Source organism: Apodemus sylvaticus, chromosome 15 (genome assembly GCF_947179515.1).
Source record: "Apodemus sylvaticus chromosome 15, mApoSyl1.1, whole genome shotgun sequence".
Taxonomy (NCBI): Eukaryota; Metazoa; Chordata; class Mammalia; order Rodentia; family Muridae; genus Apodemus; species Apodemus sylvaticus.
The window spans coordinates 247429-824144 of NC_067486.1; the positions used below are offsets into that span (position 1 = coordinate 247429).

Sequence of the window (576716 nt, forward strand, 5' to 3'; positions counted from 1 at the left end):
AACAGACACTTAATGCTTGTTCACTGAGGAAGTAAGGGCTGCCCTTGACAAATTCTGGACTGACATTCCCTTGTAGGCCATTGTCCCCTCAGCCTGATGGCAGTTGTAATTCTTACAGTGTCAGCTGACAGGCTGGGCTAAGCTGGAAGCTGTGGAGTCATGATGAGAAGGTGTTCTATTAGCACGAAGGGACTTTGTCCCAAAGCTGGGATGCTGAGGTTACCCCCTCACCCGAGGCATCCTGAAAGGAGCTGTAAAAACTGCTTTTGTGTGGTGCCAGGCTATTACCAGAAAAGTTAGTCACTGACAAAAAGCTGAAAACAAACAGAAGTTCGCTTTTCCCTATTTGGTGTTGATGACACTAGGCCGTGGGTTCCCTTCATGGGTATGGCCAGTCTGGAAACAAGAATCCTGACTCAGCCCATTTCCTGTTACTGCCAGGGTGTGTTTGAAGATGAGCCCAGGAGTGAATTAAAGGGATTAAAACCACGTCAGCCTTGAAGGAGACTAGAAAAGGGCCATTTGTATGTGCCCTGGAAACCTACTTGGTGCTGAATTGGGTCTTACAAATACACAGTGCTTCAAAGGGTCTGGCTTGCACCAGGATGTGGTGGCATGGGTAGAAAAGGGAGACTCCCAGAGCTGTGTGCAGGTCCGAGTTGCCAGGACACCTTCACCAATGGGGAACTTGCTTCCCCTGTGAACTCTGGAAGTAGACATGGGGGTCCTGACAGTGACTTCGTCACCAAGGGAGGGTGTAGATGTCCGGAGTAGACTAGTGAGCCCAGAAGGTGATGAGGCGTGTGTTTTGCTCACTCTAAAGCTCTCTGAAGGCGTGTTGCGCTTTTAAGGACCTGCTGGCACTTGTAGCTGCCCCAGCTGAAAAGTTGCATAACCGGACTGACGACAGATGATAGCTGCCCTAGCCTGTCACGTGGCTCCCTTTGCCTGAAAGCTAAAGTCTGTTTTCCCTTCCTTCATGCTGACTGTTACCGTCAGCCACCAGGGTGGATGTGAGGCCTTACAGGAGCAGGGCTGGCTGTCATTCTTTTTGAGTTCTTTCTCCAACGGAATTCCATTCTTTAAGCGGGGAGCCTTTCTTCCCCATTCATCAAGTTTATATGGATGGGCCATCCCGTGTTTCCTGCCTGCTTAGAGACAGGGCAGTCTGGAGCTCAGTCCTTCTGTTTGGGGGTGAGCCCCTAGAGCATGTGCTGGGGAACCAGAATCCACTGGGGCAGAGGGAGGTATGCCACAGTGGCTCCCTTTAAGGCTGACATGCCTCCTTTGGATTGCTTTTCAGATCTCTGACTTTGGGCTGGCCAAGTGCAATGGCATGTCCCACTCTCATGACCTCAGCATGGATGGCCTGTTTGGCACAATTGCCTACCTCCCTCCAGAGCGGATTCGTGAGAAGAACCGGTTATTTGACACCAAACATGATGTATACAGGTGTGTGATATGTCACCGTGCCCTCCCTGTGTACCAGGCTAAGAGCTCTAAGTTTCACAGTTGTTTCCTGCCCTGAGCAGCAGTTTCTGGAAAGGCTCTGGGGTACCTTTCAGCCTTGGGGCTTGATGCATGTGCAAATGATGTCTGCCTGTTGGACTTGGGGGTTTTAGCTGGTAGGTACCTGGTCCCCAGGTGCATTGAAAAACTTTTCTCTCCTGTGGATGATGCTGGCTGACAAAGAGGCTGTTCCTGGCTGCTGCTAGGCAGAAGGAGTTAGAAAAAGCAGTTGCTAGCCCAGTGCTTGGGATATGATACAGCATTTTCATGAAACATGGGTTTTATTATTTGTCTGTCAGAAAAACCTGCTGCTGTGAATAGCTCACAGAGCCATACATGTATGGATTTGCGCTCCTCAAAGTTCACACTCCTCTGAATACCAAAATGAACAACTCGCTTTTTGGTCACTTGCCTCTGAAGGAGGGACATTGGTTCACATCCTAAATCCCCAGTGTATACACTGACACCTTGAGTGCTCCATGGTATGGTTAAAAGGAAGAAGTTTTTTTTTTTAATTGTAGATATGAGAGAGAGCAGCCAGAGGCTTCTGGAAGATTCCAGAACAGAGAGAGAAAGTAGCAGTCTGACCGTGGCCTGCAAACTGGACCTAGCCAGAAGAGAAGCAAGGGTAGAACAAAGAGAGTGTGGGGGAGGGGGGAGTAACGATCAATAAAGGAAGGCAGTGAGGGAGCATAGCAAGGTTATAAAGAGAATGAGTGGCTTGAGGCGGAAGAGCTGGACAGGCTTAGGGTGGGGGGAGGCAAGAAGAGCCAGGGTGCCAGCCTGGATTTAAAAGGTGTAGCAGGTACTTGTAGTGCTTACTGAAGGAACCCAGAGACCTGCATGAGCTTTGGTATGCTAACAGGCACCCAGATGGCCAGTTGTGCCTTCTGCCAGTGGTAAGGGAAATGGCTCCTTTTGTTAAAGGGGAACCTGCAAATTCTTGGATAATACTGGCTTTTATCTAATCAACAGAATTGGGGAAATGGAGTTCCCCTTGGATCCTGGATTTGAGTACCTAAGAACTATCGCCCTTTCCTCCTCAGATTGTGAGGATCAACCTTTTCGAAAAGAAAGGGCCAGAGCTGCCAGCTTTGTTTTTTGTTGCCAGGCCCAGCTAACTGGTTTTACAGAAGCTAGCCAGTGTGCCAGTGTTGAGCTTTTGAACAGTGAGTCCCACTGGGCAAGGCCCTCTGGAGACTAGTTAGGACGTGCAGAGTTTGGAGCTAGTCAAGTACTTTGTTTATTCTAATGTTTTTAACTTTAACTTTTGAACCTGAATTTTCTAGTCAATGAGTTAGGCTCAATTTTCAGTCTTTTTTTTTTTTTTTTACGATTGGGCCATTTTCAATGTATCTAGAAAAATTTACTTATTTAAACATTTGTCTGCCAGTAGCTGAGAGGATTTTGGGCTCAGCTTGTTGCTTCTTAGTACGTTCTATACATTTTCTTTAGCTACTCTCTGATGAAGCCTCCCAGGGCCTCTTAGAGGAATATTTTAGACAGAACCTGGCCTTGGATTTAAAGGATTGAAGCCAAGGCAGAGAAGAATAGGGGGCAAAAGTGCCCCTAGATGTCTGAGTACTTGGTCTGTGCCCCTGTGAGATGGCTGCTCAGAGCTCGGAAACTCTTAGCAAACCTGAGGCAATAGCACCAATTGATACCTAGTTTCTCTTTCAGCTTCGCCATCGTGATCTGGGGCGTGCTTACACAGAAGAAGCCATTTGCAGGTGAGTGGCTCTTCATGGAGACAGAGGGCATGTGCTTGAACAATCATAGCATTTCCAGTGTCTCTGGTTTGTACTTGGCTGGGCTGGGCCTCCAGGGCTTCAAAGACATATGGGCTGTCCTCAGTGCAGATGGTTTACACCACTCACACTGAAGGCCCACAGCCAGCTTTTTAAAAGCGGGAGGTTGACAAAATTCCTGCTTGGTTTTTCTTCCCCATTCATCAAGTTTATATTGATAGTAATATCCAGGCTTGGCCCTTCTGCTGTGTTTACATAAGGGCAGTGAATTAAGGGGCCATCAGACCATATGCAACTTTATCTTTTGATGCCGCTTACTGTTTTGTGCTGTTAAAAGTCTATATAACAAGATGCCCTTCCTTCACCTTCCTTTTTCCCTCCCTTTCAAAAACAAATGGTATAAAACACACATGACAGAATCTACTGTATGAATCATTCCAAACATGCTGTAATTAGCAGTAAAAACCTTCATGTGGTTGGACCCTCTCCAGAAGTTCTACCATATCAACTCAGTTTTATAAAACTTAACTAATTTTTATCTGCATTGGGTAGAGAAAAGTCTCTTTTCTTTGATGACATTTCTGGCTATTTATACCGTGGGCATAACCAAAGATATTTGAAAATAGAGATCATTCTCAGTATCTATGAAGCCCTGGGTTCAGTTTCCAACACCAGACAGACAGATATCATTAAGTCAGAGCCATTGCTGGCTCTGTCACACACTCAAACCAGGCATGGAATAGGGGAAGGGTGGAGAAAAGATCCTCCAAGCACGGCAGGATTTAGGGGATTTGGGGAGCTTATTAAACACTCAGCAGAGTAGTTCTATTATATTCCTGTTTGCCATTGTTTGTTCTTTAAAAGAGATATTAATTTTATGTGTATTTGTGTTTGCCCGTGTGATGCATGTGCACTGCATATGTGCAGGAGTCTGTGGAGGTCAGAAGAGGGCAAGTTAGAGTTACAGGCAGTTTTGAGCTGCCATTTATTGGGAACTGAACCAGGATCATCAATGCAAGAGTAGTCAGTGTTCTTAACTATTGATTGAACCATCTTTCCAGTCTTCCATTACTTTTTCTTTTAACTGTGTTCCCCACCATGGAGGTCCACATACTGGATTCTTTTCAGTGTGACGGCATACCCGTTGGATGTGAAATTGTCTAATAGTAGTGACTCTTGAGTCAGGTGTGTGGTGTATCAAGGTGCTAGGCCCTCAAGTTTTGTTGCCTACTAACTAGGAGAATCGGGGAGCAGAATGTCTCAGATGCCATGTAGACCCCATCAAGCTTGCTTTGCCAGCAAAAAAATCTTGTAGGTGTTCTCTTGACTTTCTCTGCATTTATAAAGCTTGCCGGGAAAGCTAGATTATCATGGAAGTAACCTACAGATACTGAAGAGATAGGCATTGCACAAGACTTAACGGGAAGGCGAACAAAGCATCAGTGTGGACCTGGCAGCCGATGGCAACTGTGGGCCAATTTCCCATACCTGCCAATAGGTGCCTGCTGCTTCACAGGGTGTGCTTGGAATGCAGAGGTGGGGAAACGCCCATGGGAACTAATGGCTGATGGGCTGCATGGTTTAAGATGAGCCCAAGGTCATCCATCTACTGAGAATTCCTCTTGAGCCCTTCCTGAGCCCAAGGTCATCCACTGAGAGTCTATGCCCATGAGTTTGCAAAACTGAGAAAAACAGAGAATATTATGTCCTATAAGGATATGGATTAAAAACAACTCTAGGTTTGGAAAGGGAAACTACCAGGTTTGGTGATATGCATGTCACAGTATGTCCCTAGCACTTGTCTGTACATCTAAATGAGAAGCTATCTTCTGTTCCTCAAAGTCTTGACATCTGTTTCTTCTTTGCAGATGAGAAGAACATCCTACACATCATGGTGAAAGTGGTGAAGGGCCACCGCCCAGAGCTGCCACCCATCTGCAGACCCCGGCCACGTGCCTGTGCCAGCCTGATAGGGCTCATGCAACGGTGCTGGCATGCAGACCCACAGATGCGGCCCACTTTCCAAGGTGAGTGCCCTTCCCTGTCTCATCACTGCTATGTGATGGCTTTTCCAGTGTCACAGGCTGTAGAGTTGGTAGGGCCAAGCTCAGGTAGGGAACAAGAAACAAGCCCACCACAAACAGGCTGGCCCATCCCTATTTTGGCTATCCAACACTGAGGGCTGGGATAGGTTGTCAGTCACACTGTCCACTTATTCAACCAGCAGGCCAAATTTGCTTCCAGGGAGCTTAGAATCCTGAATCTTAAGTTCAGGTACAATGGTGTGCACTTAGGCAGCTGGAGGTGGCTTAAAGATCTACAATTTTCTTTCACTTCTCTTAGGGTCTTGTCCTCATGGACAGATGTACCTTTGAGGTAAAAAAGTGAACCTGATAGAGTGGCCTTTACATGAATCTGGGGAGACATGAGTAGAGGGGGGCTCACCTGCCAGTCCTGATAGCTTTAACCCTTTGTATCTGGCAGGTTACTAAGAAAGATCTGTTTTGATCCTGATGAGACCTTGCAGGTGGTTGCCCAGACATTCAGGATGTCTTCTAGTGATGCCTGGGGTGTTTTCTACAAATTGACAGTGGTATTGGGCATGTCCTCTGCTGGTCAAGACTGGGGGTATTACTGCTTCTGTCCCCATAGAGTTATGTAGGAGTTATAGCTAAATGACAGCTCTTTTTATTTTTCTCTCTCAAAGAAATTACCTCTGAAACCGAAGACCTTTGCGAAAAACCTGATGAGGAGGTGAAAGACCTGGCTCATGAGCCAGGTGAGAAAAGTTCTCTAGAGCCCAAGAGTGAGGTAAGCATCTCTGTTAGGCATCTTCAGGGTTCCAAATTGTGGTGGGATTTTCTAATCCAACATCTTTTCTGAAAATTCCTCCCCATTTACCTCAAAGCCTGCCCTACACCCCTTTCCAAAAGTGTAGGTTCTATGGGGGTCCCCCATCTGCTCAGCACACTAGAGATTAATAAATGTAGGTAGAACCATGAAGGGCAGATGATCCCACCCTCCTGGGCCCCCTGGTAGGTGGGGCTTGAGGATCTGAGCACAGTCTGCTTATAAATGGTTTGTGTTACAAGTATATGTGGTTACTTGGGAGCAGTGAGAAGCTCCAAAGGCCAGTGCTAGCTGAATGTCTCTAGGTAATGATTGATTGAAGCGGGGAACTCCATTGTAAGGGTTGGGAGTGGTGATGAGGTGGTGGTGGTTTCTCTGGCATTGGACATCTTCTCCCAAGGAGAACAGCTATGGGACAGGTGAAAATTGGGGACAAAGATTCTCCTGACAGCAATAAAGGGACAGAACCTACCTCTGATATGCTGGTACCCAGCAAGTAGACATGACTTAGTGCATAGGTAGCAAGCATAGTAAGCCAGTAGTTCCCAAAAGAAGGAGGGCTCAGAAAGAGTGAGTAATCCTAAGACTTAGTTACTAGAAATCTGCTTTTCTTGAAGCAACCAAACCTGTATCATTGCCCCCGCCCCATGTTTCTCCCTTGCTCCCTCCCTGCTCCCCCCCCCCTTGTTCTCATAGCTCTAAGCCAGATTGACAAACCTGAGAAGTCTGAAGCTTTGTCAGAGCAAGAGAGAACCCCAGCCTAACTACGTTCCTTTCTTGTTGGGCTGCCTGTTGTGGGTAGACTGGGTCTGGCCTTGCCTGCTCTATGCTCTCTACCCATGGACTGCCTGTGGCCCAGACAGTGTACCCAAGTGGGTGGTTAGACTTTTCTGTTTTTGTGAAGTTATTATTCTTACAGTATCTTTCTTCCAGGGAAGTCCATGAGGTTTCTTTGAAGTCCGGAGTCTCAGGGCTTCTTGATGCCATTTGTCCATGGTAGTGCATAGCTATGGGACCTCCATCTAATAGCTTTTGGTCCCCTTGTCTTGTTCTCTGTGCTCTGACATGGAGGCTAGACGAGCAGAGTCCTCACTACTACCCTTTCCATCTTTGCAGGCCAGGCCTGAGTCCTCACGCCTCAAACGTGCCTCTGCTCCCCCCTTCGATAATGACTGCAGTCTCTCTGAGTTGCTGTCACAGTTGGACTCTGGGATCTCCCAGACTCTTGAAGGCCCTGAGGAGCTCAGCCGAAGTTCCTCTGAATGCAAGCTCCCATCATCCAGCAGTGGCAAGAGGCTCTCGGGGGTGTCCTCGGTGGACTCAGCCTTTTCTTCCAGAGGATCGCTGTCACTGTCATTTGAGCGGGAAGCATCTACAGGCGGTAAGTGTGAGCACTGGTGAGCTTGCATGGGGCTCTCTTCTGAGTTGTGTTAGAGTCTGAGCAGCTACTGTGCCGAGGTCTCTTGCCCTGGTAATTCTTGTCTTCTTTCTGTTTTCTCTAATGAGGGGTTGGTGTTGCCACCATAGTTTGCTTAGCATGGTTATGTTGGGTGTCTAATGTTCCAGGAAGATAAACCACTTACCTGGCCAAGTCAGCCCTGGGGCAGAGGTTGGTCACAAGTCTACAACCTGGAAAGCTCAAGTGAATCCAGTGAAACTAGTGACACCTGGGAACTTTACTTTTGCCAGCTTTATGTGTCATACAGACACTTCCATGTAACCCCTTGTCTTAGTCGGGGTTTCTATTCCTGCACAAACATCATGACCAAGAAGCAAGTTGGGGAGGAAAGGGTTTATTGAACTTACACTTGCACGTTGCAGTTCATCACTAAAGGAAGTCAGGACTGGAACTCAAGCAGGTTAGAAAGCAGGAGCTGATGCAGAGGCCATGGAGGGATGTTTCTTACTGGCTTGCTTCCCCTGGTTTGCTCAACCTGCTCTCTTATAGAACCCAAGAACACCAGGCCAAAGGTGGTACCATCCACCAGGGGCCCTCCCCACTTGATCACTATTTGAGAAAATGCCCCACAGCTGGATCTCATGGAGGCACTTCCCCAACTGAAGCTCCCTTCTCTGTGATAACTCTAGCCTGTGTCAAGTTGACACACAAAACCAGCCTGTACACCCCTACCCCAAGCTTTTATGTTTATGGATACCCTTACTACAGGCTTGCATCAAGCTGGGTTGACTGTCCAAGGAGCCACTGACAACTGGGGTGCCGTGGCTCCTCTGTAAGGCACAGACATTTCAATTTGGGCTGTAGCATGAGGGAGGACAAGTGCAGATGACTGCAAAGACTTGAGGTCTTATCAGTTCTCAAGGATTTTTCCAGTGGTATGTTGGGTTAAAGAGCATTGAAGGTTAAGGAAATGCCTTGCAAAGATAGAGAGGACTGAGTTTGATTTTAGCCAAGCAGTGGAGAGCAAAGTCAAAGAGGACAGTCAGAGCTAAGTTCACAACAGCCACAAAAGTATCACTGCCATGGGGAAATGTGTTCCAGGAACCAGCTCCATAGGCCAGTAGAGGCCCCAGGAATAGTGTCTTGCAGGTCTATCTAAGACTTTGGGTAGGTTGTGTTACTGTCTGGCTTTCCTTTCTGGTGCACCTCTTTTTAAATGAGTGTCAGCAATCTGCTGATGCTGGGGGAGGGCTTTCCCAACCCTGGAAAAGCTAGAGTGGTTTTATTCTGCAAATCAACAGAGAAAAACTTTGAAGACACTAACTGTACTACCCAAGGTAGATGCTTAAAGACCTGCAAATAAAGGATGTCCTGAATGTCCTTGTTCAGAGTCCCTAGAGTTGTGGTCCCCCTGACCTCAGCCCCCAAGCCTTAGAAGCCCACATTCTACAGTGGTTGACTCACTCTGATCTCCGACATTGTCTCTCCTCTCCCTGCAGATCTGGGCCCCACAGACGTCCAGAAGAAGAAGCTAGTGGATGCCATCATATCAGGAGACACCAGCAAACTGATGAAGATCCTACAACCCCAAGATGTGGATTTGGTTCTGGACGGCAGTGCCAGCCTGTTGCACCTGGCTGTGGAGGCTGGACAGGAGGAGTGTGTCAAGTGGCTGCTGCTTAACAATGCCAACCCCAACCTGACCAACAGGAAGGGCTCTACACCACTGCATATGGCTGTGGAGCGGAGGGGGCGTGGAATTGTGGAGCTACTGCTAGCCCGGAAGACCAGTGTCAATGCCAAGGATGAAGACCAGTGGACTGCCCTGCACTTTGCAGCCCAGAATGGGGATGAGGCCAGCACAAGGCTGCTACTAGAGAAGAATGCTTCTGTCAACGAGGTGGACTTTGAGGGCCGAACACCCATGCACGTAGCCTGCCAGCACGGACAAGAGAACATTGTGCGTACCCTACTCCGCCGTGGTGTTGATGTGGGTCTGCAGGGAAAGGATGCCTGGTTGCCTCTGCACTATGCTGCCTGGCAGGGCCACTTGCCCATTGTTAAGCTGCTAGCCAAGCAGCCTGGGGTGAGTGTCAATGCCCAGACACTAGATGGGAGGACACCCCTACACCTGGCTGCTCAGAGGGGGCATTACCGTGTGGCTCGCATTCTCATCGACCTGTGCTCTGACATTAACATCTGCAGCCAGCAGGCACAGACACCTCTGCATGTTGCCGCAGAGACTGGACACACTAGTACTGCCAGGCTACTCTTGCATCGTGGTGCTGGCAAGGAGGCTTTGACCTCAGAGGGCTATACTGCCCTGCACCTGGCAGCCCGGAATGGACACCTGGCTACTGTCAAGCTGCTCATAGAGGAAAAGGCTGATGTGCTGGCTCGGGGCCCCCTGAATCAGACAGCACTGCACCTGGCTGCTGCCCGTGGACACTCAGAAGTGGTCGAAGAGCTGGTCAGTGCTGATCTCATTGACCTATCTGATGAGCAGGGCCTCAGTGCACTGCACCTGGCTGCTCAGGGTAGGCATTCACAGACTGTGGAGACACTGCTCAAGCATGGAGCACACATCAACTTGCAGAGTCTCAAGTTCCAAGGAGGCCAGAGCTCTGCTGCCACACTGCTCCGACGCAGCAAGACCTAGCTTGCCACCACAGAACCAGGGCTCCGTGTAGGCTTCTGGTCCATCCTTGTTTTCTCATGGGGACAGAATGGTCCTGGGACACTGCTCACCCTGTTGGTGGCCTGCCCATACACTGACCAGGCAGAGGCTAATGAACAAGGCAAGAGTAGCTGTGTGGGGACACAGGCTACTACCAACTACTGACCTGTAGCCAAAGTGTCTGATGTCAGATGGGACTAGGTTGGTATCATGTCACTGGGGTATCGATTGGCTGCTGATATAGGCCTTTTATGACAAAGCCTATACAAGAATGTCCCCTCTGTCCTAGAGCAAGCCACTTCTGTTTGCTCAGAGCATGGCATCTTCAGTAGAGATGTGGGAAGAGAAGTGTACTTTGTCTTCTCGTTGCGATGGGCAGAGTATCTGTCTCTGGAGGAATAGTGGGTTCTTAATACATGAGTGACATGGTAGCTTTGTTTGAGACCTGTGAGGATCTGGCTGCTGGAGTCTAGAAAGGGAATGATTATAAATCCACAGGGCTGGTCCTAACACTGAACGGCCTTACCAGCATAAAACCACCGTTTGATTTGTTTTTTATTTGTTTTTAGTTTTGATGTCTAGGTCACCACGCCTCTCCCCCCATGTTCCCTGCTAACTTCTCACCTAAAATGTCAGAGCCATATATATAAAAGTTACAGGAAAATTCTTTGTAAATGGGTTTTATACTAAAAATTGTTGAGTCAAACAATTTGCTCTTTCAGGCTCTTGGTGAAGTCATGGTTTGTGCCAAGGGCTTTGCTGACTTGCCCTTTGGCAACTCCTTCTATGTTCTGGCTATGGTAGATGAATATGGCCAGAGGTGGCCAATGGAGATGGTCATACTCTGAGGAGTCAGATTTGATGGCCTTTTGTTGTACCTTCCCCATTTGTGTTCTGAACATTGTCATTGTATAAGTGACCTGTGTGCAAACAAATGCTGCAGCATGCTGTGTGGCACAGAATGATATTGATGTACTGTGTACTTTGACATGAATCATGGACAGGATACCTTTTCATGACAGGAAGTAATGGAGCTGGCTATGTTTTAATATGCCTCAATTTGTCTTCACTGTCTCCTGCTCTTGTGTAAAACTCGGAGACCATAGGAGATCTGTTTTATGTCAATAAAGGACTCACCTACTTTTGGAATTCACAGACTATTATTTCTTATCAATAAATTCTAATCATCTGCTTCTTGAAAACCAGAGGTCTGGGGCAGTAACATGGGGTTTGGAGATGTTTCATATGATACAGCACAGGGCCTGGGAGATTCGGGAAGCAGAGAATGGCCTATGGCATTGGTCTTTTTTGGATATACCAGATCTGGTGGGGAGGTTCAATTGATGCTCCTAGCATCAATGTTTGCATTTCTTTTTAATTATTTACTATCCTCATGTTAACTTTACATCTGAAATACTTTCAGATTGTATCAAATATAATTTCACATTGACTGTGAGTTTCTCATTCACTTCAATTTAATTGTCCTCATTTCCCTAACATTTTCTTAGCCACTACCTTTATATCCAACTGTCCATCAACCCACCACCACCACTATAGTCAATCTTCCAATTACTCTCTTGTCTACCCAACTGTCCATCCTCTTTACCCATTCATCCACCCCTCAGAATAGCTTGCAGACAGTGTTCCCAGTTACTTTTCAGTCCTTCAGTGTGTATTTCCTCAAAACCAAGAACTTTAATTTTATAACAGCCATCAGAATCAGGAAGTTAGAAGCATGCTATCTAGTCCATAAATCCTTTTAAAATTTTACTGGCGACCTCAAGATAGCAGAAGTGGCTCTTCTTAACCTTGGGGGACTTGGATTCCATCCAATTCTTTGGGTTTAGTTATCACATGTCCCCAATTTTCTTCTGTGCTCAGTTTCAGGCTTCTTGTCTTGCATAATCTTTACATTTATATTTTGTGGTACATGTAGCACTACTACAGGATGTTTGACCCTCCTCATGATGGGTTAGGTTTATCAGTTTTGATCAACATTCAACAGACTCAATACTGTGTTCCTATCTCCCTGTTTATTTTCACTGGTATTGATACACAGTCAAAGATTCCTGTTTAGCCAATAGGCCAAACTCCATTATCCTTTAATGCTTAGTGTTTCCCTAAGTTGCACAGCTTGAGGACTTATTGTTTGGACTGGCTGAGGCAGTACAGGTTTGCCATACAGCCCTCCTTCCAGGGGTTTCCCAGCCCCCAAGAAAATTGGCAGAGAATGTTGTTGAAAAATGCTGATCCAGGTGTCCTCTCTGCTGGACTTGGCAGAGAGATCAGGAAGGGTACTTTGCCGACTCCCACCTGTGTCATATATGGAGTTCTGAGTTTTGCTAGACCAAGGCCTTCACCAACAATCCATCCAACAATAAATAGTTCCAGTGTTCTCCCAATTACTAGAACTTTCATCTGGGTTCCCACAACTTCAGTGCTGCTCCACGGTCCAGTGGAGAACTTTCTCTGCCTCGGCCTGCTGCACTCGGTCTGCTCAGAACCCCAGAGCCTTCACCTTGCAGAATCACTTATCTATCAATCTTTATGAAGGCATGAGAGCCAACACTACCATTTGGTTTAACACACACCTCCCTCTTCCTCTGTGGGCCATTGATACACTGTTCCCTTCCTAACTCTAGGTTGGAGTGATGCAGCTGGGTGCTCACACACTTCTGCTTTTCCTCCATGCTTTCTGGCCCTGGCCCTTTGCTCAGGAGCAATTTCCTGGTCTGAGGCTTGCCTAGCTCTTCTCTTGGACCTGCTTCAGAAGTGTCCCTGGTGTCTCAAAGCTCTGAGTTGCCTTGGGTAGTGTCTTTCAGGTTCCTCCAGCTAATTTCCCCAGAACCATAGCCAAGCAAAGGGCCTCTGGCTCAGTGAGAGACCCTGCCTCAAGACAGTGAGGTGGAGGGTGATAGAGCAAAACACCAGATGACCTCCTCTAGTCTCTACATGTGTGCGTACCTGTGTTCATATGCAGGCACCACACATCACAAATTACATACGCAACATACATATATAAACTACATAAACATAATGTATTATACACACATATACACTGTGTATATATACATCACACACATACTTTACATCTTAAAATACACCATACACACCGCATACACACACACCATAACGTATATACCATATATAAATACATCACTTTACAAAACACACACACACACACACACACACACACACAAAGTGACTCTAGTAACTGAATTCTGCCCAAAGGGGTGGCATAAAGAGAATTGCTATGATGAATAGTTCTTACACTCCACTGAAGCTAGTTCTAAAAGTGAAAACATTCTAGAGCTTGCAGGATAGTTCTGGGTCACCAGAAAGGCAGTAAACCATGAGTTGTTCCCTGCCCAAAGGCCATTGCTATCACATAAAAATAAGCACACTAAGCAAGGAAGCTTGAACAAAAATCCATATGGTGCTGGATTAAGGAGGAGACAGAGAAGGCTGCAGGTGGGTATTTTTCTCTGCTCATTGGCACAGAATTTACATGTAATGAAAGGTATAAAAACCCATTGCTGGGGGAAAGAGAGGGCCCTGGTTCTGAAAAGAGTTAATCCAGCATTGTAGGGGAGTACCAGGACAGTGAAATGGGAGGGGGTAATTGGGAAATGGGCGGAGGGAAGTGGGCTTATGAGACCGATGGGGAGGAGGGAACTGGGAAAGGGGAAAGCATTCAGAATGTAAACAAAGAATATAGAAAAAAAAAACATTGCTGGGCTAGCTCTCTAGAAAGATCCCCACAGTGTGAACTGAATCTGGGTGTGCAACTCTAGGTGAAGGGAGAACAGCCCCCTCCCCAATTTCACATTGTAATGTCTGAAGATGTTGTCTTTGCTCTGTGGCAACCCAGAAAAGTGAGGTCTCTTCATGGTCTCCTTTCATAGTCAGCTCCTCTTCCTCCTGGAGTCACTGTCAGGAACAGCTGGGCCACTGGAAAAACAAGGTTCTGGGAGGTGGCAACTGAAGCTGTGGGTGTGACTGGTATGGCAGGTGTGGTTGGGAGGTGGCCCTTGCAGAAAAGGATAGAGAGCCTCCTCCATGGGCTGCAGGCTGAATTGTTCCTCACACTTTTTTTTCCATCTTCCCTAGAGGTTTTAAAAGGACCCCTGCTCTCTCTGCACTGATAGGGACAAGCAAATACCCCATCTTACCAATAGGAAAGGACAAATTAAGCAAAAAATGGAGCCAGGGGTGATGCTGGAGCCATCAATGACACAAGGTAGCCATGTACTGGCTACACACCGAGACGCAGCATCTCTGTGGGTATGGGGACCCAGCCAGCTCCAGATGAGGATTTGCTGAGGATGAGCTGGTCTTCCTAAAAAGATGGAGAAGGTGGATGGAGGAGTCACAGGTAAAAGAAGATGACTGTGAGAATGGAGATGGGGGAGAGGAAGAGAGCTGCATCTGGGGAAGATGGAAGACACTTTCACTGATAGTGGTAGAAGGAGGCTTCACAGTATCATGGTTTCCTTTCCATTTGCTATGACAAAGTGCCCAGACAAAGCAATTTTTGGGAGAAAGACTTTATTTTAGTTCATAACTGGAGGTTATGTTCTATCCCATTAATAATACAATAATAATAATAATAAATAAATTTTTAAGAAGAAATTTTCACAGAAAGAAAATATAAGCAAAAAAGGTAGAACTGGGGGGGAAGATGAAGAAAATGAGAGTTATGTTAGAATGAAAAATATCTGCAACATGGGAGTTTTAGAAAGAAGAGATTGCTCCCCAAGCTGGAGGTTAGAGCAAGTAGAACATCCTCTACTGAGAGGGTGTTGCCTTTGTGGGGATACTGACCCTAATGCTTTCTGGAGGGACTGGGAGGGTGTTAACACAGGAATCCAATGTTTCTGCTTCTAGAACAACATAAAAGCCAGGAATAAGAGATCATCACCTTCAACATTCTAAGGAAAATGATTTTCAGCCGAGAACTCCTTTGAATCTGGACTTGTTCTTAGCCACTTTCTGGTCCCTTGTGCTCCAACCTGTGGTCTCTGTCTCAATGAGATTGCACATTCTAATTGCTGAGCTGCCCTTGCCCTACTGTAGATGAGGCTGCATCTATTCTGCCATTAACATTTGTCCTGAGATTTTTACTTCATTCACTTTATTTCTTCTTTCCAAAAGTTAGCCATTTTTCTCCAAATCTATCTTTTGACAGTACTGTCTGGAGTTCATTTCCTTCTTTTCCACTGTAATAATTTAAGCAGGTATACACTTCCTTAAAGCCGTCACCTCCCTACACTATTACCTAAGGTTCTTAGGGAATTAATTTTTGGTTTGTTAGGTCTGCTGGTAGATTGCTTTTCTGCCTGTCCTATCTTTATGGACTATGAGCACATTCTCAATATTGCTCTATCTGTGGGAATCTTTTATGCCTAGGAGGGAATTTTTTCTTTTATTTGTGAGATCCACAGCAGGGCTGCCAAATTGTGGTTGGTTTTATGCTCTTTTCAGGGTTCTGTGGGTTCTGGGCCACAGAGGTAGAAAGATTTTAAATGGCAAGAGATTTCTACACAGCACAGACTGGGATACATGTTCAGATCAATCCCCTTTGCTGGTGGGTGGGGTACTTTCCTCCTGGAGTGGCTTCAGGGTTGCTGTCATAACAACGGCATCACATAGGCCTTGCCTTGCATCCTTTCTTACTGAGTTTAGCACAGTCCTTCCTGCAGCTGAAGGCAGCTGGGGTCAGCCAAGATCACCTCCATTCCTTTACTTCTGGCCCTGGAGTTTTGTCACCTCTCCTCCTTGTCTGCTAATAGTCACTTGTAAGGATTCTGGTGTAGCCAACAGTTCAGCAGTGTGGCAAGGGAATGTGATTGCCAGAAATGAACATCTCTGCAAGCCAGTAGTCAATGTCTCACCAAATCACCAACAAGGGGTGGGTCTAATGACCATGACCTAGTCATAATGATCCTAAACAGTGAATTTGGATTCCAGTGACAGCCGTGACATAACCACAATCACCCTGTGGGTGGGTGTAGGTGGGGCTGTTGTGTAAGAGGCAGATCTGCATCCTGCAGCGCTGGGGATTCACAGTCTTTAGCAGAAAGCAAAGAGCATGGGATCTGTGAGCACTGGAAGTCAGGCCTCAGATGGATCCTGGCTGGGGTGGGGGTGATGGGACAGAGAAGCTGTTAAGGTCTGTTTCCTCCGTGTGAACCTTTCAGTTTTTTCACTGTAGCATTTTTACTGCGTTAATTTTAAAACAGACAACATGGAAAAGACTGTTTTAACTTGTGTGCAGGCAGGAGGGTCTCCATGGGGCGTAGCACAGAAACAGAAGGGGACAGGGGAGAGTCTGACACTGTGGTGGGTCCTTTTCAGAATCAGAGAACTGACCAGTGCTTTCACTTTTTATGGTAGTGGTCTGGAGTTTTAGGGTGGGCTTTTACAACACCATGTCTTCAGTCCCCCATGTGCCAGTGAGTGGGCCAGTGGTCTGATAGCTTCCTGAGGTAGTGAGGAAAAATACACAGAAGTGAGACAAAAGAACCTGGCGGGCATGCAAATTTGCCCCAACTTAGCACTTGCCAATTGGCTTTCTCACTACTTCACACCTGACTTCTTTCCATGCAACCAGCTATCAGAGGCACCAGTAGCTTCCCAGAGATGGGGAGGTGGTGTTCTGAGATTGTCCCTGCCCACTGCTTTGGGCCCCAGTGAGAACATTCCATGTTTCCTGTGTTTCCTTGTCTGAGTAACTGGGCAGAGCAACTCTGAGGAGCTTGTTTCTCCTGCTTGGCTCCCTCCACCCAGCCTCCCATTTAGCCTCTAGAGGATATAGAGGCCTCTGACCCTGGGTGGATTCCACCTTGAACTTCCTCCCAGGCTCTAGCCAGGTGTCCTCCAGATGCTTCATGTGTGGGCAACTGTGGTGTTCTGGAAGGTGACTGAGGTCTGCTTTTTGTAACTGCTTGTGGCTGGCCTGGTGGATGTTGCCTAACCTAGAAAGGCAAACAAACTTGTCTTCTATCTCCTTCCGTGTGCCTCTATCACCAGGATGCCTCTGCAGTGGGGAAAGCAGAGGGCAGCTAGCCAGGCATGGCCTGTTGTCCTGCCCAAGCTTACCTGGTCAAGACTGATGTTGAAAATTGAGCAAGATGTAGACCATGACAGGATGTCCTAGTTTGTTTTCTATTGTGGTGGTGACCAAGTCAACTTAAGGAGAAAGGGTTTATTTGGCTTACAGGTCATTGTCATTGTTTTGAGAAGCCAAGGCAAAACTCGATTGAGTCTCTCCCTCTTTTAGATGACCCTCACTTGTATCAAATTAACAAAAAATAACCAGCACAAGGGATGGGGGAGCTGGCAGAGTCATAGTCCCTCATCCCCCCCCCCCCCCCCCCGCAACTATTCTTCTGACCCATTTGAGTTGAACAAGCATTGTGGATACTATTCAACATTCAGGAGAGCCCAGAGAGACTGGCTGTGACATTTTTCTTAGAATGCAGGCAGTCCCAGTAGCCCTACATAGGGCTGGGCCACACTCAGGTGGTAAGGGGTTAGAGCAGAGGCTGTGCAGCCCTCATAGGCTGCCAAGAACCGCTGGGAACATTTTTCCTTCATTTCTCAAAGCCAGCCTTGGCTTGTTGGGACCTGCTACCGGAAATCATCACCAGCCAGTCTTCACTGGGTGGGGGCCTTGTGTTCTGGGTGTATCCATTCCATTGTGCTTGAGGTAGACTATCCTTTGTGTTGGAGACAGGAGAGGCCTGCCACCTCCCACCTTCTAGCCAGGGGAAACTGGTAAGGGGAATATGAAGACAGCCAAGATGAACAGCTTTTTAGAGGGTGCACATACTCTGTTCCCAAAGAATATGGAGAGTCCAGAAGTCTCTGAAGGGCTCGTGCGCACTGCAGCAACCACGGCCAGTTGTGTACCTGGCCTGGGCAGGTCTAGAGTCCCTGGCCTTTGCCTCTTCCAGGTCTTTGATGCAGACCTTCAGCTAAAGGACTTGGTGTGGGAGGGATTGGGTCTGAGTGTGGGGCTGTGGGGGCAATGTGCCAGGTGCTCAGGGTCCTGCATCATTGTCAACTTTGAATGTTAAAATTGCCCCACTGCATCCCCCAGTCCTACCTGGGCTTTCCAGGCCCTGGATAGGAAACCTGGGTCTTCTTGGCCTCTCCGGGTCTTGCTCAACACCCAACTCCTTCTATAACATGGCTTCCCTCTCAGTTCTTCTTACCATCTCTGAGTCTACTTCTACTAAACATCTCCTGGGACACCACAGACCTTACTGTTGTATGAATCTCTTGTTGACTGTCTTAATACATCTGTGAATAGGTGCCTGTGCCCTGTGGTGGGATCATAGCTAGGCATCACCTGGTTGAGAAAGCTGTATAGCAGGTTCAGCCAAGGAAAGTGCAGGATGATCCCACCTGATTACTAGCCAATGTAACCAGTCAGCTACATGCAAAGCACCAGACTGAATAGCCCCTGCCAGAACGCACAGAACTCTCCACAGTACCACACCCCTTCCAGAAACATAAGGCCTTTATATATATAAAAAGTGTGTGTGTGTGTGTGTGTGTGTTATACTATATCTTCCAACTATTGCATGTATTATGAGGGTTTTTTGCACTGGTTTGTAAGTTTTTATAATTTATGTTTATTATTTATGAATAAGGATAAGGAGAATTACTTGGTTTTTGTCTTGTTTTGTTTTGACAAGGTCTCATTTAGCTGAGACTGAAGAATGTCTGATCTTCTGCCCCCACCTTCTAAATTACAGATGTCAGGCATGGTCCCCAATGTCTGGCTAAGAATAGCTTCTTTTTCTTGGTCTTCTGGCTTTCTAGCATTTCTTGTGTTTGGGAATTCATTTTGAAATGTTTCTGAATTAGGAGTTTCCCATAAATAGGTGTCTCTCTGGGTTTGGGCTCATGGATGCTGTAACTGTTAGTGGGGAGGTCCTTAGCTGCCTTTCAGAAGCAGCTCTGTCACTGGCAAAGCTAGGTCTACTGGGAGAAGGCAGGCAGGGGTTTCCCACAAAAAGGCAAGTTGTGGGAACTGCTTGAAATTGTCATAGCAACTACTGGTGAAACAGCTGGACGTTCTGTATGGTGACATCTTGGAGGGACTAACAGCTCCTCACTGAGCCCTGGAACTAAGGCTAAGGTCATGAGGTGGCCTGTGCCCAGAGCAGACATCCAGTATATGCAGCCTCACACGGCTCAGCTCACTGTGGTGTGGTTTGTACAAGCTTGGTGTCTTGCCAGTGCTGACCACAGAGGGTGCGGCAGGATCAGGTGAGGTTGGGGTGGCTGATGTGAAAACAAACATCTGGCACATGGGTTGCTCTCTGGTTAGCCACTGGTCCAGGGTGTGTCTCCCAGCCTGAGGGATCACCAGCCTCCTCCTATTAATCTGGATTAACTGGTGAGGTTGGTGTCAGCCTTTGGCAAGGACTGGGATTTTCCTCTGAGGTAGAGGGAGCTTGGGCTGAGAGACATAGGAAGGAAGCTGCTCCTTTCTCTGGTTCCAAGACAGTTTGCAGAAGGCTGGTGGTGGAGCAACTTGTAAAATTGAAGAGGGTCTGAGGGCTGAGCAGCCCTACAAAGAGCATCTTGTTCTGGGAACAAGGACCTTGGTTCTGGGAAGCAGAGGGATGTGTTTTGGCACCTGAAACCATGGAGCCCGGTCCTCGGGCTCTGACAAGCACTGCCACCCTCAAGGTTAAGCAAAACCGGATGTAGTCATGCCATTCCCCTGCCCCAGGACAAAGCTGAATTAATGATCCTCAGAGGTGGAAGGCACTAAGCAGACTGGCTTCCTGCCTTGGTTCCCAGACCTGAATTCCCTTCTTGTGTTACTCAGTGCAAATGGCTCTGACAGACTTTGAGTCCTAGTTTGAGTTTACCCTGTTAGAGGAAGCAGATAAAGTGTGTGTGTCCTGTCCAAATTTTTTTTTAACATTTAGTTGTTGTGTGTGTGACATAAAAATAATAAATAAGGTAACTTAAAAGAAAGAAAGCCTGTGACTGTTATACTGTTGTTCTTAGAGACTCCTTCTTGAGGTCAAGATATAGATCAGAGTTCACTTGTACTCTAGATCTCAGAGGCCTCAGAGGGCTCCCAAATCAGCAGAATGGGGAGGACTCTGTCCTTTGACACTGATAGCAAGGCATTTCCCCTCCCTCTGTCATAAATCTGAGTGGTGATAGAGCAGCTGTCCTTACTTACACCTCTCAATCTCCCTACATCTAACCAAACTACTGGTTCTATCTTGATCTCTCTGAATCCAGCACCTCACCCTGTCCTCCTCATCTTGGGTAGTGCCCTGAGGCTGCAGTATCTGAGCTCCTGTATTCAGCCTTTCTCAGCCTTTCTCTCTACAGGAAACATGGTCTCTAAGTGGTCCTCAAGCTTTCAGATTCTAAGCTCTGTAGCCAGTCAAGGCCTCATCTGGGGGCCTGACTGTCTGGGACCCCCACACCTGCCTATCCTTCTATTAGGGCTTCCACTCACTCCTTACCTCCTCTATTGTCTCTCCTCCACCCCAGGTCACTATCACCTTCTCCAGGAAACCTCTGATCCCACAGGAAGATGCTCACATACTGGCCTGGAGAGTACAAGACAATGCCTGGAAACACATAGCTGAAGTTTTTTGTAGTCTGCACAAAGGACCTACCCCACACGTTGTCTCCCCAGCAGCTGAAGAGAGTCTCATGGTGGTTGGTACCTCTCATTGGGGGAAAGGTTTGTTTCTCTCTGCAGTTTTCCAGAATTATCTACATACAATGGGCTAGAAAATTTGGGGGTGTTGGGGAAAGGAGAAAGAAGAAGAGTGGGACTGGGTGAAGGGCCTGATGAACAGTAAAGACTGAGTCAGGTCCAGTCATTCAGTCCACATGATTGGTCTTCCTCATTGGTAACAAGAAGGTGTGTAGGGAGTGTTGTGGATATTTCCCTTTCTGAACCCATTCTCTCAAAGCCAAAAGTGAATTGGACCTATCTGGAGTCTAAGTTTCACCCTGGTCTTTCTGCACTGGAACTAGAAGTTAGGCAAGGCACAGTGGCTGTTGCCTCTCTTCCTTCTGTGTCTCCAACCCAGGAGCCAAGCTTGGCATGTGGGATATATGGTAGGGATCTGTAAAACAAGTCCCAATGAAGGTACAACCAAAGATCTCTGAGATTCTCTTGAGATCTCTGGCCCTGTAGCTCACATATCTTCTCCAAGACAGTCAGACAAGAGCCACTCCACAGGATGTACTTGTTAGGCTTTAGGAAAGGAGAGGGGGTTCTACAGAGATAAACCAAGAAAAGCCCTACAGGCAAGAGCCTTATTAATACCACCAGCTGGTTAATAAAGAAATGTCGAGTATTTCAGCTCCTCATGACAAAACAAAGTATCTTTTAAAGATGTCTGAGGTAAAAGAAGGACTTGCTTCCAGAAGAAGCATGTTGAGCTAATATGTGACCTGTGCTACACAACAAGGCAGGGGAGGGGGCCACAGGTGATCAGGAGTCAGTCTTTCTCTGGGTTAGAGAGCAGAACTTGGTAAATGTATGGGCTATACAATGTGACAGAAATCAAGATGCCTCTTTACACAAAGACATGAGTCCTTGTTACCTGGAAGGTCTGGGTTTACCCACAGCCTTGAAAGGTTCTGATCTCAGACTGTGAAAAGAAGCGGGTCCTCAGCCTGACATAGGGCATGATTTCTTTCCACTCAGAAGGAGGAAGTCAGACCTTCAGCATGAGGATTCAGTCTGCATGGTGACCAGAGTCAAAAGGGAGCCACAGAGGATGGGGAAGGTGACTGAGTGCTTGCTGAGCAGGTCTGTAATCCTAGTTTTCCTGTGGTGAGATGGGACATGAAGACTAGAGAATCCATGGAGATATAGCCCAGTTTGTTAGGATTTAGTGGCAGAAGTACATTGGCAGGTTGGGGCCAAACAATGCCACACCGTGCAATAGATCTAATGCAAGAAGTTTATTGGTGGGGTGAGATGTGGGATAGGGTTGTGGGGAGAGAAGAGAAAGGACATCTCAGAGTGGGGACATGAAAGAGTTAGTGACAGAGAAACAAGCAGAGAGATTGGAAGACAGAGGGAGGGAATAAGACAGAAAGCTGTGACATGGGAAGGAACCTTTCCAAGGGTATGCATGCCGCATAAAAAAAAATATGCAGTTAGTGGTGGCAGTGGAAATGCACTACACCTGGCAGCAGCAGGTGATGATTGGTCTGGTGTCTGATGGTGCTGAGTTGCTGAGGGCAGACTGGAGGAGCACCTGAGTTCTAACACAGCTAGCCTGGGAAGTATGGAGGAGGTGGTAAACAACAGGAGTGGACCTTGTGTCAAACAGGGCAGAAGGTGAGGACCAGTACCCAAGGCTGTCCTCTGACCTCCACACGTGTGCCATAGCGCGCGCGCGCGCACACACACACACACACACACACACACACACACCTACACTCACATTCAGGAATGCCCTCGCATGTTTTTTCACAAACACCAAGAAGAGGGGTTAGTTAGTTTGTTTGTTAAGAAAAGAGAGTCATGGTGTCAGACTGTCAAACTGCAACCAAACAGAGGGTGGGCTGTGATGACTCCTGGCAACCCAGTTAGTTGAGGACAGCCTTCCCTCTCCAATTTCAGCTGAACCACACCAGGAGTCTATGTTGTGGAAGTGGCTCACCTAGGCTTCTAGGGAAGGTACTTCTACCACCTTTCCTGTAAAGTTAGTTGAGCCTACTTTTGGACTTCTTCTCAGGCAGGGTTTGTTGTAGTGGACAGAATAATGGCCCCTCCAAAGATATCCTTTGGGAAGAATTAGTAAGCAGACCCTCGTGTGAGAATGATTACAATTGGGCCATTAGGAAAGGCCAAGTCTGCCCTTTCTGTCCTCTGCCCCCAGGGCTGAGCCCTAGACCCATATAACAATCTACCTCTACTGCAGGTGTCTAGTCTCCATGGAAACTGGGAGTCATTTCACAAACAGAAGATTAGGCTTCCCGAGAATGGGAAGGTGAGAAAATCTCGAGAGGCAGAGTTTTCATTTATAATGCTATAGAAAGAAGGTATCAGGCCAAGGTCTCTGAGCCAAACTCTACTCATTGACTTTAAGTACAGAGTTCAGAGTACAAGGCTTGTTTCCTGGCTCTCTGCCTGTGAGCAGGATTGCCCTGTTTGCAGAGAGCAATGTTAGGATATTTGGGGAAGGGATTATGAAATTTCTTAAAGTGATGCTTCACAACATTTAGAGACAGTCACTGAGTGGATAGGATTTTCTTAGATTTCCTCACAGTAGCAAGATGGCTGCAAGAGCTCCAGGTCTCACACCCTCCAAGGACAACGACCAATGCAGAAAAGAAAATTTTCTTTATTTCTCACTACTTTTTTCACCATAGAATCCTGCCTTGACCAGAGTGTATAGTGACTTCTCCTTATTCTTCATTGGCCAGATGGAGCTCATGTCTACTCCTGAACCAAGAGACTGAGATCACAATGCAATCCAATTCCTGAAAAGAAAATGAAACCAGCACCAACAAAGAAAGGAATATGACTATTCATACTGGTTTCTGCAATGTGTCCTGCCAGCCTTGGATCTATTTCTTCTAGAAATAGCATCTCTCCTTATTCTTCTCTCCTAAATGAATGAATGAGTAAATGAATGAATGAAAGAACTAATAAAAAAAGGACATAACCAGATGAATGAAATAAAGAAATAAAAAGGAAAGGACATGGCTGCTCCTAGGTGTGGTGGAGGAGAAAGTTTAATGTAGATATGTGGGAGAGCATAGCCAGAGGTAGGAACATCTGGAAGAGTCCAGAGTTGGCATGACCAGACTGAGCTATGCCATGTGGGAAGAGTGGGGAGTGGAGAAAGAAGAACCAGGTGCAGCAGATAAGAGGTACAGAGGTACAAAGAGAACTGTTAACCAAAATGTCTGGATTATATAGGGAATAGAAGCCCAGTCCCTGGGCTGGAGAGTTTAAAGTAGGGACAGGGTATGCAAAGCAGGAGAACCCAGTAAGTGGCAGTGATTGAGGGTGGGGTAGCTAGCTCTGCTTTCACACATTAAGTAGGCACCTCAGTCTTTAGTCCCAGGTTTGAAACCTAACACCTTTCTTTTTCCTTTCTTGGTTTCCCTCCTCCCCTATTCCTTTGTCTTTTTTTGACATGGTCTCTCCTATCCCAGGTTTGCCTTGAACTTTCCAGGCTGAGGGTAACCTTGAACTCCTGGTCATCCTGCCTCCATTTAAGTACTACTATCACAGGTAAGCCAAACTCCACCTGTTGAGTAAGTACAGAGAACACCACAGAGCACAGTGCTGGTTTCCCAGCCCTTTGCCTGTGAGTGGAATAAAACTACACTTGGTTTATGTAGCACCAGAGATCAGACCCAGGTCCTCTAGCATGCTGGGTGAACACGCTACCCTCTTCACTTCCTGTAAGAGAGAGGATGCGTGACAGAGCTGTCGGGCTCCTCCTGTAACTTGGTGACTTTTTGAGTTCTCCCGGGGGGGGGAGGGGGGGAGGGGAGGGGGGGGGACAATTCCTTCTCCTAAAAATACAAATAATTAGATCTTCCAGGAAGGCCATGATGTGGTTCAGGTGGTGTGGTGCTTGGCTAATATGCACTAAGCCCTGCACTGCATAAGCTGGTTGTGACAGAGCAGGCCTATAATCCTGTCACCTAAGGGAGGAAGATCAGCCATTCAAGATCATCCTTGGCTACACAGTGAGCTTAAGGTTAGCCTGGGCTACCCGAGGCAAGCAAACAACCCCAACTTTCTAGAAAAATATCCAGCAAGTAGTCTGTAAGGTTTTTGCTCTGATGGTAAAGCATTCCTGGGTAAGTGGTAGGCTCCAGGTGGGCCACCTCTGAGCTCAGTGGAATTGCTCTCCCTGGCCCAGCCTGGCACAAGTTCCAAATTGGTGTGTAAGAGAAAACAGAGAACTGTCCCAGTGGGTGGACCTTGGAAGCAGGACCTTGGAAGATGCATCCCACAACCCAGTACTGAGGGGCAGGCAATAACCCCGGAAGAGAAAAGATGCCTTTATCTAGGTGCTCAGGGTCTCAAGAACCTTAAAGGCTATCACACACCCTGTATTGAGTGGGTACCATTTCTACTTGGGTAAAGGCAAGATTCCTTCAAGTAGGAGTATCAAACCCACAAACCAGCAATTTAGGTAAGCTGTCATCTAGAGGACACTAGGCATGTATGTGGTTTGAGTTAGTAGCCAGATGGATGACTGGAGCCTTGGTTGCCTGAAAGTTATTAAAGGCAAAGCAAGCAGAAGGTCTTCTGGAGACTTCAAGTCCTCGTAGGAGCACACCTCATGTGTCCTTTGGGGTTAGAAGCAAGCCTTAAAAACTACATGGGAGTAGAAATCGCAGTCCATTCTGAGGTTCCTGGTGGATTAGGACCAGCTTCCTAGATGCTGGCAAGGAAAGATCATTATCTCCTGACAAGAGGCACATCTCCATTGTGCCTTCAATGGCTTCAGTATGGCTACTCTGGGACCAAGGACTTGCTTCTGACTTAGAACTTTGCCAAGTTAGAGACAGCTGGACTGAGGTTAGAAGGAAGAGCCATTTGGATATCCACAGGAAAATGGCATCTCTAGTTTGTACTCTCATCAATACTTTGAAGAATTCTTGACTTGAACTTACTGTCCTGTGTTCTGTTGTCTGACAGGTTTCCTGGTGCAAAACACTTTAATCCAAATATCCAGAAGCAGTTTCCCCCTCTTCCTCCTCTCTTCCCTTCCTCCTTTATCCCTCCTCTATCCTCCCTACCCTTGCCACTCCTCAGGAGATGCCTTAATTACAGAAGTCCAATTTCTGGGACTATGACAGGCCTACTCTGTTGTCTAGGGGACCCAGTCTGTAACTTTTTGTCAACACTGTCCTGATAGACTAAAACAGGGAGTCAAGTTGCCAAGCATGGGGGAAAACATTCTTTCAAGTCTTGTTCAGGGCAAGGGGCCATATTGTACCACCTACATGTTCCCTGGTGGGAAGTACCTGGACAGTGGTGGAAACTTATGCAATGTTTCCAGGACTCAAAATGTGAGCTTGCTTGTGGTTTCTTTTGCAAAATAAAGAACATGTGGAGGAACCAGGCTTGGTGTTAAACACCTTTAATCCCAGCACCCAGAAGGCAAAGGCAGGTGGATCTCTGTGAGCTCCAGGCCAGCCTAGTCTACATAGTGAGTAGCTATGGTGAGTAGCAAAGTCTATGTAAAGATAGGGTCTCATACAGCCTAGGCTAGCCTTGAACTTACAATGTAGCAGATGATGACTTTGAATTCCTGATCCTCCTGCTACCACATCTTATTGTTAGAATTAAAAGACATGTACCACTACTACAACTGGTATATGTGGTACTAGGGACTAACTTCAAGGCATCATGGGTGCTAAACAAGCGCTCTACCAATTGACCTACATCTCAATCCATATTCTTTTTATTTATACTGATGTTTCTCAATTGCTCTGCTGTAGGAGCCATGAATCTCACTGTTTCTTTATCTGAAAGTCCTTGTCAGGCCAGCTCCTCTCTAGAGTGTACTGCTACCATGGTCCTACTGTACCTGCCCTCAGAAGACCCATGGAGTCCAGAGAGTTCCCAGTGTCCACCATTCAAATTGCAGATTTCCCAGGGCCCACGATTGAGTTTGCAACACTTCTCTGACTACTGCTGCTACCTGCTTTCAGGAGGCAGTGGAAGCCATAATAGACTCAATTGTCACTGGGTTGGTGCCTGGAAAGAATGTCATCTGACTCTGGCTGCAGGTTAGGACTATTTTTAGCAGCTGATTGGCCGGCAGGAAGCTGGCAGCCTAGGTGGTATAAGGTGAGGCAGAGGCAGAGCCCTGAGATTCCAGTCTGGCAGAGCGAGACAGGCCAGCCCTGTGCAATGGCCTCTTTGTTTTCTGATTTGGGTTCCATGTACGGCTCCCTTGGGGGCTATCATCCATGGATCTGGACTTGGCAGCAACTGAGTGTACTGATATGAATATCCTACCCTGCTCTGATTTCAAGGGCAAACCCTGGCAAGAGTGGTTCTATATTGCCTTGTATAGCACCCTGTCTCTTGCCATGTGAAAGTTACATCACTGTGATGAAAGTAACATCACTGTGATGTAGAGGGGTCTTATGCAGATCAAGGGAACATGGACATCATTCTCAACCCTCTATGACACACTCCTCTGTGTCAGGGCACCTTCACCTTCACTTGGATGAGATAATCAGGGCTTTGGCCTCTAGCTACCCTCAGGCCCCCAAGGTCCCTGTGTTTCAGCCAGGCTCCCTGTGGGAATTACCTTTCTTGCTGACTTCTGGGGTCCATAAAGTACACCCTCCTCAGAGAAGCCCCATGCAGAATCAAATAAGCTACTCCAGGGCCCTCAGACCACTGGCCAAATGTGGCTAGCCTCAAGATCAGATGGTACAGAGGGATTCAAGATAGCCCCTCTGGATAGCTGTCAAAGTCTGTCCCTTGGAAAGCTTTAGAGAAAGAATTATATTGGATACATGAACTGTAGGGCTTCTCAGTTCTGATTAAGTTTAATCCTCAGGGGCTCTGTGAGCAGGGCCATGCTACTCAACATTCCCCTGGCTTGTTGCCCCAAAACCTTTATTTTAAAAGTCAGGCTCCATGGGCCTGAAAAAGTCAGTGGTAGAGTGCCTTGTCTAGGATGTATAAGATCCTGGATTTCCCAGGATGTGTCTCCATCACAACAGCAACAATTATAATATAACAGGTTTAAAAGATGAAGCTTTCTGAGATAAAATGGGTACACTGTGAACTCTTCACACACTTGGACAGTCATCAACATAATGCACACACAGACACAAAGGAAACCCCAAACTCCCTTACTTCTCTTGGCTGTCTACATTCTCCTTCACAAAGCTGCTTTCCATCTCTACAACTTTACCTTTTCTAGTTTTATCCTCTGGAAGTCACCCCCATCTCTCCAGGAGTTCTTGTCTTGACCTTCCTCAGTGAAGGACTGTACCCTGTGAGCCAGATAAGCCCTATCCTTCTTTAAGATGGCTTTGATTAAAATATTTTATCATAGCAACAAGAAGCAAACTAAAACTGGGAGTTTGATAGAGTTTTGATTACTGAGTAACAATTAGTGGAAAGTACTTTAGAAACTAAGTAACAACTGAAGGGCCTCTGGCCAGCTAGAGCATGGTGGGCATAGCTCTGGCAAGTCTTACCCTTCTCCACAATTCCCTTTGCCTTGTTGGTGGGATTTCAGGCTCATAAAACCACTCTGGAAATCAGTTTGGTGATTCCTCAGAAAATTAGACATAGTACTACCTGTGGACCCAGCTATACCACTCCTAGGCATATACCCAGAAGGTGCTCCTACATGCAATAAGGACACATGCTCTACTATGTTCATAGCTACCTTATTTATAATAGCCAGAAGCTGGAAAGAACCCAGATGTCCCTCAGCAGAGGAATGGATACAGAAACTGTGGTATATATACACAATGGAATACTATTCAGCTATTAAAAACAATGAATTCATGAAATTCTTAGGCAAATGGATGGAACTAGAAAGGGTCATCCTGAGCGAGGTAACCCAGTCACAAAAGAATGCACATGGTATACACTCACTAATAAGTGGATGCTAGTCCAAAAGTTCAAAATAAACAATTTACAATTCACCCAGCACAGGAAGCTCAAGAAGAAGGAGAACTTAAGTGAGGGTGCTATGGTTCCTCTGAGAAAGGGAATATAATACTCACAGGAGCAATAAGGGAGGCAATGTGTGGAGCAGAGTCTGAAGTAAAGGCCACTCAGAGACTGCCCTACCTGGGGATTCATCCTATAAACAGTCACCAAACCCTAACACTACAACAAGAAGCATGTACCAAAAGGAGCATGCCATGGCTGTCTCCAGAGGGGTCCTGCCAGAGCCCTAGAAATACAGAGGCAGAAACTAGCAACCAACTATTGGACTGGGCTTGGAGTCCCCATCAGAGAATCTGGAGGTGGTCCAGAGGAGCTGAAGGGGTTTACAGCCCAATGGGAAGAACAATGACTTTGGACACCCTGACACCCCAAGACTCCCAGGGACTGAACCATCAACCAAGGGGTACACATGGTTCCAGCCAAAAATGTGGCAGAGGAATGCCTTGTTGGGCATCAGTGGGAGGAGTGGTCTTTGGTCAGGTAAAGGCTCAATAGAGGCCCCAACAAAGGGAAACAGATGGGGGTGGGGTGGAGGTGGGAGTGTGTCGGGTAGAGGGGCATATACATGGAGGCAGGGAGTGGGAGGAGGGATTGGGAATCTTTGGGGAGGGGAGCTTTTAAGAGGGGGGCAAATTGGGAAAGGTTTTACCATTGGCAATGTAAATGAAGAAGATAATAATAATAAAAAAAAGAAAAAACCCCAAAAAACTGTTAGATTACATTCCTGAAGCTAGCCCCCAAGGTCTAGTCCCTTATTGGCTAATTCCTCCTCCTGCGGCTGACTAGCAATGTCCAACTATCACAGTATTAGTGCCTAGCAATCAAAAGCCCCATTTGGATCACCTAATTAACATGCCCATTCTAAGGCAGGGTTCCCCCCTTGAACCTTTATACACTACTTTTTTATTTAAAAAAATGATTTATTTATTTATTTATTTATTTATTTATTATTTATTTATTTATGTTAGTACACTGTAGCTGTCTTCAGACACACCAGAAGAGGGTGTCCGAACTCATTGTGGATAGTTGTGAGTCAACATGTGGTTGTTGGGATTTGGACTCAGGACCTTCAGAAGAGTAGTCAGTGCCCTTAACCACTGAGCCATGCGCCACATCTCTATGCAGAGGCGGTCTTTTGTTGTGCCCCCACCCCCGAAAAATACCCCTCCTCCCTTCCCAGAAAAATACCTCTCCTTTCTTTCCATGCCCCTTTCCTCCACTCTCCCCTGTGCTGTTCCCTTCCCTTCTCCCATGTCCTCTATCTCCAGTTTTTATCCCTGCCTTCTGTCCCTCTAGGGCAAATAAATCTCCTTTGTGCTGAGAACTTGGTTTCAGGAGTCCCGAGCCAATACCTTTTCTTTTATATGGTTTTATGACTTGGATTTTGTCTATTGAACCCCTTAACCCTGTAACCCAGTTCTCAAACATTCAGATCTTCTGATGTCTAATCTTTTCATCCAACAACAGTTGATTGCTAAGTCCCCAACCCTGGCCATCTTAAACAGTCTCCAGGTTATCAGGTGACAAACATCAACGATCAAGTGTCCCTGTTCTGTCCTGTGAGACTGAAGAGTCTGCACCCCACCACAACCTTCATTGATTATGGTGGACTCCCTTGGATGGCGATTGACACATTCTGTTCGGTTTGATCTGGTTGGAAATTTTCCTTTCATTTTTGGCGACCATACCACTGGAATCCACTGTCTGTTCCTAACCCTCCAAAAATCTTGACATGTCCTGACATGTCCTCTCTTGGATTGTCTCCCTCTTGGTGGTCCTGACACAATACTTTTCCTTTCAATAACAACAATATAATAGTTAATTCCTGGAAAGACAAAATGTTGTACAAAAAAAAAAAAGAAATAAAGAAAGAAAAAAGAACTATAGTATCCTAAGTGTTAGTTGAGACAACATTTATGGGTTATAATGACCCTAGAAGTAAAATATATATGTATAGTGAGTAGGGTATTGTGCAGTGAAGGTATATGGAGATTTGTGGTATGCATGAGGGGAAAAAGAAAGAACAACAAGAAATAATACTATTACTAATAGTTAGCAATGTAGAAGAAGAACCAAAAAGCAGCTGGGAGGGTCAACAGCAGGTAACCCCAGAAAAGGAAGTCAGAGATGGAAAGGAAGTGGAGTGCCCATGTATATTGTCATAGCCTTGTATCAGTATTGGGTTTTCTAAACAATGTCATAAAAAAAATCACACTCCCAAAGGAAGAAACAATCTGGTCAAAGAGTTGACTCCAAATACCATCCCAGTCTTACCAGTTGATAGGCTTGCCAATAAGCCTGGCAACTTGAGTTCAATCCTTGGGACCCACATGATTGACAGAACTGACTCCTGTGAATTGCTCTCTGACCTCCACATGTGGGCTGTAGTCCTACACATGTACACATGTACACACATACAAAAAACCACAAACGAATATAAGAAGGCTTCTAAAGAACAATGACAAAACCATCTCCTAGTGACCGACCTCACCCTCACAGAGCTGCTCAGAACTTCCTGCCTGAGCAACCCCTCTCTTCAGATGAGATGGGGTGTTCAGGTAGTGTGGAACCTCACTTTTGAGTGGGTATGAGGCTCCATTGTTGCATCTTCTTCACTTAGCAACAAACTTCTGGAAAATTCTTTATACTTCACCTTTCCCTGACATCCTTTCTCCATCATTTCTGTTCTATATACATTTTCTGGAAGTTCTCTAGTGAAACTTTCTCTTATGCCTGGCCCTTTTCACAAAAGGCAGTTTCTGAGAATCCCCTTTGCTCCAGCTTTGCTTGCCATCTTACACCCTTCCAACCCTTCCAAATGCTGGACCATAGTGGGCAGGAGATGCTGGACCGTAGTAGTCAGGAGGGACCTTTTGCTCCTACACTTTCTCAGGCAGCCATATCCACTGCTTGGGAAGAAAAGAACCCACCTGCTCTTCAACAAGAATTCTCACCCTATATTGTTCCGTGGATCCACACTTGTCTGAGTCTTTGGAGGCAGGCAGAGCATCAATCACAGTTTTGTATGTAGTCTGGCCATTGATGCAAGCTTGAACCTCAGCCTTTCTGGGCTATACTGCAAAGTCACAGCACATCTCTTCTCTGCTTCCTCAAGTCTCCATCTCCACTATCAATTTGTGAGGCTCCTTATCTCTTCCCTGGAGCAAGAGCCTGGCTACCTGCCTTGATTTCTTTCCCTGATGTGGGCAGATGAATGCTATTGATCCTCCCTCACCTGCACCCACTGTGTCTTGGGAGCAACTTTCAAAATGACTTTCCCAGGCTCAGCCCTTGCCTAGAGCTGTGGCTTTGCCTCTGGAAGGCCATGGATAAAAGACTGTCCCCAGGACCCAGTGTAGTGAGCAGTAATAACCCACATTGTCCTTCAAGGCCCATGAAGCTCCTGTGAGATGGTACTACTACTAGATCCATCCTGATGATGAGGGACTCCCCTGGCAGGGGATGTAGATGTCCAAATCCAGTGTTTCAACTTGTGAAAGCAATTCTGAATCTTGCTACCAGGCTGTTGCTGCTGCTGCTTCTAGCTCTCAAGTGTATCACCTAAGCTTCCTATGTTAGCCACACCCGAGGTCTGAGTTCCAACCCTCTTCATGCAACTCAACCCTGTGCTCTCATTTAGTCTCTTAGCAGCCCTTTGAGATGTACCTGCAGAAGTCAGAGAGAGAGAGAGAGAGAGAGAGAGAGAGAGAGAGAGAGAGAGAGAGAGAGAGAGAAGAGCGCAAAAGAGAGAGAGAGAGAGAGCAAAAGAGAGAAAGAGAGAGCACAAAAGAGAGAGAGAATATATGCAGGTGCAAAGAAGAGAAAGAAGCAATCAGGGTTGCAGGGATAAGCTGAGCTCACCACAACCCAAAGGCCCTCTCACATGTACCTTGAAATGGCTTGGTGTATCAGTGGAGGCTGGAGGGCAAATAAGAGGCTGGCCCCACTATAACACCAGATAGAGCATTATAAACAGTAAAACAAAAGAGAGAGATCTGGTGCTCCAGAGCTTAAGAGGCAGTTGCAAAGCAGGGCATGTGTGGGGTAGGTGTGGGGTTGACCTCTTCGGGTATGGTGACAACTTGAAGGTCTGAATGAGCCAAGACCAAATACAAATGTCTTCTAGGCTGACAAAGAGTCCTCCCAATTCCTGAAGGTCACTTTAGCCAAGATGCCTTGCTCATGTGACCCAAAAGTGGTCTTTTGTCACCTGGTTCCCAGGTGAGCAGTAACTGCCCTCTGAGGTTAGCAGAGATCCTGAGATGTACAAGGATATGTGGACAGTCAGGGTGGGTCTTAGATGTGCTGGTTAGTTTTTGTCAACTCAACACAAACTAGAGTCACCTGAGAAGAAGGAGCCTCAATTGATTCTGTAGGCCTCTGGAAACATCTGTGGGGTATTTTTGCGATTGATGATTGTTGTGAGAGGTTCACAGAACACCTGAGCAGTGCAACTTTTGGTAGGTGGTCCTGGACTGCGTAAGAAAGCCAGCTGAGCAAGAAGGGAAAATAAGCAAGCAAGCCAGGTCCCTCTAGTTCTGTTTCAGTTCCTGCCCTGACTTTCCTTGATCATGTAGTATAAACTGTAAGCTGAAATAAGCCCTTCCCTCCCTGTTTTGGTTACTTGTCTGTTGCTTTGACAGAACACTGTGACTAAGGCAACTTACAGAAGGAAGGGTTTATTTTGGGCTTAATATTCCAGAGGGTTAGGGTCAGTAATAGCCAAGCAGAGGTATGGTGACTGGAACAGCTGCGAGCTTACATCTTGAACCACAAAAAAAAAAAACCACAGAAAACTGTGAGTACCTTGGAAACTGCACAAAGCTTGCCCCCAGTGACACAGTGACACAGTGACACAGGCCTTCTCCAGTAAGGCCTCCTAAGCCTCCCCAGATAACAACAACTAGGGATAAACTATTTGAATGCCCAAGACTTATGGGGGACCCTTTTTCCATACCATATTCCTTAAGTTACTTTTGGTAATGGTGTTTTTATCACAGCAACAGGAACCAAGCATTCCTACTTCAGAATGCCTGTGCTTCACCATTGGGCCACAGTGGCTTTCAAAATCTGCCCTCAAAGATCCTAGCAGATAAGTCTGGTCTGTGCCCTGTGGGCTATATGGCCCACATGTGGCCCAGGAAATCTACAAACATGGGTCAACACAAAACTGTAAAATATGAGGTGTCCCCCTCCAACCTCCCCACCTAATTGCTTTGGTAACTTGATTGCATAATTCTTCAATGTGAACTTCTATTTTATTTTATTTTTTACAACATGAAAAGGTTGATCATACCTGCTAGACCTTGAACACTTCTTCATGTAGAGCTGAACAGCCATTGTCTATACATTGAAGAAGGTTTCCCAGGGGCTCTAGCCAAGCTGAAAAGGCTTTTGGGACACATGATTCCTGCTGAGGTTTTGGCCAAACTCCATGAGATGAATATCAAAGGTCCAAAGATTAGTGGCAAAGATACTGGAAGAGGTCACTAGATGATCAATAAAGCGATGGTGTGTCAGGTAGAATATTCTAGTCAGAGATAGGGTGGTACCAAGGGGCCCACAAACAGCAAGTCCTGAAAAATCAATTGTGAAGCCCAGTCTGGCTTGTCAGGCTTTGTAACTTAGAGAACTCCACTCACCTCATGAACCCTGGGAACTCAGTGGCACTTTGACACCTGCTGCAGGTCTCCCACCGCCTTCAATACAACCTATCCCAGAAGGTCTCTGACCTACAATGGTTCAAAGGAGGATTCTATAATTTCCAGTGATAAAAAAGCAATGCACAGTCAGCAGAAACTGAACTTAGCATTTTGTCTGCATTTTTCTTGGACTAGCCATTGATAGTTCCAAGTTTTCTGGAGTCATGGAGCAGTGGTAACAACTACAGCCCCTGTCATTCCAGATTATGAGGGAAAAGAATGGGCACCTTGCAGGGCTGTGTGGCTGAGCCACAGTGTCACGTGGGCCAGATGAGTTACAAGCTTTTAATTTATGCTATGTTCAACCTACCAAGGATTTTCTGAAATATGACACTATCCTGGGTGGAGAGGCTCCTGTCTGGTGATTATTGCTTTTAGTAGATCAAGTATCATGTAGTTATTATCCAAATTAACTTTCCTATGGGGTTTCCTTAGCAAATGTGTCCCCAGAGTGCTAGTAGCAGGGGGTTCGTAGCTCTCACTCTCCCTAGTCCTTGTCTAGGGAGGTGTTGTCTGAGTCCCAGGTCAAAGGACCTTCACATTCTGTCTGGCTTAACCTGCCTCCCCACATTCCTTCTCATTCACATTCTGAAAAAAATCTAGCATCCTTCCTGGCTGGTGCCCTGACAGGCTGGTGCAGGCTGTGCCAGCAAAAAAGTTTAGGCTGCAGGGCTGTGAAACTGTCATTGGGAATCAGAGAAGGGCTGAAAAACACTGATGCTCAGACATGCCCTGGGCAGAGAGAGGCACAAAGACATTCAGGGTGTCTGCAAAGAGGGAGCTTGGGATGTGTGGCCTGGCAAATAACTTCCTTGATCCAGCCTGTTTCCTTATCTGGTTCAGACTGTTCCCCAAGTCTTCTCTGTTAAATGACCACAAAGCCCTTTATTTACCACCCATGCAAGAAGCCATGTTATTGTTTACGCACCCCTCAGCTTAATCCTATCTGCCTCCTGTACTATTTTTGTTTTTGGAGAAACTCTGGCCTTTCCTGAATGTTACATCTATCTATCTTCTCAAAGCCAGGCATGGCGTCAGAGCACAAACCCAAGGCACCTGCTTGCTTCCAGTGTTTGGCCATCCACGGGGTACTGCTAGGCTCTGAAATCTGGTCCAGGTTTATCGGCAGTGTCCATATACAGAACATAGTCCTAGGATTGCTTATTTAATTTTTGGTGGTGCTGGGATTGAACCTAGGGCCTCATGCATGCAAGTCAATCAATTTATTACTGAGGTCATTCCCAGCTTCATCCTTTGGGTTCTGAGCAAACTGAGTCTGAGACTAGGTCATGTTGCTTTAAGATATCTGTGTGTCCTCAGGGATACTATGCATTCCAGGAGTTGGGAAGATGATTCATTTGTCTGAATTAAATGGTGGAATTGAATGACATTCCCTTCTCTACTCTTCCAGTTGGTGGATGTTAAAAGTTCTGATGACCTTTGGTTTAGAAGCTGGCAGGTGGGCGGTGAGGCAATGGCTTGGCATTGGTTTATTCTGGCCACACAACCAAGAATACTGTTGACTCTGGGTGGCTGTGGGGAGTGCAAGAGTCTCTCTGGCAATAGAAGAGATGGAATGTGGAAAATGTGGTGACTTCCAGAAGCTGAGTGAAGCTTCTACAGTTTTGGAGGTGAGTAATCTAAGGTCCAGGTAGGTTCTGTGTATGGGGAGGGCTTCTGGTTCAAAGATGACACCTTCTGTTACATTATCCCATGGTAGAGGGAAAATATCACCTTTCAAAGTTACAACAAGGATATGAGGTCCATTCATAAGGGCTGCCCTCCTGAGACCTAATCACCCCTCCACCCCCTGTCCCTGAAAAGGCCCTACTCCTAACACCAGCCCCTTTGGTATTATGGTTCAAAGCATGCATTGGGGGTAGATGCCTAGACACTCTACTGTGGCAATGGAGTTAAACATTTTTGGAACTTATTGTGTCTCCCTAACTTGTGTCCTGTGTATTGCATACTGTGTGAGGTTCTAGGCCCTAAAGTCTAGGTATCAAATGCAGGAAGATAACTCTGCCCTCCAGGAGCCTCCCCCCCCACATGCTCACCTGACCCATAGCAAGTATAGGGGAAATTTTGAACAAAGTGTAACAAGCAGACCTTCCCTATTGGGCAGAGAAATCTCAGTTGCTGCCCTGAGAGTCATATGTGGATTGACCCTTAAGATGGTGTTTGAAGGCTCATAATTCTGTCCTCTACTGATGGCATCAAACATGCTTTCCCTCCCCTTTGGGGACACAGTCATGGGAACTGGCTGAGACAGGTTTTTACTTCCAGGGAAAGTATTTCCATGCTGATGAAAACAATGCCAAGCCATTGCCTCACCGCCCACCTGCCAGCTTCTAATTACTGATGGGCAGACAGGGAGAAGCTGGTTAATGCCACCTTAAACTCTAATGCATCTTTCATGGGCTGATGGTGTAGCACAGGGAAGGTGACACCTTGTGAAGGTCCCTGTCACAAATGAGGAGAGACTGGAGCCCTACTGACAAGCACCCAGCTCTGCCCACATTGCTGTCTCCCCTCCCAGAGAAATGCCTAGACTGTGGAAGCCAGGTGTGTGTGTGTGTGTGTGTGTGTGTGTGCTAGAGTCTCTGGTGCAGAGTGAGGAAGATCTAGGAATAGTCTTGTTGGTAAGACAGTCCTAGAGAGGTGTTGGGGCCATGCTAGCAGCTGAGCAGAGTCAGGAGGAGGCATGGAGGAAACTCCTGAAGGAGCACTCACACTCGGAGGCAGGCTCCAATTTTTATAGAGCATAAGGCATTCTGAGAGGATTGGGAAACAAGGAGTTCCAGTTCTGGGAAATCAGGGATCCCCAGCATGTTGCAAGTTATTGGGGACAAAGTGGAGAAAAGCTAGGAATAAGATCAGGTAGGGGAGAAGAAGAGTCTGAAAAAAAAAAAAAAAAACCCAAGTAGGTCAGACTTGAAGGCATCTCTAGACAGCCTTTGGGATGCCTCACCACTCTGATTCAGGCTTGATCCCTGAAATTTACTTAAGAATGGTTCCCTGGGGCAGCCTCACACTGGGACAGTCTAGCAATTTACTTCCTCAACTCTGATCAATATATACCAGGGTTGTGGCTCCACCCACTGCAACTGGCTCTGCCTTCATTTCTCCTAGCCCCTCCCATTGTTCCATTCTTTGCAAGGAGGAAATAATCTAGAATAACCTTGCTTGGACACTCACCCACCCACCTTCCTTGTCTGCTGAGTGTCCTTCCTGAAGGTACATTTCTTTCTTCTTTTTATTATTATTTTGATGTGTATGTATTCATGTATGTTCCTGTGTGCACTTAAGTGTGCATACTGAGACCAGAGGACAGCCTTGAGGTGGTGCCCCAAGAATTATCCACCTGTTTTTAACCCGGGGGTGGCTCACTGGCCTGGAACTTGGAAAGCAGCTAGGCTGACTGACCAACAAGCTCCAATGTTCTGCTTGTCTCTCCCCTCCCAGCGTGGAGACTACAAACATGTGCCAGCACATCCTGCATGTTTTACATGCATTCTGGGTATTGAACTCAGGTCCTCGTGCTTATTCAGCAAGCACTGAGTCAGTTCCACAGCCCCTTGAAGGCTCATCTTCCAAAGTCAAGGTGTTCCTTTCCTATGCGGGAAGCTTACCTCCACTCAGTGGTACATTTTCTCTTCCCTGCTGCATTCAGGTTTCAGCTACCAATCACCATGTGCTTCCTTCATGCTGTGCTCTATGCTCTGGACTCCAGAAAGCAGATTTCTAGCTTCCCAACCACCCCACTGAGTAGCTGGCATCACCCATATTTAAAGAAGAGAACACAGTGATGGGAACTTTGGAGGTTGGTCTGAATCAATCCAGCTAAGGCTGGCCCAAGGTTGTTACAACCTCTGCACACCTACAGCTGGCCTACTCCACAAGGCTGTGGGCCTCTTTCTAGCCCCAGAGAGGGATCTCCTGTCAGGTGGTGAAGACCCGAGGCTGGACTTACTTTCATCTGGAACCCTGAATACGGCTATTGACTTAGCCTCCAGCTTCCACTTCTGGGGCAAAAGAAGTCCCACTTTCTCTTGTCCCACAGGTGAAAGTGTGGAATGTGTCCTGTGTTGTACACATGCGCACTTGTGCTTCTAGACACCAGTATGCAGCCTGGGAATCACCTTTAGTTTCCACTGCATAAAACCTAAAGCAAAAATATACAAGGTGCTTGTTTTGGTTGCCAGTGCATGTGTACATTTGTGTACATGTGTGTTTGTACCATGTATGTGTGAATGTACATATTTACATGTATGTATGTTTGTATGCATTTTTGCATGTAGATATGAGTAGGTATGCATGTGTATGTATTTGTGGTGTGTGTTGTGGTATATGTATAGGTATGCATATGTATTTATGTAAATTTGTGTGGTAAGAATTTTGATTTCTAAAAAAAAAAACCCAGAAATATTATGGGAATATGTTTTTGGTTTAATCCCAGGTGTGGGATAGCGATGCTTCAGATTGTCCACAGAAGCTAAGATTTGTCTCATGTTCTAGCAGGAGCATAATTTTGCTAGTAGCAGATAGTTTCTGAAATTGTGTGATATTTGGAATTCTGGAAACTTTTCAGAGGCATATAAATGCTAGGGTCCCTGTGAGGTGCTTTTGGAAGGCAGTGCATAGCCTGAACAAGTGATGATATGAGAACCTCCCAACCTATCCTTGGCTACCAAGAAGAGAAAGGAGAATCAATTGCCCAGAGAATATAAAAGACAAATCCCATTAGGGTCCAAGCATATGGCTACCTCTGCTCAGCCTGGAAGCTCACCTCCAGCGTTGGTGGAAGTATGGCAATGCCAGGTCTTAGGTATTGACTTAGCTATATGAAGGATGTCTGGTTAGGCAGATCTAGATATGTCCAGGAGAGAAGACAGGAGGTAGTATCTGAGAAAAGGTGCAAGGTATGCCATAGGAATAGTCCAAATGCTTCTGCTCTGAACAGCAGGGTCCTCTTTGGCCCCTAGGCATAGCGGGCTCATGGCTCAAGCCTCTTTTCTGATAATTTCCTCTTCCTAGGCATTGTGGCCCATGTCACTGCCTAGGGTGGGTGGTGGTTGTGTTCATCATTCTATTGACAGATTTTCTGCTGATGGCCCATTGTCCATGGGTGTGTCCATATTGGAAAAAGCAGATTTACTCGAGGATCCCCAGCAGATTCTGAGTCAGAGGTTGGACCCATCCTGCATGTAAGGAGGCAGACCATCAGCAAGAGAAGCAGTCTGGCCATTTTCCGTGGCTGTGAAGCCCAGGGTCTGTCTGAAGCCTGAGTCCCTCAGGTTGTGATGCGTTGAACTTGGAGCTGCCTACACCAGGAATAAGAGCTGCACTTTGGAACCACTGGTCCTGTTGTAAGAGCTCTGGGTCAAATGAGGCAGCAGGTGTGAAAACAGGTGATTTTAAACTCGATGAAAGCTTAGATTGAGCAGCCTCGACAGTGGCTGTGATGGAAGATGAGAGAAGAGGTTCTCTTGGATCTTTCACCAAAGCTTCCCCTAAGGCTAGTGCTTGCTAAGGGTGATATGACAAGGACCGTATGGGCGGAGAAACCGGGTGATGCTAGGGCTTCAAGGTGGAACACTCTGAAGCCTGACAGTCCCAGAAGTGGGAAGTGGAGACAATTGTGATAATGTGCTAGATGGGGAGCCCAAGAGCCACCTGTGAGCACAGGGGACTGCAAAGAACAGCCCATGTTCCAGAGAGTCCTTAAGTTGCCCTGGTGGGTCTTGAGGGAGAGGCAATGAAGGGGATGTAAGGAAGGTCTCATGCTGCAGATGGAAGGATATGCCCAGGTTAGGAAAGACCTTGAGTCTCCAAAGGATGTAATACAAGTGTTTCTAGGGCATGGTGGCTTCCCTATCCTGCTCCATCCTTCCAGGGGACTTTCAGCAGAGAATCCAGACTCTTAGGAAAGACTTGTCTAACCCTTTTCTGGCTGTCTTTGGATTGAGCCCATGATGCAGAAAGGCACAGGAGTCAGGTTCTGGTCTCTTCTGGAAGCAGAGCACCCTCTAGATTCTTCTTCCAAAGCCACTTTCTCCTCCCCTTTCTGACCTTTCAAGTGAGCCAAGGAACTGGCTCTTCAGGTTTTGTAAGTTCAGATACCTGAGCTGGGACAAGGAATCTAAATTTGACTTGGCATCGGCTTGTGCTAGGAAGACAAGGCTTGGGAAACAGAGACATCCTAGTGCAGGGACCAGGCCAAGCTGCACTTAGCCTGGTGGGTGATAGACAGGAGGAGAAAGATGGAGCACAGGACAGTGGAAGAGAGTCACCCTGTTCTTCACTGGCACTTCCCGATGGTTTAAATAAAACTGATCTAGGTGTAGTGGTTTATGCTTATAATCCTAGCATTATGAAGCTTGAGGTAGGAAGATTGTCTTAAGTTTGAGAGACCAACCAGGGCAACATAGCAAGTTTCAGTCTAGCCTAAGCTACAAAGTAAGATCTTGTCTCAAACAGAACAGAAGAGAACAAAACAAAACAAATCAAAACACACCAGCCATATTAGATGCTGATGTGGCCTTTGCCATTTGCGTTCTAGCTCATTCTGTCTTACATAAGAGGAAGTTGAGACAGAAGCTGCCAGTGGTCTTATGCCCAGAATGTGGCCACACAAGGCCATTGGACACTGAACACAGAATCTTATCTTCCAAGTTGTTGCTTCTTAAAGAGATTGTTACCTACCTGGGACTAGATAACCCCCTGGAATTTGGGTGGATTCAGCTGTCTTGAGTGGTAAGGAGCTTACCTTGGGATTCTGATCTTCAAATAGTTGCCACCTTTGTTAGGTCTCTCTCTCTCTCCAATGCAAGTCACTGTATAGGATGTGCTAAAGACACAGGTGACCAGAAAAAAGGCAATCATGTCCCCACTTTCTTTGAGCCTAAAATGAGTCTCCAGAGGTCTGGAGTCAAATTACCTTTGGTCTTTGGACTGTTTCAGCCAAAGAAGGAACTCTAACCAAGATCCCTGGTCAGGCTTCCTAGTCCAGTGCTAAGAGCCTGAGGTACCCCAAGGAGTGAGGAGCCCAAGGAGCCACAAAGAGCTACAGGGAGCTTCCAGAAACAGTGGTTAAAGGGAGTGAGCAAGACCCCATAGAGAGAGGTTATATTTCTAGTTGGGATCTTGTGGTTAATTGTGCAATCTTGTAGACACTTCTTTTTATGCTTTCTAGTATCTTCCTCAGATTTGAAGACTGACGGGGAGTTGATCTAGAGACCCATACCTATAATCCCATGCTCTCCTCTGTAGGCTGATATAGGAGCGTTGAAACCAGAGTTGGAGACTAGACCACACATCACAGTAAGATCCTAGTTTCTAGAAAAAAACTCACTGGAGATTAACAGGGATAATTTTGAAGATTTCGTGCCTTGGGCTTTTGTATCAGAAGATTAATTGGGACAATTTTGAAAACTTTGTGCTTTGTGACTTTGTTTTAGCCTTCTAGCTACTAATAGACATTTTGAAGGATATCCTTGAACCATGGTGGCTGAAAACTCAGACATGAGGAGGAGGCAGGAAAGCAGCGCTGCCCTCTTGATGGTGAATGTGGTGTCCACTGGTTAGAACATAGAATGTTTTTAGGTTTGTTCCACTTCCTCATTTCCTTCCTTACAGCTTAGACAAAGTGACACAGCCCTAAATCAAAGTGCAAGCCATCACCTATGAGACAAAATATAACACAAAGGTAGAGTAAGCCACTTCAAGGAAAGGCACAATGTATAATCCTTAGAATAATCTAAGGATGAATAAATAAATTTTTCAGATGTACAGAGCCACTCAGAAGAAATTGAGCCAAGTCCAACTTGCCTTGTACCACTTCCTCTCTCACTGTGTACCTTGGGTATACCAAAGTTCTGGCATCTAGCAAACTGAAGTGGAAAATCTCTTATAAAACCAACATATGGTCATACACTTATGGATCAGGGTGTCCCCCACTGCCAGGATTGGTCTACCATGGTCCATTCTAGAAGTCCTCCTATCTGAAAAGGACACAGGAGTCTTGAGCCAGGACCAGGCCTTTGGACTAAGCTCCCAGGTCTCCCTAGGGACAGTATTCCATTCCTCAGGTACTGTTCTTTTATCCTCTTCTAAAGGAAACTCTAATTCTCAGAAGCAAAGTGATGTCACGTGTATAGCATCTTAATGGATGTTAAAGTCATTGGCCTGCCTAGACTACAGATGTGCCTCAGATTGCATCTCTTGAGGAGAGGGATGTAGGCCATGTAGGAAAGGGGAATGGTAAGTTTCCTGCCATCTATCTCAAGAGGATTGCTCACTTAACCCTCACAGCAACACCACCAGGGTTAGGGTTAAGAACCTTAGGTTAAGATCTTTGTTCTGGCCAAAGCACCCAAAATGGGAACTCCAAGACACAGGCTCAGTGCTCAACTCCAAGTAGCCATATTCATCCTCAGAGACTGGAAATGGTGGCAGATGGAAAGAGCTCTTGGCTTGCATCTACTGGCTACCTCAGTCATCCAGAGAAAAAAATGGCTTTCCTTCTGTTTGACTTGGAAATAAAGTTAGAGTCCTCATCACAACTATCACCCCTACCCCAAAGCCCCACACCTTTGTTAGGTTACCTGCTGTTCCCTTAGTGGCCTTTGTGGGAACTCTACCAGCACATGTGTTAGGCTCATGAATAATTCACCTTGGCACAGATCAGGGCTGGCAGCTAAGAGTCAGAGCTCCTAGTCAGGCAGGCTGCAGCAAGGAGGTAAGTGGTGCTGCAGGCAGAGGCAGGAGGCAGGAATTTAGAGAGGGTGCCAGCGCTCCAGACAACTCTCTTGTCATTCTCTGTCATTGGGGATGAGCTCAGACCACACCAGTCTTGCAGAAGCTGCAGGATGACCCTAAGGGACTCAGCATGCAACCAGAAACCAACCCAGTCACCATCCCCATACTTGCTTGTTTTGGCTACAACTGTCCCTGAGGGTGAGAAATTGCATAGATCTGTCCTGGTCTCCATTGCCATAAGAGAAGTGCCTCAGTTAAACCTCAGCAGTCACCCATGACCTCAGGAAATGAGCCAGGTCTTGTTGACATGCTTGCTGGCTCTGATGATGTGAAACTAGAATGCTTCCAGTAGGGACTCATTACCAAGCTTCTTTTAAAGGGAAAATGATGGTTCCTACTTCTCTGAGGCATGTCATCTCAGTCTTGTCTGCCCAAGAGATGACAATACCTGGCAGGGGTCTGACCTGTCTTTTCTGACCAGGGTCCATTTCTTCTCACTTAAACAAAGCAAAATACTAGGTTATTGTACATTAGCCTTCCAGAACATCAGGAAACTGCCTTAATGGGTTTTCATTTGCTTTAATTCCTAGGCTTCTAGAATCTTCCATCTGGAAGTAGAGCAAACCTCTTTGCCATTGACCCATATGACCCATATGACTTTTGAGAAAAGTGGGAAAAGATGAAAGAAACCAAATCTGTCAAGTGCTGTATTTCCTTGAAGGCCACCCTTATATCAGACACTAGTAGTTCTCATTGGTATCTTTTGAGACTTAGGTAAGATTTTTGGTAGTAGTGTTCTTCAAAACTTATTTCCTTTTTTTGTCTGTGAATCCTCCTGGGCATACAACAGAAAGACAAGATGCATAGAACAGAATAAAGATCCAGAGCAATGAGTGTTTAGCAATGCTTCATAACCTTTCCTGGGACTATGAGTAGTATGAACTTGAAATATATTAAAGCGCAAAACTTCAAGGAAATGGGTCTGGAGAGCTGGCTCAGTGGTTAAACTCACTGGCTCTTCTTTTAGAGGACCCTGGTTTGATTCCCAGCACCTACAAGATGACTCACAACCATCTGTAATTCTGGTTTCTCAGATGCAGCATTGAAAGCATGAGTTGTACAATCACCCCAGTCAGAAGGTTGTGTGCTTAAAGCTGATCCACTTTATTGCATACAAACACTATTCCTTTGAGACAGGGTCTCTCATGAGACTTGGAGCTACTCTAGCAGCCAGCAATCCTCAACAATGCCTCTTTCTCCAGTGCCTCATAACACTGTGGCTATAGGCATGTCCAACTGTGCCCAGTTCTTAATGTGAGGAGGATTTGAACTTGGGTCCTTATGCTTTTGAAGGAAGTGCTTTTACCCACTGAGCATCCACCACAGCTAAAATAAAATATATATTGACAGGAAAACAAAAATACTTTCTAAAGAAATAAAAATAACATTTTCTGTCATTAAACCAAACCCAAATACTGTCTTTGCATTGATTATCTGGAGATTAAGAAGTGACTAAAAGCTAAATAGTAATTTGAATATTTACATTATTCAATTAGGTTTTTAGTTTTATTTGATTCTAGTGGCATGTAGGCAGTATTCCTCAGGACACGTTGCATTGGGATTTATCTTTTAATTTTTAAAAGTTATATATATATATGAATGTTTGCCTGTATGTATGTATGGGTGCCATATTTGTGCAGTGCCCTCTTAGGTCAGAATGGGGCATAACATCTCCTGAGGCAGGAGTTACAGATGATCGTGAGCCCATATGTAGGTGCTAAGAACTGAATCTCTGTCCTCTACAAGAACAGCAAGTGTTCTTAACCAATGAGGTATCTCTTGAGCCCCTAGAATTATACTTTTGATAGTATTTATGGTTTGACTTTTTTTTTTTAAATTTGGAGATATGGTCTTGCTCTACAGAACTGGTTGTCCTTCAACACATGATCCTCCTGTCTCTGCTTTCTAAGAGCTGGAAATACAAATGTGTACCACCCTACCCAACTTCTTTACTGCTTTCATACGATCCTGAAACTCCCTGGACTCTTCTTTCAGAAGCCATTTCTTGGCTAATGATTTGAATCTTCTGATGGTTGAGCTGACGAATAGCATTTGCTCTAAAGATCAAGGCAAATCCAGGAACAAAAGTGTGTCCAGTGGGTTTGATCTAGTCAGTTCTGTAGAGACGAGGGAAGGCTTTTGCTGTCATTGTTAGGAAAATGTTATTATTTAACCCAGATATTTTCATGGGTTTCTTCTGTGTCCCAGAGGAGAATTCCTCTAATAGTATCATGATAAGGCAAATTATTAAATAAACTTTTCAATTCTTTGTCAAATTTAAATCTAAAAACCATAGGCTTCTTAAATCTCAGTCTATTCTAATGCCTAGTATACATATAGCCAATTAAATACAAGCTATGTGAAACCCTTGGCTCACAAATCTAGCTCTTCCAAAGAGCAATTTGAGTTCTGAAGCTCCTCTTACTCTGGAATGGAATCATTTAAGCTGCTGGGTTCTTTTCTTTGGTATTGGCAAATTTAATAGTCTTCTTGTGTGCAATTATGTTTTCAATAATTGTGATAATTTACTAAAGGCTTTAAAAGAAGTTTTTGGTTATTTGCTGATTGATGAAAAATTTCTACCTGCTTGGGAACAAAATACACACCAATTCAGAGGGCTAGATTGCAATATGTGTACATGCTCATATACACATGAATACCCACACGCATGCTTGTGCACCCCTGCCCCCCTCCCAGCATCTCTGCAAGCAATGTAGAGTAGTTAGCAAACTTCTGTCTTCAGAGTTGTACAGACTGAACTCTGAGGTAGGCCCCATTAAGAGAGTGGATGGCTACTGGGGTGGAAGATGTAAAACATCTTTCTAAATTCTAGTATCAGCAGCGTTTATTCAGCTGGTCACATTGCCCCACAGTCAACTCAATAATGGCACATGTTTCCAGAATGCCCTTTGGCTCCACCATTTATTTTTGTATCCTCATTTGAAAAACAAAAGATTGTATCTGCTGTGTTAGAAATTTAACTGAATTTACATTCACACCTTGCATTTTCAAAAACAACAAATGACATGAGCGTCATTGAATGAGTATTCAAAAGCCTTGCTGTTACTTAGTGACTTGAATAAAAACTAAGCCATTGTTTAAATTACCTTAATTGGCTTTTCTGTTTGAAGCGTCTGATAACAGGCGCATTAAACTGGTCTCACTTAACTGAGAGGTTTGGCTTCTGGGAGGTGCATCCTGAGCCTTATCTCCTCATCACTCAAATTTACAAGAAAAGATGAAATTGAAAGGCACGTGTTAAATTAGAAATGATCCTTCTTGTTGTGCCTCATCCCAGACACCCACACCCAGTGTGAGGGGGTGTATGTGGGGCTGTTTGGCCTTAAAAATGGCTCCTTTTGAAGAAGAGGTCCTAGGGTACTTAGCTGCTGTAGCCTCTGTGATATCATTGCACTTGTGTGTTGTACTTTGGATGAGGCTTGTTCCCAGTGTGGCCATCATGGTAGAATCTTTAAGAGGTAAAGTACACTGAGAGACCATGGTGGTGGTGGTGGTGGTGGTGGTGTCCTTGGGCAGGATTAATGTAGTTCTTTGAGTCCCTGAGTTAGTTCTCAGGAGAACAAGTTATGAAAAAGCGAAAGTGACCTCTGCCCTCTTCCTGACCTATCACACTTCCTTTCAGACATTCTCACCATGATACCATCACCTTGCTATGACAGAGCTACAATTCCTCATAAGGGTTTGACATTCGCAATGCTGCTTTAGCATTCATCACACACAATTGAGCCAAATACATATCTTTTTTTCTATAAATATCCAGATATAAATATCCAGACTATTGTATTTTGTTACAGCAACAGAAATAGACTCAAACTGTGGGTGACTGAATGTTCACAAACATTTTGTGTATTTTAGAATTTGTACTCACTTCCTTTGTACAGTAGTTAGCACTCTGAATTCTCAACTTATAATCACTTCTGATTTTATTTTGAGAAACAGAAATTTAATAACTAAATTCTTTGATCTAGCATGCATTTTTATTTTATTAATTTGGCTCATCATAACCCAAATTAAGAGTTTGTTTTAAGTATACACATGCATGGCCAGATGTAATAATAGTTATAAACTATCTAGCCCATGGACATCTGTCCTGTGCACTTTGTTTCATGACTCCGTCTCCATGTCCCACACAAATCTCCCTAAAACCAACACGCAATTTCTGTGACTCTCCCTGACCTGGCCAGCTACTATTTCCTGGATTCTACAACTTTCTGCTTCTATTTCTGGCCACTGTACTTAGTAGACCTGAATACCAGCTGGACTCTGAGAGTGGCCTTCACACACTTCAGGTTGAGTGGCTCTTACCCCATCTGCATGTCTGGCTGTGTTGTTTTGTCAAGTAGTTTTTATTGTGCCGTCTTCAAAATAATTTTAACTATATTTATTTAATGATTTTGTAGTGGCAGGGGGGCAGGTATGGAAGACACAGGACAACTTTCTGGAGTTAGTTCTCTGCTTCCACCATGTGCCCCATAGGAGAGCTTTTAGATGAGAGATGGCTTGACGGCAGGTACCTTTACTTGCCTTTCCCCACCAAGACATCTTGCTGAACTGTGGGACCGCTACGGGGCAAAGCAGAGGTAGATATTTCAGCTGAAGCACTGGCTGGATTCTTGGACCCCAGAGGGCCCCTGTCAGGATCTGTCAAGGGACCCTATGAAGACCTTATTGACTTCATCAATGATAGGATGAACAGGCCCGTGCAGCACTTAGGACCCTGGAGAGGAAGGGTGCTTCCTCTTTGAGGATGCCAGCTCCTCCATGATCTGCTTCTTGGTACAGAACCAGATATCAGCAACAGATCTTCACGGCCCTTTCTCTGAATGCCTGACTCTAGCCTGGAAGCCATTTTTTAGATCTAGTGTCACTGCCACACTAGATGAAGGGCCCATGTGCTTCAGCCAGGTGCTAAGGTGGTTAGGCAGCCAGTTCTGGATAATGCAGACTGTTGGTGAAGCAGGAATCATACAAAGACTCAACAGCATTGCTTGCGCTGTCTCTAAAGGAAGTATTTAGTTGACATGAAGGAGCAGTGGTTCCTTGATGTCATTGTCCCAGGTCAGATCAGCTAGCAATCAGGTGAGATAGATATCTGTTCATTCTCTGATTCTTCAGCAAGATAGACTACACAGGGGTTGGAGAGAAATCCAGGACTCAAAATATGCTGATCAACAGGTGGAGTCTACTGGAGAGGTCACTTGTCACTTGGTAGTGTCACACACTGGATCATGCACTCTCCCTATGATATCATTAGTGTTATGAAATGGACTTCCAAAGTCTTCTGATTCTTCTACACTAACAAATGTGATGTCCTTGTAAGAACAGCTGATTCGTGTCAGCCATGATGGCAAGTAATGTGGGAAAACAGAAACATTGGTCATTAGTTTCTCCAAGCTGCTGGCCTTGAACAAAAAGTTCTCATTGTGGCTATGGAGACTTGGGCTGTGGTGCAGGACTCTGAGGAGAACTAGTTATAGTGGTAGCTGAGGTGATTTCACCTCAGTGGTAGCTGAGGTGATAGCCAGGCTTAGAAGACCTCTGATTGTCATATCTCTACCTTAGAAAGGAACAGGGACGCAACCATACACTGGTGTGTGTGTGTGTGTGTGTGTGTGTGTGTGTGTGTGTGCAGCCAGCACTGTGATTTTCTCATTCTCACCATGTGTCAGGAAGTTCTTTTGATCTATGATAAGTTATGGTAGCTCTTGCAGCTCATTTTGCTCCAGGTTCATAATGCTGAGGCCTCTGTACCCTTTTGCACATGTTCTTTTGTCCTTTGCATTTTGCACATGTCCTCCTTTCTGCTGCTCTGGGCACCATTGTCCTGACATTTCAGGTCATTTGGGCCAGGCTTGTCTGCTTTGAAGCCTGTCCTCAGCACCCCCAACTACCAAGGACCATGCCCCACACTCTGCCTGCCCTGCAGGGTCATAGGGCCCTGAGTGACCCATTTTCTTTCCATCAAGGGGCTCACACCTTCTGTGAGGGCACCAGAATGAGGAAATCACTTCAGCAGTATGCCCCTGTCTTTCTTTGTTGCATAGTGAGGTTTTCACCTACAGCTCCCTGATTCTCCTGACCATTATGTTTTTGTCTTCCTGGAGCTGGCTCCAATGCATACTGCCATCTCCAATCTCTTACACATCCCTGTGCTGTTGGCTGCCTTTCAGAACACATAATTAGACAATGGCAGCTTCCGTACAAGCTGAGGACTGACAGACAAGCCACCACATGACCTCACTCATAGTTGGCAGGACTGGCCCAAGAGCTGCCAGACATCTCCAGAACATTAGGGTCCTGCTGTTTCTAGGCTGTTGTGTCTGGGCCTCTGTGTACCACTTTTCATCCGTTGTCCTTTGTCCGAATCCTTCCCTATAAGTTATACAGTTAGGCCTAGGACGCCATGCAGGATCGGACCCTGAAATCTGAGATCCATTCTGCTGCTTTAACTTCTTTATGCCCTAAGCAAGTCTCTTAATCTACCTGTGCCTCAGTTTCCTCAAGACCAATAGCCAATTAACCCTTGGCCTCCTCTGTAAACCTCAATAGGATTTGGCTTGAGAACTAAGCTTTTCTGGGAGCTGTATACCCCATAAATCCAAGCTGTCATTACAATAAACCTAATTATAGGCCCATCGGAAAGGCCAAGGAGGGTCCCCCACAAAAATGAGGGGCTCTGTACCTTGGAAAGGGGGGGGTCACTCTCTGTGGGTGCTGGCTCCTTACCTGGCCCAAGTTGATACTCCATTCAGCTTTGGGCTTTGGATTGTTCTGCTGGGCACTTTGTACATGGGTTGCAGGCCTGGATGCCTATATACCTGTGTTATCTCCTATTTGTCTCTGCTGCTTTGAGGGTTGGTTTCATTATGTCCCACCCCGAAAAAAAGATGGCTTGTTCTGGAAGGAAGAGGAATGAGGTCATCTTCCAAGAGCCTAGTCTAGTTTACCAGATCTTCTATCTCTGTAACATGGACCAGTCTACAATGCCGAATCCAACTGAAGAGAACTGGAGTCTCATAGCAAGCAGCTCCAGCCTCTGCCATACATTTGAGTCAGGTATTCCAATGTGATAAATGCCTGTTTCCTTCACAAACACACAAGAATTAGCCACATGTTCTGGGAACTGCCTATTTTCATGTCAAGGCCAATTTGGGACCCCATCAAAACTGAAAAAAAGAGAAAGGAAAAACACAAGGAAAACCCACTTAGTCCTTCCTTCCTCTCTCTCCCCTTCCCTTCCTTCCTCCTCCCTCTCTTCTTCCTTTCCATTTACCCTCCTTCCTTTCTACCCTTCTTCTTTCCCTCCTTTACACCCTCCCTCCCTCCCTCCTGGTCCTGATCTGAGGTTTCCACATGTCCCTTCTGATCTGAAAACCAGTTTAGCCCCCATGTGTGTCATAGGCCTCATCCAGCCTTTCCTTCCCTCCTACTGTCTGTTGTTCTTCAGTGTGGGAGATTACCACCTTGGCTTGCATCTTCTTGGTGCTGGCTAATACCTTGCTAATACCTTATCATCAACTCATAAAATCAATCCAACATGTCCTGAATGCTGTTTGGTGTGTGTGTGTGTGTGTGTGTGTGTGTGTGTGTGTGTGTGTGTGCATGTGCTGATTTTGAGACATACAGGATACAATCCAATCCTGAGCTCTCAACATGTGAGACAGAAATGGAAATTCAAATGGAAGACAGGATCACAACAGTTCTTGATGGAGATGTTATTCCTACAGTCTGAGGCCTCCATCCTTCACCATGATGACATAGCTCCCAACGTAGGCCCAGCATTCTTAGAAGACTGGATTTGGAGACAGATCCTTATGGAGGTAATTAAAGTTAAACTGGGTCGCTAGAGTAGCCCTGATCCCACATGAATGGAACCTTGTAAGAAAAGGAGATCATGACACAGACATACATAGAGACTCTCACTAGGTGAGAACAAAGGGAGAAGATGCCATCTGCATACCAATGGGACAAGCCTCAAGAAGACCCAGCCTGGATATCTTGACTTTGGACTTCCAGCCTTTAAGACTGAGAGGAGATGAATATGCTTTAAGCTGCTGGTCTGTGGTGTTTTGTTCCAGGACACTTACATAGGGATGGGTTTTTTTTTGTTGTTGTTGTTCTGGAGACTCAGATATTAGGAGAGGGTCAGGCTCAGAAGAGCAGTTGGGAGGAAGGATGTTTATGGCCTTCAGAGAACTTGGACTTCTCTCACAGGAGATTCATATTCTTCTGAGAAATACCTGAAAGACACTTGGAAGTACCAGGGCTGGCCTCAATACGTTTCCAGACCCTGGAGTCACAGCAGTGCAGGCTGTGTGATATGGCCATAAGCATTGTTCTCCTGAGATGGACTACATTGTGGCCAGACTAGGCTCAGGGAAATGCTCTCTGTGGAGCTAGAAAGGGCACCACACCATGTCCCTAAGAGTCAGAACTGAAAATGAGCATATCCTCAGGACAAGAACCTCTGTCAGGGCAGGCCAGTCCTAAGGTGAGGCCCCAGTCCTGTGCTGAGTGATTCTAGACCTGCCAGCTTTTCAAAGACCCACATCTGTGTGAGGCCATTAATTCCCATACCTCCTTGTGAGATAAGAATAGACTAGACAGGTGGGAGTTCTGTCATTCTGACAATGGGATCTTTGCTTAGATAGACCCAGAGGAGCAGGCAGAGGACTTCATAGCCTAAAATTTGGGGGACCTACAGATATGATAAAAGGTTGGGATGGGATCTCAGAGCCCCACTTCTTTACCCCCATGTCCCAATGATTCAACATGCCTCCTTGTTATAGTTTGGAGGCTCTTTGGTACCATATCCAGCATTGGAGGAGAAGAGGTTATGAGGATATAGTTAGGTGGGGTACATAGTCCATGGCCACACCTTTGACTCTTTGCCTGGAAATCAGACAATTTGGAAGCACTGGAAGGGTCTAACAGAGGATATGGTGTTCTCTGATGCTGGAACGAACTTCCTTAAAGGTAGGAGATGGTTCCTTCCACAGATGCTGCAAACAGCTTCCCTATCTGCCCTGTTCCTGTCAGCTAGGAATGCTGACACCCCTATCCAGGTCACCTCATGGCTTCTCAAACTTTAAACCTTCTCAAAGGTTTACTGACTCCATATTTCCATAAGATCATCTTGAAAAAAATATCAGGTCAAAGCAGCTGCAGCTTGTTTCTCTGACCTGTAGACAGGTAGACCAGAAGATTCTTTTGTTGGTATATAGAATATCCACAACAGCATTAGCAACCAATCCTATTCTCTACTAAAGTGACACACATCTGAGTTGCCATTCAGTTGCTACCTGTGTTTAACTTAGTTCCTTCCTGTTCTCAGAGGGGGGATAGGTGACTGTTACCAGAACCCATGCTTGTATCACCACAAAAGGCTCTCATGAATAAGTGCACACAGACCCTATATCCAATCTGCCTTTTAACATTTGGAAACCTGTATTACTGTTATTATTTTAATGTATTACATTAAAAAAACTAGTGTGTGTGTGTGTGTGTGTGTGTGTGTGTGTGTGTCCATATACCATACCACTCATGAAAGTCAAAGTACCAGTTTATGAAATCTATTCTTTCCTTCCACTCTCACATGACTCTGGGAATTGAACTCAGGTCAGGACTGTGTGACAAGCTTATACCTGCTGAGCCATCTCACTAGCTTCTGCAATGTCTTATTCTGACCTTTCTTAAAAATCCTTATTGTGTTACTTTCAAACTGAGTAGCAAATACTATGGCACAGATTAAGGTCAGGAACTGGATCTGTAACAAGACCACCTTAGTACCCCTATGCTAGAGAATGCTCCTTGGTGTGGCTACCTTTTGTCTCTCTAGCTTCTCCTTCTCCAAGGCTTAGACAGTACACTGCTTCCTGATTCCTGACCTGGGCACATCACTGGCCAGAGGCATCCACAGAGCCCCCAGCTCCCAGATCAAGGACTACCCTGAGTTCACAGATCTGGTGTCTGTCTCCAAGCAGTGTGTGCATATAGAGGAGCCTATGAGTGCCATCAACAATGAACACAGCACAGCATAAGCTTCCTGAGAGGGTCTGTAGTCTGTAGTTTCCTTCCTTAAGAATGTCCTTCTAGGAGACCAGGCCCTTGTTTTGTTGGCTTCCAGGTAGTGTAGAGGTGAGGTCATCCCTGGAGCTTCCAGGAGGGGCTCCCTTATCAGATCTTTTCTCCTAGAGTTTGGCCAGAGTCCACAGGCCCAACCCACACAGGAGCCCCACCTCGGGCCCAGTGGAGGGGACAGTACCAGAGTACCTCCCTCTGAGATCCAGGGCCAGAGGAGAGCTCATCAGAGGTGCCAATGTATCTGTGATGGGCAGGGAAGACCCCATGTGTCCTGTGTTCTGTTCCTAGGCAGGTAGATGTGAGGTTCCTCCAGGAGAAGCTTTGGTGTCTGTGGATCTCTCCATTCTATAGCTCCAGAACAGCTAGTTCATGACATTTCAGACACCATTTCCCCTACCTGTGATGTGGCTAAGGCTTACTCTGTGGGTTAGGAGTGCACTCAGTACGCTCATCTCCAGCATGGGCCTGCCTGAGTTTAGTTCTGAGTTTAGCCTGCAAGAATCTCCATGGACTTGACTGGAAGGTGGGGAGGAACATAACCATCCAGGGGTCCCAGGAGACATAAGGCTGAGCTTTCCCCTCCCGATCTTCTGAGGTTTGGGTGCGAGGAAAGCTTTGGCTATGCCCACTGGTTATTAGGGTTCAGGGAGAGACTCCTAGAGTTTAGTGACCATTTTGTGGGGAACTCTGCCCTGAAATAATTGAGGGCTTGCTCATAAACAGACCAACCTCTTGGAGGGGCAGCCATTCTAGCTCAGCAACTACCTTGTAGCTTTTGTCTGTGTGTCACCTTCCAACAGAATCTTGGTACTGGTATTTCTCACATGATACTGTCTGGAAACTCTATTCAGTTCTGGAACCAAGGAGCAATGGGCTGGGACCCTCCATGGAAAGACAAGGAAGAGCTTGAGATAAGAGCTCCATCAGTGTGCTCACCAGGGGCAGAAGTCCTCATCAAAGCAGCGCCTGAAAGTCAGAATGTGAAGTTACAAAGGCCATCTATGGACAAGCATCTGCAGGCCCACAGCTAGTTGTTGTTTACTGTTCCTAGCAGAACACTCTTTTCCACTCTTTTCTTACCACAATCTCTGAAGATGCTGAGCAGATTATAAGGTGATTCACTTCAGTTCCAGTTCCATGGCTTCCAGGCAAGTTCTCTATCACATCCTGCACCTGTACCAGGTTTTCAACGGAATCTGCTTAATCCTCTTACCTCAGCTGATCACTGCCCTCTTCTGCTTGTGGAATCTTACTGGCACTAGCCCACTTTCCCACTACAGTGGTAGAATCCTAGTAATGCTACCCGTAGCTGAGAACTCTCAGGATGTTCACTAACAGTCCCTTTCTGTGCTATTTACAGATCCATGCACAAGAAGTCTGAAATACACAGGGAGGACCCAACACAGGCATCATTGGTCTTCTGCTTCTCTTATTTCCCCCACAGAGACTGTGACCCAGATTATCTATACATCCTGCTGAGTATTGTGGTGGTCCTGATGTGAGTGCGTGGTAACTAGACTCAAGGGCAGGAAGTACCAGTATTCTGGATGGCATGTGAGACCCAGGCTGTCTGAAATGAAGCAAAGACCTAGGGCTAGTGCATGGTGAATTCTGTCAAGCCAGAACATTCTCCCATGGTGAAGGAGAGGCCATCATGTCTCTATACCTCCTGCTGTGGTGAGCATGTTTAGTAGCTTTAATGGGTGGAGAGGTGGTCTGCTCTCTATCTTGGGTACCTCTCTAATCCACATCAGATGAAACAGAGCCCAATAGTCTTGAATAAGACCCAGAGCTGGGGTAGGAAGATGCAGGCTACAGTGCAAATATTTACACCCTTGATATTTCACATGCCAATTTCCATGTGACTAGAGGCATATGAAGTAGGAATTGGCTGGTCTCAGGTAAAGAAAACCAGAAAATGAGACCAAGGCCATTCTAGAAAGAATGAAGAACAGTGTTGAAGAGCTTTCTGGAGCATCCTGCTGGGACTCAGGAAACAGAGCCCCATCCATGGTCCACAGCTGTGCCACAGAATATCTGTGCATACAGTGATGCAGCCATTGCAAAAAGGATGCTCCAAATCAGGATTCTACAAATGAGCCCAAGGGCATCACATGGAGCAAAGAACACATGGTACCTGACACTGTAAAATGTTTTGGACCAGGCTGTCCACAGCAGAAGGACAGCTGCTAGGGAAAGAAGTTGGATGGCAATTAAAGACACAAGATGACAATATTCTCAGCTAATGACAATATTCTGTGACAGACTGACAATGATCCAAGACTATGTACCTTTTAAATGGAAGAGTGTCTTAGTTAAGATTATTATTGCTAACAGGATTGAAGATCCAGAAATGAACCCACACACCCATGGCCACTTGATTCTCGACAAAGGAGCTGAAAACATCCAATGGAAAAAGATAGCCTTTTCAACAAATGGTGCTGGTTCAACTGGAGGTCAGCATGTAGAAGAATGCGAATTGATCGATCCTTGTCTCCTTGTACTAAGCTCAACTCCAAATGGATCAAGGACCTCCACATAAAGCCAGACACTCTGAAGCTAATAGAAAAGAAACTGGGGAAGACCCTTGAGGACATTGGTACAGGGGGAAAGTTCCTGAACAGAGCACCAATAGCTTATGCTCTAAGATCAAGAATTGACAAATGGGACCTCATAAAACTACAAAGTTTCTGTAAAGCAAAGGACACCATCAAAAGGACAAACTGGCAACCAACAAATTGGGAAAAGATCTTCACCAACCCAGATAGAGGGCTAATATCCAATATATACAAAGAATTCAAGAAGTTAGACCCCAGAAAACCAAATAACCCTATTAAAAATGGGGTACAGAGTCAAACAAAGAATTCTCACCTGAAGAACTTCGGATGGCAGAGAAACGTCTTAAAAAATGCTCAACTTCACTAGTCATCAGGGAAATGCAAATCAAAACAACCCTGAGATTTCACCTTACACCAGTCAGAATGGCTAAGATTAAAAACTCAGGAGACAGCAGGTGTTGGCGAGGATGTAGAGAAAGAGGAACACTCCTCCACTGCTGGTGGGGTTGCAAATTAGTACAACCACTCTGGAAATCAGTCTGGCGGTTCCTCCGAAAACTGGGCATGTCACTTCTGAAAGATCCTGCTATACCACTCCTGGGCATATACCTAGAGGATTCCCCAGCATGTAATAAGGATATATGCTCCACTATGTTCATAGCAGCCCTATTTATAATAGCCAGAAGCTGGAAAGAACCCAGGTATCCCTCAACAGAAGAATGGATGCAAAAAATGTGGTATATATACACAATGGAGTACTATTCAGCCATTAGAAACAATGAATTCATGAAATTCTTAGGCAAATGAATGGAGCCGGAGAACATCATACTAAGTGAGGTAACCCAGTCTCAAAAGATCAATCATGGTATGCGCTCACTAATAAGTGGATATTAGCCTGGAAAACTGGAATACCCAAAACATAATCCACACATCAAATGAGGTACAAGAAGAACGGAGGAATGGCCCTTAGTTCTGGAAAGACTCAGTATAGCAGTATAAGACAAAACCAGAACAGGGAAGTGGGAAGGGATGGGTGGGAGAACAGAGGGAGGGAAGGGGGCTTATGTGACTTTCAGGGAGACGGGGACCAGAAAAGGGGAAATCATTTGAAATGTAAATAAAAAATATATCGAATAAAATTTTAGAAACCATAATAAAAAAGATTATTATTGCTCTGATGAAACACCATGGCCAAAGAAACCTGAGGAGGAAAAGGTTTATTTGACCTACAATTCTACATCACAGTTCATCATCAAACGAAGTCAGGAATGAAACACAAGTCCTGGAGCAGAAACCTGTGGCAGGAGCTGATGCAGAGGCCATGGTGGGGTGCTGCTTACCAGCTTGCTCCTTATGGCTTGCTCAGCCTGCTCTATTATAGAACCCAGGACGACCAGTCCAAGGATGGCACCATCCACAATGGGCTGGACTCTCCCAAATCACTTGCTAAGAAGATGCCCTACAGCTAGATCTTAGGGAGGCATTTTCTCAGTTGATGTGTCCTCCTTGCAAATAACTACAACCTGTGTGAAATTAACACAAAACCAGCCAGCACATTTAACCTTAGTTAACTTGACACACAAGCATATCACTGCTAAGCAATAACCCTTCCTTTACTTTCTTTCCCAAGATCATACATTAATATAAACATACAAAAATGTAAAATCCCAGCTTTTAGTAAACCAGTCTTCTTTTAAAATCCAAAGCCTCTCAATTACAGGCTCCTAGAAAATAAAAAATAAACCAAATAGTTTCTTACTTCAAGAGGAAAGAACAAGGGCACACTCAAAATCTTAACAAAGCAAAAACAAACTCCAAAGATGTTAGTAACTAAATGTCTAATTATGTGGGATTCATTCATGATCTTCCTGGCTCCTCCAAAGGCCTTTAGTCATTTCTATAGCTCTTTCCTCTACAGCACACATAACTTGTGTTCTAGGCACCAGCTGGCTCCACCCCACACCTGCTGTTAGCTGGGCTGCATTTTCACCAACAGTCTCTCCTAGGCTCTCTTCAAGGACTCCAACCCTGCCACACCGTGTCAAACTTCAGCTGTTTTCCTTGATGCCTTTATGGAGAAAGCACCAGTAATGTGTCTTTGAGTCTTACATCACCAAGTTTAGCTGTCAGCATGAGGTACAACCTTGGCCACTTTTTCAACACATCTTCTAAGTGCTGACCCTGAGGAAACACTTCCTAGAAGACTCTGTCTCAATGATGCTGACCTCTTTTTAATCGCAGCTGATTCAGAAGCATCTATTGCCCACCCCCCCTCAATCACTAATTAAGAGATGCCAGGCAGCCAGATCTTATGGACGCATTTCCTCAGTTGAGGCTCCCTCCTGTTCAGATAACTCCAGCTTGTGTCAAGTTAACACAAAACCAACCAGCACAACGAGAACAATGCTCTAGACAGTCTGTAAGATTTATAATATACTAATAATACCATTTTATTTTAATATGTCATTCATTCATTCATTCATTCATCCATCCATCCATTCATTTCAGGTTGGAGTGGAAGTCAGAGGACAAATTTAGTGGAGTGCTGGAGAGATGGCTTAGCGGTTAAGAGCACTGACTGCTCTTCTGAAGGTCCTGAGTTCAAATCCCAGCAACCACATGGTGACTCACAACCATCCGTAAAGAGATCTGACACCCTCTTCTGGGTGTCCGAAGACAGCTACAGTGAATTTACATATACTAAATAAATCTTTGGGCCAGAGAGAGAAGAAAAAGTGTCTGAAGACAACGACAGTATACTTACATATAATAAATAAATCTTTTTTTTTTTAATAGAAAGTTCGCCAAGGTGCTGGGGATGTGGCTTGATGGGTAACAGAGTCTACACAAGGTTCTAGAAGTGCAAAGCATAAAAACAAAAAAAAAATAATACCATTTTAAAGCAAGAATGTCTTAGACCCCTCCTCACTGACTGGTAGTATGAGTCTTAGCTCCAATCAGATGGGCTTCTATTCTTGACCTTTGTCCTTTCTTAGCTGAAGCACTGTTGATAGTCCCATCCCTCCCCTACCACACTGACCAGGATGGCCTAGGGTTTGCCCTCATCACCTCTGGGGGCTTGGTGGGACCTGGGATTTCTTAATATCTGCTTTGACCCTCATCCTCCAACTACCATTTCTGGGTGGAGTCAGGCTCTGTCTGCCTCCTATCCTGGTTCGAGAAGTAGGCAAACTGGGTTTGCTGCATGTGTGATCTGGGGCAAGGCATTTCACCTCTCTGGTTTGTCATCTCTTTCTTCATCCTTCACTGTTGGGGAGAGTCCTAGATCTAAGATTGCTGATTGATATTTTCAGTCTGTTGGGAAATAAAGTGAGCATTATAACAACCCTTATCTTTAGAACAACCTCTTTAAATTCTATTTTGTTATGTGTTAGCATGTTCTACAAGGTGATGCTGTGAATGTCCACACACACAGAGATAAATGTTATAGAGAGGCATGGCTAGATCCACGTGCCCTACTCATCCAAGCTCATAGAGTCCATGGTCCTGCAGGAGGTCCAGTCCCAGTTACTGCCAAGTTCCTGGGAGTTCTCAGAGGTTGCCTCCTCATCACTGGCTAGGTGGAGCTCAAAATCAGTGACACACAGATGGAATCCTGGAATCCTTCCTGCAAGGTCTTCAATGAGTGAATGGGATTTATTTTTTAAAGTTTTAAAAAAATATTTTATTTATGTTATTCAATGTGTATGTATGTTTAACATCATGAACATATATGTGTGCCACATGCGTGCCTGGTCAGAAGAGGGTGTTAGATTCCCTGAAACTGGATTTATAGATGGTTGTGAACCACCATGTTGGTGCTGGGAACCAAACCTGGGTCATTTTCAAGAGCAACAAGTGCTCTTTGTTAAACAACCCCCCCCCCAGCTCCTTACATTACCCTTCTAGCAGTGCATTTTTTTCTGCTTAAGTCTCAGCTTTTAACTACCAGCAAGTAAATTTTATACAAATTCTCTCACATAGTATATAAAATTGTATCATTTCCTATATGTAGCAAGCATTTTCCCTTGTTCAGTATTCTTTTCAATTGTTTTTAGTAGCTGTGAAGTAGTCTATTTTATGGGCTTATGGTAACTTATTTAATCTGTGTCCAATTGTTTGCAGTTTTCAGTTGCTTATGTTTATTTGTATGTGTGTGTGTGTGTGTGTGTGTGTGTGTGTATGCATGCAATGGTGTGGAGATGACAGAATAACTTTTGAGAGTTGGTTCTCTCTTTCCACCTTGTTTGGAGTCAGTATCTCTCTTGTTTGCTGCTTTGCTGCATAGATGAGCTTCTAGTCAATTCTGTCTCTGCAGGCCATTTCTCCTCAGGAGAGCCAGGATTGCAAATGTCACCACTGTGTTCAACTTTTTGCCCATGTTCTGGGGCCCAACTCAGGTTATCAGGCTTGCCCAGCTAGTGGTTTTACTTATTGAGCCATCTTGCCTGCCTAACATGAAGCTTAGGATGGCCAACTAGAGATGTGATTAAATAATGCCCTCACCCTATATGTGACTAATTCTGCTGCCTACAGGACAGGTTTGGTCTTGTATATTTTGCTGAGTTTCTACTCACACCTAGGGACACTGGGTCACAGGATGGACAGGAAAGGCCTAATACAAGGCACTTTATTCCTTGATTCTGGGCCTCCCCTCTGAGTTCTGGGGTGATTGAAAAATTAAAAAAAAAAAAAAGAAAAAGACATACCTGGTACAGGAAGAACCTAGGGGAGCCTTGGCCTATGGCCACTCTGACCCCTGTTAAGTAACACACCTGAGCTGCCTGCATATCAGAGAGTCAAATCTGATATCCACTTTAAAAACATTCATCTAGGGACCCAGCCCAGCAAGCCTCAGAGGAATGCCTCTTCTTACATTGGCCAGAGTCTTCCAACCCTGGAATAGTTTGGAATAAAATACCAAATGCTGGAGCAACTCTATTCACAAACATTGGCACCGTGGGATTAAGTTAGGATGGAGCTATCAGGCCTGGGAGGTACTTGGAGTTTGAAGTATTGAGAGAAGTGGGCATGCTGCAGGAAGTCAGTGTGGCTGTTGCTACAGACACATTACTTTCTGACCTTGATTTCAGGTGTCACTGTGCAAGAGCAGGTTTCTGAGTGTACAGGAAAGGGATAGCCAGGGACATGAGATGGTCACCTGATTTACACTCCATTTGCTAGATTTAGTGGTCTGATTTCAAAGATGCTTTGTTTTCTCTGTGCACTTAGAAGTCATTTTAAAGAGTAATGAGTTTGACTTGCAAAGGCAGTCTGGAGTGTTTGAGGGAACCTTGATGTGTCAGGCTTGAGAATTTGACTAAGTTACAGAATTCAATAGTTCAATTCTTTAGTTCCAACAGTAGCCTTTAGTTCCAACAGTAAGCAAGTTATATACATGATATGAAAATTCCTAGCATTATGAACAAAAGGACTTGATTTGTAGGACAAATTTCAGAACCTCAAGAGAATGAAATGTTATGCTGTGAAACTTAATATACTTGTGATGCTCTTAAACAAAGAAACTTAAATCATCTTTGTATGATAAAGAATCTCACACTGACACCGTCCTGCTCTTCTGCCCCATCCCATCCTAATCCTAATCCCTCTCTACTACCTCTCCTTCTTCCCACTCCCCTGCATCAGAGATGCCCTGCACAACAGGGCTGCCCATCTATATTAAGAGAGCTCTGTAGCTCTTAAAACCCTTTTTCTTTAGGTGGAAATGATTCTGCTCAATCTGCTCCCTTCAGAAAGTCTAGCCAGTTATAGGAGCATCTGTTGCACATGTTTCCCAGGTGATGAGTGTGGATCCTTGAGACTGTTGTACATGTATCCCAGGTGATGCGGGTGAATCCTTGAGACTCCTCTTCAACTCCCAAAGGGATTTGTGGCTTCAGAGTCATTGCCGATAGTAATGTTCATGTAGTTACCTGCAGGCAGGGAAGCCCTAAACATTAGGTAGTTCTCACAGAACATGTCCTTTTTCTTATATTTAATATTTAGTACTTGAGACCAGTGTGTGAGTATTGAGCAAACATGATTTCCATGCCAGATACGAGATGTCCCCATACAGCATGTGACTACTAGTCACCTATAGTCATGTGACTATAGCTACTACTTGAGAATTTCCAGGACAACTGAGCCAAAGGGCTTCTTGTTCTTAAAGCCCTGGGGTGATTAAACCCTAGCTCCCCCAGGAAACTGATAGGGTTGTACCCTCTTGTCCTTGATGACCTGTCTCTGGCTCTACCCATTCTTACAGGACCTCTGGGACACCTCGTTTTCTTTCTGTGTCTTTATTACTTACCTGAAAAAGAAGATTCAAGAAAATCCTGCTTGACCATTTCACCCCAATCTTAGTCTTTCTCGTATCAAGGGAATCCACAGAAGGACCACCCCCTTATTACTTTGCTTCTCTCCTCTCTGTGACCAACTAGGTGACAGAAGTGACTTGAAGGAGGAGAGGTTTACTTTGGATCACAGTTTGTTTATATTGTCCAGCATGGTGGCAAAGTATGACCATAGGTAGATCTGGGAGCAGGGAGAGCAGAACCAGAACCAGAGGTCACTCCCAATTGTTCAACATCCTCTAACAAGGTTCCATTTTCTTTCTTTCTTTCTTTTTTTGTTTTTTTTTCCAGGCAGAGTCTCTCTGTGTAGCCCTGGCTGACCTGGAACTCACTCTCTAAACCAGGCTGGCCTCGAACTCAGAAATCTGCCTGCCTCTGCCTCCCAAGTGCTGGGATTAAAGGCATGTGCCACCACTGCTCGGCAAGGTTCCAATTTCTAAACCACTAGTTTTCAATCTGCCATAGTCCTCATGACATGGTTCCTAGCCCCGTTCATAGGGATCACATATCAGACATCCTGCATATCAAATACTTACATTTCAATTTATAGCAGCAGCAAAAATTACAGTTATTAAGTAGCAACAAGATCATTTTATGATTGGGGGTCATCATAACACGAAGAACTGTTTTAAATGGTCAAATATTAGGAAGGTTGAGAACCACTGAGCTAAAGACACCACAGCCTCCCAAAGAACACCACCTATGGAATAGAGGGTGAGATGTGTGCATTTCATATTCAAACCACAATGCCTCCCTTGTTTCGTGGCTCAAGCCTTTGTCTTGACTGTAAACTGGGATATTAGACAACTCTGCTAAGGAACATAAGAACTTGTAGAAAAACAGTGGCAATGTGAATGTTGCTATATGACAATAATATAACTAACTGCATTTTGTATAGAGAGATATGAAGAGCCTATAGACCAGGCATTACTTCTGGGGGTTATGCTGCCAAACCTTTTTGTTGTACCAGCCCAGCAGCATCTTACGGCATCCATTTCTTGGTGTTGGGTTTCATCTGAACTTCCTGAACCAGCCTTACCACCCCACAAGCTTCCTCACTGAGGTCAGTGAGCCAGTAGTAGATGACCACTTTCTGCCTGTCATACTTTCGACTTTGTACTATGTGACATCATCCTACCCCATTCTCTCAGGCTCTACTACCCATCTCCTGTTTCTTCTAAAGGAGGAGCTCAACTATCTGAGAACCTCTTGCCCCTTCATGCTGACTGTAAACTTACCTCTTCAAAGGATGGAAACCCAACTTGCCTATTTATCTCTACGGGGAGCCCATATCCCACCTATCCAAACTTAACTCCCCATAAGCTACAGAGCATGGAACAAGCTTTTACCCAACACAGCTTGTGGAAATGCCTCCCTTCTGTTTTCTCTATGGGTAGTTGAGAGGAGGCAGGGAACAAGAAGTCATGCCCACCCGTACCCCCATCCCACCTGAAAGCACGAGCAATCACGTCTGCTCAGTCAGTCCAGTGTAGAGACTCTTTTCTGTTTTTATCTTCTAGGCCATTATGAGCATGATACTAGCTTAGACTCACAACTTCAGTCACAGTTATATCCACGATGGTGACACCATGGCCCACAGAGCATTTGCTCTCTAGGTGTCCTTGTCTTTGACCTAGCCCCTCTGATTGTGACCATGGAGGCCATTAACTAGTGGTTTCTACCATTGTGTGAGATGAAGATAAAGTCCACCAGTAGCCTGCAGCCTCACCTTGTCCCCATAACAGCTGGTCTGTGTCCTCCATGATCTGCCTCTGCATCTGCAATCCTTTGTGGATCCCAGGCCAGCATCATGCCCAGTTCTCTTTTGTATGGCTGGCTCTGAGACTTACTTTCCCTAGCAGAATGTGGCAGGAGCTCTGCTGTGGTCAATCTCTATTCTTGTACTCTTGAGAACTCTGAGGTACCCCACAGGGCCAGCTTGTTCTAATAGTGTCACAGATAGAACTCTAGAGATTTTGCTGTGGGAAGCAAAGCCCTAAGAGAGAACTAGAGAGAGAGTCAGATCATACCAAATCACCATGTTACCTACATGTCACACGAAGGACACCAGGATGGCCATAAAAGAGTTGCCTAGCTGAGCCCAGCCCAGCCCACAGCTCACAAGGAAGTTTGTATAATGGCTGTTTTCCCTGTGAGGTTTTGGGGTGACTGTCACCTGTACTTCCTCTCTGATCTAGTGTTCCCTGCAGTACCTCATTCTACTGTGCTGTCCCCCTTGCTGCTCAGACAGCGTATGTTTCACAAATGCTCTAAGTATCTGGAGCATGGGTTGACTACTATAGGCACTGGGTAAAAAAGTCTTATGAAGGAAAGAGACAAGGGAAAGAAGAAAGGAGACTAGGAGAGATGAGGGGGAAGTGGGTCATTTTCTAAGGCATCTGAAAAGGACTAGGCTGGAGCTCAGAGCAGAGTGCCTGTCTGGCATGCAGGAGGCTCTAGCTACATCTCTAGCACCATAGACAACAGCCAACCAAACACCTGGCAGGCTGCCCAACATACCATAGAAGACCCATAAGGTAAATTTCACATTGAGCAGAACTGTGCGTGAGAATGGAGGTGAGGGACAGATGGCTCTACCCACTTGGTCTTGCTTGGGCTAGCCTGGCCTTAACCTGGGGTATTCACATAAGCTGCCCTTTTGACATTCCAAAGTTTCTCCTGTCTTGCCCTTGTTCAGGATGATAATAAGAAGGGAAACCTCATGTTTCCTCATATTAGCAAGAGTTCCTCATGGGACAGGTCTCAGCCACAGCAATGCTATGCTACTGTTGGGTTCAGGGGTAAGGAACATCCTAGGAGGAAGCTCACCCAACGCTGTTTTTTTTGAGCCGAGTTTCTCACACACGATGCTGGTACTGGAGACTACTGGAAATTAGCTCATGCACAGATTCTTGCCTAGCCTTAAGCAGATTCAAAACACCCGGTGGGAGCATGCATGTGTCAGCTGGCCCCTTAGAGTCTGATGCTGGTGGTTCCAGGACCACCCTGTGTAAACTGCTCTCTGGGAACCTATCCTTTTTCAGAGTTCTATGCTTGTCAAAGATGATGGGAGGGAATGCCCTGGGATCCAGCCAATGGGTTCATTTTCAGGAAGCTGCCCACCTTGGGCTCCTTTCCCAGGGCTCACATGTAGCTGCTTGTACCATGATTCCCTAGAAGACAGCTCCTAAAAATCATGAGGTCAGAGGGAGTGACAGGGGTTTTAGTGCCTCTTCCTGCTCCTTCCTCCAACCTTTACCACCACAGAGGAGCCCAGTGCATGGGTTGGGGTAAGAAGCACTCATAGAGTTGCACAGGGTAGGGCAAGGGATCTCTGTTAAGAGCCTGGGCACCAGATCACATTTGTTCTACCATGTGAATCCTGCCTTCTGTATCCTGGCTGGAAATTACGGCAAAGCTAGGCTTTGTTTCTAGATGACTTTAGAGCTAACAGAGGCATGGCAGAATCAGCCCTCAATAGGTTGGCAGGTGGATGAATGAGTGGGTAGGTAGATGGAGATTTAATGGAAGGTAGAGAGGGAAATATATAGAGTAGAGTGGGTAGATATTTGGGCAGATACTAATTGAATAGATGAATAGTTGGTAGATTCATGGATGTTGGAATGATTGAAGGGTGAACAGGTAGATGAAAAATGGGGAGTAGGTTATGGATGGGTGATCAGATGGATGATAGATAGTTGAATGAGCAACCCTCACCTCTGGGGTCTGGGGTTTGGATTCAATGCTCACACCCTGCCAGTCTATCACTGTGCAGTTAGAATGCCCAGTGATGGGTGTTATCTGGGAGGATTAAGTATGATAGAAAGAGGATGTGATGGGTAGTAGAAGGATGATGATGTGATGGGTGGGAAGAAGTAGCAACAACATGATGGAGGGAGACAGAGAGTAGAGAAGGAAAGCGGCTAAAGTAAACTGAGTCTAGCCACTTTGAAGTTTACCCCGTTGCAAGTCTAATTATGTCTAATAACAGCTTGCAGCAAAAGCTTGGCGCCTTTCCCCTGGAGCTCAAAGCCTTCACTGACATTCCTCAGAGGGAAGAGGAGGTGTGTTATTATTGTCACCAGTTAATAATGAATAAATGAGATCCAGGAAAGTGGAGGAGCCCAGAGTTACAGGCTTCTGGATCAGGGGAGGGACTAGGGAGAAGAAACACATCTCCCTACACCCTGAACATTGCCAGACCTTCTGAGTTGCATACCTGCCTTCCCTGAGCTTTCCCAGGGCCAATGAGAGAACCAGAATGTGTAAGTTACAGATTGCCATGAAACACTGTGAGTTTCCAGCTATGACAATCTCTTTCACTGAGTCCTGACAGCAACATAAGTGACTCCCCTTAAGTCATTGGTTGCATTAAAGCTGGGACCATCTGAAGGTGAATTTGGATTGCAGGGGCCAAAGTTATTCTTTGGGACATGGCTCAGGGACCACGAAGCATGATATAGCCCCTAAAAGCCCGTTTCTTCCTTTCTTGCACAGCTACACATGGCTTCAAGAAGCTTGGCTCCTCTGATCTCAATTTCTCATCTTGTCCTTCTCTTTGATGAGTGGCTCCACTATTCCATGGGACCCAACCCTTCCCAGTCTGTTCTTCTAAATCTCTCTTCCCTGCAAGCACTTAACCACAATCCTCTCTGTCACCAGGTCAGGAGCCGTGGGTTCTACTGGAGGACAGAGGTAGGTGGTTGGCATTCCTGGCATCTGAGTCATAGGTAAACTGTTAAGCCAGCTCCACCCAGATGCCCTGCTCCAACTCCTTGTGAAAAACAACCAGAGCAAAGCAGCCAAGAATGTCCCTGAAGGGCCGACTTAAGGGTGTTGTTTTTTGGCTTTCTCTCCAGAAGCACTCTTTGTATCTTTATTGAAACCAGAAAAAAATGTAGTGTTATTGATCTTCAGTGGCTGCAGGGAAGTCTTGTGCAGACTGGCACATGGCTGCTGATCATCTGGGCCTGGGGCAGGCAGTCACTGAGGGTTCCTTCCAGAGTGTTCCCAGGCTCTGCTGTTGAGCATGTGGTAAACGTAGGCTACTGGAATGAAAGCTGTGAGCAGAGGGAGGTAGTTCATGGTAGTTCATGGACCAACGTGCATGGATCCCATGAGGCACGTGGCTCTTTCTGTTTCAGCAGTGATCTGGGGCCACATGGAAAGACCCCATACTCTAGAGATAAGTACGGCAGTGCTTTTTTTTCCCTGCAGGTAGTAGCCAAAAGATTGACCCATTCATGGAAGATACATGAATGGTGGATGATAGATGGTGATACATGGATGATGAATGACTGGTGGATAGATGAAGGAATGGATGGACAGGGTAATAAGATCCTTAATTAGGAGAAGATTTGGGATTCTGCCAAGTTCTCATTTGTAGCAGAGTGTTCAATGAAATGCTTACTAAGGGCAGGCTTCAGTATGAAATGTACAGGAAACAGCCTGTAATTTTATTTTTTTTTGCTCAGCAGCCTACTCAAGACCTGGGCATGGAAGGGTAGGCAACAGAACAGGTAACATTGGTGGCCAAAGGAAGAAGGGTAATCAAACAGGTAGGCAGGCTGAGAGCAGGGCAGAGTAGCCTTTCGCTCCCTAGCTCTCTGCTTCTCATGCCAGCTGCACCAGCCAGGCTGGCATTCCTGAGAGTCTAACCTGGGGATCAGCCCTATTTTGTTGACAGGGTCTTCAGGTGGCCCAATCATATCTCTCCTTTCACTGGATGCCTTTCATCCAGTGCAGAGAGCTATGAGTATACTGCCATTTTACAACTGACACAAAACCAAGACATCTAGAGTGGGGCCTTTCAAAGTGCTCTGACAGTTATCATACTTATCTCTAGAGTATGGGGTCTTTCCATGTGGCCACAGACCACTGCTGAAACAGAAAGAGACATGGGCCTCATGGGAGCCATGCACGTTGGTCCATGAACCACCTTTACCCTCTGCTCACGGCTTTCATTCCAGTTTGCCTGTCATGGCAAACATGAGCTGCCAGGGAAAGTTTTGGACCAGGATGCGAAGAGGGGCTGGAGGGAGCCCTGTCTCAGGTCACTGGTTCTCTGAAGTGAGCAGCTAGTAAAGACTGAAAAGAAGGTGCTCAGTGCAGCCTGCCCAGCCAGGCCTGCAAGCCTTCCTATGTAGCCCCTGACACCTACACAGGCCTAGAGTAGCACTCCCTGTCAGAGGTGGAGAGGCCTCTATCTACAAGAGAATAAACAGAAGCTTGGAGCTCCACATTGGCCTGGCAACTGGAAGTGTTCAGAGCTTCTGGAAGCTATAGAGTATGGAGAGGGCATCAATATTTTGGCACAGTTAAAATAAGACTAATGTTGAGTTCAGATTACCATCCACAGCACAGAGGGAAAACCTGAATGCCCAAACTCTAATTACCTTTGGTGCTTGTCTATATTCTAAGTGGGAACTGACATCTGGATCTTAATTTAGCCTAACTATTTTTCTTCTTTTTAAAAGAGGTCCTTAATCAGGACTTTAGTTCTGACTGCTGGTATGTTTACACCTGGATGGCAACAAACACAAACTTGAGCAAAGACCCAGTCAAGTGTTGCGGCCTATGCCTTCATAACTGGAGTTTCTCAGGGTCAGGTTTTCTACATTGGGCTCTGACTTGTAGGTACTTGTATTCTAATGTTAATTATGATCCCCCAAAATACCCTTTGCACAAGACTGCCTGCACATAGCTTCTGGGAACCTGTCTCCAGTTGGTTCTGGTTGGTAAATAAAAACTCCAACAGCCAATAGCTGGAGAGACACAGAGAGGAGGAATTTTAGGATTCCTGGGCTCAGGATTGAGATGAAAAGGAAGAGGAGAGGAGGAGGAGGAGGAGCAGGAGGAAGAGGAGGAGGAGGAGGAGGAAGAGGAGGAGGAAGGAGGAAGAGGAGATGCACCATGCTGGGAAAGTGTGGAGGAGAAGAGAGGTGCTATGCCTGAGTGGAGGACAGAGACATGGCCCAGAGGGCTGCCCAACTGAGTCCAGGGCAGCCAAGATAGAACATAGAATTAGTAAGTAATAACTCAGGGTTATTGGCAGGAGGTAGATTAACAGCCTGAAAGTTAGGAGGCAGGGACCCAGCTATTGCATTGTTTAAAGGATATAATATATAAAGGCTGTATGTGTGTCTTTCATTTGGGAACATGAACCATTGAGGCAGATAGCAGACTCACCAATAGGATTTATTAATTAAAAAATATTTCAACACTGACTGGGCAGGCTGCTGCTTTCTTATGGGCTCCCAAAGTGGGTTGCTGACCTAGGTGTCCCCAGTGGGCCTCTTCCTGGGTCAGCTCTAGATATCACAGCCCCCTCAGCCCACCTACCATGGAAGACACTGAAAAGTCACTTGTGCCTGGCAAGGCTACCAGCTAAGTTGTTACTGATAGACCCTTTCTTGGGCCACACTGAGAGTGATGCCTTTTCTCCTAGTCACTGAATTGTGTCCACAGAAGCAAATTCCTGTCCCAACCCTCAGTGCAGGGTGACCTGTGTCCTGGTCCAGAAGCCTGATGAACTCAGTAGAAATACACTACATATCTGTTTTCTAGTCAAGCCTGCTCAGGAGCATCATACCCCATAATACCAGTCCTGGGCCACACAGGCAGATCTGGGGAGGGGCACATTTGCTACACATCTTCCACATTTTCTGTCATCAAGGTGATGCCAACTCCAATAAACTCTCAATAAAGAGCATAATCCACCTTCCTTTCAAGAGATCCCAGAGTATCAGGTTTGCAAACATTGTTCTTCTCAGAGATATCACTTCAGAGTCTGATGTGCAGCAGTCGTGCCCAATGTGAGCAGGTGGTTTAAGGTATGGATGTTCTACTCCTGGTCCAATTCAGGACCTCATGCAGACCTTTATGTCTATCCCTGCTCTTTTGTGCAGTAGTTGAATTGTGTCCTCCAAAGTAATGCTCAAGTCACAAGCCCAGTACTGGGCAGTGTGTATTTGCATACCAAATCTTTACCAATATGATCAAAGACAGATGAGGGCACATTGAACCTAATGAGTCCTATTTTCAAGGAGAATGTCCTTTTAAGAATAGAGAAGGTTGCACAGAGATTTTGAAGTCCAGAGAGGACTAGACCATGTGAAGGCTAGGACAGAGAAAGTGGTGTGGCCACAAAATGCTATCGGTGTTGGTGTTTCAGAAGTTTGGAGCAAGGCCAGAAACAGTCCTCTTGGGAGTCCCAGAATTTTATTATTTGAAGCCATGCAGTAAAATTCTGTCAGACGATGCCACCCAGTTTGAGGTCCATTGTGACAAGAGTTTTGACAAGCAAAGACCAAAGATGTCCAGGCTGACAAGAACGGCAGTTTTTATCAGCTAGTGGTAGCCAAGCCTCATCTCTCTCACTCTCTCTTTTAATTTCCTGCCTCACAAGCCACCATTTTTTTGGGGAAAAGAGTTACAAATGGAACAAAAGAATGGGAAGGGAAAGTCATTTGTGGGCATGTTACCCTCCAAGGGAAGGAGACGTCCCAAGTACATTCACCATCTGAAGGGGAGACCCACCTCAGCTATAGCATGGCATGACATGGAAGAGGAGAGAGCCTTAACCTAAAATAAAGCAATGACTCTAGGACTCTAGGGCTGGGAAGGTAGCTCAGGCAGTAGAGTGCTTGCTGTGCAAACATGAGGACCTGGGTCCACAAATTTCCCTTTGACACATCTCCCTCCCTCCCTCTCTCTCTCTCTCTCTCTCTCTCTCTCTCTCACACACACACACACACACACACACACACACACACACACACACACACGGGAGGGAGACAGAGACTAAGAAATAGACTGAGAGACAAAAAGATAGACACAGAGTAAATAGAGACACACAGAGACAGAGAAAGACAGAAACAAAGACAGAGACAGGGGAGAACAAACAGAGGAGATATCCATGTGGCTTTAGGGGCAATTATTTTTGTCTTCAACAATGCACATGTAGGGACTAACTCTAACTGTGATCTGAAAGGGTAACTTCGGAAAGGGAAACTTCTGGGCAATGACGAGACGATGATCTGAATCTTTAGAAAGGGGTTAGCAGATCCATGTAGCATGACCTAGAGCCTCTTGTTCTGTGGCTGCTCTGGCACTGTGCAATGGAGCCCTGCCTTGTCCCTTTAATCACAGCCTGAGTTGCTCATCACTGCTTCTACGGACTGTAGAAGGCAAATGTGTTGCCTCATCAGTTCCCTTACGCAGAGCCTCGTGAGTCATTCTAGGGCTTTAAAAGATGAATGGATGGTGAGCCGGCTTCTCAGGGAGATTAGCGATAAGTCACAGCCACACTTGCCAGGCCTGGCTGGAACTGACTCAGGTGGGCCAGGGTGTGGTGGCAAGATACACGGATGACACAGGAGTGCAGATGTGACAATTCTACCTCCTCCACGTGGACATGGTCGCACATGTTAGGCCATTTCTCCACTTTGTTATTTCTTTACGTTGTTTGCAGATGCTATGCAAACAGGTGTATCTGATACATTCCTGTTATGGGTTGAATGTGAAACGCCTCCTACTGACTCGTTGTTTGAACACTGATTTTCAGCTGATCATACATTTCAGGAGGCTGTGGAACGAGGCTAGGGAGTCCTGGAATCCGAATGCTGGGGGAGAGGCAGACAGCGGATGCTAGGTTTGTGAGGTTTCAGAGGGGAACACTTTTTTTTTATTGATATATATTTTATTTATATTTCAAATGATTTCCCCTTTTCTGGGTCCCCACTCCCCGCAAGTCCCATAAGCCCTCTTCCCTCCCCCTGTTCCTCCATCTACCTCTTCCCGCTTCCCTGTTCTGGAATTCCCCTATACTCTTGCACTGAGTCTTTCCAGAACCAGGGGCCACTCCTCCATTCTTTTTGGACATCATTTAATTTGTGGATTATGTCTTGGGTATTCAAAGTTTCTAGGCTAATATCCACTTATCAGTGAGTGCATACCATGATTGATCTTTTGAGACTGGGTTACCTCACTTAGTATGATGTTCTCCAGCTCCATCCATCTGTCTAAGAATTTCATGAATTCATTGTTTCTAATGGCTGAATAGTACTCCATTGTGTAAATATACCACATTTTTTGTATCCATTCCTCCGTTAAAGGACACCTGGGTTCTTTCCAGCTTCTGGCTACTACAAATAGGGCTGCTATGAACATAGTGGAGCATGTATCCTTATTGCATGCTGAAGAATCCTCTGGATATATGCCCAGGAGTGGTATAACAGGGTTCTCAGGAAGTGTCATGCCCAGTTTCCTGAGGAACCGCCAGACTGATTTCCAAAGTGGTTGCACCATCTGCAATCCCACCAGCAGTGGAGGAGTGTTCCTCTTTCTCCACATCCTAGCCAACACCTGCTGTCTCCTGAGTTTTTGACCTTAGCCATTCTAACTGGTGTGAGGTGAAATCTCAGGGTTGTTTTGATTTGCATTTCCCTAATGATTAATGATGTTGAACATTTCTTAAGGTGTTTCTCAGCTCTCTGAAGTTCTTCATGTGAAAATTCTTTGTTTAGCTCCGTACCCCACTTTTTAATGGGGTTATTTGGTTCTCTGGGTTCTACCTTCTTGAGTTCTTTGTATATATTAGATATTAACCCTCTGTCGGATTGGGGGAACACATTTGTATTAGTGACTCTTCTGTGGTTAAGTATCCAATAAGAAGCAGCCTAAGGAAGGCTTTGTTCTAGCTCACAGTTTGAGGTCTCAGTCCTTACAGTGGAAGGCACAGTGGCAGACTGCCACAGCTGGCTACATTGCAGCTGCAACAGGGAAGCAGAGAAGATGAGTGCCGGTGCTCAGCTCACTTTCTCTTTTTTATTCAGCCCAGGATCGAGGCCCATGGAATGGTGCCATCCACAGTTAAGGTGGTTCTTTTCACTTCAATCACTATAGAAACTCCCTCACAGACATATTCAGAGAGTTATCAATCAATATTAACCTTCACAGACTCTTCTGGGAATTGGGTTACAAGCCATCTATGTGACATGCTGGCAAAGAATTTGGCTATGTGTTTGTTGTCCATGCCTTGAAAACAGAATAAGGCTGAATTTAAAAGCAATGGGCTAATTGATTTGCTGAAAGATATTTCAAGATAGCACAGCCTCCAGGCTATGGCATGGTTACTGCTGGTTATTTGTAGCAAAGCTTGCAGTGAAGCTTCTGATTTTAAAAAAAGTGGAACAGAAATACATAAAGAATGTACAGTTTAGTAAAGAAAGGAACAGAAGAGTGTTAAAAGTTGCATATAGGGTAGATTAAGACAAAGTGACTGCAGTTGTAAAAGAGATAAATGCCACCAAAGAGAAGCCTTTAATCCACATTAGGACAGCATCAGAGATGCCTTTAGAGCAAGATCCCACTCACTGTAGACTCCAGGGTATAAAAACACAAGATAATTTAAAGGGAGAGTTACTAAGAAAATAGAGCCCAAGCAGCACCTTGCTCAAACACAGCACCATGACTGTGCTGGACACTGCCTAGGGAAATGTTTTTCATGGTTCACCTGCCCTAGCACCAGGCACACAGAGGCTGCTGCTGCTCTGCTGCCCAGATGTTGTCAGGGTATATCTTGAGCTGTCAGTAGAATCTGGTGTTATCCACATGGTGCTGGTTTTCCAGGAAAGTGAAATGCAAGAAGTATGAGGTGTGGTGCTAACCAGGCATGCTTTAATCTTCTAGCTCCAAAGACCAGGCACTTCAGCAGTGGTGCCTTCCAAGCCATGCAACAGTTAGCCAAAATAACCCTTTCCCCTTTTAGTTTTTAAAAACCAGGGTCTCATGTAGCTCAGGTTGGTCTCAAACACACTATGTACCTTGAAGTTCAAGCTTCCTGTCTCTGCTTCCTAAGTACTTGGAGTCACAGACATGTACTCCATTGTCTACCTGAAGCACCATTTTTAAGACCTCTAAAGGTGGAAGTCTTTCTATATTGTGAACTGGGAAAGGCTTGGAAGAGAACACACAGCAAGGCAGGCACAGAACAGCTACTAAGGGGCCTTCTGAGTCCTCAAGAGACACTCCTTGGAGGGCTCCTTCCATATATCCTAATGAGCCAGTAGTCTGTGAGAAGAAAACTTTGCCTCTGTTGAGGAAGATGCTTTGGTGGCAGCACTGAAGGAAAAGAAGGAAGTAATTTCATTGAAAAATATCAACACAGGTGGGTGTGGATGTTAGCATTTCCTCTAGGCTCGGCCCAACTGTTACCTAGCAACACCCAGGTATTAGCTTGGTTCACCTATAAAAGCTCGCTCTCTCTGTTCTCTCTCTCTCTCTCTCTCTCTCTCTCTCTCTCTCTCTCTCTCTCTCTCTCTTCCTTTTCCTCCTCCTCCTCTTCCTCCCTCTTCCTCCTCCTCCTTTCTTCCTCTCTCCCCAGGTGTTCCTGGCAGGCCTCTTCCCTTCTCTCTCCTCTCTCTTTCAATTTTTCATCTTTCTCTATCCCTTCTTTCTCTGCCTCTACTCCTGTCCCCAGACTACCTTTCCATTTCCCAAATAAACTTCCTTTTATATTAGACAAGTCATATGGCTGATAACTCAGGGTGGGGAGATACCTCAGCATGGGCCTGCTAAGGCACCCCTCCTACAACATCATACCATGTTTTATAAAACATATCAGTGGAGTCGCCCAGAACCCTGCTGGCCCCAGACCTCCCCTTGTGTTCTATAAATGGCTGGGGTCTGTGACCAGGCCTCTGTTGTCTCCATGGTATTAATATATACATCTCTGTTCAATTGCTAATATGCTCCAGGGTCATTTGCAGGTTTTGGTGGTTACTAATGAATTGCCATGAACATTCTACCTTTGTCTGACTGAACTGTCTGAAAGCTAACTCATCCATGCTTTTCTCCCTTTCTGGGGTCTCTGTATGGTGACTCACATTGCTGTGGTTGTACAGAAATACTATGAACAGCAAGCAAACAAGGGCCAGAGATTACTAATTTCTGTGTGAAAGGTTGGAAGAATTGGCTGACTTCTGAGCTAGCTAGAGGGCAAAGAGAGCAGTGTTCTCTCACCTGGGACAAGCAAGAAAGCTAAGGAAATAGAGTTTTTTCTTTGCTGCCTATGCTTTGGCATCCAGCTTTTCACAGGATCAATGAAGATCAAGTATGCCTGTTTTACAGAGAGCATGGCATTTCTGAAAAATTAAAGCTTTGAGATTGCATAACTCAGTCACTGACCCTTATGTCCAACCCACCACCTCATAGTGCAAAGGTCTGTAAGACTATGTCTTGTTATTGATATGCTGTCCTAGTTCTGTGGCTGTGATAAATAACTGACCAAACCAACTTGGTTGACAGAAAATAACCAATGCATATGCCTAGTTAACCATGGGAATATAGGTTTGCCATTCACCATGGTCAGGAACAATAAATAATATGGGTCATTCATGTTTCAGGTGATGCTCTGACTGGGAGCTTTGTCAGGGTTACTGAAGCGATGTGAGGGGAATGTGTGTGTGTGTGGGTCTCTCCTTGCTTTTAAAGTTGTTGAATGCCTGTGTCTTTGTGTATGACCCACTGATGGAACATACATGAGTGTCTTCTGATTCAGCCCCACAGAGAAACACCCTGGACTGAACTGTACACAAATGTCAGAGGGAGTTTCCCTAATCCTGAGTCAGCTAAGATGATAGCAAAGTGGGAAGAAAGCATCATGCGTCAAACAGGCTCAGTGTCTAAGCAATGCCATATCCAACACTAAAAACCCTGGAGGCACCAGCCAATCCCACAAAGCCAGAGTGGACAGGAGGCCCCTTTAGAACCTCTTACATAATGAGAACTCACACACATTGATAAATGAGACAAATGTATCTGGGACATGTGTGTCTCCTGTCTCTACTCCCTGGTATACATATCAACTCAATAATGTCTCACCAAATTCAGGGTTACCAGGAATTTAACTGAAAGTTAACTCTTTACAGATACAATTAGTTGAATAGAAGTGAGATCATGGTACATTAGGATGACATGCCAAAAATCTAATAAGTCTGTTCTTACATAGAGAGACATCTCTCTCTCTCTCTCTCTCTCTCTCTCTCTCTCTCACACACACACACACACACACATGACAGAGAGAGAGAGAGAGAGAGAGAGAGAGAGAGAGATTGCAGCAGCCAAGCTATACAATTAGAGGCAAAGGACACCTGCTAGAAGGATGAGGAAAGACCCTTCAGAAGGAGCATGCCCTTGTTGATACTTTGATTTTGGATTTCTGGTTCCAAGAGTTGTGGAAAATTAATCTCTGTTGGCTTAAGCCACACAGTTTGTGACTATGTGCTATACATATACATATACACATATGTGCCATGATACACGAACAAAGCATAAAACCTAGGCTTTCCCAGGGCGCAAAGCTTTGAGAGGTGACCAGTGTGTGTGTGTGTGTGTGTGTGTGTGTGTGTATGTGTGTGTGTGAGAGAGGGGGGAGGGATGGTGGATATAAAACCTGGTGACCTTACATGCCAGAGGCTCCCTGGTCTGTCTTGAATCCACGGGCTACAAAGCCCATATGTCACAAAGACTAAGGAAGTTGAAGGACTACAGTGTGCAAAACTAGTATCCACAGCTGAGCCACTACATGGAGAAGTCTTCCTTAGGAGGGAATCTCTGCCTTGGCCACTTCTAGATGTCTGCATATGGGGTGAGGTGGGGTGAGGAATGAAGCAGAGGGTATGGATTTGTGAAATGTGTGGTATGTGGTATGTAGTGTATGTGGTGTGAGATATGAAGTGTGCAGTGTGTTTGATATGTGGTATGTGTGCTTTGGTACATACACACATATATATAAACATATACACACATACACACACACACATATATATATGTGTGTGTGTGTGTGTGTGTGTATGTGGTGCGAGTTGTGACATATACAAAGTTGGGGTGTGTGAGTTGTGTGAGGTGTGAGTTGTATGAGATGTGAAGTGTGTATGAGGTATATGTGGTCAACTATGTAGTGTGAGGTGTGTGTGTTGTGTGTCTAGTATGTGGTGTGTGTAGATTCACTCCATAACATGTGAATTGAGATGTATGTAGTGTGTATGTGGTATAAAGAATGTTAGGTATGTGTTGTGTAAGGTGTGTGAAGTGTGTGTGGTATGAAGTATATAAAATATGTGTGGCATGTGTAGTGTGTGGCACATGGCTACATAACATGTTTGAGTTGTGAGATGTGTAGTGTGTATGTGGTATAAGATATATTAGGTGTGTGTGGTGCTAAGTGTGATGTGTGTAGAGTATGTGTGGTGTGTGTAGAGTGAGTCACATAGCTCCATAGCATGTAAGAATTGTGAGATATGAAGTGTTTGTGTGGTATATAGTTTATATTGTTTGTATGGTGTGTGAAGTATGTGTAGTGTTTGGTGTGTGGCCTTAGTCCTCAGTGGCTTCCATTCATTCATCCTCCCTTGTATCACCTGAGCTCTCTGCCTTTCTCCTCCTGTACTCATGTTCTCCCTCCTCTTTCTATTCTTCCTTCTGTGCAAATGTCTTTATTAGCTGCTGCTATAGAGTTTGTGCTTGCCTGGGACATTTGAGCACAGAACACGGATGAGGAAGGGATAGATGGGTGGTGCTTGGAAAACTGATAGCAGCCCTACTGACTGAAGTCAAAGCCCCAAAACTGATGGTAAGGTGATCACTTCACCACCAGTTGTCTTTATTTGCTAGGACTCAGAGCAGGGTTTCAACTCTTACCATCTCTAGGTTGTTGTAGCTAGGAGGTGAAATGTCCCTCACAGGCTCATATTGCTTTTGCAGCCTCCCCCCTGCAAGTAAAATATGCACAAACAAACAAAACAACAACAAAAACAAAGCATAGAAAAACATCTCATCGAGGAAGCTGTAGTATGCAAGCCACAGCGTGTGCCACAGTGTGTCCTTCCGTCTGCACATCTTCACTTGCAAATGTTCACTGCAATGAATCATTGGTCTGGTTCGAGAACTTTGGCTTCTGTGATAGCATTAATATTGGATCCTCATAGGGACTCCCCCTCGTTATCCTGTTGTTGCCCTGTGTTGTGGAGATCCTGTAGCTTTGGAACTGTAGCACTGGTCCTTTCATGCATCCCAACCATTTGCAGATGATATAGATTTTGGGGTGGCTCAACTCAGAGTCCTGGATCTGGGCCTGAGTGGTAGCTGTGCAGGTCAGCCTGCCAGCTCTCTCGTTCCCACACCACCAGGGTGAGCATTCCAGCACTACTCTAGCTAGACCACCCAGTGCTACTATCAGCAGGAGGCAGAGTCAGCTGTGCTGTGTCATGGCTTTAGGTTGGTTCACCTGTACTTATACCTCAAGTGCCAGCTCCATTGTGCTACACAGCCAAGGTGCAGGGTCCACTCTCCCAAGGGCTGTAGCTTGTGAGGGGCTGGGGCAGCTCTTCTGCTCTCACAATCCTCAGGGTTGGCTCATCTATGCATTCACCATCAGGGCCAGCTCCACTGTGTTACCCAGGCAAGGTACAGGGGCAGCTCTCCAGAATGCTACAGCCAGTAAGGGGACAGGGCTAACTCTCCTGAGCCCAGGGCCAGCTCTCCAACTACTGCAGGTAGTGAGGGGGAGGGGAGAGGGCATCACCCCCACACCCACACTACCTCATGCCAGATGAGTAGTAGGGTCAGTTTCCCTATACTCACACTCTCGGGGACTGGCTTACCAGAAAACATCACCCCCTCCCCAGTCCCCCAACCAGGGCCAGCTCTACTGTGCTGCCCAGAGGAGGCGCAAGGCCCCACTCTCCTAAGTGCTGCAGCCCATGAAGGGCAGGGCCTATTCACCCACTCTCATAACTTCCCATCTGTTTCAGATGGCAAGGGGTGAGGGGGTGAGGGCATCTTTGCCTTCCACCCCAGGCTACCTCACAGCAAAGCGATGGCAGAGCCAGTTCTCTCCTTCACTCTTGCCCTCAGGGCCAGCTGACCGGTATTCCTGACGCCAGGACCATCTCTACTGTTTGCTCAGACAGACAGACAAGGTGCAGGACCACTCTCTAGCTCTCATGACCCCAGGGCCTTCTCTCCCAAAGCCATAGGGGCTGGGGGAAGGCATCACCTCCACAACCATATTGCCTCACAGCCAGTGAATGAGTAGTGGGGACAGCTCTCCTGCACTCTTTCCTTGGGCCTGGCTTCTTTGCACTGCCCCTACCACCAGAGTCAGCTCTGCTATTCTGTCTAGATGAGGCACAGGGCCCACTCTCCCAACTGCTGGTGAGGGACAGATAAAGCTCATGACCCTGTGGGCAGTTTCTCAACTGCCAGGGGTGGCAAGAGACAGTGAGAGAGGACAGTAACACCTCTGCACCCTTGCCACCCTGTGGTAAACAAGTGGCAGGGTCAGCTCTTTTACACACCCTCAGGGCAGCTCACCCACACCCACATCAGGGCCAGCTCCACTGTGCTGAACTGCCTGGGCAAAGTTCACAAACTGCTCTCCCAAGTGCAGCTACTGTTGAGAGAATGGGCCAGCTTTCCAGAGTGCTGCAGGAGTAAGGGGTAGGGCCCATTATGCACAGCCTCTGGACATCCACATGGTCTTTGGTAGCTGTCCTGACCAGGGACATCCTCATGTTCTCTAATGGTGATAAGAGACACACATATTCACACCAACCCCTGCCTCTGCATAGCCATGAACTCAGACATGGCTCTCAGCATGAGAGTGTGTGAATGGCTCCATGTGACAGCTGCTGCGGTGCCTGGAGCTGACAGGCCCTGCCTTCCCTCTGCCCCATGGAGGGGCAGAGTAGAGTGAGCCAGACCTTTCTACCCAGGGGCTCTTCACACCCTTGCTGAAAGATTATTCCTTGCTGACAGTTCTTTCTGTTTGAGGGCTCAGTAGCGCCACCTGACAAGGACAGGTGAGTCCCACTGTGGTTCCTTCTTAACTCAGGTTCAATTCCCAATGCTGCTAACTTCACACATGTCTCCTGAACCCACACTGAGTCCAGGAGGCAATGACTGTACCTGTCTGTGTCCAGCATAGACTTCTGTTTGCTTCGCTCTCCATAGTCCACTTAGTCAGTGAGACTGCTGGGACTGCTGGCAGTCTTAAGGTTTTAAGTTTGTTTTTGTTTTTCTCATGAGACAAAGTCTTCTGTAGCTTAGGCTATTCTTATTTTTTTTTAAGATTTATTTATTTATTATATGTAAGTACACTGTGGCTGTTTTTAGATACACCAAAAAAGGGCATCCGATCTCGTTACAGATGGTTGTGAACCACCGTGTGGTTGCTGGGAATTGAACTCAGGACCTCCAGAAGAGCAGTTGGTGCTCTTAACAGCTGAGCCAACTCTCCAGCTCCCAACTCTGGCCCCACTTGCTGTAGCTGTCTTCCGACACCCTACAAGAGGGCTTTAAATCTCATTATGGATGGTTGTGAGCCACCATGTGGTTGCTGGGATTTGAACTCAAGACCTTCAGAAGAGCAGTCAGTGCTCTTAACTACTGAGCCATCTCTCCAGCCCCCAGCTTAGGCTATTCTTGAGGTCTCTCTGTAACTGAGTATTGGTAACCTTGAATTCCTGATCTTTCCTCTATCTCCTGAGTCCTGAGATTACAGGTGTGAACCAGCTTATGTTGTGCCATGGATTGAACAAATGCTAAGCTGGGCTTTGCAAATGCTAAGCAAAGGCACTGTTAACTAAGCTACATTCCCCCAGCCCTGCATGCTACATTTCCATGGCACATTTCAGTTCTTGCAATATATGGAATCAAGTGACATGCCTGATTACAGAGACTAGGAGGCTCCTTTCACACTTGCCACATAATGTGTGGGGTGGCTATACCTCTGGACAGGCTCCATGCATCTCTTCCTATCCATGGTTTATCTTGTCACATGAGCAGGATTTCAAGTGTTATCAATACAGAACCTAATAGTCTATTTCCATGGGACCCTAGTTCTCAGCTAGGCATTGGCATGAATTCAAGATGTGTTGATGAATTGAATGGATGGATGGATGAGAGGCACTTGGTGATTCATGCTAAGTGAAAGGAAAGCCAAGGAAGTGTCCATTCTGCAGAGTCACGGGCACACACGAAATTCCCCAACATGCCCATGCCAGATGGCATGGACACAATGGAAGCCTGCCACTTCTTATTCTAGGAAGTCAGGCAGAGGGAGGCCTTGAGCTGGGCTGCCTGGGCTTGTTCCTAGGCCAGGCAACAAGTTTCCCACACTGGCTCCAGGATCCTATCCTGGCAGCTTTATCAAAGCTCTGTCTGGCCCCAGAGGCTGAAGTTGTTGCTGGAGGTAGCTACACATTCCTGTGGATCTTGGCATTGTGATGTTTCACAGAGTGCAGGTGAGGAGTCTGAAGACTGCAAGATGTGTTCTGAACTGAGGCAGTCCGTGAACTTGAAGCAAGATCTGACTGGTGAGCCCAGGGAGGCAGGGCTGTGGATACTGTTAGCATTGGTGGTCAGTGTTTGTTGGCATTGCTTCTGAGCAATGAGGTTTATATTTCCCACCTCCCTTCCCCAACCCGTCTTTAGAGAAGGCCTTCAATGTACGCTTGGCTGAAGATCTGTCATTATTTAGCAAGTTCTGGAAGGCAGAGATTTGAGCATACATCTCAAAGTTGTACTTTGGGACTGCTTTTGCTAAGAGCAAAAGAAAATGCCCTGTATTGTTGCAAAGCCTACTATGAAGAGTGATGATGTCACCTTTCTGAATGGCCAAGAGTACTGTGTATCTGTTTACAAATGGGCCAGGGGTGAGCTTCAGAAATCCATTGCTCATCCCATTATACCTGTGGTCTCTGTGTAACTGAGTATTGGTAACTGTCTGTCTTCACAGCATCTGGGAGTTCCAGATGTTGAAGGTGTGGCTTGGTAGCTAAGATGGGGATAGGGCTCCCTCCCCTGGAAGCTGTGGGTTTGTACCCAGGTGGCTGTTCCTTGCTCAGGTTGTTAGGTTCCACCCAGCAAGCAGAACCTTGTCCTTCCACTTGAGGTGTGGTATTGCTGTTGCATCTTTCTGACTAATAACATGTACGTAATGAACCCGGTTGCTAGGCTGTTTCTGGTTGTCTCTTGCTGCCAAATCTGAAAGAGTAAAAAGCTCCCCGTGTCTCATGTGTGGCCATCCCTCCTGCCTAGAATTAAGGTCCACAGGCCCATGGCACCCCTTGAGCACAGAATCCAGTCTTATCTCCACTGTCCCCCCATAGCCAGCAGCTTACTGTGAGGTTCTGCCATCTCTGACTGTGTCCAGGCTCTTGCTGTACAAAGTGTTTTATTGCACCTCCCTTATTGCTAACAAAAACTGGAAGCCATTTAAAAATTAAGGTACTATAAAACATGATGTAATAAAAACCAAAGTCCACAAGCTTAACCCACATGGGACAAATATGGCCATCCCTAGGGAGAAGAGGCCATCTGGCATCCTTACCAGATAGCTCAACACTGGGCTCCAGTACCAGTGCCACTGCTCAGGAGAAAGAGCAACAGGGGATGAAAGAATAGAGGCTTCATTTGAGAGCTTTGTACCTAAGGGTGAGTAAATTTGGGGCTACATATTTCAAGCTGTCTGGAACTGATGTGTATTTCTTGCTTTGGAATAGTCTATTTGAGAAGTGGGGGATGTCCACATCTACTGGTGACTGGCTGAGCCTCAGGCTACTTCACACCCTGCAAAAAGACAGACTGGGAAGGGGAGATGCTACTTTCTAAGGCACACTTGCAATACTGATGAGAATCATTAAAAATAACCATGCAGATAAAAATACAAGTCAGACTTATCACTGAGATGCTCCTGCTGAGCCTGGCCTGTTTCACCAGTGTGCAGAGTGTGAATTACCCAAACAACAGCTTTTGTGACTAAGTGTTTATTCAAAGGCTGCTGAACTTGTAAGCAGGAACTGGGCTTTAATACCACTTCCCCTAGGATTAACAAAGAAGTAGGTGCCTGAGGGCAGAGAAAGGTGACTGGACGTAATGTCTCTGGGGTTTCAAGTCACTGTCCTTGAGTTCCTCATCTGATTCATGCTCAGAATATCTGAGTAGGGGGAGTGCATTGGAAAACATCTTGATGCCATAACTCACCCATCAGATGCCTGCCAGGTGCAAGTGAACAGTGGGTGGTTTCAAGAAAAGTGTCCTTCAACTGCTGAAAAGTAACCATGAAACCTTTTTATTGCCTTCACCTATAGGACAGAGGTGTCTCCTGTGGGAGGCTATTGACAGGCTTCTAGCTGTATCACCTCCAAAGTTGTGATTTTTAAAGTTAACCAAAAGCAAAATTACAAGGGCTGGAGTGGTCATGGGTGGTAGAGCACTTACGTAGCGTGCAAGAAGCTATGGATTCAATCCCCAGTATCATGAAAGCAAGTGACTAATAGCCAGTGTGGGGACAGGAGAGGGAGCAGTGCACAGAGGACCTGAGTTCAGTTCCCAGCACCCGTATACACACTTGACACAGAGACAACTAAAAATAAACGAAAATCTTAAGAAATGGAAGCTAGGGTGACCCATCCCATCTCAGGTCTCCAGCTAGTCCGAGAGATGCCCCCACCAACTTCCACTCTTACCCCCATCCCTCTCCTGACCCACCCACCTGATTGCCACCTTTGTACCCCTCCTCACTCCAATCTCCCACCCAGTTCCCTCTCTCCATCCATCTCTGATGACTATTTTGTTTCCCTCTCTGAGTGAGACTCACACATCTTCCCTCAGGCTGTCCTTATCACCCAGTTACTTTGGGTCTGTGGATTGTAGCATGTTTATTCAGTACTTTATGGTTAATGTCCAATTATAAGTGAGTGCATACCGTATGTGTCTTTCTAGGTCTGCATTACTTGGTTTCAAGTGTGTCTCTTGGTTTCCATGTAAGTCCCCTAACAATTGGAGCAGGGCTGACTCTGACTCTGTTGCCTGCCATTGGATCCCCTTCCCCTACCTATACTGCCTGGTTGGACCTCACTGGGAAGTGAGATGCTTAGTCCTTCTGGCACTAGATGTCCTAGGGTTGGGAGGTATCCAAGGGGATCTTCCCTTCTCTGAGGAAAAGGGGAGGCAGTAATAGGGGGAGAGATTTGTAAAGGCAGGACTAGGAAGAGAGGAAGGAGGGAGGCTGTGACTGGTATATAATGTGAATAAAAATAAATTATAGAAAGAAAATAATAATAAAAAAGTAATAAAATCAAGTACAGCTAGAGGGTTTATCCAGAGTTGATCATTTGACTTCAGAGAAGTTTCTAGAAGTACCTGCTAAAATCCTTTCCAGCACAAATGTGCACAGTTCTTTCCCCACAGGCTGGTTCTGATCATCAGGGCCATATTTAGGGCCCTCTTCAAGAAGGAGTCAGAGTCAGCACATTGTCACCATGTGCTTTACCGTGGATCCCTCCTCTAAGCATGAGCCACTCAGTTTTCTAACATACCCCTGTCTCTTTTTGCCAGCTATAATTCCACTACTCAGGCTGGTCCTCCCTCAAGGAGCACTCCAGACCTATAAGGTCTGTTTGTCTCCTAAAGAGCATCCAATCCTTTTAGGAAACAGATGAAATTTCAATCACCTTGTGTCCCTCCCACCATCTATGATGGTCTTTAAATAAAGGCCACAAAACTTTCTCCCTAAAGCACTACCAGAAGTTACTCAATGCTCTGGGAAGCCTTTGGTCCTGCTTTATGACTAATGGAAGCTGTCAATTTGTTCTTACTCAAGCCATAACCCCAGGAGAGGAGACATGTGCATGCTCCCTGCTGGCCAGAAGGTGTCAGCTTCTCATTTCTGCTGTGCAGTTGGCATGAGGGACAATTGCTCTACCACTGATCCCCACCCCAGCCTTCCCTTTACTTTCTATTTGTGAGAGAGCATCTCACCAAATTGCCAGGTCCAGCCTTGAATCGGCCCCAGAGTTCTCAGAACCTGAACCAGCACTCTTCACCTCAGGCTCCTGAGAAGCTGAGATGACAGGCCAGCACTACAAGATGCTGCTCAGCTGCACTCTGCCATGGAAAGCCAAGGTCCTCTCCAGTCCCTGCCTCCAAAGCCCTCTTTCTGCAGATGGAGACATCTTCAGTGTGCATATTTAGTCTGCTTCAGTATCTGAACACTGCTCAAATCATCCTGCGTCATTACAATACACAACGAACTGAGTACCATGAGAGGAAGAAATCAGTGACTGGATGCAAGAAGTCCTCACCCTGCCAAGTCCCGCCTTTCCTAGTCCCTCTGTTTACTGGCTTTCTTGGTGCCCATTCCAGGGCCACTGCAGCACCATCCATAAGCTTGGATAAGTACAGCTACTGTCCTGCCTGCAGGGAACACAAGTTCAATGCCAGACAATATATACAAGGACAACCCATGAGCACTGCATGGACATGCCTGAGGAAGGGCACCTCCCACTCTCCATAGGCTTCAGGGTGCTTCTTGAAACAGGACACAATGACAGAGGATAGAATATAAGTCAATGGGAAGAGTACATAAGGTTCGCTGGCTAGATACATCCTGGCTGGACAGGTACCCCAAAGAGCATCAGGATAAAGAGTGATTGAGTGTGACACTCAGAATGGACACCCACTGTGGATTTGTCTGGAGAACAGAGAGAACCAAAGTGGGTGGAGTTGAGCTGCTAGATAAATGTGTACTTTCCCAATAGGCACTGTCAGGGCATGTGGGCAGCTGAGTAGCAGCCTCAAATGATGACAAGGAAGGCCTGCTTTGTTGGACTGTGGAGATGAAGGAGGCAGCATTTGAGAACTGGCAGTGCTGCCCTCTATCTGGCCATGGATGGGAACTGGGAATGAGACTTTAGTTGGGCAGACGCCAGGTCTGCTCCAAGGGCTTTATGGTCACCAGCAGCAAGAAGTGGGCAAGGAGCAACCACAGCGGGCAGGGCTCAGTCCCTGCTATTCAATACAAGGTGCTGCTTGGACCCTTACAGGAAATGTTTAGTAGACACAGATGATGGTTCAGGAGTGAGGCCCAGATAGGACAGAAACTGCAAGTTCCTTCCCGATGACTGAATGTAGCCTCTGCTTCCAGCCTCCACGTCCTTAATGCCAGCCCTGGCTGATTATACCATCAAGTTCACTTTAAGTTCACTTCTCTTCCTTTCACTGCTCCTGCAGGGGCCTGCAATGCCAGTACTAGCTAAATAAAGGCTGCAGACATGCACCTTCCACTACAGAGCTGGGTTTTCTTGCAGTTGTGGAGGTGGGAAGCCTGAGACCAGGGTGGCTTTGGCTCCTGTCTCTTTCTCACTTTTATATTGCTTGTGGTGTCCTTGGCTTAGAGCAATATCAACTGACTTCTTCCTATTTCCAAATGAGGTCACCTCCACAGGCACAGGGGATTAGGACTTGGGCATAAGCCTGAATGGTAGGACAAGAGCAGTGGCTACCCCTCTGCACATGTTTAGCCATTTACTGAATCAATAAAGTTTCCTCAGGGAAAGGTAAGTCATTCCTGAGAACCCATGGGCTGCTCAGGGGGATAGCTGTGAAACCTCAGTCTCTGTCTTCCTTTACCCGAGACCCCAGGTCTCTCTGCACATAAACTTATGAGATCCAGGCTGCTTGCTCTGGCTCAGCACTGCTAGCTCACCAAGGAGCCAGCTTCTGTCTGGCCTAGGGCCACCATTCCACACTGGGGAGGGACTGAGCTGGGTGTACCGGGGTGGGGTGGGGTGGGGTAGGTCTCTGCAGGGGTCATGAACCCAACTTAACCTCTCAGCTGTAGACCTTATAATAGCCCTGCAGCCTCAACTGTAAGAAGGGGTCATTTGACGCCCTTCTCCAGGGCTGGAGAGGGCTAAGTGACACTGGTCTGGTTCTCAGAAGAAACACTTTGTGTTGTTCTTGGCTTGGCTTTCACTCCTCATTTGCAACTTTAGTAGCATCACCTTTGGGATCCTTTCCAGGTCTTTGCAGCTACTTGTCACCAGCCTAAACAGTTATTCAGCTTCTGTGAACCAAGAAACACAGTTTGCCTTGCACTCCCAAGGATCACCCCAGTCCTCAAGTCACAGGGTAGACTGGGGGTCATCCCAATCAGTGCTTGGACAATAGCAGAATGTCCCCTTCTGGGTTTAGTGGATGAACGTTGCTGCCATTACTTTTGAGTATGAAACTAGCATGCCATTGCATCACCACCAAAAGATTCTAGACCTTTCCTTTTAGGCATTAGGATCATGGTAGGAAAAGAGGAAGGAGAAAGATGGCTTGAGCTATCTGGTTATGTAGCTTAGGGAAGAGTGGAAGCTGTGGGATTGAGCCACCTTGACAGATTCTGCATGGGAGATGTGAGAAGAGGCCATATTTGAATCCACAGTCTAGAGGCAGTGCTTGGAGGGAAATTGGACTAGACATGGCAAGGCTCAGGCTAGAGTTAGAAAGGTCCTTGTAGGGGTTCCTGCCTCAGCCTCACTGCTGAGACCTTAAAGGAATGGAGTCTCTACCCTTCTGATTCTGTCACCCCAGGAGTCCTGCCCATTGTGGCTTGGATTAAGATCACAGTACTCAGGAGGTAGAGGCAGGCAGATTGCAACTTAGAAGCTAGAGAGGACTATGCAGACACTGCTATCTCCAAATAAACAACTCATCTCAGATTCTTCTGAATGGGGTCTGTTGAAACAAAAAGAGCTGCCAGGCCATGGTGTCAGGCATGCCTGTAATCCCAGCACTTTGAAGATTTGTTGACTGGGAAATGTGAGCTACTGAAGTCACCGCTGTGTTGCCTGTGTCCTGTAGGAGGACTTTGCGGGAACTGGGCTTTGACAAAGTATATATGCATTTATACCAACATTTCCCAGAGTGCAAGGGAAGGAAGTTCATCCCACTTGCAGTCTTTCCTTGTAGAGACAGCTGCTTCTTTTAGCAGGTCCTCTGTTGTGAGTGCTGGGCCAGGTTTTCACCTCCTTTGCCACTTCAGTCCCCAGGTAAGGTCTGAAAGCTCCATGCCAGGGCCTGGGACCCCAATGGGCTGCTTTAGGGAAGGGCAGATGTTCCAATCCCCAAATCACTATCAGCACCAGAACTTACTGCCTTGGGGGCTGTTGGCCATGGTGTTTCATTACAGCAATAGTAACCTTAACTAAGATAAGCCTTCTTACATGGATTTGTTTCATGGGCCACAGGGTTCGTTCTATTTTTAAGCAAATGTGTAACATATTCCATGGCCTTCAAGGATGAGATAGAAGACTTTGAAGACATTTTAAACATTAAGGACGCAGTACAGAACTACAGATGCTGAATGTGTGACCTGTTTCAGGTAGGGCTTGTTCCAATAGCAGAGTGCTGCAGGTAAGTCTGCTGGGTATAGTGGTCAGCACTCTGCTCAGGTCCAGAGATACCCAGTGAATGACTAAGGCAGAGCTGAGGGATAAACCAGGAAACACTCCTTATGCTTATTTTCTCTATTTGTCAGATATTCAGATAGCTGCAATAAACCATGCCTTAGAGGCTTGCCTGGTCTCATACCAGCTGGACAAAATGAAATGCCAAACCTATAACCTAGCTGCCAGCACCAAGCCTTCATATGCTGGATCACCCATGCAGGTAGACCACGGCTCCATCTTTGCTCAGCTCTTCTTCTTGCCCAAGATCCTGTCTATAATGTCATATTGAACATGTCCTATGTAGCTGTCTTTTTATGGATGGAGCAAGGAGGCAAGCCATACAGAAGTCGTGCAGCCTGGAGTGAGAATCATAGAAACTGACTGTAGGCTCCTGGCACTAGCCATCCAGAGGGACCTGGTTCATACATTGAGGAATGCTTGAGACTCTGTGCCTGGATCTAGCTCTCTAGGTGCTGAGTGTGGGGAAGTCCCTTGGGACACAGACATTCAGGCACTGAGTGTGGGGAACTCTCATAGAACCTAGCTCTCTAAGTGTTTAGTGTGAGGAGGTCCCATGAGATCTAGCTCTTCAGGTGAGGTTGGGATGGTCCTATGGAGAGCTCTTTGGATGAATAGATCTCTTGCCACGGACCACTCCAGCCGGGTATGGGGGTCCCTGGGGTGAGGGCTCTCGAAGTCCAGGTGGGTAAGGATTTGGCAGTGACAAACAGAAACAAACACTGAGGCAGTTAGAATCTGAGTGTATTTTGCAGCGCTCAAGAAGGGTATTTTATACATTAAACCAAACATGACACAACTCTTAGAAACCATATCGGGTGAAACAATTGTGAATACCAACAAGAATCACTTGGCACAGTAAAATACAAAAATCATCTAAGCATTACAACCCTGAACTACATGTTCAGTGAATCACAAACAGAATAGGTAACATCAACATCAAAAATATAACAATTCTAAAAGAATATATTCAATAGGGCAATCATTTAAGGCCAGTGACATATTCCCAAGAACAGGTTAGTAAATCTTTATGGTCATTGCTCTTAACCACTGAACTAACTTTCCAGCCCCTATGATTATTGCTTAACATTTAATACCTAATTTTTTATAAATCTTCAAAGCATAAATTTAAACTATTTTAATTCTTTCTAATTAAGGCTTTCTTTACCATATACCAAAATCCACTTCTGATGACACATGTGCAGCTATATGAAATTTTATTGTTGGGAAAGTTTTTATCATAATAATTTTGTAAACAAAAAGTACAAAAGTACTTTTGTTTGATAAGTAAAGCATTAGTTTCCTTGGAGATAAGGTCATGTTAGTGACCCATCTCAAGGGGTGGTTTTGTACCCAATGATCTTATTCTTGCTTAAGATCATTGTCTAGGCTACCAGGAACCTGTAGGTAAGAAAAGGAATGAAATAGAGCAAAAAAGAAAAATTGTCATGGGAACTACAGCTCAATTGTTTTCTCTGGCCCAGAGTTCCACAACCAGTTCCAGGAGACCTCCTTCTTTTGAAGTCTAATGCCTCAATCTGTGGAACTTGTCACACAGATTCTACTGGGGTTGGTGTAGCAATCTCTGAGATGTAGCTCTTTGAAGACTTGCCCAATTTGATGTTTCAGGGACAAATGCCCAGCACTGCTCACATGTCCAGAATACCTTCATCCCCAGCTTTGTGTGGCTGTTAGGTCACACAGCAAGCACCAGGTCCTCAGGGCTCTGTACCCCTGGCATTGTGACCTAGTGGAACACACACCTCTGAAGAGGACCATATCCTGCCTTTGCTTCAGAGGCTAAATATGTTTTGCTTCCACCCACCCATGACCGAAATGAGCACCCACCATGATCTGTGTTCAGGAAACGTATTTCTGTGGCAAAAATGTATAAATCAGTCAGCATAGAGATCCAGAGGACCTCTGATAGGTTCTGTATGTGTTAACTATGTCTGTGTAACAGATTACCCCAGTCAAGTGGCTCTAAACATTAGTTACCTAAGTTTCTATGAGTGTAGGATTCCTGTAGATAGGCTATGTTCTTCAGGGTATCACAGCCACCTGGGCCAGTTCTCTGCAAGTCCCCTGATGGATTTTATATTGCTGGCCTCAGCTCCCTATTATCTTCTGGGCAGAATTCTTCCCCAGCTAGGCCTCTCTTCCTCTGCTGTTCTTCTTGGAAGTATGAGCAGGAGAAGACTATGAAGTATAAAATATGAACTAAGTGAGTCCCACAAGAATGAAGGTGGCAGAGGAGATCTTCCCTTCTTCCCCGATGCTTGCTGCCTTTGTCAGGTGCAGCTCACAGAAGGACATGAACACAAGGAACAAGTAAGTCAGGAGAGTGCATGAGTTCCCTCTAGCTGCTGTGACAATGACTATAGACTAGACAGCCTGTGCTAGTTTCTTACTACAACAAATACCAGCTATCCTCAACTTACAAAGAAGAAAGGCTTATTAAGACTCACAGTTTTCAAGTTTCAATTCATGGTCAGTGGGTCCTCATTCTTTGGCCTGAGGTGAAGCAGGGGATCATGGAGAAGCATGTGGTAGGGAACTACTTACCTCATGGCCGGATTACAAAATGAAAGAATGGAGTCCCACAATTCCCTCGAGGTCACCTTGAGTGACCCCCTCACTCTAGGCCTTACCTCCTGAAGGTTCTACCACCTCCTGACTGCTCCAAAGTGAATCCTAACTCTCAGCACAGGCCAGTGGAGCACAGTTCAGAGCCTAACCACAGCAGGACTTAAAACAACAGAAATGTTTGCTCAAACGGTTTTGAGGCCAGAGTGTAAAATCTAGTGCAACAGGGCTGCTCTTCCAATGAGACTCATAGGGGTGAGTTCTTTCAGGGCATGAATAATCCCTTCCCAACTCAGGGAGAAGCTTAATTAGCATTACAAAAGTACTAAAAGTGGGGATTTAAAGAAATTTCAAGGATTAATGCCACCATCTTGGGACTGGGTTAGTATCATGGGAGTGGATTGGTAACATGGGAGTGAGTTTAAAAGATAAGATTCATGGATTAATGTCATCATCATGGGACTGTGTTAGTTATCATAGGAATGAGTTAGTAATCATAGGGGTGGGTTGGTTATAATGAGAGTGGGTCAGTTGTTATGGGTTAGTGTTGATTGTAATGGGAATGAATTAATTATAGGAATAGGTTAGTTATAATGAGAGAGAGGTGGTTATCATGGGAGAAGGTTTGTAATCAAGGGAATAGGCTTAGTTATCACAGAAGTAGGTTGGTTATCATGAGAATGAGTTAGTTATCATGAGGGTAGGTTGGTTAGAGTAGGAATAGTTTAGTTATCAGGGGAGTGGGTTGGTAATCACAGGAGTGGGTTATCATGGGAATAGATCCCAGAACAGGGTGAATCCAGCTGGGTTTCTTCCTTTCTGTGCTACTTACTTGCCCTCTTCCATGTTATGATGCCCCACAAAGGCCTTCATCACATGCCTGCCCTGGATCTCCAGTGTCCAACCTCCAGAGCTGTGAGATAAGCTTGCTTCTGCCATGTATGTCTGTCAGTATGTGAGGCTCCAGCAGCAGCAGCGGCAGCAGCAGCAGCAGCAGCAGCAGCAGCAGCAGCAGCAGTGGCAGCAGCAGCCAACATCCATCACTACTTTTTCCTGTCTCCATGTAGGTTTTGAAAGCTTTGGTGTCCTTGATTTATGACTGCACATTCTGGTGTTATCTTCTTTTTTTTCTGTACAACCTTATCTTGATGTGTCCCAGTCCTAATGTTTTCTATTTAGGGACATAAGTCATACTGTGTTGGCTCCTACACTTTTGAGCCTGGTTTCTCTTCTCTTGACTATATCTACAAATGTCCTTTTTCCAAATGAGACCAAAGGCACATGTGTGGGGTGTGACTAATCTGCTTCTCCTGGGATTAAAGGTGTGTGCCACCATACCCAGGATAAAATAAATATTGAAAAATAAAATTATTTTCTGTTAGGTCGTAAGGAACAACTTGAAGAAGAGCAAATCACCTGGGCCTGGGAATCTTCACCCCCTGTTCTGGAGACCCAGCACTTGGGAGGCAGAGGCAGGATAGCTGAAAGTTTGTTGTAGGCTTGGTTCACCTAGAAAGGGCTATAGCACAATCAACAAAAACAAATCAGGACTAAGTACAGACTTTGGTGGGGCAAAAATCTCAGCATTCTTCATCCCAACCCTATGAAAGAGGTTTGGACCTGAGCCATTTTTTGCAGTTGACAACTACCCACACTCTCCCAGACTCCTGTTCTGATTATTTCTGAGATAACCTACACCCTGGCAGCCATGTGCAACCCTTTGACATTGTGACATGCACTGTCTCTAAAGGTCACCCGTGAGAACCATACATCTGAGTTATCACCACCACCACTCCCCTAAAAAGTCACAAAACATCCTCATAATATTTTAAGTAAGTTTGCAGTTTTGTGTTGAGTCTCATTTATACCTTGGTATGCTGTGGCCAAAAAGCCATAGGTTGAACACACCTGTGAGTATCAGGGATATATGAGCTTAGACCTTATAGATCCAGCCACCCAAACACTACGAGGGGTCCTGAAGCTCAATTGCCCACTCTCTGGATGAAATCCAGGCAAGTTCACACTGTCGAGGAAGACTGAATAGTCTTCCTTGGGGCTGTGACTCCCCAGTGTGCAAAGCTTATGTAGACTCTTCACAAACCCTGCCATGCCAGGGTACCAATGAACTCTAGCCTCAGTGTTCATATACTAAGTCACATTGTGTGTTGAAGTCACACCTCACACATGTGCCTATGGCCTCATTTGGAGAAAGAACATTTGTAAACACAGTCGAGGGAAGAGAGGCCTGGCTCAGAAGTGTAGGAGCTAACACAGTATGACTTGTGTCCCTAAAAAAGCATTAGGGCTGGGACACATCAAGAGAAGGCCACACAGAAGAGGCTAGCACCAGAATGTATAGCAGAGGCAGAGGCAGGCTGATCTCTGAGTTTTAGGCCAGCCTGGTCTATAGAGCAAGTTCCAGGACAGATAGGGTTACATAGAGAAACACTGTCTTGAAAAATAAAAATAGAAGATTTATTTTTAATTGTGTGCATGCATGTTCACATGTAAGAACTTGTGTTTGTGTGTGTGTGTGTGTGTGTGTGTGTGTATGTATACATGTTTGCAATTGCCTTCACCTTTATCATTCTTTCTTCTCTGGAATTAAAGCCACTTTGACATTTCTTTGGGTGATAGTGTTTTTATTATTTTATTTTTTATTTTTGCTTTGCTCTTTTTGACTGTTTGGGGCTAGAAGGAGAGAGGGCTCACTGAGACACTAAAGTCCCAGGCTCTGTTGAGCAGAGAGTCTTTACCTGGTAGTAGAAGCCTGTTCTTTGAACAGTCTCTCTGCTCCAATGTCAACAGCAACTCTTAGTCACAGTGTAAACCATTAACCAATTCTATGGAAAAGGGCACAGAGCACACACCACATACCTAGGAGCTTCAGAGGCAGCTCACTCTGCTTACAAAGCTTGAAGGCTGTAAGTGCTGGGTTGGGGGCGGCTGTTTAGGCAATACAGTTTACTGCTCAGATTTCAAAGCAGGTTCTTACCACTTATTGCCCCCTTAACCAAAAAAATCCTGCAGTTCAGGAAAGGCCCTTCCTGAGGATGGAAAAATCCAGTACCAACCAGTCCCTTCTGTCCCCAGTGGCTTTGTTTTCCTTTAAGATGGCTCCCTTATCCTGTCTTTGTGCTAATTATCAGCCAGCATTAGGTATCACCTGGCAGGATAGAAATGGTCCAAGCACGTCACTGCCCTCTTCCTGTTGCTAGGTAACAACTCCTTCACCTGAGATGGACACAATGGGTCAAGAGAGATTCCAGAAAGAAGCCTCCATTTGAGGTCAGTGCAGTGGCCCCTGGGAAGGAGACAGGACAGGGGAGCCTCTCTTGGGACCACCCACTCAAGTGACTTCATTGTTCTTTCTTCTCCCTAGTCCTCAGTTCAATGTGCTTGATAGTGACAACCCTAGGTGTGGCTCAGTGTGTATTACCTAGCACCGTCCCGAGAGAAATCCTGTCCCATCTACTGGCTCTTCATTCATTCTTCACCCCATTATGATAGATGGCTGTTCAGACTGTTCAATTCTATGTTCCCAGCTTCAGTGACAATAGCTTCCAGGTGTTTGCATTCAAGCTTATGTGCTCCTTCTGAGGCACAGAGGCCAACATCTTACACTATGCAAGAAACTCAGATTGGGTTACAGGAAAAGACACGGAAACTACAGTCAGCCTTCTGTTACACAAGCCTTGTTTGAATGCCAGTACTGCTGTTTACTGACCAGGTCATGGCGGGCACTTAAATCTTGTTAGAATCTTTGTATTATTTTGTTTAAAAAAGCAGTCACCTTTTCATAGGAGACGGCCCAACAAAAATATGAGCTGCATAACAAGGGTGCTTATATGGTCTGTAACTAAAGCAACAAAAAGAAACAGCAAAAACATGAATATTGTTGATAGGAGATGGGAACCTGCAAGATGTTTCAGCAAGTAAGGGCACTCGTTGTGCTAGCCTGATAGCCAGAGTTTAAGCCTCAGATTCAGCACGGGCATACACAAGAAATAAAGGTAATGGAATTTTTGAAAAGATGAATGGTATTATTCTGTCATATATGTACAGTGAAACACCTCGCCGGCGTTAAAAACAGCAAGGCAGGGCTGGAGAGATGGCTCAGTGGTTAAGAGTGTATATGGCTCTTCCAGAGGTTCTGTATTAGATTCTCAGCTCCCACACAGAGCAACTCATAAACAAAGGCAGACACACAGTTATTTAAACTATATAAAAAAAAGGAATAAGGCAGAGCTTATGTGTGGACACAGGGAGAAAAGCAAGTCTTTTCTGAGATGGGTGGGTTGGCCCACTAGGAACATGGGGCTCCATATTCTGTGTGGCTAGACATCTGTGGATGCTGCCCAGGAGACATGTAGACTGCCAGCATTTGTATATACTTGAAACAGTCATAGTGAAACTGACCAGGGCTCAGTGCCTAGTCCATGCTTGATGAATTCTGATAGGATCTGGAAGATGACATCAAGTAAGAGCTTCAGTATTGTTCATGAAAAGCATGTGGGCGACACACCCTTATTATTTTGTTGGAGTCTCGGGGTGTAGCGTAGTTGGTAGAATGCTTGACTAGCATGTTAAGCTCTAGGTTTGATGCTTAGCTCTGCATAAAACTGGATATAGTGATTCACACATGTACTCCCAGGACTTAGGAAGGTAGAAGGAGGAGGATCTGTGCTTGGGGCTAAACATAGAAGATTCAAAGCCAGGTTAGGTTGCATGAGGTTCTGTTTTAACAAAATGTTGCCTATTATTTTGATTTTTCTTTTTTGAGACAGTGTCTCTTACATCCCAGCTTGGCTTCCAACTTGTTATATAGTAAAAAACCTTGAATTCCTAATTTTCCTTCACCACCTCCCAAGTGCTGGAAGTACAGGCAGGTATTAACCACAAGTTCCTTAAAGTTTAATAAACTTCTCCTTGAATGTCCCTTATTTGTTGCAGAAAGGTAGCCATCGTCCAGTGGAACTTCTCACATGCTGGATTTGCCATTTGTATTGTGTTGGACATTCCTCTAGTTTAATTTTCTGTACAAGATGAGACCTAGATACTGGTTCAGTGCAGCCTCAGTTCTGAGGAATGATACTGCTCAGCAGGCAGTGTGGTACTTCCAGATGGCAAACTCTGAATATCCTCATCCTTCTCCCAAGCCCTGGACTCCTGAACAAGTCATTAGCCCTACATGTAAACAATTGTGTGCTCTGCCCTCTGCCTTGGTATGGCTTCAGAAATCTCAGGTTCACTGGATACCTTCAACTTATAGCTTGAAGGGTAGCATCCTCCAGCCTGATGTGCTGAGTACAGCTTTATCTCCTTTGCCATGCTCTGGTGACAGAGGTGTTGGTCTGATGGGGAGGCTTTGGGTCAGAACTGCTTATCTGGCACCTTGCTGTATTCCTGACCTTGAGAATGTCCCTGGGATGGGCATTATGGCTGCATGGTCTCATGGTATCCTATGCTCAGGACTCAGATCTGGACTTACAACACCATATGTGTCTCCCTCTGATACTTTTCTGAATGTGAACACTTGATAACCCTCTTCTCTGAAGGTATGAATAGGACACACTTATGGAGGGGACAGTTGCCTGCTGTGTCCCAAGTGCCTAGTATGTTGTCTCCTGGAGTAAAGTTGGGTCTCCCCTTGGCTGACTTGGTGGAATGCTTTAGGTTCGTTCCATCTGGTTCTTGTAGGGGTCAGACTTGAGAATTAAAATGGTGCTGCAGAGGTTGCAACTACATCTTTTAGGTTGTCAGAGTGGCATAGGTTTCTGCTCTCTCCCAGGGTGTGTTGCAAGTGTCCTAGGAAATGGGAAACACACGTGTGTTTGTAGAAAGTAGGTTTACCTACACATTACTTTGTAACTGAAGAACTTGAGCCCGGTCTGGGAATACAACTCAGTTGGTCGAGTGCTTGTCTGGCATGCATGAAGCCCAGCACCATGCGGAGTGGCACATACTTGCAGTCTGAGCACTCAGGAGTTGGAGGCAGGAAGATCAGAAACTCAAAGTCATCCTTGGCTACGTGGCCAGTTTAAGAGCCACATGAGACCTTGTCTTTAAAAAGAAAAAAAGAAAAGAAAAAAAGAAAAGAAAAAAGAAAGAATTCGAGCAAAAAACAAGAAAGAACAAAGCAGAAAGAGAAAGTCGGAAGGAAATGAATCCTAGGTTACTAAGTGAGGGCCATTGTCTCCCCCATAAGTGGTGGCAGTCGGTCTCACAGGGCCTGGAAGGTAGTAGGACTTAGATAGGACACCACCCATCCTTTAACAACTAGCTTCCAAAATTCCTGAGAATTTCATAATCCTTTCTTACTCACAGACCAGGCAGTTCCCACCGGCTGGCACAGCCTGGCCAGAACCTGCCACCTGTGGTCACTTTGCCCCTGGGAGTCTGTGTCCTGAGAGTTGTTTGCAGTTACCCTTCTGAGCCTCACACACAGAGAGCTGGCTCCTGCCCCAACCCCACACCCCCTGTTTCCTTATCTCTCAGGGCTGATGGCTTTACTGTGTTTACCTTGCCATGGTTTTGAACTTTTATTTATTAATATTATTAGTGTGTGTGTGTGTGTGTGTGTGTAGCTGTGTGTGTCTGTGTCTGTGTGTGTATAATGTGTAGACATCAAAGGACAACTTTGTGGAGGAATCAAACACTGGGCTTTCTCACACCCCAGCCTCTAGCCTGTCATTCATTTGCCATTATGTCCTAGAGATGGCTTTGCAGTACATTGCAGGAGAGCTATCCCTGGATTCTGCCTGGGCACATAGCCCAGTGCTGGAGTATCTGCCTATCTTATGCTAGGAAACAGGGTCTATCCCTAGCACCATAAAACACAAGAAAGAAAGAAACAAACTCCTCCTGTAGCCATGTAGTTTGTCTGCTGAAGAGCAGCTGCCTTCTACCCCATCACCACACAGTGAGCAGATTTGCTAGATGATGTCATTTGATAATTCTGCCAGCATGTCTTTGGGGGAAGCATCAGGGCTTATTTGCTGATTTGCTCTTTGCCTGGGGGTTCAGATGGATGGTGAGTGTGTGATTTCAGTAGACTTCATCTAGACCCCCCAGTGCTGGTGAGTTTCCATAAGTAGTACAGGAGAGTGCCTGGCTTTGACTATTCTACAACTGCAGCAATTGCCCAGATGAGCACTCTGGGTGAGCAGGGCATGGGTCCCATGCAAAGCATCTAGGGAGTCTGTCTCACAGCAAGAATGACATGTCTAGTTGTAAACTAGTGGGTTTAAGGTGACCTGGCTCAAGCTAATGCTGGGTGTACCCTTGTGCTTCCTGTGAAACAAGAAATGTGATAGTTGATATTGACTGTCAACATGACAGGATCTAGAGCCATCTAGGACATAAACCTCTGGGTATGCCTGTGAGGGACTGTCTAGATTAGGTTAACTGAGGTGGGAAGACACACTCTAAACGTGGGCAGCACCATGCTGTGGGCTGGTCTCTCCGACTGAGTGAAAAGGACTGCCAGTTCTCATCTCTCTCTGCTTCCTGACTGTGGATACAAAGTGACCAACAGCCTCACACTCTTCCTTCTCCAATTTAACCTGTGAGACAGATTACACTCAAGTTTGTAATCTGATATTTTGTTACAGTTCCCTCATAGGAACAGAACACAAGCAGCAGCCCAAGCTGAAGCTAGTCACCAGGACTCTTCCCTCCCTTCCCCATCCGTGGATGGCAGGTGCCTCAGCCATTATGTCCTAGAGATGGCTTTGCAGTACATTGCAGGAGAGCTATCCCTGGATTGCTGGGTGGGGCTGGGTAGCCCCAGAACAGCAGGATTCCCAGTGATAACAGAGAAACCCAATTAAAGAGGCAGAAGCTAAGCCCTCCACACTCCACCTGTGCTGCCTAGCTCCTTGACACACCCACTCCTTACTGCCCTACTCCTTGGTGCACTCCACAGAACTCAAGGGCCCATGAATGCTCCTCAAACTCCAAGCCAAGCCCAGGTTCCCCATAAGTTGTGATCATTCACTGGCAACTTATAGAAAAATCTGGACTGGCCTGAATGTCACAACAACACAACACAATTGATTTAAAAAATGAAAAGTTGCATGGTAGACCACCTCCTAGGGCTGTTAGTGGATCCAATTCCATCAGGGACTCTTGGTCTTTTATTTTTCTGCTTTGCCATAGCTTGTATCTTCATTTCTTGGAATATTGCTTCATGGTCATAAGATGACTGCTGCAGATCCAGACATTACTTCTATGCCTCAAGGGGAAAGACAGACTGGGAGAAAGAAAACAGTGTGTGTCTTAAGAAAGCAGAACTTTCTCCCAAACTTGTCTGAAATATCCTGTGACTACTCCTAGGTGAGTATTTTTAGCCAGGCCTATTGTCTACTTCTGCGAATAGCAGAGCACCCAAGATGCCAAGCCCAGTGGGAACTGGGAGCTATATAGCAGCAGGAACAGCTAGCCCTTGGCTCTAAGTGACCGGGCTGTACTCTTGGTGCCTTGTAGATGGTGGGTGAAGGCTGGGCAGCCTGCAGGTACCTTTTGGCATACTTTTGCATTTGTCTTGAGAGCCTAACATCTTTACTAAGGGCTAACTGCTGCTACTCTGCTGTTCCTTCCTAGTCCCCATTCGATGGCTTGTCCTGCTTGATGCCTCTTCCCATGGAAGAGCCCTCCTGGACTTCAGCCACCTATTTTCATCATCCTGGGAATCCAATTGGGTGGCCCATACATAGGGACAACTCACTGCATTATCTGGGTTTCCTAACCAAGGCCCTTCTTGGGGTAAAAGGGACCAAGATCCAAAGTTCTGGTAAAATGCCATAGCTTAGGAGGAGTCAAGGCTGTCTGGAAATATTGGGTAGCTGCAGAATTGGTTTATTATCCCAGGCAGATGACTGTATGGGACCATCTCTGGACCACTCATTGCTTTGGACATAGGCTCAGACTCCCTCCCTCCCTCCCTCCCTCCCTCCCTCCCTCCCTCCCTCCCTCTCTCCCTCCCTCCCTTTCCTTCCTTTCTCTTTCTTCTTGTAGAAATCTGTGAGCCTCAGACCCTGTAGCACAAGGTCACAGATGTACAAAACCATGATCATTCATGTGTATGTGGGGGGATGTTCCCAAAAGCCTGCTGCTGAGGAAGCCATAGGCAGGCACCACATTACTGTCTCCTTCCACAGAAAGTACACACAGGGTACTAGGGTGGACCAGCTAGGAAACTGCCCTCGCTTCCTTGTTGTAGTTGTTGCTACTGTTGTGGTTGTTTAACTCTTAGACTGATTCTCCAGTGTGAATCACCATTTACACAGGAAGAAGAAGGAGGCAGGCAGAGAAAGAGAAGAAGGAAAGAAAAGTTATGGGGAGACAGAAAAAAAAGAGAGAAGGTGAGATTTCTCTTCTTCTCCTGGTAAGCGAGCCCTGGACCTGTCTCTGTGGCCTCTCCCAGGCAACCAGCCCCTGCAGTTTTAGCATCCCTTACTGCGGTGCTTTGTGTATGCTCTTCTCAGGGAGTGGCACTGTTAGAAGTTGTTGCCTTGTTTAAGTAGATATGGCCTTTTGGGAGTGGGCATGGCACTGTCGATGTGGGCTTTAAGACCCTCATTTTAGCTGCCTGGAAGCCAATATTCTACTAGCAGCCTCCAAATGAAGATGTAGAATTTTCAGCTTCTCCTGCACCATGCCTGCCTGGACGCTACCATGCTCCCACCTTGATGGTCATGGACTGAACTTCTGAACTTGTAAGCCAGCCCCAATTAAATGTTGCCTTATAAGGGTTGCCTTGGTCATGGTGTCTGTTCACAACTGTAAAACCCTAACTAAGACACTTGCACACTCTAGCATCCTTGTGATTTCAGTCATCTGTCATGGGGCTCATCTGCCTGAGACTTGGTCTGTGCTGAGTCTGTCTCTGTGACTCTGTGACAAGAATTTCCCTGGCTCTTGGTGGCTTTTTCTCTCTGATGTGCTTTGGAGGTTCTCAGTTGGAGCCCATCTGCACAGGGTAGGCTAAGCCTTCCTGAGGATAGACACCCTAACGAATAATGTGCTGTTTGTTCTCTGTCTAGGCTGACCTGGAAAAACCTCTAAGAGACTACTTTTCTACAGGATTCTGGTTCTAGTTGTTTTCAGGGTGAGAAGGAAACTGTGTTCATTCCTCTTCCAGGACACAGGTTACTGTGTCACTAATTCTTGTCAATCACTGTAACTCACTCTGGAGTTCCTGGCATCTGCCTATCGTTTCCACATTTCTGGCTTTTCCAGGGAACAACAGAGTGTAGCATGGTTCATCTGACCCTGGGCAGAACTATCTAGACAGACTAAAGAACCAGGTCACTGTCAGTGGCTACATGGGGTGAAGAGACCAGAAAGGTGCAGAGACTTTTGTGATATTGGAGTTCCCCTTTATAGATGGAGAAACAGCCCACATAGCAGAGGCTAGCCTCAAACTAGTGATCTTCCCGCCTCTATCTTCCAAATGCTGGGTTATGATTTGGGGCACCATGGCCAGCTAGGGAAGTGCATAGTTCTGGTCTTTGACCACCTTTAAAAAGGGTGCTCTGCATTCACACACAGCCTGCTTGGGAATTCAAGTACCCCAGCCCTGTTTCTGACTCCCTTCCTGCTCTGAGCAGTAGGGTTACTTGCAGAGCCTGCAAGCCTCCCTTGAGTACTGGGAAGAAGCCAAGAGCCTGCCTCCATAGGAAGTTCCGGGTCCAAACCACCACATAATAAAGCGTGTTTGACACCCTTTGTTCTGGTACATAAACTGCTGGGAGCAGATTCAGACCTTGCTCCTAACATGCCTTCTATCCCAGGTGCCTCCTGTACCCTTACTCTGCTCACAGAAAAGTCAGGATGCACAAAGCCAGGGTATCCAGCCTCTGCGTCTGCATTTTAAAAATTCTGATTGAGACTACATGGCAGACCCATCAGAGAGGATCAGAAGATGTGTTTTATACTCTGTGGGTCCTATTCTGCACATCCCAGTGCTATGTATGTATGTATGTATGTATGTATGCATATATTTAGGCATGTATGTATTTAGAGTGGTGACTCCATATAAAGAATTGAGCTGACTTTGCAAGTTCTGAGCCTTCTAGAAAAGCATAAGCTGTTAGCATACATGTATCATAAACATTGTCCACAGGGTAAGGCATTGCCTGTAGTTCTCAGAACTACATCACAGATAAATCTTGGATCTGGTGAGAAGCACTGATTACAAGTGACCTGCCTGGCCCTGTGCTCTGGGAATGGGGTGCGGGTGGCCTTTGCCTGCTCTCTTGAGCCTGCTGGGTTCTAACTTCCTCCTTGTTTACAGGAAACATGATTGTCCCGTGTATCTCACCGCCCAGATGCTGGAACTCTGTACTAGTGGAGATACACAGCCTCCCTTCTCACTCTCCCGGGCTTTGCCACAGCAGACTCTGTGCTGCCCTGTGAACACCCCCTTTCTCAAAGAGAAAACCAGTGCCACTCTTCACTCCTTTCTGTCCCCAACTCCTACTGACTCTGAAGCCCTACCTTTCACCACACCTCTGCTCATACCAAGCCCCAGCTCAGACCCCTTTTCCTGATAGTCACCAGGGCAGGATGTTGTACCCACTGGGCAAGCATTCTACATCCTGGGGAACATCCCCACCTCCTAACCAGCCTTTCCCTTTTTCTATCTTTCTTTTCTATTTTTACTATCTGCCTGCTGATTTCTGAGTCAAACCTTTTGTGAGACAAGGTTCATGTAAAGCACTTGAAGGGCCCAGTTTGGAACTGTGGTCTTGTCCTAAGACCTGTTGTACTGGCTGGTTTTGTGTCAACTTGACACAAGCTAGAATTATCACAGAGAAAAGAGCTTCAGTTGAGGAAATGCCTCCATAAGATCCAGCTGTAAGGCATTTTCTCAATTAGTGATCAAGAACGGAGGGCCCATTGTGGGTGGTATTATCCCTGGACTGGTAGTCTTGAGTTCTATAAAAAAGCAGGGTGAGCAAGCCTGGGGAAGCAAGCCAGTAAGAAACATCCCTCCATGGCCTCTATATCAGCTCCTGTATCCCGACCTGCTTGAGTTCCAGTCATAACCTCCTTTGGTAATGAACAGCAATTTGGAAGTGTAAGCTGAATAAACCCTTTCCTCCCCAACTTGCTTCTTGATCCTGGTGTTTTGTACAGGAATAGAAACCCTAAGACACCTGTCATCCAACAACTAGATCCAGTGGCTTTTGAGAAGGTCTCTGTGGGTGATTCCATCAAGGAAGTTAGATGGGAAGGATCTGCAGGAGCAGAGGGAATTGGAACAAGGCCACCAAACTTCTCAGAACTGACCAGGTTTACTTTGCTGTAGCTTTTGAATATAGCCCCATCACCTCACCAGAAACTCCCAGTTCTCCCGTTCTTCCCATCTTTACTACCCTCTTTATGGACCCCAGTCTATCTCCCTGTGGCTACATGGACAGAGGTCATTGTTCCATGTCATAAAACTGCCCTCCCACTAAAGCATCAGTTCTCACTTGTGGGTTGTGACCCCTTTGGGGTTAAATGACCCTTTCACAGGGATCACCTAGGACCATTGGAAAACACTGATATTTGCATTATAATTCATAACAGTAGCAAAATTACAGTTATGAAGTAGCAATGAAAATAATGTTATGGTTGGGGTCACCACAACCTGAGGAACTGCATTAGGACATTTGAGAACCACTGCCCTAAGCGTCAGTGTCCTGCATGGATGAATGCACTCTGACAGCACAGTTGGAAGTGCTCACTCAGATCTCAGGACTTTGCACATTGTGACTTTAACCATGCCTGGGGGAAAAAGGAGGCATGAATGGAGCCAGTGTGCATTTTGTGTGGGTGGAGAGAAAAGAGATGGGGGTAGAGATTTGACTGGAGAGGCTTGGTATGGTACTGCCTCTGAACTGAAGTTCACAGGAAAGAAAAAAGCTGCACCTGTGTGGGTGATTCTATAAGCCAGATGGACTGGATAGAGCTTGTGGTTGTGGAGATTTGCAATGATGCAGAGCCAGAGAAAATTTCCTTGGGCTATTTTTCAACTATCTTAGTAGGCATTCCTAGCCCACTTCTGTGTCTTATCTAACATCCCTTTGAATGTACTAGGTTAGCAGCCACTGGTTTTCACTAACCCCAAAGCTCAGCATGTCCTCAAGAGAGCATCTGAGGCCTACAACTAATGTTCCTCTGGTCTGGTTTAATCTGCCTGCCTGTGGTTCCCACCAGTGTATTTGAAAAGTGTCTTGATTATGACTGTTTGTTCTATAACTGTGAAAAAAGTATGAAACCAATTCCACATTGGACCATGGAGGTTGAGGTAACTCCCAGGTCCTGGTTGCTTAGATTTGGCCCAGAATAAACTTCTTCTCATCCCATTTGATGCAAGAGCTGTGTTTCTTCTCACAAATCACTCCCAACCCTCTCCTTCTCCTCCACTCAGCCCTGGCAAACATTATCCACTCCACACTGCACAGGAAAGCCCCACAGGGCCCACGTCAAAGTGGCCGTCTGAGAGCATGCTTACCTTCTGAAGCCCTAGCTTAGGCTCTGAGCTGAGTCCCCCCTGAGCAGACGCAGATGCATATCTGGGTCCAGTACACCTGTCTTGCATCTTTATTGTTGGGACTGAATGGCCCTACTTCCTCTTATTTGGATACAGGCCTGTTATGGGCTGTTGTCTAGAATGGCAGGTAAGTTATGCAAACAGAGGACATAATGATCACTTTGGTCCTTGGGCTTATTAAAGCCAATGGTGATGGGTTGTAAACTGAGATAGAGATATTTGAAGGAGGATTACTCTTTGGCAGAGACCTGGGGGATCATATTAATGAGAAACAAGCACCTGAGAGTACCTCTTTATTCATTGACGCTCTAAAGATTCCCACTTCTGGCTGTTTGGATCAACAGTCCCAATGAGAACAAATGTAAACCCAGATAAGATGTCTCTTAAGCCTGTGGACTGGAATTGGAGCCCTAACTAGGCAGTAAAATCATGTAGATCAAGAAGGCAGAAACTCAGACAAGCATGCCAGCTGGGTTCTGTCTTCATCCCTGTGGGTGATGATTTGGGGTGAGAAGCTGGGGATTACTTTGACCACATTGAGAGGCAGGAGGCCAAGATCAGGTTTCAGGACTGTCAGATAGGTGCCCTCACAACTTCCCAAAGTAAGTGGGATCTTATCCGACCAAGAAGGAGGACCTTGAAACAGAGTGAACACTACTACAGCATAGCTTCCCGTGCCCCTAAAAGTATCTATCTAAAGTGAGCATCAAGGTGACCCCAGATTGACCATATCTCCAGGTACCTGACTGAAACAGAAGGATCATCTCTGGATAAAGATATCCCACTAGGCCTCAAAGGATTCACAAGTCCACTTCTTCAGTGCAAGTGGTCTGCCTTTCATCAAAGATCACCAGAAATGCAAGCAGACATGAGAATACAACTCAGAAGAAGCAGGAAGGACAGATGATAGAGGCATACAGGGCTTTAGAAAAGAATTATTAGGGCTGACAAGATGGTTCAATGAGCAAGAGCATGTATCCACCATGCCTAACAACCTGAGTTCAGTCCTTGGGACCCATATAATAGAAGAAGAGAACAAGTTGTCTTCTGACGTCTACATGTGTGTACCCTTCCCAGTACCTTGCAAATAAAAAGAAAAATTATATAGTCTTTAAAAGAATTAAACATATACTATTCAAGAGTGTGAAAGAAAAAATAAATTTCAGTAGAAAACTGGAAATTTATAAAAATTGTAGCAGCTCTGAAAAAAATAGATATTATAGAACTGAAAAATCTAAGAGCAAATTACCAACACTTTGAGTGTCTTACCAGATATTAGAAATAGCTGAAGCAAGAATTAATAAACTGGAAGACAGGTCCGAGGAAAATACACATTCTGAAGGGAATAGAGATAAAATCTATGGAAGATGAGAATGGGCACTGAGCACAAAGAATGCAGTAAGTAGATGGATGAGAGTTTTGAAGACAAAAGAGACAGGATGTCCTGTCCAATGGAGAGCAACAGAAAAGTAAACTGGGACAGAGTAGCCCATGTATCTCAAACTGATCCTCCTGCCTCCAAGTCAAGAGTGATGGAGTTCAGGTGTACGCAATGTTCCTAGATATACTCAGGTAAGGTTTGCTTGTTTGTTTTACATTACATTTATTCATTTATGTATGTTTATGTGTGGGGATATGGATACAAAAGCTCATATGTGGAGATCAGAGGAAAATTTGTGGAGTCAGTTCTCTTCTTCCACTGTGTGAGCTCTGAGGTGCCCATTAGGCTTTACTTGGTGAGATTCTTCAAAGTGGATTCTCTCCTACCATCATGTCAGGGCTCTGTAGAAGGTATCTTCAACCTTTGAGACACTCAGCAGCTCTAGACACAGGTGTTTTTACATGCTTTGTGCCAGTTAGGTATTGTGTATCACACATCTCCCTATTTCTTGGGGTGTTTCAGCAATTGGTGTGCATGCAGCTGAAGATGCTGCAGGAACCAGTGTCGGCCAGGCTCGTCCCTGAAGTTCTTTTCCCTGGGCTTCCTGGTGCATCTGTAAATCAAGCTTGGTGGTATATATCTTTAGTCCTAGTACTCAGAAGGCAGAGGCATTCAGATCACTGGGAGTTTGAGGCCAGGCTGAAATAGATATCAAGTTTCAGGGCATCCAGGACTACAAAGTGAGACTCTGGACCAGAGAATAACTCAGTAGTATGCTGGCTAGGTTTATGTCAATTTGAACCTCAATTGAGAAAATACCTCTGTAAGATAAAACTGTAGGCAAGCCTGTAGAGCATTTCATTAATTAATGATTGATGAGGGAAGGCCCCACCCACCCTGGGCTCTTGGTTCTACAAGAAAGCAGGCTGAGCAAACAATAAAAAGCAAGCTCATAAGCAGCAGTCCTTGGTGGCTTGTGCGTCAACTCCAGACATTTCATGTGTTTGAGTAGCTGCCCTTAGGTGATGGACTATGATGTGGAAGTGCAAGCCAAATGAACCTTGCTTCCAGTCATGGTGCTCCATCATAGCAATAGTAACCCCAACTAGGACATTAGGTAAAGTGTTTGCCAAATAAGTATAAAGACCCGAGTATAGATTCCCAGCACCCATGTAAACGTTGGCACCACAGTCCAAACTTGTAATCCTTGCTGTACCTCGATAATAAGATGAAATCTACTTCATCTGTTATTTTAAATTTTACATTTCATCTTATTATTGAGTTGGAGCAGGGCTTTTGGCCATTGTATTATTCATTCTATTTTTTTAAACAAAAGTTTATTATGATGTACAACAAACTTCAGGATAACACTGCATTCTAACTATTAGGAGGCCAAGATGTTATGGCACAGAATCTAGATGTTTAAATAGAAATGGAAGAGGGTCACCATCACCTCAGATATGAGGAACAGCTAAGGTTTGTGACAGATTTCTTAATTCTATCTGTGGTCAGGGTGCCCTTCTCTGTGACCTTGGATTTTAGTTCTTCCAGTTTCTTCTGTTTCTCCTTTTGTTTCTGCCTGAAAGCCTTATCTTCCTCATCCATCTCCTTGGCCTGCTTCTTAGGTTGTTTCAGGGCCTCCTTTTTGCCACCTTTGCAGCCTGAAATGGCACCTCTAGCCCCTTCAGTAAACTAAACCCTTGAGTTGTAGCAGGTTTTAATGTTTCTGAGATATGAGGCTTGGCTTGAGAGACGGCTTTGTGTTTAAGAACACTGGCTGCTCCTGTAGAGGATCCCACTGTGATTCTCAGCACCTATATGGCAGCTCATTACCGTCTGTAACTCCACCCCTATGGGTTCTGACATTCTTTTTTGGCCTCAGCTGGCACTGCTCACAAGTGGTGTGCAGACATGCATCCAGGCAAAGCACCCATACACATAAAATCAAAAGGAAAAAGAAAAAAATATTTGAAGTCCTTTATCATAGATATATGTTTACATATGAATTATATATACGTGTGTTATATATTTAAATTATGTTATATTTAATATAACATAACCATTTTCTCCTGGTTTGTGTTACCTGTTGATTTTCTTGGTAAGTTTTAACTTCAGTGAAGTTTAGTGTTCTTTGTGTCCTGTCTTTAAAAACAAGATTTTGTTTCCCTAAATAGAGGAATTTTGAACTTATTATTGCTTTTTAATGCAATTATCCATGGTAATGTTGCCACTGGAATGGGCAGAAAACTTACTTTTTGAGTCCAGGACTTGAGGTTTCTCGACATTCTCGCCACACCTCTGGGATTCTGTCCCTGTGGTGGACGTCAGTTGTCCTCCCTCCGCTTCATTCAGTTGTGTGTTTTCCGACTGTTGTCTCTCTCAGATGCATTCTAGACAAGGCTCATCCTTAAGTCCAAGCTTACTATTCACTCTCTTCATCTTTTAAAAGAACGATGTGTTTTTATTTTATGTGCACGTGTGTTCGGATTCACCTTGTGTATGCAGTGCCTCTGAAGGCTGGAAGAGGGTTCAGGATGCCCTGGAACTGCAGTTAAAGTGGTTCTGAGTTGCCATATGGATGCTGAGAACTGAGCCCGGGTCCTTTGCAAGAGCAGCACCAGCATGCCCTCTTAACCTCTGAACAATCTCTCCAGGCCCCTCAATATCTTATCTTTTCACTTTTAAATGCACCCTGACTAAGGTTTGTGGTAGCATTCTTAGCTCTGATTCCCTCAAGGGGGGCATTTCCATGGGCCACCAAGCACCATCAAAAATCTAAAAATGAGCATAGTTGGTGATCCCATGTCACCTGCAGACTGTGTCCAAGGTCCCATTCCTTAGCTTGCTTTATTTGGTCCAGTAATCCGTGTGTGGTTGCAATGCTGTTCCACCCTCTGGAATATGGAACAGTATATTATTGAGCCTCTTTGGGAGGAAACTGGGTTGTGAGTGGTAAGACGCCCTAGGATTTGAGTCACCTGCTGTTTCCAGATGCCATGTATTTTGTAGAAGAGCTGCACAAGTGATGACGCCATCCTATGGCTCTGGCTCTATCCCTCATGCTGGGCTGTTTTAGCTGTCACGAGCTTACAATCCCAGACTGTTTGGAACCAAATGTTTATATTTCAAATACACTGTAAGACAGTGGATCAAAGGTCAGGTCACTGTCCTGAAAGAGTATCTGCTCCTCTGTTCCAGCATGTATCTAGAATCAAGGGGACTTGGGATGGCAGTGGCCTGAAGAGACTGTTCCTATGAGGAAACCTTACTAGAGACATCAAACATCCAGGGAATAGGACACTAGTGGACAGATCATACTGCCAGCTTGCAGTTGCATCCTGGTTCCCAGACAGTAGCCACATTGTGGCCGTTGTGTGAGTAACTTATGGTACTATCAAATCGTCTCTTAACCTTTGTAATGAGGAAAGGAATCTCAGCTATGGGGATTTCTCCAGCTACGGGGGTACTTTGGAGCAGAGTGGACTATTGACATTTATGCAGCCTCTTCAGGTCCCATTTACAACCTGACTGGGAGCCTGCCTATGCTGTCTGCCCTGGGGAAGAGGGAGGGTCGGTATAAATCTTATAGTCAAGCCTGCTTTCTTCTGGGAGTTCTTTTCTTTATAGCCCTTTTGTATCATCTTGCTTCTCTATACTTATAAACCAGGAAGGGTGGATCCAGGAAGACTATAAATTAGACAAAGATTCTATTCAGAGGCCTTTTCTACCCTTCTGATACTTTAAACCCTTTCAGTCTTATGAAGCCAATGGCTCCTCCCCTCTTCTCCTTTCTATGTAACAAGAATTCAGAAGAATAGGCTAAGTTATATTAATTCTCACTCATGTAAAAGACTGGCCAGGATCGTAGTATTTCATATCTTATTAGAAAATTCCACTGAGCAAAGACACTAGACTCTGTAAGTGGTGCCCAACCACACTGTGCTGGATAAAGCACTATTCTTCTACCTTGGGATTGCAGATAGAGGTTGGAGGAGGCTAGTTGAGGGGCCACAGTTTGAGAGAACTCAGCCGAAGCTGCTGCAGTTTAAAAACTAGAAAGCTTCCAGCCCCATGGTTAAGGCTTAGTTTGTATGAGTCTTGGCCTTAGGATAATATTCAATCTCCTCAAGATGCTGTTTCTGTTTATAAAATGGGATCCAGATGGGGCTTTCCTCATGGAAGTCTATACAAGTGTAGACTCTCCCAGTAAACCTGCAGGCATTTAGGGTGCTGAGTAGCTCCTTTTGCATGTCCCATGCCTGGCTCATCTGGGCAAAAGCAGGATGGCAGAGCAGTCTCCAGGTAGATCTGGGCTACAACAAAGTAGCAGCTGCAAAAGTATGTTGCTGTGTGCCATGGCCTTGGGGGGGGGGAGGTCTTCACTTTCAGGAGACTGGGAAAAGGTGGATCTCCTAGAAGAGAGGCAAAGGGATTCAGAGCAATAAGCAGGTAGAGAGGAATCAAGGGTGCTCAACAACAGGAATGGTGGGCCAGTCTAGTAATGGAATCCAGCCAGTGGGAGGCTAACAGGGGTCAGAGAGGGGCAGAGCTCCCTCCTGGCGCTATGCTTCATCTAACTAAACCCAGAGGCCCTAACCCAGGATGGGATCAGGCACCTGGATTCTTCCTCTCACCCTGTCTGCATTTGTGAGATCAAAATTCCATTTAAAATGGATATTTCCTCCTTAGTTCTTCATGGGTGGACCAGTTCATTGTGCTGATAATGTCCCTAAGGTTCAATAACAGTAAATTACTTCCTGCCAGAACATACACAGTCCTTCATGGGATGGGCCAGTTCACTGCGCCGTAATGCTTCTGACATCTCTAAGGTCCAGGTACAGTAAATGGCTCCCTTCCAGAAGCAATACTGTTTTCCATATGGTTCAAGAAGACCTACATAGCAAGCAGGAACCTTGAGCTGATTCTAAACATAGCCTCGGGTGAGAACAGCTAAGGTGACAAGCTGGAGGGCAACAGATATGCCATGAAAGATCATTTTTCTTTTTAGTTTAAGGACAGGGAAAGTCTTGTCTTAACAGTGACATTTGAAAAATAATGTCAGAGATCCAGAACAACACTCTGGGAGAAGAGGGCAAGAGGGCTGGCTATTGTGCAGCCCAAATGGAAAGCACTTGCCCAGAATGATCTAGGCCCCATCTCCAGCACTTTCAGTCAAAAGTAGGGAAGAAGGGCTCAGCAGTTAAGAGAATTATTGGCTGCTCTTCCAGAAGTCCAGAGCTCAGTTCCCAGCAATCAGGTGGTGTGGTTCACAGCCATCTGAAATAAGGTCTGATGTTCTCTTCTGGCTGGGAGGTGTACATGTAGATAAACCACATATACATAAAATAAATCATTAAAAATATTTTTTTAAGTAGGAAAGAAAAGGAATGGGGAGGGGAGGAGGTGGAGAAAGGGAGAAGACAGAGGTTGAACAGATAAGTGGATAGGTAGGCTGAAGTCCCCCGCATGGAAAAAATGAACACTAGAAAATGGTTCTGTACTGACTCAGAAATTTGGGGATGTCAGGGACTCCAGGTGGCTTATTTTCCAGCTGTTGGAGATGGGGACACAGGAGAGAAGGTAGGGTAACAGCCAAGGGACAAGCCAGGAAATATGCCCTTTACTAAATAGCCTCCAGTTGTTTGAAAAGAAAGCTGTAAAAAAAAAAAATCAATAAAGATTTAGGAACAAGGAAACAGCTACGCCTTTGGGAGGGTCCTTTTGTTCTACCTCCAGGAACCAGTGGCTCACTGCTTGCCAGACACCACCAGAAACCAGGAGTTTCATTAAACATGGTGGAATACAGAAGGCGTCTCAGACAGGGCAGGAGTAATTGTAGTCTTTCCCTGCCATCTGGAAACTATGGTCCTAAGAGAAATCTGTCACTGAGGAAGTCAAATGACAGGGCCACACTTTGGTGAGGGGCCAATCTCACAGCTTCTCCCTACCTGGTAGGCTTAAAACTGTCATGACCTGGCTCCTAAGACACAAATGTTGCAGGTTTTACTGAAGGATACAGTCCCTAAGCTCAAAGTACACATCAGATAGGAAGTAAAAAGACTGTTGTAATTTTTTGTTTGTTTAGTTGGTTTTTATTTTTTATTTTTATTTTTGCTTTTGTTTTTCCTCTTCTTGGAAACATGAGGCCAGAAGGATATTCCAAGTGGAGGGACAAGACTTGGCACTGTCCCCACCCTCCCGCCATTTCCTGACCTCATGGTTGTGAGAATGGAGGTACATGTGCCTTCAGTCAGTCTGTGTAGAATCCCCTCCAGATTCCACTCAGCTCTTGGGCTGCCTGGGGTGTCTGGAGAATCTCAGGTCCATGTCTGAGAGAGAGAGAGAGAGAGAGAGAGAGAGAGAGAGAGAGAGAGAGAGAACATGTTGGAACTTAGAAACTTCCAGTTGTGGTCCATAGTAGCTCACATTCTGCTGAAGATCCTCCTGAGCAGGGGCCAAGGGTTTGGAAGAAGCTGAACTATGTCTACAGCAGGGACACAGATACGGATTTTAGGCTGACTCTCCAACTGTACGGGTCTTTTGGCTCCCACAGTCAACAAGGGACAGGAATCTGTGCTGATGCAAAGCCCTTGCGACAGGAGGTGGTTCTCATCCCAAACTCAAGTGCATTATAACATGAATCTGACCAGACAAGGATAAAATGATTGGTGCAGGATAGCAGCAGGGGCCTGAGGAGGGCAATCCACCCTAGCTCTGTCCTAGCACTGAGACCAAAGGACAGCAAATTGCTGTTTGCAGTTTCATATTTGCAATGGAGGAAACAAACCAGGTGATGTCTAAAGACTGTCCATCTGCCAATAGCCAAGCAATCCCTGCCTCAGGATTGTGTGGCCTCTGTGGTGACAGGTGGCCCCTGTTGCCTTGAGTCTCCAGCAATGCACAGTCCATGCTTATAGACTGCCCTGGAAAAGAAAATGTAGACTGCTCTCACAATTTACCAGGGGAAGGTGGATGTCAGGGTGTGAAATGACCCTGAAACTTAGAAGGGACAGAGATATAGTCAACTTGGAGAGTAGGGAACCTGCAGGCAGAAGCTCACACCTGCAGAAAAGTATAGGTTCCTTCACAAGGTGATCTGTCACCTGAGATGGGTTTCAGTGTTCGTGTGTGTGTGTGTGTGTGTGTGTGTGTGTGTGTGTGTGTGTATGTGTGTGTGTGTGTGTGTGTGTGTGTATGTGTGTGTGTGTGTGTGTGTGTGCATTTATGTTTGTGTGCAGGTGCACATGAGTGTGAGTACATGTCATTCCTTGGGTACCACCCACCTTGTTTTGTTGGGATGAGGTCTCTAAGTGGCTTGGGGCTCACTAGTTAGGCAGGGCAGGCTGGTCAGTGAGCCCCAAGGATCCTTCTGTCTTCATCTCCCCAGAGCAGGAATTATATGCTTCAACCACAATGCCCAGTTATCTTTTTTAAATGGGTTCTGGGGTTAAAGTCAGATCTTCCTGCTGTAAGGACAAGCTTTTACTGATTGAGCTATTTCCCCAGCTCCATTTATATTGTTTTTTAAATGCTGGTTACTGGGACTTGCTTCATACTCACTAATTCTGGGTCTTGGAGGCCAGGCCCAGGGACTGGACCTTAGTAGTGTCAGTGAACATATGATGCTTTTACTGTCAGAACCTTCACTCTAAGAATAATTGTTGATGTTAGCTTTGAGCAAGCCTTGGCTAGTTAATCCTGGGTTTGTCTCTATTAGGGCACAGGGCACATACCATGATTGTGTTCCTTGTAAATGCTTATGAAATGGTCTAAGGTCACTGTGCTCCCAAGGAAGTTTGGAACAATCACCTTATCTCCAATAACCATTCAGCACAGGGCCCAATGTTGACTATCAAATCATTTTATAACCAACTGCCCCACAAATTGGATGGGTTGGGTTTTCCCACTCTCCCTTCAAGGAAGTGTCAACACAGCACCTTGGACTGATTGTTCAAAGTCCCCCAAATAAAAGCACCATGATAAGATTGCTCAGCCATTGCTGTCCTCTGGTGAGTAGTCAGATCTGGACATGAACAGTAGAAATACACTAAGAAATACAAATAAGCACATCTCTTTGAAACCATCTTCTCTAGATGTCCCAGTCTGTCCAGAGAGTTTTAATTTGGTGAAGCATGAATCCCCTATCGAATGGTGAAAAAGAGCCATAATCCTTCAAAAAGACCCAGCAGACTATAATTTTTAGAATTTCTCCCAGGTTCCATCTTCCTCCTTTGTTTCCTTTGGTTCTCTGACCCCCCGAGAAATCCATATTCAGTGGCTCAGACTTAGCTGCTGCTGAGGGGGTTTAAAAACTCCTACAAATAAATGGAGATGTCTGTCTCTGGCCTCAGTGAGGAGATTGAGGCATGCACCCCTAAACAATTCCTCCTCAGGGGATGGGGAGATGGCTCAGTAGGTAAAGCACTTGATGCACAGCATGAGGACTTGGGTTTGAACCCCGGCACCCACTTTTTTTGTTGGGTTGAGGACTCTAAGTGGCTTGGAGCTCACTAATTAGGCTGGGTAGGTGAGGCCGCCACTTGTAATCCTATGACTGCAAAGTTGGAGAATGAAATGCAGTCTGGGAAGCCAGACTATCTGAAATGTCAGGCAAGCACATGTGCTCCAGGTTTAGTCAGACACCCTGATCCAGTTCATAAGGTGGAAAGCAATGGGAAGAAGACATCCTCAGTGTCAATGCAACCATATATGTGCCTGCTGTATATGTATATGTTTCCCTATCCCTAATAAAAGTCTTTCTCTGTGATTCTGCTGCTACTGTTTGCTGTGTTTGACAGTTTTCCCGCTGCTACTAGTCATGCCCAAGGTTTTTCCTACCTTTTAATTTTTTAACTGGTAGAGAAAATGATCCAGATCTTGAGCCCTAGATGGTAACAATCTCACAAACAACATGAGATGATGAAGTTTATTATGTGGTTACTCTTAGTAACCACTCCTGGATCTAACTCTCTACTGGGGTAATTAAGATTTCAGCCCAGGGCTGAACACTGGAATTCCTGAGATAAAAAAGAACAGGTGCCTGGACTAGGTGTGGCCTAGGCTTTGGGAAGTTTTTCATGTTTTCTGGTAGATTTCCTGGGTTCCCATTTGAGAACCACTGCTTTTGTAATTCTTCCATCAAAGTTTGTATGAGCTTGGCGATTCTGATACTCAGGAGGCTGAGATAGGAGGATGCAAGTTACAACCTTAGCTGGGCTACATAGTAAGCCACCCACCCCCTTGGAGACAGTTTCTCACTGTATAGTTCTGGCTGGTCTAACAAACTTACAGAGCCTCTGTTTCCTGAGTGCAGGGATTATAGGTGCCATCACCTAAACTGCAGGGATTATAGGTGGTGCCACCTAACCTGTTGAAGTTTTTTTTTGTTTTGTTTTTTTTTTTTAATTAGTCCTCATTTCACTGTTAAAAGTGTCTACTATGGTCAGGGCTCATTTGCTCTGCATTGGAGAGGCTTTCTCTCTCTACTCCACACTTTCCCTATTGAGATGTTAGCTTCTTATTTGTCACTGCTGTGTGTCAGTGTCTGCCTTTTTCTTACTGGGATCTTCTAGATACCAAAGGGAGGAAAGGCCCTTGGTCCTGGAAAGACTTGATGCCGAAGTGTAGAGGAATACCAGGACAGAGAAGCAGAGGAGGGTTGACTGGGGAAGGGGAGATGGCTTGTGGGATTTTTGTGGGAGGAGGGAACCAGGAAAGGGGACAACATTTGAAATGTAAATAAAGAATATACCTAATTAAAAAAAACAAAACAGGCCAGCCATTGGCCTGCATGGCCGGCCAGGCCGGGGGGTTGGGAGGGTGGGGGGGGGTGGGGGGCAGAGGCACGAGCACGGGAACATAAGGGATCGACGTTTTTCTATATCCCCACAACACAGCCTCTGTAGGAAGAGCAGTCTCCAGGCTTGGGCACACATGGGTAACTTGAGGATGTGCCACCTGCTTCCCTTTTTGTCCATGTAGACTGCTCCTAGTCTTCTGTTCCCCAGAATGTGACCATGTCTCCTATGAAGACAATCTACAACAACTGGAGAGGAAGCTGGCTGGGTGAGCACAACCTTGTGATTGTCACTTCCTATCCTGCCAGCTCATGATTCAGATGATAACACTCCAAAGGCCTATGGTGGCTCCAAAGAGCCTATGATGGCTCTTGAGGGACCATGTAGACTGCTAAGTGTCAAGTAACCCCCTTTCTTCATGTGAATCTGGTTTCAGAGGAAGTTCCAATTCATGACTCATTTCAGTGATTTTCTTCATGAGAAGTTATAGGAGTCATTTTCCAGATCATTCTGTACAATCATAAAAGGATGTTTATGCAATGAAGTTTACAGAATGTTTGTAATGATTCACCACCTCTCTTCCTTTTTGCTTTTTCCCCTTCCGTCATCAGTATATTCAAGCTGCTTGGTCTCCCTGGGAGAATCCTGGCTTAAAAGAATAGAATTGTTGAAAGGAAAACACAAGCTGGCAGGTGTTCCTGGAGGACTGTGTGTGTGTGTGTGTGTGTATACACTTATCTGCATTCATATATTCATTTTTGACACAAATACTTGTAAGTGGGGTATGTACATGTGAAATCATGAGATTTATACACATGTATATATGTGCATGCAGGTACATACTTGCATGCATTTCAGAGTACATTAATCTCCAGAGTCCACTGAGCTGAAGGTAGGATAGCATTCAGAGATCATCTCAGTCATAGCTGTTCTGATCACAATGAACTAAGAGCAGCAGACCCAGTGGTCAGTCAGTAGTGATCTATTCCATTCTGCAGCATAGAAGAACAGAGTGAGACCAGCAGCTGAGTGGGAGGAATGAGGGCCCACCAATCTGGGATGCAAGGCCTAGTTATTACTTGAAACAATAAGAGCACCATATACAGCACAACTCACTCAATGGTTCTCACTTAAAAGCATCCTGATCTTGGCAGAGGAATACGGTACCCACCAAACTCTGTGGCATGTGATACCCACTAAATTCTGTGGTATACTAATAACTTTCTCACTGCCATAACTACATGTCTGAAAAGAACAAACTTCAAGAAGGAAGGGTTCCTTTGGGGCTTCTAGTCTGACAGGATCTAATTCATCATGGTGGGGCAGGCCCAGCAGCAGGAAGCTGCATGGTGACAGAAGCTTGAGGACACATTGCATCTGCACTCAGGAAGCAGAGGTAAGATGGGAAGTGGGGCCTGGCTACAAACCCCCAAGATCTGCCTTCCAGTGACCTGCTTCCTCAGGTGAGGCTGTACCTCCTAAGGGTTCCACAGCTTTCCCAAACAGCATCACCAGCTGGAAACCAAGCATTCAAATACCTAAGCCTGTGGGTGACACTTCATATGCAAGCCACAGCAGTGGGTTAGGCCTCATCCACACACATTTATCTGGAAGGACTAAAGTTATGGGCTTCTGATTTAGTTATTAGAAAGTTCTAGAGCAATTACTGAAGATATGGCTCAGCAGTTAGTTTAAGCATGCTTGTTGTCATTGCAGAAGACCCACACTCAAGTTATCAGCAGCCATATTGGGAGACTTATAACTGCCTGTTAACTCCAGCTCTAAGGGAGCCAGTGTTCTCTTCTGGACACCCTAGGTATTGCACTTACACATATACATACACACTCACATTGTGGTGATTTGGTCCAGGAAGTGGCACTATTAGGAGCTGTGGCCTTGTTGGAGGAAGTGTGTCACTGTTGGAGTGGGCTTTGAAACCCTCCTCCTAGCTGCCTGGAAGTTAGTCTTCTCCTAGCGGCCTTCAGATCAAGATGTAGAAGAACTCTCTGCTCCTCCAGAGCCATGCCTTCATGGACGCTGCCGTGTTCCTGCCTGGATGATAATGAACTGAACCTCTGAACCTGTAAGCCAGCCCCAATGAAATGTTGCCCTTTATAAGAGTTACCTTGGTCATGATGTCTTTTCACAGCAATGGAAACCCTACGACACACACATAGGTATTTCTTCTTCAGGTAAAAAGAGCTTCAAAACAATACCATACCATATCTCAAAACAAACAAGCAAGCCAGAAAACAAAAGTTCTGGTTCTTTTTCCCTCTTCCTTCTCCCCAGTCGTCCAGGCCCTGTTTTAAGATGGAATAAAAGCCAGGGTAAGATGTTCCCACTTGTGCAGAGTAAGTTCTGGGAGTTGGTTGGATTATGAAAAAGGCAGAAAAAGGAAACACTTTGGGTCTCCAACCTGGGCCCACTTAACAACAGTAATATTTTGTTCTTATTAAAGTACATGTTGACGGATCCCAAGCCAAACCCTGCTCAGTGTTGGCTGCCTTCTTTTTGGAGGGAAGGAGGATATCCACCCAGAAGCTTAGCATCCTCCTAAGGCTGTAATCCTTCCCCTAGGATTCAGACCTAAGTAGCCCAGAATGTGACTGGGGCATCCCTGGGATGCAGAGGCCTCCCTCTAGCTGAGTGAACTGGGAGCAGTGCTATACTGTGCATTACAGCTAAGGGAGGCACTTGGTTTGGAAAGTAGTGAGGAACAGTGGTGCTGAGTAGGGCAAGCTAGGAGTCTCTACCAGCTGTCAGTTGATGAATGATCAGAACTAACGCTGGCCTCCAGTCCTGCTGTGGTACTGTCCTCATGCTTCAGACTCCAATCTGTCCATAGGCCCAACAGCCATGGAGACTCACATATTTCAGCTTGGTTCCTAGCTGGAGGTGGTAGGAGAGAAATTTCAGAAGGAGATGGCTAACTGTGATTGTCAACTTATTAAGTGTAGGTCTTAATCGCTGTGCAACCTCTGCTTGCCACCTTCCGTCCACAACAGATGTCAGCTTCTCTGGCTGTCCAACAGGGACTCTCCAGGTATCTTAAAGGCTTTTAGAGCTACTTTGGGACTACTGAGTTGTTCTGGCTGGTTTTGTGTGTCAACTTGACACAAGCTGGAGTTATCACAGAGAAAGGAACCTCCCTGGAGGAAATGCCTCCTCCAAGAGATCCAGCTGTAAGGTATCTTCTTAATTAGTGATCGATGACAGAGGACTCATGGTAAGTGGTGCCATCCTTGGGCTGGTAGTCCTGGGTTTTATAAGAAGGCAAGCTGAGCAAGCCAAGGGAAGCAATCTAGTAAGCAGCACCCCTCCAGTGAGCAGCCTCTGCATCAGTTCCTGCCTCCAAGTTGTGTGAGTTCCTGTCCTGACTTCCTTTGGTGGTGAACAGTAATGTGGAAGTATAAGCTGAACTCTTTTCTCCCCAACTTCCTTTTTGGTCATGATGTTTTGTGCAGAAATACAAACCCTGACAAAGACATGAGCCATCCAGATTTGTAGACTGAGTAGCTACTTAGTTCTTAGTGTCTCTAGCATGGAGATACCCTCTATCTCCTACCTTATAGGATTACCCAATTCCTATCATGTAAGCCGATCTAGTGAAACCATTTATATAATATGTGCATGTTGCTAGAGAGATGGCTCAGTGGCAAAGAGCTTGCTCAACAATCATGAGTATGGGAGTCCAGATCCAAGAATCCAGATATGTGGTGTATAAACAATTGCAACTCCAGCCCGCAGAAATTTAGCACCTTCTTCTGGCCTCTGCAAGTGCATAGGCATGAATACCCATATATATGTGCATACACATAAGTAACAAAAATAAAAGTTATCTGAGAGGAGGAGCTTCAATTAAGAAAAATAAGATTGGGCTGCAGGCAAGAATTTTCTTAATTAGTGGTTGGTGAAGGAGAACCCAACCCATTATAGGTGGTGTCATCTTGAGTTGGTAGTATTGGTTTCTATAAGGAAACAGGTTGACACAAATAATATAAAGTATTTTGGTGTAACTCCAACAAAGCAAGCGAAAGACCTGTGTGACAAGAATGTCAAGTCTTTGAAGAAACTGAAGCTATCAGAAGCATCTTCCATGCTTACAGATTGGTAAGATTAACATAAAAATGACCATCTTACCAAAAGCAATTATAGATGCAATGCAATTCCCATAAAAATTCCAATATAATTGTTTACAAACCTTGAAAGAATAACACTCAACTTCACATTAAAAAAAAACCCAAACAAACCCTGGATAGCTAAAAATAATTCTGTACAATAAAAGAACTTCTGGAAGTATCACCATCCCTGATTTCAAGCTGAATTGCAGAGCAATAGTAGTCAAAACTGCATGGTACTGGCATAAAAATAGGCAGGTAGATAAATGGAATAGAATCAAAGACCCAGAAGTAAATCCACACACCTACAGACACTTGATTTTTGACAAAGAAACAAAATTATACAGCAGAAAATAAGGGCTTCTTCAACAAATGACACGGGTCTAACTGGATATCTGCATATAGAAGAATGCAAATATATTCACATGCATCACCCTATTCAAAACAGAAGTCCAAATGGATCAAAGACTTCAACATAAAAGCAGATACACTAAAGCTGATAGAAGAAAAACTGGGGAATAGCCTTTAATGGGTTGGCACAGAAGACAGCTTCCTGAACAGAACACCAACAACTCAGGCAATTAATCAACAATTAATAAATGGGACCTCCTGAAACTGAAAAGCTTCTGTAGGGCAAAGAACACCATCAAAAGGACAAAATAGCAACCTACAGATTGGAAAAATTCCATTTCATAGAAGGCTGATACACAAAATATACAAAGAACTCAAGGAATTAGACATCAACAAATCACATAACCCAATGTTAAAAATGAGGTAAAAGGCAGGCACTGGTGGCACATGCCTTTAATTCCAGCACTTTGGAGGTAGAGGCAGGCAAATTTCTGAGTTCGAGGCCAGCCTGGTCTACAGAGTGAATTCCAGGACAGCCAGAGCTATTCAGAGAAACCTTGTCTCGGAAAAAAAATAAATAAATAATAAAAAAATAAAATGAGGTACAGTTCTAAACAGAGAATTCTCTATGGAGAACTCTCTAATGGCTGAGAAGGACATAAAGAAATGTTCAGCATTCTTAGCCATCAGGGAAATGGAAATCAAATGATTCAGATGAGCTTCTACCTAACACTCATCAGAATGGCTAAGATAAAAAACTCAAATGTCAGCTCATACTAGAAAGGTTGTGGAGCAAGGAGAACACTCCTTCGTTGATGGTGGAAGTGCTAACTTGCACAACTACTTTGGAAATCAATTTGCCAATTTCCCAGAGAATTGGGAATAGTTATACCTCAAGACCCAGATATACCGCTCCTGTGCAATATACCCAAAGGACATTCCACCATAGCAAAAGGATACTTGTTCAACTACATTCATATAAGCTTTATTCATAATAGTCAGATACTGGAAATGACCTAGATGTCCCTCAACTGAAGAATGGATAAAGAAAATGTGATATATTTACACAATGGAGTATTATTCAGGTATGAAAAACAAAAGACATCATGAAATTTGCAGGCAAATAGAAGGAACTAGAAAAGATCATCCTGAGTGAAGTAACCCTGACCCAGAAAAACAAAACATAAAATATATTCACTTATAAGTGAATAGCTATAAAGAATAACCCACACCCAAAGAAGCTAATTAACAAGGAGAGCTCAAGGAGGAACTTGTGAATCTCACTGAGAAGGTGAAATAGAATAAATATTATGGGTGAAAGGGATTGAGGGTGGGGCTGGATGAGGATGGGGCTGTGGAACAGGAGGGGTTATGTAGGGAAAGGAGAGAGTACTGGGAGAAACACCTGAAATGAAGATGTGTCTCTGGGATGAGCTAGAAACTAGGGCAATGGAAACTCCCAGGAATGTATGAGGGTGACCCTAGCTAAGACTCCTAGCAATGGGGCATATGGAGTTTGAACTGACCATCTTCTGTAACCAGGCAAGACTTCCAATGGAGGGATTAGGACACCAACCTGGCCACAAAACCTTTGACATATAATTTCCCCATCCAATTTGTGCAAGGATAAAGATGGAGCAGAAATTGAGAGAGTGGCTAACTATTGACTGGTCCAGCTTAATACCCATGCCACAAGAGGAAGTCCACACCACCATGCAAACGATATTCTGCTATACTTACTGACAGGAGCCTAGCATAACTGTCTTTAGAGAGTTCACCCAGCAACTGATGAAAACACACAGAGATGCGTGTGACAGCCAAACCTTAGTGAAGCTTAGGGGATCTTCTGTAAGATGAGGAGGAAGGATTGTAGGGATCAGAGGGGTCAAGGACACCACAAAAGACCCCTGCACAATCAATTAACTTGGGCTTATAGGGGCTCATAAAGACTGAACTGCTAACCAGGGAGCCTGCATGGGACTGACCTGGGCCCTCAGCACATGTTACAGTTGTATAGCTTGGTCTTCATGTGGCATTCCGAACAGTGAGAGCAGGAACTGTCTCTTGACTCTTGACTTGCCTACCCTTAGGACCCTTTCCTCCTACTGAGCTGCCTTGTTTAGCCTCAGTAGGAGAAGATGTGCCTAGTCTTATTGCAACTCGATATGTCATGGCTGCTTGATATCCATGGGGAGCTTTCCCCTTTTCTGAAGAGGAACAGAGGAGTGGATGAGGTAGGGGAAAAGGGCTGGTTGGAGAAGGGGAAGGGGAAACTGTGGTCAGGATGCAAATTGATTAGTTAATTAATTAATTAATTAATTAAGAAAGAAAGAAAGAAAGAAAGAAGGTAGGCTAACAAGCCATGGAGATCAAGCTTCTGTATCAGCTCCTGACTACAGGTCTGCCCTGCTTGAGTTCTTGTCTTGGCTTCCTCTTGATGATGAACTGTGATGTGGAAGGCAAGTCCAATAAATCTTTTTCTCCCCAAATTGCTTTTTGGTCATGATGTTTCTCGAAGCAGTAGAAAACCTAAGACAGTATGCATTCTGTCTTTCTGTGTGTGTGTGTGTGTGTGTGTGTGTGTGTGTGTGTGTGTGAGAGAGAGAGAGAGAGAGGGGGGGGAGGAAGGGAGAAGGGGGAGGGGAGAGGGGACAGGGGAGAGGGGATGGGGCAGGGGGGAGCGGAGAGGGGAAGGGGAGAAGAGGGGGGAGGAGACAGCAGAGAGAGGGCAGGTGAGAGGGGAGAGGGGGAGAGGGGGGAGGGTAGAAGGGGAAAGGGGGAGAGGGGAAGGGGGAAAGGGGAGGGGGAGGGGAGAGGGGAAAGAAGAGGAAAGTTCCAGGACCTTGCACACTCTAGGTAAGTACACATTCTTAGAGCTACATCTTCATTCTTGACATTTAAATACTCCTGTCATTCATCTCATTACTCACAGAAAGAATGTAGTGTCTTTTGAATACTGACATTAAAAGTAAAGTTTTCAGTACCTACTAGAGCGCTCACCTAAGCTATTCACTATTTGCAAAGCACAGAAGGCAGATCTCTGTGTGTAGTCCACATGGCTTCCCTTCCTTTCAGCTTGCATGTTTATTTCATGATCTGCACTAATTTTATCTGAATATAATAGGCAGATTCTTCTCCCTCCAAATAAATACTTCTGGTGAAAAACAGAAGCTAGAAGATTCACTGAGCTCCTTGGCCTCCTGTACCTCCTTGCTCAGTCACCTGAACTGCTGCTTCCTGACACCACCAGAGGCCCCTGGGAGCTGCAGCTTGTGAAGATGTTATACAGCTTTGAAGGAGGAACTCCAAGAATGTGTATCACTTCTGCACCATCACCATGTTAGGAAGATGAAATTCCAACTATTCCAGCTAGGGCAGTCTATACTCATGCTGAAGATGATTAACTTTACTTGAAAAATGAGAAATCCTCTCACCATTCTATTTCCTGTGTTCTTCTCAGGAGCCACCAGCATTGGTGATTTCAACAGGACTGAGCAATACCCTGTGGCTTAGACAAGATGAGGCCAGGCCTGGCGCCATTGTTTCTCAGAAATGATCAGCCATGATCCATGCCACACTGCTGCAGCCAAAACCAAGGCTCCTGAGCTGAGCTAGGGTGAAGTTTCTTCCTCCAAGGGGGACCTTCCAATCCCTCTCATGTAGCATCCTGCCCGCACCTGTCACTCCAGAGCAGAAATGACCTGAAGCTGGGCACAAGGCAATCTAGTCTCCTTTATCACTGGTCAGTCTGGCCTCTCAAAGCCAGGGCCTCCTTTTACAGCCTGCATACTCCTGTAGCACAGATAGAAGGGACCAGCATGTGGCTTGGTCCCTTCTATTCCTTCTTTGTCCCCCTGGCTCCTTGTTCTGTGAAAACAGCTTCGCACTGATGTATTTCTACTTATTTGCAAAATTTGTGCTGTCTCAGAAGCCAGTTCTCCTCTGCTCCTTCTCATTAATGGCTCTGAAATCCAGGTCTTTGTGTGAATTTTGGGATTAGTTTGGTGCAACTCTTAGAAAGCCCTCAAGAGTTTTACTCAGTGAAATTAGATGTGTTTGGGAAGAAGGGAATTGGCATTACAGTATCCTCACCAGTCTTCTATCTATTGACACTGTGTGGTTTTACCTGGCCAGTGTGAGATCCACATTTGACAGTTTTTTTTGCAGCTTTTTAATAGATCTGGGGGCTCAACCATGTTACTACTGCACTAGTTCATTTTTTTTGAATTAAGATGACTGGTGTGTTGTCTGCTACTGACTTATCTAAAACCCTGATTAGTACAATTAGCAATTTTCATCTTCAGATGGGATTTTTCCTAAAGACACCAATTCCATGTTTCTAGACAGTTTTCTAGAATATTGTACATTTTCCTCCCTTTCTCTTCAATCCCCCTTCCTACTTTCCTTTCCTTCCTTCCCTCTCTCTTTTACCTTCTTCCTTTCCTCTGTCCCTCTCCTCTCCCTCTTTTTACTTCCCCATTCCCCATCTCTATTTTCTTATATTTCTTTTTTTTTCTTTTGTTTTTTTTGGGATTTGTTTTTTTCGAGACAGGGTTTCTCTGTTCAGCCCTGGCTGTCCTGGAACTCACTCTGTAGACCAGGCTGGCCTCGAACTCAGAAATCCGCCTGCCTCTGCCTCCCAGAGTGCTGGGATTACAGGTGTGCACCACCACCGCCCGGTATATTTGTTTATTTATTGGCTAGAATCACAGCACAGAATTTCTTTTATGTATTGATAAATGACACCTCTAAGAATTGTTTATATTTTTGGGGTAGTTTTTAAATTGTAAATTAGACCTTAGCATTTCTTTGATAAATGCAATTTAATCAGTGTATGGTGGCACTGGTCTGGAATTACACCTAGCCCTTGAAAGGCTGGGCAGGGAGAATTGAGAGTTCAAGGCAATGACACCTGACACAAAAAAACTAGTTAGCAAACTACCAATATCCTAAGTCAAGAAAATAATTTCAGTTATTTTTATTAATTTTGCAATGTTTTGTAATGCTAACTGCCTAGCCAGATGGGGTAGATGGTCAGAGTGGACCTGGTCTCTGTCAATGTAAGGGAAGAGTGTAAAGGAAACAATACCTAAGCATCCAGGTGTTGCCCCCACCCCCTTTCTTGTTCTGTTGACTGTGGCCTTGTGCTTTGTTCTGTAGTTGCTTTAGGCTTTCTTGCTTCTGCAAAGCACTGGTCTTATCACCTCTACAGTTCCCTGTGCTCCTTGGCCCTGAGGAGGTCAGGTAGCCACCAACTCCTTGCTCTGCCTGGCTAAGACCATGGCCAAGGTTCACTTGTTGGCAACAGCCACTTCGTTGGAAAGGAATCCCAGTATCCTGGGGTTCCCACACATGGCCACTGAGGAATGCAACCTGACAGTCTAGAGACAGCCAGGATATATCTGGGTAACATTCTTTCTCCCCAGGCACAGGGTTTATTGGTTCTGCAGGTGTTCCTTGTTAAACTGGAAAAACCAGAGATGCTGCCAGGGTCTGTGTAACCACTGGGCAGAAAGTGCCTCCAGGTGCAGATAGTGAACAGAGAGGCTGGATGGCTCAGCAAACAGAGCAGACTGGATGCATTCCTGAGTGGGTAGAAGGACAGGAAGATTTCTGGGAAGGGGAGGGAGCTCAGACCTTACAATCTCCACTATACTCTTCCAGATGCCTCTGGGCCTGGAAGAAGTCAAGAATCACCATCTCATTCTCCACTGCCCATCCCCACCCAGATTACAGCTTTTTGTTGTAGGGAAGGCAAAACATCAGGAACTTGAAGCAGCTAGTCACATTTCTGGTCAAGAGCAGAAAGAATGAGTGCATACCTTCTCATATTCAGCTTAATTTCCTCTTTTAAATTAATTCATTTTCTTGAGACAGGTTCTCTCTATGTAGTGTTGGCAGACCTTACACTCACAGAGCTCTATCTGCCTCTGCCTCCCAAGTGCTAGTATTAAAGGCATGTGCCACCACCATATCTAGTCCTTATTTTTTTTTTAATATGTAAGAGTATTTTGTGTGTATATCTGTGCACCGCATGTAACCCTAGTGCCTAAAGAGGTAAGAAGAGGGCACTGGATCCCCAGAAATTAGAATTATGAATGCTTGTAAACTACCTTGTAGGTGCTGGGAATCCAACCCAAATCCTCTGTAACAGCAACTGCAGAGACATGCCTCCATCCATTCCCTCCAGCATGTTGCTGCCCATAATAGGTGAGTCTTCCCACTTCAATTAACATAATCAAGATAATCCCCATAGACAGGCTTACAGGTCTGGCTTATCTAGGCAATCCCTCACTGAGACTCTCTTCTAGTAACTCCAGATTGTGTCCAGTTGGCAAACTAACCATTACTCTCTGTGTGTGAGGTGGGTGCAAGTGTGAACATGCCATGTTTGTGTGGTGGCCAAAGGATGATATATTTGATGAAAAGATGTTGGTCTTGCTTTCCACCTTATCTAAGATTGGGTCTCTTGTTGTTACACTTTGAACATCATGCTGGTTAGCTGGTGAGCTTATAGGGATTCCCCTATCATTACCTTCCACCTCAGAATAGGAGTGCTGTTTAAAGATATGTATCACTTGACTTTATGTGTGGTTCTTGGATCTAAACTTAGGTTGCCAATGCTTTGATGAGCCACCTCCACAACCCACATATGACTTCTATGGTAGTTGAACTCAAGTGGCTCAAAAAGAAAAAATGACATCACATGACCTCTTCTTCAGTCTCAGGCTTGTACCAGGCACCCTGGTGTTCCCACGGAGGACAGGGGCTACCCTGGAGGAGTTACAATGCTGAGTTGACCCTTATCTTCCAAGCTGAGACCTGACTTCTCAGCCCATATGGGTCCAGATGTTCCTTGGGGACACCTCACATTCTCCAAGCCTGGACACCACTGACAGAGTATGGCAGGCATACTAGCCTTAGTTTCTCCTAGGCCCAGAGCACCACAGTCTCTGGAGGCAAAGCCTAGAGATTTTCACATTTCTAGTCTTAGCTTCTAGGTGATCCCAATACAGAGTGGAATGTGAGAATTACTGAACATATTGCACATACCTATTATGTACATACTTACATACACACATGCATACATATAGCAAGCTTCCTACATACATGTACATATACATATATACACATACATATATAGTTATACACATATCCCTCCCACATGCTTCTACATATACATTCATGCTACTCTTACATGCATATATGCATACACATCTCTTCTATATGTACATATATACACACATGTATATATACATGCTCTCAGATATGTACAAATACATATCTACATACACATACATTCATATACACACTCCTCTCTCACAAATGTATATATTATACACCTGCCCCTGGAAGATCATCTAATTCAACACTTCCAGGAATCTTTACCTTTCTCTGCACAAAGGACTACAGAGGGATTTCTCCAGGTATACTCTGAAGATGGCTTCACTTTCTTTAGAGAAGTATATGGGAGAAAATATGTCCCTGATTGCAGGCACTCTGGATCTGGAGCAAGGTTGGGAGGCTTGCATCTCCTGCATTGTACCTGGGATCTAGTTAGTTCCTCTTTGTTTATATTGAAGTGACTGCGACTGACTGGAGGCATTTCACACACATACTCATGAATATGCATGTGTGCATATACATAGCACACCACCTACATACTACATACTTTCATACACATCCAAACCTGTTTGCAACTTTGAGTAGAATAGTCTTGGGATGATGAGATAGATACCTTCTTCTGTTTGTAAGATGACGTGTTGGTCAGACTGGACTTCAGTTTTTCTCTGCAAACAAGCTTTTTTCATGTGTTAACTCTGAGTTTCAGTCTTCGTGCCCCCATTCTGCAGCCACATTAGCAAAGGCCCAAGTAGGCCAGTCCTTCTTTTATAGCTGAAACAGAAAACTCTCCACTCTTGAGACAACCTGAAGCCTGTTATCTCCAGAGGAGCAAGGGTCACCTCCTGTTTTTCCTCTTTGAACTCCCCAGCAGCCAGGCTTCTGGGCTCAGAATCATGAAGATCGCTGTCACTGCTGGAATCAATCATTATCTCTTCTTCATCCTAGGGATTCCAGGTCCCCACTGGTCCTTCTGGCTTCATTTGGTGCCCTTAAACCTTCTCTTCTCCTCACCTACCTTTCCAGAATGCTGCTGTCCAGGGCCTCTCCTGCATCAATGAGCCCTTTTGGTTAACCTCTTGTCCTGGAAATTCCTGCCAATCTTTCCTCACAAATATCTTTGAGTTCTACCCATGACTGCAGCCCTCTCTAGTGGCTTATTCAAGGCCTGGCTTTATGTAACATGACTTGCTGATAACTTTCAGCCCTTTCCTCCATTCTTAAACTCCACACAAGCCCAGAAATCTCCATGGCATGGTATATTGAACATGTCCAAGAAAAAGGCCTGATCTCTTTCTTCATCTGTGTTCCTATTTGTCTTGTCAAAGTCAAATAAAGATGCAGAGACAAGATGAGTCTCTGTCTCAGTTAAGCTTTTTATTGCTGTGATGAAGCATCATGACCCAAAAGCAAGTTGGGGAGAAAAGGGTTTATTTGGATTACACTGCTATATCATTGTTAATAATCGAAGAAAGTCAGGACAAGAACTCAAACAGGTCAGTAAAGAGTGCAGCTTACTGGCTTACTCATCATGGCTTGTTCAGCCTACTTTCTTAATAGAACATGCCCAGGGTCGGTCACACCCACAATGGGCTGGACCCTCTCCTATCAATCACTAATTAAGAAAATGCCAACAGATTTACTTATAGCCTAATCTTATGAGGTGTTGTCATTTGAGGCTCCCTCCTCTCCAATGACTCTGGCTTGTGTCAAGTTGACATAAAACTAGCTAGAACAATGTCCTAGAATAGAAAGAGCATTCATTTGGAAATTGTAGTGGCTATTCCTGGTTGTCAACTTGACTATATCTGGAATGAACTACAGTCTAGAATTGGAAGGCTCACCTAGGATCCTAATTTGGAGGCTCAGAGATATAAGTTTCTGACCTGGATCTTGGCATGGAGACCTTGAAGCATAGTGGCTAAGACAAGGAGATCTCCGAGTTCAAGATCATTTGGGATTAAAGGCAAGGATGAACACACCTTTAATCTGGGCCACACCCTCTGCTGGAGACCCACACGCCAATAATCTGGGCCACACCCTCTGTTGGAGACCTACAGCCTTTAATCTGGGCTACACCCTCTGCTGGAGATACATAAGGACATTGGAAGAAGGAATATTCTCTCTCACTCTTCCTTGCCTGCTTGCTTTGTGGGACTGAGAAACTGCTAGATCCTTGGACTTCCATCCACAGCTGCTGCTGATCATTGTTGGGGAGTTGGACTATAGACTGTAAGTCATTGACTGTAGAGAGGGTGCTGCTGCCCAGGCTGTTCAGATCCTGAAGCAGGCACCCGAAGCCTCCCGCTGGGGCCCGCTGGATTCACTGGAACATACCGACTTCTCCCAGCTGGCCGCCCGGAAGCCCCGCTAGCCTCTTGCAGGACCCGGAGATGTGGTGCGGCCGCCCAGGCTGATCTGTATCCGGAAGCGGAGAGAGTTGAGCTGAGGGCTTCCGCCTGAGGCCTTGCCCCAGATTGTGTCTGTGGACCAGATGGAGCCTGTGTGCACCCCCAGGGAGCGCGGACAGTGTATGCTGCCGGGACCTCCCCTGTGTTCTGCTCACTCCGCTGGGCAGCCGATCCCCCAACCGGGCTGGCGCACACAAGGTTAGCCTGGCCGCCCAGGCCCTGAGTCCAGGCAAAAGCCTGGGAGGCCAAGGTCCAAGCCGATTCTTTTATTTTAAAGAATTATTCATACTTTTATTTTACCTTTTGTTTTTGGCAGTACTGAGGCTTGAACCTAGGGACTCATGCATTATATGCAAGCATTGTGCCACTGTGTTATATCCTAGCCCTCACTTTTGGTTCGTTGAAACAAGATCTTTATATGTAGCCCAAGCTGGCCTCTAACTCTCAATTCTCCTACCTCAGCCTCCTGAGTGCTAGGATTATAAGCATGCACCACCATACCAAGTAAGTATGGTGTGATTTGTTTTTGTTTTTATTTTGTTTGTTTGTTTTAAAAACTGATCCTTTTATTTCTGTACTTCAGTTATTTAACTAACCCAAAGGAAAATAAGGTAAAAAATACCTTTAATTTCAGCACTCAGGAGGCTGAGGCAGAAAGATTGTGTGTTCAAAGACAGCCTGAGCTACACAGCGAGACTGTCTAACAAGGTAAAGCAAACAAAAAAAAGTAGATCAAATATTACAACCCAGATTGAAAAGATCACAGCTGTAAGGTTCAAACTCTCTTGGTTAGAGACCTACATAGGCACAGAACCTCACCTAAGTTTTCCTGAGAATTTTGTATGATTTAGAACAAATCACCAATTGCATAAGACATCTTATGGCATCTACTAGGAACTGTCACATTGAGTGTACACACTTCTCTTGACTACTAATTTGAGTGATGTTTCTTCTGGCTGTATAGTACACAAACCATTCCATCCTGTTGTTTCTTACAAAAAAAGAAAAAGAAGCCAGGAATATGTTTGGTGGAGGTGCATATGGTGTGGGGAAGGGGTGCCTCTGCAGGGCCCTTTCCCATGAGGTACCAGCCACACAACTAGAATAGTATAGAATAGAGTTTATTTAGGGCATGGGGAGGAGAGAGAGAGAGAGAGAGAGAGAGAGAGAGAGAGAGAGACAGAGACAGAGTCAGAGACAGAGCGAAGAGGAGTAGAGAAATAGAAGCTGACCAGGAACATGTAGGGGGGGGAGGGGAATGGGGAGAGGAGGGACAGAGAGGGAAGAGGGGAAGAGAGAAAGTGAGGAAGAGTGAGGAGGGGGCAAGCAGCCCCTTTTATAGTGAGTCAGGCATACCTAGCTGTTGCCAGGTAACTGTGGGGTGAAGCCTAGAAGAAATGCTAACTCACCCACCTGTCAACGCCAGCCCTACAGCACTTAGCTGCTTGGATTCTCTGTTCTTTAGGAAATATGCTTTGAATGTGCTTAGCTCTGTGGTGTTTGCAAGTCTTTTCCTTATCACAGGATCACTCATTCCATTGTCTAGACTCACATTTTATTGTGCCTGTTTGGTGACTACAGAAAGTTACTGTCACCAACTTCCCTATATAGCAAGCACAAGTAGTAAATCTCAGTGCCCTGGAGCTCAGAGATATACTGGTGGTATGTCCCCAGCATTTTTCTCTGCATCGTTTTGAGGTGACAACCTCATCCCTACCCAGAGATTTCATCACAAGGATGCCCTGGAGTGAGTGCTCTTTCTTCAAGGTGACCCCACCTCTACCTGAAGCTGCACACAGTCACTTCTGACATGTCCTCAGTGCACTCAAGCTGTCACAGTGACACCAGGGCTGCTCATTAGGTGCACTTGCTTGTCCACACTCTGCAAGCCCTTTAGTGTAATGCACTACTGTAGTGCATTAGTGTAATGTACACCGTGTAGCCACCTGGCTGCATTTTCTCAAGGATCCCAGATGTCCTAGCCCTGATTTCCACACAGCTGTTTTCCCAAGGAGTCACAAATGACCTCTGAAGGACATTTGGGCAAAGGAAGGGAACAGCTTTTACTTTTTTCTCCTCTCCTTTAAAGCAGAACCACATTCTGTGTTTTAGAAGACAGTTTGCACCTAGGACCAAAAAATCTTCATGACTGAGAATGAAAGCACTGTTTTATTTTATTAGTTTTATTGTGCAATAATAACAGTGTGTGAATGCCATTGTCTATTTATATACAGTTATTATAGTCTCAGCAGGATGTATTCTCACCACCATCTTCGCAATGCTATCCCATGGAACAGCCAGGTTTACTGGTCAAAAGGACTTGAGTATAAAGGAGAGTGGAAGGTTGAGAGACTACTGGGCACTGAGTGTGGGCTGAAGTCTTGGGACACATGTGGTAGAGAGAACCAGCTCCCATATGCTGTCTTCTGATCACCTGTGCCATGCCCAAACTATGCATGAAACACACACACACACACAGGACTGTCATTGAGTGGGCTGTGACTGTGTGTTGTGAGCTATTGAGTCCAGCTAGGGAACAGCAGGGTAAAGGGATCAAGAGACTCATGGAAGGGCTGTTGCATGGCCTACTAACCACAAAGGGTGTGTTTCAAGTGCTTTCTGATTCTGAAACACATTTCATTGTACTAAGGCAGAGTAATATACACACAGTGAATGATGATGCCAGCCCAGGATGTGAAATGAGAAACATGGCACTCAGGAGCACCCCAAATTATATCAGAACATGGTAGACTGGATCACAGTGGGAGACAGAAGGCACCTTTAGCCTGGACCACTCTTGTTCTTCTTATTACCTGGGGTCCTACCTCATGACCTCATGAACTCTTTTTTTTAAAAGATTTATTTATTTATTTATTTATTTATTTATTTATTTATTTATTATTATATGTAAGTACACTGTAGCTGTCTTCAGGCACACCAGAAGAGGGTGTCCGATCTCATTACAGATTGTTGTGAGCCACCATGTGGTTGCTGGTATTTGAAATCAGGACCCTCTGAAAAGCAACCAGTGCTCTTAACCACTGAGCCATCTCACCAGCCCTCTCATGAACTCTTAAGAGCCCCCAAAGACCCCTTCTCAAAGATCATTAACAAATGAATTGGAGGACTATATTTCCAATACTTGAATTTGGAAAAGAGATACAGCCAGATCACAGCAGTGGATTGTTCTAGAGGTTTGTGTAAGAGATGTTCAAGTCAGTTGACTGGACTGCAGTCTCCACTGAGATCTTGCTAGGGGCTATAAAGTAGACAGCATTCCTAAGACAGACAGGGCAGGTTGGAGACAAGTGTTCAGTAGGACTGCTCACGACAGCAGGGTAGGGATAATGGCAAATGTTATATATTGTTTCTCCTTGCCTAGTGAATCTTCATTGCAGTGAACTCATCTCCCCTCCAAGCTTTAACCTGTGGTGAGAAAACTTGTTCTCAGTCACACTGACAGCTAGCCTGGAAGCCTGTGCCACGGTGAGAAAACGGTACCATGGGCAGCCAGGGACATCGAGTGTGGCTTTCTCTTTCATTATCACGGATGCTTCCTGTGCCCTCACAAACATCCTTTTCCTGTACTTGTTTCCTGTTTGACTCTGGAGTAGAAGGGATCTGGAAGACCTAGGGTTCCTGTGAACAGAGCAAATACATCACCAAGGGACCCTTCTCAAGTCCTAGAGGCAGGAATCTCAGTCCCTGGATCCTAGCTGTGGTCTCGTCTACATCTAGTGCCTGTTGTGTGACACAATCAAGTTCTGTGCCTTCTTTGAATCCCAACTTTCTTAATGGACAATAGAGAAGTCAATACACCTATCTCACCATGAAGTAATGTAAACCTCAATGTGCTAACTGGCACAGTGGACATTCAATAAAAGGTAATTACTTTTACAGTGAACACACTGAGCCTTGACAATGAATTTATGGTTAGCTTTAAATATGGGACAGCAAATATTAATAGTAAAACTCCCTCTCCTTTTAGAACTTCTAGGACCTAAGTGCCTGTATGAGTCTTCATTTTTCTAAGCAATACTGTATATATTTGGGACCTCACCCATTTTTGTGGGGGGAATGAAAGCCTACAAATACCAGCAGTTACCTCCATATTTCTTAGTACATGCAAATTGCTCTACTGGAACTATTATGTCTAGGAGTGACTTCAGCCATTTCCTGGACCTCAGCTCTCTTGCATGGTCTTAGACACCATGAGTACCTACCTACCTGTGGAAGTTTGGAAGCTTCTTAACATCAAATCCAAAGTGCAAAACTGTCTTAGCAATGTTAGGCCAGATATACTTTTTAAGATTTTTATTTTTAATTATGCACATACATGTGTGTCTGTGTATAGCCTTGAACACATGAGTGGAGTGTCCATGGTATTAGAGTTCCTGGAACTGGAGTTACAGATGGTTGTGAGCCACCTGACATGAGTGCTGCAAACTGGTTCCTCTGTAAGAGGAATACTTGGTGCTAGTTAGTTTTTTGTCAACTGGACAGAAGCAAGAGGGAATACAATTGAAACACCTCCATAAGAGGTGAAGAGGGAATCTGTGAAGAGGGGATACAATTGAAACACCTCCATAAGATTGGTCTGTAGACAAGCATGTGAGACATTTTGATAATTAGTGATTGAGGTTGGAAGGCCCAGCCCATTGTGGGTAGTTTCATCCCTGGGTTGATGATCCTGGGTGCTATAAGAAAACAGGCTGAGTTCCATGGGGAACAAACCAATAGTATTCCTCCACATGATCTGCATTAGCTCCTGCCTCCGAGTCTGTGCATCATGTCTTGATTCCTTGGATGATAGAATATAAACTGTTAACTGAAATAAACCCTTTCCTCCTGGAATTGCTTTTGGCTATGGTAATTTATCAGAGACAAAAAGCCTAACTGTGACACTCTCTTAATCACTGAGTCATTCCTCCCAGCCCCAGATGATGTTTTACTATTGATATACCATGAGTGAACACATTTTCCACACCAAGAAACTTCTTTTGGGTTGCACATCTTTCAAAGTAAGTTAACTAGCCATCTTTAAGTAGTTAACGGTGATGACACACACCTTTAATCTCAACACTCAGGAGGCAGAGGCTAATGAATCTCTGAATTTGAGGTCACCCTCAACTACAAAGACTACAGAGCAAGTTCCAGGACAGCTAGGGCTACACAGAGAAACCCTGTCTTGATAAAAATGATCAAAACAAACAAGTTAGCTTAGATCAAGTATCCATCTAGCCTAAGAAACAGACTATTCCCAACATCATCTTGCCCAGTGCCCCCAACTTGTAGTTCCTATTCCTACTGCTCTCCAATCAGCTTCCTCCAGGGAAAACCCTCTCTTTGCATGTGAAATCTTTTTTCAGGGCATTTTATTTTAGGGATGCTGAAATTTCCTCTAATCTGTGGTTCCTCCTTTTTCCCACTGGATTCTATGTCTTTCAGTCATTGTAGCATTTGTAATTTCAATAGATTTTGGAAAACTCTCAACCATTCTTTCTTTTCTTTTTTTAAAGGCAGGGTCTTACTATGGGTCTTACTATGCAGCCCTGGCTGACCTGGAACTTTCTATGCAGACTAGGCTGGCCTAGAACTGATAGGCAACTACCTGCCTCTGCCATCTCAGCCCTGGGCAAGATGATATTGGGAATAATCTGTTTCTTAGCCTAGATGGATACTAGATGCTTTTTTCTTTGTATCTTGTTTTGTATTCTATGTATTCTCTTATACATATGGAATATTTCATAATCTGAGAAGTCAGACACACATAAAAAATCATTAACCTTATTATACAAGGGGGTTGTGTTTGTCATCTTAAATTCTTAAGAGGTTCCCACCATCCCACTGAGATCTGACTAAGGCAGGCAAGTGCAGATAATCACTCTAGGGCATGATAGTTCATGTCCTGGCCTAGGGTGCTAGGGTCCCAGTCCACTTCCTATTTAGTTGCATCTTGGACACTGTCTGGTACCTCCTGAGGACAAACTCCATCCTACCGAGATGATCTGTGACTTCCAGATGCCACCTTGACTCTTCCTTCCCCTCTCAGCATATACTCACAAGCTGCTTTCACAGATGCTGTTTCCTTGCCAAGTCAGTTGTAATATTCACCCCCACCCCAGGAAAACCCATGATGATCCACTTGCGGTAATATTTTGTCTAGGAACTTCTGAGGACCTCTTTCTAGGAGACACTACAGTTTCAAATGACTGTGCTTCCTTCCTTTTGAGCCTGCTTGGGATTTGTTGTGGTTCTGTAAACCCAGGACATCACTTTCTACACCTTATTCAGCCTGTCAGGCTATTTTTGTAATGTGAGCATCACTTTGGGATGGTTTAGTCTACCATATTGTTAGAATCATGACTGGGGCTTATTTTTCTTGTACTGGGGATCAAACCCAAGGCTTTATGTATGCTGGACTATCTATCACTGAATTATACAGGGTTTGTTTTTATTGCATCACAGCTACTGGCCTGGTACATACTCCTGATTTTTCATTTTTAATTGTAGAAATAAGAGGGAAGCCTGTTTAACACCAGGACTGATTTGAACTTATTGTCTTCATTATTTCCTTAGCAAATAAGGCCTGCCTAACTCTTGGTTCACTGTGGTGTTCACATTTTGTGAAAAAGAAGTAATAACTATATTTGTTGATGTGTTAGAGCCTTGGAATCAACCAACCAACCAATCAACCAACCAACCAACCAGCAAACAAACAAACAAACAAACAAACAAACAAACGCCCTTCAATACTCTAAAACCTCAGTGAAATGTTTAAAGGTTCAGTGGTATGGAGTATGTTGAGATACTCCTTCTAAGTCAAAGGACAAATTGATATAGCGGGCCCTCTCTGCAAGCAAAACAGAGGTTCAGTGCCTAGTAGATGTATCTGGATCCTGGAGGTAATACATTGCTCATTTAGGTCTGTTACTCTGGTTCTCTTATTGAGCCTCCCATAAAGCTTTCAATTTTGAGTCTGGTTAGGCCAGGAGCATCTGCAACAGGTCCAGGCTATTGTGTAGGTAGCTCTCTCAGCACATTCTTGGACTAGAGACAGCAGTAGCAGACAAGGTGCTGTGTGGAGCCTCCCAAAGGTCTTCTTGGCTGGCCCACAGAAATGTCCTTAGAATCTGAAGCAGATTCCAGAATAACTCTTGTCCTTTTGGAGTACAGCTCTTAGACTGCTGCTAGACCTCAGTGAAACCTGAAGGGCCACAAGGTTTCCACACCGTGACCTGCCCTACCCTTCATGAACTAAGTCTCTTCTGAGCTGTGAATCAAGAAAACATGTTGCTCAGGAGTAATTCATCATTACATAGAAGCAGGATATGTATAGTCAGGGGAAGAACAGGTCCTGCTGGCACAAGTTACATAGAAGTGACTCTAATGCCCAGGCGTCTGGCCTGGCTATGCTGCCTGTTTTATCCCAGCATGCACCCATGATGTCATAAAAGATTCCTTACCAGTCACTGACAGAGGAAGAGAGGATGAAGATAAAGGTTCCACAAGGAACTCTCCCTTATCTTAGAAATGTCCAGACAGGGCAGGATTTTAATGTCTGGAGGGTTAAACTGTTTGCAGACAAGCTAGAAGACAGTTAGGATCTTCATGATTCATGCAGATACAGGCAGGCATGGCAGCTCTACCTGAAATTGCAGCCTTGGGAGGCAGAGACAGTGAATCCTCTATGCAAGCTGGTTATATGAATGAGCTCTAGGTTTAATTGAGAGACCCTGGTTCAATGGATAAGGTGGAAGAGCATACACAAAGCATGCTGCAACATATGAAACACACGAGGAAAAAGAGGAGGAGGAAGAAATGGCCAGATCCAATTGTATACTAATTCATTGCCTGAAACTACTGTTTTGGTCAATGATAAGACACTTAGCTAAAAGATGAATGACATGAAAATTTGGGGAAGAGGTATGTGACGAGAACTCTATAAAGTGGCAAAAACCAACCAACCAAGTAAAACACTCCCAAACAACAATACATGGTATGTTTACCAAAGGTGACTTCATCGGGGGAAGATTTATATAACCAAAATAGCAATGGGAAAGTCTGCTCTGTGGACACCAGTCTGTTCCTTCTCCCAGTCACTTGCTGGGTTTATGACAAATGGGCCATGGTGGCAGGAACTAAGTTTATATGAGGGCTCAGTGACATAGACTAACCTGGCTATAACCACCTCTGGAAACCCAATATGCCAGCAGTAGATTCACTAATGTTACAGAGAAGTCAGCCAGTGACCTGGTGGCAGTTTAATTATGCTGTGACATTTCAACCATGGAAGGTCCAGTGCCTTGTTCTTATCAGAACAGACACTCTGGCTACAGATTACCTTCGATGTATACAACATTTCTGCTGGAATTGATGATGTCTTGGGACTTACAGAGTGTCTTGCACACCATCATAGCATTCCATTTAGTTCTGCTTCTGCAAGGAATTCGCTCAGGAGCCAAAGGAATGAAGCACTGGGCCAAGGCTCACGAAATTCACTGGTTGTACCGTATCCTGCCATCCTCAGGCAGCTGGCAGGGCAGAGCAGTAGACTGACCTTTTGAAGATGCAGTTACAACTATAGCCAGGTGACAATAATTTGTAAGGCTGGGGCAGAGCTCTCCAAGAGGCTATGGGTGATCTGGAGATCAGGATGCACTACACAGTGCTATTTCTCTCACAGTTAGGACTCACTGATTCAGGAATCAAGGGGGTGGAAACAAGGGTAGTACCAGCCACTATTATATCCAGTGATCTACTAAAAAAAAATCTTTGCTTCCCGATCCTTCCACTTTATACTATGCCAGACCAGAGAACTTCATTCCAGAGGACAGATGCTCCCACTAGAAGACATAAAATTTCCATTCAGCTATAAGTAAAAAGGATCACCTGGGGTAGACAGGCTAAAAAGAGAGTTGCAGTCCTATTGGAGACAGGTGACTTGGGCCACTAAGAGGAAAGAATACTGCTACTTCACCATGCACCATGCACTATGCAGTGTGGCCCAGACCAGTTACACAGCCCCATTCCAGACCTTTGTCTGGAATCCAGACTGTGTCTCAGAGCATCTCTTCAGTTTATCATGCTTATAATTAAGGGAAATGGAAACTTTAACAATCCAACTCAGGAACACTGGTAACAGTCCAGACCGTTCTGGAATGAAGGCATGTGTCACACCACCAGCCAGCCCAGGTGCTTGGAGAAGGCATAGTGAACACAGTGGGTAATAAAAAAAAGGTAGTTATTAATGCTGGTTAGGTCCATTTATTCTGTATAGAAAGGGACACTGTAGCCATGAATATACATTCCTTATTTTGTTTTGAATACTTCTTTTCTGTAAATATGTCTTCCTTCCTTCCTCCCTCCCTCCCTCCCTTCCTTCCTTCCTTCTTTCCTTCCTTCCTTCCTTCCTTCCTTCCTTCCTTCCTTCCTTCCTTCCTTCCTTCCTTCCTTCCTTCCTTCCTTCCTTCCTTCCCTTATATACATATGATGTACTGGCTTTAGAATTGGGGGGATGGCTCATATTGTTAAGAGCTTGCTTTCAAGCATGAGGAGCTAAGTTTAATTCTCAGACTGTACTAAAAGCCCGTCATGGTAGTACCTACTTGCAATCCCAGTGCTGGGAAGACAGATAGATCCCTGGGGGTTGCTGACTAGCCCCCTAGACTACTTGATGAGTTTTAAGCCAGCAAGAGACCCTGCCTCAAAATTAAAAATTAAAAAATGGTGGATGGTACTTGAAAAAGAATACTCCAGGTTTTCCTCTGGCCTCTATATACACATACATCTATGTGGCATATATGTAAAGATGAATTGACTTCATAAACTTGCATTCATAAGCACTGTAATTTGGCATAAGGTATGTTAGCCATGGGGAGAATCAGGGAGGAGCAGAGATATCATGCAGGATTCCATGCTCTCTGGAAAAGAAATCAGCATCCTTTCAGTTGTGTGCATGTTAGTTTTGTTTGTTTGCTTTTTTCATTTTTTGTTTTTTTTCAGAATGACGGCCCCATGTGGTCTTTATTCATGGATTTGGTATGGTTGAGACCAACAACTTGGGTGTGTCATTGGTGTGGGCAGATTTACAATGGCTGACTTCGCACTATAAGTTGGCAGGGCTATAAGATAGCGAGGTGTGTGACTGAAGAAGTGATATCAAGGGGGCATGGATGTTGAGTGAACACCTTTCACAAGAGAGCTGAGTGTACAAACTAGCTGTGTGCAGGTGAACATTAGGGGTCATGACTGGAAGCCCTCAACACAGTGTGAAACACAAGTGAGTTGTCACCAAAGACCTGACTTACGTGGAGGAGACTAGGCCCACTGGAGCCCCCTTAGACAGCAGTGACGCACCTGGGAACGTCCTCTCTGTACTTTATGGCACTGATGAGGTCCGCCTGCTTTGCTCAGTCTGTCAGTGGCATGGTGGCCCAGACTAGTTACACATTTACATAGCCTCATGGTATAGCCTACAACAGCCAGATGCTGTTGTTGTTACTATTTGCTGTTGTTTGTGTTTGTACATTGTAGTGTGCATGTGAAGCTCAGAGGACAGCTTTCAGGAGTCAGGTTTCTCCTTCCACAATGTGGCTTCCAGGAATCAAGCTTCAGATCTCAGTATTGGCAGCAAGTGATCAGCACCTGAGTTCTTTTCACAGACTTCCACTCAGTTGAAACCAGGAGTCTTGACTCTTTGCCATTGGAAAGACTTTCAGAAGGAGCCAATATGAATTGAAGTTGGGAGCTTTTTTATGAAGAGATTTCTTTAGGGCTGGGGATGTAGAGGAGGTGGTAAGGGAGACTGCTTGCCTAGCATGTATGAAAATGAAGCTCTGGAATCCTCAGCATCACATTAAAAAAGGTAAGGTGGAGGTGCATACCTAGAATATCTGGTACAGGCAGGAAGATAAGAAGTTCAATGTCACAGACAGGCATGGTAGCCCATGCCTTTAATCTAAGCACTAGAGAGGCAGAAATAGGTGGACCTCTGGGCTCAGGGCCAACTTGGTCTACAGAGTGAGTTAGCCAGCTTTGGTTGTGGGAGCCCCTAACTGAGGCACAGGGGTTACGGGTGAGGGAAGGGAGCACACTTAGGGAAAAGGACAATAAAGCACTCAAGAATGGGTGTGGCTTCTTGAAGAGAGTCAAGCTGAAGAATTTTTACAACAGCCATAACAGACAATATTTGTGACTTCTGCAGTTACACCTCAAATGGTTGTCAAGAAAATTAAGTGAGGGGCCTATGGACTGCAGCCCATATGGTAAAACTCTTGGTCACAAGGTTGCACAGAAGTCAAGATTTTTTAACAAGGAAACTAAAGTTCATAGTTTTGTTTGTGAGGTTACCAGAAAAGAAAAAGATCAGATTTATGTCTAGGAAAGGAATAAAGCAGCCCCACATGTTCAGACCTTAAGCATGGTCCGTTGCTATTTTCACATTCTTATTTGAAACACCCTCCTATAAAAGGACCATCAACTGCACTGGCATATCCACAGCTGACTGTCAAGTGTGCTGAAATTCTTAACTGGCTGGAGAGAGATTTCAATCCACTGTACCTGGAAGGAAAGGGATTCTTTGCCTTCTATTTTCTCTTTATCCTGCCTCAAGTTCACCAGATCTCTTGGTCATCTTGGGCTGATCTCCTCCAGATACAACCTGACAAACATGTATGTTAAGCACCTTTCCAGAAAGGACCATGGAAGAGTGGAAGGGGAAAAGAGTCTCAGGGAAGCCAGGAAAGGCTCACGGGGTTAGCAGCCATGGTGCATTAGCATGTTCCTAATGTTCTTCTGCCTCTATTTTGAGTTAAAACAACTTGTGTTGACTTTTGTGTAGTGTGATGCTTCATGAGACTCTGTTACTAAAGTGGGAAAAATACTGTTGAATCATTTTGGGTAATCTATTCTTTAAAATGGCATAACAGATCACCAGAAGAAAAATCATTTTAATTCATGTGGGCATGGAGGGAAGTCCGACAAAACTCTAATAAAATTCTTGGCTTCTAATGCACTTCATGCTCTGAACACCTTTGACCCCAGCATGTGGTATGCAGAGGTAGGCCAGTCCAGTCTACATAGCAAATTCCAGGACAGCCCCAGCTACACAGTAAGACCTTGTTTCAAAATATAAAAATCTATCTGAGACTGTGAAATTGTCGGAGGATCTAAGCTTATCACTCCACCAGGTGATACAGAGAAAAAGAGATTTACTTCTTCAGTGGGTTGTGAAGGTAAACTATGGGGGTCCATGGAAGCAAACGGAGAGGAGCTAGAGGGAAAAGCCTGGGGATTTCAAAGTTCCCATCAAGCAGCTCCATTCCTGGTGCAGACACCTTTACAAAGAGGACTTTTTTCCTTTTTCTTTTTTCCTGGTAGTTTTGTTGTTTTGTTTTTGTAGTTGCAGCTGCCCCAGACAAAAGGGGCAGCTTTAATTGAAAAATCACCAGCTTGGTGCTCGCTGGCAGAGAGAGCGCTGCTTGGGACAACTGCTCTGGTCTCTTAGAACCTTATTTTGTCAGTATGTCTCCGGAGTCTGTCAAGTAGTAGAAGACCAGGTCTTAAAGACTGCAGAGAACTTCTCTGTCACCTCACCTCTGCTTCACCCTCAGTACAAGTAACATCTCAGTCTTTGGGAGCTGGAGGCTGGGAATGGGGACTTCTGACCCAGGGGATTTTGTTCAGTAGGAAAGTCTGGGCTCACAGAGGACGGTCCTGAAGCCTGGAAGCTGAAACACCTAGGCTAAGAGCTGTTCCACCAAGAGCCCTCTTGGTGTCCACAGCCCAGAGCCTGTCGGGGCTGGAAACGTAGCAGCTCCTGGACTTTCAAGGGAGCAGGTTAGTGTTCCCTTGGGGCTTCCTACTTCATTCATAGTGCAGTCCAAAGACTCATCCGTCGTAGCGGGACCCTGGTGTTCCCATGGGTCTGGGCCTCAAGCAACAGCTGCTCCGGAGGCAGGCGAGGCGGGTAGCTGCTAGGGGAATGCCTTGAGTCCAGTCTAGTTTCCCGGTGCTAGGGGAGGAGCGCTCCCTGGGCTTCCCTCGGGGAAACTCCTCCTCCTCTCCCCTGGACAGCCTTTCCTGGCCATTCCCACCTCCTGGCCGAGGTGACCGGCACCTGCGTCTAGGGGTGTCACCCTGGCTCCTGGGACGCTACCTCCGGAGATTTTAAAGCGAGAGTTGGAGTAGGTCGTGTACTTGGAGCTGACGAGGAAGCCCAGAGCTCAGACACAGGCGGAGAGGGGCGGGGAGCGCCGCAGGTGAGCAGCGCGCCAGACAAGCTCCGGGTCCGGCACAGAAAAGGAAATGGGGGTGACCCGGGTCTGTGCGGTGGTGCCGGGCCTGAGCGTCTAGGGTACAGGTGAGTTAGGTGAGGCCAGGGTGCTACAGGTGCGACCGTCTCGGGTCTCGGGAGTGAGCAACCCAGGAGTATGTCTTGGGGATTGGGAAGGGGCCCCCGACTGCGATCCCGTAACGGGCGGCAGAGATCCCAGGTCGACTCCATAGATTCGCTGCTTGGCTTGTGGTCTTACGGTCCCAGACTAATGGCTTGGAGAAGAGAGTCCCTAGGGGCGGGGGTCCTTCAGTGGAGCAAGCCCTTGGCTCGCATCGCGTGCTGATATCCTTTCCTAGAACGTAGAGCCAGAAGTTCGTCCACAGTTCTTTGTTTTGGGGAAAATCTCGGCAGTCGGGCTGGTTACCTGAACTCCTTCCGCTCCTTGGTCCCTACCGAGGTGGAGAGAAACTGGAAACTGGCTGAGATGCCAAGGACCGATACAGGCGGCGCTGCTGGGCCCTGGGGACTTTGGCAAGAGGGGATTGTCCACCACCTGTGGGAAGGGAGTGCTCCAGCGGTGGGTGACTGGGGGCCTTGGCTTTGAGCATTCACTGAAACCAGCCTTGGAGGAGTTGGCTCTAGTATAACAGGCCAGGCTGCCAAGGGCGAACTGGGAAAAAGGCTGAGCACTTGGGCATCTCATTGGGTGGGGGGTTGACAGGGTGAGCTCACGTACTAAGGGTAGGCAGTGGACGTGGTATGTGAGGGCCTGCAAGCCCTGTTGAAGAAATTAACTGTCCCATGGCCTGAATGTTTTATGTGTCTACACCCCAGAGGGTGTGGGTGGCTTGTGAGTGTGCGTTTGCTTGCTAGGAGCTCAGGCACCTTCACAAAGGTCCCTAATTCAGTCCAGAGCATGCAAAGGCCTCTAGTAGCTTCCTTAAGGGAGGAGAAAGCCCTAGATGTACCTAGGAAGCAGGGGTCCCCATAAGGGTTGGGCTTGCAGACCTTTCATGCAAATGCTTACTTACCTTAGTCCTGGGGCTATGATAAGCAATCTAGAGCTGGCTCCTTCAACTTTCAGCCGGCAAGAGCCAGGCATTGTGGAAAGTTCCAAAGGGCAGGCCACTTACTAGGTGTAAAATCCAAAGTGAGGTGGGGGTTGTTTACCTGGTTTGGAGGAAGGGGGAGGTTCTCCTGCTGGTGAGGGTAAGGACAGCTTCCTTCCTGGTAGGAATGCTAGGGGCTGGGCAGGGACACAGGGATGGAAAGAACCCAGGCTACTAAGCTACTGCAGTGGTAGGTGGTCAAGGACCTCCAGGTAGGCAGGGTGGACCACTCCCCACCATTACCTGCCTCTACTGAAGAGGTGCTCAGGAATCCTTCTCAAGTGACCTGACTGGTCATATGATGTTAGATTGAAAACTCAAAAGCCACAGGTGTGGTAAGATTTATCTTTAATTCCAGAACTTAAGAGGCAGAGACAAACACATCTGGCACTCTCTGAGTTCAAGGCCATCAAGGCTACCCAGTGAGACCCTGTATAAAGAGAGAAGGAAGAACGAGGAAAGAAACTGAAGACTGTTGCCAAAGCGTGAGATTAAGCACAAGAACTGAGAGGTGTTCTTGTGACTTGAACTCACTTGTCAGTCTTTGGTCTTTTTAGGCATCTCTGGCCGATGTTCACATTTCATACCCAGGCTTGGTCTTACACAGACACATACTTTTAAAGTCAGCTTTCCAGCAACAATGACTTGGAGTCAAGTGCAGAGAGCTTTCCTGTGGCACTGTAGTCACTGGAGGAGGAAGTTTGACCATAGTGTGGAATAGCTACATACTCTTCATTTCTTCTAGCTGGATACCATAGTGAGTTCTTTATAACCTATTTACTTCAGCTTCAGGGAGGCTGATGCAAAGATTAGGTAAGTGTTAGGGTCCAAGAATCGCTGAAGGAAGACCCCACACTCAAATAGTATGCAAAGGCAAAGAGTGTTTATTCTGCAGAAATTACCAACATTCTGGATGGAGGTGGGTGGGAGTTTGGGGGTGGGAGGGAGGGAGGGGTCAACTATTCATCAAAAAGGTGATGACTTGAGGGGGCTCACAGGCCCCTTTGTATGCAGGGCTAGAGGAATTTTCCAGAAGGCTTAGGTCACCTCTGATTGGTAGGGGCAAAGCAGTGACATTAGTACAATTTTGACTGGTTTCTCTATATTTGGTGAGGGCTTGAAGAATTTTTGGAAACCAGCTCAGTTATGGCCTTGTTATCTCCTCTAACCAAGTGTCCCAGGAGCTGTCTCAACTCCAGACTTATTCTCCTTAAGTCAGGGCTGTCATTGACTAAAGGTCTATTGTCAGTTGCTCCTTCTGAGGAACCCAGCATGCTGCCCAGGGAATTGAAATTTTTATTCCCAAGATTTTTAGACCTCTCAGTAGCTCGTGTGGTGCCTCTGTGGGGTGAAAGAGGCAGAATCAGGGCAGAACACAAGACAACTGTCTTTGTAGGTCAGTGCATTAAGCATTGGGCTCTCAGGCAGAACTGTGTGCACAAGAGGCTTTGTTGACCAGAGCTGGACCAAGGCTGCACAGTCTTAATTCTTTTTCCTTCCCTTAGTCTCAAGGTCACAGTGTGGCAGGAAGTCAATAAAAGAGGAAATGAAAACTGAGAATGAAGTCTAGGGAATCTAGATACCTCAGGTGCTCTAGGGCCAGGCTGTTTAATCTCATAGGCCTACCTCTGACTGCAACCCCACTGTAGCCAGGACCTGGAATTACTTAATGAACCAGAAGGTTGCCCCTCTGGGTTACAGGGTCACTGACTGACAGACACTGTGCAACTAGCTGCAGGTGATGAAGTGTGAATATGTGGCATATGGCATTCCAGGGCCATCTTCTTTATTGCCTAAGCAGATTGCTCCCCATGATGATCCCAGCCTGGGACCAGGAGTTACCAAGAAATGGAAACTAAGAATCAAGTTGACTATGATCACTCTATACATTTAAGTATTAAGGGAGACTAGAAAGTCTTGGGGGAGGGAGTTTTCCTTAATGTGAGTGAGGTCATTGCCCTGGTCCCAAGTATTCTTCAAAACCTGAAAGTGGGGACCAGGAGTTTTTGCAAGTTCTGCAGAAAGTTCTGTGTCTGGGAACTCCTGGTCATCCCAAGCACTGGGCATTGAGGAAGAAAGGAAAGATGGCTAGTCAGCCGAGTGACTGATCAGTTTGGGCTCCTGAAAGACTAGAAACTGGCCCTGTTGGTGGGGAGGGCAAAAGAGGCATCTGGGGATGGGCAGGAGAGTTCCCAGGGAGCCACACAACTTGTCAGAGGCTTTCCCATCCATTGTACTCTCTGAACTGTTCTCCTAGATGTCCTTAAGGTTGAAATTGCTAAGCCTAGTTTGTTCAGGCTCTGCCTCACTTCCTAGAATACTCCCCAGGGGCCCGCCCAAGCTGCCCCCAGAACCAGCTCGGGGACCTTTAAGAACCATGATTCAGGAATTCAGAAGTATCATGATCCTAAGAGCTGAGACCTGCAAAGCCTTTATGTGCAGTCCCCGGGTTTAGTGGGCCTGGTAAGGAAGGAGGGTGGTTCAAATGTACCTCATTCCAGGGGCCACTGTGGTCTAACCCTGCCTGTGGGTTACTGGGGAGGAACATGATTATCTATGTCTCATCTGATCACAGTAGCCATTCTAAAGGATGATCACTGGAGTAACCTGGGACTCTGGAAGGGAGTAGAGCTGGACCTAGGGCTGTTCTCTCAGCAGGTGGTTAGCAGAAAAAAGAAATAGGAATGCATAGGGGTATCTTGGGCAATGGCAGCTCTTGGAAGGAGAATCCATGCGGGATACTGGAAGGTATGCATATTGTCAGTGACCTACATTGTGCACAGGGTGGACTTTGAAGAGGTCGGGTGGCCCAGAGACTCTCTGTTCTCAGTTGAGGCAGTGGGGGAAGGGAGGAGGTCTGCATGCCTTGCTTGTGTACACAGGTGAGCCATCAGGCTTGGGCGCAAGAGGCAGGGAATGATAACAAAGCACCTAGTGTGTGAAGGCCACCCATGGCTTGTGGCTGTGGAAATTCACACAAGGACAATGGGTAGACAGAAGGCTTAGCCTCAATGCTGACTGAAGAGTGAGGCTGAACTGTAGTATTTTCTCCTTAGTTGAATGGGCAGATGAAACAAGTCTGGCTTTGTTATTGTTTGTTTGCCTAAGGTACAACACAAAGAGTCAATTTCCCTTTAGTGTGGGGCCCTTGCTTTCCATGGGGTATCCAGGCAGGTGGCTCTGAGCTCTTATCTGAGTTCATACTGGGTCAGAAAGATCTGCCCTTCAGACACAGGAAATGGGTTTCTAGAGACCACACATTTGGAGGTCATTGTACCCATATCTCTGAGAGGTGTTCAGGTTCACTACACTATGATGTGTGGCAGTGACTTTTCACATCATCAGGCCTCACAGCAAGTGCGTAGTCATTTATGGTCGAGAATGTGCTGGATCTAGTGCTTTGAGGACTCTGTGCTTTCCTGGTAGCTCACATACTCAGCTAAACTTTCGAATTGCGGGAAACTTGGTTTTCCTGCACTCAGTCAAAGCCTGCCTTCTGACTGATTCTGATCCTTAATCCTGAGGCCAGCCTCTGAGTTTACATGGCATGAATCAGGTCTCTTCTCCACATAGCAGTAGCATAAATACTGGAAGGCAAAACCTGTTTCTGTCATATTGAGCTCAGAGCTGGAGAACATACTTTCACTCAGTCTTTATAACACCTCATTTATTACCTATTATCCTCATTAAACAGATTGGCCTGGGTAAGGCCTTTAACCGGAGCCAGGAGTATGAATGTGTGCTGGAGTTTACCTGCCACGACAGGAGCCTTTCTGCCTGTGTCAGTGTTAGCTCTAGGTACCTGAACTCTGCAGAGACACCTATTGTGCCCGACATGTGAAGCTGGTAATGTCCTGGTGTGGGCTTCCCATTCCTGGCTGTTCAATTTCATCTTATTCATGTAGCCTCTGAAACTAAAACCAAAAACATATGTGTGCGTGTATATGTACATCTGTGTGTCTGTATGCATGTGTATGTGTCTCTATGTGTCTGTGTGGATGTGTTTATGACAGTATGCAAGTCTCTGTGTATGTGTGTGTTTGTAAATGTCTGTGGCTTGTCTGTATCTGTATATGTGAGTGTGTGTGTATGCATGTCTCTGTGTGCAGGTGTATCTGTATCTGTATGTATATGTTTCTGCATGCATGTGTGTGTGTTAGTATGTATCTCTGCATATGTGTATGAATGTCTTTGTGTCTGTATGTGCATATGTGTATCTGTGTGCATTTATGTGTACATATGTATCTGTGTTTGTATATGTACATTTCTTCTTAGTTTGCTTCTTTATTGCTGTGATTAAACAAATAAAAAACACCAGGATCAAAATGATTCCAGGATAAAAGAGTTTATTTTAGCTAATAGTTTACAGTTCCTCATCCAAGGAATTTAGGGCAGGAACATGGAGCCAGGAACTGAAGCAGAGACAATCAAGGAACCTGGTTTTGTGGCTTGTTCTATATGCCTTGTTCAATCTACATTGACCACCTTTCCAGGGTGACATTCCCCATGGTGGGCTGGGTCCTTCAATCGTCAGTCAAGAAAATTGCCCCATGGACTTGCCTTCAGGGCAGTCTGGTGGGGGCATTTTCCTGCCTGAGGTTTCCTCTTCCAGGATTCCCCTAGCTTGTATCAAGTTCACACACAGACTCACAGAGAGACAGACAGACACGCACACATACATATACACACATATACACACAGAGTGAGGGAGAGAGGGAGGGAGAGAGAGAGGGAGAGAGAGATTTTGATTTTTGGTATGGTACAAAGCTAGATTAAAAACAAAACAAAAAGACTTAAATTTCACCCTAAAAAAGCTTGTAATCTCTTTGGGACAACAAGGCGTTCACAGAAAAAAGAAATGCAGATGATGAGGGCCTGCCTTTTCTGAGGTGTTTTGTTTCACTTTTTTTCTCTCCCCCTAGTTTTTGGGAGCTGGCACTACCAACAAGCCAGGCCCAGCCACCCATCTCCAATACATCAGCTAAAGAGACAAGTCATAACAAAGAGCAGAATAAGATTTATTCAGTGTGGCCACACTGGGAAGAGGAACATGAAGGGGTTCAGTGACCCCCGAGTCCTTCTGAGGTCCTTATATGAGATCCATGTTTGAAAAGAGGACAGGAAGTGTGGATATCTAAGCAGTCCTGGTCAAGGTCACATACAGACCATGGTCTCAGCGCTAGTCTCTCCTCTGATGACTGTATAAACTGTCAGAACTGTGTGAAAATCTTTTCCTGGGAAGCAAGTTCTTCTGGCTGGCGTCAGGCTTCAGCAGTTTCCTAATCTACACTGGGATTTATGAGGCACTCTTTTGGGTTTTTGTTTGTTTGTTTGTTGTTTGGTTTTGGTTTTTGGAGACAGGTTTTCTCCATGTAGCCCTGGCTATCCTGGAACTCACTTTATAGACCAGGCTGGTTTTAAACTCAGAGATCTCCCTGCTTCTGTCTCCTGAGTGCTGGAACTAAAGTCATTGTGTTGCCTATTCCTGGTTGTTAACTTGACTACATCTAGAATGAACTATAATCCAGAAATTGAGGGAACCCCTGTGATCCGGATCGTGAGGCTGGAAAACACAGGCTTCTGACCTGGATCTTGACATGGAATGAGGCCCAGGCAAGGTAGTACACACCTTTAATCCCAGGAGACAGAGGCAAGCAGATCTCTGACTTCAAGGCCAGCCTGGGACAGAGCAATTTCCAAACCCAGGCGTACACACTTTTTATCTGGGGCATACCTTCTGCTGGAGACCTACATAAGGGCAATGGGAAATGGAAAGGCTCATTCTTCTTTTGCCTGCTTGCACTTACTTGCCAGCACATCTATTGGAACCTACTTCAGGATTCCAGCTTCTACAGACGAACAGCTGAAACACCTAGCCTGTGTGAGTGAGCAACGACTGGACTCTTAGACTCTCCTTTCTCAGCTGCCCATTGTTGGGTTAGTTGGACTGCAGACTATAAGTCATTTCAATAATTTCCCTTAATATATAAAGATATTCCATAAATTCTGTGACTCTAGAGAGCCCTGACTAACACAGTCATGCACCACTATGCCTGCCCTTGAGGAACTCTTAGTTCTTCCAGGTCGACTGTTTTGATAATCTGAGCGAACAAGTGTCTCTCTTTAAATGTCTTCTTCCTTGCCAGAGCAGTATCCCCATGTCCAGTACTTATCTATGCTGAATCTCATGCCTCTACCCTATACTACCATTGACTAGCTTTCTCCTAACAGTGCACTGTGCCCCTAAGAAGAGAGAGTATCTTATAATGTGACCTGAACCATGGTTCTCTTCTGTGTGTTTATTGGTTGCGCAGTGTCTGGTGATGGTAGCAGTGTGATGACAGAGGTGAAAGGAAGATTCTGGAGTTCCCTCCCACTTCTAGCATCTTGAACAGTATCTGTCACTCTGGGGGCCTTGTGAAGGAGCCAGCACATGTGAGGTGGTGTGTGATGACATCAGTGGACTTTAGATATTGGGGTTTTCCCACACTCTTGAATGAAAGTATCAATGAAATTGTCATCATTTTCAGAGAAAAGGATTACAGGGCAGTTTTTGTTTGGGAAAGAGTTTTTTATATCATGGGATGGGACTGGACTCCACAGTGTTGTCTCATCATGTGACAGCTGGACAGGTGATTCATGAGCTCATACTAGACAGCACCAGGGTACTGTGTTCCTTTGAGATGGAGTGGATGAGGCTGCCGTCCATGGCCCCTTGGGAAGCTTGTCCTCATTTGCTTTCTTGACCTTTAAAGAACAGTTACCCGAAGTGCTTCCTTATGTCTGGCTCTCCAGGGCAAGCATCAGGTTTCTTTAAATGACAGGGTAGCTCTCTTGTCTGGTTATATCTTGCTCCTTTCAGAAGTCAGCATGTAGAAGGAGTCAGAGCCACATGTGACCATGGAAATCCCTGTTTAGAAGATGACCAGGATTGAATGTGACTCCCTAGCTCTTTTTGACACCTTTTCCAATCCTACCTAAGTGTGGGCATCTCTTCTTTCATCTTTCTTTCTTTCTTTCTTTCTTTCTTTCTTTCTTTCTTTCTTTCTTTCTTTCTTTCTTTCTTTCTTTCTTTCTTTCTTTCTTTCTTTCTTTCTCTCTTTCTCTCTTTCTCTCATTCATTCATTCTTTCTTTTTTTTTAAAAGTTTAGGCTGCCTTCTCCTTCTTTTCCCAAGTTCATGGTAGTTGAGCTGGGGCCCTCCTTTTATTTCTGGCTTCTATGTTTTGTGGGTCATGGGATCCCTGGACAAGATTAGAAGTCTCTGCTGGCTTCTGCTTCTGATGGCTTTCCCTTGACAATTCACGGCTATGCTCCTGGCTTCCTCCTTGCATGAATTTCAAGCACCTAGTCATTGCTCCTTTTAAAGAGCTCCCAAGCTTGGAAGACTGCCAGTGGATCAGATTTTCATTTCCTGAAACTTCAACCAAGCCTGTAATTAGTGAGCCAGATCAACAAGCTAGAAAGAACTCATAGGAGTGAGAGGCAGGGTATTCTTCTGGACAGAGCCTGGCTGGCCCTGCTTATGGTAGGAAGTCAAGGTGTCCAAGCTTGGAGTCTATTACTTGCAAAGTGGTCATAGAGAAGACACACCAGTGGGTGGCAATTGCATCATTTTAAGAGGTTTAGGTGTTTCCCATACATTTTAAATGGTGTTTCCTCTCACTGTATGATACCCAGCTTCATTTTCATACCCAGAAAACTGTTGACTTTAATATTAGAAAAACCTAGAATCTCTCAGCATGACTTGGTTCTTCTGCTTATTTGATCTACAACAGAAGAAATGAAAGATTTAATGTATTTTTACTGTGATCTGTTCAGTGTTCAAAGCTATAATCATCTTTCTTCATTGCAGGTTGTTGGTTTGGGGGTGCTTCTTGTGTTTAATGATCCAAGTACTAGCATTGCTTAGGAGATGAGCAAGTGGCCTCTGCTGCTCCCTTCAGACACTGAGCTTTGAGAGCAGGTGAACGTCTCATTAGCTTGGAAGAATTTACCAGTACCAATCTGCAAGTGTTGAAGGAGACACCAGAAACCTCTAGAATTGCTTCTTTGGTGGTGCTGGGGATCATACACATGGTCCTCTGTGTGACTGGAATTACTCTATCACCAAGATATGTCCTTAGATAAAATTAGTTTTATTTAACTCTTACTAAGATAACACTGTATACCAACACCAATCACATTATTGCTAATGTTACTCAATGCTCCTGAGAGTAGTATAAAAGGCCACATCTCTTTTCTGTCTTGAAAGAGAACTGAGGCATAGGATCTTTCCAGGTCACAGCTAGTGAGAGTCTGAATCTATCTTGGGATCCAAGTCCTACCTAAAGCCACTGACATAGCTTCTAGCTATGTAGTGCAGCCTACTGCTTTCTGTGTACCTGTCAGATTTGTATGTGCACGTGTAGTATAGTGTAAGCATGCGTATGTGTTCATGTGTGTGTAGGTGTTCATGCACAGGTGAATGCTAGGTGTCTTCCTCAGTCTTCTGAGCCAGGAGTTTACTGAGGGGTGAGGAGCATCCATCCATGGGTTAGGGATCTTCATGCTCTGCATCCCTAGCACTAGGATTACAGGTGGGCACTTCCATGTCTAAACTTTTAAGGGGATTTGGGATCCAAACTCAGGTCACCATGTTTGCTTAGCAAACACTTAGCCCACTGATCATCTTCCCAGAACTTTAGTATCTGGTTCTTATAGATGAAAGGGGCTCATCCTGGCTTCTGAACTCCTTCTGGCCCTCCTGGGCACATCATCTGGTGAATAGATGGCTCCCCAGAATGGTTTCTTAGAATAATCTTGGACCGTTTCAAGTCCAGCATGGAAGAGTGAAGCAAAGCCCTTATAAAGAGGACATCAATGGAAAAATAATGCAACAACCCCCATTAAAGCAAAGTGAGGGCTAATGGATGCAGGAGCATCTCAGCAGATGGATGGACCAGGCAGAGAGCCACTGATTTTTAATGATTCTCAATGAACCAAGAGAGAACGGGAACCTGCAACCATAGAGCAGAATGCTTGCAAATAGAAAATCAGTAAGAGATGAGATGGGTGGGAGGGATCTGGCTAGCCTGACTTAACCGGGTTCATCCTGAAGGCAGGCCAGGCTTCCCAGGAATCCTTTAAGGATGGTAGAGGACTGATAATCTGCTCAGGTATTGAAAGTTGAGATTCTTAGCAAATTGATTTATCAAGATTTCATTAAACTAGATGTCATGTGGGAGTGCACAGAAGTTCAGAAGCTTGATGAGGCTGTCGGTAGAGGACAATGATGGGAAAGATGGCTCACTTAAGTAAGGGACTTTAAGCTGATCGCATCTCTGGTGGCTGCTGACATTTTACACGTGGCTACATTTGCAATGACCCAGGGTCTTCTTTTTATAATTACAAATCATAGAGTTGGTCTACCAGGACTAGCTCTTATCTACAGCAGTGGTAGCATGAAGCAGCTTGCTGACATCCTACTACATCGGGAAGCAGGACCTCTATCCGGAAGTAGAGCCAGGGAGTAAAGCTGGCCTGTAGATCTATGTCCAAAGGCTCCATGCCCTTTCTCAGCACCATAAGCTGTGGGGCGTTGTTTCACATTCAACCATAGCAATGTGTCATTAGGACACATTATTTATAAAGCTTGGGTAATCCTGTGAAGCTTATGTAGAAGAGTCAAATGCAGCCTGTCTCTGGTGTTCAATTGTAGGCCACTAGTTCCCTGCAGTTGTCTACATGGACACACCTGTAAGGAGACCAGGCCTGACCCTGTCAGCTGCTTCTCTGCTTTTCATTCTCTGAAGACCCTCTTCTGTGTACATTTGCAATGAACCTCATCTTAAATGTGTCAACTGTGGAATCTGCTTTGAAGAGAAGGAAGCTGAGCTGTCAGGCTGGTTCAGATATTTGTCTAAGGATACTTTTGGGAAAGGGTACAGGCAAAATGTAGCTGGAAGGAGCCATTACTAAACCATATAAGTGTGGAATGGCTTGGAGTCCCAGGCTCAAATCTGTCCTGGGTGCTCCTATATAGGCAGGGTTCTCTGCCTATCCCCATTTCTTCAAGGTTAGGCAGGCTCTCCTGGCCACAGTAGTTCAATTTGTACCCCAGGCCCACTCATGAGTTTCTCTGTACTCCAGAGGAGGACATTAGGTTGCATGGCATAAACACACCAATTGCAATGACCCAGAGAATGAAGAGACACAGGTGAAGTGAAGGCTGAAGGCCAGGGGCAGAACTGCAACTTGCTGTGGTACAATGTGACTTCTACCCAGATTCTTCTAAAGCTAAACTACATTAAATATTACTGCGTGTGCTTCTTTCCTTCAGGTCACCTGGAGGAAGCCACGTACTGACCTCCTCATGCTGCTGACACAGGCGGGATGGCATTGAACTCAGTAAGTGGTTAATTCTTATGTCTCTGGCCTTTCCCTTATTCCTTTGTCCCTCTGGTATCTTCCTCATGTGTCCGTAATTTTAAGAGCTGTGTGTAGGAGCAGGTGACTCTTTGGACATTGTTCAAGGTATTTGTATGAGTCACTGTTCTGTTGTTGCAAACAGACACCATGACTAAGGCAACTCTTATAAGTAAAAGCATTTAATTGGATGGGGCTTGCTTACAGGTTCAGAGGTTTGGTCTGTCATCTTGGTAGGGACTATGGTGCTACATAGTCCCCAGAGTAGCTGAAAGTTCTATATCCTGATCTATAGGAAGCTTGGACTTTTTAAAGAGGTCCACTCCCTAGTGACTAAGCATTTAAAGATATGAGCCTATGGGGACATTCTTACTCAAACCACCAGCTATGTTGGAAAGGGTGAGACAGGGAGGGAAGGCACCACTGCTGGGCAGAAGCTGGGATTGGTACACTGTGTGTACTTCCTTCCTCCTTCAAGGGCAGCAAGTGTGTATACAGGAGAGGCAGGATGGGGCAGAGAGCATCAGTTCAGGGAAGAGAGTCTGTGACAGACCTGTCACTGTCTGCCTATCAACAACTGGGGATCAGCCACATCTGGATGAAGCACTGGGTGGTCTATTCCTACTTGAAGCCCACTCCCTAAGGCAATAAAAGCAGTTGTCTTTGTCATCTTCAATCCTGGACAGTTCACTGTATACCTTCCACATTTATAAATACTGTCTAATAGGAATATTTCCCCAGGTTCTATAAAATATATGCCAGTGTCCCATTTTATGAGTCACTGCTACTTATTTTTTTTTATTGGATCCCTTTATAATTTTAAGAGCACCATCCAGGACAAAGTGCTAGGTGTATCATCGGTTTTTCCTGCTGGAGAGAGGAACACATTCTTAGATGGTTTGGTTCTAAGCCAGACACTCACCTGATTTCTGATTCTGGAGTGCTCTGTTAAGATGGGAATAGCTTTCATTGTCCCACCCCTCTGGCTTTGAGTCATAATCTTTGGACTTTTGAAGGAGAGTGCTAGTGAGTTATTAAGCATAGATTATTAACCTTGGAGTGTTTGTATTGCCTTAAAATTCTCAACCTTTAGGCCAGCAAGACAGCTCTATGAGGTAATAGATGACCTGTACTCAATTTTTGTGGAAAGAGATAACTGATTCTCATGAGTTGTCCTCTGATCTCTGTTTACACACACCTGCAACAAACACAATAAATAAATTAGTTTTTGAAAATCTGAACATTCAGTGGCTCCTACTGAGGATACCTGCTTCCAGAAGATGATTTCTCTGTCATTCCTGAGGCCCATGAAAGAGCCTGAGCAGAAAGGGAGCTGGAGAAGTTTGGGGCAAGCACCACTAGACATGGATGAGGATAACCAGGGCCTCCAGGGGAGGTTCCAGTCACTGAGAGAGTGGAGCGTGGAAATAAGAATGCTAAGCTGTGAAATCCTGATGACTGCTAGGCTGCACTAGGAGTGCAGACTGGGGAAGGTTATGTGAATGGACTGAATGAAAGGATTGATACTCAAGCAGAGGGTTCTGTTCTTTTCACATTTACACAGCACTTACTTTGACCCCCAAATTCCCCTGAAAGGGCCCCTGCACCCTCAGCACCAAAATGTACACACTCTATAGGGTTGCTTACACTGAGCTAACACCGCCCTGGCGAGATCAGCTGGGTATGGGACTGCCAACTACAGCTGCTTGATAGAAAGGACTCTGGAAGTGAATGGCCACAGGAACCTGCATTGTGGGTTTCTAGCAGTTTCTCAGCTCAGCTGAAAAGTGTATTTACTACACCCAAGGTTGCACACAGGATTTGAATGTGAGGTCCCTTCAGCAGGTGAGTTCTCGGATATGAGCTATTCTGAACCTTGACATCAGCCTGGCTCAAGGCTTGGGGCGTGACCTAGAGGAGGAACCAGAGAATGGGACTCTAGCTGTGTGACTTTTGCCCCCAAATTTGTATGTATCTTTTCTTTGTTTTCTACAGAATCTTAGTTGTCAGTCATCTTTTCTTTATTTTAAAGAACAAATAATGGAAACAAATGGACCAGAAAACCAAAGCTAATAAAACACAGATAGTTGAACATTCTAGTTAATTCAGAAACAGAGTCTAGTCATTCTAAGCAAGTTCCTGTGATGGCAGAGTCTTGGCAATTGACTGGCCCTCTCCTTGTCTTCTATGAATGATGTTAACTTTCCAAACCTGTAGGGTAAGAGAGAGCTGTAACCGATTTATCTCCTTTTCCATCGTTCAGGGGTCACCTCCAGGAACTGGACCTTACTATGAGAACCACGGGTATCAGTCTGAGCACATCTATCCCCCGAGGCCACCTGTGACTCCCAATGGCTACAACTTGTATCCAACCCAGTGCTACCCAGCTCCAGCACCCCAGTATGCTCCAAGGGTTATAACTCAAGCCTCAACACCTGTCATCCATACACAGCCCAAGTCCTCAGGAACACTGTGCACTTCAAGTAAGACTCTTTAGCATTGTAATGCAAGGGACCACAGTTTCTGGATCTGCCTTCTCTTGTGGTCTCTTATTTCTACCTTGTCAATAACACTGCACTGGCAACAGAGCCAATCTTTCCTATCTGCCTTCCATTCTGGCTGGTCAGAGCCATGGGCTCTGCCACACCTCTCTTTGGCAGGGAGAGAACTTTCTCTCCCCTTGGCCTTTGGTGCAGAACCACTGTGTGCTTGCCCAGCTCAGCTGGACTGTTAGGGCATGGTTTATCAGTCCCTTCTTGCCTCTGTACTTATAGATGTGTTGTCTTGAATCAACAGTAAGCGCTCAAGGTTGGGAGTGAACTGTCTTACATGTTATTGATGTGCTCAGAATACAGAGGGCTCAGGGTTAAAATACCTCCTGTGACTAGCCAGAGGCCTGTTGAAGCTCTCATTTCTGCCAGTACTTGCCCTAGAAGAAGAAGGGTCTTCCCCTCAAGGGGGTTTTCTCCCCTTCCAGGACCTGCCCATATACTTTCTAAGGAAGCCAGACTGCCTCCCTTGGTACAAATAATCTCCCAGCCGTGGATGTATCATGTCTTCCCCTAGTCCCTTAACCCCCACCCCTATAGCTCCAGAAAAGTGCTGAAGGTTGAATATGAAAGCTGAATCTCTCTACTCTCTCCTTTGGCCCTTTCACTCAGTGGTTACTCTCACTACCCAGATTCCATACCTCTATGTCCCGCCACCCTTTAATTCTGCTGTTCTCAGTGTTGTCTCTCTGAACACCAGTGACTCTTTTGATAAGCTATATTTTATAATTCTTTTTTAAAAATGTGCGTGAGAGCATGTGTATGTTACACATGTGCCGGGGCCTGTGGAGTCCAGAAGGTTTGGATCCTCTGGAGCTGGAGTCCCAGGTGTTGTTGGTGGTTGTAAACACTCAACACAAATGCTAGGAACTGAATTTGAATCCTCTGGAAGAACAGTAGATGTTCCTAACTGACGGATATTTCTCCAACTCCACACCAGCTTTTTAGCAGATAGTTTCTGTTTTATGAAATGAGCATCTGTCTGTGTTTCATGTATAGTTCAAGGTTGAGAAGGAAGTGAATCCTGTGGGCCACCCATCATTTCATCAGCAATCAAGTGATAGGCCTTAGCCCTCAGGAATCTATTTGTGCTACTTGGACATTCCTGGCTTTCCTGCTGTCCCTCTGTACTTCTGAGTGGCTCTTCTGTCCTTGGCTCTGCTCCACCTCTAGTCACTCACTCTCTTTCCTGTCTCCATGAACCGTTTTGTCTTAGTCTGGCTGAGGTGTAGAAGACCTGGCCTTTACTTACCATGCTGGCTGGAAGAAAGCCAGGGCAAGGAACTGTTAGTTGTCAGAAGCCAAAGAGCTCTTATGCCAAAGAGGTGTAAGGTTGCTCCTCCAAAAAGACTGACCTGCTTTCAGTGGACAGCCCAGAAGGCAGAAGGGTTCCACTGTACCCTCCTGAATACTTTGGAATTCCCAGGGAGTAATCAGAAGTAACAGATGGAGGGTGGAACATGTTAGCATTCTGCCAATTGCCTGTATATAAGAAGGATCCACACTGAAGTGTAATTTTCCATTATAAACCTGCATTGTAAAACCTCTGCCTGTGCTTTGATAAAATCACTATCTGATGGTCAGTCTTTCAGACTAGAGTCTTGGGCTTCCTACCGTTAGCCTGCCAGAAATAAAAACTGATCGCGGTGTCCCATGAACTAGAAAGTAATTTAGTAATTTTATTTTATTGTTTTTGCACTCACTTTGACAATGTTTTTAAAATCCTGTTACTGAGGTAACTCAGCAGTAATGAGCACTAGCCATTCTCACAGATCACCTAAGTTCCTCTACAACTCCAGCTGGAGGGAATCCAGTGTTATCTTCTGGTCTCTGAGGATGTCCATATACACACCTCAAAAAGAAAAATGAAACATATCGTTGCTATTAAGACATCAAAAAGTCTACATTTGTTGCCAGAATGGTATTAAGCTCTGAACCTGTGTCCTACTTTATGTTGGCAGCAGGAGTTTAGAAGTCAGGAGTGTAAGGACATTCTGCTTTGGGTTTATATGCTTGCTTTAGCCGCTGTCACAGAACTTAGCCATTTGAGTGGCAGTGCATGCGCCTGCAAGAGCCTTTGAAGATCAAAGTCAGCAGTCCTGTGATGCAGAGATGCCACAGGGCTGAGTCAACAGGCTCTGCTGGGAAGGGTGGTATAAATGAACAATGGCCCAAAATGGAACCTTGCAAGTCTGTGCTGTGTAGACCGTAGCTGGTGACAAATGCCTGTTCAGAGGTGAAATGGGGGTTTCTTTCTGCACACATGGTCCTGAGCAAACCAGCCAGATATGACTCTGCATATGCCCCAACAAGAGGTGAAGGACACTTGATTTAATCTCCCTTACTCACCAGCCAAGTTACTGATTCAGTGTTTGTTTTTTTCCTGCTGAGCTGGGTTCCTGAACATGCTAGGCAAATGTTTACCACTGAGCCACATGGGCAGCTTTAAGCAAGTTATTTTATCTCAGATACAATGGCACGCAGAAAAGTTGCCCAAGGAGGAAAGTGTGCTTGGTAGTTCACCAGGTGAGCCACAGGAATTTCTCTTGTGGGTTTCTTGGTGGCTCCACCCTGCTGCCTGAAGGCACTGTCACCCCTCACTGAGTTTTGATAAAAATCGCTGCCTTGTGAGGTTTCCAGACTCAGGCCTCCCCTGTGAGGCTGCTGAGAGTACAGGTTGCCTGCTTTACCATAGGAGCACAGTCATTTTTTATACCATTAGCAGGGTGCAGTAACCAGATGAAAGCAAGTCTTCCAGAGCCAACCCGAGCCTGCCCTGCCGACTTCTAAAAGCACAGTGGCACTGCAGCTGGGTCCCCAGGCCTGAAGGCTCTTTCTAGCCTAGGAGTGTCCGTTTCAGTGATATTTCCCCTGCTCTGTATTCTAGCTCTCAGCCTTTCTTCCAAGGAACGCTCCAGGGACCCTGCTCCTTACCCCTTCAAGTCTGGGACTTCACCAGGAGAGGGGGTCCCTGGGAGTGACCAGCCCCTCACTGTTAAGAGGCCAAATTTCAGAAAGGACCCAGGGTCCTTTCTCTGGTATCTGACTCTTTCTTTATGCTACTTTTGGCTTAAACCGCTGTCCAGCAGTGCTACCCGTGTTTGCTATGGCTGGAAGAAATCAATGAGCTATTGGAAATAATTCTCTAAATTATTTTATACTTAGCTGAATTTCTCTTCTTTCTTTATGAGGCTGCACATACATTATGTGCACCAAGTGCATGTAGTGCTCACAGAGGCCAGCAGAGGGTACTGGATCCCTTGAAACTGGAGCCCAAGGTCAGTTGTGACTCACGAAGTATGTGACTTCTGCAAGAGCAACAAGTGCTCTTAACTACTGAGCCATATCTTCAGAGTTCCTTCTTTATTTTTGGCTTGTTTGCTCGTTTTAAACATTTATTTATTTGTGTACCACAGAGTGTGTAGAGGTCAGAGTAGCCTGTTGGATTCAGCACTGTCCTTGTTCTGGGACCAAACTTAGGTCATTAGGCTTGGCAGTAAGTGCCTTTATCTGTCAAACCATCTTGCAAACCCACCCCACCCCGTGGCAGCTGAGTGATTCAATTTATACACTTTAGTTTAATTCTACTTAACTGTAATTACTGAAAGTGTCAATAGCAGTAAGTGACTAGTTGACTGTCGAGTACCACAGGGTTCTTTTAGCAGGCATGGGATATAGAGAGACTCTCTAAAGCATCACCTGTCAATAAAAAACCCTATGACCAATGAGCTGCAGCAGGAGTTAGAAGGTGGGACATCTGGCAGGGAGAGAGGGAGAGGGAATTCTGGGAAATAGTAAGACAGGGGAGATTTGCCTCTATTTGTTGTTGTTGTTGTTGTTGTTTGGATTTGGTTTTTTGAGACAGGGTTTCTCTGTGTAGCCCTGGCTGTCCTGAAACCAACTCTGTAGACCAGGCTGGCCTTGAACTCAGAAATCCACCTGCCTCTGCCTCCCAGAGTGCTGGGATTACAGGCATGCATGACCACCGCCCGGCAAGATATGCCTCTAATTCTGGAGGAGACAGTTGTATAAACCCAAGGAGAGGTAACTTACCGTGTGGAAGACATAGACTAGAATCAATAGGGTAATTGAGTTATGAGCTAGCTTGGGAGTGAGATGAAGCTTACGGCCTAAGCATTTATTCATAAATAATTAGTCTCGGAGTCATTTCTGGGAACAAAGTGGCCAGGAGGAAAAGCCCAAAGTCACCATGGGAAAGATAGGTGCTCTACCTGGAGCTTCCCTGGCAGCCCCATGATGTTTTGGAGGACAATATTATATGATTCATATTTGCAGTTGCTGAAACCAGGGAGCTTTCCTTTTCGAGCTGTTTTTTACCTGAGAATTGGCCCTTTTTCAAACCCTTCATGAGGCATCCTGATATTTTAAGAACTCAGTGTTGCCACGCAGTGGTGGTGCACACCTTTAATCCCAGCACTTGGGGGGCAGAGGCAGGTGGATTTCTGAGTTTGAGGCCAGCCTGGTCTACAGAGTGAGTTCCAGGACAGCCAGGGCTACACAGAGAAACCCTATCTCAAAAAACCAAAAAAAAAAAAAAAAAAAAAAAAAAAAAAAGGAGCTTAGTGTTGCTGGATTTCATTTCAAATTGGAGCTTCTGCTTCCATTTCCCCCAGCATGTTTTCATGCTACAGAAGCATTGAGACTTCCAAGTGGTGCCCCTGACATTCAAACTTACATTTGTAGGTGTGTGGCAATACTGTTTCTAAGGATGGTTGTGTAGCTCAGTGGTAGAACACTTGCCTAGTCTGAGTAAGACATTGGGTTTGATCCTTAGCAGCACAAAACAAATGAATAAATTGGTGCCCTAATGTGGTATCTAAATGAACCCATGGACAGTAGCAAAACTAGGACTTTTGGCTTCATGACAATGTCAATGTGTACTCATAAAATCATTCTGCCTCTCAGGCTCAGTGTGCTATTCAGAGGAGCATGCAAAATCCAGTACCTTATTCTGAACAGGCTTCTAACTGGGTGGTTCCCCAGCTGTAGGTAATGCAGAAATTCTAAGCAAGTTTAAAGGTGCCCAGGTTAAGCTGGCCTGGTTGTATGTGTAGCAAGCGAACTTTGGACTTGGACTTCTGAGATCCTCCCCTTCCTGCTTCTTCTCCTCCTCTTTGCTGTACTACAGGCTGACCTTAAACTCTTGCCTTTGTCCTCACCTCCCGAGTACTGGGGTTATAGGCAGGCATGTGCAATCATGCCCAGCCTGACATGTGATATTTTCAAGTTGAATGACTCTAAGCATGGCAGAAGGATCATCTTCTTACAGCACTGACCTGAGCATCCCTCTCTTTTGCAGAGTCTAAGAAATCACTGTGTGTCGCCCTGGCCCTGGGCACTGTCCTTGTGGGTGCTGCTGTGGCTGCTGTCTTGCTTTGGAGGTTCTGTAAGTTTTGGACTGGATGCTGCCACGTGCATAGCTGTGACTGTGACCTTTCTCCCCAGGATGGAGGAGTCACCTGATGCCTCCCAATTTGGCTTCCCTTGAGGGCAAGATTGCCCTTTCCTCCCTTTTCCCCATGTACCTGTTTGACTCTTGCTTCCCCTCATCTGTGGCTTGTGGGAATCCTAAACTAGTTCTTTCATCCAAGTGCCAACCATATTGTACCCTGCGGAGCTTCTGAATTTTTCCTCCAACAAGGCCACACCTATTCCAACTAGGCTACGCCTCCCAATAGTGCCATTTCCCATGAGCCAAGCTTATTCAAACCTTCCTTATGAGGAGGTAACCACAACTTGAGTAAACCTCAAGTGCTGTTTACTGTACTTGAGGGTAAATGACTCCTAAGGGCCCTGCAGTTCCTTGGATGCTCAGCCTGATGAGTTTTCTTCCCTTTTTCTCAATACAATACTAGGGGATAGCAAGTGCTCTACATCTGAGATGGAGTGTGAGTCCTCAGGAACGTGCATCAGCTCTTCTCTCTGGTGTGATGGGGTAGCTCATTGTCCCAACGGGGAAGACGAGAACCGCTGTGGTGAGTTGGCCATGGCCCTGGAAGCAGCTGGGGACAGCCAGGCATGGTGCTGAACCCAGGCTCAAGATTGTGGTTTTGGCCCTGCAGCATACAGAGTGATGGGGAGAGGGGGGAAACAAACCCAGCTAGGACTCAGTAATTCAAACACACATGTTACCAACTGCCATTGGATGACAGTTAAAACAAGCAGGCTATTGGAAATAAGTTAGGGTGGACTATGCTGGTTTTAAAATGAGTGCCTTTAAGATCATGTCCACTGTGACAGCAGTGAGCAAGTATATTTGCTTTTTTCTTTAAATTATTTACTTAGTAACTGGCAATCTAAGCTTGTGTCACATTTGTCAGGTATAGAGTGATGTCTCTATACATGTACCCTACTGGATGGGGTAGTCATGCTGCTTAACATATATCCCTGTGCTCTTATGGTAGACTTGTATGGTCTGTCTTTGAATGCACCATTGTACTATCGATCTCTTGAATTCATTCTTTCTGTGTAATTCGTATTTTGTGTATTTTGACAAGCTGTCCCAACCACTCCCTTATAGCTCCTGGTGAGCACTACTCTGATCTCAGCTCAAGTGAATATGACTTCTGGATCCCATGTCTTTGTGGTGCTTACCTCTCTGAACTGACTTACTTCCTTAGTGCAGAACTCTTCAAATTTGTCTGTATTGTCACAAGTGGCAGGGTTCCATCCTTTTTGTAGCTGGATGCTAGTTCGTTGTGAACATGTACCACATTTCTTCGTCCATGCACCAGCTGATGGATTCTTAGGGTCTTCTCTAGAAGCTGGATTGCTTGATCATGTGATAATTCTGCTTTAGTGGTTTCAAGGAGCCTTCATATTGTTTTTCATTACTGACTGTACATATTACAATTCCATTGCCGATTTCAGAGGCTCTCTTCTCTCTTCACCCTCACCAGTACAAGTTATGTTCAAAATTTTAATGACAGGCTCAAGGTGATATCCCTTTGAAGAAGTTTTGTATTTTTAAAATTAAAAAAATATATATTTACTTACTATGCATATGGCATGATGGCGATGCCATGATGCATGTGTGGAGGTGGAGGACAGCTTGTGGGAACTGGGTCTCTCACCATGAGGATGTGGGAGATCAAATTCAGATTGATGACACGCTTCTTAACCCACTGAGTCTTCTTGAATGGATTTGTCTTTTGTGTGCTGTTAACTTTTGAAGCTGACTTCAAGCACAGTCAGGAGGCTGGGCCCAAGAAAGACACTTAAGGAGCAGGGCTGTGCTAATCCTGTTCCAGAGTTTGAAGCTAAACCGTTTGACATCCTGGCACTGTGGGCAAAGCCTGCTGTCTGACTGCTCCATATTGAAGGAGGGATGAGGTGGCACAGACCCTGTGTTTCCCTGGATCTACTGTTGACAGTAAGCCACTGTCTTGTGGCCTGCAACAGCTGTCCTGTCATGTTTTTCTGCCTTTCTTGGAACTCATTGCCCAAGCACTGCCCATGCCCAGGGGCTGAAGCCAGCCATGGCTCCTCGATGACTTCCTGTTAAGTTCAGATGTGTCCCAACCTAGGAGTCATTCTCCTAAATGGGAAATTTATATTGCTGTCCAAGTCTCTCCAGGAATCTCCCAAGCTTTGCTGTCTCCACCCAACTGGTCTCCAGTCTTCTTGGAATTTGGAATAAAAAAACCCACAGACCTAGTTGTCCAAGGTGGATTTTGTTTATTCAGGGCTGACTTAGGTGGGGCAGCTTTCTGCTGCATAGGCACCTCCAAGCCCTGTGTGAATTAGATTCTGTGGCACTGGTCTTGTCTCAGAAATTCCCAAGGAGGAGCACTGGGGCCCAATTGTTAGTTCTCTTGACTGGACTGATACCTGTTCTGTGCCCCTTGGTTCCTCAGCAGATGTGTGCTTGGGAGATACAGTGCCTACAGCTTAAGATGGCTCTTTCTCTTTGGGTGACAGTAAATGTCTTAGGAAAAGAGGGCAGTGTATGTGTTGAGAATGGATAAGGTGTCATGTGCAATAGATATCACTACATTTCTGTTCCTGTCTATATACGAGCAATAAATTTTCATTTCGTTTTATTTCAACACTAGGTGGAAACTGGGACCACACACATGGAAGGCGGGCATTCTACCACTACCCTGCATTCCCATACATATCCTACTTTTTTTTGAGGCAGGGTCTCCTTAAGTTACCCAGGCTGCTCGCAACTCATAATCTTCTGAGGGCTAGATTTCAATGCCCAGGATGCAATGCTTAGGTTGTGAGTAAACAGTAGGATGCCATCTTAGGAGCTGGGCTGCTAGGAAGGCATTTCTGTTTGAGGTTTGGGTTTGTGCAGTTTGTGCCCCGTAGAGATGGGAAGAACATACTTACATCCTCTCCTTTATGTCTGCTTTTAAATGTGACATGTTTAAGAATGTGCATGGAAATTGGGCATGGTTGCACATGCCCTTAGCCCCAGCATTCAGGAAGTAGAGGTGGGCAGATCTCTGTGAGTTCAAGGCTAGCCTGGTAGCCTGGTAGCCTGGTCTACAAAGCAAGTTCCAGCACAGCCAAGGCTGTTACACAGAGAAACCCAGGATTAAAAAGCCAAAAGGGGTGTGGGGTGGAGTGTTGATGTGCATGGAGCTTTGTTCCCAAGGGTAGGGTATGTGTGAACACCAGAACCCACCAGTTCTTTATTCAGTTTATGGAGTCTTTCTCAAAACTGTCAAAAGACTTGAAGAGCTGTGTTGTGACTGTGGTCAACAGCCCTGTGCTAAGTCACTGACAGAGCCAGTCCTAAGTGTTCTCACCACAGACAGGAGAAGAAACTCAGCACAAGGGAAGGAGGCAAGCATGCTCACTTGGTAGTGGAGATGTGTTGTGATGGACACCAGCCAAATCATCACCTTGGACCCTCAAACATACATTTTGAGATATCATTTATAGCTCTGTAAGACTTAGGGAAAAAAATCCTAACTCTTAAAAATATCTCCTTGGGAGTTGTACATACACCCTGATTGCCCTGCCCTAAGCCTCCTCTTCCCTGCATGTTCTTTTCACTCAGTGACCCCTGGCAATCTCAGATCTTTGACTTAGTTTAGTTTTTCCAGAATGTTCTGTGCTGGATGTTCTGTGAAGTGCATACCTTTTGGATTGAGTTGATTCTTTTTGTAGTATGTGGTTGGGAATTTTGTATGGCTTTTCATGGCTTTGTGGTTTCTCTTGAGTACCAACTTATATTCTATTGCCTAGCTTGTAGCAGAGTTTTATATATCCACGAAACGCACATGCTCTGTGGCTCCATTCATCCCTGAAGCCATAGAAGACAGTTGGGCCCCAAAGTGGTCACCCTCTGAGAGGGGACACTAAGGTGTCAGGCTATTTGTCCAATAAGTCAGGGCCAGGATGGAAGTGAGAAGTGAGCCAAGGCTTGACCAGATCCTATTGTTTCCCCTGGTCACATGGCCCTGTCTTTTGGCAGTCGACTCTCTTTGGTGTGGCATTGTTTAGAAGATTCTTCTTGTAAACTCCTTACCTCCTGGGTGACCAACCAGTTACTTAGGAGTCTGCTCTGAGTTGGCCACTATCTCAAGTCTATCAGACGACAAGTCCTTTGAATGCTGAGATATGCAGATCTTTCTGGAGACCAGAACTGAGTAAGGAAGAGCCTAGTTGCATCTAAGTATGTTAGTCTTTAAATGAAAGAGCTGGTGCCTTTGGAAGCAAAATGCAAATCAACAGTTCAGCATTCATGTACTAAAGCTGAGGCACTTGTCAGGGACCTGGGTGTTCTGCCAGGGTATGGGATTTGGATGTAAGATCAACTTGTGCAGAATGGAAGCTTGGTAGGGGCTTTGTGTTGCTCTGTATTTTATCCATTTCTTTCTTTAAACCAGCACTGCTCAGGTCCTAAGAAATTACTAATATCTCTCTTTTTTAAAGTATTTTGTTTTAAAATAAATTTAGAAAAGTATGCGTATGTGTGTTCCTCCGTGTGTGTATGCCACACGAGTGCAATGTCCCAGGAGGCCAGAACAAGAAGGCATTGGATTCCCTGGAGCTGCAGTAACAAGTTGTTTTGAGCTACCCAACATGGGTGCTAGGAACTGAACTTGGGTCCTCTTCAAGGGCACTATGTGCTCTAAATGATGCAGGTCATCTCTCCAGCCCTTTCTTAGGTTTTCCAGCCTAGACATTTTACGTGTTTGAGGTCACCAAAGCTGTGAGTTTCCTTTGCTTTGCGTCATGCCTTAAAGGCTCATTCATATAGTGGCTCCCGTCAGAGCCTGGCTCCCACCAGAGCCTGGCTCCCACTGACAGCTGAATGACTTTCCATTATGTCAATTGGCTTTTTCATATTTCCATTCCTATGGTCACTGGTAGGCTGTGGGCCATTGTGAAGGATTTATGTCTGACTATCTGTTTGGAATTTCTTTAGAATGCTTTCAATCAGGGAAACAGAGATTCATGGTCCCTCATTGTATGCAGCCATGGCCTTAGGAAGATGCTGTAATGGTGTGCGTGGGCAGTGTTGGGGTAGGACAGCAATTAGAAGATCTGGGTTTAGACTTAAGGACTCAGAGAGCATCTCTTTTTCCTTGAACAGTTCGCCTCTATGGACCAAGCTTCATCCTCCAAGTTTACTCATCTCAGAGGAATGCCTGGTATCCGGTGTGCCAGGATGATTGGAGTGAGAGCTATGGGAGAGCAGCGTGTAAAGACATGGGATACAAGTAAGTATGGCAGCCCAGGAGGGACACAATGCCGTCCATCATAATGACACTTAAACACTGTCTCTCCAGCTCTCTGTATGTGACAGGGACTGGATGCTGCAGACACTTGCCACCTTCCAAAAGCTGGTCCTACAAGTAGATGGCAACCTCATCACCCAGCACTGTACACCTTGCCTCACTGCGTCTGTCCTGCATCTTTCCTGGCTACTTGGGAATGCCCATGGAGTGCACGTGTGCCAGGAGGAAGGATGCAAAACAAGAAAAATAGGTCACATTCTGTCCTTGGAGTTAGTCAGATAAGTTGAGCCTTTGCTCTGTTCAGTGTAAGTGGGGGCCACTGAAGGCTTTGGGCATGGAAGAAACCTGAGCAGAGTCACACTTAAGAATTCCTTTCTGCTGGGTGATGGTGGTATACACCTTTAATCTCTGCACCTCGGAGGCAGAGGCAGGTAGATATTTGGTTTTGAGGACAGCCTGGTCTACAGATTGAGTTCCAGGAAAGCCTGGGCTACACAGAGAAATGTGGTCTCAAAACAACAACAACAACAAACAAAAAAACAAACAAAAAAAACAAGGAAAAAATAATTTCTTCCTATGTGCAGGAACCAGAGACATTGGACAGGGTTAAACTGGAATATTGGAATATCTTCCACCATTACTTCCTGGCCAGGGGTTCCATCACTGCCCCGTGTCTTCTGTTATAATAAAACACTTGAGGTTGGGTACTTTATAGGGAATGGGGGTTTACTTTAGCCCACCATTCTGGAGGAAATCTAAGATTGTGTGTTGGCTTCTGGTGAAGGCCTTGTACTGTTTTACCTCATGGTAGAAAAGTGGAAGATCTGATGAGAGCACATGGTGGGGGAGTACTGAGGGGCTGGATTTGTAGTAGAGCGATCTGTTCTCCAGAGACTTAAAGTCATCCCCTTAGAACAGAATTGATCTCTTTGTGGGAGTGGAGTTGCTGCTACACAAACGTTACTTAAAGTTCTTGTCACATCTCAACACTGTTGCACCAGAGCCCTCTCAGCAGACAAACCACGTCCAGACTATGGCTCTCATAAAGAATGACAGGCCTTATGAGTTCCTATGCATAGCAGGCATTCTATTCACCAGTTCTCAAAGGTGAATTGGTCTATGGTGGGGGTCTTATGTAATGAGATGCTTCAAAATGCCTCCCTATGGGTTTGGGGAGATGGCTTAGTGGGTAAAGTGCTTGCCACAAAAATACGTGAACCTCAAATTGATTCCCAGCACCCATGTAAAAGCTAGCTGTGGAGGCAAACTGAAATCTGTAATGGGGAGGCAGAGACAGGAGAATCTTTTAGGCTTGCTGGACAGGCAGCCTAAAATTGATGATACCCAGGTTCAATAAGAGATCCAGGCTCAAAATACAAGATAGAGGGGACTAGGAAGATTGTTCAGCAGTTAAGAGCATTAGCTCTTCTTCCAGAGAAATTGAGGCAAGTCCCCAGCACCCACGTACTGTCTCACAACCATCTGTAACTCCAGCCCCAGGGAGTCCAGTGCCATTTTCTGGCTTCTAAGACCACTAGGTATATGTAGAATACATAGGCATATATGTAAGCAGACACATAAAACAACAAAATACTTTTTTATTCGATATATTTTTTATTTACATTTCAAATGATTTCCCCTTTTATGGCTCCCCATTCCCCGAAAGTCCCATAAGCCCTCTTCCCTCCCCCTGTTCTCCCATCCACCCCTTCCCACTTCCCTGTTCTGGTTTTGCCCTATACTGCTACACTGAGTCTTTCTAGAACCAGGCCACTCCTCCGTTCTTCTTGTACATCATTTGATGTGTGGATTATGTTTTGGGTATTCCAATTTTCTAGGCTAATATTCACTTATTAGTGAGTGCATCTCATGATTAATCTTTTGAGACTGGGTTACCTCACTTAGTATGATGTTCTTCAGTTCCATCAATTTGTCTAAGAATTTCATGAATTCATTGTTTCTAATGGCTGAATAGTACTCCACTGTGTATATATACCACATTTTTTGCATCCATTCTTCTGTTGAGGGATACCTGGGTTCTTTCCAGGTTCTGGCTATTATAAATAGGGCTGCTATAAACATAGTGGAGCATGTATTCTTATTACCTGCTGGGGAATCCTCTGGGTATATGCCCAGGAGTGGTATAGCAGGATCCTCCGGAAGTGAGGTGCCCAGTTTTCTGAGGAACCTCCAGACTGATTTCCAGAGTGGTTGTACCAATTTGCAACCCCACCAGCAGTGGAGGAGTGTTCCTCTTTCTCCACATCCTTGCCAACACCTGCTGTCTCCTGAGTTTTTAATCTTAGCCATTCTGACTGGTGTAAAGTGAAATCTCAGGGTTGTTTTGATTTGCATTTCCCTAGTGATTAATGAAGTTGAGCATTTTTTAAGATGCTTCTCAGCCATCTGGACTTCTTCGGGTGAAAATTCTTTGTTTAGCTCTGTAGTCCATTTTTTAATAGGGTTATTTGGCTTTCTGGGGTCTAACTTCTTGAGTTCTTTGTATATATTGGATATTAGCCCTCTATCTGATGTAGGGTTGGTGAAGATCTTTTCCCAATTTGTTGGTTGCCAATTTGTACTTTTGATGGTGTCCTTTGCCTTACAAAAACTTTGTAATTTTATGAGGTCCCATTTGTCTATTCTTGATCTTAGAGCATACACTATTGGTGTTCTGTTCAGGAACTTTCCCCCTGTACTGATGTCCTCAAGGGTCTTCCCCAGTTTCTTTTCTATTAGCTTCAGAGTGTCTGGCTTTATGTGGAGGTCCTTGATCCATTTGGAGTTGAGCTTAGTACAAGGAGATAAGGATGGATCAATTTGCATTCTTCTGCATGCTGACCTCCAGTTGAACCAGCACCATTTGTTGAAAAGGCTATCTATTTTCTACTGTATGTTTTCAGCTCCTTTGTTGAGGATCAAGTGGCCAGAGGTGTGTGGGTTCATTTCTGGATCTTCAATCCTATTCATTGATCCACCTGCCTGTCACTGTACCAATAGCATGCAGTTTTTAGCACAATTGCTCTGTAGTATTGCTTGAGGTCCAGGATACTGATTCCCCCAGAATTTCTTTTACTGTTGAGAATAGCTTTAGCTATCCTGGGTTTTTTGTTATTCCAGATGAATTTGAGAATTGCTCTTTCTAACTCTATGAAGAACTGAGTTGAGATTTTGATGGGTATTGCATTGAATCTGTATATTGCTTTTGTCAAAATGGCCATTTTAACTATATTAATCCTGCCAATCCATGAGCATGGGAGATTTTTCCATTTTCTGAGATCTTCTTCCATTTCCTTCCTCAGAGTCTTGAAGTTCTTGTCATACAGATCTTTCACTTGTAACAAAATACTTTTTAAAATACATATATAAGGTGGAGAGCAACTGAGGTAGATGCTCAGTATTGACCTCTGATCTCCACACACACAAATATCATCTGTGACTCCGAGTTTTTAGGTACACAGTGATACCCCCATATCCAGAACCAGAGGGAATTTTATAACGAGGTAGACCGCATCTGTACATTTTATTAGACAGCATGTAATTAGGCATCCTTAGCATCCTGCTGTCATAGCTCATCCTGGGTCTGAAATATGGCTAATGGGAGACTCTAACCTTAGAGGTTTGTGAGTTGGTTTTGGACAATGGTTTTAACACAGCATGACTGATCTTGAACTTGGGTTTTGTTTTCTAGAGTGTTCAGGTGTTCCTTTTATTGCAACCATTGTCAAAGGGTGGCTTTGTGATACAGAGTATGCTCTGTGAATTGATATGCCTGAAGCATTATTTTCAGTAATTTTTTCTCTTTTTTCCAGGAACAACTTTCATTCTAGCCAAGGGATACCAGACCTCAGTGGGGCAACGAGCTTTATGAAGCTGAATGTGAGTGCAGGCAACATCGACCTCTATAAAAAACTCTATCACAGGTATGGAGGGTTCCTTTGATTTGCAGAATTTGAGAAGGATGAGGAGATCCTGCAGACACTGCCATCCTGAGCTGTTTTTTCTAGACTATGTTCTGGGTGGAGGTAGGAGGTGAACTTCACACTGCTGAAGGTTAGAAATGGGACTTTAAATGACCTTGACTTTATTCTTACCAACTTCTGGGACTTGCATGGTGCTTTGTCATTTTGGTTTCAATCTCCACTGTCTGGCCCACTGTTAGTAATGGCTAACATTGTGAAATGAGATTAGACTTTCGTTATTGTTTGTTTGGTTGGTTTTTATTCTCCAGACACTGGAAGGCATATCTACTGAGCTAGGGTGTATGTTGGTTGGCTTTTTGTTTCTATAACAAAATGCCTGAAGCAGACTGCTTTATAAAGAAAAGAGTTTTGGTTTTGTATTTATTGCACTAACTTATGCTTGTAGACATAGAAGATCCATATGTCCTGGCATGGGTCCCTGGGCCACATTACAGCATGTCAGAAATGTTAAGCCTTGTGTGACCTCTCTCCTTGTCCTTATGAAGTCACCAGGACTCTGTCTTTTATTCTCTCATTTACTTCCCCATGACTCAATCTCACAAAGCTCTGCCTTTGAGGATCACAGTTACACCAAGTCTCTGCACTCAGTACCATGATTCTGGGGCTTATTTTCTACCATAAGCTCAGAGGGACAAACTGTATGACACTGTAGCACTGGGCACCAGGAATTCAGGAGACTTTCTGGCCCTTGGCTCCAACCCATGACTGTCAGTGAGAGGACGACATGGAATAATGTTTGGGTGTGAATGGCTAGTTCAATAAACATTTATTGTACCCAAACCACAGATAATAGGGCTGATGGCTGAACTGTTGGGAGTTTGGAGGGAGACATCATTTGTGCATGAGTTTACAGAGCCTTAGCTCTTTTCTGATGGTTTTGATACTGGGGACCCATGATGTATTCTTTGTGTAGATATTTCTTCCCCCAGGGCCTCATTGCTCTTTCCCAGGTGGCTCAGCTGCCCCTAGGGCCAACTGTCAGGTCCTACATATCAGGGCTGGAGAACTAATCACTCACTCCACATCCCTACTGAGCAGCCTGCCTTCTTGGTGGTCACCAGCCAGCATGTCCTGATGTAGGCTGGATATCCTTGAGAATGTGGCAGGGCTGGCCTTGCTGGAGAGCAGTACCCTGCCAGGTATTCACCCAGACAGACGGGCTTAGCACAGGAGGCAGAGTGCTTTTCGTGAGTTGAATGGCTCTTTGTCTTCCACAAGGACTCAGGCCTAGAAGAGTCAGCAGGTGTAGACGGGAATAAATAGGAGGTACAGGCTTCTGGTGCAGAAGGAAGCACAGCAGAAAGAGGTAGGCTCTTCTAGAGGGCCTTCACGACTCCAGAGGTGGCTGTCAGGAAAGCTATTGTCTAGTATTGGGCTTCTTAAAGTCGTGACTCTTTCTCACCCAAGAAAATTTTATGTAACCTCAGGTAAATGGAATTATTAGATAGGTATACAAATCAAATGTTTACTGGTAATAAATCATAAAGAAATTTATCTCCATACAATTTTTGTATATATGTATGTGTGTGTGTATAATATATATATATATATATGTATATATATATATATGATTTAAGGATTAAAGCAAATTTGTATACTAAAATAAATGAGATAGAAGCATTTGTTTGTGTAGTACAATATAACTTAAAAAGATGCAAATGTACTTATATACACAGGAGTCCCTGTATTCTGAAATTGAACCCGAGTGTTTTATACACAAGAATGAGGAGGCATTACAGTGCCTCATTCTACAGCTCATTACACACAGAAGTCTAGAACCTCCAGTGAGGCATTGCAGGGATTCATTGGTGCATATGGACAGACTATGTGCTCAGTATAAAGTGTCCATGGTATGTGTTCAGAGCCAAGGCTTTAGTGAAGTCATATGATGCAGAAATACCCTCTTTCCAATGCTTCCTTCTTGGGGCTTCCCACTGGCACCTGGGTGGAACACAAGGTAGCCAGGACAGGTGATGGTAGCTCCTTATTTGGAGGTTTACAAAGGTCCCCATTCAGTGTGTGCATGGGTGACAGTGTAGTGGGTTTGTGCATGTGAGACTCTATTTGGCCTGGGGGGGGGAAATCAATGTTTGGGAAATCAACCATTCTCCACAGAACCTCAGCTGGCAGTTGTGGCCTCTTCAGTGCCCCAGGGACAGTGTCTATAGGACAGAACTCACTGATTCTTTCTTTCTTGCGCACAGCATGGGGAGTTTGACTCCCAACTGAGTGACTTGTTTTTTCTTTCCCTGTCAAAGTATTAGTTACATTGTGATCTGTGGCTTACATGTAAAGCCAACCAGGGAAATCAGAAGTTTCCAGACAACTTTCTGATGACACTACTGGATGGCTGCTCATTTGTTTGTAACAGGGTCTTGCTGTGTTGTCCAGGCTAGCTCTGAATTGGTGATCCTCCTGCCTCAGACTCTCTAGCACTAAAATTTCCAGTGTTTGCCATGACACCCAAACTAGAGAATAATTTTAAATTATACATGGACGGAAGTAAAAACTGAGTTGCCCTTCCTCCCCCCGCCCCCCACCCCCCTAAGCCACGATCCTAGTGGGTGCCAAAGTTTGAACACTCTTGTCTGAAATGTTGGAGGCAGAAAGAATTTCAGAGTTCAGATTTTTCAATTTAACTTTTTATTGATTCCTTGTGAATTTCACATCATGCACCCTAATTCCACTCATCTCTTCATTTTTTTATACCCACTCTTTACCCTTGAAACCTCAAAATGGCTTGCTACCAAAAGAAAAATGATCTCATTGTGGAAGCTGTAGTGTGTCAGCATGTGCCCCATAGTATACCCTTTTGTTCACACTTCTTTACTTGCAAATGTTCCTTTTAAAGTCATCTAGCTTCTTCTACACTATCAGTACTGGATCCTTACCAGGACTCTTCTCAGATATACTGTTGTTGTCAAGGAGATCCTGCAACTTTGGTTCTATAGGATTTATTCCTTCATGGACTCCAGCAGCTCATTGATGGGGTAGATGTTGGGGTGGGCTAACTTAAAGCCCTAGATCTAGAATTGGCTAGTAGCTGAGTTGGTCAGCCAACCAGCTCTCCTTGCACCTACACCACCAGGGTGGGATCTCCAGCTCTGCACCAGCTAGCTCACCCAGTTCTGCAGCTGGTAATAAGCAGAACTAGCTCTCCTGCTCTCATGCCCTCGGGGCCAGCTCACCCATGCCCACACCATCAGGGCCAGTTCTATCGTCCTGCCCAGACAGGATGCAGGGCCCTCTCTCCAGAATGCTATAGCCAGTGAGGGGCAGGGCCAGCTCTCCCACTCTTATGACCCCAGGGCCAGCTCTCCTCCCTGCAAATGACAAAGGGCAAGAGGGAGGGGAAAGGCATCTCTCCCTCACCCACCCACCCACAGGATGGCTGACAAGTCGTAGGGTCAGCTTTCCTATACTCTCACCATTGGGGCCAGCTCACCTGTGCCCCCGCAGAGTTCACATTTTTAAAATACTCATGTGTGAGATATCTTTGGGCTAGAAATCAAATCTAAGGGCAAGAATTCATTTATTTCATGTATCCCCCTATTTATTAAAATTTACTTAGTCTGTATATGTGGTGGGGGTGCTATCATGGCACACATGCGGAGGTCAGAGGAATGAGTCCTTTTTGTGTGGATTTTCAGGGATCAAACTCAGGTTTTCTGACTTGGAAGCAAGTACCCTTACACACTGAGCCATCTCCTGACTCTTGTGTATACCTTATACACACAAACTGAAGGTCTAGTAATTCTAGCATGACTGTGACACTTCACATGTGATTGGGTCATTTGTGGTATTGTGTAGGAGCTCCAAAGTTTTAAGATTTTGACACAGTGCAGATCAGGGGTCAACTTGGGTTGTTGTCTTATTCTACCTGTTGAGAAGAGGCAGAGAGAGGGAAAGCATCATACCCAAGGTTACATAGCTGAACTCTGAGTCTGGTACTCTGACTGAATCCATTCTTTGCCATTGTCTTCATGCAGTCATATCGGTAGGGTCATTAGTAGAGGACAGGAGGCGACACTAGGAGAAGACACCAGTGCCTCTCCCTGCCTGTGGTAACCAGAGTCCCTTCTTCTTCTCAGTGACTCCTGTTCATCCCGCATGGTGGTTTCTTTGCGTTGTATAGGTGAGTGAGTACTTCCCAATGGTGCTTTTCTATGCTTCTGAGTAGGATCCAGTCTGTGGTTTGGGGAAAATGTCCCTGGGTCTTGGGATATGGTGTGGGAAGGCCTCCAGGAATCAGCAAGAATGTTCCTTGAAGTCTCCTGCTTACACTAGGATCTCTATTTTGAAATTTTGCTGTACTGTAGTATAGGTGATGGCTGGACACTAACAGGCCTTGTTTTTAAGTGCCACCATGAGCAGGGGGCCTTAGTGGATCCTTCTCCATGAAGCAGAAGGATGGTTAGCAGGTTGTATGTGAGCCTGAAACCATAGCATCAGTGACCTGGTACAGGCCAAAACCAGAGCAGTATCATTCAGTCTTCCACTGGACACAGCTTCCTGAGGAGAGCCTGACATCAAGCATCTTGCATGCTTTCTACCTTCCCTCAGGGGCCTGTATGGGGCTCTAACTAAGGTCTCTTGTGTCTGTCTGTCTCTCTGTCTCTCTGTATATGTGTGTGCGGGTGCATGTGTATATGCATATGCATATGCGTGAATTACTCATGGACCCCCACACTAGATAAATATAGATGTCCAGCCTAGGCCTGGGACTTGAAGCCTACACTTTAGCAAAGGAGCCCTGAATCTCCTTAAGACCCCCTTATTGCACTGCCAGGAGAGCACTGCCGTTAGCCCCCTTTGTCCACAGGTACTTCACGGGTACTCACAGTCACTCACAGAGGTGTAGTTGGCACTTAGAGGATGCTCCCAGAAGTTCTGCCCCATACTGTGCTACGATGCACCAGGCCTGCTCAGCTAGTACCCCCCTCACCAGTCTATAGCCTGGGGGTCTTCCAGCATATCAGGAAGTCTCTAACATCTTCTTCTCATACTACCTTGGTTTCTCTCAACCAGTAGGGACTGTTCACCCTAAAGTAGATCTCATCCCTGCTCAGCAAAGAACTTCTGTGTCTTATTTCCTGGGGGCGTCAGCTTTCATCTACTCCAACTGCTCCTCACTTACCTACCTACTGACTCACCTCACACATGATCTCACCTCTTGGCTCACCTTTATACCACCTGCTGAAACCCTCTCTTGTCTTCTCTCTCACTCTCAGCCTTATCTGCTTCCCTATTCTTTGCTCAGACATCTGGGGGTTGGGGTGCTGAGTGTGTCAGTCTCCCTGAGGAGCCTGTAACCCAGGGCTTTCCTAATCCTGTCATAGATCTAGTGAAATTAGGAAGCAATAAGAATTACCTGTGACCCAGCCAGGGAAGGAGTGGGCCCTTGGGGAGATAGGAGAGCATCTACTTGCCATTTTCTTATTCATACTCCTGATAATAGGGAAACAGATACAGCAATAGTCACCTTCCAAAGGCCCCACTGCAAGGTGAGGCCAGGGAAAGGTAGCTGGGTGGAGCACATATGACTGGCTTTGTGCTGGCCCTGGTGTCTTCTGTTTTGTTGACTGACATCTGCCATGTGCTTGTCATCCTCAGAATGCGGAGTTCGCTCAGTGAGACGCCAGAGCAGGATTGTGGGTGGATCGAACGCCTCACCAGGAGACTGGCCCTGGCAGGTCAGCCTGCACGTCCAAGGTGTCCATGTCTGTGGAGGCTCCATCATCACACCCGAATGGATTGTGACGGCCGCCCACTGTGTGGAAGAGTATGTCTACATTCTGTGAGGTCTAGGGTAGTAGAGGGGAGTCACATGGCCCAGACTTTTGGGTTTGGAATGTGGCTCCACCATGTGACACACACCAAACTTTGTGGAAGCTCCCATGTCCTGTGTCTAGTAGGGTGGCAGGGTTGGGTAAAGGACATGTGTGCTACAGGGACACAGCCTCATCTGCTCATTACACAAATGTTCCCATGGTGTCTCCTGCCTGCTGCTGCATCCCAGCCTGGGCTAGGGATGATTATCGACAGTACTGTGGCTAGATGTGCTTCAGCTATAAGTTATGAGAGCTCCTGTTCTATCAGTCTCATTTTTCCTGGATGCTAAGCTCAGGGAGAAGCCTACTTTGACAACCTCACACTATTTGGGGGGGGGGGGTCTTTGGGAGTCTGTATCTCTGGGAGCCTCTGTCTTGGCATTGCCCTCACAGGTGGTCAGGAAAGGTGGTGACAACCATACTGCATAGTGTCTTGCCAAAGACATTGTTCCCATTCTGGTTTTCTTACTTCTTCCATCTTTCTTCCTCCATCTCTTCTTTCTACTTCTTCCCTCTCCTTTCCTCTTTTCCAAGGATTTTATTATGTAGCTCAGGCTAGCCTCAAATGAATGATTATGTCCCAGACTTCTGAGTATACAGGTGTAACCCACTTACAACAAAATTACATCTTTATTAGGATTTGGGGCACTTGCTGCCTTACAGTAGCCTCAGCCTGGCTCAACTCCTGGTCCAGCCATTCTCTGGCTGTGTGGCCTTGGACAGATGACTCAATGTTTCTTAGCCTGTTACTACCACACAGGAGTGCCCTTCTTTTCTTCCTCCCAGACACTGCTGGGAAGTTAGGGAAGCTATCTCTTCTGGGAGTGTACCTTCCTTCCTCACACATCCCAGATTCTGAGGTTCCTCTGGTGGTTGAAGCTAAAAGTTCCAAAGAAAATCCCCAGATGAAAGAAAAGCATAAGCACTATAAGATTCCAAGTATGTCCATTGGTACACATTTATTAAGCACCCCCTGTGTCAGTAAATGCTCTGGCATATAAAGATTAGTGAGACCCAGTCTTGTCAGAATGTGATTTCAAATATCACAGAAAGGCAGCACCCTATTTGTAGGCTGGTGCAGAAGATGGGAGAAGGAACAGAATCCTCAGAGAGCCATTCAGTTGTGGGGAGGTGGGAGGGAAGTGAGAAACCCCCTGCCCCAGCCTCACTCTGTGGCTTGAGTTGTCATCTTACCCCAGGCCTCAGTGCTGTGTTTAAAGAACACCTTATATCTGTGGTCCTGAGTTCCATGTCTGTCCTTCTGTCTCTCAGACCCCTTAGCAGCCCAAGGTACTGGACAGCATTTGCGGGAATTTTGAAACAGTCTCTCATGTTCTATGGAAGTAGACACCAGGTAGAAAAGGTGATTTCCCATCCAAATTACGACTCTAAGACCAAGAATAACGACATTGCTCTCATGAAGCTGCAGACACCTTTGGCTTTTAATGGTATGTAAGACTCAGCTCACTAGAGGGCAGTAGCACACCTTGGTTGTGTGGGTCAGAGCTGGCTTCAAACATAACTTGTGTCCCTGTACAACATCTTCTCCAGCTGAGGCCATCTGGTTGATAATTTGTAAAGATTATTGGTTTTTAAAAATGTTTAAATTTATTTTTTTAACTTTTATTTTATGTGCATGGGTGTTTTGCCTACAAGTATGTCTGTGCACCACTTGTGTGCCTGGTGCCCACAGAGGCCAGAAAAGGGTGTCCAATTTCCTGGGACAGTTGTAAGCCACCATGTGAATGCTGGGAATCAAACATGGGTCCTCTGGAAGAGCAGCCAGTGCTCTTAACTACTGATCTCTCTCTCCAAGATAACTGTTAACTCACCTTTTGCTCTTATTTAAACAGATCTAGTGAAGCCAGTGTGTCTGCCAAACCCAGGCATGATGCTGGACCTAGACCAGGAGTGCTGGATTTCGGGGTGGGGGGCCACCTATGAGAAAGGTGAGGCTTTGGGTCACACAAGATGGGACATTGATTTCCACAATGGGGCTTCTTCATTTGAATGACTTCAGTTATTCAGTGACTTATGTTAATTGTCCAAAGCCAAAAAGCACAATAGGAAGAGGGCTTGGTATTTTGATGGACTGAGGGAGTATACTAGTTACTTCCCCATTCCTGTGACAAAATTCTTGACAAAAGTAACTCAAGGGAGTTACTTAGCTGAAGGGAAGAAGAATTTATTGTCTACAGTTTGAAGGTGCTGTCCATCATTGTGGGGAAGCACAAGATGGCAGATCACATCTATATATTCAGGACTCAGAGAGATGAATGCTGATAGCCCACTCTCTCCTTTTTATTCAGTCTCGGACCCAGCTAAATTTAGAGCATCTTCCCTTCTTGATGTACCCATTCTAGAAACTCCCTCATAGACACGCTCAGAGGTTTGTCTCCTAGGTAATTCTAGATCCTGTCAATCAATGTTAACCATTACAGGGAGGGAGGAGGGGAGAGAGGTATGCAATCATCTGCATGGAATATGGGCCTCTTGAGGAAGATGTCCACAAGAGCTGCTGGCTGATGCCTCTGTTGTTAGGGAAGACCTCGGACGTGCTGAACGCTGCTACCGTACCCTTGATTGAGTCTTCCAAATGTAATAGTAAATACATATACAACAACCTAATCACACCAGCCATGATCTGTGCGGGCTTCCTCCAGGGCTCTGTCGACTCTTGCCAGGTAATTGTGAGTTTTTATTTAACCTTTGAGTGTGCAGAACTGCACACTGTGAGATGTGGGGGCTCTACTGGGATCAGTGATATCTCCCAGGGACACAGAACCAGCTGGGAACAGCTGTTGGGAGGGATGTGGCCACTAAGAGCATTTATGCCTCTGGCAGAAACCAGTGCTGGGCACACCATGGTCTTCGGAGAAGCTTTAGCTTGGAAGAAGTGTTGGTGTGGTTGAAGTGTGTTCTGCTGTGTATTTGCTAACTGCAGCTGACATAGACCAACTTCATTTTTTTTATTATGCCTCTGTGACTACTGCCTCCTGCAGGGGAGGCTGATCCACACCCTCTCTCATATCCAGAGACTCTGTGTCCTCTCTGCATATATCTTTTAGTGTGCCTTTTTCTTCTCAGTAACTTGCTGTGTTCCTCAGGGAGACAGTGGAGGGCCACTGGTCACTTTGAAGAATGGGACCTGGTGGCTGATTGGGGACACGAGCTGGGGCTCTGGCTGTGCCAAGGCATTGAGACCTGGAGTATACGGGAATGTGACAGTATTTACAGATTGGATCTACCAGCAAATGAGGGTAATTTCCTTAATTCCTGGGCTGTCCATCACCTTAAGCTCAAGTCATGGGTCTGGGAGAAGTGCACCTTGGCAGAAAGCAGACACTTTCATGGCCCAAGATTCTCCTGGATCACCTTTCACCCCTCTGTTCCAGATCCCGTCCCTCATCCCTATGATTTCTCACCCCCCTGTATACCCACTCCAGGCCTATGGTGCCTGTATAACTGGAGGGAGGTACTGTCAACCTCACTGGCATTCCTGCTAGTGCTGATGGCAGAGCTAGACTCATAGAACCCTCTTGGCTCCCCCATTTTAGTGCAGAGTTAGAAAAGCCAGGCACCTACCCAGCTTCACTCACATACTTGGGTGACGGAATAGTCAGAATGGTAGTCTTCCTCAGAGGGGTCTCATGAGGGGCATTGTGTTCATGTTCAGAGGAAGAGGGGTGGCTAGAGATCTCAAGTCCCCAACTTGGGTCCAGTGGAGATTACACAGCAAGGAAGAAGTCCAGGAGTTCCTGGCTCATCAGAACAATCTGTTGGAGCTCCACACCCTTCCATTCCAGGGATCAAAATGGTGGTGTGCTTAGACATGAACTCATCGGAGGGTTTCCTAGGGAAAGAGCATTTCTCCTAGTATCCGCCTGACAGAGAAAGAATGGGACTGAGGCCATGTTGTGAAACCTGATCATGTCAATGCAAATGACACCTAGGTTCACGGTGTCACTTCTCTTGAGGGAAAGTCCTCCTGGCACAGGAAGATTTGGGAACAGACAAGCCAGACTATGCTGAGGGGCACAAGGAGACTAGAGGGAGGGGAAGGATGAAGGGCACTGACCAGCAGGTATATTTAAGTCTGAAGGCCACGCAGCATGGACTTGAGGAAGGAGAGTGCTGTGGGATGGGTACCTCAGGTAAAAATGGAGGACCTCTCGAGGTAGAGAGTGGCTGGAACCAAGTGAGGCTTCTGGGCAGAGGTGCATGTGCTTCCTGCATTCCTGGCCTGAGTCTGAACTGCAGACATCTGTGAGGTCTGTGTCTGACTCTGTGAGTCTCACATCATCAGGGGGAAAAGTCAGCTTTGTCTGTCTTAGGAGAGTAACCTCATCTCTTCTTCCTGTTTGCACAGGCGAACAGCTAATCCACATGGCTTTGTCCCTGACTTCGTCTTCAACAACATTCTGCAAGAAAACTGAGGGGCTGATTTTTAACTTCATGTGCACAATGTACCTTTTGAGATGATTCAAAGGGCTTTTCACTTTTATTAAACAGTGACTTGTTTGACTATGCTTCCTGGTCCTGAGAGGGCTTCAGTGCCCCATCCCCAGGCCACTTCTGCAGCTCCCACCAGAAAGGATGACTGGATCCTGTTAGGCTTGGTCACATAGGGCCAAATGCAGAGGAGGGTGGTACTCTCATGCTGGGACTTCTTTTTGGCTCATGCTCAGGCCTATTTTTGGATGAGTAGCTTAATGGCCTAAGAAAGAGTAGGGAGGCCAGGCAGGGTCTTGGGCCCAGAGACAGGTACATTGAGAGTGAGAGCTACCCATTGCCTGTGGCCTAGCTCTGCTGTGCAGTTTGGGCTGGTCATACTATAATGACGTCATTAACAGCCTCTGTGAACATGGCTGGGAGTAAAGGGCTTGCTCTCCTGCATGTTGAAATGACAGCCATTTCCAAAGGTGATGTAGCCTTTGCCAGGCTGAGGGCCTAGGCAGAGCCCTCAGAGTAAGAAGCTAATGCTGGCTTGTCCCTTGGATGAGCTCTACATGGTGCCATTCAGTCTGGCTCTTGGCTCCCCACCACTGTTTCTCTCAGCCTCTCAGAGCCTGAAACTTACCTCTTAGTTTTGGCTACAGGCAAGGCCTAGTACCTGATGGAGCCTATATAGCTCAGCTAGTCACCTGGAGGCTGAGTTCCATCAGAATCAGGGACTTGTGATTCTAGTCACCTTGCTTCCGGGTTGTGTTTCTTCTCTTACTACCTCACTGCACCTGGACACTAGTCTGGATGAATGTCTGGAGTTCACCTGCATTTGGACTGTGTGATTGTGCCTTAGACATTAGACCTCTTCCAGATGGTTAGGTTGTTCTGTAGACTGGCAATGGGACAAAGATGAAAAAGAGGAGGTCATTGTCTTCTGTCCTTTTCTGGCCCTAGGTTTACACCAGGAAAGCCATGCCAGAATTACCAAATATAAAGTATGAATGTCTTACCTATGGTGAGGTTCTGCCTCCTTCTCTCTGCCTGGTTTTTCAGAAGGCAGTGAATGGGTCATAGCTGGGACTCCATCTTTGCTGGGGAGGGTCTCTCCCCATCCCCAGGGAATGGTTGCCACTCCATGTATAGAAAACTCCCTCATGCTTCCTCTGGGAACAACACTCTAGGGACCTTCTTAGATGCTATAAAGTACCTACTTACAGACTAAATGTGCAAGCACCTTGAAGTGTGAGAACATGTCCCCTCCTTAGCTCTTCCTGTCTTTGCTGTTTATTTCCTGCTTTGTGTCTGTTCTGAGCTGTGAGATTCCACTGTGAAATATATGAATAAAGTATATAATTCTTTTCATTACTTGTCAGCTCTGTATTTGTGCCCCAGGGGCAGGGCCAAGATACAATTCCTAGTTCAGGAAGGATGTCAGTGCTGCTGCTAGGTTGGGGAGAGATGCTGTCAGAGCATGCCCCCAGAACTGGCAGACCCTGGTTGACCCCTGTGCTTAGACATAGTCTTCCAGTGACTCCTGCAAGAGCTTTACCAGCCTCCCAAAAGTACAGCCTCCCAAAGTCAGACTCCAAGAACCACAATTACCACCACTCCATCCCAGCTCCTCCTCAGGCCTCCATCACAGCCCTTTGGCCCTGAAAAAGAGCAGAGCAGGCACCTGGTAAAATCTATTTATCTCAGCTGATGCGTGGAGACCATTAGCTCTAGAGACACATTTCCAGGCTTCCATATCATCAGGCAACCTGACTAGACTAAGTCCAGCATCTGTACCCTGTGGCTTCTTCTCAAAGACCAAGATAGTTCATGGTGACGAGATGCTGCCTCATACATCTTCTCTGTAGTTGGGACAATGGACAGAAGGATGTATGTGGTCTTCTACATAAGAGATAAAAGCCACTCTTCTTGGAATTCTTAGCTCACATGTGTTTCTGCTGTGACACCATTCCCCTTTCTTGTCTTACCTTTCAACACGACCTTATGTATAAGACCACCAGTATAGCCTCAAAGAAAGGCGATACATAAATACACAGAGGGTAACTTTGACCTTATCCAGAGTGCTAGAATCAAAGTCATGTATTACCACACCTGATTTGGTGTGGTACTGGGGATTGAACCCAGAGCTTCCTGGGTATTTGGTAAGCACCATACCGATTGGGCTACATCTCTATCCCTAAACAGCATATCTAATATACCCTGTAGATTCCTCACCATTGACCCACATCTGTCAACTTCATATCTCGGCTGGAACAAACCTTCTCTAACATGTTCCCATTAGTCACTTCTGCCTTATGGTGCTGAGGATACATTATAGACATGCAACACTGTGTTTGGGTCTTGCAGCAACAAAATTATGATGAAAATGTGAACATACAAAGAAGCCAACTTACAGCGGTAAATTGCTGAGAGAAGGACTTGCCTTAACATGTGTGTTGGAATGGCTAGCTAGCTGCCACTATGGCATGCCCATTCACAGCTGCAGATTCCTACAGCTGTGGGAATTATTACAATCAGACATTGGGGACAGTGAAGACTAATGCTGATTTAACATGCTTCCATGGACAAACAACTTGGGATGTTTCCTTCTTCCATGTTGGAGAATTTCATCTTAGGTGGGTTCATTTGAACAAGGTGCTGATTTCGCTTGAAAGATAAATCCAAAAGCAACAAGATGAGGAAAACACTGATGTTGGTGTAGTTAAACAATACATTTACTTTTCTGAGTGTAAATTAACCCAGCCTCTCATTAGAGTAAAAATCAGCATTGGCAGCTTCTCATAATTGGGCAAAAAGCTGAACCCATCCTTGAGATGATCACTGGTTAGCTGAATTTTGGCATGACAGTTTTGCCTGAGCTCATGTCTCTGAGATGCTCCTGTGATCTAGGTCCCTGATATCAAAGCTATTTTCCATTCAGGCCAAGGTTGTGGTTCCAGAGGCACACCTACAATTCTGTCCAGTCACAGGGTAGAGGGGTGACTGTGGCATGACATAACCCAGGCTCACTTGGGTGGGTGCAGTGTTTGACAAGGGCTTTAAAATCTCTACTTGGAAAGAAGGTTTGAGAACCTCACTCAAGGGGCTTCTGGCTCATCCTAAATGTATCAGCCTGCAATGATAGTACTTGAGGCCCAACAAGCTGGAACATTAAAGCATCCTCTATGGGAATAAACGGGACACATCACTGACTGACAGTTTCCTGCCTGGCCTGGATACAGTGGGTCTGAGAGGAACACAGCTGGGTGCTGGTTCATCAGACCCTTTGCCACCTGGTATTGGGTTACACTCACATTGACTTCCCTCCTTGATACCAGGCTTGCTGTGGGGGGTCTGCTGGTTGGCTGGTGGCAAGTATATGCTCCACTTGAAGAAGAGTTATAGAAAGCAGAAGCCTCTCATTAAAAACATCATGTTCACAAGATCTTTGAAACAAAGCTCACATGGATCCCCATCATACATGGGTTGAGCTCCCAAAGCATGCCAGTCACACTGTTCAGTCTACTGCAGCCTGTCAATGTCTGTCTAGGCCTTCTCTTACTCCCCTTATTACACCAAATATCCCCACTCTGTAAAATTTGCCAAGGCCCATTCTATAATACTCACCTTCCTGGGTTGAGGGTCTAGAAGAAGATACACTACAAATTCTAACACCATGTAAGGTAGGTGGTACCTAACAGGTGACAATATCTTGGAAGTGATTGTCATCCTGGAGGCAATGATGAGCTTTGACCTGAACCTAGCCTCTCCTAGTGCTAGAATCTCATAGAGGGTTCCCAGTCCTCACTCTGGGTTTTGATGACCACAGGGACAGAGTCTGGACACTTGTCCTTTATATCCCAAAAGGACCATCCTCTTGGCTCTTTGGGAGAACCACACCCAGCAGGCTATATAAACTTCTTCCTTTATAGCATAGACTCTCACCTGTACCCCTTATTCTCTATATATTCAGAGAACCAATGCACCAAGGCAAGGTACATCTGATACTTGGATGCCTCTGACTGTTTCTGGTCCATCAGAATCTAATGTTCTCATAAGATGGAGCTAGCCCTGAGCATGGAAAACTTCTAAGGCACCAGGCTGAAGAGACACACACTTGAGTCAGAGATGTTTTAAATCCCTGTCCATCATATTCTCCAAGAATCTTCTGTAATGAAAGGCTTCTGTACTTCAAGTTCCAGTTCATAGTCAGTCTCTGGGAGCTCCAGTGACCATAGGAATGACAAGTAGTCAGTCAGGCCTGGAGAGGCCTATTGGTATCACCCAGACTAGGCTGTGGAACTGCACATGGACAGTGGCAACTGTCTTCCTAGCATCTTTGTAAGCATATTTTAGAGCCTCCCAAAGTCAGTGATGGTAGAGTTTCAAAGGTCAGAAGACATGTAGGGTGTGATCTGTTAGGAGGGTACAGGGTGGCTAGTCAACTACCCAGCTGCCATCTAAGAATGGGCTCTGCAGCTGGTCTTCTCAGGGAGCAAGGCACTCTTGAGGTAGTCGGTTTTTCTGGAGTCTCACTGTGCCCCATGTTCTACATTATGTTTCTTGGCGAATGTCCCTCAGCAACTTGTTCCTCTCTCTCCCTACTGGAGGTATCTTCTCCTTCCTGGACCTGGCATTCCTGATGCTTCAGTGTTTCAATGAACTTGGTGTCAAGGCCTCTATTGGGCATCTGTCCTCAGCTACACTCAGGCCTCTTAAACTTGAAGTCAGGAAGTACTGTGTAGATTTGGAGCTGGGTTTGGGGAGAATCAGTCTGAGGGTTAGGTTTATCTGCTCATTTTCCAGTCATGGAGAGACTCTGCAGCTCTCTGCAGGGATGGTGTGGTTCCCTACCTGACCTGGTCCTACCCTGGATGGTTTTTCTACCACAGCTGGGCATGCAGAACCTCCCATAGCTTCTGCTCACACTGAGACTGCTTTGTACTCCCTGCAGGAAAAGTGCCCATGTGTACAAAGCATGTATGTGTTTGATAGTTTGTCTTTCCATACTTGTCTTCACTTGTTGAAGTCCCTAGGAAGTAAAGTCTCATTGATTCCCAATTCCAAGGAGGTTGGCTTTAGTGATCCATTTTTCCCATTTGCCCTCCACCCTCTGCAGTTCTGTGCAACCCCTTCCCCCAATTTGAAGTGAGTCAAAGAAAAGTGGTTTATTAAAGAATGCAACAAGCAGCTCCCAACACCACGACCCATTTGTACATCAAATTCTTGTTTCTGGCAGAGTGCTAAAAGGTGGAGGGCACGATGGTTAGGAAGGGTATTCAGGGTGAAGCCAATGTCTTATCAGCCAAGTGGCTTCCTCTACCCATCTATCTGCTGAGTTTTGAGAGCCTCTTTCTCTTCCTCTTCTCAGAGTGAGCAGAAAGTGCCTTCAAATCTTAGTGCTAGTACTTATCAGAGAATAAAGGGTGGTGGTTTAGCTACCAGGAAAGGCAGGAGCCCTTCTGTCCTTGAATCAGTATCCAGGAGACACAGGGAAGGACAGAGCCAGCTTAACCAGGGAATTTGGCCAGCCTGCGCCGAGCCTGGGCCAGCCTGGCCAGCCGCTCCTTCAGGAATTTCCTCTTCTCGCTGGTGTCACTCTGCTCCTTTAGGAGCCAGCTGCAGGAATCCTTGTCCTGCAGGAGCTGGAGCATGCTTTTCTGCAGCTGCTCAGCAAACATCTTCAGGATGAAATACTGGATGATCAAGGGAATTTGGCTGGAGATGCGGTTGTGAGCCTCCTAGTAGAGGGAGACACAGAAGGCTTGAGGGAGAGGTGCAGGGAGCCTAAGGTTACCATGTCATCTCTGAGTAGTGAGATCCTGGCAGGTACAGGTCTCCCTCGGGCCCCTCAGTGTCCTGGCAGAGCAGGTCCAAAGTAGTAGCTAGACTGGATTCCATCAGTTTCCCTCACCTTCAAATGGATTTTCAATGGAAAAGAGTAATACATAGTGGAACACAGTCCACAGAGATATCCCAACTCCATTTCAAAATGTCTGACTCCTCTGCTGAGAACATTGCTCATCTGTCCTTAAGACCAAGGCTTCTTGGTAGGAGTGAAGTATAGCTAGGCTCAAGTCTCCCAGTCCTGAGACAGGTTGCTCTCCAAGTTATATGTTATCTACTGCTGGTTTTCCATCTGGTGTCTTTCTGGTACTTACTTTTCTTCTTTAGGATACAAGTATACCATGACCACTTCCTTCTGGAGATGATTAAATGGAAGTCACAAGACACCAGAGTAAGAAGATGCCAGACAAGTGATAACTACCCAAATGGTAGTTTGGGGCACAAACTTCAAGTCATGGCAGGACATAGGACAGATGGCTAGGGTGTGGCCCATGTCATCTCTGAGAAGTGAGATGCAGGCAGATACAGGCCTTCCTCAGGCCCCTCAGTGTCCTGGCAGAGGACGGAGGCAATGGGAAAAAGTGAGGTACAGAGGTGTGAGGGACATAGGAAGACACAGAGACCTGAGATATTCAGGCATGGGTGACTTGTATGGGAATAGGGCCTTGGCTAAAAAAAAAAGGAAGGGATGATATCTGTAGACAAGCCCTGATTCACAGTATGACATGTAGACACTTGAGGACATTATACACTGAGAAAAAAAGCCAGTCAAGAAGGATAAAACCTCTACTCTTCCACTTGTTGAGGTCCCTGGAATCTGATTATCTACAGGTGCATGGCCATACTACCCAAGAACCATGGGCTTAGCCACATGACAAGGCTGGCTTTCTAGCAGCCAGAGATTAAGACAAAAGTCTATACATAAAAAGGTCACCATGACTTCCCCTGTGTGGATGATTCAAGTCCCTGTAGCTGACTGAGTAGGACCTGCTGTTACCTAAGTTACATGTTATGTGTTCCACACAGGTGTCATGACATAGCTTATACTTGATGAGTGCATGGAATCCCAACATGGTGCTAAGGGCTCTATGCTCCATCACTGGTGCTCAGGATGGGGAAACCACATCTTACTGAGAAGAAAGCTGATATTATCAGAGTCTAAGCCACTCAGTCAGGGTCACATGGGCCGTAAAAGGCAGATGTCTATTTCTCTAAGCTACCTGTTCATGTGAATGAATTAGGACCACTTCCCAGAGGTTCACCTAGAGCTGTAGGACAGAGTTGTCCTAAAACCCCTTGCAGACTTACACCCTATACAAAGAGACACAAAGTAGCCCGCTGACACAAAGGGAAAAAATGGCCAAAAACCCAGTTCCAATGTGTTCACACACTTACCTGGCGGTAGGCATTCAGATGCTGGAATATCTCAGCCATGGATGAGTTCTGTAAATCTTGAGACTGAGAGGAACTGATGGTTCCATGCTTCATCTTCTTCTCATCCTCAGCTTCTTTCTCTCTGACCTTCTGCAAGGCTCCCCTGTAAATTTGGTCCTGGCAGTAGATAATTTGTTCCATCTGGAAGTGAAGTCGGATCGACTTCTCTGCTTCCTTTTCTTGTTCTAATCTGATGTCTTCAAGTTTGGACTGCAAAGAAAGAGAAAAGCAAGCTGATAGTCATGAAGAAATGCTTACCATGGAGTAAGAACACAGGATACCCAACAGGTCCACAAGCATCTAGTCACCTGGCAGAAATAAAAGCAGTCATTATCTGGGAGTGGTCCCTGTCTCTCCCCCCCACCCCCATTCCCCATCTCAGCTCATCTGTGCAGAGGACCCCTGAGCAGAAGGCAGAAACCAGGGGAAGTCTGAGCCAGGTTTGAGTAGCCCACTGCTACAAAGGTCAATCAATCTTCAGTGTCAACTTGAGTGGATTTAAAGATTTATTTATTTATTTATTTATTTATTTATTTATTTATTTATTTATTTATTTATTGTGTGTGTGTGTGTGTGTGTGTGTGTGTGTGTGTGTGTGTGTGTGTGAATCTAGTCAAGGACCTCTCCAGCTCCTTTACTATATTCAAAATCACACAAGATTCTATATCTGAGCACATCTGAGAAGGTATTTCCAGAGATGTTTAAATGAGATAGAAAATCCAGCCTAATGTGGGCAGTGCTATCCTATAGTTTGGGCTTCTGAATATCAGCATTCATCTGTTTTCTGAACAAAGCAGTGTAACCAGCCGCCTCACACAACTACTGCTTTGTCTTTCTGACCACAACAGACTGTACCCTCTCAAACCATGAGCCTAAATAAACCCTTATTAAGTTGTTCTTATCAGGTATTTGGTCACAACCAGGAGAGAAGTAAGGAATACCAGTAGGCAAGGGCTGGGACCTGTGTACACTCCCAGCTTTGACCCAGCTACTCTCCTTGTTCTTTTAGCAGCTTTGGCATCTGCAGGAAGCAAGTAGCGTCTACCAGAGAATGTGCAGATATAAGAAGGGGTCACTTTAGTCAGTCATCTCTCCCCACTATGTCCTGGGCTCTCAGGACAGCCATAGAGGATAGCGTTTACTCAGCTTCCTCACTGACGGAATCCAGCTCAAACTCTGGCCCAGAGAATCCAGCAGCCCTTCCCTTTCCTCTGCTCACAGAATATCAGCTATCCTACTAAGCCAATAGGCTTTCAGATGTCTGGATTTCTCATTTTGGGAAATAAGTTTTCTAAGACATATGGCACACATCAAAGGACATTGAAAGGCTACTGATGGTTATCTGATGCTTAACCAGTGGCCACATTTCCCCCAACCCTTTCCTTCTGTCTGCTGGGGTATCAGAGAACATGGATACAGGGTTAATGCTCCTCCTTCCTCAGAGACTTATAAGGGACCTGAGTCTGTTCTATGAGCTTCATTCCCCGTCAGATCCCTGTCAGAGTGTCTGGGGCCCTGGGGCCTGACTTTCCTCAGAGCGACTAGTATGCTGGTATACTATAACATTAACAACTTTTCTAATAAATGTCTTACTTCCCACAATACCTCTTAATGTCCCCCTTGCGTCCCATATCTGACACCTTTCACTCAATGTCAGGAGTGCCTTTGTAACATGGATCTGTGAGTCTTCCTGACAGGGTGGATTTGTGGATTTCAGCATTCATCTCTGAATCCTCTCTCCCTTTGTTCCTCCCTCCATTTTTACTCCTCTCCACCATGCCCTCACTTTAGTCAGACAGCACCAGTAGCCTCATCATTAAAATTCAAGCAGGAACTTAATTAAGCCTTTTCCAAACAAGCACAGAAAAGCAGAAATAATCTCAATCCAAAATACTGATTCTCTACTGTTATATTCATTATGCTTTAAAAATAATATATTTGGCTTTACCTTGGTAGTTCTGTGGAGGTTAAGAAACTCACAAAAATTTTTCTCAGAAACACTTGTAAAGGCGGCTCGTACAATTTCTGATTGAAGAGAGAAAAAACAGTTTAATGTAGTAAGGCATAACGTGTTCACACTATGTACATGCAAAACTAGGGCAGAGGTGGGAGATGTGGGTACTCTCCTGTGCTTTCCCTCCTTTCTCTTTTCTTTGCCCAATGAAGAGAGACGGACACCTAGGTTTCCAGAGATAACAAATTTTCAGGAGAAGGATGGTCATTATCTTGCATGAAGGACTCTAGCTTGTGCTCTCTATAGGAGCTCTCCTAGGCTAAGGGCCTAGGAGGTTTTGTGGCTCTGCCTTTTAACAGCAAATCTTTGAGTATAGGAAGGCAACTTATTTGCTTAAGTTGATTTTATAACCAGCCACTTTGCTGAAGTTGTTATCAGTTGTAGGAGTTCTCTGGTGTTTTTGGGTCACTTAAGTAGACTATCATGTCATCTGCAAATAGTGATAATTTGACTTCCTCCTTTCCGATTTGTATCCCCTTGACCTCCTTATGTTGTCTAATTGCTCTAGTTAGAACTTCAAGTACTATATTGAAAAGATATGGAGAGAGAGGGTAGCCTTGTCTAGTCCCTGATTTTAGTGGGATTGCTTCAAGTTTCTCTCCGTTTAGTTTGATGTTGGCTACCGGTTTGCTGTATATTGCTTTAAGGATGTTTAGGTATGGGCCTTGAATTCCTGTTCTTTCCAAGACTTTTAGCATGAAAGGATGCTGAATTTTGTCAAATGCTTTTTCTGCATCTAATGAGATGATCAGGTGGTTTTTTTCTTTGAGTTTGTTTATGTAGTGGATAGCATTGATGGATTTCCTTATATTGAACCCTCCCTGCATCCCTGGGATGAAGCCTACTTGATCATGGTGGATGATCGTTTTGATGTGTTCTTGGATTCGGCTGGCAAGAATTTTATTAAGTATTTTTGCATCAATATTCATAAGAGAAATTGGCCTGAAGTTCTCTTTCTTTGTTGGATCTTTGTGTGGTTTTGGTATCAGTGTAATTGTGGCTTCATAGAATGAGTTGGGTAGAGTTCCTTCTGTTTCTATTTTGTGGAAATGGCACCCTTCACAATAGCCACAAACAATATAAAGTATCTTGGTGTGACTCTAACCAAACAAGTGAAAGATCTATATGACAAGAACTTCAGGTCTCTGAAGAAGGAAATTGAAGAAGACCTCAGAAAATGGAAAAATCTGCCATGCTCATGGATCGGCAGGATTAATATAGTCAAAATGGCCATCTTGCCAAAAGCAATCTACAGATTCAATTCAATCCCCATCAAAATCCCAACTCAGTTCTTCACAGAGTTAGAAAAAGCAATTCTCAAATTCATCTGGAATAACAAAAAACCCAGGATAGCTAAAACTATTCTCAACAACAAAAGAAATTCTGGGGGAATCAGTATCCCTGACTTCAAGCAATACTACAGAGCAATAGTGTTAAAAACTGCCTGGTATTGGCACAGTGACAGACAAGTGGACCAATGGAATAGAATTGAAGATCCAGAAATGAACCCACACACCTATGGTCACTTGATCTTCGACAAAGGATCCAAAAACATCCAGTGGAAAAAAGATAGCCTTTTCAACAAATGGTGCTGGTTCAATTGGAGGTCAGCATGCAGAAGACTGGGAATTGATCCATTCTTATCTCCATGTACTAAACTTCACTCCAAGTGGATCAAGGACCTCCATGTAAAACCAGACACACTGAAACTAATAGAAAAGAAACTGGGGAAGACCCTAGAGGACATGGGCACGGGGGAGGGGGGGAGGGAGTTCCTGAACAGATCACCAATAGCTTATGCTCTAAGATCAAGAATTGACAAATGAGACCTCATAAAATTACAAAGTTTCTGTAAGGCAAAGGACACTGTTAAAAGGACAAAATGGCAACCATCAAATTGGGAAAGGATATTCACCAACCCTACATCTGATAGAGGGCTAATATCCAATATATACAAAGAACACAAGAAGTTAGACCACAGGGAACCAAATAACCCTATTAAAAAATGGGGTACAGATCTAAACAAAGAATTTTCACCTGAAGAAGTTTGGATGGCCGAGAGGCACCTTAAGAAGTGCTCAACATCATTAGTCATTAGGGAAATGCAAAACAAAACAACCCTGAGATTTCACCTTACACCAGTCAGAATGGCTAAGGTCAAAAACTCAGGAGACAGCAGGTGTTGGTGAGGATGTGGAGAAAGAGGAACACTCCTCCACTGCTGGTGGGACTGTAAGATGGTACAACCACTCTGGAAATCAGTCTGGCGGTTCCTCAGAAAACTGGACATGACACTTCCAGAGGACCCTGCTATACCTCTCCTGGGCATATACCCAAAGGATTCCCCGGCATGCATTAAAAACACATGCTCCATTATGTTCATAGCAGCCTTATTTATAATAGCCAGAAGCTGGAAAGAACCAAGATGCCCCTCAAAGGAGGAATGGATACAGAAAATGTGGTATATTTACACAATGGAATATTACTCAGCAATTAGAAACAATGAATTCACAAAATTTTTAGGCAAATGGTTTGATCTGGAAAATATCATCCTAAGTGAGGTAACCCAATCACAAAAGAATACACTTGGAATGCAATCTCTGATAAGTGGATATTAATTAGCCCAGAAGCCCTGAATACCCAAGGCACAAATCGCATAACAAATGACTCCAATGAAGAAGTATGGAGAGGGTCCTGATCCTGGAAAGGATTGATCTAGCATTGGAGAGGAATATAAGGACAGAGAAAAAGGAGGGAGGTAATTGGAGAATGGATGGAGAGAAGAAGGTTTATGGGACATATGGGGAGGGGGGATCTGGGAAAGGGGAACTCATTTGGAATGTAAACAAAGAATATAGAAAGTAAAAATATTTAAAAAAAAAAAAAAAAGAAAAAAGAAAACAGCAAATCTGCCCACAGTGGCAGAATAGATTGGATTCCTGAACACCACAATAGTATCCAGGATCACAGAAAACCTGCCACTGGCCTAGAACCAATGCTGGCAGACAGCTCTGAGGTGCAGTACTGCCTTTGTCCCCATCTCAGAAATAAAATGGCTAAGAGCAACAGTAGCATTCTTCAGTGAAACCCTGTGCAGTACTCACCAGTGACCACGTGCAGCATTTCTATAGCTGGCTCTTCCAGGATTTTGATTTGTCTTCTTATAATGTTTTCAAATGTTTTGTAATTCACAAACCCTGGCAGTTCTCGGCCACGATACTGCTTCTCAAATGCCCAGACTTCTTTATATAAAACATCATAACCTACAATAGGAGGTAACAGCTACTGGTTTATAAAGCCATCTTGCAGATTTTTCTAAACAAACCCATTCTGACTGTGTGAGTCAGGGTTTCTATTCCTGAACAAACATCATGACCAAGAAGCAAGGTGGGGAGGAAAGGGTTTATTCAGCTTACACTTCCACATTGCTGTTCATCACAAAAGGAAGTCAGGACTGGAACTCATCCAGGTCAGGAAGCAGGAGCTGATGCAGAGGCCATGGGGGGATGTTTCTTACTGGCTTGCTTCCCCTGGCTTGCTCAGCCTGCTCTCTTATAGAACCAAAGAGCACCAGCCCAAAGGTGGCACCACCCACAAGGGGCCCTCCCCACTTGATCACTAATTGAGAAAATGCCCCACAACTGGATCTCATGGAGGCACCTCCCCAACTGAAACTCCTTTCTCTGTGATAACTCCAGCCTGTGTCAAGTTGACACACGAAACTAGCCAGTACACTGACCTTTCTGAATTTTCCAAGATATAGTGAAGTAAATAAATGTCTGCATATTGAAAAATATTTAAGGGGGCTGGAGAGATGGCTCAGCAGTTAAAGAACACTGACCGTTCTTCCAGAGTTCCTGAGTTCAATTCCCAGCAAACACAAGGTGGTTCACAACCATCTGTAATAGGATTTGATGCCCTCTTGTGTGTTTGAAGAAAGCGATAGTATACTCACATACATAAAATAAATGAATAAATCTTTAAAAGAAAAGGGAAAGAAAAAATATTCAAGGTTATAGAGAAGAATGCAGTTGCAAGGCTACTTCTCAGTTAAGGCAACAGGAAAGATCAGAGCTGGCGACTATGGCAGAATCCAACAGGAAACCAGAGGAAAATACAGCCTCAAAAAGACCTGAGCGTGTGGATTTATGAATCCAACTGGATTTTGACCAAAGAAGAAGGGTCAGAGCACATGGCTCACTAGGTCCAGTGGTCCTCAGACAGCATCATGAGCTGGGGGGGAGGAAAGGCACCCTTCATCAAGGGATGACAGGGGAAATAGGCATCTTATGTCCCCAGTGTGACTTCATAACACAAAACACTTAGTCCCTCTTCCATCAAAGGAAGTAGGCAGCAGACTCAGATGGTGCCAGCTTTTTCTGCGATGAACCAATAACTTGTTTTGATTGTTTATGTTTGTGTTTTTTTTATCATTTTATATGTTTGGGTGTTTTGCCTGTATGTATGTCTGTGCACAGAGTGCATACAGTGCCTCCACAGGCCAGAATAGAGTGTCAAATCTCCAGTGACTGGAGTTAACAGTTGGTTGTGTGAGTTACCATGTAGGTGTTGAAGATCAAACCTAAATCCTCTGGAAGAACAGTCACTGAGCCACTGCTCCAGCCTCCAAAGAATATTTGTTAATTAAAAGAAAGCTTACCCCATTAAACAAGACATTGAAGATATCCAGAGAATTATAAGTCGAGCACTACAGTCTTACCCTTGGTTCTGGGAAGTTCTTGTCAACCCTGGAACCACTATTCTCACTAGCAGTTGGTACCTCACCTTAGTCTATCTCCAAGACTGCAGCCTGTGCTCTGCCTCTATCTACACCATATGTACATTCTGGGTGTCTCTGAAATGGAATTACAGAACACAGGCCCCCATGACTGGTGGTTTTCATTCAGTATCTTGCCTGCAAGGCTCATCAGTCAGGTACCACTTCCACTCCCAGGGGGATTGTGACTCTGCTCTTTTTCTGCCTTTCTGAGGGTTAAAATACTCCACTGAGTGATGCTAAGAGCTGAATTGCCTTCCTCAAAACTCTTGTGCTGTGGTCCTAGCACCTCAAGGTGGCACTATTTGCAGATGAGGTTTTTAAAAGTACTAAGTATAAATGCATCCATTAAGGTGGTCTCTAATCCACTCAGACTGGTGCCCTTACAGGGATTGACAAGAATGTGTAAATACCTAGAGTAAAAGACTTGTAAAGGCCTGGGGAGAAATGCCAGGTCTAAGTCAAAAGGACTTGTATGCTGTCTATCTCCTATAGACTTTTTTTCCAAATCCCCTTGGGAGTGGAAGTGGGCAGCATGTGCTTGCTTCTCTGAGGGGTTACTGCTGTGATCCACTGCAACTGTACCATTTTACATTCCCCCTCAGTACACCAGGGCTTCCTTTTTCCCTGCCTCTTCTCTAGCATCTGACAGTGTTTGCCTTTCTGATTCTACTTCCCCTAGAGCCTGGGACATGAATTATTCCTGTGTTTGCATTTTCATTTCTGACGGCCTATGGTCATATACCTTTTGAATGTTTTATTTTTCATTTGCATATCTTCAGAAAGCCTTTTACAGTCCATTGCCCAATTTCTAATTGGATCTTGTTCTTGGAGTTGTAAATCTAGTTCATATTCTGTTTTTTAACCTTCCCTCCCCTCATCTATCAGATATAGTGGCAGACACCTCTCGAGTTTTGAAATGGGACAGTGGCTCTTCCCTGGAGTGAAAACATACTGCAGAGCCTATAGTTTTTCAGCTTCAGCTGTCTGGGCTTAGTAGTGATACCAGAAATGGTGGGCACAGTGAGGATGTAGAAAGTCACAGCCTTTAAATAAGTATCTCATAAGGCTCTCTACAAAGACACATCACTACCTAAACTAACCACCCACCACATCCTCCACTCGGGACTAATGGATTCCACATGTGGCCTGCAGGAGATAGAGCATTCCACTTTAGATATCTGTCACTCATGCCAAAGGAAGCTATTTGTCTGAATCTTTGGTTCAAACCAATTCTATGTCCTCATTAAGCAACTTCAAGGAAAGCAAAGTCCTTTGGATTTCCTCTTAGCCATGCCAGCACTGATATATGATCAAAGAATACATTTATAACACCTTTCCCCTGCTTCAGATTCCAAAGATACGAAGATGGAGAAGTGGTGTACTGCAGAGGTAGAGGGCTGCAAGCACTTATATTATCTTCTTATTGCCACAATGAAACACATTAAGTCGCCCCAGACTGAAGGCCCTGCACAGGCAGCAGTTTCAGCCAAGATTAAAACTTCATTTTGGAGGAATGCTCCTAAGGCATGAGATGTTAAAAAGGAGATGAAAAAAAATAGGGTGTTCCTAAGGGAAGTAAAACACTACAACCTCCTGGGAGGCTCCGTAAACTCAGGAAGTAAACAACTGAGTGGCTTTAGGAAGTCCCTGAAACTGGTAAGATTCACTAGGCCCCCCTCTTCAAGTGTATATAAACAATGGGGATTGATGAGAGTCACTCTCAGATAAGCTGGGCTGCCTGGCAGACGCATAGACAAGTCAAGCTACCTGGCAGAGGCTCAGACCAATTGAACTACCCAGAAAGAACACTCTCCAACGTATTAAGCTGCTTGCAGGCTGTGCAGTGTGCACTAGATTTCATGGGGCGGGTTGAGGATACAGATGACTCTGAGTCATTTCTGTGCCTTTAATCACCCATATTCCTGTAAGTAACTCCCCACCCCAAAATCTCTTTGTTTCACCAAGTTAGACTTTGGCAGTATCTGTACTTTCATCTGTTGTCAGGTCCTTATCTGATGCATTATCCAAGTTTATAAGTAGAACTTTATTTCTAGTGTACTAGCATTGAAAAGTGAGCCTTTAAGAAGTGACTATGACATGATTGCCCCATCCTCATAGGAGATGTATGTCCTCAGAACAGAGGAAAGGAAGCAGATTCTCATCTTCCTCACACAAGGACCAGGGTAGATCATCTTGGAAGCAGAGATGAAGACTTCACTAGACACCCCATCTGCTGGTGCCTTGACCTGGGACATCCTAGCACCCAGAACTATGAATGATGAACTTCTAGTGTCTATAACAATGGAGTGTAAGATTGTTAAGGATAGCAACACAGATTGGACAAGATACCTACCTTTTTTGAAATTCCTTTCAATCTCGTTACTCCACAACAAGAACTCAGTTCGGAGCTTGGTAAATAGGCGACATTCTCCTTGCCCCACATTCTCTTCCCCTTGTACTATGGCAGTGATGTCCTGATTAAAAGCATTGATTTTCTGTCAAGAAGAAAAACATCAATATAAGCAGAGATCTTTCAAGCAAGGGATAAGATAGTGAAAGAACATGTGTGCCCTGAAGGCAAGAGTGCCACCTCATCTTCCTGGGTGGGTCCAGCAGAACAGTATGGAGAAGGAACTTCTGTAGCAGGAAATACCTCCCTTACTCCTCTTCCTTTGAGATCTTCAGGGAGAACTCTTCTCTCAATGTGGATAAAAGAAAAATGCCACCCAGCTCCACCCTGGACTCAACCATGGTCTCTGTCCTGACTCGCTTTTTAACATGAAATGGGCAGGATGCATCTCTATCAGCTTTGGAGGCATGAGATCTGAAGAGCACCAGACAGATTCATGTGTAGACAGTGATGTAGTCACCATGTCTGGAAACATAGACAATGCTCACTTCAATCAGGAAGAATGTTTTTTCATTGTCATCTTCTGGTATGTCCATACCATACTTCTGCAGCTCTTCACTTGTACTCTGGTGACTTTCCTTTATTTGATTTTCTAACAAAGGAAGAGATTTCTGAAATAGAAAGAGGTGAATGGAACATAGATATTTAGACTAGAATGCAAATGAGGCCCCAAGCTTATTCTACATAGTCACCATAGCACATAGACAACATTCTAAAGTCCTGAGACAGTTTTCCTGGTGCAATCAGTACTTGAGAAGCATCTCTTTCCACCCAGGTTTGCCCACACCTCCATCCAGTACATAACCCTGTCCATTGTACATGGTTGGTTCCTAAAAAAGCCATCTAGGGACACCTCCTTCTGTATCAGAGACATGAACTCTCTGTAGGAAAATGACACAAAGCACCTTCCAGTCTCTTTTAAAATGGGGAGTTGAAACAACCCAAGATCCCTAAACTTGTCTGTTGTGTTCAACAGGTGCCAAGAACTCTTGTTTCCAAGCAGTTTCTATAGCTTACACAGATATGCGAGATGAGCTCTGTGGTCAGTCTCGCTGCCAGGCAGGGCACTGTGGCCTTCCCATCCTCCAGAAGAACTCTGTGGGAACAAGAAAGAGGGTCCCATCAGACCTGGCCAGAAAACAAGTTTTCATCTTGCTGTGGGTAGGTCAGGGCAGTTTGGGTACTGGGATACCTACTTAGAGGTGGGTTTGTGGAATGATGCAGGGAAATCAGCTTGAATAGTTCTACAATGGGCTGCAATGACCCCCCCCTCAGCTCATGTAATAATTAGAGTAGAATCTGCTTTCCACAAAACACACGTACACAACTACAGAAATATTATCATAGCACACATATCCCTGTCCATGTGTGATACACATGAACACACACAAGTATACAACAAATCCTTCCATGTGTGGTAAGTAAACAGACACATTACATGTGTTGGAGTAACCTATCCCCACAAATATTTTATCAACTGACTATTAAGGTATGTCCCTGTATTTTCAATTGTTAATTGCTGTGCTGGCAGTATATATGGTATTGCCATTTCTATAGCCCACAATACCTTCTTTCTATTTGTCACTTTCTCATCTGCCCAAAGAGATGATTCTCTGAGATTATCATGTTAAAAAAGCAACCTATGGTGGGGGAGGTCATGTAGCTCTCAATCTAGCCAGCTATAGGCATAGAGCACAGTCCTGCCTGCTGCTGATTGCCTTAGAGTGAATAAGCTGTAGAAGCTCTCCCACTATGCTAGTAACTTTTTGTATGAGAAAGGAGTATGGCTCTTGATGAATAAAGAAGACGAAGTAGAGGAAGAACAGGAGCAGTACTGGGAGATACAGCAGAGAGAGCCATGTGATAGAGACACAGTGGCAGGGAAAACAGGTGGAGTCTAGATGGCTAGCTGGGGGACTGCTTCAGAAAACAGGCTAGCAGTCTTGTACTCTACAGTGATTTGTACTATACTATGTTAAACCCCAAGCAGGACACCCAAAACACCTGCAATATATGTGTATAATACATATTAATTAGTATACATACCCTGCCATAGAGGTTACACATATGAGTACATGCATGTATACTCACATGCATAATACACAGAATAAACACAATACCTATAGATCCAGGTCCCTATACAAAATCACTGACATGTATCAATTCATATTATCTATCACATCTCCCAATGAACTCAAAGACAAATCACAGGATCATCTCATTAGACACAGAAAAAGGCTTTGACAAAAATCTAATATCCTTTTCAGAACAAAAGTCATGAAGAAGCTTGGGATGGAGAGAGCTAGCCTCAACCTAATAAAACTAATAAAGGTTATATATATAAAAAAAACCAACATCAGTGGAAAAAAATCAAACATTTCTCATTAAGATTAGGACAGCCTTTTCTTTTCAAAGAGAATGCTCTTGCAGTAGGAACTTTCAAAGATCGTGTAGAATTTTCAGCCATCAGCAGCAGGTGTGTTTGGAAGCTCAGCTCTTATACCTGTGTCTGTTGCTGCTCAGTCTTTGTTTTGCTCTAATGTAATGCTCTAATAGCCTGGCATAATTTGCTGGAGGTACTGAACAGTTGCCCCTGCCATAGATGGCTGAACTGATATCTCTTGTAGCTGAGTCTATCTTTATGAAATGTCAAAGTCACAGCCAGGATCCGGGCCTCCTACTTTTCCTCTGCTCTGCTCTAGTTGTGGCTCTGGTTCCTATACCATTTGACTGTGGCACTTTGGCAAGTCTCCTTCCCCTTTCCACTACTTAATACTCTTTAAGAACCACTTTGCACATTTTTCTTTCCTTAAGGAAAATTCTACAGTGGTTCCCAAGGTACAATCATCCTCAGTATGGCAGAGGCACCTGAAATGAGGGTGTTCCTTGAAGAAGACTTGCTCATTCTGAAGAGCCTCAGCCAGGCTCAGCTGATCCTGGATGTCCCGCTGACCCCTGCACTTGACTATCATGTAGCCCTTCTTCAGATGGTACACCAGGTTCCGCACCACATCAACAACCTTGTCTTCAGCACCTCTGTCCACCAGATCAGGCTTGGTCAAGATACCTGAATGACAGGCACTGAGATTAGAGGACACACACTATTCTGAGACAGCAGTTAGCTCAGCTCTCACTGGCCACCAGAATCCCATCCTCACCTGAGGCAGACATAATCTACACTAGACACACATAAGATGGAAACCCACCTACAGAGACTTGTATACGTAGCCTTGTGAAGACAGTCAAGCCCCTCTGTCATCGGCAGACCCCTCAGCACCTCTCCATTGCCACCACCCAGACAACAGCTATTCATTCTTCAATCTGCCATGGACTTTACCATGGCTCCTGGCCCAGTGAGTCTCAGCAGATATGATTTCCTCCCTGTGCTTGTCCACCTCTGGCTCCTCATGCCTTTTCTACCAGGGAGATGAGATGGGGGGATTCCTGTCTCTGGCCTCAGTGGGATCCTGAGCTTGGTCCATCTGGATCCAGGAGATGCATCTCACTTGCACTCACACATTACTGTTATCTCCCACTCTCCTTACCTATGGTCCTATCCCCGTCAGGGTCCACCTCCTGAGCCATGCTCAGGGCCTCTGTGGTGGCAATATCCACATTGCTGGGAACCACCACCAAGTTGATGGTCTCCTGTTTTTGGATGTATGTCTTGATGAGTCTCTTGATCTATAAGAAATGAGATGGTGACTCTTAATTATGGAGACAGGATCAAGAGAGAGAAGGTCCTGACCATTCTCTTGCTTTAGGGTTCAGGCCCTGATCTCCATGGACTGCATCCATCTGTCTCCCTGTCTCCATCCAACATGGAGGGTGTGGTAAAGCCTGGCTATCCACTCTTACTTCCACTTCTACAAAGTCTCTCTTAGACATTGTCCTGGACATACCCCAGCACCCCTGCAGCCCAGTGTAGGGTCTAGAGTCCCACCTGGCGTCCTATGTCTGCAGGCTGGTTGCCTACAGCCACCCTGGTAATTCCAGGCAGGTCAATCAGTGTCAGGTCTGGGACATGTGGGGAGCTGACATCCAGGCTAATGAGCTTATCACTGATCCCCAGGCCTACACCAGCAATGAAGTTCTGACCTGGAAAGGAGGGAAAAAAAGATACCCTGGTCAAGCTTAATGGAGTGGGATAAGGAGTCTAGAGGGCAGATGAAGGGGTTCTTATTCCAGAGGAAAAGCATGCCTTGGCTTTGCAGTGACCCCATAGGCTCCTGCACTGAAAAGTTGGGTTGGTCCTCAGCTGGCCATATTTTGAACTTCTAGATTCTCTGGGAGGTGGAACTACACTAGAAGAAGTAGGTTATTGTAGGCAGGTCCATATGTCTTATTTCTGGCCCCTCCTGTGGCATTCTGTTTCCTGCCCACTCTACTTGACATTGTCACAATAATGTTCCTCTCAGGATCATAGGAAAAGGTCTTTTGACCATAGACAAAAGCCTCTGATTCCAGGATAGAATGTAAATCCTCCTGTAAGGCATTCTGTGAGGAACTGTGCCATCGCCACAGAGAAGGAATTTGAAGTCTCTTCTGTGCAGGGGTCCTGGGTGACAGCAGTTTTGAAGGGAACAAGGTCTTGGCAGAAATTCTCAGCATTTCTCTGCTGACTCAAGACATAGTGTTGACAGATAGTCAGAGGATAAGGGAAAAATGGGATACTGACCTTTGTTGATGGCCTCTTCCACCTGTGAAGGATCAGAGAGCTCCACTTCGATGTCATCATAGGTGACTTTGCCTCTCCACTCCTCTCCCTGATTCAGCTTCCTCAGTTTCAGCACCAGAGGGCATCTGGTGACAATACCTATAAGATGAGACCCATGTACACCTAGTGTTCTGCTGCACATACCATTATGGGCCCTTAGACTAGAGGTGCCCACACCTTCACCTCTCATCTACAGAGATACTGGGAATGGAAACATCTGGCCTCACTCTGATGCTGCCTGCCCAAGGTGACCTCAAGTCTATATTCTGGGAACAAGAACCCAGGTCATGGTTATACATTTTGCATAAAAGCTATCAACTAATTTAGGCTGATAGCTAAGGAACCTTTAGGAGGGTTCCTCCTAGCGTGGCACTATCAGCTCCATAGGGACCTTGGTAGAACCTTTAACATACCTGACATGTCCTATTAGCTTACCATGTCCCTCAGGCCACTTCAACATGCCTCGTATTCTGATCTCCTTTTCAACTCCTGTCATGTCTATGGCATTTCACTTGGGTCCCTGAACCAGTTGGATTCCGGGTTGCCCAATGACTGCCTCAGTCATAGAATTTATACAGCAATACTAACCTGGACACCAGTCTCTTCTCTGAAAGGAGCAGTCACCTCAAAGGAAGGGGTTTAGGACCTGACACACTAAATCAGAGCTCCTGCAAACTGCAGATTTCAAAGTGACTCTCAAAACATACAATGCTCGGAGAGTTTGATGGACTGAAAGCTGCCCCACCCTGAGCACATGTGTTCAGCCCCAACACTTCGAATGACTTTCTTGGATATAGAGCCCCAAAGGAGGTAATACAGGCTCATGGAGGACTTGAGAAGCTGCATGGGTGGAACCCTAGAGACTGACCCTGAACCTGGTGCCTTTGTGAGAGGAGGAAGAAGCTATAAGACTGCATCTCAAGCCAAAAAGTAAGAGCACCTTGACTTTTATTCTGATATGTTCCCAAACTGGGAGGGGACCTGTTTCTACCCTTGAAGTCCCAGGACCCACAGTCTAGCAGAGCAACAAACACTAAGCTCTCACCACTGCCTCTGGGGAGGGCCACTCCAGACAGTGCTTCCAGCACAGAGCTCTTCCCTGAACTCTGGTCCCCAATGACAGCAATGGCAGGCAGGGCCAGGTCCTGCTCCACACCCAGAGCCCGCAGGGAGTCAATGAGGTCAATGCAGGGCCGCACCTTCTCCTCATACTGACTGCAGAGGTTGTTCACAGAATCCTAGATGAGGGGAAAGCAAGAGTGATGTTGCACAGGAGATGTTCCAGCACAGCCAACAGAGTTCAAGAGCAATATAAGTGTTGTTAGAATTCCCTAAACTGAAAAATAGGTAAAATATATTTGAGGAAATACAAAAATGTTGATTCTTCTGTCTTAATGATTAAAGAAAGAGGATCTGTGTTGTGTATGGCCCAAGAAGCTAAAGTACAGCATGCTCCCGATTACCAGTGATGGACCTGCAAAGGTGACCCCAGACTCACTGTCTCCAGAGAAGGGAGAGAGAGAGAGAGAGAGAGAGAGAGAGAGAGAGAGAGAGAGAGAGAGAGAGAGAGAGAGAGAGAGAGAGAGAGAGAGAGGGGGAGAGAGAGAGAGAGAGAGAGAGAGAGAGAGAGAGAGAGAGAGAGAGAGAGAGAACATGGGTTTCCAATGCAGAAGCAAAGCCATTCAATTTCCCTTGTCCACAGTTTTTATAGGGTCATGGCAAAAACTGGACAAAGGCTGAAGTAATCTCTGTGGAAATTGGTTAACTGTCTGGACTGTTATAGGCTGAGCCAATGTCAGGGCACATACTCTATGCATGACCTCTGGCCCAAGCAGGGAGACAGTCATATACTGTTTATGTTATGCCTGCTCAGTTAGGAGTAATTGAAGCCCCGTTCTATCCATCTCTGACTCCAGCCTTGATATTGACAATCCCCAGCTACTGGTTGCTCTGAAATGTCATTACCTACCTTTGAGATGGACACACATCACAGATCTCCAGTGGTGTTTATTATACTAAACTTTTTATTTTCATATTGATCACTCCCATGGTGTTTATTATACTAAACTCTCTTTATTCTCATGTTGATCAGCTTGTAGCTCCAGTGCAGTAGAGAACAGTCATAAAGCCAAAACATAAGAAGGTCGATCATGCCCTACATATATCTTCAAGAGCTTCCTGTGTGCCTGCTGCTGCCCTGTGTCACTGGGCCAGAGTCCTGCTTCTTCATCCACCTGCTTGGCATGTTTCTCATTGCTCTTACACTCATCTTCCCCAGTGCTTCAAATTCCACCCATTTAACCCTTAATCCCCCTTTTAACCACAGCCTCTGTCCTCATGGTGATGCATTTGAGCAGTTACCCTGAGCTACTTTCCCCTTACTACCACCTACTGAGAGCCAGAGCCTGCTTCCTTAATGACAACCAAACCAAAAGGATGAAGAAAGTCAACAAACCTCAGGTGCACACACACACACACACACACACACACACACATACACACACACACACGACATCAAGGTCCATTTGAATCAAATTATTTAAAATTAGTTATATATAAACAGGAGATAGTAAAAGAAGTCAGAAAATGACCCCTTGAATGCAGAGGGACAAGACAAGCTTGATGGCCAATTTCTTATCAGAAATAATGGAAGTGTGAAAACAGTGGGGTGTCTGGGTTATACCTCCATTTTGAAATATATTTATATTGCTAACAAAAAAAACCCATGAACCTAGGCTGCTAAACCCAGCAAAAATATCTTTTTGAGGGCAATAGTGAAGCTACATGGAGGACTTGAAATAAACACCTGATGGCTTAGAATTAGTATGTCTTTGGCCAGTAATGTGTCCTTTACCTTATAAAATGCAAGAAGTCAGGAAGGTTTTAAAAACTATTTATTTAATTATGTAATTTTTAGAAGAGTTAATTAAATTGCAACTATGTTAGAAAGGAAGATGGGAGTTTAGCTTAGAGTTGTTGAGTAGGTCACTGAGCACTTTGTACATCTCTCCCATCTCTATGGTAAAGCAATTAAACTAAACTATATTAAATTATATTAAAGTGCTCTGTTATCAATAGATCCCATAATTTAGGTGGAAAAATAAAACTTGGAGAAGCAAGCACCTTGATTGAAATGTAACCATTCAGGAATCAGATAACCTATGCTCTACTTTGAAATTCCCCTCGGCTTTTCTCATGAAAATCAGGAGATGATTATTATAAATATCAACACAAAAAAGTCAAAATACAGACTTTCCATTTATGAAACCTAAACAAATTCATCCCCAGCACATCCACACTGCAGGAATTGTAAAAGGCATCCTGCATACAGAGACGACATGACAGAAGAGAAATCCAAAAATCCTTATCATGGATCAGACACCACAAGCGGTGTGTGACTGGCACTGGTTTCTCATGACTTCACCATCCTTAGATGATAGGTGAGGGGCTGGAGAGATGGCTCAGTGGTTAAAAGCACCGACTGCTCTTCTGAAGGTTCTGAGTTCAAATCCCAGCAACCACATGGTGGCTCACAACCATCCGTAATGAGATCTGATGCCCTCTTCTGGAGTGTCTGAAGACAGCTACAGTGTACTTACATATAATAAATAAATAAATCTTAAAAAAAAAAAAGATAGGTGAACATAAACAGCAGCAATGCATTGTGGGGTTTCTGATGAAAAGGAAGACCATGACATGTAGGATGAAGGCCAATAGCAGAGAAAGGCTTCTTATACCACACAGGAAGCTGTTATTGTGTCCTTCATAGGTAGACTTGTTGTTTATTAAAGGTGAAAACTATATAGTTCCACACTAACATAGTGAACCAGCCAGCAGAGGACATAGTATGCACTCCTAAAATATAGATATTTAATCCCAAGGTATAAGAATATAAGGAAAAGGAAGAAAAAGAACAAGTGCTTCACATAAAAAACAATTAGAAATGTCTATTCTTATCTAACATTACATATAAATATAAATTAAATATAAATGGCTTAAATTCTGCTCTAACAGGCAAAATGACTCTAAAATAGTCACAAAGCAGAAGGATGGAAGCCTCTGGTCCCAAGATGGTGATAAAGTTGTAACTGAGATGGTATGGTACTTCACAACATACAACCCTGAAAGTCACTATATGAAACTGACATTAATAAGATACAAAGGGAATATCTGGGAAAGGGCCAGCTTTTTACTAAGCTATATTGGAACATTTCACTGTCTACACTTAAAAGAAAAGACCTACACTGCTATGTTACATCATAAAGTATACTAAATTACCAACCAGGGTGCCTGCATGGGTCTGACCCAGGTTCTCTGCACATAAGTTACAGTTGTGCAGTTTGGTCTTCTCGTGAAACTCTTAACAATGGGAACAGGAGCTATCTGTGATTCTGGTGCCTGCTTTTGGGACTCTTTCCACCTACTGGGATGCTTCATTCATCCAGCCTTAATAGGAGAGGAGGTATATAGTCTTACTTTAACCTGATAAGCCATGGTTAGTTGATATCCATGGGAGGCATGCCCTTTTCTGAAGAGAAATGGAGGAGAAGTGGATGGAGTGGGGGAAGAATTGGGAGGGAAAACTCTGGCTGGGCAGTAAATTAATTAATTAATTAATTGACTCATGATTTATCATAGAAATAGATGGAAAAGACATAAAATATAGACATTCTTGAAAACAACAAAATCTACATATGTGGGTTAGGTTCTGGTTTCTTAGAAATGACCCAAAAGGCATGAGCCAGACAAGAACTCGTAAAGTCATCAGAGCAACCTGGTTTCTAAAAAAGAGGGGGAAAAGCACCAGCTAGGGAGCGAATGTTTGCAAAGAATATCTCTGACAAAAGATTAATCCTGAGTTTCAAGCTAACACAGACAACACTGACACAAATTCCCTAGCCAGCTGTGGTCTGACCCCACTGAACATAGGATAACTGCTAGGTGGCTGGGTCTAAGACCTCACTGTGCCCTTGGTACCCAGCAGTGAGTCTGAGCCCTGGCAATACTTTCATGCCATTGTATCATTCCTTCACAATAGTTGATAAAATAGAGTAATAAGCTAAGGCATAGGTGCCCCACCCCTAGGTGAGGGAAAGAACCGTTGCCAGGGCCAGGGTACTCCATCCACACCTCACCTCTGCCACTCCATTTTTCCCTCCAGCAGGCCCCCTGCCTCAGTCATAGCCTTACTTCTCGGTATCATTTGCTGCTTCTTCCTAAGTTGCTCCCAATGCTGTATGTAACCTGTGCTGAAGCTTGCTGCACAGTCACATAGCCATTTCCTTTCCAACTTTGTAGACTCTTGGACCTTCCCTCACACGAGGAAGGAGAGGATCACTGAATGGAAATAGGACTAGAAGATATATGTGAGGAGTAGTGAGGGGGGGACTTCCTCTACGCAGTCTTGGGGAGCTCTCATCCCTGCTAGGTGCAGACCTTCCAGTGTAGTTGCTTTAAGGCCACTCACATTCCTGTTGTAAACCCTTACCCATTGCTCTACAAGGAAGCCTAATAAATGCATTGGTTCCCTGATGAATGCTGGTTGAACTGCACCTTGGCTTGTCCTTGGAACCTTAGAAGGAGGGGCATATGTTGTTGTCTCTCCTAGGGAAAGGATTTTAGCAACAGTACCCTACACTCCAGGCCTTGCTCCCAGTACTGCAGCACCAGGTCCGTTAGGACTTTGTTGCTAACAACAGCTGTGCCTCAAGAGGTATAAGAGTCTCACTTGCTCCTCTATCAGAGCACACCTGTGCCTGTTAAAGCACGTGGCTCCAACCCTAGGACTCTTATGTAGAGGAGGCTGTGCTGCTACTGTGGGCCTAAAAATATCCAAATCAAAAACTTAGTACCTATTTGCCTAGAGGTTGTGCTAAGAAACCATAGATAGCTGCTCCCAAAGAATGTGAGTGTTGATTGTGTATGAGTTTAGATCTGAAACATCCCCCCAAAGACCTCCTGGTGAAGGTTTAGTCCCCAACTCTTTGTTCTTGGGAGGTGGTGGGATTCAAATAATTGGGGGCAACTGGGAGGGTACTAACCACAGGCAGCACTGCTTTGAAATTAACCCAGACCCCAACCCTTCCTCTTCTACCTCTCTTTTCTTTTGCAGCCATTAGACATCAGCTTTGTAGAACAATGGCACCTAATGGGCATGGGATGCAATCTCTGAAACTGTGAGTCAAATAACCTTTCCTCTTTATAAATTGATTTTGTCAGGAACTTGGCCACACCAACAAAAAATCTAACTGATGTATTGAGTGTGAGTTCCTTGTGCCCCTCACTCTGAGGGTTATACCCTGGCAAGAAAGAAATGCAGACAAATGGAGGGAGAGACAATGGTCCTTCTCATTGCCTGTGACCTTTGACATGGATGTTAATACTAATTTTAAAAGTGTTGATCTTTACTTAGACAGGCAGCCAGGCATTCCAATGTCTCTTACAGGGAATGACTACACAGTTCTGAGTACCAACATCAGCTGCACTGACTCTTCTCAACAGCCATGTTGCCGATTCCACTGTGGAAACAGAAAATCCACTGCTAAAGAGAGGTAGACACGCCCAAGGTCAGAAAGCTGACTGGATCAGACTGGGACTATGTTGATGGGTCTCCTTCCAGAGACCAGGTTTGGGTCAAAGCAAAACTGGATTCCAGCTCTAGGAAAACAGACACCAAGTGGTTTCTCCCAGAGGTAATGCCTCAGTCAGTCCTAACATGGGTTATAGCTGGAAACACAGCCATGGTATGGGCAGGGGACAGCATAGCACTGTCCAGGGCCCTGCCAGTCCCCAATAATACCACTTTTCCCAGAACAAGATGGAATCCTGGACACATTCAGTGAAGGGCACAAGAGGGCCACTGGTCTTGCTTTGGCCCACGCAAAGATAACAGTGTGCACATCTGCATCCCCAGGATGCAGACTTTATCTCCAGTGGGTATTACATAAAGGAGCAGCCCTCAGATGGACATGGGTCATACCTGGTCTTTCTCTTCTAGGCCAGTCTCTCCATTGGCTACGTTGATTAAGTCAACACTTCTGTTTTCTTCTGTGCTAAGAACCATCTTTTATTTCTTCTCTCAATTGGGCACTCTGTTGGAAACGGATATTATAAGTTAGAAAGGTCTAGAATAAAATTTTCTGGAACTTGGCTAAGATTTACACCAAAGATACCAACATTACAACCTCCATTCTTTCCTGCCCATCCAGGGGTCCTTCTGGAAAGGCAGGTGTTTGTTTCTCCTGTGGAAAGGGATCATGAAAGGGGAGTAATTCTAAAGGCACTTGTGGAGTCTGTTAGTCTAAAAGAATCCTTTAGACAAAGTTTTGGAAAGACCACATATTAAAGGGGACCCAGGCTCCAGAGTGAACATCCCTTTACTTCAGTTGAGCCTCATCTATTGGTCTATGGCTGTCTTGATTAGTCTCACCATACAATCAAGGGATATCACTGGTCCCAGCCTTTTGTCCCATGACCAAAGATTCCTAGTGACCAGTCAAAATAGGATAGACATCTGTTCCATTTCTGGGATCTAAACCTTGTATTCTGTTTGGAAATCACAAGCATGTACAATTCTTCTGAGCCACCTTTGAGACTTGGTGTATCTTTGGAGCAGAGGAACCTGAAAGGTCACACCTTCTTCTGCACATTCGGTGCCCTGGATAGCCAGCTGTACTGTCAGCCTGAGGTGAATGCATCTGCCCATCCAGATCTCATCTGCCCATCCAGTCAAGCAGAAGCTGCTCCCAGCACTAGATCAACCCTAATTTTTAGGGGACCTGCAGGGCACCCTTGCCTCCTGTCTCCCCACTTCTTGACTCTTTCCCACTGCAGATCGCATCGCACAGAGACTACCACATTTCATGCAGGCTCATGCCTCACCTGAAGGTCTGGATCAGGCACACACAAGTAAACAGGTGTGTGGGGTCTAAGCATTCCTATGAAGGCAGGCCTGTGCCTATTCCTTCTGTCCTTGAGATGGCTGGCTTGCTTCTACTCTACAGTATGTAGTGGACATCTGTTTGGACTCTATATGCCATCTATCAGTTATTCTAAAAAATGATCCCTGTGGCAGGGCTCCCTGTTGGGGATGTATCCTCAGGCCAGCTGGAAACAGGAACAGCATGGGGGTGGAATCCAGCTCCTTTCAATGTAAGAACCCCTAACTACCCACTCACTACCATACCTATCCAGAACAACTCTAAGATGCTAAGAGTGGAAACCTTCCCAGGTCCATCAAGGTGTTAAAGTGGCCACAGAGAGACTCAAGAACGCTTTCTTCTCTAGGGTTCTTGCCTTCCATGTCCCCTGCAGTTGAGCCTTTGAGAATGGAAGATGTAAGGGACACCTGCACTCTGAGCAGAGGTAGGGCTTCACATCCAGAGCATGTCCTGTCTAGGGACTGGGAAGACCCTGGACAGACGTATTTCTCTACACAGATCGTCTGTCAGCCTTTCCAGCAGGATCCTCAAAGCAGGCTCCTGTCTGCACTTCAAAGCGTGCCCCTGGGTCACCTGCCTTCCTCCCACCCTTGACAAGAGACCTCCATCTGATTTCTCACGGACTGGACTCCTAGCCCAGGCAGCAGGGGATCTGAAACTTCTCTTTTAGGTCTTAGCCCCAGACCCCACCCTTTCCTGCTGCTTCCTAGCAGAAATAATTGCAGTTTAGGGAGCACTTTCAGACTGCCGCCAGAATCAGCAGCTGGGTGGGGCACTGTGTCTGGCCCAGAAGCTCCACTGGTGTTAGCATTCTGTCTAAACTCCACCCCCACAGTTACATAGCAACAGTCAGGTCTGCTCTTCCCCACAGTTACCTGGAAACAGCCAGGTAGGCCTGGACCCCTATAAAGGGGGCTACTTGCCCCCTTCTCTCCCTCTCTCTCTTACTCCTGTTTCTCTCCCTTGCCTCTTGCCCTCTTACTCCCCCTTTCTCCCCATTCTCTTCCTCCCTCTCTCCATATGGTCATGGCCAGCCTCTACTTCTCTACTCTCTCCCTCTCTCTGCCTCAACTACCCTCTTAACTCCCCTCCCCATGTCCTGAATAAACTATTCTATACTCTACCTCATGTGGCTGGTCCCTCAGAGGGAAGGGATGCCTTGGCATGGGCCTACAGGGACATCCCCTTCCCCCACACCTCACTACACCCCATAGAACATATCTTAATATATTTTTATAATCACAACAACCTGTGCTGTCACTGACCCCCTTATTTTAATAGCACCCAGAAATGTCCCACAGTGACCCCCAGGATTCACAAGGAACCTGGAAGCATCTTTGCCCTGAGCTACTCACCAGTCTCCTGCTTTGTCACAGAGGGCTTGGCTTTCTGGAATCAAGCATCTTTAAACAGTGCAGGCTCCACCCCTTCCCAGGGAGAATAGAAACTTAAAGAGATTGGCTGAGCTTGCGGCCTTCCCACCACCCCCACACCATACACAAACTGTCACTCTCCCCATTATTGTAACAGCACCCACAATGCCCTGCAGTGCTCATCAGTGTCTACAAAGAACCCTTAGAAGATATCTGCTGTCCCTGCACAGAATCCTGTGCAATACTCACCTCTCCTGGCTTGGCAACAGAGTGTGCAGCTGCCAGAGCTCAGACCCCTTTAAATAGTGCTGGCTCCGCCCCTTCCAGAGGAGAATTGAAACTTAGTGAAAAGGCCTCTGGCTTGCTGCCCACCCCCACCACATATGAATGGAGCTCAGAAACGAAACTCATCCTGAGGGACCTTGGCTGGGCTCTGAGGTCGGGAAATTGCTATTGTAGGCTCAGCCCAGCAGGACATGCTGTATGGACACCAGTTCAGATGGCTGCCTGCTTTCCCTCAAGACCCTCCCAGCTCTGTGCTGTGCCTTCAGCCTGACCTCCCCTCAGTTTAACACAGCCTAGATTAACTTCCTCTTTTCACTGGGTTATTCCAGCTGCACTAGGAAGGGTCAGAGACAAACCTTACCAGGAATCACTGAGGAACGCTGCCAGTACTTCTGGGTCCCTTGTGACAGCAGGTTTAGAGGTCTGAGCACCCTGCTCCTTCAGGGGCCTCCTGCCCCTTGCCCTACTCTCCAGATGAGAGCCCTGCTCTGTGGAAAACATCTCCCAGCTCAGGGAAATTAAGTGTCCTCCTCAGAGCCCTTAGACTTGCTTGCTGCAGCCCTTTCCCTAGGCTGCCTGCCCTGGGAACTGGCAGGACAGACACCAGGTTCCTCAGAGTAGACCATGTCACAGGGTCTTGACCTCTGCCCCCAAGACTTAGGGCAGATTTAGTGACTACCTCTGGTCCATGCTGGTGGCTCTCACAAGTGGGATCAAGCATGGTTCCTGGCATGCAACGTTTTTTGGCCCTAGAAAGCAGTGATGGGAAAGGCAGGTTCAGTGACTTCAGATGAGGTCACTCTTGTTATCTAATTTGTTTAGCTTCCTTCCCATCTACTCCCTTTCCCCCCCCCCTCCCTGTTGCTTTTCTCGGCTCAGCTCAGACTTAGTTTCACTTTCATTTCTCTGGTTCTTGGGAAGTTAGTTCAGTCTGTGCCTGCTTGATTCAGCACTGAAGCCCAGAGGGAAGCTGGAGGGAAGCTGGAGGGAAGCTGGAAATCAGTGGGCTGGTGACCTCAGGGAGGTGACAGTGCCTGGAGAAGGGGCAAGAGTGAGCAGTGCTGAGAAGAAGAGGCCTAGAAGAGCATGTGAGACAGGGAAAGAATTGGGCTGCACTGGGATCTGGCCTTGGAGATGGTAGGACAAGTGCCTGCCTAAGGCTGCCAGTCACCCTGCACTCTGGCTGCCATGCTGCAGCAGCCTGCACGCCGTTTTGCTGGTGTCCAGGACTGAAAGAATTGCCGAGCAAACCCCTACCTCCACTGCTTAGGTTCCATCCTTGCCTCTGCAGTGTTTGGACTGAAGAAAAGCTTGAGGACAGAGCAGACAGGCACAGATGCATGCAGAGTGTGCTCTGCATTTGTATTAGAGGATGGGAGGACAGGTAGTGGAGCAAGAGCCCTGGGGGGTTGGTGGCAGAAGACAGCCCATAGCCAGAGCTCATTTCCAGTTTCCTGACCAAAAGGGAAGACACTGTAACAACAGATCCTACCTTCTCCCATCATCTTTTCTACTTACCAAATACACAGCTGAAGATGCTTACCAAATACACAGCAGATAGGCAGATTATCACGGGGGTGGTTTAGATGAGATGTCCCCATAGTCTTGGACATTTGAATACTAGGCTCCCGGTTGATGGCACTAATAGGCTTCCTCCACAGATGAAATAAGCCAATTCAAGCCAAATTAAAATTTTAAAAGGACAGGTTTATTTGAGAATGTCTCTCAACTAGAGGAAAATGATGTGTCTGCTACAGGTTGGGCTTATGCCCAGGTATAGTCACATAAGAAGCAGGGTAAGGAGGGATGAGATAGTGGGTTTTCAGAGGGGAGACATTTGAACTGTAAACAAATAAAATACCCAATTTAAAAAAAAACTGTGAAAGAAGAAAAAGAAAGAAATCCCAGATACACTTATATATATTGATATATATTGATATTGGAAAACCAATCTGCAATTAAGTTTGATAGTTAGGTCAGCTGTAAAATGAAACAGTTACTCTGAGCTCATATTCATTACAGTGTCTGTATAGTGACTCAACTGACAAATAATTATAGTATATGAATTAATACATATGAAAACTATTCATCATTTGGTACATTCAATCAAACATCGTGATGATGTTAAAAGTCTTTTCAGCCTGAGGAAATTTTAGGTACATTTCTTCCTGATAAGTCCTGAATCCCCTTTGCTTTTTTTATAGGACCTTTGGATTTGTGAATTCTTTATGTCATTAAAATGCAAAACCTCTGGCAGTCTCAAAAAAAAGCATACTCTGTAGGATTTGAGCACCTGGATGAACATGATGGCTAAGTTATGTGTTCTCTGCAGGATGTCTAAAGTTATAGTTATTCAAATGTACCTTGACCCTGCTATTCTAGCCTTACTGGCTGTTGCTAAGGGTGGTAGATTGCCATAGGATGTTTGCTCAGGAGGAGTCTGTGATTTTCTTTCTGGAATTGAAGTTTGGCCCCTGGTCTCGCACAAAATGGAGTTGGTTGGGCTTTACAGTATGTCTTCCTCTGCCACACAGAGCAGCATGGGCCTTTGGCTGCCAGACCCAGGTCTGAGAGATTTTCCTGCAGAGAAGGAACTTGGGGAAGTGTCCACAGACTGGGCATAGTCCCAGGGATTGCCCCACAAAGCATGTGAACACTGATCTCAGTCAGACAGGGATAGTTTATTGAACATTTGCCCCAGGACTGATCAATCAGGGATGCAGCCCAGACTCGGCAATGGAGACTACAACTCTGAACCAGAATCCTAGTCTCTGAACCAGAATCTACAACTCTGAATCAAAATCCTTTCTGGCTTTTAAGCCAGAAATCCACAAACATCTGTGTCGAGTTATTCCACCAATAAGGATTTAGGATAGGAGACTTCCATAGAAACAAGTCTTTGTTGTACATTTATCCTGTTCCAATTGGCTGGGTTATTCACCTGTGTTGGGGCAATTTGACTCGCCTAGCATTCATATCTTAACTTGCTAACCAGGATGTTGGTTACCCATATACATGTTTCTTTCTGCCAAGTAAGAGGTCAAGACTTCCAAGGGAAGTCTCAGAAACTTAAAACTTTATTAGACCTCTATTCAAAATGCAAGTTTTATTACAAATGGCTTTTTATATTGGTGCAGGTATCTCTCTGATGTTGGGGTCCATCCAAGGGGCAGCTTATAAAGGCAAAAACCATAAAAGCTATCCATGCATGCAGGAAGTGTTGCCAGGCGGTTGGTTTGGGTTCAAGCTTATTGTGGCTATCTATACAAAGCAATTCTAACTGACCTCTGTTGTGACTGGTTTTCAAGGATGCCAACAATTAAAACATAACAGAATATGCAATCAACTTGAGCTTGAGAGAGTTTCCTAGTAATAGCACATGAGAAAGTTTCCTTATAAAGCATAAGATGGCTGGCTGCAGGCATAAACAAAATGGCTACAGTTATGCTAGGGCAGCAGGCCTCAATACTGGCAACAAGTGGGGTATTGGGCAGTTTTTCCTAGTGGTTAGTTTTTACTAAAATTTAGGTGGGGTTGTCATGTGCCCCATCTATATTCTTTGGAGACTATAGTGTTCTTGCTAGGAACATTTCCCTCTCTAATGGAAAGCTTTCTCATTAAACAATTGAAGTCCTATATTCAGCAGATCTCTGAGAGTTTGAGGACCATTATCTATTAAATATACATGATTTTAGGCTTAAGCTTGAAAACACATACAGGAGGCTAAATAAAGATTGTCACTAAATGTATTACAAATAGTTTATAAATTAAAAGCTTTTATAACTTAGGATTTTACAGCTTCATCCCTGTTAAATCTGAGCCTTAAAACCTGAATTGACTTAATTGAATATTCTTTAGCACTGAAATGAAACATTAAATTATGAATAAACCATAAATAAACCATAAATACACGGGGAGAGTGGGAATTTCTTCCTTTCTTTTTTCTTTCTATAGTACACCATCATAGAATATTTCAGTCTAACCCGTCCCGCGGGTCAGTTATTCCAGGGTTCCGAAGGGGTGCTACCTGCGGGTCAAAAGGGGTGGGGAGGGAGACGGAGGCCAAGCGCCAAGAAAGACAGAGTCAATCTGGGTTTTGTCAAAGCCTCGTTTATTGTTCTGGGGTACCCAGGTTTTAAGGCTTCCAGGAGGGGAGTACCCCAAGGTAAGGACAAAGAGGGGCAGAGGTATTCCTGGCATTTACGACAGGAGATGAGAAGGTCATCTGATGAAGATACCCGGAGTCGGCGATGTTGACGCAGGCAGGATCATTCTGCAGTAATCTCGAGACAATGGCTAAACAAATACCCATTGGAGAGGCTCTTGTTTGCTTTTCTCAGGGCCTTAGCCCTGTCAGCTAAAGTGGAGGTCTCTAATGGCTTCTCACATCTCCCGCTTTTATTCCTTATTTTAGAAGTGGAAAGGTTCGGGGAAAATACTGGGCAAGGGGGCCAGACCGAAAATGTGTAGCCGTTTCTGTCTTAGGATCGACCTCTCTAATCCCGCAGCCTTACCCGTCGTTGGATTACCTTGTCATCCTCAAGGCTCCATGTCTTAGGTTGGTCAGGGGATGGAGGAAGTTGCCCGTCTTTAAAACGGCTACCTTGGGTCAGCTCCCCCTTCAGCTAAGCCCAGGGATGAATGGGTGAGAGCCAGGCAGAGCCTCATCAAAGGAGCTTATTGAAATCGAGCCTCTCCGGGGCAGTTATTGCCGTTGTTTCTGCTGAGCCGTCTTGTCTACCGGGTCCTACCGCTTCTGCTGCATCCAAACGATGATACTGTACCGAGATATAATTCTTGGGTAGGGTGGAGTCTATTTGTGATTTAACAAAGCGGGTTAATCGTTAAAAAGCCCAGGGACCAAAGGAGATTAACAGTAATAACCCTATGAAGGGTCCTAGGATAGAAGGTAGTAGGGTGGAAAGCCACGGGGATGTGGAGAACCAATTTTTATACCAAGACTCCTGTTGTTCTCGTTCTTTATTGCGTTTCTCCAAACTCTCTTTCACTCTCCTCAGGCTATCATCTACCAGGCCTGTCTTGTCTACATAAACACAGCATTCTTCCCTTAGGGCTGCACAGAGACCTCCCTCCTTTAGGAGAAGCAGATCGAGGCCTCTCCTGTTCTGTAATACTACTTCTGATAAGGAGGCAACAGAGTCTTTTAAATTAGCTAAACCATCTCTGAGTTCGGCCAGGTCCTTATCAATGGCAGCACTAAGTAAATAGTATTGTTGTCTATTCTGTTGAGAGGTGACAAGGGAGGCAACGCCTGTGCCTGTCCCAGCTGCCCCCAGCCCTAGAATGACGGCAAGGGTGATAGCCGATATAGGTTCTCTCTTGGCTCTACGGGGTGTCTCACTCCCCCGTTCCCAAAAATTCAAAAGATCTTCTGGTTCATGAATGCTAAATTTGGGTACTAATTGTATCAACACACAATAGTCTCTTTTACTTATAAACTGAGAGGTAACCAGAAAGGTAGTCAAGCCAGTGGAACAGGCCAGATGAGTATAATTTGGGGCTAATAGGTAATCAGAATGCTCGTCAATGGTGACTGTGTGGTTGCAGATTTCTAACAATTGTCGAGGTGGAATCATGCTCTTTCCTATTATACAGCTTCCAACCCCCGAAACTTCGGTAAGAGTAATCTCTAGAGGGGTGCCAATGAGCTCCTTTGAGTCATTGGTATAGGTAAAATTTCCAAAAAGGGCGATACCCTCATAAAATGGGGGGGGCGGCTGAAAAACACATCCAGCATTCTGTATATCTGGTCGAGTTAAGCTCTTGTTCCTTGAGAAGCAGAGCAGAGGCAGAAGCATTGAGGAGGGAAAGAATCAGCTTGGAAGAGGGCATAGGGCCCGGGGGTATGGTGGGCTGAAACAAGGTAATTGACTGGGCCTTTCCTGGGGCTCGTGTGGCTGAGAAACTCTTAGGCTTTGAGGCTTCCTTAGGTGGCGGAGGGGCCAGATCATGTAATTGAGGGTTAGGTCCTATGGGGATATTGGGGATATTCTTTGTTAGTTTTATTGTGAAAGTCAATTCAGTATCTTCCCCGCTCTTATAAAGGCGCAATCCCCATTCAGCCCCACGGGAATGTAGCCAATCGTAATTTTTCCCAGGGGCTGTGAAGGATATTACAATGGTATTGCACCAGTTTTGACATTTCTTGTTAAAAGGCTTAGGGCCAGAATCTAACTCTCCCGGAGGAGGGTTTTTCCTTTTTACTGTAATAAGGTCCCAAGAGGAGGAGGGCTTCCAATAAGTATCGCCTGTGGTCTCACAGCCCCAGGTTGCACAAAAATAAGACTCATCATAGCCACATTTATCGCCCAGAGAACGATCTCTATGAGTAGCCCCAGGGCATACATAAATAGAGGCATATTGTAGCCATGAGCGGGTAACTGCATTGAGACATGCAGGATTTTGGCCCCGGGTTCTATCATCTGTATTTGGTGGTGCAGCCTGTGGTAAGTAGTGGCTGGGCACCCCCCAATCAGGGTGGGCTCCGAGGGCCAATTTGCAAAGGTCTACCTCTAATGGAATCCAGGGTATTTGGGCTGTAACCTTGGAGGTAGAGTTAGCAATGTCCCCAGCCTGATTTATGATGAGCCATGTGTAATTAAAGACTCGATAGGGGCTCAATTGGGGGCTCACCCTTCCGAGGGTCATCATTAATAGGAGAAGAGGTCCTGCGGTCCAGGAGTTAATCATTGTTCTGAAAGAGAAAACATTGTCTTTCTCAGGCGCCACCCTGGAATTTGTTATAAGGCTTTATCAATCTTTCAGGGAGCCACCTGGCTCCTCCTTTTTTCTTTCTTAAGTTGAGGGGTGGCTATGGAAAGAGGGTCGGTGGAGAGCCTGTTTTAGGCTATGTGGTTTTGCCCCCACGTCCAGCACCGCAGTAACTAGGCCTTTTTAGATCCTAGTAGGGCAGGGCCTCTGCCTTAGGCTATGTAAGTTGCACCCACTCCTGGCATCACATCCCACTCCAATGGCTTAATCAGGCCCTTGGTGGGTGTGACGGGCATCCAGGTAGCGGACTCACAATAATCCCGTCATGGAGTCACCCTGCAGCCAATAGGCAGTGTGCATCTGGCTCGTGGCACCACAATATTTCCCGTCATTGGCTACTCCACAGCTTATGGCCCTCAGCCACTATTAGGAGCCGGAGGTCACCCTCCCTGGCATTGACGTTTCTACCGCTTATGGAACCAAGAAAGCTCTGTGCCTGCAGCAAGGGTAGAGAACTGAAGGCCAATGGTTGCTACCTCCATGTCTGTCAAGGCAGAATCAATCTGTGATTTAACAAAACTGGTTAATCTGTTAAAGGACCAGGGGACAAATGACAAAAGAAACAAAAGACCCAGGAGGGGCCCCAAAAGGCTGGAGAGCAAGGTGGAAAGCCAGGGCGAAATCTTAGCATCAGCATACTCTGGCAGCTAGCATGTTCCTTCAGCATCCTGTAGAAAGAACACAAACATACCTCTTCTCTACACTTAGAGTTCCCTGGCATTAAAATTTTTTTAAATTTTTGTGGTATATAGAGATGTTATTTTCCCTTCTTTTATTATAAAAATATTGTTGTAAAGTTCTATGGGCCTGTTCCATAATATCTTGCCTCTGCAAATTATGGGGAATATCAGTAATATGACTAATATCAAATTGTTAATAAGACATCTCAAATGACTGATTATAATAATCAGTTATAATATTTGTCTTAATCTGATTTGGAACATTTAGTATTAAAAAATAACATATGTAACAACTAAATTTATATTTTGTTTCTTATGTTAAAATAGTTATAACTAGAAAGCTTGAAAAGCTGTCAATAGTCATATGTATATTTTTGATTAATTTTTTGAATTGTATTTGTACAAACAATTGTAAAAGATAAGAATTAGTATCATTAAAAGGAAACAACTTTAAGCAATTGCAAGCCATGAGCTATATATGTATATTATTAATATAAAAATCAAAAGTTTGATTTTCAACATTTTAAAAGAACAGCTACAGCACCCAGTTCAATTATCTGTGCTGAAGCAAGGGGACACTCAAAAGAATAAACATGTGATCTAATTATATGAGCTTTATTCCCATAGTAGATGCATTTTTATAGGATGCATGTATAAATCTGTAACAATAAAATCTGTATAGAGGCAAATTTTTAACAATTTATCTTTTAGATAACAATTATTAATTTTGTCAAAAAGGCTAGTCATGTAATAGATTAACCATTAATAATAATTAATTTGATTGTTTAAAATAAGAAGCAAACATTTTATCATTCTCTTAAAACATTCTTTTTTAAAAATATTTTTATGATTTTATTTTGTAACATTTTATTATTATATCAAATCTTTATTGGAGGATGTCAAAATTGTATTTGGAGAGATTTTACATTAATGTTCTCTTTGTTAAGGAATGGAAGTGAACATAAGCTGTTGACAAATACTTATGGTAGCTTTCTCCAAGTTATGTCTCTCAATATTTATTTTGCATCTATCTTGAGAACATCAGAGGCTTAAATGACAAACTTAAAGCAGTGTCTTAGGCAAAATATTTATCTTAACACCTTTTGAAAATCATTTTCTTAAAAATTTCAAAAGCCCATGTTAAGAGCAAGCCATTTCTTGAGGAATAACTTTCTAATAAAATTCTTTTATAGATCTAAGTTTGAACTTTATTTTGAACCACATCTGTATGAATCTGTTAAAAATGTTCTTTTGGCCAGAAACTCTCTAAGTGAGGCCTGCAAGACAAAACTGTATCTCTCAAGCCTCTGCAGCTTTGAGCGGCTTTGAGGCAGCTCTGAGCGGCTTTGAGGCAGCTCTGAGCTTTGTATTAACTCAAATGTAAATCTCCTGATCTGAGTTTGTTATCTCTAAGGCCAGACCTACACCTACCGGTCCTGTAAAGAGTAACTAGACCCCATTGTATGAAGGTCAAATAACAAAAGGAACCTGTAATATCAAAGCATAACTACAATTTGTTGAAAGCAAAACTCAGTTTTAAACAATCTTTTCTCCTTAAAATTAATGGTAAACACATTTTTACATTGTAAAGTTTGTCCATCATCTTGTGTTTGAATGTATGACTTTGTAACTTATTAAAGAGACATTATTTTAAATCATATTTCTTATAAGTCCAATCTCCAGGCCAAGATTTACACAAAACACCAGGTCAATTTAGAAGCATCTTAAAGGCCTGTATTTCCTGGGTTGTGTCATGCCACATGTAGCTAGTTAAGATGGCTCCGACACTGAATCACCAGTTTTAAACTAACCTTTTTTTTTTTTTTTTTTTTAGTAACATTATACCTTTTAAATCATAACCAATTAATTTATAACTCTATAGTCAAGATATGTAAAACATTTATACCTTTAATACTAATTAGAAATAAAAATGAAGCGATCATACAAATCTCATAAATTTAAACCAAATATATATATTTTTCTAGCTGTAACTTCAGAGAAATAAAGCACTTTGAACCCAATCATCATCATGATAGAAATTTTTCTAGGAGAATTAACCATTTCCACTTGTCCGGCTCCTGGCCCTTTAAGAAGCAGCTTTTTTTCCAGCTGTCTTTGACTCTTACCTTAGAATGTGAGGCACCTCAAATTAGCCTCCTCTGTGTAAACTGCAATTGGCAGGACTGCCAGCAAGATAACGCCTTTTTACCATTTTTTTTTTTACATAAAACATAAAAAACAACCAATCATTCAGTCAAACAAAACAATAGACAACATGAATTGACACACATATAGACAAGTTTTGGTGCATCAAAGACGTACAATAGACAGAGAGGGAACTTGATGTCCCAAAAGATCCAAATATCTTAACCTGAACTAAGGAGATCTCCAGTAGGTTTCAGAGAGAAAATAGGACGTCTCCCATTTTCTTCTCCTTTCTAGGAGAGTTTTGAAATAGCTTCTAACCATTATTATTATTATTATTTATATATTTTTTTTGATACCGTGTCCTACACATGCAAAAACTGCTTTTCTGCAACCTGCTTTTTCTTTTGTTTAAGATTTAACAAGGGGGAAGGAGGATGCCTAGTTGAACACACACACCTGTGGAGAGGGATGGGAGGAGAGTCCAGGTCTTTCTCTGCAGTCCAGATTTTACATGCTGCCCGCCCATAAGCAGTTTTTCTCCGGCCGCCTCAGCAGCAGTCTCTGACTTCTACCTGCACGGGTCTCCCCTGTCCATTTTTGCCTAGTCCCTGTCCAGGGAGATAGCCCTGGGAGAGCATTTGTTGAGCAATAACCTCATTGGGACTACACATAAGGACTTTCATTTGAGAGAGAATGTCTCTTCCCCAGAGGTTATCAGGCAGACCAGAAACCACGAAGGGCTGAGTAGAGCCAGTATTTCCCTCTGTCCTCCCAAAGTCAGCAACTTTGAGCTCTGGAGAGTATTTTTTTGATTGTCCAATCCCCTGCAGATGGGTCAGAGAGGCTTGCAAAAGCCAAGCAGGGGCCAAGCACATTGCGAGATCACAGTAGAATCAGCACCTGAGTCTAAGATGCCCTCAAAGCTTTTACCATTTATTTTAAGGCTGAGTATAGGATGATCTCTGGTGATTGCCTGGACCCAGTTAAGGTCTGAGGGATCTGGCTGAGAGGAGCCACGCTGCATGCCTATCACAGGGTATAGGGTGGCAGGCCACTTGGAGGGGCTTGTTTTGGCTCTGGCTTTTTCTAGGCATTTGACTTTGAAATAAATCTTGAAGTTAGAATGACCATTTGTCCCTCGTAGCTCCTTTAAGAGGACTGCTTGCTCTCTGCAGCTTTTCTCCTCCAAGTTGGCTTTCTCCCCAGGGGTTCTCTAAACTTAATGACATATCAGCAAGGGATGGGTTCCTCAGGAGCGGAGGATAAAGAGAAGTTACAGGAGTGGATGGTGGGGACTCAGACCTGTCTATAACGACCAAGGAAGGTTTTGGAGAGTTCTTTTTAGGGGAAAGCGAGGTCACAGAAGCTGCCTGAGACAAAGGGCGGAGGCAATATTCAGCAGGGTCCTCGTTCGCACTCTGAATGAGCCTCCAGTAACTAAAGAATATATCAAACATTGGTTCACCTGTACCTGTTTTTAAAATCTTATTAATTTCTTTACCAACCTTATCTCAAGTTAACGGGTGAATATCAGGTCCACTTAAAATTAACCAAGGACATTTCTCATGACAAAACAAAAGAACTTAATTAAATCTTTTTTCTTAACTCTTACTCCTCTCTCCCTGAATGATTGCTTGATTTCTCCTATGAATCAAGCCTCTTTAGCCTCTTTTTTTTTTCCCCAATGACAATCGGACGACAATGTTTGGCCACTCACCTGCCCCTCCAGCGACGCACGAGCGATGCGGTCTGTGGGGTCCTCGATTCCTTTTCCCAGGGTTTCTCCTCCGTCGTCCGGTAGTTGACCGTACTTCGGGTCCCTGTTCAGGCGCCACTGTAACCCGTCCCGCGGGTCAGTTATTCCAGGGTTCCGAAGGGGTGCTACCTGCGGGTCAAAAGGGGTGGGGAGGGAGACGGAGGCCAAGCGCCAAGAAAGACAGAGTCAATCTGGGTTTTGTCAAAGCCTCGTTTATTGTTCTGGGGTACCCAGGTTTTAAGGCTTCCAGGAGGGGAGTACCCCAAGGTAAGGACAAAGAGGGGCAGAGGTATTCCTGGCATTTACGACAGGAGATGAGAAGGTCATCTGATGAAGATACCCGGAGTCGGCGATGTTGACGCAGGCAGGATCATTCTGCAGTAATCTCGAGACAATGGCTAAACAAATACCCATTGGAGAGGCTCTTGTTTGCTTTTCTCAGGGCCTTAGCCCTGTCAGCTAAAGTGGAGGTCTCTAATGGCTTCTCACATCAGTCTTTTTGTTTGGCTCAGTTTATCTAAATAACTAAAACTTAACAATGTGAACAAAGACAAAGAAGCTAGATAAATATTACTGTAAACTTGAGTAGACCTTAGATAGACCTTTATAACCTTAAAAATGTATCAGACAAAAATTTCATACCAATTCAAAATATTTTAGAGACCAGTTGTTGTTTCCTTAGTTTAAAAGGAGATACAATGATAAGCAGAGGGCTCAGTAGGAACAAAAAGTTTTATAAATGTTTATAAATGTTGCTTTATACCATGTGGTCATCTTAAGATGGTAACGTTACATGGCATGTGCTCTTTAACTTTAAAGAAGATGGCTGCCAATCACATGGTTGCTTCCATCTTGGTGAGGTCATCAGCCAAGATGAAGGAGAGCCACACAGTAGGTATTTTTTAAAAAAAACTATGTTCTTGAACAAGAGTTGAATCTAAGTTATATACAATATATACTAAAGAAGAGCTGAATCACATATATAGTATGCTGTATCAAGATTACCTGTGTATAGATTTTTAATTCTAAGCCTTTCATTCAGAAAAAATCCAGAACCAAAGGAACAAAGAGAATAGAGATGAAGAAGGCACCAACTCCACCTCACCCTGGGTAGGCTTAGATTTTTCAAAACCTATTTTAACATAAGGGTTCTTAGGTGCTTCAACCTTCCTTATAGCCCACCAACCAAAGGTAGGGGAGAAAGATGGTTAATAGGACAAGGGGGATGTGAACATGTTTAGAAGTAATCTGTGGGGTGATTCTCATATTCATTGTCAGGATATCAGTAGTCCGGTCCAAAACATCAAACACGAATCAGTAGCAGCAGTCCAGTCCAATCCGAAAACATAAAACATGAATTAGTAGCAGCAACTAGATCCGGTAGAAACTGAGAGCCTCTACTGAATTGGCACAAGTCTACAGAAGCAGCAAAAAGCAGTCATAATACCATGAGCAGTTCTTTGGTGCATTCCTCTCTATGAAGTCACAACAAGTGAAGATCAGCAAAGGCCAGTGAAGCATTGTAAGGCAAACCAATGTGAAAGCGTCATTCACTGTCTGTTGGCTTTACGTTATACTCTTTCCAAACATCACATGACTTCTCAAGTGTTTGCCTCCATGAAACATCCTCTCACATGTATGCTTCAGCAAAACATCCTCTCATACGTATAGAGAGCCTTATTAAGGTTCCACCTGGCAGGAACTTAACATTGATCAATGTGAAGTTCCTCATCCAGCCTTTGAGTGGGAACTCCTGTGTCAGCCATAATCCCCTCCCCCTAGGGTGGAGTGCTCAGACCAAGGTGAAGCCTACTGTTCTTCAAGGACCTGCAGTTTCCTGAGAAACACTAGCCATCTGAGGAGCAACTGAACCAGTTCTGCTGAGAAACTTCCAGACTTTTCCCCTGCCTATATATTTGGAGTTCTTCATTAAACTTTGAGACCTTGAATAGCAGGTGTTATCTTGGTCTCCGTCTCTTTTTGCTGCCTTCCCATACATCCCCAGCTTCCCTTCCAGGTAACCCATTAGATGTAACTGCGGGCAGTTACACATAAGACAGCTTCCAGAAGAACATCACATGACACAACCAAGTCTCCAAAGAAACCAGAAATTTCCACATCACCCTGAAAAGATGGAAGACTCTGAACTTGTAATTAGGGGTTTTCCTGTCATATACAGACTCTTTAAGCAGGTAGCAGAGGAGAGTTTTACATAAAGATCTATTTTTATATGGGTCCACAGAGAGAGAGAGATCTAGGAGGCTCATTCTGAGCCACATGGTCACCTGGCCAACTACCACAGGGCAAATACCAGCTCCCAGATATTAACAGCTAGACAGCTTTCATCCAGTGTTCTTAATTTAAGAAACTAGTGCTAACAATGTTAAATTTTCCTAGTAGGGACACAGTACTGTAGCAAGGCCCCTTGGAACTTTCAGCTCTGTCTGGCTTCCCTGTGACTAGGAGCTATGTGAAGGCCTGGGGCTCAGTAGGAGGAACAGACCCCATTCCCAGAGCCCAGATAAGACCTCTCAGGGCTGCTTTAATGCTGCAGAGTATAGGATGCCTGTGACCCAGCAAGAGGCATCGCAAACTGTCTGTGCTTGGTGGGGAAGAAGCAGAATGTGAGGACAGCTCTCCCATGAGCACTGGCCTTGTCAAGCTGGCCCACTTGCCTGAGCAACAGGAACCAGTTCTTGAAACCTTTGAGATATTATTGAGGTCCTGTATTCAGGACACATACTCATCTGAGCTATCAGGGTTGAAGCTCCCCTTTATCCTTTCTCTGTAATCCTGGGCTATTATGGTCCAACAAGGTCCTACTGTGAAAGCACTATCAGGAACTTTTATATTTATATAAAATAACTGAGCAAGGAAAGTCCTGAACTGGGTGCATTTATCAATGGCTTTGGTAGGGACGTGAATAAGCAGGTTATGACAAGGGGCAGGGGGAACCTCTGTTACAGGTCTGAACTTGATTAATTTTTGCATGGTGCTAGTGGTACTAATCTGAGTTAATACATCCTCAAAAGTTTCACCCAACAGTCATACATAGAGGTGGGCAATAAACGGCTTTTCAGGAGGCTGAAGTTAGATTAGGAGGTTAAGATTATTTTGCCTTTCAAACTGCAACAATTCCCACTGTCCATGATAATGAAGTTTTGTCAGTCAATCATCTGCAAGATCTTCAGCACAGACAGAGTTTTTTCCCTGGAACTTCAGTTCTCATGTTATGATGAATCCTGCTCACCCTCTGGTTTTCATAGTGACAGTCACTGAGTTAGCCTGGGATTAGCCACTCAGCTACTGTGTCAGTGTTCTGTCTTCCTGTGTTTGCTTGGAAGGACATGACTTGGTCTCTCTGACTTTTCAGCTTTTATTTGTTTTGGAGCCAGTTATTTTGTGTCAGAGGCATCTCTTGCTCTGCTTTAGGAACACTGGTTCTGTTTGGTGGAGTGAGATCTTTTCTGATTCTAGAATCAAAGATAAACTGGTTATGAACTTAAAGCTGGTGTGCTGTGGTTGCCCTCTGGTGGTACCAGAATGAGTTGCACCTACAGACAAACACTGAAGTTCAGTGGGACTAATGAAGGCTCTATTTCTGTGTTACACATGCTGCCATAATTTGGAGGCTAACAGGAATAATTTTGGTTAAGCCTCTATATAATATCAGGAGCTATCTTCTTCAGCATCACTCTGCTCTCTCTCTCTCTCTCTCTCTCTCTCTCTCTCTCTCTCTCTCTCTCTCCTCCTTCTTTTGGGTTTTTGAGACAGGGTTTCTCTGTGCAACAGCCCTGTAGACCAGGCTGACCTTGAACTCACTGATCTCTTTGCCTCTGCCTCATACGTGTCAGGATTAAAAGCATGCACCACCAATGTATATTTCAAATCAGACTTCCAGTGCACATTCAGCCTCATCAAACACAAAGCCTGTGAAAGTAGTAGTTGAACCTTCATCTGTATGGGGAGGGATCCAGAGTCAGGCAATGGTAACCTATGACTTTGGGCCCCCAGTCCTTTGGATGGGAATGCACAGCTCTGCCAACACTTGCGTGTGTACCACACAAAGCTCTGAATAGGGTGCTGCTTGTGAGAAGCACATATTGGGCATTGTATAAGGACATGTGCCTGGTTGTTATACTCTGTGAATGTCATGCCAATGGGGCTTGTACTGGCTGGTTTTATGTATCAACTTGACACAAGTTAGAGTCATCAAAGAGAAATAAGCCTCATTTGAATAAATGCCTCCATGAGATCCAGCTGTAAGGCATATTCTCAATTAGTGACCAATGGGGGAGGGCCCAAGCTTTTGTAGGTGGTGGCTTCCCTGTGCTGGTATAAACCCAGAATCCTTGGGTTCTATAAGAAAGCAGACTGAGTAAGCCATGGGAAACCTCTTCATGGCCTCTGCATCAGCTCCTGGCTCCATGTTCCAGCCCTGCTTGAGTTTCTATCCTGAATTCCTCCAATGATGGACTATGATCTTCAAGTGTAAGCCAGATAAGCACTTTCCTTTCCAACTTGCTTTTTAATCGTGGAGTTAGGCTGCAGTAATAGAAATACTAACCAAGACAGGGCTTATTCCTCTTCAGTTACTCTACAAAGTTCTCAGTAAAGACTTTAGTTTTCTAGAAATTAGTTCAAGTTGTCGGCCTATGCTATGGTTGTGGAGAAGTGTCAAGGCCTAGACAGTAGGGTCCAGTGCTGGGTTGGGGCTTCAAGGAGACTCTACCTAACCCTCTACTCCATGATGAAAGAGATAGGAGAGCTGTAGACAGAACTCAGTACTAGCACCAGTGGGTCACCTCCAGGACATACAGGGCCATCAAGGAAGAGCAGGGCTATCTGAAGAGTCTTAATGGAGAGGGTTCTATAACAGAATTGTGTGAAGATCTAGGGAAATCTCACCAGGAGGGAGGGATAGGTGGCAGCTTCCTGGCAGGGATCTCCCTCCACACTAGGGGAACATCTTAATCTCCCTCTAGCGGCCTTGCCTTGTCTTTCTAGTGTGTAGAGAGATCATCTCACAACATGATCTCCAGCCATGAAGTTTAGGAAAGCTTCCAACAGATCAGATTTTCAGAACTGAAGAGGCTCCTGTGTGTAGCCTACAGGAATCATGGCTTCTGAAATTGAGCTGATTTTCTCAGGTCAGAACTAGCATAGCACAGCATGCCTCAAGGCTCTACAGATGGGTAGGGGAAGGACTGAAGTTAGAGTGTTTGGTGTCAACTGTTGGCTACTTTGAGTCAGTAAGATGATGTTCAGTATGATTTGATGCTCTGTATGCAAAGGATAAATGAACCTGAATATAAGGTATCTCCTGACAGAATGTTCTTTGGGTGATAATTAAGTGTGGGAAACCATATAAGGTATCTCTTAGGGGTTGAGAACAACCCATGTGCCATTTAATCCCATTGTTCAGTATAAAGTTGGGAGATTAGTGAGTTTGTGAGATTCTGAGCTGGGAAGCGGTTGCACTGGACATATAGCAAAGATTTGCCCTTGGGGCAATGGTCTACTTCCTGTGTATTGAAGGATTGCAGATAGCTGGGCAAGAACAGTTTGTGAGGTACAACATAGTTTGTGGATCAGCACAGTAGACAGATTCTGTGAGGCAAGATGTTCACACCAGAGCATTATCTCAGATTCACAAACTCCTCCATTCATGGATAGGCATTTTAGTTATTTTTTCTATTATTGTAATAAAATCTCATTTTATTGCACTGCAACTTCTGAACGTTTGTTTGAGCTTACAACTCCAGAAGGGTGACAGCTCATCAGCATCATGGTGGGGAAAGCATGACAGCTGGAAGGCATGCCAACGCAAGCTGTAAGAGGAGAGCTGAAGGCTCACATCTTAAACCACAACAGGAAGCTGACAGGGTGAATTTCAAATGGTTCCAAGTCATTAAACTCTCAGTGACATAATTCCCCCCAAAAGTCCATACCTTTTAAGCCTTACAGACAGTAAGTACACCAACAGTACAAACAGTACCAACAACTGGGGACCGACTATTCAAATTCCAGAGACTATGGGGAGATAATCCCATTCAAGTCACCACAATATGCTAGGCAGGGCTGTATTATTTTTTTCTGTTTGTTAATTTTCAAATTTATAAGAAAAACTTCAGATTTAGACTTCAAGAGAGAAACTGAGGCAGACTGTCGTTTTGGGTAAGAGGTTTTTTTTGTTTGTTTAGTTTTGGGTTTTTTTTTTTTTTTTTAGTAGATATAAATGCCACAGAAATATAGCAAGGTAGGGGCTCTGAGGAAAGTTCAGGTCTATGGAGCAAAGAGGACTCTCAGCCAACTGCAGAGCAAGAGTGGCATGTGTGGGGGATCCTGTTGTCACCCTGAGTTAGACCCAGGGCTGAGGACGATGTGGATTTTCAGTCTTTCTAGAATAGCAGGGCCTTCTCATTTCCAAGACAGATCTGACACTAACAGAGTAGGCCACCTCAGGCTGGGTAAGCATCTCTCCAGAACTCAGCTTTATATGTGGCACAAGCTTTGTATGTGACATGTGATCTCAGTTCTCTGATCAGCACATGTCTCCAGTGTGCCAGAGTTAGAGGAAGAAGATGGTTATGGCTGACAGAGACAGCCGTGGACCAGGCAAGGTGGGAAGGGAACTCCCTACCCTGCCTTCTTATCATCTCATCAACTAATGAATGGAGCCAAGCCATCAAAAGAAAGACAGAGCAGGTCTTGGCTCAAAAGTGAAGTCCTAACAACACGACACGTGATGTTCTGGTTAAGGATGGACCATACATAGGAGGACATGGTTCACATGGTCCCATCATCCATGAAGACACCAAAGCCATCTTAGAGTTTTTGAGTACCTTTGTAAGACACATGACTAACTATCTGAGACATGTTCATGAACTCATCCCTCTATGGGGATTTTGTTAGGGGTTAATAATGATGAGAATGTCAGTGTAGAATACAAGTCCTCATTGAGGTACCCACTAGTGTTTACTTTTCCTGTAGGTGGGATAAACTGTTGGAAAGATAACTCTGATAGACAGCAGACAAGTTTTTCTCTCTCTCTCTCTCTCTCTCTCTCTCTCTCTCTCTCTCTCTCTCTTTCTTTACTTGCTGCTTCCTAGAGGAGAATGTCCCCCTTTGGTGACAGTCCAGAGTGTCATCACAGCAGCATGGTTGATTTGAACACTTCATAGATGCCTTAAGGAAACTGCAGTCCAGTTACAAAGAGTATTATAGCTTCTACTGCTGGGGCCCTAGCTCCTGCTCCAGGAGACCTTCCTCCAGTTATGGCCACTTCAGGAAAGACAACCTAGATGACATTGATTCCTCTGGAGTTATTCTAATTCAAATCAGAAGGAACATTTCCCCAGTGACTCAACCTATTTTTAAGTGGCACAGAACTGTGCCTTATCTCTTACAACAAAGGCTCATATGAAGCTAGGTGCCTGGTACCATTCTGAAGTCTTGATTAATTTCTCCAGAAATTCCATGCTAGAAGAAGGAAAATACCAAAGTCTGGTGTCAGCCAGAGGGAGAATAAATTTTATAGTGCTCTTATAACTATTCAGACTACCTGGCATGGAGTTGAGACAGTGATAGGTCAGTGATGGGTAGTGTTAGGATTCTGTCTAAGATACACCCCACAATTACCTGGCAACAGCCAGATAGGCCTAACCCACTACAGAAGGGGCTTCTTGCCCCCTCCTCTCTCTCTTACTCTCTTATGCCTGTTTCCTGCTTCTTTCTCTCTTGCCCTCTTGGGCTCTTCTCCCTTCCTCCCTCTCTCCACGTGGTCATGGCTGGTCTCTACTTCTCTCCTCTCTCCTCTCTCCCTTTCTCTGCCTCTACTACCCTCTGCTACCCTCTTAGCCCACCTCCCCATGCCCTGAATAAACTCTATTCTATACTATACTGTCATGTGGCTGGTCCCTCAGAGGGAAGGAATGCCTTGGCATGGGCCCACTGAGGCACCCCGTTCCCCCACACCTCACCACATCTCATAGAACATATTCTTATATCCATTTATCTTTTTATAATCACAACAGGTAGGATTGCAAAAATCCTGATCAGGACCTTTGAGCAAGCTAAGTAACTATGGAGAGAAAGCCAGTAAGCTGCATTTCTCTTCATCACCTCTGCTTCAGCTCTTCCTTCCAGGATCTTCCTGCTTTTCTTCTGCTCTGCCTTCCCTCTGGACCTGTAGGCTAAATAAATCTTCCAAGTTTCTTTATGTAGTGACATCTATGACATGAGCAGAGAGTAACCTAGGACAAGTACAATCCCTGCTGCTGGGACGTGCTGCCCTACACATCATAAAAAATATGGACTCAGAAGGTCCCCATGTTCCAGTGCCCAGGTGTGACTAGTTCCCCTCCCCCCACCCCCACCCCGACAGATATGAGGATTTAAGTATCTTCTTTGTGTGTCCAAAGTCTGTTGGTATTTAAATTCTGGCCACTTCTACAAGTTCCTGGAAACACAAGCCTTGCTGTGAACCCACAACATTCCTTCTCATTTGACCTCCTCATGTGTATGTCTCCTACTCCAGACAACTGCTGAAGACCAATGAACTAAAACCGTCACAGGGAATCAAGTTCCCCAAATAATTCAATTTGTTTGTGTACAAAGTCAAGAGCATTGTCCTCTTCTCAAACACTGAGCTCACTGGGCCTGCCATACAAGAAGAACTTACAATGGTGAGGGTAGCAACTGGACTTGGCATAACTGACCCTGTCAGAGGACTAGACACATCTCTGCTGCCAAGCTGGCTGAGTATATGCCAGCTGGTGGCTTCTTAAAAAAAGATTTATTTATTTATTTATTTATTTATTTATTTATTTATTTAATGTATGTGAGTATACTGTCGCTGTCTTCATACACTCCAGAAGAGGACATCAGATCCCTATTACAGATGGTTGTGAGCTACCATGTGGTTGTTGAAAATTGAACTCAGGACCTCTGGAAGAGCAGTTAGTGCTCTTAACCTCTGAACCATCACCCCAGCCCCAGGAGCTGGTGACTTTTACCAGAAAAGCCAATTCACTAGTGTGCCAGATGTGAGGAGTTCATGCCCTGTGGCCATGGAAGCCAGAAGAGCATCATGAGATTCCCTGTAGCTGGAGTTACAAACATTTTGGAGATGTCTGGTTTAAATAGCAATAGGCTTTGGACACATTTAAGAAGATACTTAAATCCTCATGTGATTTTTTTTCCAGCCCCTACTTTTTCTTCCAATTATTAATGGGAAGGGAGTTTTCACCTATCTTGTGTTGCTGTGAACATGGATTTAATTGAATTTCATATATTCTGACATGCTGTGTCTCACTACTTTCTAAACATTATTTTCTAATTTTCCCATTTAGTTTCTTTGACATCAAGGAGTTTATACTGTATATTCTGTCAAGCAAAAATACCTTCTTGTTCTGATTTTGATCATGGCTATATAAGCATTTGGAACTGAGGGTTTCTTCCTGGTGTAGGCTGGTTGACATGGTCTGTGGCCTGGGTGCTTGGATGCATTAAGTATTCTTTCCTTCAGGACAGCCTATCTATCATCAATCCCTAATTTCCCTGGGGTCTGCCTCGTTGGATGATAAAAACAGTTCCAACAAAGCAGTCTGGAAACAGAGTCCTTCTGACCTCTCCATCCTGCTATGCATTGGTTATTCATTCCTTCTGCTTTCTCAACCACTCAAAGCTTTCCAGTCTCACTCAGCTTGTTTTGATGATCTGTCTTTTGGATTGGCTTTCCTCTTGCTTTCTCCTTGATACCACCCCTGGCTGCCACTTTGACATAAGCGCTTGCCTTGGTAGCCTCATTCCACAGGAGAAGACCCAAACGTAAGCACTGCAGTCCGACCTGACTCCACTTCTCTTGATATACATCTGTCATTCTCCTGTCTTCAGGTGCCCTGGAGTCCAGTCCTGTGCACAGGGCTGAGAGGTGACTACCATGTCATCACCAGCAAGTCAGGGTCTGCACAACTGGAATAAATGAGACGGCCTGGTCCAGCTCCTGTGAACTGCAAGATTGCCCACTCTGTGGGACCATGAAAAGGCAGCCTGTTTTCTGGCTGAGCTAGGTCTAAACCCCGGAGACCCAGCACATAACTCTGCAAGGAACAGAAGGCATTTGCCATGCTCCTAGACACCATGCTCCTGACACGAGGCCTCAGCTTTCTATAATTCTGTGGTATCAGGCATGTAGGGCAATGCCCCAAGCCCCTCCACAGGTAGAGGATGTGACTTCAGATCACATAGCCTCAAGACAGATCTCCATTTTAATGAGGTACCTAAAGGCCTGAAGGGCTTAGCCAATTAAGCTCTCCTCCCAGATACTCCTCCCTGCAAAAGGTATTTAACCTCAGGCCTGCCCTGAGAAAGTGGGGGTACATTTTCACTCATCAAAACTCTCCACCATGACAATAAATGCTTTTAAACCATGAACTGCCTCTTCTTATAGGGATCTGATGGAGCAATGGAGCAGGTCTTCCTCTAAAGAGTAGTGTCTAATCTCATACAGGAGACCTCTCTGCCTTCCTGACAGGGTTTCTGATGGGTTTGTTTCAGGCAGGGTAGCCACAGTGGCCATTTGTTATGTTAAAATTATCGGTTAATGACTTCCGGCAGTGGCAGTGCAGCAGTGGCTGGTCCAGCTGAAGGGCCATCAGCAGTGGAACCAAGGCGACACAGGGTCCAGTTAGGCCCTGCGCCCACGACCACTGACCTTCGCTGACCAGCCGGGTGGCAAGCAGCTGCAGTTGTGCGGCGCCTTTCCTGCACGGAAGACACTTCAGAACTCAGCCTCCCACCAGTCAGGAGAGGTGCATCCATCTTGGTTTCGGACTCCAGGGATCGGACAGACTGAGGTACACAAACATAATCCGAGGCCAACACCGCGGTGGTCTGAGCCCGACGGGCGTTGGCCTGCACCCAGGCCCTGGGCTGGTTGGGGGGCCATCGGGGTGCCAACCCAGCCAGGAGGTTTTTTGCCCAGGCCTGTACGCGCGCCGCCATTTTGCCTGCAGGACGACAGAGAGCTCTGGCGGGCAGACCCGTAACAGGCATAGCCTGAGGCTAACAAAGCGGGGGTCTAGGCCCCAAAAGGCACAGGACTGACCCCAAGAACTGGGCAGCTTGGTGGGCCATCTGTGAGTCAACCCGCCCAGGAGGTTGTTAGCACAGCAGACTCTCCCGGCGCTTTCAGGGAGCGCGGGCGCGCACACCCACCATCCTAGTCACCTGGCGGACCCAATTAACAGTCATAGCCCTAGGGGAACTTTGCTCGGACCTTGGCCTCCCAGGCTTTTGCCTGGACTCAGGGACTGGGCGGCCAGGCTAACCTTGTGTGCGCCAGCCCGGTGGGGGGATCGGCTGCCCAGCGGAGTGAGCGGAACACAGGAGAGGTCACACCAGCATACACCGTCGGCACTCCCTGGAGGTGCACACGGGCTCCATCTGGTCCACAGACACAATCTGGGGCAAGGCCTCAGGCAGAAGCCCTCAGCTCAACTCTCTCCACTTCCGGATCCAGATCAGCCTGGGCAGCCGCACCACATCTCCAAGTCCTGCAAGAGGCTAGCTGGGCTTCCGGGCGGCCAGCTGGGAGAAGTCAGTGTGCTCCAGTGAATCCAGCGGGCCCCAGCAGGAGCCTTCGGGTGCCTGCTTTGGGATCTGAACAGCCTGGGCAGCAGCACCCTGTCTACAAGCAGTGCAGGAGGTAAGCTGTGCACCAGAGGCCAACTGGGAAGGGGCAGCTTGCACTGGTGAGTCCAGCACTGACAAGACTAACACCAGTGAGAACTAGATGGCAAAAGGCAAACGCAGGAACGTCACTAACAGAAATCAAGGCAATATGGCAACATCTGAACCCAATTCTCCTCTACCAACATGTCCTGGATACCCCATCACACCAGTAAAACAAGATTTGGATTTAAAATCACTGGTCATGATGCTGGTACAGGAACACATGAAGGACATACTTAAAGAAATTCAGGAGAAAATGGATCAAAAGTTAGAAGCCCTTGCAAGGGAAACACAAAAATCATTGAAAGAAATCCAGGAGAATACAAAAGTCAACAAGGAGGAAATGCAAAAAACACTTAAAAAAATACAGGAGAACTTTGGTCAACAGGCTGAGGTCATGAAAGAGGAAACACAAAAATCTCTTAAAGAAATACAGGAGAACTTTGGTCAACAGGCTGAGGTCATGAAAGAGGAAACACAAAAAGCTCTTAAAGAATTACAGAAAAGCACAAACAAGCAAGTGAAGGAGCTAAGCAAAACCATCCAGGATCTAAAATCAGAAGTAGAAACAACTAAGAAAACTCAAAGGGAGACAACTTTGGAGATAGAAAGCCTTGGGAAGAAATCAGGGGACAGAGATGTAAATATCAACAACAGAATACAAGAGATAGAAGAAAGAATCTCAGATGCTGAAGATTCCATAGAAACCATGGACTCAACAGTTAAAGAAAATGCAAAATGCAAAAAGCTTGTAACCCAAAATATCCAGGAAATCCAGGACACAATGAGAAGACCAAACCTAAGGATTATAGGCATAGATGAGAGTGAAGATTTACAACTTAAAGGGCCAGCAAATATCTTCAATAAAATTATGGAAGAAAACTTCCCTAACCTAAAGAGAGAGATGCCCATGAATATACAAGAAGCCTACAGAACTCCAAACAGACTGGACCAGAACAGAAATACTTCCCATCACATAATAATCAAACCACCAAATGTTCTAAACAAAGAAAGAATACTAAAGGCAGTAAGAGAAAAAGGCCAAGTAACATATAAAGGAAGACCTATCAGAATCACAGCAGACTTTTCACCTGAGACTATGAAGGCTAGAAGGTCCTGGGCAGATCTCATGCAGACTCTAAGAGAACACAAATGCCAACCAAAACTACTATATCCAGCAAAACTCTCAATCACCATAGATGGAGAAACTAAGATATTTCATGACAAAACCAAGTTTACCCAATATCTATCCACAAACCCAGCCCTAAAAAGGATAATAGGAGGACAACACCAATACAAGGAGGGAAACTTCACTCTGGAAAAAGCAAGATAGTAACCTTTCATCAAACCCAAAAGAAGTTAAGCATTCAAATTTAAAAAATAACGTCAAAAATGATAGGAAGTAACAATCACTATTCCTTAATATCTCTTAACATCAATGGACTTAATGCCCCAATAAAAAGACACAGACTGAATGGATACATAAACAGGACCCTACATTTTGCTGCTTACAGGAAACACACCTCAGGGTCAAAGACAAACACTACCTTAGAGTAAAAGGCTGGAAGACAATTTTATAAGCAAATGGTCTCAGGAAACAAGCTGGAGTAGCCATTTTAATATCAGATAAAATTGACTTTCAACCCAAAGTCATCAAAAGAGACCCTGAGGGACACTTCTTGCTGGTCAAAGGAAAAATACAAAAAGGAGAACTGTCAATCCTGAACATCTATGCCCCAAATGCAATGGCACCCTCTTTCGTAAAAGAAACTTTATTAAAACTAAAAGCACACATTGCACCTAACACAATAATTGTGGGTGACTTCAACACTGCACTTTCCTCAATGGACCGATCAGGAAAACAGAAACTAAACAGGGACACAATGAAACTAATTGAAGCTTTGGACCAATTAGATTTAACAGATATATATAGAACATTCTATCCTAAAACAAAAGAATATACCTTTTTCTCAGCACCTCATGGTACCTTCTCCAAAATTGACCATATAATTGGTCCTTGGTACCTTGGTACCTTGGTACCTTGGTCATGGAAGAAATAAAGAAAGAAATTAAAGACTTTTTAGAACACAATGAAAATGAAAACACAACATACCCAAATCTATGGGACACAATGAAAGCAGTGCTAAGAGGAAAACTCATAGCCCTGAGTGCCTCCAAAAAGAAAATGGAGAGAGCATACATTACCAGCTTAATGACACACCTGAAAGCCCTAGAACAAAAAGAAGCTATTTCGCCCAGGAGGAGTAGAAGGCAGGAAATCATCAAACTCAGGGCCGAAATCAATCAAGTAGAAACAAAGAGAACCATACAAAAAATCAACAAAACCAGGAGCTGGTTCTTTGAGAAAATCAACAAGATAGATAAACCCTTAGCCAGACTGACCAAAGGGCACAGAGAAAGTATCCAAATTAACAAACTTAGAAATGAAAAGGGACATATAACAACGGAAACTGAGGAAATCCAAAAAATCATCAGATCCTACTACAAGAGCCTGTACTCAACACAACTGGAGAATCTGGAGGAAATGGACAATTTCCTTGACAGATACCAAATACCAAAATTAAATCAGGACCAACTAGACCATCTAAACAGTCCCATAATGCCTAAAGAAATAGAAGGAGTCATAGAAAGTCTTCCAACCAAAAAAAGCACAGGACCAGATGGCTTCAGTGCAGAATTCTACCAGACCTTCAAAGAAGAGTTAACACCAATACTCTTCAAACTATTCCACAAAATAGAAACAGAAGGAACACTACCCAATTCCTTCTACGAAGCCACAATTACGCTGATACCAAAGCCACAAAAAGATCCAACAAAGAAAGAGAACTTCAGACCAATTTCCCTTATGAACATCGATGCAAAAATACTCAATAAAATTCTTGCCAACCGAATCCAAGAACACATCAAAACGATCATCCACCATGATCAAGTAGGCTTTATCCCGGGAATGCAGGGTTGGTTCAATATACGGAAATCCATCAATACAATTCACTACATAAACAAACTCAAAGAACAAAACCACATGGTCATTTCATTGGATGCTGAAAAAGCATTTGACAAAATTCAGCATCCTTTCATGCTTAAAGTCTTGGAGAGAACAGGAATTCAAGGCCCATACCTAAACATAGTAAAAGCAATATACAGCAAACCGGTAGCCAGCATCAAACTAAATGGAGAGAAACTTGAAGCAATCCCACTGAAATCAGGGACCAGACAAGGCTGCCCCCTTTCTCCTTATCTTTTCAATATTGTACTTGAGGTACTAGCTCGGGCAATTCGACAACATAAGGAGGTCAAAGGGATACAAATTGGAAAGGAAGAAGTCAAACTATCATTATTTGCAGACGACATGATCGTCTACCTAAGTGACCCAAAGAACTCCACTAGAGAGCTCCTACAGCTGATAAACAACTTCAGCAAAGTGGCAGGTTATAAAATCAACTCAAGCAAATCAGTGGCCTTCCTATACTCAAAGGATAAGCAGGCTGAGAAAGAAATTAGGGAAATGACCCCCTTCACAATAGCCACAAACAGTATAAAGTATCTTGGGGTGACTCTTACCAAACATGTGAAAGATCTGTATGACAAGAACTTCAAGACTCTGAAGAAGGAAATTAAAGAAGACCTCAAAAAATGGGAAAACCTCCCATGCTCATGGATCGGTAGAATCAATATAGTTAAAATGGCCATTTTGCCTAAAGCACTATACAGATTCAATGCAATACCCACCAAAATCCCAACTCAATTCTTCACAGAGTTAGAAAGAGCAATTATCAAATTCATCTGGAACAACAAAAAGCCCAGGATAGCTAAAACTATTAAAAGCAACAAAAGAAAATCTGGGGGACTCAGTATCCCTGACCTCAAGCAATACTACAGAGCAATAGTGTTAAAAACTGCATGGTATTGGTACAGTGACAGGCAGGAGGATCAATGGAACAGGATTGAAGATCCAGAAATGAACCCACACACCTATGGCCACTTGATCCTCGACAAAGAGGCTGAAAACATCCAATGGAAAAAAGATAGCCTTTTCAACAAATGGTGCTGGTTCAACTGGAGGTCAGCATGCAGAAGAATGCGAATTGATCCATCCTTGTCTCCTTGTACTAAGCTCAAATCCAAATGGATCAAGGACCTCCACATAAAGCCAGACACTCTGAAGCTAATAGAAAAGAAACTGGGGAAGACCCTTGAGGACATTGGTACAGGGAGAAAGTTTCTGAACAGAACACCAATAGCGTATGCTCTAAGAGCAAGAATTGACAAATGGGACCTCATAAAATTACAAAGTTTCTGTAAGGCAAAGGACACCATCAAGAGGACAAATCGGCAACCAACAAATTGGGAAAAGATCTTCACCAATCCTACATCAGATAGAGGGCTAATATCCAATATATATAAAGAACTCAAGAAGTTAGACACCAGAAAACCAAACAACCCTATTAAAAAATGGGGTACAGAGTTAAACAAAGAATTCTCACCTGAAGAACTTCGGATGGCGGAGAAGCATCTTAAAAAATGCTCAACTTCATTAGTCATTAGGGAAATGCAAATCAAAACAACCCTAAGATTTCATCTTACACCAGTCAGAATGGCTAAGATTACAAATTCAGGAGACAGCAGGTGTTGGAGAGGGTGTGGAGAAAGAGGAACACTCCTTCACTGCTGGTGGGGTTGCAAATTGGTACAACCACTCTGGAAATCAGTCTGGTGGTTCCTCCGAAAACTGGGCACCTCACTTTCAGAAGATCCTGCTATACCACTCCTGGGCATATACCCAGAGGATTCCCCACCATGTAATAAGGATACATGCTCTACTATGTTCATAGCAGCCCTATTTATAATTGCCAGATGCTGGAAAGAACCCAGGTATCCCTCAACAGAAGAGTGGATGCAAAAAATGTGGTATATCTACACAATGGAGTACTATTCAGCCATTAGATACAATGAATTCATGAAATTCTTAGGCAAATGGATGGAGCTAGAGAATATCATACTAAGTGAGGTAACCCAGACTCAAAAGGTGAATCATGGTTTGCACTCACTAATAAGTGGATATTAACCTAGAAAACTGGAATACCCAAAACATAATCCACACATCAAATGAGGTACAAGAAGAAAGGAGGAGTGGCCCCTGGTTCTGGAAGGACTCAGTGAAGCAGTATTAGGCAAAACCAGAACGGGGAAGTGGGAAGGGGTGGGTGGGAGGACAGGGGAAGAGAAGGGGGCTTACGGGACTTTCGGGGAGTGGGGGGCTAGAAAAGGGAAATCATTTGAAATGTAAATAAATTACATCGAATAAAAAAATTAAAAAAAAATTATCGGTTACACTTACCCTACACAACTGGCATGAAAGTCGGTTGCAAGGATCAAAGATCAGGATCTCCATGACAGCAGCAATCTTGTTGCTCTAATTTCCTATGAGAATAATCACTAAGGTGCCCTCTCAGTCAAGCTTCCCTGCCCTGCCTCATCCTGTCTAGCTATGCCTGACATAGGCAACCCTTGAAGAGTCCTTCAGTCTGGACAATGCATCTGGCCTTTCTACAGTCCTTTTCCTCTGACATCCGACACATACTATTCAGATGCAGACAATGAACAGACACTTAGTAAAGGGAACAGCAACATGTGCATACAGGAGTCCCCATGGTTCTAGATAAAGTGTCACCTAGGTAGGGTGCTGGCAGATGGACGGCTGTTCTAAGATAGCCAGGAAGAGCTGATCTCAGGCCTCTTCTAGAGGTCTGTTCTAGAGTCAGGGAGGCTTATCCTTCTCCACTCCTACTGTGAACTACAGGCATTTTCAACCTGGAATATTTGTTTTAAGAGACAACGGGCAGTGGCACTGGCCATCAAGAGGGCATAGATCAGATTGCTTCATGGCAATCTCATGTACACAGAGAGGCCCCTCAGCAAAGAATGATCCATCACTATGCAGGGTGTGAACCCCCTCTGTGCTAACTGAGCTGTGGGATCATTCTGCCAATATATTAGATTCACCCTGAGTTGAGTTCTCACACAGCAAACGGGTCTTACCTGAGCTGAGCCCAGATCCTGCACTTTGATCATCCTTTAATTCCAGGTGCAGACCCAGTTAAGAGTAGAGGGCAGTATGAACTCTGGTGCAGAAGTCACAGGCCAGGGGTTTGGGGAGATGGGTCAGCTGTGAAGATCTGAGTTAGGATCCCCAGCATGTATTTAAAACCACTTTTGTGAAATCAGTGCTGGTGGGTAGGGACATGCAGATCCTAGAGGTTAGTTGGCCAGCAAAGGTGAACTCTGGGTCACCTTTGTCTCCAAAAAGTTCAGTCTCTGGTCTACACACACACACACACACACACACACACACACACACACACACACACACGTGGTGTCAGAGGACTTTTAATCTTATCTACAATCTTGCAGTGCAGTTTTGATAACACTAATCCCCATGTGGAACAGTCTAAAGAGCCAGTGTTCTGCTCAGGTAGAAATATGCATCATAATTCTGTCTGAGATTCCTGACATCTATATTTTTTATACCATATCTGCATCACAGATGGCATCAGAGACTTCAGGAAAAAAATGTAAGACAACATTACAAGTAGCCCAGGTTGGCCCTGAACTCACTAAGAGGCAGAACTCCTAATCCTCTGGCTTCTAGCTCCTGCTGGGATGAGGAATTTATTCTTCATGGACTGGATCGCTGGGTGGCATGCAGAGAAATCCACCTTTCCAGGAGGCCACAAATCTGCAGATGCTTGGCCAGGAAACGGTCCTTAATCCACTTTGTAACAAAAACATGAAAGTGCAAGGAAACTAATTTAAAAGCACTTCAGTCCGTACTCCTAAATATAAGGGCCCCCAGGACATCTGAAGATGCAGGGAGCCTGGCTTGAGCAAAGTATTTAGAAATGGCCAGTGATTTCCAGAGTACTGAATGAGCCTTCCAGGCCCCAGAAGACCAACACACAACCCTAAAGTCAAGCGAAGGGGCTTTTCCCGTTCTAGGGCTGCATCCCTGTGGGCTTACATAATGGGTGAAGTCTCACAGGTCTGAGTCACCCTCCTGAGAGCCTGGCTGCCACCCAGGTCATATCCCTGCAGGTCGCACAGGCCTCATGAAGGGGTCCCCACACAGTTCAGGCCTCCTTCTCTGTGAGCCTTAAGGCGGAAGAGGCTGCACAGAGCGTAGGCAAGGACAGGGGGCGCTGTGGGGCAACAGGAACAGAGGGCGGAGCTCTGCGGAGTCAGCTGGTCTAGGCACATGGCAAGGGCTCGGCTGTTCCGGGCCCATAGAGGCTGGAGACGCCAACGTGGTGAGGACCTAGGGTTCCTGTGGAGGAGGTGGGTCGGAGTCAGGGGAGGACTGTGCCAAGAGACCCCTGGCACCGCTGGTCCCAGCCAGGGCTTTCCTCACGCAGGGGATGCTATGAGGGAAGTCGGACGCTCTCGCTAGTTCTTACTGCGTGGGTCCCTGAGCCTCTTTTCACTCCGCAAAACCCAGAGAAGGTGGGTGCTGGGGCCTTGGTTCATGTCTGTGCTCACGTTGGAAACCCAAGGGGAGACTAGGACCTGGGCCATCAGGGAAGGCCACTTCCCCGGAGAGGATACCAGAACATTCCACAAGCAGAAGCGAGCACTTCCAGGCACTGTCCAAGTGCCTGAGCGGTGTATGAGGTTCTCATTCCAGGCCACGGTGGTGGGTGTTTGGAAAGAATGACACCAAAGAAAGGGCAACACAATAAGATTGGAGTGTGGTCAGACCAGCTGGGGACAGTAATAGGTAGGCTGTATACCTGGGACTGGGGGGCTGGCTGCAGGTGACATTGCTGAGGTAATGGAGGGCAAGACTTTCCTTTCTTCTGTCACAATGTTTTCAATTTTCTCATATCTCTCTTCCTTCTCCCAGAAGGAAGAGAGATTATGTTCAGTCACGGCCTCTGTGGCTACTGACATGAGGTCTTGTGAGATCTGACTCCTGACAGAGCAGCCACTGCTGGGTAAACACCAGGCCTCACATTTCAGGGAGAAAGGATAGGAAATAGGCCTGCCTGGAAGCAGACCTATGCCCCTGACCTGATGATTAGGTTCTGGAGTGTGCAGTGTTGGGTAACAGCCTCAGGTCATGGGGAACTAGGTCAGGCCGTGTTGTATAGCCCCTAGCCATAAAGAATTGCTTGGATCCAGCCTGATGATTCAGCTTTATTTGCAGAAACAATATGTCCATGTATCAAAAACAGCCCACCCTGCTTCCAGTTAACTACACACACACACACACACACACACACACACACACACGCACGCACACACACACACACACACAAACACATAAATAGCTGTAACTTCCTGGTAGCTACCTATGTATATATACATGCTATCTAGCCCCTCTAAATGTGTTCAGCCTTTATCTCATGGAAAGGTTGGGAGCCCTCGCTGATCGAATAATGCAGTCTTGGCCTGTTGAGAAGGAAGTTCTGTCTGCCTCTCTGCATTTCCTATATGTAGTGGTTCCTGCAACCCTAAGCCAACTCTAGAAGCATTTTCTGTCACCTGAGACACTTTTGTTTTCTGTCTACCTTTGAGGAATATGTTTTCTGTTGGACTACTACTCAAGGTTAAGTGTGTTGGCTACTTTCCTGTAGCTGTAATAAATGCTATGACTTAAACCAACTTGAAGAAGCATTTACTTTAGTTTATGGTTCCAGAGGGTTGGAGTCTAGAATGGCAAGAAAGGGACTGACATCCACAGGAGCAGGAAGCTGCCTGATGACATTTTAAATCACACGCATGAAGCAGATAACAAGAACAGGAAGTGGTGGAGTGCAGCAGTAAACCCTCAAAGTGCCTCTGCTTCTGTGAGTTCCCCAAGCAAGGCTTCACCTCCTAAAGTTTCCATAGCCTCCCCAAATAGTACCTATACTGGCTGGTTTCCTGTCTGCTCGACATAAGCTAGAGTCAACTGAGAGGAAGGACCCTCAGTTGATTATCCTCTGACCCCTGTATATCCACCACGGCACACCTATGTCTACACACATACAGAGAGAGATGATTTAAAGAACTAAATTTAAGAGCCTGGTGGTGGTGGCCCAAGCTTTTAATTGGGAAGGCAGAGGTAAGGAGATCCCTGAGTTCAAAGATAGCCTGGTCTACAGAGTGAGTCTAGGACAGTCATGGCTACACAGGGAAATTCTATCTCAAAATAAATAAATAAATAAATAAATAAAATTAAAAGCCAGTGGCAGAGAAATGAGCCAGGTGCTGACACTGATTGTCTCTGTCCTCTCACACCCTGCATTCCAGGCCTCTGTTCAGCAGTGAAGGCTCCCAGCTTACAGGAGGAGATTAAGGAAGAGTAGAGAGAGAAAATGACGTCAGCTACTCAGCATCTCAAAGAACAGTCAATAGCAAATTATGGAACTTTCTTTTGTCTGTTGAGGACCTAAAGATGAAACTTGATTTAGATTCAGAGAGAACTCTTGGAATGTGTCACAGGACCCTGGGACACTCCTATAAGGGACCAAGAGTTTAGAGACCTAGCTTCCCACTAAATGGCCTTGGGCTACTAAGAGATTCCTGAGCACTTCAGATGCCTAAAAGGTAAAGGAAGGCATGACCAGGGGTCTCTAGTGCTTCAGGAACTCATGAAGGAGGTTCTGTATTCCATAATACTGCTTTATGGTGCTCATGTGATCAAAGCCTCCTGAAATCTATAAGTTGATGCATTGCTCAGGTTTCTTCTAGAGTGTAGCTTTTGCTTCTGTGTTTTCAAGTTCATGACTGTTGGTGGGGCTTTCTTCCCACAGACAAGTCACCACATGGGTACCTTCTCCACTCAGTTTGAATCTTGGTGCAGTTCAATTTTCATTCACCTTCCTCTTGCCCCATCACACTCACTAGCTATGGTTGTGATGACACATGTTTGGAACTGTAGGCTGTTCATGTCCCTAGTTATAGCCCTAACATTTGGACTTCACCATTTTCATTAGTCAGCGCTTTTTTTTTTTTTTGATTTTTTTTTTTTTCCAATACAGGGTTTCTCTGTATAGCCCTGGCTGTCCTGGAACTCACTCTGTAGACCAGGCTGGCCTCGAACTCAGAAATCCGCCTGCCTCTGCCTCCCAGAGTGCTGGGATTACAGCTGTGTGCCACTACCACCCGGCATTAGTTAGCTTTTTGTTGCTGTGATTAAACACCATGACTATGGAAGGAAGGGGTAATCTGACTTGGTTCAGGAGGGCTAGAGTCCAGTATGGCAGAGCAGAGGCAGCAGGCAGTGGGTGTGGTGGCTGAAGCAGTTTCGAGTTCACATCTTGAAGTGTAATCACAAAGTAGAGAGCATGGACTGGAAATGGTTCTCTTAGATCCCATCTCCAAGGACACATTTCCTCTAGCAAGGTGACTACTCCTAAGCTTCTCCAAATAGCACCATCAACCGGAACCAATTATTCAAATGCCAGAGACACACTATGTCTCTGGGGTTGAAACATTGTCTGGTGTTAAGAGGCATTTGACCCACAGGTTAGAACTAGGGAAATAAATCTACCTTTTACTGGGATTCTCTGAGCTATGTCTGCCTCTCTGACCCCAGAAATGAATGTACCATCCTCCAGGTTTGGAAGAGTTCCATAGAGTTAGCCCTTCTGCCTTGCTGCATCTTTTCGGAATGCAAATCCAAGGGGATGGAGAACCTTTTATTTTCCTGATAGCTGGTCAGCTGAGAATAATTGAAACGACTTCCAACTCAGCTCAGTGTCTGGCTGCCTCAAAGCCTTAAAGGAAAAAGGAATTGGACACAGGTATAGATAGGCCTAAGTGCTGTGGTTGTCAGCTAGCCATCACAGTGACAAAACACCTGACAGAATCACCTTAATGGAGGGAAGAGTCAGCTTTAGATCTTATATCCCTCGGTAGTAGAAAAAATAGAAGGGGAGGAGGAAGGGGAAGACGGGAGGGGAAAAAGAAGAAAGAACTCTATGAAACACAAGAGTGCAAGAGATAGTTTTTCATAGGTATAGTTTTAATTCTAATAGATGACAATTTCTGGAGATCAGTAATACAAACTTAGCTATTGTAAAGGATGGTGCTGGAGACATCTCAGTGGATAAGGACTCTGGTTGCTCTTACAGATGATGTAGTTCAGATCCTGGCACCCACATCCATCAGTTCCAGGGATTACAATGCTCCTTTTTGATCTCTGAGGGCTCCCTCACACATAATGGTGCACATAAACTCATGTAGGCACACACATACACATAATAATAAAAGGCTAAGCAGGTATCCAAAAACATGTATAAATCTGATATTTTAAAATCATAATATAATACATGAAAACAAATCCATAGATAAAAGCTCTACCTCTGAATTCAAATGAGAGGAGGATGAAGGTAAGACTCTTGGTAGATAAAATGGAGGTAGTGATAGAGTTGTACGTTTGTCCTTCCAAGTCATTGTTGAATTGAGACGGAGGCTGGCATTGGTGCCCCAGAGCAATGAGTGTGCATTCTGTAGTGTATAGGTGTTCTTTTCAGCACTGGGACAGTACTTGAGTCCTCAGGAAGAAGCCTGACTAAAGGTCCCTGTCAAGTGGTCCCTCTGATTTGGGAGGACTGTAGCAGGTGAGAACAGCCTGTTTCCTTTGTCTCCTTGGGTGAAACAACACAGAAAGTCTCATAAACGCCACTGTACAAGAGCAGCTTAGGTGGGAAAACTCTGGCAGCAGGAACGTGGGGTCAGTTGTGTTCACAGTCAAGAATAAGAGAGAGAGAGATGGATGGATGATTTTGCTCAGCACACTTTCTCTGTGTCATTCAGTTCAGGACCCTAGATCATGGAATGATGCCACCCATATCCAGGGTAGTCCCTCCTATTTTGATTAACTAATCTAGAAAGCCCCTCAAACACATGCCCAGAGATTTGTCTCCTAGGTGAATCTAGATCTTGTCAAGTTGACATTCAATCCTGTCATGTTGTAACCGATACTTCTTTTTTCCAGAATATTGTAGAGGCAGGTTCCCATATGCTAGAGTACCTTGTGTTGTATGACTCAACTATTTGGGCTCCTTGGAAGAGAAGGAATAAGGATGGAATAGAATTCCTACAGCAGCTGGACTGGACCCTCAGATTCCCTTAGTTACTTGAGACCACTGTGACTATAATGAGCTAAAAGTTCTGTGAAAACCTGAATTCTAGATATTGAGAGGGCACTGCCTACTCAGGTGGATGGGTGGGGAAACTTTCTAGGAAGCCTTCATCCATCCACTTGACACCATATCTGAGCCCCAAGTCCTTATATATACATGTCCCAAGGGACCTAGAGTTCTTTCTCACCTCATTTCCTCAAAATAATCATCCCACTAGTAAAGAAGGTAAGGAGTTGGCACCACACTGGGTCACATGTCAGCAAGGGGACAGTGTGATTACTTTAGACACAATATAGAGAGCCTTGACATTTGGAGCAGGGGCTTTACTCTAGGGATTTACTCTAGGATTCTGTGTTCACAAGGCTTGAGCCAATCTATACTTTACAGCCGTTTCTTGTGAAATTGAGGTCAGGAATGGTATGGTTAAGGGGCACCTGTCTTCCCTTAGCTGTAAACTCTTGTGTGTTCTCACTAATTACATCAGCTCTGACTTCTGGTCATCTGTAGCCCCATGTGAACAGGAAAAAGAGTGCCCCCTGCTTCTCAGGTGACCCTGGAGCTCCAGGGTGCTACCAGCTGTGCAGCCCCACCCATACCTGTTAGTCTGCCAGCTGCTCCTTAAACCTTCCTGGTTTATGGGTCCTCCCATTTGCTGGGAATTGGTCCGCCCTTGTCTGCCTGCCCCAAGGGCGGTTCCATTCGCATGCAGCTCAGGCAGGTGAGTCAGCTTTCACAAGTCCCTGGGAATTGCAGCCAGAGCTGGGTAGAAAGAGCAGTTTCTGGAAGATGCGTCCAGTTGCCCCAGGTGAGTACCAGTACAGCTAGGCTTGCTTCTGCATGGGTGGAGGTGGCAGCATTTCTTTGCCTCCCTAACTGCTAAGCTGAGACAGACGGGCGAAGGCTCTGGCCAGAGACATCTTTTGTGAGACCTAGGATCCTGGTGGGAACAAAAATCAGGGGAGTTGAGGGGTGAGAGCTGAGATTTCTGAGAGGGCTACCCCTCTCTCCATCTCTTCTTATTACTCAACAGGGCTGAGGTTGTATGTACTCTCCTACCTACAAAGTAGACATCAGGTGAAGGTGGGCAGGGGTGACCAAGGTGGCTTCGTCCCTGGGGACCGGCCTACCTGAGTGGGAGGCCCTAGAACCAGGACATCTGGGTAGGGGTTGACTGCTAGCTGGGGTAAGCTGACCAGCATAGGAATCTATGAAAAGTGAAAAGGACAGTAAGTCAGCCCCATTGGGGTTTACTTGGCGAAGTGAGAAGTGGGAAGCCCAATTACTGATGGCCTTGATAGCACCCAAGCACCCTCTCTTGGGTTTTTATTTTTCTCAGGGTATTGACATTGGTAAGAGACTTGGGAAGACAGTAAAGGGGGAGAAAGCTCACTATTTCCCTCAGCTCTTGAGTCTCCCAGAGCCTGCCTAAGAACAGCGTCCTGATGAGAGTCCGAGCTGGGGCTCATTGCTTGCCCACAGGCAGTCCTGTCATGAAGTGGAGTCTTCACTGGGAGGGTGTCTGGCTTTTTGTACACTCTCTGTTTTCTTCTTTGTCAGATCCCCACACTGGCTCTGATAATCTGTTTTTTACCCATTCCAGAAATAGCACAACAGCTCCTGCTCAGGGTCTCTCATGTGTGGGAGTCTGGGTGACTCTTTGAATTTCATTTCATTTGCCAATTTTCTTTTTTATACAAGCCCTAGGATGACATTGTCCAGACCAGCATGTAAAGGTCTGTCCCTGGATTTGTTCATATTCTGCAGATGTCCTAGCACAAAATCTGCCCCAAAGATTTTTCTAGAACATGCTGTTCCAGACAGAATCTACTATGTGGAAAAGCTTGGTAGCAGGGACATCTTGACTGGTAGTGAGAAAGTAAAGTGTGTATGTGTGTGTGTGTGTGGGGGGGGGAGACCAGGAAGTAGGGTGGGCTATAAAATTTCAAAGCCTACCCCTAGTGACATACTTCCTCCAGCAAAACTCTCTTCCGAAGTTTGCAAAACCTTCCCAAACAGCAGCACTACCTGGGGACCCAGTGTTAATACATGTAACACATATAAGACATTTCTCACTCACATCACATGTCTCATCTTCATGGCCTCAGAGTTGTCCTGACCCATGGAGCACACAGTGAGAGAACTTCTCTTTGGGGCTTTGGGTAGGGTGAAAACACTCTGACAAGTCTGAGGTCCTGTAGTTGTGACTGACAAGCCATAGATTGAGTTCTCCTGTGACCCCTCCAGGTTCCACAGCCCCTTCCTTGCCTAGCTCTATCTTCCCTCACTGTTCCTGCTTCCATCTTCCCTGTCTCTTTTCACCTTTTATGACTGATGCAGGCTTGTGGCACTGAGGAGGAGGGAAATGTCTTCCTAAGGAATTACAAGCACATATCTGTGGCTTTTTGTGGCTAGGTGACTTTTGATAGCAAGCCACCATGTAAAAGTCTATGGGGACCACATACCATCAGGATCCATGGGTGTTCCCCACTTAGGGGACTTCCAGCATGAGGCTCAGCTGCCATCCATTGCACATGCTCAGGGTCCCTTGATGTCATTTTTAACAGGGAAATGCCATGACTGAAAGCAAGCAAACAACAGAGCAGACTATGATTACCCTCTGGAGATTCTGTTCCACCCTGGGAGAAAGCTCAAGGCTGAGCTTGCCTGGCAAAGACTCTGAGTGATGGCAGATCCTCAGAACCATACTCTGAACCTGTGAGGAAGCTCCGAGATGCGGGGCAACATCACTATAGCTGCCCGAAAACAGCTATAGTGCTCTAGAAAACACTCCTTGTTGTCTGTTTGCATTGTCTGCCTTCCACTGTGGAGGCCATGGGGTCCTCATGGGTCTGCTTCTTTCCACTAAAACCTGCCTTCCCAGGAGTCTGGGCCCCCAGAAATGGGTAGGGTAATAGGCTGTAGAGGGGACCCCTGAGTGTCCATAGTGAAGTTTGTCATCTTCAGGAACTCCTGTCATCTTTTCCAGGCATCTTCAAGGCACTACTATTTATTTTCTCCCCCCTGTGCGCCTGGTATTCTGGGTACCTGTTCGCAGAGCTCATTCCTGACGTGCCCCTGTCCAACACTCTCTACAACATCCGAAGCATTGGAGAGAGACCGGTTCTCAAAGGTGAGTTCTACAGCTAGGCTCCAGGAGCTAGACCAAGCTGGATGCAGAGGAGGGGAAGGGGAGAGGAAGAGGGTCTCTGCAGATGTCCACTTATGCACTCCACAGCATCCTGAGGCACATGCCACCGGTCACATGACCAGTCTGGATTCAGCCTGCAGAGCCATGACCACCTACAGCCTCACTGAACTATCCTTTTCAGACTTGTCCAGCTTTCTTCCATTGGGTCTCAATTATGGAGTCTTCCCCCAACCCCTGGGAGGCAGAAGTAACCAAACAGGCATTAAAGAAATGGGGGTGGGCAGGAGGTGTAAAGAGATGGCTTATTTGGATCCAAACTAGTGAAGTAAATGCTGGTTGGGTGTGGCACATGTCTGTAGTTTTTGGGGAGGCAGAGTCAGGGGATCTCAAGAGTAAGCTGACTATGGAAACTGTTCACATTTCTAGCTTCAGAGTTTGATTGTGCCTGCCTCAACAAATAAAACAGAAGAGTGGTCAAGTCAGATGATTCCAGGCATGAATCTCAGCTTTCCATACCATATGTGCATATGCACCTACTTTCTATTGGAAGACAGGGCTGTGCATGGACACAGATTTAAGGGACTGGAAGAAGGTCATCCAGGGAGAGCCCTAGAAAGAGCCAAAGAGCAAATTGTAGTTGGGAAACATGGTCAGGGGACAGCAGAGTAGCATCTGAGCATAAGGACAGACATGCATGGCCCACTGTGTGGAGGCAGTCCAGGTGGGTGCAGATATGGCACCTGCTGGAAGCTTCCTGATGATATTTCACTGAGTCATGGTACTATCTATTTCTCAATATTTGTTTTATTTTATAATGATCATGCTGGGAGGGAGTATTATCTTGGAAGAAAATGGGTGCTGTCAAAATCTATGTATGAATTCAGCAGGTTTTTATTGAAGCTGTCCCTCCCCACTGAGCCCATGAAGGTTCTTCCTTCACTCTTGACTGAAAGTTGGCTGGGGAAGACAACAGAAGTAAACCACAGCTTTCAGGAACAAAGAAGCTTTAAGTGGCATGAACTCTGTCCCAAATGGAGCTGAATATCCAGTGGGACACAGGGCAGTAAAGTGACCCCTTTAAAAATTTCACTGGATATGGATGCTGTTTGTTTTTTGTTTTGAGATAGACCCTTTCTAAGGTGCCTAGAGGGATAGAATGACAGGTGTGTGCTGATACATCCATAAGAGCTGTGTGTGTGTGTATGTGTGTGTGTTTAAAGAACACACACACACACACATATATATATATGATTCTTTATATATAAAGAATACACACACATATATATGTATATATATATATGTGTGTATATGTATATATATATATACATATATGTGTATACACACACACACACACACACACACATATAGGGCATCACATCCCATTACAGATGATTATAAGCCACCATGTGGTTGCTGGAAAGTAAACTTAGGACCTCTAGAAAATGCTTTTAACTGCTGAGCCATCTCTCTAGCCCAAGCCAGTGTATTTAAAACATAGAAATAAAGTCTACAGATTAATTCGCACAGAACTACATAATGATTAAAAATAATTGTAGGTACCTTTTCTTTTCAATTAATCCATTTTTATCTAGGGCTATACTGCTCTGAATATACCTGGTTTTGTACGACTGCAGAAGCTATCAGTCAGGCCTTGGATAGTACTTGGAGGGTAGATTAATTACACTTTTTTAATCATAAAAAAGTAAAAGGACCTTCATTGGACTTGGCTCTGATGATGTGTTTTGGTTTTCAGTATAATTTTTGAATGGCCTTTGCCTGTCTCACCTACTTACCACGTACATGGTGTAGAGGAGACTGGTGTCGCCTGTCAGCAGAGGGCATGGGGGGACATCAGAAGCTTGTGGCCTCCTTTATTTCCTTCTGCTTTTACATCCCATCCTGCAGATGTGGCCTGGTAAGCCAGCTTTGAGCAAGGGCTCCTTAGCAGAGCGGTTTCCTCTGCTGCCATTCTGTAGGGTGTACTAAAAACACTAGAAACCCAAATGGTATGGCTGTAGTCAAGATGACTGTGTGTTGGCTTGTTCCTAGTGTGGAGCCTCCCCTAGGAAGAGAAAACTGACCACATGGGAGATTAAATCATTCTGGTGTTAGCACAGACAAAGCTGGATAAAGAAGAGAGCAAGATCTATGCTGCCAGGCCTCTCAGCTAGGTGTCAGTACCAGTGTTCCCAACATGCCTGGTGGAGAATATTTCAAGGAATGGCCTCACTCTCCATGCAGGCACTGAAGCCCATTGGAGCCCCTCCTCGGGCCCCTTATCTTCCTCTTGTCCAGGTGGGAGAGACTCCCTGATGTTGCCAGAGGATCAAGGATGGAGTTGAGGCCCTGGAACATACATGCATTCTGTAAGTTCTTACCCATCACTCAGACAGGTGACTTAGAAGTGACTCAGAAGGTCCATCTTCAGAAGTGACCAGTAGGAATGGCCTAACCTAGTGGGACCAGTACTGAAGAGAAAGCCATAAAACTGTGAATTCTGTACTCCAGCTGCAAATAAATACCATCTCTGAAAGGCCCTGGTGAAGGCCTCTTGTACTTGACAGGAGATAAACTTACTGTTTATTGACCAGTATCTACTTAAGCCCAGTTAGAGAGTATATGACCATGTGCTAAACAGTCAAGAGAGCTGAGAGGTGCTTCAGGCCAGAACTGGATGGGTGAGTGTTTCAGGGACCCACAGGTAGACAGAGCAGCCATGCAAAACAGAGTCTGGAAACCCAGGGGCACTAGGTGTATCTTTAAATGTTGGCTCCTCCAGCTTCTGATGGCTTTTCAGATAGTATGGAACCGTTTGCTTTACAAACCTGACCAGGGGCCTGCCTGCCTTGCTGAGATTTCTTTGAGCCTCACCCAGCCTTGGCTTGCAGTTACCATCAGGAAGTAGTCTGAAAACTGCGGACAGAGTGGAGCTTGTACTCAGTCTAGGGGCTCTGCCTGTAGTCATTGTTTTTTTTTTTTTTCAAAATATAAAAATATTTATTCCCTACAATTTGTTTTGCATTTAATCTAATTTGAAAGAATTGTGTTAAATGGTTACTAATATGGCCACTGAACTTTTGAGTTACCCTTCAAACTTTTGCACTTGAGGCCAGCATCCCATTGTCTGTGGGGTAACTCACCAGAACATCCAATGCGAGACTACTTTTAGCATAGACACAGAGGGTGCTCATCGTTGATAATCTGGCACTGAGAGGCAGTAAGCACCCTGCAATTTGCACCTGGGGCTGGTCACACTGCAACTGTCACTGTGTGGGAGGGTTAGAGTGCTGCAGGCAGAGGCAGGGAGCAAATGGACATTGCCTGGATGATGACCTGGCTGCAAAGCCAAAGTTTTGGCAGGCTTTGGCAGGCTTTGGCTTGAGGGTGCATTGTGTAGGATGTTCTTCTGACTGGAGGCTATTATAACTAGAAGCCAAGCCTAGCTCTTGCACACCACAGGAGACAATACAAGACACAAGACAGTTTATTCAGCATGGCAATTTCAAAATGTCAGGTCTTATGTTGAGGTCTTGATTATTTGGAGTTGAGTTGTGTGCAGGGTGAAAGGTGAGGGTCCAGTTTCATTTTTCTTCATGTTAAATACAAATTTTCCAGAACCCCATTTGTTGAAGATGCTGTCTTTTTTCTAATGTGTATTTTTTTTTTGGCATGTTTGAAAAAAAAATCAGGTGGACTACTACCTGGATCTTCAGTTCTATTCCATTGATCTTTGCTGGTACCGTGCTGTTTTAAGACCATGGTTCTGTGGTATAACTTGAAATCAGGTGTGGTGATACCTCCTGTCATATTCTTTTTGTTCACATTGCTTTCACTATCCTTTTTTATGTGTGTATGTGTGATATAATATATATACATATATATATGAGTGATATCTATTTATCTATCTGTATGAGTGGTATGTAAGTGTGGTATGTTATAATATGTATACATATATATATGAGTGATATCTATTTATCTATCTGCATGAGTGGTATGTAAGTGTGGTATGTTATAATATATATACATATATATATGAGTGATATCTATTTATCTATCTATCTGTATGAGTGGTATGTAAGTGTGTTATGTATAGTGTGTGTATGAGTGTGTGGTGTGTGAATGTGTATGTGGTATGTGAGTGTATGTGTGGTATGTGAGTGAATGTGGCATATGAGTCTGTTTAGTGTATGTGTGGTATATGAGTGTGTGTAATGTATGAGTGTGTGTGGTATATGAGTGTGTGTAGTGTGTGGCATGCATATGAGTGTGTAGTGCATGTCTATATGTATGTATGTGGTATTATAAGTGTATGTGGTGTGTGATGTGTGTATGAGTATGTAGTTTGTGTGTGTGTGTGTATGTATGGTGTGTGTATTGTGTGTGTTACCATTTAAATTTTCATTTATTTTCTATTTCCATGAAGAAGCAGAGTAGCTATGGAGTTTTGAGTGAGAGTATCCTGAATCTGTAGATTGCTTTTGACAAAATGGTCATTTCCACTCAGTTATTCCAGCCCAGGAGCATGGGATGTTTTTCAATCTTTTAATATTTTCTTTGGTTTCTTATTTAGGAGCAGTGGCTATTCTCTGTGCCTTTAGACTGGAATGGGGAACACTTCTTAAGGGACTAATGTAAAGGTTAAGCACTCCTTGAGGGACCATATGCAGAGGTGAACAGGTGACCCACAGTGAAGGAGTCTGGCATAGAATGTGCTGAGCTCTTACTCTTTTGGGGGGTGAGGGGAGGAGATAGTCTTATGAGTTGTTTGTTTTCATATCTCGTGAGCCCAAGGAAGTTTCTCTTAACATGGACTGTGACTTTTGTAAGAGTTGCCATGTGATAGTAGGGCAGCAGGTATCTGCCTGCAAAGAGGCAGCTACACTGCTTCCCAGGAGCCCCTAACCATGCAGGCTGAGTGGCCATAAAAACTGTGACAAATCAGACCTGTGACAGATCAAGCCTGTGACAAAACTCTTGAGTCCTTTGAGGTGTGGTGGTTTGAATAAGAATGGCCTCATAGACTCATATTTGGACGCTTACTCATCAGGGAGTGGATTTGTTTTATAACAGAAGGATTAGAAGATGTGGCCTTGTTGAAGGAAGTACGCCACTAGGGGTAGGTGGGCTTTGAGGTTTCAAAGCCCATGCCAGGTCCAGTCTCTTCTTTCTTCCTTTCTCTTCTCCTCCCCTTCCCCTGCTCTCCTCTCCCCTCTGCTCCCCTCTCCTCCTTCTCCTCTCTGAATCAGGGTATAGCTTTCAACCACTGCTCCAGCACCATGTTACCTGCCATGATTATAGTGGTACTAAACCGCTACAACTGTAAGCACACCCCCAACTAAATGCTTTCTTTTTTAAGAGTTGCCTTATTCATGGTGTTTCTTTGCAGCAGAAGAGTGACTAAAATAGCAGGATTTAATGGGCTTGTTTGGAGTCCTGGAGACAGTATTTCCTTTTGAGAGGCAGGCTGGAACTTTTTGACTCTGGGTTTGGTATGAGCTGATTGGTCTTGGTATGAGCAGGGTTCATGGGGACCAGGGACCTTAGCCTCTGCTTGTCCCTTTGGATTTCAGCTGTCAACTGTCTTGGGAAAAAAGAGGATTCATCTGAAGCACTGAGGCTAGATGAGGTCCTCAGTGACCTTGTGGGACACAACCAGGTGGAAGGGAGCTGTGGATCCTGGACTGAGGAACAGGCCCTCTCTCTATTCACACAGAGTCGTTCTGTGCTCCTAGGAAATGAGTGGAAGGTTTGGTGAATACATTACTTTGGTTTTTGTTTGGTTTTGTTTTATAAGATTTATTTATTTATTTCATGTATGTGAGTATACTGTCACTGTCTTCAGACATACCAGAAGAGGGCATTGAATCCCATTACAGATGATAAATACATTACTAAAAACCAAAACCAGACCAAAAACATACTGGTCTCCCACTCATTCTCAGGCCTTTCAAGAAAACAAACATTCACCTCTATGTCACTCTGGCCACTGCTGCTCCATGATGCCCAGGGACTCTGAAGAAAATCAAAGGCCTGCCTTCCAGAAGTTCACCTGCACATATCCATATGAAACAGCACCAACTTGAGATGGCATTGGCATGCCAGGGGGTCCGAATCCAGGCTAAAAAACCGCCCCTGACTATGCATGAGGTCTTGCTCCAGTTTCTCACCCTAAGCATGGGACCTGTCCCCATAGATGGTAACCTATCTACCACCTGGGAAAATGTTAATGTTAAATTGTACTCAAAAAAATGTATGGAGAGAACGATCAGAATGCATTATAACATGTATGAAATTGTTAAAGCACAAGCCTGACTCAGAAAGTGCTCTGCCACAGATACCTGAGCATTGTTTATAATACAGCAAAAAATATTCTTTTAGTGATTAATGAATTTGAAAGCAAGAAAGCATAGAATCTTCACCCCGAGTTGTCATTCTAAGTCTCTGTATAGCAGGCATACATAGTACATACTTCCAAGTTCTGCAGTGGGTGTTAGCCTCCAATGAAGCAGCTCCAGGGCTGTTGTCTACCTCCAAGCCACGTTCTGTCTGTTCATTTCTCAGCCCTTTGTCATTCTCTGTTGCTTGTCTCACAGGAGGAGGCCAGGGAGACCCTTTTATATCCACACTGGGGAGATCTAGTGAGTCTGTGGCCCGGTATATTGAGCATGTTGTGTTTTATAAAAAGGAAGAGAAGGAATATGTTCGGTGAAGGTGTAGCCAGGTATGGGGGAAGGTAGTGCCTCAGTGGGACCAACTACACAACAGTATAGTATAAAATAGAATTTTTTTCAGGGCATGGGAAGGGGAGTTGAGAGGGTAATAGAGATAGAAAAAGGTAGAGAGAAAGAGTAGAGGAGTAGAGGCTGGGTGGAGTAGGGGAGCAGGAGCAAGGGGACAGTGCAGGAGCTATAGAGCAAGAGAGAGAGGAGGGGGCAAGCAGCCCCTTTTACAGTGAGTCAGGTACACCTGGCTGTTGACAGGTAACTGTGGGGTGGAGCCAACAGAGCTGGCAGGCTCTTGTTTGCTTGTTAGACTGGTCAACCCACCTGGTTCCAGAGCCCCAAACCACTTTGACTGACAGGTAAATGAAGAACAAGGAACAAGGGATAGCCTAGCTGGGAGAGCCCAGCCCATGGCTTTTCCGAAGGTATGTGTGCCTTTGGCAGTGAAGATCTTCCCATCCCAGAGGAAAGGGGGCTGTCTTCTATTGGCTCAGAACCTGTCACCCCTGCCTGGAAATCTGTCACATGATCAAGATAGAGCCCACATGCTTCTTGGGATTGTCACTTGAGCTCTTAGTGCTAGGTGCTGTGGATCCAGAGCCCTCAGAGGACTAAGGGAGGTGGGCTTATGAAATATGGGGCAGGGAGGGAAACTTACCCCGTTGATCTTTTCAGTCTCACAAAGTTTTTTAAAATTTTAATAAATCTGAAATAAATAGACTTGAAAATGTTTTGCTGCTATGTTTACAATGCAAAATATATTTTAAAGAGCTGGTATGGTGGCTCACACCTTTAATCCCAGCAGAGGCAGGGGCAAAGGCAGGTAGATCTCCCAAAATTCAAGATCAGCCTGGTCTACATAGCAAGTTCCAGGCCAACTAGGGCTACACAGAGAAACCTTAACTCATATGTATCTACATATGTTAAAACTGGCATTTAATGTGTTTGCTGACCCATCCCTGCAGCTGTAATTACATCCTGCAGGTATATATTCTAATACACACTAATTATGTTATAAACTTTTCCTGTGTTTGGGGAAAGAAATGCTTTTTTGCTTCCTTGTTCGTTCTTTGTTACTCTGAGGTCTAATGACTAATTTAACTTCTCGCTGCTTTCTAAATGTTATGGAGTTTACAGAGCCAAGTCCTTGGAACAGTCAGGCTGCTACTTCCTCAATTCTGGGAGGTCTTTGAATGACCATCATATTCAATTTTCTTGCTTATATTTTGCAGCTGGATTTATAACCAAGTTAAACTGCCTTTTGTGGTTTCTTTCCCTGTCTCTTGTACCAATTGGCCACACTGGTTGTTGTTCTGTCCTGTCTGTCCTCTGGGACCTGACAAGTATATGATGCCCAAAGGGCTTCTCTTTAGACAACCATTAGGGTTTGTTTAAACCTCTACCTCTATAGCCGTAGCACATTTATGAGTACACACAGTGCTTATGAATGGGCTCTCACCCAGTTCCCAGACAGCTGAGGAGGCTTTGTACCCAGCATTCTGAGAACCCATCTCTCTAAACTAAATTTATAGATGTAAATGTTGGCAAAGTTGGAAACCAGAGAGCACCCACTTTTAAACAGTATGTTCCTTGCGTTTAAAGATGTTCTGCTCCATGCTTTTTCAGGTGAATATCCAAGGAATGGTAATCATTATTAAACCTTGACAATTGTTAACCTGGGGCTGGGAATATAACTAAGTGGTATGAATGCTTGCTATGCAAGCATAAGCACACACACACACATACACACACACACACACCATCTTTTTAGATTGTTAAAACACTAGAGTGTTAAAAATGTCTAAATACTGGAAAGCTAATGCATATACAGCACTTTTTCATGTTAAGAGTTGAGTAGTTGATTTACAAGTTTATTGTCTGGAGCTTGTCCAGAGAACCACGTTAAGTATTGTACTTGAAATGTAAGATTAACACACTATGCTGTCTAAATGTGTTTAATCCATATTCTGACTTTGAAGATGCCTTTGTGTGTATGGAAGAGACCAGAAGTGCTGGGATGCTCCACAGATACTGTGTTTTCTGGCTATAAAAAACCATGTGCTTCTGTTTTCAATTGTTTGGAGCCAGCAGTGCCAGGCTAGGAGCAGACGTAAAGGGCACTTTCTCACCGTCTTTGAAAGAAAGGTAAGCTGCTGTGGGGAAGGCAATCTTTCCCAGGCAGCCCCCAAAGCCAGCAGCTTGAGTAAGGAATTAAAGAGTTGGCCGCTGGACCTGGGGCAGGAAATACCAGCAGAGATGCAGGCAGATGCAGAGATGCAGGCAGATGCAGAGATGCAGGCAGATGCAGAGATGCAGGCAGATGCAGAGATGCAGGCAGACGCATAGGCAGATGAAGACAGAAGGGAGGCAGGTTGGAGCTAGAAAGCAGGCAGAGAGAACCATATGGAGAGATGCAGTGGAGAAGTGGGGTTAAGTAAAAGGCGAGTGGAAAGACTGTCCCAGCAAAAGACCAACAGCCTTGAACTTTATAAATGTTTCTGCATCTTAATTAAACCTCAAGCAGGTTCCCGAGAAAGCCCAATGATATGGAAGGATGTGGTTGTAAAGGAAGAATAGTAAAGATTCCTTCTCAAGAGTAAAGGTTTATAGGACTTTTTTTTTTTTTTTTTTGGTCTAAAAAAAATCAGAATCTGTAGAAAGAGAATTAGTAGAAGCTGATCAGAGCACTGTCCTTGGTCTCATGGTCTCCTGTGGTTCTCCTGTGGTTCTCTTCTTTCTCTTTATAGTAGATGTGCACCCCAGCTTGTTCTTCGTGTGTTGTGCTATTGATCTGCACCCCAGATCTACCCTGGTGCTGTTCCAGGACAGCAGACTGTGGAGGTGCTGTGATATGATTGGATATTAACATTAAATCTCTGATTTCCTGGAGAAATTTTAAAAAGCAAAGGAAACTGTAGGCTAGAGTTAGCAAAATACAATAAAAAGATATCATGGAAATGCTGGTGTCAGGGGACTGGGCTGAAGAGATAGCACACAGGCAAAAAGGAGCCTAGAACAGCCTGAAGGAGAGGGAGCCATCTTTGCCATTTTCTCCTTTTGGGTACAGAGGACAGTGGTCACCAAGAAGCCATGTCTAGGGCCATGTCCATCAGGGACACAGTAGTACAGCCAGCATCATGACAGCACTCTGAACCTTGACTTGTTCCATCAGGTTCTTCCAGGGACAGTGCTGTTCACCCAATCACAGTTCCTATTCTTTAAAAAGAAGTATTACCCTCATGCACACATGTGCATTTGCTGAGGTGTTGTGGTCATAGGATAACTTTTGAGAGTTGATTCTCTTTCCAACATGTAGATTCTGAGAAGTCAAGGTCAAGTCCTCCAGCTTGGTACCAAGTTTCTTTTCTCTGTGGATCTTTCTCACTGGCCTCAATGGCTTTCAATAGACTCATTAATTTTACAATTCAAGCATTGAATTACAGGGTGACATTTTGATCTGTGCAAGCACTGTGGGATGACTAACTGGAGCTCAACAGCAAATCTTTTGTCTGGAAGTTGTTTTACATGTTAATAATACGTACAGGTGGCCCCTGTATCAACTTTCAAGTGTATAAACAATGCATTTTATTAACTGCATCTCATGGCAAATCTCTCGATCTAACAGGCTCAGATCTGACTCACATGTATTCTCTGACAAAGCTGTCCCCATCTCCCTCCTGCGTGCTTTAGCCTTCCCAGGCTCTGGTAACCACTCTCTGCTGTTGGTTTGTGTTTCTTCACTTCTTTAGATTACACATGTGAGGGAGGTTTTGTGGTATTTGCCTTTATATTCTTGGCTTATTTCATTTAGTTGGATGCCCTCCAGTTTTCCCAAAGTGACAGGATGTGACTTCATTTTTAAGGCTGGATAGTATTCTTATTGTATACACGTATGAGCACAGGAGTATAGTTTCTCATTAGCACACTGACTTCATCACCTTCAGAAATACCCAGGAAGATGCAGGAAAAATTCAGGAACAGGATCTGGGTGCCATCCTGGCCACCTCTCAGCCTGTTTTTAAATCAGGTTTAAAACATCACTTGTCATTTAACTTCTGGGGTTCCTTATGTACTTTGGACCTTAGACCTGTATCTAATAACTGGCCCAGAACTATTTCCTGTTTTGCTGGTCGTCTCTTTCTTTGCACTGTCTTATGTTCTCCTCTGTTGCCTGTGCTTCTGTGCCTTTGAGGTCATTTCAGGAAAGTCATTGCCTGGCCAACAGGACTGTGGGTTTCCCCTGTGTTTTACAGTTTCTACTTTTACACTCAATCTTTGATCCGTTTTGAGTTCCTGCTGTTGTGTAAGATGTGAGATAACTTGGCTTTATCCACCTGTATTGTCTAGTTTGTAACACCATTTATTAAACAGTCTCTTTACCCTCTTTGGTCAATGCATCTCTTCCAAAACTTGAAAGACTGAATGTGGGGATTTATTTCTGGGCTCTCTCTCTCCTGTTCCATTGGTTGATATATTTGTTTTAATGATGATAACTTGTTTTGATTGCTAGAGTTTTGTAATACAATTTACAAACCACTTCTAGATTTTTTTGTTTTGGCTTTTAAGGATCTTTCGTGGTCCCACATACAATTTTTGTTTTTCTTTCATTTTAATGACTGTTTGATTGTGTGTGTATATGCCTGTGTGTGGAGCGCATGTGCGAGGGTCAGAGAAAAAATAAAGGGAGTGTAAGTTCTTACCTTCTACCATGTGGTTCAAGGACTAAGCCCAGCTCAGTGTGTTTGAACCTAGCCATCTTGCCAGCCATGCAAACATTCTATCTCTGTGAAGAACAACATTGGGATTTTGAATCTGGGATTACATTGGAAAGTATGAATGTTTTCAGAATATTAATTATTCTAGTTCACAAACAGGCCATGCTACTTAGAACTGTCATCTGTTGTGTAGTTTATAACATATAGGACATCTACTTTCTTGGTTGAATTTATTCTCAAGTATTTTACTGTTTAATAGCAATTATAAATTAGACACTTCAGTTTCTTTTGCATAGTTAATTGTTAGAGTACAGATATATTAATATTGGTGTGTGTGTGTATGTGTATGTGTGTTTTGTGTCCTGAATGAAGCTTTGCTGAATTTGTCAGTTTTAACAGTTTTTCATGAAGTCAGTGCACTCTATTGGATCATGCCCATAGCAAACAGACTGCATAAGTTTCTGACTTTTTTTGATGTTTAGCTTCTCTTTCTTGCATAACTGCTGTAGCAGAGGCTTTTAGCAGTACATTTAATAAATGTGGTGAGACAGAGTGCCCTTAACTTGTTCCTAGTTAGAGGGAGAAGGGGAGGGCCAGTGGGGGGGGGGGGAAGGGAGAGGGAGAGAGAGAAGCTGACTTCCATAATGCTGGCCTCCTGTAATAGTTCAGAAACACTCCCCCCCACCCCCCCTGCACCGCCCCCTGCACCTCCCCCCCATCCCTTAAAGTCTTTTGAGGAGTTTGAAAAGGAACTTTAAATGTCTGGTAGAAGTCAGCAGTGTAGCCATCTGGTCCTAGACTTTTGTACAGTGATGGGCATTTTATTCCTGGTTCAGCCTGTGTTTGTAACTGGTCTGTTTGGTTTTCTATTTCTTCATGATTTGGTTTTGGTAAGTTGTAAGAATGTATGGAGTTCTTCTCAGGTCACTCTGTTGTGGTATGAGAATTGTTCATCTGAGTAGCAGCCTCTCTCCTGTGGCATCAAAATTTCTCTTTTTCTATACATGATTTTATTTGAATCTCCTCACTCTCTCTCTTGTTAAAATCTAGCATACTAATTTTTGCTGATATTTTTTCCATAAAATGAGTCTTTGCTCCATTGATCTTTTCTGTTTTCTGTCTTCTCTATTTTACCCATTTCTGCTCAGATCCACTTTATTTCTCTCCCTCTCCTTTCACAGGCTTAGTTTTTTCTTCTTGTTATTGTTCCTTGAGGAGAATATCAGGGCGTTTACCTGAGAGCCTTCCTCTTCCCCGAAGTGGGTGTTTATTGCTGTAAACATCTCTTTTATAGTTATTTCTGCTGAATTCCATACATCTTAGTAATTTTTGTTGTGTTTTGTTTTCATTGTTTTAGGATAGTGATTGATGGATTGTGGCAAATAGCACAGACTGGCTTTGAACACACAATTCTCTTGCCCCAACCTCCCAAGTACTGAGCTACAGGGTGTACAATGTCCTATTAAGATAGTTTAGATTTTCTCTGATACATGATTACTCAGGACCCTGTAGTTTAGCTTCTGAAATTCCTCATTTCTGGTTTCACTATTATGTTGTCAGAAGACATTTAAAACATTTTAAAATATTTAAAAAAAATTTTTTTAGCCAGTGTTGTAGTGAATGCCTTTAATCCCAGAAAATGCCTTTAATCCAAGAGGCAGGGGCAGAAGAGAAGCAGAGGAGAGGTAGAGAGGCAGGCAGGGAGGCAGGCAGAGAGGCAGGCAGGGAGGCAGGCAGGGAGGCAGACAGAGAGGCAGACAGAGAGGCAGGAGGCAGGAGGCAGGAGGCAGGAGGCAGGAGGCAGGAGGCAGGAGGCAGGAGGCAGGAGGCAGGAGGCAGGAGGCAGGAGGCAGGAGGCAGGAGGCAGGAGGCAGGAGGCAGGAGGCAGGAGGCAGGAGGCAGGAGGCAGGAGGCAGGAGGCAGGAGGCAGGAGGCAGGAGGCAGGAGGCAGGAGGCAGGAGGCAGGAGGCAGGAGGCAGGAGGCAGGAGGCAGGAGGCAGGAGGCAGGAGGCAGGAGGCAGGAGGCAGGAGGCAGGAGGCAGGAGGCAGGGGCAAATGGATCTCTGTAAGTTTGATGCCAGCTGGGTATATATAGTGAGTTCTAGGACAGCCAAAACTGCATAGTGAGACCCTGTATAGACAGACAAACAGACAGACAGGCAAAATAAGCCAGGAATTGTTGACTCATGTTTCTATTCCCAGCATCTGGGAGGTGGAAGCAGGCTGATATCTGAGTTTAAGACCAGCCTGGTATACAGAGTGAGTTCCAGGACAGCCAGGACTACTCAGAGAAACAAAACAAACAAACAAAAAATAAAACAAAATAATAAAAATATTACTAATACGTAAATGAAACCAAATTTTATGTATGTGGGTATTTTGCATGTATAAATGACTTACAGTGCCTGTGGAGCCAGAGGAGGGCACTGGATCTGGAGTTACAGTGGTGAGCCACCACGTGGGTGCTGGAAATTGAACCCTGGCTCTGTGCAAGAGCAGCCAGTGCCCTTAACTGCTGAGTCAGTTTGAAAGACCAAGTGATTGTTTAGATATTCTTTCAATCTTACGTTCATTGTATTTTATTTTATTCCGTTACACAAGCTCTTCATTGGAGAATGTTCTAGTTGCTTCTCTGTGTTTTAGTAAAGGTTAAGTATGGCAAATGCTCTCTGTGTGCTTGAGAAAAGCATGTATTCTTCATCTGTGGAATGGCCATGCAATGCATATCTTCTAGGGTCACATGTCCTGAAGTGGAGTTCATGTTTGCTGCATCCTGCCTGAAATCTTGTGTCCACCAGTGTTCAGTATGTTGTGAGTCAGACACTGTGGTCAGCTATCCCAACACCTCTGGAGTCACTGCCCATGCTCAGTATCCCCGGCTGGTGCAAGAAGACAAAATCAGATTACATCAGGCATGCATCTTGAGAAGTGTTCCCAGGATCCAAAAGCAGCTACCAACTTTGCTTCAAGGGTTTCTCCCCCATACTAGGAGTTGGTCCTGGAACAGAACTGCTACTACCACACAGCAGTCACCTGTGGAAAAGGACTGTGATTGTCCTGTTTTTGTCTTTACAGCCCCAGCCCCCAAAAGACAAAAATGTGACCATTGGTCCCCATGTCCTCCTGACACCTATGCCTACCGGCTGCTCAGTGGTGGTGGCCGAGACAAATATGCCAAGATCTGCTTTGAGGACGAACTGTAAGTACTGTGTATAAGAAGATGGGTGTCTGCTTGGCTGCATCTCTTCTGTTAGGCTGCACTTGTATGTTCCTAACCTCTGACAAGGCTTAATCACATCGGGAATAAGAACACCACTGTATTCCTGGGGAGGAGTGATAGGTGTCTCTGAGGGCTTTATGTGTCCTTGGTTGGATTTTCATAGTCTCTTTTGATAATTGTTCCATCAGTGAAGCCACCCAGTCTTGGCCTTTCCTTTGCGAGAAGATTTTAACTACAAATACAGTTATTTAGTAGAAGCAGCACAGGATTCTCTAAGTTGCCCCCTACCAGTTTTGAGCATAGCTCTGCTTAGTAGCCGGTAACGCTCAACTGTGCATCTCTAGAGAGATAATGCGTTTAGTGGAATACAAGGTGGAAACTCATATCTGGGTCTTATTGTGCTCAGTACATTTCAGATTACTTCTACAGAATTTGTATTCATCTTTTATTTCAGCATTTGCACCCTGGTGTGCCCCTGTTTTATCTTATTTTGGCATTTTGAGACTTCTTAAACAAGTGTTTTTCATTGTGTTTGACAAATTTCCGGTTTCTTTTCCATTGCTATGATGACATGCTTGAGAAAAAGCAACTTAAATGAGAAAATATTTATTCTGGTTCATTGTCTGAGGGTACAGAGCATCATGGTGGAACTCTGTACCCTCATAGTGGCAGGATTCTGCAGAGGCAGTCGCATTCTGTCACTTAGAGAACAATGAATGCTGGCACTCAGCTCATTTCTTGCTTGTAATTGACCCTTGGAACTATTCCTCACACCTCACAGTTTACTTCCCATCTGTCCCATTTCTCTCTCTGTCCTTTACTGTGGACAGAACTGTTTTTTAATGTCACCACTGGTCTCTTCTACTGTGTCTAATCTGTCCTTAAAACCAGTCACCAACTAGTATTTTTAGATTATCTTGTCATTTTAGTTTTTAAAATCATTTGTTTTGTCCGTGTGAGCCTGCCTTTTCTGTTGTTTTTTGTTTTGTTTTGACTCCCAATTGAAATTTTTGTTTTGAATGCATTAAATGCTGTTATCTCAGAGTTCTGTTGGCTGGCTGGAGCCCGTGAGTCTGCCACTGTTGTCTGCTGGCTCCTTTTGCTCTTGCTTCTGTTGATGTCTTTCCTAGTGTGTTAAGCTTCTTCTGACTGTGTGCCAGGCAGTACATCTGAGAATTTCTTTAAATATAGCAGCAAGAGACACAAACTAATCAGTTTTTCACCACTGTAATGAATATGAGAAGCTGGATGGTTTGTGGTAGAAACGAACTTTGTCTCATACCTCAGGAGGGTTAAGAGCGTGACTGGCCCTGCCTCCTAGCAAGTGACTTCACAATAACTGGAGTAGACACAGAGATTGCAAGCCAGAGGAACTCAGTAGCCAGGTTTGCCCTTTTACAATTGCTGTTTGAGGAATGGATGTACTCTAAAGGCATTTGCCCTTCTCCAGGGAGTTCCACAGCCTCTTAAGGCACATCATCACCAAGCCTGGGCCAAGCTCCCAGCACAGCCCAGCAGGGGCATTCCCCAGTCACAGATGAAGCACAGAAAGAAGGGAGTCTCTGTTTTCTTTTCTCATGTACTGTTCCCAGGGACCTGAAACTATTGGTAGGCCAAGGTGACATGAACATTTTAAATGTAACTGTTTTCTGGGTTGCCCAGTTTAATAAAATCTGAGCTAAAGGCCCCAAATTCTGGTTTTTGTCTTCTTTACCTAACCCTTTATGACTTGTGACTAACACAATAAAATCCAAGAGATTTGATGAGGCCTTTGATTTCCCTTCAGACTTTTTTGTCTAAGGCCTCCATGGCTTTCAAAAGCACTGTTGACTTCTCTGGGCTCCCATCCTGAGAGAGCAAAGGTCTCCTTCAGTGTTAGACTCACCTCTGAAATGTCTGTCTTCAGTCACTTGTTGGCTTGGGAATTTCTTAGCTACATTTCAGGGCTCTCTCTTATCCTAACAGATCTTTTAAAAATGTGTTCTTCCTCATATATTGCTTCCTGTGGAGTTAGGGCTACCCAGTTTTTCACTACTGAGAATGGAAGTCCTTCCTTGCCTCTCTTTGGGCACTTCTGAACTATTCTTTGACACTCAGAAAGTACTAGCTAGACCCTGAGACTCCTGGAGGCTTTCAGTTAAACATGCCAGAGGCAGAATATTAAAGCACCTGTTACCTACCTTATAGCTTTGACATGAAGGACAAACTTCAGATTCTCTTTATACTACTGATTCCTTGATGCCAATCTCAGCAAAGGTCCATAATATGCACATAACTATAAACATACAACAGATTTTCAAACATGTTTATACATACACATATGCAAACACAGATACAATTCATGCGTGCACACATGCAAAACTATGCACACATACAACTTGTATACATACCACACATACAACATACTTATGCATATATGCAAACACATGTATGCATAAGGACATACCATATGCACATATAATTTACACATCCTAAACAGTATTCTATGACTTCTGATGACAATTCTCATCTCTAGGACATCCTTTAGTCTTCCTGGATTTAGGGTATGAAACTAGAATTAAAATTATATATGATGTTGACATCTCATCTTCTCCAACTGATAAGCAAAAAAGGCTAGTGAGCTGTCTCAGCAGTTAAAAGCATTTACTGTTCTTCTAGAGGATCTGACCTCATTTCCTAGCACTCATGTTAGGCAGCTCACAACTGTCTTTAACTTCAGCTCCAGGGTATCCTATACCATCTTGTGACCTCCTCAAGCACTGTACTCACCCATTAAACTGTACACCCATTAAAAATTAAAGTCTTTTAAAAAGGAAAGCAAAAAATTAAGTGATGCAGTAGGAAGTGCTTATTAAGGAGATAATCTGGGTTGGTCTTGGTGGGTGGGTGAAAGGATGAGGCAGGTAGAACCTGCAGGCCCTGAATGGGGAAGGAAGCAGAGGCCTGAGGAATCCCAGTTTGAAGCTGCTGTCCTCCCTCACGTCTATGAGTCCAGGCATGGCTTCTCTGGGGCTGAGAGGCACGCAGTATGAAAGCCTTGATGAAGAACCTTCCCTTCCCGTCAGACCATTGATCCAGACTGTAAGATGAAATACAGTTTCTGAGCACCCAGAAACTGAATCTAAATCCTACAGGTATGTAGATCAAGGGTGGGGTTGTTTGGGGGAGCAGTCCCAGCCACTCCATATCAGTGTGAGGAGTAGCAGGAAGGAGAGGGCGTGTCAAGGCCCTGAGCACAGAAGGGCTGGTGAGGGAGGGCTGCTCATCCTGCCTGGGTAGGAGTTTCTTGACTTTCTCTCACTCACTTTTCAGGATATTAGGAGAGAAGACGGGGAATGTGGCAAGAGGGATAAACATTGCTGTCATGGACTGTAAGTGACACATGTGTTTCTCAGAAATTTCCTCAGAGCCTGGAATAGGATTTCCACAGAAACCTTGATGTTTCTATGTTTCTTTTTAAAAAAATCTCTCCATGCCCCCTCTCTCTGTGTATTTATTCATATTCATATGGTGTGGGCACATGTATGTCATAGTGTATGTGGAGGTCAAAGAACAACCTCAGATATAGGTGTTCGCTTAACTCTTTCTTTGAGATCTCTCCTTAGATCTCTTTGGGTTTTTTGTTTGCTTTCATTGTTGGGTTTTTGGTTTTCTTTTTCTTTTGTTTTTTGCCACTGTGCATTGCAGACTAGCAGGCCCCTGATTCTCTGCCTCTCATATCCAGAGTCCTGGGATTTCAGATTCACACGTCACTGTCAGCTTTACATGAGTTTTTGGAATTTGAACTCAGTTCCTTATGCTTGCTAGGCAAGCATTTTATCCACTGAGAGACTTCCCCAGGTCAAGACCATGGTTTTTCAACATGTTTCCTCACATCAAGGTTTACACTGTAATGAAATCCGAATTCACATAATTTTTTCCTAAAAGACTTACTTTACACAGCATTTATGGTCCAACAAAAAATAACCAAAAACTGAATCTAAAAAAGACTTTGCCATTGAGGAAGAGTAGGCTGAAGGGACACAGTGAAGCTCAGATCCATGTAGACCCTAGCCCTGGATTCTTTTGCTCTTGGATCCTGGGGACCCAATGGAGGGTGACAACACTGACCAGTTCCTTTTGACTGCAGTGGGCCTTGGAAACCTGTGCAGGTGCAATGGCTTCCTCTGGGGTCTTAGTGTTTTTAAGGGTCTTTTGCAATAAGAACCATAGCAGGTCAGAGAACAAGGAGTCATGCAGGAAGCATCTGATTACAGAGCCTGTGACTGTAGAGCTATGGGACACGACAAAACACTCTTAGTTGTATGACCCCTCTGGACACCTAGTGTGAAGTGGAAAGATCTAGGGATTCCAATAGTTAAGAGAGGAAAGGAGAGGATCATTAAGATCTAGTATTTAACCAAATTCAGAGAGTCCTAGAGAGGTGGCCAGGCACCTCCTTCCCTGATGGAGGTGCTCCTTGGAGATCAGCCTATTGCTGCATGACCTCCCTGGGAGAAGTAAAAGGAACTTCTAATCAGCCCAAATAAGGAAGGAACAGATAGGACAGACAAGGAGTCCAACAGGACTAGCCTGGTGACATAAATGAATTCATTCAGGTTGTTACCTGGAGCCTGAAGAGCTCACAGAGCCTTGCCATAGCTGCCTCCCAACCCTCTGCCTACCAAGGCCCTATTTTATAGGCTCCCAGGCTCCAAAGTTAAACAAGCCTAGTTCAGCCCACTACCTAGTGTTGAAGAGGCAGAGGTGACTGCAAGCTCATACTTTGTGGGGTACAAAAATCAAGCTCAAGTTACCTGTCTCTGTATGTTCCAACCTTGCTCTTATCAGGGTTTCTGGTTTTAGCAAATGCTGTCTGACCATGGGAAAGATGGCTTGCAGCCCATGGAAAGGACAGCCTGTTTTGCTGCAGATTGGCACATAGATGGCCATGTGATGGAGTTGCTCTGTCCAAGATTTGGAAGAATAATCCCACCACACAGCCCCTGTTCAGGCTAGGGACCTCACCAGTCCTATTTCCTCCAGAGTTACTTAGAGGTAATGAGACCAAAAAGGGTACTAGGACTACTAGCACACACTGGGTCCCGGAAGCTTTCTCTTAAAAGGCCATTTCCTTTCTTTTCAGATGAGACGGGAAAAGTGATAGCGACAAGGTACTTCGATATGTACGAAGGAGGTAGGAAAAATCCCTACTAATTAAAATGAAGGCTAAACTGTGCAGACCCCATGGGGAAACAAAACCATGGCTTGACAAAGAGGCAGAGAGTTCCTCTGACTTGTGTTTATCGAATATAGGGTCTGTCACAATTCTGAGTACTGTGCTCTAGGACATGACCCTTGGGGCTGACCTCTTATCCCTGATGGCAGAGGTAGTCTGTGGGTGCTTGCAGAAGCTGGGTTTGGTGCCAGGTGTGGCTAGCTCAGGTTCAGGGTTTAACTTAACTTATTTAGAGTTTTCCCTTTGCATGGCTTACCTTGTTTCTGTCTTTGGACTTATGCTTGCTGAGTACCTGCTGCAAGTTGTCCATGTTCCCAAGGCTTCTCTAAGATAGCTTCCCGTGGAACCTCTGAGATCATTACTGATGAAGTAGCCAGGGCACCCCTGGGACATTCAGGGTCTAGTGTACAAGACATTCAGAGAGTAGGTGACAGCAGAAAGGGAAGGAAGCCTACAGCCAGAGTAGCAGCCTCACTCACTGAGAAGACTCTGAAATACTGTCTGGCCTTGACCCTACAGATAACTCCGGGCCAATGACCAAGTTCATTCAGAGTACCCCTTCAAAATCCCTGCTGTTCATGGTGACTCATGATGATGGAAGCTCCAAGTAAGTGTGTGCGGTTTTTCCCATGTGACAAGAGCAGACAGCCAGGAAGATTACAAAGACCCCTGGAACTGGCAACTCCTAGAGAGCCCATGGAGTGAGATGCTTCTACAAGGGAAGAGAAAAATGGTCATGGCAAATGTCAGGGTACTGACTCCCATATCTGCACCAGGATACATTTTTTTCATGCACACACACATGCAGACACATTATGCACACACATTTATGTGCTCACACACCAAGCATGTATGTGTGTACATGTGTTCAAGTATGTGTACACACACACACACACACACACACACACACCACACTTCCACAGGAGACCTTCTCATGCTTTCTCCTTTGCCTAGACTACAGGCTCAAGCAAAGGATGCCATAGAAGCCCTTGGAAGCAAAGAAATCAAGAATATGAAGTTCAGATCAAGCTGGGTGTTTGTTGCAGCAAAGGGCTTTGAGCTCCCTGCAGAAATCGAGAGGGAAAAGGTGAGTGACTTGTCTCAGATGGGGCTATAGTATGTATGGTGTTCTATCGGTAGTCACTCACACAGAACACTGGTCATCCTCTTCCATTAGGTCCATGTTCTATCCCAGACTTTTTTAGTCTCACTACAGACTGCAAATGGAACCCTAGGATTAGTTCCAGTCACTGACAGTGAGTGACTGCTCTGTTTTGGCAGGAGGCTAGCCTTCTTTAGTTCCTTATCTGGGGATAGCAATTACACAATCAGAGAGAGGACTGCTTAGGGCGGTTCTATATGAACCACTTACAATATGGGAGGTACCAAATATGCACTGGACAGAGCTGCTTTGACTGATTGCCATTCTTGGAGGAGTCACCTGTGACTTGATGCCTCCGGAGGGAAGTGAGTGAAGTTTGACTTATCACCATGTCTCCTGTGAGCATCCCAGCTGATGGGTGGTATTACATGGCTACGCGAGGTCCATGCCTCTGGGGACTATCACCCTAACCCTTTTTGACCAACATAAGTGGGTCTGAAGAAAAGGAGATTGGCTGCACAGCCAAGGCCCACAGCTCTGATGGGGCTGTCTTTCCACTTAGCTAGAATTCCAAGAGGGCAGAGCTTGATCTTTGTCCAGGGTTATACCAAGTCACATATGACTCCACTTAAGACTTTGCTCCCACTGTCTGGAACCATGGTTTAAAGAAGACAGTGACAATCTGGGGCAGCTGGGCCTCCTCTTATTGGCATGGGAGGAGGCACAACACCCAGGTCACTGTTACTAGCACCAGAGATCCTGGAACTTTTGGGATGCCCTCAGATCTGAAACTGAGGAACCTAGAGGTCATGGTCAGGCTGGCTTGCTCCAGTCAAAACATGTTTTCACCACAGTATCCAGTTAGCTTGCACATAGAAAGCCAGCCCTGCAGAGAAGGTATTTCTCATCTGCTGTGGGCAGTGGAAGCCTCATGGTCACCTTCAAAGGGAGGAAGTTGTGCATGTTTGCCCCACATGGGGGTTGAGGGGAGATAGGCATGAGTCTAGGGGACAGGGCCGCAGGCTTGTTTGGTATAGACACATGTGGTTTTGAACAGGCTTCAGCTTTCCTATCAGTCACTCCTTTGGTTCCAGTGGCTGTGTGGTGAGGAGGTACCCCACTTGCATTGGTTTCTGGGGAACACTCTGAAAGTGAACTCGGTTCCCTTCACCCCAAATGACCCATACCACAGATAGACATCTCCTTAGACTGTGTGGTCTTAGACAAGTTATTTCACCTTTCTGTGGGAAAGGGATAAAGTCACATCAAAGCAGGCTTAAAGAAGAAGGCTTATTAGGTCTCCTAATGTCAAAAACCTACTCCAAAACTATGGTCATCAGAACAGCATGGCACTATGTGAGAACAGGCATAGATGGGTGAGTGGAGCTAAGGTTCCAGAGACTTTGAGCGTCCCCTCATACCTGACCAGACAATTTCTCCTACTGAATGAACAAAAACCATCTCTTCAGGGGTGATTAGTTTCTTTAGTTAAGTGAACAGGGAAAACCAAATAGCACACAGTGAGAAAATGAATTTGGATCCCTACCATACCCCATATACAACAATACAGAATGGACCAAACACCTGAATGTGGCAGAGATAAAACTGTTAAGTGCTCTCAGCAAAAGATGGCAAAACAGGCAGAAATCTCTGCCATCCTGAGATAGGCAAGGGCTTCTGGAAATGTGCAGAGTAATAGCAAAGAAAGACAAAATTTTCAGCTTCAAAATCCCAAAGATTTCTGTTCCCAAGGACACATAAAGAAAGAAAGAAGCCAAATATAGTGGCACATCCCTGCCATTTCAGGGCTCAGGATGTGGAGGTCAGACAGTCAGGAATTCAGGGTCATCCTTGGCTACCTTTAAGTTCAAGGCCAGCTTGGGCTACTTGAGATCCTCAAACAACAACCAAGTGAGAAGAAAACCACGAAGTAATTGTAGAAGAAAATGTTTGCAAATAAGAGACTCGTGTCCAACATATATAAATAATTCTTACAACACAATGGTTAAAAAGATAATCCGATTGAAAAATGGTTAAAACCTCAGAACAGATGCTTTTTCCAGGAAGATGTGCACATGAACTGATACCAAACTTGCGGAAAGATGCTTAGTAGCTTGAGCCATCAGAACAAAACCAGCTCAGATCACAGTGAAATGGATCAGGTTCACTGTGGTAGTTGTAATCATAACTCATAACAAGTCTAGAAAAATTAGAATTCTCACATGGCTGGGAGAGATGAAGAATGAGGTAGTCTCCTTGAAGAACATTCTGGCAGTTTCTTCAAAATGAATGAGACAGTTACTCCTAGCCCAGCAAAGTTCCTTGTAAGCAAACCTTCACTCAGGAACTGGGGCATAGGTTTACACAGAAGCACTCTTCCAGCAAGAGGGCAGTGTTAACATAGGGTAACTGTGGAAGGGACTCTTCAGCCACACACAGAAATGAAACCATGACATTAGCGATTGAATTGGGGAATTCTTGAAAATGTTATGTAGAATGACACAAAGCAAATGCAAAAGTTACAAAAGGTTGATTCCATTGTTATTCAAAATTTCTAGAAGTAACAAATCCTAAGGGTCAGGAAGTAGGTTAGTAGCCTCTTGGGGTGGGGAAGGAAACTGACAACTGCTGCAGAGTGTGTGACTCCTCATTCTTTGAGGACAATGTCTTATTGATGTAGTGACAATTGCATGTGCTGGAGATGTGCTAAAGATGGGGTTGTCTGCAGATAAGTTTCATGGTATGTGAATTACCTCTCAGTGAAGCTGTGGTGTCAGAAAGGTACTATGTTGGGATGCTCCATTGCCTGTGAAAGAATTGAAAGTATAGAGTAGTGATGCCCACTCCAGTGTAAACATGTTTGCTGAGTGTCAAGTACTAATTTGAAGATGCTTTGAAAACTCCATGTGTGGAGTCCAGTTCTCACAGTCAAGAGCTGGATCATGTGCTGTACCCACAGCAGTGCTCTCCATGTGCACATCTGAGTGGGCTGAATTAAATAGAATCTGGAGGTGAGTTCATATCACAGTAGCTGCTCTCAAAGGCTCTTTGCTTCTCTACTAAGCCACACTGTAGGCTGCAGAAGAGCCCCTATCCTTTGGGAAAGTTGCAGAGTTGCAATTAAATACTGTTGAGGGCTGGAGAGATGGCCCAGCAGTTAAGAACACTGATTGCCCTTCCAGAGGTCCTGAGTTCAATTCCCAGCAACTACATGGTGACTCACAACCATCTGCAATGGGAATCTGAGGCCCTCTTCTGTGTGTCTGACGACAGCTATAGTGTGCTCAAATACATTAAAAAAATTAAAAAAATAAAATAAATACTATGGAGAGATACCTTGAGGCTGGCTATGGTAGTTCAGGTCTATAATTTCAGTACTTGTAAGGCTGATACACGAGGATCACTGTGAGTTCCAGGCTAGCCTGGACTACAAAATAAGGCCATCTTCAACCAAAGAAACTGAAGAAGGAATAGGAAGGGAAGGAAAATAAAGAAAGGAAAGGAAAAGAAAGGGATGAGAGGAAGGAAGCAGAAATAAGTAAAGAAGGGATGACAGAAAGAATATGTGGAAGAAGGAAGAGAGATGTTGAGAAGAATTTTAACCTGGGTTGGAGAAACTGCCACTCTGAGACTTCTGCCCACACGACTTTGCTCACAGCAGACACAGATCCAGTGATGAACTTAGTGAATAAATGACATGCTTTTCTTTCCCTCACCTAGATCAACCACTCAGATCAATCCAAGAACAGATACTCGGGCTGGCCAGCAGAGATCCAGATCGAAGGATGCATACCCAAAGGGCTGAGATAGCCATGCTGGACGTCAATAAACGTTTTTTTTTTGTACAGATACACTCAGCTGGAATGTCACAGGATTCTGATCCTTTGAAGTCCAGCTATGAAGGAAAGTGTTGATGTGGATTTGCAGTTTGTTGTAAAGCAGTAAGACATTGTTAGTTTCCCTGATTCTTAGCAGCGGATGTTATCTCACTGCCATCTATACAGTGAAGGAATCCTCAAGCCAGGATAACACACAGAAGGGAGTCATTTGGGGGATAGAGGGGAGGTGGATGGAAGGCAGAACAAAACCGCTTGCTGGCTGCTGAGAATGTTCTACCCATGTCTGTGTCAGACCACTATGTGGTCCCTTTAGCTCTGGGGTAAGAGTGTGTTCTTATCCCAGTATCACTTGGAACATCCTTGTTCCTTGTTCTTTGTTCCTCATTATCTTCTGGGGAATGAATGAGGCCTTAGCCATCATCCTTGGTCACCTCACGTTTGGCTCTTAAACTTCCCTGTAGGGTGTGGGTTTATTTGCTATCAGCTCTGCTCTGTGCAAGGCCCTGCTTGGCAAAGAGGGAGGCTGGCACTGTGGCTTAGCCATGATCTGCTCCCAGGAAGGCAGCCATATAGCTCATACTCTGAGAGACTCCTTTCTAAGGCTATAGCCAGTTGGACGGCACATGTGGCCATGTTAGGGATGAAATCACTAGGACAGATGTCACTAGAATTGGCTCAGAGCTCCTTCTTGTGCCACCAGAGGAGCCCCTAGCCTATGCCAGTGTGATTGCTTCTCTGGCCCATGGAATCTCAGCCCCAGGTAAGGGAGTGTTTTCGAATGCCAGAAGAAAGACTTCAAAGCCAGGGCGGCCTGCACTGGGAAATGCTCTAGTGGATAAAATGCTTGCTGCACAAACATGAGAACCTGAGTTGGGTCTTAATGATTTGTAATGATTTTTACAATCATGTAAAAAGCTGGGCATGGGGACACACACCTGCATCTGCCCTCATAGGAGGAATGGGCAGGAATATCGCAGGAGATCACAGACCAGCTAGTCTAGAAGCAAGCTTTTGTCTCAGTAAGAAACCTTATCTCAAAAAATAAAAAAAAGTATATGGGGCTGGGCAGATGACTGAGCCAGGAAATTGCTCCCTGTATAAGACAACCTGAGTTCAGATTCCCAGGACCATGTGCAAGCCAGTTATGGTGGCATGTACCTGTAATCGCAGTGCTGGTGGGCATGGCAGGATGGCCAGCTAGCCTAACTGTAACAGGGAGCTTTGGACCAGTGTGAGATCCTTTCTCAAAAAATAAGGCCAAGAGTTATAGAGGAAAACACTCTAATTTCTGACCTCCACATGCACATATAGATAAATATACACATATCTATAGATAAGCATAACCACATACACAAATGAATAAATTGGGTGAAGTGATGGAAGATATCTGACTTCAACTTTGACCATGCCACAGTATACACATGCACACATGCACACACACCATGCACAAACACATGTATGCATGTACACATACATACATGACCACACATAGAGGCAATAAATATAATGGACAACATATGGTACCCTGAACCCCAGCATACTTGATACATTAATCTATTCCAATCTCTTGGAAAACAAGTGCATTGATTTCTCCCTGTGATGACATGGGATACCAGTAACCAGCTGCCTGGGCCCTTCCTTTCCAATGAAGACACTGGAGAGAGCAGAAATCCAGAAGCTCTCTGCTCTGCTTCTGCCTAGACATGTGTTGCCACTCACTTACTTCCTATGTCCCTACAAGACTTACCTGGAAAGCTCCACATAGGATACACCAACTCTCTGCAAGAACACAGTAAAATGCATGCTCATGGCAGGATGATGAGAGTAATTAGCATAGAGGCTGATGACTCTTTAGGAACTACAACAACCCAGTGAGTGACCACTGCACATCAGTCCTCTGGCTCAGGGAAAAAACACAAGAGTTTCAGAGCACAGGCTCCTCAGGGTGTCAAGTCTCTACATTGGTTCTTACAGATGACAGGTAGGATCTTGACCCAGGCTTGATTATAGGCTCCATTGCTTTCCCCCACATTCCTATGCTGAAGTACTGATGCTCAGTGCCTCAAAATGTGATCTTCCTGCAAGTAGGATTACAGTAGACATAATTAGTTAGGACTTGGCTCTGCTGCAGTAGGGATGGTCCCTCCTACATGGCTACTGCCCTCATAAGCAGGGACAGTTTGGCCACAGGCCTGCATATCAGTACCATGTGAAGACAGGCAGAGAGAGATCCACTGATGCTTCTATAAGCAGGGGATGCCTATGGGTGCCTGTGGGGGAGCCCTGGGCCTAGTTCTAGTCTCAGGGTGTCAGTGAAAGCCCAGCTCAGCTGTACTCAGCTATGGGCACGTCTTACTGTGGACCCCAAGTCTGTTGGGTACAAATAAACCCCAAGCACAATTGGACAGATTTCTTTGGGCTTTGGTACCTGTATTAGTGACTTGTCTCATTGTGACTAAATAACTAACTAAAGCAACATAAGAGTCTGGCTTTCAGTTTTAGGAATATAGTCCATATGACAAGGAAGTCAGGAAGGTGGGAGGTAGGAGCAGCTGGCCATATTACATCTATAGTCAGGAAGCAAAGAGATGGCCACTAGTGCTCATTCACTTTCTTTTTTTACTCAGTCTGGAATACTAGCCCAGGGAAAGGTATCACTCATATTCTGGGTGTGCCTTCCTTCCTCAATTTACTTAAGCTAACCACTTCCTCATAGGTGTGCCTAGAGGCTTGTCTCCTAGCTGATTACAGGACTAACCAAGTTGGTTATCCTTGTTAACCACTAAGTACCCACAGACCTTCTGGGTAAGAAAGGAGGAAATACATTTTCATTGTATCTCCTGATATGGCTTGTTGACCCCTCCAGTTGTCTGGTGACAAGCTCAGGGCATTCCTAGCCAGGCAGGGTTCAGGTCTTTGGCTTGGAGATGCCCAGCCTTTTATCCCATTCCATGGCAACTCTTTCTACCTGACCCTCTGTTGATCCCTACAGACCACACTGTAAGGGAGGAAGCTCTGAAACATTGCAGATTCACTCATGTTACATAAGCTGTTGCCTGGCTCTCGGCTGCATTTGTGATGAATGTCACTAGTGTCTGGCCCCAGCAATGAACAAGCAGGTCTTGTGCCTTTGGGGGCACCTGCTCTTACAACACTGTTTCTGTTGTGCTTGGAACCCCTCCAGCGGATAAAGAACTGGGCCACACCTTTGAATGTAACCTTGGCTAGATTCCTTTCTTCACATTTATATCAAGTACTTGTGTTTACTTTCATTCCACTGACTAAAACTGAGAGCTAAAGACAGCATATCTACTGTGCTTTTACCTGATTTTCCATTTCAGGCCTAGACTTACTGGCCATGACTTGTGTCTGTCCACAGCTTCAATCGTTTGCTCCTTAATCATTCCCTTAAGGCTCATGTAGTAGTCTTGTTCCCAGAGTGACAGTAATGGAAGCTTATAGAATTACTAAGAGGTGGGCCTAGCAAGAGGTAGTTAGGATATTGGGAGTGCACCCTTGAAGGGGGGAGACTGTAGGACCCCAGCCCAGTCACTCCTTGGCCTTGAAGTCCTCTCTTTCCAAGCCCTAGAAAACCTCAACCCCACCTGTCTCTTCTGCCAAGCTATTGGCTGTTGGCATCTGTATTCACTAATCAGAATTAATTTGGGGGGCAGGGTAGGTCTTGGGGGCCACCCTTAGCATTATAATAGATAGTAAAAGTCAAAACCTCCACAGTGATGGACCAGTGTCTCAAGGAACCTTTGTTCTATAAGCTGATTGGCTCATGGTTTTTGACCGAAAAGCAGCTTCTTATGTAATACATCTTTCCTCAAAGGCAAAATTTGCCTTACCTGGAGAATTCTAATGGAAGGGGGCTATTCTCAGCTACGGCCCCAGCCATTAGCCTCTGATTGTCCTGAGCTCCGAGTCAACTCTGGGAAGCAAGGTCAGGCAGAAACTACTAAAAAGCCCATACAGTCGGCAAAACCAGAACAGGGAAGTGGGAAGGGGTCTGTGGGAGGACAGGGGAAGAGAAGGGGGCTTACGGGACTTTCGGGGAGTGGGGGGCTAGAAAAGGGGAAAGTATTTGAAATGTAAATAACATAAAAAAATTATAGACTTTCTAACTAAAGTGGAAAAAAAAAAGCCTATACTGGTCTGGTTACTACAAAGTAGCTGAATTATGTAACATTCTTGAAAAAAAAAAAGGCACAATTTTGGGGACAGAAGAGATTTTTTGAGGATCACCAAGGATGGGGGAAGGGAGACAGAGCCAGAACCTTGGGGTTTGGGTATGTGGTGGTACTCTGAGTAATACTATCATGGTGAACCTTGTCCTGGGGTTTGGGGCAGTGATAGTATCCACTATAATGATGGTCCTTGTCACTGTGTGTTTATTAAAAGCTGAAAGCATACTGTGATGTAGAAATGTCAATTGTGACCACTAGGTAACAGTGTGCTATTATAGGTTTACCACTGGGATAAAGGTTCTTCTCTGCTGAGGACATAGGGAGTGGACACTTGGATGAAGAAGTGGCACATGCAGTTCTGTACTTTCTGCTACATTTTTTCTGAGTCTGAAATAGCTTAAAAATAGTTTTTATAGCTGTGCACTGAAATGCACACCTGTAATTCCAGTACTTGAGAAACAGAGGCAGGAGGATTGCTGTGAGTTCAAGGTATACAAGAAGACTGTCTCAAAATAAAGTGTTTACACAAATACAATATGCTGCTATGGTTAATAATGATAAATAACTGGGGCTGGGAAAAGCCAGGCAGGTGGGCAGTGGCCCTGCACATCTGGTCACTCAGCACATTGGGACAGAGCCCCAGAGGCTGCTGAGCTCTCCCTGAGAGTCAACCCAGGACAGGCTGATTCATGACAGCTTTGTTGCTGCAGCCAGAGCCTGGAGGTCCATTCTTCTTACTCTTCGTTGGTGCTTCACATACCAAACAGAGGCAAAGTGGAAGGTGGGAAGAAAGCATTGCATAGTCCTATCCTCCACATGCTCAGGAGAAGGAGACCAGGAGAAGCCAGCTAGAATACTGTGATTCCCTATGCTCTTGGGGCAGGGTCCATTTTTACAGCATACTGAGCAGGAGACAGACCAAAGAGCTTTTACCTGTGCTTGCTCATCATGTTAAGGTTCTGGCTACAGTGCTCCACATAAGAGGAGGCTTGTAAATGACCCTAGTACTGTAGACTCTCTCACCTCGAATTTGATTTTCAATTAAATTCTGCTCTGATATGACCCTCTGGCCCTCTGGGATGGAAACTCCTGGGGTCCAGCATGGCCATGTGACACAGTTACGGCCCTTCTCAATTTCATTTTAAAAAACCCCACTAATTCCCATTTAGTGCAACTTCTATGTGCATGGGAATAGGACCATCTACTGGAGCATGGATAGCCTCTTAGGGGCTGCAAACCCTGAAGAAAACAGATTCTCCCACCTTAGCAACCATTAATTGCTAAATGCTCCTCAGCTAAGGGTGGTACTTAATGGGCCTCTTCCTTATTTGTGTTGGATTTGGCTGGCTTGATCTTGTGCACATAGCCGCTGCTGCTATTAACTGTGAGTGCAATGGCCTTATCATGTCCAGAAAACACTCTTTGTAATCCTTTAGTACTTCTGTCTCTAATAGCCTGTCACCTCTTCTAAGACAATTGCTGATACTTGTGGAAAGAGTGATGTCCTATTTAGAGTTGAGTGCTGAACATTTTTGAATGATGCCGGAAATACATAACATACACACACACACACACACACACACACACACACACACACACACACACACACCATGCAAAACTAAGGCACAGTCACAACAAGTTTTGTGTTTTGTAACTTTAATTTTTCAAACCTTATTTTTAGTGATGGTTCTTAAACACTTTAACATTTCTTTTAGCCCATTACCCACTAGAGGTAGTGAGAAAGATACAGGATACAGGGAAGTGGACCTGTTTAGAAACATCCCTTGGCAGGCTGGAGAGATAGCTCAGTGGTTAAGAGCACTGACTGCTCTTTCGGAGGTCCTGAGTTCAAATCCCAGTAACCACATGGTGGCTCACAACCATCTGTAATGGGATCTGATGCCCTCTTCTGGGGTGTCTGAAGACAGCTACAGTGTACTTACATATAATAAATAAATAAATCTTTAAAAAAAAAAAAAAGAAAGAAAAAAAGAAATGTTCCCTAGAGCAACTCCCATCTGTGTTGTCTGGAAATCCACAGTTCAGTTCACAGGTTACCAAGCAGTGGCAGTTCAATCCACCCAAAAACACTTCACGGATACACCAGCTGTCTAGTTTGATGGAATTGGGATAGCAAACATGATTCAGCAGCAGTGGCACTACCTAGCAGAGACAGCCAGGCCTCAGCCTTGGCTTGAGTCATCAAGAGGGACTAGGAGGGACTCCAGGAGAAGTGCCCTCTCCGAGAAGGAAACATCAGCAAAGAAGTGAGACCCACAAGCATTGCACAGCTAGTTCTATAAGCAAGCATAGCTCTGTCTCCAGTCACTCCGTCAAGTCCTATTTATACCCTCCAAACATCACATGTCCTTCACATACCTTGCCTCAGCACATGTTAGCATGTGCATCTAATCAGCCAGAGTCTGCAGAGTCCTGACAAATGGAGCTCAACTACACAATGTAACAATACATGCATGTTGTTAGCAAAGAATCCTTTATCATTTGTCCTTTCTCTTGTTTGCTTTAGCAGAACATTCTCTCTCCTGTGTCTGCTCAGTGAAACATTCCTTAATGAGTCTGCCTTAGTCTTTCACCTATGTCCATTTCTGGAAAATACTCCTTCACATGTTTGCTCCAGCAAAACACCATCTAACACAATTGACTTTCCAAAGAACTCTTAAGTTTCCACTTCAGTGTTAACTCTCTGCAGTTGTGCAGATGTCGAGAGGCACTGTGCATGGCACTGGAATTCAAGCAAATGAAGATGACAGAGAGGTGAGATGTGTCCATGACCTCACATTTCTGGGATTGTTTGCCAGCTAGATCTGCCCATGGGACAGAGGGACAGATGGCCTTAAAGGTGGCTGTTGCTATGGAGACTATCACATCAATTCCCCTTTCTAAAGGTTTGGGTTTTATTCACCTTGGCAGTTCCTGATTGCAGGGAACCATGTACCTTTGTAGTCTGCATGGCCTGGCCCAGTGCACGTAGAGAAAGCTGGAGATTCACTTCCCAGCCTGGGACATAGTCACAGCTAGTATCTTGGTTTCTTTTCTATTGCTGTGACAACATACTATGACCAAGGTGTATAAAAGAAAGTATTTAATTTGGCTTATGGTTTCAGGCCATGCCGACAGAGTAAAGGGACAGTTGAGAGTTCATGGCTTCATCCACGATCATGAGGCAGAGAGTGAGCTAACTAGGAAACTGAGACGAGAAGATTTCAGTGAGTTTGAGGCCAGCCTGTACCACATTGTGAATTTCAGGCCAGCCAGAGCTATACTTTGAGACCCTGACCCAAGGAGGAAGAGAAGGAGGAGGAGGAGGAAATGAGGGGTATGCATCCGAATTCACCCTCGCTGCTCCTACCTGGTGCTGTTTTCCAGTCTCTCATGCTTATCAGTCACCAACGTCTTGTTCTGTGTCTAGGGATAGACAAGGGGTAGTGTGAGAGAAGACTTTGGGAGACTGCTTTGTCCTTCTACCATGTGGTCTCAAGGGCCCTACTTAGGTTGGCAGGGCTATTAGCAAGTGTCTTTACTTGCTGAGTGATATCACTGACCTCCACAATCCCTTTTAAGCACCTGAGGCCTCACATTGGAAGGAAGGCAGGGCAGGTGGTGGTACTGGCTACCGTGGGCTTAAGTGGCACCTGTTTTCAGATGCAGCATCCCAGACACATAGGAGAAGCAGAGGGGGGGGGGTTAGGAGCTTTGAAGAGCAAGCAGACTGGCCAAGTGGGCAGCATACTCTCCCAAATGTAAGACCCATCTCTACTGGCTCTCAGAACCAAAACTCCAGCCTACATCCTGGTGATACCAGTAGCCAATGCTGGGGCCCTGTATTTTTTCTGTGGCCTGTGTATCCTGGTCTCTTAACCCTGGGATTTAAGTCAGGTCTCCCTGCAGCATGCTCCCAATACTGTGGCACCTCAGCACAGACTAAGACTGAGCTTCTGAGGTGGAGGCTGGGGCTATTCTGCGGTTCTTTCAGACTAGGCATCAGTAAAACAGCTTGTAGGCGTCTATAGGATGTCAGCCAGAGTGCAAGGTTCTCACTCTGTCAACCCCAAGGCGACCACTCACTGATCGCAGTCCAACCAAGTCCTTCCCCTATATTCAGGGTTCCTTTTCCTTGACACTTCCCTTCTGTTAGTATTCTGTCTAAGTTCCACCCCACAATTACCTGGCAACAGCCAGGTATGCCCCTCCCATAGTTGCCTGGCAATAGCCAGGTAGACCTGGCCCACTATAAAAAAGGCTGCTTACCCCTCCTCTCTCTCTCTCTTTCTCTCTCTCTCTCTCTCTCTCTCTCTCTCTCTCTCTCTCTCTCTCCCCTCTTTCTCCCTCTCTCTCTTTCTCTCCCCCTCTCTTCTCTTCCTCCCCCATTGCTCCTGTCTCTTGGCACTCTCACCTCTCTGCCCCTCTTGGGCTCTCCTCCTCTCCCCTCTCTCTCCATGTGGTCATGGCCAGCCTCCACTCCTCCACTTCTCTCTCTCTCTCTCTCTCTCTCTCTCTCTCTCTCTCTCTCTCTCTCTCTCTCTCTCTCTCTCTGCCTCTTTCTGCCTCCACTACCCCATTAACTCCCATCCTCTGCCCTGAATGAACTCTATTCTATACCATGTCTGTGTGTGTCTGGTCCCTCACCGGGAAAGGGTGCCTGGGCATGGGTCTGTTTAGGCACCCCTAACCCCCACACTGCCGTAAACCACTCAGTAAACTTCTTTCTCTTTTTATGAATCCAACATTTGGTGCTGAAACCCGGGAACCAGGAACAACACCTTCTAGAGGCTTCTCCTAGCACTGCTCTGCCCTTCATCTGCCCCTCACTCCAGGCATTTTCTAAACTACTACACTCTGATCCTAGATCTATTTCCCTCTCTCTCTCTTGTTTTTTTTTTTTTAATTTTTATTTATTTATTTATTTATTGGCCTGAGCCCTGCATGATGTTCTCTTTCTCAGCATAAGACTGAATTGAATTTGTAAGAGCCAAAGAGAAATGAAACTGAAACCAGAGTCTGAGGGAGGGGAAGCAGAGGAAGGAGAAGCAAAGGGCTTTCAAAACAACAGCTCAGTACTGGGAGAAGTGTAGAGTCACTGAATCTGCCTTCCCCATTCTCTAAGCCTTCTTGAGCCACAGAAACCTTGCTTGGTTCTACTCTCAAGATCCAGCAGCGCTGGACACAGACAGCCTTAGGGCAGAGGTCAAGACCCTGGGACAGAGTCACAAGAGGTGCCTGGTGTCTGTCCTGCCAGTTCCCAGGGCAGGCAGCCTAGGGAAAGGGCTGCAGCAAGCAAGTCTAAGGGCTCTGAGGAGGACACTTACCTCCCTGAGCTGGGAGATGTTTTCCACAGAACAGGGCTCTCATCTGGAGAGTAGGGCAAGGGGCAGGAGGCCCCTGAATGAGCAGGGTGCTCAGACCTCTAAACCTGCTGTCACAAGGGACCCAGAAGTGCTGGCAGCGTTCCTCAGTGATTCCTGGTATGGTTTGTCTACGACCCTTCCTAGTGCAGCTGGAATAACCCAGTGAAAAGAGGAAGTTAATCTAGGCTGTGTTAAACTGAGGGGAGGTCAGGTTGAAGGCACAGCACAGAGCTGGGAGGGTCTTGAGGGAAAGCAGGCAGCCATCTGAACTGGTGTCCATACAGCATGTCCTGCTGGGCTGAGCCTACAATAGCAATTTCCCGACCTCAGAGCCCAGCCAAGGTCCCTCAGGATGAGTTTCGTTTCTGAGCTCCATTCATATGTGGTGGGGGTGAGCAGCAAGCCAGAGGCCTTTTCACTAAGTTTCAATTCTCCTCTGGAAGGGGCGGAGCCAGCACTATTTAAAGGGGTCTGAGCTCTGGCAGCTGCACACTCTGTTGCCAAGCCAGGAGTGGTGAGTATTGCACAGGATTCTGTGCAGGGACAGCAGATATCTTCTAAGGGTTCTTTGTAGACACTGATGAGCACTGCAGGGCATTGTGGGTGCTGTTACTGTAGGACCTCTTTTTGGGGAGACCCCCACTCTATTTTTGGGATAGCGTACACCCAAGGAAACGCGAGAGACCGACTTGATGCAAATACATGAGGTAGTTTATTATCAGAGCTCTGGATTGACAACGTATTTTACCCAGGAGACAGAGGAGTTGACCCTGAGGCTCAAAAGTTAGGGTTTTATATAGGAAAAGTCAGGGGGGTTGTCAGGGGGGTTTGGCGTGGTTATATATGATTTGCTGATTTAAACATTGGTGGGGGATTCTGCTGCGCAGGGTGGGGTTTTTTGGCATATGTGCAGATCAGGCTGTCAGTAATGTAGGAAGGCGGTTTATTTTTGTTAGCAGGAAGGTCATTTTAAACTGCATCCAAGGACAGGAGACAAGAGACTCCAGTCCAGATAATGTCTGACCCATAGGAGTTTTCCCAGCATGCCCCTTATCTTTTATGGCCGGTCTGTTTGTGAAATGGCTCAACCACAACCTTGCTCAAGCTTGTCCAGTGTGCCCTGGCTCTAGTCTGCTTGCTGCCTCAACTATAAATTCTGAAAAGTCCCAACTCCCTTCATTACAATAATGGGGAGAGTGACAGTTTGTGTGTGGTGTGGTGGTGGTGGGAAGGCAGTGAGCTCAGGCTGTTGTTTCATGCAGGCGACTGCCTGCATGCTGCACCAGTCGGCGGCCAGTGGCGGAGATGCAGGCTGCAATGAGAGACCACGCCAGACCAAACAGTTCCACGTGGGGCTTTATTGGGGATGGGACAAAAGGGGGGGCGGAAAGAAGGAAGAAAAAGAGGAGGAGAGAGAGACAGTACCCAAATATATACGGGTGATGAGGTGATGATGTAGCAACAGGTAAAAGGTAGGCACATTGAACTCTGGGTATATGGTGGCTGTTGCCTTGGCAGCAGACCTGTGCTTGCTGTCACCTATGTGATGTCACAGGTCTTGGTACTAACACAGGCAATCTCTGTAAGTTTTGATTCTCCCTGGGAAAGGGTGGAGCCAGCACTGTTTAAAGATACTAGAGCCCAGCAAGCCAAGTACTCAGTCACTAAACAGGAGACTAGTGAATATCACCCAGGCCTAGAGGATACCCCAAAGCTCAGGGCAAGGATGCCTCTGGGTTCCTTGTGGATCCTTGGGGGGGGGACTGTGGGACATTTCTTTGTGCTATTAAAATAAGGGGGTCAGTGACAGCACAGGTAGAACTTCTAGGCTAATAGACACAGTGCCCCACCCAGCTGCTGATTCTGGCGGCAGTCTGAAAATGCTCCCTAAACTGCAATTATTTCTGCTAGGAGGCAGCAGGAAAGGGTGGGGTCTGGGGCTAAGACCTAAAAGAGAAGTTTCAGATCCCCTGCTGCCTGGGCTAGGAGTCCGTGAGAAATCAGATGGAGGTCTCTTGTCAAGGGTGGGAGGAAAGCAGGTGACCCAGGGGCACGCTTTGAAGTGCAGACAGGAGCCTGCTTTGAGGACCTTGCTGGAAAGGATGACAGGGGATCTGGGTAGATATATGCATCTGTCCAGGGTTTTCTAAGTCCCTAGACAGGACATGCTCTGGGTGGTCTCTGCTCAGAGTGCAGGTGTCCCTTACATCTTCCATTCTCAAAGGCTCAACTGCAGGGGACATGAAGAGCAGGAATCCTGGAGAGCAAAGGGCCACTTTAACATCCTGATGGACCTGGAAAGACTCCCACTCTTAGCATCTCAGTGTCTGCACAGGCATGGTAGTGGGTGGGTGGTAGAGGTGAAGGGGACAGTGAAAGGAGCTGGACTCTACCCCATGCTTTTCCTGTTTCTAGCTGGGCTGAGGACTCCCAACAGGGGAGTCCTACCAGGAGGATCTTTGTCCAGAATTAATGGTGTATGGCACAAGAGGACCATTGGCAAATGACCACTGTCTACTATGGAGCGGAAGCATATCAAACCACCCTCAAGTACAGCAGGAATGGGCACAAGCCTGCCTGAGAAGGAATGCTTAGAACCCAGCATACTTGTGATGTCCCTAACTCTGACCTTTAAGTGAGGCAAGAACCTGAATGAAATGTTGTGAGGTTCCCTGATGGTCTCTGTGCAATGGGATCTGCAGAGGGAAAGAATTAGGAGAAGGTACACAAGTGCAGACCCTGTTTGTTCACCACATATAGGGTAGTGCTGGAGCCAGGGACCCTTCCTCTTGATTGGATGGGCAGAGATCTAGATGGGCAGAGACTGAAAGTGCAGCTGGTTTCCCTGGGCACTAAGTGGGTGGAAGTAAGTATGACCCCTGAGGCTGCTTTGCTTCTGGGATCCATCACGTCTCAGAGGTGACTCAGCAGAGTTGCACACACTTGTGTAGTTTGCAGGCAGAACCCAGGGCATACATAGCAGAGAAACAAAAACAAATAAGATGCCTCTAAATCATGTTGTAGACTGTTCACGTGTAACCCTTTGTCATGGACACAAGCCCTGGGGACCTGATGGTGTCATAAGACCAACTAAAGCAGCCCTGGGACAACAGATGAGGGCCAAGGGAGTCTTCATTCTAGAGCATGAGATCTTCTGCAAATAGGCATTTCAAAGGCAGGGGAGGTAAGAGTTGTGTCTGAAGGAAATTTCTAGAGTGATAGACTCTGTGAGTGGCTATAGAATCACTCCTGTTTTGTGATCACCCTTCTAATACACATACAGAATGCATCCCCCTCTTCTAGAAGAGGGAATGATGGGTACTGCAGGAAGCACAGACCCCTGGGATGGACAGAGAAGGTTGGGCAGTTTCAGATATCAGTGTCTCCCATGTGTTTTTTAGTCAAGTGCCTGACCCCAGTGGCAAGGCTTCTAGATTCTTCTGAATCAAACCCGTTGTGTTCAACTGGAATTCACCTGGAAAACGTAGAAGGATAAGTTCCAAGAATACTAAAAGGAAGGAGCTGACTTCTGCATCCAGTCACCGGATACCAAGTAAACATCTGTGAGGAGAGCTAAGCAATGGTAAGATGCTATTGAAAGTCACTCTTGCTGGGCAGTGGTGGCGCATGCCTGTAATCCCAGCACTCTGGGAGGCAGAGGCAGGCAGATTTCTGAGTTCGAGGCCAGCCTGGTCTACAGAATGAGTTCCAGGACAGCCAGGGCTATCCAGAGAAACCCTGCCTCAAAAAACAAACAAACAAACAAACAAACAAATAAAAAACAAAACAAAACCCTAAAGTCACTCTCCAGAGAACATGAGCTGTGTCCACCTGAGAAGACGGTGGGGCCTGCAGTTATTCATGTGTGTGTGTGTGTGTGTGTGTGTGTGTGTGTAGGATGCTAGAAAAGAGTAAAGGTTGCTCCTTCTCTGATAGAGTGGCTTTCTTGACTTTCTGAAGCAAGATGGAGATCTTTCTCCTTCACTGAATGTTGGTAGTTGCCATCATGGTCTTGGAAACTAGGGGCTTATTAGGGACTGGCAGAGTCCTGGGTGTGATACATTGTTCCATTGCGTAGTTCAGTCTCCAACCTTCCCTATGAGTTCTTATTGTGATATTCCCTCCCTGGAGAAGCCATGTGGTACATTTTCATTATTGTTGAATTTTGAAAGCTTTATATATATTCGGGTATAAATCTTTGCTCAGATAGATGCTTTATAAATATTTACTCTCTGACTGTGGCTTGTCTTTGAATTTTTTTCAAGCAAGTGTTTAGTTTTCATGAAGTTGGATTTATTGATAAGTTCTTTTATTAATTTTACCTTTGGATCTGTGAAAGCAGGGCTGTGCTAGCTAATTTGAAGTCAACTTGACACAAGCTAGAATCATCTGAGAAGAGTGAACCTCAACTGAGAAAATGCCCCATCTGAGGCCTGTTGCAAGGTTGTGGTGAACTTTTTTGATTGATGACTGCAGCTCTTGTGGGCAGTGCAACCCTTTGGGGTAATGGTCCAGGGTTCTGTAAGAAAGCAGGTGAATAATCCATGATGAACAATCCACTAGGCAGCACTTCAACATGGCCTCTGCTTCAGTTTCTACCTCAAGGTTCCTGCCTTGAGTTCCTGCCCTGACTTACTGATAGAATGTGATCTGAGAGTTGTAAGCTTCAATAACCCCCTTCCTCTCAAATTGCTTTTGGTTGGTGTTTTATCATTGCAGTAATAAATAACTCAGACAGTTTTATGATCTTTCCACTAAAGTCTGTGGTTGATCATGAATTCATTTTTCTGACTTAGAGGTATGAGTCTTTTCTCTTAAGTATACAACAGTTTTGCCCAACAAAAAGTCCTTATTTCCTTCACATTGCCTTTGCACCTTGTCTACACCAGTTTCATTTGGTGACTTTCAGGGTGGTGTAGTCTGCTGCATTAATGGCCTGTTCTCCGTGAAACACTATACTCTCTTGCTGCAGTTTTTCAACATCTTGGGATCAGAGGCTGCCATCCTCTCTCTTTGTGGGTCTTTCAGAGCCATTTTGCCTGTTGGAGCAGAATTTAAGCCATTTATATTTAATATGATATGCTGTTGTTGGTTGAGAACACAGCGTTGTTGTCTGCTTTCTGTGTTAAGCTTCTGTTTCCCCTTTCCTGATATTATTTACCTTTTTGATTAAATAATATCTATCTATCTATCTATCTATCTATCTATCTATCTATCTATCTATCTATCTATCTATCTATCTAAAGTTTGTTTGCTTGGTTTTGATTCTGTGTGCCCTGGCTGTCCTGAAATTCACTCTGTAGACCAGGGTGGCCTTAAACCCAGAGAGATCTACCTGCTTCTGCCTCCCGAGTGCTGTGGCTGGGATTAAAGGGATGTGCCACCACTGACACCACTGACACCACCACCCAGCTTAAATATTATAGTTTGTGAATGCAGTTCATGCTTTCTGTTGACTGTTTGCTTTTTTGGTGTTTAAAGTGTACATTTTTAGTTTGATAGGCATATAGCACCTCTGAATGACACAATACCACTTAATGTATAGGAGATATAATTAATAGGAATATGATTCCATGTGTTGTCAGCTTTCATCTGTCATGGTCAGACCCCCACCCCCACAATGTATTGCTATTGCTTTGTGTTTAGCTATCACTTAAGGATAGTGAATCCATAAAAAAAACTAAGTGCCCTATCAGGGGAATTAATTCAGTGGTCATTGCTGGAACACTTCCTGTGGAGCATGACCTCACTCTTGCTTTCCCCTCATCTAGGATTCTGTGAACAACCTCTGCAGTCAGTATGAGGAGAAGGTGCGGCCCTGCATTGACCTCATCGACTCCCTGAGGGCTCTGGGTGTGGAGCAGGACCTGGCCCTGCCTGCCATTGCTGTCATTGGGGACCAGAGTTCAGGGAAGAGCTCTGTGCTGGAAGCACTGTCTGGAGTGGCCCTCCCCAGAGGCAGTGGTGAGAGCTTAGTGTTTGTTGCTCTGCTAGACTGTGGGCCCTGGGACTTCGAGGATAGAAACAGGTCCCCTCCCAGTTCTGGGTACACAGTAAGATGAAGATCAAGGTGTAGTTTCTCATGGGGTCTTCTTTGGCTTGTGGATATACTTTCCTCTGTGCAGTCTTACAGTTTCTTTCTCCTCTTACAAGCACGTTAGTCTCAGTTGCTAGGGCTCCACCCATGAAGCTTCTCAAGCTAGTCATCAGCCTAAGTCATCTCTTTTCAGGCTCTGTATCCAACAGAATCACTGTTGCTATTGTGGCAGAGCATGTGAGTTAGGGGTGGGAACAGCTTTTAGTTCTTCACACCAACTCATTGCACATTTGTGGATTGTGTGGAATCTCAGTTTATAGATGTGACTAAGTACCTTGAACCACGTGTGTTATGATCTCTTTTCTGAGCCCCTTCATGAATGACCCATCCCGATGGCCCATAAATGATGGTGTTCAGGTTAGTGATGCTGTTTTAGCTGCAAAGCCCAGGAGGTCAGTGACCCCTCAGTGAGGCCAGAACTGAGCTGTTCTAACAATGCAGGTGAGATGTGACAGGCAAGTAGGAATCTGCTTAAGTTTATAGTAGAGGACTGTAAAGCAGCCTGAAAGACATATTGAATGCATATGTAAGGGGTTAGTGGGAGATAATTGCATATGAATGAAATCTGATGCCTCCTGAGCTGGGGTGTCCTAATTGGCTTTCTGTTGCTGTGACAAAGACCATGACCAAAAGGAACTTGGGAAGAAATGGGTTTATTTGGCTTACTTGTTCAGATCACAGTTTATCATTGAGGGAAGTCAGGGGAAGAACTCAAGCAAGGCAGGAACCTGGAAGCAGGAACTAAAGCAGAAACCATTGAGGGATGCTGCTTGCTGGCTTGCTCCTCATGGTTTGCTTACCCAGTTCCTAATAGGCCTAGGATCAGCCTGTACTTAAGGCATCATGGGTTAGGGTTGGGTTAGGGTTAGGGTTAGGGTTAGGGTTAGGGTTAGGGTTAGGGTTAGGGTTAGGTTAGGGTTAGGGTTAGGGTTAGGGCTAGGGTTAGGGTTAGGGTTAGGGTTAGGGTTAGGGTGAAGCCAGAGAGGGTTAGGCTTTCAGTGTTTTCACATGAGTGTGTGAGATGTCCAGAGCCATCCATCCAAGGCCATTTATGCCAGAGTTCAAGACCAATGTGGCTATCTCCTCTTAGGTATAGTTACCAGGTGCCCTCTGGTGCTGAAAATGATGCAACTCAAGCAGGGAGCACAATGGAGAGGCAAGGTCATCTATAAGGACACTGAGATTGAGATCTCAGACCCCTCACTGGTAGAAAGGGAAATCAATAAAGGTATGTACCTGCACACATTTGCTCCTTATTCTGGACAGGGTGTCCCTATGATGTTCACACTCCCTACTTTCTGGGCCTTTCCACATCGGGAGCCTTCTAGCACTTGGGCTCATGTGTTCTTGAATATTACCATTTAACTTCATGACCTCATTTAGGACACATGGCCATGGGAATGACTAAACCCTGTTACACATGGCCACTTGTGTTTCCAGCATACATTCTTAATCAGAAGAAAACATCAAAAATATACTGTTGCTGTTGAGCAGAGTAGGGTGACATTAGTTCTGATCTTGATGGGAAGGTTTCTACCCTAGCTTCTATTACTAACATCGAGGAGCTGGATACAATCTATGGACAGAGAGACACCTGCAGCCAGGGCTCCTCCTGTCCAAGATGAGCTCATTGCCCTATGGATATCTGCTCATGTTTTAGGGATTCCCTAAACTTTCACCTTCTTTATAGATTCCCTTGAATTTCACTGTCCTCAATGTGCATACACAACTCTCCCTGACAGTACCAGTAGGGTCCAAGGAAGAATGTTTCTCTCTGCCCAGATCAGCTTCCTCTCCTTTTGGCAGATAGGAAGCAGAGAGAACTCAGGAAGGGGCAGACATAATATATAAAAACACCTGTGGCCTACACCCAGTGATGTACTTCTTCTAGTCAGAGCCCATTTTCTCAAGCTCTGGAACCTTCTAATATAACCTAATCTTATAGGGATTACAATCTTCCAATATAGGAACATTTTAGGGGTAGCATTTCATATCCAAATTATAACATATTTCCCCAAAAGTCTCTGGAATGATATGTGATCCTTAAACTGCCATTTTTTCCATCTCCAGCCCAGAACTTGATTGCTGGGGAAGGTTTGAAGATTAGCTCTGAGCTCATTAACTTGGAGGTCAGCTCTCCGCATGTCCCAGACCTGACTCTGATTGACCTGCCTGGTATCACAAGGGTGGCTGTAGGTGACCAGCCTGCAGACATAGAACACAAGGTGGGACTCTAGACCCTACACTGAGCTGCAGGGGTGCTGGGGTATGTCCAGGGCTATGTCTAAGAGAGACCTTGTAGAAGTGGGAATAAGAGTGGATAGCCAGGCTTTACCACAACCTCCATGTTTGATGGAGGCAGGGAGACAGATGAATGCAGTCCATGGAGGCCAGGGCCTGAACTTTGAAGCAAGTGGATGGTCAGGACCTTCTCTCTCTTGATCCTGTCTCCATAATTAAGAGTCACCATCTCATTTCTTATAGATCAAGAGACTCATCAAGACATACATCCAAAAACAGGAGACCATCAACTTGGTGGTGGTTCCCAGCAATGTGGATATTGCCACCACAGAGGCCCTGAGCATGGCCAAGGAGGTGGACCCTGGCGGGGATAGGACCATAGGTAAGGAGAGTGGGAGATAACAGTAATGTGTGAGTGCAAGTGAGATGCATCTCCTGGATCCAGATGGACCAAGCTCAGGATCCCACTGAGGCCAGAGACAGGAATCCCTCCCCCCATCTCATCTCCCTGGTAGAAAAGGCATGAGGAGCCAGAGGTGGACAAGCACAGGGAGGAAATCATATCTGCTGAGACTCACTGGGCCAGGAGCCATGGTAAAGTCCATGGCAGAGTGAAGAATGAATAGCTGTTGTCTGGGTGGTGGCAATGGAGAGGTGCTGAGGGGTCTGCAGATGACAGAGGAGGCCTCACTATCTTCCCAAAGCCAAGTCTCTATCCTGCATAGGATTCTAGTGACCCTGTCTGCCTCAGCCAAAGATGATGTCTTAGTTAGGGTTGCTATTGCTGTGATGAAATATCATTACTGAAAGCAAGTTGGGGAGGAGAGGATTTATTTCAGCTTATACTTCCAGGTAACAGCTCATCACAGTGAAGTCAGGTCAGGAACTCAAATAGGGCAGGAACTTTGAGGGAGGAGCTGATGCAGAGGCCATGGAAGGGTGCTGCTTAATGGCTTGGTCAGCCTGCTTTCTTGTAGAACTCAGGACCACCAGTTCAGGGATGTCACCATCCACAATGAGCTGGGCTCATTTCCATTAAGAAAAATGCCCTACAGACTTATGGAAGCATTTTCTTAATGAGTTTCACTCCTCTCAGATGACATTAGCCTTTGTCAAGTTGGTATAAAACTATCTAGTACAGATGGGAAGATGCCTTGGGCTGCTGGTGGCCAGTTAAAGTGATGTTTCTCACTGCCCTAGGACAGTGTTTGTCCTCTGATCTCAATACCTGGTCTACAGGTATCTTGACCAAGCCTGATCTAGTGGACAGAGGTGCTGAAGACAAGGTTGTTGATGTGGTGCGGAACCTGGTGTACCATCTGAAGAAGGGCTACATGATAGTCAAGTGCAGGGGTCAGCAGGACATCCAGAAGCGGCTGAGCCTGGCTGAGGCTCTTCAGAATGAGCAAGTCTTCTTCAAGAAACACCCTCATTTCAGGTGCCTCTGCCATACTGTCTCCCATGTAGTGAAAACTGCTGGTCAAGAGCAGACCTGACATTGGGGGGGGGGGGAGAAAGAGAGAGAGAGAGAGAGAGAGAGAGAGAGAGAGAGAGAGAGAGAGAGAGAGAGAGAGAGAGAGAGAACACCATGGTGTGGAAATGAATGGACAACTTGTGGAATTGGCCTTCTTCTTGGTGAACCAAGGTGGTGCCAGGATTGAACTCAGATAGTAAGGGTTGGAGCGAGGCATCTCTACCTAGTAAGCCATCTTGCCAGCCTGTACCAATTGACCAGCGCATTAATTCAATCCAGGTAGGAATGTGCTGTTACTCATGGAGGAGCACCACCTTCCTGCTGCCTTGTAAGTTCAAGAGTGGTAACACTCTTCATGAACACAGATTTTGGTTCCCTGGGAAGAGTGTGGCTTCCTTCCATCCGTAGCTGATGGCTTATGCCCTTTCTTGGGCCAGGTTGTATCTCCATCCATTTTCCATCACATGCATGTGCAGACATGTATGTCAGTGTATGAAGACTAGGATCTATATGCATTCTGTATATTTTGTATATTGTGTATTACATGTGCATGTGTACTCATATATGCAGCCTATATGGAAAGGTATATATTAATGTATACTATACATCTGTGTGTTCACTCACATATAACACATGGTAGGATGTGTTATATACTTGTGTATGTATTTATGCGTGTCACACATGAATGGGGATTTGCATGCTATAACATAACTGTAGTTGTGGACATGTGTTTTATGGAGAACAGATTTTATTCTGATTATTACATGAGCTGAGGGATTATTACATTGTAGCCCACTGTAGAACTATCCAAGCTGATTCCCTTGCATCATCCCACAAACCCACTTCTAAGTACTCCATGAGCACCTATCTCAAGGTATCCCATTCACTGATAGTACCCAAATTGTCCTGACTTCCTCCACAGCAGGGATGCAGACTTGTTTTCTAGCCAGGTCTGATAGAACCCTCTCTTCTGTTCCCTCAGAGTTCTTCTGGAGGATGGCAAGGCCACAGTGCCCTGCCTGGCAAAGAGACTGACTGCGGAACTTACCTCCCACATTTGTGTAAGCAGGGGCAGCTGTGTGTTCCTCAAGCTAAACCAGGACTGGGACAGCCCTGGGAACATAAGCTATTAGAGATCCCTTTTGCACAGACATGTTGTGTTTGGGAATCTGACTCCAGCATCAGAATGTTTTGTGCTAGTTCCTACTGCTGTCACCCTGAGTTCTTGGTGGCATGACTGTGATCACCTCACTCTGGGGTTGATCATGGGAGCTTGAGTTCAAGATGGACCCTTCCGGATAGAAACCATGTTCACTCTTCTCTGACCTGGTGGAGTTTGCATCTCAAAACACATTAGTTCTCCACCTGGGGAGAGATTTAGTTAGTTGTCAAACCTGCTTTAGGACTGGCTGTGGGCAGATGCTCAGCAGTGATCTTCTTCCCCTGGGCTCTTCCTGGGTGCAAAATCTTCCTGCAGCTCCCAGTATCCAGGTGGAGATAAGTGCATCTCCCAGGGACCATTGTCTTTAGTGACTATCTCTGGACCTCTTTGATGTAGACAGAGATAGATTCTCATTGAGCTTTATGTGTCAAGCTGCCAGGGACAGTAGAGCTGCAGAGTTCATGGAAGACAACCCAAGAGTTGAAGGGTCCATTGGTAGTCCAGTTGCTTTTGTTTCAGACACTACTAGGAAAGTGATCTGTGGGGTCTCTCTGCAGAGAGTTCATGCTTTAATATGTAAAGAACTGCCCCCTGGCTGATTCTTTTAAGTTGCCATGTATAGTGGGCAACATGATGGAGTTGTATGTCTAGGACTGGTGTGTGGGTAGACCTGGGAGGAAATGGTGTGTCTAAAACACTAGTGTGCACCAGAGAAATCTTCAGAGGCTGTCAGAATATCACACACATTCTCTGTGGTGGCATGAAATATATCTGCTGAGGCTCATGTCTGAGGAGACACAGAGTGAGGGGATGAGCTGCATGTGTCACAGCCATGTTTCTGAGTAAGCTTGGGGCCTCCTTCACATTCCCAATCTGTATTTGTATGTCCCGTTCATTTCTTTTCTCTTCAGAAATCTCTGCCACTATTGAAAAATCAAATAAATAAGAGTTATCATTGTGTGAATGAAGAGCTGCAGAAGTATGATCCAGACATACCAGCAGATAACAGTGAGAGGATGTCCTTTCTGATAAACGTGAGCATCAGTTGTGACTCCTGTGGAGGATTCCGGCATCACTACCTCACGGGGATCTCTTGGGTCATCCCCCTCCTAAGACTGACAGAAACACATTCTCTGGAGCAATATTACGGAAGGGGGAAAAGCATTGATGGGTGGAACTGGGGTGAAGCTTTCGGGGACTGCGCAACATGCTCTGTTCATCCACACTGGCAGAAGAGCCCTCCTTCTGGATCCAAAAGGGGACAGGGAAGGAGAGGCTTGGATTTCCTGACACTCAAAGACTTTTCTCCCCATTATGCAACCTTCAAAGTATACATGTTCTTTATCCAACTGACCTTATATATGAATTACTTCCTTCACAGAAAATCAATGCCTTCAATAAGGATATCATGACTTTGGTACAAGCACAGGAAACCACATTGGGCGGAGACAGCCGGTTGTTTACCAAACTTCGAAATGAGTTTCTTTCTTGGGATAATTATATTGAAGAACAGTTCCAAGAAAGTGAGTGTCTATTTGGGTTGGTGTGCTTCAGATTTCAGTACTTGAATTCAATGGCTAAAGGTAAAAGTCTTAACTACAGTTCAAGGTCAAGGCACCAGAAGATGAGGTGTCAGGTAAGGGCTCCATCTCTGCTCTCAAAACAGCATCATCTAGCTTGGTCCTTGAGTGAGGAAGATGGGAACCAGCTTCCTCTGGATTTTGTTCTGAGGACACACATCTCTGTGAGGGTGAAGCCAGGTTGTCCTGGTCACTTCTTAAAGGCCCACCTTTAATGCCAGCACAATAGAGATAAAGTCATGAATTTGGGGACATGTTACTTCCACAGCAGTGACACCAGGAAACAACACAGACCTGGGGTTTGGAGGACACTTGGGGATGTCATGCTGAGAATGAGAATGCTGGAGTGTGGGCACAGGGGCCATATTCACTCTGCTTTGAGTCCCAGGCCCCAGGCTACCTTTCCTTGATTCTTAAGAGTCTACTGAAAAATGCCGGTTAATCATTACAGTTAACCTCGGCTTCTAGAAGGATCAGTGCTCCTTGAGTACTGAGCAGATGCACATGGTGTGTATATAGGTATACAGAAAACACAGCTATGACTACAGGGCTGGAGAGAGGGAAGAGAAGGAAGAATTGATTAATGATGAGGGTGGCAGTTCCTTAAGGTAACAGAAATGTGTCAGAAACCTGTAGTTTGGGTCATAGCATAGACCTGTGATATGCTAGAAGTCACTGGAATGTCCATTGTAAATGAGTCCTATTGCCTGTGAAATGCCAGCATTTCCTATGGGACTGCCTTCCCATCTGAGAAGAATAGCACACAGTCAGGTCTTCACAAAGGAAGCCTTGGGTAGGTCTGCACCTGATGGGCTGTCTCTCACAAATATTGTTATGGAAATAGGGAGAGGAACTTTTGTGTACACTTGGATGGTCCTGGTCCTTGCCTGCCTACCTTGTAGCCCCTTATTCAGAGCACTGCCTCTTCCCACAGTGTGCTTTGACCCCTCACTGGTCAAATCCAGATGGACCCATAAGCCCTCACACACAAGGATGTTTTGTGGTCATGTCTTCCTCTGGTTTCCTCTTGCTGAATCCTGTTTTCACCTTTGCTTCAACTAAAGGAAGTGACTTTTGACACTGTTTCCTTATTGTTGTTTCAGAGGAACAGATCAACGTTTATTTCATTTAATTTTTTCACTGGTACTCATCTTTTCAGAAAGACTAGAGTGGAGGGTTTTCATTTTTATTTTAATGGCTTTTGCAAAACAACTCTTCCAACCCTAGGTTCTCCTGAGATACAGAACAAGATGGAAGAATTTGAAAATCAGTATCGTGGCCGGGAGCTGCCAGGGTTTGTGGACTATAAGGCATTTGAGAACATCATCAAAAAGCAAGTCAAAGCCCTGGAAGAGCCTGCTGTGGACGTGCTGCACAAGGTCACTGGTGCGTAGTGTTCTGAGTCACTGGGGAATGCTACACAAGGTTACTGAGGAACCCTGCACAGGGTCACTAGGCAGTACTGTATAGGGTTGTTTCTGAGTGTTGCACAGGGTCACTAGGCAGGACTGTATAGGGTTGCTGGTGAGTGGTACAAAGGATCATTAAGAAATGCTGTTATCATACTTACCATTTTATTTTGGGGGTAGGAGACATTAGCACTTCAGAGCACCTCAGGGCAGTGCTACACCTCAGAGTGGTCCTCTTGGGCTGGCTCTAGGTAGGTGGCAGGTTCTCTGTGCTCCGGATGCCACTGTGGTGTTCAGGAATTCAGTGTGTTCTGACCCTATGGGCACAGGGATTTTCTGTAAGAAGACAGAGTTACCTAACTTCCTAGGACTTTATCTTGATCCTGGAAAAAGCACAGCCAGAGTCTTTTATGTGAGGTGAAGCTGGTCCTTACCCATTGCAGGGCTTCTGTCTCAGCCTCCCCCTCCCTGTGTAAGCAGCAGCCCTGTCTCAGCGCCAACTCACTTTACTGTCCAGTCAAAGCCCCCTTGCACTTCACCTACTTCCTGCACTGCTGACTACCTGGAGTTGGTGCAGAGCCTGTACGTCCCAAGCGACTGTCTCTCAATATAGCAGCCAACCATTCTCTTGGCTGGCTCTCTGAATTCTTGCAACCCTCTCCTTAGAGTTGGTGATCACAGAACTTGGGAGCAAGCTTCACTGACACTGTGTATCATGTGGACATTACAAAGGACCCTCCCAAGGCTTTGTATCCATAACAAAGAGTGATGACCCTCAGCTGGCAGCCCTTAGCAGGTGTTGCAGGGTATGCTCTGTGTACCTTGGCTGAGGCGTCTGTGTTAGACTGTGGCTCTCCCAGGCATCCTGTGCTTCTGTCAGGTGATTTTATCTACAACTATCCTGCATGACATAGAGGCTTTAGTCACTTATATGACAACTTTCACAGACAGAAGTAAATTCTCTAGGGAAAGGAACTAAAGTTCACTTTCTGATTTCTGTTAATAAATCTTGGGTTCATTTCATGAAAATAACCAAGCACTTAGGGCTCACAGGCAGGAAAAAGATGGAGGCAGCAGTTTTTTTTTTTTTTTACAAGGAAGTTATATATTTATAATTTGCTAGAAATGTCCTTGGAAGCTGGTTAGGATACAGGGCATAAGCCATGACAAGAGAGAGATTTCAGATACTTGCATAGCTTCTGAGCCACAGAACACACCCTACTCCGTCTTCGCAAGGGGAAGAGGAAAAGTCAGAGAGGGAACAAGAAGAAAACTGTTTTTTAGTCACATTAACCTTACTTTCCTTCCCAGTCTATACAGAGTATAGATGGCCTTGTCAATATTGAACTTTTTTTTTTTTTATCTTTTTCATCAGACATGGTCCACACTGACTTCATAAAGGTTTCATCAAACAATTTTGGTGATTTTTTAAACCTCCACTGTACTGCTAAGGTAAATCAAAATACATTTTATTTGTAAGAGAATAATAAATAAGCATGACATGGAACCAGATTTCTTGGTTTGAAACCTTTCCAACTTTCTTGTGTCTGTAAAGTGAAGTGAAGACTCAAATGTATGTTTGTGTCTTCAAGACAATGTTACAGGTCTTCTGGTTAAAACAGGTTTAAAAACAGAAAGAGGGGAGGGGATTAATTTAGAGCCCCCAGGCCCAGAAAGCTTGTCAGGCAGGAGCTTGTTTGCATATAGAGAAAGTGGTCCTAACCATGAACACTCCACAGGAACATGAAATATAATAAAAATGGGAAGAACCTGTTTGCCATTCTTGATATTCCTTGAGAGATGTTTACTTATGAGCTAGTGCATAGCAAGAACAGCTTGACAGAGGGGTTGCTCTGGCTTACAGTTTGAGGGGTCGCAGTCTGTGATGCCAGAGAAAGCGGAATCCTACACTCAGCTCTTTGTCCTTTTCCTTTACTCCAGAACTGCAATCCACGGGATAGTGTTGCTTCAATAGGGCGGGTCTTCCCGTCTCATTTAAACCTCTCTGGAAACACTGTCATACTAAGAGACTAGGTTCCTGAGTGATTCTAAATTCAATCAGGTTGACATTAGAGATTGAGCCTCACATCTGGCTCAGGCTTCCCCTGGTTCCTACCCTTAGCTGGTAGAATGGCATGGACCCCTGATCAAGGGGGTCTTGGGGCTGTCCCAGGTGATTCCTGTGTTTGGTCTTGCTGGGAGGGGGTGGTGGTCTGATTCTCATGGATGCATCAGGAAGCCTATGTTCTTATTCTCTGTTACACCTTTCTTGAAGGTTGTTGTCTGTTTTTCTCTCCCTGCAGTCCAAAATTGAAGACATCAGATTAAACCAAGAAAAAGAAGCTGAAAAAATGATCCGACTTCACTTCCAGATGGAACAGATCGTCTACTGTCAGGACCAAGTTTACAAGAAAGCCTTGAAGACGATCAGAGGGAAGGAAGCTGAGAAAGAGAAGACCCTTTCCTTTAAATGTAACGTTCAGCTTCCTCAAGAGGAGTTGACTACCCCTGAGATGACCCAGCACCTGAATGCCTACTACCAGGTAAATGCAGGACCGTTCCCAGCTGGCCTCCCAGCCCATTCCCTCTGCTTTTCAGGGTGCCTTTCCATATAGGTGTATGTGTGTAAGTTAGTCACAGCAGATTCCTGAAGCCAGGAAGATTCATTTCCTGAATGTCAGGCTTTGTCACTTGTCAGGGGCCTTGGCCACAAACAGTGGGGAGGAGTGTTATCTCCCAGGGTCAGCTGGCAGCAGGCTCCATAATTCACTGTTACAATATGAGCCCCAGACAGGCCTAGCTCAGTAGTGGGAGGGCTATTTCCCCAAACTATGTTTGTTTTATTTTAAGGAAACTTTGCCTTTTTGGGATTTCAGCAAAGTTCTAGGATCTTCTTGTCCCTCTTAAGCCACTTCAGAGTGGTAATTTAAAAATTAATTTAATTGTTTTAAGGCAAGGTCTCCTTCTATAGCTTAGGCAGCTTTGGAATTCACTTGCATAGCTTAGCGTGGCCCCAGAGTCCTGGAAGGTCCTCCTGTCTCAGACTCCCAAGTGCTTCAGAGTTTCACCACACCTCTAACCTACCTGGACATCTTAGTTTTCAGTATCAAGCAGGCTCAGCTATTGTCATGTGTCCTTGGAGGATAGTCTTTTGCTCACTTTGAAAGGCTCTGTGGCTATGTGTACCACTTCCCTGTACACTGGGTTTTCTAGGTGCTGTTTTGCTTGGTTGGTAGCCTTTCAGTATGTCAGGGCCAGTGTGGTCCTCTCAGGATAGCTTTTGTATGTCTAGTATGCCATGCAGGTTGGTTAATAGGACCCTATAGCTTACTTACCTTCTTTGCTTTAATTCTGGTATAGCTTATACAACATAAGCCTTTCCAACTCAACCACTGTTTGGTATCACAACTTAGAGACATTAAGAACCTTTACAGTAGCATTATGGCTTTCCAGGACATTTCATTTGCCACAAACATTGTCGCCATTAAATATTGACTCCAGTTTTCTCCACCCTACTGCCACCTTTTTAGTATCTGGAAGTCTGACCATATAATCACATCACAGAGTACCTGTCCTTCCTGACTAGCTCATTTCTTAAAGCATAATGAAAAGGTCGCTGCATGGTGTAGCAGAAGTCAGGGGTTTGTGTCTGAAGGTACCAGCCCTTCCTCCCAGCTCTGGCCTGCCACCCCTCAAGGTGTCCATATCTGGGTGTCTGAGTGCTCATTCCCCTGCATCACTAACATCTCTCTTTCCCACTTTCATATGGAGATGAGCCACATTCCAGCGGTCTTTGGTCCTAAAATATACCTATGCTGCATGTAATCTTGCAATATGTCCTCAAACTGTCAACTATGCACTTATGATCTGCCTAACTTCCTTTTACTCCATATTTTGATAAGGTGAATTGGCTTAATCATCTCCAGAGGTTATGGTATCTGCATCCCAGGGAAGGAAACTGAGTCTCAGAGAATTACCTTTCTTGCAGAACCTTCAGTACTGAGTATTTAAGACACTACCCTGTCTCAGGACAGGGAGAGTTGGGTATACTGGTGGGGCTGGGAGAGAATCCTCCCTCCCAGTTGGAGACTGACTTCCCTCAGGTAGGTAATTCAGGGCGCTGCCTAGGACTTTGTATAACCCTGCTCTCTGATGCTGAGAAATCTGAGGCTTTATGAAGATCAACCTGACATTTGCAAATGGAGTTGGGCTATCTGTAGACTTCCTTCCAGCTCATCTTACCCTTTTCTATTGAAAGCCCATCCACTTGATGTTCAGGGAAGCTAGTAGAACAATGTGATACCTGCCCAGGTTATGCTCTGTCTGTATGCTAATGGGCGTTGAGACTGGGCTAGTATCATGCACCTGTTAGGATATCCATCCTTGGAAATCTGGATCCTTCTGGAACTCATACAAGATCTTTCTTTCCACTTTCAACCCCTTGTGACCTGTTCCTTACTCGCAGGAGTGCAGAAGGAACATTGGAAGACAGATCCCTCTGATCATCCAGTACTTCATCCTGAAAACATTTGGGGAGGAAATGGAGAAAGCAATGCTTCAGCTTTTACAGGACACCAGTAAATGCAGCAGTTTCCTGGAGGAGCAGAGTGACACCAGAGAGAAGAAAAAGTTCCTGAAGAGGCGGCTTTTAAGGCTGGAAGAGGCTCGGCAGAAGCTTGCCAAATTCTCCTATTAGTCAGGCTAGCTATGTGGCTTTCATGATAGCTGTGCAATGAGCCTTCAGCTGCTTACCTTATGTTAGTCTGTTGCCTTTAGACTGTGGAAGCAAACTCTGCAAACGCTGAGATGAGGAAAGAGAAGCTATGGGGAGTCACTCTACTTCAGCAGTAAGACATGACCCTCTCAAAGCACAGGTGGATGGCACCTCTCAGGATCCTTCCTGCTCCCAACTCTGTCTTTCCTTTGTCAGGAGGATGTACTGGCTGAGCAACTCAGAAGGGACGGCTCCTGGTTTTGTACTTCCTGTTTGGAAGCAGTGTAAGAGGTGCCACAGGGTCCTGGTAGGACAACTCTTTGTAGGCATACTTTTTTTTTTTTTTTTTTTTTTTTTGCGAACTGCATTTTACAAGGGTTCAACCTCTCTCTTAGCCCACTACCCATCATAGTTAGTAGAAGAGAAAAGTTATTAGGCTATGGGGGAAGAGGACCTGTTCAGCAATTGTTCTTTGGGGGTGAGCTTGATTTTCTTTGGCAGCAGTTCAGTCTCATAGCAAACACCAAATATGACTCAGAAGCTGTAGACCAGTCCTCTAGGCAGGCAGATACCACACACAACCAGTGGCTACCATCCAGTCCTTTCCACAGGCAGAAACCAAGCACAAACCAGCAGTTATAGTTTCAGTCTTGAAGAAAGCTTGCCAGCCAGCCTGAGGTAAGGCCGGGGAAGCAACCAGCTGCTGCAGGAACCTCACAAGTCGTTCTTAGATGAGTTTCTCTCAATGGCAGTTGAGCCATTCTCTCTCACAAGTTGAGCTCAACAGTGCTATGTAAGGCGAACCCTTACATGCATGTTAGTGAAGAATAACTAGGCGGAGCAAACCAAACCAATGCTCAGTGGCTCATCTCCTACTGTTTGTGGGGTCATATTTATACTCCTTCATAAGGGGTCATCTCATGTGTTTGTAATATCAAAACATCCTTTCATCTGTGTCTGCTTCAGCAAGACATCCTTTCACCTATGTACCCTAGCAAACCATCACTGACATAACTTTCCAAAGAAACTAGAAGTTTCCACTTTAGCTCTTCCAATAAAATTCTTGCTAAATGACACTTACATGATTTGATTTGTATTTGGGGGAGAGATTGAACCCCACAGAAGAGGAGCAGGTAGGGGCAGAGGAAGGTACACTGAACCATCCTTCCTGATGGGGGAGATAGATCAAGGAGATAGATCAAGTGTTTCCAAGGGACCATAGGGTGGTCAGTGTGAACAGACAAAATAGTGGTGATACTTACTTCTTCTTAGCTACCAGTGTAGACTGAGAAACCATAAAGAAATGTTAAATGTCACATTTAAGCAGAAAACACATGCTGACAGATGCCGAGAGTGCCACTTTGGGTTCTCCTGTATAAAAAACAGGTCCATGTCTCCTGCCCAAATTCCCACGGGGCAACAGGGTACCACTTTTAAGGTAGCATCTCTGCCATCATGAAATAGGATGGACTTTGGGAAGAAGCTTATGGGCAGAGATGCTGGGCCGAGTTTTGGGATGTCTGAAGATGTAGCACCCAACAGAGAGGTCAACATGGTGGGCCTTAAGGACTCTGTGGGAGGTAAAGGCCAGATGAGGCCCTTCTGGGAGTCATGGGAAAGTTGGGTCCCCAGAGTAGAAGACAAGACAGGGACATGTCACCCTCAGCTTCCACAGCACCTCACCTCAGCCCAACCTGGTAAGCAGCCCTGACATTCTCAAATTAACAGGAAGCTCCAGTGTGGCCCTGTGCTAGGATTAAACACATTATTGATTAACTAAGAATCACCCATAATGCATTTGTGTCACTTTAAGGAAAGAAAAGCTCTTCCCCTTGGAGTCATTTAACAGGGAGCAGTGCTGATTTGAATTCTTCACTTCATGATCCCTGTGTCTTCTGTCCTTTGTCAGTTTTATGAGTCTGATTCTACCCTGCCTTTAGGCTGCCTTGTGAACCTGTCTTTATGTCTATGTGTTTCTCACTGATAAAGGACTTTGCTTTGTATTTATAGAACAGCACGAAAGGTATCATATGTTGAAGGAATAAGACACTGGTTTACAGAAATCTTTAACAGAGTCTTACAAGGGACCAAGTTACAGGCTCCAATCTGCTCCAACTGATCCCAAATGACCCAGACAACAAATAGTACTACACCTCATTGTTTATCAACCAATAATCATAAATGGATATTCATTTTAGGAGGCTTCTTTTAAGCTCTATATTTTCTGTTTTCAGCAAATGATACATACCTAGTTCTGGGCCAGGGCCTTTGAAATGTATACAATTTAATATTATGTAACTGTGCTGTTACTAGTCTGAAGGGTCAGACCTTTTTTTCTCCCCAGCCAGTGTTCACCTGAGCTGCCAAGAAAAACCTTAAAACACAACCAGCCCAAATTATATCAAGGCAGGGCACAGTCTGTGGGTGCTTCTCTTGGAAGTCCTACCCAGCTTCCCTGCTCCTTGGCAGGCTGTCTGAGGTTATACTAGTCTGAAGAAGATGGAATTAAGCAGACCCTTGTTACATGGCAGCTTATAGCTCTTGTAACCTTTTATAGCAAGACTCCAGGTTGGCCTTATCTCTATAGCCATGGTCACTAAAGCAGTACACCATGGCAGTAGCCAAGTTATGGCATCGTAGTGCAAACAATGACACTCTACAGAGAGGATCAGGAGACCCTCACCTGTCTCCCTTCCCCAGCTACAAGTGGCCTTGGAAGATGACAGAGTCAATACTTAGTGAAAGGGTAACTGAGAGCAGGTCTTCATGACATAGCTTCTCTGAGATTAAAATTCATGATGGGGCTGGATTTTCAGGTGCTGCTGCTGTCCCGGGAACACCCACATTCCTGTGTTTCACTCACTTGTGTTCTGTAAGCTTGATGAACTCATTGGTTTTACAAGCTGGACACTGGTGAAATTGTGCTTTTGTCTCCAGCAATTCTCCTGGATCAGTAGGGCCCCTAGTCTGAAACTCAGACATGCTGACTACATTTTGTTAATTTACATATAGTTTGTATATGCTAGACCAGAAACCTTCATTTTTATGTTCCATGTCACAATCACATGCCTTGTCACAATCTTGGCTTGAGTGATCTGTCCCAAAAACCAAGCTTCCTGACTCTGCCCACATCCTTTCCTGAAGGAGTTCATCTTTTTTGTGCCCCTGCCCCCACCTCAGGGATTAGAAGTATTTTCAGTGTGTTGGGCATCAGTGAGGTTAGCTCAATGCCCTCAGCTGAGCTGTCTGCACGGGCTTCCTGAGAGGGAACATCCTGTGGCTCAGCTTGATTTCTGTTTTCCTGCCCTGTGTGGTAGGGACTTCCCAGGTGCCTGACCTATGGCTATGGTTGTTTGTTCCTGTTGTTTTTCACCCAGGTCCCTCAGTAAAGCTTCAGCATTTTCCTCACCAGAGTGACCTGAGTCTGTGTTTTCTGTTAATCCCCCAGGCCTATGCCTGATACTCGGTACCATGGTGGTCTGGGCGCCATGACAGTGTGTGAGTTTAGAGATGCTTTGAAAGAGAAATATCTCAGCCCACAGCCTGTCAGCCCCTTTCCTCTAATGTTGTTATCCTGAACATTTTACTTGTTGTGGTTTGGTGCTAGTAAATTAAAAACAAAACAAAACAAAACAATATACACACCCCAAACCTCCAAAACCTCTTTGATTTTCCATTTCAGTCACATAAGAGCAACTGCATGGGGTTAGGATGATAGATCTAGTAATGAGACAAATTTTAAATTAAATGTGTGTGTGTGTGTGTGTGTGTGTGTGTGTGTGTCTGTCTGTCTGTCTGTCTGTATAGGTCTATGTTGTATAGGTTGAAGAACAATCTTGGGTTTCTATCCTTAGGTGCCTTCTACTTTTTGAGTAGGATCTCTCACTGGCCTGAAACTTTTCCACATAGCTCTGCCAGCTAATCCCTAGCCTCCAGGAGCAGTCTTGTCTCTACCTCCTGTCTCAGTTACAGGGAAAATAGGTATATGCTGCCGAGCCTGGCTTTGTGAGAGGGTTCTGTGTATTTAAACTCAGGTCCCCAAGCTTGCATCACAGATCCATCTCTCCACTCCTACAAAATGATGGTTTGTTTGTTTGTTTGATTGATTTTGTTTTTAATATAGACCATACCTCTGAGAGCAAGAACCTAGACACATTAAGGCATCCTTCTGCACCTCGGTTTTCTTTCCAGCACGACAGTCATGCACATAGAAAATTTGAAGATAAAACTTAATCTGGAAACCTGAAACAGTCTGGGTGAGACGTGTAAGCAGTGGTGTGGAAGGATAGGCATTCAGTAAGCCTGCCTGAGAAAGGGACTTGCATTTACAGTATCTAAGGACAAGTCTGTCCACAAAGCTTCTCAACAGCTCCACCTAGTGACAGATATGTGAAATCACACCTGCAAAGACACTCACAAATAGGGATGGCAAAATGGAATTCACTTGGGACTGTGGTTTCCAAAACAAAACCAATGGGAAGTATCTCCCTGGTGGTCAGAGAGTAGCAACCTGGTTGTTTACCCACTCATTGCTGCCTCCTCCTAATGAAGGTTTTGCTAGTATTTTGAGATAGGGTCTTACAGGTAGCCTAGTCAGCGAGGAACTCACAATCCTCCTGTCCCAGCCACTGCCCCAACTCCCAACCCTCCCATCCCAGGTCTGAGTATGGGAACATACCACCACTGTACCAGCTCAAATGGTGTCTGAATGCTTTGAGAATTTTTTCATTTCCTTCCGTGGGGGGTGGGGGGAGTACTGTTAATAGGAGTATACAGTCACAGAATAGCCTAAATTGTGGGTCTCCTTGTCACATATTAGGTATCGATGTCTCTGTGTGTGGGCAGCTGTGCTTTTCTGTCACTGTGTGGTCACAGCTCAATTTTGGGTATATTTCTTTATTGCTCTCCACCTTACTTTTTGAGACAGAGTCTCTTACCAAACTTGGGAGTTCTCTCTTCCAAGCTAAACAGGCTGACCAGCCAGCCCAGGGGATCCACTTGTCTGTATTCTCACCTTCCCCCAGCCCTGGTGTGGCTTGGTTTTACATGGGCCCTAGAGATTTTAACTCAGTCCTCATGTTTTCATATCATCACTCACTGGGCCATCTCCCTAGCCACTGAAGAACCCATTTTTAAAAATTAAATTACAGTTCTCAGACGGTGTTGTTTGGTTTACTGAGTATTTCAGCTGGACCACTGAGCCATATCCTTACCACACAGATGGTTTTGCACCAGGTTCTGAGGCACGGCTGCAGGATTGCTTCTGAGATAACTGAGCTGAACTAAGTTCCACACCGGGGCAAACATTGGGGCTGTGCATCGTTGAGCAGTGCCTGGTAGCTGGTTCTCCAGGTTCTAGTACTACATTGAGCCTGGGTCCTCCATCCACTCACTTAGCTTTGGTATCTCCCAGAAACCCGTATGTTCTGTGACGTTCAGGAACTCCAGAGCTGAGACCCAAGAGGCATGAGATTAAAGAAACAGTTCAGAACCCTAGTAGGAAGTGTTGTTTATTCAGACTGAGTCAGACACCTCTCTCCTTTTCAGTGGTATACATCTTAGCAGGATGGAGAAGTACAAACATAAGATTATTCTAGGAAACTCCAGGTTGGTGGGCCCAGCAACCATGTGGGCATTTGTCAGTAGCCAGGGAGCTACTCTGTGGCACAAATAACTCTGTTCTGCACAGCATTCTGACCATAATTTGATTGGAAATTAGTCTGGTGCCCTGGAAATGGAGGGAGATTCGCCAAGAAAACATTGACCAGTTAGACATGTCTTCAGAAATACAATTTACACTCAAGAACCCTATAGGAAAATATGAAAAGAAATGAGAGCTACACAAAATACATTGTATAAAGCACTACTTTTTGCCTCTTTTGGAATTCACTAGATGGCTGGATCATTTATTTGTTTATTTACTTATTTATCATTGAAGTCTTATACATAATTCTGAGTGGTATGGAACTGTGTGCACCAGGCATCATAGAGATCTACCTTGTCCTTTCAAGTGCATGGCTTAGAGCTCTTCCAGAAGAAGCCAAACCTTAAATTCCCAAGAAGCAGGAGACATGGATATCTCTTTCAGTGCTAAGAGGAGATAATATTAACCCTTAAGGGTACTCGACTGTGCAGATGAATAGAGGAAGTAGGAGACAAGCCCTTTTACACTCCAAATTTAGCTTTCACTCACAAGTGAGAACCCCACCTACCCTGTGGGTTTGAACTGAGTCATTGCTAACGAAATCAACCTTCAGCTCCTCACTGGTAAGAATGCATGATTCTTCAGCAAAGGAGGAATTTAATGGGGCAGCCTTTCTATACTCCTGGGCCAAAGGACAAGAGTTCACAAAACTGTGAAGACATTTCCCTCCCTCCTTCCTTTTCAGTACCAGGGCTTTGTGAATGCTAGGTAAGAACTATACTACTGAACTCCACTCATAACCCCAAGAAATTTTACTTTGTGTGAATTACATTAGTGATTAATAAAGCTTTAATTAGCTATGGTGCTTTGTTTTTTATCTCAGAAGGAGATTACCCGACATTCTCTTAACACTTCATTTTTCATTCAGCAATACCCATCCTGACAATGTGAGGCCCCCGTGAGAGTTTTCTTTCCCTGGTAGGATGCCACACTTTACTTGTCTCAGAAGGTTCTAGTAGTGTACAAACAGAACAACACAATGAGCAGAAATCAGCAAGCCCAGTTTCAACCCCTATCTGTGCACCTGTTACAAATACAAACTATCTAATTTCTACAACACCAAAGAAGACACAACAGTGTTGAATCAGGTGGGGCTGCACAGAGAGCTCAGGTGTCAGTTTCTTTTTACAGACACCAATGAGATCACAGCTGTGCTCAGTTTAAGAGAGGGCTGATTGCGCCTCTACCAGTTGTAATTATGAAGCATATGGGTAAAAATTCATATTGGCTGTGTGCTCTACTCTGATGTGTGAGAGACACACCATGTGCTACAGCTTAGACCATCCCAGCCGATCTCATATAAATATTTCTCCAGTTGTAAATGTAGGTGTGTGTGTCTAGCTCTTTCCTGACAGTGATATTCCTGAATGGACGATTTAATATCATATTCTTTCTGGTTGTCACTGGGATGCAGGGATTGATCAAGAAAAATACAAACTTTAATAGAGAGTTGAACTTAAAGGACAGTCTTCATCTACCTTCTTCTTTTTAAGAGTAACTGTAATGTGACATCTGATACAAAATCCAAAGGAAGCTTGTGTGGTGGGAGGTAGGAAAAGTTACCAGCCTTAGAATTTGACATTGTGAGTACTCACTCACCCACTCCTAATAAGCTCCTCATTTGTGGGCTTTGTAGATACATGGGTGTCACCAGGAGGATTGGTTTGGTTTTCAAAATCTTTAGCAACATGATGATTGCTTCACTTCACTGTCTGACCCAGTGCAGTTGACTAGCCTGGGCTCACCATGTTGACTCTGAATGAGACTGGGTACTTATGCACCCTGAGACCCATGAGACCCACTCCTGCAGGAAGAGTAGGACCACTGTAGACAGGGCACAGATTTGAGGCTGACAACAGCTTCCAGAGTGGGTAAGTGATCTAACAAGGCTTGTTATCACGGGACTGTCTAGCTCTGACTGTCAATAGTCCTTCTTGGGTACACAGTCCCAAAAAGAAACTTGGCCAAGTCAGTGTGGCCCGAGTAACTTTCCCTTACCCAATGAACTCCCCAGCACATAGCCTTGATCCTGTAACCTCAAGCCTGGGTCCTGCTCCTGAACTCAAGGAATTCTGGTCTTACTGGAATAGACATCTTCTAAACAAAACAAATTGTCCTCTGTGGAATGTCTGCTCAGTGGCCAGTGACCAACTTGAGGGCTTCCCTTTGGAGATTCCCAAAACGAATGTAGGCCATGCTAAAAAAAACTGGAGTAAATTGGGTTGCCTACATTGGCTCTCTAGAACACTGAAACTGCAGGGTGAGGTGGGGGACATGCCTCTTTCCTGACTCCTTCAGGCCTTGTCCCCCTATAAGAGTTTAAATTTTATCAACTCCCAGGAATCCTCAACTCTTTGCTGATGGAATTGACCAATCTCTGTTTGGCTCAGGCAACATGCAGGCTACCTGTCTCCCACATGTCCTCTATGTCAACGTTGACTTCAATGCCTAAACATTCTTGAAATTGGGTGGTGGGGAGTTATAGCTCTGTAAAATAAAAATGACACTTCCAACACAGTAGGCCAACTGGAGGATTAAAGAAAGTTAATGCCCAGATGAAAGAAGCATTTTCCAAATCGCTAACTTTGCTTATTCTGGGACCTTGCTTTACTCCCTAGTCTGAGTCTCTTACCCACCCTACACAGAACTGCATTACTGTCTAACAGGTAAAGGGCTACACATTCAGGTCTGTAATTCTTAAGACATATTGGAGATGCACATAATCCTAGATGTGTGTGTGTGTGTGTGTGTGTGTTTCTGTTTTGTATTGCTTTTCCTCAGAAGATAGTGGAGATTTTTTTCTCATGTAGGTGTGCCAATAATCAATTCTAGTAAGTTCATACAAAAGAAAACACTCTGGAATGCTGTCCAGCTATTTTGTTTCCACTAATAAAGATAAACGCTGTGAAACCAAATTATCCTTGTCTGTGGGACAGACTTTTGGGCCGCATTCTTACTCCCAGGGAGAAAGCTGGAACTCAAATCCCAGCCAGGCATAGCTGCTCCACCAGGTGAGAAAGTGTTAAGGCTAATTTAGCAAATTTCCATTCTTAATTAAATCATCAAGTAGTCCCTCCCCACCTCTTAAAGAAGAGAATGGAATCTGCTTTAGAGAAATCTCTTCCTCAAAGCTCCTTGGAGTCCTTATTGCTGTTTTTCTTCCCAAATGCATCTCCAACCCAAACCTCTGGGTTTCAGGACAGTCAGATAAATTCTTTCCAAAGTGCTCAGGAGTGATATGTGCTGGGAGAAGCATATCCCATGGTCTTGTGTAGCACACCTACCTCTTTAACTCCAGGCACTTGTTTCTGGCAAAGAAAAAAATCCAAAAAACAAACAAACAAAAACTAAGGAAGAAATTCCATAGGCCATACAAGGATCACCTGCAACTCTCAATGTATGGAGAAAGATCTTCCAGGCCATTCCTCATTCTATTCAAGGTAAAACTGAGGCCCTCAAAAGGCCACTATTTTGATTCCTGTTCAAGGCAAACACTCCTGAAAGTCTGCCAAAGTGAAGTCTCAATTTGTAGAATTTGAGAAGGTGGGTGTCACCACAGTTTTGACTAAGTATATGCCAGGAAAATGTCACAAATTCAACCGCTGATTTCATTCTAGTTGCAAAGCTATGCTTTTGTAATTTAAGTATTCCCATCAAAATGTCACATTAAGTGGCATCTGAGATACAAAGGTAGACACATTTGATACGAAATACAGAAAATGCTGGTAATCTTCCACCTGCCTTGACATCCTGCACTTCAGAAGCCTGACCTAATACAAAGAATCAGATATCATGAGTGTGAAGACTGAGCAGTCCTATTTCAGGGATTCAAAGTCCTCACAGAACAGGGAAGGGAGACAGAGTCTAGGAGAACTTGGTTGTCTTCCATGCAAACCTGCCTAGAAGATAGTAACCAATGGAAAAATCAACAGGTGATCAGATCTCACTTCCAGAGATTTCTAACCTTGTAATGAATTTTGGAATTATTCATGCTCAACTAGAGCATGCTGGACACATCTGAGTATTTGAGAACCAAAAGCTATCCCTGCTTTGGTTGGATCTTTCTTCTTCAACAGCTCAACTCCTTTCACACAAGAATCTCACAGAAGGTTCCTCTGGCTGCTAGGGAATCTTCCAGTTCACGGTGACATTCCTGGATGGCTCTTGAGTGTCCTTGGCACTGCCATGTATTTCTCAATATGGAGGTGACCGGGTGAGCAGAACATATGGCTGAGACATCCGCACAAAGACTGTTGTCAACACCAAAGACCCTCCTGCTGGAGGGACTGCTTAGCACTCTGGGTGGAATGTTTTATGTCCAACCTATCCTGGTAGCAGGTAGCATCACAAAGTAAACATTGAACTTGGCTTAGGAATGGTGGGGTGTGTGTCCACAAGGTGACTTTGTATGTCAATTAATGTCCCATCCTAAACAAGTGGTCACATAGAGTAATAGGCTTCCACCTTTCTTTAGCAAAGGTCTCAAATGGTAGTAAATAAAGGTACTGCTGATCTTCCTTTGCCAAGACTTTACCATGCTCCAAATCCCCTCTACCCACCCCCAGGGAAGAACCACAGAGGTTATCTGCCAGTCATGTGCCTTCAAGTTGCTTTGGATTGGTACACTTGGGCCCAAAGCATCTTATGAAGGGAAATACATGACTTTAAAGGATTCAGAAAAGTGGAAATGACTCCAAGTCACGAGTTTTCCTTCCCTGACAGCTGGTCAGAAGCACAGGCATCTGGCCATGTCTCCATTTCCCAGATCAGTAATTACCAATTTAGTTCCAAAGAAGATTTAGAGAAAAGAAACAATTATGGTAGCAGAGATGAGAGAGTTTGTTTTCCTCATTAAAACATGATTAATTAACTTGAAATCTGAGTAAGTGTATGTGACCATGGCCAGCTTGGTAACAGAATGTCAAGAGCAGCATGTAGCCCAGCACCTGTTCTGCCTCATCATACCGGCCAGGGCCTGAACCCTACCCAAACTCAGAACACTAGCCAAGCCACACAAGCAACATCTTTGCCTGCATGCCAAAGATACTACATTTCACTAGAATGCCATCTCAATCTATCTAGATGGGCAAAGATCTTTCTGGCAAGGGATTATGTGATCTGTGTGTGGATTCTCATTGCTGGAGAGCCTGAGACCTACCCCAGGTCCTGCAGTACAGTCAGGTACAGAAGAAGGCTGAGTGGTTCTCTCATCAGGCTCAAGTCTACTTCTGCTAGGATACTGAAAGCCTTCTTACTTGTTCTAGACTAGGCAGTAGTGTAAAACAAAATACTCTTTAATATGGTCAATACCAAAAGTTTCCTCTAGGCAAGAGAGCAAGCAACTGAATGCACTCATTTTTCCTGAGGTTGAAAAGAATATAGTAACTAACCAGGGCGTGCCCATTTTTTTTCTTTGTTTGGGTTGTTTTTGGTTTTATGGTACACTGGGCAGTTTGGCATAACCACTCCCATAAAGCCTGAAGCCCAATGCACTGTTTTGGTTCACAATGAGGTGTTTTTATTATCATTTATCTCTGAAGTAGAAAAGATCTGAAAACTTGGAAATCAAGAGTAATCAAGATTCAGTCTGGAAGGCATTCAGATGCACACCCGAGGTTCCAGACTAATGGACAGAGAAACCATTTGGAGATGTCCCTCTTGGAAGAGCTGAGTTCAAGGCTGCTGGAGTTCAGACAAGTCTCTTCATTTCCATCGATGTCTGACTAGTGAGGACTCATCGTTAACTACCTCAGGGTCTCGGGGGGCATGTCGGCAGTGCAGCGGGAGCAGCAGAAGGAGGATCAGAACTAGGAGAATGGCCCCGCACACACTCATCAGGGCATAGGACACAATCCACAAGATGGGTTCATTCAGAGCTTGTGCTGGAACACAGTTGCTGGCTATGTCTTCGGTGGAAAAGGGCCCAGAAATTTCAGACACTGTGGTACCTGCAATCTCTGAGGAGACAGAAGGAAAAAGTCACAGCTGTGAGTCAAGAAGCCCTCATGGCAGTAGGCACAGAGCTCGTGGCTGGTTACACCGAGGCCCCAATTGCTCAGATACTGAGTGTGCACTCAGGAGCAGCTTGCCCTCAGGAGTGAAGATGAAGGAGGAGTAGAAAGAGGAGCAGTTTGCTATTCAGAAAGTTCAGTGGAAGCTGCCTGGGATGGGTGAGGAAGGGGTCTTTCAGCAAAGCTAATTTGACCCCACGAAACAGTTAGTGAGACCAACATCGTCTTTTTAATATTTTGTTTGGTTGTTTTTTTCTCAACAGGGTCTCACTCTATATCCTGGAACTTGCTATGTAGCCCAGGCTACCTCTGAACTTATGGCAGTCTTCCTACTTCAGCCTCTTGAGTGCTGGGATTACCCTGAGCTACCACATGTAGCCCAACTCACTCTTTGTAGCTCCAAGATTATCCTAGACACACTGGCTTGGGAGGGTCCACTTCCCTGTCCTGTGTTGAATCTGAAAGACCATGAAGCAAAAGTGATCAATTAACAAACATATGACTTGTGATATAAATGCTGACACAGAAACATATGATGCCATATTAGCCTCTGCTAAAGACATTGTTGATGGAATAAGGTCCGTGAATGGAGACGCTGGGTGAGATTTCTAAGAGCCTGTGAGAAAACTCCAAGTAAACAAGACAGGAGTTTTGTAGTCTCTATTCCGCCATAACATGGGTTGTTCTTGGAATGAGCATTTGAGCCTCTCTTAGGTGTAAATCAGAGTGAGTTTTACTTCAGACTGCCTATGGTCTTACCCACTATCATTTAGAATGATGTATGACTGACTGTGTAGCCTACACTCATGTTATCTTGCCCTTGTGACTGTATATACCTGGGCTTGCCTCTCCTTCCAGGGCTGTAGCAGCCAAAGACTTTACTTATGTGCTGTGGAAAGTGGACTGGAAAGGTCTCCTGACCACTCTCTTTGTCCTGGAATACTATACCACAAAACATTTCTTTCTTTCTTTTTTTTTTTTTTTTTTTTTAAGTTCAAGCCTCAGGATCTTGCCAAATATGATCTTTGTTACTTGGGGAAGAAAACAAAGTCAAAATGACAGTAGGATGATAGTCTTTAAAGAATTCCTTTAAAGGAGGAAGAAATGACTTGTTTCCTTTGCAAACGCAATACCCTTTCTGGCCTGTGTAGATTCCATGATAATGCCCCCCCCCCCCTTTTTTAAGCACCTGAGGGTGAAAAAGCAAAACAAAACAAAAAACAAACCAAACCAACCAACCAAACCAGCCAGCGAACATGGCCTGCTAACACCCAAGCATGGTGAGATGCAGCCTCAGTTGATCCACACCCTCAGAAGCCCCAGTGGGAGGGAAGGAAAGGGTTGTTAGCACACAACACCCAGGGGCAAAGCCAACCAGCCACTTCCTGGTGAAAGTCAAATATCTCCTGACACAGACACATCACTATCCATTCTTAAGTTTTTTTGGTTGGGTTACTGTGCTGGAATGGTGACTCTGACCTCTCTAGTACACAAAAGCTGAAGCATTTTTCGTCGCCGCTTTATGGAAAAGTGGCAAGCTTTGCCCTATAAATTCCAAAGACAAATGACTCCACTCCAAATCAGGAAGGTAATGCATATTTACAATAGGAACCTTGCAAATAGAGGGAAGGGAAACAGTCATAGAGACACCATTTAGAACAATACTAATATTCTTTCGTGTAATGTTTTCCTACCATATAATCATTATCATTAAATCTTAAGTCCACCTAATTTGATGACTACACAAAAAGCCATGTTATAGAGACATCAACTGATGTTTGATTTTCAATTACATTAATTCTGAGTGGGAGAACTACCAAGCACTGGAGATATGCTTGCTGAGCATGCAGGAGGCCTCAAATTCAATCCTCAGGATTGCAGAGAGAAAGAAAGGAAACACCTTACGGGCTATTTGTATTTTCATTTCTCTGTTCTTATGGATTTGTACAAATCTTTTATATAGTAGAATATTTCTTAAGTTGTGAATGCCTTTGTGAAGCAGGTCATTTGTCTTTCTTCAAATTTACTTTGTAAATGAGATGTGTCAGCCAGTACACTATGAAAGTAAGCCTGCGCAGTGCACAGATGGCAATGCAGGAAGGAAGGAAGCAATCCAAAATCACTTGAAACCACTTTTGCTTCCAGCCAAGATGGAGTCACAGGGGCCAGCCTGACCTCCCACTTTGAAACAAATGCAACATTGGGTGAAATGATGCTAAAGGAAAAATAAGAGTTTCCTGGCACAGTTTTATGCCTCTAGGCTGTGGGCTAGAGAGAGATGCATACACCAGGTTTCTTCCATCACAAGCTGAGGCAGAAGTCCAGGGGAAGAATGGCTGTAGCATTTGCAGTATAGGCTCATGCTAAGGAGATAGCTCTACCTCCTGGAGGTAGAGGCCAAGGCCTCTGGAGTCTTCAGCAGGGAGCTCAGCCAGCTCTTCATATCCAGGGGTCCTGTATCCATATCCAAACAACCACAGACTATTCCAGAAGAATAATGATGTCTCTACTGAAAACATGCAGACTTCTCTTTTGTCAATATTTCCTGAACAGCACAGTGTGACACTAAGAAGTATAATGTCGACTAAAGATAATCGAGTGCAGGTGGTACATGAACCTGACAATGAGTAAGGGCTGGTGAGATGGCTCAACAGTTAAGAGCACTGACTGCTCTTCTGAAGGTCTTGAGTTCAAATCCCAGCAACCACATGGTAGCCTACAACCATCAGTAATGATATCTGATGCCCTCTACTGGTGTGTCTGAAGACAGCTACAGTGTACTCATATATAATAATAAATAAATCTTTGAGCTGGAGCGAGAGGGGCCAGAGCAAGCAGAAGTCCTGAGTTCAATTCCCACCAACTACATGATGGCTCACAACTATCTGTACAGCTACAGTGTACTCGTATACATAAAATAAATAAATCTTTAAAAAAGGTGTGATGTCATCTAGAGATGATGCTCAGATTCTGTGAAGACACTGGGCCATCTCACAGAAGGGATCTGATACTGTTAGTCTTGACATCACCTAGAGATGAAGTAAGGATTGGACAGTGCTTGGAGTTGTGCAGAGATCAGACTATCTTATAGAAGAGGCTTGTGCATCCCTGAGCATCCTTGGATCTTGGTCTCTCAAGGTTCTGGATCTCACTCCAAAACATCTGAAGGATGTTAGCTTGCATCAGAGAAACTCTATCCCACAGGCTAGGAGATGTCTTGTGTTGGATATTAGGCTCCCATAGAGGAATCTTGGAAGTGTGGTGGTTTGAATAAGCTTGGCACAGGGAGTAACACTATTTGAAGGTGAGGATTTGTTGGAGTAGGTATGGCCTTTTTGGAGGAAGTGTGTTGCTGTGTGTGTGAGCTTTAAGACCCTCATCCTAGGTGCATGGAAACCAGACATCTCTTAGTGGCCTTCAGATCCTCCTGCACCATGCCTGACTGGATTATGCCATGCTCCCTCCTTAATGATAATGGACTAAATCTCTGAACCTGTGAGCTAACTCCAATTAAATGTTGTCTTTATAAGAGTTGCCTTGGTCATGGTGTCTCTTCACAGCAATGAAACTCTAACTAAGAAAGAGGATGATAAGCACTCAGTCTATAGGACAGAGTGCAACATGGGTATGAAACACACAATTTACAGTTCACATAAAGAAGAAGGTAAAGGCGGTGCACAGTGAAGATTTTAGCCAGAAATGCCGCAGATGAGTTCAGTCGCACACAGAATGCTATGGCCATGATTATCGCCATTTCTAATGAGGAAGTCAGAGGGATATTTAACACGATAGAATTCAGAAGATGTTAGAAGACCTAAACCAAACTTCCTGGTACAATACATAACATGAAAAACACACTGGTGTTATCAACGGTACACGCACTATATACAAAGAGCATCAGGGTGGAAGAGATGGCTCGGTAGTTAAGACCACTGGCTGTTCTTGAAGACAACTTTGGTTCAATTTCCAGTGTCCACATAGCACCTCAAAAACCATCTGTAACTTAGTTCCAGGGGAACCAACACCCTCTTTTGGCCTCTGTGGGCAGTGCACACCTGTACTCACACATATATGCAGATAAAACACCCCTGTATAAAAATAAAAATAAATATTTTAAAAAGATCAATCAAATTAAAGATATCATAATAGAACTATGTGAACTCACACACACACACACACACACACACAACACTGAGAAACAAATAGAGAACCTCAGTATATATGGATTATCTCACACTGCTTATTCGTGTTATAGGACCAAAGGAAGGAGAAGGACAGGAGACCAAGAAGAAGAAACAGTAACTAAAAATTTTCAGAACAATGTGAATTCATACACACACAAACACACACACACACACACACAAGTACAAAGACACTCCCATCCCTAATGAAAGACTAAGAAGGGCATGGTCAGGTACAAAGGAAGAATTAGGGTGGGGTTTGATTCATGCACAATGTGTGGGCATGTGAGAATATCATACTGACTCACTAATATGAACAATTGACACAGGCTAGTAACAATTCTAGAAAGGACAACACATAGAGTACTTAAGAATCAGCCATGCCAGGTCAGGGAACCAATCCCAGAAATCTTCATACAACTGAATGCCTGAATTTGTTTGTGTTTTTCATATATGTGTTGTCAAAAAAAAAACCACCTCAAAATACAAAAAGCCCCAAGCATACCCAAAGCAATAACAACAACAAAACCCCCCAAAACAAACTCAATAAAATCAAATTTTCTTCATTGAACATGAAGTCAGAAGATGACCTTATGTGTTAAGTCTAAGGAGCCTAGGAAGAATGTGGTTGAGGTGACTATTACACATAAAAGCAGATGCTGGCCAGCTCTCCCAGCATCCCTCAGTACCTGTGGCTCCTCCCAGCACTCCTCACTGTGCCCCTCCCCTAAACCTCTCCCTCCCAGTGGTTTCTCCTCCCCTAGCCTGATCCTTATATAACTCAGCCATTTTGGCTGCCCTGTTCTCTTAGATTCTTATTTCTGACTGCTTTCTCCCTTATATCTAAAATCCTCTCCAACTTTAGGACTTACCATGTCCTCCTCTCTTACTTAACTTTTTCATTCACCATGCTCCTTTAAGATTTTTGGGAAAAGCACCAATCATAGGTTGTCAGACATAATGCATTAGATAGAAACAACCACGTGCTCATTAGAGCAATGTGCTCCACAGCATTGGGGAAGGTGGCTTTCAAACCGAGGCTGAGAACTGGGGATGTGACTCATTTGGCATCTAGCCTGCCTACCATGCAGGAGCCCGATGTTTCATGCCCAGCACTGCCCAATCTGCTGTGGTAAACCCCGGAACTAGGGGAAACAGGAAGATAAGAAGTTGTAGGTCATTTTAGGCCACATAGGGAGGCTGAAGCTAGCCTCAGGTCCTTCTCAAAAACAGCAATCATAAGAGCTATGTCCAGATGTTATTTTCAGGAACAGTCCTTCACTGGGTATCTGTGTATTTATTAGATGCATTAACTGTGCTATGAAGCTGACTTGACCTTGCTATGTTGGATTTATATATGAGAGGTCATTGTTCACAGCGGGGAGGGGAGTGAACTTGGGTGTGGTCTCTGGCCTCAGATTCTTCCTTGATCCTTGTCAGGGTCTACCTTACTGAGCTTTACTGCCCTGTCTGCTCTGTGTTCTCACTTATCTGCTTTGACTCTCACTTTCCTCATCTGTAAAATGGGGGTGTAACTGCACCCGTAAGTAACATTGTTGGAAGAATAGGTGAGTGAGCAGATGTTAAGTATGTATATGGTCCCTGGGGAACATGTCAGTGCTCCATGATGGTTAGCGATTACTATGTTGTTACTTTAATTCTTTTATCAATGTCTGAGGCTAAAATTTAAATTGTGTATTTTCTCTGTTGTCCCCAGAAGGCCATGACCTGATTGATAATGAATGCCTCGGGAGATATAATATCATTTTACTAAGGATGCTTGTCAGATCCCTTCCCCACATGAGATGTAAAATGAAACAAAGGGCCTTACCAAACTGAAGATCTGTAATCAAGACCTTCCCTGCAAATGCCTGCTTCAGGAACATTACTCTGCAGTTAGAAAGGTTCTGAACACACAACCAGCCCCTCCTCTCTCTTCTCTCTCCTCCTTTCCTCCCGAAGGAATCCTTCCCCCTCTGATTCCTAATCTAGCATTATACCCAGTTTGGGTGTGCACCACTATATCTGCTTTTGACATGAGTGCTAAGTATTGAACTCAGGTCCTCATGGCTGTGTGGCAAACACTTTACTGGATGAGCCTCCCCGAGCCTGTATTCTCTGCAGTAGGCACAGACTATCCATAGGGGTCAGGGTTTTCATTTGTACAATGTGGAGCCAGAGGTTCTCAGTTTTGGTGTCTTTGACAGTATTCTAAGTAGATAAGCACAGGCGTATCTCTGAGGCTCATCTTCACACCACCATCCCTATTTTTAAACATGAGCTGTACCAGATGATCCACTTTCAACCTGCAGCAAGAAAAATTCCATGAAATGACTGCCATAATCCACAATGTGCTTCAAGTTGTATGAGCTGAAATCTATATAGCTCTTGGGTGCTAAATGTCTCAGTCTATAAAAAGAGACTGATGGTATTTCAGAAGCCCTGGAGGCATTAAGACAGCAGAGCTGTCAATTTAACTCTATCATTATTATCTGCTTAGCTGAAGACACTTGTACAGGCAACAAGGCATCAGCTGAAGGGGTCCCAAGTACCTAGAGTATCTGTTTAGGAAGAAGCCAAAGACTCGGGAGGGTCAGTTCTACACTGCTCACAGTATCCAGCTAATTGGCACAGTTTCAATTTTGCACAGATCCACCTAGGGATTCTCAGCAGGGCTGAGTGTTTGAATTGACATGGACAGCAGAGAAAAGCTTGCCTGGGAAAAGGCTCAGATGGCAAAGTGTTGGATGAGCAAAGCATGAGGACCTGGATTCAATCCCTAGAACCAACAAAACAACCAATCAAAAAAACCCCAGTGTGGCAGCATGCTGTTTCAATCCCATTGTTGGGGAGACAGAGACAGGTAGATCCCTGGGGCTTGCCCAGCAGTCAGCATAGCCTACTTGGCAAAGAACAAGATGGAGAGTGACAAAAAGACACCTGGAGTTGACCTCTGGCCTCCATAAGCACAAGAACCCATGTGCATATGTACTAGTATGCATATAAACACACTTACATATGACCTACAGTCTATATACACACACTAAGAAAAGGAGACTGTCTTGGCACTTTCCTCCAAGTGACCCTGAGCCACGGCCACACTGTTGTACTCCAGCAGAAAAACAAACAAACAAACAAACAAACAAACAGGAAGTCTATGAACTCTGGCTTGGAAACACTCTTGAAGTCTCAGGAATTCTGGTGAAGGGCTCTGCTCATTACTCCTCCACTGCAACCCTATAGTGAATCCTATAAACTAAAAGATTCCCAAAGTTATAAAGCCAAAATAAAGGTACTGGGAAATACTGGAAGCTCCCATAACTTTTGCCTCCATCCCTTTGGCTGGTTCTGTGGGGGATTTACAACAGATGGAGGCTGAAGTGCAGCTCCTACTATTTATTTAGTTAGGTCATTCCTGGGGCTTGAACACTGGGCCTTGGATTTGCTAGGTGTCTGGGCTTCTGAAATACCATCAGTCTCTTCTTATATACTGAGACATTTAGCACCCGAGAGCTATATAGATTTATAGATAGAGTGTGTACTCTATCACTGAACTAAACTGTCAATATTTAAAAAAATCAGCCTTTCAATGTTATAGGGGCTATCTCCAAACTCCAGGCTTGAGGGATGTCCCTGCCTCAGCTTTACAAATAGCAAAGGCTATGGCTGTGGGCCAGTGTGCTCATATCATCCTAGGTTTTAAACATGCAGTAGTGTATAGAAGAACCATTTCATGACCTGAAGTTCACATGAGGGCTAGTGTCTTCATGCCCAGGAAGGGTTTGTTCTGCCACAATTTAGAGTCACAGTCCTTTATTTCAGATTGAGGCAGAAACCTGGAGCACCTGGTCATATCACATCCACAGTTTAGCAGAAAGAGAATGCATTCTACTTGTCTATATGTCTATTTTCTACACTTACATAGTCCGGGATGGAAACCAAGGGAATGATACCACCCACAATGGGCTGGCCTTCGCAACTGATTAAATGTAATCAAGACAATCTCTTACAGACATTCCACATGACCTAGAGACTCTGGTGGAGGCTCCTTTCCCTGGCAACTGCAGATTGTACCAAACTGACAATGAAAATGAATCATCACCAATTTTATGGTAGACAGAATTCAAGATACTTTTCTATTTGGGATCTACTTCCTAATATTTAATCCACATAGCCCTCTACTCTACACTGTAGAACCAACAGAACAGGGCATAAATGATTAGCACTACCACTGAGACTGGCGTAAAGAAAGACTTTGGCTTATGTCTTAAGGGTTGCATGGCACCCCCTCTTGGACCACTCATTAGGGGGGAACCAGGTGCTGCTTTGAGGATACTCAGGCAGGTTGTGGCAAAGCCTTCATGGCAAAGAATGAGGGACTCCTGCAACAACCACATGAGTGAGTTTGGCAGCAGCAGCAGCAGCTAATGCCAGATGGCTGCAGGTGATAACCAGATCCTTAGAAACTGCTCTAGGAACCACAGTAACGAGTAGCCAAGTTCAGGGGAAAAGCTGTTAGGCAGCAACAGACGTCTAATGCAATACTTACACCTGTCTGACAACATAAGACGTGTGCAGTATAGTAAGAAGAATCCATGCCAACTGAAAGATGGGCATTAGCTACATCTACCACAAGCTTTTGAGGAAAACATGATTAAAAGTCTATTAGATTGGACTTTCTGTAAGTGTGCATGCCTTATGTACAGCCAGCCCTCTGTGTTGATGAGTCTGTGGACTCAAGTAGACTCAGATGAAAAATACTTGAAAATATGTGCTGGATGCAGGTGACTGTACCCTCATTGTTCCCTGAGAAAGCAGAGCAGGAACCATTTACATTGTGTTTGGACTGTATCATGTTACTAGCGATAAGGAAACAGGTTAAACTATTTGTGTGGTGAGCCTGTGTTACCTGTGTACACAGCACCATTTTACACACAGGACCGAGGCACCCATGGATACCGATACTTGAGAGGTGTCCTAGGGCCCATCCCTCAAGAGTCATAGGAAGTGAATGAATGCTTTCTAGAATTTAAAATATTATATAATTAAGAACAAAAGTGATAAAGGCAGGGTATCTAGTCCATTTCTTATAGGGATATGGAGCTTGGCTGCTGTAACTGCAGCCCCAGGGAAGGAATCCCTCTGATAGCTAAATAATTTGTGCTGAAGAAGAGACATATACCAGGGTATCTTCTTTCAGCTGTGAAATCAAGTGTATAAGTGCCAAAGTCTTGAAAGTATTTTTTAAATGCCATTTAGAAAAAAAAACCCTTGTATCACAACATTAAAGAGTTCAGAGTGAAATCAATACAGCTGCACTGCCTCTCTGTGAAACAATGTCAAGACACATCCAGCAGTGATCTACTCAGATAGCATACTGTTACCACACCCAGGCAGGTGTTATGTGCACACAATGCCATCTGCTGCAAAGGTAGCCCCTGGCTTAACAACATTTAATATGGAAACTGGGTTTGGGGGAAAATGGCTTGACTCTTAAGATTACTTTAAAAGAAGTGCAATATTCAGAGTTGAGAATACTGTGACAACTCAGGCCACACTGTCACATGAGACAGGGAAAGACCTCAGTGGCAAATTACACATTAAAAACATGAGGGGTTGGAGAGCCGCTCAAGCTAGTAAAGTACTCATCTTACATGCATGGCAACCCAAGTTTGATCTCTCAGAAGCCATGTGAAGAAGTTGAGCATGGTGACAGGCACTTGTAATCCTAGCACTGGGGTGTGGAGATAGGTAGATGCAGGGATTTGCAGCTAAATTGGCGAGTGCCTGGTTACAAAAAGCAAAGTAGACAGTATCCTGAGGAGTAACAGCTAGGTTGTTCACACACACACTCGACATATGTATGTCTGGGCTGAGTGACACTGTAGTCTAAGTTATCCTTATAGACCAGATATAGTTTTTCCTTTTAACATGGTCCTTAACATTCTCCAGATGGCTACCACACCTTCAGAGATGCTGGTTCTCTGATGAGAACAGCAGCTATCCTTAAGTTTATTATGATTGCTTTGTGCTGGTTAGATTTAATTGTCAACCTGACACAACTTAGAGCAACTTCAGAAGAAAGCCTCAGTGAGGGATTGCCTAGATCAGACTGGCTTGTGGGCATGTCTGTGGGTGACTGACTGTCTTGATTACGTCAATGGAGATGGGAAAACCTGCCCATGGTAGGTTACTCCATTCCTTAGAAAGGAGATTCTGAACTTCAGAGTGGAGAAAGTGTGCTGTGCACTAGCATGTGTGCATTAATTCTTCACTCTCCACTCAGGACGGTGGATGGGATGTGACTAACTGCTTCAAACTCCTGTTGCCTTGATTTTCCCCTCCATGGTGTAGAGAGCTAAATAAACCTTTTCTCCTTGGGTTGATTTTGTCAAGCTATTTTATTATATCAGCAGGAAAGAAAGCTAAGATAACCTTAACCTTCTGATACTCCTACCTTCATCTCCTGAGAGCTGAAATTATAAACACATGTCATTACATCCAATTTTATGCTGTCATTGTGGTAGGACTTGAACCAGGGCTTCCTGCATCCCAGGAAGGCTCTTACCCACATATCACATTCAACACCCAAACTTTTGATTTTGTGAGACAGGTTTCAATCAAGGCAAGACTTCTGCCTCAGCCTCCTGGGTGCTGGGATTATAAGCATGACCCACTATACTTCAGTTTGCAAACTTTTTTCTTAGTTCCGTGAATGGCTATTTTGAAACCCTGCAGTTATCTTGGCCACCTTCTCTGGTACACGCTCTCCTTCCTCTGTTCAGCAACTTAATCACATGCCTGGATTTTCAGTTGCCTCCTCCTGGGCAACTTGGACTGCTCATCACAAGTATCTAGTCTTTGAAGGCATTAGGTATTATGTGGCCCCACCTAGAGCAATCTAGAGGATGCTGGCGGGTTAGGGGCTTCCTTGGGGATTTCCACCCAGGCCTAAGGTGGACTCTTCAGGGCAACTCTGTGGTGGTTGCTCACACTATTCCACCCAACATGTTCTGTGAGAGAATTATTCCTTTGCTTTATTATTTTAGGACTCTAAAAACCAGCACCCACAGATCTCTACTTCTTATTTCCTAATGAAGACACAGATTCGCATGGATTCTTTCCTTTATTAACTTTGCATCAACCAAGAAAACACTGTAATTCATGACCTGGGAACACAGTTTAATGATGGACATGTGGTTTGTTTGCTTGAGCCTCTGGGTTCCATTCCCAGAACCCTCAGAATAAAGTCAAACTGTAATTCAGCAGCGAGACTCATGGGCACTGTTATTTCTTGTGTGTGAAGAAGTGATTTTGAGTGCAACTACAATAACATCAGTCTCCAACAACTTGTGTGCCTGAGCTAAAAGACAAGTTTTATCTGTGCTGAGCCTGCTAGTACAGGCCTGCAATCTCAGCTAGATGGGAGGCTGAGGTAGGAGGATCCCAAGTTCAAAGCCTGCCTAAGCAATTTATGAAGATACAGTTTTGAAATTAAGAAAGTTAAGAAGTGAAGAGCTAAGGATATAGTTCAGTGGTAGATACTACCCTAATATGTGCACACACCTGGGTTCAACACCCCCCGACCCCGGTGTTTTACACACACACACACACACACACACACACACACACACACACACACTCACACACACACTCACACTCACACACACACTCACACTCACACGCACATGGGTCACTTCATTTCATCTTTCAAGAACCCTATGAACCATTTCAGTGGATATTGTTCATCTGGTTATTGTAAATGAGCACATGTAAAATGGTTCAATAGTACCCAGCAAGCCACTATTATAGTTCCAGGCGGGCACATTTACCAAAGCCCTCTTTTAGGGTGTTCCTATGCCATGCAAGCCACACTTACCTGCACAGGGACTCACAGCAAAGCCCACCCTCCTCTGAGCTCTGTCAAAGACCACGTAGAAGCCCTCCATCACAGTGGCACCAATCACCAGCGCATTTGTGGAAGAGGAGATACCAAAACGGTAGCATTCATAATTGAAACCAGCTCCCATCATGGGCTGAATGTAGAGCTGTTTGTTGAAGAAGCAAGGGCAAAGACACAGGACAAAGCATGGATTACACAAGAGCATAAAACTGGAAGTCCCACTGTGCCCTAAGGCCCTCTCCCAGAGATCAAGGGAGACAATGACATCATTCCAGGCATCTGGGACATGAGATCAAAACTGTCTCAATCAACTTTATTTTTCAAAGATTTTAAAAATTTTAATTAAGCGTATGTGTGTTTGTTTCTGAATGTGGCTGTGTACATATGAGTACAGTGCTTTATACCAAGGCACTGACTCTTCACTAGCCATCTTGTACTTTTAGACTATCAGTCAGTAAGCACTGCCTCAAGGTGAGGAGTTACTCACCCCTTCCCTGCAGTCTGGGACCTTAGTCTGGAGTAGGGGCTTGGCAAATGGGCGTGACATGAATGTGTGAGATGAAGCTTGGCCAACGTTAAATGAGGCACATGACTTCCAGAGAGGATAAATTAGGTGGAGGATATAGTTAGTTTCCACAGTGGTGTCAGGATCTAAGGTTTTGGAGGTTTCCCAAGTACATGTACAATGTACCTCTTACCTCTGAATGAACAAACTACACAGAAGCAAAAGATTATGTATCAAATATAAAGCAAATGACAGGCATGGATAAGTGGCCAGATGTGACTCAGAGTGTGTTTGTTATCACTTATCTGGTACTTGTGTATGTCTCTTCCAGGAAGAACTCCACACTTGGGAGACAAAAGCAGGCAAACTTCAGTTTAAGACTAGTCTGGCCTGCACAGTGAGTTCTAGGCCAGGCCAGCCAGGGCTGTATGGTAAGACCCTGCCTAAAATAAATAATTAAATAATTCCAGACCATATATTTTGTAATCTATGAGAACACTTAATCTTAATGAACTCATAAAAAAAAAGGCACTTCTCCACCTTAAACCAAAGTAGCATAATCAGACAGCTGGCAGTATTTACACTGAGAGTATGAAGAAACCCAGAATTTCCTGTTTGGCTAGGGGCTGTTTTAAATAATAATAATAATGATGATGATGATGATGATTATAATGGTAACATGTGAGTGTGTGTGTACACGTGTATTCTGGGGATGACCTCCTCAAGGCAGGCTCTTTGAGCTTCTCTCTCACTTGGCAAGGACCAATGGGAATGATATCCGGAACAACTGTGAGTCTTTGGGAGATGGCACCAGGACTCCTGCTTACTTAAAAGGTTAAGTAAAGATATGATTGATCAAGACCTTAAAAAAATACTTATTGGATGGTCTCAAAAACTGATAGGAATATATGAAGAAAAAGGAAGGGGCTTGGAATGTCAACTACTTCTTCTGAGGACCTAAAATTGCTAATACATTGTAGTGATGGAACCCTCAAAACCTTTAGATAGGGCCTAAAGAGATAGGGCCTAAGGGTCAACAATAAAGAGTTCATTCTCGGGACAAGTTAGTTCATTCTTATGATAAGTTAGTGTGTAAAATTTGGTATGCTCTTAAAAGAAATATAAGTTGAATAGATTCATCTTTGCCTTAGGTAAGGGCTTACCTAAAAGAAGGAAATGGTATGGGTTGATGGGAAAAAGGTTGATTGTTAATTTCTGCTCTTTATGGAAAAGCTGTATAGAGAAGAACCATACTATAAAACTAACTCAGATAATGACATGAAGACAACTTAAAACATAGCGTGAGCTTTCTGAATCAGATGGTGATAAAATACAAAAGTTATACTGTTGTTAAGTTTATGTTTGGATTCTATTGTCTTTTACCTTGAAACTTCATACCTGTTGGTGGCCCGCATACAATTCAAACTGAATATGTCTGGCTAGATATAATCATTTGGCTTGCAATACAATACTTATTTGGCTCCCAATATTCAGGTATACTTATCTATGACATAATCATTTGAATTGTAATTATATATTGTAAAGGTTAACATTGTTTCCACAAGGAAACAAGGAAACTTATTAAAAATAAATTTTAGTAAGTACTTGCTGAGATTCTTGGATAATGATTAAAGGACAATGTGAAACAGCATATGTTTGAATGCATATTCTAAATTTCTGTATAAATAATAATAGCTCAAGCTATTCGAGGCCACTTGCTTGAACCTTAACACGTGGTCAGATCTCACTTTCTGCTGATTCTACACCACCTCCCAGGTTATTGAACTCACTGGCCATGGACACTGGCATTCTCAGAATGCCACTATCAACCACGGCATTTGATGATGGAAAGACACATGGGATTATTATGCCGACATGTGAGATGAGACCATAACATCCCAGGCTTGAGTTAAGACATGTTCACTCACTCCCTGCTATATAAGGTAGACTGAGAGACAAGCAGACCTGCAGGAGCAAGAAGGAGCAACAAGGTGGTGGCCACAGGGTCCTAGTTATGAGTGAGATTTGATTTTGTGAGTTACATGTGAAGAGCACAAACCAGGTTTGTACCTGTGGCAGAATGGTGATCCTGAAAGAGTGACTGGCATTCTCATCTCTCAGGTAGATAGAAATCTTAGGGAAATACGCCCATGGTGTTTCAGAATTTGTCCAGCATGCCAGCTGGGCCCCCGTCCAGAAGCCATCAGAAAACTCTGGAATCTAGACAAAACAGATCCTGTGAGAAGCAGGCACCAGCCTGGTACATAACAGGAAACAGCTCTCCGCTTCCATGGTCCCAGCGCTAGACGCCCACAGGGATAAACAACATCTCATTTGGACAGAGTGACAGGGACATCAGTCTCCTGGAAGAGAGATGGTGATGACACAATAATAATTATTAAAACTGCAAAGACACTCAGATCACTTCCTGGGTTTAGCTGTGATAAATGCTTTGCAAATGACTACTTTAGCCTTCTAACACACCAACCTGTGTGTGTTACCACACACATTACCCTCTCACATTACCAGGGAAGGAACTGAAGCATAGAGAGGTGTAGCAGCTCACTCCAGGACACACAGCAATAAAAGAAAAATATTCTAAAAGTATCTAATATAGTTTTATTTCTGTTGCTGTCATAAAATACCCCGATGAGAAGCAACTCAGGGGAAAGCGAATTGATCATTCCTCTTACAATTCATGTTACAGTTCATTACAGCTGATATGTGGAGGGTGATGTGGCTGGTCAAGCTACACTCACAGTTCAGAGCAGAGAGAAACTGACTTGTGCTGTCTGGCTGCCTCTACCCTGTTTTCTCAACTCTTTCACAATCTGGGAGGCCCAGGCTAGGGAACAGTTCCACCTACAGTGGGCAGGGTATTCTATTTCAGTGAGCAATCTAGACAATCCCCACAGACATGCCCACAGGCCAACCTGAACTAGACAATTCTTTAATGGCAATTTTCCTCCTATGTCTAGTTTATGTCAATATGACAGTTAAAACCACCTATCATGGTGGCCTTCAAGGCACTCTGGGTCATTGCCTGCCTTTGGACTCCAGGGATTCACTTCTACTAGTTGCTTCCTAGTGCACTGTTCTTAAAATTCCTCCTTAAGACCTCAGTCCAGACCCCACCTCATCCAGAAAACCTCCCTAACTCCTATCTTAACAATAGCACACTGCTTCAGTTGTCTCCCACTTAGTTTTTCCCTGGGGCAGCTCATGGTCACAAATCTTGCTTCCTGGTAATGAATGACCCTGTTCTTAAACCTAGAACTTCTCAGGGCAGTGTCCCTCACCTGTGCCTGTGTAGGTCTCACTGAGTGGGCCCAATATCTACACAAACTCAACACTGAGGAACACGTGTGGGGAAAGCGAGTGACACTCAGGACCGAAAGGTAGCCTCCTATGCTGTCCATCAGGACCTGGAAAGGTGGTGCCACTCACCTACAGGGGAATTAACAGGCTCTTTAGACTTGTTCCATCTCAGCGTCAGGTCCTGGTCTGTGCCTGAGCCAGATATTGGTAGAAGGAATGTGTCTGACAGAGCTATGGGGGCATGTGGCCAAGGGGGTTGGAGTGTCACCAGTGGGGCTTCCCTGGCAAGAGCTCAGGGCTGGGAGTGAGAGAGGCAGAGGCACAGCAAAGGTGCTGACAGGAAGCTGCCCATTGGGTGCCAGGGACAGGTAAAGGAGGCTGAGGGAGAAGAGGGCTCTTGTGAAGCAGCAAAGCCTGCACTCCACTTTGCCAAGTCTGTACTCAGCAGTACCTCAGATGTGATTAAGTGGGAATGTGGACAGCTCATCTGTGCCGAGTTCTCTGAGATCTAGGGAATGTTTAGGACAGATGTGTACCCTCTAGCAGATGGTAATGGGGGAGGACAGGTTATTCCTGAGACTGGGAGAAGCCAAGTCCAGGAGCCAGTCCTAAGAAACAGGTGATACTTACATCCTGAACGCTGGGTGGGTGCTGTGTGTAACAATGGCACATGCTAGGTGCCATCACCCACCCTCTGAAGTACAAAGCCACCTGCTAATCCTCCCACACAGCCAGAGTAGACTTGTCAGGTTTCTATTGCTGGTGCTAATGCATGTTTGTCTTTTACAGAAGTGATGGATCACCAATAGGACCATAAGACCTTTTCACTGATGAGCTAGTCAGGATGGAGGATTCATCATCTTGCTGGATTTCACAGAGCTAGGAGTGCATGGGCCTCCAAGGAACACCCAGTGTTCCAGTGAAATGCACAACCAGTTCCCATGTGTAATGAAGACTGAGTCCAGGAAGGCCAGGCAAGTGCCTAGATGGTACAGGTCAGATCTGGAGGTCCCTGAAAATATGCGGGACAGTCTCCCTAGGGGTTGCTGTATTCCAAGCTCAGGTCAGTTTTAAAGTTGGAAGACACTTTGTGTAGGTGCCATTTTGATTATGAATTTGACAGTCAAGGAGGTCCTGGGCTGAGCCACAGCTGGGATACCATAGCTAGGTTGACTAGAGCTTGGGGCTCCTTTTATACACAGATCTAGAAACCATTCCTTCTACATTCTGCCTGAATGATGCACACTGAGGGACAAATGCCCAGACATTTTAGTTTCTTCCAGTCTGGATCTAGCCCTTTGCTTAAGTAGGAAGAAACCCAGGCCAAGAGGATGGGCTTCCCATGAGTCCTATAATAAAAGGGATCAATGCCCAGAGTCCCTGCACTGTAAGGCAAAGGATACACACTACTAGAACATGCCTCACCCAAAGCTGACTATCTCCTGCCTTTCCTTCCTAATTCAGGTGCTAAATGAAATCATGAGATAATTTTAGACACAGCAAACAAATGCTGTAAGCTCCTAGCCTCTGTCTCCTGGTTTGCTTAAGTCATGAGATGCTGAGATGAACTCAGGGTACGAACCCCTCACCCCTCCACGCACCTGCCCAGCTGCATGCGAAGGCTGACTGTGGCTCTCTGGCAACTGCACACCTGAGACTACGCTGGTCCCTGTGATTCTTGTAAATCCCTCAAAGCTCAGAATGTAGAGCCTGAAGGCTCACTCTACTCCCGCAGAGGACATACTTATATTTAAGCACTGGGCATATGCTCCTTATTTTAAATAGGGTCTGATTTTTAGCAAGAATTCTAACTTTACAGCATGGAAAGACTGACTTGGCAGTTTTTGGGGTGTAGCAGCTGTGGGCAAAGATAGGGAGTTGTTCTGCTTTTGGCATGGCTGCTCTGGACCACTGCCTGACATTGGAAACCAACCCCTGCGCACACACTCTTGCCGGGTGTTCTTCCCGTAGAGATCCAGGCTTCTGTAATTTGGGGACAGACTAACCGAAGCCCCTCTTGGGTCTACATTTTTGCTGGTTTCTGACATACAGCCATGGTTATCCACTTTTCTGTCAGTGGCTGGGATCTGACCAACCTGGTCTCCCTCCTGCCCCTTGCTGCTCAGGTTCATGCAGAGAAAAGACAGAAGAGGGCAGCACTGGTGACCTGTCAGAATAAGAGGAGCAGCAGCAGGCAGTGGGCAGCCAGCAGGGGGTGGGGTGGGAGGGTGGGGGGAGCAGAGTGGGGAGGGTGGTGGTGGAGGTCGGGGTGGGGCAACGGGGCAGCGGGAAGCAGGTATCAGGGCAACAGGCAGCAGGGCAGGCTGAACAGTCAGCAGGCTAAGCTGTGCAAGACACTGATTGTTTGCACACTGGCTTCCCTAGTAGCCCACATGCATCTTCCAGCCTAGCAGCCACTATGAAAGTCTCAATGGGAGAAGACATAGACGACAGAGGTGACAGTTACAAGTGACAGATGGAAATACAGTCTCAACAGCCCCAAGATGGAACCAGGGTGCTTCCCTGAAGGGTCCCTGCTACCAGAGAGAAATTGGATGGGGTTTAATTTTACTTAGTATATACTGAACATGGAATGTTCCGTGTTTGTTGGAATTCTGGAAGTGATTCAATACTGGGGAGCTGACCTAACTGACATTACTTCCTGAGGGGAGTTGGTTAAGGTGGGAGGTACAGTCCAGCTTGAAGAGGGCACTGCGGGAGAGTATAGAGCTTTATAGTGCCCTGGCCTTCTCCTGTATTCCCTTTCTCTGTGTCCTGACTGGCCTGACAAGCTTTTCTGCCATGCCCCAATTTCCCCACTGTGTAGGGCTGACACCCTAGAAAACAAGAATAACATAAACCCTTCTCTGAGGTACCTGCCCCAGTCATGAACAAGTAACAAATATATACACACTATTTGACATCCAGTGCTGCATAGACTGGTATTTTTAATGTGTGCATATGTTATCAATGAGTGAAAGTATGTATGCATACATGTGTGTGCTGATGTATGCAGGTGCAGTTGCAAATGTGTATATGTGTGTTGTGCTGGTTAATTTTACATCAACTTTACACAGACCTAAACATATCTGAGGAGGACTCTTAGTTGACAAAATGCCCCGCTGGATTGGTTTGGGGTGCCTTTACTTGGTTGATGTAGGAACCAAGTTCACTGTGGGTAGGACCACCCCTGGACAAGTGTTTCTGGGTGCTATAAGCAGGCTGAGTAAGCCATAGGGAGCAAGCCAGTAAGCAGCACTTCCCCATGGGTTCTGCATCAGCTCCTGCCTTCAGGTTCTGGCCTTGAGTTCCTGCCCCGACTTTCCTTGGTGATGGACTATAAAGTTGCAAACTGAAATAAACCTGTTCTCCAGGTTTCTTTTGGCCATGCTGTTTTTTTCCCCCCTATATTCTTTGTATACATTCCAAATGATTTTCCCTTTCCCGGTTCCCCCCCTCTCCATAAGTCCCATAAGCCCTCTTCCCTCCACCTTTCTCCAAACAACCCCTCCTACTTCTCTGTCCTGGTATTCCCCTACAATGCTGGATCAAGCCTTTCCAGGACCAGGGACCTCTACTTCCTTCTTGGGAATCATTTGATATGCAAATTGTGTTTTGGGTATTCAGAGCTTCTGGGACAATATCCACTTATCAGTGACTGCATTCCATGTGTGTCCTTTTGTGATTGTGTTACCTCACTTAGGATGATATATCCCAGTTTCAGCCATTTGCCTAAGAATTTCATGAATTCATTGTTTTGAATTGCTGACATGTATTCCATTGTGTAAATAAACCACATTTTCTATATCCATTCCTCCATTCAGGGACATCTGAGTTCTTTCCAGCTTCTGTCTATTACAAATAAGGCTGCTATGAACATAGTGGAGCATGTGTCCTTATTGCATGCTGGGGAATCCTCTGGGTATATGCCCAGGAGTGGTATAGCAGGGTCCTCCGGAAGTGTCATGCCCAGTTTTCTGAAGAACCACCAGACTGATTTCCAGAGTGGTTGTTCCAACTTGCATTCCCACCAGCAGTGAAGGAGTGTTCCTTTTTCTCCACATCCTCGCCAAAACTTGCTGTCTCCTGAGTTTTTAATTTTAGCCATTCTGACTGGTATAAGGTGAAATCTCAGGATTGTTTTGATTTGCATTTCCCTAATCACTAATGATGTTGAACATTTCTTAAGGTGCTTCTCAGCCATTCGAATTTCTTCAGGTGAAAATTCTTTGTTTAGCTCTATACCCAATTTTTTTAAATCGGGTTATATGACTCTCTGGAGTTTAACTTCTTGAGTTCTTTGTATATATTGGATATTAGCCCTCTGTCAGATGTAGGGTTGGTGAACATCTATTCCCAATTTGTTGGTTGCCGTTTTGTCCTTTTGAAGGTGTCCTTTGCCTTACAAAACCTTTGTAATTTTATGAGGTCCCATTTGTCAATTCTTGATCTTAGAGCATAAGCTATTGGTGTTCTGTCCAGGAACTTTTCCCCTGTGCCCATGTCCTCAAGGGTCTTCCCCAGTTTCTTTTCTATTAGTTTCAGTGCATCTGGTTTTATGTGGAGGTCCTTGATCTGCTTGGAGTTGAGCTTAGTACAAGGAGGTAAGAATGGATCAATTCCTATTCTTCTGCATGTTGACCTCCAGTTGAACCAGCACCATTTGTTGAAAAGGCTATCTTTTTTCCACTGGATGGTTTCAGCTCCTTTGTCAAAGATCAAGTGACCATAGGTGTGTGGGTTCATTTCTGGGTCTTCAATCCTATTCCTTTGATCTACCTGCCTGTTATGGCACTAATACCATGCAGTTTTTTAACACTATTGCACTGTAGTTCCGCTTGAGGTCAAGGATACTGATTCCCCCTAAAGTTCTTTTGCTGTTGAGAATAGTTTTAGCTATCCTGGGTTTTTTGTTATTCCAGATGAATTTGAGAATTGCTCTTTCTAACTCTATGAAGAACTGAGTTGGGATTTTGATGGGGATTGCATTGAATCTGTATATTACTTTAGGCAAGATGGCCAGTTTTACTATATTAATTTTGCCAATCCACGAGCATGGAAGATTTTTCCATTTTCTGAGGTCTTCTTTGATTCCCTTCCTCAGAGACCTGAAGTTCTTGACATACAGATCTTTCACTCGTTTGGTAGAGTCATACCAAGATACTTTATATTGTTTGTGGCTATTGTGAAGGGTGTCATTTCCCTAATTTATTTCTCAGCCTGTTTATTCCTTGAGTATAGAAAGGCTACTGATTTACTTGAGTTGATTTTATATCTGGCCACTTTGCTGAAGTTGTTTATCAGCTGTAGGAGTTCACTGGTTGAGTTTTTGGGTCACTTAAGTATACTATCATATCATCTGCAAATAGTGATAGTTTGACTTCTTTGTTTCAAATTTGTATCCCTTTGACCTCCTTGTGTTGTCTAATTGCTCTATATAGAACTTTAAGTACTATATTGAAAAGATATGGAAAGAGGGGGCAGCCTTGTCTAGTTCCTGTTTTAGTGGGATTGCTTCAAGTTTCTCTCCATTTAGTTTGATGCTGGCTACTGGTTTGCTGTATATTGCTTTTACTATGTTTAGGTACAGGCCTTGAATTCCTGTTCTTTCTGAGACTTTCAGCATGAAAGGATGCTGAATTTTGTCAAATGCTTTTTCAGCATCTAATGAAATGACCATGTGGTTTTTTTTCTTTGAGTTTATGTAGTGGATTGCACTGATGGATTTCTGAATATTGCACCAACCCTGCATTCCTGGGATGAAGCCTACTTGATCATGGTGAATGATGGTTTTGATGTGTTCTTGGATTCGGTTGGTAAGAACTTTATTGAATATTTTTGCATCGATATTCATAAGGGATATTGCCCTGTGGTTCTCCTCCTTTGCTGTATCTTTGTGTGGTTTTGGTATCAGTGTAATTGTGGCTTCGTAGAACTTATTGGGTAGTATTTCTTCTGTTTCTATTTTGTGGAATAATTTGAAGAGTATTGGTGTTAGGTCTTCTTTGAATGTCTGATAAAATTCTGCACTAAAACCATCTGGTTCTGTGCTTTTTTTTTTTTGGTTGGAAGGCTCTCTATGACCCCTTGTATTTCTTTAGGGTTATGGGACTGTTTAGATGATCTATTTGATCCTAATTTAATTTTGGTATTTGGTATATGTCTAGGAAAATGTCCATTTCCTCCAGATTTTCCAGTTGTGTTGAGTATAGGCTTTTGTAGTAAGATCTGATGATTTTTTGAATTTCCTCAGTTTCTGTTGTTATATTATATCTCCCCTTTCATTTCTAATTTTGTTAATTTAGATACTGTCTCTGTGCCCTTTGGGTAGTCTGCCTAAGGGTTTATCTATCTTGTTGATTTTCTCAAAGAACCAGTTCCTGGTTTTGTTGAATTTTTTGTATGGTTCTCTTTGTTTCCACTTGATTGATTTCAGCCCTGGGTTTGATGATTTCCTGTTTTCTTCTCCTCCTGGGTGAATTAGCTTCTTTTTGTTCTAGGGTGTAGAGTCCAGCTCATCCATTCTAACCGCGGGTTCTCTGGAAGGAGAGATGGTTATTGGAAAGGGTGGCAAGAGAAAACACATGGAGAGACACAAAAACACATGGCTTCTGGTTCAAGTTTCCATCTTTAATCCCTCTCCCAAGAAACAAAGGCAGACCAAGCCCCTCCCCTGAAGGCTGGAAACTGGTTCTTCTTGTTCTTCAATGAGGTGGGCAGATCAAGTTGCTGGCTGCTATTCTTTTAGAAGAGTGGGCAGGAGGAGGTCACACTAGGGCTTTCAGGTGTGCCATTAAGCTCCTAGTGTATGCTCTCTCCAGTTTCTTTTTGGAGGCACTCAGGGCTATGAGTTTTCCTCTTAGCACTGATTTCATTGTGTCCCATAGATTTAGGTATGTTTTGCCTTCATTTTCATTAAATTCTAAGAAGTCTTTGATTTCTTTTTCTTCTTTGGCCAAGGTATCACTGAGTAGAGTATTGTTCAGCCTCCATGTGTATGTGGGCTTTCTGTTGTTTTTGTTGCTATTGAAGACCACTCTTAATCCATAGTGATCTGATAGGAGGCTTTGGATTAGTTCGATCTTCTTATATTTGTTGAGGTCTGTCTTGTGACTACTTTATATGGTTGATTTTGGAGAAGGTACCATGAGGGGCTGAAAAAAGGTATATTCTTTTGCTTTAGGATGAAATGTTCTATATATATCTGTTAATCTAATTGGTCCAAAGCTGTGTCCCTGTTTAGTTTCTGTTTTCCTGATCTGTCCATTGAGGAGAGTGGAGTGTTGAAGTCACCCACAATTATTGTGTTAAGTGCAATGTGTGCTTTGAGCTTTAGTAACATTTCTTTTACGAATGAGTGTGCCCTTGCATTTGGAGAATAGATGTTCAGAATGGAGAGTTGTTCTTGGTGGATTTTTCCCTTGATCAGTAAGAAGTTTCCTTCTGTGTCTCTTTTGATGATATTAGGTTGAAAGTCAATTTTATCTGATATTAGAATGGCTACTCTGTCTTGTTTCCTAAGACCATTTGCTTGTAAAATTGTTTTCCAGCCTTTTACTCTGAGGTAGTGTTTGCCTTTGACACTGAGGTGTGTTTCCTGCAAGTAGCAAAATGTAGGGTCCTGTTTACATATCCAGTCTGTTAGTCTATGTCTTTTTATTGGGGCATTGAGTCCATTGATGTTAAGAGATATTAAGGAATAGTGATTATTGCTTCCTGTCATTTTTTGATGTTATTTTTATATTTGAGTGGTTATCTTCTTTTGGGTTTGATGAAAGAAGGTTACTATCTTGGTTTTTCCAGGGTGTAGTTTCCCTCCTTGTATTGGAGTTTTCCACCTATTATCCTTTGTAGGGCTGGGTTTGTGGAAAGATATTGTGTAAATTTGGTTTTATTATGGAATATCTTTGTTTCTCTATCTATGGTGATTGAGGGTTTTGCTGGATATAGTAGTCTGGGCTGGCATTTTTGTTCTCTTAGAGTCTGTAGGAAATCTGCCCAGGATCTTCATCTTCTAGCTTTCATGGTCTCTGTTGAGAAGTCTGGTGTGATTCTAATAGGTCTTCCTTTATATGTTACTTGGCCTTTTTCTCTTACTGCTCTTAATATTCTTTCTTTGTTTAGTACATTTGAGATTTTGATTATTATGTGATGGGAGGTGTTTCTGTTCTGGTCCAGTCTGTTTGGAGTTCTGTAGGCTTCTTGTATATTCATGGGCATCTCTCTCTTTAGGTTAGGGAAGTTTTCTCCCATAATTTTGTTGAGAATATTTGCTGGCCCTTTCAGTTGTAAATCTTCACTCTCATCTATACCTATAATCCTTAGTTGTTTTTTTTTTTTTTTCCTTCTCATTGTGTCCTGGATTTCCTGGATGTTCTGGGTTACAAGCTTTTTGCATTTTACATTTTCTTTGACTGTTAAGTCAATGGTTTCTATGGTATCTTCAGCATCTGATATTCTTCTATCTCTTGCATTCTGTTGTTGATATTTGCATGTATGGCCCCTGATTTCTTCCCAAGGTTTTCTATCTCCAGTGTTGTCTCCCTTTGTGATTTCTTAGTTGTTTCTACTTCTCTTTTTTGATCCTGGATTGTTTTGCTCAGTTCCTTCACTTGTTTGTTTGTGTTTTCCTGTAATTCTTTAAGAGATTTTTGTGTTTCCTCTTTCATGACATCTGCTTGTTGACTCAATTTCTCCTGCATTTCTTTAAGTGAATTTTGCATTTCCTCTTTATTGGCTTCTATCTGTTGACCCATATTCTTCTAATTTCTTTAAGTGATTTTTGTGTTTCCATTGTAAGGGCTTCTAACTTAGTCATGTTCCCCTGTATTTCTTTAAAAGATTTATTTATGTCCTTTTTGTGTTCCTCTAACAGCATCATGACCAGTGATTTTAAATTCAAATCTTGTTTTTCTGGTGTGTTGGGGTATCTAGGACTTGCTGTTGTTGGAGAATTGGGTTCAGATGCTGCCATATTGCCTTGATTTCTGTTAGTAATGTTCCTGCATTTGCCTTCTGGTTATTTCTGGCATTAGTTGGTCCTGCTGTTACTGGCTGGTGCTTGGACCTCCTGTGGGCCTGTAAGGCTATTTCCACACCCCTGGATGACTGGGTTTCCCCTGGCACAGATTGCTAATGTGCTGCCCTACTCTTGGGTGCCGTTGGAGCCCTAGTGTGCCTTGTCCCAAGCAATGCTATACTCTGTGTACCTGGTTTTGTCTGTCTGGTCCGCCCGCTAGTGAAGATGGTGGATGCTGTGAGGTCCCCCTCCAAGCACTGATCACTCTGTAGGGCAAATGGCCCAGGACAGCACTTGCTGCTGGATTTCAAATGCTCTGCTGATACTGGTTCTCGGATGCCCTGCTTCTACCGAATAACCTGCTCCTGTCCGTTCTTGAGAGAGTATCAGGAAGTAGGATATTTGCCATGTCAGATCTTGTCAGATATGGCACAGGTCTACCACATCTGATGCAAAGGGTCAGTGGCGATTAACCTGCTCCTCCCGGTTCTCTAGAGAGTATCAGGATGTGGGATCTTCTCTGTGTCAGATGTGGCACAGGTCTCTGGCTGAACTGGCTGCTTGGCCACAGGAGCCAAGATGGTGGGGACCTCAGACCACCCAGCTCCCTTTTACCGTGGGACTCCCTGCAGGTCAGATGTTCCCCCACAGGTTACGTGCCCAGGCAGCTGTAGAGCTGCCCTGCTCCCTCATGTGGAAGGAACCCAGGCAGGCTGTGTCCTGAGCAATCCTTCACTCTGGTGTCCTCTGCGTACCCGACTGAGCTGGCCGCTTTGTCACAGGATCCAAGATGGTGGTGACCTCGGACCAGAGCTCCGTCTAACGGCAGGAATCCCTGCAGGTCAGACGCTTCCCTGCAGGATACATGCCCAGATAGCTGTAGAGCTGCCCAGCTCCCGTGTGCCAAAGGAACCGGGTCATGCTGTTTTATCACAGTAACAGAAACCCTAACTAAGACCTGTGGAGGCCTGAACACTTCAGTCTATTGAGGAAGGCCTTTTGCTGAACCTGAAACACCAATTCCTGTTTGTCTAGCTAGCCAGCCTGCTCAGAGGAACCTATCTCTGTCATCCTAGTACAGAATTTCTAGAAACCACCATGCCCATGCCTGCTTTGACATGGCTTCTGGAGCTCTAAATTCTAGTTCTCATGCTTGAATAGGTGCTTTATCCACTGTGCCATCTTCTCTGTGCTGGGCAGATGCTTTTGGTTTATACTACTGGTCTACACTCCCTGGAATATTGGGATGATGCTGTGAGAAACAGTAGGCAATTCTCAAAGGCTATGCTGTTTCTCATGGCTAGTCTTGACTGTCAGCTGTCAGCCAATGTTTGTTTATTGTGAGTCCATCCAATAAATCATATATATTCATTCTACCTGTTCTGCTTCTTTAGGAAACCGTAACTAATACACTTCCCCCAACCAGATATATTCATATTTCAGGACACGGCCAGCAAACAAATGTTACTTTGGCCAACTGGTTTGTTTTCTATAAGATGTTTAGATTCCATTCCAGGTTAAATGAAGAGCAATAAGGAAATAGATTTGGGGCTTGTTTTGTTTTAAAGGATACAAATGCAATTGTGCTGTTACTTTAGCACACGGTTATGTGCTAGATAAGTTTTTCTACCATTGACAGCATGGAGGAAACAGTGGGGGTCCCAAGATTGTAATGGAGGGGGCCATTCCTACTGTCTCGAGACATTATGGCCCAGCGCTTCGCTTACAGGTCTGTGGTGGTGCTGGTGGAGCATGCCTGCTGTTCTGACAGCTGAATAAAAGCAGAGTGACAGCAGACACTATGCAACTGGCTTATTCATTGATGTACCACACTCTTCAGGATTATTTTGTGTACTTATACTTATAAAGTTTACTACAAAGCCATAAAATATGCCCACATATTATGTGTTTTCTGTTTGCTTATTTTTAAGACTCTATTAATTATTATTAGTATTGTGGATGTACATTAGTATTATGAATGTGTAAACATATATAGAGCGACCACACATGTGGTATACCACTCATATGGAGGACATCTGTGGAGTTGGTTCCCTTTTCTACCTGTATGTGGGTTCTAGGGATCCAACTCAGGATGTCAGACTTGAATGGCAAGCACCTTTACCCAGTGAGCCATCTTGTCCACCTTTGCATCTGATGATTAGGCCCACATTACCCAGTTTTGTCTAAGTGCATCTTATGATGCTCTCCCAACAACAGCATCACTTGGCAATGCTGTCCTCAGACCATATTACTACCATTAAGCAGTATATGATATAATCATACTGAAGTTGATTTTTTTTACCTTAGATAAAAAACATTCTTGTGCCACTTCAACTATTAGTTAAAACACTGGAAGTAGTGCATGCTCAGAACCAAACTCTCTGAAGTTGACATGAAGGTATAGCAGATAGATTTACATCAAAAGGTAACTTGATAAGTGAGTTTCAAAAGCAACAGTTTACAAAACAACCTGCTCTTTAAAATCTTTAGAACACTGAGTAATATAGTTCAGAGACTTACAACATGCAGCTATGCTCTAGAAAATCCCCAAGCATATTGGAACTCACCAGAGATGTGCGTGCCACAGCTTCCACCACTGCATCAAACACCTTCTGGGGTAGGCGCAGGAGTGTGGTACCACTGTCCACAATGGCCTTGTCTGCGTTATACTGAAACAGGGAAGGGAGAAGACACTGAGCAGTGCTGGGTACCCTACCAATATTCTGTGACCCCATTTTTATCACACAACCCTAGTAGCTCAGTGGTGACTTATCCATTTTATACTCCAGAGCTCAGCATTTTCACTCCATAGATAAGGAAACTGAGGCACAAGAAAAGGACAGGACCATAACCCATAGCTCCTAGGAAGAGCTTTTTACCTTTCTGGAGCTGCCCAAGTTGCTCTCCCTTCATGCTGGGCAGAGGGATGGGGCCACTGGACTTTAGAAATTAAAATACACCTTTAAAAAATAACTTCAACAAACTGTTCAAAATCTACTTTTCTATTATATTATCAACAGAAAGAGAAAGATAATTCTTAATACCCCCTATTTGCCTTCTGGAAGGAAATTTAATAACAATACACATATAATACATGATTTGTACTCCATTTCATTTGATACAAGTTTGGAGTCTTCACTTATAACTAAGGGCCTCTGACACTGTAGATTTGTGGACTTTGGATCCAACCCTATAGCACTGGGGTAGGGAACATTGATTAGAGGTGTTTGTGATCATGAGAATTCAGGGCCATGTGGAGACAAGTGAGAGCCAACAAGACAGGAAGTACTACAGGGTGTTATACAGTCACTGCCTGGTGAGCTTCAGAAGCCATCAAAAACTGGCTCACAGGACAACTTCCTCAAGTTGTCATAATTCTAATGCCAGAATACAAATGAAGCCAAACACAGTGTGAGATTGTATATGTACAGTGTAACAGCTGTGTGTAGACCTGCCTAGTGACACTGTTAAGCTTAAGCATCTTTAGGAGTCTTCTAATTAGAGTCGTGTGTGTGTGTGTGTGTGTGTGTGTGTGTGTGTGTGTCAGAGATAAGGAGGATAAACTGATGACAGTTAATTTCCATTCTCTATCCTGATAAAGATTCTTTTTAAATAGAGTTGAGGAACCATCTGGCCAAGATGACTGGGGAAGAGGAAAATGAAGTTGAACACTGTTGCCCATACTCACCATCTTATACTAATTTTTCCAGGAGATCAGGAGGAGGCTGTAGTGTGTGTGTGGGGGGGGCTCTAATTTACTGATTTGAACTCATCACAGATAAAGGATCTATGTCTTTCTGTAAGCATCTTCTCAGTTAACCTAATGTTAGTAATATGACATGCCTTTTGAGCTCATGCTCAGGTACTGGTTAAATGTTGAAGTTTCTCCAGCAAGCACCCTACAGACAGAATCCATCAGGAATGGAGAACACTCACCTCTCTGCAGTCCAGGTTAAGACTCTGGCCCCCAATTTCCAATTTCAGGATCTCTATTTGATAGTACCATTCCTCTTTAATTGGGGTATACCAGATATCTCCTTTATACAAACTTGGTTCAATTCCACCCAGGACCTGGGGGGAAAAACAGTTACAGATGTGAGAGGTGAAATCTATGTGACTATATCAATAGCTTCCATAGGGAAGCATTTACTTAGGGTAACACATCACCCAAAAAAGCACCTTCACTTTATTCTGATGTTCTACAGCAAATATTGATGCTTGAAACTATCCATTTATGAAATGTGTGTGTGTGTGTGTATATGTGTGTGTGTGGCCATGTCCCACAATACTTTGCCTTAGACTGACAAAGATGTTCTACCAGTTGGTATTCCAGGAATATAGCTCCAGGTTTATGATGCTGAGAGTTCCCTCAACCAAATGTAATAAAATAGTAAACCATGCTGACTGGCATCGATTTACTGCCTCAAAAGTCAGAGGTGAAGGAAACAGACCACAAAATTTCCTAACCAAGACATTGTTTTGCAAAAATATTGTTACCCCACTACGCTAGGCCACCTTGTCTCTTCAGAAGGAGACAAACGTACTTGGGGCATGGAGACTATTAGTCAAAGGCAATGACAAGTGCTGATCCTGCTGAACAGAGAACAGGACATAGACACCCTCTCAAAGAGATGTCTTCTGTACTCTGACTTCCCCTGCAGGGAAGTTCAGCCTACATTACTCCTGTGAGGTAGGTTGCCCTAAGTCCATTTCATTCTAAACATTTTTATTGGGTAGTATGTGCCTATGTAGTGATGGAACAAAGAAAAGGGAGGGAAGGGGGAGGGAAGAAGGGAGGGACATGGTGGTCTTGTCTCTGATCAAATATATGAAATCATAGGTATATATGCCTTGTCTAGAGGAGAGCTATCTGCTGTCTCTTCACAATGTCCCTTACTTGCTGGCAGATCTTCCCACTGAAAGCCAGCTGCTCTGCATACTCTCAAAGAGCAATAAGACAACTGGAGTGGGATTTGGAGAAACAATGAGAATCATATTTCTAGATGGTAGGACCATTATCCATCTTTTTAAAGGTTTAAGACAAGTTTGTTGAATTATCCTTAAATTCTGTTATGGTGCCTAATATTTTAGTAGCAGTTAAATATTTTCTATGTGGGATCTGAACAGGACCTATGTTAGACTGGTCTCTGACAGTTCTGGTTTGATTTTAATAAAATGAAAACCCCAATCATTTGTGATTTTTCATCCCTTTAAGACTGAAAGATACCCACAAGACTACCTCCGTTGGTACCAGATCCAGCTACTGGCAATCCAGCCCCGCACATCTGCATGGAGAAAATGTTCGGAATCTTTGCTTGGGCCACCAGGGAATCAAAAAAGGTCTCCAGAGAGCTTGATGGCTACAGAAAGATGGGAAAGATGGTTACTGCTGTGACCACTGTGAAGACAAGAGTGACCCTGGTAGAAAGCATCCCTCTCCTTTGGGATTCTCTTAAAGATTCTGGTACTTAAAGACTCTTCATGGCTAATTAACACACATGCTTGAAACAGCTGTGATCACTCAGGTTCCATCTTGCTTCCTCCTGTCTGACATTTGAGGTTTTACCACAAAAGTATGATGTCTAGGGAGCTATTAGGATGCTTCAAGCTGTTTATCACTATTTCAGGAGAGGAGGTACGTGAACCTGTGGTAGTAGGATATTGATCTGGGCTCAGATACTTGGTGTAAGAGAAAAGAATTACTCTAGAACTCCTGCCTACCTCTTTCCACCACAGCCACCCAACATAAAATAACCTTTGACCTTCAAGGACAATACATTCATATCCGAGCCCCTGGTACGCTGGCAATCATGAATGAGCTGCAACAGCCAGGACATTCCTTACTGAAGGATTGCAGACCTTCTTTGCCCAGCACCTTTCTGCACAGAGCTACATGTTTGGAGGACATCTCTTACAAGAGTTCCAAGGTCAAGGGATGCTCTGTAAACAACTTTGGACTAGGATAGACTGGTGCTGCAGGTGCCACGAAGGAAGCTAGTTACAGTCTTGGTTTTATACTTGGGCTTTCACAGCTGGAAGACGCCAAGGCTAACTACTTTTCTAAGTTGCCAGATTTTTTTTCTATCATCAGAGACAGAGTTTCATTATGTTTTCTAGGCTTCCCTGGCAATCCTCTTCTTTAACCTTGAGAATATCTGGGGTTACAGGTGTGTACTACCATGTCCTGCTTGGGTTGTCAGTTTCTTCAGGCCAATGAAATGCTCTGCTTTGGGGGATGAAACCCCGCCCATTGCTGCTCTGAATGAATGGTTGCTCACTAGCCACGAGAATTTGAAGCTCCATTATGAATGAGATAGGGCCCTCCTTACTTGATCAGTCTATTTCTCTCTGGCCACCTCTCCTTCCATCTCTGCTCCTTTAATGCTATCATGGATTTAGTATCATCTCCCCATGTGATCTCTGCTGAGAGGCTGTATGTCTTGGTGGACTGAAAGACAGAGTTCACTGTTGAGTGGGTGGGGTCTGGTGGGAACTCATCTTGGTCATCTTTCCTGTAGGCAGCAGAGGATGCATGCTTGTTTCATGTCTGAACAATCCTGGAACTGGTCCTGACTAGTTCTTTGTTCCCCACTCTGGCAAATATGAACACAGTTGACTGTCAGTTCTGGGGTTTAAGAGGCTCAAGGTCTTTTGGTCTGAAGAACCTGACACATGTGTAGTTCAGACATGGTTTTAATCTATGAGCCATTTTCCCTTTAGTCCTGAACCTTAGAATCAATCAAGGACTAAAATATCTAGAGTTTCTCAGAACAAACCCCAGAGAACCCAGATCCAAGGAGGTATGCAGAGGGGCCTGGCATCTGTAGCTTAAGATGTCCCAGGTGGCTGTGATGCATAGGCTTTGGAGAGCTACCTGGGACTCACCAGGAGCACGCACAATAGGACTATTATCCAGTCCTGGCCACGCACACCATTTCAGAGATGTCACATAACCTAGGCCACTCAACTGGTTCGCACTGATGCAGTTCAGAAGCTATCTATTCTGATGATGATAATCTCGTCATCAGAAGTACTGTTGAAATTTCATGGATAAAATAATTAAAACGTCATGTGAAGAGTCTAGATGCCTCCCAAGAAATCCCAAAGCTCTGTTCTATGAAGCCTTTACATTTTATTAAGTGAATTTAATTTGGGATTATTCTTCAAAATAATTAGCATTAAAAGCATCTCACCCTTCATTTCCAACCACTCAAAGATATGATTTGCCCAAAATCACACTGTTAGCAGAAGGGACTTAGGAACCCAGGATCTATGCCAGTCTTTATATCTATGAAGTCTGGCCACAGTGCCAAATACAATGGGGCTCTTGAACTAGCCCTGGTTCTACAGTAGGGTGAGAGTGGCCTGGGGCTCTCACTGATGTTTCAACTGATGTTAAGCCTTTCATTGAAGCAACCACATGTGTAAATGGGACACAAGGGCCTCATAGGGTCTGCCTCACATGAACATGAGGTGAGTGCATGACTATCTTGTGATGTCCCCTGCCTGAAATCTGACAAGCACTTGGTTACCCTTGTTCTTTCTTTAGTAGAAGCCAAGGGTTCGCCCACTCACCCCACTGTTAACAGACTGGAGCAGAGCACATGTTCACAGTGTGTGTGAACAACCTTCTCTGGATTGTCCTGGGCCAGACAGGTCCACTGTTCTTCTCTTCACTGAGCTAGGGCTCAAAGTGTGGGGCTGAACCAAGGAGTGGTGCCTAGTGGCAGGACCAGGGCAGGTGACTCCTTCTTCTTTTCTCAAGTGTACACATACATACCTGCCTGTCTCTCAAAGCCTAGGCTTCTGTTCATCCACCTGCCTCTGGCAACCACTCTGGATAGACACTCCCTGCCTACCCTCTTTTGGCACCCCATTATTTCTTTGTATTGACACAAGTACAAGTACTGGAGATGACCCAATCCTGTCTTGCCTCATCTTGGGAAAGCTTTAATTTTATGAGCACAATATTCCAACATTTCTCCCTGGCTATTTCTGCAGGGGCTGGCTATCCTCAGGGCATTTGATCACAAACCAGTTGCTGGTATTCCCCCAGAAGTCCCCTGGAGTGACAGGACATCAGTATGGTGCTCTCAGTTGGCGGCTTAGTATCATCCATAGGCATCATCTTCATATGATTCTAAGAGCTTAATTACATATATGTTTCCCTTTAATGACACCCTCATCAATGCTTGTAAGCAAATCCTACAATTGACAAGACTCATAATTCTGCTAAAAAACAACTTAAATAAGCAAAAACAAAAACAAAACACCAAAAACTGAGCTGGATCTATGGCTCAGTTGATAAAGGGCTTGATATATGAGTGTGAGGATTTGAGGCTGATTCCCAAGAATTCATGTAAGAAATCTAGACATAGCAATATATGCCTATAATCTCAGAAATGGGGAGGTGGGGATAGGAGGTTCCTTGGGTTTGATGGCTAGTCAGTCTAATTGAACTGGCAAGTTGCTAGTTCACTAAGAGACAATCTCAGAAAATAAGATAAAGAGTGACTGAGGAAATCACCTGACGCTAACCTCTGTTTGGAACTGCATTGTGTGATACTCCTCACCACCTCAACACACACACACACACACACACACACACACACACACAGAGAGAGAGAGAGAGAGAGAGAGAGAGAGAGAGAGAGAGAGAGAGCTAACATTTTATCTTAAAGAAGATTACCCTAAGCTGCAAACATGCCTGGAAACTTCATTATGTGAATACTATGAATTGCCTCTATGAGCTATGTGATTTTTAGCAGTTACCACACAGGACAACCCAGGACCCCTGTGTTGGTCCCTTTAATGACTGTTTTTCACAACCTCATTACTTCATCTGATTAACTTGAACAGAAAGACCTGCCTTACCTTGGCCAAGGCAGCATAAGCAAGTCCAAGGATTCCATTCCATTTAATCCCAGGCAAAAAGAAATTCTCAGACTCAAAAATAGTGGCAATATTGACCAAGAAAGAGGTGTTGAAGCCTTTTGGGATGGTGACAAGGTCTTCACCAACAAAGCCAGTCCAGCTTCCCTGTGTGTACTTCACAGTGACATCAAAGCCCTTGGGGTGGTATGTGCTGGAGCTGTAGAAAAAAAGTTAGTGACATTCAGTCTACAAGTCTATGCTGTTAGAACCACAACTGTGACACAGATGGTCACCATAGTTTACAGTCTTATACAATCTATAGGTAGTGATACTCAGTAGAAAGTGTTGTCCATGTTGAACAAGGTACCATTCTCCACAGATATAAGCATGGGCAATTTGGGAATGGTTGCCATGCCACCTGAAAGGGATGTCATGATGTTGGCATGTAGTCGAATTCTTCTCCCATGCTTAAGTCAAACTAACATAGGTGTGACCCTGAGTCATGTGCTTCAGCTAGCTATGTCATTTTCTGGACATCACATTTGGGCATACACTGGACCATCTGGCTTTACAGGGTTACTAGTCTTGAGCTCTGTACACAAAGGGACTGTGTAATTACAGCAGGAGGTCCCATGAGCTTGTCTTAGTGTGGGATTGAGATTCATACAACCCAGCTGAAGTGACAAAGCCCAAGTCCAGGCCTTTCTTATTGTATCCCCTAATCTCATAGTCCTTCCCTGATATCTCAAAGGTGATCTCACTATCAAAGCACAGTTGACAAAGCTGGTGAGGAAGAGAGCTGTGGTGTGACCTAGAACCTTGTATGTGTGTAATGCTGAGGGTAAGAGACACTGGGACAGGGTTACAGAAGCACAAACGGGCAATGGAAAGATAGATGGGAGTCTTCCTTCTCCAGATTACTCTGTGAGGAGAGACAGTATGCATGTGAGGATATAAAATATCAGGCTACACTGAATGAATCATAGCAACTGAGGAATAAGTCAGAGTGAGGGTGAGCAAGCAACTTGATGGTGGAGAAGATCTCTGATAGGTGGTCACGTGATGGAGACCTCAGTAGAGACAATAATGGACTGAAAGACTGTCTGGGAAAGACACCCTTTGTCAGGCTCTGGAGTCTCTAACCACGCAAGGTTATTCTCACACTGTAGAGAAATTTCTAGTCGGAAATTTCTGTGGAATATGGGAAGGGACCCAAGGAAGACAGTTACCACTTAAAGTAGGTTCCCTAAAGAAAAATAACCCAATTCCTAAAGGAGTATCAAATCACCAAGTATTTCCCAAGACTCTGTTTACCCACTGTCTTAGTCTACTGAGTTTTAATATTAATTCTGCAACAGAAACTCAAGATATGTCTCTATTTTCTGCGAAAATTCCTTTTATAAATAGAAAAGAATGTAATAAAAGAGACATGAAATGAACACCATGTGCGTAAGGCAGTAAATCTTCAGTGTTGATCAGACCAGGTTTGGAATCAGCTAGGAGACGTGCCTCCATCTGTGAGGGCTTTTCTAAAGGGGTTTAACTGAGGCTGATAAACTTACTCCAAATGTGGTTGTCACTATCACATGGGCTGGGGTCCCAGAGAATAAAAAGGAGTAAGGGGGAAGACATGAGCACCACATTCTTTTCTCTCTGCTACCTGCCCACAATTGCAATGTGACCAGTTCTGTGTTCCAGCTGCCATGGTTTCTCTGCCATGGTGTGTGATGGTCAATGTGAACTGTCACACAAGGATAGATGGGCCTCTCTGTTTGCCTGAGGTAGATTATCTTGATTCAGTTAACTGAGGTGTGAAGACCTGCCCATGTGCATGGGACTCCTTCTTAAATGGGGTGATGGTAGGATATCTTGGATCACATGAGTTAAGAAGGTAAACTAAACAGAAGGAAGCAATCATATTTTGTTCTCTTTTTGATTCAGCATAGGGTATGATCAGCTGATTAACCTCCTGCCACCTAGACTTCTCCACTATAACTATGAGCTAAAGCAAATCTGTTCTCCCTTAAGTGCCTTTTGTCTACAAGTATGGTCACAGCAAAAGAAAAGACACTGAAACATACTATAGCCCCACACTGCAAGACAAAATAAACTTTCCTTTTTTAAAAAAAAATCATAATTGACTTTTTATCTTAAAAAAAACTCACAGGGAGTGATCTCTAACACATTTTATAAAAGTACTACCATATCAAACATTTTCTGTCATTTAATTCCAGTGAAGAGCTACCCCCACCACTTTATTTTCATTTAAGGTACAAATCCAACTGGATGGGGTATGTGCCCTTAAAATAGAAAGTTTCCACCATATAGTTAAATGTCAAAAATAAGATTTTTGATAAGTTTATTGCTTTATAGGTAGGCAAGATGCTACTGGCACATTTTAGGTAAATAAACTTTATTAAAATCTCTGAGGTTATTTCTGTTTATCTCAAGGTAATTCACATAAAATAGATGTACTTATTTAAGTACAGACTAAAGGACTGGACATGTAGCTATGAACATTTAAAGGTGTAGGAACTCTTAAAACAAAACCCAACACAGTGGTATTGCTTGGTGCATAGCTGCAATGAATAAAACTGGAAGATCAGTGTTGCTATTCTATGTTCTGTTAGAATCTTAAAAAAAAAAAGTCACATGCTTGGCTTAGTAGTCCATTTGGGCTTAAAATATTCATATGTGTGAGAAACGTAAAGAAAAGACATCTGTACATAATCATGAAAAGAAAGCTATCCATTTTTCTTTTGAAATTGCATGGCTATTTAAATACTCTCCTAAAGTCAGAGCCTTTTTTGCAGCTGGCACAGTTTCCCAGGTCTGCTCAGCAACTCGGGAAGCACCTCTGGTATTAGTGAAGTAAAAATGGTGGTGATAAAAGACAAAGCTGAAGCCCCTAAGCCGGCCTTTGACCTGCACTGCCTTCTTCACCCACATCTTCTCCTATTGCTTCTTCAAGCCCACTGTCCACAGGCACTCTGCTTCTCCAACTTCTAGATTATTTTCATTTTGCTCACCATTGTTAACTTGGCTATTGATGGGAGCCTTTTGCTGATGGCTTTCCTGCCTGAAGGAAACCATCCAGCTTGGTGTAAATCAGTGGCAGTATGGCCCCATTACCATGACAGACTGACCAAAGGAAGAATAGACAGATACATTCCTGGGGAGACTGCAGCTTGCAAGAACATTGTGTACCCAGTATGGCCAGCTGCTCTTGAAGTCTTCTTACACCTGCTACTCTCAGGCATTTGCCATGGTAACAAGAAAACTCATATAAATCTCTTGAGGGTAGGCAGACATGTAAAGAAAAATGGGAGTAGACAGGCAGGCCGAGCCCTGGGTCAAACCCCGGTAATTATCCCTGTGGTGTTCACTGTAAGGCCTTTGGGGTTTGAGATTTTGAGGACGGATCAAAGAGCAAGTTGAGTGTTGCTGTAAGCTCGGATATTCCAGGCACACAGGGAGGAACAAACAAGCACATGTATGGTAAAAGCCAGTAAGGGAAACAAACGCTGACATCTTAATTCCTTTTATAAACAGGTTAAGTTCAGAAATGCTCGTAGAGGACTTGGCACAGGAGTCAGCACTCCTTTTCTATGAAGGAATGTTTTAGCCTTTGCTTTCCTTATAATCTCTGTTGTAGGCACACAGATGTAGTGCTGTATCAAGGGAACAGCCACACACTATACAGAAGCATAAAACTTTGTATATGATGTATATGTATATGTATGTGTATGCATATATGTATACATACCCAGCAGCCAGTCAGACTTGGCTCACTGTCTGCATCCGTGGACCCCATAAATTAACTAGCAGATCAGCTATCTTCCCCATCAGTTTCCTCAAATTGGGCTTTGAGAGGTGTTTTATTTTCATCCCACCTAGACTTCAGCATGTTCCCTAGAATAAGAACCCTAGTGGCCTCATATCCATGCAACATGTCTCTCGGTTTCCTGCTACTGCAGCTGTCTTACAGGGATGTTCCTGGATAGTTGAAGCCACAGAAAGGCAGTAGGAATTACAGTACCAGGGTTCACATACATGTTCCCTTACTAGCTATATCATTCAGGACCAAACTATCACATTCTGTGCTTCAGTTCCCCATTATTCTGAGATAAGCCAGGACCTACCTCTGGAGACTACCTATGCGAACTAGAAAGGTTAATATGTGACAGATTTAGAATAAAATCCTGGCTCCCAATCAGTTTGCAACAAAACAGCTATAATTAGTATAATTAATGATGGGCTTCCTAGCTTTCTCCAATCTACGGGCTACCATCAGAAAACTCAAGGTTGTTCAAGAAAACAGGATGATACCACTGAGAACCTTTAACTTAAAATCTGACTGATTACTAAAAGGGAGCCAAACATTCTTGGTGTGGAAAGGTGTTGTCTCATGTCTCTGGGCAACAGACTTCTAAATGGACCAGTGTTGTGACCTGGACCAGCAGAACCTGCTCTGAGGACAAGCTGATTTATGTTATGTATATGTCATCCAGTATGGAAGTCACATGCAGCTACTGGAATGTGATGGTGCCAGAACTTTTATTTCACTTCATTTAGCATTAATTAACTTAAATAGCTCCACAAGATCAGTGGCCACCCCTGTAGAAAAACATTTTCTGAGAGAATGTGGGAAAATTGTAACTGCAAGCTCACCCTCTTTGGGGGTTCCTTTACTGAATCTGAAACAGTGAAGGGGAGCCTGTGCAGGGTCATGAGCAGCCCTGCAGGCTATTGGCACCTTAAAGTGATCACCATATCTTCATTTGCTAACACCTTATTTTTCTGACATTGAGTTTCCGCACTCACTTGCTTTTCATATCAATCATGTCAGGAGAAAGCCCTGGATGGGTTTCTCACTTCCAAGGCCTCCATTCCAGATGCTCAGACATGGCAAACAGTCAGGGATGTGGGTGGTCAGAAATGAGTCTGCTCACAGCAATAAAAACACTTTGAAAGAGATTTGGAAGACATTCTACCTCTGATCAGAGAGTTCAGGAAAAGTAGAATGAAAAAGAGAGATCAACTGAAGCCAAGAACAAAACTTTTGGGCCATCTTATTTCAAGAGAAAGCTATCATTGTTTCCAGAGGACATAGAACAGGAGGAGTTGCTGGCTTCGAAGGTGAGTCCTTGGGTCAGCTCTGGTTCTCCTAAGCTACTTTCCAGCCCAGGGAATACTGAGGCCCCCAAAGGACTCTTCACAAGACTTCTGTGCTTATTACAAGGTTTGGCATTTACCAGTGGGTTTAGTGATTTGAACCTTGTGACTTGTCAATGATTTCAGAAGTCACCAGAGCTGAATGAATGGAGCCTTGGGCCTGACCTGGTGGTTCAAGCTGTCAGGCTCCAAAGAAGCCAGCCCTTGATGGACAGGTCAACCACAGTCTTGAAAAATTACCTGAGCAACCAAGAGAAAGACCTGTTTCTACTTCATGGAAAGGCATCTGTGTGTCCCCTAGCCTCCTTAAAGATACCACCAGGTGGCTCTTTAGTTCCCTAATCTCATAGTCATGCAGAAAATGAATTGGTTCATTGCTTCATTACCTCTGTGGGTTTAAACCCAGATGAAGTGCAGACGAAAGACAACATTAATAGACAAGCATGCATAGGCTTCTGCATGACAGAGGGCGAAGTGGGGTACATATTGGACTTTTCACCTATCCAGTTGGCTGGAAGCCATTTTATTGTCCAAAAGGAAAATGCATTGAAAAATATGCAGCCCTTTCCCTTTTGCTGCATAGTTATACATGGTGGCATTCAACAACTGCAAAGAGGTCTCATGGTGGTGACAAGCCACACAAATGACTCATAGTGGCCCATCGTCTTCTATAAATCAAAGAGATCTTTTCAGAGAACCCTGAGCCCAATTGCCAATTACTGCACAATGCTTCAGGAAGTATAAAACCTGAACATAGGAAGGCTGGGGGTTTATATCAGAGGCTGCCAAGCCCAGCCAGGAGCCTTATTATAACAAAGAAATCTGAGGGCCAATTCGATACTCAAACATCACAGGGCAGGGCCCATATCTCCACAAAGGCACCTTTGTCAGAGATCTAGAAGGAAAGACACTGTTCTCTGGCTTCCATCAGACTCAGAGGTTGAAAAAACCTCACAATGGCCAACCTCAGCAAAAGTACTAGACAAATGATAATTTATATGGAGAGCACATATTCTTTATAATAATCATGTCTCTGCTGACTCTAAGCACAAACAAGTTCCCTCTCCCAGTCCTCACCCAGGAGAAAGCAGTAATGGCAGAGAAAGAGCGCAGAGGGAAGCCTTGCTTTTTCTAGACCTGGGTGTGCTCTACTGTTTCTCTTTTTATTTACTTAAAAGGGTGGGGGGAATAAATAGATCTGAGGTGGCAAAGCTGAGGGGGTATCTATGTCCTATTGTGGGATTAACAGGAAGGAAGGATGACCGGTCACAGCAGAAGTGGAAAGCCCAGGAGTTCATATTGACTCAGATGAAGGCAAGTCTGAGAAAGCCTGTTTACTGCACAGGATAAAGGGGAATTTCTGCCCACCTCCCACACACCTGGCTAGAGGCACAAAGTTCGCCTGAAGGAGGAAAGCAAAACAACATGTCCTGCTGGAGTCTGAGTGAGAACTAAGGCTCATTGGCAAAGCACACACAGTGGGGGGGGGGGTTGTCCAATTAATACAGAGTGATAGAATACACAGCATCAGCAAGGGTGACTTCTATTTACCCTAGTGTGTTTCAACAACTGCATGCATGGTCTTGTCAAAGGATCCCTGCTTGCACTTTGGCCCCGATGGAGCTGAAAATGAAGCTGCTGCAGGGCTGCCGGTGGCTGCCTTGCGGTGTAGGAAAGGTTGCCTTGCTTTCTTGCCTTTGCATTGCACCATAAGCACCTGTGTCCACATCGCCCTAATTCACGCCAGCTCTGGTTTTACTGCTCCCTTCTTCTGGATCTTATGCCAACAGGTCTGTGATAAGGGCTGGAACTCTACACTGTTGGGGGTGGGGGTAGGGATGGGCTGTGCATCTGTGAACTGGGAGTTCTTGGTCTGGAAGGCAATGGGTCTTTAAAGGGAAGGTGCTGCCCTATTTTGGACCACTGATAGGCCAGAGTCAGGAATGGTGTAATCCTAGAAGAGGCAGGGCATCCCTTAAAACCCAGAACCATCTGCCTACCACAGGGCTTCCTCGAGTTCCATGGTACAAGTGTGAGTGGAAAGCTATTTGCTTATCTGAGCCTGGGGACCTCTGGGCATTAACTAATATGTAGATGGAAGGCATGTGATGTTTTATTTTTAAGCTCGTTAAGATTGTTTTTCACTTTGAAAATCCTGTCAACCACCCAAAGTAACCCAGTAGTCTAAGCCAGTTGCCCAAATGGCCTCTGTGGGGTCTGTGTCCCACTGACCCATATCCACACACTGGTATGTAGCATCCAGCATCCTCTACCTGTCTCTCATTGGCACGCTCATATAATGTACCGAGTACCTTATTCATACCACCCCATTCCTGACCCTCATCCAGGCTGGTATAGATTTTCTCCAATACTTGTGACCAGAAAGAAGTATTTCAGATTTAGGTTTTCTGGAGTGTTCGCATATGCATACTGAGATACCTAGGAAAGGGCACTCATGCCTAGATGAAAACTTCATTTGTGTCACACATACCTTACACAAGTGGCCTTAAGGTCACTGTACACAGTATTTTTGGTGTATTTGTGTTCTGACTGACCTGAGGTGCATAGAGGAACTTGACATTTGCAGGATCATGTGGCTGCTCAAAGTGTTTCAGCTTGGAGGGAGCTGCGTGTTTTTCGGATCAGATATCTAACTCCTGCATTACCTCAAACTTTTAAGAACAATGTATGGGGTACTTAAATAGCCTTTATTCTCATTATAAGGCATTTGTACAAGGCGAAGGTCTGGAAACTGGAATTCAGGAAGACTTTTTGTTCCTTCACTTCCCAGGCTACAGGGTTAAACAGGAATGATCTGAAGCAACACTGTCCTGCAGTCCAGAGGCTGATGGGAGGGGCATGGGGGATGTACAGATACAGAGGCCAGGGTGAACCACCAGTGAGACCAGGACAAGACAGAAGAAACACTAAAACCCAACCTGCCGGCACATGAGCACACACAGGAACTCCATCCACTCCACACGCATGCATGCCATATGGAAGCTCTGTGTTCCTTGAGGAAGGGGCCAGCATTAGCACTGAGATGCTACGAGGTGCCACCTGGCACAGGCAGCCCCTGTTCTCTCTTCAGCTGTGCAAGTAAGAGACCCTGGCATTCCTGGCACCTGAGTGGAGCCTGATGGGCAGTGTGTGGGACACATGTGGGTGGGCTCCCTCTCCAAGGACTTTCCTTACCATGAAGTGCAGCTTCTATGTAAACAAGGAATGTGTTACACTTGAAATTTCAGAAGGTGATTTCCCCAAGGCTATTAGGAGAACCTGATACAAATTCTCTGGAAGATGTGCATGTATTGTGCTCATTTGAACACAAATACACACACACACACACACACACACACACACACACGTTCAGGTACACAAACATGCACACGTGAATTCAGTTCCTTTGACATGAGACAGATGGCCTTCTGGCTGTTTTGTTCCAGTATATTCTCAAAGATGCCAATCCAGGCCTCACTGCTAGACCAGCCCCTGCAGCTGTGTGCAAACCACTCACCTCTCTGAGTCAAAGTAGGTGTCTATGTAGGAGTGTGGGGCACCTGCCACAGCGAAGTTACTGCTTCCGGTGTCCACAAGAATCTGTACCTTTTGTGTTTTTAAGGAGAAAAAAAATTGGAAAGCTTCAAATTATTTGTAGAAGTACAAAACACAACAATTTATTAATCAGTAAAAACCAATATCCATACTGATTTAGGGAGAAATGTTAGAAAATGATGTATAAAGTCATATGGGAAACCTGGCACAGCCCTGGAAAATGCTCCTACAAGAACCAAGTGTGATTTGCCTCAGACGATACCCCAGGAGCCTTCCAGACACATTTGTTAAAGAGGGGGCATTTCCAGTCACTAATACTCAATAATATGGCCAGTTCTTTTGTTACTTCTGGAGTTCTGCATAGGTTCATCCCTGGCCAGAAATTTCTTGCTTTTCCAAATATTTCTTGGAGTATCAAATCTTCTGCAGTGTCCCTTCCCTAGGAACCTCCTTGTTATTGGCTTTTACTTCATTTCACTGCTGAGTCTCTGAAGACACCCATCATAAGTGCATCCTTTTTAAGAATGTATTTTCATTTCATGTGTGTTTTGTCTGAACGTATTAAATGCAGCACATATGTGCTGATACCTGCAGAGTTCAGAAGAGTGTGTCAGAATTCCTGGAACTGGAATTACACATGTTTGTGGGCAGTCATATGGATACTGGGAACTGAACCTGTGTCCTCTGCAAAGAGACTGAGGCATCTCTTTTTTAGCTTTATTAAAGTCTAATTTTAGTATAATGAAAAGACGTGGCAGTAGATGTCTGTGAGCCCAACAGTGCAGAAGCCAGAGAAGGAGGGTGCTGAGTTGGAGGCTAGCCTAGGCTGGCTACACAGTGAGACCATATCTCTAATAAACAAAAGCTCAAATTGACAAAAGTCTGATGGTAAGTTTGGGCAGGTTCTATGCCCAAGCCAAGGCATCCTTAAAACCCCTATTATCCCTAAATACCCTCTTTGACCCTCTTTCCTGGGAGATACCAGTCTCTGTCTTCTATTAGAACAGGTTGAGTTTCCTCTGCTCTTGAACATTCTAGAACCATGTGGTTTTCTTCTATTTTGGCCCAGCTGCATCGAGACTCTACATGCTGTGTAGAATCTGCTCTTTTCTTTCTAACACCAGGCTGTAAACCATTGCTTGTCTCTGCCTTTCTTGAGGGGAGCGGTGGTGCCTTATGATAGATAAGGCTGCCTGGACATTTCTGTCTTTTTGTGGATGTGTTACTATTTCTCTTGGGAATAAAACCTGCTGGGTCAAAGGATAGATGCCTTTTAAATAAAAAGGAATGAAGAGGTTCTCAACCCTAGATGCATGAGCTGTACCCCTGTGGCAATGTGTTATGGTCCACTAGGCTCATTTGCTCCATGCCCTCTCTGAAAGTTGGCAGCCCTGTTTTCTTTCTTGGCCATTCTAGTGGGTGTAGAATGCTATCTAATTTGCAGTTCCTGGTGGCTAATGGCACTAAACTGTTGCTCTGTATGTTAATTGTTTGACTCATCTCTCCAGTAAAAAATGGCTCCCCAGGGGGTGAAGTGTGCTATCTACCTAGCATCTAACCTCAGTCTAAACACAGACTGTTTAGTAAATAAACACAGACTTCAGAATCAAGCACAGAATAAGCAGTTAAGTCTTAAGGTTTGAACATCCAGTCACACAAGCTACAGACAAAGCTATTAGGCAGGCAAGTTTTTAACCCAAGACCTCTAATCAACAATTTTACTCTTGCCAGCACCCTCAGCTTTGGCTAGGCCCACAGCTTTCTATCTCTAACTTGGTTCAATTTCCCTTCCTCCTCCTGGCTCCAGGATACCACCCTTGCTAGGTTTTCCTCTTTCTGGTGACCCCCACCCCCCACCCCTGTCTGGCATTCTTCCAAGTCTGCAGAAGTTTCTGTTGTGGCTTCTCTCAGGCCAGCAGGGACCCTTTGGAGTTTTCACTTGCTTGCACTGTGCTTATGACCCCCAGGTTTACCTACCCCTAGGCTTGGGATTTTCTAACTCAAGATCTCTACCTGAATTTCTCCCTGCTATAGGTGTTAGATCTAAACTCCTGTCTCTGTGAATAGAACAATGTTTAGAAATCGGTCAGAGGTGGTCAAGTTAAGATGAAATCATTAGGTAGGGACCTAATGCAGCCTGACTGGCATTCTCTGGTAAGAAAACTCTCACAAAGACAGCGGCACAGGGAATGCCACGTGATAGGAGACATAGCACCCAGGAAATAAATATACGTAGCAGATAGGAATCTACCAGATCTACAGGATTTTGCCATTTAAGTTAACATAGTTCTGTAACATTTGCTCAAGGTAAATCTCCAGTGAACTTCCTCTTCCTCCCCAAAATGCCACATGGGTGGTACAAGGGGACCACATTGGCCCATGTCATTGTCACTTCTTCCTAAGTGGTCTTCCCACCTTCTCCCTCAGTCTGCTCACAGCTAGGGACCACCTAGAGCCTGTTAAGTCAGAGCTTGATAATGTGCCAGAGTCTGAGCCAGAGTCTGTGTGAATGCTAAGTTTGTCTCCAGTAAACTTCACCTCATGCCACACCAGCCCTGCTGATTACCAGGTTGACCTTTCTAAGAGCTGCTGTGGTCATGGTGTCTCTTCACAGCAACACAGCAATAGACCACCAGGTTGACCCAGGAACCCAGGGTCCTGTGTACCTATGTAACATATCACACTGCTTCTTCACCATAAGTATCTAGCACAATGTAAATTCTATGAAAACAGGTATATCATTTACGGAATAATGACAAGATGTCTGTGTATGGTCAACCCAAACAAAATCTATGTGTCTACATGAGTACATGGGTGTACACACACACACACACACACACACACACACACAGGTTGGTGGTGTCTGGTGTCTTCCACAACTGTTTTCTCCTTTAATTTTCAGGACAGGGTCTCTCACTGAACTGGAGGTGCTTTGATTCAGCAAGGCTGGCTGGGTTATTGGCTCCAGGGATTTGCCTGTCTCCACTACCCACCTTCTAGGATCTGGAGTTATAAATGTGCACTACTGTGCCCAGATTTGTATGTGGGAGTGATGGATCCAAACTTAGGTCCTGATGCCTACATAGGACTTTATCAACCTAGCCATCTCCCTCATCCCACATTAAAAAAAAAGTTTTGTGTGTGTGTGTGTGTGTGTGTGTGTGTGTATCCACAAAAGCCAGAAGAGTATATTGGATCCCCTGGAGCTGGAGTTACAGGTTGTTGTAAGCTACCCAACAAGGGTGCTGAGAATGGATTTTGGATCCTATGGATGAGCAACAGCATACTTACTTAACTGCTGATATATATATATATATATATATATATATATCCTGCATATATACGTGTGTGTGTGTGTGTGTGTGTGTGTGTGTGTGGTGTGTACACATACACTTTGTGGTGGTTTGAATAGGAATGTCTCTCATAGGCTCATAGATTTGAATGCTTAGTCATTAGGAAGTGGTATTACTTGATATAGGTTAGGAGGTAAGGCCTTGATGAATAAAATGTGTCACTGGGGGTAAGATTTGGGGTTTCAAATGCTCAAGCCAGGCCTATCTAGTCCCCCCCCACCCCCACCCCCGACTGCAGATCACGACACAGAATTCTCAGCTACTCTTCAGTACCATGTCCACCTGCATGTCACCATGATGATAATGGACTAAATCTCTGAACTGTAAGCAAGCCCTAATTAAATGCTTTCCTTTCTAGGAGCTGCTGTGGTCATGGTGTCTCTTCACAGCAATACAGAACACTGACTAAGAAACACTTCCCTATGAGTGCTGCTTCTCCCTCCCATCATGTAGGTACCAGGGATTAATCACAGCTTGTCTTGCTTGGCAACAGGAACCCTTGCCCCTGTGGAACCATCTCATTGGCTCAGGGGTTTGTTTTGAGAACTGTATTTCCCACAATGGCTGAGGCATCCTAAGAGGAAGTAAGTCCATCACCTCCTGCCAGCCTCAGGTCCAAACTCTGTTCAGCTAGCCCACAAATGGCCAGCTTCTGTGCTGTGTCCTGAGGTCCTCTCAGGGGAGCTCAGCCTGTACCCCAGGATGGGTGCTATCTTCTCCTGGCATGTCCACATTCCCAGATGACTACTGAGGTCTTCACACAGGAACGATGTCTTGTTTGGGTTTTGTAGACCTGGAAGATGTTTTCGAACTCCTCACATTATGGATATTTTCCAGTGTTTTTCATCACCCTGCACCTGATGAAAAATCCAAGGCCTCTCTTACTTTTCCTCATTCATTACACAGTGCTTTTCTTTTCCCCTTGGTTACCTGAAAAATCCTTTCCTTAGCCACAAAGCTCAATATGTTTATCGGGCATCTTACTATAGACAGGCCTGGCTCAATTCTCCTGAGCCATTAGGCTTAACGGTCCACTGGCAGCGGTAACAATTCCCAGAAACTGGGTGGCATGAAATAGCACATGCTCATTCTTACAGTACTTGGAGCCGAACAACCAAAGTGAGATGTAGGCAGAGCTCCCCCCAAGAAGTTCCCAGTGTGGGAAGCATCTTTCCTGCCTCTTTGGCTGCTTCTTTGTAGCCCTAATCCCTGATCCTCATGCTGTTAGAATAATGTTTTCCCATTCGCTATGCTCTGACAGTTGCCAGCTCTGCTGTGACAGTTGCTATGACTCGCAGTAGATGTGTGTTACTCCATCACATTGTTCATCTTCAAGGTGACTGTTCCCGAGTCTACTCACTGCCTGCAGACCTGGCTTCTGTGGCCCACTCTTTGCTAGCTTAATGGGAACACAGGAACATACGGTGTATACAGGAGCAGCCAGGCCCATTCTGGGAAAGGGCTTTGAAATACAGTCTGTCCAAGACTACTGGTTACTATCTAGGGGTCTTGATTGGGTTTTGCTCTATCATTTAAGAAATTAAAGCCAGGAAAAAATCTCAAGTACAATATATAGCAGTAGAGGAAATCTCACACACACACACACACACACACACACACACACACACACAAAACACTCACACATACAGGCATATAGATGGACTCTCTGTAGAGGAGAGACTTGGGAATGCATAATCTGTTTTGTCCCTTGTGTTAGGGTTCTAAGCTCCACCCCACAAGTGCCTGGAAACAGCCAGGTATGCCCCTCCTCACAACTGCCTGGCAAGAGCCAGGTAGGCCTGGCCTATAAAAGAGGCTGTTAGGCCCCTCCTCTTTCTCTTATCTCTTATCCTCTTACTCCTCTCTCCTACCCTCTCTCTGACCCCTCTTGGGCTCTCCTCCCCTCCCCCTCTCTCCACATGGTCATGGCCGACCTCTACTTCTCTCCTCTCTCCTCTCCCTCTCTCTGCCTTTCTCTGCCTCCACTACCTCATTAACTCTCATCCTCTGCCCATTCTATACCATATCTGTGTGTGTCTGGTCCATGGGCGGGGGAGGAAGGGGTGCCTGGACATGGCCCCACCTAGGTACCCCCTTCTTCCACACCGTTGTATACCATTTTGGGGGAGGGTGTTCTTTGAGGGGTTCCCCTCTCCTAATTTAGAGTTTGTCAGTTTGAATAAAGACAGGGAGGCTGATAGGCTCTCAATTTTGAGGTAAGCCTGTCTCTCATTCTGGCCTTGAGGGGCTCTACTGTTATGAGAAAAAGCCCTCCAGAACTTTAGGCCTTTGTTTCCAATCAAAAGTATGGGGAAGAAGACAGAAGTTTGCCACTTTTATTGTCTATTTGTAGATCCTCCTACTCCCCTCCATCTCCTTCTCTGGCTGCCTATCAGGAACATGTCTTTAGTTCCTCATTCTGATTGACCAGCAGACATTGATCAGTTCTGTCCCTAGCTCACAAGTGTAACCAACAGACCAGAGTGCTCCTGGTTCCTGGTTATGAAATGATGTTTGAAGTTGCTTGGGCAGAAGGGTAGAGAGCTGAAGGACTGAGAGGTAGTAACAAAACCCTGGACACTTGGGATTGTCTACTGAGGCATCCAGGGAATGTCAGATTTCTGAAAGAGGAGAGGCAAGAAATAAGTCACCTAAAAACAATAACTAGGGGCAGGGCAGTGAGAAATACGGTTTGTTGATCATTAAAAGTTATAGACGATAAGAGCCACAGATTCCTGCACAAGAATGGTTGTCTCCTATGGCCACTGCTAAGCTACTGCACAAATGTCTCTGGGGTCTCACTGGCAACCACAGACCCAATGGCAGTCAGGAAGCATGTGAAATGCCAGCCTGCCCCAGAGTCCTGTTCTTTCTGTGTGCTGCCAGGCAGCCTGGCATTCCACATTAACCCTGACCTCTCCTGCATGTCTAGGCCCAGGCAAGGCTATTGTCTTCCGCACAATGGCCCCAGTGATGGGGCTTTTTGAGTTGCTATTTCACCCTTTTCCAGAATCTGGAATTCCTCCTAGCCTCCGCAGGCTCCCATGAACACGGCTCTTTCAGCCCTACATCCTTATGTCTGCCCTCCTGCTCTCTTCCCTCCCTCAGTAGAAACAGAGAGAGGGAATCAAGCCAAACAAAAACTATTATGTGATCCCAACCATTTCTTACTGCTGCCCAGGCCTACTGGGCAACCATGTTTTCTCAGCTCAAGTCCACTCACTTCAGAGGAAGGGGCCTACAAATCACCTCCCACTCAGGAAACATCATGGTGCTTATTCTTAGAGTACACCATAGGAGAAGAGAGATTGCTCAGAATAAAGGAGTATTACATTTTCAATATAAAATGCCCCCTGCCCCCTGCGCCAGCTCAAGTGTCTAAAATTTGGTCCCTGGCTGGTAGCCCTATCTTGGGAAGGTAAATCCGTCACTGGGTGACCTAGGTCAGTGGAGGCCTGAGAGTTTAGAGCACAGCCCAACTTCTGGCCTGAGCTTCTTGCTTTCCACTCTCATGTGACTAGTTGTCGCATGTTCCCACCATCACGGACCAAGGTGCTTCAGGCACTAGACCTCCCTGCACAAACATGGCTGCTGGAAGACACACACCTGAAAAGCTGACCGATACCTAAGAGCTCCAAACTCATGTGCACTTGGAGACCTCTGCTCATTTAGCTTCCAGATAGCACCAATCCCCATGATGCTTCAGAAATATTCCACTGTAGCCCTGTCTGACTCTCACCCATATTCCTTCTTCTATATTTTCACGGTAAGAACTCCATTCCCAAAGGGCCTGGCCTATTGTCTAATGAAAATCTAGTTTTTCCAGGTGATGGCCCCAGTATAGGGTACTAGGAGGGCCAGGGGAAGCAAGCAGGAGATTGACTCAAACTTCACCTTACATTCCATTAGGGCATAAAGGTTTGGGACTCTGGCTCCATTTCATGTTTTGAGACTTAGTCCTTGGTGTCTTTGCATTTAGAAGCAGGGCCTTCAGTATGTGATTGAGTGGTTAGCAGGGGGTAGTTAGGCAGGTGGAAAGTAGCTGGGCTTGTGAGTGGTGTCCATAAGAGAGCCTCACAAATGGGATTAGTGTTGTTACAAAGCACTCAGAATATCTCTCCTGTTGTCTCAAGTTGATGCTTCTACAAGCAGAAACCAGATACCCAAGAAATGGCAGTAAGTCTTCCTATTTGTTAGTGCAGCCTCTGATGAGAACTAATGTCTCCTAATCAGGAGACTAGAATGAAAAGAATAAGAACAGTTATGAGCACCACATGAGGAGTCACAATCTTGCCTCCTGCTGCAAACCAGCATGTGTCTTCCTGCCGGCACCCCTCCTAATCTTCAGTGATGCATTGGGCAATAATCCCTCAGAGAGCCATTTGCTAATTGCTGCAATAAGGTAAAATGTGGCAGTAAAGGGAAAAACCGGGTGATTCATCCAATTAGTGATGAGCTTGAGATTTTTCAGATACCACTGTCTCTTTCCCAGCAGGTTAATAGATACGAAAAGCAGCAGATAATTTAAATAATGGCTCATTTAACACAACGGTTCCTAATTGTATTACTAGCCCATCTGCTGGAGTCTGCCAGCCAGCCCAGGCAACAGTACCCACCATGGCCTTCCTGCCCCGCTAAAGGGCTGTTTGCCCACAGTCATTTATCAGGGGGATTGCAGGAGCTGATTTCCTTAATCGGGTTCTTCCAAGGCTCCCATTCTACAAATGAATCTCCTAGACTTAAACACATATTAATAAAGGAAAAAACAACTGTCACATGCCATTTTGCTACAACCCCAAATTATTATTATTTTTAACCAAGAAGGGAAAAAAGATAATTTTCTAAGAGTATCACCTAACATAAACAGATGTTGAACTCTGCTGAGGCAGGTTGGTTACACAATTTATTCTGGCTATGCCACACATGATTGGGTGTACAAGTGATTTCCTCTTGGGGCACTGGGTCCCTACTAGAAAGACTTATGTTGAAGGACATGTAGATTCCCAGCTGCTACCAACTGCCACGTAAGTTGGGGCTCAGTTGCAGCATTTTTATCTGGGTCCTGCTTTCCTGAGGAATGTCTGGCATCAGCAGGTGATGGCTGGGTAAAAACTCTGGAGCAGAGAGCAGCACTTAGGGTGCAGAAGGCACTTGCCCTCAGAACCTAAGAAGTCACTCAAAGCCTGAGCTTCAAACCCCAGTCCTGGGTATGAAGCTAGCCTTGCAGAGGTGAGGAAATCCAAACACCTTCTTGCTGGTGGCCAATGAGAGTGGGGAAACATTGGGAACAACTCATCCTGGTTATAAGGAGTACAAAAGACAGATAGATTTCTAGGAGAGATATAGCCAGTGCCCAGGAATGAGTCTGCTTTGCAGAATCCTCTAACAGACTCAAGTGCATTTTCCAGCTCTGGACTCAAGGCTCACCTTGAAAGTGTTTTCTAAAAGAAAGCATTTGAAATGTAAATAAATATATCAATAAATTAAAAAAAAAGAAAGCATTTGGGGGCTATTAGGGCTGGATTTGAACCTCAGCTTAGCCTGCTACTGGCTGTATAATCTTTGTGATCTACACATACTCTCTAAGCCTGGGTGGGTCCTTAAGGATCACGAGCGTCTACAGAAGGGCCTTGCTGAACTTTATCGTCTTGAAGACACTAAATGATTGTGTGAGGAACTCTTACAGAACTGACCTTACTACCAAAAATGACTGTACTGGGGTATCTACCTCACCTCCTCCTCCCTGCAGTGAGGCTGAGGCAGGCAAGAACTCCTCAGAGGCAGTGACGGACGGACTCAGCCATTTCCCTATGAGACTCGGTCTGGTCCTGTGGCAGGCAGTAGTGGGATGGGTGCCTTAGAACCTCCAGGAGTGGCCTGTGTTGGACGGGCATTTGTCCATGGCTGGACCAAACTGAGTTCCTTCTAGAACATCCATCCAACGACTAGGAATACTGTGGTCACAAGTCCTGCTCTTCCTTCCCCACGCTGGCCAGAGCCCCCATCACCCAAATTCCCTGCTAATCTAGCTCCTCCCACTCTCAGCCAACACTCCTATTGAGCCCATATGTCTCCTCTATTGTAATTTAAGCATTTCTGTGAGAGTATCTCTTGTCCCCTTCCTTCTTCCCAACAAATATCAAGTGGCATCTTACTATCCTTAGCCCTGGACATAACAAGTATTCCATAGTACTAATAAAGGCTGTGTGTGTGTGTGTGTGTGTGTGTGTGTGTGTATGTGTGTAAAGGCTGCATGTGTGTGTGTTTATGTGTGTATGCGTATGTGGGTGGTGTGAATGTATGTATGTGTGTCTGTGTATGTGTATATGTGGGTGGTGTATGTGTGTATGTTTGTGTGTATGTATATATGTGTGTATGTGTGTATATATGTGCATATGTGTGTGTATGTGTGGTGTGTCTGTGGTGTGTGTGTGTGTGTGTTTGTATGTGTGTATGTGTGTGTGTGTGTGTGTTTCATTCGGAAACATAATCATTAGGGTGGGCAGTGAACATACCACCAGGATTTATTAATAATTATTTCTATACTCATCTTTACTGATGGCCATCCAGATCCCATGGGTAACTAGACACCTATGTAACCCCTCTCACAGGAGTGGGAGTAATTTCCCATAGATGGTAAATTACATAAGTTCCACCCCTGCTTTAGAGAGCCTGTGATGGCTAATTTTGGCTGTCAACTTGACACCTCTAGGAAGAGGGAACCTCAACTGGAGAACTACTTCTGTTGTAATGGTCTGTAGATATCTATGGAGCATTTTATAATCGGTGCAGGCAGGCCCAGTCACTGTGACTGGTACCTTCCCTAGGTAGGTATGCCTGCGTTGTTAAGGAAAGTTGAGCAAGCTAGGGAACAAGCCAGTAAGCACCTTCCTCCTTTGTCCTACCTCTGTTCTTTCCTGAGGCCCTGTCCCGACTTCATTATAATGCAGTGGATTCTCAAGCTTCCTAATGCTGTAACTGTTTAATATAGTTAGTTCCTTGTGTTGTGGCTATACCCCAACCATGAAATTATTTCATTGATACTTCATAGCTGTAATTTTGTTATTGTTATGAACTATAATGCAAATATCTGAAATGTAGGATATCTGATATGGCACCCCTGTGGGGGTTGTTACCCACAGACTGAGAACCACTGTTCTAATTGATTGTAACCTATAAGATGAAATAAAACCTTCTTCCCTTCTCAAGGTGCTTTTATCATAGCACCAGAGGAGCAAACTAGAAAATAATTCAACTTTGCATACTTTTTATTCTGAGATGGTTCTTATGTGGGCTATCTAAAATACCTAGTGGAAACTGACAGTTTTTACTATGCAAAGAGATAGATAACTGTCCTCTAAGCCCATTGTCCTTAAATGTGCCCCAAAGTTCCCCTCAGCCACCCAGGATGCTGAGAACAGAGACACAGAACACAGGTAACATTTGCAATAGATAAGCCTCCAAAATCCCAGGAACATGACACAGCAGCTCATGCTTCCTGACCAGGGACAGGAAATGTCAGGCAGGCTAGGTCCAAAGCCCCTTTCACTAGTGGGCTCAATGTCACTCTACCTCATGGACAGAGAAAGGAAGCTTGGACTGGAAGGGGAGATGCTATAGCAGCCTCATGTCCACCCAGCTTCCCAGATGATCCCTTGTATGAGGTGAATGGGGCGCAATGTGGCCCTCTGATTGGTCTGTTCCTTATGATCCTACACAACCCTTCTCCTGAGAGGGAGGCCAGGAGGCCAGGAGGCTCTGCAGAGGAAAACAAAGGGCCCTCTCTCCAGAGGACTCCTGAGGCTCCAAAGCTTCTCTGAGCCTCTGAGGTTACACTCCTTTGCAGGGTATAAGCCTACAGATAAAAGTCAGACAGGCAGACATTACCAGTCATCTGTTTGTCACAAGGCTAGACTCTGTTCATCTCTGCCAACAAAAAACAAGGATCTATTTCCCACAAAAAAGAAAGTTCTCACTAAACTACTTTCGTATTAAGACAAAAGGTACTCTGTCCTCAGTTTGGTGGCACTGGGAACAGACATGGTGGCTTCTTCTTTCTAAGATGACAAACCAGCACTTCCCAACCTCCAAGAACCTATTTGACATTTTAGGGGTTTTAGGAAACATTTACACCTACAAATAACCTCCTCTGTCTACCTTTTAAAGGTTTAAGCTTCCATTCACACTGTTGAGTTTTTGTTTTCTGAGTTTTTGTCACTTTAGAAATGACAAGTAAGACTGAAGAGTCAGTGGGGAGACAAACCTTCACTAGAAGGATGCAGTTAACTTCTCTCCAACATTCAAATATTGTCAGTTTTCAGTAAATGTCACAAAAAAGGAGACAGAGTACACATGCCAGCCTCTGCAGCACAAAATTTCAAGTTCCTTTAAACATACTACTCTTTTTTTTTTTAATTACCCTTTGAAATTATTTTAGGAATTAGTTTTTATTGAAGTAAAATATACAGAACATAAAATCTGTCATCTGTCACTACTGGCTTTCCCATACACAACCAAGTTCCCTGAAATAATGACTCTGAGGCTTCTTATATATGAATAAGTGCCTAGGCCAATAGCTGGCTCGTCACCATAACTCAGTTCTTTCATTTTAGTCACCCCACATGGTTAGTTACCTTCCTCAGGTCCATGCAACCATCTTCTTCAGAGTTTGGGATGAATCCCCCACCCTACCCACTCTGCCTGACTCTATCCCAAAACTTCCACCTCCTTATTTCAAGCCTAAGCTAATAGGCCATCAGCATTTTTTTGGGGACAGGTGATGTTTCCATTGTTCAAGAAATTCTCTCTTCAGTCATCTTTATCACTTGTAAGTGTCCAGCCTAGTGCCATGGAACCCTTCCACATTGTGGTCTATACGAACATCTCTGCCAACTGTCTTAAGAACAGAAGGCTTAATCCTGCAAAACTGAAGCTCTGGCTCCCACCCATACCACAACCACACCTGCCATCAGCCACCTTTTTATTTTACCTTTATGAGTCTGACTGTTCTAGGGATCCCATGAGGAGACTTGCTGACTTCACTAAAAACAATGTCTTTGAGGCTCAGGGCTCCCATTCACCCACAATGTAGCATGTACATTGTAATTCTTTATGTTCAGTATGGTGATCCTCAAATGCTGTTGTGGCTGATTGCCTGTGTTGCTGTGTTGAAATGTTAACCTCACAATAAATGGGTGAGAAGGGGCACCTGTGGTCCATAATAACCAGTGATGGGTTACCATCCTTATAAGAGAACCTCAGAGGGAGCTCTCTTGCCTTTTTACTGCCACTCAAGGGTTTATGAAGTCAGCAGGCAATGATCTGAAAGAAAACTCTCATCAGAACCTGACCACACTAGCACCTTGGTCTTAAATATGAGCCTCCAGAACAGAGAGACCTGAATTTTTAGAAACCCAATCTGTAGCATTTTGTTACAGCAACCTGATCCAAGGCATACTGACATTTTTCAATCCACTCATCTGTCTGTTAGTGGCCAGTTGAGTGGCTTCCACCCTTTTGCTACCATGAAAGATACTGCTGTGGACATTGATATGTAAGTAATTCTTGGAGACTGTACTTTGAACTCTTTGGTAGAGACTCAATTGTTTCAATAAATAGTGAGCTAGCTACCAGGTCCTCAATCATTATGATGAAGGGGATTTGGAGTTCTCTTCCTAGGAACCATGACTTTAGGTAAAGATAAAAGGATAATCTTCTTTTCAACCCATTTTGAATTATTTACAGGAAGGGGAAGAACTCAAATAAACTTTGCTGCATATTATCCATTGACCCCCAAATACAATTCCCAATCTCTTTCATCTGCCAGTTCTCTCTCTCTCTCTCTCTCTCTCTCTCTCTCTCTCTCTCTCTCTCTCTCTCTCTCCCTCTCTCTCTTCCTCCCTCCCTCCCCCCCTCCCTCCCTCCTTCCCTCCACTTTTTCCTTCCCTCCTCCCTCCTTCCTTCCTTGTGTGGTATGAAAAACCAGAGGACAACCTTGGCTATCATTCCTTAGATAGTGCTCACATAGGTGTTTTTGTTTGTTTAAGACAAGGTCTCCATAGGCCTGGATTTTGCTAAGTTGACTAGACTGACAGGCCAGTGAATCCCAAGATTCCTCCTGAATGTCTCCCAGAGCTAGGATTAGCTTTATATCATCACTGCCAGTCTCTTCCATTATTTCCTTTTGTATTTAAGACCAACCTACTGATTGGCCTGGAGGGGATGACTTTCAAAAGTTGATTATAGCTATAAAAATATATCCCAAAATATGTACTATTATATCACAGAACGGCTGTAGGTTCTAAGTGTCAAAAATGAATAGGCACTTCTTCCCTCATTGCTGATTTATTTCAGAATGCTAGTGACAATTGCTAATCCAAAGCCCAGGCTCTTCTGTAGGAGGACTGGAGGAATCTTTCTTTCTTTCTTTTTTTTTATTCGATATATTTTTTATTTACATTTCAAATGATTTCCCCTTTTCTAGCCCCCCTACTCCTGAAAGTCCCATAAGCCCCCTTCTCTCCCCCTGTCCTCCCACCCACCCCTTCCCACTTCCCCGTTCTGGTTTTGCTGAATACTGCTTCACTGAGTCTTTCCTGAACAAGGGGCCACTCCTCCTTTCTTCTTGTACCTCATTTGATGTGTGGATTATATTTTGGGTATTCCAGTTTTCTAGGTTAATATCCACTTATTAGTGAGTGCGTACCATGATTCACCTTTTGAGTCTGGGTTACCTCACTTAGTATGATGTTCTCTAGATCCATCCATTTGCCTAAGAATTTCATGAATTCATTGTTTCTAATGGCGGAATAGTACTCCATTGTGTAGATATACCACATTTTTTGCATCCACTCTTCTGTTGAAGGATACCTGGGTTCTTTCCAGCTTCTGGCTATTATAAATAGGGCTGCTATGAACATAGTGGAACATGTATCCTTATTACATATTACATGCTGGGGAATCCTCTGGGTATATGCCCAGGAGTGGTATAGCAGGATCTTCTGGAAGTGAGGTTTCAGAGGAACCGCCAGACTGATTTCCAGAGTGGTTGTACCAATTTGCAACCCCACCAGCAGTGGAGGAGTGCTCCTCTTTCTCCACATCCTCACCAACACCTGCTGTCTCCTGAATTTTTAATCTTAGCCATTCTGACTGGTGTAAGATGAAATCTCAGGCTTGTTTTGATTTGCATTTCCCTAATGACTAATGAAGTTGAGCATTTTTTTAAAAATTTTATTTATTTTATATATGTGAGTACACTGTCATCGGATCCCATTACAGATGGTTGTGAGCCACCATGTGGTTGCTGGGAACTGAACTCAGGACCTCAGGAAGAGTAGTCGGTGCTCTTAACCACTGAGCCATCTTTCCAGCCCCAAAGTTGAACATTTTTGAAGATGCTTCTCCGCCATCCGAAGTTCTTCAGGTGAGAATTCTTTGTTTAACTCTGTACCCCATTTTTTAATAAGGTTGTTTGGTTTTCTGGAGTCTAACTTCTTGAGTTCTTTATATATATCGGATATTAGCCTTCTATCGGATGTTGGGTTGGTGAAGATCTTTCCCCAATTTGTTGGCTGCTGATTCGTCCTTTTGATGGTGTCCTTTGCCATACAGAAACTTTGTAATTTTATGAGGTCCCATTTGTCAATTCTTGATCTTAGAGCATATGCTATTGGTGTTCTGTTCAGAAACTTTCTCCCTGTACCGATGTCCTCAAGGGTCTTCCCCAGTTTCTTTTCTATTAGCTTCAGAGTGTCTGGCTTTATGTGGAGGTCCTTGATCCATCTGGGTTTGAGCTTAGTACAAGGAGACAAGGATGGATCAATTCGCATTTTTCTGCATGCTGACCTCCAATTGAACCAGCACCATTTGTTGAAAAGGCTATCTTTTTTCCATTGGATGTTTTCAGCCCCTTTGTCAAGGATCAAGTGGCCATAGGTGTATGGGTTCATTTCTGGATCTTCAATCCTGTTCCATTGATCTGCCTGCCTGTCACTGTACCAATACCATGCAGTTTTTAACACAATTGCTCTGTAGTATTGCTTGAGGTCAGGGATACTGATTCCCCCAGAATTTCTTTTGTTGCTGAGAATAGTTTTAGCTATCCTTGGTTTTTTGTTATTCCAGATGAATGTGAGAATTGCTCTTTCTAACTCTGTGAAGAATTGAGTTGGGATTTTGATGGGTATTGCATTGAATCTGTATATTGCTTTTGGCAAAATGGCCATTTTAACTATATTGATTCTACCGATCCATGAGCATGGGGGGTTTTCCCATTTTTTAAGGTCTTCTTCCATTTCCTTCTTCAGAGTCTTGAAGTTCTTGTCATACAGATCTTTCACATGTTTGGTAAGAGTCACCCCAAGATACTTTATACTGTTTGTGGCTATTGTGAAGGGGGTTATTTCCCTAATTTCTTTCTCAGCCTGCTTATCCTTTGAGTATAGGAAGGCAACTGATTTGCTTGAGTTGATTTTATAACCTGCCACTTTGCTGAAGTTGTTTATCAGCTGTAGGAGTTCTCTAGTGGAGTTTTTTGGGTCACTTAGGTAGACTATCATGTCATCTGCAAATAATGATAGTTTGACTTCTTCCTTTCCAATTTGTATCCCTTTGACCTCCTGATGTTGTCGAATTGCCCAAGCTAGTACCTCAAGTACAATATTGAAAACATAAGGAGAAAGGGGGCAGCCCTGTCTAGTCCCTGATTTTAGTGGGATTGCTTCAAGTTTCTTTCCATTTAGTTTGATGCTGGCTACCGGGTTTGCTGTATATTGCTTTTACTATGTTTATGTATGGGCCTTGAATTCCTGTTCTTTCCAAGACTTTAAGCATGAAAGGATGCTGAATTTTGTCAAATGCTTTTTCAGCATCCAATGAAATGACCATGTGGTTTTTTTCTTTGAGTTTGTTTATGTAGTGGATTGCATTGATGGATTTCTGTATATTGAACCAACCCTGCATCCCTGGGATAAAGCCTACTTGATCATGGTGGATGATCGTTTTGATGTGTTCTTGGATTCGGTTGGCAAGAATTTTATTGAGTATTTTTGCATCGATGTTCATAAGGGAAATTGGTCTGAAGTTCTCTTTCTTTGTTGGATCTTTGTGTGGTTTTGGTATCAGTGTAATTGGTGGAATCTTTAAAATGCACCTGTCCCCTCTCACATCCATCTTTCCTCACGCCTTTTTGCTTACCCATCCTTGGAATAAGTAACACAGAAAGGCTGCTCTTTGCAGTCTGCCTCCCTTTGCCAATTCCAAGACAGCCACTTAAAAAATGGGCTACTTTTATATGGCTCAGAAAAGACTTTCTTTGTTTCTTTTTTTCTTTTCTTTTCTTTTCTTTTCTTTTCTTTCTTTCTTTCTTTCTTTCTTTCTTTCTTTCTTTCTTTCTTTCTTTCTTTCTTTCTTTCACTTGTTCTTTCACTTGTTCTTTCTTTTCCCTCTTCCTCCCTCCTTCACTCTCTCCCTCCCTCCCTCCCTCCCTTCCTTCCTTTTTTTTTTTGATAAGCTCACAAGAAAAGAAAAAAATTTTAATGGGCATATGGTAATTAAAGATGCCATTTTTATGCTAAAAAAGCGGTTTTGTTGTTTGTTTAAAGTTCTTAAAATAAATTTTTTAAGTAAATTCTTTTCGGAATAGGCATGAGGGCACCACAGGTTTCTACCTATCTTTAAGGCATCTAGGGGTCACCATCTTTGTCCCCAGCCAGAGGAGACAGGCAACCCCAGGTACTGAGCTATCCCAAGGATAAGACCTCTGGGGATGCAGAGAACTGAGCTGCGGACTGCCACCTGCACCTAGGACCTGGGAGAGCAGCGGTTCCTCTGTGAGCCAGCCAGGTGCCAGTACTCTGCCCTGCGGAGAAGGCGGAGTCGCCATCTTTGTCCCCAGCCAGATGAGACAGGCGACCCCAGGTACTGAGCTATCCGGAGTATAAGACCTCTGGGGACACAGACAACTGAACTGCGGGCTGCTGCCTGCACCTAGGACCTGGGAGAGCAGTGGTTCCTCCGATGGCGAGCCAGGCATGGGGCCGGTGCTCTGTGGGATCCCCGCTGCCATCTTCACTCTCTCACAGAGCAGACAGGCAGTACCAGGTTCAACCCACAGAGACAACCCAAGCATAACATTGCTTGGGGCAGGACACACCAGGGCTCCAACGGCACCCAAGAGGAGGGCAGCACATCAGCAATCTGTGCCAGGGGAAACCCAGCCATCTAGTGTTGTGGAAATAGCCTTATAGGCTCAAAGGAGGTTGAAGCGCCAGCCAGTGACTAGACCAACTAACACCAGTGAGAACTAGATGGCAAAAGGCAAATGTAGGGACGTTACTAACAGAAATCAAGGCAATATGGCAGCATTTGAACCCAATTCTCCATTAACAGCAAGTCCTGGATATCCCAACACACCAGGAAAACAACATTTGGATTTAAAATCACTGGTCATGATGCTGTTACAGGAACACATGAAGGACATAAATAAATGTCTTAGAGAAATTCAGGAGGAAATGGATCAAAAGTTAGAAGCACTTACAAAGGAAACACAAAAATCATTAAAAGAAATTCAGGAGAATATGGGTCAAAAGATAAAAGCCAATAAGGAGGAACCACAAAAATCATTTAAAGAAATACAGGAGAAGTTTGGTCAACAGGCTGAGATCATGAAAGAGGAAACACAAAAATCTCTTAAAGAATTACAGGAAAACACAAACAAGCAAGTGAAGGAGCTGAGCAAAATCATCCAGGATCTAAAAACAGAAGTAGAAACAACTAAGAAATCACAAAGGGAGACAACTTTGGAGATAGAAAACCTTGGGAAGAAATCAGGGGCCATAGATGAAAATATCAACAACAGAATACAAGAGATAGAAGAAAGAATCTCAGATGCCGAACATACCATAGAAACCATGGACTCAACAGTCAAAGAAAATGCAAAATGCAAAAAGCTTGTAACCCAAAACATCCAGGAAATCCAAGACACAATGAGAAGGCCAAACCTAAGAATCATAGGCATAGATGAGAGTGAAGATTTACAACTGAAAGGGCCAGCAAATATCTTCAATAAAATTATGGTAGAAAACTTCCCTAACCTAAAGAGAGAGATGCCCATGAATATACAAAAAGCCTACAGAACTCCAAAAAGACTGGACCAGGACAGAAATACCTCTGTCACACAATAATCAAAACCAAAATATACTAAACAAAGAAAGAATATTAAAGGCAGTAAGAGAAAAAGGCCAAGTAACATATAAAGGAAGACCTATCAGAATCACACCAGACTTCTTACCAGAGACTATAAAAGCTAGAAGATACTGGGAAGATCTCATGCAGACTCTAAGAGAACACAAATGCAAGCCAAAACTACTATACCCAGCAAAACTCTCAATCACCATAGATGGAGAAACCAAGATATTCCATGACAAAACCAAGTTTAACCAATATCTTTCCACAAACACAGCTCTACAAAGGATAGTAGGAGGAAAACACCAATACAAGGAGGGAAACTTCACCCTGGAAAAAGCAAGAGAGTACCTTCTTTCATCAAACCCAACAGAAGATAACCTATCAAATATAAAAATAAAATAAAAAATGACAGGAAGTAATAATCACTATCCCTTAATATCTCTTAACATCAATGGACTCAATTCCCCAATAAAAAGACATAGACTAACAGACTGGATATATAAACAGGACCCTACATTTTGCTGCATACAGGAAACACACCTCAGTGTCAAAGACAAACACTATCTTAGAGTAAAAGGCTGGAAGACAATTTTACAAGCAAATGGTCTCAGGAAATAAGCCAGAGTAGCCACTCTAATATCAGATAAAATTGACTTTCAAGCTAAAGTCATCAAAAGAGACACTGAGGGACACTTCTTGCTGGTCAAAGGAAAAATACACCAAGAAGAACTCTCAATCCTGAACATCTATGCCCCAAATGCAAAAGCACCCTTATTCATAAAAGAAACTTTACTAAAGCTCAAAGCACACATTGCACCTAACACAATAATTGTGGGTGACTTCAACACTCCACTCTCCTCAATAGACCAATGGGGAAAACAGAAACTAAACAGGGACACAGTGAAACTAATTGAAGCTTTGGACCAATTAGAATTAACATATATAGAACATTTCATCCTAAAACAAAATAATATACCTTTTTCTCAGCACCTCATGGGACCTTCTCCAAAATCGATCATATAATTGGTCACAAGACAGACCTCTTCTTTTTTTTTTTTTTAGTATTTTTTTTTATTATTATTCGATATAATTTATTTACATTTCAAATGATTTCCCCTTTTCTAGCCCCCCCACTCCCCGAAAGTCCCGCAAACCCCCTTCTCTTCCCCTGTCCTCCCACCCACCCCTTCCCACTTCCCCGTTCTGGTTTTGCTGAATACTGTTTCACTGAGTCTTTCCAGAACCAGGGGCCACTCCTCCTTTCTTCTTGTACCTCATTTGATGTGTGGATTATGTTTTGGGTATTCCAGTTTTCTAGGTTAATATCCACTTATTAGTGAGTGCATACCATGATTCACCTTTTGAGTCTGGGTTACCTCACTTAGTATGATATTCTCTAGCTCCATCCATTTGCCTAAGAATTTCATGAATTCATTGTTTCTAATGGCTGAATAGTACTCCATTGTGTAGATATACCACATTTTTTGCATCCACTCTTCTGTTGAGGGATACCTGGGTTCTTTCCAGCATCTGGCAATTACAAATAGGGCTGCTATGAACATAGTAGAACATGTATCCTTATTACATGGTGGGGAGTCTTCTGGGTATATGCCCAGGAGTGGTATAGCAGGATCTTCTGGAAGTAAGGTGCCCAGTTTTCGGAGGAACCGCCAGACTGATTTCCAGAGTGGTTGTACAAATTTGCAACCCCACCAGCAGTGGAGGAGTGTTCCTCTTTCTCCACACTCTCTCCAACACCTGCTGTCTCCTGAATTTTTAATCTTAGCCATTCTGACTGGTGTAAGATGAAATCTTAGGGTTGTTTTGATTTGCATTTCCCTAATGACTAATGAAGTTGAGCATTTTTTAAGATGCTTCTCCGCCATCCGATGTTCTTCAGGTGAGAATTCTTTGTTTAACTCTGTACCCCATTTTTTAATAGGGTTGTTTGGTTTTCTGGAGTCTAACTTCTTGAGTTCTTTATATATATTGGATATTAGCCCTCTATCTGATGTAGGATTGGTGAAGATCTTTTCCCAATTTGTTGGTTGCCGATTTGTCCTCTTGATGGTGTCCTTTGCCTTACAGAAACTTTGTAATTTTATGAGGTCCCATTTGTCAAGTCTTGCTCTTAGAGCATACGCTATTGGTGTTCTGTTCAGAAACTTTCTCCCTGTACCGATGTCCTCAAGGGTCTTCCCCAGTTTCTTTTCTATTAGCTTCAGAGTGTCTGGCTTTATGTGGAGGTCCTTGATCCATTTGGATTTGAGCTTAGTACAAGGAGACAAGGATGGATCAATTCGCATTCTTCTGCATGCTGACCTCCAGTTGAACCAGCACCATTTGTTGAAAAGGCTATCTTTTTTCCATTGGATGTTTTCAGCCTCTTTGTCGAGGATCAAGTGGCCATAGGTGTGTGGGTTCATTTCTGGATCTTCAATCCTGTTCCATTGATCCTCCTGCCTGTCACTGTACCAATACCATGCAGTTTTTAACACTATTGCTCTGTAGTATTGCTTGAGGTCAGGGATACTGATTCCCCCAGATTTCCTTTTGTTGCTGAGAATAGTTTTAGCTATCCTGGGTTTTTTGTTGTTCCAGATGAATTTGATAATTGCTCTTTCTAACTCTGTGAAGAATTGAGTTGGGATTTTGATGGGTATTGCATTGAATCTGTATAGTGCTTTAGGCAAAATGGCCATTTTAACTATATTGATTCTACCGATCCATGAGCATGGGAGGTTTTCCCATTTTTTGAGACAGACCTCTTCTTATATAAGAAGATCGAACTAATCCCAAGCCTCCTATCAGATCACTATGGAGTAAAAGTGGTCTTCAATAGCAACAAAATCAACAGAAAGCCCACATACACATGGGAACTGAACAATACTCAATGATACCTTGGTCGAGGAAGAAATACAGAAAGAAATCAAAGACTTTTTAATGAAAATGAAGACACAACATACCCAAATCTATGGGACACAATGAAAGCAGTGCTAAGAGGAAAACTTATAGCCCTGAGTTCCTCCATAAAGAAAAAGGAGAGAGCACATACTAGCAGCTTAATGACACACCTGAAAGCCCTGGAACAAAAAGAAGCTAATTCACCCAGGAGGAGTAGAAGACAGGAAATCATCAAACTCAGGGCTGAAATCAATCAAGTAGAAACAAAGAGAACCATACAAAGAATCAACAAAACCAGGAGCTGGTTCTTTGAAAAAATCAACAAGATAGATAAACCCTTAGCCAGACTAACCAAGGGGCACAGAGACAGTATCCAGATTAACAAAATTAGAAATGAAAAGGTTGATATAACAACAGAAATGGAGAAAATTCAAAAAATCATCAGATCCTACTACAAAAGCCTATACTCAACACAACCGGAGAATCTGGAGTAAACGGATAGTTTCCTGGACAGAATCAAACACCAAAATTAAATCAGGATCAAATAGATCATCTAAACAGACCCGTAAGCCCTAAGAAATAAAAGGGGTCATAGAAAGTCTCCCAACCAAGAAAAGCACGGGACCAGATGGTTTTAGTGCAGAATTTTATCAGACCTTCAAAGAAGACCTAACACCAATACTCTGCAAAGTATTCCACAAAATAGAAACAGAAGGAACACTACCCAATTCGTTCTATGAAGCCACAATTACGCTGATACCAAAACCACACAAAGATCCAACAAAGAAAGAGAACTACAAGCCAGCTTCCCTTATGAATATCGATGCAAAAATACTCAATAAAATTCTTGCCCACCAAATCCAAGAATACACCAAAACAATCATCCACCATCGTAGGCTTCATCCCAGGGATGCAGGGATGGTTCAATATTCGGAATTCCATCAATGCAATCCATTACATAAGCAAACTCAAAGAAAAAAACTGCATGATCCTTTCATTAGATGCTGAAAAAGCATTTGCAAAATTCAGCATCCTTTCTTGCTTAAAGTCTTGGAAAGAGCAGGAATTCAAGGCCCATATCTAAACATAGTTAAAGCAATATACAGCAAACTGGTAGCCAACATCAAACTAAATGGAGAGAAAATTGAAGCAATCCCACTAAAACCAGGGACTAGACAAGGCTGCCCTCTCTCTCCATATCTTTTTAATATAGTACTTGAAGTTATCGCTAGAGCAATTAGACAACATAAGAAGGTCAAAGTGATACAAATTGGAAAGGAAGAAATCAAATTATCACTATTTGCAGATTGTATGATAGTATACTTAAGTGACCCAAAAAGCTCCACCAGAGAACTTCTAGAGCTGATAAACAACTTCAGCAAAGTGGCTGGTTATAAAATCAACTCAAGCAAATCAGTAGCCTTCCTATACTCAAAGGATAAACAGGCTGAGAAAGAAGTTAGGGAAATAACCCTCTTTACAATAGCCACAAACAATATAAAGTATCTTGGTGTGACTCTAACCAAACATATAAAAGATCTGTATGAGAAGAACTTTAAGTCTCTGAGGTAAATCAAAGAAGTCCTCAGAAAATGGAAAAATCTGCCATGCTCTTGGATTGGCAGGATTAATATAGTTAAAATGGCCGTCTTGCCAAAAGCAATATACAGATTCAATGCAATCCCCATCAAAATCCCAACTCAGTTCTTCACAGAGTTAGAAAAAGCAATTCTCAAATTCATCTGGAATAACAAAAAAACCCAGGATAGCTAAAACTATTCTCAACAGTAAAAGAACTTCTGGAGGAATTAGTATCCCAGACCTCAAGCAATACTACAGAGCAATAGTGTTAAAAACTGCATGGTATTGGCACAGTGACAGGCAAGTGGACCATTGAAATAGAATTGAAGACCCAGAAATGAATCCACACACCTATGGTCACTTGATCTTCGACAAAGGGGCTGAAAACATCCAATGGAAAAAATATAGCCTTTTCAACTAATGGTGCTGGTTCAACTGGAGATCAGCATTCAGAAGATTGTAAATTGATCCATTCTTCTCTCCTTGTACTAAGCTCAACTCCAAGTGGATCAAGGACCTCCATGTCAAACCACAGACACTGAAACTAATAGAAAAGAAACTGGGGAAAACCCTTGAGGACATGGGCACAGGGGAAATGTTCCTGAACAGAACACCAATAGCTTATGCTTTAAGATCAAGAATTGACAAATGGGACCTCATAAAATAACAAAGTTTCTGTAAGGCAAAGGACACTGTCAAAAGGACAAAACAGCAACTAACAAACTGGGAAAAGAGCTTCACCAACCCTACATCCGATAGAGGGCTAATATCCAATATATACAAAGAACTCAAGAAGCTAGACCCCAGGGAACCAAATAACCCTATTAAAAAATGGGGTGCAGATCTACACAAAGAATTTTCACCTGAAGAAATTCAGATGGCTGAGAAGCACCTTACGAAATGCTCAACATCATTAGTCATTAGGGAAATGCAAATCAAAACAACCCTAAGATTTCACCTCACACCAGTCAGAATGACTAAGGTTAAAAACTCAGGAGACAGCAGGTGTTGGCGGCGAGGATGTGGAGAAAGAGGAACACTCCTCCCCTGCTGGTGGGATTGCAAGATGGTACAACCACTCTGGAAATCAGTCTGGCGGTTCTTCAGAAAACTGAACATGATGCTACCGGAGGACCCTGCTATATCACTCCTGGGCATATACCCAGAGGATTCCCCGGCATACAGTAAGGACACATGCTCCACTATGTTCATAGCAGCCTTATTTATAATAGCCAGAAGCTGGAAAGAACCCAGATGTCCCTCAGTGGAGGAATGGATACAGAAAAATGTGGTATATTTACACAATGGAATACTATTCAGCAATTAAAAAGAATGAATTCATGAAATTTGTAGGCAAATGGTTGGAACTGGAAAATATCATCCTAAGTGAGGTAACCCAATCACAAAAGAATATCATGGAATGCAATCACTGATAAGTGGATATTAACTAGCCCAGAAGCTATGAATACCCAAGACACAAGTAGCATATCAAATGACTCCCATGAAGAAGTAAGGAGAGAGCCCTGATCCCGGAAAGGCCTGTTCCAGCATTGTAGGGGAGTACCAGGACAGAGAAAAAGGAGGGAGGTGATTGGAGTATGAGTGTATAGAAGGCTTATGGGACATATGGTTTGGGGGGAACTGGGAAAGGGGAAAGCGTTTGGAATGTAAACAAAGAATTTAGAAAAAGAAAAAAAGAAATAAAAAGGCATCTAGATACTTTGAAAGAAAACAACCTCAGAGGAGAAATGGCAGGTGTGCCTCTCTTTTGCATCAATGCAGGTGAAATACAGATGTCTTCTAATTATGGTACAGAAAACTTAGATGGGGATCTTCTAGAACATTCTAGAAGTGGGAGAAAAAACCAATTTGGGGGAACATTACAACATATAAACATTGGCAGTCTCTCAACCACACACCCTAGAGAACTTCAACATCATTGATACATATCTGAGCTCCATCTTTTGTGAGCTCCCAGGTACATCCCAGTTCCAGGCCTTCTCTGGGGTGCTGTCTCTTTCTACCCTCCATCTTTCTCTTTCTCTTCACTCCCCTATCCCCAGCTAGGACAAACCTGTTTACAAGCAGGATGGAATATTCCCAATCTTACCATGTTTTCTCCCCAACACTGATCTGGCCCCATTACTCTGCTCCCATGACATCAACTCTCTGAAGAGAGCTGACTAGGCTCTTAGGCTCCTTATCTTCCCCCTGTCCTTTCACTTGAGTCCAACATCTCATGAAAATAGCTCTTTTCACCAACAATGACTCTCAGAGTCTTACACTAGCTGCATGACTCTCTCTGCCTCTTCTTATCATAGGATTGGTGTGTCCCAGGGCTCCTTTCTTCCCTCTGCTTCTGGGAAACTGTGACATTCTTGTTTTTCTCTTGCCATCACATTCACACAGTAGGCCTTGAGCAGGCTATTTTGTCTCTCTTCGCTGACGGGGCTTCAGGAAGGCAGGACTTCTTCCTCTCCACTCACTGTTGTATGCTCCCTGCCCTGCACAGGCCAGGCCAAAGTCAATGTATACTGGGTATTTGTTGAATGTATTTGTTTACATGGGGAATCATAGTCACTGCCTGACCCAATTTAATTAGTTTATTAAGTATAAAAGTCAAAAAATTGAGAGAAATCTTAGAAGTCATCATTTTGTCTTGGCTGATCACAATAATAGCCCCAGAAATTTACAAGAGAGGGAGGGAATCTAACATGGAGAAAACTGGTTTATATAGTTACATATTCTACTTTTAAAAAAATGATTTATTATTTAATTTTATTTTGTAAAGATTTATTTTTATTTTAGTTGTATGGGGTGTTTTGTCCCAATGTATGTCATACCTAGTGCCCTTGGAGTTACAGGAGGTTGTGAACCACCACTTGAGTGATGGGAATTGGACCCAGATCCTCTAGAAGAAGCAGCCAGTTTTCTTAACTGCTGAGCCATTTCTTCAGCCCCTACTTAATTATCTGCATGAAGTATATAGGTGTGTTTCTGTGTGGGTATGCATGAGTGAATGCAGGGAGGGAGGGTCATGAAAGCCAGAAGGTGCTGGAACCTGTGGAACTGGAGTTGCAGGTGGTTGTGAACCATGTGATATGGGTGTCAGGAACTGAACTTGGGTTCTTTGGAAGAGCAGCAAATACCCTTAACTATTGAGCCATTTCTCTAGCTCTGCATATACCATTTTAAAGCCATCATTTTAGAGTGTACTCCTTTACAACAAGAGTATTGTAGGTGCATGCTGTGTCACGTCAACAGCAGTCTCATGCATCTAATGCTCCGTGCAGATATGATCTACACCATGCAGATTTGAGTACACTCTTGCATGTTCTTACAAGGATGATAGTGCCTAGCAACTGTTAGCATCCATAGTCCCACTGTGCTTTGGCTGACATCCTCAGTAAGTGTATATTCACTAAGGAGTAAGGAATAAGTTTCTCAGAACATATCCCAGTTATGAAGTGACACATGATTTCTGTACCTGTTAGATAAGCACGATCCATATTGTGACATATATCCATCAAAGTCATGGCCGATCATCACAAAAACAATCTGCATTTAAAACAGCTAGGGTTAGTGCTATGAATTTATAATCCCAGCATTGAAGAGGCAGAGACAGGTGGGCCCTTGGGGCTTTCTGGCCAGCTATTTTGGCCTATTTGGTGATTTCTGGTCATTTAGAGACCCCCTCTCAACAAACAATGAGACAAAAAGGTGGACAGTGACACCCAAGGTTGTCCTCTGACCTCTACATTATGTATACACATGCGCATGTGCACCTGTATACAAACACCCACACACACACATACACAGAGTAATTGCTTGGCCCTCCAATCCCCGCCCCCCATCCCATCCAGGGATGCCAGCAGTCGGCATTCACCCAGAGACTTAAAAACAACTGAATTTTAGTTTTAAGCATTGATGATTACACTACAAATCTCTGTGGCTGCTAGTTAGAAAAAATATTGGTTACTGTTTGACATCGTCAAAACTGACTCAAACTTTAACTCCTCTGCCCCCAAACAGATTTCTCTTAGAAAGGCATCAAGTGCAGACTTGGAGAATAAAACTTAGCCACCCAACCTCCTGTACTCTGATTTATACACAGAAGAACCACAGGCAGCAGGTGGAGAGAGCAAGCGAGCGCTCCGAGCTAGCCCACCCCTTATGCCCTCCAGCTCCTGGGCACAGTGAAGATCTGAGCCAGCTGCTCTGTCCGTATAAATTTTCTCCTCCTGGAGGAGCCTTCTGGGCTGGGAGATCAATGAGTTGCTAAGACACAGGCAACATTCGGAGCCTCCCATCTGAAAGCCTGATGCTTTTAAGTGTCAGGTTTTGTACCAAACACTCCAATCCTTTTTGTTTCAAGTGCTCAGAGCCCAGGTAGCCAGACAGCCCTGACTCCTGGATGATTGGCTATAAAAGAAACCATAAATTTCAGATTCACCAGAATGTCATGATTTTGCTCCAAGTGGATGTATCTTGATTCATAAAAAACAAATAACTTTAACTCTATTAAGTTTCTCTTAAAACTTTGCCTGGTGTGATGGGAGCTAAATGGCTTATGGTGTCTAGTGGCTGATGGGTAAGTTTTTGTGCTATTTAACATGCAGAACAAAGATTTTCTTGCAGCACAGAGAGGAAGGCTAAGTGGGAGGCTGTAGCATAGAAGACACTCCCTCCTCACTCCTGTCAAGGTGAGATGGTGTGGTAGATAACACTGGGAACCAGGTGGCTCCTGCTACAGAGGGTTTGAGGGTTCAAGGACAGGAACAGAACTGGAGGGGTGACCAAGAGCTGGGACAGAAATGGATGTGAGTCTGCTAGTGCTGCTGTAATGAGATACCACAGGCCCAGGCTCACACCACAGCAATGCTAAGCTCCCTGGGAGCTGAAGTCTAAGGTTGAGGAGAGGCAGGCAGCTCCCACTAGTTGGTACATGGCTATCTTCTGTTTGCACGTCCCAGTGTGGCGTCTTGATTACTTCTGATAAAGACATGAGGCAGACAGAATCAGGGCCACCTCACTCCCTTCCTTTTCCTTAATCATCTCTCCAAAGACTATCTCTCAACAGTGATACTCTAAGGACTTCTGAATGTAGGGACCATAAATCACCCACAGGTTGGGGGGTGGCTAATAACAGCAGTATAAGGATATAGTGCTGAGACCTGGACAACAACTTGGCTTTAATTAAACCTAGACCTCACACACACATGCACACAGGCAGCAGTAAGAGATGGCAGCCAGGAGGAGAGTGGATGCAACAATATCCTTGAGTTCTTCGCTTCTCTGAGCCTCTGTAGCAAGTGAGGTTTGAATTTATGTGACCCAAGGTCTTACATAAACTTAGAAGCTGAATCAAGTTTATTCTCAGTTATCAGGACAGAGAGCATTCCACTGGAGGCTCCCTGAGAAGTCACCTTAAGAAAAGGAGTGTAGTAGCATATGGAAGTATGCATGGGGTAGGGTGACAACACCAGGACCTGCTGCTTTTGAGACCATCCTGTCCCAATCTCAAGAAGTAGAGTGCACACAGCCTTGCTGGGCAAAGCGGGAGTTTAGAACTAGAGTGTAGAGCAAGCCTGTCCTTGTGGAGTGAAATGTAGGCTATGAAGCCAGGAAGTAAAGCAATTGGAATCTATCACACACCAGCTTTTCTCTCACACTGCTGAGTCCAATCAGAGGCCACACAGAAAGGTATCCTACTGGGTTTAGCATGGCTGCATAAGGGGAGGTGTGACACAGTTCCTGCCCCTGGAGCATCACCAGGCTGCTAATCCCCATAAACCTCTCCATGTGTGCTGAAGAGTGCTGTTGGCCTGGAAATCATCTTTTGTCTCTTCTATTTTACTTTCAATCTCTCTTTTTGGGGAATATACTTCCCCTATTACTGAGAGCTAATCATTCCATAATAAATGAAACAGATCTGTTCTCAGAAATGAGGAATAGAGGTGGTCATGAGGCTGTGGAGGATGAGGAACAAGTCTTCTGCTTGGCCTTTACAGCCATGGGAAAGGATCTAGACAACGTAGCAACAGAGGCCATAAAAGCCAACACGGTCCTTTGTAGAAATAGTTCATTGCCAGACGTGGCCTTGAATTTGGACTCATGAGGAGATACAAGTACCTTCCAGTCCAATGACTGCTGCATTAATTAGCCAGAGTGAACTTGGGAACATCAAGGACAGAGAGTTAAAGTGTTCTCAAGAAGAAAAGGTAGACAAGAAAAGAAGGAATCTATAGAAAACAAGCAATTGATAGATGGGTTTATTTTATAGGAAAAAGGCTTGTACATGATTTAGAAATAAATAGTATTAGGAGAAGAGCATATGAGGTCATGGAATTGCCAGGATGAGGAAACAGAGATTAGAGAATTAAAAGATGATGAACAAGCATGTAAAATGTTAGTATTTTGTTCTCCTAGCCAATTGAAGGATTGAAGATGACGATCTGAGAGATGCTAGAGAAAGCTAGGTGCTTTACTTACATAAAATTTAAAACTTTGTAAGAACTCATTTAAACCCTAGTAGTCTGTCACCTTTCTGTTCTTACATGAAAGTATTTACCAGGAAACCATAAGATTTGTGCCCAGTTACCTGTGAAGAACAGGCTGTGTAAAAACTATAAGGAAATGTGCTTTTGCTTTGTGTTTAGTTTTTGTTTTAAGGAAGCAGAGGTTGGAATTAATGACCCAGGATTCGTAGAATTTATGGAAATGTAAGGATTTCTAAAAATAATTACTAATAATGATCAAAGCCTTGTTGATGTAACTCTAGCAAATAAAAGACTGGGTTCAGGCTCTTTGGTCAGGAGAAGAAAAAAGAATGAGAAAAAGGAAGAAGGAAGAAAGGAGAAGATGGAAGAATGATGAGAATCCTCAGGGAACAGAGGGAGCACCTGAACTGACAGCTCGCATCCACTGCTGACTGAGTCACCATTGAATCAGTGCTGTTCCCATTCCTGCCTTTCTCAGGACCCTCTTCACACTGAGGCTGGACCTTGGCGGTACCCTTAGACTCTTCCTGTAGGACCTGGAGGAAGTTCTTAGAATTTGGTTTCCTTGGTCCAGATGGGAAGGAAACTTTCCCAAGAGACTCCTTACTCCTTGTACAGCCATGGCTGAGACAAGTGAAGGTGTCACTTCCATCTAGGTGTTAAAATAAGATGCTTCAGTGCAGGTGTGGGGTGGAGACCTTCACTGCACTTGCTAGACTTGCTGATGGCTAGTGGCATCATTCTCAGATCCTTTTAGCCACGCCCTCACCAGGCTTCCCCTAGACCAAGGTTAAGGGAGGCAGGAAGGGCTGTCTTGGGAAGAAGATGAGTTAGTGGTGTGGGGAATGAACCTGCCTCTCCCATTAGTGGGAACAGCTGACCAATACCAGTGATACAGAGAATTCCTGAAGCACTGGGCACTGCTCAGAGTCAAGGGCATGGGATTCATCCCATCTAATTGGAAAGGCATGAAATATATGGCTTCAGTGCTCAGCACGGGGATCACTGCTGGAAGCCAGTATGTCCGTGAAGGAAGGGTTTCAAAGAGTCCTCGGTTTTCTCTGGATTGGTTGGTAGAGGATGTTACTCATGAAGGAGCAGTTGTGTCCTTCAAGGGCTGTGCTTGAGGACCTCATCAGTCAAAGAACTCATGAATGGATATTTACTGAGTATCCACAGCAGTTTAGCACCATGAGCTAAGAGAACCAAGTCACACTGACTCCAATGGGTGACTAGTGCTCTCTAACCTTCACAGATGGAGGACTTTGGAAATGTACCTCAATGAAAACAGGTTGGAACATTCAACCCCTCTGTGTGCACCTGTGACCCATGTATGTCATTCCTCTGAATTATGCTGGCCCAGGTATGAAATTTACCAACTATGTAACAGCACATTAGCCAGAGCATACACTCTGGGACCTCAGCAAAGCAACTGGTTGGTACCTCAGTTTCTTTATCTGCACAGTGGACATGGTGACTAGCAAGTTGTCACTTCCCTCAGGCCAATCTGTCATTCTAGCACACACAGCAGAAGGTAATGTTTTCTTCTAGTATTTAATTTTTTCATTACTTGTACTTTGTGTGTGTGTGTGTGTGTGTGTGTGTGTGTGCGTGTGTGCCACAATGCATGTGTGAAGGTCAGAGAACAACTTGCAGAAATTGGTTTCTCTTTCTACCTTGTGGGTCCCAGGGATTAAACTCATCAGCTTTATATCAAGTGCCTTTGTGTGTCCGTGATGCACAGATTGATAAATGGGTCCCCTTATAATGAATGTGAGACTCTCCTCACTTGTCATTGCCACTGGTGCAATGGTGGAGCCTTGTGAATTGCTTTTAGTGTTTTCCCCTGGGATAACCTTAGCAATAAACCCCCAGAAATAGATGTCTGAGGATCTATTCAAAGATAAATGCATATGCAAGTTTTCAAGACACTTCAGAGATACTTTCCATGGAGTTTGCATTATGGGACATTACAACAGAAGCTTCTCTTACTGTGCATCTGTCTTCAAATATGTGCTATGAAATCTTTCATGGTGTTTAGCTTTGTAGAATTATACTGAGTTTAGGCATTACAAGTCCAGCCCTATCAACTATTAAAGCTTTTTCTTGGTGTTGCTTCAGCCATTTTCTGTTCCTGTAATAGAATCACTAAGGCTGAGCACTATGGAAAGAAAAGAAGTTTATTGTGGTCATGGTTCTGGAGGCTGGAAATCCTAAACACATGATGTCAAACCTGGCTTCCTGACAACATGGTAGAAAGGAAACCAGCTATGCAGCCACCTTTCTCTTCCACCATAGGCATGTTCTTTCCTCAGGATCTGCTCAGCCTCTCAAGAACTAACACACTGCCAGGAGACTCACCTTACCCGGTGGGACAAGCATCAGTTCCCTCATAAAGCCAGTCCCAATCCAGTCACTGCCCAAAAGGACTTACCTTTGAAGTCACTGGGAACAAGCTTGCACTGGGGGCAAGTCAAAGAGGGACCAGCTTCTAACAAAATGGACCTGATTTGCATCCTACATCCTATAGCACTGAGGTGGTATGGCTAGGTATGTTAATATTTCCCTACTTTGCTTAGGACTGCATTGAAGTCTCCAGCCCTGAATCAGGGAGGATGGAGGTACAGGGTGAGGACAATACTTAAGTGATCTGCAAGGGTCATATCCTGGGTATGGTTTCCTTCCTGTGGGGCACTCTGAATTCTTCAGAGCTACTGTTTTCTCCTCTAACACTCACTGCTGGCTGCCTCCCACCTGAAGCTTCCTTTTGGGGACAAAGCTCTCTTGGACAGGTAGCTCCTTAATACTCCCTCCTTGGTCAGCAGCAACTGAGTGTAAACTACAAATGCTTCCTGAATCATGTCAGATGAAAAACATTTTAGACTTGGTAATAAGACACATCCTGCAACCTCTCCACTCTGTAGCCTGCTGGAGTTAGATGTGGCCCTGGAAATTCAGATGTTAAAAACTTAATCTCAAACCTTTTTATGTCAATGGTGTTATGAGTTAGGAATCAATTGAATAAAATGAGGTTATCAGGTGTGGCTCTATTATAAGAAGAGATTTTGACTGACGTACTTGTAATGACAAGCAATACTCTCTGCCATGTTATAGCACAGAGTGAGGTCTTCACTTGACCTTGGATTTCTCAGACTCCATAACCATGAGCTAAATAACACCCTGTCCTTCACAAACCTGTAGAATTCAGTTATAACTCATAAACTAAGATGCTGCCTCAGACAATGTGTAAGCAAATGAACGTGTCTGTATTCTAATAAACCTTTATTAATAAGATCAGGACATGGGCCAAACTTGCCTATGGATATGATTCTGTACTTTCCGAATACATATTCTCATGGTATCCACAGTCTAGTTTCTCAACAGGGTCTACATCATTGTTACTGGAAATAAGTATCTTGCTACTAATATTGCCAAGACAATACTAAAATGGCTTTGGGAGCCATATTTAGGCTATAATTTCAGAATTCTGGAGGCTAATGCAGGAAGATGACCATTAGTCTGAGGCCAACTGTGGCTACATAGTATGTTGTAGGATAGTCTGAGCTACAGAGTGAGACTCTTTATATCTATCTATCTGTCTGTCTTTCTGTCTGTCTGTATGTATACACACACACACACACACACACACACACACACACACATACTTATGCCATTTGGAGGAAGTGAGAAAAATGGTGATTATCCTTTTCCAAAAATGATAAGGGTGAACCATTTGGAATATTTTTGATTGAAAGTAAACAGAAAACTAGATTTGGAGTGAGTTGAGCAAGTGGGGATTAATTTTTCTTCACATGTAAAAGTTTTCAGAGATAGCTAGAATCTGATCACTATCTCAGATATATATCAATCTCAAAATTCTTGGTATCTCCTGATCTCTGCTTATCGCTTAGAACTTGGCTGTCTATGATAAAGGTCTTGTGCTTTCATTAAAGCCAGAAGGGTTGAGATGGTGAACTGGCCAGCACTGGCCACCAAATCTAAAGACCTGCCTTCAATACCCAGAACTTACATTGGAGAAGGAGAAAACTGACTTCTACAATTTGTCCTCAGACCTCCACTCACTTGCTCACTATGGCACACAATGCGTGTGTACACACACACACACACACACACACACACACACACACACACTAAATGAATTAATTAAAAGGTGTAAAAAATAAAAATAATATAAAGGCACCACACCTATACTTTGATCAAGAAAACAACTTTTTATTTCCATAAATCCTTCCGGAGAGGTCTATTTGTGTCATTGTTTGTACCTCTGACCATGAAGGAAATGATGATGAAATGCTTTGGGTCTGAAGAAGAGATGGTAAGGAAGTTGAGTTTGGTCTATTAACAATGTATATAGTCACATCACACGAAGTCCCTGATACTGCATGTCTCTAACATTGCACATGTGTGTCAATAATGGAAATATGTTCTAGACTTCATGTACACAGTGTTGAGCTTCCAACAGCCCCTCCCCCTTGCTTCTCCTTCAGATGGGACCAGAAAGCAAATGATAGAAAGATGTTTAAGAGAGTCCCTAGACTGAGAAAAGGCTCTCAGAGGAGAAACATGAAAGGCAGGAAGAATATGTCAAACAAAATCGTAATTAATTTCCCCTGAGGAAGAAGAAAAACAGACGAAACACAAATAAAATCCCACAGAAAGCATTCAGGGAAACGGAAAGTGCTGCTGGAAGTTAAAACCATGGTGTCTAGCGAAAGCTGAAGCAGATTCAACAGAAATGATTGGGACTCTAGTCACTAGACTAGAGAGTTCAATATCTAGACAACAGGGGGGTCAAGAGCAGCTGAGCTGTTGTCTCTGGTGAGTTGGAAAAGACAAGAAGCAACATAAGGGAGGAAGGATTGACTTGGGCTCACAGTTTCTGGTCATAGTTAGCCCATGACCTCGGCCCATGAGATGGCACCATCCACCGTTCAGGTTGTCTTCTCACATCCACTTACCATGTGTAGACTCTCTCTGGAAGGCATGATCAGAGGTATGTTTCCTAGGTGAGTCTAGATCCTGGCATGTTGATAATATTAAACATCATACTAAGTCTAGCATTTAAGAAAAGGAAAAGGAAAAGAAAAAAAACAGACCTACCCTACCTAACTTGTGATGTATCAGGTACTTTTCTCATTGCTGTGATCAAATGCCCAGGAAAAGCAACCTAAAGAAGGGTTTATTTTGGCTTATATTACATTTGGTCACATGGCATCAATAATTAGGAAAAGCAATTAGAAAGCAGAGGGAGATAAATAGTGATGCTCAGGTAGCTCACTCTCACTTTCTCCTTTTTTATTCACTCTGGGACACTGTCCCCCCCCCCAGCCCCCCAGCCCATGGAATCAAGGTGTTCACATTTAAAGTAGTTGTCACATCTCAATTAACCTAACCTCCCTCACAGCATGACCTGAGGCTTGTTTCCTAGGTGATCCAGGATCCTTTCAACTTTACAATATTAACCATCACTCATAACAACATGAACACTAGGTCTGAGATTGTCTCAGAAGTTTCTAGAAGGTAAAGAAAGAGGCAGTACAAAGTCTCAGGAATCACAAGTGCATCATGCCTGTTGTCCACAGCATCAATGTAGACCATCTTAGAAGAGCTTCAAATTCAGATGCCATTTATTTGACTAAAGAAGTTGCTGATTCTGGGACTCCACAATTTAGTCTCTCTCCTACTGAATGGAGAGTTGAGTGCTTACAGAACTGAAGAGATATGGGAAAGAGCAAACTCCTGGATCCCTGGATGTGCAGAGGGCCAGTAGCTCTGCCCCTCCCAAGAGTCCCAAGGGACTGAGTTGGTGAACAAGGCTTAAAGTCAAGGGTCTGCAGGTTTGCCTGTCTACACCTGATACAAAGATTGGGATCTTTCAGTTCAGGCAGCCAGCTTCATGATTCATAAACTCAGGACAGTAAGAAACGTGTCTGCACAGACACGAGAAGGCCCTCAGCGATGCATCAGCTCAGATGTGGAGAGAAAGAGGAAGTTCATTTTCTGCGTGCAAGGTGAGGCTACTCTCTATAAGTATAGCCTACAACCTGACTACCCCAAGCAATATTGTGGGCTCTACTGTTGGGATCTAGAGAAATCAGAAGGAAGGAAAAAAGAAGTTATCTCTCAAGCCAAAATATGTATGTATTTATTAATAAAAATGATTTTGAAATACTGCATATCTTGATGTCAGGAGACATCTAGGATAGGTCAAGGCTAGCAGTGGGCCTTCCTGGTGGTGGATCATCATTTTGTGCATGGTCTATCTATAATGGGTGAGCTCTATGTGGTAAGGTTCCAAAGAGACTTCATCTCAGGATTGCTTCTTGCAGCTGATATGCCTTTCCTGTCATATTATATTAATATAATAATCCTTGGGCATTAGCCCACCCTATTGAGGAGATTTCCTGAAGATCAACATAAAGATGAACTTTCATGAATTACTGCTGTTTAGATGATTATTGATTCTATAGAACTCCTGATTTGATTCAAATAATTTTAGGAATAAAGTTTCAAGAGATGGTTTTAGTGGTTTTGCTAGAAAGATATAATACCGTTCAAATCAAGAATAGAGTATGTCAACTCCTCATTATAGTAAGTAAAGTCTGCATAATAAGAAATACAATGATCTTTAATAATCATACTAAAAAGAGAAATAGGCTTGGGACATATTTGTGTTCAAGGAAAAGCATTCGGGTCCAACTATAAAGCCACAGGTATGCACTATGATAAGACAAGGTCATATGAAACTGTTGCTTTAAACTTATGATGAATGAGCTTATAGAATGAAACACCACTTTGAACTTAATATCAAGGTCCTTTTGTAACTCCATTTTGTGTAACATTTTATCTATGAGGTAATTTTCTAAGAACTTTTGTCTGTAAAAAGGCCAGGGAAAAGAAATAAAGGTGGTGGTGTGGTGGCTTGGGAACCCTGACCCTAATCCTAACCCTAACCCATGTTTGTATGTGTATGAAAGCATGTGTGTGTGTAAATATGTTGTTTGTGTTCATGTGTACATGTGCATATGGAGGCCCAAGGCTAAAGTAGGAAATATCCTTTAATTACTCTTCCACTGTATGTACTGAGGCAGGGTCTCTCAATCAAACCCAGAGCTCATCTCACGAGACAGCATGTTCTAAGGATGCTCTGCCTTACCTTTCAAGGATGGAATTACAGACAGGAGGCCATGCACACCCAGAATTTATGTGAATTTTGCATAACAAGCATTTTAACCACTGAACCATACCCCATTTTCTAGTTTTAGACTGCAATATAAAAACCTTTGTAAACCTTCCTGTTAAAAACTAAGACATAAATAGACAGACTAGACTAGGCTTGTGTAGGGTCAAGTTCAATAATATCATAACCTGGATCCTAGAAACGAGTTCCTCTAGAAAAGCCTGCCCAGAATTACCACATCAGAATGGCATACTGTCTTCTAGAACTCCCACTGAAGAGCTAGCCTGAGGCTGGGTATATTACCTTTTTATTATATATAGAATAAACATCCTCTAAAATAATGTATGAACATAGTACATCAATAAACCAGGACTAGTGCCTGCCATTACACTTCTAAAGTATGACCACTGTTCCTAATTGCACTGCTCTGACCTTTACAATGGCTGGTAAGGCTTGTTTATATCAGCTTTATCATCAATATGAGAGCAGTGCCTTGTGGCTGGACCCCACAATGCCTACAGTGTCAAGACAATTAGAATTGCTCCACCCCACTGTGCTCTGAGTGATCACCCCTGTATATGTGGTTTGTCTGTTGAGCAAAATGTCCTATATGGCATGACTATGCTTAAGAATTTATGTTGATAAGTGTACAATAAAACTATGACATGCTAGATTTTTCTGGGTGCAAAAAAACTACTAGAAATATCATTTGCTAAATGTGCCGTTGGGTCACAGGAAGCCAGTAGATCTGGCACCTCTAGTATCCCAAGCCTTTCCTGTACCTCTATTCAGCAGTGTGAGGCACCTGATATTCCAGAGCCTTTGAATGTACAGAATACTCATCTTTCAAAGGCAGGTTTGTGGTTGTTTTTAGCCTCAAACATAATCTCCCTTCACCCCCAGCCAACCTTTCTCATTCAGTACCTCACACATCAGACTGTCATCTTCCAGAAAAAGTTCAAAGCAAAGCCCAACCATAAAGCCCAGTCCATAAAGGCACTCAGAACTAGATTATAGATAATATAGGACAGGCGGGCTGAATTATACTTTGTGCGTTTGGTGGTAGGCAATATCAGTTGCAGCCCAAAGAGACAGGAGTGGGTGATGGCACCCATCGGCACTCTTGTCCTTAGTGTAGCCTGCTGTACTTACTTGACATTACCTCTCAAAAACTGTGGTGGTTTAAATGACAATATTCCCATTAGTTCATGTAACTGGACAGTCCATCTCCTGCCAGTGACACTGTTATATTTGTGTGTGTGTGGGAGATTTAAGAGGTGCAGCCTTGTTAGAGGAAGTGTGTCACAGTAGTGGGGCTTTAGGAGTGTAAAAATTCTCACCACTTACAGCTGCTGCTCCAGTCCACAAGCCTGACTGCTGCCATGCCTCCCTACAGTGATGGTATTGCACTCTTAAAAATCATAAACACAAATAAACTTTCTTCTATAAGTTGCCTTGGTCATGGTGTTCTATCACAGCAACATAAAGTAACTAATACAGGTCCCATCAGGGGATGGGTTTCAGCTATCCTCTTGGTACCATCTCCTGTACCCATTGCTTTCCTGGGATATCCTCAGTAAACCAAGAATATCCATTTCCTGATTCCATACCTATCCTGAGGGCCCCAATTGAAGAGAACATAAAACAACACACAATGGGATACATGGTCTCTACCATGCTGCCTCTCCTGGCACTCAGGGTTTCAATTGCCTTTAAAATTCAGATTATTTTCAAGCCATTCATATTTAATAATACTCTCCACAACTCACTCCTACACATGCACATAAGTAATATGGTATAATGTATGCATGCTCTGTAAGGCATTTTTTTTCTCATAAACCCAACTCCAAAGCATGATTATAAAGTAGATGAAAGAGGATCTCCTACTGAAATAGGATCAGGGAAAACATGTGCATGTGCATATGTGCCTGTACACACATGCATAAACACACACATGTGTGCACAAGTATATATGCACATACACATGCAGATGCATGCATACATGCACAAGTATACATGCACATAGGCACACACATGCACACACACGTGCATAAGTACACACACATGCACATGCACAAACACGAATTTGACCATGCATCCATACTTTACACACATACATACACATGCACACGCACAAGTGTACATGATTGCATTCACACACACACACACACACACACACACACACACACACACACACACACACACACACGCACAGCATAAGGAAGCCATCTGCACCTCCTGGCTCACCCTTGTCCAGTCTTCTCTAGGCTAGTGTCTCTCATCAGTCAGACCAGCTCCATCGGCACCTGATCAGCAGTGTCTTTCCCAAAGCCTTGTTGTCAGTCTTCTTTCCAGGACATGCGTTCCCAGGCTGCACCTTGGCACAGCATTCTCAAAAATACTGTTTGCTTTCTTTACAATCTGTCTTCCGCAGATGAACACTGAGTGTGTAAAAACAAGGACCTTCTCTGTGTAGTTAACTGTCAATCCCAGGGCTTAGAACAGGCATTTTGCATGGTATTCCCTCTGTTTACTGGAAATCAGATTTCTGAAATTCTTACCCCATGGCTGATGCTGCACTGAGATCTCAACACATCTGACCATAGCTGGATATCCTAATAAACATGAAATACATACTTTATCTGTACTGTCCTTGTCTTCCTTAACAGGTAATAATAGTGGATTAGCTCCCTTGAGTGTGTGCGTTTGTGTGCATACTTATGTTCACCTGTGTGTGTATATGTGCATATGTCCATATACACGTGCATGCATGTGTACACATGTGTTCACATCCATCTGGAGGCTAGAATAAAACCCTGGTTGTTAGTCATCAGTTATTATCACTTTTTTTAAAAAAAGATAATTTCTGCATTAGTTTGCTTTCTATTGTTGTGATAAACACCAAGACCAAAAGCAACTTGGGGAGGAAGGGGTTTCTTTAACTTACACACACCATCACCATCCATCATTGAGGAAAACTGGGATAGAAATTGGAGCAGGGCTGGTACCTGGAAGCAGGAGCTGAAGCAGAGATCACAGAGGAGTGCTACTTATCGGTTTGCTCCTCATGGCTTCCTCATCGTCCTTTCTTACAGCACCCAGACCACCTGACCAAGGGTGGCACCTCCCACATCAATCATTAATTAAGAAGATTCTTCACAGACTTGCCCATAGACCAATCTTTTAGAGGCATTTTCTCAATTGAGGATCTCTGCTTCCAAATAACCATAACTTGTGTCAACTTGACAAAACTAACCAGCATAGACTCTCACTGGACTGAAACTTGTTGGTTGACTAGGCTGGCCCATCAGTGAGCCCTAGGTATCTACCTGTCTCTGCCTCTCTAACTCTGGAATTATAACCATGTTTCACTGTGCTGGGTCTTTTCCCATGGGTTCTGGGGCTGAACTCTTGTCCTCATGCTTGTAGGCAAGTAAATTACTGGCTAATCTATCTCCCTAGAACCTGAGCCCACTTCTTAATTCTGTTTCCTTCTAATCTGCTATAGGTCATGGCCCTGAGAAATAATCTTGTAAAAATTAAAAACAAGCTGTTTCCAGTTAAGGCTGGCTAGAGTTTAGAACACAGATGTTTGGGACAGCTGCTTCTTCAGGCTAGATTCTCTGCCCTTCTCCATAATGTCTGGCATAGGTGGACACCAAAACTGTGAGTGACAGGGTGCCAGTGATCTATCTAGATATCTCCATCTTATTTAAAGGGAGCTGTAAGTCTGGAGAGATGGCTCAGGGGTCAAGATCCAATATTGCTGTAGCTGGGACCAGAGCTAGGTTCTCAGAACTTACATCAGGAGACTCCTAATACCTATAACTCTGACTCCAAGGAACCTGATGGCCTCTTCTGGACTCTACCAGTTCTTACATGATTATACATATATGTACACACATACATACATACATACACAAAATTAAAAGTGATTCTTAAGAAAAATAAAAAATAAAGGGATTTGCATATGTGACAGGGATAGGGGGAGTCTCAATTTTCCCAGCCAGGACAGCTCTGGAGAGTACAACAGAGCCCAATAGTTAGCACAGCCATTTCTCGGCTGTAGCACAATAAGAAGTCTAACTGAGAGAACTGGGAGCTCAGTTAACCCACCACAGGTAGCAACTCCATCTGCATTGCCTCTGTGCAGATCCTTGAGCACCTACAACTCTAAGTCACAATCAGATGGGAGCAGCAGGGTGGTGATCACAGGTAGCAGAGCCCCTTTTTGGTCAGCAGAGAGACACAGGGCATCTGCTGGGTTCTGATTAGCTTTTTCTTTTTCATTTGGCTGTATTAGTGGCATATTGGAAGTTTCAAGTTCTCTGAAACCACAGTAAAGGCCCCATGGCAGACATTTCCAAAAGGCTGCCTTCATAGCAGCGACTCTGAGCAGTACATTGAAAGGGCATGCATTTCAGACTTCCCAACTACCCAGTATAACAACTTTTCTGGAATACAATCTGCTTGAGGCAGAGAAATTTCTAAAGTTGACAGAAAGGGAAATACCCAAGAGAAATGGGAAGAGGAGAAATGACCACTCTGCAGAAGTCAGAGGAGGTGCTGGTCTCTGAATGATCTTCATATAGAATCTAAGGATAGAATTCAGCATGGCTGATGGACATGAGACATGTCAGAATCTCAGGCCTGGTGGAAAGCATGGACCCTGTCCCAGAACTCTGCATTGCAGCCAGAACTTGTGAGCCGGTGGATTCCCAGCAGCAATGATTCTCGCTGTGGCCTGTGAGCCAAAAGAAGCTCTTGTCCCTGCTGACTGGGACACTAGATCCTTCCTTTTAGAAGCTCCCTGAATGACTCATCAAAGGTTCTGGCCAATAGAACAGATCATAATTGAGGAGGGTCCAGACTTCCATGAAACCTCAGATCACTGGGTAAAATTCCCCAGTTTACAGATTGGGAGAATGAGGCTCAGCCAAGTTAATTAACTTTGTCTCATCACCTAAAATCCAGAAATAACAGATGTGGGCTCAGAATCACGTATTGGGCATGCCACAGCACACAGACATACCTCCCCAGAGGGACTTCCAGTGGGAAAAAAATTCTTTGGTATCAACAAAGAGTTTGTTTGGTCCTTCAGAACCTCTGGAATCTACATTCACCTTCAGCAAGATGTGGCTTTGTATCTAGCAACAAGTCTCTGTCAACAGCATCAGCCCCCAGTGACCTCAGTGTTGTCACAGAAATACTCCGGCACATGCACACACAGGACTGTGGCTTCTGGCAGGGGTAGGCATTTCCCACACCCACAACCTGTTTCCTTCCCATTGCCATAACCATTGCTAAAGTGGAGCCAGTGGTGATCTCCAGTGGGACCAGGGGACCGTGCTTGGCTCCTTGACACTCTCAAGCTAGTGTGACATAGAAAGAGATGCTTTTCCCCACTGCTACCATGGCTCCCTGGAATAATGGAGCTGATCCCGGGGCATCACCTGCTTCCCCAACCGCACTCCTCTCCATCATCCTAACATGGCAGGATTGACATTGTATGTTTCCCAGCACTGGTATACAATGTACCAGGCAGTAAAACCCCAACATCCACCCAGAGACCTGTGTTGGATGGCCAGTCTTTAACCCAAGAACACTGCTTTTATTCCCAGTCTGCCATGTTACCACTTCTTCGGGGAATTCTAAAACAAGACCATTTTTGTTGGGTAGCAAGTGTCAAGCATGGATGAAGAGGAGCTAAGTAATGTCCAGTTCACCTGCGTCTCACACACAGACTTACAGGGTCAGGAAAGTGACCCAAAATATGCAACATTCATTCTTCCCCGCACTCCACCCACAACCCTGTATCTTTACAGCTAGGAGTTAGAGAAGCCAAGAAAAACAATTTCCTCACAGAAAAATTCTGCTCTGCCTGCATCCACAACTTAATCAATGACTGGCCAGGGCTGGGCAGCAGAGCGGGGTGACCAGAAGGGAACCAGATAGACAGCAAGACCTCCAAAGGGACAGAAGGCCACGGTTATTCAAAGAGGAGATGTGAGCTGGAGAAATGGCTCAGTGGGGACTAACAGGTTTGTCGTCAAGCCTAATGGCTTGACTTTGATTCCTGGGACCCACACTATAGAAAGACCTAACTCAGACAATGGCCCTCTGACCTCCGCACATGCCCTGTGGCATGTGTATGTTCCTCCTACAATAAATACATAAATGTAATAATAAGTTGTAAAAGTAAGGCATAGGTATGATGGAGAAATATATATAGGGCCACCCTGTTCCTACTGTCCTCTGCATGGGAGAAAGGCAGTTATTAGCAGTTCCAAGGTTGGGTGAACCCTGCACACAAAACCAAAAGCTATGGTAGAAAATAAGTCCCATAGCATATGACCAGACCCAACAGAGAGCATCCAGGGCTAAGCCAGTATGTAAAATAATGATCGTGGTTTAATGTGTAGGGTCAGCTCGACTCTCACATTAATTTCCGGTTATAATGCAGGAAGAGGTGGGCCCTTTAGGAGCTGGTCTAGGCTCTGTTGTTGTGAGCATGTGAGTGCATTCAGGTGATAAGAATGGCAGGTGAAAAGTACCGTGGGGGTGGGTCAGCTCCAAACACCAGTCTGGTCAGGCCTCTCCATGCAATGTCTCCTTGGGACTCTGCCAACAAGGAGACAGCCCCAGATACAGGCCTTCAACTTTGGACCAGAAACAGCCAAAATAAACTTCTCCATAACTTGCTCAGTCTGTGGCATCTTGTTATTAGCAACAGAAAGCAAATAAAGTTATCAACAACTAATCTTATTCTCTCTCTTCTGGTGTTTAGTTAGTGTGGACTGCAAGCATCCTGAAGGAAACAGGAAGGCTGGGCAGCTAACCCTGAAAAACGGGTTAGGCCAACCTACCTCTGACTCAGGAAAGCAGATACTTGGGGTGCGTCAGGAAAGAGCCTTGGACAGACTTTCCTATTAAACACATCCTGATTCCTGTGGCTGGTGCCTGATAAGGTCTTTAGAGCACAAACTTCAACAAGAGTGCTTCTTAACCATACAGTTTAAATACTGCTGATTCGACCTTGCAGTAATTGGGTAACTTCAACCAAAACACAAATTCCAGCCACTCTAGAACAAAGACATGTTAAATATTTATACAACTATTCTCTCGTGAGGAAACCAACATGAGAATGCAGAAAGCATCAGACACCCCCTCCTACTGACGCTCCTCCACTTCATTGCCTTACCACAGGCCCCTGACTAGTACAACTAAATCACTGTCTGCTCATCCATCATAATGAATGTTACACTTGAACTCCAACCTGAAATTATTGACAACTAACAAGTGGTGTCTAAAAATTATAAGCTTAGAAAGGATGTGAGGATTAAACTGTATTCCCCCAAGCAGACATGGCACTATTTATGGAATGGGACATGTTCTAAGATGTGGCATTAGACAATTTTGTCATTGCGCAAACATCACAGAGTTATAATGAGACACACTTAGATGGTGTGATTGTTAGTGTTAACTGTCAATGTGATGGGATCTAGAATCACCCTGGGAGATGAGCCTCTTGGCATGCCTGTGGGAACTACCTTGATTGTATTAACTGAAGTGGAAAGACACCTGCCTACAGTGACTGACACTATTCCCTGGATGAGATCCTGGGAATAAAATGCTCCAAGCTCCTGCCACCTAGAGGTCCCTGTACAATGGACTGTCCTTGAACTGCGAACCAGAATCAAACTTTTCTCCCTTAATTTACTTTTGCCGGGCGTGGTGGCTCACGCCTGTAATCCCAGCACTTGGGAGGCAGAGGCAGGCGGATTTCTGAGTTCGAGGCCAGCCTGGTCTACAGAGTGAGTTCCAGGACAGCCAGGACTACACAGAGAAACCCTGACTCAAAAAACCAAAAAAAAAAAAAAAAAATTTACTTTTATCAGTCTTCTATCACAGCCACAGGAAAAGTGTCTAAGACAGACAGCTGTAGCATCCTAGATCATGCAGTTTTATGGGACCACTATTATCTATGCAGCCCGGAGTTGGAAATCTGAGCATCATAACCTTGTCTGCAATGTGAGTCTTTGCAGATTTAAAGAAGTGAAGTAAGGCATTCCAATGACTGGTGTCCTTATAATGACTGCAAGCATATGCACGCAGAGGGAAGAAAGTCAGCAGAGATGGAGTCAGAGGCTGGAGCAATACACCTACAGGTGAAGAACACTGGAGACTATCAGATGCTAAGACTAGGAAATGAAGTATCCTCTGGAACCTCCAGAGGAAACAGTCTCATCACTGATACCCTAGATTTGGGACTTCCAGGCTCCAGAGCTATAAGGGAATAGAGTTCAATTGCTTTAAGCCTCTGGCCTGTGGAGTTTGTTTGGGAAGCTGAAGACACTATCTATTGCAGAGAACATCAACCACAGGGGACTGAGGGCTCAGAGAGGGGTAGCACTTGCTTCTGGTCCTGTGACACAAATGTACCTCATGGTCCTCAGTAGCACCAAAATATTCAGACAAGGGAAGGTGGCTCTTTTGTAAAGTCACTGTACTGAGACAGGACTTAGGTGATAGGAGCCCAAGTGTCGATGGATCTGATAGGATGGATGGACCACCCCTTCATGGCATGGCTGTGGAGACATGACTCAGGACAAGTCTGTTTCAATCTTAAAATTAAATCAAATAACTGTACAATCTCCACAGGAAGGCACGTTAATCTAATGAAGCAAACTTGGCAAACTGATGAACTGGAGAATAGAGATACAAGGCTCAATAATGAAATACTTTTCTAGTGTGGGTTTGATCTGACATCCCACAAAAAAAAAACCCAAAAAAACAAACAAACAAAGAAACCATTTAGCATGACATTCTACATTGTAAACACAAGAAATAGAGGTAGGTGCTGGTGTTATTTTCTTGAGCTCTATCTGTCAGCCTTCCGCATCCTCATCCATTAGTAGAGCTAATGTCCAGGAGCTCTAGATCTCCTGAAGGAATGAGGGCAATTAGCAGAGCTGAATAACTAGCCAACAACTACTCTGGTGTTCTTTCTCTGTCATCTTTAACAGTGAGCCTATCAGTATCCCCCTCCTGGTTTCCCCTTGCCTGGATGCCTTCCTTTTTCCAGCCTCACTTACAATGATCTTAATGTGTGATTTACTCTTTTTTTAAAAAAAAAAGCTCTTAAATTATATGGAGTGTTATTCTATACTTTCAATTGCTGTGCTAAGAGGTTGATCAATAACCCAGCACATGTGCCAAAGTACTTTGTTAAATGTTTATATTGGAAGGCTTAAATGTGAAGAGAGTTTGCCAGTTGTTTCACCCATATCAATGCATATGACAGAAATCTTCCAACAGAAAGCCCCCAAAGCCTTTTTCGAGACACCATAAAGCATATAGCTGTGGACCTTTGCCATCTTCAGTTGAATTTATGGTGTGATCATGAGAGTATATTTTAATAATGTAGATTGCTATAATTATAATCACTTTTGAACACTCTTATTATTATTAATAAGAGCAAATTGCATGGTTCCAGTGCATGCCGGTCTCCTGTTAGATAGGAGTCACATAATGGTATCAGTGTGTAACCCGGACTCTCATCTCCATGCCAACGTGGGCCTGCCTGCCAGTACAGGGCTCTGAGGCTCTGTCAGGCTGCTGGGTAGCCTGTGACTCCTCAGAGTCAGTAGGCAGGACAATGGATCCCAGTTCTTAGTGAAAGCACACAGGGTAAGTACACTTCCAATGGCTGGCCTTCCCATAGGATAGCAGGACTCTGGTGAGCTTTGGTTTACATCCAGACTCCTGACTAGCATTCTTCCACTCAAGTATTTCCTGCATCCAATTATTCCTTAAGATAGTCCTGAAGCGTGGCCTTAAAAGGGAGGAGAAAGGGTGATCAGGGCATGGGAAAGACTCTAAGTACAGTGAGATATGCAGTTCCTAACACCCCAGAACTGGTCAGGGACCACTGCCTAGTAAGGGCACATTGTAGCACAAACCAGGAAAAGGAAAAGCAGGCTGGAAACATGCAGGAATGAGCATCATCTGCCTAAGCCTAGCTTCTTCAGCCTAATACCTGGGCTCCATTCTCCACCCTCCCTTTTTATTACCCCATTGCCCTAGCAAGACATTAAATGTTTCTAAACCCCACCCCTGCCACTCTCAAGGCTATAGTAATGTTAGCACAAAAGCTGGGCTTGTGATGAATATTTGCACCAAACACCACCAGTCAGAGAGAGCAAGGCAGCTTAATCCCACCAAAAGCCTATCTCAAAAATCAAGGTGGACAGCCCCCTGAGGAATAACACCCAAGCGTGTAACTTCTGAAAGCAGGCACACACATGCATGCATACCTGGTTCACAAACATGCATACATACCTCGACAGACAACACAAACACACACACACACACAAACACACACACTTGCACAAGCTCTGTTAGGATATAAGGGGGTGGTTGTGAGAATACATCTGTCAAGGTGTTCATCACATATGGAGGCTGAAGATACTATGGTTATTAACATCTGAAGAAGTCTTGTTAATTTATTGCTTCCCTCTCTTATCTAAGCAATTTTACTTGAGGTTTTAGAGAACTAAAAGGAAATACATGAATGACCCTGTGCCCACTACTAGAGCAGGAGCTGTCTTTGGGGTACAGAGGTCACCTCCCTATTGCTTTCCCTAGCCACCTGCAAACCCCTGCTAGTACAAGAGACACTATAGAGCAGGCTGCGAACCAGGTCACCAACACCTAGTGATTACAATGGAAGCATCTGATGCCAGGATTTTGCCATGAAGCAGTTTGTCCCCTCACCATGCCAGGGCAACAATACAGAACAATTCACCCCTGTGGAATGATATGCAGAAATGATACTTGTTTCTCACAAACCAGTCTTCCTTAGAAGCAAGCTATAGCCTAGCTGAGAAATAACCTCAGAGGAACTTACTTCCTTGACTGTGCTAAGGTTACATCCTGGCTAATGAAATTAATTAAACTTCACCACTGAGTTTAAAGTAAAGGTCATTTGCATTATCAACAAAGGCAAAGCAAAGGAAAACTTTGTGAGAGAAGTCTTTTTCTCTTTAAAGTGGGTTTGTTTTTGTTTTGTTTTGTTTTCGTGGTTCCCTTTTCCTCAGCCCTGGAACTCTAGAAATTTCTTTCTTAAAGGTAAAAGTTTCCCACACAAGGACTCAGTCGGTTGGGGCCTGTATATAAAAGAAAGAGGCAGGTCCCTCCTGTTCTGTGCAGTCCTGCCAAAGGCAGTTCACAGAATTCCCTCCACCCTGAGATCATGCTCACGTGGTGGCCTGACTGCTCAGGGGACCCTAAGCCTCCTCAGCTGACACAGGCCCCCTTTCAGTCTGCCCTGCAGTCTCTTCTGGACTGAGCACACAAAGACCCTGTACAGCAACTGCAACCAATGTTTTGAGTACAATAATACACTCTTGACGGTCTAAACAACTATAGAAGTTATTCTCTTTTTAAAAAATTAGCATGGCACATCTTCTTAAAGTCTTGAATAATTTAATTACAATTATACAAAAGTCATGAGCATGTTCTATTTATGGGCAATCACATCAGCATGAAAAACCCCAACGACAAAGTTAAAAATAAAGTGTCTTCATACGGCGCATTCAACTCATGAAACAACTTTGAATTCGAATTGGAGAGGGTTGGATCACTTCGGCTTTTGTTTCCCTTGCCAGATTCCATGCTTGGGAGCCCGTGTTCCTTCCATACACGAAGTGTTAAATGAACATCGGCACAAGGAGAAGAGAGCTGTTTGGACTGGGTTTGTTTTATCTTTGCCTTGCTACGAGCGCCGCGCCCGGTGTTCCCCAGCAGCTAATGGTATTCGCAATCTCCAACCCCCGCAGGATGCATGCCTTGGCGGGTGCACGGCTCCCAGAGGCTGGGCAGCAGGACAGCTATGAGGAAGCCAGCAAACAAACTCCAAGGAAGGAAGGAGGCTCTGCTGGGCAAAGCAACACTTTGGAACCTGGTGTCTTTTAGCTGAGCTCATGGAGAAATCTCTTTTAAAGGGTACTGCGCCTTGGATGCTGTCCAAGAGTCTTTTTAGCAATGAGACAGCATAGAGATGCTATCAGCTCCAGTGATTTCCCTGCACCTTAGCAGCACCTTTTTCCAAGACCCCACCCACCCACTCAGTGGGTACCATGCTCTTGCCAGGAGGGAGGAGGCATCGCTCCTAGGGATGAAGCAAGTTACAGGTCTTTTCAGCTGTCAAGCTCCACGGGATGGGGGAGGGCTACCAAGTTCTGAAACATTTGCTCACACCCCCTGAGCTGTGCTGGGGCAGAGGCTGCGCTCCCCGATGTGTCCCTAGTGCGCACCTCTGCTCCTCACCTAACCCATGCACCCTCCCGGTCTTCCTGGGGAAAGCTACTGCCTTAGGGGCGACATTAAATCGCGCTGAGAAAATTCACAGAAACCACTGTCCCCAGCCCTACCTTCTGTGGAGGGGTCCCGATCAGCATCTCCAGGTAGTAGCCACGGCCAGAGTCTCCCTGAAGATTGTCCACCATAGCCAAGAAGTTGGCGGTAGCCCTGACAGGCTCCAGTGCGAGGGCCAGGCCATCGGCCCGGGGTAACTCAGGGGTCCCGAGCCCGGAAACAGCCGAGGCTCTGTGGTTTGTGGCCCCTGTCACTTGGAGGGGCAGCGTGAAGGGCGCGGGGGCCAGTGCGGGGACCGCACTCAAGAGCCACTGAGGCAGCAGCGGGAGCAAGAGTGCTCGAAGCAGCGCGCCCATCCCCGCGGCGGGGGCTCGGCGAGTCTGTGAACGCGCGGTTCTGCGGTCCTTGGCCGGCCGGGGCGGGGCGGACCGGGAGGAGGCTGGAGAAGGCGGTGCGGAGTTGAGCAAGTTCTTAGTCGCTGCCCCCTCTGGCGGCCGCCGCCCCGAAGGCCCTGCCCCTCCTCCGTGGCCAAGGTCAAGGATGGGCGCGGGTCGCGCCTCTTCCCGGGGAAACTGGAGTGCAAAATTTCTCCGGAATGTGCCCGAGAGGCCACGGCTAACGGATATGACGAGGCTCAGCCTAGAGCTGCTGGAAAGTTTCGGGAACCCTTAAAGGGGCAGCTAAAGCGCAAACTGGCTTTCTGGCCCTGCGCTCAAGAAGTCGGCAGGGGTCCACTGTCCCTGCAGAGGCCGAACTGCCTGGAAGACTCAAGGGTCAGAGAGCACGGAAGGCAACCGTGAAAGAGCGCGCCTCTCAGCTTCCCAAGCGCATCTCCTATGGGGTCTGGCTGCCTCTCGGGGCTACGCCCACGCGTGGATCTCCCCTTCCAGCTCCTTAGGACCTAGCTGCTTCTCTGAGAAAGGATTCGAAGTAAGAATGGAGGCTGGGAGCGCTGGGAGCGCCAGTCAAGGGGGTGAGGGGATTTTGAATTTCTGAGAAGGGATCTGGGCTATTGCTCCTTCCTGCTTGCCCTCTCCTGAACCCAAAACCACACAACCTGAGGAGGTAGCTTTGGGCCTGATCTTCCTGGTTCTCCTCTAGTCCTTAAGGCAGATTCAATTCTGCTAGGAGCTGAGCTCCGTCTCCCAGGAATCCAGTCAGACCACCTAGTTAGTGAATTACTATCAGGGTCCCAAATGAGGTTGCCATCCAGCCCTTGCCTTCTTTCATCCGCCCGCCAGCTCTCCGCAGATTATCTAATTAATACTTGTTTAGCCAGACACCGAAGCCGCAGAAATGCATTCAGAGGGCTATTTTATTTCAGGTACTGAACGCAGGGGGGGACAATTACACCAGCTAAACTCATCGATTTTTGCTGAATCAAGGAATAGAAGAAATCTTTGTGTCTCCTCCAGCTGAATTATGTTGGCTTTTTTTTTTTTTAAACAAATGAGACCATCTTCTAACGGTGGAAAATAAAAATCAAGCTTCCTTAATCCTTGACTGAAACTTCCTGATACAAGTGTCCTCGCTATTCCCTCCTTCCCAATATCAGAATCCTGTCTTGCTCTGCCAGAGGCCTTTTTGTCAAGATCTTCAGCTATAATACTTTCTAAATGACTTTTTTTTCCAGAACTCTATCCAAGCTTCAAGGAATCCCCAGCCACATGAAGGCAGGCCTGATTGAATCCCGGGATAGAACCTAAATTATTATTCCCCATAAATCTGCATAGTTATAGAGAGCTCTTACATTCATATATTCACATTTAAATTCAAGACTGTAAGGAGAGTGCAATTTAAAAGAGATGGTTATTTACAAACCCTGGTGTCCAGTCTTGAGGGCTTTGGGACCACCCAGACAGTTCTCAGAATGACAGAATCCTTTTGGAAACACATGGAATTTATTAAGGACGTTGACTCGGGTGCTACACGATGCATAAGGTTTAAGGTCAATATTAAAGATATTTGCTCTCTCTAAGGGTTAAAAAAAATACAAGGGAAATCTGTAAAACTCAGGTCTAACTAATGCTTTTATTTGAAACTCCCTATTTTACGTGGCATGAATATTCCAAGCTTTTCCTGGTAAAAGGGAGGTATATAAACAACTGCATTGAGACAGGATCAAGGGCACAGGCTGTTTTAATGAGTGGTAGGACAATCTTGCCAGAAAGTACTGGCCAGGTCCTGAAGAGGTAGCACCAGACACCTTGTCTTCATTCTGTGTAACCTTAACATTTTCTTTCCATCCTCTTTACTGACTGATGCTCCTGGATGAGAGAGATGATAGCTTTACCTCCAGCTGTTTGCTGGGAAGAGGTATTTGTTGTCTCCTCATGAGGTACCCTTGGTCTTCCTTCCATTGATTTTTCAGCCTTGAAGCACTTGCAGGTAAAAGCTTTCTTCCCACAAGACTTAGGAGCAGTACCAGGCAGGAAAAGGAAAGCCCTAGTCATGGGCTGCCTCATTGCAAACACAACCCTTCCTGGCATGGCTGCCAGGCTGCATCCCCTGGAGAGAGCTGGCTCTTCTCACTTGGAGCTCTTCTCATACAACAACGTATCCAACTTCTGGCTCCAGGACCCAGTTACACTCTCAACACACTTGGCCCAATTGATGAAGTGCTTACTGTGCAACATGAGAACCTGAGTTTAATCCCAAGCACCCACTTCTAAATCCAGGCATGGCAGCACTTCCCTGTAACCCCAGCAACTGGAAAGGCAGAGAAAGGCAATCCCTGGGGCTCACTAGCCAGCCAGTCAAGTTCCAGGTCCCAGTGAGGGACCTGTCTCAAATAATAGAAAGAAAAGGGGACAGCTCCTATGGTGGTTTGGATGAGACTGGCCCCTTAGGCTCACAGGTTTGAATGCTAGTTTCCAAGTTGTTTGGTAGGATTAGGAGGTGTGGCCTTGCTGGATGAGGTTTGAGGTTGGCTTTGAGGTTTCAAAAGCCTACTCTAGCCCAACCCCCTTTGCCTGCAGCCTTGGGATCTGATGTAAACTCTCTGCTATTGATTCTAAATCTTATAGTGTCAGCTGCCACACATATAGTGATTGTAATCCTGTACTAGCCCTCTGAAACTGTAGGCAAGCCCCTAATTAAATGCTTTATCTTACAACTTCTCTTGGCCACAGTGTCTTTTTACAGCAATAAAATAGTAACTAAAATAACTCCCGGGGACCATTATCTAAGGTTGACCTCTGGCCTCCACAAGTACATGTGTGCATGCACATACCAATGAATTTACTTGCACACACCCAAAATAAAATAGCAGCAAATATATCACAGTGAACAACTTCCTCGTGTGTGTGTGTGTGTGTGTGTGTGTGGTGTGTGTGTTTGATGTGTATGCATATTTTTATATACTGGGCCCTATTCTGTGCACATACATATACAGGTCCCAGGTTGATGTTGGGAACTATATGCTATTAATTACTATGCCTTATTCATTGAGTTAGGCTCTCCCAATCAAACTCAGAGTTAGACTATATGATAAGTCTAGCTAACCAGCATGGTCAGGGAATCCCTGTCTCCACCTTGTAAGGCTTGAATTACATGGTGGAGGAGGTGCCATGTTCAACCACTATTTTAACATTGCATGGTAAGCACTTTAACCACTGTATTGTCTCCTTGGTCCTAACTCAACATTTTAATGAAGATTGTATCATTGGGGTGGGGGTGAGGATTGCTGCAAGGAGTGACATTATGTATATAAATTTTCTTTTAATATCTGGATTAACAACAGACAGCCAGATCCTCCCAACTATGTCTGCTTTCAGTCTGTCTCACTCTTACATGTCCCAAAGCTCCTGGAAGACTAGGGTTGTACAAGGGCAAACTATTCTTTTCTGTTTTCATGAAACAGCTTTTACTAAAGGATCCACAGCTTTTGAGACCAATCATCCTCTACTGAGTCTTGTGTCAATGTCAACAAAACAAAACCAACCCTATATATTAAATACTCCATCCATAGCTGGAGGAAATGGCTAAATAGGACCTGGACATTTTGAATCTGCTACCCAGACTGAGGGGCACCATTCTTTTCCATCACTGGGGCTCTAGAAGGCTGCGAATGGGCCCAGCCACCTGCAGCCCAGGGCAAGCTTTCATCTCTGCTTTCTTCTGGAGTCCTATTCCGTGCCTGCCACCTGGCGTCTCCCCACCCATGTATAATAAAAAATCCTCCACTCACTTAAAACATTCTTGCTCTTATCCTATCTTCTAATTTTTCAGCCACAGTTCTTTGTGTGTGTTTGTGAATGTATGTGGACATGTTCATGTATGAGAAGGGCGAAGGGCAATGCCAGGCATCTTCTTCAATTTCTCTCCACCTTATATTTTTTGAGACAGAGTTTTCTCAATGAACTTAGAACTCGTTGATCAGAATAGTTGGGCAGGTCAGTAAGGCCCAAGGATCCTCCTGTCTTCACCTCCCCCATGATAGGATTGTAAGTGTGGGCTGGCTTTTTAAGCAGGTGCTGGGAATAGAACTCAGGTTTTCTTGCTTACAAGATAACCTTTTTACCAAAAGGGTTTCTCCCCTGTCCTTCCTTATCTATCTTATCAACTTTATTTTCTTTCACCCACTCTTTGACTTACAATGCCTACCTGCTGAAAACCTGTGGGCTACCCTAGATAGCCCTCAGCCTGTTTTCTCACATGACACTCCTGGGCAGCACCCCACACTAGTGACTGTGCCCTTTCTTGAAACTTTATGTTTATCAGAATCACCCAGGGAATTTGCCTTCAGCTCTTCATCAGACAGTCCCATTGAGGTGGTCTGGGGAGGGTATCCATCACTGTTAGAATTAAACAAAACAAAATAACAACAAAACAAAACAAAATGACAACAACAACAACAAAAACTGGTTGAAAGGGAGATTTTAACCTGGAAGAAATGAGATGCAAATGTCAACTGAACTCTTGGATTGATTCTAAATTCTGGTGTATAGAGCCAGGGTCTTCTATTCTGAAAAAATAAAACTTAAATGGAGATGACCAAGCCTCTACTGAGAAAGGTACATGAGTATAATGCAGACTTCTTTCCTTACAGCAAGGCCTGAGGTGTTAGGTCCCTAGGTTGCAAAGACCTATGGGGATATTCAAGCACAATCTCCTGGCCTTTCCTGAGGGAATGCTTGGTTAACTTTTGCCTTGCATTGTTATTGGAAGTCTTTACTTTCACTTCATCTGTGACAGACATAGCCCCAGAATCAGCAAAGGAAAGCTTGGGCTATGATTTATTCTTGTCTGTCTCTGAGGATTGGAAGTGAAATAGATCACCACTCCTCTGTTTGTTAATGACGGTGATGTGGTTGAGTCAACACAACGCCCTGATCTGGGCACATCAGATAATGTCCAGATGTTCTTTTCCAATGGGAACTTAGTTCTAACAACAATTTGCCCACCAACCTGTTCCAGACAAGTTAGTTGATTATCAAAAGGTTAGGAAGGTGTTGCTGGATCGTTGGTACCAAGACCTAATGGGAGCATTCAGAGGTGAGGCAAACAAGGATGAGGAACTGACTCAGGTTACTAATTTATTGAGAGAACTGGGCATTAAAGGAATTAGACCTCCTGATCAGAATATGGGGAAATGCTAGAGGCCACTAATTAAATCAGAATTTCCTGGGAATGTAGTCTATCACCTCTCTAGACTGTAACAGCAATTGCTGCCAACCATGGCCATTTGGTTATGTACCAATGTGCTGGGCTAGATATTAGCTGCTTACTGAAGCTATGTTTTGTCTTTCTTAATACAGTTCATGAGTTTGCAGAAAACTGTAGAGATTGAGGAGGAGAAGGAAGGGAAACAGTAAAGGGTGCACATTATTATTAAGCATAGGAAGTTCTTAAGAGAGATTGTTCATGGGGAAATGAATGGGGAAAAATGTAGATATATAAATAAAGGTAACATGAGTTGTCTCAATGCCAGAGTGTGTGATCTGTACCTGTGGGCTAAAGTCTTCTTTCCCCTGTTATACAACCCATTCCACACATCCTCCCTTTGGGTTCAGAACCCTGCTGGGACTGGACCCTAGCACCAAACTCTCTTCTTTGTTGTCTACTGGAAAAGTTCCAGAAACTGAGGATTCCTGCTACTCAAAGTAGGGTTTTTTCAGTTTGTTTGTTTTTAAAATGCATTTCCTCCAAAAGAAACTAGAGAGAAAAGATTAACTTCACAAAGTGAATGAGCTAACCTAGAACACTCTGTCACACCAGAAGGCAAGGCCACTATCAAAGAGTTCTGAGGTCCTATCACAAAGCAGGGTGAAGCTGGGACATTTAAATGTCATGCAACACAGTGACTGCAGTAGCTCCAAACATTTCAATTATGTTAAAATCTGTTTGCTCGGAATGTTCTTTTTAAAGGTACATTGATTAGTGTTGGAGAATGCTGAGGAACCCAACTCATTACATTTAAAAGCTGGCAGAGAAAGGACAAGGATCAAACATTTGTTTTCTTGATTCCTGTACAAGCTATGTCTCCATCTAAAGAAACAAATGATGACAGCATGTTTCTCTTTATGGACATACACTGCCCTTAATAACTTTATCATCATGTTGTGGCCTAGAATCATCTGGGAAGAGAATCTCAATAAGAAATTGTCTACATGGTGTTGACCTGTGGGCATATCTATAGAGTTTGTGTGAATTAAGGTGGGAAGACACAGGCAACTGTCAGTGGCAATATTCCCTAGGCAGAGGGTCAAGGACAAATACGCATGCTTGTGCTTCTTTCTTTCTGTTTCTGACTATGAGTGTGATGTAAAAACCTAGCTGTTTTAAGTTCTTGCTCTGACTTCCCTGGACTTTAACCTGGAATTATGCACTAATCCTTTTATTCTAAGCTTCTTTTAAAAAATTTTGTATCATGTGTATTTAAAAATATGTGTATATGTATGTGGTGTGTGTGTGTACATCTGTGTGAAGTACTTGAAGAAGCCAGAAAAAGGTGTTGGGCTGGGATCTGGAGTTGGGAACCTGTGTGCTGGAAACTGAAGTAAAGTCCTTTGTGAGAGTAGAACACACCCTTAACCCTGAGCTGTCTCACCAGGCCCCCTAAGTTACTTTTTGTCAGGATATTTAATCATAGCAATGAAAATGAAACTAGACCAGCTCCTGTGAATATATATACATATATACATATATATGTGAATATATCTGTGTGTGAGAGAGTGAGTGAAAGAGAGAGAGAGGCAAAAATGAACATGTACAATTCTACACATGGCTTGCTCTTACCCCAAGAAGAAATCCTGAATATGACCAAGCCAATTTGCCACAAGTTGACAGATGTCTTCCTGGGACCTGAATCTGGCCAGCTCCCCTTGTCTGTAAATAAAGTCTTATGGACACACACCCATAAGTGTTTGCTTAACTTCTTACAGCAGAGACTATATGGTCCTGAAAGCCTTGAGTTTTGACTGTCCACTCATCCACCCTAATGTCAATTAAAAGGCCCCTGTCTGTTGAACTGTGAAAGGCAGTCTGTTCTGGTTGAGTGAGGCTTAACTTCCAGAGACCCATCAGATTAATCCACAAAGAACGGACCCTGTTAGCTCCGCTCCCAGACATTTAGGCTCCTGCCACAAGGCCCTCAACTCCATAATCCTGCGGCCAGCAGTCACACAGGGAAACGCTCCAGGCCCCTAGTATTCTGGCTGGACTCCACCCCCACAGTTACCTGGCTATAGCCAAGTTTGCCCAGTCCCACAGTTACCTGGCAACAGCCAGGTAGCTCAGCCCACTATAAAAGAAACTGTTTGTCCCCTCCCCTCTCTCTTACTCTCTCTTACTTTCTGTCTCTTGTCCCCTGTTCCCCCTCTCTCCCCATTCCCTTAACCCATCTCCTCGTGGCCATGTCCAGCTTCTACTTCCCTACTGTCTCCCTTACACTCTACTCTCTATTTCTCTACAATAAAGCTTTAAAACCATAGATTGCCTCCCAGCGTTTATAGCCGCCAGACTGGACCATGGACTTGCCTGTGTGGGACACCACCCCAGCATGCTTCCTCTAGCCCCCTTTCTCCTTAGGCCCTGGGGCTGACCAAGCTAGAACCTTCGGTTGTCCCTGGCCTCTGTGAGGCCAAGGGGCCCCGAGACTGCGCTTTCCTCACCCCCCAAAGCTGGTCTGGCAGCCTTACACAACCCAAGTACCTGTTCTGTGGTGTCCCATGGGGTCTCATGGAGGTCTCCCGAGTCTGCCCTGCCAGAGCCAGTGAGCTCTGACAGGATGCAGTTTTTCCACATTCCCCCTTTCCCGGTGCTGCACACCCAACAAGCCACCATTTTCCCCTACACCTGTCACATTTTCCCCTACACTTGCAATGTGTGGACCTTATTTAAACCCTCATTGGAATAAAATGGGGGTTAATTATGAAACAGAGAAATGTAAACACTGTTAGGAATATAATATGGTATTATTAATAATTTCAGCTATAATAAGTGTGTGTAAAAGAGCCTTATCCAGTTGAGGTGTGCAATTACACACTGAAATGGTAATACAAGATTTGCTTTCCCATATTGGGTTTGTTGGGAGCATTTTAAGCAAGGTCTGAAGTATCCTGTATCACCCTAGCCTGCCCTAGAACTGAGGCATAGGGTTACTATTTGGAGAGTAGCTACTATGGAATTCAAAGCCTAGGGTTCAATATGCAGAGCCTGCATTCTTCATCACAGGGCTAGTGCTGTCATGACCTTTCTGAAGGTCACAGAATGGTCCATCTGGAGACGGTTCCAGAACACTATCAGCATAGTGAGTACACAGCAGGAGAAAGGATCTGGAGGCCTTGGAGAAAGTCACCATCCACAGCAGTTTAGTACACCTATCTGTCACTCACTAGAACTGGACTCATATAGGAGAGTCCTTCCAGCAAGGTGTGCTGAAGCAGTCTGTGTGCCAGACCCCAGCCTGGCTTGTGGTGATGGGGGCACTGGGGTGTGTTGAGCCTAGAGATAGGAGAACCAGTGGGAAAGTAGCTGCATTGATCCTGGGACATTGATCCTGTAGCCACTGGACTGGTTCATGAGGACAGAATGGCTATGGATGTGGACCTAGAAGACAGAGCACTTGGGGTTCAGGAGCAAGAGTCCTCTCACATAGCACACAGATGTCTGGGCAGGACTTCCTGGATTACATATACACATAGCTACACCACATACTTACACACCCACCCATATACACACACCACACCACACACATATACACTGCACACACACACAGACCACAGATACACACACACAGACACACACACACATATATAATATATACATATATACCACACATACACCCACACTACACCACATACTTATACACATCCCCATATACATCACTACACACATACATATATACATCATTCACACACAGATGCCATACATCACACATACACATGCATGCGCACACTTATACACACATAACACCACACACACACAATACATACACACATACAAACACACACATCACATACATACCACATATACACACATATACATACAACATTCACACACACATACACACATGTATACATACACTATACCACGCACACATGCACCATTCACATACACATACACACCATACATACAAACACACACATATACATATACCATAACCCATTCACACACATACAAACACACATACCACACACACACACACACACACACACACACACACCATTCACACACACATACCCACACCATTCACACATACACACAAAGGCACATTTGCTGATAGAGGGAAGAAAAGATTTAACCTAGCCTCCCCTTTTCAGCCATCCCTCATGCATTTAAGGTATATTCCTATTTACAAAATGCACGTACACTTTCAGAATGCATTGGTGCTATAGGGCGGGCATAAACTGAGTCCCCTTGGGCAAGTTAATCTGGAGAGGTGTGCTGCTATTGTCACTGGGGATTGCTTTTTTTCCTTCCTTTTTCTTCCCTTTTTCTTTTACTTTTTCTTTTTTCTGTTTTTCTTTTCTTTCTTTCTTTCTTTCTTTCTTTCTTTCTTTCTTTCTTTCTTTCTTTCTCTCTTTCTTTCTTTCTTTTTGATTTGGTGAAGTAAGATCATGGGGTAGTCACTCAACAAATAAATACTACCCTGCCATACCCTGCCTTAAAAAGGTTGCCTCAGGCTGGAGGTCACCGGACTGCATGTGTGTAAGCTGCAGGTACCTCTCCTAGTTGTTTTTCTTCCTCCTGCCTCCTTTGCAGGATTGTCCTGAGTGTTCTCACCTTATCATCACCCTGGCAGCAGTTTGTATCCTTTCAACAGATAGAGAATCACTTGATGATGACCTCACTGGTGAGAGAGTGGAATCCTCCACAGACTCAAGCCCTTCTGAAAGCACTGTCTCACTGACTCTGAACACTGACTTAAGCAAGGATACCTTAGTGATGGGGTCCTTGGTGGGTCCCCAGCAACAGGCTGACTGAGCAGGGCAGCTTCTTCTTTTGTGGGCTGAATTATTTAGGTCATTATCTAAAGGTCTGAAGTACTTCCTTTTCCTGTTGAATCCCAAAGACAAATTCCTTCTGGCTCCTACAGAAGGGGGCTGCTTGGAGTTTGGAACTGTCCTTTAAGTGGGTTGGTGATCATATTAGGGAGGGAGTGAAGATGACAGGAAGCCTCAGGCAGCAGTCAGAACCTGAGTGTGCTTAGCCCTACTCTGCCTGTTCCCTGGACTGAACTGAGATGGCCTTCAGATCCCAGCAGCAACAAGAGACTCAAGGCTGGGTGGGTGAACCTGTAGCTACTCAGTCATTCTAGCAGAGGGATGTCTCAGAAACATAGTCAATCCTACTGCTGTAAGCTCATGTGCCCAGTGTCATGCAGGAGTCCTAGGAGCAATCAGAAACCCATGAATTGATTCACAGCTGTGCATTGTCACTACACCTCAGGGACAGTGTGAAGGCTGTTCCTGCCCTCCAATCTACTGCCTCTTCATCCCCAAAGACCACTGAGCAGGCAACACAGACACTCACACTAACTGCCAGTATCCATCAATATTGGCTTTCAATTACCCACACGTGTAGATGGTGTAAAAGCACAAGACACACCAGGAAAGCTGATGGCATGAAGATCATGGGCTAAAATGGTAGCGGAGAACCTCACACACGATTCCATATGTTTCCCCGAGGGAAATTTTGTAAGATCGTGTCAAGGAAATGAGAGCTTTTATTGTTAAAATAAAATGAGAAATTGAAGCTCAAAAGAACCATCGGAGATTAAAAAACAACAATGATAACGCAATTTCTGAGCATAAAAGACAAACCCAGTAAGGCTGTAAAGGACAGGAAGAGTGGAAGTAAAACTGTTGTGATGGATTAGTGGTTCTGTGTAATTCAATTCAGGAAATTATTGTAGCCCAGGGCCAAAAAGGCAAAGAGATAGAAATGATGGAAGAGTGTACTTATGACAAGGGAGGTCTGAGAGAATGTTCTTTCCTGCTGCAGGACGCCATGGAGAGAACATAGAGACAGTGTTAAAATTGGGATCAACCAGGCAAGATTACTTTGGCGTTAAGACATATAAGCAAGTTTTGCCAAATGCCAGGAATTTTTCATAAAGGACACAAAGAATTCCAAAGACAGGGCTTGAGGTGTAGGATGTGGTAGATACTTTGCCTGTATACACAAAGTCCTGGAGTCTCCTGTAAAAGGAAAAAGAAAAGTTGCTGCACTCACACATGAGCTTGCATTTCAGTTGTTGTGGACATCTTTCCAGAAGACTAAAGTGTCAGGAATCAGGAAATCAAAACTAAAGAGGAGGCAACCCGGAATCCGCACAGCTGAACTATCTCTTCTATGGGCAAGAATAGAGGAAAGTAAATTTGCTACAAAAATAAATACCACAAAATAACAGAAATTATATTCCAGATTATTTCAAGTAGGTCTTTCAGTAAGTGTTATGGATGAGCACGAGGGGACAAAAGTGGGTAGAGCGACCTCCCATAGTCCCCGCCCGCCTGGATAAGGGGACAAAAGTGGGTAGAGCTACCTCCCATAGTCCCCGCCCGCCTGGATAAGGGGACAAAAGTGGGTAGAGCTACCTCCCATAGTCCCCGCCCGCCTGGATAAGGGGACAAAAGTGGGTAGAGCTACCTCCCATAGTCCCCGCCCGCCTGGATAAGGGGACAAAAGTGGGTAGAGCTACCTCCCATAGTCCCCGCCCGCCTGGGTAAACCAAAGTTTAGCTGTGAGGGACTCTCAATGGCTCACAGTAAAGACTGAATCCTGATACCCCTGCTGTGTCCTCTCCCATAGAATGTGACACCTCCTTACAAATTAGTATCCTCTGCTAGCATTGGAGGGAAAGCCTACTTCCTATTTCACTAAGTGATACAAAGTGACAACATATCAGTCATCTCACATGAAACTTCCATGCTTTAATTATGAGCCAAGAGGTTTTTAAACTCTGTTTTAGTAAATCCATCAGAAACTCTTCTCCTAGTAGAGAGAAGATTCCAGGAGGCTTCAGATGTGGGCCACCCCTGAGTAGCATTCATTGGATTGTTCCAGACAGGTTTGTCTGCTTTTCTTCTGGGGACACTGAGAAGGCTGTTCTCCTCAGATGGATGCAGGCTCACACCCAAGTACCCCAAAAAGTACTCAACAAAATAACAAAATGTACCCAGCAAAATGTGAACTAAAGTTTCTGTTTGTGATGAAACTCCTATCACAGCAGAGAGGGGGGATGGGGATGGGAAGAGGGGAGGGGGAAAGGAGGGGAGGAGGAGAGGAAGGGGAGGGGAGGGAGAGAGGGAGAGAGGGAGAGAGACAGACAGACAGACAGACAGACACACACACACACACACACACACAGAGAGAGAGAGAGAGAGAGAGAGAGAGAGAGAGAGAGAGAGAGAGCTCAAGGGCTAAAACTATCCTTGATTTGGGGACATTTAGCACACTCCCTTTTGTGTCTGAGCTAACTTTCCTTTGACTATCAAGCAAAAGCTTTGGAACCTGAATCCCATAGCTAAGAATGTTGTCAGGTATCATCCATGGAATATGGTGGAGACTCCTTTGCTTTGTTGTAACTGTCTCTGAGCACCTTCTCACCAGAGCACTTGATAAGTGCATCAATTTCTGACTTCCTTTTGCTCTATGACCATCAAAGTTCATAGACACAGAGGAATGTGTTTCCCTGAATACATATTCTTGAGACATGGTTGTATTTGACTCATACTAAACTCTCTTATTCCCTTTGGAGTGGAAGTTGTATTTTGTGTTAACCAGTAATAGTGATCTCTCTAAATGTTCCTCTTGGGAGAGGTGATCTGGATGCAGATGTAGTCACTGTGCAGTAGCAGGGGTTGGCTTTTTGAGTGTCAAACATAGAATTGAAATTACAAGCTTGCACTTCAGCTCTCGGCCACTTGAGATTCTGTAAAGAACCTCAACCCCAACAGGATAAAGACAGAATAAGGTCTGAAGGTGTTTATTCCACAGACTTGGAGTCTGTTGTTCTAGTAGCAGTGACACTCAGGAAAGCTGGGAGGGGCTGACCCAGTTCTGTGTGTTTCTGGACACTGGAACTGGTATAGTTAATCTGCTATGAGAAGCTTCCAGCAAAGACAGCATTAGAATTTATCTTGTTGGGAAGGTGGTTATAGTGTTGAAGAGCCATCCAGGCTAGCTGTGGTGTACCTCATTTGATTCTTAAGACAGTTGTAAGCAATGGGTATTCTCATCCACATTTTAAAGTGAGGACTTGGAGATCAAGGGAATTTAAAGATCTTGCTCATCTTGGGAGAGACATTGAATCTAACAACCAGTGTAGGTATAACATTTTTGTGCACTTTATAAAGACTAGCCTTGTATTATTTAAATGCTAATTTCTCTGTCCCCCGCCCCAATATCTTGTTACAATCCAGACATGATATTATGATGTTTAGTCTAAGTACCTCTTGCCTCAAGTTTGTGTAAATATTGCTCCCCATTTATTCTCTGACATGTTAATAAAATTTGATCAGCTAATAGCTGGGCAGAAGAGAGAATAGGGCTGGACTTCCACCAGCCAGGAGAAAGGAGGCGGGCATGGGATAGGAGAAAAGATTTGATATGAGGAAGAGATCTGGAAGAAACACGGAAAAACACACTTGAATCCCAGAGAGCCAGACCAATGCTAACATGCAAGTACCTCAGGGATTTTGGCTGGGAGGAAGTCAGATTAGCTTAGAGATTAGAATAGATTAATGATTGCCCAGTTATTGTACTATAAAGCTTATCAAATAAATCTTATAGTCTCTGTCTCATTTGTTTGGGAGCTATGCAGGGATAAAGAAAAATTATAATTTTTAAAAATGCATTTACAATCCAGAAAAATGAATCTTAGTATATCTCAGAAGATATTTGAATGTCACATAGTTCCTTGGATTTTTGCTTTATTGTTGTTTCTAGATTTTTGCTGTTTTGGCGGATAAACTCATTGGCTCTTGAATTAAAATTGTATCCACTCTCCCTAAGACTGAATAACACATGCGTTCCATGTTCATATATTCACTCTCCCTAAGGCTGGGGAACACAGTATTCACTGAGACATGGGTGAAGTCTTGTCTTATGGCCTCTGGGAGGCTGGTAGCTTCATACTCATGAGCATAGTGCTCTGATCATGAACTCAGTTTACATCTTGTTGGGAACATGATGGCTATGTAGATTTTATTTTTTGAATTCTATTTATGGATATTGAGTTGGTGTTTTGTTCTTGAATATGTAAGCTTTTTTTTTCTTGGATCTGTGTATCAACAGTAGACCCTGAACTTGATAGAAATGGAGTATAAACTCTGGGCATGATATGAGCCTGAATCATCCTGAGAGGGAGCCCTCCTTTGCTCTGAGCCATTAGCAATCCTTAATGTTGGGGATGACCACTGTACCTCACTCCTGCCCCTCTCTATCTGGGTTTTCATTTTCCTCAGTTCTCTCTCTCTCTCTCTCTCTCTCTCTCTCTCTCTCTCTCTCTCTCACACACACACACACACACACACACACACTACTGCTGTTTCTTTTTTTTCTTTCAGCTTCTTATTGTTGGGACATTAGTGTTCTTTTTCTGGGTCCTGTTATCAGCTTTCTGTCACTAAGACTTTGAGCTAATTTCTTTGGAGGCTTGGTCTTATTGTTTTAGGGTTGAAATAACACATCATTGAGGGAGTATGTGGAGGAAGCAAACCACTCAGCCATGACTAGGGCACACAAAGAAGAGCAACAGGTTGAGGTTCCATGGTGCCCTTCTACAACACATTCCCAATGACCTAAAGATCTACCATAATCTCTGAAGGTCCCACCTGATATTCCAGCGGTACAACATGAGGACCAAGCCTTCAACACACAATGATACTTAAGATTCAAGTGGTGAGCTTTGTTTACAGTCACTATCTAGGGAATTCAGCTGTTACAGAATCACGTGGTAAACTGTTCCCTCAGATTTGAGTGCTGGTTCAGATTTTCGAACACTCAACACTCTTTTACCCCTTGCCTGTTGATAACTAGGATTTCTATATCTCGAATCAACATGACCAAAGTGGGATCTCTGCTTCCTCCACAGTTTTCCTCACCTCGGCCAACACCACACCCATCTTCTATGGTATCATGGTTAGCTTTAATTGTCAACTTGACACAACCTAGAAGTGCCTGGGAATGCCTAATAAGGAATTGTCTACATTGTGGGTATGTCCATGGGAGACTGCATTACTGCACCATTCTCTGGTGGGGTCCTAAACTATGTAAGAATGGAGACATTGAGCTAACTGAGTACAAGCAAGAAAGCAAGCAAGCAAACACACATTCATGCATGCATTTCTCTGTTCTTGAATGTGACTGTGCGCGTCTAGTTGTTTACAGTTCTTGCCACCTTGACCTCCCTGCTATGATGAACTATTATCTAAAGTAACACCCTTAAGTTGCTTTCTGTCAGGGTGTTTTATCATAGCAACAGAAATAAAACTAGAACTAATTGTCACAGGGACCTAGTAAACATGCTACACCATGCCATCCTCTGTTTAAAACCCTGTAATAGTTCCCATGGCACATGCTTATGGAGGCCTTCTGTGGTTTGGAAGAGCCCCCTGCTCTCCCTCCTCTCCCTTCATTTCTTGTTCCTCAAGCCTTGAGCCTTTTATTGTTTTCCAGAATAATCAGGTGGGCCTTTTTTGTTTATTCCCAAGATCTCAGATTAATAAATACCACAAATATAAAACATATTACAAATGTTTTTTAAACATTTAAAAGTCCCACAAACACTTTAAAAGTTTGGTCTCTTAAAACCCAAAATATCTTTTTAAAAATTCAGAGTCCCTCTATCTGTGGGCTTCTACAAAGGACAAAAATAATCTAAATACTTCCTTAGCACAAGAGAGAAGAATGAGGGCACAGTCATAATCTGAAGACAGCAAAAAATAATAGTGCAAATAATTCAATGTTCAACATCTGGGATTCACTCACCATTTTCTGGCCTCCTCCAGGGAGCCTGGGTCACTTCTCAAGCTCTGCCCTCTGCCACACATATAGCTTGCCTTCTAAGCTTGGGAAAACTCCACTCCACTGCTGCTGCTGTTCTTGGTGGTCATCCCATGATACTGCCATCTCCAAAATGCTATTTTGTAGCAACAAGGCTGTACTTTCATCAATAGCATCTTCTCTGTTCTCTTCCTGTTCCAACCCTCAACTTCTCTTCATGGCCCTTCCAGCTGCTGCTGAAGTTGTACCAGTAGCCTCTCCTGGCCTCACAGAGCTAAGCCTCAGCTTTTCTCCATGACCTCATTAAGACTTCAGAACCAGTACTACCTGAGTGAATCTTACACGACCAAGTTCAACACCGCCAGGATACAAACCTTGGCTGCTTTTAAAACACAGTTTCTGTGTGCTGACCCTGAGAAAACACTTCCCAGAAGACTTCCCACATCACCTCAGTGATGCCCTAACTGACCAACAGCCATTGTTTCTGCAAAGCAGAAGTTTTATTTTGGTGGTTCTGATCTCAGGCCCAGTTAACCATAACCACGGAATCTGAATTCAAAATAAAAAATGGCCCCAATTAGAGTGTTTACTCTTCCATATGAAACGTCACAAGCCAGGCCTCCACCATCTTTACTGCTCTCAACATTCTTATCTTCCAAGCTCATATATATATCAGTTTTGAGCTCTCAACACTAAGTGGGTTTTTGTTTGTTAGTTAGTTTGTTTGGTTTGTCTTTTTTTTTTTTTTTTTTTTTTTTGCCAAAGTTCCAGAGTCCCTCCATAATCCTCCTCCAAACAGATGGTCAGGTCTGTCACAGCAATATTCCACTATCTGATACCAACTTGTCCTAGTCAGAATTACTGTTGCTGTGATGAAACACTATGACCAAAGCAACTTGGGGGTGGGTGTGATTATTTGGCTTACACTTCCATATCACTATTCAAAATTAAAGGAAGTCAGGAAAGGAACTCAGACAGGTCAGGAACTTGAGGGCGGATTCAAAGGCCATGGAGGCTACTATGTAGTAACTTGCTCCACATGGCTTACTCAGCCTGCTTTGTTATAGGCCCAAAGACCATCAGCCCAGAGATGATTCCACCCACATCCCTCATCAATCACTACTTTAGAAAACGCTCTAGGGGTTTGTCTACAGCCCAGTTTTATGAAGACATTTTCTCTATTGATGTTTTCTCCTCTCCAATGACTCCAGCCTGTGTCAAGTTGACATAAAATTATTAAGCACTGGGCCTCTTTGATTTCTTCCCTCCTCATCTCCTTTTCTCTCTGTTTTCTTTCTTACTTCTTCCCTCCTTCCTTCCCTCCTTCTATTCCTCCCTCCTTCTTTCCCTCCCTCCTTCTTTCCTTCCTTCCCTCCTTTTCATCCATTACACCTTTTTAGGTTCACAATGGTCATGCCTTTAATCAGCTCTCTAACTTTGGTTAGAGAGAGAGATCAACTCTCTAACTTTGGTACCAAGCATTGCACACAAAGTAGAGATGTTTCCAGGCAGTAATAGCTTGTTGCCACCATTTATTGGTAATTTATTGTGTACAGACACCATGTACAGACATTTTGAATTTATGGAGTCAGTTAATTCTCTCATGGACTTTGTTTTAACTGAAGAGGAAACTGACAAAGGAAGGATCAACACTGGGCATAAAAAAAAAACAAAATTAAAAAAAAAAAAGCAAGCATGGTTTGTCGATGGAGGGCTAGTGACTGGGCAGGTCACTGCCAGATGATTTTGTATGCAAAGTATAAACCTCTGTACAAACTTAAATAAAGAACCAGGGCGTTGCTATCTATGCCTCTCCAGGGAACAAGAAAAGTAGATTATGGCTGAGTCAGGTATTTTACTGCATTAATATTTTGCAGCATTTGACTATCAATATTTTAGGACACAGGAGACAGTCATTAAGAGCTGAGAGTCTGTGGAACTCTCCTTCCTGGGTAGGTGTACAGATGCACCCTGACCCACAACCCACAGTCCTTATTGTGGGCTCACAGATGAGACCACCAAGGGACTGGGGCTCAGACAGGGTCTCCTCTACTCCTGACAGACTGTACTCATTCACATACTCTGACTGCATGGCTGAGGGTATCTCAGGCTGTATGCTTTTCTCACAGCTGTCAAACCTTGTCTGTCCTCCTGAGCACTGAGCTCCTATGATCACTCAGGCCAGAGATCCCAGCTTGACACTGACACATGCACACACACACACACACACACACACACACAAACACATATCACACACACACACACAAACACATGTCTCACACACACACACACAAACACACACACACACACACACATACTCTCACCATATACAGGCAACACATGCACAGATACCTCCCACACAGACACAGCCTACCCTCACACATATAGTCAATACATTTTCATCATAAACACAGATACCACACACAGAAACAGGATACTTTCATAGTATATTCCATATCTACCACCTACTTATAACATCACACATGCTACATATCTAAACCACACATTCCACACATGTATAGGCACACATGTCAATACATACCACACAGATATATTACACACACATATGTACATGACACATGATACACATACAAATAATACACAGCACAGTTATACTATACATGGACACTACACATGCATGACACACATATAAGCCACATATCAAACACCATTCATGCATACGATATTTATCACATATATACTACATATACCATGTATGTTACACACATACACAAAAAAATACCACATGTATATACTAAACACAGTACTCTCAAATCCTATTGCTCAATCAATAGAGATTGGTGGGCTGCTGGCAGAGACCTGGGATCTGCTCTCACTTTACCTCACTATGGTCACACAGGCTTTCATTTGCTCCAATTCAAGGACCTCTAGGTCAGAGGCTGGGTTATGTGGCTGTTTTCAAGACTTGAGGCTGCTTTTCAGTTGCCCCACCTTCCTCAATTTCCAAGATGCTGCCCCTCTTCCACACTGGATTTTCAAGTAGCAGCAAGCAGTGGTGGGTGTGGCAAAGACAAGAGCTGTGTTTTTTTTTTTCCATCAAAAATCCCAAGAACCCATGTAACAACTGAGGTGTGGCACCTTGTACCTGTAACCTAATGTTGGAGGGGTGAAGGCAAGAGGATACTGGGCATTCTCTGTCCAGCCAAACTGGCCATCTCCACATTTAGAGAGAGACCCTATATCAAAAATTAAGTTGGAGAGTGATCATGGAAGAGACTTGACATCAACCTTTGGGACCCATCCACATGTGTACACACATACACACATACATACACTCACCACACTTCCTTGCCCATGGAACCTCCAGGAACAGGCATTTCAGAGAGGGAAGATGGCCACACCCTTCTTACCAACCTTTGCCCTTCCAGTGTGCTTGCCACAGTCTACCATCTTCTGAAACATCAGTGGTCATGGAACTGGCATGCATGCCCAGTGGACAGGAAAATGGCAATGTGTTCTTCATGTCTACCATCTCCCAATCCACACTGCTTGGTCTGAAAAAGGTGTCTAGACTCTGCTCAGTATCCAGCCTGGTGGTTCTTAATCTGCCCCTAAAGGGTACCATTCCTGCAGCTGCTGACGGAAAGGAGGACCCTTGGGGCTACGCAATCCCTACCACAGTTCTAGCTTGCTTCTGGGAACTTCTGGGTCAGGATGGTATGTAACTACACATCTTAGTTATTCTATAAATTAGGGTAATAATCAAACCATATTTTGGAATAAAACGCTTTGCATGATCTGTCCTGGTTCTGAAGTCGCCGCTTTGGACCGTGTTCTATCTGCATAGTGACTCCTATTTCTGACTTCTACAGTGAAGGTGTTGGAATAGTGGGCTTTGGGGGCAGTTTTCCTGAAATGCAGCACTTTGCCAGGGCCTGTCCCAAGCTGAAGGGATTATCTGCAATAACCCTGCAGATGTGTGGCAACAGCCGACTTGAAGCTTCAGAGAACCTTGCATCAGTGTGTGTGAACAGGTACCATCTGAGGAAGTCCCTGTGACCTTCTCCCAGACCATTCTTGCTTTATCATGCCCCCTCCCCCCCCCCACTTCTCTGGGTGAGACTAGATTTTGCACTGAATTATTTTCAGAATATGGATGCAAATATCATATCTGTTTAAATAAGGTACGTCTCTGGATGGTTTTTCCTTTCCTGAATTAAATATTCTTTTCTGGCTAGAATATTTTGAAAGAAAGGGGGTAAGAAAAGAAAAAGGCAGCTGTGTGCGTCTCTTTCACAGGGTGAATTCCTCATTGTTCCAAGAGCCCCGGCTTTTCTCTCCCTTTTGTTGTGTCCACATGGAACACTGTGCCAGGTAATGGAAGGATCTTATGTTTCTGTTCTTTGTTTCCAAGAAACAATAGGGATATGGTATAACCATGCAAGTGAATGTACCCCCAGAAGTCAGTGGCTAAGGATATGAGTCCCAGAGGACATAGCTGAGAAGGCTCTGTTTCATGTCATTCTGATCTTTCCTTCCAAGACACTGTATCATACTTTTCATCCACAGGAGAATTCCATCATCTCCCAATCCACACTGCTTGGTCTGAAAGAGGTAGACTTCTAGACTCTGCTTAGCATCCAGTCTGGTTGTTCTTAATCTGCCCCTAAAGGGTACCATTCCTGGAACTGCTGATGGAAAGGAAACCCTTAGGGCTACACAGTCCTTACCACAGTTCTAGTTTGCTTCTGGGAACTTCTGGACCAGGATGGTATGTAACTACACAGTTTGATTATTCTATTTAGGATAATAATCAAACCATATTTTGGAATAAAATATTTGCATTCCTTGCTTAGTAGGGCCATGTAAGGGAGCATTCAAAAGATGGCAGTCCCTCTAGAAACCCCTCACAGCCTGTCATGCCCCTGTCAGGAGGAGTGTGCCCAATAGCCATCAACCCTTGGGAGCATGGGGGTTGACAGCTGGTTTACAACCTTTCAGGTGTCACCTGTGATATTATCCTTCCCCAGTGGGATATTCTGGCCTTTGAAGCCTTTGGATGAAGTCCAGGATGTAAAGGTGACAGGGTAATTACATTTGTCTACTGAAGTCAGATCTTTGAAAACAATAGGGGACGAGGTCACAAGCTGTGAGGTCCTGCAGCTCAGGAAGTGAGTATTCACGTCCCATGTGCAGTCTATGACAGGTTCAGAAGCAAAGAAGCAGGTGTTTGGCATCTCATTCTACTTCCTGACTCTTGGCACACCAAGTATACCCCATATGAGTGTAGAGTTCTTTGAGAGTCAAGGTATCGGGGGCCAGAGGAGTCCCCTAGACTCTCTGCCTCTACATGCTGAATACTTGTATGTGTTACTGGTTCCCCAAGCTCAACTCCTCAGTTGTACTCCATCTCCTCCCCGTCAGATTAACTCATCTCTCCCACTTAAGTCTTCCCACAGCCCTCAGTTGGACTGTTTATCTCATGGTTTTAAGGTTGCCCAGGTGCATCACAGTTTATATCAATATGAATAGCAGCTAGCATACATGGTGACTCTCTGCAGCAATCCCAGAACTCAAGTGTGATGATGTGGCAGGATTGAGGATTTCCATGAATTTTAGGCTAGCCCAGTCCACAAAGAAAGTACTATCTCAAAACCAAGAAAAAAACCCAAACCAAACAACCTGAAACCTAGCCACAACTAGCCCTGATTTTTTCACCATCCTTTGGTCTTCATGGTAGCCACCTGAAAAAGAAACTGGTATAAATATGATTATTTTTGCATAGATGCTTTTATTCAGTTTTAATGAACAACAGGCTTTGTCATGACATATTTAAGAACCATTTTTTGTCAGTCAAGATACAATGGAGCTCTTTGAAGGATTGTTAATCTATTCTATATCTTCACTATCACAAGCTCAGGAGTAGAACGCAGTGTAATGACATCAGCGTCTCTAATTTCTTCTTCACCACAGGGCAAGAATAAGCATTTTGCTTTCCATAGCGATTTATACCTAACAACAACTACTGTACTCAGTTCCCAGTGTAATTTGTTCCTATCGACTCCTCGTTAAGGGCACAGAAAAAGTGAGAGTTAGCTTTAGTTTATGGACTGAAGAGACTGAGGCTCACAATGGTTTGGTAATTTGTGTGGAGTCCCAGATAACTTAGTGGTAGAAGAGCTAGGATTTAAATACACACACATATGAATATGTATATATATGTAAATATAATGAATGTATTATATATGTAACAGATTTCCGTTTCAATCCTAAAACTCTTGATTCTAGATACAGACTAAAAATGGGCTTTCCCGGTTCTACCCAGGTGTCTTGCAAACGTGGTCTCCTGACAACTCAGCTCACAATGCTTTGGCTGATCTCTCACATGCTTCTCTGCAGTTTCTTTTGTGAAAATGGATGTGCTGTATGTCTGGCTTCATGGCCATGGTGTGACTCTAGGAATAGAGGGGAGGAAGCTTGGCAGTGGGTAGAAAGAGTGCTCTTGCGAAGTGTTGCCTGTCAATAAAAAAGCCTATGGCCAATGAACTGATGCAGGAAATAGGAAATGGGAGTTCCAGAAGAGAGGTGGGGAAGATGGAGAGGGAAAAGGAGAGGGAATGGAATTTTGGGAGTCAGGTGCAGGAGATTTGCCTGGAATATTTCTGGAGACAGACAGACACATAAAACTGAGAAGAAGGGAACCAGCCATGTGGCATTTATCAAATAGTGAGATTCACCAGGGAACTTTGAAGAGACTGATACATAAACCGGAGGAAAGGTAACTAGCCAGTGGAACAACATAGACTAGAATAAACTGGATTATGGAAATATGAGCTAGTCAGGGAATGGAGGCAAGGCTATTGGCCTAGGCATTTATTTATATATAAGGAGTCTCAGAGTTGTTATTTTTGGGAACTTGGACGTGGTGACATTTAAAAGCCCATGGTAATAGCTCTCTACATAACTTCTCTGCAGAATAGATGAGAGCATGTCTGGGAAGATGGTTCAGAGGGTAGGACTTTCTGTGTAAGAACTAGGACCTGAGTTCAAATATCCAGTGCCCATATAAAAAGTCAGGCATGGCTGTTCATGCCTGTAATCATGGCACTGTAGGGCCAGGTTTGGGAGGATCACTAGGGCTTGCTAGCTACTGGATGAATACCTGATCTCAAGGCAATAAGGTAGGAAGTGACCAGAGCAAGACACCTGACATCCTTTGGCCTCCATGCGTGCACAGTGTGTGAATTTACACACACACACACACACACACACACACACACCACATACCACACACATACTATACCCACAATAGTAAAGAAATTTTTTTTACAAAGAACAACAAGAGCTATCCCAGCATCCTGTGGCTTCAGTCCAGGCGGGGAGCAGGACAAGAATAGCACCATTTCACTGCTTTAAACCAGAGTAAGGTGTCAAATGCTGACGAACTAGATGGTGGGCAGGATTTCTTATCCACCTGTTTGCAGGAATATTCTGGACGAGGGATATTGGACCTGGATGGCCCCATTCTCTATGGCTTAGAAGGTCTGAATCCCAGAGAACCCAAGAGCTCGGAGCCTAAAATCCAACACCTGCAGCCTCTGGGATTACAGGTGTGGTAGGCCTCAGGCCAGTACTAAAGGCAAAATAAGGAGCCCCAGGTGCTGGGTCAGAGATGCACTTAGAGTGGGTGATAAGTGTGCTACAGGGAGAAGAGAAGGGAGGGGGCAGCTGGTGGCAGAGCAGGGCACCTTGCTGCTCATCCTTCCTGAAGTTGAAAGGCTGGCTTCATGGCATCTGCCTCTGAGCTCACAGAAGGAAGGTGTGATGGATCCCCCTGTCTCTGCCTCCACTGTGCTGGGATATAAGGTGGGCTGCCACGCCTGGCTTTTTTCCCTACATGGGTGCTGGGATCCAAATTCAGGTTTTCATGTTTAAAGCAAACACTTTAATCACTGGGCTATCTTCCCAGCCCAGAGTATTTGTATTTTAAATAAAATATATCCTTCTGTTTTCTCTAAAGTGCCTAATGGCTCGCATGGGGAGGGCTGATGTTTGGGTCTTAGGTGCTGAGAGGGGCAGTGGAGGCTGAGGTCTGGTTAGCTCAGACTCTGGTTTCAGAACAGCCCTCAGAAGCTTGCCCATCTCTGCAGACACAGAGGGGTCCCTTCGCTCTGTTCTGAAGTTTGCCAGATGATGGTCACTGCATACTTTCCAGTGTCACTATTTAATGAATAATTTCAGTGCACACAATGGCCCCATAGTCAGTGACAGTTAAAATAGCTGAGCTTTCCTAACTACATACATTGGGATTTTTTCTTTCCCCTGCAGGTACTCTTTATAGCCTGTCAGACCATTGTTCATAGATGGTATTACTTCTAAATCACATAACTGTCAGAGTCTGGCCTGTCACACTGGCAAGGTCACCAGAAGGCTTACTCTCCCCCAATTCTGGAACATCTTCTGAAGCCATAAAATTCCTGACAATGGCAGGCGGTCATGTTTGTGGATGACCTACAGCGTATGGCTGTCTGTGATGCCTACAGCGGGGGTGAGACATGAGCTTGACACTGGGGTTGGAAGAGGCTGGAATGGAGGTAGGTTTTGCTTGAGGGCAGGTGGTGGACAGCAAGTCTGAGGGTTCTTCAGGCATCAGGTCCTGTCCTGCTTCGTGTTGAGGTAGCACTGTTTAACCCTGGAGACACCCAGTGAAGCCCTTACTGCTTTAGTAGGTGGCTAGACTCTCTGCTGTCGGGAATGCTTTTCTAGAAGCATCAACTAGAACAATCTTAGAGACACCAGGCCTGGTTTGCTACAAGGGGCAAATGTTTGAAAGGGCTGGTGTGTGAAGTCCTGCCTCATTCCACAGTGGGCTGCTACTCTTTATTCCATGAAGGACTGCCCTGTTCTTCTTTTTCTGCGTTGTATGGTCAGATTCCCCCAAGGTTTGAAGAAGCCTCACATTTTACTTCTTAAGATGGAAGAGGCAGAGTTCACAGGCCATTATGGGGAATGCTGTGAAGTGTGTATGCCTCATTCCCACTAAAGAGGGACCTGGGTAGAGCATGAGTCCCTCTTTCTCTAAAAATCAAGCTTCCTGCTTTTAAACAAGAAGAGAGAGCTTCCTGTTGTATTAAAGAGAAAAAACCCATGCCTCTTCACTCCTCAAACGAGGCGAGAAAGTTGGAGTCAAATGCCTGTTCTATGTGTTAAGAATTGTTAGTTGGAGTAATGGGTGCTGGGAGATAGCTCAGCCATTAAGAGCACTTGCAAGGTTAAATTGCCAGCACCCTTGTTAGGCAGCTCACACCATCTGCAGCTCCAGCTCCAGGGGAGCCAGTGTCCTCTTCTGGTCTCTATAGGCAGCTACATTTATGTGGTACACATCCATACATTCTCACAGAGACACATAGGAATAAAACATAAGATTCTTAGTGGCCTAGGGGTGATGATGAAGCTCAGAGCAATCATGTTAGCCCAACACACACCAAGCACTGGGTTGGACCTCCCAGCATGGTGAAGCTGGGGAAACATCTTCCCCAAATAATTAACATGGTGAATTGTGTTTTATATGCTGCAGGTTTCAGAATGTGACTGCGTTTGGAAATGTCACGGTCATGATTAGTGAAGTCGAGGCTCTCTGTAACCTGCATGTGCCAGGTCCTCCTCTCCTTAGGTGGGGCAGTTCAAGTGTTTCTAAAAGTCATCATGGCCTGCAGCTGAGAGCCAAAGACATATGACGTCATCCACAAAGTCAATGGGGTCCAACAGTGGTGAACTTGAGCACAATGCTCGGAGGCTTCAATATATACTGAGGGGATCCATAGCCAACTCCTGGCTTCGGAATGCACTGAGAAATTCTTCATTTCCACGTGAAAGGTGTTTTTTGCCCACCTAGTTAGTCACAGTGCTTGAACTGAAGCAAGAGGAAGGGAGAGAATTGCCTGAGATTCTTTAGCATATAGAGACCTCGCAGCATGACAGTCTGGCACACAATGTTCAAAGTGCATGAGCGAATGGGTGTTCAATAAGCAGAAGAACTTCCCTCTGAGTGTCCCCTTCAGGTGACAGGACAAGAAGAGAGGGGATTCTGGAAAGTCCCAGGTGCAGAAATTTCTAGAGATTCCCTGTTGATGACAGATTGGTTGTTCAGTTTTACTCATGGCTTCTTGGGCTACGGAGGGATGAGAAACAAGCCCCCTTTTTCTGTGGCAGAGTTCCCATGCTGCTAAGCTCTGCAAAAAGGAAGTCCTAGATTGACTGTGTGGCTTTGGGCACATAGCTTAACTTGTGCTTCAATCTTCTTGTCAAAAGGTTAGGCAAGAGTCTGGTGCTTGCAGGTTGTGCCAAGTTTAATCATACAAAGATTTTCAGAAGGGTTCCAGAAAACGGTGAGCCCTTAAAACAGCAGTTGTAAAATGTTCTATGGCTAAAAAAAATTCCCATTGGAAGAGGTAAACAATAACCACTTTTCTTTTTGGGTCCTCAAGAATTGTGTAGAATTTTGCTCTCCAAACCAACGAGTTGACTGGGCTTCTTTACAGTAAGAACCTGAGAGAGAAATTACCAGAGTGTGAGTGCATCCCTTCCAAAAGGCCTCATTGGAAAGTATTTACCCAGTGGGAACTGGGGTGGGAGGGTCATCTTTCCCACAGCCACATAGATGATTCCCCTAGTCTTTCCAGGCCTGCATCTTCTACCCCCACCCTCTGCTCCCACTTGTGCAGTCAGGACACAGGTACATAGATTGGGTGGTAGTAAGCTGCTGGATGCTCAGGTGAGGCACCATCCCAGTCCCTCCTCTTATAAGGGCATGTAAGCAGCCAAGAAGCCCAGCTGGGATGATCTTTTGCAAGGAACACAGCTGAACTCCTGAAGATGGAGAACAGTCACATACACCAGGCTGGCAGGCTGTCTGGCTGTTTGAAGATAGCATGGAACACCAGGGTCCCTGTGTGTCAAGAGTTGTGTCGAGGGAGTAGCAGCAGGAAGAGCCACTAGGGGGCGTTGACTGCCTCTTGTCCTGTGACTCATCAAGAGAGACCTGTTCTGGATGAGTGCCTTTGACCGCCTGGATGCCTCTTCTGAGCAGTGGTTGAGGTGGCTGTTCTATGTGAGTGCAGCCACGAGCCATTTGGCAAGAGGCTGTTTTGGAATTTGATCAGCTGAGTGGGCTGGGTGAGGTCTGCTGTGCCTTCCCGTGATTTCTCAGCTTCACTCAACCCTGATGGAACAGTGTTCAGCTGGCAAGGCAGGCCAGCAGATGCACGGGGCTTTTCTCAAACTCCTCTCTGAGCCAACTTTAAAGACACTTCAAGAGTGGGTAGCCCCGCCTCCATTTTCTGGTTTGAGAACTTTTGCATACAGACACATTTCAAATCTTGTGCTAAAGATCAATCTGATGAAGTCTGTAGGGAGTGAGGAATTTCCCACCCAGGTATGGGAGAGTGGGGCTGGGAAGATCAGTTGGTGGAGCCCTTGCTTTGGGAAAATGAGTTGTATCTACAGAACCCACATAAAAAGAAAAGGCTAGGCCTAGTGGTGTGTCCCCAGCACTGAGGAGTCAGAGACAACGGAACACTGGGCCTCACTGGCCAGCCTACTAGATGAGCTCCAGGCCAGTGGAAGCCCTTGTCTCCAAAGACAAACCAAACCAAACCAAACCAAACCAAACCAAACCAAACCAAAGCAAACCAAACCAAACCAAACCAAAGCAAAAAATCTCAATGTGGGTGGCTCCTGAGGAAAAATTCTTGAGGCTTACTCTACCCTTCATACTCACACACATGTACACACACATGCATATGTTAGTGCACACACAAAGTGCTCTAGTAGAGAGACAAGTGTTCAGGTATTCAAACTGAGCACAGTGACACACAGTTTGGGCTCAATTTTGTGATAATAGGCAAACTCAGGTCTAGCATGTAATTATTAAAAAACAATCCACACTAATGCCAGCTATGTACCAGCAATGTGGTCCCTCCACCCCGAGGTTATCCCCAAGCATCAGTCTGCCTAGTTTCCTGCAGTTTTCTGCCCTCTGCTAGGCCCTGTGTCTAGTCTGCTGAGACTGGCAACCACTGGCTCTAAACCCCTAGCCCCACTAAATGAAGACTCCAGAGGCTTGTAATTTATCAGCCAAATTTATAATAGTAAATCTTCAACCCCCTAAATGCCCACACAAAGAACTCAAAACTCAATTGATATAATTAAAAGCTATACACCTAGATGAGACAAATATACTTACATTACTCCATTGTTCTTCTATGATATCCATGGCTACCTGTGACTCTTTCAAACCACATGGATCAGGTTCATCTTCTTCCTCGATTTTCTCTCTGTCTCCTCTAGGCTGTCCTCTGTCTCCCTCTCTAAAACTTTCAGCCCTGCCTTCTTTTTCCATTGCCCAATCACAAGCTCAAGCCTTACATTTCACTTGACCTCACCTGCATACAGACAGCAATCTACACTCAGTAGCTTTGGTCTATCGATTCTTAGCTCACAAAGGCCAACCTTTCTGTCATCTGTTAGATTAGCTCAAATGCTTATTGGGGAGTCACTAGTCAGGCACTGGTTTAGGCCATGAGACTTTAGCTGCTGCTGCTGCAGCAGCAACAACAACAACAAAACAGAAAGCAAGTTCACACAGGCCCATCCTACATGGGCAGGACTAAGGGAATGAGGAGGAGTCACATCCAGGGAGCCTGTAATCAGGACCCAAACAGGATGATGAGCGGTTCCTTGGACTTTACCTCGACTGCAGACACTGCCTTCTGGGTTCTTTACAAAGCACCTACCTCTGAGTACACCCTTGGTTGTTTATACCACCATGTCATTGCCTTCTTGGGAATTAGATATACCTAAACTCAACTCCAGGTTCTGAGGCACTGAGGGACATAGCAGTCTGTGATGTTACAGAATGGCCAAATCTTAGGGATTTATGGAGGGGAGAGTTATTTTATACAGCTCTAGAAGCTGGGAAGTCCTAAGTCAAAGGGCCTTCATGCTGGGCCATCTCATGGCAGGTAGAGAAGAGTGAGAAACACGCCTGCCCATCAAACAGAGCATGTGAACTATCCAAGCCCATAACTCCATTCCCAAAGCAACCAACCCACTAAGGAGGCATTAACCTCTCACAAGGGCCCTGACTTATCACCCCTCAAAGGCCCCACTTCCCACTTCCCAATTCTGTTGCATTGGTGACTAAGACCTCCACACATTCAGGGGATATATTCTAGACAAAGCAGAGAGCTTTGGATTCCCAGGTACTCCCTTGCGCTCTCTCTCTCTCTCTCTCTCTCTCTCTCTCTCTCTCTGGTTTTAGATCATGTAAAACATCAAGTCTGGAACTCAGGAACACTGTGCATGGAGCTACAGCCACTGTCCTCTTTTTGGGAATTATGACAGTAGTGGAGGAGCTGTTGCTACCTCCTTAGATAGCCCCACACCTTCACCCTGCCTTAGAGAGACAAGGGTAAAGCAAGGAAACCCTGTGGCTTCTTTAGCCAACTTATATTAAGCCCCTTCTATGTGAGATCTTGAGTCTCATGTATCTGAGATGGGTACTTACCATCTGCCTCAACCATGGTCTAGCTATCCATACTGAAAGGACTCTGGTCAGCTCAAGCATGGTGAGCATGGCTCTGGCAGGCCTTGTCCTTCTCTCCCATTCCCTCTTTCTTGCTAAAACTAGATTACATTCCTAAACCTAGCCCCCCAAGGTCTATTCCTGTATTTGACTACTTTCTCCTCATGAGGATGACCACCAAGGTCCAACTAGCAAAGTAGTAAAGTCTAGCCAAAGTCCTCTTTGGCTAACCCAACTGACATGTCCAATTAAAATTAAACACCTCATCCTAGCACAGGGTTTCCCCTTGTATCTTTATAAACTGGCATTTTCCTATATGTTACATCTGTCTCCACTATATATAGAGGCAGTCCTTTGTCCCACTCTGGGACAAATGCTCCTCTTCCCTCTGCCTTGTTTCCTTCCCCTTCTCCCTCATCCTCTATCTCCTGTATTTGTCTCTTATTCCATCACACTCTATTCCTCCAGGGCAAATAAATCTCCTTTGTACTGAGTCTTGGAGGTCTTGAGCCAACACTGTTCTCTTTCACCCACCTTAGGAGCAGACCAAAGAGTCCTGGTTTTCAGAGGTACCAGATTTCTATCCATACCTCCCCACCCCCTGCAGGGTAGAGCCAGCAACCAGGCAGATGGATGACCTCCTGACACTTCTCATGAGGATCTGGTGATGATTAAGGCAGGCCATACAGGGGAACTGAATACAGACAGAAGACTTTACTCTTTTGTCTCACCTGGGTAGGTGACAACTTCAGTTTCCACAGTTTAGGTGCTATAAAAGAAACCAGGAATACATGTAGATCCTGACCAGGCTATACACAGAGTAACTCAGGAATTCCCATTCTCTGCCTAGTACAGTGCAGGTCCCAGTCTAAGGACTGCCAAGACCCACCTTCCGTGATATAAAAATCTGTACTTCATAGAATCAGACAAAGCTAGAGTGATGTATCTCATCTGCTTCACAGGCCCAAGCTGTCTGTCTGGAAGAGAGCCACTTTGTGCCAGGCACCTTTAACCCAGAAACCCCCAAGCAACTGCTTTTGATGTGCCTGTGGCTCAAGGGCCTGTTATGTAAATAGATGGGCTATGTGTCTGCTGGTGCTGGACATTGCTTTTGACTGAATAGAGTTTGTTTTCCTGGGACTTGCACAATCAACACTCTTTGAACAGCACACAAGGCACATATCCAGGAGCTGAGACACAGTGGAGACACACAGATTCATGTGTTCCAGCGGGATCCACAGCTGGAGAGTTGTAGGATTTTAATGACCCTGAGAGCTAATTGACAGCAACATAACACACACAGTGATGACAGGTCAGCAGCATTGGTTATGGCTACAACAACTGCATCACAAAACTGCCAGACACCATGCAGCTCAGAAAGTCAAGTTCAGAGTCCTCAGGTGCCATAGACTGACCCAGCTGGGGAAGTCACGACCGTGGGAAAACCAGGGCTTTGGTACTCAGGAAAGCAACAGGTGTGGCAAGGTAATGACAGACACACCAGAGACCAGTTTGAATCTGCTGCAACTTTACTTTTTAGTCAGGCATATTTATAGTATATTGAGGAACAGGTTAGGGTTGGCGCATCTCCAGGAAAACTCAAACAGTTGCTAAACAAGGTACATTTCCATCTTAATTAGAACAGTAAGTAAACATGACATAGTGAACTCTTGCTCTATGAACCATAATCAAAAGCAGACTATGATCATGAACCTCAAACATGTGGCGTTCCAGTCTAACTTGTGCTCATTTATTAAAGTTGTGTTAATAATCAATAGGAGAACCTGGGCCTTCAGACCAATTTGTATGCTAAAAGCCCTCTTCTGCCATCAAAAGTCAAAATTCTTTAAGAATGAGCACATATTCATTACAAGAGTCCTCTGTACTGCCCTGGACAGCAAACACCAAGGTGGTCTGGCTCAAGCTAATCTATGTCTATTATCTAAAGAATATTATAGGACCTTCTGCCCTTCAATGCTTTTACCCATCTATTACCTTCTTTATCACAATAGCTCATCAGTAGTTCTATACTTTATCATACTGTGTTCTTCCTGCTGCAAACTATTCATAACATTCCCTAATGTCTCATATTCTTTGCGCACTACCTTTGCTAAGGCTAGTAATAAAGAGGGGCCCTGATGAGAAACAATCCAAGACCTTCTTTCACTAAGGTTCAACATGAATTCATTGAGTTTAGGACCTGGAGTAGCGGGCATAACTGCCACATCCTCTTTTCCTTCAACCGGAACATCAAATCCTCCTTTATCAATTAACCAGTTTGTAGGCTGTGATTGTGCTTTATAAAGAATTAAGAATAGGAAGAAGAAAGACACAGTGCAGAACTCATAACCCAGGAAGCACAGTATCTTTGGAGAACATTAAGGCCCTATTCAAGGCCAGAGGTGGGTACTCTGCCAGAGACCTCCAGAAAGCCTAGCCTGGAGGGCATTTATCTCCTGTCTGCCTTAATGATGTACTGTCGTGTCACACAGACAACACTGGAGTTGGTGTGGCACTCAGGGTGGTCAGTCTCAGGGCAAGAGGAAAAAAGTTCCACAGACAACAACATTCTCAGAGACACTGAGAAAAGCATGGTTCACAGAGGTCAAGTAGGGACCAGCGGCCTAGCAACTTAAGCAGGAAGGCAAACAACTCAGCTTCAGGAAGTCCCTAAAACCACCCAGCTTCACTAGAGCATTCCCTGCCAGAGTAAGCAATAAACCCACCAATCCCTCTCAGAAGAACAGAGCCAACCAACAAAGAAGACTCAGACCAGACCAGACCAGACCAGACCAGACCAGCTACCTGGAAGAAGCAAAAACCAGCTAAACTGCCTGAAAGAGTCACTTGGAAAGGATGCTCCTCAACCTGTTGGGTTTGCAGTGTGTGCAGTGTGCTTCAGGTTACTAACTTTGTGATCTGTCAGGCTGGGCTTTGGTGATGCAGCTGTCTTTGCATTATTTTTGCTTCTGTATATAACCAACCCCTTACCTATACTCCTCTAAGTAATCCCAATAAAACTCATTGGTTTGCCAAGTTGAACTTTAGTGTTATCTGTACTTTGGTCTGTCTTGCCATCTCTATCAGAGGTGATGTTTGTTTCAATTCCCCAGGAAAACTTTTGTCGTACAACACAGGCTTACTCACCTTTCAGGACTCCATTCCAGGCATCACAATCAGGAACAATGCTGGAGCATGCCCTGTGGTTTCCTTTCTGCAGCACTGTAGCACTCCCTGTCCCTTTGGAGATAGAGTGACTGAGCTTGGTGTCTGAGTGTAGCTTCAGGTGCTCTGCCTTCCCACTATGGCTGCTGGCAGCCTACTATGTGCAGGCTGAGGCAGGATGCTCACATTCTAGGTGCCTTCACAGACTGATAATCACTCCCCAGAGCACACAGACACAGAGGCTCATGTAGGTGTAAGCCTCCAGAAAATAGGCTGTGTGTGCAGGTACACCCCAGCTCTCTCCTTGAACCCTTCTCTCCCAGACTCAGGGACTCAACAGCCTGTCTGGACCTCAGATGGTTCATGGGCCCCAGGTTGATCTGTTTTATTTGTTTGTTTGCTTGTTGTTTTTGTTTGTTTATTTGGTTGGGTTATTTTTTAGATATTTTATTTAGAAGCTTCCAGGAGAGCTTCTGGTCCATAGTCAGTTATGGAAGCCTGCAAAGGCTGGTTCTGCAATCAGGGAAAGGGGTGAAAGGCAAGGTCTTCTACAAAGATCTTTTTATATGGGCTGCTACCAGAAGGTGCTGCCCACCCTCAGGGTGGTCTTTCCACATCAATGAAGGTGATCACAACAGTTCTTCAGGTGAGACTCCCTACTTAGGTGATTCTACTTTGTGGCAAGTTGACATTAAGACCAGCCATCACAACCTATACCTTTGGAGCTGTGTAAAAATTCCTTGGATGGAAAAGTTAAGAGGCTCTGGTGTTGGGGGGGGGGGTATCCTAGTATCTTTTCATGGAATTAGGATTCTGGGACCTGGGGCTAGAAAGAGAGCGGAGATCAGAGACAGTGCCATAGATTGGATGCAGTCTTCAACAAAGAGACCTTAGGGTGACACTGAAGATAAAAGCAACAGGGTCACTGAGATAACTCAGCAGGTAAAGGGGCTTCTCTGCAAGTATGGAGACCTGAGTGTGATTCCTGGAATTCATGTAAACATGGATGGAGTGGATGACTCCAAAGAGTTGTCCTCTGACTTCTGAAGGCATACCGTTCTTCCCCCCCCAAACACCCACCTCCTCATGAATGCTTTCAGCCCTAATCCTCTTACCTCCTGTTGATGCTGGCGATTTTATGGTAGGTACTGATCCTCTGTCCTGCTGCCTTTCAGCCCTCTTTGCACATGTCCTCACAAAAGCAAGTGGTCGAAACCTGACTCCCAACATAACAGTGCCAGGATTGGGTGCCTAATGGGATGTGTTTATCCTTACACATGGCTACTGTAAGACAGATCAGACTACAAGGTCATGTTCTCATTTTTTCACAGTGCCATCTTCTGCTATTGGGTGATGTAGGCACAGACCTTTGCTAGATGTAGGCTCTGCACCTTGGACTTCCCTGCCCCTGAACTATAAGAAAGACATTTTTGTTCTATGTGACCCAGTCTCCAATGTTCTGAGATATAACAACACAAAAAGGACCAAAGCACGGTCTATTCTGGCTTCTTATGTTCTTCAAAGAAATTTTACTGAAGTGTGGTCCTATTTCTGATAAGAACAGAGAGAAAATTCTTATTGTTAACCCCTCCCACTATGCAGGATGTATATTTCTTTTGGTTGCTTTAAGGTGATCTTTTTAACAAAGCATGAGTGAGTTTTCAGTTTGACTATGATACTTCTTGGTGAGATTTTCATTAAATTATTTCAGTCAAGTTAGTCCTTTGAGTTGATGCCTGTGGTCAATTGAATAATGATCCTCAAATATGCCACATTCCAGTCCTCAGAGCCCAAGATGTATCACCTTGCATGTTGAAAGGGACTTTGCAGATATGCAGAAATGAAAGATCTTGGGATAGGGAGACAATCCTGGAGTATTTAGGTAAACCCAATGTTGTCACAAGGTCCTTATAAGAGATAATGTGATGGAACCAGAACCAGATAGAGGGAGCAGCTGTGCACTGGACAGCAGGGGGTCCCTGGGTCCTAAGAAAAGTGAGGACACTAACTAACTTCACCTTGGAGGATTCTAGAAGCTGTCTAGTTTGAACATGAAATCACCCCCAAAGGCTTATGTTGATGGCTTTCTCCCAGCTGCTGATGCCACTGAGAGGTGACCAGACTGCGAGGGTGCTAGTTCATGAAAGGATTGATCCAATAATGGGTCTGTAGCTGAAAGAACTGTCCAGAAGTAGGACTGTAGGAAGTAGATCTTGGGGATTTGTGTCTTTGAAGGGTACATCTTGTGTCCTGCCTCCACCTGTCTGTCTCATAGGCTTCCTCCTCTAGGTCCTCTTGCTACTGTGATGGTTTTTTTTTTCCACCACAGGTCCAAAAGCAATGGAAAAAACCAACCATGGACCATTTCACAGATATTTTGTCACCCTGACAAAAATTAATACATTTGTTGATGACTTGATTTTAGACTTCTCATTTTCACAGCTGTAAGTGGATGAATTTATGTTGTTATAATCTCTGTGTTTGTGGAAATTTGTCAGAGCAGCCATAGGGAATTAATGCAGGCAGTTATAAATATTTGTTCAAGGGACTAATTGATAAACCTCTGAGGAAGCTGAGGTTGCTCAATATTAATGTTTTTGTAATAATTAGTGAGCAAGTGCTTAAGTTTTTCATAGTTCTTTGGCTTGTTATACATGGCATGAAATGACAACCCTTCAGAAGCCAGCTGGAAGGTGAGGAAGGGGTGTGGTGTGTGAATGCTAATGTTACAGATTCTTTGGTCCATTGAACACATGCAAATGGGACTGTCTTAAGGAGCTCATTAAGGTGATCTGAAAGTCAGATTTTCCTTGCCTTGTGGAATCAACCTGTCTCCAACACCTGTCTTACAAATTGTAGCTCAGCTTCCTGGAGTCAGAAAGTCAGAGAAATCAACTCAACCAGGAGTCATGGAAATTTCCATGGAGATATTGTATGAGCTTACACCATGGTTGGGGTCAGTCCTAACTCATTTGACCTTGAATTCCAAGTCCTTCCTCACTGTGCTGTGGTGGCTTTGTGGAGAGCTGTGCCTCAATATGTACCTGCTGCTGGCCCTATAACCATTCCCAGTTGCCCAGCTAGCTATAGACCACAAAGAGGTGTGTTACCCTGCATTAACCCTCTTGAAGTATAAGCCTCTTGCCTGTTGTCTTGATTTCTTTTATAATGCTATGAAGAGATATTGTGCAGGGTAGTCAACTCGACACAAGATGCCATTTGTGAGAAGAGAAACTCAAGAAAACATCTCCATAAGATGGGCTGTGGGCAAGCTTGTCGGGCATTTTCTTAATTAGTTATTGATGGTGGAGGTCTCAGACCATTGTGGGTAGTGATATCCCTGGCCTAATTGTCCAGGGTTCTGTAGCAAAGTAGGCTGAAGAGGCCATGGGAAGAAATGGTGCTGGTTCAACTGGAGGGCAGCATGCAAAAGAATTCGAATTGATCCATCCTTATCTCCTTGGACTAAGCTCAAATCCAAATGGATCAAGGACCTCCACATAAAGCCAGACACTCTGAAGCTAATAAAAAAGAAACTGGGGAAGACCCTTGAGGACATCAGTACAGGGGGAAAGTTCCTGAACAGAACACCAATAGTGTATGCTCTAAGATCAAGAATAGACAAATGGGATCTCATAAAATTACAAAGTTTCTGTAAGACAAAGGACACCATCAAAAGGACAAATCGGCAACCAACAAATTGGGAAAAGATCTTCACCAACCCTACATCAGATAGAGGGCTAATATCCAATATATACAAAGAACTCAAGAAGTTAGACCCCAGAAAGCCAAATAACCTATTAAAAATGGAGTACAGAACTAAACAAAAAATTTTCACTAGAAGAACTTTGGATGGCTGAGAAGCATCTTAAAAAATGCTCAACTTCATTAGTCATTAGGGAAATGCAAATCAAAACAACCCTGAGATTTTACCTTACACCAGTCAGAATGGCTAAGATTAAAAACTCAGGAGACAGCAGGTGTTGGCAATGATGTGGAGAAAGAGGAACACTCCTCCACTGCTGGTGGGGTTGCAAACTGGGACAACCACTCTAGAAATCAGTCTGGAGGTTCCTCAGAAAACTGGGCACATCACTTCCGGAGGATCCTGCTATACCATTCCTGGGCATATATCCAGAGGATTCCCCAGCAGCAGGTAATAAGGATACATGCTCCACTATGTTCATAGCAGCCCTATTTATAATTGCCAGAACCTGGAAAGAACCCAGGTATCCCTCAACAGAAGAATGGATGCAAAAAATGTGATATATATATATATATATATATATATATATATATATATATATATATATATATATATATATATATATATATAATTCAACCATTAGAAACAATGAATTCATGAAATTCTTAGACAAGTGGATGGAGCTGGAGAACATCATACTAAGTGAGGTAACCCAGTCTCAAAAGATTAATCACGGTATGCACTCACTAATAAGTGGATATTAGCCTAGAAAATTGCAGTACCTAAAACATAATCCATACATCAAATGATGTACAAGAAGAACGGAGGAGTGGCCTGGTTCTGGAAAGACTCAGTGTAGCAGTATAGGGCAAAACCAGAATAGGGAAGTGGGAAGGAGTGGATGGGAGAACAGAGGGAAGGAAGAGGGCTTATGGGACTTTTGGGGAGTGGGGGGCCAGAAAAGGGGAAATCATTTGAAGTGTAAATAAAAAATATATCCAATAAAAAATATTTAAAAAAATATTTTTAAAAAAAAAGAAGAAGAAGAGACCAGATTGAGTTGAAATCTTTTAGGAAGTGTTTTTTTTCAGAGTCAGTATACAGAAGCTGTGTTCCAGAGACAATCAATGTTGTACTTCATACTTGCATCTAAACTTGGTAGTGTAAGAGTTATTCAGATGATACTGATTTGGAAGGCATAAAGGGGTCATGGAGAGCAGCTGAGGGCTGGAGTCTCTGAAGAGCCCTGGAGAAACTATTAGTGAAAGTAAAGTGTAGTTGTAGCAGAAGACCCCAACATTTTGGAGATGCCAGAATCCTGGGATGACTATCAAGGGCAGCGGTAGGTATGGTGTGGAGCCAGGTTTAGCCTAGGAGATAATTTTTATGTAATGAGCGGACTGAGTCCATGACCACCATGGCAAGAAGAAGGCAGAGCCAGAGAAGTTATTCAAGCCCTTTGGAGGAGCCCAGAAAATGGTATTTCCCAGGCATTGGATACTGACTTATTCACACAGTTGGAGTTCAGTTTTGCTTTGATTTGATTGTGACTGTGCCCTGGTTCTTCCCTCTTGAAGTAAGGATGTATTTAACCTATTTTTGATTTTATAGGAGCTCACAGTTGAGAGACTGAATGTTTAAAGAGGTTTTAGGTTTTAAAAGAGACTTTGGATTTTTTTTTTTGAAAAGAGACTGAATTTTAAAGTGTTTGAATGTGTAAAGACTGAGACTTTTTACATTTGTAAAATGTTTTATATTGTGATATTGATATTAATGTGTCATCTTGGGGAAGAAAAAGAAAGGAACGGTTGTGGCTTAATAATGATGTGTTTGTCAAGTTGACAAGGGATCAGTTGTGCTGGATAGTTTTATATCAAGATAATGCCATTTGTGAGCAGGGAACCCCAGTTAAGATGGGCTGTAGGCAAGCCTGTAGGGCATTTGCTTAATCAGTGATAGATGGTGGAGGGCCCAGCCCATTGTGGGTAGTGGGCTAGTTGTTCTGGGTTCTGTAGCAAAGCAGGCTGAGCAGGCCACGGAAAGCAGGCTAGTAAGCAGCGCCCCTCCGTGGCCTCTGCATCAGTTCCTGTCGATAAGTTCCTGCCTGACTTGAGTTCCTGTCCTGACTTCTTTTGATAACGTACAGTGATATGGAAAATGTAAGCCAAGTAAACCTTTTACCGCCCCTGCACCCCCCACGCCCCCGCATTGCTTTGGTCATGATGTTTCATCATAGCAATAATAACCATAACTAAGACAGACAGATACTGTGACCAAGGTAACTTATAAAAGAAAGCATGTAACTACAAAACAGGAGAGTAAGAAGCAGGGATTTTTCCTGGTGAAGTCACACTGACAAAGTCTGTACTAGGTGTCTGCACCTATTTAGTAGATCCTCATGTGCTCAGATGGTGATGCAATGATTTTAATACCCTCATCTCCTCAACTTTTAAATGCCTCCTCCGGTGTTATTAAGGGCACCGCATGGGAGCACATATTAATTTGGTGCTTGCTCTAGCAACCAGATGCAGGTCAGGTTCAAGGGGATATGTTTAGCTACAGAGTAAAGCAAACAGCTATTTCTAAGATCATCATTTTAGCTTGATGGATGATAATTCCATGTTAGCATTTAAAATCATTTCCATAATTTAGTATTAACTGTTTGGTCCGCTCCCCAACGTTGAAAGGCCAAAAGTCAAATGGAAAAGAGAATGTATTTGTTCTCTTTTAAGATGTTTCATTATCTTTAAAACTTTTTATTGGTTCTTTGTGAATTTCACATCATGCACCCCAATCCCAGTCATCTCCCCCTGTCCTTGTATCCACTCTCCACCCTTACAACCTTCCCCTCAGCAGAGAAAAAAAATTCTTGATGAAGCTGTAGTGTGTCACAGTGTGTCCCATAGTATACCCTTTTTGTCCACATTTCTTTGTTTCCAAATGTTCACTGAATGACTTGTTGAACTGGTACAAGGCCTCTGGCTTCTGCTACTCTGATACTAGAAGTTTGCTGGGACTCCTCTCAGATATTCTGCTGTTGCCCTGTGTCATGGAGATCCAGGAGTTTTAGACCTTCATACATTCCAGCAGTTCATCAAGGGGTAGATGTTGGGGTAGGACAATTCAAAGTCCTGGATCTGGGCCTGAGAGGTATCTGAGCTGCTTAGCTCGCTGCCCACTCTCACAACCTTGAGGCTGGTGCTGCAGCCAGGGTTAGCTCTACCCTGCTGCCCAGGCGAGGTGCAGGGCCCACTCTTCTGAGTGCTGCAGCTGGTGAGGGACATGGCCAGTTCTACTACTCTCATGACCATGGGGCCATGCTCTCCTGCCTGCCATAGATGGCAAGGAACAAGGGAGGGGGGGGGAGCCTGCTCTCCCACATGATGCAGTAGGTGATGGGCAGGGCCAGTTCTGCTCTCATGACCTGGTCAGGGTCAACTTTCCCACCGGCTGCCAGTTGTGAAGGCAAAATGGAGGGTGGGGATCTCTTTGTTTGCCAATGCCATGATACAGCAGACAAGAGGCAGGGCCAGCTCTTCTGAAACCTCCACAAGCAAGGCCAGTTTTACTGTGCAGCAGCAGATGAGGGCATTGCTATGATCCATGCTGCTCTGATGACCTCAGGACCAGCTCCTCTGCCTGCTGTAGGTGACAAGGGAAAAGGGGAGGGGTGCACCTCTCCCCCCTCCCATGTTACCACATAGCAGACAAGTGGCGAGGGTGGGGGAGGGTGGGGGGCAAGAGTCATCTCTCCTGCTAGTATGTCCCCAGGGCCAGCTCTTCCACAATGTCCATGTGAGGGGTGAGCCCAGTTCTGCATAGCCCTCAGACATCAACATGTACAGGGAGAGTATCCCAGACCAGGGGCAGCCACTTGATCTTTTTGTAGTAGCAGATTTCCCACTTCTATAGGGCCACAGACCCAGACATGGTCCGTGGTGGCAGTACAGGTCAGGACCCCACCATGGACCTCGGTGGCATCACTGGCTACTCACATCAGGCTCTTCTTCATGACTCTTGAGTCTCTAGTTCTGCCTCTTTTCACTGTCTGCCTGCCCCCAGCACTCCCCCCAGCACTCCCCCACTTTACATTCCTCTGTCTGTCTCTCTAGTGGCCAGCTTCCTGGCAGACAGAGACTGATTCTTCCTTCATGTCTCTCTAGTGGCCTCTACTGGGGAAGCTCCACATTGCACTCTGAAAAGGAAGCCAATTGCTGTGCCAAAATGCTCCCATCATGTCCAGGATGGCCAAATAGAAAAATTGCTAGTCTATCTCCAGCATCTAATTATTGAGCACCTACTGTGTGCAGGTAAGAGTCTCAGTACTGAGGGCTCAGTGATGAAGACACGGGGCCAGAGCATGTGAGCTCTAATCCCAGAAGGGGAATTAGGGAAAGGAATAGATGCTTGGAGAAGTGTGGTGACAATTGCCTTTGGGTGAGGGAGGATTTCAGATTTGGGGTTCAGTGTTGACACTAACCCTGAAAAACGGGAAGATGTCATAGGATTTTAGCTTTAGGAAAATTTGAAACTGCCACTCTGAAATTTTATGCAGAGGTATAGTTTAAAACCATGTTTAAACCATGTCTGTGTCTCCCTGGTGGATCCTGGAGCTTTCTGAGTGAGAATTCTTAGTTTTCCACGTGCTTGTTTTGCTTGGCTGTCCGCGAGTGTGCATAATAAGAGCTGAATACCCAAGGTTCCCTCCTCCTTGTCTCTGTGCTTGCCAGGAAGGAACACTAACCCATCAGTCTTTCTTTTCTGTCACCTGTTTTCCTCCTTGTGTGGGAACCCCAGTCTTGAAGCCAATGAGTGAGTCCTTTGGCTCCACCCCTGGAGATCTTGTTCCACTGCCTGTTCCCAAGAAAAGCCTGTTATTGCAAATAACCCTCTTCTCTTCCCTCTCTATACCCTCATCAAATCTCTTTTAATAAGTGTCCACTTCTCAAAAAGCTGCTACAGAGAAGGATGTACCAGTGTCTTCTTCAGTATTAACCAATGGGAGGTGGTACAAGGGCCACTAAAGGAAGGAATACTTGTAAAAGGGGATCTTATTGTGATAACAATGACATCAAGCTGGAAGCTGGAAGGGGGAATCTGTGGGGAAGAATGGGTGATTTCTAGTCAACTGGTGGCAGGTTGGCTGAAAGCAAAGAGCACTTGCTTTCCTGGATCCCTCCCTGTGTGTGTGTGTGTGTGTGTGTGTGTGTGTGTGTGTGTGTGTGTGTGAGTGAGTAAGTGAGAGAGAGAGAGAGAGAGAGAGAGAGAGATTCACAGAGCACTTACATGTTGATGACACACACAAAAAATTTGGTTCACACAACAAACTATTATTCAACTATGAAAACACTGTCCTAGCACATACTCTAAAGCTGATAAATGTAACACATATACTCCACAAAAAACAATGCATGTTACCACTTATACATGGACCAGAGAGGGTAGAGGATCAACAGACAAAATGTAGAGTGGTGCTGGTGACTGAATGAAAAATAAGGCCATGACTGCTCTGCTGTGTGGATGAGGAGAAGGTTTACTGTAGATGTGAGGGAGAGCACAGCCAGAGGCATCTGGAAAGGTCCCAGTTTGAAGATGGCCAGCAGACTAAACCAGGTCATAGGAGAAGGGGATGGCAGAACAAGAGAGGGGAGAGAAAGGAGAGAGAGGGGAGAGAGACGGGAGAGAGGGGGGGAGAGAAGGGGGAGTGGAGAGGAGAGAGAGAGAGAGAGAGAGAGAGAGAGAGAGAGAGAGAGAGAGAGAGATGAGCAAGAGGATCCCAGGACTGAGAGCATGAGAGATACCAAATGGCTGATTATAAAGGAATCAGAGATGCTGCAGGAAGGGATGAGAGAGAGAGAGAGAGAGAGAGAGAGAGAGAGAGAGAGAGAGAGAGATTGATTCAAGGCAAGGTGAGACATGCTGAGAGGCGCTGGACTTTGTAACAGGTGGTGCCAAGTGAGACCAGTCACCAGCCTCCACTTTAATTTGTTAAATAGGTGCAGCTCAGCCTTTGTCCCCGTTTCTTTGAGACTTAACAATGATGGTGTCCCCTGGGGCAGGCAGTCAATGTCTGGTAGAGACTGAGTGTCTGCTGGAGAAAATGGAAAGTTCTAAAGTGGACACCAGAGGTAGTTTATACAGTGTCAGTGTGTCACTAACTTCAGCCTAAAGGTTGTCAGCACATATAATTTAATGTTCTTGGAATAAAAACAAACTGGGATGGTCATGTGCTGAGGCCACAGTTGTATGTGAGCTTCCTTAGGAAGAAGAAAGGAGATCGCACATGTTTCTTTCCCAGATCAAAGGTTAGCTGGTTGGTTTTTGTTGTCTTGTTTTGTTTATTTGTTTTCAGTTTTACGTAAACTGCAGTCGTCTGGGAAGGGAAACCTCAAAAATGCCTCTATAAATTTGGTCTGTAGGCAAGGTTATGGGCATATTCTTGATTTGTGTGGGAGGCCCTAGCTCACTCTGGGCAGTGTCATCCCAGGCAGATGGTTTTGGACTAGATAAGAAAGCAGGCTGAGAGAGTGAGTCACGAAGAGCAAGACTGTAAGCACCCATGGCCTCATCTTCTACTCCTCCCTCCAAGTTTCTGCTTGAGTTCCTGCCCTGGCTTCTTTTGATAGACTATCTATCAATCTGTATGATGAAATAAACCCTTTCCTCCCCAAGTTGTTTTTGGTCACTGTATTGTTGTACCCATAGAAGGAAAACTAGGACAAGATCCAGGTTCTGTTCACAGGACACTTTGGCTCTGAGGGATGCCAGGCTCTACAGGGTATCTAGCTTGGCTCTGGAGAGTAAGGCTGAGGGTGGAATTTAAAGACCCACTGAGGCAGATTCACAAAGAAGGTTAAAGATGTCCAATAGCTGGAGTCAATTTGAGTGTTAGACTAATTCTCTCTGATCAGGCAGACTTCTTAGATGATCTGCTCTCTGGTTCCTTGTGTGTGTGTGTGTGTGTGTATGTGTATATGTGTGAGTGTATGCATGTATGAGTGTGTATGTGAATGTGTGTATATGTGTGTGTATGTGTATATATGTATGTGTGTATATGTGTGTGAGTGTGTATGTGTGAGTGTGTACGTGTGTATGTGAGTGTATGTGTGTATGTGTGAGTGTGTGTATGTATGAGTGTGTATGTGAGTGTGTTAAGTGTGTGAGTATGTTTATGTATGTGTGCATGTATGTGTGTATGTGTATGTATGTATATGTGAGTATGTGTGTGTATGTGTGTGTATGTGTGTGTATATGTGTGAGTGTATGTATATGTGTAAGTGTGTATGTGTGAGGGTGTATGTGAGTATCTATGTGTGAGTGTGTGAGTATGTGTGTGTATGTGTGTGTGTATAAGTGTGTGTATGTGAATGTGTATGTGAGTGTGAGTGTGTATGTGTTTGTGTGTGTGAATTTGTGTGAGTATGACTGTGTGAGTATGAGTGTGTGTATATATGAGTATATGTATGTGTGCGTGGGCTGGGGTGGGGGGCAGTCAGTGTTTACCTCAGAGCTTTTCTGACTGGAGAAAGCGTGGAAGGAAAGGATACCCCCTTGTCCTTCCTGTTCATGTAAACCAGAGTATCTTGCACTTTCCTATCCTTTCAAGCATGGGAAAGTGGCAATTTCATGGAGGCTCCAGGCTCCTAGAATATCTGCCGTGGGAGATACAGGGCCGATAAGTCACCTCTTTCATATGGAGGGTATCATAGCTTGTGGTTTTGGCTGCAAAAGGAAGCAAGAATGGGGTGAAGGGTAGCTTGTGTCAGACTTTGCCTTAATTAGGGAAAAGCCTAGTGACCATTTTGGTGTGTGTGTGTGTGTGTGTGTGTGTTGTGTGTGTGTGTTTGTGTGTGTCATGATGATACATCCAGGATGCTGGGGAACAAAGGCTAGTGTCATTCATTGTGCAGGGGGCTGCTCTGCTGGGTAGTTATTTTCTCCTCCAGGGCCACTGTAAGGTCATGCCTACAGAACTTTCAGTGTTAATCCTGAGAGTCTTAAGAGAGGAAAACAGACAAAAGAGTTCTACAATTTTGATCCAAACTGGAAGCAGGCTTTAATTAAATACTGACTAGGATAGATTTTAGTCAGGACCACTCTCTGGAATTCCCAGTGAGTAACCCTAAGACATGTGTGTAGGAGCTTTTTAAGGACAAAACCATCTAACCATTGGGTTTTCTCATTTGGCCACTGTTTTCATTAGATTTTTACTGCTGCGAACAGACACCATGACCAAGGCAACTCTTTTAAGGACGGCATTTAATTGAGGCTGGCTTACAGGTTCAGAGATTCAGTCCTTTACCCTCAGGGCAGAAGCATGGCAGCATCTAGGCAGGCATGGTGCAGGAGGAACTGAGAGTTCTACATCTTCATCTGAAGGCAACTGGCTGAATACTGGCTTCCGGGCAACAAGGATGAAGGTATCAAAGCTCACACCTACAGTGGCACACCCACTCCAACAGGGCCACACCTAATAGTGCCACTCCCTGGGCTGAGCTTATACAAACTATCACAGCTGTCATTTGAATTATACTTCCTGCTAACTTATTGTTCTCAGATCTCTGATGGCATTGAGGACTAGGCTGACTGTAGCTTTGTCAGCTTGGCAGCACCAGGCAACCATTTCCTTCCCTCAAGCCTGCAACCACCTTCTTAGTTGTCTAAAACTACTAGGTCTCTTGTTTTAAAAAGGTAGGCAGGTTTGCCTTGCTAACAGGATGAACAGGTTTCAGGTGTAACTTTCCACAAAAGGAACATGATTTGCAGTAATTGGTCTCAATAATAACTACTTGAGACTCTGAAAAAATGGTTAGATTTTAAAAAAAAAAAGTTTAAAATCCATGCAAGTTCTGAGTATCTAAAAAAGATGTCCTAAGGTATAGAAGGGCCTGAGGATGTAAAAGCTTAAATAAGTTCTGACAGTCTCAAAAAAATGTATAAATACAAATGTATAAATACAAATTGTAAAGGTATAAAACATGGTTTAAGGTATGTGAAAATGGAAAATGTTTCAGATTTCTTTCACCCTTCTATGCTACTGTTACACTAAGATTTCAAAAGTTCATAGTTTTAACATTGATCAATAGAGTTCCGATAAGCTGGTAGAACACTGACTACTTCCTATTCCGTCACAAGCTCAGGATTTTAAATTTCCTTTGGTTGTCGGCTTAGTATAGACATAAAGGTACTTTTCATTCTGCTAAAACATCTCTGTTCAATCTATGTATCTGGTTCTCTGAATAGAAGAAAAAATGTACATGTGTTTTAACCTAAAGCTACAGTTTTTGCTAGTACTCAAAGGTACAAATCTATTCTGGCTATTTTATAATGTGGATTCCAATATATATTAATGCTAATATATTTAGAAATTTTATCTCTTTTTGAAAAATACAAATTCATGTAAGTTTCATGAGTCAATAAAGTCCTAAGACTTGGATCTGCCTGTCAAATGGACTCCAGAAACAGCCTATGTTTCTCCACCTGTCTATTCCTGACAATGGGATCTCTGCTCAGGTCTTAGATTCCTCCCCTTCCCCAATTACTAGGACCATGGACTTGAAAGTTCCGAATGTAAATTCCTAAATCTTAACTTCTGTCCCTACTCTATATTTGTCCCAACAGATTTCCACGTGGCTGACAGACTCCATCCAGGGGATCACCTGTGGACTGCAAACTCTAGAGTTCTGGACTTTGCTGAAAGCTGATGCAAACCAGTCCAGCCAATGTTCCCTGTCTCTTCAGCTGGGTCAGCTAACCAGATGCTTCTGATGAATTCCCCATTGCCCAGGCTTTGACCAGCCTTTCAGCCTTTCTGGGCCTTGGCCACAATGTCTTAGTTTCAGCTGGAAGCAGTTGCAGAACAGAACACATTACCCTTTGTTCCCCAACAGGCTGAAAGGCTAAATCATAAGGAAACTCCCTGGCATAGTGGACAAAATAGTGTTCCATAATGCCAATTAGCATACCATAAATGAAACGGTCCTGCATTTATCAAAAGGTAGATTTATTAAGTTAAGTACTAAGGATTGTAAAGCACCTGGCCTGCTTTATGCATAACTAAGAGGTATTATATGGCTTTAAGAAAAAAAAGTATTGTTTCTCTACAAACCATTTGGGATTATAATCTGCTATACTCAAAGAAATACTGCAACAAAGAGACTGAGCTGAAATAAATGAATGGTGCCCTGTCCATGTTCAGACTCCACCTAGAGAGTGACTCCGATGTTAGCCACCACAGGGCCTTTGGCTAGTCTGTTTCTGCTAATTACTATTGGTTCTAACGTCACTGATGTCTCAATTTGATGGTAATTTCTACCTGGGTACCATTAAGCTGATGATTGTTAGATCCTAATATAAACAAGTATCCATTACAGAGTCAGGGATTTTTCCTACGATACAATTCAATTGAGGAATGTAATACCCACAGTTCACCTCTAAGCCTCACCTGCTTATAGGTAACTTCCTGGAATGCTGGGAGTTGTAGTTCTTGAAAAGTAACAAAACTATATGAGAAAATACCTTGGCCATATGGTTTTGTCTTTACAAGCCCCTACAACACCTTATCTTGTGGCCACTTACTGGGAATCCAGAGAGTGGTCCTGATCAAAGTCCATTCTGGTCAGTATTTAATTAAAACTTGCTTCAAATTTAGCTCAAAATTAAATAAGAACGGTTTTGTTTTCATTGGCACTAGAGAGCCAGGAGATTCCACAGCCTTCTGTGCACAGCCCACCAGGAGAGAGAGAGAGAGAGAGAGAGAGAGAGAGAGAGAGAGAGAGAGAGAGAGAGAGAGAGAGAGAGAGAGAGAGAGAGAGATCTCCCAGCAGTGCTTTCACTTTTGAGCTCAGAGGAGTAAGGACACAGGTTTACAGGCCCACAGCAGGAACAAACTCCAGCCAGAGACAAGAATACCGACTAGCACCAGATGGCGAAAGGCAAGCACAAGAACCCTACCAACAGAAACCAAGGCCAATGGCAACATCAGAACCCATCTGGGAACCACAGCAAGTCCCAGATACCCCAACACACCGGAAAAGCAAGAGTTGGATTTAAAATCGTATCTCATGATGCTGATAGAGGGCTTCAAGAAAGATTTAAATAACTCCCTTGAAGAAATACAGGAGACCATCGGTCAACAGGTAAAAGCCCCAAAAGAGGAAACACAAAAATCCCTTAAAGAAATACAGGAGATCATGAGTCAACAGGCAGAAGCCCTTAAAGAAGAAACACAAAAATCCCTTAAAGAATTACAGGAAAACACAAACAATCAAGTGAAGGAACTGAACAAAACCATCCAGGATCTAAAAGTGGAAGTAGAAATAATAAAGAAATCACAAAGTGAGACATCTCTGGAGATAGAAAATCTTGGAAAGAATTCAGGAATCATATATGCAAGTATCAACAACAGAATACAAGAGATAGAAGAAAGAACCTCAGGTCAAAGAAAATGCAAAATGCATAAAGCTGTTAACCCAAAACATCCAGGAACTCCAGGACACAATGAGAATACCAAACTTAAGGATTATAGGTATAGTGGAGAGTGAGGATTTAAGGCCCAGTAAATATCTTAAAGGCCCAGTAAATATCTTCAACAAAATTGTAGAAGAAAACTTCCCTAACCTAGAGAAAGAGATGCTCATGAAAACATGCATAAAGCTGGTAATCCAAAATATCCAGAAACACCAGGACACAATGAGAAGACCAAACCTAAGGATAATTGATGGGAAATGCCAACACAGGGAGGGAAACTACACCCCGGAAAAAACAAGAAAGTAATTTTCCAACAAACCCAAAAGAAGATACCCACACAAACATAAAAATAACATAAAAAATAACAGGAAGCAACAATCACTATTCCCTAATATCTTTTAACAACAATGCACCTAACTCCCCAATAAAAAGACATAGACTAACAAATTATTTCTCATGTAAATCTTCAATTTTATCAGAAAATGTTTGTAATTACCCTTTTAATTAATTTAGTAATGTTGATGTCTACCATTTTATCTGCATTATTTTTCATGAGAATCTTCAATTTTTATGTCTTTTTATATACTTCCTCTATTTTATCAGAAATGTTTTCAATGTAAATCTTTGAGTTTATCACAAATGTTTCTAATTCCACCTTCAATTAATTTAGAAAAAGTTTTTATATCTACCATTTTATATGTATAATTTTCCATGAAATAGTCAATTGTAACGTGTTTGTTTCTTGAATGTTACCAGAAATATTTATTTCTTGAATGTTACCAGAAATATTTTCCATGTAAACCTTCAATGTTATCTGAAAATGTTTATAATTCTACCTTCATTCAACTTAGAATTATCTTTATGCCTATTATTTTATCTATATAATTTCCATGATAATTTTTAATTTTAACATTTTTCTATTTATTTCTTCAATTTTATCAGAAATATTTTCCATGTAAATCTTCAAGTTTATCAGAAAATGTTTATAATTCCACTTTTAATTAACTTAGGAATACTTTTATACCTACCATTATTACATCTATATAAAATTTTCCATGATAATCTTCAATTCTAACATGTTTTTTCTATATTTTCTACAATTTTATCAGAAATATTTTCCATGTAAATCTTCAATTCAATAATAAAATGTTTCTATCCCATATTTCAATTAATTTAGCAATGTTTTACATGTCTACCACTTTACTCTTTTATTTTCCATGAAAATTGTCAATTTTAATGTGTTTATCTGAAATATTTTCCATGTAAATCTTTGATTTTATCATAAAGTATTTTTACTTTCCTTTACTTCCCTTTTCAATAAATAAATAAAGAGCTGTTTCTTTTTTTGTTTTTGGTTTTTGTTTTTCTCTTGTGGATCTCAGGAATAACATTAGCACGGGGCTAGCTCAGCTCAGCCCTAGGGTTGCTGGCTAGTGCTGTGGAGACTGCCCTCCATGGAGGGTGAGAGGCTCCTTCAGGCACCTCTGTGGCTGGGTTCTCTTGCTGCTTGTTCTTAGCAGTGCTGACCCAGAAGTCTTTATACCCAGGACCAGAAGTGGGTGCTGATGTTGGACTGCAGAACCTGCTCAGGCATCACAGCAGAGAAAAGGATACCAGAAAACTGCCATCTCCCTAGACGTAGAGTGAGGACTGTGTTCCACTGTCACCTGTAGTCTCGAGCACAGAGTAGGGATGGGTAGGGAGTGTCACTCTGGAAGAGCTGCAGTGCATATGGAGGGCAACAGGAAGCTTCACTGCTGGTGTCTTAGAGACTAAGCTTGGGCTGTTTTCCTTACTAAAGTATGCTGGTTGGTTTATTTATGGAAGTGCTGATTTGGTTTATCTTTTGTCACAATTGTTTGCAAATCTTGAATTGGTGGCTCTTTCTCACCAGCCACCACTGGATTCTCGGCTTCAGGATAAACCCTTACCTTCCCTACCTGATCATCTTATTTTCTCTCCTGCCTTTTTGTTTTAATTTCCCTTACTTGCTTACTACAATGATGCAAAACCTTCCAATTTTATAAACATATAAGCTACAGATTTAAAAATTACACAGATACAGAAATAAGAGAAGCCATTTAAAAGTAAGTTCAGAGGTAATCTTTTTATTAAGCTCAAACTCTTCATTCAGTCAAAGTTAAAAGTTTCCCCGCCTGACCCTTGACTCCAATGCCATCCTTTCTGTCTTGTGAGCCTTTCCTTCTCCATAGGGCGTCCCACACTTTATTGCTGAATGTTTCCTCCCCCCTTCTTCCTCCTTTTTCCTCTGCTTCCTCCCTCCATCTATCCATCTACCTTCCCACCGATATCAGACATTCTGCCCACACCTGTTTTCAGTAGAAGTTAATACTTTATTTTATTCATTTATTTTGACAGTCTTACGTGGTGCAGACTGTCTTCCAACTCCCTTGATACCCGAGGATGAGCTCTGTAGTGGTTCGAATGAGAAATGTGCCCCCCACACAGGATCAGGCATTTGAGCACATGATCCAGCACTTTGGGGGAAGGTTATGGGGAGGTGCAGCCTGGTTAGAAGAAGTCTGTCACTGGGAGTGGACTTGGTGAGTTCCATAGTTGTACCTTTATCTTTCTCTGCTTTATGCTGTGGGTGAAGATGTGAGTGCTTGCCTTTCGATCCCCCCACCTGCTGCGGAGCCACCCCTCTCCCCATTACATTCCTTCCTGTAACTGTAGCCACAACAGATCCTTCCTTTTCGAGTGGCATTAGTCATGGTGTCTTATCACAGCAAAAGAAAAGTCACCCATAGACGGTCTTGAACTTCTGATCTTCTAGTCTCTGCCTCCTCAGTACTAGGCTGACAGGTGTGAATCACCATGCCTGGATTTTGTTATGTGGGTTCAGAGTAGCAGTTATGGTTTCATGTGTGTTAGATCATTAAACACACAGATATCCTTTACTAAATATTCACGGCCTGCTCTACACTCAAAGAAGCTAGGTATGGTTTGAATGAAAATGCCCCTCCCCCAGGCCCCATCCTGCACTCATAGGGAGTGGCACTGTTAGAAGGTATCCTCATTGGAACAGGTGCAGTCCTGTTGGAGGAAGTATGTCCCTGGGGCAGGGTTTTGAGGTTTTAGATGCTCAAGTCAGGCCTAGTGTCTCCCTCTTCCTGCTGCCTGTCAGTCCAGATATATTACTTTCAGCTCCTTCTCCAGTAGCATGTCTGTCTGCGCACTGCCATGTTTTCTGCCATGCTGATAAGGGACTAAACCTCTGAACTGAAAGCCAGCCCCAGTTAAGTGTTTTCCTTTATAAGAGTTGCTGTGGTCATGGTGTCTCTTCACAGCAATAGAAACCCCAGGACACTCGATTTCCGCTGCCTCGCACGAGGGGACACTCTCTTTCTCATTTGACCTAGCACCATGCTCGTGACATTGAGGCCTGCTGTCATAGAGCAGAATTTCTTGTTTTGTAAAGCTGAACAATTCTCTAAGGCATGCTTTCCTAATCAGTCTTAACTGTCGATTTGACACAGCCTACAGTCAACTGAGAAGGAATTATCTGGTACGGGACTGCCCAGATCAGATGTGCCCGAGGTCAGGTCTGTGGTTGATTGTTATTGATGTAGGAGAGCCGAACCCACTGCAGTCTCACCATTCCCTGGGAATGTGGTCCTGAGATGTTTAAGAAAGCCATCTGAGCGTGAATCCGTGAGAAGGTCAGCAAGCAGTGTTCCTCCGTGGGATCTTCAGGGCCAGCCCTAATGGCCTCATCGATGGACTGTGAACTGGAAGTGTTCTCCGAATAACGCTTCCCTCCCCCAAGTTGCTTTAGGTTGGAGTGTTTCATCACAGCTTCAGAAAGCAAACTGGGCTCTCATTCAGTTCACGCATCTGTCATGGGATCTCTGATGTTGGTACCGTGAGCAGAGTGTCCCTGAGATTTCATTTATTTTAGATAAATATTCTGAGATGAGGTTGTCAGGTCACATTAGCTTTATCTTTAAATCTCGTTAGGAAGCCTAATTATATTTTCTGTAACACTGTTCATCAGTCACTGACCAACAGCTTGCAGTAGTTTCTCCACATCTGGCCATGACATCTCTTCTCTCCTCCCTCCTTTCTCCTCTCTCCTCTCTCTCTCCCCTCCTTCTCTCTCTCTCTTCCTCCTCCTCTCCTCCCCCTCCTCTTTTCTCTCTCCCCCCTCTTCCCCCCCACCCCGTCCCCTCTCTCCTCTCTCCCCCCTCTCCCCTCTCCTTTCCTCTTTCTCCTCTCTCCCCTCTCTCCTCTCTCTCCTCTTTCTCCTCTCTCCCCTCTCTCCTCTCTCTCCTCTCTCCCCTCTTTCCCCTCTCTCCCCCCTCTCTCCCCTCTCTCCTCTCTCTCCTCTCTCTCCTCTCTCCCCTCTCCCCCCTCTCTCCCCTCTCTCCTCTCTCTCCTCTCTCTCCTCTCTCCCCTCTCCCCCCTCTCTCCCCTCTCTCCTCTCTCTCCTCTCTCCTCTCTCTCCTCTCTCCCCTCTCTCTCCTCTCTCCCCTCTCTCCTCTCTTCCCTCTCTCCTCTCTCTCCCCTCTCCCCTCTCTCTCCTCTCTCCCCTCTCTCCTCTCTTCCCTCTCTCCTCTCTCTCCCCTCTCCCCTCTCTCCCCTCTCCTCTCTCTCCCCTCCCCTCTCTCTCCTCTCTCTCCTCTCTCCCCTCTCTTCCCTCTCTCCTCTCTCCCCTCTATCTCTTCTAACTCCTCTATCTCCTCTCTTCCCCCTCCCCCCTTTTCCCTCAGGGAACAGCACCTTTCCTCAGGTACTGATCTGGGGTCATCTGCATTTCCTCGAGACTGGTAATATTGGGCATCCCCTCCCACAGCTCTGGCCACACATCTCTGTTCATAGAGGAATGAATCTTCAAGCCCACAACTCCTTCAGGAAATAAGGTTCTTGCCATCTTGCCTCTGAGCTGCAGGACTCTGTCAAGTCTTGCGTCAGTCCGTCTACCATGTGGCTTTGCAGGTTCACGACCCTTCTGTGGGTGCTTCTCCGTTGGCCTCCTTCTGTTCAGAAGTTTCTTGGAGGCCTACCATCGTTCCTCTGCTTCGTTTTGTGACTGGGGATTTTGGTTCAAAGCCATGAACTCTTTGCAGAGAGACCAATCCTAAAAGCCTTCCCTTCAATCTCCCTGCAGGCTTCTTCTGGCCTGACACATTGCTGGCTAGAGCCTGGGAAGGTGGCCACTGCTGTGTTTGAGAGCGCCCCCTGGTGGTCACATAGCAGCATTGCCGTTTCTCCGTTCTCATTGTTAGAATTAATTTATTTAAGCATTTTACTGGCCTTCCATTTGGTTTTAGGATAATACCCAAAGCAGAAACCCACTTTTAGCTTTTGTAATAATCCAGCCTTTATATTAATAGTCGTTAGTAATTCCTATTTCCCCACAAGTCTGAAATGTTATTTTAACCATGAGTTCAATATTAATGAAATTTGTTTTTATTTATAAATTCTTTATTCTGTTTCACTAATATCTATCTGTCTTATCTGGCATAATGAGTTGAAAGTGGTACCCTAAAATTTCTTCTTTCTCAGAACCTCAAAACATTTTGAATTAGACCCTTTAGAGGTATAATAAAGACAAAGATGGGAAAATGGCCTCTGTCTCCAGTTCACATATGAAAAATCTGATGTGGCCAGTGTTTGCTTGTAATCCCTGTGCTGTGAGGCAGAGACAGGAGGATCTCAGGGGTGTGCTGGCCAGTCAGGGTAGCCAATTGACAAGCTCCTGGGTTGAGTGAGAGACTTAGTCTAAAAAAAAATAATGAGAAAGACATGTTACACGTGCATGCACATATCTACACACATACACAAACAACCCCCTACACACACACACACACACACACACACACACACACACACACACACACACACACACACACGGTGGTGAGGGGGGGCAGACAAACAGTAGACCTTTGCTAGAGTTCTTTAGGACACAGAAAGGGAGAACACAGGGAAGCGTGGGGAAGCCATGGGAAGAGGGCAGTATTTGGAGTCTGATACCACAGGCCAAGGATTGCTGGCAGTCAGTAGACGCTCCCCTGTGGGGTTCAGTGGTTGTTGGTCCCTTCCCACATCTTGGCTTTGAGTACCTGTTCTCTGGGCCTGTGGGTGATAGGATAAAAATTCTGTTGTTTCAAGCCACCAAGTTTGTCTTGATTAGTAAGATGAACATGGGAATGAATGTCCCCAGTGCTTGCCACTCACAGGACTAGGTACCCATTACCACCCAGTGAACACTCTGTGGTATTTCCAGAGGGGAATCTATGGAGATCCCATGTCAAAAAGTGGGTAACTTTGAGAGGAAAATTGGATAATAAACTAATTTTTATTTTAAAAAATATACAAATAAACCTCAAAATTATACTGTTTATGTGTCAGAAAATATAAGCTGTGCCTGCTGCAAAGGCCATTCAGAAAACAGGCAAACCTTGACCAGAATGTGCACAGCTCAGCTTTGTGCTGACTTAAAGCATGGAAGTCAGGAAAATCACAGATAGGTACATCTTCCTGGACAACTAAGGTACTCTAGAGGTGGTGTCCCTCCCCTGAGGGCCAGAGTTAAGTCATCCTCTGAAGGTGCTTCATTTTCTACCGGATGTTCTCTTTTATCCCCTCCCCCCAGGAAGATGGCATTCTGGCCTTCCAGAGAAGCTCCCTCCTAAGCCTGCTTCCTGCCTTCTGGATTCTGCACGGTACAGCTTGCTCACCACCTCTGGTGGGTCACTTGGTTAGTATTCTTTACCTTGTCATCTCCAGGTTTTCATGCTCCCATGATACATCTGTTTATAGACATGATGACCACACTTACAAACAATCAGCTCCCATCTAAAGTGGAGAGGAACCAATATGAGTGACCATGGCCTGAGAATGCAGATTCAGGTCACTCTGACATGTTCAACATGGTAACAGTTTTGTGAAGCTTTTAAAGGAACAGAACAGAGAAAGTCATAAATCAAAACAACTAAAAACACATTGGTGGGGACTTCAGGTGCCAGATCCAGCAAAGCAGAGGCACCTCTGCTACAGCCTCAGATGCAATATGGTGACACTTAGCTCGTGATAATTAGGTTGTGGATTAGCAAGGCTCCAATCCTCTTCCCAGTCAGTGAAGTTTCAGTCACTCGGTCAGCCTTTGGGACCTGTTGGCCCTAGGCAGGGTTTCTTTCTGGGAGTTTTAGTTCACAGAATGGAGATTAGAGTCGGAGGAGCCTAGACATCCACCAAGTTCCCCGGGGACAGATAGATGGCTTTTGTAATGATCACTGCATCCTAGGGAACCCAGTCTCACCCACACCTTAGATGTGAGTCTTGATGGACATGGAACAGATGATGAGGGTATAGCTGGAGTGTTACTGGTCTGCAGTCTAATCAGCCTAAGCTGTCTTCAGCAGGCATTGCTGGTTTGCCCTGTGCTCAGCCCATGGGGTGCCTCTTTTTCACCTCTGACACCAGACTGTGTCATGGATGACAGCCAACCACTGGAAAGTCTGTAGAGAAACATGCTGGTTGTTCTCATGCTGGGGCAGGGCCGGGGTCTTCACGTACCAAGACCCTCATACATTATCACTTCTGGTGTGTGCCAGGCTCTTTTATTCCTCCTGGCTTTTGTCCCACCTCCCTCTTCCCACTCCCCTATCATTGCTGTTCCAAGCAAAGTGCTTATTCTAGGTTCTTGGATATTTATGTGCCTGCCACACTGAGCAAGCAGTGTAGGCTGGGTTTCCATCTGCAGCATAGTGTCCAACTCTTTTAGAATATATATTTGGATTTTAAAAATTACATTCTATTATATGTGTCTATCATGTACTTATCTATCATCTATGTATATCCATCATATACCATCTATCAATCATCTAATTACCTATCTCTATCAACTATCTATCATCTATCTATCTATCTATCTATCATCTATCTATCTATCTATCTATCTATCTATCTATCTATCTATCTATCTACCTACCTATCTATCATCTATCTGTGCCTGTGGTACCACACTGTACATTCAAGTTTAAAGAACAACTTCAGAGGCTTAAGTCTTTCCATCCTCCACAGATCCAGGGATCGAACTCAGGTTGTCAGACTCACAGCAAGTGTGTTTACCCAATGGACCATCTTGTCAGTACATATTTTCATAACTCTTGATCATACTAGCCATTCCATAAAAATGTTCTATTTTTTCATTTTAATTAGTGTATATGAGTGTTTGCCTTCACGTATGTCTGCATATCACATACATACCTACAAAGGCCAAAAGAAGGAGTTGGATTTCCGATAACTGATCATACAGACACTCGTTAGTTTTCATAAGCAGTCAGTGTTCTTAACTGCTGGGCCATCTCTCTAGTACCCTATAAAGTGTTCTTTATAGGTGGTTTAATGTAATTTGAAGATTCCTCTACCTCCAAAGTTCATTTTGATGCTTAATTCTCAAATCTAAGAAAAGTGGCACATTCATGGGATAGTTGAATCATGAGAGCTCCAGTCTCAGAGAGGATCAGTGTCTTATAAAAGGGCTTGAGGGGAGAATTAATCTTCCATTCCTCCTGCTGTGTGGGTCACATAAAATAACTGTTCCTTCTCAGGGACCAGCACATGGTGGAGTGAGTAGCCATGCCCTTCCTAAATGTGTAACCTGCCAGATTCTTGACCTTGGACACCATGAGAATACCCACTCACTTGTGTTAGCCATGTTTATTGGCAACCTCAGCTAAGAAGTATCCTTGTTATATGGGCCGTGTCTGTGAGAGATTGTCCTGATTGACAATTGTTGTGGTAGAACCCAGCCCACTGTGGGCAGCTGGTGGGCCTAGGCTGTATAAGAGAGCAGGCTGAGCATAAGCTTGAGAGAACGCTCGTAAGTAGTGTTCCTCCATGATTTCTGCTTCAGCTTCCTGCCCTGACTTCCCTTAGAGGTGGGCTGTGAGTTGGAAGTGTCTGGTGAAGGGACCCTTTCTTCTCTCATGGTGCTCTTCATTGATGGGGTTTGTTACGGCAACAGGAAAGCAGCAAACCAGGACACTGCTCTTTATAACCCACACAGCCCTAGTGCCCCAAGAGCGGACTGATTTGTGTCATGGTGTCTCTTTGACTCCTTGTGGTTTTGCTCTCCTTTGTACTTGTACATACCTAGGTTCCCATGCATGTTGACTTTTCTCTGTAGGATTTCAGTGTGGAGGTCTACTTTTGTGGGTGGCTTCTAAGAGCCTAGATAATAAAATGCTGGCGGTTTGACAGAGCCTATAGCATCCTCTACCTCTGGTGCTGTAGTGCTTGTTACAAACCACAAGCTTCCACTTCGCTTGTGTTAAATCGATCTGTCCAGGGATGATATCTGCTTCATCTATCTTCTTCGGTTCTTATTCAGAGAGTCTGATGACAACTTTGGGTTGTAAAGGTATTTCCCTGTTTCTTTGCAATGGCTTTTAAAATTTAGCTTCTTGAACTGTCTGGTGTTGGGATATTTGCATGTCCTGCTGCGAAGGACACTTTGCTTCTCTCCACAGTGTGGCATCTCTGTGGTCCATGCCACACATGAAGGCCGAGGCTCATGGCTGGTTCCTTTTGGCCCAAATCTGTGCCTGACCTTGTGGCTTATGTCAGATCCGTTTGCTTCAGTTACATCCACCTGGTTCTTACCTTGACATTTTCATTTTGTAAGTGTATTTAATAATGCTCTTTATAGAGTTTAGAATAATCATGTTGAATGCTTAGATATAGCACTATGCACACAGATTAATTTAAGATTAATTGGTAAATTGACTCAGAGTGAGGACTGATATTAGGATGTAAAGTGAAAAAATAAATTAATGAACAAAATGGACAGTTAAGTAAGCTAATTGGCTACCTTCTGTGTTTTGCAGTGTTGTCTTAATTTAAACCAGAAACTTCATATAAATTTCCCTTTGTTCAGATTATTACTATTAATAACTTTTAAATTTCATTATGACATCATTTATTCATAACTACACTAATTTTTAAAAAGCACGAGCTTTCATTGTAATGAGACTTAACTGGGGATGTTTCTGTCAGCATCCCTCACAAATGGTCCACTGATAGGAGTCCCTCTCAGCTGCTTTGGCTTCCAATGCCTTGTTCTCAGATGGAGCTCCATAGCATCTCTTTTTAAAAATGCACCAATCGATTAGAATAAATTAGCAGCACCCTGGGCTAAGTCCAAGCGCCACCCGTTTCTAGTCCCACGAGCTTCCCAGGGGGCTCTGGAGCTTGCGCCTCACTTAGGACAGCACACTCCCCAGAGTGGATGCTGTGCCCATGTTCTCCCGGAGACTGCCATGGCTGTTCCACAAGGGTTTCTGGAACAAAACTCAACTGCAGGACCCAAGACCAGTGGGCTGTCTTGCTCATTAAGGTGCATGTGTGTGTGTTTATGTGTATGAATGTATGAACGTATGAATGTATGAATGTATGAATGTATGAATGTATGAATGTATGTATGTATGTATATGTATAAATGGATTTTAAAATCTCTATTAGTTATCAATATGACCCAAGCCAGCTCCCCAATAATCAAGGCAGAGTCCTATGGACTTATTTAATTAGCTTAGTACAATAATTTGAGGATTACCCTTAATCTATTTTTCTATATGCCAGACTGTCTACTTCCCAGCTGTGCTCCCCAAGTACTTGCTGTTTCAGTCTTACTTGGGTTGTTTCTGCTCCATTAGTCTGTCCTCTGGGGGAATTTCACTTGGCTATGTGCTCCTGGTACATCACGTCTAATGGAGACTTCCTGTTCTCTCAGTCTCCTTTCACCTTCTTCCTCTTCTTTCTCCCCCTTTCTTCTCCCCACTCTCCTTGTGGTCCCTACCTGTGACCCTCAGCCCAGTAACTGGAAGCCCAGCTACCTTTATTTTACCCAGTAATTGACTGTAGCCACTTCTATTTAACCAGTGGTTTTAAACTGGGGAGCATGGTTTACAGAACATCACTTGGTGTGTGTGTGTGTGTGTGTGTGTGTGTGTGTGTGTATCTGTTCCTTGGGGGGGTTGGTAACCAGATCTTGGGGGGGGCAGTATTTAGCATTTGAATACATAGCAACACCAGACTAATCCCTGAAATATATGTGTGTGATTATGTGTGTTTGCATTTGTGTGTGTGTGTGTGTGTTTGTGTGTACATGCTTACATGTGTGAGTCTTTATGGTCTTTGTAACTCTTCTCATGGGCTCAGGTAAGCGTTTGCTCCATTTGCTTCCATCCCCTTAGATGTTGAAGTCCTGATTCTCAGTACCACTGAACTGGACTGTATTTGGAAGTAAAGTCTTTAAAGATGGGGCTCTGATCCAATCTGACTCAATTCTTATGAGAAGAGATAGACAGACAGACAGACAGACAGACAGACACACACACACACACACACACACACACACACACACACACACACACACACGAGTCTGTGAGCGAATGAGTGAAGACACAAATTAAGGAGAGGCCTCTGGAAAGACCAGCTCTGCTGCAGCTTGTTCTTAATTGCCAAGGTCCCTAGGACTTAGGCCACCACTGGTTGTTTGTGTCATCTCTGGTCTGTGTCATTTGTCACAATGGGCTCCACACACTAGGGTTAGGAGGACTGGTAGCTTATTATCTCTGTGACACAGTGCTTTATAGCCTTTTTTTGGGGTCTAAGAACATCTTCCCCCCAGACAAGAGGGGATTATCTCAAATGAGAAGACTTCCTATTGGGTCTGGAACAACATGGTAGACTGAACTTGGAACAAAGACATAAACTTTTGGGGACATAACAGAGATGAGGCACCTTGGTACCCAGTTGATGGAGTTGAGGATATATGGACCAGTATCTGGAGTGCTATGGCTAACACAGGGTAGTTTAGGGTCTCCTGGCATGAGGATTTGGGTACAGCTGGTAAGAACCTGCCAAGAGGTTTTTGTGGGCTTCAATGGGTCACCTGGAGTGGCTGAACCACAATTCTTCATGTGTGTATGTATATGTTTGTGCATGCATGTATGTCTGTGTTCATGTTCATCAGTGTGAGGAGGTCAAAGGACAATCTTGGTGGTCATTCTTTGTCACCCTCCACATTATTTTTTGAAATGGAGTCTCACTGGGAAGTGTGCAGAAGGAGTGTGAGGCTGGTTGGCCAGTGAGACCCAGGTTTCTCTGTCCTGCTCCACCTCACAGCATTGGGATCACAGGCATGTTCCTGGCTTCCTAAAAATGTAGGATTTAGACCTCAAACTCAGGTCCTCATGCTTCAAGACAAAAAATGCTATCATTTGTACCTTTCCTACCCCTAAAATCTAACTCTGAGACCACTGGACTTACAATGAGACTTGGCCGTGCTCACCTGAGAGGTCTCACAGCAAGGCTGGGCCACACCTGAGAGCCTGAGGCATTCTTATCCCTGGATGGTGTTGAGCAGGGATTGCCTCTACTTATATTGGAGGTGGTGCTAGAAGAGAGACAAACCTGCACTCCAACTGGACTACAGCCTTACACCACCAGAGGTGGTGCTAGAAGAGAGACAAACCTGCACTCCAACTGCACTACAGCCTTACACCACCAGAGCCACTTCACCCTCTTCACACCAGAAGCAGGACAGTGTGGAAGCATTTTGTGGGACTCAACCTCCAGGTTTGGAATAAGTGTGGGTATAGCAGGCAGCTTATTCTAGACAGGCACTGGGGCTCAGAACTGGGGCACTGCCTGCTTGGTATGGGGGCCTGAAGTGCTGTGCGGCCCCCAGGACTTGGCATATGGAATCTGTCCACAGGGAGATGGGACGTGGGTGGTTAGTGATACCACAAAATCCCAACTGTAAGACTAGCAAACAGGCAATTATTTTAGCAGAAAATGAGAGACCAGCTTTGAGTCTTCTTGTTTAGGCCTTGTTTCTAAACAGCTGAATAATTACCGTCGTCTATTTAAGACTTCCAGATGGCTTCTACATTTTTCCGCTTTCTTCAAACTTTCTCAGCCTCTTCACACTTGTCTCAGAGATTGCCGGAACATTTCTAATTGGATCACTGCACTTAAAACAAACATTTCCCGGTGGGCTCTTGGCTGCCCTCTGTGACCAATGCATGAGACATTCCAGGCCAAACGCAGGAAGACATGGGGGCTCTGTGCAATCTGTCTTCCTTTATATTCACTATTAAATCAGTGTTGACAAATCAGATATCAGTATGGAAAATCATCATCTGACTCTGGGTAAAATGGCTAACAGTCCTGTAACTTGACTTAAGTATAAGATAAATAAAAATAGCACTTTATTTAAGTATAAAATGGCCCTTTAACTCAATTTAAGTATAAAACCCTAGGTTTTAAGTGTTCTACATTGGGTGAGAGTAACTCTTTTTTTCTTTAGTGGGGGAAATTGGAGGAGTCTCTAGTTTTGAATTCATTACTCAGAGAAAACAATAATCCTTCTTGCTGCTGTAGTGGCTGCCGTGGCAATGATGACATCCATTATAGATGCTTGCTGATACTGCTGTGGCTCTGGTATAGGACTCAAGTATGTGGGCTGTGGCCATGGTTCCTGCATCCCACTTTGGGATCCACAGCCCCAGCCACCCACTTTGATTTCTTGCCAGCTTACCGTTGTTTCCACCCTGCCCCTACAATGTCAGAGGCTCTTGTCTATCCTCTGTCTGTCTATCCTCCTGAATAGCCCGGCTAGAAGGAAATTGCACTGAGGTTTGTTGAATGAATGACAAATCTAAATGTAACATCAAAATATATCCTGTGGTGGAAATGTTCCCTATAGACTCAGGAATATGAACAACTTGGCCCCTATTTGGTGGCACTGATGGAGGGTTGCAGAGCCTTTTGGAGGTAGAGGATGTATGTCAGTGGGGATGAGTTTTGAGGACTTAGAGGCAAGCCTACATCTCATCTCTCTGCTTTCTGATCTTGCTGCCATGCCTTGCTGCTATGATGGACACTATCCACCAGGGTTTTTTTCCTGTGAGAAAGTTTCTAACACAGTTGAGGAGATATTAGATATAAATTTTTAAAAAGAAACTTATATCTTTAAAAGATAGGAGATGTAAGTTCTTAAAAGAAAGATATCTGTAAATAATTATACACAGATATTTGAAGGGATCCAAAAGACCACTAAAAAGTATGAGAGTGGATTTACAGCCACGCTATTTACTTTCTCTGAGGTAACATGTGGCTGGCGACATCTTTCAGGGCTGTCAAGAGCCTTGGGTAAGGCTGTTGGCAGAACAGGCTGAGTTTCTCAGGCTTGAATAGTGAGTGGTCAGTGAAGCCTGCGCCCATGTCTGGTACATCCTCGAAGATGTTTCCTTAAGGAATCTTGGAAATTACCCACAGTTCCTCAATGGAAGCACACAGAGGATACGTTTCTGCAGGTGACCCTCAGCCATGGCTTGGATGTGGACTGTTCCAACAGGTTCATGTGTTCAACCCCCATCTTCTGGGAAATGAGAGGTGGGCCTGGCCAGGAGCTACGTCCTCCTGGCCTTACTTAATTAAAGTTTGCTTCAAATTTGGCTTTAAATTGTGGTGGTGTTCTTCTTATTCTCCATCAGTGGGACTAACAAGACCACAGCCAGAGTGTCCCCACCAGCAAGCCTTCCCTGCATGGTATACTCACTCTCAGGCTGAGTCTGCAGTAACCACCTTCCCTAGGACTGCTTCTCCTCAAATTCTGTGCTGACAACTCTCCCTCAGTGCACAGATCTGACCATGGGCTCAACTGCACTAGGGGTGTGGCTCTTGTAGGGGTGAGGTCTACAAGAAGAATGTATCGGACCATCACTTATTTGAGGTTGAGTCTGTCTTAGCAAAGCCAGTACTGACACAGATGGCTCTGCTGTCTCTGCAGGACACTGGGGGCCTAGGGTCCAGGCTCTGTCTGCTGTGCATCAGGGAAGCTCTGGCTGAGCCTGGTCCATGCAGCCCCACTGCTCCCGATGGCACTTGCCTTTCTCCTGATGGGGATGGGACTGACAGACAGATTCAAGTTCTCGCCAGAGACATGACTTTGCACATCGCCTTAGCAAATTTCTCATGCCTGCTTTTTTTTTCCCTGTCTGTCTATCTTTTTTCCATTCCTTCCTTTCTTTTTCTTTCTATCTTCCTTCCTTTATGTGTTATTTATTTATTGCTTTTTCAAGACAGGCTTTCTCTGTGCAACTCTGGCTTTCCTGGAACTCTCTCTCTCTGTGTAGACTGGGTTGGCCTTAAACTCAGATCTTCCTTCCTCAGCCTCCTCCTGAGTGCTAAGGTTAAAGGCATGCACCACCATTGCATGACTTTCCCCAGTGCCCTTTGCTTGGGTTTTTTAAAAAAGATAACTGTTCTGTTTTTTTTTTTTTCTTAAAAGAAGAAATTATGCCACATGTGGAGAAATGAGCTTAAGTTTAGAATTGATAACACAGACTTCATTGAAGACATATGAAGGAATGGTTTGGGAGTTTATCCTCCATTTAGTATGTTATATGTATGTATGTATATATATATATATATATAAAGGTTTGTGCAGAGCAATTCTCTACAAGGGCCTTTCCTGGTAGCTGTGGGGTGCACAGACTTGCTCTCTGCATGAATCAAGCTGCCTGCCTGCCTGGCCTTCCTATCTAGATCTACAAGCCTGGTAGACAGTAGAATCAGGACTTCTGTCCTTTCTCTCAATCTCCCGATTTCCTTTAAAATAATAATAATAATGATGATGATAATAATAACAACAGTGTGCCTGTCTCTTCTATTCTGGGAACAGCAGAGAGAGAGGCAGATCACAAGAGGAGCTATAGTCTTGGCCTGTGACCACTGAGGTTTGGTCAGCTCAAAGGCCTTGGCCCTCCTTTCTACCTGAGCATCCCTTGCCCCGTCCTGGTATCAAAGTGTATCTATCCTCAGGGGCCCAGGTCTGCAGAGAATTGGTCAAGGAGGTTCAAGGGAACTCAAGGTGTCCTTGTGTCACTTGTCTCATTAATCAGATTTGCTTACTCTATATTTTAATGGACCCAGATCATAAGATCTAGCCACACAGTTCAGTGGAGTTAAATTGCGTTGTGCTGTCTTTATCGTGTGTGCATGTGTGTGTGTGTGTGTGTGTGTGTGTGTGTGTGGAGAGAGAGAGAGAAAGAGAGATTTGACTTTATAGTGCATTATATCCTGTGCTCTGTCATCTGTGGGTACATTTTGGAGTCACAGTTAACGCTCAATAGGGTGGAGTGTCTCTAAAGGTTTAAAATCAACTCAACCCTCAGCTGGAAAGTTCTCGGAGGTCACCACCCCTCAGCGCCAGCAGAGGGCAGTAGAGGACCAACCCATGCATAGCTACTCAGCGATGAAACCTAGGGCTGGGGGCCAGGCATCTTTGAAGACAAAAAGCTGGCTTCACATAGCCAGCCTTGAAGCTAGATAGCCATCCAGTAGCATAAAGTTATTTCTCCATGAATTCCAATAAAAACGCTATAATTCTTCCTTCTCTCCCAGACTGTGCAGCTCCTCGTTCTGAGTCAGTACTTGGGGACATTGTCACCTGGAAAGAGGTTTGAATGTATCTAGGGTCCCTTGCAGACACAAAGGTTAGTAAGGAACTCAGTGGGTACCACTAAGAGGGGCAGTGTTCAGAAAACAAAAACCTGGCAAACGTGTGAGCCCCAGACAAAGACTAGTTAGCTAAGAAAACAACAGTTCTTAATTCAAATCTCCCACCCCTAAATCAGAAAACAAAAGTCCCCAGTGCCTTAGAAAACTTCAGTAGCAACAAGTCACCATCTAGCATGAAAATAAGGTTCTCCTTTCTTGATTATATGCTACTCCTTGTTTGTGATGAAGTCCAAGAATCAAAAAGAGCAGAACTCTACTGCAGCTGCTTCTGACCCGCCCTCTGCTGCAGCCCTTCCCTTGCACGGTCAGGCTGTCCAGATTTGATATTAGCAAATGCAGGATGGATTTCAGAAGCACCCCTGTCCCTCCTACCTCTGACTAAAAAGAGCCTTCTTCATGTAAATTAAAGGCTACGCCATTTGACTTCCTGGTCTAGGAATGGGTTGCTGGCATTTCTTTGACCTCTTAGGAGAATAATTAGGTGATCTTGTTACTAAGCAACAGAGAGGCAGGCAATAAGGCGGCTGAGCTCTGAGAGCAGATGGAGCTGGACTCCTGAGAGCTTGGGCCAGAGGCTGTGGTGCTAGGGGACACTGAGCCTCTTGCATAGTGGCTGACACTCAAGAGGAAGGAGCCAGAGTGGCTCCACTGTCTGCCTTCCCCCAGCACAGATAGAGCCCTTCACTGGGCAGAATGCTTGAGTACCTGTTGCCAGACAATGTCTCACAGAGGGCTCAGTAATCCAGGATGTGCAGGCCCTGGGAGAAAGAGTCAGGATTGTTTCCTTTAAAGGTACACTCTCAGGGAGACATATTCCATTGAATATTTCAAGATAGTGGTTTTGTAACTCAAGCCCCAAAATCCCAAAGAGGAAAAACATACGACATACAATTATAAGGGTTTAATCTTTCTTCCAAATATATTTAAGATGTTACATATCCACTTCCCTATTTTAGGGTCGGAGAGGCAGCTCAATCAGTAAGCGCTAGGTGTGTGAACATGAACACCTGTGGTATGACAGCTTACTCTTGGAGTTCCAGCCTGCACAGCCAATGATCCTTGGGGCTCACTGGTCAGGGAGAGACCCTGTTTCAAAAACCAAGATGGATACACCTGAGGCTGGCCTCTGGTCTTCACAGGCAAGAGCACATGTGTCCAGGTGTCCTCCACACCCTGCCAAACATAAGTGCAAAACTTACATTAAATTGTATACACCAACCATCTTCATGGTGGCATTTCTATATGTGCACACTGCTCATTGATCATATCTACTTCTTTCCTTCCCTCACCCCCTCTCTCCCTCCATCCTCCACCCCTACAAGTTCTTAGGAGCCCTCCTGTATGAGGGGAAAGCATGGATTCTTGTCTCCTTATGTTTGACTTACCTTGCCTGTGATGAATTACTCTGGTTCCATCCATGCTTTTCCTCTGGATGACAAGACTTAATTCTTTTTGATAGCTGAATAGCACTACACTGTCTATATTCTATATTTTCTCTGTTGACCCAGTGGCCTTAACTGGGATAATATCATAATAGGCTTTTATGAACAGTGCGGCAATAAACGTGCATGTAGGCATATCTACAGCATGCATACATCTCCAGAAGTATTCTGGCTGGGCCATATGGTATTCTATTATTTTTAGTTTTCCGGGGAGTTTCCATACACTGTGAGTCTCACAGTGGTGCACTAGTGAACATTAGGAGGCAGTGTGTCAGGTCCTTCCACCTATATTTGCACCAGTGTTTGCAATTTTTCCTTCACAGCCACTTTGACTAGAGCTAGGCTGACCCTCATGTGGCTTCTGTTTGTGATTCTTTTCTAGATGAGGCTGAGGCTATTCCTCTTCATACTTGCCTGCTGTTTGTGGGTCTTTGGGAACATTCTATTCAGGTCACTGCCCATTTTCACAAGATTACATGGTTTGCTACATGCTCTAAGCTCTTTTTGTTTTCCGGATATCTACTTCAGGTGACTGGCTGAGGTTCCTTCCAAATCTGTACACCCTCGCTGGCTGCTTCTTTTGCTCTGCTTAAGTTTTTTTTAATTAATTTTGTTATTTTAATGTGTTGGGGTACCTCATGTCTATCTGTGCACCATGTACATACAGTGATCATGGAAGCCAGAAGAGGGTAATGAAGTGGCTTTGTTTCCTGAGCTAGGGGACAGCTGTGCAGTGGCAAGTCAGCACCTCTAACAGTGTCTCTCACAATCCCTCTTGTGATTGCAGGGATTTGGGGTTTACCAATGATATCTTTGATCTGTTTGGAATTGGGGTTTTGTACAGGCCAGTTTTAGTCTTCCAGTGGAGCAGAGCCGGGGGTAACACAGCACCTAATTTAAAGACGCAGGGACAAAGTCACCATGATACCAGCATAAATAGAGTCACATGTAATAGAATAGAAGATCCAGAAGAAAACCCATGCCCTCTCATTCAGCATACTCTTAGGCATCAAAACCACACAGAATCAAAGTTTCCTGAGGTGGCTGGGAGCTGGGTCAGTGGTTAAAAGCACTTGCTGTTTTTTTTCAGATTTGGTTCCTGGGCACCCATGTCTGGAGGCTCACAACAGCCTGAGACACCATCTCTAGAGGATCTGACTCTCTCCTCTGACCTCTCTAGGCAAACCTCCATATACATAAATATAAATAAAACTAATCTTAAATAAAACAAAACAACCAGAGCCCTTTGGGAGGAGATGGGGAGATGTCACAGAAGACGGAGACTTTCTTTAAATGTTCTTTAAATGACTCCTCAGGAAAGGACACCTCCCACATAGAGATGATGCCCCAGCTCCTTCAATGTATGTGTGTTTAATACATCCCTAGAGACCTGCACACTGCACCCCACAATGTCACCTGGGCTGGAACTTCTCATTGTTTTGCAAAATTTATTATGGTTGTCACTGAGAAAGGACGGAGAGCTAGAGGGTGGGAAAGATGCTTCTTGAACATGTGTGTGTGTGTGTGTGTGTGTGTGTGTTGCGCATGCGAGTGCATGCATGCACATTTCCCAGGCTTCCCTTTCTCAAATGTGTCTCTTTGCAAATGTGTGTTGCTATCAGCTGAGATCTACTTGTTCTTTCAAAGGTAGTGAAGGGACAAAGCCCTCTGAGCCATGCCCCCTACCCTGAGAGCAGATGGGGGCTCATCTCTAGCATAGAGGCTCTGTTCCTGTTTTCTCAGTTCCCGGCCCTGCTCCTCAGCCTTCCCTTGACTGAGGCTCCCTTAGAGGCACCTGAAGTCACAAGGCCAGTGTCCCTAGTACTCATGGCCATCCCCAGTAATTGCATGCTCACATTTTGAGCCCTCCAGGGAGGTTGTTGCCTTAGTTATTTTTCTATTGCTGTGATAAAACACTATGACCAACGCAAGGTATAGAAGAAAGAGTTTATTTGGGCATGTGGTTCTAAATGGTTGGTGTCTATGATGGTAGAGTGAAGGTACACAGGCAGGAGCAGGAAGCTGAGAACTCACATCTAGAACTTCAAGCATCTGTGTTTGCTCCAGGAGGCCTTGGTCACCCACATCCCATAGGCAGGTCTGTGCCAGGCCACTACAGGGCACTATTCAGACTGTCCTGGACCAAAATGATCATGGTGCATGAGTGTTTGAACTATGAAGCTTCAGAGTCCTTGGTGGCTCCATGTTTCCTGCTCACCTCTGCAGATAGGGAAGGTGATACAACTGTGCTAGCTTATGTGAGATTTGCCCCACAGTTTTAGGTACTTGAATACTCAGTCCCCAGCTGGGGCTGCTGTTCTAGGAGGCTTGGGAGGCGGTGTGGCTTTATTGGAGGAAGTATGCCACCGAGGGCTATGACATGGTGCTCCACTTCATGGCTCAGTGGATATCCCAGAGTTCTGTAAACAGTAGACATAGTGTCTCCCTGTGAGGGTCAGTCAGAGCTTAGGTCAAGGCTGAACAGAACCAGCTTTGTACGAGACCCTCTTTCTCCCTTATTTGGAGCCACCAGGCCTTCACAGACAAGGTCTAAATGAAATGCTATCAGAACTCCACCCTGCTCACATCAATTCCATCTGGTTTCACCCATCTCTAATCTCATTTTTTTCCCCCTCTGGTGCTCATCAGCTATAGCTTGGCATCAGCTCTGCAAAGAGATGCCTCTAAAATTAAATTCACAAAGGCCTTGGCAGCAAGTGCTAAATCCAGTCCTGACGTTGTCGTCTCCACCCTGGGCTGCAGCCAGTTTCCAGACCTGGGAATGAAGGAGGAGAGCAGGGCTTCACTGTGCTCCTGGATCCTGTCTGGCAGGTGGGAAGGAAGCTGAGTCATGCTCAAGGAGCCATTAAGGGCTGTTGCCAAACTGTACCCTGCTCCTTCTCGAGGAGTAACCTTTATGATAGGCAAGGCTGCCCCAGGGTCAGGAAGAGGCCTCAAAATACCACCCTCTGCTCAGTTCTCAGGGCTGCAGCACCCCTGACTCTCTCTTCTTCCAAATTGCTTGAAGTTGGGCCTTCCGGCTCACTCATATTTCACACTCTGCCCCTTTCCAGGCTGAATGGATAATGCATTGGGGAAGGCAGGGAGATGAGCATGGCTACTTGGTAAACCTTGGGGGATTGGCTGCATCACAGGCCTTTAATTCCCCCTAAATTGCTGCAAAATACAATGCTTACTGTTCTACACAAAATAATATACCATCCCCACTCACTGCTCTACAGAGCTGTTTTCCCCACACAAGTGACATTATGCAGATTTTAAGCCAGCAAACCCCACTCTCTCTCCAACTCTGCTGCTCATGTTTTTTTTTTTTTTGAGAATTGTCACCTTCAGACAAGGCTTTACTGTCAACTTTTTTCTTGCCTGGCACTCCTTCACTGAGCTCTCCGTCATTGGCTGAGAAGACATCTTGTGCTAAGGGCCCTTCCTAGGAATATGCTTATGTTTATAAATGCATCATCTTTAAAATTGGCACCAGCGGTTTCTGCCTACACTGCATTCTCCCAGAAAGGCCTGGGCTCAGGTTGAACATCTCATTGTGTATGAACTTGGTACCTTGGGTCTATTTTAGAATGCTCAGTTCGGTGTAATTACTACGGTTTCTAAAGGAGTTACTGTGTAATTGCCACGTAGTTTATTTCGTGGTAACTATGCAATTAACTTGTCTTGTGTCTCTAAACGGAAAATACTGTAATTCTAATACAAATGCATTGACTGTTAGTGTTCTTCACCATGCTTTAAAGTATCTGTACTGTAGATGTTTTCTTTATTTTCCCTTCCTCTTCTTCAAGTAACACTTGGAGTTTAGTCCATTATTTCTTCTTTGTCTCCTCCTCTTCCCCTCTCGCTTCCCCTTTCGTTCTCTCTTTCTTTTGTCTTTTTAGGCCAAAGAAAGTTAAGATTGCTAACATTTTGCTGGAAACCCCTAAATTATCAAGAAACTTGAGACATAAATATAACAATGGTAGCTAAATTATCTGCGGGGATGAATGCTGGGCTGGGACTCTGAGAACCTCTTGAGGTCTGAGGGAAATTAGGACTGAGGCCAGGAGAAAGGTGGCTGGCTTCGTATTTACTCGGTTGTATGTCAGTTGGGGTTGTAAGGGAACTGGCTTGGCTTGGGCCCTTTGTGTTTTCTGGCACAGGTGGGGCTGGGACTTGAGGGAAGGACTTGAGGTTCAGCGAACGTCTCCAGGATATTCCATATTCCGCCTATTGTTTAAGGCAGGAGAAGGAGGCAGATAGAATTGCAGAGTAATAAAAGGCTTTACAGACTGGAAGCAACTTCAGGGCTAATTACAACCTAGAAGAAAGTGGGATATGCCAGCTCGAGGACTTTTTCCCCCTTTCTTTCTTTTATTTCAACATATCATTTGCCTGTGGTCAGCATAGTTAGTGTGTATACAGCACACTGAAATGACAGGTTAATTAATTTCTAAACACAAAACAGTTTCCCATCTGACCCAGGGCTTAGCCCTAAGCATAATTTAGGCCCATCTAATGGACCCATCTGTCCATCCATCTATCTCCATATCCAAAGCATATAGAATGCCTAGGCTCCAGGCAAGAGGGAAGACACAGTTCTGTCCAGCGGGAGTAACCCACAATTAAAGGATAAGCAGAGAGCCTAGTGCTGGCGCTCACTCACAGCTGTGAGAGCAACTCTCCTGGCACAGATGCTGTGTGGGCCCTGGATGCTCTCCAAGGTGAGGAAGATGCAGCTGCAAACAACACTCTTAGAATATACAGAGAACAGACAGGAGGACACATGAGCACACGGAGAAATTGTGAGGGATGCCATGTTCTGTGTTCTGCAGGCAGAAGGAGGAAAACATGGGGAAGGCAGGGCCGTACTGGACATGAGTGCCAGGGAGGAAGGATTTTGAAATAAATGAGCAACTGGAGAAGGTGATCAAGTCAGAGTCTTGGCCTTGGAGAGGTTTGAAGAAAACAGCCTCTAAGTTTAGAAGGTGGAGTCTTGTTTGTAGAGCAGAATGCTGGAGTCAGTGATCTGGGGCAGAACCAGGCCAGAGAGACCAAAGAGAGCTGCGTGGAAAGGCTGAGTGTGTAGGGCCTCACTGCCATCTTGGCTTTTCTGTCTGCCAGGAAATGTCACAGGGGAGATTCGATGTCCATCACCTAAAATTCCTATGTCCTTGACAACATCTCAAGATTCTGGGTGAGGGTGATGGATATGATTGTTGTCCTGGAAGTAGGGCAGGGACCAAGACCCCAAAGCACCCACTTTCTCTGCTTCTCACATACGCACACAGACATTTCCCCACCCCGCTGAGGTAAGAGAGGCCAGGACTCACCATGGGATCTTCATGACTTTTCCTGGGGGCTGGGGAGGAAGCTCAGAGCAGCTGTGTCTGGAGTACCTACAGGCTTGGCTGGGACCTAGTGAACATTCTTGCCTAGGAGATGGTGAAATAATTAGATGGTGAACTGTTTTCTTTTGGGAAGAATGGGATAAATCATGCTATCAGAACAAGACATTTATACTGGGTATGTTGTGGCAGCATACTGAGTTTTGATGTGTAGTTGTAGTTAACTCAAAGTAATCCAGCACTTCTGGTGAATCCCTACTGGAAAATATGACTAATGTTGAGGTGACAGTCATTCACATATGAAGTGTGTTTGAAACAAAAGGTGCACCAGGACCAGCTATGTCCTTGGCTCTTACCCAGGCTTCAAGTTCCCATGTGGCCATATTCTTAGATGAATTTAGGGAAGACTGTGGAAAGGGGGTTATCGATGCATGGTTGACATATCGGTGCATATATCGACAATTTATGCCTTGTGACGAGGTGGCTTTATTTTCTCCTGTGTATGTGAAAAGGTGGGTGGACAGGTATGTGAAGGCCAGAGGTCGGCTTCAGCTGTTGTTCCTCAGGCAATGTTGTTACAGAGTTGTTTTGAGACAGGCTCTCAAACTGACCTGAAACTTACCAAGTAGGAAAGACTGCCTGGCCTGTGAATGCCAGGAATCCTCTTATCTCTACTTTTCCAGTGCTGGGAGTATGGCTGTGTTCCACCGTTCACAATCTTAACACTTTTTATGTGGGTTTTTGGGCTCACCCTGGGGTTCTCATGCTTACAGGACAAGAACTAGACTAAGTTCCCCCCCTCCCCAACCTTGGTCCTTTTGAAACCTTAGGTCAGGAGCCGGATATAGCTGTCACCTGGGAGGCTATGCTAGTGCATGACAAATACAGAGGGGGACACTCTTAGCCAACCATTGAACTGAGTACAGTGTCCCCAATGGAGGAGCTAGAGAAAGGACCCAAGGAGCTGAAGGGGTTTGCAGCATCATAGGAGGAACAACAATATGAGCCACCCAGTACCCCCAGAGCTCCCAGGGACAAAACCATCAACCAAAGAGTACACATGTAGTTACTCATGCCTCCAGATGCATAGGCAGCAGAGGATGGCCTTGTTAGACACCAAAGGGAGGAGAGTTCCATGGTCCTGGAAAGGCTTGATGCCACAGTGTAGAGGAATACGAGGACAGGGAAGCAGGAGGGGATTGATTGGGGAACAGGGGGAGGGGAGATGGCTTATGGAATTTTCAGGGGTGGGTAACCAGGAAAGGGGACAACATTTGAAATATAAATGAAGACTATATCTAATAGAAAAAAGAAACCTTAGATCAGATATTGATTGTTTTCAGGGACCAACTTATTCTCCAGGCAGAGTTACTCTGTGCTTTGGAGCATAGACCCAAGCATAGCACATGTCTCCATTATTTCCCACATTCTAGTCAGATTACATGGTTTTTGTTTTGTTTTATCTCTGTTTTTGTAGAAAAATCATTGTTTTATTAGAATTCATCGGTTTTCCTGAGAGCAGCTCTGGTGTCCACATATGATGGGCACCTTTCTCTGAATTTTCAGTCACAATCTGCTGATTGCTCCCAGTGAGTGGATTTTTCAGCAATTATTTCTCTTTGAATGGAGTTCTTCTTTTTAGTCATTTCCAGTATCCAAACATGGCAGGTATAGACTCACTGTTTGGTGTTTGGTGCTATATGGGGGGCTTGGTGGTATCCTGGCCACCTGACGACCACTCAGCAATATGTCCCAGCTTGGGAAGTGGAGAGACAGAGCCCCTGACTGTCTGCAGATGGATGGCTGCAGCCACTCAGGAGGCCCTGGAACATGCAGAGGTTGGCATACGTGACCTGCACATGGCTGAGAAGTGGGTGGTTAAGGCTTCCATTCTACTTTTACCTTTTTTTGTTTTTTTGATCTGGGACCTCGGTTTCAACAGAACCTGTGGGCATTGACAGCCAGCAAGAAGTCTCTTCATACTCTATAGCACCACACACGAACATACAAGTCTTTGGGCTTCAGCACCAACTTGCAGGGGTTCAAGTCCTCCAACTTCTCCAGAAAGGCTGCATCAGTGATAGTCTGCTTGCACCTCTCTGGCACATGGTGAGATGTCAACTTCTCCTAGTTACCCAGGCTCCCCATGACTTGATCTCCTGCTTGTAGCTCAGATTCTAAGCACACATGTAACAGCATAGGCAGGTGTCACAGCTCGCTGAAATCCCAAAACCTGAAAGGAGGAGACGGGAGCCCTGAAGTAAACCACCTAACTAAACTAACAATCAGCAGACTCTTGGCTCAAGTGAGAGATCCTGGTTCACTATACAATATAGTAAGTGACTGAGGAAGACATCTGATATCAACCTCTGACCTACACTACACTATACACACACACACACACACACACACACACAAACACGCAAACCACATTCTATACACACTCCACCCACACACACACACACACACATATATATATATATATATATATATATATATATATATATATATATTTATATATATATATACAAACATACATGCAAACCACACATATACACACTACACATATACATGCAAACGACATACCACACACACACATACCACACATACATACCCACCCACCACACACACACACACACACACACATGCAAACCACATAGCACACACATACATACACTCATACCACACACACACACTCAAACCACACACCACACATATACACACACGTTTGCATGTGTGAAAAAGCACAAGGAAAATTATATTGTTGGATATCTCTTCACTTATGAAGGTGCCCATTTTATTGTCATTATTATTACATAGTGATTTTTGTCATCAAATCATATCTGTGGTTGTGATCAGAAGTGTAGGCCTGATTGTCATTAATAACTGATACTTGTACTTTACAACTTTTCAAAACAATCTTCACTGTATTATGTCTCCCTTCTTGCATTTAAGGCAGAATTTGATTTGCTTAGAATTACTGAAACATAGATTTCTAGATATCTATTAAATGTACCTGCTGTAATTATAGAGGGTGACATATGGGCATTCTGTGTGGGGTTGGATACACCTTCTTTGTTCTATACTTTCACAGTCCAGAACAAGGCCACAGGGAGGCCTGGGTCTGGATCCAGCCCTGACTCCCCCAGGCTCCCGCACTCTGACCTAATTAGCCCCACTCCTCAATCTTCCTCCCCTGCAATCATCTCATAATGGTTGCATCTAAGCCACTAGTTTAATAATCTAGATAATAACACACTTTGTACAGAGCTGTGGATAATAGCTGCGTATTTATAATCCATGCTGTGTGTGTTTTCAGCTTTAGAAACATTGTATTTCTCATAGAATTCTGAATCCCCACATGATCTTATTTTCCCCTCAATTGCTGCTTCCTCCTTGCTGACGCAGCTGCAAGCGTCCATCAGCTGCCTGGGAGACCTGCTTGTCTCATCTCTGCATTCATGGCCTTTGCTCCGACTCGCTTTCCTATTGAAGATTGAGTTAGTGCTCACTCATCTACACCCACTATAACTGTGTTTAGTAAATAGATCTGATGTCTTTGTTTTCATCTAGTACTGGACTAATCAGGATGCTTCAGAGTCAGCTCTAAGAAGACATACACACACATATGTGTGTACATATATGATTGTATGTGTAGGTGTGTGTGTGTGTGTGTGTGTATCACTCAGGGTTCTCTAAAGAAATAGAGCTGATAGAATGACCATACATTGTAAAAGGAGGTTTATTAGAGTGGTTTAGTCTGTGTAGCGAGGTCAAGAATTTTGTAGTTGTTCAGCCTGTGAGACTGTGTATGTTTCTTCAGTCTCAATTGGTGCTGGAACTCTGGAAGATTCCTTGAGAGTTGTTGGTGTTCAGTCTGTGTTGGAATCTTGAAAAAGTAGGTACTGATACTGGCGAAGGAATGCCTCAGTAGCAGGAAAACAAACTTGCCAGACTGAGGGCAAGTAGGCAAAAAGCAAAACCTGCCTTCTTCCATTCCTTTTATTCTGGCTTGTCAACTGGAAGTTACACTTAGATTGAGTTTCCTTAGACCAGTAATCTGATCAAGAAAGACCACCATACCCTGCAGCCAGGCTCTGATCCATCCCTTAAGTCTGTTTGAGGTAAAGTGGAGTCCTTAGATCAACAACTAGCTCATGGGTGGTAAAATGGAGACCTCACCCTTGTCACACTGGCCAAGCCCATGCATTGGATTCTGAGTCATTGGCTAGCATGCAAGAAAAAGAATAAAAGCAGTGCTGTCTGGACTAAGTGCTTGCTCTATTTAATGTTGGTATGAAATTGTTGCTGGGGCAATGTTTAGATGTCAGCTCTGCTCTGACTGCTATGAGCAAAGAAGCAAAGGACCCAGGCTTGATAAAAATTCTTTAGAAGCTCATTAGTCATTAATCTGTAAATCATATGTGTGCTTTGTACGCACAGAAAGAACAGTCTTTACCCTTGATAGTTTGATGTTAAGAGTGACCCACAATCCCACACATCAAGGCTTGTTCTGCATCCTGTGGGGCTGTTGTGGGGTGGCAGAACCTTTAGTGGAAAGCAGTCAGGCCCTCTCTCTCTCTCTCTCTCTCTCTCTCTCTCTCTCTCCTGCCTCCCCTGCTTCCTGGTGCTAACCTAGACTGAATCTCTGATGCTGTGAATCAAAATGAGCCTTTCTGCTTTTATCTGGTGATCATGGGTATTTTGTTTTAGTAACTGAAATCTGACTCATTGTCCTTGAGATTTTCATAGTTTGCTCTACACAGATCTTGTTGAGTGGACTAGGTTCCTCTCCCAGAGAGCAGCCTGGTATATCATGGGAACTGTTGACTGCATAACCTATATCTACTTTAAAAAAATCTTATATTTCTGGTCAAACATTTTTTTGTTTGAAATTGTGAAAATTTAACTGAAGTAACTCATTAAGGCCAAGTTTAGTTATAAATGGATCTCTCTGCTGTGGTTAGTTTGGGAAATGTCACTGTTGACACAGACCCTGAAGAGCAGGTGAGGGTACACATATAATATGGTATGTGTCACACGGACATGCATGCACACGTGTGCGCACACCCCTCCCCACACACGCATGAGACAGAGAGAAACGGAGAGAGACAGATACAGAGACAGACAGACTAACTAACTGAGAAGCATCACAAATTACATACCTAGGAAATGGCCCAATTAACCAACTATCCATGTTCTGTGTGAACATGAGTCCTATTGCATGTATGCAATCACAGTCTTGCTTCTGGTGCTTGTAGACATAGTAAGGTCAGGAAGTAGCTAGAACTTGGATAAGGACAGATGCGACTTTCATTATCAAGGCCCTCAGGGCTAATGGTAGGCAGGCTAGCCATGGAAAAGTATGTGATACATTGTGAGAGAGTTGTGTTCTGTAGAACTGTCTCTTTGTTCTTCAGGATGCTCTGACCCTGTCCCCAGGGGAAGGACCATTGCCTCTTTATCCAGTACTAGTTTTTTGTAGACATTTATTTCTCTAAGAAGAGGTGAAGTCTAATCAGGTCACAAGAATTAGTCATGAGTGACAGTGGGCAGAGGCACCTAGGTTTTGGAGATGGGGACACTGAAGGGTCATCAGGCTCATCCAAGGCAAATGGTTTGCTCCGGTGTGACTGTTTCCCAGCTGGTAAGCAAACAGCTTGTCAGAAAAACCACACAGAATGACATGTCACGCTTGTGGGGATTACAATAGTCAGATCACAGGCTTGCATGCCCAGGGCCAGGTGGGATCCCTGTTAGCTATTAGTTATGGGGTCTCCTCGGAATGACTCCAGTCATTGGGAAGTCACCCAGTAACAAAAGCTGAATATGTCTTAGAGACGGGTTGTGACCTGTCTCCTGTACCAGGAAAGGAAGTCAAGGCTCAGGGTTGTCATAATTATTTGACACAAGCCCTCAGACCTGGGGTTCTTGCTCATGTAATCATTGAGGAGATAAAATGTAATTTGGATAGTATTTCAGAACTGAGGGTGCAGGTCTGGAGAGATGGATCAGTCAATATAGTGTTTGTTATACAAGCATGAAGACTTGAGTTAGATCCCCAGCATAAAACTCAGGTTTGGAAGCACTATAATTCTGGTACTAGGGAGGCAGAGGCAGGAGGATTCTCAGGTTTCACTGCCTTGATAGCCTATCCAAGTCAGTGAGCTCCTTGCTCAGTAAGAGCACCCTGTCTCAAAACCTAAGGTAGAAACTGATAGGGGAATATGCCTGGCATCAGCCTCTGGTCTAACACACACACAGACACACACAGATACAGACACACACAGATACAGACACACACACACAGACACATTGTATATACACACATAGTGACACACACAGATACAGACACACACCATATACACACAGACACACAATCACACCGTACATATACACAGACACACACAGACATACACACAGAGACACAATACATACACACACAGACACAGACACACAGATACACAGTACATACACACAGACACACACAGACATACACACAGACACACACAGCATACACACAGACACACACAGACATACACAGACATACACACAGACACACCATACATACACAGACACAGACATACAGACAGAGACACACATATACAAACACACACAGGTACACACACACCAACACAAAGACACACACAAACATAAGACAGACACAGACACATACACACAGACACACTTATACAGACACATACATACAGACAGACACAGAAACATACAGATACACACATACAGACACAGAAACATACACATACAGATACACACACACACACACACACCATACATACATACACAAACACACAGGCACACACAGACATACATACACACCATACATACATACACAAACACACAGGCACACACAGACATACACACACACCATACATACATACACAAACACACAGGCACACACAGACATACACACACACCATACATACATACACAAATACACAGGCACACACAGACATACACACACACCATACATACATACACAAACACACAGGCACACACAGACATACACACCATACATACACATACACACACAGACATACACAGACATACACACCATACATACACATACATATATACACACATACAGATATACACACACACACACACAGACCCATACATACACATGTAAACATACACACAGACACACACAAACACACAGACACATATCATACACACATACACACATATACACCATACACACACAGAAATACACAGGCACACATAAACAGACACACACATACACACAGAAACACATACACAAACACACAGACACACATACCATACATACACAGACATACACAAACACACAGACACACAAACACACAGACATACACCATACACACACACCACACACACAGAGACACACATATACAAATACACACATACCATACACACACACAGAAACACAGACACACATACACAGACACATACAGATACACACACAGACATACACACACAGACATACACAAACACACGCACACACAAAGACACAGACACACACAAACACATAGACACACAAACCTACAGACACACACCATACACACATACACACACAGACACACACACACACACAGCTGGGTGCAGGGAGAACAGAAGAGACAATGTGTGTAAACTCAGGACTGAAACGTAGAATTCCCAAGTCACAATCTTGGTGGCTGGGAGCCACAGTTCTAAAAATCTCTGCCCAAGGCAATGTCACCGGCCTTGGGCGTGGTGCCAAGAGATGCCACGCTCAGCTGGGAATGGAATAGTAAGGCTATCTTTCTGAAATCCTGTTTTCCTTTCAGTTATTTCTTACATGGTCATTTTGGAGTGCCCTAAGTTTGGGGAGAGTAACACCTTGTGTGTATGTGTGTGTGTGTGTGTGTGTGTGTGTGTGTGTGTGATGCAGGTCATGTGCATAATCTCCTTGCAGTGGGATATGAGTGCAGAGTCTCTTGGAAATAAACAAAAAGCAGCATGTGTAATTTCCCACTGGTCTGCTTGGTTAATTGGACTCTTACCATTGAAGCCTTTAATGTAGAGAATAAATGAACAACTGGCTTTTATGCACAGTCTCCTTTCATCACGTACAAGGGCTCAAAATTTAAAGTGAACTATTTTTAGATGTTACATGATGATATAAAGGACTGTTTATTGCGAGTAATGCAGAAAGCAAATTGCATTTGTGCTTCTGCCTGGCTCCCCTGTGTTGGGTACTGTGAGCTTCCATTCTTGCTGATTCATTGTTATGTCCAAAAATGTATCCAGTCAAATCTGGTCATTTTCAACATGGAGTATTGAGCCCCGGATATTTCTAGTACAATTCAAATTCCAGGTTTGCTGTAGACAACCAGGGTGGCAGTATTTAGACAGACTAAGTTGCTCGGAGGGAACAAGGAAGCTGGGTACCACGTTGGAGAGAGTATGGGCTTGGTTTTGTCTCTGCGTCGGGAGCTGGTTCTGAGTGCTTTCACTCTTTCCTCTTCCTCTCACCCCATCACGTATATTCGGGTGTCTCTGTCATGTGCATGTATGTTCAAGTGTGAGTGTATGCAGGAGGCTGAAGGACAGTCCTGAATGCCACCTTTGAAACAGTGTCTCTCGCTGTCCAGGTCCTCACCAATTAGGTTAGATGGTCTGGGTCATGGGCCCAAGAAACCCCTAGGTGCTCTCTTCATTGGGATTGCAAGAGTATGTTACCATGCCCAGAATTGTTATGGAGGTTTGGGGTTTTGAACTCAGGTCCTCATCTTGCCAAGCCAGTGTTTTGTGGACTGGGCTACACTCCAGCCTCTTGAAGTGTCTTTTAATGTCATGAACTTCTTTGGATAGCTCTTATGCTTTTAGCCTTCGAAGGAATGATAGAAGAAACAGCACAGAGAATAATTCTGAGCTCAGCAACTTCTTAAAATTTATCACAGTCTCTGCAGATGCATCTGAACTGTCTTAGAACACGGGAAGACTCATCTTTTCAGTTTATGGACCCAAGGTAATCTGAGAATAGACTTGTACCTGCCTGTGGGATGGGAACTAGATAATCTAGCATAAACAAGTTCCGTTTCCCTCACTGCTTCCAGAGGTTACCCAGGACTGACGGTGAGCTGAGGAACCAGGGATAACCTTTGCCATTGCGTCATCAGAGCTGGATAGTGGCTCTTTCTTCCAGCTCTTAGGAGCTGTGTGGCCCTGGGATGCTATGTTTCTGAAGGTGAAATGCAGGTAGTTCTGGTAGCTTCTCTACTGAGCTAAGCAAGAATCAAATGAGTAAGTATGTGGCAAGTGTTTAGTGTACAAATGTCAAATGTCAGCACTGTCATCCTTTTTATCTTTGTAAAAATGTGTATGTGTGTGTGTATGGTATGGTGTGGGATGTGTGTGCTGGTGTGCTGTGTGTGTGGTGTGTTTGTGTGTGTGTGGTGTGGTGGTGTGTGATATTTGTGTTTGGTGTATATATATATTTGTGTGTGTGTGATATGTGGTGTGGTATGTTTGTGTGTGTGGTGTGTGTATGTATTTGTGTGTGATATGTGGTGTTTATGTGTGGTATATATATATGTATTTGTTTGTGTTGTATGTGATGTGGGATGTTTGGGTGTGTGGTGTGATGTGTGTGTGTAAGTATGTGTGTGATGTGTGTGTATGCATTTGTATGTGTATGGTATGTAGTGTGTGTGTTTGTATGCATAGGGCATGTAGGTGCTTGGGGAGGCCAACAAAATGGTGCTAGATCCCATGTAAGTGGAGTTATAAATGGCTGTGAGCCACCTAACGCAGGTGCTGGGAATTGAACTCTGGTCCTCTGTTAAGAGCAGCAAGTGCTCTTAGCCACTGAGCTATCTCTTCAGCCCTATCTCTTGTACCTTGTGTTCAAGAGGGAGTAAGGGTCTCAGTACCATCAGCCTGGGTGTGCAGATAACTTTCTTGTATAAGGAACTGCTCCCCATGCCCCTGTTAGCAGAGCCAGTCCTTCTCAGCCCTCTTGGAAACAGCCACATAGGAAAGTCAAGAGGCTGACTGGGAGAAGCCTCTTACCAGGAGAAGGGGACCCCAGAATCTCATTAAGAGGCAGGGGTGCCCAGGAACAGACAGCAAGGAGAAGGGCAGGAAGAGATTATGATTGCCAGACTTCACCCCCCCCCTCCTGAAAATCCCCACCTGCTAACAGGGAGCAAGCAGCAGAAGTCCTCTGCACAGCACTCCTGAGAGGCACGGGCCAGCCACTCATCTTCCTGCAAAGCTCAGGTGTTGTTGAGTGAAGTTGGGGATGCTGGCTTTAGATAATATCTTGATGGTGCAAAGAGTCAGCTCAGAGATCAATGGAGGTGACTACTGACTTGTAACTTCCCATTTCAGACACTTTCCTTTGCTTCTTTCTTCCTGTCCCTGAGACATCCCTGGGAGATAGGTCAGCTAAACCTGCTTTCCACTGTCCGTGGCTGGGACCTACTCTCAGACCATTGGATCTCATGCAATTCTTGGTTAGGAGATAGGAAGTAAGACTAGATATGACTCACATCTCCACGTGTCCTGTTCAGAAGATCAAGGTGGATCTGAGGTGTGTGTGTGTGTGTGTGAGAGAGAGAGAGAGAGAGAGAGAGAGAGAGAGAGAGAGAGAGAGACAGACAGACAGACAGACAGAGAAAGAGAGATGGAGACACACACATACACACACACACACAGAGAGAGAGAGAGAGAGAGAGAGAGAGAGATCTGTTCTTGTCCCTTGTGTACCCTTTTCCAGCCCTGGTGCTTCTAGAAAGCACAGTTGTTAATCTGAGTGTAAAAGTGAGATCAGAAGGAGACTCCCAGCTCCCCCCAGCATCCTTCATTCCAACCCCCAGCATCCTCCACTCCCAACTCCCCAGGATAATTCACTCCCAACACCCCAGCCTCCTTCATTTCCCAACCCCCAGTATCCTCCACTCCCACCTCCCAACATCCTCCACTCCCAACTCCCCCAGCATTCTTCACTCCCAACTCTCCCAGCATCCTTTACTCCCAACTCTCCCAGCATCCTTCACTACCAAACCCCCAGCATTCTTCACTCACAACTCCCCCAGCATCCTTCATTCCAAGTAAGAAAACTATCCTTCAGTGTCAAAACCAGGGAGATTTGGGGGACATAAAAATTCTACTTTTCTAAAGGGCAGGGCTCTGTGAGAAAGTCCTTTGTAAGAAAGTGTGAATATTTCTGGTAAATTAATATAGTCATTATGGAGAACACCATGGAGCCTCTTCTGTAAACTAGAAATAGATTTTCTGTATAACCCTGCGTTTCTACCCCTGGAGGTGTATCCAAGGGAAATGTAATCAGTCTGTGGAAGAGACACCTGCAAATCTATGAGTATTGCTGCACTATCCACAACAGTCAGGCTGCTCATTAACAGGGGAGAATAACTAGATAAGCGGATAAAGGAATTATGACTCTTAGTGGAATACTATTTAGACAAAAAGAATGCAGCCCTGTCATTTGTGGCAAAATGGATTGCACTGGAAGGCATTGTGTTAAATGAAATAAGCCAGATGCAGAAAAACAAGTGCTACCTACATTCTATATGCAAGCTTACCTTTATGGCAAGAGGACCTGAGTCCAGATCCCCTACACCCATGGAAATTGTGGCAATTTTTAAAGCCCAGCACATAGAATGTGGAAACAGAGCTTCCATAGCTTGGAATAATTCTGGCTAGCTAGATTAACTCTGGGCACGAGTGGGAAACTGCTTCAAAATAAAATGTGACTAAGAGCACTGCTTGCTCTTGCAGAGGATCCAAGTTTGGTTCCCAACACCTGTGTCAGGTGGTTTATAACTGCCTGTAACTCCAGCTCCAGGGGATCTGATGTCTGATGTCTGCATTGACAGTGCAGGCATGTGTCCAAACCCCATACGTACATGCTCATAAATAAAGATAAAAATATGTCTTAAACTTGAGAAAAACACCCTATGTGTACATGATGTGCACATACAGGTGCATCTGCACAGACATGCACTTGCACCCATATACACGTGCCCGTGTACGCATGCGAACATGTACGTTGTACCCACTGCACCTATAAAATAGAATACAATTAAAAAAGAAAAGTCAAATTTTATAAATGGAGACAGGATTTGATCAGTGCCAACTGTATCCCTGAGCAAGAACATCACACTGTAACATGCTATTAGAAAGAAAGAAAGAAACAAACAAACAAACTGAAAGAGGAATTCCTGTAGTCAACATTACAGAATGGTTTCCACCCCATCCCCCCTTACAATTCCCTGTTCTGTGTACATCGCAGAACCACAGAGATTTAGATGCCATGTGAAAGAGAGGAACCAGATGTGAAATATCCTGGCAGAGAAACCTCTTTGGGCCACATGTTGCTTTTCAAAAGAGAGGAAGTAAGTAGGGTGGACTTTGAAGGATGAGGAAGCCCATTGATGGCCAGGTGTACCCTGCATTTCAGGAAACAGCCAGCAGGTGGCGGAGAAGCACGGCTCCCTCCTGTGTCTGCAGAGAAAGGAGCCGCGCAGCTGCAGGGGCTGCAGAGCTGTGCGGGCTCCAGAGCCCCAGCAAGAATTGACCCGCGGGAGCTCCTGTCCTTCTTCTGTGCTCTCGAAGCCAACTTGTCCTTCCGAATGCTGGCTTTCTGCCAAAGCTCATTCAGCTACGTGCAGGTGCACTCCTGGACTATGGGGGTCCCCAAGCCTCTCCCACCTTCCAGCTGACCTGTTTATTCCAGAACAGGTTCTTTCTGCTCACCTCCCTTATATGCAGAGTCCATCTTCCTTCTACCTTCATTAAAAATTCAGTATCAAACATTATAAAATAATGCCACTGCCTTCAGGAGGTTGCCTGCCGTAGCTTTTTAATTTATTTATCTTCTTTCCCTTACACCTGATTTGGTGGTCAAATGAGATCATTATAAAAGGGCTCTGAGCCAGACCAATGACATCAAATAAATGACAGCATGGGTAATCAAAATGTCTGTGTTCCCAAGGCACCCAGAGGTGCTGTCCTAGTTAGGGGTCCGCTAGGCACTCAGAATATCCCTCTTCAGGAAGCTAACTCCTGACACCAGCCCGTCACCCACTATAGACAGCAGAGCAATTGACTGTGTGATTACATCTTCAAACTGTCTGAGTTTTATACATGCTGGGATTGCCCTGTCAGAAAGGATTCAGTCATTGTGTTTTTAGGGGCATGAGATGACACCAACCAACGTGATTTCTAAGAGGGGCACCCTAGTCTCTCATCTGCCCTATTCCTCCTGTACCTTCACCAGTGGGTCAAATCTTGAGAATGGGTTTGCTCAGCCAGGATCCTGCAACTGCTTAATCACACGGGTGGTTTCCTCTCCCATAATTCTGTGTGAAGTTCAGCCTGTTACCGTATTCCTTCACGTGGAGGGCTCACACTACTGACATGAGCCAGTTTTGACTCTGCTAATCATGAAAGCAGATTGGTAATGTGAGTAGGTCCCAGGTGCGTCACAAGACTGACTTCTTTCCAGAATGTGACTTGTTCTTAGATAACAGGGTGGGAGAATGTGGTCCTGGGTGGCAGTGTGAGAGATGGTGAGCCTGGTAAGAGTCAGAGCCCAATGGAGTACAGTCAGGTCACAGGGGCAGCCCCTAGGAAGGGTTGGCACTGGTTTTAAGAAGTGCCAATCCTCCAGACATCTCAGCAAGTGAGGCCATACTCTGAGACTGGCTGAGGCCAGCAGAGATGGGCCTCTTCTTCAGTGGGATAGGGGTGCCCTGCTATGTTTGATGTCACAACCAGATGTTGCCCAGGGTGCGGGAGCTGTGCATTGGACCTCCAAAACTGTGAACTGATGAACCTTTTTTCTGTGTAAAGCATCTAGCCTCAGGCGTTTCCTTATGCTAATGATGCTTAACTTGTGGAGAAATACTTAGAAAGCCAGGATTCATGGCCTCTGCATAGGAAAATGGAGTTTTTTTTCTTTTTTTTATTCGATAAATTTTTTATTTACATTTCAAATGATTTCTCCTTTACTAGACCCCCACTTCCCGAAAGTCCCATCAGCCCCCTTTCCTCCCACTGTTTTCACACCCAACCCTTCCCACCTCCCTGTTCTGGTTTTGCCCTATACTGCTTCACTGAGTCTTTCCAGAACAAGGGTTCCAGAAGAACTCTTCCGTTCTTCTTGTACCTCATTTGATGTGTGGATTATGTTTTTGGTATTCCAGTTTTCTAGGTTAATATCCACTTATTAGTGAGTGCATACTATGATTCATCTTTTGAGTCTGTGTTACCTCACTTAGTATGATGTTCTCCAGCTCCATCCATTTGCCTAAGAATTTCGTAACTTCATAATTTTATGAGGTCCCATTTGTCAATTCTTGATCTTAGAGCATAAGCTATTGGTATTCTGTTCAGGAACTTTTCCCCTGTACCGATGTCCTTAAGGGTCTTCCCCAGTTTCTTTTCTATTAGCTTCAGAGTGTCTGGCTTTATGTGGAGGTCCTTGATCCATTTGGATTTGAGCTTAGTACAAGGAGACAAGGATGGATCAATTCGCATTATTCTGCATGCTGACCTCCAGTTGAACCAGCACCATTTGTTGAAAAGGCTATCTTTTTTTCCATTGGATGTTTTCAGCCCCTTTGTCAAGGATCAAGTGGCCATAGGTGTGTGGGTTCATTTCTGGATCTTCAATCCTGTTCCATTGATCTGCCTGCCTGTCACTGTACCAATACCATGCAGTTTTTAACACTATTGCTCTGTAGTATTCCTTGAGGTCAGGGATACTGATACCCACAGAATTTCTTTTGTTGTTGAGAATAGTTTTAGCTATCCTGGGTTTTTTTGTTATTCCAGATGAATTTGAGGATTGCTCTTTCTAACTCTGTGAAGAATTGAGTTGGGATTTTGATGGGTATTGCATTGAATCTGTATATTGCTTTTGGCAAAATGGCCATTTTAACTATATTAATCCTTCTGATCCATGAGCATGGGAGGTTTTCCCATTTTTTGAGGTCTTCTTCCATTTCCTTCTTCAGAGTCTTGAAGTTCTTGTCATACAGATCTTTCACATGTTTGGTAAGTCACCCCAAGGTACTTTATACTGCTTGTGGCTATTGTGAAGGGGGTCATTTCCCTACTTTGTTTCTCAGCCTGCTTATCCTTTGAGTATATGAAGGCTACTGGTTTGCTTGAGTTGATTTTATAATCTGCCACTTTGCTGAAGTTGTTTATCAGCTGTAGGAGTTCTCTAGTGGAGTTGTTTGGGTCACTTAGGTAGACTATCATATCATCTGCAAATAATGATAGTTTGACTTCTTCCTTTCTAATTTGTATCCTTTTGACCTCCTTATGTTGTCGAATTGCCCGAGCTAGTACCTCAAGTACAATATTGAAAAGATAAGGAGAAAGGGGGCAGCCCTGTCTAGTCCCTGATTTTAGTGGGATTGCTTCAAGTTTCTCTCCATTTAGTTTGATGCTGGCTACCGGTTTGCTGTATATTGCTTTTACTATGTTTATGTATGGGCCTTGAATTCCTGTTCTTTCCAAGACGTTAAGCATGAAAGGATGCTGAATTTTGTCAAATGCTTTTTCAGCATGCAATGAAATGACCATGTGGTTTTTTTCTTTGAGTTTGTTTATGTAGTGGATTGCATTGATGGATTTCCGTATATTGAACCAACCCTGCATCCCTGGGATAAAGCCTACTTGATCATGGTGGATGATCGTTTTGATGTGTTCTTGGATTCGGTTGGCAAGAATTTTATTGAGTATTTTTGCATCGATGTTCATAAGGGAAATTGGTCTGAAGTTCTCTTTCTTTGTTGGATCTTTGTGTGGTTTTGGTATCAGCGTAATTGTGGCTTCGTAGAAGGAATTGGGTAGTGTTCCTTCTGTTTTTATTTTGTGGAATAGTTTGAAGAGTATTGGTGTTAGGTCTTCTTTGAAGGTCTGATAGAATTCTGCACTGAAACCATCTGGTCCTGTGCTTTTTTTGGTTGGAAGACTTTCTATGACCCCTTCTATTTCTTTAGGGGTTATGGGACTGTTTAGATGATCTATTTGGTCCTGATTTAATTTTTGGTAATTGGTATCTGTCAAGGAAATTGTCCATTTCCTCCATATTCTCCAGTTGTGCTGAGTATAGGCTTTTGTAGTAGGATCTGATGATTTTTTGGATTTCCTCATTTTCTGTTGTTATATCCCCCTTTTCATTTCTAATTTTGTTAATTTGGATACTTTCTCTGTGCCCTTTGGTCAGTCTGGCTAAGGGTTTATCTATCTTGTTGATTTTCTCAAAGAACCAGCTCCTGGATTTGTTGATTCTTGGTATGGTTCTCTTTGTTTCCACTTGATTGATTTCAGCCCTGAGTTTGATGATTTCCTGTCTTCTACTCCTCCTGGGTGAAATAGCTTCTTTTTGTTCCAGGGCTTTCAGGTATGTCGTTAAGCTGTTAGTGTATGCTCTCTCCATTTTCTTTTTGGAGGCACTCAGGGCTATGAGTTTTCCTCTTAGCACTGCTTTCATTGTGTCCCAAAGATTTGGGTATGTTGTGCTTTCATTTTCATTAAATTCTAAAAAGTGTCTGATTTCTTTCTTTGTTTCTTCTTTGGCCAAGGTGTTATTGAGTAGAGTATTGTTCAGCCTCCATGTGTATGTGGGTTTTCTGTTGTTTTTATTGCTATTGAAAACCACTCTTACACCATAGTGATCTGATAGGAGGCATGGGATTAGTTTGATTTTCTTGTATTTGTTGAGGTCTGTCTTGTGATCAATTATATGGTCGATTTTGGAGAAGGTACCATGAGGTGCTGAGAAAAAGGTATATTCTTTTGCTTTAGGGTGAAATGTTCTATAAATATCAGTCAAATCCAATTGGTTCAAAGCTTCAATTAGTTTTACTGTGTCCCTGTTTAGTTTCTGCTTTCCTGATCAGTCCATTGAGGAGAGTGGTTTGTTGAAGTCCCCCACAATTATTGTGTTAGGTGAAATGTGTGCTTTGAGCTTTAGTAAAGTTTCTTTTACGAATGAGGGTGCCCTTGCATTTGGCGCATAGATGTTCAGAATTGAAAGTTCTTCTTGGTGGATTTTTCCTTTGACCAGCAAGAAGTGTCCCTCAGTGTCTCTTTTGATGACTTTAGGTTGAAAGTCAATTTTATCTGATATTAGTATGGCTACTCCGGCTCGTTTCCCGAGGCCATTGGCTTGTAAAATTGTCTTCCAGCCTTTTACTTTAAGGTAGTTTTTGTCTTTGACATTTAGGTGTGTTTGCTGTATGCAGAAAAATGTAGGGTCCTGTTTCCTTATCCAGTCTGTTAGTCTGTCTTTTTATTGAGGAATCGAATCCATTGATGATAAGAGATATTAAGGAATAGTGATTATTACTTCCTCTCATTTTTGATGTTATTTTTATATTTGAGTGGTTATCTTCTTTTGGGTTTGATGAAGAAAGATTACTATCTTGCTTTTTCCAGGGTGTAGTTTCCCTCCTTGTATTGGAGTTTTCCTCCTATTATTCTTTGCAGAGCTGGGTTTGTGGAAAGATATTGTGTAAATTTGGTTTTGTCATGGAATGTCTTGGTTTCTCCATCTATTGTGATTGAGAGTTTTGCTGGGTATAGTAGTCTTGGCTGACATTTGTGTTCTCTTAGAGTCTGCATGAGATCTACCCAGGATCTTCTAGCTTTCTTGGTCTCTGGTGAGAAGTCTGGTGTGATTCTGATAGGTCTTCCTTTATATGTTACTTGCCCTTTTTCTCTTACTGCCTTTAATATTCTTTCTTTGTTTAGTGCATTTGGGGTTTTAATTATTAAGTGGCGAGAGGTATTTCTGCTCAGGTCCAATCTGTTTGCAGTTCTGTAGGCTTCTTGTATATTCATAGGCATCTCTCTCTTTAAGTTGGGAAAGTTTTCTTCCATAATTTTGTTGAAGATATTTGCTGGCCCTTTCAGTTGTAAATCTTCACTCTCATCTATACCTATAATCCTTAGGTTTGCTCTTCTCATTGTATTCTGGATTTCCTGGATGTTTTGGGATACAAGCTTTTTGCATTTTGCATTTTCTTTGACTGTTGAGTCAATGTTTTCTATGGTGTCTTCCGGCATCTGAGATTCTTTCTTCCATCTCTTGTATTCTGCTGTTGATATTTGCATCTATGGCCCCTGATTTCTTCTCAAGGTTTTCTATCTCCAAAGTTGTCTCCCTTTGTGATTTCTTAGTTGTTTCTACTTCTGTTTTTAGATCCAGGATGGTTTTGCTCAGTTCCATCATTTGTTTGTGTTTTCCTTTAATTCTTTAAGAGATTTTTGTGTTTCCTCTTTCATGACTTCTGCCTCTTGACTCAAGTTTTCTTTACGTTTTTTTTTGTTTGTTTGTTTTTTGTTGCGTTTCTTCTTTATTGGCTTCTATCTCTTGAGCCTTATTCTCCTGCATTTCTTTAAGTGATTTTTGTGTTTCCATTATACGTGTTTCTAGCTTATTCATGTTCCCCTGTATTTCTTTAAGAGATTCATTTATGTCCTTTTTGTGTTCTTCTAGCAGCATCATGACCAGTGATTTTAAATCCAAATCTTGTTTCTCTGGTGTATTGGCATAACCAGGATTTGCTGATTTTGGAGAGTTTGGTTCAGATGCTGCCATATTGCCTAGATTTCTGTTAGTAGTGTTCCTGCATTTGCCCTTTGCCATCTTGTTCTCTGGAGTTAGTTGGTCTTGTCTCTGGCTGGTGTTTGAGCCTTCTGAGGGGCTCTGGGGCTATTTCTGCAACACTGGATGGCTGGGTTTCCCCTGTAGCAGATTGCTGATGTGCTGTCCTCCTCTTGGGTGCCCTTGCAGCCCTAGTGTGCTTTGCCCCAGATTGTGTCTGTGAACCAGGTGGTGCCCATTTGCTCCTTCAGAGAGTGCTGAGGGTGTATGCTGTGGGACCTTTTCTGCGTGCTGGTTACTCTGCTGGGGAGCTGAACTCCCAACCGGGTTGGTGCACACAAGTCTAGCCTAGCTGCTCAGGCCCTAAGTCTAGGCAAAAGGCTGGGAGGCCAAGGTCTGAGCAAAGTTCCCCTCGGACTATGACTGTTAATTGGGTCTGTCAGGTGGCCAGGATGGCGGGTGTGTGCACGCACGGGTTCCCTGAAAGTGCTGGGAGAGTCTGCTGGGCTAACAACCTCCTGGCCAGGTTGACACACAGATGACCCCCCGAGCAGCCCAGTTCTTGGGGTCAGTCCAGGGCCTGTTGGGACTTAGACCCCTGCTATGTTAGCCTCGGGCTATGCCTGTTAGCTGGCTTTGCCTGCTAGAGTTCCCTGATGTCCTGTAGGCAAAATGGCGGCATGCGTGCCGGGCCTGGGCAAAAACACCTCCTGGCTGGGTTGGCACCCCGATGGCCTCCTGAACAGCCCAGCACCTGGGTGCAGGCCAACGCCCATCGGGCTTATACCCCAGCGATGTTGGCCTCGGGTTATGTTTGCGTACCTCAGTCTGTCTGATATCTCTGGAGTCCGAGAACCAAGATGGAGGCGAGTCTCTAGTGGCTGGTGGGAGGCAGAGTTCTGAAGTGGCTTCTGTGCAGTGAAAGGCACCATAAATCCGCCGCTGCTTGCAGCCCAGCTGGTCAGTGATGGCCAGTGGTTGTGGGCGCGCAGGGCCTGCCTGGACCCTGTCACCTTGATTCCACTGCTGATGGCCCTTCAACTGGACCAGCCACTGCTGCTGCTGCCGCCGCTGCCCGGGACAGACCAGGAAAATGGAGATTGTTGATGGTGTTCTGACTGTGTTAAGCCCATGCTAACCCAGTGTGAATTTATTGTGATTTATCATGTCTTTTTCAAATACAAAGACTTTTTCAAATACAGTCAGCACGTCCAGTAACAGAGGCAAGCCCCTCCACATATCTTTTGGGGTGACACTATTCTATCTATTGTCTACATTAACAGGCAATTATACAGTCAAACGTTCTACCACTGAGCTATCCCTATGTGTGCTACATTAGGGTTCCTGCTGGAGAAGGGGTCAAAGATCGCAATGGGAAGGTTGTACCAGCAGCAGATTCACAAGCTACAGTGCCAGGAAACCCCTCACTGCCATCCCCAGCATTTGGGAGCCACAGCCTCTAAGATGTTTAATGTATATCTCTTGCAAGGTGGCTTTAAAGATGGATGTAAATGCCTGTGACTGTCTTATGAAGCCTTAGCCATTATGTCCCAGATAACCTGAGTATAAAAGGGGGATAAAGTTCAAACCATCACATTCATAATTAAAAAGAAAACAATTTTTTTAATGGATATACTAAGGTTATACCTCGATTGCCTGGCCTGGCATAAATTTAGAAGCCGGTGACAGTGGGACTAATTAGCATATCTAGTCCATTGGTTTTTGTGGTGAAAGTGTCTCAGCTTGTTCCACAAGTATCCGTACAAGATGGCAGTTACTCGATCTTTTTCCCAGCTTCCCAGAGCTCATTCAGATCATAGCGAAAAGTTGGGACCTTCCCACCAGTCTCTCATTCTCCAGAGTTCCCATCTTCCAGTCCCCAGAACCTCTGCTCTACTCACTATAATATGACCCACATGTTACAGATTCTGTTTGTCAAGGGCATCGTGTAATGGTTGAGTGTATGCACTTCTCTCTCTCTCTCTCTCTGTGTTGTGTGTGTGCATGTGTGTATAAGATAGTAGAACTCAGAGCATTGCTTGTACTACGCAAGTGCTTTACTACCAAGCCATACCCCACTGGCCAGTGTTTGTCTCTCTTTCTGGCTTGTTGCAGTTAGAAGAATGTCTTCTTTCATCTGATATCACAAATTACAATATTTTGTTTTTCTAATGGATGAGAATATTTTGTCAGTGTAATATATAAAGTATTTTTCATATTTTCTCTTTTATTACATGTTTGTGTGTGTGTTTATTGTGTAGTGTGTGTGTGTGTGTGTGTGTGTATGTGTGTGTGTCCCATGATGCATATGTGAAAATAAGATGACAACTTGTAGGATCTGGTTCTCTCCTTTCTTCATATGGGTCCTGGGGCTCAAGCTTAGTTCAGTAGGATTAGCAGCAGCACCACTATCTACTGAGCCATCTCACTGGCCCCATCTCATATTTTTCCTTATCAACTCTTCTGCTGGCAGGCACGCAGGCAGCTTCTACACTTGGCCCATCCTGCGGCTGCTTTGAGGCCAGTAGGAACAGGTTGTAAGTATCTCAGTGTAGTACATGTTATGTGTAAACCCAGCAGTGGGGTTTGCTGAGTCACACCACAGGTTGCTTTCAAAGTTTGAAGAAACTATTCTGTATTCCAGAGACCGCAGCCCTTTAAATACCCATAAAGTGCAAAGGTTCTAATTTTTCCACCTCACTGTCCATTCTTAACTTTCATCTCCTTGGCAACAGCATCCTGAGGTATGGGATGGTGTCTGGAGGTCTGAATGAGAAACGTCTCCCACATGTTCAGGTGTTTGAATGCTATGTCCCCAGTTGGTGAAGTTGTTTGGTGAGGTTATAAAAACCTTTAGGATGTTCAGGCTTGCTGGAAGAAGTGTGTCACTGGGAGCCACCTTTAGTGACGCTCCACTTCCTGTTCTCTCTGTCTGCTTCCTGTATGGGATGAAAATGTCATCAGCCAGTCTCTTGCTCCTGCTTCCATGCTCTCCTGGTCTGTTGCCAGGCCTTCCTCGCCATTATGGAATTTTATATTTATAAATATTTTCTCCCATTCTGTGGGTCACCTAACATTTTGTGGTTGTCAGTTTTTTTGTTTCTTTTTTTTAAGTTTCATGGCTGGAGAGATGACTCAACCAATAAAGTACTTGTCCTGCAAGCATGAGGACCTGAGTTCAGGTCCCTAGCATTCATGTAAACCCGAGCGTGGCAGCATATCTCCATAACCCCAGCAGGGGAAGTGGAGATACAAGGCTCCCCAGGGTCCACTGGCAGAAAGCCTAGTTGAACTGAGTTACAAGTTCAGTGAGAGACCTTGTCTCAAAGAATGACTTGTAGGTCAGCTCTGATGAGCATAAACATATTTAAGTTTTGTTTTTATGGTGAAATACCTCTTACATTTCTGAAAGATATTTTGCTAACATAACATTCTCTGAACAGGATTATTATTTTCTTCCAGAATCTTCCAGGATGCCCCCCCACCACCACATCTGCTGAGAATTTTGCTGATAGTCTCATGAAACTCACTTTATATGTGACTAGTGGTCTGTCTCTTGTTGGTTTCAAAATTCTCTTTGCCTTTGGTTCCCACTCCCACCCCAGTTTGCTTATAACATGTTTCAGGGTAATCTTTGAGTTTATTTACCTAGGAGTTTCTGTGCTTCATGGATATTGATGTGCAAATCCCTCTTGAGATTTAGATGGTTTTCCTGTGATCTTTCTTATGTTTTTGTAGTTCCATTGTTCAGTTTTTAATGTCCTGTATTTCTGATCCAAGTTTCCACAATTTCTATCTCTATTTTTCTAGCTAGTTGGTTTTCAGTTTTTTATCTCTGAGTTGATTACTTCTTATCCATGACCACATCAGCTGTCTTTGTTGATTGATCTTTGGGGTTCTTTCAATGTGTTCATCACCTCTGAGATTTTTGTTTGACTCTTGGTTCATGATTTCTCTTTATTATCCTTATTATTTTGTTTATATATTATTTTCCTGTTTTTTTCATTTTTGTATCTTGTGGGATTTTTCTATCTCATTGAGTTTATTGAAGTCGTTTTTGGGCAGTTCAAAGATTTTATTTCCTTAGAGTCAGTTGCTGGATCACTAGCCTTTATTAGTGAGTAGGTATTATGTTTGTCTATTCTTTTTAATTCCTTGCTTAAGTGTTTCCCAAGAGGTAATGACTACCCCATTCAAATTCCATTGATTATATTTGCATCTTCAGGTAATTAGAAAGAAGTGAAGCCTTTCTGAGACATGATAGTAAATAACTATGTCCTGTGCTCAGATACTTTGCAGTTATATAGTCACATGGTTACAGAGTTGCATAGTTACATGTCTACAACCCACCTGTGGAGGGGAAAGTCAAGCTTGGACTCCATTCTCACTCTCTAGGGGCCCTCTGCTTTGCTGTTTTTATTTGTTGTGCTTTTGAGACAGGGTGTCACATTGTGTTGGAGCTCACCTGGTTTGTCAGCAAAGTACCAAGGATCTGCCTATTTTTGACTAGACAAACTAGTAGGAATAAAAGTGTTTGCAATCATGCTTGGCTTTTTAAATGTGGTTTGTGGATATTGGACTCAGGTCCTCATGCTGGTGTGGCAAGTTCTTTATTGACTAGGCTGCTGTTTATAAAAGCAGCTTATTTTGACAAACAAGAAATCTCAGATTTTAATGAAGTAACACATAGCAATTGTTTCTTTTGTAGTCAGTATGCTTTAGGTCAGAAATAAGAAATGTGTTCTATTTTAAAGTAAAAAAGACCTTGTCATGTTTTTTTTTTACATAATATTTAAAGGTTTAAATTTCTCAGAGTTTGTATATAACATAAATTTAAGGTTCATTTTTCCCCATATTGATATATAATTCTTTCAATACAATTTTTAAAGATTCATCCTTTCTCCATCTTGTTAGTATGTTTATACCCATGTTATGATCAGAAGACTGCACGTTTGTGGGTAGGTTTCTGGACTCTCCAATATCTGCTATTGGTTTATATGTCTCTTAGAGCCAATTCAAAATTAGTGGAACTTTTATAGAAATGTTTTGAGATGTGGTAATGTTGGTTTTCTCTTTGTTTTCATTCAGATTATCTTTGGAGGATTAGCTACTTACATCTTAAGACAGAGTTCATGGTTACGCACATGTATACATACATACTTATAAATACATGTATGCATACAAATACACACATGCATGCGCACATATACACATCTCTGTTGGAATTTTAATCAATATTATCCAATCATCTAGATAATTTTGGTGGTGAAAATCTACACCAAAATTGAGTGTTTTTATTTGTGTTAGTGATTTGTCCCTCCACTCCTTCAGTCTCCCTTTTGTTTTAATAATGCGCCCTAGCTCTCACCTTGGTTGGCAGTGCTGTCCAGATTTTGTCAGGTTTATTCCACATATTTGATGTCATTTGATACTATGGCCTGTAAATATTTAAAAATTTATCTGCAAATGATTTGTTCCTGGAGAACTCCAGGCTTGAGCCCTGGTTGTCTCAGAGATCAGCTTTGTGTGTCTCACATTTCCTTCCCTCAGCTGTGTCACCTGTCAAATAGAGACACAATAGAAGCTGCATCCATGCATCATGGAGACCAGCTTAAACTATAGTACCAGAGTGAGATGCTCAAATCTGACAACATGAGACCTTGGGCGAGTTGACCTGTCTTGAGGCTCAAGTCAAGACTGAACAAACCTCAAAAGCCTCTCTTCTTTCTCATGAGTTTTTCTGCCAAGCCAATGTTCTCTGTGTGAGATACTCAGTTACTAAATATTTAATGTGAGAGGGGATCTGCATTGATTATAAAGAAATCAGTAGAGGTGGCTGAAGTATTCAAAGTTTTGGTAAGGGGGAGAAGTTTGCAGTGTTCTGTGGGTCTAGAATTCTTAGCTAAGAAGCCACTGCAGAAATCCAATAGCAGCCTTTGAAGAAGCACCCTTCCCCCTCCCCACCATTTAGACCACATTTAGTGCTTAAATGGATCGAGCAACTATTCTGCATGAGTTATTTTTCCACACAGATGGTTTTGCTTTGAGCACAGTAACAGAGACTCAAGTACCCTGAAGGGTTTCTGGAAAGTATGCATTTGGTGGACAATTGCCCACAGAGCAAAGATAAATTATCCCAGAGGCTAGAACTTTGGGTCAATTTTTTTTTTATGTTAACATGAAAGCCTTTTTAATTTGGTTGATACATATTTAACAAAATATGTTAGAATAATCTACCAAGAGATACAGGTATTTACAATGGTAAAATCATGTGAAACAAAAGCAAAAACTTTTCCAAACAGGAATGATTTTGAGGCAGGACTTCACTGCTGCCCATGCTGAGCTCGAGTGAATCACCTTCAACTCAGCTCCCAAGCAGTCAAGTCTGCGTCCAGTCTGGACTGCTGCCACACTGGCATGGTTTATTACCTTTCTACTGTGAATCTGGAAGACTTCAGCCCCTGCTCATTACTTAGACCTTGAGCCCAACAGGGGTGAATTGTTGATCATGGAGTTGAAAGACAGACAGACACTCTTCAGATGAGATTTTTTAAAAACATTTTTTAAATTTTCTATATTCTTTGTTTACATTCCAAATGATTTCCCCTTTCCCAGTCCCCCCCCCCCCCCCATAAGTCCCATAAGCTCTCTTCCCTTTGCACGGTTCCCCAATCAACCTCCTCCCATTTCTCTGTCCTGGTAATCCCCTACAATGCTGCATCAAGCATTTCCAGGACCAGGGCCCTCTCCTTCCTTCTTGGAAATGATTTGATATGTGAGTTGTGTCTTGGGTATTCAGAGCTTCTGGGCTAATATCTACTTATCAGTGACTGCATTCCATGTGTGTTCTTTTGTGAATGAGTTACCTCACTAAGGATGATATTTCCAGTTCCAACCATTTGCCTAAGAATTTCATGAATTTATTGTTTTTAATTGTTGAGTAGTATTCCATTGTGTAAATATACCACATTTTCTGTATCCATTCCTCCACTGAGGGACATCTGGTTTTTTCCAGCTTCTGGCTATTATAAATAAGGTTGCTATGAACGTAGTAGAGCATGTGTCCTTATTGCATGCAGGGGAATCCTCTGGGTATATACCCAGGAGTGGTATAGCAGGGTCCTCCGGAAGTGTCATGCCCAGTTTTCTGAGGAACCACCAGACTGATTTCCAGAGTGGTTGTACCAGCTTGCAATCCCACCAGCAGTGGGGGAGTGTTCCTCTTTCTCCACATCATTGCCAACACCTGCTGTCTCTTGGAGTTTCACACCATTCTGACTGGTGTGAGGTGAAATCTCAGGGTTATTTTTATTTGCATTTCCCTAATGACTAATGATGTTGAACCTTTCTTAAGGTGCTTCTCAGACATTCGAAATTCTTTGGGTGAAAATTCTTTGTTTAGCTCTGTACCCCATTTTTAATAGGGTTATTTGGCTCTCTGGAGTCTAACTTCTTGAGTTCTTTGTCTTATTGGATATTAGCCCTCTGTCAGATGTAGGGTTGGTGAAGATCTTTTCCCAATTTATTGTTTACTGTTTTGTTCTTTTGAAGGTATTCTTTGCCTTACAGAAACTTTGTAATTTTATGAGGTCCCATTTGTCATTTCTTGATCTTAGAGCATAAGCTATTGGTGTTCTGTATATGAAATTTTCCCCTGTGTCCATGTGCTCAATGCTCTTCCCAAGTTTCTTTTCTATTAGTTTCAGTGTGTCTGGTTTTATGTGGAGGTCCTTGATCCATTTGGAGTTGAGCTTAGTACAAGGAGATAAAAATGGATCTATTTGCATTCTTCTGCATGCTGACCTCCAGTTGAACCAGCACCATTTGTTGAAAAAGCTATCTTTTTTCCACTGGATGGTTTTAGCTCCTTTGTCAAAGATCAAGTGACCATAGGTGTATGGGTTCATTTCTGGGTCTTCAATCCTATTCCATTGATTGGCTTTCTTGACATTGTACCAATACCATGCAGTTTTAAACGCTATTGCTCTGTAGTACTGCTTGAGGTCCAGGAATCTGATTCCCCAAGAAGTTCTTTTACTGTTGTGAATAGTTTTAGCTATCCTGGTTTTTTTGTTATTCCAGATGAATCTGAGAATTACTCTTTTTAACTCTATGAAGAACTGAGTTGGGATTTTGATGGGGATTTCATTGAATCTGTATATTGCTTTTGGCAAGATGGCCATTTTTACTATATTAATCCTGTCAATCCATGAGCATGGAAGATTTTTCCATTTTCTGAGGTCTTCTTTGATTTCCTTCTTCAGAGACCTGAAGTTCTTGTCATACAGATCTTTCACTTGTTTGGTTAGAGTCACACCAAGATATTTTATATTGTTTGTGGCTATTGTGAAGGGTGTCATTTCCCTAACTTCTTTCTCAGCCTGCTTATCCTTTGAGTATAGGAAGGCTGCTGATTTGCTTGAGTTGATTTTATAAACAGCCACTTTGCTGAAGTTGTTTATCAGCTGTAGGAGTTCTCTGGTGTAGTTTTTTTGGGTCACTTAAGTATACTATCATGTCATCTGCAAATAGTGATAATTTGACTTCTTCTTTTCCAATTTGTATCTCTTTGACCTCGTTATGTTTTCTAATTTCTCTAGCTAGAACTTCAAGTACTATATTGCAAAGATATGGAGAGGGGGGCAGTCTCTCCAGATGAGATGTTCTAATCCAGCCCTCAGAATTCTGTCTCTGTCTACAGGAACCCATTTCCTCATGTCTCCCTCTCTCCTGCCACACTCCCAGAGTACCATTTAGACTGTACTCTGGAGATGTCCTGCTGAGACTCATTTTTCCCTTTTCCTTTCTAGAAGCACCAATTCCCTTCTTAGCATCTGGGTAAACTTTCTCACAAAGACTTTTGACCTCTTAGCCCGACTCTGTTCCTAATGAGATGGACACACCAGACCTGCATGTGCCATGGGGACATCTGCATTGAACTTTCCTCTGCTTAGTCTCAGGTTCTCTCCTGTCTTTGATCTATTTCTCAACTGTCTTAGTCAGGGTTTCTATTCCTGCACAAACATCATGACCAAGAAGCAAGTTGGGAAGGAAGGGTTTATTGAGCTTACACTTCTGCATTGCTGTTCATCACAAAAGGAAGTCAGTACTGGAGCTCAAGCAGGTTAGGAAGCAGGAGCTGATGCAGAGGCCATGGAGAGATGTTCCTTACTGGCTTGCTTCCCCTAGCTTGCTCAGCCTGCTCTCTTATAGAACCGAAGAATACCAGCCCACAGGTGGTACCACCCACAAGGGGACCTTCCCCATTGATCACTAATTGAGAAAATGCCCCACAGCTGGATCTCATGGAGGCAATTCCCCAACTGAAGCTCCTTTCTCTGTGATAACTCCAGCCTGTGTCAAGTTGACACACAAAACCAGCCAGTACAACATAATATGGCTGCTCTCCATATCCCTGGGTGCTACATCTGAGGATCCAACAAAATGCACAATGAAAATATTCAACAACAACTGGATCTTTTCTGAATGTAGACAACTCTGTAAGCAGTGCAGCAATCATTTTCACATACTGTAGGTGTGTGTTTCATATGCATAGGTTACTTGTATATAATTTCATAAATGGGACCCAAGCATCTGGAGGTGTGGATGTCTGAAGGTTTCTGAAAAGATTCTCTCTGAGTCCTGTTATGCGTTAAATATGAACTATTGGTGTTTTGCACACTTGGTCCCAGCCTGTGGTACTGTTGGGAGGTTGTGGAAACCTTGGAAGGTGGTGCCTAAATAGAGGCAGAAGGTCATTGTGGTTGTGTGGTTGAAGGTTACGCCTAGTTCTCAGCCCCATCCACTCTCTTTCCTTCATGTTCATCAAGATGTAGAGAACAGCTCTTCCAAATACTTTCATAGCCATGATGTTTGTCCCACTGTGGGAGACCACGTGTTCATGGAGCAAACCAAGGCTAACTTTCTCCTCCCCTTCAATAATTTCTGCTGTATACTTTGTCACAGTGACTATAAAATTAACTAAGACTAAGTAGAAACTATACTTAAGAGATATCTAATAGCTAATATCAAATGTCATTTTGACAGATTTCACTCATTTCAGAGATGGTTTTCTGAGTATGTGTGTTTAATTGTTCAGCTTATTTAATTGAGGTGGGAAAGCCTGCGCACTGTGGATAGCACCATTTCCTGGCTGGGATCCTAAGCTGTGCAAGTAGAGAGAGGAGCTGAGTAGCACCTTGCCATTCATCCCTGATTGTGTGTGTGTGTGTGTGTGTGTGTGTGTGTGTGAGAGAGAGAGAGAGAGAGAGAGAGAGAGAGGTCACAGCTGCTTCAAACTCTTGCTGCCTCTACTTCCCTTCCTTAAGGAACTGTATCTTGAATTGTGTGTGAGCTAAAATAAACTTCTATGAGTTACAGTGCTTCACCTAGACTGTTTTTGTTTTGAGCCTTTGATTTGTTTAATCATAATTTTATTTTAAATATTTAAAATGTTCAGAAACAAGGCTGATTTTGTACTTATTTTTGTGTGTGGTAAGGGTGGAGCTTTACCTCAGCACGAATGTGGAGGGCATAAGACAGCTTGTAGGAGTTAGTTCTCTCTGTCCACCATCCTGGGGATGTAACTCAGGTCACTAGGGTTGGTAGTCGATGCCTTTACATTCTGAGCCATCTTGCTGGCCCATTATATCATTATTTTAATTGTATATATTTATGAGGTACACTGTGTTATTGAAATGATCTGATTAAAATATAATTAGCATTTCCAGATCATCCTTACATTGAGTTGGAGACTCCAAGTTCTTCTCATCCATTCATGAACTTTATACTAGGCTGTGAACCATATCAACCCCACTGTGCTGCCGACGCTCAGGCTCGCTACTTCTAACTCTTGTTAGCTCTTAAATGTAACTCTATTCTTACCTCTACATAAATAGCATGAGCTGTATGGCTACACAGTGACTCATCAGTTACCAGGCCTTGTGATGTCAGGACATTCTTTCTTTTCCAGACAGCCTACATGGTCTCTTAGTGTCCTGGACGGAGGGAAGACACTTTCCAGGTGGGACAGCCTCCTGTGTGTCTTTCATAACATAGCCCGGCACAGTGAAGTCCACAGAAGACTGGACAGAGCTGTGGTGGAATGAGCTCTCACCTCTCTGCAGAGCTTCAGGCTGGTGACTTGCACCAATCTCCAGAAGCCCGTGTGTCTTTGGGACACAATTCGACAAGGAAGGTATTGTTCCTTCCTGCCACTTCCAAAGAGAAGAAAGACACTTTCTTTGTGCCTCTGGGACTGGGGAGTGGATATAGATCCTGTGAGGATCTATGACATTCTGAACAGGTACTGATACCAAGAAAGTCTTTCATTCACATGGGCCAGTATCTTTCAGGAGCTGTGTGAGGTTTCCTTTGCCAGAGTTACTTAGAGGGAGAGAATACAGTGAGTATCGGAAGGTAAGGGTGTTGGGAGGGAAGGTAAGAGTAGAGTTAGATGTAAGAGCTAATAAGATAGGACATCTAGTCCTAGCCCTTCCCTCCACCAGTCTCCCTGTTTGCAGCATGCACAAAGGTGAATCTTCTTCCCAAGAATCCAGAGAGTTTGTCTCCATTTCTCTTTTCCCACCAACATTGGTAGCCACTGTTACTATGCTGTGCATAGGAATGCAACCTTTGAGGGGAGGACATTGCCTAGGACTAGATGTCCTTTTTTTGTGAGACAGTCAGGGCCAGTAACATGTATTTTAAACTGAGAGTTCAGGGATGAGGAGGTGGCTCAGTGGGTAAAGAACTTGCACAGGCACAAAGATCTTATTTCTGTTTCCAGAATCATGTACAAGCTGCACATGTCAGCACCTGTCTCTAACCCGGGAGAGTGCTCTTTCAACAGGCTGGGAGACTGCACTGCGGCAGGAGAATCCCAGGAACTTGAGAACCAGCTAGTCTAGAGTATCAGTAGTAAATAACAAGAGGCTTGTCTCATGGAAGGTGGAAGTAGAGTTTCAGTGCCTTAGGTTTCCTTTACCCATGAACCCCTGCATGCCCAACTCCCCCAGATTAAAGAAATAAAAAGCAAAAGTAAAAAAGAAGCTCACGTGCCCTACTTTTCTTGCTAGACTTTATTCAGCTGTTGTGACCCCTCCCCCCAAACTCCTCCTGAAATACATACAACAAAAGAAAGATGAGACGTTCTGTTCTCTCCTATTTAAGCTGAAAAACTCAAAAAGCCTTCCACTTCCACCCTTTCTGTTGCCAAAGCTGAATTTTAAGCCAGAAGTCAGCATCTCAATGCTCACTCAGAGGATTCAAGTGGAGTCATTAAATCTTATTACAACTCCAAGTGCAGAAAGTAATTGCACACTTTTGTAAGTAGCTTAGGATTGATTAAAAATGAATAAAGGAAAGCTGTGAAACCTTCCATAGGCTTGGGATGCCGCCCTCCAGGGGGAACCTCTACAGCTGTTCCTTCTCTCAGAAACCTCTCCAGTCTTCTGGTGGGGAGGTGGTGGGAAGGTGGAGCGTGCAGTCCCCAGGAAGAGCAGGGGAGCCTGGAGATGCTGGTCTGGCTCCACAAGCCCACACACAGTAGACTTCATTTCATCATGCTGAGCACATGACTTCTTGCTGGGTCATGGTCCTCCCCTCAGAGGCTGCATTCCTGCGCACAGCATAGTAGCAGTGGCTACCAATGTGGGTGGGAAAAGAGAAATGGAGACAAACTCTCTGGGTTCCTGGGAAGAGGATTCACTTTTGTGAATGCTGGAAACAGGGAGACTGGTGGAGGTTTGAAGGGAGCTTTTACCAAATTTCCAGAGAGTTCCACCACCCTGTGTCTCTCCTGCCTCCATCTCTCAGAAATTGTTCCCTACAGTGCTGTGTTGGTTCAGGGTCATAGAGAAAAAGCCAAGTATGGAGTTTATGGTGGGAGATAGAATAGTGGCAGCATCCATAGTGGCTCCCTGGCAGTGCATAGCAGGCTGTGCTCAGTTACAGTAAATAGCACTGGATTTCAGAGACAGGGCACATAAACATCCCCTTTTTCCTTCTCACTCCTTCCTTCCTCCCTTCTCCTTCTTGTTCCTTTTCCCAGCACTGAACATCTTTCTACTCTGAGCCAGTCCTTTCCCTAGATTCTGTAATATAATAGGGAACAGCTTCCATTTCTAAGAAGTTTCTGACCTATACCTAGCTTTTCCCATTGGAATAAATTCTCCAGTGATTTGTTTTTTACCTATGTTGTCCCCTTCCACTTATTTTTTATTTAAAAAAAAGACTTGTGAATGAAATACATATCAGAAGCTTAATGGAATTTCCTAAACAAAACACACCACAAGAGCACCCAAGGATGGACAAATGAAACATTCCCCACACCTATGCTCACATTCATGCCTTTCAGTCAGTATTCCTTCTAAGGAATATCAACTCTTAAAATTTGTTTACCTTTAAAAATAAAACCATACTTTTCACAAAAAGGACTACTTAGAGATACAAGAATGTTTTTGTGGCACTATTTGTGAGAATCTTTTGTGTTTGGGTAGAAAAAGCATGTTCGTTTTCTCTGCTGTATATTTCATTCTGCAGATACACCCAAGGAGTGGTTCTCATTCTTCTGTTCAGGCAGAGGTGAACCGTTTCTTGTTTTCGACCATATCACAGTTTTCTACTATGACAACCTTATGCTATCTTTTTGTAAACACCTGTTTTCCAAGCATAATTTTAGTTCTAGACCTAGTAAATCACAGCATATATATATTTAGGGTTAGTGCAAATGGTGAGTTTCCTACAGACAATTTCCAGTTTATATTCCAACCAGGATGGTGGGAGAGCCAGGATTTTCCTTGGTCTTCTCTGAATGTAGCATTATCCATCTTTTTTTTTTTTTTATCATAGTCAGGTTTTTCTCTGTGATTTTAATTTGCACTTGTCTGATGAAGAATGAAGTTGCTGACTTTCTCTTGTACTTTTTCACCATCTGGCAAATCTACATTGAAAAGACTGTGGTGGGGAGTTTTTTGTCAAGTTGACACATGCTAGAGTGTCCTGAGAGCAGAGAAGCTCCACTGAGGAATGACCTTGATCCAACTAGCTTGTGGGCATGTCTGCTGGGGGAGCATTTTCTTTAATAATGATTGCTGTGGGAGGGCCTAGCCAGTATGGGTGGTGGTACTCCAGGGCAGGTAGTTCCAGGTACTAATATGGGTGGTGGTACTCCAGGGCAGGTAGTTCCAGGTACTAATATGGGTGGTGGTACTCCAGGGCAGGTAGTTCCAGGTACTAATATGGGTGGTGGTACTCCAGGGCAGGTAGTTCCAGGTACTAATATGGGTGGTGGTACTCCAGGGCAGGTAGTTCCAGGTACTAATATGGGTGGTGGTGCTCCAGGGCAGGTAGTTCCAGGTAATAATATGGGTGGTGGTACTCCAGGGCAGGTAGTTCCAGGTACTAATATGGGTGGTGGTACTCCAGGGCAGGTAGTTCCAGGTACTAATATGGGTGGTGGTACTCCAGGGCAGGTAGTTCCAGGTACTAATATGGGTGGTGGTGCTCCAGGGCAGGTAGTTCCAGGTAATAATATGGGTGGTGGTACTCCAGGGCAGGTAGTTCCAGGTACTAATATGGGTGGTGGTACTCCAGGGCAGGTAGTTCCAGGTACTAATATGGGTGGTGGTGCTCCAGGGCAGGTAGTTCCAGGTAATAATATGGGTGGTGGTACTCCAGGGCAGGTAGTTCCAGGTACTAATATGGGTGGTGGTACTCCAGGGCAGGTAGTTCCAGGTACTAATATGGGTGGTGGTACTCCAGGGCAGGTAGTTCCAGGTACTAATATGGGTGGTGGTACTCCAGGGCAGGTAGTTCCAGGTAATAATATGGGTGGTGGTACTCCAGGGCAGGTAGTTCCAGGTACTAATATGGGTGGTGGTACTCCAGGGCAGGTAGTTCCAGGTACTAATATGGGTGGTGGTACTCCAGGGCAGGTAGTTCCAGGTACTAATATGGGTGGTGGTGCTCCAGGGCAGGTAGTTCCAGGTAATAATATGGGTGGTGGTACTCCAGGGCAGGTAGTTCCAGGTACTAATATGGGTGGTGGTACTCCAGGGCAGGTAGTTCCAGGTACTAATATGGGTGGTGGTACTCCAGGGCAGGTAGTTCCAGGTACTAATATGGGTGGTGGTACTCCAGGGCAGGTAGTTCCAGGTAATAATATGGGTGGTGGTACTCCAGGGCAGGTAGTTCCAGGTACTAATATGGGTGGTGGTACTCCAGGGCAGGTAGTTCCAGGTACTAATATGGGTGGTGGTACTCCAGGGCAGGTAGTTCCAGGTACTAATATGGGTAATAATATGGGTGGTGGTACTCCAGGGCAGGTAGTTCCAGGTAATAATATGGGTGGTGGTGCTCCAGGGCAGGTAGTTCCAGGTAATAATATGGGTGGTGGTACTCCAGGGCAGGTAGTTCCAGGTAATAATATGGGTGGTGGTACTCCAGGGCAGGTAGTTCCAGGTAATAATATGGGTGGTGGTACTCCAGGGCAGGTAGTTCCAGGTACTAATATGGGTGGTGGTACTCCAGGGCAGGTAGTTCCAGGTACTAATATGGGTGGTGGTACTCCAGGGCAGGTAGTTCCAGGTACTAATATGGGTGGTGGTACTCCAGGGCAGGTAGTTCCAGGTACTAATATGGGTAATAATATGGGTTGTGGTACTCCAGGGCAGGTAGTTCCAGGTAATAATATGGGTGGTGGTACTCCAGGGCAGGTAGTTCCAGGTACTAATATGGGTGGTGGTACTCCAGGGCAGGTAGTTCCAGGTACTAATATGGGTGGTGGTACTCCAGGGCAGGTAGTTCCAGGTACTAATATGGGTGGTGGTACTCCAGGGCAGGTAGTTCCAGGTACTAATATGGGTGGTGGTACTCCAGGGCAGGTAGTTCCAGGTAATAATATGGGTGGTGGTACTCCAGGGCAGGTAGTTCCAGGTAATAATATGGGTGGTGGTACTCCAGGGCAGGTAGTTCCAGGTAATAATATGGGTGGTGGTACTCCAGGGCAGGTAGTTCCAGGTAATAATATGGGTGGTGGTACTCCAGGGCAGGTAGTTCCAGGTACTAATATGGGTGGTGGTACTCCAGGGCAGGTAGTTCCAGGTACTAATATGGGTGGTGGTACTCCAGGGCAGGTAGTTCCAGGTACTAATATGGGTGGTGGTACTCCAGGGCAGGTAGTTCCAGGTACTAATATGGGTAATAATATGGGTGGTGGTACTCCAGGGCAGGTAGTTCCAGGTAATAATATGGGTGGTGGTACTCCAGGGCAGGTAGTTCCAGGTACTAATATGGGTGGTGGTACTCCAGGGCAGGTAGTTCCAGGTACTAATATGGGTGGTGGTACTCCAGGGCAGGTAGTTCCAGGTACTAATATGGGTGGTGGTACTCCAGGGCAGGTAGTTCCAGGTACTAATATGGGTGGTGGTACTCCAGGGCAGGTAGTTCCAGGTACTAATATGGGTGGTGGTACTCCAGGGCAGGTAGTTCCAGGTAATAATATGGGTGGTGGTACTCCAGGGCAGGTAGTTCCAGGTACTAATATGGGTGGTGGTACTCCAGGGCAGGTAGTTCCAGGTAATAATATGGGTGGTGGTACTCCAGGGCAGGTAGTTCCAGGTACTAATATGGGTGGTGGTACTCCAGGGCAGGTAGTTCCAGGTACTAATATGGGTGGTGGTACTCCAGGGCAGGTAGTTCCAGGTACTAATATGGGTGGTGGTACTCCAGGGCAGGTAGTTCCAGGTAATAATATGGGTGGTGGTACTCCAGGGCAGGTAGTTCCAGGTAATAATATGGGTGGTGGTACTCCAGGGCAGGTAGTTCCAGGTAATAATATGGGTGGTGGTACTCCAGGGCAGGTAGTTCCAGGTAATAATATGGGTGGTGGTACTCCAGGGCAGGTAGTTCCAGGTACTAATATGGGTGGTGGTGCTCCAGGGCAGGTAGTTCCAGGTAATAATATGGGTGGTGGTACTCCAGGGCAGGTAGTTCCAGGTACTAATATGGGTGGTGGTACTCCAGGGCAGGTAGTTCCAGGTACTAATATGGGTGGTGGTACTCCAGGGCAGGTAGTTCCAGGTACTAATATGGGTGGTGGTACTCCAGGGCAGGTAGATCCAGGTACTAATATGGGTGGTGGTGCTCCAGGGCAGGTAGTTCCAGGTACTAATATGGGTGGTGGTACTCCAGGGCAGGTAGTTCCAGGTAATAATATGGGTGGTGGTACTCCAGGGCAGGTAGTTCCAGGTACTAATATGGGTGGTGGTACTCCAGGGCAGGTAGTTCCAGGTAATAATATGGGTGGTGGTACTCCAGGGCAGGTAGTTCCAGGTAATAATATGGGTGGTGGTACTCCAGGGCAGGTAGTTCCAGGTAATAATATGGGTGGTGGTACTCCAGGGCAGGTAGTTCCAGGTACTAATATGGGTGGTGGTACTCCAGGGCAGGTAGTTCCAGGTACTAATATGGGTGGTGGTACTCCAGGGCAGGTAGTTCCAGGTAATAATATGGGTGGTGGTACTCCAGGGCAGGTAGTTCCAGGTACTAATATGGGTGGTGGTACTCCAGGGCAGGTAGTTCCAGGTAATAATATGGGTGGTGGTACTCCAGGGCAGGTAGTTCCAGGTAATAATATGGGTGGTGGTACTCCAGGGCAGGTAGTTCCAGGTACTAATATGGGTGGTGGTGCTCCAGGGCAGGTAGTTCCAGGTACTAATATGGGTGGTGGTACTCCAGGGCAGGTAGTTCCAGGTACTAATATGGGTGGTGGTACTCCAGGGCAGGTAGTTCCAGGTACTAATATGGGTGGTGGTACTCCAGGGCAGGTAGTTCCAGGTAATAATATGGGTGGTGGTACTCCAGGGCAGGTAGTTCCAGGTACTAATATGGGTGGTGGTACTCCAGGGCAGGTAGTTCCAGGTACTAATATGGGTGGTGGTACTCCAGGGCAGGTAGTTCCAGGTAATAATATGGGTGGTGGTACTCCAGGGCAGGTAGTTCCAGGTAATAATATGGGTGGTGGTACTCCAGGGCAGGTAGTTCCAGGTAATAATATGGGTGGTGGTACTCCAGGGCAGGTAGTTCCAGGTAATAATATGGGTGGTGGTACTCCAGGGCAGGTAGTTCCAGGTACTAATATGGGTGGTGGTACTCCAGGGCAGGTAGTTCCAGGTACTAATATGGGTGGTGGTACTCCAGGGCAGGTAGTTCCAGGTACTAATATGGGTGGTGGTACTCCAGGGCAGGTAGTTCCAGGTACTAATATGGGTGGTGGTACTCCAGGGCAGGTAGTTCCAGGTAATAATATGGGTGGTGGTACTCCAGGGCAGGTAGTTCCAGGTAATAATATGGGTGGTGGTACTCCAGGGCAGGTAGTTCCAGGTAATAATATGGGTGGTGGTACTCCAGGGCAGGTAGTTCCAGGTAATAATATGGGTGGTGGTACTCCAGGGCAGGTAGTTCCAGGTAATAATATGGGTGGTGGTACTCCAGGGCAGGTAGTTCCAGGTACTAATATGGGTGGTGGTGCTCCAGGGCAGGTAGTTCCAGGTAATAATATGGGTGGTGGTACTCCAGGGCAGGTAGTTCCAGGTACTAATATGGGTGGTGGTACTCCAGGGCAGGTAGTTCCAGGTACTAATATGGGTGGTGGTACTCCAGGGCAGGTAGTTCCAGGTACTAATATGGGTGGTGGTACTCCAGGGCAGGTAGTTCCAGGTACTAATATGGGTGGTGGTACTCCAGGGCAGGTAGTTCCAGGTACTAATATGGGTGGTGGTACTCCAGGGCAGGTAGTTCCAGGTACTAATATGGGTGGTGGTACTCCAGGGCAGGTAGTTCCAGGTACTAATATGGGTGGTGGTACTCCAGGGCAGGTAGTTCCAGGTACTAATATGGGTGGTGGTACTCCAGGGCAGGTAGTTCCAGGTAATAATATGGGTGGTGGTACTCCAGGGCAGGTAGTTCCAGGTAATAATATGGGTGGTGGTACTCCAGGGCAGGTAGTTCCAGGTACTAATATGGGTGGTGGTACTCCAGGGCAGGTAGTTCCAGGTACTAATATGGGTGGTGGTACTCCAGGGCAGGTAGTTCCAGGTACTAATATGGGTGGTGGTACTCCAGTGCAGGTAGTTCCAGGTAATAATATGGGTGGTGGTACTCCAGTGCAGGTAGTTCCAGGTAATAATATGGGTGGTGGTACTCCAGGGCAGGTAGTTCCAGGTACTAATATGGGTGGTGGTGCTCCAGGGCAGGTAGTTCCAGGTACTAATATGGGTGGTGGTGCTCCAGGGCAGGTAGTTCCAGGTAATAATATGGGTGGTGGTACTCCAGGGCAGGTAGTTCCAGGTACTAATATGGGTGGTGGTACTCCAGGGCAGGTAGATCCAGGTACTAATATGGGTGGTGGTACTCCAGGGCAGGTAGTTCCAGGTACTAATATGGGTGGTGGTGCTCCAGGGCAGGTAGTTCCAGGTAATAATATGGGTGGTGGTACTCCAGGGCAGGTAGTTCCAGGTACTAATATGGGTGGTGGTACTCCAGGGCAGGTAGATCCAGGTACTAATATGGGTGGTGGTACTCCAGGGCAGGTAGTTCCAGGTACTAATATGGGTGGTGGTACTCCAGGGCAGGTAGTTCCAGGTACTAATATGGGTGGTGGTACTCCAGGGCAGGTAGTTCCAGGTAATAATATGGGTGGTGGTACTCCAGGGCAGGTAGTTCCAGGTAATAATATGGGTGGTGGTACTCCAGGGCAGGTAGTTCCAGGTACTAATATGGGTGGTGGTACTCCAGGGCAGGTAGTTCCAGGTACTAATATGGGTGGTGGTGCTCCAGGGCAGGTAGTTCCAGGTACTAATATGGGTGGTGGTGCTCCAGGGCAGGTAGTTCCAGGTACTAATATGGGTGGTGGTACTCCAGGGCAGGTAGTTCCAGGTACTAATATGGGTGGTGGTACTCCAGGGCAGGTAGTTCCAGGTACTAATATGGGTGGTGGTACTCCAGGGCAGGTAGTTCCAGGTACTAATATGGGTGGTGGTACTCCAGGGCAGGTAGTTCCAGGTACTAATATGGGTGGTGGTACTCCAGGGCAGGTAGTTCCAGGTACTAATATGGGTGGTGGTACTCCAGGGCAGGTAGTTCCAGGTACTAATATGGGTGGTGGTGCTCCAGGGCAGGTAGTTCCAGGTAATAATATGGGTGGTGGTACTCCAGGGCAGGTAGTTCCAGGTAATAATATGGGTGGTGGTGCTCCAGGGCAGGTAGTTCCAGGTACTAATATGGGTGGTGGTGCTCCAGGGCAGGTAGTTCCAGGTAATAATATGGGTGGTGGTACTCCAGGGCAGGTAGTTCCAGGTACTAATATGGGTGGTGGTACTCCAGGGCAGGTAGTTCCAGGTACTAATATGGGTGGTGGTACTCCAGGGCAGGTAGTTCCAGGTACTAATATGGGTGGTGGTACTCCAGGGCAGGTAGTTCCAGGTACTAATATGGGTGGTGGTACTCCAGGGCAGGTAGTTCCAGGTACTAATATGGGTGGTGGTACTCCAGGGCAGGTAGTTCCAGGTACTAATATGGGTGGTGGTACTCCAGGGCAGGTAGTTCCAGGTAATAATATGGGTGGTGGTACTCCAGGGCAGGTAGTTCCAGGTAATAATATGGGTGGTGGTACTCCAGGGCAGGTAGTTCCAGGTACTAATATGGGTGGTGGTACTCCAGGGCAGGTAGTTCCAGGTACTAATATGGGTGGTGGTGCTCCAGGGCAGGTAGTTCCAGGTACTAATATGGGTGGTGGTACTCCAGGGCAGGTAGTTCCAGGTACTAATATGGGTGGTGGTACTCCAGGGCAGGTAGTTCCAGGTACTAATATGGGTGGTGGTACTCCAGGGCAGGTAGTTCCAGGTACTAATATGGGTGGTGGTACTCCAGGGCAGGTAGTTCCAGGTACTAATATGGGTGGTGGTACTCCAGGGCAGGTAGTTCCAGGTACTAATATGGGTGGTGGTACTCCAGGGCAGGTAGTTCCAGGTACTAATATGGGTGGTGGTACTCCAGGGCAGGTAGTTCCAGGTACTAATATGGGTGGTGGTACTCCAGGGCAGGTAGTTCCAGGTACTAATATGGGTGGTGGTGCTCCAGGGCAGGTAGTTCCAGGTACTAATATGGGTGGTGGTGCTCCAGGGCAGGTAGTTCCAGGTACTAATATGGGTGGTGGTGCTCCAGGGCAGGTAGTTCCAGGTACTAATATGGGTGGTGGTACTCCAGGGCAGGTAGTTCCAGGTACTAATATGGGTGGTGGTGCTCCAGGGCAGGTAGTTCCAGGTACTAATATGGGTGGTGATACTCCAGGGCAGGTAGTTCCAGGTAATAATATGGGTGGTGGTACTCCAGGGCAGGTAGTTCCAGGTACTAATATGGGTGGTGGTGCTCCAGGGCAGGTAGTTCCAGGTACTAATATGGGTGGTGGTGCTCCAGGGCAGGTAGTTCCAGGTACTAATATGGGTGGTGGTACTCCAGGGCAGGTAGTTCCAGGTACTAATATGGGTGGTGGTACTCCAGGGCAGGTAGTTCCAGGTACTAAGAAAGAAGCCCAAGCAAGCCAGTAAGCATCATTCTTCTGTGGACTTTGCTTCCGTTCCTGCTTCCAGTTCATGTCCTGAGTTCCCTTAGTAGTCAACTATGACCTGGAAGTATAAGATGAAGTGAGTTCTTCCCTTTCCAAGTTAATTTTGGCTAGTGTTTCTATTATAGTAACAGCAAAGAAAACTAGAACAGAGATTTGTATCTCTGGGAGGAATTGTTGTGGATAACCCTGAGCTTGACTTTTGATGCTAATTCTACTTCTCACAGGGGCTGTAGATGAGGAGTTGCCTTGTGAACCTTCTCCCCAACCTGAACTTTTCAAATAAAGGCTTGAGTCAATGATTGGGCAGGAGGAAGGGGGAGGAGCTGAGAGTTTAGGGGAGGAGCCACGGAGGATCAACAGGAAGGAGAGGAGCTGGGAGGGATTGACATTGAGAGGCTGCAGAGAGAGAAGCTGGTGGCCTGGAGAAACCTCAAGTTATATGAGATAATATAGATGGAAATAGAGTAGTGTAGTGGGCGATCTGCCCAATCTAGGCTTATAGCTTGTTTTGTTATTGATTGAGTTGAGATTTCTTTTATCGGGGGTGAGGGGATGGGGGGGAAATTGGGTTAGAAACAAAGTAGCAACAGGGAATGAAGCATTTGTGAGGCAGACCATGCCATGCTGTTTTGGGAGAGGGTTGTGGAAGTGTTGGGGTCTTCGGACTGGAAAAACTACTGAAGTCTTGGAGCGTAAGGTGCTCTTCTGCAGAAGCTTTGGCAATAAAATTATTGAGAGCAATGCAGACAATAAAGGCCTGACTTGTGAAGTTTCTCAAGAAAGGTTGAGGGTTCCTCAATGACTCTTATGTTTATATGTTAAATTTGAATTAAGAATCTTTGGAAGTGAAAAACGTTTATGATTTACTGGGATAGTAGATGCCTGCTCAGCTGAGGCTGAGAAGTCAGACAAGATTAAGAGCAGACCATAAAATTGTAGAAAAATGTAGAAAAACATGTTAAAATTGAAGATTATCATGGAAAATTTTATATAGGTATAATAAAGGTAGGCATAAAAGTACTCGTAAGTTGATTGAAAATGGATTTATAAACATCTTTTTGATAAAGTTGTGTTTCTATTTCATTTTCAATTAATTTAGCAATGTTTTTTATGTTTGCCACTTTACTCTTTAATTTTCCATGAAAATTGTCAATTTTAACGTGTTTTTCTATATATCTCTTCTATTTTATCAGAAACATTTCCCACATAAATCTTCAATTTTATCATAAAATGTTTTTACTTCCCTTTTCCATAAAAGAACATGCTTTAAAAAAAAAAAGAAGAAGAAGAAGAAGAAGAGCAGACCGTAATCATTCAGGTGATTTCTTTAGGGAGTATTTCCTCGGGCCAATACACAAAAGCTCTGGTCCAGGGGTGGGGGTCGGGGTAGGGGGAGTTGAACAAGGCTGTATCTTAACATGGTAGTAAAATTTGTTGAATGTGTAAGAGTATAAGAGACTCACATGATACTGGTTTTGAAAGCCTGAAAAGGTCACGGAGAGAAGCTGAGGACTGGCACCATGTAGCAGAAGTCCCTGAAGAGATGTCAGGAGGCCACTGTGAAGGTGCAGACTCAATTGTAGTACAGGCCATACAGCATATCGGAGATGCCAGTTCTGTGGAGACTGTGGGCAGCAACAGGTATATAGTGGAGTTGGCCTGAGCATATTAGGTGTGTGTATTTCAGACAGCAGAGCTGGAAAAATGTGACAACCCAAGCCCTTTTAAGTCCAGAAGATTACGAATAAGTCTGTTATCCTAGACATTGAGCTTCCAGGCTTGACTTATACAACTGGACACTTGGTTTTGCTTTCATATGATTATAATTGTATTCATGTTATTTCCTCTTAGAATATGAAATATGTGTCTTATTTTAAATTTAAAAAAAAATGGAACATATTTTGGATTTTATAGGAAGGAACCCACAGTTCAGAGGTTTTGGGTGTTTTAAACGATTTTGAATTTTTAAAGTGTGAATTTTTACAGATACAGTGGGACTTTTAAAGATATTAACACAGGATCTTGGGGAGGAAGCAGGAAGGAAAGGCTATGGTATAATAGTATAGCATGTTTGTCTTAGATTGACAGGAGGTCACTTGTACTAGGTAGTTTTTGTTAACATGATACAAACTAGAGGAACCTGAGAGTAAAGCCATGCTTGAGGAGTTGCCTGACAGTGGGGCCTGCTGGCATGTCTATGAGGCATTTTCTTGTCAAGGAAATTGTCCATTTCCTCCAGATTCTCCAGTTGTGTTGAGTACAGGCTCTTGTAGTAGGATCTGATGATTTTTTGGATTTCCTCAGTTTCCGTTGTTATATCTCCCTTTTCATTTCTAAGTTTGTTAATTTGGATACTTTCTCTGTGCCCTTTGGTCAGTCTGGCTAAGGGTTTATCTATCTTGTTGATTTTCTCAAAGAACCAGCTCCTGGTTTTGTTGATTCTTTGTATGGTTCTCTTTGTTTCTACTTGATTGATTTCGGCCCTGAGTTTGATGATTTCCTGTCTTCTACTCCTCCTGGGTGAAATAGCTTCTTTTTGTTCCAGGGCTTTCAGGTGGTCATTAAGCTGGTAATGTATGCTCTCTCCATTTTCTTTTTGGAGGCACTCAGGGCTATGAGTTTTCCTCTTAGCACTGCTTTCATTGTGTCCCAAAGATTTGGGTATGTTGTGTCTTCATTTTCATTGTGTTCTAAAAAGTCTTTAATTTCTTTCTTTATTTCTTCCTTGACCAAGGTATCATTGAGTAGAATATTGTTCAGTTTCCACTTGATTGTAGGAGGGCCTACTTTGTGGTAGGCAGCACCATTTCTGAGATGATTAGCCTGGGCTGTACAAGAGTGGTAACAGAGCGACCCATAGAGAGCAAACCAGTAAGCAACATTTCTCCGTGGTATCTCTTGCCTCCAGGTCCTTGCCTTGAGTTCCTTTCTTGGCTTCTCTTGATGGTAGATTGTAACATGTAAGTCAAATAAAATCCTTTCCTTTTCTATGAGGCTTTTGCTCATGTTATCAGATCAACAGAAAGTATATTAGAATAGCATGTCTTCTATGTCAGTGGGTGAGGGATGAGAAACCTGGAAGATCTTTTTTTGTTGTTTGTTTCTTTTTGAGACAGGGTATCATAGCCTGGAACTCACTATGTAGACCAAGCTGGCTTTTAACTTACAAGGATCCACTTGCCTCTGCTTCCTAAGTGCTGGAATTAAAGGTATGTATGACCACCCAGCCTTTAAAAATTATTTTATTGTTTTTATGTGTATGGGTATTCTCCTTGCATGTATATCTTGCTTTACCTGTGTTCTTGATGCTCTAGGAGGTCAGGAGAGTGTATTGGATCTCCTAGAACTAGAGTTGCAATGGTTTTGAGCCCATCATGTGGGTGCTGGGAATTGAACATGGGTTATTGGAAGAGCAGGGATGTTCTTAACCATCCAGCCACCTCTCCAGCAAACAAAGTGTCTGGAAAATGTTTATACCAGAATTTGATTGCTTTGACATGATGGTATTTGGCTCAGAAGAATCAGGTAGCAGGTACCTCCTAGAGGAGGCTGGGGAGTGCCAAGGAACAGGCAGATTACCAATAACTGCTAGCTTTCCCATCTTGGATCACAGTGTGCACTACCCATCTCTGTATGAAGAAATCATAGAATAAACAACATATTAGCAGAAAGGGGGTTGGTTTATCCACGTCTGGAAAAATGGGTGTTGAGAAAATCCCAAATGGCCCCAGGACAACAAAGGAGAAAAGGAGGGTCTAGAATGGTGGCCTACAGTGTGGACAACAGGAGAACTATGGCTTCTCTGTAGTCAAGAGAGATCAGGATGTGAGATCTCTGGGTGTCAAATTGTGGATATTGGTATACTGTGTCCAGGTGCTTGAGTACACAGTCTCATAAGCAGTTGGAGCACCCTGACAAATTCCACTTGCATTGGGGTGGGAACCATACCCTCAAAGGTTCAAAACCAATGGTTATCCATATTCTGAACAAAGCAGGGACCCATGATATGTCACTCAGTGGAATGTTTTCATCTTATTTGCTTTTAAAACATATAATTAACCAGGAGACTGGGAGATAGTTAAGAGAGCTTGCTGTTCTTAAAAGGGATCTATCTGAGTTTGGTTTTCAGCACCCAGGTGGGATGGCTCACAGGTGCCTGTAACTCCAGCTCCAGGATTCTAATGCCCTTTTCTGCCCACCCCTGGGCACTCACACATATATGTGGTGTACATATATAAACATACACATATGCAAAAGATTTAAAATTAAAAAAAAAAAACCTTTAACACACAGAGACACACAGACACATACACACACACTTGCATGAAAATCTTATTTATTTAGCAGGCATTGGGTTCTTCCAAAAGTTTCTTCCTGGCAGGAGAAGCTAAACAGAGTATCTGAAAACACAGGGTGGCCTAACAGGGACTGTAGTTTAGATGGCAACCTGAGCCCATGTACCCCCTTTCTATTCTCCCCTTCTTCTATCTCTTCTCTTCCTCTCAATATCCACTTACAAGGAGAAAATGAAAAGGGATTAACTCACAGTCACAAGGAGAACCGGAGAGAAACTGATGAAGAGCAGTGGGTTTCTGTCCTTCCTAAAGATGTCAGTGGGTGGAGCAATAGCCATGGATGAGCAGAGGAAGGCATGGTGGGGGCAGTAGACAGGAGGGTCTCCAACTCCTCCTCTGCCTATGTTTTGTGGACTCTTATGGGGCTCTGAACTCAGACACCTTTGAAGGTGAGAGAGGCACACAGGAGAGCCAAGCAAGAAAAGAGCTCTGAAGGCTCCTTGGCATCCCTCCGCACAAGACATCCAATAGGCAGATGTTTATCCCTCAGGCAAAAAAGCAAAAGATTCCTGACAGGAGAAGCTAAGCAGGTTTATTTTTAGGAAGTAGGGTGTCCTGAGAGGGGCAGAGCCCACAGCATGTGCCAGCCCAGAGTGCAGCTTGCTTTCATCTGGACCAGGAGCCTCCTTTACACAAGGAACTCAGCCTTGCAGCCACTGTGTCTTCAGGTATGAATCTGCAGTGGATGGCAGAAATTTGGAGGACATCTGCAATAGGAAGAGAAATCAAATTAAATAAGAAGCAAACAACCACAAGTAGACAAAGAACTACTCAGGGAATAAAAATATATCTGGCAAAAGCCCTTATTGGTGAGCAAGAAGACATGGGAATGTATATAGTTCACAATATATAGGTTTAGAAAGGATTATCAGAGAATATGAAAGATATCTAGGAAATAAAAATAATTTTTGTTAAGTAAAAACTTTAACAGACTGCTTAACAAGGGAAGTTGAAGAAATTTATTAGGTGGGCTGAAAACAGCTGAACAAAGAGCTAGGCTGTGTTCAGGTACTGAAGAGGCAACATAAATCCATTTAAATGGCAGAAATACAACCAACAGAATATTACAGAAAGAGAACAAAGCAAACTCTAGGGAATGTGATTTTCAGGGAACGTTAGTGGAAACTTCCCCAGGTCTGAATGTACATATGATCTTCTGAAATAGTCTTTTTTTTTTTAAATCTTGTCATAATGCATGGGGAAGAACACATGGAGGTATATTTTATGAGACTGAATTATATCAATTAGAAGATTCCCATGGAACCAGAGAATAAGGACAGTTGATCTACAAGGAATCCAGATCAGACTTGCTGCAGGATTCTTACCAGAAACAACGTTACAAGGAATGTGTAGTGTCTCTCTACCACCCGCCAGCACCCTCCCTATCCCTGTAAGTTCAAAGGTTTAGAACTGAATAGGCAACATTATGTATTGTATTAAAATATAGGGGAGACCAGAGATATGTTTGGTGGAAGTATGGTAAGATGTGGGGGAATGGGGTGCTTCTGTAGGACCCATGCTTAGGTACCCCTTTGCCCTCTGAGGTACCAGCCACAGGACAGTATAGTATAGAATATAGTTTATTCGGGGTTGATGGAGAGAGAGAGAGAGAGAGAGAGAGAGAGAGAGAGAGAGAGAGAGAGAGAGAGAAAGAGAGAGAGAGAGAAGGAGGAAGATGAGGAAGATGATTATGATGATGATGATGATGATGATGATGAGGAGGAGGAGGAGGAGAGGCAAGCAGCCCCTTTTATAGTGAGTCAGGCATACCTGGCTGTTGCCAGATAACTGTGGAGAGGAGCCTAGAAGAAATACCAACACTATGAGTATTAAAACAGATTGTGCCAGAATCCAGGCATTTTATTTCCTGTATATGAAATGAAATTATTTTAGAATATGCGCTAGGAAAAAAAGAGTAACCCCAAAGAAAGACCTAAGGTCCAGCTAGAGTAGACATCAAGGTGTTGCCTCTGAAACCGAACTGGAGGGTGTTACTCTAGATCACAGGGTACAGAGAAGATGGGAAAGAAGAGAAGGGATTAAGTGGACTGGAAACTATCTTCTGAAACATTGATGGTTGTAAGCATCCAATAAAAGTAAATTTTGCCTGATAGATTTTGAAGAATATGTAAATAGATGATAAATAGAAATGATAGATAATATATGTGATAGATGGGTAATTGATAAGTGACAAGTAGATAGATGATAGGCAATAAGTAGATATAGGCAGATGATAGTAATTAAGTGCTTCAGGAAAACAAAATCCATAACTCTATGCAAAAAGAAATCAACCTTGCCTTATGTATTTTTAATTTTTAAATATGTTATCAACTTGTTTCTCTGTGTGCATGTGGAGATCAGATATCAATGTCAGTTGTCTTCCTCTGCTATATGGTTTTGGGACAGGGCCAGCCAGCAAAGCCCTCAAGATACATTGTCTCTAGCCCCACATAGCTGAAGCCAGAGATGTACATGGCCATGACACCAACAACCTTATCTGAGATATCATTACTTTTTATATATCAATCCCAAGATGAAGCAAAAAGTATGGCTATAGGACAAGTTATGCACAGTATTGACCTTGACAAAAAAGCAAGTGTTCATGAAAGATCTGAAGAGAAGGACAGTGGAAAAAGTGGGGTAGGTAGGAGGGGTGTGCACATACCCATTTCAAAAAGGAAGCAACAGGTATTGGCCATAGTTGTAAATAAGTAATATCATAAGAGTGGATATACAGGAACAGAATTCTAGGCTATCACTGTTGGCTTACAGGCAATTCTGCTAGACTCCACCCAACAGCTACCTAGCAACAGCTTGCTGAGTTAGTTGCCTGCCAATTGCAAGCCAACCTGGTGTATAAGACCTGCTTGGCTACCCCAGTGCTCTTTCATGCTCTCTTGCTCTCTCTTTTCTTTCTTTCTGTCCCCTTCTGCCCCCCTTCTCTTCCTCTATCCCATTCCTGGGTCTCCTTCCCTTCTCTCCAACAAATCTTTACACTAGGTCTGTCGCATAGCTTGGCTGTTTATGGGGATACCTCGGCACAGGACAGCTGAGATGTTCCCTTCTGCTGCATTATACCACCATTTTATAAAACACAACAATTACTACTTTGGGAGTGTGATGTCCCTGTAGGTTTAGGTATGTGAACACTTGTTCCTCAGTTGGTGAAGCTGTTTGGGGAGGTTACACAACCTTGGGAGGTACAGTCTTGCTGAAGTAAGTGTGTCACTGGGGGTGGGCTCTGAGGGTTTATAGCCTGGCCTCACTTCTAGGTTTTCTCTGCTCTCTGGGTTCAGTTGAAGTGCGATTAACCAACTTCATCCAGATACCTGCTGTCATGCCTTCCACAAAGATGGATTCTTACTCCTCTGGTACAGTGGTTCTCAATCTGTGGGTTGTAACCCCTAGAAGGGTCACAGGATACCAAATATCCTGCATTTTATATAATCACATTACAATTCACAGCAGCAGCAAAATTACAATTACAAAGTAGCAATGAAATAATTTTATGGTTGGGGGTCATCGCAATATGAGGAACTGTATTAAAGGGTCTCACCATTAGGAAGGCTGAGAACCAATGTTCTAGAACCATAAGCCCAAGTAAATTTGGTCTTCTGAAAGTCACTCTGACCATGATATTTTGTCACAGCAACAGAAAATAACTAATATGGGGAGGGATGAGGACAAAAAGGAGTTTGAAATGCTTTGGCTAACTTAGTTCTTGCCTCTGATTGTGGGCCAATCAACAACGATAAATGCTTAAATGCTCTTTGTTTGCAGATGATGAGCAATTTGATAACTAAAGACATTAAATGGAGGTATTATTATTATTATTATTATTATTGACACAATATCTTTAAATAGCCCTGGCTGTCCTGGAACTCTCTATATAGACCAGGATGTCCTCAAACTCAGAGATCCTCCTGCCTCTTCCTCCTGAGTGTTGGGACTAAATATGTGCACCATCATGCTTGGCTTGTATGGAGGATTGTAGTATAAGGTAACAGTTAGAAGAGTTAACAGTTGGCTTTTCTGTGGTACTCTTTGCAGTAGGAAAGAGCTGGCAAACACTCCTGGGCTTATAGAGCATATAGAAGTGATTTGACATTTTTTATTTTGATTGAAGGTTAGTCAGAGAAATACATTGAAAATTGTCCCTCTGTTTACCTTGCCTGCTAGCATTAGTGATGGGTATGTGCAATACACAGATGGTGGAGAGATGAACATGCATATCAGGGTGTGGGCTGCACTCCAATGGACATGAGATCTGTAGCTCATATGCATACCTTCAAAATGTATTCAGATATGTATACTTTCTGTCAATTTCCAAAATGTGTGTGTTCAGATCTTTCACATGGAAGGCTTTAGTATGTATCCCAGGTATAGTCAGTCTTTTCTGGCTTCTCTGGGCCACATTGGATAAAGAGCTCTCTGTAGCCACACGTTAATTCCAGACCTGTCTAGTATGTTGGTCTGAGGTTTCAGGAACATACATATGTTTGTTTTGTGTGGCACTGGGGCACAACATGGTCATTGACAAGGTTTATTCTTGAACATTGTGCAGTTGAGCTACAAAATAATCCACAATCCCCCTCATACTGTTTTAAGTACATTTAAGACATTGTGTTAAGCAGTATTCATGATGATCCCAGGGCACAAGTAGCCTGTGGGCCATGGATTGGCCATCTCTGCCCCAGATGCCTTTTTCCTATTCTGGAACTTCCTTTTATTTTTCTGTAGTGGCCTTGCCACTGACGGAATGTTCAAATCAGAAGCCAGCTTTCTGTAGCAAATCTTCTTAACACTTGTGTTAAAACTGCCTCTTTGCTCTAGCTAGCTATGTGGTTCAGCATGTGGTCCCATGCTCTTGGGCTCAGGCTCTCAAGTTACAACTCACAGAGATCAACAAGCATGCAACACTTACCCAAAGAGCCATCTGTGTACCTCGCTGTGGGTGGCACCATATGCTGTTGTCCACAGATGTAATTTCTGAAACAGAGTCTACATCTGGTTCCATGAGAGGCATCCACGGTTCAGCACCTCAGTGGAAGATTCTACAAGCACTACTGATTTGTAGCGAGTTTGAATGTTGCAGATTCAGAGTCAGGTTATTTGTAACAACTTGAGCCCTCTTCATAACCATGTGTTGACTATCTGTGTCTAATTTAATGATGTCTTATTAGTTTGGTGGGCTACAGTTGACTTGGTGGGCAAAGTGTGGTGGTAGGGTGGTGAGGTAGCTGATCACATTGTATTCAGTGCTAATGCAGAAGGCAGACAGGAAGTAGGTAGGGCCAGGTTATAAAACTTAAAGTCCATCTTCAGTGACCAAATTCCTGTACTGAGTCTCTATCACCAGCTGGAGACCAAGTGTTTAAACACACGAACCCCCAGGGACAGTTCAGGTTCAAAACCCAGTATTACCCTTTCTCTTTCACCTGGGAACAGAGTGGATTTGGGAAGAGTATACAGTATCCTTACCATTTTCCTGGCAACAGCCTACTTTCTCTGAGTGGCTGGATTTTGTGTATGAGGCCTGAGTCCTGGGTACTCAGCCTCAAGCTGAGGCTACATTTGTTCCTCTCAGAAGACTCTGTTAATGTATGCTGAGGGTCAGAGGTGATGGGGATGCTGGAGAAGAAGTAGAGATTTTCTACATCATATTTTACACATTTGTTTTTCTCTTGTTTCTGACATTTAGTGAAGTAAAGGGAAGCCAAGGATGTTTTCAGCCACAGTAATTGTTACACTGCAAAATCTTGTTATTATAACTAGCCCCCCTTTACAAAACATATCTTTAAACTTGAAAGCATGCATTTCCTCAATCTTTTACACAAACAATGCATTTATTTAACTGAATAAAATCAGATGTGAAAGATGAATGAAGTAATAATGCTCACTACCCTCCCGTTTGTGTACTCTGTGCACCCCTCCCCCCCCACACACACCAGGTTTTATTTCACAAACTGCCTAAATCCTTTTCTACTTGGATATGCGCCAACTTCTACAGCCATTGATGGATATCCTACAATCTTAACCCATTTGGTTTTCTAATATCTATTCAGTTTTCCCATCAGAAACATAAATTAAATAATATTGCTTGAGCTGGAGAGATGGCTCAGCTGTTAAGAGCACTGACTCTTCTTCTAGAGGTCCTGAGTTCAATTCCCAGCAACCACATGATAGCTCACAACCATCTGTCATGGGATCTGGTGCCATCTCCTGGTGTGCCTGAAGACTCCTACAGTGTACTCATATACATAAAATAAGTAAATCTTAAGAAAATAATATTGCTACCATTTGATGAGTGGGTGACCTAGGCTAAGTTCTGCTTTGGTTTTAAATATTTAGATGACAAAGTTCCTATCACTTGTGTGAGTCCCAGAGAGGGGTGGAGAATACCTTCTTCAAAAGGGAATTTCTTTGCTTTTCTGTTAACTGGCTGTAAGAATCACCTCTTTGGTTGTCTTTTGTTTCCTGGCTCTGAGGGTTGGGCCCAAGTTGAGCTGGGCTTCAGACCAAATACAGTCCTGGAGTCCTAGGAATCTGGGTGAGGTGTCCTTGCATGACCTCTGCCCTGCAGCCTTCATCCTCCTATGAACAAAACAGCACTCAGTAAAAACTAAAGCCCAGGCATTCAGCACTGGCTTGTTGTACAGGTTTTATAGCCCATGGGCAACAGTTACTTGGTTTAGCTCTCTAAAACCATAATATCTCTGCTGGAGGAGGACACAGGTTTCCATAGCAACTGAGATGATGCATAAGCCCTTAGCACCGCTGTTAGGTGGGTCCACATGCAGAAGAGAGTAGGTGTGGTTAGGAGGATTTAGGCTGTCAGCTGTGGAGAAGCTTGTGTTCCCCACCCTCCTGCCTCTGTCAGCCCTCTTCCCCTTTGGTACCATCCTGCAGGTACCACTCAAGAATCTGCTGTGCTCTGTCCCTGCACCTAGGTAGTTTCTTGTGGCGCAGGCCTTCCTCTCCTGCTTAGTCATCTCTGCAGCCCCTTTAAGGATTCTGCAGCTGGCCTGACAGTGTTTATCTGTTAAGCCTGTAGATGGCAGATTTTCTCCCTGGCAGTGTTGGCATCATCAGGAAGCCTCCACAGGTAGAAGTGTCACTTTAGGGAAAGCAAATACATTTCCTCAGCAGTCAGCTCAGATCTTCCAATATTAATGGAAGCTGTGATGATGATAATGAACCGACCGAAGATGATGATGATGATGATGACCATGATTTTCTCTTCTGGATTAGGGAACCAAGATTTGCACATTCTAGGCAAACACTCTACCCTTCTGTACTCCCAAGCTTCTATATCCCAGCCCCAAAACCTGAGGAAATGGAGGCTAGATAGGAAGGGCACATGGCCTCCCTCTGGATGTGAGAGAAGCTGGTGATGGTGAGAGCTGTTTGCTTGCTCTGAGATCTCAGACTCTTGGGTAGCTGGGAACAGATATACAAGCAGTGTTGCTGAGAAACTGCATGATCTGTTTGTGTAATGCACCCAGGTTCATGCATCTTCCTCTGTGCTGTGTTCTTACCTTAGCTGAGCACTGGGAACACCCAGAGATCACGTGATGATGGAAAAGAACCAGTTATCTGTCTCCATAGAGCATGCTCACTTTGCATCTTGAGTTAGAAAGGACAGTTCATTTTTTTTTTTATTCAATGTATTCTTTATTTACATTTCAAATGATTTCCCCTTTTCTGGCTCCCCACTCCCCGAAAGTCCCATAAGCCTTCTTTTCTCCCCCTGTTCCCCCATCTACTCCTTCCCACTTCCCTGTTCTGGTATTCTCCTATACTGCTGCACTGAGTCTTTCCAGAACCAGGGGCCACTTTTTGGACATCATTTAATATGTGGATTATGTCCTGGGTATTCAAAGTTTCTAGGCTAATATCCACTTATCAGTGAGTGCATACCATGATTGATCTTTTGAGACTGGGTTACCTCACTTAGTATGCTGTTCTCCAGCTCCATCCATTTGTCTAAGAATTTCATGAATTCATTGTTTCTAATGGCTGAAAATAGTACTCCATTGTGTAAATAAACCACATTTTTTTTTTGTATCCATTCCTCCATTGAGGGACACCTGGGTTCTTTCCAGCTTCTGGCTACTACAAATAGGGCTGCTATGAACATAGTGGAGCATGTGTCATTATTGCATGCCGGGAATCCTCTGGATATATGCCCAGGAGTGGTATAGCAGTGTCCTCGAGAAGTGTCATGCCCAGATTTCTGAGGAACCGCCAGACTGATTTCCAAAGTGGTTGCACCATCTTACAATCCCACCAGCAGTGGAGGAGTGTTCCTCTTTCTCCACATCCTCGCCAGCACCTGCTGTCTCCTGAGTTTTTGACCTTAGTCATTCTGACTGGTGTGAGGTGAAATCTCAGGGTTGTTTTGATTTGCATTTCCCTAATGATTAATGATGTTCAACATTTCTTAAGGTGCTTCTCAGCCCTCTGAAGTTCTTCATGTGAAAAAATCTTTGTTTAGTTCGGTACCCCACTTTTTAATGGGGTTATTTGGTTCTCTAGGCTCTACCTTCTTGAGTTCTCTGTATATATTAGATATTAGCCCTCTGTCAGATTTAGGGTTGGTGAAGATCCTGTCCGAATCTGTTGGTTGACGTTTTGTCCTTTTGACAGTGTCCTTTGCCTTATAGAAACTTTGTAGTTTTATGAGGTCCCATTTGTCAATTCTTGATCTTAGAGCATAAGCTATTGGTGTTCTATTCAGGAACTTTTCCCCTGTGCCCATGTCCTCAAGGGTCTTCCCCAGTTTCTTTTCTATTAGTTTCAGTGTGTCAGGTTTTATGTGGAGGTCCTTGATCCATTTGGAGTTGAGCTTAGTATAAGGAGATAAGAATGGATCAATTCACATTCTTCTGCAGGGTGACCTCCAATTGAACCAGCACCATTTGTTGAAAAGACTATCTTTTTTCCACTGGATGCTTTCAGCTCTTTTGTCAAAGATCAAGTGACCATAGGTGTGTGGGTTCATTTCTGGGTCTTCAATCCTATTCCATTGATTGGCTTGCCTGACATTGTACCAATACCATGCAGTTTTTATCACTATTGCTCTGTAGTAAAGTTTGTGGTCTGGGATACTGAATCCCCCTGAAGTTCTTTTACTGTTGAGAATAGTTTTAGCTATCCTGAGTTTTTTGTTATTCCAGATGAATTTGAGCATTGCTCTTTCTAGCTCTATGAAGAACTGGGTTGGGATTTTGATGGGGATTGCATTGAATCTGTAGATTGCCTTTGGCAATATGGCCATTTTAACTTTATTAATCTTGCCAATCCATGAGCATGGAAGATTTTTCCATTTTCTGAGATCTTCTTCAATTTCCTTCTTCAGAGATCTGAAGTTCTTGTCATATAGGTCTTTCACTTGTTTGGTTAGAGTCACCCCAAGATACTTATTTGCAGATGATATGATAGTATACTTAAGTGGCCAAAAAAAAAAAAAACAAAAAACAAAAAACAAACAAACAAAAAAAAACAAAAAAACTCTACTAGAGAACTCCTACAGCTGATAAACAACTTCAGCAAAGTGGCTGGCTACAAAATCAACTCAAGCAAATCAGTAGCCTTTATATACTCAAAGGATAAGCAGACTGAGAAAGAAATTAGGGAAATGACAGTTCATTTTTTATTTCTAGCTATCTTCATTATGTTGATGACTCTAATCTTAAGATATATATCCTAGAACTTGACTCCTTGGAAAGAAAAGTTCTGGATATTTCTTCAGCAGACTGTGATGGGGTCAATGCCACACTAAAAAACCCCTCAGCTCTTCGCAGCAGTTTCCACACCCCACAGACCCTTGGGAGATAGCACCCAATATCCCCTTGTGGAAACTTCTAGAATGTCATGGTCAAAGCTTTTAATCCTCACATTTAGTGTCTAATTTGGTCATATCTTTACCAAATATTGAGCCAGTGTCTGAAAGAAAATCACATTTCAAATACATCCATTTTAGGATTACAAATGAAGGTCTGAGAAGTTTAACTGACTTTCTTGGAAGAAACAGAAGGGCTTTTAACTTTATTGAATTTTATGCACATGTGTGTGTGTATGTGTGGATATGTGCACGCCACCATGTGAATGCAGAGGTCAGAGGGTCACCTGGAAGAGCACATTCTCTCCTTTGACCATGTGGGTCCTGGGGATCAAACTCACTGGGCTTGGTGACAGGTGCCTCTATTGGGTGAGTCAATTCAAAGGCCCCAGGACTGTAGTGACAGCTGCAGGAGCCTGTAATCTCATCTTTAAGCATGCTTGTTTTATTGTATCTGTGGTAAAATATTTCTGAGCTGTGCATAGCATTGGCCTTGACAGGAAACCTGACTAGACAAGGAAATGAAGAAAGAAAAGACAGACACACAGATCTATAGAAAATCTGTAGCCAGGCAGGATACAGACACTCTGATGGGGTAGCATCATCTCTGTACACACTGTCAACACTCTCACACAGAGGAAGGTTTTCCATCCCTCTGAGCCTCACCCCAGGGGGAAAGATGCTGTTCTCATGGGTATGAGGCATTAGAACCTTTTATGTGACCATCCCAAGTCAAACAACACACAATCCCTCAGGACTTCATCTCCTCAGGGCTTCCTTAGCTCCTCACAAAATACCAGAAGTCTAGCAGTTTCTAATAACCTAGCTCTGGCCTCACAAATTTTCCATGAGTGGTCCTCAAATCAAGGTACCAGCAGCCTTGGGTGTTTCTGGAAGTCTCTAGGAAGCAATGTGTTTTCTGCAGTTTCTCAGCTTTTAGGGGTTACTTGAATTTCCTGGCTTCCTCTTCTATCCTTAAAGCCAGGAGAATAGCCTCTTCCATGTTGATACTGACCTCTGATCTTGGGGTCTTTGAATGGGTACACTTCTCTGTACCTGACCTTCTGAGAGTGACCTTAGAATCCAAAGGGGAGGAAGAATAGGGAGGGGCCTCATCCTGCTTCTTTTCCAGTGACCCTCTCATAAGCATCATTTTGGTCTTATGTTGCCAAGTCATCAAGTTGGGTTAATTGCTAGATCTCAGATCCATCCCAGTGCTACACATTCCTTTTGCTGATAGTGATCCAGCACACTGGCAGGTCTCAGAGGGAAACGTAAGCATCTTTGGAGACTGTTGTTCTGTTTCTTACACATAGGGTCCATCATTTCTGCGGCCACATGGCTGTTTCTAGTTTTGGGTCCTTTGTGGCTAGGAGATGTTGACTTGCATTCAAAACAACGAAACAACAACAACAAAAACAATAACAAACCCCACTATGTTAAAGGCTGTGGCTCAGTGGATAGGATGCTCTCCTAGCATGCACAAAATCCTGGGTTCAATCCCTAGCACACATAAACCAACTGTGGTGGTACAGGCCTGCAAGGCCAGCACTTGGGAGGTGGGAGACCAGAAAAGGGGAAATCATTTGAAATGTAAATAAAAAATATATCAAATAAAAAAATGTTCAAGATTAATTTTATCAATTCAGTGAGTTTGAGGCAAACCTGGGATGCCTGAGATTCTGTCTTAAAATACATGAAACCCCAAATACCCCCACATCCCATTTTATAAGAAAATGAAGAGTGCCACCTCTATAGTTAGAGACAAACCAGACATTTCTAATCCTAATGCTACCAACATCTGCCTATGAATTCAGGCAACTAAATCTTTAGAACAGTCTCAAGGCAGCCTCTGTGAGCAGGCTACTGGGCTCCCTCTCTCCCTCTCAGCTTCTTTCTTTCCCTGTCTCTCCTTTCTTTCTTCTCCTTCTCTGGGTGCTCTGAAATTGTAAGTCAGCTCTGGAGGCTAAGCAAGCTGATAGTGCTCACGTGGTACACCTGTTGATTCCCTGCAGTCTACCTAGGAAGTAACGGGAGGGGTTTGATTACCTCAGAGGAGGCAAAGGTTGGGGTTGCAATCAGGGCTTAATTGGGCACTCTGAGTTTGGAGCCTGCCTCCCAGTGCAGCAGGTGCCCACCAGAGTAAGGATAAGTTGAGACCTCTGCGTGGGGCCTCTCAAAGTCCTCCACACTTAATAACAGCAGAGGAAGGTTCCTGAATGGGCCCAGCTAGGCAATCAGCACCCCGTATTTCAACTGCAACACAATTTCTCCAACTCCCAGAAATGCAATTAATCCTCTCAAAAAGACACCACACCGGGGGTGGAGTGGGTTATGGGGGGAGCCGCCGTTTCATGCTGAAGGAGCCTTAGTCTCTGTGGCTCAGCAGGTGAGTGAGCCAGGGCAGACAAACTCAGGCAGGGATGCTCTGCTGCCAGGCTGGGGTACCAATTCAGTGCTAGGCTGCAGGCTAGGTTGGGCCAGCCTTTGCTCAGAATTGCTCTTCTGGCCTTCTGGGTTCCAGTAGCTTCAGGCCCTACAGAGGCCTCTTGTTCCTCTTCTACTCATCCTCATGTCTCAGCTGGAACTTGGCAAGTGGGCCTATCTAAGCCTGGCTGTTTAGTAACAGTCTGCTCATGTGCCTGTGCCTTGTTCGTGATATTCTACTATTTGTATTGTAGTAGGTTTATCAGTTCACTAGTTTTAGATATTTGGATGATTTTCAGGTCTGGGTAGTTTTGAAGGAACTTCTGTGGTGTTCAGGGGGCAGGTTTTCAGGCTGATAGATGATTTTGTGTGGCCCATTATGGTCCTGGTTTGCTGCATCTCAGGAAAGAAATGGTTCATTCGGCTTATATTTCAGGTCACAGTTGGGCTCTGAGGGAATCAAAGCTGGAGCAGAGCCAGAAGCCACAGAGGAACTCTACTCACTGTCTGGCTTTCTGGCTAATGCTCAGCTAGGCTTCTTATACAACCCAGGGCCACCTGTCTAGGGATGGTGCCACCTACAGCTTACTGAACTCTTGTGCATCAATCACCAGTCAAGATGATCCTGCAGAGATATGTCACAGGCCAGCCTAACCTGGGAAATACCTGAACAGAGACTCCCTAGAGTGTCGAGTTGACCAGCAGAAACTCACTAGGACCTTAGAACTGGAGCAGGCATAGTACTATGTAACTATCTATGTAAGGATCTTGATTTCAAAGGTGGGTAGAGACCCTTTCACCCACCAGCCAGGCATGACTACTGCAAAGCTCTCAGTTGGTACCAGGCACTAGTTTTGTCTGTTGTTTTCACTTGTAGACAGCCCCTTGAGTTTCTAGGTAACTTTACTTGTAGCTCTAAAATCTTTTCACTGTGCTAAAGTTTAGAATATTTATTTTAATGTATCCTCCGCTACTTAAAAAGACCTACCTAACTTCCTAACCACCAGTTTGTCCAACACTTCATCCCTCCATTTACTCATAAATATCAAACTCTTCTGGGCCCGCAGGCAGCAGGTGAAGTGTAAAATGCTAAGCAAAGCAAACTTCCGAGCCTTTAGTGAGCAGTGATGTCCAGTAGAAGCTTGATCTATCAAGACAATAGGTGTTTTGAGTGCATATCAGGACGTGGAATTGGTGCCATAATAGCTCTGCTTTCTCTATGAATGGGAAACCTTGGTCTTATCTCCCAGCTCAGCACCCTTCTAGTGTGGTCTCCAGTTGTGGTCACGAAGAGTTGGCTTGGGTACTTCCTATCTCAAGTATCTTCTTACTACACACTGCATCATGGAGTTCTCATTAACTGCAGAGTTCCCTAGCCTGGGGATAAGTGGAGATTTGACCCGTAGAAAAGCATAAGGTGTGGGTGTTCTGCAGAGAAGAAAGGCCATAGAGTGAGGATGTGCCTTTGTGAGAGCCATGAAAACAGACATGATTTAACCATTTTTCCCTAGGAGCAAGCTCAGGGGCCTTCTTCCAGGCCCTTCTGTCCCTGTCTCCATGTTCACACACCACAGCTGGTCAATGGCTTGTCTGAGGTGCTGTGATAAGGAATTTCTGCAGACTATGTGAGTGACAGGATGGGGCTGGGCTGAGCTGTTTGGCTTCTGAGGGTCTTTGTGGTTCAGAGAGCGTCTTCTGGCTCCTCTTACTCACTTCTGCTCCGCAGAAGCTGTTTAGGATCAGACCCGAAACATATAGAGAGCTGGTTTCTGCACCCTCATACACACCCTCTGCTGGGAATTTTTATATGCTTATTTTAGTTTCTCTGATATTTTTTTCTGAATCTGGGATCTAGCTCCATTTATTTTGTCTCTATACTTTAATATTCCATCAAAGTCTATTGTGTGTAACACGTCTGAAATCTCAAGCACAACAAGACTCGTCTCAGCAGTGGAGGATGAACAAACCCAGGTTTCTAGGTCTGTATTTGGCCCTTGGATAGTCATTCAGGAAGCACAGGCTCACGTGAATGTGTTGTGTTTATAATATGAGAAGGCTTTTAAAAATATTTATTTATTTTCCTAGAGCATGTTAATTTCCCTTGGAACAAACAAATTGAATTGAAAATTAGGAATCTTACATTGTGAATAGCACCCATCTATCACTGTGATTTGGGCTTTGAATAACCTTGTCAATTAATTTCATCCAGTTCTTTGGTTGCCTAGCTGAGCTGATACTTGACCCAAGGAGGGGCAGATTGGGTTGCTGGTGGCTGAAGCACATGTGGGTCTGCTGCCCTGCCTCGGGAGGGTACCTGGGTCATGTAAACCCTTCAGCTTCAGCAAGAGGGATCTGATCAATTCCCTAGGAATATATTCAACTGGGTATGGGCCATTTTACATTACTTTTCAACCAGATATTAAAGAGAACTGAAACACAGAAACATTGATTACCAGGATGGAGGGTGTTGAAAAATCAAGCAAGTCTTTCCAGGCCTGAGATAGACAAGGCTAACAAAGCCACCCAGGTGGACATACTGTCATGGACCATGGTTCACTGTGCTAAGGGAACTACAAGGCTATCAGCCATTCCATATGTGGAAAGCTACAAATCTGTTTGCAGACTGCATTACAAGACTCAGTACTGTGAAGATGTCAGATCTTCTTACCTTATGGACTACAGTAAAAAGGATATAAAAAGATGCATACTAGGACAAATTGTAAAATTCTTATCTGCCAGAATCCAAATTACACAAGTATTACATGCATTAAAACCAATATTGTGTATGTATATGTGTGCACACATGCATGCCTGCAGTTTGAGATCTTTCTTTTAGCACACATTTTTCCCATAAAAATTGTCCCTAGGGAATGCACTACATAAATATTTACAGGCTGTTCTCTGAATATATGGTCTATAATGAGCAAAGAAGGGTGCCTTTACTTAGAAAAGAGGACTCTGGAGTTGCTGATAAAGCCAAGTAAATATTTTTACTTGTGGGAAGCTCAAGTTCTTCCCACAAAGCAAGGGAAGCCTTAAAACAAGTTTACCCATGTATACTGTCTCCTCTTCCATTCACTCCACTGCAATAGGTCCATGACAGCAAGCCCCTGGCTGGCCCCATCCTATGTGTGGACATTGGGATATAAAGAGTCAGCAGGCACCTTCCTGACCTATTGGTAGTTTCATCTTAGGAAGCATCTTGGTATCCTGAGGGCCAAGCAAGGCTTAAAGAACCATAAGCTCTTCAAATTGCTCCCTTGGTAAAAATATGCAAAGTCAGTTAGTTTCTTAACAATTAAGTTGAGTCTTTGTCCCTCCTGAATCAACTCCTTCACATAATTGTTAGCCTCTCTCATTCTGGCTCAGCTCATCAGAAAACCTGTGTGTTCAAACTTGTTCTTTCCTTGCTGGTCATAGTATCGAAATTCTGAAGAATAAATTATAGGGATTTACACAAATGAAACGCCATCCATTGACTGACCCAATTGGGATCCATCCCATGCTCGGGCACCAAATCCTGACTCTATTAGTAATGTCCTGTTCTGCTTGCAGACAGGAGCCTTGTATGGGTGTCCTCAAAGAGTGTCGACCAGGAGCTAACTGAGATAGATGTAGATACTGTCAACCACTGGACTGAGGTCAGAGAACCCTATAGAAGAGTTAGGGGAAGGATTGAAGGATGACAACCTCTTAGGAAGACCACCAATATCAACTAACATGGACTCCTCAGAGCTCCCAGAGACTAACCACCAACCAAAGAGCATATATGGGCTGGTCTGTGGCCCCCTGGCACCTATGTAGGAGAGGACAGACTTGTCTGGCCTCAGTAAGAGAGGATGGGCCTAATCCTGTAGAGACTGGTTGCCCCAGGAAAGGGGGATGTGAGGAGGTGGGGGAAGGTAAGATGGGGAGAATGGGGGTGGTGAAGCACCCTCCCAGAGGCAAAGGGGGGGCAGGAAGGGAGTCAACATTTGTAAAGAAATAATACAATTTTTTTGGTGTTATTATTATTGGTTTTTTATTTTATTTTTTATTTGATATATTCTTTATTTACATTTCAAATGATTTCCCCTTTTCTGGCTCCCCACTCCCCGAAAGTCCCATAAGCCCTCTTTTCTCCCCCTGTTCCCCCATCTACTTCTTCCCACTTCCCTGTTCTGGCATTCCCCTATACTGCTGCACTGAGTCTTTCCAGAACCAGGGGCCACTTCTTGGACATATATGTGGATTATGTCTTGGGTATTCAAAGTTTCTAGGCTAATATCCACTTATCAGTGAGTGCATACCATGATTAATCTTTTGAGACTAGGTTACCTCACTTAGTATGATGTTCTCCAGCTCCATCCCATTTGTCTAAGAATTTCATGAATTCATTGTTTCTAATGGCTGAATAGTATTCCATTGTGTAAATAAACCACATTTTTTTTTTATCCATTCCTCCATTGAGGGACACCTGGGTTCTTTCCAGCTTCTGGCTACTACAAATAGGGCTGCTATGAACATAGTGGAGCATGTGTCATTATTGCATGCCGGGAATCCTCTGGGTATATGCCCAGGAGTGGTATAGCAGGGTCCTCTGGAAGTGTCATGCCCAGATTTCTGAGGAACCGCCAGACTGATTTCCAAAGTGGTTGCACCATATTGCAATCCCACAAGCAGTGGAGGAGTGTTCCTCTTTCTCCACATCCTCGCCAGCACCTGCTGTCTACTGGGTTTTTGACCTTAGCCATTCTGACCGGTGTGAGGTGAAATCTCAGGGTTGTTTTGATTTGCATTTCCCTAATGATTAATGATGTTCAACATTTCTTAAGGTGCTTCTCAGCCCTCCGAAGTTGTTCTTGTGAAAATTCTTTGTTTAGCTCTGTACCCCCACTTTTTAATGGGTTATTTGGTTCTCTGGGTTCTACCTTCTTGAGTTCTTTGTTAGATATTAGCCCTCTCTCAGATTTAGTGTTGGTGAAGATCCTTTCCCAATCTGTTGGTTGACGTTTTGTCCTTTTGACAGTGTCCTTTGCCTTACAGAAACTAGGTAGTTTTATGAGGTCCAATTTGTCAATTCTTGATCTTAGAGAATAAGCTATTGGTGTTCTGTTCAGGAACTTTCCCCCTGTGCCCATGTCCTCAAGGGTCTTCCCCAGTTTCTTTTCTATTAGTTTCAGTGTGTCAGGTTTTATATGGAGATCCTTGATCCATTTGGAGTTGAGCTTAGTATAAGGAGATAAGAATGGATCAATTTGCATTCTTCTGCATGCTGACCTTCAGTTGAACCAGCACCATTTGTTGAAAAAGCTATCTTTTTTCCACTGGATGCTTTCAGCTCCTTTGTCAAAGATCAAGTGACCATAGGTGTATGGGTTCATTTCTGTCTTCAATCCTATTCCATTGATTGGCTTGCCTGACATTGTACCAACACCATGCAATTTTTTTTAAAATCACTATTGCTCTGTAGTAAAGTTTGAGGTCTGGGATACTGAATCCCCCTGAAGTTTTTTTACTGTTGAGAATAGTTTCAGCTATCCTGGGATTTTTGTTGTTCCAGATGAATTTGAGAATTGCTCTTTCTAGCTCTATGAAGACCTGAGTTGGGATTTTGATGAGGATTGCATTGAATCTGTAGATTGCCTTTGGCAAGATGGCCATTTTAACTATATTAATCCTGCCAATCCACGAGCATAGAAGATTTTTCCATTTTCTGAGATCTTCTTCGATTTCCTTCTTTAGAGATCTGAAGTTCTTGTCAGATAGGTCTTTCACTTGTTTGGTTAGAGTCACCCCAAGATACTTTATGCTGTTTGTGGCTATTGTGAAGGGTGTCATTTCTCTCATTTCTTTCTCAGTCTGCTTATCCTTTGCGTATAGGAAGGCTACTGATTTGCTTGAGTTGATTTTGTAGCCAACCACTTTGCTGAAATTATCACCTGTAGTTCTCTAGTAGAGTTTTTTGGCTCACTTAAGTATACTATCATATCATCTGCAAATAGTGATAGTTTGACTTCTTCCTTTCCAATTTCTATCCCTTTGACCTCCTTATGTTGTCTAATTGCTCTAGCTAGGACTTCAAGAACTATATTGAAAAGATATGGAAGGGGGGGCAGCCTTGTCTAGTCCCTGATTTTAGGGGGATTGCTTCAAGTTTCTCTCCATTTAGTTTGATGTTGGCTACCGGTTTGCTGTATATTGCTTTTACTATGTTTGATATGGGCCTTAAATTCCTGTCCTTTCCAAGACTTTTAGCATGAAAGGATGCTGAATTTTGTCAAATGCTTTTTCAGCATCTAATGAAAATATCATGTGTTTTTTTTTCTTTGAGTTTGCTTGTGTAGTGGATAGCATTGATGAATTTCCGTATATTGAACCATCCCTGCATCCCTGGGATGAAGCCTACTTGATAATGTTGGATGATTGTTTTGATGTGTTCTTTTATTTGGTGGGCAAGAATTTTATTGAGTATTTTTGCATTGATATTTATAAGGAAATTGGCCTGAAATTCTCTTTCTTAGTTGGATCTTTGTGTGGTTTTGGTATTGTGGCTTCATAGGAGTTGGGTAGTGTTCCTTCTGTTTCTATTTGGTGGAATAGTTTGAAGAGTATTGGTGTTAAGTCTTCTTTGAAGGTCTGATAGAATTCTGCACTAAAATCATCTGGTCCTGTGCTTTTTTTGGTCGGAAGGCTATCTATGACCCCTTCTATTTCTTTAGCGGTTATGGGTCTGTTTAGATGACCTATCTGATCCTGATTTGATATTTTGTATCTGTCTAAGAAATTGTCCATTTCCTCCAGATTCTCCAGTTGTGTTGAGTACAGGCTTTTGTAATAGGATCTTATGATTTTTTGAATTTTCTCGGTTTCTGTTGTAATATCTTCCTTTCCATTTCTAATTTTGTTAATTTGGATACTGCCTCTGTGCCCTTTGGTTAGTCTGGCTAAGGGTTTATCTATCTTGTTGATTGTTTCAAAGAACCAGCTCTTGGTTTTGTTGATTCTTTGTATGGTTCTCTTAGTTTCTACTTGATTGATTTCAGCCCTGAATTTGATGATTTCCTGTCTTCTTCTCCTCCTAGGTGAATTAGCTTCTTTTTGTTCCAGGGCTTTCAGTTGTTCCATTAATCTTCTAGTGTATGCTGTCTCCAATCTCTTTTTGGAGGCACTCAAAGCTATGAGTTTTCCTCTTAGCACTGCTTTCATTGTGTCCCATAGATTTGGGTATATTGTGCCTTCATTTTCGTAAAATTCTAAAAAAATCTTTAATTTCTTTCTTTATTTCTTCCTTGATCAAGGTATCATTGAGCAGAGTATTGTTCAGCCTCCATGTATATGTGGGCTTTCTGTTGTTTTTATTGTTATTAAAGACCACTTTTACTCCATAGGGATCTGATAGGAGGCATGGGATTATTTCAATCTTATGTTTGTTGAGGTCTGTCTTGTGACCAACTATATGACCAATTTTAGAGAAGATACCATGAGGTGCTCAGAAAAAGGTATATTCTTTTGCTTTGGGATGAAAAGTTATATATATATAACATATATATCTGTTTATATATATATATAAATTCTCTTAGAGTCTGCATGAGCTCTGCCAAGGATCTTCTAGCTTTCATGGTCTCTGGTGAGAAGTCTGGTGTAATTTAATATATATTAAATCCAATTGGTCCAAAGCTTCAGTTAGTTTCACTGTCTCCCTGTTTAGTTTCTATTTTCTTAATTGGTTCATTGATGAGAGTGGTGTGTTGAAGTCACCCACAATTATTGTGTTAGGTGCAATGTGTGCTTTGAGCTTTAGTAAAGTGTCTTTTATGAATGAAGGCACCCTTGTATTTGGAGCATAGATATTCAGGATTGAGGGTTCTTCTTGTTGTATTTTTCCTTTGACCAGCAAGAAGTGTTTTTCCATGTCTCTTTTGATGACATTAGGTTGAAAGTCAATTTTATCTGATATTAAAATGGCAACTCCGGCTTGTTTCCTGAGACCATTTGCTTGTAGAATTGTCTTCCAGCCTTTTACTCTAAGGTAGTGTTTGTCTTTGACACTGAGGTGTGTTTCCTGTATGCAGCAAAATGTAGGGTCCTGTTTATATAACCAGTCTGTTAGTCTATGTCTTTTTATTGGGGAATTGAGTCCATTAATGTTAAGAGATATTAAGGAGTAGTGGTTATTGTTTCCTATAATTTTTGATGTTAATTTTATACTTGTGTAGTTATCTTCTTTTGGGTATAATGAAAGAAGTTTAATATCCTGCTTTTTCCAAGGTATAGTTTCCCTCGTTGTAATGGTGTTTTCCCCCTATTATCCTTTGTAGGGCTGGGTTTGTTGAAAGATATTGTTTAAATTTGGTTTTGTCATGGAATATCTTGGTTTCTCTATCTATAGTGATTGAGAGTTTTGCTGGGTATAGTAGTCTTGGCTGGCATTTGTGTTCTCTTAGAGTCTGCATGAGCTCTGCCAAGGATCTTCTAGCTTTCATGGTCTCCGGTGAGAAGTCTGGTGTAATTCTGATAGGTCTTCCTTTATGTGTTACTTGGCCTTTTTCTCTTACTGCCTTTAATATTCTTTCTTTGTTTAGTACATTTGGGGTTTGATTATTATGTGATGGGAGGTATTTCTGTTCTGGTCCAGTCTCTTTGGAGTTCTGTAGGCTTATTTTATATTCATGGGCATCTCTCTCTCTAGGTTAGGGAAGTTTTCTTCCATAATTTTGTTGAAGATATTTGCTGGCCCTTTCAGTTGTAAATCTTCACTCTCATCTATACCTATAATCCTTAGGTTTTTTCCTTCTCATTATGTCCTGGATTTTCTAGATGTTTTCTTTTCTTTTTTCTTTTTTCTTTTCTTTTTTTTTTTTTTTTAAGGATTTACAGTTTGCAGGCTGCCTTTCTACTCTCTAGCTCATTTGATTCTCATGGTGTTACTGGAGGCTTTGATAGATTTTGTGGATATACAGCGGCTCAACTCACATACTGTGATCCCTTAACCAGCAACCTCTACCTGTCGTTCTTGTAGAGCAGTGCCTGTGCCCAGTTCTTCTCAGGACAGAGGCTCTCCAGCCTTGTCACTCTGGTGAACTTGGTAAGTGGGGTAAGCAAGCACTGTGGCCTGCAGGGTTGTGGGAGTGATGCAGGTTTTCTAGGGATTCTGGCTCATGTACACATCACCCTTCTGGTCTACACTAAGATTACTTTAAATTTAAAGGGAGAGAGGGAAGTAGTACTTTGATGGTTTCCATAGGAAATGTGCTCATCTGACAATCGGACATGTGTTTAGGAAAGAGCTGAGTTCTTTATAAGTTACACATTAACACTGTATCATACAGCTTACAGGTGTTTTCTGACACCCCCTATGTGTCTTTAGCTTACAAATGTTTTCTGACACCCCTTAGCTTGTTTTTATGGGGCTTTCTTTCTGTGCAGAAGCCTTGTGATTTGAGGTGATGCACGGTTATACTTTTGTTATCTGTGCTTCTAGAGTAACAATTAAGATTTCATTACTAAGACCAATTTAAAAAAGATTTCCCCAATGTTTTCTTTGAGAGGTTTTACAGTTTCACACCATTAGCATCTTGTACTTAAGTTGATCCTTGTATGTGCTGAAAAACAGATCTAGTTTTATTACTTTGAAGTGCAAACTTAAGGGTTCTTTGGAAAGTCTGTTGAATGGTGTTTTGCTGGGGCAAACATGTGAAGGAATGCTTTGTTAAAGTGGACACAGGTGTGAAAGTCTAAGGCTGACTCCTGAAGGAATGTTTTGCTGAAGCAGACACAGGAGAGAGGATGTTCTGTTAAAGCAAGCATGTGAAAGGCAATGTGATGAAAAATTCTTTGCTAAGACATGCATGTATTGGCCCGCCTTACATTGTGCAGTTGAGCTGCATTTGTCAGGAAGCCACAGAGAGAAATGTAAAAAAAAAAAACTGTTGCCTCCAAAGACTCAGGCTGATTGCATGCATTTGCTGAGGTAGGAGCCATGTTGAGGCAAAGCACGTGGAGGACATGTGATATTTGGAGGGTATAAATAGGACTCCACAGAGGGATGGAGTGAGATCTTGGCTTGCTGGAAAAGCTAACTGTGTAACACTGTGGGTCACTAGTCTTTGCTGATCTCTGTTTCCCTGAGAGAGGTACAGTTGAGAACCTCTCTTGGTGTTTCTGTTGGTCCCTCCTGCTGACTCAAGCCCAGGTTGAGACCTGGCTCTTGCTGCTAGGCCCAAGTCACTGCTGTTTCTAACCTGACTCTACTGAACTGGACTGTTGTATCTGTGAAGTGTTTGCAAATGGATCAAGCTGCTGCTGCCTGCTAACCTCTGAACAGAACTGCTGATTTCCACAGACCACAGACGGGGGAGGGGGGATTGCTCTAAAGAACCTTTCTAAACAGGTCCATGTCCTCCATATGCTTTTCCCCCCACTACCTCTGGTGGGTGGTGGGTTACAAGGAAGGTTAAAACGTTTAAAAACCATCATTAAAAATTGATTTAAAAATTAAAGTTACATTAATTTGTAGATATCCAGTGTTCTTAACTAAAGACACTGTTTCAAGTATGTATACTGACATGGAATTGTTGAAGAGTTATTGACTATGCACATGTGGGTTTGTCTGTCCCATTGATCTATGTGTTTTTATGTGAGTAACATTATTTTAATCACTATAGCTTTGTGACATACTTAAAATTTATTTTATGTTTTTGAGATTATAATATTATTACATTATTTCTCCCTTCCCTTTCCTCCCTCCAAGCCCTTCCATATCCCTCTCTTTGATATATATATATATATATATATATATAAATTTGATATATATAATTGTATATTATTATCCACTCAGTTAATATAATAGACTTGTATGTATCTTTTCAGGCTTGACCATTGGATATTGATAATTATTGGTGTGCTTTTCTAATATTTTTTAAAATCATAGAGTACTACACCTATAGCTGTTGGCATCCCAGGTTTGATCCTTTGTGGCTATGGATAGATATTAGAATTATTTTAAATCTTTGTATAAAACTTTCATTAGAATTTTGACAGTAGTTGTACTGAAGCTATAGATTTCTTTGAATAGTAAACATGACCATTTTATTAATACTAAGTTTCAAAACTCTAAATAATGAACTTTCCTACTAAAAATATAAGAAAGAAAGCCAGGACATATAAATGGTTGAAACAGCTGATCCAATAGGTGTGCATAAGAGAAGAAGTATTACAGAAAAACAAGATAGATGGAAACTTCCTAGAAGACAGTACCAGCTATCAACACGCCCAGAGGATATAATATGGAGAGATGCCTGACTAAGAATTCACCTTTTTACTTTTCAATACATCTAATATTTCACTCCACAGCCTCCTCACTGGTGTGTTTCTGATTCAAAATCTGCCACAGCCACATTGCTGTCCACTGGTGGGTACGACGCTTGTTTTCATCTAGTTTTTTAAGTTTTTCTTTTCATTGTCTTTGGGTTTCTGAAGCTTGGATTTAATATTCCTGGTCATGTTTTGTTTTGTTTTGTTTTGTTTTTAGGAATGGGAATATTGGTTTGTTCTATGTGCTGTTTTCTAGTTTTATGTGATAAATGTCTTAATGTCAGTCAGAACAGAAAAATTATGTTTTGTTTCAAATATTTTTTGCTCAGTGTTCCCTTTCATTTTTTCCCCTAATAGATGGATTATATGTTTTACAGATTTAAGACAATCATGTTTTGGATGACCTCTTTCTGGGGGGGGCTTCCCCCATGTTTTGTATTTTTCTATTTTAGTTTGGCAGTTTTTATTTACTTGACTTAAATTTAACTAATAATAGTATCACACCTACGATTAAAATCATTAAAATGTCCTTTATTTATTTTACAGTATTTTTCTGACATTTTTCTCTTTATTCTTAGACTTTGCAGCCTTCTGCTTGTATTATCTTATATTTTGCCTGTTACACACCTTAACATATTTATAGTAGTTACCTTAAATTGCTGGTCTGATATTTTAGCACCTCCACCATGCATGAGTGTGTGTCTGAGGTCAGCTTTATCTTCTTGGCTTCTCTCCCCACATCTTTCTGTGGGCTTTCAGTTTTGTTGTAGTTCAGGTGAGAAATATGAATTATTTGGGCTGGGGATAAATACAGCAGTAGCATCAGATTTTATGTCCATCCACCTGTCTAGATGTGTCTGTGTTTGGTGTCAGTCCCTATCTGCATCATGGACTTTCTATTTCTAGTACCATTGTAGAGCTCTACAAATTTTCACAGGGGAAATATGTGTGAGGCTTCACAAGTTTCCAAGCCAGCATTCCTACTGTGAGTGACCCCCCCCCCAAAGTCTCCTAGTACATCCCTCAGTTTAGGGCCTGGTCTTCGAGTCATGTTTAGTACTGGCATATAGATCAGAGGCTCCCACCTGTGCTGGAAGGTTGCTCTTGTCTCTGCGGCTTGTGTTCTTTCATCCTTCATCATTTCCATATGCCTTTTCTGTAGAAATATTTTTTAAAACCTTTTTACTGATTCTTTGTAAATTTCACATCATGCACCCCAGTCCCACTCATCTCCTCATCCCTTCATACCTGCCTTCCACCTTTGTGGAAGTTATAATATCTGACAATGTATACCACAGTATACCCTTTTATCCATACTTCTTTACTTGTAAATGTTCATTGCAATGAGTCACTGATCTGGTTTGAGGCCTCTGACTCCTGGCTACACTATCAATATTTGATCCTCATTGGGACTCCTCTCAGATATCCTGTTGTTGTCCTGTGTCATGGAGGAGATTCTGCAGCTTTGGATCTGTAGGACTGCTCCTTTCATGCCCTGCAGCAGTTCAAAGATGGGGTAGATGTTGGGGTGGGCCAACTAAAAGTCCTGGGTCCAGGCCTAGGTGGTAGCTGAGCTGATTAGCCTGCCAGCTCTCCCATACCCATACCATTAGGCTGAACTCTCTAGTACTGCCCCAGCTAACTCACCTAATACAGAAGCCCACAAAGGGCAGAGCCAGCTCTCTTGTTCTCATGCCCTTGGGGATAGATTGCCTGCACCCACTCCAGCAGGGTCCAGTCTGTTGTGCTGCCCAGGTAAGAGGCAGGGCATACTCACCCAAGTGCTATAACTGGTGAGGGGCTGGGCCAGCTTTCCCATCTGCCATACATGAGGAGGGCATTTCTCCTTTGCCCACACCACTGCATGGCAGACAAGTGGTAGGGTCATCTCTCTGACACTGGAACCATCTATCTGATCCTGAAGTCAACTCTCTATCCTGCTACAGGAGGTGAGAGGCAAGGGGTAGGTGAGGGATCCATACATCTTATTTTATTTTCAATGCTAAAACAACACCTGAGACTCAGTAATTTAATAGGGATAGAAATTTATTTTCTCAGAGTTATAGAGGTTGAGAAATCCAAGTTAAAAGGACACTGGCAAAAGCCATCTTTATGTCATACCTTATGATGGATGGGGAGAAAGCCAAGAAGGCAGGTGAAGAAACCCACTCTCACAATATCCTTTTATAGAGAGATACAAGCTCCTCATGACCTAAGGAGACCCCACTGCCTCCACCTCTTAATTTGGTCACACTGGGCATTCAGTATGCAATCTGTGACTTCAGAGGTACATTCACACCATAACACAATAGTGCTTCCATTTATTAACATCTGGAAGTAAGTGATTTGTCTAGTTCCTATAAAAATATTGTAGCATCAGTGTTGGCCTATTACATTCTACTATGACTACTGTTACCATTTGCCATGTGCTCCGTTTCTGACATCTCTGGCCTGTTAATAGTAGTTAGTAGTTACTACTACTACATTAGTTGCTTCTAGGTTAGTAGTTAGTAGTACCACTATTTTAGTAGTTAGCAGTTTTATTGCAAGTTCTTTAGGAAAAACACAATGCACTAGAAATATCCAATGTGGATCAAGAGAAGACTTTGAGGTATGCCAAAAAATTTTTCTGGAGCTGGTTACAGGGGCTAGGAACTCAAGAAGGAGAGAGAGATAAGTTATCTTTACAACATTCTCGAAGTGAGTCATTAGTCTATAATATAAGTCAGACCATTGTGCAGCAAATAAAACAAACCATGGTTTTAATTCCTTAGTATCCTTAAAAAGATGTGAAGTCTCAGGAACATGGCTAAAGAAAAGACTAAACACATTGTCTAGAGTGCTTCAGATTGGCCACAGGGTGGGGCGGACAGCACAGGGATGGTGGTCAGTGCTTGCAAACAGATCTTTATTCACCTGATAAAGGGGTTTCCAAGCTTGAGATACAAGCCTGTCCAAAGTGTGGGGTGTGTTGTACACATGCACAGGTGTAAGTGTAAGTCTGTGCAGTAAAGAAACAGTAAAGAAAGTGTAAAAGTTCATGTGTTATCAGCTTTATACACAGATATTACCTTCTTTCCTAAACATTAATTACGTGATGTGTATGTCAGGGAAAATGTGGTGGAATATCTGAAATCATTAATGGAACATTGAAGGACCATAGGATGCTGTGCAGGGGCTATAGACAGAGCATGGGTGTGGAGTCAGAAGAGGGATGATACCTGACACCACACTTGACAGATGCACTAGTGTACTCCATGTTCCTCAAGTGGAACTTTCTGAGATTTTGAACCCTTACTCCCGTAAGAGTGGTGATGGTCTCCATGCCACAGGCTTTAGCGGAAGTTAAATTAGACATTTGATTAATAACATGTACTGTGCCCAGGGAGCAGAGATGTTGGGTTATGGTAGGAGGGAGGTGTGAATTCGCCACTTTTCTCACCAACTTAAGGGATGAAGGGTTAATTTTGACCCAACAGTTTGAGTGTAGTGGAGAAGTCATGGCAGCAGGAACACAAGGCACCTGGTCACACTGCGTATGTAGTTAAGGAGAGAAAAGGGGAGGGGGAGAGGGAGAGAGAGAGAAGGAGAGGGAGAACACAGAGAGGAAGAGAGGAAGAGAGGAAGAGAAATGACAGAGTGAGATAACACAGAGAGAGAGATGAGAGATTGAGAGAGACAAAGATAACACACACACAGATACAGAGAGGCAGGAAGGGGACACAGAGACAGAGATGAAGAAGGAGAGAGAGAAAAGATGACATACAGGGAGAGATTACACAGAAAAAGATGACACAGGGAGACAGAGAGATTGAGAGAGAGAGAGAGAGAGAGAGAGAGAGAGAGAGAGAGCGCTGGTGCTCAGTTTGCTCTCATCTTTGTATGAAGTCCATACCCCAGCCCCTTGAACAGTGTCACCCACATTTAGGGCGTGTCTTCCCATCTCATTCACCCCAAGTCTATAAACTCTATCACAGACACACTCAGAGGTTTGTCTCTAAGTGGTTCTAGATCCTGTCAAGTTGTCAATCAACATTAACCATGACAGGATGTGAGTAAATGAAGGAGAAGTGGAGAGAGGAAGGACATGGGCTAAGCAAGTTATTTAAAGTGTGAGCACAAAAGAGTCTGAAGCTAACAGCCCAGGAAAGCAAGGGTCTGAGAGGAGATGGTGGGGGTGCAGATTCAGGACACAGGTGGAAACACTCTGAGTGTGGCCTCTTCCAGCCTCTCTGATTGCAGCCATCACTCACACATGAGATGGGTATTGAGACAATGATGTCACATGTACCTATCACACAGAAATTTTCCAGCTCCCCTTGAATATGTACACTGTAGTACAATGGTTGTATCATATGGTAGCTCTAATTTTTTTTTACAAAAATAAATATTTTAAATATTTATTTATTTCATGTGCATGATTGTTTTGCTTGTATGTATATTCTATGTGTGCCTGTTGGTGCTATTTTTTTAAAGTTATTTTCTTGAGTTCTTTTTTTATTCAATATATTCTTTATTTATATTTCAAATGATTTCCCCTTTCCTTGATCCCCCTTTCCTGCAAGTCCCATAAGCCTTCTTCCCTCCTCCTGTTACCCCATCCATCCCTTCCCAATTCCCTGGTATTCCCCTACACTGTTGCACTGGGCCTTTCCAGAACCAGGGGCCACTCCTTCCTTCTTCTTGGACATGATTTGATATGTGGATTATATCTTGGGTATTCCAAGCTTCTAAGCTAATATCTGTCAGTGAATGCATACCCTGAGTGTTCTTTTGAGACTGGGTTACCTCACTTAGTATGATGTTCTCCAGCTCCATTCATTTGTATAAGAATTTCATGAATCCATTGTTTCTAATGGCTCAATAGTAATCCATTGTGTATATATACCTCGTTTATTGTATCCATTCCTCCGTTGAGGGACATGTGGGTTCTTTCCAGCTTCTGGCTATTATAAATAGGGCTGCTATGAACATAGTGGAGAATGTAGCCGTATTACATGCTGGGGAATGCTCTGGGTATATGCCCAGGAGTGGTAAGGCAGGGTCCTCTGGAAGTGTCATGCCCACTTTTCTGAGGAACTACAAGACTGATTTCCAGAGTGGTTGTACCAGCTTGCAATCCCACCAGCAGGGAAGGAGTGTTCATCTTTCTCCACATCCTCCCCAACACCTGCTGTCTCCTGAGTTCTTAACCTTAGCCATTCTGACCGGTGTGAGGTGAAATCTCAGGGTTGTTTGGATATGCATTTCCCTAATGACTAATGATGTTGAACATTTCTTAAGGTGCTTCTCAGCCATCCAAATTTCTTCAGGTGAAAATTCTTTGTTTAGCTCTGTACCCCATTTTTAATAGGGTTATTTGGTTCCCTGGGGTCTAACATCTTAAGTTCTTTGTATATATTGGATATTAGCTCTCTGTCGATGTAGGGTGGGTGAAAATCTTATCCCACCTTGTTGGTTGCTGTTTTGTCCTTTTGACAGTGTCTTTTGCCTTACAGAAACTTTGTAATTTTATGAAGTCCCATTTGTCATTTCTTGATCTTAGAGCATAAGCTATTGGTGTTCTGTTTAGGAACTTTTCCCCTGTGCCCATGTCCTCAAGGGTCTTCCCCAGTTTCTTTTCTATTAGTTTCAGTGTGTCAGGTTTTATGTGGAGGTCCTTGACTCACTTGGAATTGAGTTTAGTAGGAGGGGATAAGAATGGATCAATTCACATTCTTCTGCATGCTGACCTCCAATTGAACCAGCACCATTTGTTGAAAAGGCTATCTTTTTCCCACTGGGTGTTTTCAGCTCCTTTGTAGAAGATCAAGTGACCATAGGTGTGTGGGTTCGTTTCTGGGTCTTCAATCCTATTCCATCGGTCCACTTGCCTGTCCCTGTACCAATACCATGCAGTTTTTAGCACTTTTATTCTGTAGTATTGCTTGAGGTCCGGGACACTGATTCCCCAACAAGTTCTTACTGTTGAGAATAGTTTTTAGCTATCCTGGGCTTTTTGTTATTCTAGATGAATCTGAGAATTGCTCTTTCTAACTCTATGAAGTACTGAGTTGGGATTTTGATGGGGATTGCGCTGAGTCTGTATATTGTTTTTGGCAAGATGGCCATTTTAACTATATTAATCCTGCCAGTCCATGAGCATGGAAGATTTTTCCATTTTCTGAGGTCGTCTTCAATTTTGTTCTTTAGAGACCTGAAGTTCTTGTCATATAGATCTTTCACTTGTTTGGTTAGAGTCACACCAAGATATTTTATGTTGTTTGTGGCTATTGTGAAGTATCTCATTTCCCTAACTTCTTTCTCAGCCTGCTTATCCTTTGAGTATAGGAATGCTACTGATTTGCTTGAGTTGATTTTATAACCAGCTACTTTGCTGAAGTTGTTTATCAACTGTAGGAGTTCTCTTGTGAAATTTTTTTGGTCACATATGTATACTACCATATCATCTGCAAATAGTGATAATTTGACTTCTTCCTTTCCAATTTGTATCCCTTTGACCTCCTTATGTTGTCTAATTGCTCTAGCTAGTACCTCAAGTGCTATATTGAAAAGATATGGAGAGAGGGGTCAGCCTTGTCTAGTCCCTGATTTTAGTGGGATTGCTTCAAGTTTCTCTCCATTTAGTTTGATGTTGGCTACCAGTTTGCTGTATATTGTTTTAACTATGTGTAGGTATGGTCCTTGAATTCCTGTTCTTTCCAAGATTTTTAGGATGAAAGGATGCTGAATATTGTCAAATGCTTTTTCAGCATCTAATAAAATGACTATGTGTTTTTTTTCCTTTGAGTTTGTTTATGTAGTGGATTGCACTGATGGATTTCTGTATATCCATCCCTGGGATGAAGCCTAGTTGATCATTGTGAATGATTGTTTTGATGTGTTCTTGGGATTCGGTTGGCAAGAATTTTATTTAGTATTTTTGCATTGATATTCATAAGGGAAATGGGTCTGAAATTCTTTTTCTTTGGTGGATCTTTGTGTGGTTTTGGTATAAGCATAATTGTGGCTTCATAGAACAAGTTGGGTAGTGTTCCTTCTGTTTCTATTTTGTGGAATAGCTTGAAGAGTATTGGTTGCCACGGTGGCCCAGTGAAAGTCTGTAAACATGATATTTTACAGACAGAGATGAAAGAAAAAATGTCTCCTGGGAATAATGGACCTCCCCGCATATTTAGAAGCAGATAAATCTCACTTGGCAATTTCTTAAACTCTCCTATTTCCTTATAGCTGAGACATGGCTTAACCAAGCAAATATAGATATGTTAGAATTTATCTTATAACAAAAATTCTGCTTTGCTTCAACTACTTATGTTATTAAGGTAAAAAAGGCATTCTAGAAATTCCAGTCACAGGTTCTAGCTACTACCTTTCAGGGCAGATAGTTTCCAAATAATCACCCAGACTAAAGATATTTACATCTGAAAAATCTTATGAGGTCCCTGCCAGAAAGATGAGTATTTGGGCAAGGTAGAATTTACATTTGAGTTGGTCCCTAGCTACCTCCCCCCACAAGTTAATCTGGTTCCACCAGTTGACTCTTGATTTTGCTTGCAGACAGGCTATCTCAGGCCCACCTAAATAGCAAGGGAAGCTTTATGAGGAATTGGCCTTTTGTGTAACAGGCCTCACGCAGGGAGCCCTTAAGGAAAACAACTTTTCTTAGCTTAGCCAGGTGTGATTCTGGAATTCCGGGTACAGTTTATACTTACTAATTCAGAGAGACTAAATAGAGTCAGAGAGAGAGAGAGAGAGAGAGAGAGAGAGAGAGAGAGAGAGGAAAAGAATGTCAGAGAGACAGACAGACAATAGATACTTTTGATTTACAGAGAGAGACAACAGATTCTCTCTACCTGAGAAAGACTTCCTCACTCTGAGGAAGAATGAGTTAGTTAGTTCATCAAGCTACAACCATTTAGCTTTACCAGGCTAGAAGCTAGAGACTGCTAGCTGATCGCCCAGGGCCCATGATGGCCCTGGGCTCGGGGCCTATGATGGCCCCAAGCATGGCACAGAGAAGAATGCAACCAGCAGACTAAGCAAAAGGACTCTTAAAAGACAGTGCAAGCAAGACAGCTTCTCAATGTCGCCATTTTCACCAGGAGGCTAGGCATGAGAACGCGAGGAGGCTAAGCATGAGAACCATCCTTCTTCAGCTCCCAGGCCAGCATGACATTGAGACCAAGATGAAGAAGCAGTTTGGCCGCATGGGCCCTGGACTTTGGGTAAACACCCTGTATTGCCCGAGAAAGCCTAGCTAGCCTTTTACAAATGTATATGATCCTTAATTCGAGATGTTGACTGGACTAGACTTTGAGAGATACCGGAGAAATACACTCAGATTTTAAACCACCTCTGTCAGTTTGTCATGTTTCCGCTGGACCTGTGTCTTCTGGACCAAGGAACCCTGGTTACCCCTGCTGCAGACCCCCACGTGGTCAGTAACAATTGGTGTTAGGTCTTCTTTGAAGGTCTGATAGAATTCTGCACTAAAACCATCTGGTCCTGTGCTTTTTTTTGGTTGGAAGACTTTCTGTGACTGACCCCTTCCATTTCTTTAGGGGTTATGGGACTGTTTAGTTGATCTATTTGATCTTGGTTTAACTTTGGTATTTGGTATCACTCTAGGAAATTACCCATTTCCTCCAGATTCTCCAGTTGTGTTGAATTTTGTGCTTTTGTAGTAGGATCTGATGATTTTTTTTTTAATTTCCTCAGTTTCTGTTGTTATATCTTCCTTTTCATTTCTAATTTTGTTAATTTGGATACTGTCTCTTTGCCCTTTGGTTAGTCTGGCTAAGGGTTTATCTATCTTGTTGATTTTCTCAAAGAACCAGCTCCTCCTGGTTTTGTTGATTCTTTGTATTGGTTCTCATTGTTTCTACTTTGTTGATTTCAGCCCCGAGTTTGATGATTTCCTGTCTTCTACTCCTCCTGGGTGAATTAGCTTCTTTTTGTTCCAGAGCTTTCAGGTGTGCCCTTAAGCTGCTAGTGTGTGCTGTCTACAATTTCTTTTTGGAGGCACTCAGGGCTATGAATTTTTCTCTTAGCACTGCTTTGTGTCCCATAGATTTAGGTGTGTTGTGCCTTCATTTTCATTAAATTCTAAAAAGTCTTTGATTTCTTTGTTTATTTCATTTTTGGCCAAGGTGTCATTGAGTAGAGTATTGTTCAGCCTCCATGTGTATGTGGGCTTTCTGTTGTTTTTGTTGCTATTGAAGACCACTTTTACTCCCTAGTGATGTGATAGGAGGCATAGGATTAGTTCGATCTTCTTATATTTGTTGAGGCCTGTCTTGTGACCAATTATATGGTCGATTTTGGAGAAGGTACCATGAGGTGCTGAGAAAAAGGTATATTCTTTTGCTTTAGGATGAAATGTTCTATATATATCTGTTAAATCCAATTGGTCCAAAGCTTCAATTAGTTTCACTGTGTCCCTGTTTAGTTTCTGTTTTCCTGATCGGTCCATTGAGGATAGTGGAGTGTTGAAGTCAGCCACAATTATTGTGTTAAGTGCAATGTATGCTTTGAGCTTTAGTAAGATTTCTTTTACAAATGAGGGTGCCCTTGCATTTGGAGCATAAATGTTCAGAATTGAGAGTTCTTCTTGGTGTGTTTTTCCTTTGACCAGCAAGAAGAGTCCCTCAGTGTCTCTTTTGATGACTTTAGGTTGAAAGTCAATTTTATCTCATATTAGAATGGCTACTCCAGCTTGTTTTCTAGGACCATTTGCTTGTAAAATTGTCTTCCAGCCTTTTACCTTAAGGTAGTGTTTGTCTTTGACACTGAGGTGTGTTTCCTGTATGCAGCAAAATGTAGGGGTCCTGTTTACATATCCAGTCTGTTACTCTATGTCTTTTTATTGGGGAATTTAGTCCATTGATGTTAAGAGATATTAAGGAATAGTGATTATTACTTCCTGTCATTTTTGATGTTATCTTTTATATTTGATTGGTTGTCTTCTTTTGGGTTTGATGAAAAAAGGTTACTATCTTGCTCTTTCCAAGGTGCAGTTTCCCTCCTTGTATTGATGTTTTCCCCCATTATCCTTTGTTGGGCTGTGTTTGTGGAAAGATATTGTTTAAATTTGGTTTTGTCATGGAATATCTTGGTTTCTCCATCTATGGTGATTGAGAGTTTTGCTGGGTATAGTAGTTTTGGCTGATATTTGTGTTCTCTTAGAGTCTGCATGAGATCTGCCCAGGATCTTCTAGCTTTCATGGTCTCTGGTGAGAAGTCTGGTGTAATTCAGATAGGTCTTCCTTTATGTGCTACTTGGCCTTTTTCTCTTACTGCCTTTAATATTCTTTCTTTGTTTAGTGCATTTGGGGTTTTGATTATTATGTGATGGGAGGTATTTCTGTTCCGGTCCAGTCTCGAGTTCTGTAGGCTTCTTTTATATTCATGGGCATCTCTCTCTTTAGGTTAGGGAAGTTTTCTTCCATAATTTTGTTGAAGATATTTGCTGGCCCTTTCAGTTGTAAATCTTCACTCTTATCTATACCTATAATCCTTAGGTTTTTTTCTTCTCATTGTGTCCTGGATTTTCTGGATGTTTTGGGTTACAAGCTTTTTGAATTTTGCATTTTCTTTGACTGTTGAGTCCATGGTTTCCATGATATCTTTGGCATCTGAGATTCTTTCTTCTATCCCTTGCATTCTGTTGTTGATATTTGCATCAATGGCCCCTAATTTCTTCCCAAGGTTTTCTATCTCCAATGTTGTCTCGCTTTGTGATTTTATAGTTGTTTCTACTTCTGTTTTTAGATCCTGGATGGTTTTGCTCAGTTCCTTTATTTGTTTGTTTTATGTTTTCCTGTAATTGTTTTAAGAGATTTTTGTGTTTCCCTTTCATAACTTCTGCCTGTTGTCTCAATTTCTCCTGCATTTCTTTAAGTAATTTTTGCATTTCCTCTTTATTGGCTTCTATCTGTTGACCCATATTCTCCTGAATTTCTTTAAGTGATTTTTGTGTTTCCATTGTAAGGGCTTCTAACTTATTCATGTTCCCCTATATTTCTTTAAGAGATTTATTTATGTCCATTTTGTGTTCCTCTAATAGCATCATGACCAGTGATGTTAAATCCAAATCTTGTTTTTCTGGTTTGTTGGGGTATCCAGGACTTGCTGTTGTTGGAGAATTAGGTTCAGATAGTGCCATATTGCCTTGATTTCTGTTAGTAACGTTCCTACGTTTGCCTTTTGCCATCTGGTTATCTCTGGCGTTAGTTGCTCTTGTTGTCACTGGCTGGTGTTTGACCCTCCTGTGAGCCTGTAAGGCTATTTCTGCACTGCTGGATGACTGGGCTTCTCCTGGCACAAATTGCTGATGTGCTGCCCTCCTCTTGGGTGCCCTTAGAGCCCTGGTGTGTCTTGCCCTAAGCAATGCTATGCTCAGGTGTCTCTGTGAATCTGGTAGTGCCTGTCTCCTCCAACAGGGAGTAAAGATGGTGGATGCTGTAAGGACCTTTTCCAAGTGCTGATCACTTTGCAGGGCAAATGACCCCCTGACAGGATTGGCACACCCATGGCCTGCAGAGCTGCCCAGGCCCTGGGTGCAGGCAAAAGCCTGACAGGCTGAGACCCAAGTGATGTTAGCCTCGGGTTATGTCTGCCTACCTGGTGCTGTCTGTTAGATCTCTCTTCTTATTGAGTTCTTATACCTCTATTTCCTTTCAATCCCCCAGCAATAGGTAGGAGAGAAAGAATGTTAGAGGGGAGAGGAAGCAGACCTCTATAGACTACTTCCTGCTGATTAGGGGCATAGGTACCTTGGGTTACCAATCTTTGTAGTCAGAATATCTAGCAACCCAGCAATCCAGCAATAGCAAATGCAGCAGAGCCCAGTCGTAGCATGGACCAGCAGTCAGCAGCAGCAGTGACCACAGGCCATGAATCTTTCCCATTTATACCCTTTCCAGAGTCCCCAGAATTAAACTATCTGCAGCTGGCAAAAAGCATGACCCTGCTAAAGCAGGACACAAACCATAATCACCTGCTGTGAAGCAGTCTCATATCCCATACCTGGGTTTAAAACAAAAACATATAACTGTGTTTTTAAAGAAACCAAAGTTCTCAGTACAAATGCACTTGGAGGCCAGAGAAAAACACTGGCTCTAACTGGAGTCACAGGTGTTTGGGAGCTCTTTTGTGAGCCACTAGGAGGTGAACTTGGGTCCTCTGCAGGAGCAGTTAGTACTCTTAACTGCTGAGTCATATCTCCAGTCCCTGCAAAGGATATTTTTATAACCTGTACTTTTGCGACATTATTCATAACAGCCAGGATGGAGAATCAACCTAAGGCTTGATCAGCATATCAACAGGAGAGGAAATGTGCAAATACACAACTGAGTGCTGATACAGGTGCATCTGCACTGTGCTAAGTGAAATGAGCCATCACAGGAAAGATAAATGCCATAGGATCTCACGCACAGGAAGTAGAATCTCGAGGAAGAAGAGGTAGATAGAGCTCGGCAGAGGCTGCGCTGGGTAGGAGAAAGGGGTGCAGTATATGGGCATCATGCTCCAGTTGGCCAGGAGGATGAAACATCTATTTCCTGGAAGGGGATGAGGAACAGCATAGCACTCACGTGGGAAGGCTGTGCGGACTCAAAGATTCCCATAACAAATAACCCTAATTTTATTATTGTGAATAACCCTAATTTTATTTTTATATAGTGTTACATTTTTAAAAACATTACAGTAGACCCCATGCTACCATATGCTCATGCATACTTCATATGTTCAATATTATGTGAAATGTTTTAATGTTAAAAGCAAAAGAAAATGTTTTTAAATACACACATGCAAGCCAAACAGTTGCTGTCCATAGAGCTAGCTCATTTTCCCCCAGTACTTGTTATCTGACTTGTCTGGGCCCCCTGGTAGGCATGGTCCATTGGCATCTAGTGGTTAAAACACAGGGGGCTTCTCAGTGTCCCAGCATGCACAGGGAAGCCATAAGGAATTATCCAGCCTAGGGTTGAGGCTGTGAAACTGATTAAATCAAATGCAGCTCAATGTTATACACCTGGCAAGGAAACAAGAATAGAAGAACCAAGAATTCCCTCCCTGATTTCCCTTCTGCCCTGTGTTTGCTACTGGCCACAAGCAACATGAGAGAGGTGTGGCATGGGCCACTTCCACTTGTTTTGAGTTCTTCCTGCCTTCCTAGTATTTGTCTTTGTAATGTGCATATTGGATATTCTGGATTAGAGACAGATAATGAGAAGTGACTTAAAGAGTAAAGAAGGACCATGAGATTCTCACACCCTGCTTCTTAATCTCAGTGCTAGGCCAGACACTTGGTGCATACATCCTTCCCAGTCTGTTATTTTTCAGTCTACAGGGGGGAGAAGCAGTAGCCTTCACACCTCTCTTAAAAGGAAGGAGGACACCTCCTTGGAGCTATGAGAAAGAGCTCTTGGGTTCTCACTGTCCTGGTATGGAATTCTGCATTTAAGGATAAAGCAAGGGCTGTGGCCAGATGCATGTCCTAGAAATGCCTTCAGTTTCAGGGCTCATTTCCCCTGCTGTAAACATAGACTCCAGAGTTAGTGTGTCTTTGGGATGTGTGTCTATCTATCTATCTATCTATCTATCTATCTATCTATCTATCTATATCTTCTAGTAAGTATATATATATATATATATATATATATATGTATGTATGTATATATTTCCCAAGACTTTATGTGAGCCCAGAGTACCAAATCTGTGGAAAACTTTATTTAGATCTTAGGAACACCAAAGTACTTTCTACTTTCTCTCAACATAATTGTTGAGGGGTTGTGCAGAGAGCCAGAAGGATCTTGCTGGCCTTCATGATCTGTCCCTCTTATAACCTTTCCATGTTAAAGTAGATTCTGCCAAACAGGAGAACTGCATTACTGCATGTCCTGGAGCATTTTTGTATCATTTCACTTTAGCATGCTACCCACAAATGTAATTTTAAAAAAAAGTTTGTGACTTTAGATAGAACTTGAGTCAGGTTGCTCTGCCCTAAGGAGATAACACCTCATTGTGTCTGGAATATGGTCAGTTCCCTTTATGAGACTTGGTTGATATTATAGTATGCTGGGAAGTAGGAAGATGGCTCAGTCAATAATGTGCGGGAGGATCTGAGTCTGGATCAGTTCCCAGAACTCACTTAAAAGCTAGACATGGGGCATGCACAGCTGTAACCCTGGCACTGGTAACATGGAGATAAGAGGAACTTTGGGTGGGGTTTCCTGTCTGGCCAGTCTAGCTGAATTTATGAAATCCAGATTTCAATAGAAGCTCTGCATTAAAACTACCATTGAGAGAGGTTGAGGAAGGTAGCAATGTTGACCTTCAATCTCCACAAATGTGTACATGTATGCTCACAACTACTCGAGCACTTGAACGCGTAACACTCATAGCATATGCACAGAGGCGAGATTGTTAAGGAAGATGACTGGCTGACTGGAGTTCTCTGGCTAGGTTAGCCACTGCAGCAGGGGGTTGCTGTGTACATCCCACAGGCACACACTCACACTCTTTTCTGCCTTGTTATAAAACAGCAAAGACCCCCTACAAAATTGTGAAATTTCTGCCTCTACAAACAGGAGCCGAGATAAACCTGTCTTCTTTATTAATCACTCACTCTTGGGTATTTTATTACAGAAACAGAAAAAAGACTTAAGACCATCTCCAGGAAATGGCTGTATTAGGGTGGGAGTTTGACCTTGAGGCTGACTGGAGAGGTATATGGTCTCAGTGCCCCCTAATCCTGGTCTCAAGGGCCTTGTCATTTGTATCTGAGTGATAGAAAGTTCTGGAACCTCATTGTGGTTGCCCTTTTCCAAGTATATAAAGGGAGATAGACACCTGTCTGTGTGAATTCCTTTTTTGTTTGTTTGTTTATTTTGTTTTTGGAATCGAGATCTCGTTACATAGCCCATGATCACTTTGAACTTGCCTCTATACTGCTTCAAATGCTGAAATGATAGGTAGGTGCCAACACTACCAGGTTGTGCTTTTTTTTTTTTTAATAGAGGTAGCCCATACAGGCCCCATCCTCAGAGTCAGGCAAGGGCACTGGTATTTAGGAATTATTTATAACAATATGGAAATATAAGGAAATTCACCCCACAATTCCTTCTTCGTATGCTATTTGAGGATGAATGTGTTCTGCCCTGTAATATAATGCAGTAAGTCACTCCTAAACACTGAGGATTGAGGAGACAGCACAGCAGATACCAGCAGGCAGGAATTTATAATTCAATAAAGCTTGAAAGAGAAAAATATTAAATGTGTGACTCACACTCTGTCTCAGACATTTCTGCATTCACTGGGGAGGGAGGGTAGGACACCAGTAGCTGAGCATAATCCTGATGTCCCTGCTAAGTGTCCCAACATGACGGTCATTGGCTACAAATCTTGACACAAACAGGCTGTCACTGTCCATCTATATGACTAAGACCTGGTCTCCAGGGAAGAATAGGTATGATGCAAGTCAATTTTTATAGATCAGTTTATCAGGCATTCTATCCTGTGGTTCTGTTATGTGACAAGGGACTTTTCTGGACTTTTCCTTAAGTCATAGATGATATCCTCAAAGTGGACACACAAAACTCAGGGAAGGTGGACACCACTCATTGTCAAACATTATTTGACCAACCTGAAAATCCTCCAGCACCTTCCAAAGTAAGACATCCTAAGGCCTCTCTCCCCAGAATTTCTAGTTAGTGACCGTCAAAAGAGTCACAGAAAGGGAAGTCCTGTGTCTCTCTATGGGGTAGATTTTAAAACACTTCATCTTCAGTGGACTTTCATTTGGACAGGAAAAAAATTAATGTTCCCATGACAGTGAATATAGCTTGTCTGGAGTAAGGGCAGGGGCTGAGGGTTTCAGTTCAGCTGGATGGAATTTGTATCTTTTGGGATCCACAGGTGCTCAAGTCAACATGGAACTGAAATACTAATCTTCTGTCAAGGCACTGAATATCTCAGCACAATCAGTCATTGAGATACCCGTGTCAAAGGTTATTCTAGAAAGGTTCCCTTAGGATCAGGGGGACACAGTCTGGTTACTAATATGTAAATAAGAGTTCTGTATATAAATGACCACACTATATGCAAATAACATTATTCACTACATAGAAATCACCTGAGTTCCCCAAGCCCATTTAAGTTGAGGGCTGACAGGGGCTGACAGATGACCCAGGAAATGTCACTGTGGGCAAGCCAAACTCCCTTTACCACAGAAATGTGATTCATTGGAGAGTTAAGAATGAGCACAGAACAGAAAGGAAGAAGCCCTGCTAATGCTAAAGCAGAAGAAACTAGAGCTGGGCCTTGGGTTGGCAAGCTGGATGCCACAATGTGGCCTGGTACCTCAGACATCATGCTTCACAACATGGTCTGTGATGTTTCAGCTCTGCGTGCCACAGTGAGGCCTGTATGCCACGTGAAGAAGACCCAGAGCCTGGAAATAGGCAGTTTTTACAGGTTAGAGCCAGTGATGATCACAGAGAGCCATTGCCATCTGAGCTGAATCCTCAGAGGCCATTTAACAGGAGGAGGGGTTAGTTCAACTCTCTCCCCTTCTTTTCCTCCTTCCTGCCCCCTTCTCCACTTCCTCTTCTGTAAAGAAGCTTTGGTATCATCTGAGCAGATTGGTCAGGAAGGAGGAAAACCCTGCTGTCCTGCCACAAGCCACAGAACATTTCATGGAGGTCACCTTGCACACCAAGACAGATGAAGCCAGAGGCGGCCTTATTCTACAGTGACATGATAGTTAAGAGGGAGAAAAACAGGTTACAAGGAAGCTTTAAAATATAGTAGTGTGTAGAGATTCCAATAGTCTATCTATCAGGATTTCCTACTGAACAATATCTTTTCATGCAAATTAGAAGTGACTGCAGTAGCAATGTAGATGCCATTAGCAAGGGCAGTCTTTGTGCCCTGGGGTGTGGCTTAATGGTCCCAGGCACAGTAATTTTGTGTCTTTTTTTTTTCTGAGTGTGTGTGAGAGAGAAAGGTAAAAGTGGGCTATTATTTCTATGGCCTCACATTAATACTGACAAGCCTTGCAAGGAGTCTCATTATGTTTCTTATTTCTGAGTCAAAGTGCTTATGTTAGAAGGCAGCTAAAATCTTACCTGTAGAAAAATTGGCACAATCTCTTATCTTACCATCCTCAGTGCCAAGAATAAAAAATGCACTTTCTGTTTGGGCAATTTTGCACAGCGGGAACTTTAAATTATTTACAGCTTTCCTTCTCTGGAATCAGAGGGAAGGGACCACTTTCCACACCACAGTGGGTACTGGGAAATATTCTTAGAAAAAAAGCTGGAAGTGAATTACTGATGTGAAGAACAATCAGAGAAAGAACAAAGAGTGTTCAAACACAAGAGGGTCACTATTCTTGTCACCAATGTGGACAAGGGATTCAGCTGGAGCAGGGACAGCAAGATACCGGGCAGCATGGCTCTCAGGGGCTTCTGCAAATTGGCTTTAAGACAAGCTGTTGTTGAATGACCTCATGTTAGAATGGGAAGGAAAGGGTGTGGCATGGAAAGCTGTGCTAGGCAGTGTTTTCCTGGTCAATGAGTCTGAAACGCTAGGTTGGGGGGTGGCTGCGGCGGGCAATTGTCCCTTACAGTTCTAGGCCTGTAGGGCCCAAGGTCAAGGTGTTGCTTTTCATACAGAAGCTCATCTTCTCATCTTGTCAGGAAGAGAAAGACAGAGGCTTGGGGAGAAGGAGGAGGAAGAAGAGGAGCAGAAGAAAGGTGAGGGGGGAGGTGGAAGGAGAGGAGGGGAAGGAGGCAGGGGTAGAGAGAGGAGGAGAAGGAGGAGACAGAGGAAGGAGAGGAGAAAGAGATGAGGAGGAGGAGGGGGAGGAGAATAAGGAGGAAGAAGGTGGAAGAAGGAGAGGAGAGGTCGGGGGAGGGGGAGGAGGGAAGGAGGCAGAGGAGGAAGACAATGTTACTGGTAGAAGAGGCAAGAGAGAGCTGTAATGTCTATTTTTAAGGGTCTGACCTCTTAACTCCATTCAATCCCTCTCACTCCTTAAAGGTTCCACTTCCTAACATCATCAGCTGGACCTTAGAGATACAGCGAACAAATTTTACAGGGACACATTCAATCCGTAACAATTTTTTTTCTGTTCCATGGAAGTATAGAAATGCTGAGGCTGTTAGCTGCATGTGCTGTTGAAGCCTTTGATTTGCACACTTCCAGCGGGTGCATTTAACAGCCTGTGAGGAGTTTCGTCTTCATGGAGCCATTTCTGTCCAGGTTCCTCATGAAGCAGGCGCTGCAGGGCGTGCCTGAGAACCCTGGGGTGATGCTGAGTGGCACGTGCACACTGACACAGCTGGGTGGAATACAGACTGTGACAGAGGCTGCATGCAGGCCGAGGGCTCAGGTAAAGCAGTGTCAGAGCAAGTCTTCATACTGATGGCCAGAGTGAGGATTCCCCAGAAGCTCTCTGCAGACAGTGTGTCAAGTTTTAAAGATTCACTCAGAGAAACACGGTATTTTATTTGTTTTTCTCACATATTATTCTCCCTGAGGGGTGTGTGTGTGTGTCTGTGTGTGTGTGTGTGTGTATGCAGGCAAGGCTAAGTGGAGATTTCCTGAAGGTCACTCTGCCCTGATAACACCATCATCACCTTACCTGGGGGTTTAGTATTCCTGTGTACCTTGAATCTACAGCTTAAGTCCCATCCCCACTGTGGTAATGATTACCAAACCTCAGCTCTGCTCCAATTATATTCCTGGAGCTATGGTGTTCATTTTGTGTATGGAGATTTATGTATGTGTATGCATGTATGCCTGTGTCTCTGTGTGTGTCTCTGTGTGTATGTGTCTAATGTGTCTTATATGTGTGTTTATCTGTGTATGTGTGTATGTGTATATCTACTTATATGTGTGTTTGTATATGTGTGTGTCTATGTGTGTCTGTTTGTGTCTGTGTGTGTCTGTGTGTGTCTGTGTGTATGTGCCTGTGTGTGTGCCTGTGTATCTCTGTGTGTGCCTGTGTGTGTCTGTGTATCTCTGTGTGTGCCTGTGTGTGTCTGTGTATCTCTGTGTGTGCCTGTGTGTGTGTCTGTGTATCTCTGTGTGTGCCTGTGTTTGTCTGTGTATCTCTGTGTGTGCCTGTGTGTGTGTGTGTCTGTGTATCTCTGTGTGTGCCTGTGTGTGTGTCTTTGTGTCCATCTGTCATGATCCCTACATGAACAGGGGTGAGTGGGTAAGACAACCTCTGCTGTTGTTCTTCAGGTGCCACCTTCTTCCTCCTCCTCTTCCTTCTTGTTACTATCATTTTGAGACAAAGTCTCTTACTAGCCTACAGCCTGCTTTGTAGGCTAGACTGGCTGAGCTCCAGGGATCCGCTGGTTTCTACCTCCTCCAAGTGTGTGTCTGCACTCAGTGTTTTATGTAGATTTTGGTGGACACACACAAGTTTCATGCTTATATGGTGAGTATTTTACTCACAGAGCTATCTCCCCAGTCTCCCCTCTACATGTTTTGAGATAAAATTTACAGCAGAATGGCGTGATCATTTTATCAAGGTGTTGGGTGCCCAACTTAAGACCTTAACTTGCACACTTTGAACTTACTGATATGGATGTACCGATGGTCTTGGGGGCCTGCACTGGTAGACCTGAGTCATGACTCCACATCTGAACAAGCAGCAGGAAAGTTTTCTGTGTGTTGTTGATTTACAGGACATTCTGACATACATTTTGAAGCCAGTGTTTGACATTAGCTGGGTCAAGACGACCTTGTCAATACATAAAAATCACTGTTCTCCAAAATACCAAACACAGCTGAACACAGGCCTGACTGGCCTGATGGCTTTCTCTCTCCTTTGCTGAAAAGATCTCCTTTCCTATTATAGAAATTTCTAGAATGAATCTTTCCTGCCCCTGAGAACATGTTCCCTTTGTAATAAGAAAAATAGAAAGGATTTTTACAAAATTCATTAGAATTGGATTAGTTTCTTAAGTCCAGACAGCTTAAAACATACTTTTAAAAAGGCTTTTATGATTTTTATGTATACTGCACAGGACAAGGAAGGAATATTTTAATGACTCAGGATAAAGAATGATTTGCAGTAGAGGTTGCCTTCACCTTTTAATTCCCTAGGCCCAGTGGGAAGTACTTACATACATGTTCCCTCTATAGGTGATATGCTTGCAGAGGTCATGCAAAGCAGAGGCTGAAGCATAGATAGTGGAATTTGTAATTGTGGTCACATTTTGTTTTGTTTTGTTTTGTTTTGCTTTTAACACAAGGTTTCACTGTGTAGCTCTGTCTGTCATAGAACTTACTATGTAGATGAGGCCACTCTTGAACTCATAGAGATCCACTTGCCTCTGCCTCTTGAGGGCTTGGATTAAAGTTATATGCTACCACATCTGGTTATAATTATGGTCATTTAAAAAAGATGATATATCCACTAGGTATGACATGTATAGAATATGAAGCAGAATGTGGTATTCTATCCTCAAGCTACCAGCTCCTTTTTTTATTAGATATATTTTTTATTTACATTTCAAATGATTTCCTGGTCACCCCCCTAAAGTCTCATAAGCCCCCTCCCCCTGTTCTCCAATCAATCCCCTCTTGCTTCCCTGTCCTGGTATTCCCCTGCTGCATCCAACCTTTCCAGGACTAGGGGCCTCTCCTCCCTTTGATGTCCAGCAAGGCCATCCTCTGCTGCCTATGCAGCTGGAGCCATGGGTAACACCATGTGTACTCTTTGGTTGATGGTTTTGTCCCCAGGAGCTCTGGGAGTACTGGGCGACTCATATATTGTTCCTCCTCTGGTGCTGCAAAACCCTTCAGCTCCTTGGGTCCTTTCTCTAGCTCCCCCACTGGGGACCCTGTGCTCAGTTTAATGACTGGCTGAGAGTGTCCCCCTCTGTATTTGTCATGCACTAGCAGAGCCTTCCAGGTGACAGTTATATCTGGCTCCAGTCAGCAAGTACTAGTGGACATTGTTAATAGTGCCTGGGTTTTGTAACTGTATATGGGATGGATCACTAGGTGGGGTAGTCTCTGGATGGTTTTTCCCTCAGTCTCTCTGGTCTACACTTTGTCTCTGTATTGCCTTCTGTGGGTATTTTGTTCCCCCTTCTAAGAAGGACCAGAGTATCCATACTTTGTTCTTCCTTCTTCTTGGGCATCATTTGATCTGTGAATTGTGTCTTGAGTATTCCAAGATTCTGGGCTAATATCCACTTATCAGTGAGTGCATACCATATATGTTCTTTTGTGATTGGGTTACCTCACTTAGGATATTTTCTAGTTCTGCCCATTTGCCTAAAAATTTCACAGATTCATTGTTTTTAATAGCTGAGTAGTATTCCATTGTGTAAATATACCACATTTTCTGTATCATTCCTTTGTTGAGGGTCTGATGGTTCCTCAGAAAACTGGGCATGATATTTCCAGAGAACCCTGTTATACCACTCCTGGGCATATACCCAGAGGATTCCCCAGATTGTAATATGGACACATGCTCCACTATGTTCATAGCAGCCCTATTAATAATAGCCAGAAGCTGGAAAGAATCCAGATGTCCCCCAACAGAGGAATGGATACAGCTCCTTTTTAGATGCATTTAAGAATACAAGGGTCTTATAGTAATTATACAGGTGTGCAAGCAAGGAAAATGTCATGTGTGTGAGGGTATATGTGCACACACATATGCATAGACATAGTATATGCATCCATTCATGAATTTGTATGTCAAGGCCAGGTGTGATAGTACATGCCTGCAGTCCTGCTGCTTGGAAGGCTGAGGCAGGAGGGTTGTGAGTTTGAGGCCAGTCTGGACTATGTGAATTCATAGGTTGAATGTAAATATGTAAGTAGAATAATGAGCACAAATTCCATATTTTTTCCTGAGTGGGAGCATCACACACATTCTTCATGCTCTGATTCATAGTCTCTCCTGAATCCTGTCAAAAAGAGAAATTTCTCCAAATGGACACAATAAAATCTTCAATTTCTTGATAAGGCACACATTATTTTATGTGCCACTAAGAAAGTAAGGGAGAGAGAGAGAGAGAGAGAGAGAGAGAGAGAGAGAGAGAGAGAGAGAGAACAAAAGAAAACTCACTCATTGAAACACTCCAGAGCTTACTCTCTTGTCTCTTGCTCTTGCTTCCCCCTTGCCCCCTCTCTCCCCATTCCCTTTCCTCCTCTCTCCACATGGTGATAGCTAGCCTCTACTCTTCTACTTTCTCCTTCTCTCTCCTTTTCTCTGCCTCTCCTTCCCTCTCGACTCCCCTCCTCATGTCTTAAATAAACTATTCTATGCTAATAAAACAACACTCCAGAACATCAGCTTTAATAATTATTGCAGTTTCTGAGATACATCCTCAGAAGGTGATCAGGTGGTCACCACCTCTGGATTGGGAGCAGCCTGGGCCACATGTCCCGTCCCCAAGCAGTGCAGAGGGCCAGCGGTGCATCTGGAGGCCAACTGCAAGGAGACAGCTTGGACTGGTGAGTCTCTCTGATCCGGCAGAGCAGAGGATCTGGTCTGGAGGCCTCTGGTGGGAGCCTTCAGGTCGCCACCTCTGGATTGGGAGCAGCTTGGGCCACGTGCCCCATCCCCAAGCAGTGCAGAGGGCCAGCGGTGCATCCGGAGGCAGGCTGCAGGGAGGCAGCTGGCATGGGTGAGTCCTGCATTGACAACAAGACCAACTAACACCAGTGAGATCTAGATGGCAAAAGGCAAACTTAGGAACGTTACTAACAGAAATCAAGGCAATATGGCAGCCTCTGAACCCAATTCTCCATTAACCACTAACAGCAAGTCCTGGATACCCCAACACACCAGAAAAATAAGATTTAGATTTAAAATCATAATGCTGTTATAATGCTGTTACAAGAACACATGAAGGACATAAATAAATCTCTTAAAGAAATTCAGGAGAAAAATGACCAAAGGCTAGAAGCCCTTATAAGGGAAACACAAAAATCACTAAAAGAAATTCAGGAGAATATGGGTCAAACAATAGTAGCCAATAAGGAGGAAATGCAAAAATCACTTAAAAAATTACAGGAGAACTTTGATCAACAGGCAGAAGTCATGAAAGAGGAAACACAAAATCTCTCAAAGCATTACAGGAAAACACAAACAAGCAAGTGAAGGAACTGAGTAAAAACATGCAGGATCTAAAAAACAGAAGTAGAAACAACTAAGAAATCACAAAGGGAGACAACTTTGGAGATAGAAAACCTTGGGAAGAAATCAGGGGCCGTAGCTCCAAATAACAAGAACAGAATATAAGAGATAGAAGAAAGAATCTCAGATGCTGAAGATACCATAGAAACCATGGACTCAACGGTCAAAGAAAATGCAAAATGCAAAAAGCTTGTAATCCAAAACATCCAGGAAATCCAGGACACAATGAGAAGGCCAAACCTAAGGATTATAAGCATAGATGAGAGCGAAGATTTACAACTTAAAGGGCCAGCAAATATCTTCAATGAAATTATGGAAGGAAGCTTCCCTAATCTAAAGAGAGAGATGCCCATGAATATACAAGAAACCTAAAGAACTCCAAACAGACTGGACCAGAACAGAAATACATCCTGTCACATAATAATCAAAACTCCAAATGTACTAAACAAAGAAAGAATATTAAAGGCAGTACGGGAAAGAGGCCAAGTAACAAATAAAAGAAGACCTATCAAAATCACACCAGACTTCTCAACAGAGACTATGAAAGCTAGAATATCCTGGGCAGATCTCATGCAGACTCTAAGAGAACACAAATGTCAGCCAAATCTACTATACCCAGCAAAACTCTCAATCACCATAAATGGAGAAACCAAGATATTCCATGACAAAACCAAGTTTACCCAATATCTTACCACAAACCCAGCCCTACAAAGGACAATAGGAGGAAAACACCAATACAAGGAGGGAAACATCACTCTGGAAAATGCAAGATAGTAACCTTCTTTCATCAAACCCAAAAGAAGATAACCAATCAAATATGAAAGATAACATCAAAAATGACAGGAAATAATAATCACTATTCCTTAATATCTCTTAACATCAATGGATTCAATTCCCCAATAAAAAGACATAGACTAACAGACTAGATACATAAACAGGAGTCTACATTTTGCTGCCTACAGGAAACACACCTCAGTGTCAAAGACAAACACTACCTTAGAGTAAAAGGCTGGAAGACAATTTTACAAGCAAATGGTCCTAGAAAACAAGCTGGAGTAGCCATTCTAATATGAGATAAAATTGACTTTCAACCTAAAGTCATCAAAAGAGACACTGAGGGACACTTCTTGCTGGTCAAAGGAAAAACACACCAAGAAGAACTCTCAATCCTGAACATCTATGCTCCAAATGCAAAGGCACCTTCATTCATAAAAGAAACTTTACTAAAGCTCAAAGCATACATTGCACCTAACACAGTAATTGTGGGTGACTTCAACACTGCACTTCCCTCAATGGACCGATCAGGAAAACAGAAACTAAAGAGGGACACAGTGAAACTAATTGAAGCTTTGGACCAATTAGATTTAACACATATATACAGAACATTTCACCCTAAAGCAAAAGAATATACCTTTTTCTCAGCACCTCATGGTACCTTGTCCGAAATCGACCATATAATTGGCCATAAGACAGACCTCAACAAATATAAGAAGATCGAAATAATCCCATGCCTCCTATCAGATCACTATGGAGTAAAAGTGGTCTTCAATAGCAACAAAAACAACAGAAAGCCCACATACACATGGAAACCGAAGAATACTCTACTCAATGATGCCTTGGTTAAGGAAGAAATAAAGAAAGAAATCAAAGTTTTCTTTTAGAAATCAGAGTTTTTAGAATTTAATGAAAATGAAGACAACATATCCAAATCTATGGGACACAATGAAAGCAGTGCTAAGAGGAAAACTCATAGCCCTTAGTGCCTCCAAAAAGAAAATGGAGAGAGCATACACTAGCAGCTTAATGCACACCTGAAAGCCCTGGAGCAAAAAGAAGCAGATTCACCCAGGAGGAGTAGAAGACAGGAAATCATCAAACTCAGGGCTGAAATCAATCAAGTAGAAACTAAGAGAACCATACAAAGAACCAACAAAACCAGGAGCTGGTTCTTTGAGAAAATCAACAAGATAGATAAACCCTTAGCCAGACTAACCAAAGGGCACAGAGACAGTATCCAGATTAACAAAATTAGGAATGAAAAAAAAGATATAACAACAGAAACTGAGGCAATTCAAAAAAATCTTCAGATCTTACCACCAAAGCCTATGCTCAACACAACTGGAGAATCTGGAGGAAATGGACAATTTCCTAGACAGATACCAAACACCAAAATTAAATCAGGATCAAATAGATCATCTAAACATTCCCATAACCCCTAAAGAAATAAAAGTGTTCATAGAAACTCTCCCAACCAAAAAAAGCATGGGACCAGATGGCTTCAGTGCAGAATTTTATCAGACCTTCAAAGAAGACCTAACACCAATACTCTTCAAACTGTTCCACAAAATAGAAGCAGAAGGAACACTACCCAACCATTCTACAAAGCCACAATTACACTGATTCCAAAACCACACAAAGATCCAACAAAGAACGAGAACTTCAGGCCAATTTCCCTTATGAATATCGATGCAAAAATACTAAATAAAATTCTTGCCAACTGAATCCAGGAACACATCAAAATGATCATCCACCATGATCAAGTGGGCTTCATCCTAGGGATGCAAGGATGGTTCAATATAAGGAAATCCATCAATGCAATCCATTACATAAACAAACTCAAAGAAAAAAAACCATATGATCATTTCATTAGATGCTGAAAAAGCATTTGACAAAATTCAGCATCCTTTCATGCTAAAAGTCTTGGAAAGGACAGGAATTCAAGGCCCATACCTAAACATAGTTAAAGCAACATACAGCAAACCGGTATCCAATATCAAACTAAATGGAGAGAAACTTGAAGCAATCCCAATAAAATCAGGGACTAGACAAGGCTGCCCTCTCTCTCCATATCTTTTTAATATAGTACTTGAAGTTCTAGCTAGAGCAATTAGACAACATAAGGAGGTCAAAGGGATACAAATTGGAAAGGAAGAAGTCAAATTATCATTATTTGCAGATGATATGGTAGTATACATATGTGACCCAAAAAAAAAACTCCACCAGAGAATTCCTACAGCTGATATACAACTTCAGCAAAGTGGCAGGTTATAAAATCAACTCAAACAAATCAGTTGCCTTCCTATACTCAAAGGATAAGCAGACTGAGAAAGAAATTAGGGAAATAACACCCTTCACAATAGCCACAAACAATATAAAGTATCTTGGTATGACTCTAAGCAAACAAGTGAAAGATCTATACGACAAGAACTTCAGGTCTCTGAAGAAGGAAATCGAAGGCCTCAGAAAATGGAAAAATCTGCCATGCTCACAGATTGGTAGGATTAATATAGTTAAAATGGCCATCTTGCCAAAAGCAATATACAGATTCAATGCAATCCCCATCAAAATCCCAACACAGTTCTTCACAGAATTAGAAAAAGCAATCCTCAAATTTATCTGGAATAACAAAAAACCCAGGATAGCTAAAACTATTCTCAACAATAAAAGAATTTCTGGGGGAATTAGTATCCCAGACCTCAAGCAATACTACAGAGCAATAGTGTTAAAAACTGCATGGTATTGGCACAGGGACAGGCAAGTTGTCCAATGGAATAGAATTGAAGACCCAGAAATGAATCCACACACCTATGGTCACTTTATCTTTGACAAAGGAGCTGAAAACATCCAGTGGAAAAAAGATAACATTTTCAACAAATGGTGCTGGTTCAACTGGAGGTCAGCATGCAGGAGAATGCGAATTGATCCATTCTTATCTCCTTGTACTAAGCTCAACTCCAAGTGGATCAAGGACCTCCACATAAAACCAGATACACTGTAACCAATAGAAAAGAAACTGGGGAAGACCGTTGAGGACATAGGCACAGGGGAAAAGTTCCTGAACATAACACCAATAGCTTATACTCTAAGATCAAGAATTGACAAATGGGACCTCATAAAATTACAAAGTTTCTGTAATGCAAAGGACACCGTCAAAAGGACAAAATGGCAATCAACAAATTGGGAAAAGATCGTCACCAACCCCACATCCGATAGAGGGCTAATATCCAATATATACAAAGAACTCAAGAAGTTAGACTCCAGGGAACCAAATAACCCTATTAAAAATGGGGTACAGAGCTAAACAAAGAAATTTCACCTGAAGAAATCCGGATGGCTGAGAAGCACCTTAAGAAATGCTCAACATCATTAGCCACTAGGGAAATGCAAATCATTAGCCAGAATGGCTAAGGTTAAAAACTCAGGAGACAGCAGGTGTTGGGGAGGATGTGGAGAAAGAGGAACACTCCTTCACTGCTGGTGGGATTGTAAGATGGTACAACCACTATGGAAATCAGTCTGGCGGTTCCTAAGAAAACTGGACATGACACTTCTGGAGTTCCCTGCCTTACCACTCCTGGGCATATACCCAGAGGATTCCCCAGCATGTAATAAGGATGCATGCTCCACTTTGTTCATAGCAGCCCTATTTATAATAGCCAGAAGCTGGAAAGAAGCCAGATGCCCCTCAGTGGAGGAATGGATACAGAAAATGTGGTATATTTATACAATGGAGTACTATTCAGCAATTAAAAACAATGAATTCATGAATTTTTTAGGCAAATGGATGGAACTGGAAATTATCATCTTAAGTGAGGTAAGCAATCACAAAAGAATACACATGGAATGCAATCATTGATAAGTGGATATTAATTAGCCCTGAAGCTCTGAATACTGAAGATACAATTATCGTATCTAATGATTCCCATGAAGAAGGAAGAAGAGGGTCCTAATCCTGGAAAGGCTTGATCCAGCATTGTAGGGCAGTACCAGGACAGAGAAAAGGGAGGGAGAAAGATAGGAGAATGGATGGAGAGAAGAGGACTTATGGGACATATGGGGGGGGGGACTGGGAAAGGGGAAAGCTTTTAGAATGTAAATAAAGAATATAGAAAATAAATTTTAAAAATTTAAAAAAAGGTGATCAGGTATAGTTATTCAAGATGGTGGTGTAACATCCAAGAGGTTTCACTGCAAATTCACTATTTATCCATTTCCAGTGAGGCCCACAAAATGATCAGCTTCATCTGAAATAGCTGAGCACAAAAAAATGGCTATTTTCTTATCTCATCATAGCTGTGTATTTTTCCCCTTTACTATGATGACATAAAATCGTGTCCTTTGTGGACTTTCATTCTGCATGTTTTCTGGTAGAGTGGCATTGACTGTCATTTAGTAGACTATGAATTTATTTTTTAAATTTATTGTCCATACACATGGAGGCATACCATGCATGAATGTGGAAGACCTGTGTTGTCAGAGGACAAATGTGTGGGAGCCAGTTCTGTCCTTCCTTCCAGTGGAAGGGATCAAATGCAAGTCATCAAGCTTGGCAGCAATGGCCTTTACCCTCTGAGCATTCTTACCAGCCTTAATTTTGCATACATACATGTATTACCCATTTTCTTAACCAATAACTTGCTTATTTTATTTGTAGACTTTTCTATCTTCAGAAAGTTAGACTGCTCATTTGAAAAGGAATTTTCCATTTGTCTAACTTTCACCATATATATTATTTTCCCTTCATAGTCAGATCTTTTTGTTACCTCTTTTATAGTTTCTAGTTTTTTATTATTTTTTTCTTTTGTCATGGTCAAGATATGTCTAAAGATGACTGGAAACAGTCCATGCTTACTTGCTTATGTTGCTTTTGGTTGTCCTTACAAACTTGTAGGAATTCCTTGGTTTTAAACGTGGATTCATAATATTTTGGATCAGGTTT

The 576716-nt window shown here is 44.3% G+C and overlaps 7 protein-coding genes across 11 annotated transcripts in view; 5 read left to right on the forward strand and 2 right to left on the reverse strand.

The window, feature by feature from the left end:
- Ripk4 (receptor interacting serine/threonine kinase 4) overlaps window positions 1–11299 on the forward strand; it is a 22108-nt gene extending 10809 nt beyond the window's left edge. Inside the window, exons 3-8 of the mRNA XM_052158496.1 lie at window positions 1304–1452; window positions 3190–3239; window positions 5126–5284; window positions 5965–6068; window positions 7224–7488; window positions 9006–11299. Of these exons, the coding sequence (XP_052014456.1) occupies window positions 1304–1452; window positions 3190–3239; window positions 5126–5284; window positions 5965–6068; window positions 7224–7488; window positions 9006–10165 (1887 nt within the window). The 3' untranslated portion in view covers window positions 10166–11299. The remainder of the gene's footprint in view (window positions 1–1303; window positions 1453–3189; window positions 3240–5125; window positions 5285–5964; window positions 6069–7223; window positions 7489–9005) is intronic.
- A 143500-nt stretch (window positions 11300–154799) lies between these two features.
- On the forward strand, window positions 154800–182628 carry Tmprss2 (transmembrane serine protease 2). The gene is made up of 13 exons (XM_052158465.1): window positions 154800–154814; window positions 157096–157315; window positions 162702–162788; window positions 163258–163377; window positions 167958–168084; window positions 171915–172025; window positions 176177–176220; window positions 177699–177867; window positions 179189–179364; window positions 179770–179865; window positions 180458–180600; window positions 181024–181176; window positions 182286–182628. The coding sequence occupies exons 1-13, from the start codon at window positions 154800–154802 to the stop codon at window positions 182295–182297; spliced, it is 1473 nt and encodes a 490-aa protein (XP_052014425.1). The 3' UTR covers window positions 182298–182628.
- Window positions 182629–187506: 4878 nt separating this feature from the next.
- Mx1 (MX dynamin like GTPase 1) lies at window positions 187507–213140 on the reverse strand. Of its 2 annotated transcripts, none has more exons than XM_052158186.1 (14): window positions 213118–213140; window positions 210535–210646; window positions 204601–204793; window positions 203517–203654; window positions 202782–202936; window positions 202384–202522; window positions 201707–201905; window positions 199856–199934; window positions 199327–199449; window positions 198782–198923; window positions 194753–194911; window positions 191583–191659; window positions 189596–189844; window positions 187507–188094 (listed from the first exon to the last, which is right to left on the reverse strand). In XM_052158186.1, exons 2-14 carry the CDS (start codon window positions 210616–210618, stop codon window positions 187864–187866), a joined length of 1968 nt encoding a protein of 655 aa, XP_052014146.1. In that variant the 5' UTR covers window positions 210619–210646; window positions 213118–213140; the 3' UTR covers window positions 187507–187863. The 2 variants fall into 2 exon arrangements, with proteins under 2 accessions (XP_052014146.1, XP_052014147.1); XM_052158187.1 differs by lacking the exon at window positions 213118–213140 and adding an exon at window positions 212851–212922.
- Window positions 213141–249200: 36060 nt separating this feature from the next.
- Window positions 249201–277297, forward strand: Fam3b (FAM3 metabolism regulating signaling molecule B). Its single transcript, XM_052159080.1, has 8 exons — window positions 249201–249219; window positions 251401–251544; window positions 266075–266198; window positions 269532–269590; window positions 271345–271395; window positions 271957–272044; window positions 272392–272524; window positions 276260–277297. Exons 1-8 carry the CDS (start codon window positions 249201–249203, stop codon window positions 276347–276349), a joined length of 708 nt encoding a protein of 235 aa, XP_052015040.1. The 3' UTR covers window positions 276350–277297.
- Window positions 277298–286374: 9077 nt separating this feature from the next.
- Window positions 286375–305687, forward strand: LOC127666225 (interferon-induced GTP-binding protein Mx1). Of its 4 annotated transcripts, XM_052159009.1 has the most exons (15): window positions 288584–288656; window positions 288959–289118; window positions 289336–289517; window positions 291706–291898; window positions 293122–293259; window positions 294102–294256; window positions 294516–294654; window positions 295473–295710; window positions 296729–296807; window positions 297820–297942; window positions 298290–298431; window positions 299716–299874; window positions 301273–301349; window positions 302201–302440; window positions 304363–305687. In XM_052159009.1, the coding sequence occupies exons 3-15, from the start codon at window positions 289515–289517 to the stop codon at window positions 304591–304593; spliced, it is 1917 nt and encodes a 638-aa protein (XP_052014969.1). In that variant the 5' UTR covers window positions 288584–288656; window positions 288959–289118; window positions 289336–289514; the 3' UTR covers window positions 304594–305687. The 4 variants fall into 4 exon arrangements, with proteins under 4 accessions (XP_052014970.1, XP_052014971.1, XP_052014969.1 ...); XM_052159010.1 differs by lacking the exons at window positions 288584–288656; window positions 288959–289118 and adding an exon at window positions 286375–286448; XM_052159011.1 differs by lacking the exon at window positions 288959–289118 and having other exon boundaries at window positions 288564–288656.
- A 4109-nt stretch (window positions 305688–309796) lies between these two features.
- On the reverse strand, window positions 309797–408408 carry Bace2 (beta-secretase 2). The gene is made up of 9 exons (XM_052159013.1): window positions 408019–408408; window positions 358819–358907; window positions 350127–350343; window positions 346484–346612; window positions 345189–345323; window positions 343820–343921; window positions 330986–331135; window positions 328387–328555; window positions 309797–316272 (listed from the first exon to the last, which is right to left on the reverse strand). The coding sequence occupies exons 1-9, from the start codon at window positions 408316–408318 to the stop codon at window positions 316019–316021; spliced, it is 1545 nt and encodes a 514-aa protein (XP_052014973.1). The 5' UTR covers window positions 408319–408408; the 3' UTR covers window positions 309797–316018.
- A 157657-nt stretch (window positions 408409–566065) lies between these two features.
- The window catches only part of Dscam (DS cell adhesion molecule), a 690093-nt gene continuing 679442 nt past the window's right edge, over window positions 566066–576716 (forward strand). The window contains exon 1 of the mRNA XM_052159081.1: window positions 566066–566215. Coding sequence (XP_052015041.1) covers window positions 566066–566215 — 150 coding nt within the window. The remainder of the gene's footprint in view (window positions 566216–576716) is intronic.

Bases quoted from the DNA above. Each gene is read 5' to 3' on its own strand.
- Tmprss2 (XM_052158465.1), top strand. The intron at 162,789-163,257 runs GTAAGTTTTGGA...ATACAATACTAG, and splicing joins TGTCTTGCTTTGGAGGTTCT to GGGATAGCAAGTGCTCTACA. The intron at 180,601-181,023 runs GTAATTGTGAGT...TGTGTTCCTCAG, and splicing joins GCTCTGTCGACTCTTGCCAG to GGAGACAGTGGAGGGCCACT.
- Mx1 (XM_052158186.1), bottom strand. From the start codon at position 210,618: ATGGTTCTTAGCACAGAAGAAAACAGAAGTGTTGACTTAATCAACGTA. The intron at 202,937-203,516 runs GTCAGTATCCCA...CCTCCTTTCCAG, and splicing joins GGAAGAGGCCATCAACAAAG to GTCAGAACTTCATTGCTGGT. The intron at 198,924-199,326 runs GTGAGCATTGTC...TCTTCTTGACAG, and splicing joins AAACATTCTTCCTGATTGAA to AAAATCAATGCTTTTAATCA.
- Fam3b (XM_052159080.1), top strand. The intron at 266,199-269,531 runs GTAAGTACTGTG...CTCACTTTTCAG, and splicing joins ATCTGCTTTGAGGACGAACT to GATATTAGGAGAGAAGACGG. The intron at 269,591-271,344 runs GTAAGTGACACA...CTTTCTTTTCAG, and splicing joins AAACATTGCTGTCATGGACT to ATGAGACGGGAAAAGTGATA.
- LOC127666225 (XM_052159010.1), top strand. The intron at 294,655-295,472 runs GTAAGGAGAGTG...TCACTGCCCTAG, and splicing joins TGGCGGGGATAGGACCATAG to GACAGTGTTTGTCCTCTGAT. The intron at 298,432-299,715 runs GTGAGTGTCTAT...TTCCAACCCTAG, and splicing joins TGAAGAACAGTTCCAAGAAA to GTTCTCCTGAGATACAGAAC.
- Bace2 (XM_052159013.1), bottom strand. From the start codon at position 408,318: ATGGGCGCGCTGCTTCGAGCACTCTTGCTCCCGCTGCTGCCTCAGTGG. The intron at 345,324-346,483 runs GTGGGTATCTTT...TTTTCCCCCCAG, and splicing joins GTACCAACGGAGGTAGTCTT to GTCCTGGGTGGAATTGAACC. The intron at 331,136-343,819 runs GTGAGTTCCAAT...TGTTTTGTCTAG, and splicing joins CTGTGGCACGCACATCTCTG to ATTCCAGAGTTTTCTGATGG.